Consider the following 494,646-nt stretch of genomic DNA (forward strand, 5'->3'; position numbering starts at 1 on the left):
CTCGCAAAAATAGGATTGTGTCGCTTAGTATCGTCGGCTTCGCGCATCGCGCCCACGAAGCCTCGCGAACATCGCCGACGTCCCGTTTTCGATTAGCGAAACCTACCTGTTCGCTTGCCAGGCTTTCGCTGATCAATTTGGACGTTATTGGAGGGAATTAAAAAATTGTATCGAATTTTGTATTCATAATGCATAAAGATCCGCAGCCTAGTACTAACATAAATTCATATGTAAAAACATTATTGAATTTCTCTTCTTTCCAAACCGATCGAAGGTGGGCAACCCGTCAACGCACATCCGCTGGTATCAAGCAGAGACTCGCCGAGTTGTCCCGACTATAAAAGCACCGTGAACAATTCCGCCGCGGAGCGGAGGTAGGATAGTTAATAGTCGTGTCGGGTACAGTCGAAAGCCGATCGCGGGACAGCAGCAGCGGCAACGGTATGACGATAATAGTCCACATAACCACCGGACGATAATACATCAGTCACCCCGCAGGGGAGTTCATGGAATCCAAAGATGGCGGAAGGGGGCAGTGAACCATGGAATTTATAGTCTCGGTCCCAGGCATCGCTCCGCGAACCCGAGCTGCCGAATGTCCGAGTTTTCCTCTCGTAACGTTTCGGTATCTGAAATAGACGAAACGAGCTCTAAATGCGGTGGACGCGATGGAACTCGGTGGCGAACGCGCGTGTGTCATCGTCTGGCCACGCCGTTACGCTTTCTCCGACCAACAAAACGCCCGCGAACCCCTAACAAACGCAATGGCAACATAAGCTTGTCCGTAGCCCCCCGAACTTCTCGAACCATCCACCATAGACTGCGAATCTCTTCCATTTTCCTCTCGTGTTGCCTCGAATAATGCTGTGCAATCATTTCTTTTAGAATCGTTATTTTAAAAAAGAATATAGAGAAGTCGATAGATCACCTTCGACTTACTAAAATCATGAAAGAAAATCTGACTGCTGTTGACCTGCAATAAATAAGCAATTTTTATCATATCAATTTTTTAAAATAACGAACGGGTGTTTATAAAATACACACATGAGTCTGGTTTCTTGTAGCGGCACACCTGAACTCAAAAAGCAATTTACTAAAGACAACATGAAATACTATGAAATTTTTTGTCGGCTTGTTTGCGGAAGTTGGCGGTCGCCGTATAAGCAGATAGCAGTATCGCAGAGACCGACATCTTCCCGTAGAATCCTATTAGCATCTGTCGCAGCCGTCCCCGTGCGATAAAAACGATGGATCCGTGATCTATTAAAAAATCGGCAGCGAACCTCTTCCTGCGTGATCAAACAAGGCACGTAGAAAGATACGTACAAATCGAATTCAAGGCTTTCCGGTCGGCCGACGTCCATTTACAGTTTCCATCGTACACGTTACCATTCAATAATATAATCAGTCACTCGTCATCAGTCTCCCGTCGCGGCCGCAACCGAAAGAAACGCGCTTGAATGGAGAAGAAGCTTGGCGATCGCTACCTGATGTGCGATCCTTCGGCAAAAAATGCCAGAGAACGGTCTTCTGAGGATTCCTTGATCCCGAAGATTTTTTCCCCGGTGTCCCAGTGATTGATCTAACTGCTCGATCGCTGCCGGACAGAGTGTAGGATGGTTTAAGGAGACGTGAATTGTTATGGACACGCGAGACGACATCCATCCCCTTTTTCCTTTGCATTTCGAATTTCCTTTACTGAATCGCGAATGCACTTTGTAGCAGGGTGTTCGCCTTTAGATTGCCTAATCAGTCGTTTATGCTTTGGGCGAACGCCGCCGTTTCCAGGATCGCGTAACAAACGAGCGCGAAATAGCAACTTCTTGTTTCTGTCTCCTATTTGGTCAAAATCGACATTGAAGCTTTTATGGAGGCGAGAAGTCTGGGTTAGGTGTTGCAGCGATCGTGTCGCGAAAGAGATGTAGATGCGGAAAGTAGAAAATTTAACAAATTTAGTCTCACTAAATCTAAATGTTGTAATTATTTACAATAAAATTTCGAATCACGTAGAAAGAAGGACAGGGCCAAGATGTTTGCTGTGTTAGTAATGTTTGATAATAAAAGAAAAGTATAAGAGAAATGCGGCACCATCTCTAAGGGTAGTTAATGCTGCACACCAGTTGACAGACGTCATAATTTTGCCTCTCATTCCCAAGGCTTTTTCGCCAATGGCGATTCCAAGGCGAGCAGAAAGCTGGTTGACATCGCATTATTCGCACTGTCCCGAGGACTCATGCCACCCGCGTGCCATCGGACACGGCACTCGCGTCGTTTACACGACAAACGCAAACACAGACGGCAAAAAAGCGGCCGCTCGTAAAGCGACATGCATCTGCGCCCGCCTGCACCCGGCCTCGATGTAGCCATGCAGCTCGAGGACAAAAAGGGATGACGGACGAACGACTCCAGTCGACGCAACGCTTTTACCTGACTTTTATCCGAGATTCGGTGCAGGGAGATCTTACTACGATCATGGGAACATCGATGACAGGTGTTAGGGTTCCTTTTGATGCCTTGAGTGTGATCCTTGAGATGGTCTCAATAAATTCTAAAAGGTGCAGAGTTCGTTCTTGGTTCCACGAGTCCTAATAAAATTCACGATTTTAAGAACACGAAAGAGAACATTGTCATTCTTCATGGACCATTATACTCTTCACTCCCGTCTCCTCTTTCCCCCAGAAACGAAAGGGTACCTAATGCTCATAATTAATGTTCGGCGAAGACCTAACTCTCCGACGCGGTGTTCTCCTAATTATTCCCGGCTAGTTTTTGTTGTGCAGAACCAGCCCTAGAATTAATAACAAATGAGGCCGTACAACTCTTTATTGTCATTCTCATTACTCCCGGGTCGCGTTTGCCCAAATAACGGCGGCGCCACCATAAACTAAGCTTCTCCGGAGCACATTTAATTGAATCAGCTCGAACGACCCGATAGGATTTTTTATCTCGGACGGTAATTTCCCTGGGGATACATACTACATCCTGCCGCAAGCAATTTTTAATTTGATCGTCAACTCGTCGAATCTCGGTTTTCTCATTTTTATGGCAAAGTTTATGCACGTGATATCGAAACGACCCTATGAAAAGGAAGATGGGAACCATGCACGACGGTTGCGAGATTTTGCAGACCTAGAACTAGATCCGCTGCCTCAAACCTAATCGATTGCTCGGCCGGAACCGGTCGAGCCGGGTCCGCATTTTCCGGGCCTGCGCATGTTGCGAACAGGTTCGGCTCCGATTAGGACCTGCGAAATGGTCAAAGTTCGTTTTTAACCCTTATGCAGGCGCGAAGAACGCTGCAATTAAGACACTTAATATTGTTTATCGAACCGGTATATGGAAAGCAATTTTATTTTCCAGCGTTCAGGTGAGATAATAAAGTTTATTTGGTGCTAGAACGAGTGATCGTTAAAACTAGATTATATTTCATTTGGTTATAAAAGTAACTGCGCTTATTCAAGTTTTATTACATACTAAGTGAATAAATTACTAGGTATAATACGGTGGACCTCATTTACAGAATCGTTACATTATCCAAAAAAATAATGTATACAAAATTTTAGCCCGATCGATCAACGTGCTGTATTGAGCTTGGAAATTTTGAATTTTTGAAACGCTGTTTTCTGCACTATATGTAGTTCATCGTAAATATACACTTTTATATTTAAATATACACTTAAGGATTTATACGTGCAGTAAAAATTAAAATGGTCTCAAATTGTTTATGATCCGCCGCTCGATTTTCTTCAAAGCCTCATAAATGAGTGTCCGAACTATTTCCGTCTTCCACAGCGAATGGAAATTAACCGCGGCTCAATTATCACACGACGGCGTTGCTAATTAAGATTCACGCCAGCTTGAAACTTACACGCCACCCTCACACAGTGAACAAAAATTTCTGTATGCTGTGTTAGGTTATATTTAAGACCTCTGCTAGAGGGTGGAAGCTTCCTCGATTGCCCTGCTATTTTTCTTTTCATCATCCCTCTGTTAAAAAATTGCTTTTTCACATACATCATCAACAATTTATTCTTCAATATCTATTATTCCATTTTGAAATAAGTCATGCTGGATCGTTAACCATTCTACATTTCTAACCCCTTAAAATTTAAATTAAATTAGTAGTCGCTCGTTAATAAGTGCATATGCCCACTCCTATTAACCGCATCAAATTAGAAATCAATATTTCTGAGGACGAAATCGTTTAAATATATTTTTCTTATAATGGAATCGTTCACATATAATTTGTCTGATGATGAAATCGATGAAATACTATTTCTTTACATACAGTTTCCACAGATCGTAATAGTTCTATTTTAGATGACATGGTGTTTCTAATTGTAAGAGTCAGCCGCCTCAGTGCCGCAGATGCGCAGTACGCTGCAAGCAATTTTCGATTAATAAGTTCCAGCTATTTCGGCAACGGTAAAAAGTCTAGAACAGAGGCCCGACAGGGGGAGAAGAAGAAGAAGAAGAAACGGTGATTTCATGGAGTTGGACGAGGAACAGGCCCTTTCCCGGAATCCATGACCGTCTAAATTCAAACCTGAAGGGCAGACGGGACAAGGTCTTGCACAGACAAACCGTCTACCGTGCAGCCTCGCGACATTAACTCCGCTTCCTTTTTTCAGCCCTCGGAAAGAGATCGAAGGAGGGAGGAGTACGCGGCACGTCGACTATGAAAGCCCTTTTGCGTCTTTAATCAAGAGTCTAACTCAAACGACCTCTACCTTTGCTCTCAAAACAATCAACTTGGGGACTGCTGCATCGGTTGCTGCAGACTAAACAACCCTCGTCAGTCACGTTTTTCACACAGAGAGTTCATATTTATTACTATTTAAACAAATTGAATCTTGTGGAATCTGACTAGACTGATACGAATTCTTCGTTCAAAAATGTACAGGTTTCGAGGGAAACATTTTCGGTGGGGTGGTGGTTTGCAAGATATTTGAGCGATTGTGTTCTCTCATTTTATGCAAATTTAATAACTATGTTCTAACCAAATACTCAAATTAAATTGATCATTTTCATCCCTTAAAAAGAACTCTTTCTTACACAACAGCCGTGTCCTTTCCTAGTATGTAAAATTAACTTGACGATCTTCATACCCTACTAAAAAAATCACACGAAAGTGGCATAGCATCCCCTCTTCTTGCATCTAATATGTTTATTTAAAAAGTTCAAGCGTCCCTAGAGATAGAGAGAGAAAGAGAGATAGAGTCTTTTAAGCCACGGAGTACAGAGCTAATTAACATCTAGCTTGGGCAGCTTCTTTTCCTTAATCTCTTTTGTTCTCGTTATCCACCGTCACCGGTGGTCTCCGAGAACAAACAAACGGCTCTCGAAGGGTCGTTGTTCCCGGCGTAAGTCGGTTCTCTGGCCAGAAGAGCGTTCTGCTCCTTTTAGCCCGACTACCAACGGCGGAAACATAATGAGGGTGCAAGAATAGTCTTTGGAAAATGACGGGGGGATGGGCGACGGGGAGACGAGAGGTGACTGACAAACGTCCTTAATGAGAGACCGCAACAGCCGTGCGAGCTTTGGAGAACGCTATGATGAAAAGTCGGCTAACGATCCCACCGATTCCTTCGGAGACGTTGCTAACGACCAGGAACGCGGAACCCGGACCGGGTTCAGTTACCGTAACTGACGAAATCGAATGTGCTTTCAGCTTTTTCCCTTCCCCAATTGTATTGCATTCATAACCATCCTTGAATAAGTGACTGAAAATGATCATGAAAATTATCCTCCGACCATTAATAATGTTATCAAAAATCGGAACATGATTTCGAAACAAACCACCCTCCAAAACCACCCTCAGAAACAGAATTAATTCCAACTCCTCCGCCAACAAGTTGATATGTGAATTATTTGGTCAAATGCAGAAGCAGGCGAAAAGAAGGAGCGACAGAAATGTTGTCAGAGCGCAAAAAAAATGATTTCAAGGATAAGATTTCTGGATCACGGACGCCGGCGCGTCTCTTGTCTCAAAAAGAAGGAGCTTCCTCTCGATTTACACCGGAAAAAGATGAAAAAAGAGCGCCTCTCCAACGTTCCGGAACGCGGCTCATTTATATCCACGAAGAGGAAAGTTCGCGCCACTGTCGGCACCCTGAAGTATGCGCTTTCGGCATTCGAGGAAGCTGCTAGACGAGAAGCAACCACTTCACCGGAGGAATTCGAAAACCGTTTATCCGTTGCGAACGATATCCCTCGATCGGAAGAGAGAGAGAGAATGAGGGCCACTCTCTCGAATTCTGGGCGAGTCGATATTGTGGAGACGACGGTTTTTCTTCTGTTCCGGCGAACCCTTGAAGAGGATCGCGACGCCACACGTGTTGTCTAAGTCGTCTTCTCCCTCGTCTTCGCTCGTGCCTTCTGTTCGCTTCGTCTTTCTTCTATTTTCTCATTTTTTGCTGCTAATGGGACGTCTATGGTCGCCGCTTGGCGCGTGCGCCAAACGGAAAACTGAGATCGATTTTTTAAATGCTCGCTGCAATTGTTATTTGTGAAGTACAATACCGACAGATCAGACACGCTAACCAAAATATGGTGAGACTTCATGATTTTCTCTGAAAGCTTTTCAATCGAAGGGACAGGTAACTGTTTTATTTAAATGGTTATAGAGCTCGGCAGCTCTATCATTAAATATTGAAAAGTCAGAGAGATATTGAAAAGTCGACTGTTGCCGACGATTGATGTCATCCGGAAAGTTTCCAGGAATCCGGTGAAACCAGCGAAGTAAAAAGTCGCAAGAAACCTGGAAATCATAATGCATGAGCATCGAGTGCGAATAAATTCCGGGTGGCTGAGGGACCGGTTGAAGAAAGAAAACGTGTAGGTCCAGTCTGATACTCTACGCGAGAAGAAAAATGTAGGCGTTTATGTTTCTTCTGACGAATTCCCTAGCCCGTGTTCCCGCGAAGTGTGCTTTGACTAATTGTAAGACCGGGACTCGTTGCGAAAATATGGCGGTTCCCAGTAATAACATTCGCCGCGATTCCACGTGTACATAGCGTCCCGAGTATCCGCAGCATTTCGTTTACAAGAACTAATGCTTCGGAGAGCAAAGTAGCTCGCGGCCTCGCCACCCGAGATTTTCCCTTTGGTCTTTTTCCCCCTAGTCGATCGTTTCCCGCGTATACGGCGCCGCTTGTACATCTGTGATCGTTCGCAAAATTACCAGCAGATAGATTGCCGATGCTTGCGAAACCGACGTTTCGTCGTGCTCTCGATCCACAGGGAAAAACTGCAGGAATGTCGGCCCGAAGTACAGAGGATGGGTGAGGAAGAACAATCGTCAGGCCGCTCCAGACAAATTTTTCAAAGTTCACCTATAATTGCTAATAATCGCCCTTAGAAACCATTTTACTCTGCCGTACTACGGGGAACCGGTGCACTTAAATGCTGAGCTTTTTCTTTAGGAGATGCTCTTTCGCACGCATTCCGCTGTAATTTTGTAACTTACTTCGCAGTTATTAACGTGCTCGTTCCATTAAAGCGATTTTCTACTAAGTTACAGCTGACGCTTCGAATCAACATTTTCTCGGGGATTTTATGAAACGGCGGTGGTGGTTGCTAATAGATTTGATTGCGCTAGAATGCGGCCTTTGCCGCTAAATGTTCCGGCTGGTGCTTCAAATTAAAATTTTCTAGGGAATTCCATGACATCTTCGCTAGTTGGTAAAACATTTAATTAGAATTCAACTTCCATATTTATGTTTATAATTTTCTTGAAATAGATCCAGTCAGAAACGTTCGAATTCAATCGAACAAGTCGATTTTTCGGTGCGTTAGATTTGTCGTAGAGATTCTTGCAGGCTTCCAATTCATGTATCACCGGCATAGCAACAATTACGGTAAAACCGCGATAGGTTGCCAATGGCAGCAAAACCATTCTGCCAGTCTCGCGACTCACCTGAAGAACCGGAGGAATGCCAGGAAGAAAAAACGAGGATGAAACACGTGCGGCTTTTCGTTCGGATACCTCGGGAAACGGGGATTCCTGAAGAGTCGGTTAATAGAACCGCGGAACAACGCATCCAAGTTAAATGAACTCGTTAATTGTTCTTCCGCAATAGTGCATCGCAATGCGCAGCCGGGTGCATCGGTTTAAATCCACCTGTTAACAGGTAACTCAGATCATTTCGAATTCACGCCTGCGAGAGTTTGCGCATTCAATAGTCACGCACTGTCTCGATCCAGGAACTTCTTCATTTTTTAATAACATTCGTATTTGAGAACAGCATCTGATAAACTTTTATTTCCTAAATGGCTGCTGTGAAATTATCCGCAGTCTAATCATTAAAACTTATTTAATATCTTTCACGCCTCGGGATGTTATTTAAAGATATGAAAAGATGAAAAATTATAAAGTAATAGCATTAATTTAATTTCAACTAATTTCATTTTGCTATGCAGAGAAATTTTTAAACACCCTTCAGGCGCGCTGGATTTAATATAGTGGACTGGTGGCGACATCTAGCGGTGACTGTAGTGAACTAAAGTACCCGTCACATTTTTATATATTATAAATAACCGTTTCTAGAAATTATATGATGTCCTGCAAAAATGTGTAGAACATTTTTAATTGATATTGAACATGCGTAAGAAGTTTTCTGTCAATATTGCCCCCAGGAATAAAATTTGAATATATCAACCTCTTTAGGAATTATGCAACTGCACTAACTAAGAAGGGCATTTTCCGGGAAACCGGAAGTTAAACGCATCGCGTTCTCTCGCCTCGATTCGATACGATAGAACAGCAGAAGGTGTTGCATGCCCCTTTGGAATAATTCATGCATCACTCGATGCAAACTGCAACGACACCAGCATGAGAAATCACAGCGCCGATCTGGCGCCTGGTCATCGGGAATATGTCAGATCGAGTTGTTCCACGGTGAATACAAATCATACGAATCTGAATGCAATCTCTTTGTCCATCTCATTCCCTTTTAAGATACCAATTTTACTAATTTTCTACTTTCCCTACTAAACATGCAATCACAATTACAATCTTATAGTATTACAAAAATATGGATCATTGAACTTTAAAGAATCTACAAAGTCCTTAAAAAGTAATTCTACAATGTTCACAATTAAGATATAAAAAAATGTTTCAGTTCAGAAATTTTACATTTTTTTTAATGCAGCATCCGTGGATAAGTATTTAATAGATTGCGGAAAATGATTCGCAGTTAAGGATTTTTTGCTAAATTGTTTAATGAAAATAACAATGTCAATGGTGAACGAATAAGTTGACAGAAGAAAGTACAATAGGAAGTTCGGTAAAAATGCATATTTGCTTTTATTGAAAAAAAAAAGAGAGAAAGTGTCTCCGTGTAGGTGTGTCAGTGGTATTGTGTATCGGACAGAAATTGATCGAGGATCGTGATCTACGATCGTAGCGATGTCGATACATCACCGACAGTGTGTTCGCTCGTTACCGATACATCCTTGATTAAGTTCATCGCGCAATAATTCAAGGAGATGTCGCAGCATGACGCGACGTCACGTTTCTACGATCTTCCTTGATCCGCGATCGGATCGAAGGCCGATTGAATCAAAACCAGCCTTTCGACAGGAGAATTCGTTCCTACTATATTTATAGATATACATATACATACATACACTTTTTCTGCTTTTGTTTTTATTTATAATATAATATATATCTATATATATATATACCTATGGCTCGTCTGTATCTCATGAACAAACGCGTCACCCACCCTCGTACATTGTACACAAGGTGTTTCGGTTTTTAATTCGTCTCTCCGCAAAGGAAGAATTGCTATAATTGTTACACGCTCGTCTACTATATTAAAAATATGAAGTCGACTAGGCGCCGACACGACAACGACACGACGACAAATAACGACATTCGTCCCCCTCGTCGACGACCTTGCGAAACGCCGTACCGCAGCAGCTGTCCGCTGCACTGATTTTCCACATTTTTTTGTTTATCTTTCTCCCATTTGCAAACGACTGTAATTCGCATATAGGGGCCACCGCGAAAAATCGTCGAAAACCGGAAACGCGTTCCCAGTCAGTCGCGTGTTCACTCGCATCGGCCGTGGCAGTATTACATTTATCGTTTGAGGGGCAGTTGGCTCGATGCAAGAACAACAGAACTCCCTTATCGGCCAGAAACTCCGGGCACTATCACGCTTATCGCGTTCCTTCCCGCTTCACTTTTTTGAAAAACTCGCGGGACACGCGTGCGTTCTAGTCCGAGGGTTCAGACTACTAGCATAACGGATTCCTAGACCTCGCCGAGCGACAACGTTTCACCTACGCCAATAACTTCGCAGGTGGATCAATAAATCTGATGTTATCCGATAATAGTAGTAGGCGTCTCGCTTAGAAAATGGCATAGCAATTTTGGCAGTCGTGTGGTAACCTTATCAATTATTCTATATCCTTACTTGGAAATTTCACTCGCACAACAAGGTGTTGCTCGAATGGAAGATACAACGTATAGTTAACACTTTGACAGCGGTTTCTTGATCATAGTTCAATCTTTGAAAGGCCATAGCTGAGTACTTCAGGCTTCTACTATTATAATAGTAGTGAACATATAAAATATTGCCCTACCATGCTAGTTCAAACATTGCGACTACAAATTGAGGAAACTAAAACGCGTCGACTGCAATCAACTATAGACTTTCAAGCGACTCTAGCTGCCAAATTGTTAAGCAACCCTCCATTCTGTGTGAAGCTTCTACCTAAATACAAATTTTGGCTACCTATAATAACAGACATTAAACATCTTGCGATCCACCTGTTCACACGTTTATGTTATTGACGGTAGGGTTCGTCACTATGACAATCAGAAATTACCCGTTAGTCATGGGGGTCCTCGCACAGTGGACCACCTGCATTAGCCTATTCGCTGCCACGTGGACTGAAGGGAGTTGCTCAGGGTGGCGCTTTACTGATGCTCAAAACTAAAATCGCCAGACAAAATTCCGTTCAGAGCCATGCATTATTGTCTGCCCGTGGAAAAAGCGTGCTGCTGGAGTATTTTAAGCTCAGCCGCACCCTTAGCAACGGATAGCTCCCGTTGATTCTACATCGAGCCAACGTGCCGAAGTTGAGGGTGTCTAGAGTCAGTATCGTTGGGAAATTAGTTAGCGGCGATGACGGCGGCAGCCGCCGCGGACGATGATGACGACGACGATGACTTCTTCTTCAGCACGATGTCCTTGATGTTCAGATTGACCTTCTCCTTGCGCGGGGGCGGCACCGATTGCAGGCAAAACCTCTTGAACGCCTCCAACTCTCGTTCAGCGTCGTCCATCTCCCCATCCTCAAGGTCTATATCTTTGGGCGTGAATACGCTCTCTGTAAAAGACACGCTCTGAATACTAGAAGTTGATGGCTCCTCGTGGAAATAGAGGTTTTGGGGGGAGACAAGGGACAGAATTAAAGTTTGCTGTGCATATAGTCCTAGAGTATCATAGTTTTCTTATTTCTCTCTTTGGTGCAGCCTGCTACTGACCGAGTACGGGTACACGGGATCGTACAAATTGAAAAGAAACTAATCTGTGGGATGAGTTACACCCATAAGCCAGACTCCTATAATTTTTAAGAGAGGCAGAATCATTCCTTTCGATGCCATCGTTTAACTCATGAATAAAACACAATTTGTTGATTTAAAGTATAAAGCAGATTTTTCTGATCTATTCTTTCTGTCCCCGAAATTATGAGAGTCATTGAAATGGCTTGTCTGAGGTGGATCACTCTGTAGAGAACCAAAGAAGTCTAATGAATCTTGGATAGCGAAGAACGTCCTATGAAAAAGAGAAAAGTAGAAGATCAAGTGTATGCGTGTATGAAAAAGAAATAGAGAAGAGGAGAGAATGAAGAGATAAAGAGAGAGATATAACATTTGAGACTTGGTCTATCCATACTCATGCAGCATTTTGAGTGACCGACAGGGAAAAAGAGAGTAGAAACGTTTGGGCAAAATAATAAAAATCTCTTTTTATTGAAACACGTTATTAGCAGATTAAAAAAATATTCTTGGTCGGTTCTGATATCACAATGAAATGACCAGGTAGCAGACAAGTTAGTTATCATGGTCAAGGAACTTGAGCTAAGCGTGACTCTCTCTCTCTTTCTCGAGTGACCAACGTATCTTTCCTTTATCTGTCCTTTCTCTTTCCGCAGTCGACCAGTGTATGTGCAACAGACTTGCAGAATCGAGTCAGTCGATCGACGTCTATACAGATCTAGAATCAGAGATCTCTAACTGTCATGCTCCCGTCGAGAGTTCCGCGTGCTTACGACCGTCGTTGGCTTCCTAGGAGGGACTGCCACCCCTGACAGAAAGGGCTCGATCAGGGACATGGGTTTGACCATGAAAAAATGATTAAGAGAGCTTTTTCACAACCATGGTTTCAAAACCATTTAAAGATTCGATTAACAATTTTTAAAAATATATTTTTGAAGGCACTTCCTATATACACATCAGTCTTATCAGATTACTTCTTCATATAATCAGTCTTTATGTAGTTCTTAATGGAGCAACTATAAATTAATTGCCAAAGATTGAGTAGTTAACGCCAGGACTACCAAATGGAACAATGATCCATTAACACTAGGTTTCCTGAGCAATAAAAGTGACTATTTTACATTACTTTCTAAAAATAACGAAAACGTTTCCATCCGAATTTTTTAACATTTTTAAAAATTATATATACCCAAAATATTTAAATAGTTTATGAGGAAAATGATATTATACTTGTGCTTGATAGCTCGTTATTACCTTGGTATTCGTCATAAATAGAAATATATGAAAATAGTGCTCAGCATGCAAATAATTATGGCAGAGGGTAAATTGCTCGATCGAATACTTTTTGCCAAGGGTAGCTGAGAAGATGACCAAAAGAAAGGGACGAATAACTTAGAGGTCCCTAAGTATAGAGAGGCTACAAGCTATCCTAAGTCCAAGTATGAAAGTTATACAGGATGTAACACGACAAATGCATCAACCTCCAACAAGGTCGCAGTGAAAAATTCATGGGAAAAGTTCATGTAGTCATATGCCTAATCTGATCATAATAAACGATACTGATCAATGGCAGCATACATTGGAGATGTACGATGGTACTTTTAAGTACCTTCTACGAAGATACATCAATAGACAATTCCGTAAAACGAGGAAGACCGGATCTAAGATTGCATCAACTTTTCGTCATCGTTTTTCAGTGCTGAAGCCACCCTTAAAATCTGGCGCACTTATTAGCGTTACACTATGTACAAAGGTAATCTGAACTACTGTCAATGTATTAGACATACTGTGCACTCCAGAATTGACGAAACGACTTCCAGCAAAAATGATTCTCAAAAACAATTTTAAAATTGAATTTATTTAACTGCCTCCTTAGTAGAGCCAAGAAACACAAAGATACCCAAAGAAATAAATTTGTGAATAATTCCTCAAGGGTGCATCTTTACAATCTCAATAATCGCAAATTAACATAATTATTTACTAGAATTCTTCGTCACATAAGGGTCTGAAACACCTGTACACAGTGACACTCGTTCAAGATCACTTGGTGTATGTACAGGGTGTCTTTGAACTGATATAAGCCAGAAAGTAGTGAATTCGCATAAAAAAATAAGTGGAAGATTTAGAATCAAATTGTGTGGCCTAGGTTTATTCATCTCCCAACATTTCTATAAATCGCGAACAAAAATAAATCTTAAACTAAATAAAATTTATTCAGAAAGTTAGTATGGTATGAAAATTTTCGACTTGCTTTCTTATGCAAATTCACAGCTTTTCAAGTGACAGGATCAGACCAGAGACACCTTGTACGTGATAGTTAAGGCTACAGATTGCATTCGACAGAGAAGTCACCTGGATCATCCAACAAAACAAGTCGTCGGCACGCGCGAACACCGAAAAGAAAATAAAGAAAAGATAGTGCTCACTGGCCAGAGTTTCTTCCGGACCGATCCCCTGAGAAATTCGTGGCGGCCAATTTGAGGAGATCCCGACTGTGTATCATCTGGTATTTGAATAAATCTTTTGACCTAGCCTCGTCCTAACGCGGTACACTGTCCACTCCTGACGAAACGAAACGAAAGAAAAACCGTCGTCAGTACGATCCAGCCTACACGTTCGTGTGTCCGGAGACTCAATACTGGCTGTGTTGTCAATTTATGGATTTTGTGTGTCATCAACAAACAAGTCAATTCAACTAACTCTAGTGCCGGGAGCGAGGAATGCTGCCCAGATGTGTTGGTGTGCGTTTGAATCATTTCACGCTAAATCGTGACAGAGATTCGATTCCATATGACGTAACGATCTAGAGTAATTAATATTAGGGGAAGTTTAAGTCATCAGTTTCTTGGTTTTGCATTTGTTTATACAATCGAAACGATGACTCGAACTCACCCTAATATCAAGCGCACCATCTCGTACCCCATTCTGAACAAAATACATATCTCTGACATCGTCCGCGAAGGATAACAGATTTAACGCGGAATGACCCGCACGTGTATATGTGTATCTGTGCGTGTCTGTTAAGGAAAACAAAAAATGAAAGAAGCAAATTTACATGTTAAACTCTGATTATTGTTGTTTCTCACCAACGAGGTTCCAGTCATCGCCGCACTGTCTCGTGCCGGTTCCGCGTTTTTTCTTTTTCTTGCTCTTGCCGTTACTCGACGCCGCTATCGAAGCGTTTATCGCTTCCCGGACCGCCGTTTTCGCGCTCTGTACGGCCTTTATGCTCGTCTCTGTCCTCACCTTCGTCAGGGTCACGCTGGTTCCCTTCAGATTGATACCGTTCTCCGGTATCGGTTGACCGTTGGTCACCTTGCTGATCTGGATGTTAGCCAGATCGCTGAGAGTCGTGCAGTCTGGGGTCAGTCTACTTCTCAGTTCGGCCAGACTCGACGGGATAATACCATTGGTATGTTTCAGATTCGGACCGTCGGTTGAGGTCCTCGAGGACAGGTCACCTTTCACTATATAATCAGGCTTCGGAGGGGACGTGAGCCCCGCGTTGATGGCTTGTTGCAACGCTGGGCTCCTGATGGTCACCATGCCATTTTCGGACACTTTTATGATAGCTGCCTGCTGGGTCGGTGGGACCTTCATCGGGCCAAACGCAGGGTTCCTTATAGTTACCATGTTCGTGTTAGGATTGTGCAGTATTCTGGCTGGTTCGTCGGTATTCTCGTTCACAAAGGAGTCGTTGTTCTGCGCTGCTGTTTGATTGTTGCTGTTAGCAGAGTTAGCTGCATTTTTGTTCTTCTTTTTCTTCTTTTTCCCGGTGGTACTCGAATTTTGTTGTGTCTCCTTGGGAACATCTATATAAATCGAAAAGGAAAGTTATACAGGGCGATTCAGGTAAGTGTGCCACCTAAATTGCTTGTAAACTATCCGGTGTATGAAAAAATGGTTGAGACGAAAATTAAAATAAATACGGACATAATAACCTACTCCGTATAGTACTCACCTTTATCCGTGGGCTTGGGAAGTAGGTCTTGCTTCAGTTTCCCAGTGTCCACCACAATCACGTTACCCCCCGCCTGAGGGCTCGAGTAACTGGATTGGACGCTGCTCATTGGAGCCGCGATTATAGTGGTTTGCTTGGGAGGGTTTACCGGCTTGGGCAACGGGGCTGACCTGATTGGCAATGGCTTGGCAGGGGCGTCGACCTTCGTTATTGTAATACCAGGCGGTAGCTTCAAGTTTTCAATATTGATCTTCGAGTTCGCGCTGATGTCCTTGAACTGGCTGCTCAAAGGCGAGTTAACACGCTCTGTAGCAACAGGTTGAATTTCGGAACGCTGCTTCACAGTTGACTGCGAAGGTAGCTTACACTGTATCTTCTGATTATCATTTTTCGTTTGTTTACACGTCACGTTAGCACTCGTGTTTTTATTGCTCTTGTTGGAATTGAGCTGGTTGCCTTTGTCTTGCTCCTGACCCTTTGTCTTCTTATTGTTTTCATTGTTGAGATTCGGAGACGACTTCTGGGAGACAGGCGTCTGTGGTGGAGTGTTTATTTTATTCTGTTTCTTGCTGGACACGTTTTGCTGCTGATTCTTATTTTTGTTCACTGTATTCTGCTGCAAAACATTCTCTTTGTTCTCAGTATTCTTCTTATCTTTCTTCGACTTTTTCGTCTCGGTTATATTCTGCTGTTGCACCTTCTTCTCGTCTTTTCCTTTAGTTTTATCGCTGTTTCCTTGTTTAACGTTCTTGTTATCACAAGTTTTATTTTGCGAATGTTGCTTCGAGTTGTTCGTCTGTTGAGCTTTAGTACCCTGTTGCAACGAGTTGTTGTTATTACTGTTAGTATTGTTGTTGTTGTTGTTATTTGCTTTGGCTTTCTTCTTCTTCCCGCTGATGTTCTGGTTCTGCTCGCTCTCCAACTTGGGAAGGGAGACCTCCTTGGTCTGTCCATTCACCAGCGTGAACAGCACCTTATCCTCAGCCGGCGTTTGACCCTTCAGCGTGATCGTGACCGTTGGTTCCGTGCTGTTCGACTCCATCACCCTCTTTATGGTGACCATCTGAGGTTGACTCTCGGCCTGAACCGGTTTCTTTATTTCCTTCGCCTTCGCTTCCTCCAGTTTCTTCAACTCTTTCTTCTGCTTCTTCCTCTCTTTCTTCGTCAATTTCTTCTCATTTAAGTCCACCGCCAGCAACTTCTCCGTACCATTCGTGTTACTTTTCGTGTTCGTACCGTTGGTACTTGTCAACGCCTTGTTATTCTTATTAACAATCTCGGCTTTCTCAGGTTTTCCGGTCGACTTATTCGTCTGACCAGCGGCCATCGTCTTCTCCGTTTTATTTGAATTAATACTTTTGTTCTTCGCGTTCGTATTCACAGGTGCAGCCTTCGTTTTGCTATTTATACTAATGGTACTACTACTACTACTGCTGCTACAGCTACTACTAGTGTTGCTACTATTGCTACAAATTTCTTGCTTGTCTTTCTTTTTATTACTTAATTGCTTTACAATCGGCAACACTACTGGCGGTGACGTGGGTAAAATAGATACTTCGGGTAGATTACACTGAGGTAATAATCTTTGAGGAACGGGTTTCTGCGGATCTACGACTGTGATCGTCACTTCTGGTGTCTTTTTCTGTAATTCTATCAGTTTCTGTCTTTCCGCCTCTTGCCTATCTCTTTTTAATTTTTCTTCCACCTGTTGTATAAGACAAATTATATTAATATTATGTCGGAGAAGGTACATATGTCAGAGGGTTCCCGCACACCTCTAACAGAAACGTTTCGAATTTCTATTAACAAACCTTCCGCTGTTTCTGCCTGGCCTTCTTCTCCGCTTTCTTATTATTATCCTTCTTCCCATTCTGATTCCCTTCAATGAACTCCAACAACTCCTCCAAGTCCCTCTGGTCCCTCTGATCCTGTTGAACTGTTAGGGTAGCGGAGACTGGAGTATTAGACCTAGGCGCCGTATTGGCCACTGTCTTCGTTTCCGGATTCGTGTTCGTCGACGACTCCGAGGAACTCTTTGAAGGGCTACACGTAGCTTTACATTTCTTGGCCTTCTTCTTGGTCAACAACTGCCTTAACCTTTCTCTCATTTCATTATAATTCCTACTAACCGGCGCTACAGAAGGCTACAAGAAATTATTGAAAATATGATTCGCAAAAATTGTTAAAATTTATCAATCAATTTTCAAAATAAAGATTTATACTTACAACTCCATGTCCGAACACTTCGCAGTAGCAACAGTCACAATGCCTACTCGAGTCTCTTTGTGCTGAACTACTGGTCGAACAGGAGTCCTCCTGACTGCTTCCGGAATCGGAACAATCACCGTCCCCGGAACTCACTGAAAGCGAAATATATAATACAATAAATTGCAATTATGAAATCGGTTACGAATAGAATTGTCGAGTGGTGTACTAACAGTCATTACACGACACTCTTTTGATGTGCTCGACGTTGGCCTGTTTGTGACACGCGTGCGACGAATGAGCGTTGTGTGTGTGAGATCTGTGAGGGGGAGCCGCGTTTTTAACCAGGTCCGGAAGAGGTCCGTGCGTATGTGGTGGATGAGTTGTACCTGTTTGTAAAAATTCATACACCAAGTTTTACGAGGTCGTTGTACAATGGGGACTTCAATCTACAATCCTTTTGAGTTTTTACAACTAGGTGCCCTACACAACTTGATGCTCTATCAAATGGTTCATAGGCCGTTTAATTTGGTCCAAGGACATTTTTGACCGGCTATACCGTTTGTTTTTAACATTCATAAAGAATGAGACTTTCGAAATTGATTTTTTGAGGTGCTCTCTCCAAGTTTTCTATATGAACGAATTGTTTGAAGCTGAATGGAACGATTCACCACTTACACCTACCCGGATGTGTTGAATGATTGTGAGCGGTGTTCGGCGTCTGTGTGGTAGAATGTCTAGTCTGCGTTTGAGCGGATTGCGTAGAACCAGATTTAACAGCCGGTTTACTTGGCTCGGGGTTAGTCTTCACGGTCGTCGGAGATACAGACTTCGGATGGTTGTTCGCTGCAGCCGTTTCAGGTACAGCTAACAATATTATCAGCGTTCATAATTATGGTAACGACAAAATTTCCGTTGGTTTTTTCATAATTACATTTCGTTAGGCAGGGACATGTGTCCCATTTCCGTTTCGAGTTCAATAAACACGGACACGGAGGATTCTCTAATACTTCTTTCTTCCGCTCCGTTATTTCCCTAACATGCTGATACACGCACGAACAAGGCTGCGGCTCGGTTCTTAGATCAGTATCCTCCCGTGTACTCTTCACTTCGATCCCATCGATCTTCGTCTCTTTCGACTCAACTGGATCCGCCTTTTTCTTCACCTGCGTCGCCGAACAATTCGCTGTGTCTTCTAAAAGTGTAATTCAAAGCAATGACTAACACGATTCTACGGAAAATCATTTAATTACCGCGTCCCAAACGATACTTTACCTAAAAAGCCATTAATGAGTTGTGAAAATGGATTTTCTATTGGTAGTCCTATACTTTCGGTGTCGCTTTTATTCACCTGCGGATTAATACGGTTAGTTAATTTGGGAAATGGAATAATGTTAATGGGATGTAAATTCTTCTCACATTAGACGACACTGGAGATCCTGTACACGTGTGAAACTCGCAACATTTCCCGTCTTTTGCGTTGCTTTCTAGGCACTCTCCTTCGCTGTTAGTCCTGCAAAGCGAATTTACAATTAATAGGAGTTTCAGCGCTTCAGTTAGATGGAGCAGAAGCTGAGATAATGAGTTGTTTGAAATTAGTGGACAGTTTATTATGAAGCATAAAATTATCTTTGGTCCTCGCCAAAGCCGAGAAGCAAGGCGATAATAAATAATGAATATAACACTTCAGCTGCAAATGCTAGTTGAATTATCTTACCCATTCGCATAAATAGCCGTAGCCACAGCGTCCGCCGTCTCAGCCACTTTATAAAGTTGGTCTTTGTTCAAATCGTCTAACAAGATTTGAACCATTTCGGCAGACGAGGGCATATTCAGCGAATCCAGACTAAAGTCCGGAGTTGGACTTATTGGCCTACTATCCATTTCAGTGATAGTAACTTTCTCCTGCAACTCAAGCGTCGACAATTGACCATCGGCTTCTGGCAATTCGCTGTAACAAAAGTACAACACTGTACCACTAATCTAAAAACTTGGAAGAATTTTGTTTCGTATTATATCACAACGTACTTTCCGCTATCGAGCGACTTGTTCGACATACGTTGCTCCATAAATTTCCTAGTCACCGAAAACAATTCCCAAGTATTCCATATTTGCCTAAGGCTGGTCATTCGAACTGCTTGTTCTGCACTGAAATGTGTGCTGTTTATGAAACTCTGATCATACATTCATTCACCTGCGCTAAAGCCACCGAACGCTTCTGCTCGCATCAAACAGAAAATAATCTCTGAAATTGCTTACTTGTATTTGTCCATCCATGGTTCAGTGTCCGGCCACAGATCCCTAATTTTCGTCATTTTATCGTCAAACGCTAAATACCGATGTACAAGACCTTGATACTTCGAGTCTTTCAAAGGCAATAGTTTCCTTAACTAGACAAACGAAGAAAACATTTATTCCTAACTGTACTGTTCGGTTATCTTACTATGGTGTTTTCATATATTTACCTCTCCGATAAAAGGAGACAAATTATTTTGTAACATCGGGTCATCGTATACATAGATCTGATATAACTTTTTAATGAAACAGTCCCACGTGAACTTGCACAAATAACCTTTCAAAGGTTTTACTAATTCAGAAATTTGTGATGCTGTCGATATCAATGCATCATAATCATCTAAGAGACCTGCACATATAACACATATGTGTAAGGTCAGTTACATACAGTGGCTAGAAAAGTTTTGTAATCTTAATATAAAAGCTGTTCAAGCTACCTGTAAGAAAAGTTTCTGCTAAATTATTTACACTATGATCACGTAGAATAGCTATCAATCGAACTTTTACTTCTACAACAAATTCTCGTGCCTGACTCACTAGCCTCATGGATAACTGTTCGGAATCCCAATTGCACAGCCTGAAAAAGATAAATCATATTTAAATATACCGAATTCGTATCGATAGAAACCGTGGATAGAATATCATTCCTTGAACTTACTGTAAAACAATTTCATGCATATTGTCCATAGAAAGTGCATTCTGTGGCAACTGCAAGCTTCCCGGATTATGGGAGGCTTCCAGAGCAACATTGAAAGAGGCACGCATATACTGTTGCAATTCTGTCCACAGGTTTTGGAACTTCATGAATTTCTGCAATTCCTCCCTACACAAATCTCTGCAATAAAAATGAATCATGTTCAAATTCTCTGTTTTTTCGTTCAATACAAAATCACTTGAAAATGACGATAGTTACCTTCTTACTTTGTACGTGTCCCTTTGCACATATCCAGGATCCCTTGCACCTTTTATGAAAGCATTCACTGCATTCATGTCTATTGCCACATTCTGGAAGCAGAACAATCAATAATAATCAACAGCAGAAAAGCACAACAAATTATTCTATTCGAAACCAAATGTTTTAGAAAATTCTTTATAAGAATTGTCTTTAACGTAACGAATACAACATATTATAACTTCTATTTGATATAATCGCAATTATAAAAAAAAAAGGAAACGGAGTAAAAACTATAGAAGAATGAAAACATATTACAATCTAATAATACTATCTTATATACAATATTAATTGTATACACAAAATTCACATTCTATTTAATGGAGCAATACGTAATGCAACTTTGACATTGGAGTAAAACTAAGGATCTTTCAGAAATCATTCTTATACAGCATGGTTAATGTTCTTCACGTCAAAAAAGAGTGAAAAACATCGTATTGACACAGTGACAATGAAAAAAAAACGAGTGAAACGTCGACTCGAAGTACGTACGCGTGATGTCCGAGGTTTGGCAACGAGTTAACTCGTCATGCGCGCTGAAGATGCATTTCCCCGATGACGAGTTAACTCGTCTCCCCGGTGTGAACAGGTTAAGATAGATAGAAGAAGAGGATTCAGAGTGTAGAATATTAATGTATACTAAACCCATCGTTCTTCCGCGAAAGTAATATCGATGGTTTATGATCGATGGCATTCGGAGGGGATGCAATTACATTGGGTGATGGTGAACGTACCGCGTCAGGGACCAAGTCCGCGACGACAGGAGACCTGACAGCGTCGCTCTCGTAAGCGTCATCCAGGTCCACCTCCTGTCGCGTTTGCTCGTCGTCTGCAGCGGTGCGGGTGTCGCGAGGTATATCGTCTGCGTGTTTCTTGGCGAGAACGTCACCCATCGCTACTACGTTGCTTTCTCTCGTCCTATTGCATTGACCGTCCTCACCGTCGCTGCCGCTCATTCTATCACCGCGTGGTGCAACTGGTACACCAAGTGGATCGTTCGCGAGCACTCGAACCGGACCACACGGCAATCGATACGGTTTTCCACGGGTTTTACTTGGAACCGCGTAAACACCTAAACCGCATTCAATCAACATTCGCTCAATATGGCGTCTCGCGTGCTCGTCCCACAGTTCACCGCCCTAACACCAGGCGACGCGTTTTGGCGATTGCGCACAGTCTTAGACCATATAAACCTATAGACACGACACAGATAATTTTCCTTGAAGAAAAGATGAACTGAATTTGTGAATTTGATTCTGAAGCATTCTGAAGATTAACAACTTTCGCATATTATGCAGGTACAGTGAGGTACAGAACGTTTTTTACATATAAATCGATCACATTTTACTGTTATTGTATCGGTGTCGGTCTACCGTGTCAGCCATTTTGAAATTATCTTAGGAATTATCTTGTGACGTCACATTTTCACTGATCTTTTCTTCACTGGATTTTCGGCTTTCCTATACGCATACGATACGTATGCCGAGCTTATAAGTATATGTAGTCTAACAATAAGCGCAAAAACGCACAATAGTGATTCGGTCACTGAACGATAATCAAAAGTTCGCGGTGTCAAATCTCAAAAATCTACTGTGACATATTACAATAAGCAAGGCACATTGCGCGACTCGATCATTTGATAACGCGCTCTCTTCTCTTCCTAAAATCATCTGTAAAGTTGAATGTGTCCTATATAACAATTCCGATACCATCCTTTCGAGAACATCTCATTGATTTGTGAGAACCATAAATCCCGCTGCTAAAATGTTAAAAACGTATAGTGCCATCTATAAGAAAAACGTTCGAGTGAGTAGACAATCTACTCCTATAATTTGTCTGTGGAGCTACTTGAAAAAAACTATCACGTTCTTGCTAGATGGCGCCATTATACGTTTTAGTTTGGCGGTATATTTAATTTCAATTCTGGCTGTGCCTAAAATTTTTTCTCAATATATAAATACAATACAAATAATTTAAATTAAACACATAGTATTTGAATCTACTGTTTCATTTATTCCCTGTACAAAAATGTATTGTTAGAATAAATATAATAATCATTGACACAATGATTGTCTCTTTGGTACCATAGACTAGAGAAGATAAAAAATCAATCAACAATATCGTAATTGTTAATATCAAGGCATTATTTCGTAGTGATTCTTCACTTTATAAACTCTTCTTCTCGAAGCACGTCTTACTGACGTTTATTCTAATTTTAAGATATCATTAATTTCAGCATCCAAATCTGAAATTTCTGATACTGACTCCATATACAATGCTTCTGCTGTTTTATCCTTTGAATTACGCGGAGCCGGTCGTGGTACCGAATTATTTAATTTAGAATTTAATGTTGATCCTTTAAGCGAACTTTCTAAAAGTGAACTTATATTTGTAGAACTCATTTTTGGAGTATTAATGTTTGGACTTTGTTTATCTTGTATATATTTCGAAGAAAATATCGTTTCAACTGATCCGACAGGCTTTTGTCTCACCATACTTAACTAGAAATAAATATATTTGTTTAATGTTATAGAAGATTAAACACGCTTTATAAGTTACCTTCTCTTCGAGTTTTCTTGATATTTCTGCGATTTTATCACTTTGGGACGTTTTCAGCACTATGTTACTTGTATTTTTGAAGCCTTCTTTTTCTGGTAAGTGTTTTTGTTCATCAAAAGCACTATATAAATAAAAAATTATACATGAATTTTAAGTATTATTAAAAAATGTTGAAAGTAGATCGTTTATACCTCAAGATGTCCCAGCTTTTCTCATGTGATTGATCTTTTTTATCATCATAATGAAATGAACTTTCTGAGTCTACTTCATCTTCCAGATCGAAATTAACTTTCTTCTTTATTAAACTGTTCGATGATCCATTTGCAGATTTTAAAACACTTTTATTGTGTTTTGGAGATATTGAAATGTTTTGAGACTCTAACTGCATATTTGAATTATCAATATCTTCATTCCGGATGGGTCTAACGTCTAACATAGTTTTGCTATCTCTGGTTTGATGGTGTACAGACTCAAACAGAGATTTCATTTTGCTCAAAGAATCTTGTGGTTGCGGTGTATTGTCTGCTAATTTGGTTAAACTTGACACTTCTACTAGACTCTCCATATTTTTGTAACTCGAGATCTTTGCAGGTCTTACAGACAATAATTCATTTTCATTTTCATTTCTAATCGAGTCGTCACTTTCTGGAGAAGAATATAATTTTCGATCCGGCGCTTGCAAGATAGAAACAGAAGTTCCTGAAAAAATAATCATTTACTCTTTTAAGTACTCAAAAAATCAATTCACAAAACGTATTAATTACCAGAATTTTTCCTATCTCTAAATGTTTTTATTGGCGTTGATTTAGCATTACGTTCGAAATTATCTGAAATTTCTGTTTTCGAATGTTTAGAATGTTCTGCTCCTTTTCTGTCTTTAGAGATTTCCTTTCGAACTTTCTGAATTATTTTCGATTTCATCTCATGATACTTTGGTATCTTCTGAAACAGTTAATATGAAAGATTATAAGTTTTCTTCCTTCTACGATTTACTATACATAGTTTTAACACTAGGTTTACGGAACGCGTAAAAAAACGTTTCATTACCTTCATAGAAATCTTTTGATGATGCTTCAGGATATCCATTTTCTGTTTAAATGTAGCCTTCGGTATTCCCTGCCATTCCGGATCTATTCCTATATCTTTCAATTTCTGTTCAAACGCATCTAATAAATTTTCTCGCAATCTCTTACGCGATACATTATGTTGTGTTGTCTTTTTAGCTTTCGAATGAGTTGGTGGAGTTGATCTACGATTATTTACTGGAGAGTTATTGTTAACCACAGTAATACTTTTGGATATAGATCGAGAACTTGACTCAGAAGTGACCGACTCTGAATCCATTTCAGAACTTACATCTTTCTTAGAAGTTTCTGAATGTATGCTATTTTTCGTGCTAGATAAAAATCTATTATATATACTTCTATCAAACATATCTTCCAATTTTTTCGGCGTAGATTCATTCAACTCGCTTTTTATAATAAAGTGATCATTTTCCTCACGGTTTGTGTGCTTTACTTCATTAATAGTCCTCTTTTCTGATTCAGAGTCTTCAGACTCCGACCCATCACTTGTAGTAGAACCTTTCAAATCTTTCTCCACGATCTTCTTATCATCCAATTTTTTGTGCTTTACTATATCTTTACCTTTTTGTTTAATACTTGCTTTGTCTTCGTACGGAACATCTTTGTTTCCAGATTGTACCGTGTGAACGGTTTTCGTAAATTTATTTTGTGGTTTCACTGGAAACACCTTCTTTTGCAATTGTGGACTCGATGTATCATCGAAGTCCTCTACAATTATTTGCTCCGTTTTCGCGTCTACATAATCGTTCTTTTTAAAATTTCGTCTCTCTGGTTCTTTTACACTTATTTTGAATTGATTTGGTATCGTAGGTTGATCATGTCCGCCTGATAGCTTTTCACAATATCTATTTTTCTCATTTAATTGCGAAATGCTTAGTTCATTAGACAAGGAGTGTATCCGTTTACTTTGTTCGGATAATATATTCGATTGATTCGCAGTTTGACGCTCCAAATCGTTAACTTTAGACTCATATTCGGTTCTCATGTTCTCAGCTGCTCTCTGTGTTTGCTTTAGCTCCATCGTGAGTCTCTCAACATCATTATGATGTTGATTTTCTAGCTGTTCAATCTTCGACTTCCAAAAATTTTCCTGTGTCTGTAGTTTTGCTTGCACATTTTCTATATCTGGAGTTAGCTGTAAAAGTGCAATATAAGCAATTAGCTTGAATAAACCTTGCAAAGCAGCGTTTACTTACTCTTTCGAACAACTGATTCCTTAACTTTTGAAATTCTTTTTCCTGCTGATTCATTAATGTATGTACACTTGTTTCTGACGTCTTCTCAGAAAGTATTTTCTCTTTCTGTCTTAAGCTCTGTTAAGGAACATTTGTTCATTAAATGATAAAATAGTATTATAATTTTTTCCCATCTTATACTTACATGTATCTCATCAAAGAGCATAGTTTTCAAACTTCTTATTTCCTCTTGGTATTCTTTGTACCCTTGATTTTCCTCAGGCTTATTATCATGTTTAATATTTTCAACTTCACTTTCGGACAGTCTTTGATCAGAATCTCTAACTCTTTTTTTTTCAGGACCCTTTTCAGATTCGTTCCTTATTACTTTCTCTGTCTCATTCAGTCTTTCCTTTAAGTTTTTTATCTCATTATGCAATTTTTCTGTTTCGCTACGATAATGATCATGTACAGGAGAGGAAGTCATACATAAGTCGGACATGTACGCGTGTCTTCTTAAAATGTGACCACTCAAAAACATTGAAGATATAAATGTTTTCGAGCAGTGTGGGCACTAGAAAGGAAAATGGACTTTACATATATAGAAATTGTAGCAACACAGTGTGCAAAATAATATTATTACCTTAAAAATTTCACCACTACTATCTCCAATTTTAGTTTCTATTAACTTACTCCTATCCTTTGCCTTCTCTTTCAGATGTTTTACCACTTCCTCTAAAGTTTCAATTTCTTTCTTTAATTTAACATTCTCTTCTATCTTTGACTTCAATTCATCTTTTAATATTACTACGCTATGATCTAAATACTCTTTGCAGTACAATAAATATTCAACTGCCAGTTGTGCAAGGCGGAAGAGTTTTACAAAACTAGAATCTAAAATCTTAATGTCGTATTCGCTTTCTAAAGAATAATCTATGACACTGTTTATATTATCGTCGATCACATAGAAATCTCTGTCTCTTATGATGCGATCTATATCTATGTTGCCTGAAATCATAATCGTATCAAACATATATAAAAATTAGATATATACTGTGCTCATATAAACAGTGTAAACATACTTATACGGTTCCAGTCTACTCGTATCCTGGACTTGTGCATGTTAAAATAAAAACCTGATTCCCTGGCCAGCTTTGGAAAATCATGACACCATTTGGTGCCAACGCGAAATGAAAATGCCATTTTTATTTATTTACAAATTTCGTTATACGTGTTTGTGCATTGTTTAAAATTACTCTCGTAGAACTACCGATTATTTGAAAATACAAAACGACGAAAGGCAGTGAATGATCGTAATACGATCAGCATTATTGTTACTGCATTTAAAATGAAACAATTCCATTTCACGAAGGAAACAATAAATAATATAACCACCTATTGTATTTGTACATTTCGAGGTTAAAAATAATTGATGTAAACAAGATTTAACAGGTGTGACAAGCTCCGAGGAGTGCCACCTATGTATTTACATACAACTTATTAATTGACGTATTGTGTACTCTTTTATTTTACAAATTATATTTTTACCTAAATAGACAATCCAAGACGAGAAAAGTTCTTGACATAAAATAACAGGTTCAGTATAAAAATCCAATAAAAAATACATTAACAATGCTGAAAATTAGTGGATATAATTATGTACATGACAACTAAAAATAATTTTTGCAACATGACAGACCATTTTACATAAAAGTCTAATTTCAGGTAATGCGATTTTCAATTGAAATTGATGTAACGATCGGAAATTTATACGATTAGAGTAAATATTATAAAACAGATGGGATGGTGTGCAGAATGAAATTTCTGCTTTCTCATTTGAGGTCGTACGCGTTTTAATAAATTCATCGTCGAGGGGAATTAATTGCATAAATTTAATAATAAGGAATAACGATGGCTTTCAAATATAAATCGCTGATTGGCGAGGAAAGGAATGGCGATGCACGACACGAGACATAATTGGTCGTCGGCCGCATAAAAATGTCTGATAGGTTCGTTCACATTCGTTTAGCGTTCTTGATTTTCTGTGCCTTTCGTGATCACGCTTCCCCTCAACCGGTACCTCCATCTTGTTTGTTTCATCAATAGATGTACATAGTGTGAAACTATTCAAGGCGTTAAATATTGTTTTAAAGTGTTTTTATACGGGTCTCGCAAACGTTGAACGGTAACCAGAGCTGTGAACATGTCTCACGGCGGTAGGAATGAATGTAGAATTTACGTGGGTAATTTACCGCCCGATATAAGAACCAAAGACATTCAGGACCTTTTCTATAAGTTCGGTAAAGTTATCTTTGTTGATTTAAAAAATCGTAGAGGACCGCCGTTCGCGTTCGTCGAATTCGACGATCCAAGGTACGCAGTACAAATTTATGATTCTACAAACTATACCTACTTCCTCTACATATCATTTACTATTATCGGATATTCTAATTATCCGTTTATCTTATCGTTCTATTTTTTTCAGCGAGAATAGTCTTATTATTTATCTTTGCATAGCCTTCAGGAATTCAAATTGTATTTACTGATTAATTACGGTTTATTAAGATTAATCACAGAGGGATATTGATATTTTGGATAAATATTTATTGAAAATATACATGGTGTCTCAGGTTGTAATGGTCAAACTTGGTCGATATATTCCATAGGTTGAAATAGGAAGAAAATGTTATATAATCATAAGTGGTTTCATGATTTCTTAAAAAGTTATAACAAAAATAATGTATATGCAACTGTAACAGATTTGTAGTTATAACAACAATATGTGAAGATAGATAAACAATATTTACATGTAGTTTGTCTATGCAAGCTGTAATTATACTTATTTTCTCATCTAGACCCACAGAATTTAGTGGCTACACTTGATCATTAAAACTTGGAGCACCCTGTATAAAATGAAACATGCAGTACATATGATACCTTGTTTACAGAGATGCCGAAGAGGCAGTGCATGTAAGAGACGGATACGATTATGATGGTTATAGATTAAGGGTTGAATTTCCAAGGGGAGGTGGACCTAGTAATAATTTCCGAGGTGGCCGTGGAGCTGGTGACACTGGAAGAGGTGGCCGTGGTGAAATGAGTAATTCTAGAGGTCGTGGACCTCCAGCAAGAAGATCTCAGTACAGAGTGCTTGTTACTGGATTACCACCATCCGGTAGTTGGCAAGATTTAAAAGATCACATGCGCGAAGCCGGTGATGTATGTTTTGCGGATGTTTATAAAGATGGTACGGGGGTTGTTGAGTTCTTACGATACGAAGACATGAAATATGCTGTGAAGAAGTTGGATGATTCCAGATTTAGGTCCCATGAAGTAAGTTTCATGCTGAATGATTAATTGAAACAAAACTATTAGTATCTGTATTACGAGTCTGTTTTATTTGCAGGGTGAAGTAGCCTATATTCGAGTGAAAGAAGATCATAGCAGTGGTGACAGGGGGCGCAGTGAAGATAGAGAGAGAGGACGAAGTCACTCGCGAAGCTACAGCCCACGGCGTCGTGGTTCACCCACATATTCACCATTACGGCGTAATTACACGCGATCAAGATCTCGCTCCAGATCTCGTTCATACGACTAGTGTGTACGTATATGTTTCACATGGTAATATAAGTAAAAGGCTTATCGATATTTGCTTTACCATGTTTCATTATTACTGATTTGAATTTCACTTAAAGACACCTTCCAATCCAAATTGATTCTGTACAAATTATGAAATTATTACTCTTCACGTTGCTTGAATTTAGTAATTGTATTGTATGTAATGTATAGTTAGAGCACGGTTCGTTTTGCCAAAACTACTTCTCAATAATTTCGTCATTTATTTCTGTTTTATTATTTTATTTATCAACTGATTATTTTACGAAGACGTATCTGAAGATTATTAATTATTCGACTAAACCGGAAATAGTGATTAGACTTTTCTAACAGTGGACACTAACATAACGTTACAATGTCATTATTCTCTTTGCTGAAATAAAGAGGAATCGTGCTCATATTAATTGCATATTATTGTTGATGGTACACTGATTAGAGTTACTTTTACGTTTAAAAAAAGAAAATACATTCCTTTGTGTATTTTACAATTTATTTTGACACCACAAGTACATTTGAAATGTGTAACAATTTTGAAGTATTACGAATGAGAACCTAAAACGCAGTGACTAATATAACCAGTCGTTTAATCGGTATTCACATGGATAAGTACCTTTTGTTGTATAATTACCAATATTATATCTACGTTCAAAGTGAATGTTCTCATTTAACGGATTAATATGTGATCATTCTCATTGCACTGCACAACATCACAATTGGTAAATGTACGAGAATACTTAACTTGATGTGAATACAGCGTTTGATTGTCGTTTTACATTTATTTATTCACAGTTGCAGTGTTGAGAGAACAGCACAGTTTTAAGCATATTTAACATCTAAAATTCATTCAGGCTTCTAATACTAAAAAAATGCTTGACATGAAAATTTACGAAGCTAACATATTGTTTTTTCTTTTATTGTTGATTGCTAAAAATTATTCTGTATATGTTTAAAAAAAAAGGAAACAGTGCTATGAAATAAGTACATATTTTTAATATGTATATATGATCTGCAGACAAGAATATGATACAGTACAGTGAAAATTGATTCGACTATACGAAAAGATTTGTTGAATTCATTGAAAAAGGTACATCTTCCTAAGAGAAGCATTCATTTTATCAGATAAATCGTGTGTACAGACAAATACATCAAGGTTGTTTACACGGCTCATCGTCGTTCAAATTATCACGAAAGTTAGTTTCCGTTTTGACTATATAATGATGACAATACAACATACTCCTTGTGCTGAAAATATAATATCTAGAGAATGTAATACATCGATAACCATCAAACGATGGTACATATAAGGCATAATGTTTGATAAACGTAGGTGAAAAGATTTATTTTTTGCTAAACAATCGATAATCATACAACCAGTTCGTTTTTTTCGAAAGAAGAAAATTCTCACAGGTATCTCTTATTATGTATTCTTCTTATTTACTCGATTCGGTAACAGATTAAAAATACATTTTTCCGTGTATTCAAGTGTTCTTTAACGACGATCAATCGGGCCACTCTTTTGGTTTAAAGAAGAGACTATGTACTACTTCTATACGAGAGAGAGAGAAACATAATTACTGAACCTATTATTGTTACGAATAAACAAATAACATATCTGTTACAATCGTATGGATAGATCCTGTGAGACATCCATATTATAGTAAATTTTAAGTTATACACGACCCATCTAGAGAAATGTGTTTTTACCGTCAAATGATTTCATTCGTATCGATCATGATACTTTTCCCACCACACACATTTCTCGGTTGACGTTTTCCTTTTCGAGATCAGAATAATTTTTTATCCATTACGTCTGACTCCAGAAAAGTGTGCATTCTGAAATTCTTTACGATACATTCGAAATGGTGAAGGAAAACAATGATTTCGTGTATTCTTGAGACTATTATTATTGCAAATAAATACCGTGACTTCCGCCCGCGTTTGCAACTCCAAAAAAAAATTTCGTGTTGAACACCCGCAAAATGTGTCTCTTCGCAAAAACAATTGCTCAACCGTTATCGCATTCATTCGTTCGCCCGTGAGTCACCGGTGTTGCATTTGCAATGGTAAAATTTTATATATAACATTAATGCATATTGTATAAGGGACTAATGTATTTTTTCTTCTTTTGTATATTGGATTGGATTATAAACACAATGAATGAAAAACTGAAATCGACACGATCTTGCTTCTTGGATGGATATAATACACATTCGCTTGACGGTGGGATGAGATGGAATGCGTTTTGGATGGATTTTGTATGGAGCATATATTATAAAAAGGATTAAGACGTATAAAAAAATGGGAATGAAAATAATGAGACAGAGTAAGGATACTTTCAAGAGGAAGTTCAGGATCAGGAGAGGAATATCGGATAATGAAAGAAGGGATCCATTTCATTCAAGGATTCTCAAATTAGCTGGATTTTCATCAGAAAACGTTGGCAAATCCATTTACAAGGATTCGAAACGATATCGTTCCGTGTAGTTTCATTTTTTGCATTGCCGGGCAAACTAAAGCGACCTTATATAATATTCTCCAGATCGTGGTTTACAATAGAGCAGTGTTTTTAACGTTGACGAACTAAACATTGAGGGAATGATCGAAACCGTGACATGGGACACCCGGTAATGAACACCTTTTTGGGACAGTGATTTTCATAAATTTTTTCTCTTACGTTTTTTCCGAGACCGTCCGGAACTGGTAATGGGAATATATGTAAACCTTGCGCAAATATTTTGTTTTTCGCAGAACGGCTTCGGTCTCCGCTGTTTTCGTAAACGGGAGTATCACAATCGTACGGTTTTGTCGTTCCGAAGACAATAACTCTAAGCTTCTTCCGAAGGAATTCCGGTTAACCAGACTCATTCATTCATCTGTATAAATCGGCGAGAATACGAGACACGAGAATAAAAAAAAAAGACTGGTTCCAACACGCGAGAGGAGGACGAACCACTCCTTCAGCAAGTCTTCTTCGTTTCTCGTTGACTCGTGCAACGAGGGTTCGCTGTGTAATAGGAAGTTCTGCGGTTTAGCATTCCTCAGGATCCAAAGGAGAAACAGGAGAAAGTGTCCCTATATAAGGAAAACTGTCGCGATTTCTGTAAACTAGCCCTGGCTCACAGCCTTCGTTCCACTTCGGGAGTCACAGCCTCGTCTCCGAACCGTTCTTCTCTCGACTATATATCTCGATCTTGGATTGCATTATTGATCGATCGTGTGTCCTGTCTCGATAACGAACTATCATCGTCCGGGAAACTATAACGCGCAAGAGGATAACGTTCGGATTATTCGTTCGGATAAACTATAAAAAAACAGTATCTAAACGGAATATCCTTCATCTGTTAACAAGGAGCGGCTCTCCCCTAGTTGTAGAGGATCTCCCGGGACAAAAAAGTCTCTGTAAAATGAAAGACAGGATTCGGCAAAAAACGGTGGGATTAGGATGCTGACGGAATAATTAATTCGCTAATTACGTTCATGATGGATTCTTTGGATGTGCGGATGTATAAAAAATATACATATATATATACAAATATATATATTGGCTCTGGATATAGTCGCCGGATCGTGTGTTATAAAATGGATCGCTTGGATCTTTTGACCGGATACCGCTCTCAGGATTCATGCTCAGGATCTGTAAACGGATTTGGATTAACGGTGTGTCGATCTCTGATCGAGCATGAGCCTCTCGCTCATGCTTCAAATAGGTTCTCACGGATTTCTCGCCTAGGTCGGATACGGGATTTGGACTTGCACTTAGCGGGATCAATACATACAGGATATAGTCGGATATCATTTTTCACGGATCGAAAAACGGATGTGATCACTCGCTGTAAGGTATTTGATCATGTTTAATATCTGACGTCCCTTCGATATATATACATACACAACATGTACACAACATATAATATTTTTCTGCATGCATCTCTTCTAAACGAACAGTATTTATATACCGCCCACTAAAAGTCCCACTCTATTTGATTTTGTCACCAGAACAATTTGTCTACCATCAGAAACTAACTTAAATAACAACAGACGTAGAACGCTGTCTGTTCGAATGAATATTTAAGTGTGTTTGACCTAATCGTTCATGTCCTTTACGTTCAGCTTTGAAACACCGTTTGAGCCCCCCCCCCCCCCAGAAAGAAACATGCTCGAATTTTTTGGCAGATTGAGTGTCTGTCCCCTTGCCCCACCTCCGAAAACCACTTTCTCTCTCTGGTAGTATTAACCTTTCCAAGATAGTATCCACCATTTTTTTCCACCCATCGCCAAATAGAGAATTAATTGTTACATCTTGGTATTTACATTCTTTTTTCTTTGTTCCTCGGCGATAGAGATTTTACAGAGCTCCTGGTCGTTGATATCTAATCGGGAAGAAACAATAAACGATACGCTTCGTTGCCATTCATATGTTCTTGGATATCCTGAACTCCTTTCCTCAACTAATGTGTATTATTCTAAAGTACTTCTTCTTCTTTTTAATTATACCATTGGTATTTAGTTGACTTTCTTTTTGTGTGCCTGACGCAGGATTTTAGAGGCAAATAGTCTCATTTTCCTTCTATAGAATCTATTATAGATCTCTCGTTTATTTTAGTTTTATTTGCAAAATGTTCCAGTTTGATTTAATCGAAGAAAATATATAGATTATTGTGATCCATTAATTCTTAAGAATTACTTCTATCGAAGACTTATCATTCATTTTTCTTAATTGGAATATTATTCATATTTTTTTTCTACCGCAATATAACGTATTAGAGAAACAATTTGGTTTCCAAAAAGTGGGGATTTGAATGTATAATAGGGATTCTGGAACATCCATATCATTAGGTGAGTAACATATGATATGAAGAGAAAGAAGTATAATTCTATTAATCTTCTGTTATCAGTAAGTCCGTTTGGATGATCCATTGAATCAAGAGAAGAATATGCTTCTACTGGTCATGGATACATAACTAATTGATAAAGTAAGAGTTTCGTAAGATTTGATCTTGTACCTTATATTGTTGATATTAATTCGAGTCTTCATTTGATGCTGTTTTTAAATAAATTTTATAAAGGCTTCGATTATTGTTTCAATATGTACATGTGAATAAAATGTCTTTGTTCTTCTGAAACCACTATTGTCTTTCGCGACAGGGTTCTGCAAATCATTCGATTCAAGATCATTAATCTTTTTGCAACTTGAATCTAATTATTTGGAAGACTCCACTCTAGTTTTCTCACTCCTAAATAGTCCAACAATTGATGACAATAAAAATTATACACGAATCCAGTATATAATTTTATTAGCCGTACGTTATCAGCCGGTATCACGAAAACACGACTTCGCTCTACCAGCATTATTATTAGATTACAGATTTTTATGCAAACTTCAATGTTCAAACATCATTTTGTAAAGCGAAGGTTTGTTTAACTAATCAGAAAAATCATAGCATAAAGATCTGCACTCTGATAGTTACATTATTGCAACAGGAATTAAGGTTGAATTTTGCAATATCTCAAGCAAGTATCGTGCAAGTTGTTTATTTGCAAATGTACAAAGTGTCGAATGACATAACGTTTTACGGTAACCGGGCGAGAAAAAGGAGTCCGTTCTTCAAATCTCACATCATTATTTCACGAAGGGGTGTGATGACCATATCTCTGATAAGCACGTTTTCTGGGGTCTGCATCGCGAAGAGGATGCAGTCGGCGACATCCTTGGGTTTCAAGGCCATCTGTGGATTCTCCTTCAGGAATTGGGCTGTCATGCTGTTCTCCATTAAGCCGGAAGAGATACACTGCAACAAGAGGGAAATGTTCTTTACTCATCAGGATCTGCAGCTAGGAATGTAGAGATTGCAATTAACTGGGAAGCTCACCATGACTTTGATGTTGGATTTGAGCTGTGCTAATTCAGTGCGGAGGCAGTCAGTCATCGTGGTCATCGCGATTTTGCTGGCAATGTAGGCTGGCGACCATGGCAGCTCGCAGGACATGAGCATCTTCCATGAGTAGACGTCGTTGATGTTTATGATCATACCGTTGTCCATTCCTGGAAACATAATGCTCAGTAATGCTTCACCGGGAAAGATACTTTACCCAGAAACTTAGAAAATTAAAAATCTTTGAGGATACCTATAAGTATGTATTACACAATTTCTTTGACTGCTCAAATTTTGTAACAGGGCTTTTTCATTTTCAAAGCATTGAATTTTTATTGTACTGTCTTTATAAATATATAAGTGTTGTGGAGTATGTGTTCAAATGAACATGTTTCATGTTTTAAGTATTTTGATACAAAAAAATATATATATATATAATGTAGTTCAAATACTAGTAAGTACAAAATCCCAATTCAGAGCAGCATCCTAATTTCATTGAAATAATTCTCAAAGAGGCATAGAAGTACTCCTTCAGTTAGCTTTAAATATATGTTTCACAATTTTCCCTTCTGAGGTGATCTAGTCATTAGAATACTCACCCTTCTTCCTCATCATCTTCAGGGCTTCCTTGGTCATGCACGTGAGTCCCAGGAGGTTCACGTCCAGAATCTTCTTCCAGTCCTCCATGTCACTGCTCTGCATTGTGATCTTCATGTTGATAGCAGCGTTGTTTATCAGGATGTCGAGAGATCCCAGGTTCTTCTCAATCCACTCCAAAACGCGGAGGATGTCGCTCTGGTTGGTGAGGTCGCATTGAAGAGGGTAGAGCTTGCCTGGCTTGCTCTTCAGCTCGTCAGCCAACAGCTATGAAAAAGAAAGGGAGTGTTTAACAAAAAGCTACGACGAAGAGAGCAAGGTATCGAGAAAGCTGAATGGTACCTTCATCTTGTCGACGGAGGGAGCAATGCCCACGACCTTCAGGCCCTTGCTGACCAGGCTCTCTACCAGGGATTTGCCGATACCGGAGCTGGCGCCGGTGATCAGGGCTACCTTTTCAGACCAGAATTTCTGTTCCATGGTTGTTGGAAGTATTTTGCTTTCTGTGCACAACAGCGAACAAACAGTGCAAACAATGCGAAGTCGATCTGCATTTTTCGGTGGGCCGTCGGCTCGTTTTATACCAAAGTGAAGTGTGGCCCAAGATTACCGAGGTCAGGGGCTAATCTTCCAGGAGAAGATATACTTCACCGACCTGACGTATACATCCGTCCCATCACGATACCCCCAAAATGATACTACTTTATTTACGAGGGTATAAATCATCTGCGTAGACGCATCTCGCTGAAGAAATTGATCGCAGATAGTCATATTTTGTTCTGCAATCTGTTGTCGCCTCTGGAGATGAAGTTGCAATCGTTCGGTGATTTTTTCTATTTTTTACTATAATGTAATAATGAAGATATTCATTGGTCATTCGGTACAGCTACACAAATGCGTACAGTTCCATTTTGGAAAACAATGAATTTTATAGTCATTGCACTATGTGACACCATTTATCTTTTTCCAATTAAATTTTTATTTGATTTTCATATTTTTAAATTAATAATTTATAAACATCAAAATAAATTAATAAAAATTGTAATGGAAATTCCAATGTTAATAGTCAATCAATGGATGATCTTAATTTCCTTTCTTCATACAGTAATTTTATTCTTCATATATTAATGGTTCTTCATCATCCTTGTACTTTACAATTTCATAAACGTTATAGGAATCATACATGTACAGGTAGTGTGTTTCTTTTTTATTGGAGTTCCGACATTGCAAATTTATTAACAGGGTATATATCTTCAGTAAGCAGTTTTATAGAAATCTGTATTAAATTCTTTATCATCTTTAATCTAGATGAGAAGGATGTTCAACGTCCACATTTAACTCGCTTCCATGAAAAGATATGCAAATAAATACAATTTAAGATACGAGGGTGTATTTACAGCTCATTATAGTTAACGATAAAAAGTGATACACCTATCTAAACTGCGTAACAATTTATGCATATTGCATCAGACGTTTACGTGTAAAGTTTTTCACATCCTGCAAGATATCACGGCTACCACGCTGAAATCTTTTACACTTCAACGTTAATTAATTTAAAAAAAAAGAGGCAGAAGATATTGTATATCAAAGAAACAGGAACGATTAATTCGTCTTTAATTATATGAACTGATCTGCAATAACCATCTTAATTTAAAGAACACATCTTTCATTCAAATGAAATTCTTGCAAAACACGTATAATAGAAATGATTACGAATATTGCATTAGAATTTTTAAAGATCGCGGGAGTTTCTTTTTCGGTGTGAATCGATCTATCGTCTCTTCGATTGGTCTGTCCCCGTAAAAAGATCGATACAGCCCCGTATCGTTGGGATCTCGAAGAAAAACAAGACCCTCGGCAGCAGTTTCGCAACATTTCGGATCTTTCTTTTTCGAAGACTGATTCATTTGCACAATGCCGCGAGTCTTGTTCAAAAGTGCATGCCCTCGTTGCGTCCCTAAATTATTCAACGCTAATTCGTCTTCGTTCAACATTTGAATTACTCGATCGGACAGATTAACCGCGTCTTTCGAACGGCGTCCTTTTATCGCATTTTCCGCATACTTGTTCAGTATATCGATTATCCGTTGCATCACGTCGATGTTTATCGCAGAATTGGATGATTGCGATTCTCGCGTCATCTTTCGGTACTTCAAGTACGACTCCAACGCCAAATCAAACTCCCCGCGTCTTAGGAAGCAGTCGCCGAGGAGCACGTGCGATTCTGGGGCGAAATTGGTTAATTTACTCTTGTAAATTACGTGTGCTGCAGCTTCCAGTTTGTCTTGCAGCATGTACTGCATCGCCTTCTCGTACCTGCGAACGATTCATCGATAGACAACGTACAGGTTTGTGGAAAAGTTGAATGGAAAGTATATAAGCTACCGCTGCGTCTTCTTTTACACAAGTTTTTATATGGTTCTTTTAATCTGTTCCATTCATTGGAGTGAAAACTTCTTTAGCAATCGCCATAGAAGTTTTCACTTCGGCCGTGCGGTCTTATGCGCACAGTATTGGTTTTATTTTTTTATATGGGTTTTAATATGTTCTATTCATTGCCATGTGGTTTTTAATACGTTTTTATATGGACATTAACTTTGATACGGTTTGCGACACGGTTTCTACTGTTTAAAGAGGGTCCAAGGCTGCGGATTTTGGGTATTTGTGGCAAATATGACTAGATCAAGGATAAATAGTAAAATTGTGTGTGTTCCCAGTAAGCGAAATCCTCGATTTTGGACAGATATCTGCGTCCGCAGAAGTATCGCTTTCTGCTGGCAGAAAGAGCGGGTAGATGTTTGGGCATATTTGGCAGATGGATGTCGCAATAAAATTGGTGCCACAGATGAGGTGCCTCATCTTGTGCCGGCACACCCTGCTAGCATAAAGGATACTGGTGCGCTGTCCACAAAATCGAGCAGATTCCGAGCATCCTAACTTCGAGCGCGTTCTGACAGCGTAATGCTCGCCATCTGCTGGCATCGTGCAATTGCAGGCTGTGCTCGATATCTACTCGAGGCAGGCCTGGCTGACTGGGTCATTAGAGTGAGAGTTAGTGCCAATTCTGATGGCTATCTTTGAATGGTAGTAAAGTAAGATTATTCGCATTATTTACATTAAGAAATCTTTAGATAGATTCCTTACTGTATCAAATACCACTGCTTGATCATCTCATTCCGGGTGTCGTGGACCGATAGCTTCCCCAGAATCGAGTACTTAACATCGGAAGTCGGATCTATCAGCTTCGAAAAATGTCGATTAACGCTCTGCAACCAAGCAGTTGCCTCCTCCAATCGGCCAGATAGTCGTAGAACGACTGCTTTTAACATAGTGAAACCAGGGTTCAACGGATTGGTATCTAGCGCCTTCTCTAAGGAGATCAACGCTTTATCATGGCAACCGTGCATGGACCATAGCACTGAGAATCCCATCAACGTGTGACCAGCTCTGTACACAACCTATACACAAATAAATTTATAAAAATGTATTCTCTTCTTTGCTGCAGGTGGTACAAACTTGCAATGATTCTTGAGCATGATCGTTGGCCTTATTCAACTCGATGGCTTTCAATAGCATGCGTCTAGCCATCCCCATGTCCTTCAAATAGATCTTGTAATCGGCATACAGAGTTAAAAGGTGGGACAATCGGTCGCCCTCAGACGTGTGTGCAAACTGGTACCAGTAACGTTGAAACAGTTCATACTTCTTAAGCGTACGCAGAACCTTTAGTAATTTATCCTGTTAATTAATTGTATCAATTTTATTTTACGAAATAATACTCGAAATTATATTCGTTTTTCCGCGCTCAGCGTTTTGTTACGGTTGAAATGGACTTCGTTTGACTCAGATTGAATTTATCGTATTCTAACACGATAAGCAAATGACGTTCGCAACGTATTAGTTGTGAATTTTTGCAGTATAAAAATGATAAGGATCCACCTGTACATTGATCGTGTCCTCTGATGGCAGTTTCAACTGGAAAACTTGCTCATAGTCACCCAAAGCCTCCTGCAGTCTCTTATGATTGTAATGCCAGTTTCCTCGTTCGGTATAGCAATCGACCAATTGATCATTGTACATATTCTTTGCCTTTTGGTCTGGTATCTTCGTGTCCAACTCTGTCCCCTGCCTTCCGGTTTCGAAACTGTGTATTGCTTTCGTGAATTTCCCTTAAACGGTACAACCACCTGTAGCTCCAAAGAACTATTGTCAGGATCACTAACATCGTGTATTAACCATTTGTTTAAAAAACTCCCGTATCATTCTACATAGTCAATTGAGGGTAGTAATCTAAGTCTATAAAATGCTGTGCAAAATTTCAAGTAAAGCGCATAATTCTTGAATACCTTGACGACGATATATCTCACCGTCCAGACCGTGAAAACCGTGGAACGTTGGGTGCAGAAACAGTCCTTTTTTAATCATTTTAATCAAATCTGGATGATCATCCCCGGTTTGGATGAGCTTCTGAGCTTGGTTGTACAAGCTTCTTATATTTCGCAATTCTTCGCTTTTTGTGAACGGCTTCTCTTTCATCCATAGTACTCTCAGCTGCATAATAGTTGATTTTTTGAAGTGGACTTTTCATTCTAATATTTTTCTACCCAATAATTGTTATATTACTTAAGGCTATATGATAATTGATAACTAGACTGCAGTATCACAGGTGCCTAGTTTAACTTTTAACTTTCCCTGCTATATTATCGCCAGCTTTCATAAGCTTGTAGGGCAATGTTTACTCAATCCTCTTACAATAAATGGTATAAAGAAAATTTGAGATTTTCATTGTTTATTTTAGATGTGCACTATTGAATGTAACAAGCATAGTGCAGCTCACTTTCATAGCTTCCCGATGAGGATCCTGATATCGTAGTTCCGGTGGCGCCAAGGCTTTCTTCTTCTCTGCCAAATCGAATATCTCCATTGCGTTTCGCGAGTTTTACGACCGAGATACGGTTTATTTTCGTCATAACAAGAATCAAACGGTAGGTTACATCACACGTGGTATCTCGGGGAAGATAGTGTTAATTACCGTATAGGTGAAACGAGGCAGAAACAACGATAAAGAGCGAACTTCGCTTCGTTAATTTACCTTCACCTATTTACAACATTTTGGAATTAAGAAACGTTATTTTTGAAATCGTGAAAAATTATGCGTCACCTCTGGAGTTTTTCCTGCAATAAATACAATTTACTGTAGATTACAGAAACCTTTATTGAAACAATTCAGCTACAGTGGAATTTTACTGTTGCAAGTAATTACAATTTTATAAGGCGCTTATCAATAATATTCAAATGTTATATATAATAACAGCAATAGTCTTATTCTATGTCTCATTACCCGTCAATTGAACGAAATAGTCCTGAGAGACCGCATGTATACGTATAAACGAAAGCAAAAATGTTAATTAGAAGAAAGCCGAAGTAATGGTCACATTGAGAAGTCGAACAAATTAAGTTTTCTTTAATATTGAAGGCAGCAAATGAAAAATTATAGTAACAAACTGAGACATGTGTTCATTTCTCACTGATTCCCAAAGATGTAAACTACATTGAATAAAACATTGGAAATCTAACGTGTATGGCGGATCTAAATTTGTAACAAACAATTACTAAAGAAAATTACGGCAGCTGGAGTGTTAAATGATACAGAGAGTACATCCACATCCACTAGTTCACTACCAGGATTCGCCAAGAGGACGCAGCACGATGTCCTGGACCTGAAAGTGGCATTGTGTATTCCTCCAGATTTTTACAAAACTAACAATTACGAGGATAGCATCCATGTCAGCAAGATATAACAAGGATCGTCTATTAATGAAGAACTTTTCTCAGTGCTTACGACAACGTTTGGACTACATGACAGAATGTAAACCGCTGCCGCAGCTACATCATCCGGATCTAACGTTGGAAACGACGCTAAAGCTTCTTCGGAGTACGTGCTGTAGGACATCATCAGCTCTGTGGCGACAAGTCCTGGACTTATACCCTGAAAAAGAAATATTCTCAATATATTATGTAACAAAATACACATATGTGGTCTCATAGTTTTAATAATAATCTGTAATTCTTTAAAGATAGAATAGACAAAATCTGCAGTCTACTAAATGCTGTTCAGAAGAGAGCAATAAGATATTAGGATGGAAAATTGAAACAGTACCGTGACTCGTATTCGGGTTCCAGTGAGCTCATGTCGCAGAGTCTGAGCCAGAGCAGCAATGGACCTCTTTGAGGCTGGATAAACAGAAAAACCGGGAATAAAAGGGACTCGTTCGGCAGCGAGGCTGTTCACATTTATCACGACACCCTCTTCGCCATCCTGTCGCATTATTCGAACAGCTTCTCGGGTGCAAACGCACAAGCCCAGCACGTTTACCTCGAAGACTTCACGCCAGTCCTCTAGGTTCCCATCTGAAACAGGCAAAATTTTAGAAAATAATTGTTCCAATAAACAGGATGAGAGTAGGTATACCTATCAACGAGGACTCTTTGGTAATCCCTGCGTTGTTCACCAACACGTTCACGGGCCCTAAATTCTCCTGCACCCACGCAAAAGCGGAAATGACGCTTTCCTCTTTGGAAACGTCGCATTCGACGGGATGAAGATTTCCAGGACAGTCTTCGAGGTTTTCTGCAAGCTCCTTCATCTTGTCGACCCTTCTTGCTAGCCCAGCTACCACCATTCCTTCAAGCAATTTCAATATTCGCTGATAATCGTTTAAAAATCACATTGTGTTGTGCGAGATCTAATGAAGCAATGGTTACGTTCCAAACTTTTGAAAAATTGTTTTAAGGGGGGTTTGAAGTTATATACGTAAGTAATATTGACGTGGCAAACTGGAATATAGAAATTATTATTTATTTGTGTCAATGGGCTGATACACTAATTTATTATTGGAAAATGAAGTTCTCACCATTTCGCACAAGCTGTTTGACAATAGCAGCCCCGATTCCGGAGCTGGCGCCAGTAACCACAGCCACTTTACCTGTCCAACGGTCCATCCCGACGATATCACGTCCAAATCGAAACTGTTCGACGAGATGGCGGTATTAAGGTCGCGCTTATAAGTCTAGAAACTGATAGGTAAAAACCCAGGATCAGTGAAAAATACATTAGACTGGTCTGACTGGAAATCCGACACCGTCGCGGTAAACCCATACCTAGCCTTCAGTTTGATACGTCCTCGACAATTAATGTTGTTTGCGAGATCCCTGACATCCTGTCTGCGATCTATTCCGATCTAGACTTTGTTCTGCTGTTTGCTGTTTCTATAATTACCTGTTTGTACGCTCTCCGTTTTACCTCGGACTTGCAAGTTGTAGAATCTAATAGAAACAGAGATCTTGCAAACTGGATGATCCGACAGGAGAATTTTTGGATAGTTCTTGAATATTGAATTTTTTTGGTAAATAATTCTATGGCAAATAATTCGCAAATATTGTTTAAATATTTATGAAAGCATTGACAAAGTTGCAGATGTAAATATCTCCTGCTAAAAAATTAAATGAATGACGTGTTGCACTTATAAAATAGTGTAGTTAGTAGATGATCGGAAAGTATTTTTGTGTTTCAATAGAAAAAATGATAAATGTAAATAATTTCATAGTTGATTCGCGATTGATAAAATTTAATTAGGATGGTTAAAGGTAAATTTGTCTTACGTTTTCGCTCAAAGACGTTTAATAGTACGCTCTCGATGCACTTCGTCGAGGAACTGCAACTGTACCGCGGTGCTCGATGCACCAGTCGACGTAGGACGCTAATTGAGAAGCCCTTGATGTATACGAATTACATTGTTTTCGTCTGCAGGTGACGAAGATTTTTATTAGTATCGACAATTGTTCGCAAATGTAAACTCTTCACTTACAACATAATGATCTGCAAGAACAATATTCTATCATCTCTAAAACAGCAGAAATGTCACACAATTATTGAGCTTTATTACTGTCTTATATAATTTAACTTTAACGCAGTAGGCGCAGATGATCAAGAAAAAAAACTGCAACTGCCTGTATTGTAGATTTATTAATAAAATTTCGATAAAGTGAAAAAAAATGTAAACACGGATTCAAGTAGAAGAAACGGTTGATAAAAAAGAAATATTGATAACAATTAACGTGCCACGTGGCTGCCAGTTTACTTCGTTTACAAACAAAGCACGGATGTGGTTCATTAATCAATAAAGATTGATGAGGACCTCGTCCGCGATTGCGAAATCAATTGTACCGTGCATCATGTGTCGTTGGCGGGCTCGTATGTAATTTCAGATCTTCTGTTGTGGATCAAATTCGTAATCTTAACGAAAAACAACATCGTATATTAACGAAAACAAAATGTTTCTTGTTGATCCAAGCCATTGGAACAGTTTGGAACATACTTGTTACATTAAAAAACAATTTTAATGTAATCAGTAGACTGCGGATCTTTATGAAAAATAAAATTTGTCCAATCAATTTTAGTAAGTGAAAAATTATACATATAACAACATCATTCAATTTTTTTTGTCTTTAGAGTTTTATATTTGACAGCAGACAAAAGAATAGGAAGATAAGCCTATGGTTAAAATCATGTAGATAATTATTTTTAAAAATTTGGATAAGTAGGATAAGTAGGGTAGGTATATGAACATCAGCAGTCAAATCTACAAGTATTTATTGGATATAAGGCGCCTACATTGCTGAGTACTATACACTTGAATGTATCAAGCCTGATCCAGTGGAACTCTAACAGTAGTCCGAGACACGGTCGTCTCGACGAAATGACAATGATTCGCTAAAACATTGTCCAAGCGCTAACAGGAACTGCTAATTAGTGGGCGGTAGGCATTGAGAGAGTCTCAGAAGTCAGAGGTATATCGGTGGAACTTCCAAATCGAGACGGAATCGACTTTTCCCTTGATTCTCATTAAAACAGCTGTCGTTTACTTATTCTTCTTTTCTTTCCTACTTCGTTTAGAAACAAGTCGATAACGTTTCCTACGTCGACGATTAATTAATCCTACGTCCCCTTAGAAGTCGTTCTTCTAACCATCTGTCGATTCGAATCGCGGAGCGAATATATTACAAACGGTATCTCTGTCTTCGTGGAACCAATTCGCAAAGTAATCCGTCAATCGAATGCTAACGAAAAACTCATTGTTCAATATCTCACTCGAAACCTTCCTCACTTTTCTTATTAACAAAATCGTTTGCTTGATCGGGGACGCGAAGATCATGCTTCGGGAATTTCTGTTATATAAATATAATTATTATTGAAAACTTATTTTTGTGTGTGCTAATAGTCCGAAGATATCATCATCACTATTCTTAATGTTTGAAGAACCAAAAAAATGTTATTTTTCAAGTGTTCAGAATTCTTTTGAGATGTGTTAAAATGATATTCAGGATCTCCGGAAGCGGTTTTCCGCGTCCGCCATCTTGGTAACCGATTTGAAAGAGCGGTAGAGGCTAAGAAAAAGAATATTGCTGTGATTTCTCTGACGGACGAGATATGTGATGATTTATTTTTCATTATTTTTGTTGTTGTTGTTGCAGGGTGAGGGAGGACACTTTGCAGATTTCATTGGATCACTCGGGATCTAGTACATGCGATTCGATTGTGAAGCCTCGTCGTCTTCAATCGTACACGCGCGACGGTCGAACTTAAGCGTAATTAGGAGTCTAATTCTTTACATCTAGGAAATTCGTGATCACAGACGAAAACTATTATAGAAGAAGCCGCGAGCTCTTCGAAGGGGAACTATAATACTTGTAGAAAATGCTTGTCGAGTACGCTGCTGATCGGAAAATCGGAAAATCGTTTGTTCATTTTAATTACTATTTACTAAATTGTTAACTAAACTGTTTCTCTACACTCATATAAATAAATTGTGAATTGTCTGTAGGCTTAGAAACTTTTCTAGAAAATTAACAATGCACAATGATAAATACTACAGTTTAAATAATAAAAAGCGAACGAATTTATAAAGCGATTTATGGTGTCCGAATATTTCTGAGCAACAGCGTGCACAAAATAATTAGCGTCGACTATCACAAGTTTGAGTCCATCTTTACCATTATAGTCTACGATCGCTACTTAAACGTAAAGTCTGTAATAAAAATTTAAACAGTCAACTAACCATGAAAATTAAATAATGAACGTTTAGTAAACATTGGTCTCCAACTTTTGATAGATGAGATGACAGATATGATATTTGAAAATGTCAAGAGAACGATGGTAATGGAGGTTCCAAAGCCTTCTGTGTATCTGTCAAATTTCCCGCCTTGTCTGAGAAACTGCGGTCCACTGCTCGGCGGGAAAAACGAAAATCGACGCTCTTGTACCGCACAATTACAAATGTACATCGACTTTTACAGTGTCCATACTAAGATATAGGCTCGCGATGGCCTCGTCACTCGGCACGACCGATTTTTTCCACTTATTTCTCGATACGTATAAAAACGTGACGTCAGCTTTCAATTAATACAACAAGTAAACTAGTCGAGTATAAAAAAAAACAAGAAATTTTTAGGACCTTCGAAATTTTCTTTCTCTTATGAAAATTAAGGAATGTAACGAATTTAAAATTTCGATTTGGATTATCGTAAATCAATCTCTCCGCGCGTTTACTTCAGATCATCAATTCCCGGCGACGGTAACCACGAAAAATGAAACTGACGGACAGACAGAGAGAGATAGATAGAGAGAGAGGTATCTATTGCATCGATCCTATTCAATATACACCAGCTATTTCATGCGACCGCATACGAAATTAAATAGCATTTTCATCTCCATCAAATTAGACGATCACAGTTACAGTCTGTTTCGATGTATTTTATACAAAATTGTTCCTCCGATTATGGTAATTAACTTTATTATTGTATCTCAGAATTGCTTTACGTGCTACTCATAGAAAACACTTCCAGACGAAATAGACTCGATCCTACGGCCTCTCGCTTCTTCCCGAGATTCGATCGAACCGTTTATTTTCCCATTCTTTCTCGTTTTTACGTTCCTCTCGTCCTTTTTCTCACTTTTTTCCAATGGGGTTTTGGATTACGGGGACATGGGAACACGGGGATCCTCTCGAAGAAAGCAAGTTCTCGGGGAAGTATACTTTTTGTAGAACTGGATAATAGTCACAACATCGTCTCTACACGTGCACACGACTGACATTATCAAAGAAAGAAACATCTCTAGAGAACGTACGCGGACGAATCCGGCTTTTCAGAAGATTTAAAACGCCTAGAGCTTTCTGTACGCGCGGTTCGGTTATTCATTTACTTTTTTATTCACCTCTATATATACCACTCGAAATCCGTTTCTTTTTCTAAATATACAATAGCCGCTGCTAGCGGCTGCAAGTATTTTTTTTTCGTCGTCTTGAACCGTTCATCGGTTACTCGTTTGCTTTTCATTGATTCTTGGTTTGTCTTCGATGTTCGATCGCGATCGTTTCGCATCTTTTATTCTCGTTTGTTTGCACACGTAACGACTCCCGCTTTGCAAATAATTACCGCGACTGTGTCGAATCGATTCCGCCAATTTTCCTGGTCACGTTTTTTCGTTTGCGTTTTGCTATGCAGGTTTCTCCGCCAATCTAGCCGAATTTCGCCGAATTTCTTTTAGAGTGGCGCGTGATTCGTTCATGAAACCGATTTGAGACGACGTTATCGTGAAAGATGAGCCTAAACGGTGGTACAATGTTTTTTCGTGGGAGACTTCGTGCTCCAGATAATCGGGTTCGAAAGTCTTCGAGCATTGGATTTTCTTCGACGAATGAGTCGAGAGAAAAAAAAATGATATCACACGTTCTTGGTTTATTTTTCATCGAAGTATCATTTCCTATCGGTTCTACGATTCTATAGGGTGTTCCAAGATTTTAGACCAAAGTGTAAGTCCACTGGGGAAGGAAACACGAAAGCAAAATGTTAAATGTGCTGGAGACAACAGAGTTAGTAATGTTATTGGAATGTTTAATAATTACGGTTTTGTTTTTTGTCTGTAGATTCTCTTTTTGAAATTCGTAGGTTAAATGGCTGATTCGGTCGAAAAATCCCGTGACACCCTATAGATCACGTGCCACCCTCTATTTCGATCTCTATGCTCGCCACAGGTCCCGTTTTCACGAATCTCAGCCCGCTTTCATTCAATGCCTTCTCGCGTAGAGGTCGAACAGTTCCTTTCCATACATAGAAGAGACTTAGAGCTGACTCTCTGGGATAGCGTGAGGATGATACTGGGCATAGTTTTTCACGAGCGATTCTGAGTTCCGCGAGATAGAAGATCTCGCGTTCACACTGAAGCTCCGGTTGGTGTCCGTTTTTTATGGTTCTTTGCGAACGCTCAAACGTTGGTTGTCCACAGACTCAAAAATTCGACATTATCTAATTAATTCACCTAACAAATTCTAAGCTTGTAGTACAATGTAAGTAACGCTAGTGGGAGGAGCTAAAAGGCATTAATGGGCGGGGTTAAACATTAGTGAGAGGATCTAGAGAATTTTTGTGGGAAGATCCAAGAGATAGAGGTGAAGTTAATCAATGTAAGGAGTCAATGAGATCTCGGAAACAGCGACGAAATGTCCAAACATGAGAACTTTTAAACATGAAAATTAAAAAAAATGAACTAAACGCCTGAGCGTTCACCACAACCGTTACGAATTTCTAAGTATCCGTTTACGATGAACAGACTAATCACACGTAAAACTAAACGGCCAATTCGGAGCTCCGGTTGGATCACGGGACATACAGTTTAGGAATGATACTTACACCCAGGGTAGGCAAGCGTAGGGGGCACACTTATTGTAATTATGCACAAATGGGAGCGAGTGTCGGCCTTTGTGTCAGTGTTGTTTTGGGTATGAGTCGAAGTGCGGTGTTTTCTGTTTCGGATGATTCGAAGCGACGTTGCTACCTGAGTTTGGATGCTGTTGATGTTGTTGATGCTGATGCTGCTGAGCTTGTGGTTGCTGACGTTGCTGATGCTGTTGTGGTTGGGGTTGCTGACGTTGTTGCTGGTACTGGGGACGTTGTTGAGGTTGTTGCGGATGTTGGTGTTGTGGTCTCTGTTGTGGATGCTGGCGTTGCTGTGATTGATGTTGTTGATGTTGTTGTTGATGCTGCTGGTGTTGTTGCTGTTGATGCTGTTGCTGTTGCTGTTGATGCTGTTGATGCTGTTGCTGTTGCTGTTGGTGTTGCTGTTGGTGTTGCTGTTGTTGCTGTTGAAGCTGTTGAATTTGCTGTTGCAGTTGCTGTTGGGGTTGCGATTGCTGGTTAGGATTCTTCCGTTGCTCCAACCCGGCGGCCAAGTAAGAGAACACACAGAGTACCGAGTAGCAGATTTGATCTGCCTGTAATACAGATTGCGATTAATGGTGTGTGAAATAATTTGTTTGAAACGAATTGTACAAATTTTATTTTAATCACGCCTATCCTAACTAGTATATCTTTAGATCGTTTTCTTTGTATTAGCGTGTAGGTGATAATATTCGGGGGAAGATAGAGTGCAGTAATAAATGAACGAAGAACAAAACTTACTGTCCAACGTGAAACAGAACAAAATCATAATTAAAGCTTCATGCATTGTCGGTCTCGGCTTGAGGGTCTTCGACTTGAACCTCAGGCGAGAGTTCAGATAGCGCATAGTTAATGGAGAATACCCTGTGCATGCAGAGGCACAATTCGTTGGCCTGTTACAGAGTGTTCGATCATTATAATCATTAACTGAATCGACAGAAATTTTCATGAACTATCCAGTAGAACGTAAACAAAAAAAAAAAAGAATTTATATGTATTATGGATAGATCAAGAAACTTTAGACTCTGATAGATTGAAGTGTGCTTACCATCTGAGACTTATATTTACGTTGAATTACTTGTCTAGTTTTAGGATCTGGAACGTAAGAAAATTAGATTAACAAACCGGAAGCTTGTCACCAGAGAAATAAAATCCTGGTTGCAGTTAACAGTAATCAAACATACACCACCACTCAAAAAATGATTTTATTGTCGAAAAGTATTTGAATTACAAATAAAATGATCTCATTAGCCACGGTTTGTAATATTTGGATCGCAAGGAAAATATATTTGAGCGATAGTGTACGTTTATGAGAATGAAGAGAGAGGTCGGGTTACTCACTGAATTCTTCCAATACAAAGATCCCATCCTTCTGAGCAAAGCACTTGCGGATATGATCGAATCTTACAAAAAACTGCAAATAATACGATCGTTAGGCATTAGTGTGGCTCGGCAATGAAGCAGTCTCGGTGATCTACTCGTACATGCACACTTCGTGAGATTGTTCGCTAGATTGGCCGTTTATGCCCCGGAGAAAAAATGTGAGACACGTGTGTGCGATGCCTCGTTAACAACATCATCGAAAAAACAGGCGTGTACAGATTCGAAATTCTAAATTGCTATAATACCGATCGACGGTGGGATCAGGCTCTGAACCTCCGAGATCTCACTTACTATCGTATCGGTTAATACGCGTCACAGTGCACCTGATTCAAAAGCAAAAATCTTACGAAGAAATCCCTTTGTTCTCCCGTAAACATTATCGCAACTTTCACGGTCAATTTAATATAAAAAAAAAAAGAAAGAGGGGGCTCTAGAGAGATTTAGAGAGATTTCTTTTTCAGGTATACCGAAGTTCATTGTCACCTATCGTTCTAATTATTCAATGAACATTGGTATTTTTCTCGTCGGCAGTTTTTCAGTTTCAGTTTCTTCTGGCACGATCATTAACATTTAAAAAAGCTATACACACATAGCTATCGTTAGTGTTCTTTGGTGTACTGCTCTTGTGGAAGCACGCTGTAGGTTCTAAAGGTAATGCTACGTATCCGCGAAAAAAGTGTTTATCTAAATCTTGTGCTTCTGTTTAGAGGAAAGTTCATATTTGTTTATTGCTTTTAGATATGTCCACAGTGAAACTTTCCAGTGGATACGTAGCATTAGTGTTCGATGATTTACCGATTTTGATTTTCCAACCGGAATTTGGTTAATGAATTTTCTGGTGCAATATTTATCGGAGTTCATTTGTCTGTTGTTAACTATTTAATCAGGGGATTTTTACTCCCCTTTTCCTCGTTTATGTATCTACTCCTTCGGATAAGAATTCTTAGACTTGATTGCCCATTATCTCCGACAGTATTAATTAAAGAAATTAGTCACGTCGGTTCTTTCAATTTTGCTATCGTGTTCGTTCTAAAAGTATTGAAAATTAAGAGACATTATTTTGAATTGTTGTTAGTTACATCATCTTATTGTTAGTATTTAAATATCATGTTGATTAGATAAAATGTTCGAAGAATGCACCAGGAGACTTATTAAACAATTTCCGGAAGGCAAAATGTTAAAAACCATGCGAAGCTGGTGGCAATGTTCACGTACACGGAAATCAGAAATCGCTTCTACACAGAGTCCCTTTTTTTAAGTAAAGCTGTTTTGTCTCATCATTACAAAAGACATAATGTGGAACACTTTAAAATAGAATGAAGGTTCAGTGACTTAAAACGAGCTTCAAGTCGTCATATTCCAAATTTCAAGAATTCTAGATTCATGAAAATCCAAAGTTTCATTCATTTTAGTTTCAAATAGTAGAATAGACTACAATACAGTTTAGGGAAGCGTTAATTAATTTTTCGCGATGCATTTCCGGTTCGCGTGCACGCGAATGCACCGTCGACGAGTCATGCACGGCGGTGAACGGGCGCGTTAAGCGTTCAAGAGAAATGCATATAGCTGTTGTCCGGCATGCAGTGCGTTATCACCGACAATCAAAAACTCAAGTCATCCATCGAGCTGCAGCACTGATTAAAGCAGCAACAAGCGGTCGCAAGACAGATGCGTCTGGGCTGGCTGGTTAATCGCGTCGCACTACGTTTTTCTCTCCTCCTGTTGCAAATACTGGGCAGAGAGAGACCGTTTAACACGCATATGCATGTGTCATCGTCACAATAACTATATTATACATATACATATATACACATATCACTATACATATATATGTATATATATGTTATGTACACGTGCCGGTCAGTAACGAAAAAGCGAATTACAGAGTTCTGGAGAATAAAACAACGGCTTGTCATTTACGGTTCGGAAGCGAGAGTATACACATCGCAGGCGGCGGCCAGTCAACAAATCGCAGCGAATTAATAAAGTTAATTAGCGGCAGGCAGGCAACTCTGGAGATGGCCTAAACTCATCGAAATGTGAAATGTCATCGATTGCTCAGCGTCGGTCAACGAATTTGCTATAAAATAACATATGTGCAACTCTAGTTCGTCCCGTCAACAGACCAGGGACCAACAAATCGAATTCGACAAAAAAATAATATATATATATATATATATTACAATTAAACGAACAACTTCGGCCGGAAACTTCAGCTTCCCGTCCGCCATCTTAGATGCGCAAAAAGTGATCCAAAGGCTCTTAAATGATAGCCGAGCCTTTTGTGCTCCCGCGTGATCGCTCCGGAAGTAAACACAAACTCGAAACATCGTGTGCAGCAGTGTCATGCTATAGAACAGAGTTTTTCGAAACGCCATGCTCGTTACTTCGCGAAAAAGATATTTACATTGCATTTTATCACCAATGGTTAAATCCTCAATCCCAATTGCTTCTATATAATTAAAATTAATCAGCAAAATCTACGCGCTTCTAACGCTCTTATTTCGATTACATTACTTCCTCTTGTACGTTAGAGAAATTCAATTTTTCTATTTTTTATGTTCATTGATTTTTATGCAAGAGTCAATAGAAGCCTTAGAATAGCTTCTTGTATTCTACGCTTTACAAGAAAATTTATTGTGCACGTTCAATGTATGCTCATGTATAATCATCCACGACTCCTTTCGTAGCAAGTAGAAACGGCCAGTAACAGTCAGACGCGGAAGCCATATATTCAATGGCGTGCTCACGAGCGTTTCGAAAAGCACTGCTATAGAAGAGTATAGAAAAGGGTTTTGTCGGCCCTCTCTCGAGTCGGTGTCCACGTTCTGATAGTAGTTCCATTCATAAAGTCAGACATCACTATATAGCACGAAACCATTGCTCTACTACATAACTGGCACTGTGAAGGGCGGTCTTGTAGATGGGTTTGCAAAAGCGGGCGACTTTCTTCTATTATACATATATATCGAGATCTACTCGTTCATGCAGTGCATTCAAATTCCCTTTGGATACGTACAGAGAGCCACTGAGTCGATCGTAGCCCCTATTTCATTGACTCGAATCGATCTACAAGAAATTATCTTCATTTCTCTTTTACTAAACATCCCCTTTCCATTTCAAATAAATTCAGCAAACCAACAAGGATTACAAAACAAATATTTATTTGTTAAAAAGCATCGTTCGATGGCAACAATTAGGGAACCACGATCGACTCCGTGACTCATTGTACAGAAACATTCATCTCTATCGTCGTTCTCGGCGAGAAGAGTTTTACGGACATATACAAGCTCCGATGAAATTTTCTTTGTACGGAATACCGATTGCCAATCGATAGTCTGCGTGAATACTCGTTGCTGGTTAACGTCACCCGGTTTTGCGCGACAAACGAATGTTTAGAGTCTTTCCGGCGATCAATTTCACCTTGTCGTGGCCACGAGTCTTCTCCGGGCTTGTTATGGTTCCTGGAGGACGGATACGAAAGGCGTTTCCAAAATCCATTAAAAAGAGGAACACTCTACGAACAAAACTGCTAAAGCACTCCTTTCTTACAATACTCCCTTCCCGAGAAAATTAACTTCGAATATCAGCCACATGTACGCGCGAAGAAAATGGCGACTGGGCAGCAGCCATTATTCTAAAGTTCCTCCACCTCGAGACTTCAAAGACGTTTTTCTCCAAAACGAAAGATTCTATGAAAATACTTTATTCCACATTTTCTACTAATCTCAAGTGAAGGAATCGTTCCCTTTCATTTCTTTCACCAAATTCGTCAATTATTTGTTTATCGAGAATTTAATTCGAGTGTTTCAAGTATTACAAGCGTTACATCAGATGCGATAATGAAGTTGTTCTAAAGCACAGATTGCATTTTCTACTTTCAAGAGGTTTCCTTAATGAAATGCTTCATGTATCGAATCAGTGGTCATTATTTAACGAGCGGTAACTTTCATTTCACCATCGTAATCTATCGTGCGAGGTCAGCAAACGCGACCCCCGCAATAAATCGTGTCGTCGCGCTTCAAGTTTATAGATAAGCGTTTAATTCGGTCTCACAATTAATTCCGTTTCAATTAGACGATTAACGATACGTTCGATTCGAGAAGCGCCTTTCAACGATAATTCCGTCGTTTGATTTTGCTTCTCGCCGCCTCCAGTACCATTGAAGAGAGACATCGGTGATCGATGTATATAGAATATAGATCGTAGTGATCTAGAGACTCCATCGAAAGAAGCCCGCGACGAAGGAACGGGTCGTGTACGGGTCGAATAGACAGTGTTCTCGATGACAGTGGCTATGGTAAAAGGATGTATTATATATATATGTATATATATATATAATATGTGTATATATATAGATATGTATATAGAGTTGCATTGAGTGCACCGAAACATTGCTCTACAAGTTGCACTAAACACTACTTAACAAATATAGTCTGATCTAAAGTGGACAGTATATATCTTTTGGGGCCGTTTGTGACGTAAAGAATGCAGCAGACACTGTTCCGCGTATTATATTGATCGCTGGTAATAATAATACCTTTGTCAGCTTCGACGATGTGTTATATATGTCATATATAGGGAACATACAGGTGCGCGTGTATATATATATAAAATGTCTACAGTCACTCCCCTTTCCGTTCGTTTTGTCTTCCCCGTTCTTTTTTTTTATATATATATACGTGTCACAACTAACACCGATCGATGGTAGGAAAACAGTAAGGTAGACAGAGCAGATCAGTTAATTTAAATGCACTGTTAAGAGTGTAGTATATAGTTAGATATATATATGGTACGTGTACACTGGGTGGGCGATTTGAAACGCATCTCGGCCGGATTCGGTCGGGTTGAACGCGTGTTCCTCGAGAAAAAAGATTCCGAAACGTGATGCATGATAGGAGAATCAAATAATTGAATCGAAGGGAAATGAGAACAGTTTCGAGAGCAGTATGGTTTTGAACAGGACCCGCCGCGCGTCTTACTACGGTCTAATCGACACGGGCGACCCGTTCAAAAGAATACTATATATTATTTCCGTTTTTTTTTTCTTCAGTCGTCGTCGAACCCGCACGAACCTCCTTAATTGTTCGCGATTATGCGTTCCGAACGCGCCACCCGGTACATGCGCACGCACGTGGTTTAATATAAGTACGGCTAAAAGTAATGGTGAAATAAAGAAGCATTTCCGGAACACGGCCAACATTGATTATATTAATTAATATACTGAGTTCATAATATAACAAACAATGATTGAATTTGATTAGTACCTCGAAATCCTGTTTGCCCGGCCACAAGGGGGCAATGCCGACGGACAGGACAAGAAAACAGAAAACAGAAAAACAGAAAATTAAATCTCTGCCAACTGGATTGGAGATCCGGGTGAGAATGAATGAATAAAAATAGAGTTAGTCAGTGATTGGTAGGCCGGGGGCGTCTCGAGTACGATGGATGATCACACAGCTAGATTACCTATCGGTCATGGCCAATTAAAAAGGTGTAGCAAAGATTTCATTGTTCAAGGACCATCTCAAAAGTTCCCCAAGCTGAGAAAAGTCTATCGAACAGATATACTTATACATCGGTGGTCACCCCGCACTCCCCATATTTGTTATTGTTTAATCACGTTCTTTTGTCTCTTTTCGTTGTTGTTCCATTATTCGCGAGAACGAATAGACTTTCCTCGCGTGTATGACCACGACAAACAAGAAATCAACGAAGGGAACAAAAACAGAGGAGGAAGAAGAAGAAGATGTCGGTTTCAGACTCGTAGAGATAAAAGTAGAATGGCATCCAACATTCAATATACAAATTATAATAGATAGAGTATATATATATATATATAGTAGAGAGAGATAGAGAGTGTGTGAGAGAGAGAGAGAAAGAGAGATATATATATATGTATATATAGATAGAAGAGATAATAATATCACTCAAGTCTGTTCTCCCTAAGTTCCTTTGTCACCTCTATGTATGAGTCGTATTATAATAATGGTCGAGTATTTATGTGGAATGATCATAATATACAGATAATAAAAGAGACTGCAGCTGCACATCGAGCTCCATGCAAGAAAAACACTGATTAACGCTTCAACAAAATGTTACCCAACGAAATGACCGATGATATATATACATATACGTATGATATTACGTATGATATACATATATATATGTATATATGCGGATTAGAAAGGTACATATATACATAATCTGTTTCATGTATGTATGTAACAGTGGTTCCTCGTGTAGGCACGCGAGAATACAATTACCACATGGTTCAATTAGTTTAAATGCTCAGAGACGAGTATGTGTTTATATATATATACATTAATATTTTTATATATATATATAAACACACACAAATATATATACATATATAGATATATATGTATAAAATCCAGCGAGGTAGATAGAAATATAAAACCAGCGTGTCGGGGGCCTCTCGTCCTACATGAATCATGTTTTCGGGTGTGAGACGTGTTTCTGGGTTTATCGAGTGAACTGGGGCCTTGTGGGAGAAGCCAGGGCCAAGGCATCCCGAGATGTTCTATCAATGCTATCGCTCCCAAATTGGCAATTAACCCAATGTTTATCTTCAATTTCACGTCAGTGTCAACTCTAAAACTTTTGAAGCGTTAACTTTATCAAATTTTAGACTTTCCTTAATTTAAAAAAATGATTAACTGTCCTAAAAATAATCTAATTTAACATATTTATCTTATTTCTAGCTTTTAAAGACTTTCAAAATTAGTAGATTTATCAAGTTCCGTTTTCTATGCGGTTTTACGGGCTCCGTAGAGCAGTGGGCGGAGCCAAGCACGCCCATATCTCCTGCCCTTGCATCCCAAAGGCCCCGATTCCGCCCAACGGAGCGGTTCCAAGTAAAAATATGTGTCTGTTGGATAGAAAACAGTGCGTTTTATAAGGTAAATGTAAGTTTTTGGTTTGTCGTTTCTCAATGGCTGCCGATCGTTCCTCCTTCGGTTCTCCGTGTGTGTGAACGTGTATTGTGGGACGGGCCTGAAATCATTCGGACCCCGTCGAAAATCACGAGGTCCCGAGACACGGCGGCCTGGCTTAAATCGCGCGTGATCTCGTCGATCATCCTGTCGTCATCGTAACACCTCGCAAAAACTCAATACACAAGAAGAGTAGACTGGTAATAAAAGATACGTATACAGAGAGAGACAGAGAGACAAATTAAGCAGATCGTGGTGGCTAGCGAATGGGAAATAATATTGAGTGGTCCTTGCATCAATGCAATAACGAGAAAGGGAAACAGAACACAGAGAGAAAGATATAGATATAGAGATATATAATAGAGTGAGAGGCAGAGAGGGAGAGAGAGAGAAAGAGATGAGAGAGAAAGAGACAGAAAAAGGAAGAGTGAGAGTATAGATAGAGAGGGTACATATTCAATAGTCGAAAGTATATGAGCGGTTCAAGGGGGTAGTTGGACAGAGCGGCGGATGTACTCCATTGATTGTTCGCCACGGCTCGATCTTTCATAGCTTCTTAATTAAAAATCATTAAATTGCTCGAGAATCAAATCTGGATGTTACAATCATCAACTTCAGATATTCTGAAATAAGAATACAATATGGTCGGATATAAAAAATTTTTTTAAACGCGACTGATATGCTCGAAAGTAAATTCTGAATGTTACAATTATCAAATAAAGAAAACAATTATAATTAAAACACGATCGGGCCGAGGCGAACGGTCCCCGGCAACAAGAACCCCCAAAAAATCGTCAACCGAGCGAACGTCCGCTACAGAATCGTGTTCGATCGCTGAAATAAACTCATCGGTTATACTGCATCCTGAATCGGTTAAAGATGGTCGCATCGCCATTCGAAAAAATAAAGAGGTAGATACACATCGTATGATAAAAAAAGAGGCGGGGTTATCAGCCCAAGTTCGATCCAGGGGTAAACGTTGGGGGTTGATACTCGAACACAAGGGTGGGGGCAAAAAGGGGGGTTGTTCATTGGATGCGTTTCCAACGTTATACACGAGCAACTTGAACGACGTTCGACAGAATCGAGAGAAGAGAAGATGCAGCGGGAACTCTGCGGTATCGTTAAGGTTCTGCAAATTCTCATTCTGGTTGCATCGTTGATCAATATTTGGGGGGCCGGAGAAAGGGGGGTTTCGGGGGGGGGGGGAGGGGGACTTTTAGGTGCGAGTCATACCTTGCTATTTGCGAAGAGGAGACCCACGCCCTCCATGCAAACCTGAAGAAGCCCGCCCTCGCCGGTGCGCATATCTTGAACTGGGAATTCGCCACCTAGCTCGACACCGGAATTCGCACCTCGTCCTCGGGCTGCTGCCTTCTCCATTGCATCTTTTATGCAGTAGTAGAGCTCCTTACACTGGAAAATTCGCGATTGGTTGCGCCAGCGAGCGTTAAATATTCTGGATTATTTGTTGGAATTCGGTGAATTGCTCGAAGTACCTTTTTAGTGTAATACTTATGCAACTGCGTTTGCCCGCCATTTCGCCGCCAAAGGCACAATACTTTGTTCTTCGGACTGTATGTCATATTGACGAGACGCTCGTACCACCATCGTTCAACGATCACACCGTTGACGGATCTTAATACAAGACCGTCGTGACGGACCTCGAGGAAACGAAGATCACCTTCCGCATCGACACCAGCATGCACTGTGAACGACTGTCGGTGCATTTGTCGTGATGTTAGTGGCTTCAAGTCTATGTCGTTTCCATACTGAAACAAGCAATGCGTTCACGTTAAAAATGGCAAAAATATTTGAGTTCGCGAAGAATTCGATATCGCTTACCAGATTTTGTATTTGATCGAGGAGCTGATTCAGCTCCTGACTGTAGATCAGACCGATGTGGCTTTTCCCGAGCAATCTTCTAACTTTGCGTTTGAGTTCGTTCTTCTCGACGTTCAACATCACTAGTATTGCAGTCAGATTGTGCAACAAAGTGCACAGCAGTCTATCTTCGTCGTGCTCCAGTCGTTTCTTCTCGGTTTCGCTTAAACCTTTATACCTGAAGTATCATATTGCGATTGGGATGTTGAGTTGAAATTATTTTTGTAATAAAATTAATCCTTCGTCAGTGTGGTTATTAATCAATAATAATAGCTACCTTTCCATCATTTCACCTGGACCTTGATCCATGCCCATCATGTCCCTCTCTTGGGAGACTGCATCCAGGAATGCATCCTCCCAAAATTGCATCTGGTCCCAAAGTGTTGATCTCTCCTTTCCCAGCAGTCCTACGAAACATTCATTAGGTTTACAATTAATTATAACTAAACCTCGGATCGTTACGCGAAATAGAGATCTTTTTATTATGTAAAATTACACCCACCGATTTTTGCCATAAACGCATAAAATCCGCAGTCTAATTAGAACTGATTATTTATAGGAATGATATACAGGCAATGCATTACAGACAGTATTACCTGAGCTTGTAGAATGAATTATTTATTGCTTGGACAAACATACCTTCAAACAAGTATGTTCTAGCAGCTTCGGGACTCGGTGCATTGGTGGTTGGTACCAAACTTCCGCCATGATACCGGAAACCAGTGCTCAATGACGATTTGCTCGACCAAACGCTTGCAGTTCGTTGCTTCGCCTGTCGCGGGAACTGAAACGATAGTGTCCCATAAAAAAGGAAAACAATCTCCCATCTCCTTATCTCTTCCCATAGTAAATACCCATAATTCTGGTTCATCCCCTTCTAGCGATTAAAACTAAATTTCTAAGAAGCCCGATCGATTTCCTCTATATGTATGATCAAAGCAATCTTCTTGCAAGCTTAATTAATTTAACCACGCTATGATCACGATGCTTATTCTGACTTGGTTTCAAGGGAGCCTCGGGTTGGCTGGAAACTAACAATCTAATTGAGAGTGACTGGATTTTAATGTGTCTTACCCTGTCTTGGGGGCGAATGCCATACTAATTAACCCATCAAGACCAATTTTATAGAATTAGTATCATGCTATAGAGTGCCAGCTGCAAAATCGATGTAAATGTGTCGATCTTCAAGAGACAATTAGCTGAACATTCGCATCAACAAGGGAAGAGACATCAAGTGTGGTCGCTAGTGTTACACAAGCTTTGATCTCGCGTGCGCAAACGTTATAGTTCGGTGATCGGTAGCAGAACATGCTTGTAGGTACTGGTCAAGCCAGGTGTTCGTTCTCAATCCTTCCTCTTCATACTCTGATATCGTTCTTCTGATAATATTCATATTTCTTGAACCTCGAAGAGAAGCCCTTCAAGTATCCTCAAAATCGTCGCTAGTCTAAGGTGATCTAATAGCTACTAGAACTGACGAGGGAACCTCACGAACTGTAAAATTTCCTTTTCCCTTGCAAACTTCACAGCTAACCCAGACCTGGAACTATCTGTTACCGAATTTTAATCACAATTTCGAATTTTACACAAATACATCAATTTATTGGTTGGTTGCGCCCGGGGAGTACGAGAATAGAAAATTTAGATTTCTCCAGAAGTCCCCGAAAGTTTATCAAGGAAAAATAATTATTCTAGTCGACGAGGTTCCCTCGCAAGATATCGTGGGGTTGATCAGGGTCGACTCTAGATAGTTCTAACAGCTAGGCGGTACTCTAGTGTAAAAAGGAAAAAAGTAGTAGAACGGAGTCAGTTGATCATTTACATTGCCTTGCTCGACTTCGCTATCAGAGACAGTGCTTCGGAAAGAAGCTTGGTGAGCTTGCCGAAAAGCAGGATTAGTGATAATGCTACCTCCGTCTGTGGACAAAGCTTCGCTGCTTCCTGTTCCACCTCCCCGCCCACTCTAAAAACACATGACGCTGCTATGTAGCACACAGTTCCTCTGTTTCAACTTCTTTCGCGTGAGATGTCGTGCAACATTTCTTTCGAAAATATTTACGCGCGAGACGCGAAATTCTATCGTTTGCTTCCCCCGTGGTAGATGGTACATATTTTTAAATAAATTTGTTGGAACCTCGCTAATTTCCCATTTCAGTAATCGAAGCCTGACGCTGATCGAACCAACACCGTGATTAACAAAGTGAGACACGTGTGACACTGTTTGTGGTAGCAGGTGTAGGCAAAGGTAGCTTGGGTTTACCTCGGATTCGAACGATGTCAACCTGCTCAGGAACTTGCCCTTCTTCGTGAACATGTCCAGAAACATGTCCGTCGTTGATTGACTACCTTCCGATGCGGGGGAGGTATGGCCGTGTGGCATTTCAAGGTGCACTTGAGGCGCATCTGTGATGGTAAAATCGTAATAAATTGTCTGTCTGAATCGCAAGATCAATTGATTCCACTAATTATGAACCGAACACAAACCTGATTTCTTTCGTTCTTCGGTGGCTTCTGGCTGACTAGGTGATTGCGGTGACTTCAGGTTCTCCCTGCTACCAAATGGACTAGATGCCTGAAAAGGCAGATTGAGAATGTCGTTTACTGTCTACACAATCGAGTTACTAAGCTCGATACATTCTTTCACGGGATGTACTTACTTGTGACATTAGAGAACTGTCGAAACCACCTTCCGAGAGATCTTTGCTCCAGTAATGTGTGTGCGCGATCTCCATTAGCTGGAAGACCGAGGCCATTCCACCGAGTCCGAAATTATTATAAGTGTGTCCAAGACCGTGAGCCACTGCTTGAAGGCACTTCAGCATTCCCTTATAAACTGGCTTCGAAACGCACTTTTAAAATAAACATGAATATGTTATCTTTCATGTCTCACTTGATTTATCCAAGTCAATTTTAGGGGTGAAAGTTGTTTAATAAATGGGTGAACTCACCACGTCGTCGATGTGATCGTCAGGACTGATCTTCCTATTGAGACCCTTGTTCAACTTACTGACCACCAGATCTCTGTAGCTCTCATCCTCCATCAGTTTCTTCAACCTGTTCAACTTCAGCCAACCGACACCTTCGCCTGTTAACACCTGGGTCACCACCTGATAAAAATCGTACATGTAGTTAGAAGTATTCCAAGTACGTTGGAATAGTCAGTAACAAAATGGGACATACATCGGTGAGGAAGGCTTGATTGTCGCTATTTGTACTAGACCGTTCCGCGTTTTGCTGCCTCTGAATGTCCTCGGCGGTAGGCTTGTTCGTCGAATGCTTGATCAGCGACGAACGCTCGGCTAATCCCGTTTTACCTGTCCCAGTAATACACAATGATGTTTCTGACCTCATATTTCCAATCAAGAATTAACATACTTTATAAAGTCTGTCAACGATCATTACAGACTTAGAATAGCCGATGACATAATCTGACTAATGGAAATACACGGTCTCAAAAAATGTTGAAAGTGAGTCTTACTTTTGGGGAAAGGGCCCAGTAAAGGCGGCTTCTTATCGCCCTTTTGCGACTGAGACTGGGGACCAGCGTTTCGATTAGAATTATTTTTACTGCCTGAAAATCGAATTCGGAACAATTTCATTTCCGTTGAACACACCTAAACAAGTAAATCCGAAAGCCTCGACAGTGAACACTATATCAAGAAGCACGATAACTATTGTTACATGAAAATTACCGAATAGATCACTAAACATGCTGCTCGTTTGCGCAGCGATGCCATTTAAATCGCTACTAATATTGCTGAAAAAATCACGTCCGATTTCTCTCCGTCCACCACGATTATCTGGGACTAATTGCGTGTTGCTCGAATCTCTTCGTTGCATCATGCCTGGGGATGGTGGCGGCGATTGCTGCGATTCCCCTAGGCCCTGTTCAAATTCAATAATCAATCGATATTAAAAAACCTGTACACAATCTGAACCTAAGTCTAAAAATTTTTCATGAAAATAAAACATTGAAGCTCTTCAAATTCTAAATCGTCACATACCTTGAGCAAACCCTTCTTCGCGGCAACTTCCTTCGCGCTCTTCGTCAGGTCTCCGAAAGTACTCTTGCCAACATACGTTAAATCGTCCAAAGTATTTTTGCTAACACCTGCTGCGGTCTTGCTTGCTTCCAAAGCTGTCTTCGAAGCCTCCTGCACTGACTTCGTGGCCTCTCCCATTGCTTTCTTCGTCTGCTGCGTGAGCTGTTTCAAAATCACCGATTAAAATCACTAATACATGTTTCAATTCTGAAAGCTTTCTGGATCAACGAGCACGTTTCACGATTAAATAAGTAAAATGAAGTATCAATCTACGAAGTAACATTGCGTACCTGCTCTAATGGTGCAAACAGACTGTCTTCCCCAGCCTCGGTGATCTTCTCCTTCGCCTGGTGTTTCAGCTACAATATAAACAAATTTTGTTTGTGAATGCACTTAACAGAAAACCAAAGGAACACACAAATATCTAGAGGAGCATTGCACAGTTTTCTCGACGAAATTCGTTGCTAATCAACCACCTCATATGCGCGTACTAATTGTCGAGACCCCAGAACTGCGAGCAGTATGATCATTACCAAATTCGCATGAACAAGACAATAGACCAGATATGGCAAACAGAATGGAACGCAGAGTAACAAAATCAATGAGTGGAGACCAATGATTGGAATGATTTGGAATGATTGAACCAAACTTGAAGATCGAAATTTGATTGGTACCAACTCCAGTAATCGAATTTCTGGATTCACACAGATCAAACGCAATGGAGTATCGAGTCTTCCGAACTGCGAGCAGTATGGGAGTCGCTGTTCAAAATCGTTTTTACAAGAGGTCAGAGGGTTAACGAAACACAGAACTAACTCTAGACGATCATTCAACGATATCACCACGGGCTAATGACGATCTACCTTATCCATCTGAGCGAGAAGACCGTCCTGACTACTTTGCCTAGTCGTCTCTCGGACCAGGTCCTTCGCCTGGCTCGCGATCTGCTCGAACAGCGATCCTTGGGATCCCTGTCGCAGAACACCGTTACCGGTCACGTTGGAACTGTTCGGTCTCTGCACGCTCTCCGTGGACTGCTTCCGACTACCGGATCCCACGGAAAGCTGCCGTGAGACTGTCGACGACTCGGAGTTGTCGTTGCTACTGCTGCTCATCTGCCGGGGCAAAAGAGGCCCCGTCGTGCTAAAGCTCCCGGCCCTCCCTAAAACGTTCCCAACGCTCGGGTGCCGCTGGAGAACCGCCCCCGAAGGTTGAATCTTCGAATACAGAAGAGTCAAGTTTCAGGGCAGTCGGAACGTGTTTCTGGAGCAGGCGCGTCCAATCTGTCCTTAAGAGCAGCGGGCCACGCCCTCTGTAGTGCTCAGACCACGCCCAACAGGCTCAGAACACGCTGTTTGGCACCATAACATTGGCTATCAACAGCACAAACCACACTCAGAAGGTTTGGACTACTTCTCTAAAGGATCTACGTCAAGCTCCAAAGTCTCAGATCACATCTTTAATGGACCTAGGACACGCTAAAAGGTTTAGACCACGCATCCAGAGGATCCGTGTCACGCCCAAAGGCTTAGACCACTCCTTCAATAGGTGTTTTGGAGTTTTGACCACGCCTCTCAGTAGTCTCAAATTCTTTACCTGTTCACTTTTATAGCTTTGGCTCATATCGTATGAAAACTGCTCTTAAAAGCGAAAACAATGTTTGGACGTGCCTGTACTCCGTTTTTATAGATTATACAGCGTAGACAATGGGAAGTTGCAATAATTTTGACACTGTATGTTCACTAGAGAGTCTTAGGCCTGTCTGTAATACATTTTAGCTTTTGGTTTTAATAGAGTCTTCTTTCGTATCGAAACAGAATCATTTATTTTAGCAGTTGTACTTGAGTCATATCAAATTCGAGTACATATTGTAAGGTGTTCAAAGTGGTTTTTTGGGTTTTTGGTAAAATTTCTGAGAATTTTCCCACGTCTACGCCATATTAATCCTTCTCTTTCCTCTCAGGTGATCGTCTAATTCCGACTCAAATGGAATCTTGCAGTTCAAATTCAAAGAAGGTCGTTCATACACCTTACCTACATACGTGTCTCTAGAAAATATTTACAAGTTTTGGACGCTAATATTACAAGGGGTCGTACATAAGTGTCTAAATTACTTTTACTTGTACCAACTTGTACAGAACTCGAATATCCGTGTGTTCAGAAGAAAAAACAATATTTCTGTGTTTCATATACAGTCGATACTACTGACCATTAATCTTTCGCATCTTCTTGTCACAGTTCGAGTAATTGTGATGCGATCGTTGTATTAATTTATTAACCATGTAGTACGAATTCAATCGAATCTTTTCACATGTGAATCAACCTATGAATGATTTTTGAATGTGCTATGCAACTCGCGTTTCCATAGACCAACGTGTCGACGTGAATTAATAATCAGTATTATGGGGTAAAAGAATCAACCGTGGAACAATCACAGTACACAAATATATGAAACATAGTGGAACTATAGCAGATCGTTCGAAAAGAAAAGAATTGGTCATGCAGAAAGTCCGAGCCTCCGAAGTAACAACAGTGCACTTCAACAATTAAGTAAAGGTGCTGTTGCGTTGCGTAGAAATCTCCTTCGAGTTTGGCAGCGTGAGATGTGTCCGCGAGGCTTCACGATGCGAGAGACACAGATCATGCATTAGGGATTTCCAAAAGAGTTAATCGACCGACAAACCAACCCAAAGAAACAAGGGAAAAAGCTACGATCGAACCTGCACAGAACGGAAAATGATCGATGAGGACCAATGTGGAACCTCGTTGCAAATAATCGAACGTCGATGGCCAAGAATGAGATCAATCAATGTACACACAGATGAAAATGAGAAAGGAACTCATGGTGAACAATGTTAAAAATTCGCTGAAGGGTTTCATGCTGGATTCAGGTTTTTCACAGGACTGGGCACAATATTTTTTATTCGCTATTTTTCATTTTTATTCAAATGAATTAACATGCATTATTTCGTGAAAAACTCAAGGCAAACAGGATTTAATAATAAGAAATCGTACCTAATAATAATAAGTAGACTGCACATTTTTGTGCAAAATAGTAAGAGGCAAGGAGCACACTATTGTTGAACGTCATGGACCACTTTTGGAATTGTCACAAGGGTAAGAGGTTAAATTATAAGACGACACGATTTTTGGGGGGATGGAATAAAATCCATTCGTGACCAAATCAATTACATTACGATTACAATTCGAACCTAACAAAATCATGAACAGTTTAATGCCCACAATATTATTGAACATCATAGATAAAGGGTTGAAGTGACAAAGGGCTTAACGATTTGGGGAGGGGGGGGGGATGGGTTAAAAATATTGTGTGATTATGCCGAGTCCTGCGCAGCATGCACGTTTCAAGTGACACAAAGTAGAGAAGGCAATACCGACAGTGGTACACCGAGATAGTGAGAGACTGGCATGGCGGATGACTCACAGGAACGACAAATCTACTGACACGCGAGGTCCTTTGGGGAGCGGCAGGACGTTCAGCGTCGCTGGCCGTCGGAGTAGTTAATGAGGCCATGCCTACCCCGAACTGTCCTACCGAACTTTGTGCGCTCAGGATTGTGCGTGGTGTTATTGTTGATGCAGAGTCTGACTCAAAGCTACCACCCTCCTCTTTATCCTATGATCAAGTAGTCTAGTCAATGATCAGGTAGCCAGAGAGAGAGAGAGAGAGAGAGATGATTGAGAGCGTGTGTGTCTGTCTCTTTGTATGTATCTATGATATGCATGTCGTTTGTCGTAGTTGATCGGCTTGAAATCCTCTTATCGCTTTAATCGATACTGGGAAACATAGCAGAATTAGGTAACGAGTTTTTCGTGTTGGTCTCGCGACGATGCTGTGATACTTTCAGACGAGATATCGGTATACATTGTTTGTTATCTACTGGGTAGAACGGAAGTTATGGAACTCGTTGACGGAGCTGATGGTTCATCGAGTATAAGTAGAAGATGAAATTTCGGGTTGGATGGTTGAGATTATGGTACACTTTTTGGGACTTCGTATTTCGTCTGAAAGGGTCCTTGCTCTGTCGAGGATGCTGCACAGGTAGATTCAGAAAGATGAGGCTCAAGATTCCCCATAAACTTGAATTACCGTATATCAATAATATCAAAAATTGCATATCTAAATGAATTTATATTTGTGAAATAGGATTCGCCTTTCATTCTTTTCGAATCAGCCTGATTTGAACGTCTGAATGTTCTTATCAATAATCGAGTGTCTACTGGTCTCCAGAAACATGTGTGTATTAATAAAAAATATTGATTTAGTAAAGACACAATGAAGAGACAGCCATTAAAGGACGCATTCAGACTTACATTGGCCGACTGTGAACCTTCTTGAGCTTTCGGGTTCAACTCGAACTCCGAGTCTCTGTTGAAACTAGGACTGCTGAGGTCGCTGTGGCTGGAAGAGGTGCTCGGTGGGCTTTCTGGCCTGACTGTAGACTCCTCCTCTACACCAGGATACTGTAACGAGCTTGGAGGATTGTAGACGTTCTTTGGGTCCACTGACAAGGACATGGGCTGAGGCTGTGCTGCCTGCGAGCAGCCGTAGCCTGCAAAAATAGTATTGTAGAAAAGTTGTAATGCAAACTCTGATTCCCCAGAAATTACTTACTCGGTGACAAGTCCGAGGACACCATCTCTGAGACGAAATCGCTCAAAGACGAGTACGACGAGCTAGTACTCTCAGCGCCCTCTGAGTCCGATCCACTCTCATCAGTCGGCTGACTCTCATGCTCCCTCATCGCCTTCAAAGCATTCGCCAAAGAACTTCCAGAGTCCCAGACAGGGAAACTAATCGGTTCCAAGGTCGAAGCGTACCATTTAGACTTGTCGCCTATCTGGACCGGGTCGAACACTCCTGTTTGTACCCTGAGGAACGCCACGTTGTTAGGCGTCAGGGACCATTCTGCCAAGAACTCAACAGCCTGAGTCCTTGCAAATTTATTCAAAAAATGACTGGCTCTGGGTCTTGATCTCAGGAATGAGTTGATTTGAAAGGCGACCACTGGTCTTGGGTAGAGTCTAAGCGTCCTGGTATGCTCGGTGAAGTTCGCCAACAAATTCTGAGAGTTGAAGAACCGCACCATGGCTACCCTTGTTGCCACGTCTACTGAATCCACGTCGTTGCCATAAATGAACGGGTTGAACGACGCCATGCCGCTTTGAGACATGGGTTTCTGGGGGGACGATGATCCTGCTGACTGCTGGGAGATCGATGATCGACGGCCACCGGATGTTGCTGTGCCTGGGGAACCCAATGGGCTACCTTGAGGGTAGCCGTGGTGATCGATGCTTGGTCTGTGCTTCGACGAAACGCTGTGAAATGACAGTGATTATAGTTACAGATATTAGTACTTATGAGCCAACAACCGTAGTCCCGTTGAAAGCACCGGTTCTCGTTAGATCACCGAAGTTAAACAACGTGGAACGTGACCGGCACTAGGATGGGTGACCGTCTGGTCAAAAACCGGAAAGTGACCCACCCGGGGTGTTTTTCACGTGTTGTTGGCAAAAGGTGGTTCGGAACCCACCATAAACAGTAGGTCCCGCTGAAAAGGCGATGGTGAGAGTGGAAAAAGGAGAGGATTGGTAAATGAATTTGAAACCCTGAGGGGACCAAATATCATGTCCATACCATACCATATTAGTACTTATGAGTACACTGCACATAATCAGCTCAACGAAGAATTGTTTGGCTCACCTCAAAGTTGACAGGTGAGAAGTCACGCTCTCCCTTCTGCTAGGAGCCTGCAGAGAGGTCCTCGGCGTGGTGTCCTGCGACATTGATTGCGGAGTCATGCTAGCCATCGCCTGAAATATGATTGCTTTATGATCCAACGATCCAACGCTCGATAGATCTTCTCAGAGATCATCGTCGGGGTATACTGAAGCAACAGCTACGTCTACTAGATCTAAGCGGCTACGTTCCCCACTATCTTCGAATCCCAAAATTGAATCTCTTCTGCTTGAATCGATTATACTCGAGTGCAATAATGACCTCCGGGATTCACTACCTCTACAGCGTGACAGCACTGCAATCGATTTTATATTTTATAATGAAAGTAAATACAAACAGAATAGAATGCCTAAATGTCTACTACTGTATAGGCAGACTCTTCCATGCCGCTAACTACAACACAAGGATCTCAGCTATACGCTACATGCAGAAGATAACATGTAATTGAAATATTTACACCAGAGCCGGCTTGGTCCATCAGTTGCATCGCCTGCGGAACCGAACGGAGGAGCAACGAATTAATTAAAGACCTCGTCTCGCGACGATGTGATTAGCGAGTGATTGGAGGGAGGATGTTTCGTGGCAGACCTGGGCTCATTATAGTTCATCGTAGCAATGTATCTTTTACAATCACAAAATTCATTGAACGTTCCTTATTAGATTATTACAATTATATTGAAGTAGCTAGAACACTGTGAAGAGATCCTGAATTTGAAACATGGGCTATTTATTGAACTGAAAAGAGTTCTTGAAGAAAGGCGATCTTGAAGCGGGTTGATGTTTTTCGTATATTGGATATTTTGTTTGATAATGATGCATGTACCCAGGTCTGTGATGTTAGTGGTAATCAAGGTAGTCATTTACCTGCTTCAGATGGTTCTTTAGTATGCTGCCTTCTGGTTCGGGCAACGGTGGCAATTGATCGCCCAGACCAGTCGGCGCAGTAATCTTATTGCTGTCTAGGTCCACCAGCCAAATGTCATCGGGCATTTTAAAGTTCGTTTTGTACAATAGAAAAGTAGCGGGTATTCCGATAACAAATGGTGTAGGTGCAAGCAACAACTGTTCCGCGCAGCTCATGCACGTGGGTAACAACGGTATCGCGGGGAACATGTACTCCAGAGGATAAATCATTGTAACGAACGCCATTACGGACATCGAGAGGGCATTGTAGTCGCGGGACTGAAGCACGATCTGAAACGAAACACCAAAAATTAACAAACATCCGCACAAACCATCCAGCAATCTGAAGAAGCTAATAAACTCGACGAGTAAACATCAGCTCATTCAAATAACTCTTCTTCCCGGGCAAATGCCCGGGGCCCCAAGCAAAAGGCGGCCCCGAACACAAACCAAGATCCAAATTCTACGTTTTTCTCATAAAGTTATTTAGTTGGGATTGGGGGCCCCGAAATTCTACTTTGCCCAAGGCCCCAACTAGTTATAACGCGCTATTGTTTCACAACAAATTAAAAATTAACGCCGAGTTAGATGAAAGGTCTGTGTTAGATCCCCTTCATCCGTCGAGGGTAAATTGACCCGTTAACGGTTGCGCAATTAACAGCAGCTGATATCACTTTTCCCTTTTCATATTTTTCAAAGTTCTCGGGTTACGCAATGCTTACCTTGTGCTCGAGAAGAATCAGCGTGAGGACCTTCAGACAAATATCAACGCCTAGAAGTTCCAGGGGTAAATGCAGAGGGAAATCAACGAGAGAGAATCTAGTATGGTCTGGAAGGGCAAAACAGAGTGGCGGCTGTATACTTTGCGACACGATCTCGACCTCGACCCGTGTTTTTGTTGGCACGGGTACCGGGCTGCTGAGAAGACGAAGGATCCAGGTCTCGATCTCTCGGACGTCGTGGAGAACGATCGAGGGCGTTCCTTCGAGCATTTGTCCTGTCAGCGCGCTCCATACTGTGTCTCTGTTCCAAACACACATCGTTATTCCATTAACAATCAGAGAATATCGAGAACGAGACTCAAAAAGTGTTTTCAAAGAACCTAGAAATTATAAATGGAATCAACTGTGTACACTTTAAGGACACCCTGTATGTAAAACAGAGGGTACTCTTCCAGATCTTTGCTCTATAAATATTAACGCTGTCGCTCCTGTATTTTATTACAAAAGGAATTCTAAAGGTAATGAAATTCCAACGAAATAGTAATTGGAGATGTAATTAGTTCAAGACGGAGAATGTAAAGACAGCCTTTACGTAAAAGTGAATCTACCCTTACAGGCCATATATTAGATCTCCAACGATTAATACTATTATTTTTCCTGTATTGAATTTTGTTGGAGAGAATGGTATATGGATTAACGGTGTAGAATTTAAAAACAGCCCTTACGTAAAAATGTAAAAACTACCCTTGTAGACTATAAATAATCCCGAAAGAACAGCTTACGGATTAGTGAATTAATTAAAGATCCACTGCTGCCAAATATGCACACTTTAAACACACCTAGTACATCAAGCTTTGTAGGTCAGAAGGATTACCCACGGTCGGTCTCGAATGAAAGTATATAATTAATAAATTAATGCACAGAGAGTGTGGCTGTTAGTAAAGTAGAGTTTTGTGGAGGATTCATCCTGACATTTCAAAGAGACGCGTAATATAATGAAATGTTAATTAAAATACCTGTTTGTCTGTCGCGAAGCTCCGACTTTCTGCGGGGAGGAGCTCTCGTTGCAGGCATCGATGATTTTTTTCAGAATAAAAAGACATTCCCGGAACATCGAGAAGAAAGGGTGATGAGAGATGATGCAGAGTGACGTCAGGGAGTGGTTTCGTATCCTCTGAAAGGACATCGTATCGATTCACTCAATTTCTTTGGCTACATATAGTTCTAAACGAATGCGACCCTTCTTTGTGTCTCGCGTTGACACACTTAAATCCACTTCGTAAATTCTGGCCACCCCATTTCTTAATAAAGTGGACGGTATTTTCACTTCTTACTAATTTTGCTACGAACCGTTATTTTTTATTAATTGATACCACAAAGAGATACTTTATAGAATTTAAATGGAATGCAACTCTAGAAGCATTCTTTAAGAGGAATGCAACGGAAGAACTCGGCGAGAAACTTTATACTTTATAGTTTCGAAGTAGAATTCAACTGCCTTTATGTCTGACGTTTACACAGTTAAATCTACTTTGGAAACTCTTACCACCACATTTATTAATAATACGAATACTATGCAATGCACACGTTTGAAATGAAATGGATAATTTAAGATTCTTTGATGAAAGAATGATTTTCTGAGACATATTAGGATAATTCGCGATTGAAGGGGTACCTGTCGTCTGCGCGATGCACATGGCGACGGAGAATGACTGCCACCACTCTCGCTGTCTCCACTCGGTGCAGTAATGCCTAATCTCGGTGCACTTGGTATATGGGAAGTGTCAGAATCCCTTCTGCTGCTTGGACATTCTTTCTCTGAGTCGCTAGGACCTACCGCACTGCTCCTATAGTCGCTATAAACAATAGCTAGAGATAACAGTCTCATAATTGCAGCCTATCAGACATACATATACAGGTATATCACGTCGCGTCCTCGTTCGTTATAACAAAAATTGGAAAAAACACCGTCGCGAGGAAAAAGTTACTTTTTCGATTGAATTAAGTTGAAGTTGTTTAATTGAATTATAAAGTTAATAGTAATGAATGATGTGTTATATGTCACCTAGAAAAGGCAGAATCCGTGCTCTTTTCCATGCTCTTCCTCCAGCTCTCTCTCCTGAACGTAGTATTGTATTTATCTCTTCTGACGGACACTCCGCCCCCACCTGCCCCTCCCGTCCTTTCTATCGGCCGATAGAAATTCACGCAGATTCCGTACCGTGTTTTTCCTACAATGTTTTCAGTGATTTCAATCTCTGTTTTATTAAAAATTGTAGATTAAGCGATGCATAACCGTAGAGTCCTGTACCGGAATCTTTGTCCGTCAGGGTGAAGGTGAAGGTAGTGGCCTCTCGTAAGGCTGTGCGTTTAGGGCCCACGCTGGTGCAACCCTCCGGTTGACAGAAATAGACCATGTCCAGAGGCAGTGGAAAATCTTTGTGATCTTCCACTGGATATCTTCGCAACAATTCTGGAGCCTTTAATTGATATAATCGATCTCTAAACATTTATCCAACGGTAACCTTTATCATTGAACAATTGCTAACCAAAATAAAATTTCTTTCAATCTTCTCTATTGATATATTAGACGTTCATCGTTTACTCGGCATCGTTTAACACTGAACCCACCGAGCTCTAAAAGTAGCCGATACATGATGCCTTATAGAAATAACAAGATTAAATTTATTTGAACTTTGTTCATATTATATCACCGCTATTAAATGTCTATATTGAATCATTTACTCTGTATGTCTATATTTAATCATTTATAGCATCTGTATAATTTCAATAATTGTGAAATAAAAAATCTAGAGCCGGTCATGTGACCGATAGGTTTAGTGTTAAGTATCCAAACGAAGTTCAGAAGAATGCATACTTTCAATTATTACTCTATGACGCATGAAAAATCGGTATACAGGAAATTTCTTCGAAGTGTTAGAGACTTCAGTGTATAATTGCAGGGTGAAAGCGATTTTTTAAATTGTTTCTTGGTGCACGATTTTTGTGAAATTACGGGAAAATGGTACCTGCACAGGCTGGCGAGAGACTGACGGCAATCTGGCCCCCACAATGGCGAGATAATCGACCAAGCGGGGGCACAGATACTTCTTCTGCGTATCCATGGCTGTAGTTTACAGCTCTGTCACCGTTTTGTACAGTGTGTAGGAGTCATCTGCGCCGACGACGGCCTTCTGTCAGGATCGCCTCCTGATCGAATCATGGCTGTAGCATTCTCCGTTTGGTCTTCCACATCTGGAATCACGGAAATCGATAACGTGAAACACGAACTCCGCTATAATTAGACCGATTCAATTAATTCCTTATTATTCCCCACCGCGTCACGTGGTTCTTATCGTGCGACAAGCTACACCGTGTCAATGATTTATTTATCGACTCGTTTCGGCGGTGAGAGACCACAGTGTTACCGTTGTCCAATATTGTGTTTGCGTGTTTTTCTAATATGATTCTGCTTGCGTGGGTGCACGAATCGTTTTTGGTATCGATTCGTTTGCGAAAGAGAAATTGACGAAGGGCTAGGAATACATATTTATTTTCTGGAGGGCGTAGGGTAAACTGTACTATTACTAGTACTGCAGTAGTTATTGGTACTTTTGATTTAAACGGCAAATATTAAGAATCCCTGGTACAGAAAATCATTTTATATTGCTTTTTATTTATATTTCAAAGCAACGTTGCAAGTGTTCATAACAGAGTTCCACATATGCCTGTTAACAACGCTGGTACATTCAGTAAGACCGACTGTAAATAGTGTTTTATTAAAATTTCCGTTACGAGTAAGTATACTTTATCGCTTTATAACTTAATTTCTGCTTCATTATGAAACAAATAGTCTGTTTAACGTTTACTTTTTACGCTGCCAATGACTGTACTATTTGTCTTATTGATTGTTATTCACTGAACATATTTAATAACAAAAGATTTATGACTCGTAAACCTGTTTGATTTTGCTGAAAAATCTCTATTAGCTTATAATAATAAGTTAAGCTCGTTTAAACATTTCAAAAAAAGATAAAAAGATTTCTACTACGATTTTGACTTAGGGTGCCAATCAATGTACAGTTTACCCTAAATGTCAATTGATACGGATTTTTCAATTAATTAGTGAAGGGGTTAACGTATAAATAAATTTATTTTGTTCACAATTGAGGACATGTTCATGTCAACGTTAAGTTCGGGATTGTACCATTGAACCTTTTCGGAAAACAATTTGCGAAGCTTGATTAGTTCACAGGAATGTTAATGAACTAGTAGTTCTAATGGGGCGTAAAGCGATTTGAAGCACGGATCTCATTGATTTCTCGAGGCTCGTGACCTATATCGAGTTATCTGGAATCGCAAAAAGGGTTGAGCATCGCGCAGAATTTAAGCTGATTCAACTTCATCGTGCACCCTTTCGTTGCAAATCATACTCTGATCTGACACAGCATAGTGGGCAAGTAGATTCAGACTGTTATAACCAGACACGGAAAACTGTATTCGCGAATTTCTACAAATTATTTCTACGTTCAATACTTTATACTGTAATTTAAAACTTTTCTCATTATACTGTGCTAATGCCAGTTTAATATATAATTGAGCAATCCTTTTTATTGTTTAAACTTTAAGACATAAATAATTCAATGTTCTGAAAGCGCCACCTGAATGCATTTCCCACAATTTCCTAAAAGTTATTCTCGGACTACGAAACGTTAATTCTGCAATTTCACCCGGAAAATGTCACCTCTACTCTAAAAAGCTGAGCGAACAATCGTTTGATCCAATTAACAGAATTTAAATTGCAAAATAAGGTACTAAGACCACGCAACTTCAATTACCAATACTAAGTGACGCCTTCACAGAAATTAACTTTTTAATTCTATCTAAACTGTACGAAATATATTTTATTCGTCCATTCCATGCAGTGTCTATGAAATTAAGTTTAAATAATATCTATCTCACAAGTTTGCTAGTAATTTCTTAATCCAGTTAAGCGACTTCAGATTGCAAAATGGAACAGTAAATCCTTGATGCTTTGCGAGATTAATTTATACCGTTCCAGATATTAAATCTTTAACTTCACCCCCACCCCCTCCCCTAAGTATTAACTTTAGTCCAGGGAACAGTAAAATACATTCTATTGATAGATTCGATTAAGAATATTTAAAAACGGCTTTCTCATTCCTAAAATTTCCAATTACAGCTTCATCCCTTCAGCCACCCTTCCAGACTCCAAGCCTCCAATTTCACCCGTAAAGCATTAATTCGAACCTGACATAAAATATACACATTCTATACATAAATTCGAGTAGGAAACGGGAGCATAATCTTGGTATTGAACCTATTCCCGTAGGAGCCGAAGAACGAGAAAGGGGGTCCCCGAAACGAAAATTCGTAATCGATGAGGCCGCAGGAGGTACGCGTGCCCCGGAAAGGCCCGTGTGAGTTTGCGCGGAGGTCGCACACGCTCTCCTTCTCTCTTTCTCTCTGCTCGTCCAGCACCTTTTCTCCCTTTTTCCCTCGGTTTTCCCCTAACCGAATAAAGCCTCTCGTACTATCCCGTTTTCCCGTTGTCGAAAAACGCCAGCATGCTTTCCCGAGAGCGAGACAGCATGAGGAAAAACACGCAACTGTTCGCATACAAGCCTCGCACGCGCCGTTTCCGGCCCGACAAACCGATAAAACGCACAAACGCGATATCGAAGGACGCTGATTTCAAGTGTAACGCCGTGCTGAATGACGACTTTGCCCTAAATTGCTCCCGGAGACCTTAGTCGGCAGCCTTGACACAATAGTGTTGGCACAATAACGAAAAAGTACTTCGCTTAGCAGATTTCTTTTGGTAAATTGCTCTTTCGATGCATGCATACTGGTTTGAGAACAATAAAGACGATCGCGCAAATGTTCTTTGCAGTCAAAATCTCAGTAAAAGGTTTATTGAAATGTATGAAAATGCAATTGGGTAAATTGTTGTCGCCATTCATGGTGTCATCTGTGCAAGAAATATTTAAGAATATTTTATCGATCAGACTGATCGCAGTTTCTTTATTCGGAATATGTTTCAGCTTTCACAGAAATTTCAATGCAAGTTGCGAGTAATTAATATTTAGACTGCAGATCTTTATGCATTTATGAAGAAATTGATTGGGTGAAATATAAAACGGTAATAGATTAGAAAAAACAGACAAACCGACAAACAAACAAGAAAGCGAGCTAATAAAAACGTGGTAAAATATAAGAACACTAACGTTGTTTTTAACGTAACAAAGTCATCAACGGATGAAACTAATTTTTATTTTCTTCCTGCTTCCTTCAATCAATGCAGAATATTTTTATTTCTATTAATATTACTCCGCAATGAGAGTATAGTCGTGATACAATGCTGAGAGATAAAAGAATGAATTGTGAAACTAAAAAATAGTGTAGTGGTATAGTATATAAAAATACATAAAAGAAGGCCGTAGTATGAATGATATTGTTTTAATGTATTATATAATCTCTATTGTCGCGACTGTTTTGTCGTCGTTTAGTGCTGTTTCTTATGCAATTACGCTAACCGAATTCTATCTGGGTTACGTTTCCCAGAGCTAACTAGCTGAACCTCGCCCTTGCACGCGACGCTTGTTCCAGTATTTAATTTGCGTCATTATTTTCTAATCAATTTTGTGCCCTCCTTTTATCGGTTTTTTCTATCTGTCGTGCCCTTTATTCGTCTTTTATTATTCCTCGAGTTCCATATTCATTCAGTCACGAACATTTTGTCCCTCTGTGGGCGATAAAGGTTTACATTGTTATTATTATGTGGTTCAATAAAAATGCCATAAACGGAGAACATTAATGGTCGCGTTCTGTGCTGTTTATAACTCTCGATCGTGATATTTATACAGAAAAGAAGTATTAATAAGTTAGGTTAACAGAATGGCCGTTTTAAGGTGTTTATTTCCTCGAGGAAGTATGAACGGATTTTTTTAATGATCTTATTTTGTCGAGACTGTCCTTTTGCAATGTTCATCCGGTGCAATGAATGATGAAACGAGCCCAACACCCAACGACGTCCTATAATTCGTCTACCAGCGGAGGAGATTTCATTGATCGCCGATAATTGCGTTACTCTACTCAACAGTTAGCTGATTCCCCTTCTACAGACCGTCAACCCATTGAAAAAGCACCGTGGGTCTCAAAAAGTTGTTATAGTAACTAGCCATTCACAAATATCATTACGAAAATTAAATTATTGCTCCCAATATTCCATTTTCTGGGCAACACAGCTCTTAAGAACTCAACTATGTGTTTCTACATCTTAAGTAGAATTTGATTGTTATTCTTTCCATAAAAGTTGATAAATTTTATTCTTTCGTCCCATTTTCTTTCTAACATTCTAATTTTAATACTCTACTGTTGAGTCCTAACTAAATCTGACTTTTAAAAATTCAGAAAAAAATTCCCAGATAAACGGTGCTCTAGCAAAATACTCGAATCCTGAAACAGCTTCAAAGAAGTCAGTCCAACCCAAATGAAAATTGGCTGACACTAAAATCAATTGACCAATACCTAAAAAAAATCACAAAATAATAAAAAGAAACCGTTTCCAAGAAGGATAAAATCGGAATAAATGACAAACTGCACCAATGTTGCAAGAAATGAAAAAGGACATCCTAATAAAGCACCCCAATAAAAGCCACGGGCGAACACGGTTTACCATGCCCTATCAGATCCAATGTCAAACGCAATTCCCTACTCCAAAGGAGTGGCCAAGGCTTGCCATCACCAGTACTCCGAATCCCGTCGACCAGACCACATCCTAAAACCGAAATCCTCGGAGCTGTACACTAGCCGAAGAATCCATACTCCGCTAATCTCTCAAAGAATTGCAAAACGGAACGCAAGCTCTGCACACGACCCAATGTAAAACCCTCCCACCCGCCCCATTTATCCCTTCAGCGCCCTCAAACCACCTACACCTACGACCATCATCAAAAACCTTCCTCAAAAGAACATTATCATCCTCGGCGATCCTCAAAAGGAAAATGTCATGACCCTAAAGAAGTACAAAATTCTCCGCCCACGGTGTTCTCGTTAAAACTTTTAAACAGCTTCACACCCCACCCACGACTTTAATTTTGATTAACAAAAGCCCGAAAACATTACCTTCAACGATGGTATTTTGCATCGTCAAGGTTTACAATTTACAACTGAGAACTTCTTAAAGAATTATTTGACCTCAATGGCAATTTCGAACGATCGTGATTCACAGCTGAGAATTTCTTTAAAAATGAGTTAACAACAGTGACAATGTTGGCTGATGACCTTACATGCGACCTTGAAGAGTCCAATCATTTTTTCGGGATTATGTCTGAAAAACAGATTTTGTTCGTTTCTAAGAAAGTGCAGTTTTCGAGTATTACACAAACAGACTATGTATCTACTCGCCAATCAAATACGAAAAGAGAAATGTCAAGATCGTTATAAGAGTTACAAAATTACACGCAACCGCTGCCTACACTTTTTCCATCGAATCCTTTCAATCTACCCACGTCTTCGATTTTTTCAAAGAAAGTTCTCTTCAAGAACTTCCATACAAAAACTGAGCATATCTCGTCGTCCATCAATTCAACAACCAACCACATATAACTAACTTCAAATCGAAATCCATCTCAAAGAAACTACTCAAACCACCAAGAAGCATTATTTTCGCCAGTTTTGCTCGAAAAACGTCAATCCTAAGCGAAGGATCTTTTCGTTACCCAATATGCTAGTAGCGAATCGTGCTCAGACGTTGTCTCGAGCTTCCTCAAATCTCTAACAACAAATGTTACTAAAAAAATTAATTTTCTGTTGCCAGGAAGATATAAGCACTATGTGGAGCCAGGGATTTTACACGCTGCGCGAAAACGAGCGAGGAAATCGCGTACGTAGGCAATCGAAGCTATACAACGTCATCGGTGTCATTGAGCGGTAAGATTTTCCCTCCCAGAGGAGAATAATGAGGGATAGGGTTTTCTTTTGGATAGATTCGAAGTTTTGGTGGCTTGGTGTAGGACTTACGTGCGATTAGAGGTGGTTGGAAGCCGTGTCGGTGGAGAATCGCCACTTCGCCGTCATGGGAAAACCACTAGCCCGGGTCCGTATCGGCCAACTGGCGATACCATACTGGCGATCGTTCGCTGAACAGCTACTAGGCAGGCGTGCGACGACAGGGGCGGCACTTGCGTTGTAAAAGGGACATCGGTTGCCCTCGACTGATAGCGAGCCCGGATCTAGGCCCGGTGCTTCTTTCGAACAGGTCAGTCGCTCTGATCATTTTATATTTCTTTTCATTTGCTATTTCGAGAAATTTTGGTATCAGCAATCCTTCGAGCACTTCAAATTTACCAGATCGGGTACTATCATTTTCGTTTCGTTATCTTTGAGATCTGAGATGTTCGAAGAATATTTATAAATCTTATGTAGATGCTGCATTTTCTAATCCGTAATTATTTTTATCCGATTATCCTCAAGGTATATTAACAAGGTGTACTTATTCTAATACTTCTCTTAAATTTTACATGGATCATGCATTTTTTCAATTTTTCGTAATATACTTAATTGAAAGTTGCAATTTGGAGTAACTTCGATAAGAATGATCTTATAAAGACTTTAATTGACTTTAGTTCAGATGTTCTACGTAGTAAATATGTTTCTTCTATCGATCGTATTTGCTGTTAATAAATGTTAAATGCTTTCGGCGCAACACGTTCTACGTAGTACTTTTCAATTTCTTAATTGACTTCGCTTGATTGAAATTGCAATTTGAAGTAATCTTGATAATGAGCTTTGGATCTAGGCTTGCTGGTTCAGTCGAACAGGTCAGTCGTTACTGGTTTTATACCTTTTCTCTCATTCGTTTATTTTACGACGCGAATCGCTTTCCACGGGAATATAGTGAAATGGACTACTGGCAATTTGAAGAATTTGTAGAGCAAAGCTGGAAATGAAAAAAGTAATGGAGAATTTATGCATAGGAATTACTGTTTAAATTTTTCATCGAATTAATGACGAGTTCAGTTATTGACAGTTTTGTTTTTCCTGCTGAAAAACGGGAAAAGAGTCGAAAATGTCTTCGCGAAAGTGACGAAGTTTTTTTTTATTCTCGGTGTCGCAGTTTTTGAGCTCGCCAGTCACACAAAGGGTACTTATTCTTTAAGTGGTTAGGACGCATGAAAAAGTTCATCTTTCGAACACATATTCACGTGTCCTGAAAATGTAGCGTTAACTATCCAGTTCAAGAATAACGCCTGGTGGAACGCACATTCCTTTGAACTGCTGCGCACCATGGAAAATTAAAGGACTTGTAAATTAGTTTGCCTTAAGCGACGATTAATTTGCTTGAAGCATGACACTGAGAACCGTTTAGAGGAACGTATAAAATCAATTTTAAGTAAAATCAACAGGCATAATTCAAATTAAAGAATCCAACATCCTCACGTACATTCCGTCATTAACTATTCCCATTATTATCATCATTTTACTATCATAATGAATCCAGCTCTTTAGCCTTCATACCTTTTCCTATACAATGATTTTTAATACAACATGTAAATCCTCCTAAATTATTTTTAACAATACTCGCATTTTACCAACATAAATCACGTTCATTTATCATCAAATGAAACCTCGGAATAAAAGGAGCAGTCCGACCGATTCTTTTTTAATGAAATCAGGATTAAGTAAAGCAAACAGGATTAAATCAAATTAAAACTTTCGTTAACCTTTCAAAGATGAAAGCCTACACTAAAATTCCTATCAATATTAATCTTGTACCAACAGAAACGAAGCTAATTCTCTTTGAATTATCTTCTCCCTTAGAAGAGCCCTCCGAATAAAATCCAGCATCCCCGGGCAGACTCTTTTTAAATAAAAATCAACATTAAACGAAATTAAAAAATTCACGTATTTCTCAAAATTTGAAATCTTTCGTAATTATTTTTATTAGTAATCCTGAACCAACACATGGACGAAGTTCAATCCGTCAGCAATAATCCCTTCGTAAATAAATCCCGCGGTAAAATCGGGAGAAAAAAATTTCTTTTCGTTGAAAAAGGAGAGGAAAATACGTTCAATTAAAGGCGTACCGTCAACGAGCTCCGGAAAACACACAGGTACTGAATCGAACGTGATTTCTATCCCCCCGGCGCGGCGCTGCGCGGCGATTCATTGTATCCCGGAGCAAGGCTGTTGCAAGAATAGAACACACACAGGTTTTCGTGATTATCGGTTACATTGCGGGAGGCGGATGAAATTACGTTTTTTTTAGCCTGCCAGCAGCTGGCAAGTTAATTGCGCTACTGTTCCTCGCGACTTTAACTATGCATGCACAGAAACCCTGGAAAACACGCACACAACCGTACGCAGACTGTCGCCGAGGCTTATCAGCCACGTATAATGCAGTTATTCGGTGCATAGACACGTGTGCACGCGCACGTCAATTCGCCGAGAGGCCTTTGTCACCGCAACTCTGCATATGCGTGTATACCTGTGTGCGTGTATCGGTAATAGTTTGGGAATCGAATTGTTGCCCGTACCTGATGGCGCTCGGTAATTATATTCGATCTTCTTCTGCTGACGTACCGCCGCGCCGGGAACAGATTGCTGCTGTTTTCATTAGAGGAAATAATAAACATTCCAATAAGTGGATCTATATGCAAATTGCCGTGTTTATACTTAGTTTTATGGAAATCAACTTCGCGCCCACTGGAGATGTATTTATAGAGTTACGAATGAGTCTGCGTTTCTGAATTATTTTTCGAAACTACAAACCCAAGAGAAAAATTGTTTAATTAGGTATATTAGTCGAGGTGATTCAAGTTGCTATCGCTACGGAACAATTTGCTGGAATCAATTTCTAACTGCATGGATTCGAGATTTTCAAGATCCACAGTCTAGTCAAAAGTGCACTGCTAAAAAATGGTAAAATTCAATAATTAAAATAAAATCTCGTACAAATATCTTACAATATTGTACATAGTAAAATATACTGGATATTTGGAAGTTTGGAAAGTGATCTACGGCAGAAAGCAATTTGACAAGAAGCCACTCTGGACAGTGGTAGGATAGGTGCTACTCTTCTATTGTTATGATAGCTCTTGTCGATCGCCGGATCCACCCTCTCTTTACACACCCACACCCAAAGTTTACTCTGTTGCGTATTTTAATCGTAGACTTTCATCAAAAGGACAGAGACCGCAGCGGAATCTCTACTTTTGTAGGCTGCTGTAGTCTACTTTTTGAAAAGGAATCTAGAGGTGTACTGACAGTTTTTTGTTTTATACGACAGAAATGTGTAGATGAAATACGAACGACGGAAGCATTTCAGGAATTTAAAAGAAATTAATTTTTATTGAATCCTCGCATCGTGGAATTTCTGCTGAACATTTTTATTTGGTATAAAAATCCATAGCCGACTTATGAGTCTCAAAAAATTGAACTGCGAAAAATAGAACAATTTCTTTCTACAAAAGAACCCAATTACAATTACTTGTTGCAATTATTGCAAGTTGAAAACATAGAATGAGTAAAAGTAAAAAGATAGTCCTCGAGGAAGATAGTTCAGCCTAAACCCGGTTTTATCGTGTCAGTGCCCGCATGTGCCGAGCCTAATTGATAGTGGAATCGCATAGTTCAAAGTTAGACGCGCAGAAACGCACGTGAGCGTGCCAATTGCTTTTATCGTGGTCGATCGAAATTCTCTGATGATCACGCAAGTACGAACTGCGTTGCATGGTGACTCTAACCAGAGGGTTATAGTGGTTTTGTATGGTGTGACCGATGGGATGGAAGGTTTTACTGGCTCCGAATTGGATGTTAGCACCTTCCCACCTTCCCTGGCACACTCGGCAAGGAAGCTCATAGACCATCCACGGGAATGGATGGCCTCCTTGCATAGACGTGTCGCTGCTACCAGCTGGATCAATAACGTTGTCAGGCTTAGCTGGATGTTCGGGAACGTTGGTGGTGGAACGCAGGGACGTAGGTACTGCGACAATGGATTCGGGAGCCCTTCATTCAGGGCTTCCTAGAACGATGTTCGATTTTATCGATTCGAGTCCGCTGACGCTGCCGGGGACGGCGGGATGACAATAACCCAGACCTAACCCCGACCCTAGGCTTCCGGGTGTTATTATTTTATCATTATCCTACATTATTTTCATTTTGCCATCAGATCTGTTTTAGCAAGCCTCCCCCGAATATTTTGTTCATTCTGGATTTTTTTATTTTTATTCATTTATTTGATAGAGAGTTGCAATAGATTGTTTAGTAGTATTTTTATTATGTTGTTCTCACAGGGTCCATTAATCCTCTCGAATGTTGAACAGTTATTTTCGAAAAACTTCAATTTACTACATTGCGTAATATTAGCCTTCAAAGCACCTTGAGAATACTAAAATTGCTGCCCTGATATTCCATCTTTATCCACAAAAATACGCCGAGGTCCATAGAGGATCCTTGAGATCCTTGATATCCCTTGGTGGCTATCGAAGGTCTTTCAAGAGCCTAGGCAATTCTAGGCTCCTAAGAGCCCGTAGATAGTCCTTGAGAGTCTTCGAAGTCCCCGGGGAGCTTTAATATCTTTGGAATCCGTGGATCGTCCTGATGATCTAGGACGTTAAAATAATCTGACGATTTTCAAGCAATTTTAAAAACCTTTTACTTCCTCAGAGAGTTCTAAAATTGTTTAAAGATCTTCTTGTCCCTGTGAAGATTTCGGAGAATTCATCAAAGGTCCTTAGGAGTTTCAAGTCAAGGAGTTTGAAGAATCTTTTTGGTCCTGAGAAGATCTTAACAGATTCCCCGAAAATTCTGAGGACCTTTTAAGATCCTTAAAGAGAGTCTTCGAAGATTCTCAGATTCTTTTTATACATATCCATGTATAAATTTTCGTGATTGTTTTTGAAATCCTGAATAATTCTTCCAACCTCTCGTTAGGCATAAAAAGTTCTACTTTTTTGAAATTCATATACCCTAGAATATTTCATATATTCTCATTTTCCTCGATGATTCCCTACACTCTGAAGAACCCATTGAAAATGTCCTAGTCTTCCATGACTCTAAACACATCCCCGAGGTCCTCTAACTTCCTCTTTCACGTATTTTCTAGAAAACTTATTCATTCTAGAAGATCTCATAACATTCCTGGTTTCCTCGGCATCCTCTACGTCCAGAAGAATCCTTTCAGAATTTCTAACGCTCTTTAAATTCTTCCAGGACCCGAAACACTCCAGAGACCTCGGATATTATCTCTCGCGTCTTCCTCCGTATATTTATGTATCGCAGGATATTTTAAGACATCCTTCTATTCCCTGGGGGGATTCTCTACATCCCGAGGAACATCGACAGTCTCTTGAAACCACAGAAAAGCCCTTAACAATCCTATATTTGCGCGACTGAGGCCTCACGGATGATTGGATGCCGCTGCAAGGACATCTATCCTTAAATAGAACAATTGCAATGATCCGACAATGCTAGAGCTTCATACATTGGCGAAAAGTGCTTTGCCACTGTCGTGACCGGACTGTTCACAATTGGTAATGTTCTACCCTCGTGGATATACTCAGCGTGTCTGCGCATGTGTACAAGACATTGTGCTACATACTCGTCAATGACAAACTGCCAATTGCCAGTATAAATACAAACAAACCTCCTCCCAATTTTTAACAACTCAAAATCTTTTACTTTATTTTTAACTCGTGAACAATCTTAAGACGAAATAAGATTTAAGAACATGTTAATTTCTGATTAAAAAAAAACAATTTTAAAGTCGAAGATGATTAGTAAAAATGATGTCTTGCTTTTTACAAAATTGACAGTAAAAATGTAGATTTGCATAAGAGAGTGTGCAGTCTATTGTTAAGTGAGTAAACCTTGAGATTGAGAAGATAATGGCAGTGTTCTCTTTCTGTGAGTAAATAATTTAGAGTCGCAGAAGGTGGACGCGTGAATCGAGTGAAAATTTCATTGAATTCAGTAGCAAGGGTATCAAGGGCAAGGTAGTGGAGCTACGGCCCTGGGGGTGCGATATCGAGGACATCCAAGTATATCAAAGGGTGTCCCAGGTCGAACAAGGGTAAGAGGTGAAAACGTGGCTCGGTCACGAATACTCGAGGTCCTCAGACTCGGCAAAAATGAGCCACCCAAGCTATATGTAGGGGGTGGGAGGAACATGTTTGTACAAATCTCCCGGCTTTGATCACGTACCTTTCCATTACAACACCAAACAACCCCTATTTTTCTTCATTTATTGCGCACACCTGTCAGCCCGTAAACTGGAAAAGACGAACAAGTTCGGAGACCCAACAAACTTAAAATAAAATTTATATTTTAATCCTCAATATTCATACTTAATACACAGACTTGCAGTCAATATGTATACAAATGCACATACAAAAATTTGTACACACACATAAAGCAGATCATAAAAATAATATATTTTACAAGAGCTACCACAATTCTGTAAATTATGTTTCTAATGTATATGTATATATACATAGGCATTAACAAACGTCGCAAAATTTATGTACATAGTACATGAATAAAATTACGTTTTATCTGGTATGAGTGCATTAACTAATTTGTATAAATGCTGTTGCAAGAGAAAGCGTTCTAGACTGCGGATATTTATGCAAAATAAAAAATTCTCTGCACCAATTCCTAGCAATAGGAACCGCAAATAAAAATTTATTTCTTTTTTTAATATATAATGAGTAATAGAAAATAATATATCAATATTTTCAACTTTTTCAAATTGTCCACCTATTTCTAGAAACAGGAGCCAAAAAGACAATTATTTCTAATCCTTTTAATAATTCAACTTTTTGAATCGTTTAAATTTCATCTACTCATTTTTGTCATAAATGCATAAAATCAGCGATCTAGTGGAATCCTTTAATTACTACGATGATGAACAGTTTCTAAAATATTCCACTAATTGCGAATGAAATGCAAGCATCGAGTCTAGTCAAATAAAATATATATGAGTCATAAACAAGGATTTTCATCGAGGCGTAGTGAAATATTATGTGTGACCGAGAATTCCCGGGAAATAGTGATTACCGTTGACCTAGTTCACCCCCGTAAAGGGGTGCAAAACTTTTTAATCGTTATTCGAATTCGTTCCACTTTCGAACGCGTGAAAGCGGTTCGAACAAGCCTCGAATTGTTCTGGTCGCCTGAACAGAAACACATATATGTAATCGACACGGTGTAAATTAAAAGCAAAACATAAACAGCTATCGAAATTTCATTTGAAATTTTATTTTACATAATTTACATCGTGAGCTATTACAACTATTAGAATCTATAATATTCTTTGTCTGAACTTTTTACATATTCTTTCTTTTATTATCCGTTTCTTTCCTCTAATCGCGATTAGGCGTATAAGAACGATCGAAGAAAAGAATGCGAATTAAAAATAATGCGATCTCCTCGAGCAACGACTCGGATTAAAATTCGTTATCTTACTAATTAGATGAATACAAATTGTTCGTAGATAAATATATATGCATTCGAATTAAATATTATCACCACACCGTTACAAGTCTTACGCAATAAGTATCAATACAAAATTATCACCTTCGTTTTACTTTCGTTATTTTAAGTATACACTTCTCAGAGTGGATATTCGTTTCAATTTAGTACCGTAACACCGCCCATTTCAATGGGAGCAATTCCTTAATAATAACTGACAGAATCGATGCTAATTTATATTATGCTAAAAGTTTTGTTCGACTATGGGGAACATACTCTAATTTAAAAAAAAGGAATACTTGATCTTTTGCCGTTTCGTCTTGCACACGTACAAAGGCACTTCTGTGCAAGATTTCAACAATGATTTACGCTACTTTCTTCTACTTGCTTTGTAAAATTGTATTAACAGTAACAAAGTCTTATATCGTGAGTACTTATGGCTGTACAAGAACTACTTCATAGTCAGTCACCGGTAATAAAATTGTACTTCACAGTTAATATTACATTACTCTCTGAACAAACACATTATCAGCTTGCTCATATTAAAACCTTTGAACTGTTAAGACAGTCTATCACTGTTATAAATACATCTAAAACTCCCAACCATCTATAACGTGAACCAAATTACTCTGTTCGTTTATCTCTTCGTGTATCTTACTTTCTTCGTACATTAAAATTCTTGTTTGTCTATCAAGGAACACGTTACAACAGAACTTGCCACTTGTTATTCCTCTATGTGTTACTTTATGTATGATAGTGTTAATGTTAAGGTAGAGATGTTTGTGCCACCCTACATGTTTTAATAAATCATCTCTACTCCGATGAGTACTTTTGCAACTGTCATAGGTCGAGGGTAGTGTCAGATCCGTGATGATATTCATCATCTAACAGAGGCTCTTGTTCCACCGTCATGCGAACTGTGAACAAAACTATTCATGCATACCAACGAATAAGAACAGAAGTATTGGGCATGTGCGAATACCTTGTTAACAAATATCAGTTTTATTAACAGCGTAACAATTATACAAAAAAAGTTCTTTCAAGTGGATTTCGTATTGAGTGTGTAAAAGAAAAGTGATAGAAGACCTTTGCTCTGTTGTGAGAGTACATCGAACACAAAATCAGTTACACAAAGGCACATAAAACTACCATTTCTCAGAAGTTTCCACTGCGTTATGCTCTCATAAGGCATTAAAGTGTTATTCGCACATACGTCAGGTAATATGTTACACTATATTAGACAGCTATACCCATTGTTGTAACAGACCACTCATTACAACAATAATTTTGATCAGGGATCGGCTGCCACTTAAGCCCAAAAAAATATGAAACTATCTCTTTGCTGTTTTTCTACTTTCACGCTCTTACGCTAAATTGTTCCTACGTTAAAACTGTAATGAAAAACTTCTCGATCGATCCTACTTGTTGGAAAAAATGTCATGGATGCCGAACCCTTTGTATTTTACAACAACTTGTTGGCTCATATCAATCAACGACCGAGTTCAGAAGATTTCTGAAGAATCACGTCTGAACAATACTGTTAGGGGATTCTTTGGTGCAACGTCCTGAATGCGCTCGATTAGGTATTAGGTCCAAAGCTATAGGCAGAGATACGTGCGAACTGAATCTTTACATGCCATTATCTCCTTGCTTGCGGAGTTACATATCTAGTGGTGTCTCTGTACAAGAGCAAAGGTAGGCACTTTATATAACAACTTGTTAACTTACATTTGCATAGCAGTTAGTAGCGAAAGTTCAAGCAAGAAAATCACAATTTCACGTCTTATCAGTAACTTAGACATAAGAAAAAGATTTGTAAGTGAAACATTAAAGAGGATATAATTACAATTATAGTACATAATACCAAAATTATGAAAATAGTTTGAACAGCTCTTCATTCCTCTGCTTACCATACAAATTACACATATATTTCAAAGATACGTTGGTTTCTATTTGTCTCAAACTTCAGTTCCATTCATCTCTTCAATTATATAAATATTAAAAAGTCATTATTCAATTCGCAAAGCTTGGTTTGTAATTAAAATCAGTACATAGAAAAATATATATATATACAGGTGTAGATTTTAATTTTAATAAAAATAACGTTCTTTCCACAATAGCAAAAACACAGTTAAGTACATGTAAAGTTTCTGTAAACATGCTACGTTTAATATGATTTGATGTATCATGCAAGAAGATAGAAACTAGTAGCAATGCTGTAATATAATTAGAAATTCAAGTACCACGCAAGATTTTCTAATTGATTGCTTTTATAGTTTTGTTGGATTATTAGATTTATAATTTCATGGGGATACGTGAATTCCATAAGGACTTGGCTACATGAAAAATGACGGAGAATAATGCAGCATGCGAATTACTGTTCGAAATGCCTACATGATCACATTATAATGCAAGATTCAGTTCATTTTAGAGAGTCACCTTTGCAAACCATCTTGAAAGGATTATAGTGGATTAAATCTAAAGAAGGGATACTGGGGAAATAGTTTTGAAGTTTTCTTTTATCGTCATAATAAAGCTTTTCTAATGAAAACGTGTAAATGAAAGATAGCACGTGATAGAAAAACCGTTTATCGAAACAGTATATTACAGTTTGCGAACAGAAACCAAAGTACGGTACATTAGCATATTAGATACACATTTATTTTCCAGCTAGACTGCAGGAAAGCCTCTTAGGTGTATTGTCGTCCTGATAATCTTAACAGCTTTATAAAAATTTCTCTAGCACGAAAGAATGTATTATAAGTCTATTCGGTTATCATATAGACTAAATGTTATTTCTTTTCCATTCCGTCATCGATCAAATTTACGAATATGCTACGTAATTTTTATCATAGCGTTCGCGATTCAAATTGCCGTAACTCACAAAAAATTTCTTCACTAATTACATAAATGTATATTTCTTACAATGCAATATATTGAAAGATTGCAAATTGTAAAATAATACAAAATAATATTTCTTCTATCATGATTGGTTTCCGTTCCTCAAAATCTTCGGGTTACTCATTTCTTTCTTTTAGTCATATACTATATAAAGGAATATATCCTCAATATATAACGTGTACTATCACCGTATTCATTAATGCTTAAATGAAATCTTGTATTTTAAATAAACAATAAATACCCACCACAAAAAATTGATTTCTAAATTGCAACCTTAAATAAGAGTCAAGAACATATCTTGAATTGCCTTAAGATTACAAAAAATTCTAAACGATTCCCACGTTCAATACATTTGTATGAAATATACATAGTTCGTTTACAATATTTCAAAGAGTTAAACAAAATGAATTGTTGTTCTGAAAACATGATCTGTGTTACATGTAACATTCCTTCAGTTTCATACAGCTCTGACATTAAAGAAGATTTGTAAAAAAAAAAGAAAACAAGAAAATAGACTTTTTACACACAGATCCCTTTAGTTCAAAGCGACTATCTTTGGTAGCTGTTTTTCTTACGCTATAAATGGATTCTGCTATAATTGACTATGTAAATAGTGGAATACCTGCATTATAAATCTATATACATGTCAGTTGTTATTAAGAATTGTAGGTTTAAAAAAAAGATTACGTTCCTGGTGAATGCGAATGAACTCTTTTATGAGATCATAATCGTAATATAGTAAAGAAAGATAGTTACAGAAACGTCAGGCTCCCGATATTTTGCAATAAAACGAGTAATTTGTTACTCCAAAAAATTTGTTCATTATGTTACAAATGTAACGAAGGAAATTTCAATCAAGTTTTCATTATAATTTCATTGTACCGCAAATTTCCTATTCGTTCATATAAATTGTTAACACATGAAGATTAAGTAAACCATTTACATCCAATTCAAGTGAATTATCATAGAATTGTCATAACTCCTATTAACGAGATATAAACCTACTTAAAATTTATGTCATGTCTTTTCGTTTCGTTATTCTCAGTGAACAATCAATGAATTATCTCTTTTTTTTTCTTCTTCAAATGTATCGTTCCATGTACTCTATACTTCTATTTCATCTAATTATAGTCCTGATCATTAGGTTCATGATATTTTACCTGTTGACGGCAGATCAACGGCAAATAGCGAGTTACTACTTAACCAACATCTTGATGAGACTTTGTTTATTTATATTCATTCAAATACGGCGTGATTATAAATTAATGTGATAATAAATGAACTGTACTATTCAAAACTTCCCTTTGTTCTTTTTCTTTTTATATACAGTTGTAATAACAAAAAACTTATTGAACCACTAAGGTTCTCATATATCTTGACTCTCTCTTCTTTTTATACATAATAAAATGAATTATACAGCACATTCATTATCACAAGTAAATCCTAGTGATGTTTCTTTTGCAATCTGTTACGTTGGGACCTGTTAGTACCATTTTTTTCAGCTGCGTTAGAAACCTGGCTCGTTCGATGATCTCCTAATGGTATCCTAAACAGTTTGATCTTCATATGATCGCAGATCTCAAGGCAAATTTGAGAACTATACCGGAGTAAATCCAGAGTAACCCAAATCTAGAAACGTGCATAAACAGGAAGTATGTGAACGTACATAGTATTAATTCAAAAGATTGCGATCAGAAACATCTAAATATAATATAGAGATATAATGAAAGAGACTTACAAAGCACAACCAAAGAACATAATATTCTTTGATAAAGAAATTGAAATACTGATTCAAGAACAGCATGGCTGGTCCAATCAGCGAACTGTCTAAATATTGCATTTCATTTTTAGTCATATGTGCAACCTGCAATAATGAATAACAGAGAGATCAGAAAAATGTCGAAATGTGCGATTCTCAGTAAAAACAATTAAAAAAAAAATAAATAAGAAAGATAGAAAGAGAGGTCACAATTATACCTACCACTAATCGATTGGTAACTTTAGCTGCAACCATTCCAAATGCAAGTATGTACAATGCAGGATGACTTTCATATACGTGCTCAGCACTTTTTCTATAAATTATAAAAGCTGGTACTACCACAAAACTAAATGGAATAATTGGAGATAAAACTGATGTTCCCTGAAACCGAGTAAACATTATGAAGAATAAATCGGTTGGACATATTTCGTACAGAGAAAACGGTTGGGTGAAGTGTACTTGAAAACTAATTATTATGACTATACATTTTCACAAATAGACAACATTATTCAACATTCAATGCTTATGTAACTTTGTAACACTTAATAAAAAATATTAGCTGAACTCTCTATCTAATGGCTGTTTAAGATGGAAACTGATTGTTCGTAACTTATATGTGGTTAAACGAATTATCACAACGTTAAATATTGTGTTTATAAAGTATATATGGTATATAAAATTCGAAAGTTTTAAGAAAAAATCGGAAAAAGCTGGACTATAAACAAGGTATACTGCAACTATCAGATTACTAGATTCTACAAATAAAAGAAGTTGCTAATAGCAAGAGCATTTTATTAAATATTAAAAAGCATTGTAAGAAAAATAGTATAGTCGATATATCAATGCAGAAATTCAAAACACAGCAAAAGGTATATTATATATATATATGTATAACAGAAAATTAAGATTAGTAGCAATATGTAGCAACTAAGATTACCTCAGATCTACAGGCAATTATGTACATGCGGTCATAATAACTTATGCAACTTCTTAAAGCTATTAACAGTGTTAAAGTACATAAAATTGTGCAGACTGTGGACAGGAATTCAAGATGAAGGACGACATGTTTGATGTTCCAATGGAAGTTCACAGATACACAGGAGAAGGTGTTAACCAAAGTGGACACAAAGATACAGTAAACAGTTCTGTGTGATGCTCTTGCAAAATTTAGACCCACACAATATATAATATGCCTCATACAATATAAACTGGTGGTCCATATTCAATTTAGGTTTGTAAATCTGGTACTTGTTACTTAGGGCAGTGTAACTACATTGCAATATTAATAAGTTTCTGAATGTGCATTTTAAAACTGGCACACACTTTAAATCAGAATAACTTTTTTACAAACAGACCAAACGACCTCAATTATTCTGCCAAGCTAGATGGATTAATTTACTACATGATACAATTTTTCCAAAATTTTCATTACGCATCATCTAGTAAACTAATTCGTTAATCTCAGCAGAAGAAACCTAAGTCGTTTGGTTCGTTTATAAAAAAAAGTCATTCTAATTCGAAGTATGTGCCATCAGTCATTAGACTGACTCTGTGGTAATTTCTTTTCATATTTTCTGGTCTACTACAGTGGGCCTAAATCGACATTAGACGCAAAGTGCACTACACAATGATCCTATGGACTTCTAAACCGACTTACTGCTACGGTAGAGCCATTTTTTCCGACACCACCGGCTAGAATGACGGATATGCTGCTCTGTGCAAGTAATATAGCGATGCCCACAGCAGCCCATAATGGAAACACCTTGACCTCTGTGCCAGTGTATGGCAACTGTGCAAGGACACGAAAGACCTTTTCATTAGTCGATGTATGAACTAAATGTCTAACACTGATGCAACAATATCACAACGTCGGTGAAAAAGCTTTTTGCTCTTGAAACAATTTCAATATTCCAAATACGTTTCTCGACTTTGTCTGCATCAACGTACACCAAATTAGATAAGCTCTCAATTAGGACTACCGTGATGTTAATAGTTCTTTTGTTTACATTACAGTAACTTTTATATACATCCTATTAATATGAAAGTAAGCCCCTATATCGTTTTGCTATGGATTAATAGAAGAGTTTGGCAACAGTTCCACCTTAGAATTCTTACTGTGCAATACAATGAAAAGTAGCTTCCCGTAATCCGATATATTGATGGTATAAACAAAATTATTTACTTAAACCAAAGATATGTACTGGTCGTCAAATACTCAGAAGGAACCGTTCCAAGCGCACATTAGAGTAGGAGATAAATGTGCACAGAAGAGATAGCACTCTCTTTGGTCGATAGTAGACCATCAGCGACGACACTTCTTTATAGCCTGGCACACCATACAGTAATATATTCATTATAATAATAATTTAACATACATACATATATACAGGATGACCAACTAACTTTGTTACAAGGTGATATCTCCACTATTTTTCGTGATATGTAAAATGTCAAAAGGGCAAGATATTTGGTTCAAGGGGTCACGTATTTTCCTCGACTGTCTCTACAGGTTTGTATTCGACCAATCTATTGTAGTTTCTTGGTTTCGTCTTGATCTTGGCTATCACGTCATAGTAATAACAATATATAGTTTCATATAAAAAAATCTCGATGACCTTGCATGTATCTCGTTGAGCAAATAATTTGTCCTTTTGATATTTCACGTAGCATACAAAATAGCAAAGACATCGCCTTGCAACAGAGTTAGTGGGACAACCTGTATGTACATATACATATATATGTACATATATATATAAAAATGAGACAGAAATTTAGTAATGCATAAAACTATTTTGAACATGAACAGTAATATAGCCCAACAGACTAGATAGGCAAGCAGAATGAAAGAAGAAAGACGTCATTGCTATGCTAGTGGCAAAATATATAAAAAATCTGTGTGTATGCAATCGGTCACGTTTTAGTTGTGGAACTTACTGCAATTGTGGAACCGTTTTTTCCAATCCCACCAGACTCAAACACTTTACAGAATTCAAGGAATACATGAATGTAGCCAGCATAAAATATCACTGCTACGTAGTTACTCACTGTGCCTACACCGAGCCCTGGTATCTAAACAAATGCACAAAATCTCGCTTGTTATGAAAATTAAAGAAAAGTTAATCGCTTACTTAGGTCAATAAATTTTATCCTATATATTATCCTATATTTTGGTACATTACATTCTGTTTCATCTTTTTTTTTTTCTTCAACGATTTCTCAATATATCTTCAATGGGGCTAGTTCCACTCGTGGTTCTTTATTCGCACAAAAATAATATAAAAATAAATTACGAGGCATGAGGAAACTGCAAAGTTATTTAAAGTGGTTATAAGGCATGGGGTTTACTTGTTATTTCTCTGCCCTAATTTCCTATGAAAACAGTTGAGCTTACAGTCAAAGTTAATAGTCATGTATTAAATAAATGGATCATGATTATGAAGAGTAGTGTGGGTCTTTTGAAAAAATTCAATTTTTAAGTTAACTCATTGTCTGAAAGATTTTTGAATTTTTTTCTGCGGAAATTGTTTCAAAAGCATACTAAATGGAAACACAAATATTGTTATTATGAATTTATGTATGTAACTGTATATTGTAAGAACATATTCCAGTATCACCTTTAACCTAAATCTCCTACTATTGTTATATGATTCTCAACATTTGACAGTTGTAAATGCGGATGCAAGTACGTATATGTATCTGTTTTTCAAGAACCGATGAAATATAGGAAAGGTAAGAAAGAAATGGATGAATTGGGGTAAATGAGTATTAAATTTGGAAATAAAATGCATGTTAAGGTAATAAGTCTCATAGCAAAAAAAGTAATTTCAGCGTCGCTCCTCATGCCATGCTGCTCCCATTTCCATATTTCCAAAAAAAAACAAAAGGCTAATTTGACTAACTTACAGCCACAGTTGAACCATTCTTGCCCACTCCTCCGGTGAAAATCACCGAAAAGATGGAATATAAATTGTACAGTGCACAAATCACTGTCATAACTCCTATTAAATACTTAAACATAAAACCATCTATGTATGGTATCTGTAAGAAATAACCTCATTAGACTCATGCAGGGAAAAGTATTTAAATATTTTTGGTAAGCCTCATGAGTCTTTTGAGATAGAGAATGTCAAATAAAAATGATCTGCTTATCTCGACTGATCCGCACAGTGTTATTTTTTTTACTGTTTGTGACTATTATAGTGCCTGTTGCTATAATAAACTCGTTCGTTCACTAATCGAATTAAATAACAATACGAATGAGCGAATGTCTACTATAATAAAGGAAACATATGGAAAACTCTATGAAGGTTCAAATAAAACGAATGTAATGAGCTTGATGTTATGGTAGCCAGTCATTGATGTTCAAATAATGAGAGTAATATTTTGTGCTCTATAATTTGTGTTTGTAGTCTTCCAAAGGTTTACTGTAATTGTCACTAATATTGTGCCTTAAAAAAATTGTATGTTCCATTGTTACATGAATGTCATACAGAGCTTAAACTTGCTTTAAGAACTGAAAAGAAAACTAATCTTTCATGACAACTGATCTATACAAAGTTTAATCCATTTTTCACTACAAATTAGTCTAGCTTTGCACAAAAATCATAGTACTTATTAGTTGCCATGAAACATTTCATAGTTATACATAATATATTTAAAAATAACAAGCCAATTTTAAAAAGAGAAGATACAACCTCCATCATCCAGACTTTAGGTCCAAAGAATGCAGAAATGAGGTGAATAGTTATAATTGTAAACTGTGCTTCCGTGACATCTATCTTGCCAAACTTTAGTGACCCTGTTTAAAAGCATTCATGGTTAAAAGTAATATACATATATTGCTAAAAATTCGGATGTATGTAAACAAATTATTACCTGAAACGTAAGTCTGCCAGTGAGCACAATAAAAAAGTGTCATAGCACAAAAGCACTGGAAAAACATCCATGTTGGATAATATCCTAATTGTACTGCTATACATGCTGACAGAGCAACAAACACTAAAAGTATAAAAAGGCCATGTTTTTATTAGGTAACGTTAACTATAGATAAGACTAATACTACGCATAAAATATTTTGCTCTGGATAAAACTAACAACTTAAACAATGGCTAGAAATGTAGAATATTATCAGACATACGTTCAAAATATATTTCGATTACCCAGAATCATAGTATTATTTTTCTTAAAACCAAATCCCATTATGGAAAATCAGAGAAAATAATAACGCACATACCAGTCGATATGGAATCGCATCCATGATCAAACAGTTCGCCCAAGGGTGACGAAGTTCCTGTTCTCCTGGCTTGTTTACCATCTATAGCATCCAAACTTTGGTAAATGAACAGGCCGAGCGCACACAGGAAACATGCCCACCTGGGTGCCTAAAATATCAACATAATGTCACACTTCTGCCTACACAACGTTATAAATACGTGAGTCTAATTAAAACAATGTCTGTGTCTAAACTGTCTAAACATTAGTGCCTCTATACTGGCGATATATATTCGCCTGTTAATTTTGTTTATCACGTGCAGAATTACAACAGAGATTTTCGCAGAATGATTCCATTATGAATATGCATTAGACCCGTATATAACTCAGGGGTTTGGAGCACTGTCGAAAGTGGGAAGCGAAGTGTAACGCGGAAAATAGGTTATGTAAATGGTACCTCGGTTCTCGCGTCGGGGCTGTAATAAACAAGAATCAAAGTAGTCAAGATGTTGACGATAAGTCCCAGGATCGTGATTAAATTGGGCGCAAGCCAAAGTGGAACCTTGCTGACCAGCCAGTTCCACCAGGGTTGAAGGAGCCCATCCAAGAGACTGTTGGTGGTGCAGCTGTATTTGTGTTCGCTCAGGCGTTTCAGTTGTCCGGGCGACAGGAGCTTCTCCTTATAAAACTGCATAATTCAAAGCAGCCGGAATACTGAGAACACCAGGAACGATTCACGACAATTCAACGGTCATCGATTCTTTCACAACACAACGACTAAACATAACAAGTAACTGTTCGTGAACACGTACGACATCTCTTCGTCACACGATGTTCGTAGTTCGTACCAGTTCGTACAGACACGAAACTCTAGTCTGTTTCGAAAACTGATGCAACTCTCAACGCGCATGCGTTTGTAAGTAGAATTAGCATGAATGTACTGTTCACTGTTCGTGTCTCATGACGTGAACTCGTGTAGTGATGGGCACTATCGACTAAATTCAACTATCGACTAGTTACTATTTAGTAACTACATACTATCGACTATTTAGTCGATAGTTTTCAGTCGACTGAATTGGCTTATTTGACTGAATTGCGTTATTGGTTCATGTTCATTGCTCTCCATATTCGATGGTTTTCATGACGCTCAGCTTTATTAGAGAGAGAGAGAGGTTCCTAAAATTAAAAATATTTAATGTTATTTTATATTTTACATTTGTCGTAGTAGAAATTAGTAATAAAATTAAATTAAGGTAAAAATTCCAAAATTATAATTAATCTAACCTTAAATGATTATGGTCTCCACTATGAAGTTGACCCAAATTTATATATATATATACATATATTTTAAATGTTGACATTTAAAAAGATCAATTGGTCTAAGTTTTTCGCTGAAAGTCTGTTTCTTCTTTCAGACATAATCTGTCCAGCCTTTGAAAATATTCTCTCCGAGGGTACAGAGGTTGCAGGAATACAAAGATATTTATCTGCTATCTCGAAAAGCTGTGGCATTGTGCAATTATATTTGTTCCAAAATGCGACTGGACAACTCTTAATGTTTTCATATGGTAAATCTATGTATTGACGGATGATGGTTGTTACATTTTCAATATGCGTAGATTGGTTATTTAACTGTGACACTTTTGATACAAAAAAGTTCCAAAATTCATTGTTTTGAGATGGTTCTTCTGCTATGGCTCTATTTGCATTCGTTTCATGACTACTGGCTGTTCTTGCCAAGGAACTTATTTCTTCTTTTAATATATTCTGTGCTGTCTGTGCAATCCTATTGTCTTCAAATACAGCTATTTTAAACCTTGGATCTAATAGTGTGGCTATTAAAGTAATATTATTCTGTTCGATGTAGTTAAATCTTATTTCAATATTATTTAAAATATTATTTTTTAAACGTAGTCCTGCTGTGGTTTCTGGTGTAATCATGTTTATAGCATTTTGAATTCCTCTTATTAAAGGAACAATTTTGGATGCTGTGGGATATTTTTCTGCTGATAAATCAGTTGTAACATATTCTAGTGGTTTCAATAACGGTATGATATCTTCTATGATTTCCCAGTGTTCAGCTGTAAGTGATGTGGGACTTCTGCTTAATGAAACTATGACAGCAGACAAAGGCACTTTTATTGCAAACAGTCTCTCCAGCATCACGAGGCAAGAATTCCAGCGTGTTGCTACATCTTTTTTTATCTTCAGTTCTGGTAAGCCCATTTGCTTTTGCATACTTCTTAATTTCTCTGCTGCTACAACACTTGTTTTAAAGTGCCCAACTAATGAACGGCAGATTTTTAATAAATTTATTATTTCAGTCACACCACTTATGGAATCGTTTACCACTAAATTTAACGTGTGTGCTGTACATGGCAAATGCATATAGCCTAAGTTACGTACAGCTCCTTTAATATTTGCACCATTATCTGTCACGACAGCACAAATTTTATTTGAGATTTGCCATTCCGATAAAATATCTTGAATACAGTGCGCAATATATTGACTTGTGTGGCTATTTGTTAAAAGATTAGTGGCTAATACGTTTGAGCGTAATTTATTTTCAATAAAATAATGTGCAGTGATCGTTAAAAAGGATTGCATATTTAAATTGGTCCAGATATCTGTCGTAATAGAAACATGACTTGTTTTTTTCAAGTTTTCTAAAATTATATTTTTAGTGTCAATGTATAATTGTGGTAAGATGGTCCGTCCCAGTGTTCTTCGACTGGGAAGTTTATATCGTGGTTCAAGCTCCTTAATTAACTCATTAAAGCCTTCGTCTTCTACAATAGTTAGCGGTTGCAAATCTTTACAAATCATGGCTGCCACCAGATTATTTAATTTTGTAATTTTTGTTTGTGATAGATCATTTGAAGTTGTCCTCAATGTTAGCTGCCTTAAATGAACCCGAGACCTCTGCACCATACCTGGTAAGTCTTCATTTTGGATTGCCAAATTTGCATTTGAAGTGAAAGCCACCGATGTAATTCCTTGTGCTTGCGTTGATGTTCCAGGTGTAGCACTTGCAAGTTGATCATCCACGTCTATCGACTCTGCTTCTTCGTGCACGCGACGATCGGCTTCCAGCACTGTGAAATGTTTGCGCTTCAAATGGTCACTTAAATTGGATGTGTTTTTTGCACTTTTGTATTCTCTTTTACATAAGCGACACACGGCACTCGTTGGTGTCTTTTGTTCAAAATATTGCCACACTATTGAGCGCTTTTGTTTATACATATTGTATTATATATACACTATGAAAACTTATGTATACTACTAAACACTATTTTAGAACTCAGAATGTTTCCTCAACACGAGTTTATTTAAGAGAAAACTTGGTGTACGACGCGAGACCAGAGACCAACGACTTGTGACTAAGTGACTCGTCAACGTATAGAAACTCCCGAGGAAAAGGAAAAAATGGAAGAGAGGTGGAAACCCGAATAGTGGGAGGAAAGTAAGGAGAAGAAATTAAGGATAGGAAAGTAAGGAAAATCTAGGAGAAGAGGAAAGACAGGTAAAGACACGTGGAAAGAAGCAATCGCGGAAGGATGCTATAAAAAACGGAAAGAGCAGAGGAAGGCAAGCAGGAGAGGATGTCGTAAAGAAAGGAAACGTTCGCCAGGGCCTGACCGTAAATCTCGAATAGGTTCGAGAGATACCTGGAAGAGACACAGGAGAGGCCGTGGATCTGGTCGCCACATGTATATCAGGACTGACCAGACCCGCGCAGAATGGACAACAATAGGAAAGGAATATGGCAAGGAAATAAGAAGTTTTCTAAAACAGCAGCGTAGGGCAGCGCCAAAAAAGCAGCCACAGTTCATTAAAATTATTCAGGGAGCAGTTTTAAAATTAAAAATGGTTTAAACTATTTGATTTCATAGAAAACCAAGCGTTCGCTTCCTTGCTTGCAAAAGTGTTCGCTGTTGCAGACGCGTTCAAATCTATTTCGTTACTGAACTCGAGTGGTTGAGAAAAATCTCAATCCTTAGCTAGAAAGCCGGTTTATATTGTCAAAGTTATAAGTATATTCACAGTGGTTTCACATCCAAGAAAAGTCGCACGTGAAGATTCTTTCGTTCCACAATATCATATTTCATACCATATAAGTTTTCCTATTTATTATAATTTGGAGAGACTATCTAAAAATATAGTACTTTACAATTTTATATTATTTATAAGTTTATAATTAAACATTAGTGAAACTAATGACTTGGTCGTCTGTGTTACACCTACATTAAATTTCTCAAAGCACTGTAATAATATTGTAAACGCTGGTCTAAAAATATTAGGTTTTATTAAATTTATTGATATGATTGATTTCTTCAATGGATCTATTGATTACTTTAAGAAATTCTTATGTAGGGCACTAAGAAATGTTTAATTTTAAGTTAATGTTTATCTATAATTTCCTCTATTGCGATTAATTTGTTAATACATGCTATGTTACTGTAATTTTTTTATATTTTTATTTGATTTAAGTCTATATATACATATTGGGTTTGTAGCGGCCACCGGCACGTACAATAAAACATTTGGCGTGCAAATGGTCGGGTCGGTTTACGAAGCAAGCGACAATGAAGCTATTTTTAGCGCGTGCAATTTAGATGTTTTATGATATGCATGTCTCGTTACTTAGAATCTTTCGTTGCCGGCCTAAAGGCCTCAATAGCACATAATAAACCCCCGAGTTTCCGAAGGGTCGCGCCGACCAAGATCCGATGGGCCCACACAAGGCCACGGTAAGTATGTATCTCGCGGGCCTGGAAGAAAAATCCGCTATACCTGATCTGTCGAATAAAGTTCCATTCCCACGAACTTGTACTATCATTATTTAGAATACAACAATCCTAGCTTCTTCAGATTTATACATGTATAATAAATAAATAAATAAATAATCCTTTTGGTGTTATCGATATTACATATAATATATAGGATAGGATAAATATAATAATAAAATATCAATTTTGTATTGAATGTAATAAATATTTTATTAACATAAATGAAATGCATAAATCATTCATATTTTCGGAGAATATTTGTAATAATTAATATTTAGTAGTACATACAACAATTGAATTCCGTCAATCTGGCAGTTTTCTCGAAATATCGAATTGTTTATAGGTATAAATTTGCCCGAGACTTCGTGACTTTTATCTTTTTCATGCGAAACACATAACCGAAATTTTAACTCATCAATTTGACTAAAAATCATCGAAAAATAACTAATCACCTGCTTGTTATTTTATCGGTTTTTTACCACTGTGTCAATTTGACACCGAGGGACGGATGGGGTTAATGAATTAATTAATTAATTTGATAATTCAATCAGAGAGGTAACCTCTGGTTTAGTTGGGTTTAGTAAAGCAGTATATATATATATATATATATCAGTGAAAGCAGTCGACTGAAAATAGTAACCTCTACCACTGCGAAATTCAGTCGTTCAGTAAAACAGTCGACTGAAAATAGTAACCCCTACCACTGCGAAATTACTAAAACTAGTCGACTGAAAATAGTAACCCCCACCACTGCGAAATTACTAAAACTAGTCGACTGAAAATAGTAACCCCCACCACTGCGAAATTCAGTCGTTTTACTAAAACTAGTCGACTGAAAATAGTAACCCCCACCACTGCGAAATTCAGTCGATAGTTCAGTAAAACTAGTCGACTGAAAATAGTAACAGCTACTATCGACTAAATCGATAGTTTTTAGTCGATTGCGCCCATCACTAAACTCGTGGTTCAGCATCACGCGATGCGATACACCTGAAGTAGTGTGGTAATCTTAGCGAATAGCGAGAATGTGTGTGACTCAACTGTATGCGCCTGACCAATCAGACGGTTTCTTTGTGAATTTCTTTCGCATTCCTTCCGAGTACCACGTTATGAGACGCGGACAAAACTGACAATTTCATAACTTTGCACTTGTACATTCACTATACATACGCGTGCAAGTTTGAAAATCTAATTTTTTAGATTCTATATAATAGGAGTGTCGCCTCTACCGGAACTATCTACCAGCAAAGTGTACGACGATACCATTAGTCTTCCATTTCTATTTACATCATATTTATATTAAAAAGAAACCTGTAGACCCACAACAAAGATTTAGCTTGACCCAATGACAATTCTATCATTTTATTCCATTTACATTTTACATGCATGATCTCGTCGGAAGTTATCATTTAAAAATTTCCCGCTGAATTATCTAATTTATCTGTAATGTAACTTCCCCGACGGCACACCGGCTCGGTTTCAGCCTGGCCCCTGTGCACAAAAGGGCGCGTTTTCCGCCTGCCGAGGGCTCGAGCCCAGGGCCTGCCGGCCGGGCTAGGATTCAGCCGATTTGCAAGATTGCAAGGGTGCGGGATTCGCGTTCTCATTGCGTGATAATACAAACACGGGTTTTTTCAGTAGTCAAAAACGCCAAATAAAGGTCAATCTAGGCAGCAATCGCCCTCAAAGGTCTTATTTATTAACTTATTATACTTTTGTCGGTAACAAGGGAGACTGCTACGCATTTGCAAAGTACTGCCACATTGATGCGACCCGCCCTGTGTCGCGCATGCGCGAGAAAAGTTGGGCCCAATCGAAGCACTGATTGGCCACATTAGTGTGATACCGTGCTGCCCTCTCAAAAACAGGCTGAATCCCAGCCCGGCCGTCAGGCTCTGGGCTCGAGCCCCCGGCAGGTGAAAATCGCGCCCTTTTGTGCACAGGGGCCAGGCTAAATCGTCCTGATTTGGTCTCAACGCTGAGCCAAGCATTGCGTTAGCCCGTAACGTGTCGGGCTGGGGCTCGGCTAGCTGGGTCCGGCGGTGGGCTCGGGCAGACTGTGCTGTCGGGGTTTTTGTAATGAAAGCAACTTCTTTTGCGTTTTGTAATCATTTTCTCTTATTTCGTGGATTTATCTACCATTCTATTTACGACGTCAGGAATTTTTAATATCATTCGTAAGCGTCGTGTTGTTTTTGAAGTAATCTATGTGTAAATCATGGCGACTCTGGCCGGTTTCACGAGACTATTTAATTTTGCCACGAATACTTGTATCAGAAGGATTAAACCAATTTCAGTCTATAAACAGTATTATCCAGGTTAGCTGACGACCTTTAAAAATAGAAAACAATTATCTGTTTTTGTTCACACGAGTATCGAGGTTATATAACCTTGCTTTTGAATTCGTGATACTGTGACTACTACGTTACAAATAATAATTATGCGTAACTAATTCGTATTGCTTTGACATTTCACGATAGTGTAATAACAGAGGAATATTTAATTATACAGTTCTGCCACTGTTTTTGGATGACAGTGTAAAATGTGAACTTCATTATTTTGTTTACCACAGCGTTGAAGTTATGGGATCTCGAAGTAGCTGGATACAGACCATACAGACCACTTTATAAGCTGCCCTGGTTTCCCAAGCCACCAAGCTATCAAGAAGAAGTCATCGAAAATAGCGAGGAAAAGGAACAAGCAGCTACTGGTAGTTATTTATGAACATATATTAATTACGGCATATATTACTTTCATTAACACATTTGTAATATCATCTTTATTTACAGATGTGATAAATGAGATTAACAAACAAGTAGCTACAAACAAAACTGGCCGTTTATTCGCAGTCGTGTACATAGGAGGGACACAATTCAAAGTAACAGAAAGCGATGTCATAATCGTTAGAGGTCACTGGCCTCCTCAGACAGGAGAGAAAATAAAATTAGAGAAGGTGTTACTTGTTGGCAGCACGGATTTTACCCTTATTGGACAGCCTATTCTAAACAGGGAGCTCGTGTCAGTTAATGCAACCATTGTACAGAAAACTTTATCCCACACAATCACTCGTTTTAGAATGAAGAAGCGGAAACAATATCGCAGGATAAACTGTAAGACACTCCCTATAATAAACGTAGTAGTAACGTCATTTGATAAATAACTTACATAACACTTATTTTGCAGTTACAAGGGAACACCGTACAATGCTGAGAATAAGTTCTATTACCATAAATGGGGACATAGATAAGAAAAAAGAAGTGGAAGGATTGGACAGAATATATTGAACAATACAGAAGTTAATTATTATCAGGGGAGAATTATAAGAACATTCAACGATAATAAATTCGTTATTATCCTTAAAAATCCTCAAAAAATTCAAATAATATCGATACTTCGATTGCATGTATTATAACGCATACCTATATTGATTAATTACATAAATATTTAGGTGTGATAACAGATAACAAAATGTCACTGTATTTAAATGTAGGCGCATATAATCTTTGCCGCAAACTCCATAAGGCTTCGTGTAAATTGCGGCATGATTTATTTGCTTCGTACAAACGTCCTTAAAGCGCCGAGGTAGGCGACAGTAGCGCCACTTATGGCGGAATTATGGCAAAACGCTGAAACTAATAGCCAAATATTAGTTCTAACATCTCTTGCTAGGTGGCGTCGGTGAACTCTCCGGGATGGTAAATAGTTATCGACTTGCAATCAGCAGTCGGTGAAATTTAGGTACCAGTTTGAGCGCTTTGCCGCTGCATGAAATGCATTTGAAATGTATTCGAAATTATGATATGAGCAGGTTGATGATTCTACATGTAACAATAATGATAATATAACAGAATAATATTTTTGTGTCCGACGCTTCGTTTTTCAGAACATTGAAGTTGAAAAGGCGATTGTGTATGCTGGTAAACAGGAACTGGTACGTCTGATCATGATCTACCGATTCTACTGCGCGCAACTACTAGGGCATGCGAACTGGACTGATTTTCAGCAACAAATTCAGCATCCACCACCACCGGTAAGGACAGTCAAAATGTGCTCGGTATTTCGGCAAAATAATATTTTTCTCAATTTTCGCGAGGCTTCGTGGTCCGCCGAAGAAATGGTGAAATTCGCCGTTCGATCGGGCGCGCCTACGAGGCGACCGTTTCGGCTATCGGTAAAGCATAAAATTGCGAATGAACACAGAAAGTAGCTGGGTCGCGCGCATGCGCGTCGCGTGACTGCATTTTATGAATGGATGAGCGAAGTGAATGAACGGACGTCAGCTGGGTAGGTTTGGTGCACACACCGATACGCCCACACACACGTACACAGACGCACTCGCATGCACACGGACGTGGAGAAGTAAGCCGAACAACGCGTAGCGAATGTCCGCAAAATAGGAAGGGTGTGTACTCACGGATCGAGGATCGTACTTTTTCATCATGGCCTTTAACCCTCTAACGAAAATAGTCGCACGAAATATTCTCTCGCAACTTTTACCCTTTTCCGCTTTTACTCTTCGACTGGACCTGCTATTGCCTATTTATAATCCCATATTTGAATCAAATATATAAAATCTCAATATTATACAGATTCTGCAGTATGTAAAACAGGAACTGGATACTGGAATTTTTAGCTGAGGCACATATGAGTAGACTAGATATAGTTTAGTTATAATGAAACATAGTTTTGGTGATTTCACCTGTTATTCTAGATTCTAGAACAACGTTTCGGCGACGATGTGGCTTCCGGGTGTCAAAGTTGTTCATTTTTATTATTCCATCATCATCTAACGAATGCAATAGCATATATCAAAACAGTAAAACATTAATTACATATACAATACAAATTACATATATACTACCAACACAAAATCAGACGGTGATCATGAATTTTTTCACGGAAAAAGAAAAAGAAATGGCATCTAGTGCCATTCTAACCGACATAGCCCGGGCGAGATGACCTCTGGGGTAGTTTTATCGCCTTCGCAGCTAGAGATACTTTCAACTCGAGCTTTTCTTCGTGAATCTCGCAGTGTCCTCGAAGAATGCTAAAAATGTAGCAAGTTGATACTTACATTTTTTGAGAGCGTTGAACAATAATTTCATTTACCAGAACTAACTTAGTTCTCCACTTAAAATAAAAAAACTTCGAATCAATGGTACCGATGGTAACAATGGTAATCGAACCAAAAATATCTAAAAATTGTCATCTCACGTTCGCGTTCATCTAGCGCGTTCGAAACACGTTACTTCGCGTAAACAAGTCACCAACCGGGAGCGGGACCAGTGGTCGCGTTTCTCCAAACGAAAAACAACACGTTCGTAGTTCGGTTGCGAGTGGAGGTAGAGGAACGTTCCATTTTCGCGGTCGAGATGCGCGGACCGGTGGTGACGCAAACGGTAGAAAGTAGTGGCTAGCAATTATTTCTTTTTCATCGCCTCGGATTAAGCGAGCAACCGGGGCGGGCACACGCGGGATACAGCACAGGACCGGTAACGTTGCGCGCACGCGATCTCTCGTTCGAGCGCGCGGGCGCCCACGAACCGCGTTCCCGTTCGAACGGGAGCGTTACGGCGGCATAAAATATTTTAATGAAATGTAAAGCGCTCGGTATTAACCAGCCGCCGATTTTTCCGAAACCATTTATCGGCCCGGAGGCTGGTGAAACGGGCCATAACGGCACCGGGCCCCGGTATCTTTGCTCTCCGGCAACTTTGATTGTTCCCTGGGCCCGCGCGTTTAAATACTTCGCGTGTACCGCGCATAAATAACTGGGCCCCGGGAGCCGAGCACGATAAATTGCCGATTTTTCACGACAACCTGTATTCCCGGCCCAGTATAGACTCGCGTGGCAGGTGTTGCTTCATCGAGTCTAGCTCGACGGACTCGATAAACAATACTAATGCCGCAGTGACGCGCGAAGAATATAAAAAATACGTTGAACGGCACAGACCTCTCCGCCGCGCCGTGCTTGTGTTTTATCGGCTTTGGTCGAGACAATTAGTGGCGACTCGCGTCGACAGCCGGTCATTTTCGACCCGATTACCAGGCTGTGAATGTTTACGTGAATTTATGGCGCTGTAGATGTATTTCGTATTATGCGAAACGGGGATCGTCCTGTCGTTCGCTCGATTTCTGTAAACTCGACACACTTTATTACAATGAACATCGCGCGGCTTATTGTGGGGGAAGAACTATTATGTATTGCGTCATCGGGTGAAAAGGAACTGAGACGCAAAACTGTAAAAACTGATTGAGACTGTAGAGATGCATAGAGGGAAATTACTCGATAAATCTATTTGAATATACATATAGTGATTCCAAGATCAATCACCACCAAAAATCGCCGATGTCATAACACAGGATCTATCCGCTCCTTTGTCACTTCGCACAGTGTGCAGTATTTCCAGCTCCCGTTATCAGCAAGTCCACATTTCCCAAGTCAACCACGACTCGCTAGGCTAGTTAAAAATACACCGCGGGACCGATCAGCGTTTAATTCCAGAAATAATTCGCAACGAGCCGGCTCTATTCTGGTATCCGCGTTTATCATCCCCTTGGCGACGGGGAGTGCGGACAGGAGGGTGCGAGGGGGTTGCCAATGGCACCTCCACCAACAGTGTTCGGTGGTGGTGGTGCCGGGGGAACGGCGTTGTTGGTCTCGTAGTACGTACCGTGCAAGGTTTGTGCAGGTGTTTGCACGGTTCCACGGATAACCCGAGTGCCCCTACTGGCTGGAGATTACGCCGGCGTCAGAGCTTGGCGGGGTGACGGGGTGCGAGGGGGTTGCAGTCGATGCCGGCGCGGCGAAGAGGGTCGTCGGGACGCTCTCCCCGGACTCGAGCGGTCAAGGGCAGTGGCGTCGCGTGACGTCATACGGCGCTGCAGTGACGCAACAGTCGCCAGGGGCAACCCGTCGGCTGACGGTCGCCTGGCAACCCCGTTTCTCCCCTTCGCCTCTTTCCTCCCTAGCTGGTACGCCTCTCTTTCTCTCTCCCCTCTCCAGCCTTCTATCTCCGTCCCACCACCCCCTGCGGTGACCGTACCCTCTCCCCTTAGCCCCCTGCTCCCCAGACGCACGTGCCATTCCTCAATGAACCCCTCCTCTCCCTCCAACGTTCTGGTCCATCCACCCCCTCCATCGGTCACCGTGTATACGCCAGCTACCACGGTCTACCTTGCTTTTACGTGGGCTCGACGTGACCCTAACCCCCAGCGAGGACTCTGCCGGTCGGGTACTGATGGCCGTGCACCCGACCCGACCCGACCCGAGCCAAGGATTCCTCTCGAACGACGCGCGTTCGCGGTTGTTTTCCACACCGGGGTTGCGTAGTTCCACTGATGACAGAGAGAATCGTTCGAAGACCCCTTCGCTGTGGATCTTCCCTTGGTAGCCTGCGGCAAAACAACACCGATTAAGCGTATGGATGAAGTTTGGATGACTTTGGAGTGGGGAGGAGGTGCAAAAATGTGGGAAGTTAGAACTTCTTCTAGAATCCCTTCAGCTTCTGACTTACTCCTGACGTGTCCCTTTGATATCCTTGTTGTTTGGTGGTCAGCGTGGCTGATGATTAGACTGCGGATTTCAAGCATTTATTATAAAAACGAGCGGGTGAAATTTAAGACAGCAGAAACTTTAAAAGAATTTGAGAATACCAATGCATTGTATGAAAAATCGGGAAGCAAATTAGGAATCTGAAGCTCGATGCCACCCACGAATTACCACCGCGCCGCGCCGCCTCGTAACCGCAGAGGTCTACGTGCATTTTTGTGGCACAATGTGGGCGGATATAGAGACGTACCTTTTCAGCTTCCGCTGAAAGGTGTACAGTCTTCGTCAGGTTCGTGCCGACTAGCAGAGTTCGCAACAGATTTCCCAGGGGGTTGTGACGTGCCGGAGATCAAAGTTCTCGCACCTCCGTGTTCAGAACTTTCGAAAACTGAAGTTCACTCGCCACTACTTCGTGGCAGAGATACACGGAAGGTGGAAAGAGTATGAAACTCTTAATCGAGTTTAGAAGAAGAACTCGCAAGTTCTAATCAATAATCGCGGTTGTCTAACTGTACAGAATTCACGCTGCGTCGATTAGGAGACGTTCTTGTTAGTCCTCTGGGGTTAACATTTTCGGGACTGTAACATTTTCAGTATTTGAAAATTTTGGAGAACCATCTCACCAAAGTATTCTACGCACTTGAAAGCAGGATGAGCAATTTTTATTTTTTTTTTAAGGCAACGGGTTGGCTACCGGTTCGAGGTGACAGGGTAGCAGGTGTGTTAGGGGTAGTTTCGGTTCAGTTTCGAGGACCGTAGGCCATTATCAAGGTCTGCGGATCGTTCTTCGGTGATGACGCCGGGACTCTCAGCATGCCACCCGTCCCTCCCAATTCCTGTCATTCAAGCGGTGGCTGGTTGGGGACACTTCACCCCTGCGCGGCTTACCGAATTGCGTCATAGCGCTACCGAAGACGCGAAATTCGAGACCTCGCCGGCTCGTTATATGCCGCTCTCTACATCGATCCTTCATGGATAACGTAAGACCAGCAAAAAGCGTAAGTCAAAGGTAAGAGGAACGTGAGCGATCGCGAGCTGGGAGTAGCGAAAGGGGATGACGCCCCGGCGAGGGTGAACGTTGCAGCGCAAATAGGGGGTTGCCACTTGTGCTTTTTATATCCTCGACCGGTGGACGACGGGCTAGCGTTTCAACCGTTTCTAGCTCGCGTGAGCCGAAGATAGCTTTTCCAAGACCAAAGGGAACTTGTTCGTACCTTATCATCCCCTAACCTTTCGGACTCTTTTATACGCAATCGATGTCCGAATTAGATACGGAATCAAACTTTACTTGAAATGCATGAAGGTCCACAGTAAATGATAACAGTAATTTTTGTGATATTCTCACACCTCATAGATCCTAATAAAATTTGGTTCATTTAAGTGTCGGTCAAATACGATGGACATGGTACTCGAAATAAATAACACTAATAATAATGCAAGAGCGAATACTCACTGCTATTCTTACAGGAAATTCTTCCTTGGCTTACGAAGCAGCCAGGAAATGATTCTCGAGGAACAGGAACCAATTTGCTGGAGAAAATGTAATCCACACAGCGGGACATCGAGGAAGCTATTCAGTTAACGCATTCGAACAAATAGGGCGCATCCGTCAATGTTCAATTGATCTGGAAGAGAACGCAAATATTGATAGATCGATGCTGTTTGTCTAGTCATCTAGAATTTCCACTTTGCGGGAGTTGATAATTGAGGGTGGTTAACCTCTGCTGAAGGCTTGAGTTCAGTATAGCGAACGTAATGTTGGGAAATAAATATAGTGGTGGTTTCATCAGCACGGATGTCCTCAAATTCAAGCACAGTTCCACTTCAAGAAAGCCTGGCAATCGTACACAAGGTAAAATCAGGATTCTTAACACAAGATACAATCGAACGTTATTTTTCCCGGCGAAAAAGGGAGCGAGGGGTTAAAACGAGTTGCGTAGTATCGTAAGGCTGGGAGGAAGGCAATCGGAGAATGGCTCGGCGGGAAATCTCGGTTTCCCGGCAATAAAACGCGATCAACGAGAAAGCTACCGCTCGTCCTATCATCGTCCTCCTTTTTCCCTGTTTGTAGCCTTTTTCTTCGTCGGTCGGCTTTTTTCTCCGTCTAATTTCCAGCCCGGGTGTTCAGGTTCTCGTATCTCCCCTCTGGCTCCACGCCGGACGAGTGGCGCATCGACGACGACGAGGCTGCAAAACGAGCATTCCGCTTTCATTCGCGCCGCGCAACGATACCCGGTGTGTCGCATCGATCTTATAAAACCAGCATCAACCGGAGAACAGCCGCCGAATGAGCCAAGCGTAGAGCTGGCTGGTTGAGCGAGCAGAGCAAGCCAAGCAACCAGGCAACCAAGCCAGCCAGCCAGCCACACCCCGACGCGATTAAACCTGTTGCTGCTTCGCTCGTGGCTCGAGACTCCATAGACACTGTACACGTAGGTGTCCGTGGGACACACACGCGTGCACGCCATGCGGGGATCATTCTTAAAGTTTTCAGACGCGAGAGACCCAAGAGAAAGAGAGAGAGAGAGAGAGGGAACCATCGTCGTCGCCGAGTCCCGTACCCGCTCCGGGCCAGAGCCGGCTCTGGGAGGAGCCGATATGGGGTGGCGCGCTGATCGATGCCGATACAACGAACAGCATGTTGATAAACAATTAGAAACCCTCTTGGGAACCGGGCGCCTTGACAACCTGGACTGTGTGGGGTGGCTAAACTTTGAATCCTCCGGAGCTGGCAATTTTACGATTGTGTGCAATCTCCAGAATAGGACACTTTGCTCTCACAGGGTGGTGAACATTGCAAAAGTGCGAGCTGAGGTTTTGGAATCGTTATTATCATAAGGGAATATACATCAGTTTCGTTTAGGGCTCGGTAGTTCACGTTTTGAACAGTTTCAGAGCGAATATTCTAGATAGTGGACCAAACCTCTACACTCTACACGATTCGGCCGGTAATCCATCGATCCCGGAAGCCGGAAGAAGCAGTCGCCTATCGCCGGTTCAGCGTGCATCGACGGAAGTCCCGTCGTTCTTGGCGGGGAATCAAATTTCAGCGACACCCACGTCGCAGCATCAGGCTAACTGACTTATCGAATGTTTCCATGGGGAGCAAGTAGTGGGTCGCGCGACCCGGCACGCATTTTTCATCGGGCCCCGGGGCCGGGTCAAGCCTTGGTCGGGCCTGGGTCGGGCCCGCCTGCTCTCCGAGAGAGAAGAGCGATATTTCACAGGGTTCTTTTTGTTCAGCCGAAGGCGCGCGCCAGCGTTATACGCGCGCGATCCTTATGTGTCGTGTCGAGGAGCGCGTCGTCGCCGATCGTTAGAGTGGGAGGTTTTGTTCCGAAAGCTGGGCGGGAGCGGGAACCGAGAGGAGAGGAGAGAGGAGAGAGAACAGAGACGGAGTGAGCCCGACGTCGCGGCGCGCGACGCAGACGCTCGATACGAACGAGAGACTGAGAATTGTCTAGAGAGAACGAGAAAGAACCAGGCTGAGCGAAAGAGAGGATGGAGACAGATAGAGAAGGATAGACCGAGTCTCTTGGAGAAACGGAGATAGGCAGGGAAAAAGCGAGAAAAGCAAGAGCGAGGAGAGAGAGAGAGAGTGCGTCCAAGAGCAACCAAGATGTAAAAAGAAGAGAGACAAGGATACTAAAGGGATGATGGGGTGAAGCGTGGCAAGAGAAGGATCGAAAGAGAAAGAGCAGGATGAATGTACAGCTTCGAGAGAGACGGATCGAACGAGTAAAGAGAGTGAGAGGGAGAGAGCGGGCTATTGAGGTAGAAAGAGACAGGGTCCAGAAAAGGGGAGAGGAGAGAGAAGGCGTTCAAGAGCAACGAAGATGTAAAGAGAAGAGAGAGAAGGATGCAAAGGGACGATGGGGTAAAGCGTGGCGAGCGGAGGATCAAGAAAGAGAAGGATCACTGTACAATCCCGAGAGAGACGGATCCAACGAAGCACAAGAGAGAAGTGGATATCTGTCTGTCGAAGTGGAAAGAGACAGAGTCGAGGAAAAGAGAGAAAATAGAGAGCGAGGGGAGAGAATGTATGCAAGAGTAACAGGGACGCGAAGATAAAAAAAGAAAGAGAGACGAAAGGGACGATGGGGTGAAGCGTGGCAAGAGGAGGACGAGCGAAGGGCAAGAAAAAGACCGCGAGGAAGAGGAGCAACGTTACAAAGGGAGAGAGGGCGAGGAGAGACGGGAGAAGGAGAGAAGGTATCACGAAGTGCAGAGGAGGCCTCATCTCGATCTTGGTCCTATTTATAGACGTGCTCTCACAGCCTCACTCCTGCCCACTTCTTGCACTGTCTCTCCTATATGTATAGGTGTGCATACACCTATGTGCAGCGGCTGGCCATTGCACGTTCTCCGCACGCGAGAGAGTCGAGAGCCGGCCAGCCCAGTCAGCCGGCCAAAACTGTTCGTTCGACCGCGATGGAATCGATGACGTGGACCGGCTCCGAGAGCGTCGGGACGCCGCCACCAAATGCCCCTCTTTTACCCCCTTTGCCTTTCTCCCACCATTTCGCGGTGAACCGATTTATCGTTTTCCATTGATTGGCCGATTACGGAAGCCGATCTTTATTATACGTACGTGCCTTGCACTGGATTAGTGTATTTCAGAGCGTGGGGACGCTGCTACCAACTGCCCCGCTTTTACCCCATCTTGCCCCCCTCTCTATTCCTCCCAATATGTCGCAGGGAATTTATATTTTTTGGTTGATAATTTACGCTATCAGTACGTATCTAGTAGTGGAATCGATGACGTGATGGGCTCAGAGAATAACGGGAAGAAGTCACCAATTGTCCCATTTTTATCCCTCCATTACTCCTTATTGTCCCCACATATCGCCCTCTTTCTTCTTCCCCCCACTCCAAGGGAAACAGATTTATCGTTATGCGTTAATTGGCCGATTACGGAAACCGATCTCTCGCGCCACCGGTAGATTCTCGGTCGACGTTTCTTCACGGTTCTGAATCATACTCGGATCTCACCTTTTTTGGAGAACCCTCTATCTCTTCTGTGTTGCTCTCTCTTTTGGTCTCTGTTCGATCGATCGATCGGAACAACGATCCTCGCAGCCTCTTGCCGCCTCCTCAGTTTCGTGAAACGGTTGGCCGTTCGGTCCGCTCGCCTCCCGGCAGCCCCAACACCGTTACCGAGGAGTTCCGTTTTACTTTCTCGTTACGTGGCACGATTAATTTCACTTTCGACGATGCCGTCTCGGGAAAACGACGAATTCCACCTCCTTCGACCCGGAACCATGTTTTTAAACCGGGGAATCGAGATCGGTGGATCAAGGATCGGGGCGATGAAGATGAAAAACGATAGGCACGCTTGAACAATTTTCAACACGTTCGCTGATGATTGCTTTAATTAATTTATTTAGGAAAAATTTTGGTTTAAGTTCAGAGAACATTTCAGGAACATCTGAGTTTTGCAAGACCATGATGGCTTGGGGGTGGCCGAATCGAAGATTTCTTGCTTTGATCAGGGTTTCGTGCTTCGTTTCTATTCATCGAGGGGCATAGTATGCTGTATGGGGTCGCTATCCGGTAATAGAGGATCCTAAATGCTAATCAACTTGGCTTTTATCCTCGGAAGTCTGGTTTTATGGGAGTTGATGGCTCCTGGGGTGATTCCAGGGTGACAATGGTGTGTGGCATGAAGGGTGACTGAACATTGTCGTGATAGAGGCCACAGACTATGGGCCACTTGTAAGGAGTACTTCAGTCTAAGCTCTTATGTCAAGATCCGGGTACCTATCTTCAAATTTGTCATCAGAACTTGTTGTATGCTGAAACACGAAATTTTCTACTTTTTTAAATATACATTAATCGATTGAAAATTTTACGCATTTATGAAAAAAATGAGCACGTACAATTTAAAGCAGTGCACGTACTAAAAAGATTTAAGGAGAAATCTTTAAATTTCGGTACGACTCTTTCACGTTGGGTTTTATTCGACTTTTTAGAAATATCGACGGTCATGCGTCGCGGCCCGAAAAAATCGATAAGCGATAAGCTCGCACTCGCGCGCGCGCAGACTCGCGTTTAGGCGCCAAGTTAGCCGCGCGTTTACGGTGAAAGGTTGCAATATAGAAAAGGTGGGCTCGTATACGAGAGCGCAAATGCCCCGGCACCGTCGCATTCAGACCGTCCCGTCGCGACTCTCTTGCAACGGGGACCGGTCCTCATTAATCTTCCCGGTTGGCTTTTAAACGTACACCACCGGACGAACAATAGTTCGGTCGCGTAGGACGCGGCTCGCGATCTATCGACGTCCTCGATCGCCGGGCCCCTGTTCGGTAATTGTCGATGATCGATAAAGATGTCCGCGGCCGATGAATGCGCCTGACGGTAGATCGGCACGGGAGGAAGAAATCGCGATCGATGACAGTCGTAAAAACCGACGCGACGGTTTCGTTCGTGCTAACTCCGATCTCCGTTGATCTTTCGCGATCTTCTTCGATTTATTTCGATCTACCGCGAGAATGTAATTACAAGTTTCTTACCCAGTGGATCGGGGAACACGTTAATTGATAACAGCATGGTCGCTGATTTAATAATATGGAATTTTCCCGTTATATTCGAGCCTCACGGCGGATCGGCTGTGATCATACCGATAATTGCTAGAAGCTCAGACTTGCTTTTGTCCAACCTTTTGCTGGCGGAAAATAGCTTCCTTGCAATTATTTTATTGTATTTGTTCGATAATATTGGATAACTGTATCAGTAGATTGTTCTGGCTGAGGGAAATATTTGATCGGTCTCGTTGATAGAAGTTACTTGTGTGTATAGTGATTGGGAAAAATGATATTGTATTTATGTTAGAATTAACAATGTTGCAGAAAACTATGCATAAAATGATTAAAGGTCTTGTTCTTTTACAAAATATAGAGTAAACTATGCATAAAATGATGGAATGTTCTGTTCTTTTATTTGTTACCAAACATAAAATGATATACTCTACCGTCTACCGTTATGTTAAAATGAAAATGGCGATATAGAGAGCGACGAAAAATTTGTTTTATTCTGTGCGTTATATAAAAATTAATATACGGAATTCTATAATACATTAATGTTTTATTTGGTATACTTACTACCTTTCGTAACTTAAAGATGCTGGCAGCCTAAGTAGTCTATTTACGTCTTTTCCATTTTTCCAAAACGATCCGTGTTCTCCATTGGGCTGTAGATGCACACACAGCGAACGATCAAATTATTAAACCCTCAGTATGAAAAATACATTTCGCGTTTATTCGACGTATAAAATTGCCTGCAGTGTTGTTGAATATATATTTGCAATTTTACAAGCATCAATTCTTGGCAAAAAACCCGAGGAAGAATTCAGCGTAACTAAGTTTTTATCCAAAACTCGATTTTTTCAAAATGAAATTGCTAAATGTATAATACATATACGCTGTATTGATTCGACGACACACGTGTGCAACATACCGACATTATTTTCAAAGAAAATAGAGTCTACTCGACATCGACCACTCATTTTCCAATCTTTTCGTTCAGGATGTTGCTAGGAAGATCATGGGTTTGGGGCAGAATTAACAACACGAGTCCGTCAATGTTAACTTTGTATTTTTGTTAATAATCGTCGTGGGGAACCGGGCCAGATTAAACGGCAACGATGATTACAACACAAAATATACAGGTAGTCGAGAGATTGTTTTTTCCCGGTGTGCCGTAGCACTCGGAGCACCGTGTATGGCATAATAGTTACACATAATTTATCCAACTATAGCGTAATATCGTTCGTAAAAAAAAGTGTCGTCTCTGTACCGTTCTCTCAATCATTTTCTCACTAGAATTTCTTTCTTACTCTCTCTCTCTCTCTCTCTCTCTCTCTCTCTCTCTCTCTCTCTCTCTCTCTCTCTCTCACTCTTACTCTCTCCTCAGCGCATTCACACAGATACGTTTTATGTACACGTATAATCTCTTTCTTTCTTTCTCATATACATATCTCTTCCTCGAATTCTCTCTCCCTCTTCGTGTTTCTTCTAACTAAACCTCGAAGAGACGTGTGCGTCGGTGTGTGTATGCATGTATGTGTGTGTTTATGTGTGTGTGTGTGTGTGTGTGTGCGTGCTTGTTACACGCTCCTTTGCTCTACAAGTATTTTTCCGACCTATCTAGAACAATAGCGGACAATATGGCGCGAAACGCGCGTTCAGAGCTGTCTGACCGCGCCGATATCCATAATCGTTATTAATAGAATTATAATAGAATAATTATAATAAAAATAATCCTTTAACTTTAACAATAAAATATATATATATATAGATCTGTCTTCAATACATATATATATATGATATATATATATAGAGATTTTTCGTGTTAATAAATAGAGCAACATATACATAATATTAATCGTCGCTAAACTCATATCTTTATATTACACGTAAAACGATGGCGAAAAAGGGGGATTGTTGTTGGTTTATGGGGGTGTTGGCTGAGGGGAAAAAAGAGTATGGGCGGGCTAGATCAAACGGAGGAAGGTGAACGATTTCTCAACAGGTTCTCTCTCCCTCGTTCTCTCTTTCTGTCTCTGCCCCGTTCGAATATAACACGTAACCTATGTGTACATATGTATAACACGTGTGAATATATATATATATACATATTTACAGAGGAAAACTCCCGTTCAACAACGATGATCGTTTAATTAAGATTCACTCGTGGGGTTTTGCTTGGCGGTGAAAGAGAGCACTCTTCTTCATCGTCTCCATCATCTTCTACTTCTTCTTCTTCTCTTTCTCTCTTTATCTCTCTGGAGAAGAATTCTCGACAGCCGAGAAGGTCGATGGGTGTTGAAGTTATTTCGACCGTTGTCGAAGGATCGTAAAATGACGAAGAGCAAGGATGATCGAGGGTTACGAAAGACAATGCGCGGGGGAATTAGGGGATCCGAGATTTTAGCGTGTCCGGAGCACGAAAAGTGTGTTCGAACTAGGAACGAGACACGTGGCCGTGGCGTTCGAAGAGGTAGAGCACGATACGAAGCGATTGTTCGATTGTATGATTGAAAGACACGAGGTTCAAGGACGCAAAAATGTAGAGTGCAGACGCGTGTGCATGCGTGTATGCATATGGATCGATTCTCGCGACGAGATCAGGCCGTGCGTCTCGCTCTTTCTCTCTTTCATTACTCTCCTTACTTTTATCTATTAAATTCTTTCCTTCCTTACAAAATTCTCTCTATCCTATTTATTAAATTCTCTCTCTCTCTCTCTCTCTCTCTCTCTCTCTTCATCTCTCTCCTCTACTATCGTCTAACTTTTTCTTTCTCGCTTTCTCTCGTCGGCGATCGAACTAAATTCTCCTGAAAGCACACGATCGATCGAGGATCGTCCGTCAGCGAATCAATTCTCTCGGAGCGCTTATAAAAATATATAGAAAATATTTTTGGATATACATACATATACATACATATAGATTCTCTGATCGGCAAGAAAGCGCTGACTTGTCGAATCGTTCGCGGCTCGACGAGAGGACGGACGAACGCTCAGTATACTCGAGATTACTATGATACGCCCGGTAACTGTCGCTTATCGACGACCCACAAAACTGTCCATTTAACCCTACAATTTTCAAGCAAAACAGATAGTTATTTCTCTGGGAACACAGACAACTCTTTTTGTTCGTAACACGGTTAAAATATGAAAACAAAATATCAACAAGACAGTTCTCTTCGAGGTAACATAGCTAAAACATTAACGAGCCATAACAAAATTTTCTGTACAATGGAGGATCTACATTCTCGCATGTTCTCCTATCTACCAATTTGTTGTACGTTTTCTGTACACAATGTGGATCATCCTGTATGCAAAACTTGTACTCTTCGATCCCCTGTTTCAGACTTTGTTTCCAGGTGATTTTCTGGTGAAAAGACCTGAACGCGACAGTTACCCGAGCAGAGCACAGTAGACCGTGGACCAGGTTTCAAGGGATCTCTCGAGAGAGATCCCTGGAACGCTCGAATCCCGTGCGTGTTTCTTTCCTGTTTCTTTTACGCGGTCGTTTGCATGGCGATCGAGACCCAGCACCGTCTCTCTCTCTATCTAATTCGACGAATTCCTTCCCTGATTCCCGGAAGCTGCGGGCGGTATCGATTCGACGTCGTTCGACCGAGTGGCTGGTCGCCAGTATCTCGTGACACCGGAATATTTCGTGCGCGTATCTACGCGCGATTCTCGCATCTGCATCTCGATCGTTCCTCGATCGCAAACAAGGGCATAAAACGCGACCGCCCCGTAAATAACGATCCCCAACGGCTTGCCCGTAACCGAGCATTCTCTCTCTCTCTCTCTTTCTCTCGTTCTCCCACCGTCTTTCTCCTACTCGCGTCGTCTCTCTCGCGCGCTCCTTCTCCGTCTCGCGCGACGAAAAGCACTCGGACAGCTCGAGAATCGACACCGATCCCGTCCCCGCCGTCGTCTTCGTCGAGGAAACGACTCAGAAACAGTGTTTACTCAACAAGACCTAGGAATTTCCGTCCCGATGCCGTTTTCTACGCGAAACACTGCAACAACAATCCCCGGCGATTTTACGGTAGTGCACGGTTAAGTTTACATGAAATTTGCACGGTTAAACTTATACCAGTTAGCCCCACTCTTCTTCCAATACCTAGTGGATAGAAACGTATGCAATGGTAAACAGTAAACATGGAAACACGAGGTACATCGTATTAATTGTACCGATTTGATACTCGGTAAATGTAAGACTCGTTTTAATCGGAAGAAACTCGGCTATCCGTCAGTACTAGATGGTCAGACGACAATTATTGCGAAATTGTATGTCTCTGTTTAAAATGGACTGGACTGTCCTGAATTGATGTAAATTTAACCGCGCACCACTGTAGACACGAACCAGGAGACCACGAAGAAATTTGAAAAATCCGAAATGAGATTTGCACCCGTGTTTCCCCATTCCGGAGGAATGCTTGATCAGCTCGAACATAGAACGAAAGCTATGGAAGACTATTGTTCCGCGATTTTGCACCGTCTACACCTGTTCAGCCTTTCGCGACGATGGTTCCCGATCATAAATCGGTTTATGAGTCGATATAATCTGCATGTTGGTCCGCGATCGTTAAGGATTTCGCGGGGCTAAACTTTAAAGTGGATAAAATGAAACATAATTAAAGTCAGATATCACGATAGTAATGGAACATACGGCCTTTTAAGTTCAGTCTCGTAAAATCTTTAACGATCAAAGACCGACATGCAGATTATTCACCTATAAAACGTATTTATTGCATCTAGTCTGATTTTTCTGTTCCCGATGATGAAGTATCAAATTTTATTATTCGCGTCGGCGTTTGTTGCGCTTGGTGTGCCGTGACTCCCGATGTCAAAGGACAGATTATGTTAGTGACTTAATGAGCTGGAACGATGACGGAATTCCTGGAACGGATCGCGTGAAATTCTTTCGTTGTGCTCTTATCTGCGAGTGATGGAAGACTCTTTCCTGTTTCAGATACAGACACGATTCGACAAGATAGTTCACTATGTCCTAAACAGCTTTTTACATGTAAACACAACAAATATTTACCGTGGATCCATTTGAGCAGTTCACAGGCCAAATCGATTAACCACCATTCAAGTGTTCTTACAATTCGCTATAAAAACACTCGACTGATGCTGAAATCTTTCCGTTCGAAATAAATTCAATAATTAGGCTTAATATCACTGGATAACGAAAATAGAAAGAACTTTTAGAAACTCTACTATTTTATCGACGTTCTCTATACTTTCAATTTTGTGGAGATAATGGACTAGGCAAATGAGCCACTCATTCGTGTAATCCACTTAATACGTGTACTACAATAGTAACTAATAAACAGTAGCTCGTTAACGGACTACGGATTTTTATGCAAAATAAAAATTGTCTGCACTAATTGCAAGGTACAGGAGCTATATAGACATTTATTTCTGTTTTTAATAACTTCATAGCAATTGACCCATGCTTCAGAAAATTTCTGAAGTTGCAAACGAACAATTTAATTATTTATGCAACAAAAAACCAGTGCATAATTTTCTTCCCTCCTGGTATTTATCCTAAATTAACGCATAAAATCCGCAGTCTACTCATCACACTACAAACGAGATATCATCTTCCCAATTGATCTCTCAATATATTCACGCTAAAATGTTACACAAATTCCATCGAAATTCCATCAACATTTTACAAAAACCATTGAAATACTTGCAGAAATATCTAACATCTCATTCAAACATTTTTTTCGAATCGCCTTCCGTACGCAACGCGCGAGTACCCTCAACAGAAAGAGTCAATCAATCCTCACAAAAGCAACTCCAGTTCCGCGAGCTCCCAACAGAAAAGGGACGCGAAACGTTTATCGAGTGATCGAATACCAGCGGCACGTTCCCCGGCTCTCATGTTCCCTGGATACGCGAGGCTGCGCGAGAGACGATCGAGCGGATCGCGCGACGAAAACGCGTGCGGAATGAAGCTCTCTCTTTATATACAACGCTGCTCCAGGACGCTATTTTACGTGCTAGTTCAACGGCACTGAGTCTCGAGTTCGTACCGATGTGATCGTTCTTCCAGAGACACGAGGATGAAGGATGATAAGCCGGTCCTCGCTGGCGAGCCGACGACGATCGGCGACGGATCAGTCGTTGACGGTAGTCTGTGTGTTCCGTCTAAAGGTCTCCGTCGTTTGCTCGTCGCCCGGCGAGGAGAGAAGCTGCGCCTCGAGTGAGCACGATTCGCAAGGTCGGGGGGAATGCTTGTCGATCAGAGACGGACAGGCAAGACAGACAAACAGACAGACAGGTTGGACAGACTGGCAAGCTGAAGACGACAGGTCGCAGCGACCGATTACAGTACAGTAGATTCTTGTTCGTTGCACTAAGGTAGGGAATGTAACTTAACCCATTAAGTACCAAATTTTAAAATTTTTCCTCGAACTGGTTAACACATTCAAGTAGATTTATGCCAAAAATTAATTATTGTTGCGATTAGACTGTGGATTTGTATGCACAATAAACATTGTGTTAAACAGTTGCAAGATAAAAGAGCTACACGGGCATATCGTTTCTTTTCTAATTCTCTGAAAGAGTGAAAAATAACAGGATAGTCTTTTTTTTTTGAATCCGTAAATGTTTCCATTGTTTTGCACTTGATCTACAAATCTCTATCACGAATGCATCAAATCCGCAGCCTTGTTATGATCAATTTGAAAAGATGTCCCCATTTGGGGATGGTGGCGCTTGGAATGTATTTAGTTCTTTTTGTACCACTGCTTAGTGCAATCCATGTGCATGATCCTAAATGGGGACGATGGTAGGTAATGGGTTAACAGAAATGGCAATTTCCCAATATTGTTCTAAGTAGACAGCGGATTTTATGCATTTATGAGAAAAATGACCCCAAGAGTGGCACCCTGAGCAACGTCGTCGACCTGTCTCAGTCCAAGGTGTTAACGCAGACTCAAACTAGACCTGGACGAGTTGAGAGAAGCTTTCGCACCAACATCGTCAACCTGCCTTAGTCGAAGGTGTCTAGCACCGAACCGAAAGCCGGATGAGTCAAGAGAAGCTTTCTTGGCCCGTCTTAGTCCCAGGTGTTTAGCACCGTATATTTTCCTATCGAAGCCACTGGTCTCGCCCAGGTGCTCCATGGCACTGCTGCACAGCCCAACAGAAAAACGATAACGAAGAACCCGTTATTCTCGTGTGTCCCACTACTGGTTGCAGGGTGGCGAGGCATGGCTCTGAGGGTGGTTCCTCGCGGACGCGTGGGTGGCCTCTCTCTTCAGCCTCTGCTTCAGGTGCACCTTCGCGTGGCGTTTCTTCTCGTCGCTCCTCGCGAACTTGCGGCCGCATTGATCACAGCAGAACGGCTTCTCGCCGGTGTGGGTCCTGACGTGGGTGGTCAGGTGGTCGCTCCTGGAGAATGACCGCATGCAGATGCGGCACTGGAACGGTTTCTGTCCGGTGTGAATGCGTATGTGTCTGGTGAGCTCGTCGCTGCGGGAGAACCTGCGATCGCATCGGTCGACGGGACACGCGTACGGTCGTTCGTGCACCGGCGTCTTGCTCGGTCGATTAGGGTACTTTCTGGGCTTGACGGGGACCAGCCTGAGCGGTAGAGCACTCTGCTGGTACACCTGCGTGAGGATCTCGTGGCCCTTCGAGGTGCTCGGATTGATCTCCGCTAATTGGACGCTGGCGTTTCCGGCGGATAAAGGTGGTTGTTGTTGCTGCTGCTGTTGGCTGGGTTGGGGTTGCTGGAGCTGCTGTTGCTGCACGGCGGGACCGTAGCCGCTCGTGCCGATCGGCTCCTGCTTCAGTTGGGTCTCCTGGTGGTGGTGATGGGGATGATGGTGGGACAGGAGGTTGGGGTCGTAGGCTTCCTCGTGCGACGTCAGCCAAGCGGCTGGAGTGGTGGTCGTCGTGTCGTGGTAACCTGGCGGCGGGGGTGGCTTCGACTCGACCTGGAGGAGTTCGACGGTCTCGCCACCGTACGGAGCCGAGTGCAGGGTGGGGTGGAGGAACGGCTGACCTGTCAAGGTGAGCGGCGGCGAGGGCAACGGACCCCAGAGCTCCTGGCTAGTCTGCTGCGGCTGTTGCTGCTGTTGGGGTTGTTGTTGCTGGCTTTGCAGTGTGTTTAAAGTAGACGACTGCGTGCAGGTGGTGGTGAAAACGCCCCGGTAGGTCAGCGTGGGCACGTTGCAGATGTTGACGCTGGTCGCAGGCGCCGAGGACACCGAGGAGGTCGAGTGCGGGGAAGAGTACAGGATCACGCCGCCTTGGAGAACGTTGCACCGATCCGCATCCTCTTGCGTTTGATGATGACGAGGGGGGCTGGTGGACGGTGGTGCACCAGGGGTCACGGTGTCCTGAGAGTCCTGGTGATGGTGATGCCTGTGGTCTCTGCCAGCCGAGGTTGCCGTCTCATCGTCCTCCGCGGTCGCCTCCTCCAGCGACAGGTCCTCGCCCGCCAGGCTGCCTGAAAACGATCCATCGAATCCACGATCAGTCTCGCAATTGACTCGCTGGGTTAGAGGGTGCTAGAGGGTGTGCAAGACAACAGGTGACAAACACGGTTACACGTGTGCGCGCATGCACACACATGGTCCCAAGAGAAGGTTCGGGGCGTGCACGCGAGCAGCGCAGCGGTTCAAAAAGAAAGAGCTAAGCGAGAATCGACAGGAAGGACTGTGCGATACGGGGGTGGCTTTATCTGCGAGCCGGGAGCGTACCGGCCGGTTACTATCTATCGTCTGCATCCTGTCGTCCCGTTACTTCCTTCCTACCAGAGTATGCAATCGTCTCTCGCTGCTTACCGAGAACAAAGTCGGCCTGCTCTCAGACGCGGGAAAAACTGAGAAACGCAGTAGTGATCATCGGTTGTGCTACAGAACTATGGGATCGGGACTCCCCCCCCCCCACCCTCCAGATCAAGTACATACGGAGATTAAGAAAATTCAGATCTAATCCGTTACGAATCGCGAGGTCGCAGGTCGTAGTCCCGCTGTGGCCGGTTCGCTTTATTTCCTAAACTCCTTCAGAAGCCAACATCGAACCGCCTCGTGCAAAAATGAATCAGCAAAGATGCACCATCTGTTCTCATTCATCGAGACGTCTCTCTGAGGAGAGGCTAACTGTATCAGCAGAGTTGGACACCTTTCAAGGGATGCTGGACAGGTACAGCCGGAAGGAAACGAGGGGAAGGGAAGAGGACACGAGAGTCAAAGTCGATGACGCGTCGATGATAAAGCAGAACACTCTTGAAACTTGCGAACAGTACGACGGCTACCGGCTTGGCGGAGAGGGTGGTTGTGTTGCTCTGGAGGCAGAGAGGGTGGGGGCACACCGGGAGCATGAATGAACCGGCAAGGGGCGGTGGGAGGCGGAGGCGATGCTGAGAGGGAGGAGGAGGAGGGTTCCTGAATGTCGGGGTCGCCGAGTATTGATCCGCGACACAGCCGGGCGGGTTCGATATTAGCCGTTTTCGCGGAGCGGACGCGATATACATACGTCACGCCGGCAAACACGGCCGCTCGAGACTGTACTGTATGTACACTGGCGCCTCGTGCTCTATCTCTTCGGCAAGCCAGGCTCGCTCTCTGCCGATTTCCCCGAGGCCCCCAGTGAAATCGACAGCGGGAAATCCGAGTTTTCGGAGGGGTGCGACGCGCAGCCACGAGGGTAGCAGCAGCGGTAAGAGTTGGCGGATATGCGGAAAGGGAAAGTCGGGGCGAGACAACACGGCCGCGTTCGTGAAACGCAGGGTGCAAGTGCAAGGTCGCCTCGGTTCGAGGCAGCAGCGGTAGCGGTCGCGCGTTACGCGATCGTTTATTTGTCGCGCGTGACGGGATACCGTCACGTCGCCGTCGTCGTCGTCGGAAACCCGAAACTCGCGAACACTGGCGTTCTCCGTTAACGCAGTGAATTTCTACAAAGAGACGATCGCGCTTATAGAACGCATGGACAGGGTGGGCACCGCAAGAAAAAGTTAATCATTGATGAGAGAGTTTTGTCTTTTTGTTTGTTGTTGTTTTTTGTAAAGGACTGCAGAGATTTTAGGTACCTGAAATAGGAGGTGGCTCGACGAGCGCGGAGGGGCCGAAGAAGGACGGTAAATCGCTGCTGGTGGTAACCGGCGTGTTTAGGTCACCTGGCTTATCCTTCTCGACAGGCTCCTGCAGGTCGTCCCGGCAGTCCCTCGAGCAGTCCTTCTCCTCGTTGCCGGCCTGTAGACGACGTTTCGCATCGCCGGTGTCGCTGGACGGCGACGCGGCGTCGATGTGCCGGTGCTGCTGGTGGTCTTCGAGCCTCTGATGGTGTTGTTGATGATGATGACGGATATGGTGGTCCACGGTGTCTACGTCGTTTTGGTGTTGTACATGCAACGGCACGCAGGTTGCCAACGACAGGGTCGGCACCGTTTTGTTGCACCCGGTGGAGGTCGGGCAGGTGGTTGGTGCCGGCGTCGAGGTGCCGCCACCACCCCCGACGCCGCATACGATTGAGTTCGTCGATGAGTTCGCCGTGTTGTATGGTAGACACGCGTCGAAACTGAGCTGCACCGTTTGCAGGTTGAACGTGGGATGATGATGATGGTGGTGATGATGCCCGAGGGGTGGCGAGGAGAGCAAAAACGGGCTGGTGGCCGCGTGGGGCTGCGAGCCCACCACTTCCATCCCGTCCATCGTCATCCTCTGTAGCTGATCGCCTGTCTGTCCGCCGGCGGAAACCTCCTCGGCACCGCACTGCGTGTCCTCGCCTGCGGTCGTATCGTTCAACGCTATTATTATGGTTAAAATGTTGTCTTCCTTTCGGCGTCGCCCTCAGGTACTGTTAATACACGGTATCGTTCGCACTCTCTCTCTCTCTCGCTCTTTCTCTCTCTCCCTAACGCCCGTTCAAACCTTCCTCACACTCTCTTTCGCTCGGCGGGGGTACACAAGCGGTGTTAGTCCTGATCGTCACGACGATCGCACAAAACTCGCGGGAAACCCGTGAACAAGAGAACACACGGTTTCGTAATCAATTACTCGATTCTTCAGTCCTCACAGTCCGTACCTTCTTCCCTTCTAGCTCGAGTCACTGGGTTAGTAGTCAAGCGAACGTAGCACGCGCTCTCCCCCTTTTTTATCCGTTGCGCGGCACGCGCCGCAAGTCTCTGCTTTGGCGAGGCAGACACGAGGGAGCGGACACCGGGCGGCAAAAACCGCGAACCTCGGTCGCTCTCCTCTCTATCCTCCCTCTCTTCCTTTCTCTGCCTGTATCTCCCTCTGACGTGAGACCGCGCGCGAGCGCACTCCGGCGATCTCCGCCGTAAATACACCACCGTACAACCACCACCAACCACAAACCACCACTACCACCACCACCACCACCACCGCCACCGGTCGAGTATGTGCGCGCGACAGAAAAAATCCAATCTCACCGAGGGTCGTGACCGATCGTCTCGATTCGGCTCGTCTTAACGATGAAGATCGTACGAGGGAGGAACGTGGATCACGCTAGAGGATCTAGCCGGTGCGAGGGGGATGCACGGTACCCGCACGGCGAATCCTCTTCGAAGCGATGTTCACCGCGTTCTCCGAGCAAGAACCTCAAAAAAGAGGTGCGACCGGAGTGTGTCCGAGGGCTTACGGGCGCCCGAGGTCTCTCTGCGATCGCTTCTTCGAGCGAGTCCTGTGCGCATCGACGATCTCGCGCGCCTGTGTCGTCACGTAGGTGAAGGCGCGCGCGACCGCGCGCCTATTTGTCTTTCTGTTGTCCTCCGTCCTTTTCTCTTCTCTCCTCTCCTTCGCGTCTTCTCCCTCTCTCTTTCTCCCGGCTTCGTTCAGGTTTACCCGCGGAGAAGCCGACGTGTGTGCACGTAGGCAGAGGTATGTGTACACCTCCTTGCGCGCGGCTGGGTGTGCGTGGCCGAGAGGAAGCGGATCGCGCGAGTCCGGAATCTCGTCGGAGGACGCGCGATGCGTGGGGGTCGCGCACGAACTGAGCCGAGCGGCGGCGCGCCCCGTAGTTTTATGAATGGACCGCGGAGACTGTCCCATATTTGGAAGCGGCGAGCCGACCGCCAGCCAATCCCCGCTCTGCGGTCCCCTATCAACGCGCCGCTGTGTTCGTGACGCGTATATAGCCGCTCGCGTCCGTGTCGACGTACACACGCGCCGTCTGCCCCCACCCCGCAACCCACCACCCTCCAAAGCGGCTGCGAGCCGCTGCTAGCTGGCATCTCTCCGTTCCCCCCACCACAGGCTCGTGCCTTAGCGCGCTCCTACCTTCCCCTGCCCCCCTCCGATGCTCCCACCACCAAACCGCCGTGCGACCCCTACTCCGACGCCGCTCGGTTCTCCAGTGACGTAGACACGCGTGACGTAGGACTGGCGCGCGCGAGCGGGTTCTCCCTCGCGGCGCGGCGAGGCGCGAGGCGAGTTTTGTATCGCGATCTCTCCCTTCCGTTTCCATCGTTTTCAAAGGCCTCGTGACTTTCAAACTTTCCTGACTTCCGTCAAACCTTATCGCGGGCGCATTAACGCCGTTTCACCCGTGGTTTATTCAGTACGATTCCTCGTGGAATAGCCGGATTCAGAATGACGAGAAAGTGACGCAAGAGGACGATCGATGGCGCTCTCGTTTAAATTAGACCTCATTGTTTATAGTCTCTCTATTCTCGTAGTCCGTCAGGTGGCATTCCTTTGTTCCCTCCCGCCCCGTACTGGCAAGCGGCAGGAAACTTTCCCTCCGGATCGTCTTCCGCTGCGTTCTCCGGTCTGTAATCCACTGGATGCGGCGGTTTCTCCGCACCCTCCCCACGATACGTAAGCTTGCAGCTTGCTGACGGCCTCTCGGCGCCGGCGTATGGACGCCTCGTGTGGCTTTCGACGTGACAGGCGTCGGGTAACGCTCGGGAACCCGCCGCTACCGGCTCCCTACCTTCCTCCCTCCCTCCCACCCCCTCTCTCTCTCTCTCTTTCTGTTTCTCACTTTCTTTCTCTTTCTGGCTCTCTTTGTGTACCTTCGCGCGCAACTCTTATCGATCGAAGACCGCTCACTCGTCGGGGGATGGAAGCTGTTAGTCGCTCGCGAGGATCCCAGGAATGCTACTCCATACAGCACCACTGCTAATGTTAGCCGCTGTTAGTATCCAAGTCCGGGTTACTATGTTTATTGCGCAATGTGTTACGGGAATGGAAGGATCGATTTTTGGTCGGGCCAGTGGCGTGCCGGTACTACTGACTTTCAATATCTCCTTCTACAACGATTCCGAACAAGATGCTCTTCCACAAGGACAGCATACAGAGTCATAGTCCTCAGATTTTGTCCTCGTTGTCGCCAAAATAATGTTTTATCCTTGATATTGTTTTGCAAAAGTTTATAACTTTGTCTTGAAGAATTATGTTCAACGATCGTACATACAACGAATCTTTCACGAGCTACTTGTTGTGTAGCATACCTTTGTGCCATTTGTTCATCTACGTGGGTTTCCATTCAATGTACTTTGTTTAAGAAGTTCTTGTGAATCAACTCATTTATAGACCAGGCATTCTCTGATCGACACTTGTGTTCGCGGGCAGTACTATTGATTTTAAGCGGGGTTCCTTAAAGAATAATATTTAACCATCGAATAATTGGAGGGAGGAGGAAGGAAAAAATCATATGGTACCTTCGAACATCCTAAATTGATATTATCACAATGATTTTGACAAATAATTTGTAATAAATAAATTTTATTCGAAATCGCTCGAACATGAATGACAACCCATTACAATTTCGAGAAACTTTAACATAGTCGACTGTGAGTTTCAGGAAGATGGTCTATCTCGTTAATAATCGTTCGATCCCAAACTAAAGTCTCATCGACTCTCAAAGCGGAAGCAACAGGTGAGATCTCGTCCCGGAGTCGCGTCGACAGTTTCCGATTCCTGTGTGCGAGCGTTTCGGTCGTGCGGGGCGGGAATAATCCGTTCTCGCGGGCTCCGCTCGGTTCCCATTCCGTTCCGGGCCGCGTTTGCTCGGCAAAGGAGCAATTTCCTGTGCAGACCACCAGACCGTCGTGTCGGTTTGCCTGGCTTTGCCTCGCCTCGCGTCAAGTACCACCTGTATGAACGCGCGCGTGCCGTTCTAGCGTATGCCGCGCTTGTGCATGCGTGCGTGCGCGCCCGGTTACGAGCGGCACACGCACCTCTGCGCACGCGCGAACAATCTTTTTCTCTCGCGAGCGTCGCGCAACCACCTGATGCCCTATTTGGGGCCACGCACGGCCACGCGACCGTTCTCCGTCTCCTTTACTTTTTCTCTCCACCTCTCTCTCTCTCTCTCTCTAGCTCTTTTCTCTCTCTTTCTTTCTTTGTCGTCCTACGTATCCTGCTACGGCGACACTCGCCTCTCGCCTCCTGTTTTCCCTGTTTCCACCGAGTATCCTTCAGTGGAGCTTTCCTCCCGGACTCTCGACCCAGAGTGCCCGATCTCTCTCGTCGACGTTCCTCGTCCGTTCAGCGTCGTTTATCTTCTGCTCATGAACAACTCAACATCGTCAACATCTTGCCGTATTTTCAAGATGTCATTAATTAATAATTTGAATAAAATACGTAGGTACCACAATGAATACTGGGTTCAAATGCGATTAAGAGGAAGGCGAACTGTCGGGCGAGTATGCATCCACTTTCACGATTCTCTCTTTAGTTTCACCGTCGATTCTTTCCGCTCGCTGAGAATGGCGATCCCGAATGTATCGGAGCCGCGGACAAAACGCGGTGACTAAAAAAGGTCGTCGGATTTACCGCTGTCAATTCGCGGCACTAAAGACACACCGTAGGAGGCAGCCGATCGGTGTAAAACGAGCTGCGCCCGTGTTTCTCGATTTGGCTATCACTCCGCCGTTTCAACTTCATTCCCTGTCACGGCTCTTGTCGCCTGCCCCCTTTCGCCCTCCTTTCCCTCGCCTCTTTCCGCCAAGAGCCCCCCTCACACCTCCTCTTTACCCGATGTGTATCACGTGGGTTCGAGATTTTCTTTTTTCGTTTTTCTGCTTCGTGCCCCCCTTTTGGCTAGCACGACGCATACAGGGGCCCCCCACTCGGTAATTTCTCTCTTTAATCCCCGAGCCTTTTACGAGCACGTCCGCGGGGACGCGTAAACGGAAGCGATTTGATAAGACGGAAGAGCGTTTATCGGGCGACGTGCGTTCACTCGCGATGGACTATGCCGAGGCTTCTCTCCTCGCCGACTAACAGAGATAAACGCGACGATTCATGCTACGGGAAAAAAACAACGCTGAAAATACGACGCCGCGGATCTCGAGGATCAATCGTGGTCGCGGTTCCTTCCTTCCTTACTTCCTTGTCATTCTTCCTGCTTTGGGAAAAACGCGGAACTACGTTACTTCTGATCCTCCGCGGTTTTTTATTACGATACGTTTGTTGAGACTTTTGTAGTTGAAAGTTTGCATTCAGTTTTAGCCAGTTTCAATTTTTCCAAGGGACAAATTAAGTTGAAAATGTACGGGATGGATGAGGATTCATAATGATAACTGTGGTAAATAATCTAAGTTCTGACATTTCGACGAATCTGGTGATTCTAGTATTAATTATGGACTGACTCAGGCAAACTGTGGCTTAATCGACTCGATTATGCGATGAGTGAGTCATGTACGCTGTCGGTCGTGAGAAAAATATGATGGTTTATGTCATTGCGCTAAACTAGAAGAATTATCAGAAGGATCAATGCAACTTTTGTGTCTGGGTTGGATCTTTTTTGTTCAAGCTTCGTTTTGTAAGTAGAGAAAGTAGTCTTTTCACCCGGCTCCCAGATAGGATCTATGAATTCACAGTTAATTAATAACATCAATAATTCTGCGAAGGTTTCTCATATTCAAGATACCCGTCTAGGCTACGGCTAATTTGTAATTCCTAGTTAATTAATACCAGTAATAACAGATACATGTTCGATCTGGAAGCCGGTCCAAATTCGGAAACTCGATCGTGTGTTACGCTCAATCTTTTTCACCGTATCGCGTGAATAACGAGTCAATTTATTCCTTTCACTGCGTTGACGTTATTGCTGCGATATACTAATTGTTTTCAGGTTGTGTTCAACTAATATTCAATTCATTCAATGTTGTTGATCGAAGGCTGTTCATTCAGTATTCGACAAATTTCGAGTATCTCTTTCTGAAATTAAGCAATTTTGTACTGTATTTTTATGAACTTTTGATAAATCGTTCCAAGAATTCCCGAGTATCTCGATAGATGTCTTTAGAACCGACCGTTCAATTTTACATGGATCTCAGTCCTAAAATAGAGCCTCGTATGAGACCGTTTACGATAACGCGGAACCAATTAATCGTGTTACACGAGTCGCTATAACCTGTTTCCCGAAAAAAGACTCGAGATACATGATGGTCACAATAGTTGTTCACCCCACTCTTGTTATCCATATCTCGTGCCTGTTAGAGTGATGGTGTTAGCCTGGATAGGTATCCGGACCGCTAGGACACCATGAGTGTCTTTCGACAAACAATCTAGAATCACATTACTCTCCAATTGTTCTATTCATGAAATCTTCGACCTGCTATCTAAAATCGAAAATCAAACTCTAACAAAACAGCCACCCCATCGCAATTCCAAAGAGAAGCATAGCGGATCGCAAGACTAATCAGGACGTCTACATCGACGGTAGCTAAGGTGTTAGTCCTGAAGATTTTGAAAAGCACGAGTGATCGGTACGATACCGGGCGAGTGTGCGGTGCGCGGCGAGGCCAGGTCTCGTCGACCAAGAACTTCACTGGCAACAGCAACAAACTATAGAGTGTCTGGTCGTTGAGGTTCGGCCGAGGTTCGGCCGGTTCCTCTGTTGTAAGAGAGCGAAGCTGTCTGTGCCGCGGGAGCGTGGGTGTCGCGCGTGCATCGATCTCGAGGAACGCGCGCGACGTAATCCCGCGAGGAAGAAGTTAGGCACGCGGCGCGTGTGCGTGCGGCTCGCGACTCACGCAACTACGCCTTCTGTGTTCGCTTGCTCGTCTTTGCTCTCGCTCTCGTTCTCTCTCTCTCTCTGTTGCGCTTCTGGCACGAAAACAAAACGTGTTCTAAAATTACCGACGGCTCTCGAGAAGCCGGTGGGCGCGGACTATTCGCGGTGCGACTCCGAGCGATTTTGCGCGGGCGACCGTCTCTATTTTGAGCCGCCACGCAACCACCTGAGCCACCCAGCATCCCCAAATACCCGGGATGACTAGAGGTACGCGTGCGTCCGCCTCGATATTTTCCCGCGAGAGAGACAGAGAAGGAGAAAAGAGAAAGAGAGCACACAGCCACCACCGTGCCACGATGAGTCAGTCAACCGATGTAGAACATTTTTTGGCACCTGGTCAGAGGTCTCGCTGATCGAACCCGCAAGAACACGTCGAGAATGGTTCGAACGAAACGTGTCCGACGCGGGAAAATGGACGTTGGGGTGCTGGCAGACTGCACGGCTTTGGATAGCGCTGCACATTTTCAGAGGCGTTTTGTTGGAGCTCTATATTAAACGGTGTCGAGCGGACAACTTGAAAAGAAGAAGAGAAACATCGTCGTCTTATATCGACAGAAAACTGGACAGCCGAATACGCAACGGCGAGATGTCGCGGTATTTACGAATTCGGCCGTTTACCTTGCTCCCGACGCCGACGTTGTGCTCGAACAGCTGAGCTCGAACAGCTGAGCTCGACGCAGCGAACAAAAACTGAATCGATGAATTGTCTCATTGTCTGACATCTGCTAACCGTTTCTACTCTCCCGAATCAGATCCTCCCGAGAAGGGAATCCTTCGAATAATCCATAAAATATTTTTAGCTCTTGTTGCGCTTTCTTCTGTAGAATCATGAATTGTTTGCTGTGATTACGCGACACTCTGTATAAGTTTCTCGAGCTCGAGAAGACCGACTTCGAAAACTTCACTGTTACGCAACATGCTCGGACTTAGAGAAGTAGAAATGTGAGCAGCTATGAAGAGACACGTTGGCCCGAGTGTGTAAGACGAAACCTTATACAAACAAATTCCAGTCCTCCACTTTTTATTCCGCTATTTACCTTCTTTGCGTAACGAGTCTTCAGATTTTCTAGCCTGTGAACATCTTTTCTATTAAACGTTAATCCTTGTGTCGAGTTTACATGCTTCTTCTACTTCTAACGTTCCTTTTAAGAGACACACTTCTGCCTTGCAACAATTTGTTCACCTTCTCAGCGATACCAAATTACTCATACGCGAGCACGATTAAACAAACCGTACATAAAATAATCGACACCACTAGTCGAATGCGCAGACCACCAAACAGAGTTGTGGTTAGTAGGAATCGATACATAGAAAAGTTGTCACATAAATGAATCGTCACAAAGAAAAATTGTCACATCTGCACTCGCTATCGATATCTAATTAGCAATCGCTACATAGAAGAATTGTCAAATTGAAGAATTGACATACAGAAAAATTGGCACATAGAGATGTCAGTGATGATTCATTGTATACAAGAATTGTCATACAGAATCGTCGCTAATTTGTCACTAATCCTCACCAACATTCGTCTCGTAATAAATAATAAAAATGGCACTCGTTGCGAAAATTACAATATTCACTGGACGCTCGACGTGCTAACTATATAAATATTTTTCCGTTATGTCAACGCGATACGGTAAAAATAGGCTTATAAAAACACTTGAATCAAGAAGCAAAAAGGCGGTTGGCAAACAACGGATACCGATTCCTCTCGATCACCAGGTTAACGATGTCCGGTTCTCGCGGGAAACGTGGAAAGCCGCAGACTTTTCGATCGTGAGATGAAATTCCCATGACATCGATCATTCGGCATCGTTAAACAAGCAATGAAACGCGTAGATCGTGGAAAACACGGCTTGTCAAGGGCAACGCCTCGGGAAAATCGATTATCCCCGATGAAGTCGTTCCCCGTTTCGAGCCGAGGGTCACGACCGCTCGAAGGATGCTCGGTGAATTAGAGAAAGGACGTTTGATCCTGGCGTTAACGAGGTTCCCACTCGTTCCTCCCTCTTCTCCATCTTCCTTTCTCTTTCCTTCTCTCTCTCTCACCCTTTCTCTCTTTTTCTCTCCTTCGTTCTCGCTTCTTCGGTCTATCGCGATTCGAGACACTCGTATTGATTACTCAATGCTCCACCGGGCGTAATCGCGAGAACGGTGAACAAGAAGTCGTAGCATGCCTGTAACCCACATCCGAACGCAATTAGGGACGAGCATGTTTTCGTGGCAGCCCCGAGTGCGTGATTCACACGCACACTAGAACAACCTCTCCAAACCGCATTAATCGGTTTCGCGATCGTTCCATCGATTCTTGTGGATTGTTTTGCTTGTTGTTTGGGCGCTGTGACTGTGTGCAGTTCAAATACCAGTAAATATATTTGCAAAATCCCAATCTACAAAAGCTTCAATAATTTTCATTCAGAAAATTCTGAAAAATCAAATCTAGAAAATAAGAATGCCCCCTTAAGTCCGCTGCTGTCATCAGGTCTCGCAAATGACTCACGAACGAGCGCTCTATTCTTTCGCACGTTTTTGCGCGACAGGTCTCCTCGATTAACGATCGTTTCCGGTCGGCTCCGGAGGATTACCGGCGGTCGGTTCCCGACAATCACGCGTTCCTCTCTCCTTATAGCGACGTTATCGCGTATTGATTGCCCGTTTCCTCTTCGCGAGCCTCGGCGTCGCACGTAATGCTCGCATACTATTTAAAGCCAAGAGAACCGATCGACCAATGCGATCGACCAGTCCGATCGAAAACGAAGAAATCGAAGAACAATCTATCGAGTAGAAGATTAATCGTCCCACGAGGGAAGAATAATGAATAGCGGGGCTGCTTTTGTCGAGAAACGAGACCGCATCGCGGCAAAAGCCGATCATCGTCCACAGGTTTCCTCGATGATCACGATGATGTAACGCCGGTTGCAAGGTCGTAATCGCCCAACAGAAGAAGAAGAAGAAGAAGAAGAAGGTGGGAAGAGAGAGAGAGGCCTCTTTAGACGATCAAACAGAACGCAGGCGATTCAAGGGCCCTCGTAAAATCGTTGCCCGCGGCCCGGCTGCCTCCGTTATCCATCAGCGTCTCGTTCGCAACGCTCTACGCATGGAGAGAGGAGAGCGGGCCAAGAAGAAGAGAGATTTTCGTCTTAATCGGGCCGGCCCATTAAGGGAATTACGTGGGCAGAGCTCGCGAACGCTACCCAGAGGCCCGAACACAGCAAAAACCAACCGGAACGCGTCGAACGGAGGCGAGAACACCGACGCGGCGTCCTCTTCTTCTTCTTCGTCTTCTTTTTCTTTCCTCGCGATCCGGCGCGCGGATCCCGCGACGAGACGCGCGAACGAGCGCGTCTATTTACAGGAAATGGGTCAACGCGGCCGCGAGTCGGCAACGAGCAACGACTGCGAGGGATTCCACCGTGGATCTTGGAATCGTGAGAGAAAAACAGTCAACCGGGCGGAATTTCGGTGGAATTTCGAAGAAATAAATACTTGGACGAAGAGATTCTTCCTGGATACATATTGGTTTAAACTCTACGGCTGGGCGCCATCTTGGTCTCAGATTGGACGTCGAAGAATGCGGATAGGGTTGCATTTAGTCTAAGAAGTTCGCTATCATCAAATGATTTTTGAACGGAATCCGTGGTTCTTGGTATCCTTTGTGAAAGGAGGGAAAGGCGAAGCAGGAAAGGAAGCGTGAAGTGGACGAATGACCTAGCAGAGGAAAAGCCAACGGACCCGACGTAACTGTCAAAGTGCAACGACGCGATCCTGTCGAGGACTTCAACGGATCCGTTCGACATTGTATTTACGAGCGATATTAGCGTTACCGGACGGTCGGGTCGCGTTCTTAAAACGACGATACTCGAGGAGCCTGTAAATCCAAGCGTCGCGGAGGCGTATAGGTGAATTTACTATCGAGCGGAGGGCCGTAATTTACCTGGCACTTCCTCGTTTCTCGGCCGTTTAATGCGTAATCTCGTTACAATGAGCGGGCCCCGTCGAGGGTACGAGACGAGACAAACCGCCACGCGCTCGTTACCGTCTTTTCTCCTCGTTTCGTTTTTCTTGCGCTCCCAACAGTCGAGCAGCTGCCACGGAAACTGTTAGAAATGTTAGAATGCTAGACTGTTTCCTTAGACAAACGAGAAATTTTACTGTTCGCCCCCCATAGGCGATTTAGTCCGAGAACTTATAATTACTTTTGCAATGAAATAGTGAGTACCTTTATTCTTAATTTCTATGGTTGAATCAGGGGCAATATTTGGACAGTCTTGATTTGAAAATACCGAATATAATATTTGTCCAGGTTTAGCAGATTCGAAGATATTCAATTCAATTGAATTTTCATCCCCCCGACTCGTGTGCTTATCCCTTGGATAGGAACGATGGTGAAGTAGGAAATATGTGTCAAATATTCCTGCAGGAATTACAATCTACCAGGAATGCATCAAAGTCAGCAGATGTCGTTTGAGCATATTTTTCTATCGAGGGCACGATTTTTTCTGTTTATTCACCCCTGGTAGTTGTATCATCCCATTTCTTTCTTACTGAAGCTGAATTCTTCCACAGTCAACAAAACTTCTCAGACTCATAAAATATCGCAGAATTAAGAAACACGTATTTTTCTCAGTTCCGAGAGGCCGACATTGGCGGGTGCAGTGCTTCCCTAAAAATTGCCACTTGAAACTAGCCGTCTAGATAAAAATACTTGCGTAACTCCAAAGATAGCAGATAACCTTTCCGCAAAAATAATAAGAGCGTATACTCTTTCTAGGAAACGTGCAATTAAAAGGAGCCCACGCGTCCACCGTTAAACCTTGACTTTCCAGAAGCGGTTGGCTCGAGAAAGTCGCCCTTATGTCTCGATTGCTTGCACCCCTGGCATCAGGAGGTTATAGGTATGTACACGTCTTTGTACTTCGTAAAGCGGCTATAAACAGTGTGGACCCTATGGGTCACCTAAAACTAAAACTAAAATGTCACAAAGCGTATCATCTCGAATCTAGACCAATGAGGATCGGGCGTCTTCGGATCTCTGTGCGGGATCTTTCTATTCGGGGAGCGTAGATCGAGGATTTTTGGGTTCTGGGAAGTGAGGATGTAATGTTGCCGTTCGAGTTTGAAGCGTGGTGCCGGTATTTACGTTCGATTTCTAAAATTATGACGGACTGTGCACTCAGGCGTCAAGAGTTTCCCGGGTTCGGGAAAAAACGAGCACGTGCACAAGGCGCCTACGTGCTTCAGGCTTTTCTCTCTATCTCCCCAGCTTTTCCAGGTTTTTATTTTGCTCTCGCGCTCTCCGATAGCCGATGTCTTCGTTTATTAATAAACGATCGGGCTCTGCGAAAAGATCGCGGGCCGACGGGCGACGCGGATATACAACGCGTATTTATAAATCGTCGACGATAACGTCAACGACGCCGCGCGGGAAAAAAAAGACTCGATCGTGCACCGGCGTGTGAACCCACTAAAAATACGATCGGCCGGCATACACGCAGCTTGGAAATACTTTATGTAAAATAGAGGTTAAAAATAAAGCCGGTGAAAATAGTTGGGTCGCGTGGAGAACGGAGGGCGACGTTCCGGTGAAAACGAACTAGGGTGCAGGGGCGAAATACCTGTCGCAAACGGATTCGGATCCGGTTTCTTAGGTTTTTGCACTGAATCGGATATTCTTACTTTCTTTTAACGTTTTGTCGAACATACAAACATTGATATTACAAGTCTGCGTACAAAAATTTCATTATTCAAGTGGCTAAAAATTTTATTTTTATAAAGTAATGTGAAATTGTCAAATTTACTGAATGCTTACAAATAATTGCAGACTCTTGTCAGCTATATTCAATGGAAAGAGCTATGTTCAGTCTGAACCCTCGTACGGTTTTCTAAAATAGTTGCATGAAAGATCCTAGTATAACACCGCGCCTATTTATACCGTATAAATTACGTACATACTTTAAATCGATCAATCGAGTCTCGTTTATAGTCTCAGAGTTTACGGAAATACATTTTGCAACGTAAACAGAAAGCCAGTGATGAGTTTAACCACTTTTCTAATATTTCACTAACCGCGTCAGATTATCGGCTATTTATATTAGATTCAGTAAGGGAAGCGTTATTTATTAACGAAGTAGGTTCAAAAACATGTAAAAAATGCATCAAACTATTACCATAAAAATCATTAAAATCATTCAGTGAGCATTTTAATCACTGGAAAACATGAGTCGAGTATCGCCGGAACATCAAATCCGCCGCGATCACCGTTACCTGCGGATCAATCCTGCTCGATCGCTCGTAGATCCGATCCCCGCCGTTCACCCCATGTGTCAGCGAATGGTGGACGTCCGTGGATGTCGGACGGTATCACCGCGAAACGAAAATCTGCGTATCCGCGTTTAAATAGCCGCTCGGGCTCGCGTTCCCGAAGGTACAGCATCAATCGACGAGGCTTGTACCGTCGGTGGAATTCGACTGACGATCCAACGGCACACACAATCGTCCCGGGACTATTTCTGACCCGTGTCCTATCGATCTCTCTCTCACTCTTTTGTGCAAGCACTTGCCTCTCTCTCTCTTTCTCTCTCTCTTTTTCTCTCTCTCTCTTTCTATCTCTCCTCTGCTTCTTCGTGGTCTCTCGTTCCCTGTTCCGCAGACAGGTTCACGCGGAGAGCGTGGCCCGCGTCTCTCCCCGGCGAATGGCAATGAAATAAAACAGGGAAACGTGTCGTTTACGAGCTCACCTCGACATTGCGGCCTCTTTCCGCCACGAATAGATCCGCGCCCGAGAAAAATCGAATCGGGACTCGGGGAAGACGCTAGACACGCGTTTCCATCGTTGAGAATCCCCTTTCGAGCGGCTTTGTCGATTCTCAGTCGATTTTTTCGGATTTAGGAACGACCTACCGTGTCAATCTTCTGTAGAATTATTTATAACATTCTTGTTTAGTGGTATGTTCGATTTTTCAGCCGATCTTTTGGCTCGGAATCGACCTTTGCTGAATCAAACAAAATAGTATGTACTAGCATTTTCCAGTAAACTTGCTGGAATAAGTAGCAAACATTTCCATTTCGAAGCTGAACAATACATCTTTTTCCAGTGTATCGCTACAGGAAAAGGTTGCTGCTGGTTGCTATGTATCGAAGCAACAGGTCTGGGTTAGGTCCAAGCGACAGGTCAATTGGATTAATTGTCTAAACGTTAGGACGGAAATCTTGGATTCCCTTCTTCTTTCTCCCACCATAATCGAATCAAGCTCATCGCTGAACCCGCTCTCAACAACGTACTGGAGTATTGGAGTTTTCACATAGACGAGAAAGTTGATAATACTGCTTCTGTCATTTCCCTATAATACCTCCTTTAAGATGACATTGTTCACTCATTTGCCAAACGATGAATCTTTGAAGCTTTAGTATGAACTTTCTTTGATTAATTTAATAGAAATACGTTTTGCGTTAAGGGTTGATTAGATATGTCTCTAATGAGCCTCTCCCACTCTTATTCGATTCTCCAAGAAATTCTAATTAAAGAAACGAGCGCACCTATGTCACAGAGACTCTAATAAGCTCGATCTTTACGTCACAAGACAACACGAGCGTCTTCAAGTTGCGTTTCGCCCGTGGTTCGTCGCCACCGAGTAACATTCAGCTGCATACGTCAACCAATGAACTATTTTCAAACGATTCCTATTGATTCTTCGCCATGCGAGAGCGTTACACGCGTCGAGTTAAGCCTCGTTGCCCGGTTACACGGTCTCTAACGACATCTACGATGTTGCTTCTTCTTGAACTGTCTTTGATCCGGAATTCTCTGAGTTCGCTGTTCGAACACTTTTATCTTCCTTTTACTTATTCAAAGCTGGTTCCAAGGCTGAATTAATCTCTGCGAAAATGTTTTTGAAGCTTCGCAGTCATTTTTGAAGTGACGCTCCGAGGTGAAACGCTATTCGGGTACACTCAGGGGAGCCGAGTTTAGCACTATTATGCGCACGGTATTGGTCGGTCTTTTTATAAAGATATACCCAAAGAACAAACTGAACAATTTTTGGTTCGGGTCAGACAGTAACTTTTGCACGAATACTTGCTTACTTAACTGATTTACTGTACGCTAATCAATAGACTTTGGATTGTATGCATTTATGACAAAAATTGATCCAAAAATCTCTGTCACATACATAGAGGCATTACCGTTCTTTTCACAGGCCGACGGAATGTTCCGTCAGGAATTCGATCGTGGGCAAAGCCTTAAGGGAGAGAAGGTTGTTCCGCAGAACCTACGTGTACGCCGAGCGAAAATAATCGCGCAAGCGATATACATAGTTCCAACGTTATCGTCTATGCATGGTTTATAGAGGCGCGAGCTACGGTTCTACGTCAGCATTGACCGATAAGAGAGGTACGCGTCGCACACATCGTCGTTGACGTCCAAGTGCACGGGCGAGACGTGTCCACGCCGGGGAAAAGGGAAAAAGGGACGAATCGATAGTGTCGCAGAAATAGACCGTGTCCGACTGCGTTCGGATGCAGCCCATCGATCACTTTCGGCGTAATCTGCACGTGAGAGATCCATGGGGGGTGAAGCATTTCCGCATGGATCACCGGCGACGATCAATACACTCGGCAATTTGCGTTTCGCCCCGCAAACAATCCCAGTCCACATGTCAGTTGAGGATTGCATTGGTTTTTCTACTACGCAAATTGTTTCGTGTATGACAGAATATACGTGTAGTACAATCAAAATGCTGCATGCATTTATGTTTTAGATTTTAGTGGCTCGAACGCGATACAACATGCTTATTTATTCATATCGCATATAAATAAAATCCGCAGTATGATTAATTTCTCGAGTACGTAGGCCAAAATTAATGTTTAAAAATCATGGCTTCCAAACGATAGTAAAATAAAATCGAGACGAACACGGTTGTCTGAACGTTGTCCATCTTCAACATCGAATTTGAAGATTCCGGCGATCTAGAACGAACGATGAAGGAAAACAGAGGTACAGCAATGCTCCGGAGGCACGGATCATTTCTCCTCGGTTCGTTTAGGCAAGATGCGTTCGGAATCGCGACTACGGTCGCAGGATCATTGGCCGTCCCGTCTGTTTTACATAAAAATGTCGGCCGTTTTCGATTCCGTGAGCGTCCACCCGCGAGTAGCCAGCGCTACCAGGGGCTTCGAAATGATCGAGCAGCCTCGATCGACGATTTACATGGGTTCGGGGGATCCATTCGGCGCGAAAGGTTCACGGATTCGCGAGCGTCGGGGCCGCGTCCGTGTCATTGACCGACGACACGCTGCTGGACCGGCGAGGATTTTCGCGCGCCGCGTCGCGCCGACTCGAGAATTCAAGGGGACGATCATGCGAGCGAGGATCATGGTCCCATTCGCTTGCTCGGTGGTCCCGCGATTTTTTTCGAGTCTCATTTTATACTTTAGGTAGCCCAAACCTTGCCATCTAGTGCCTACAAAGTATATTTTCCACTTGCGAATAAAATTCAGAGCTTGGCAAACATGACTTCCATAAATCCAGACTCATTCAGAAGAGGTATAGGGAATTTCAAAACCGGACTGGTTTGTACAATTAAATGATAGAGTAACTTTTTCAAAATCGGTCTCGTTTACAAGATGTTTAAAGAGTTTAAAATTATTTTGTATAAAATTAATAAATAGTGAAATACCAGGGTGAGTTTCTAACGAACGTCGAACAGTCGGTTTCCCTGGGTTGTAGCACTTTTATCTGATCGAGCAGAGATCTCGAGTGGCCTGATCAAACGTTTCGTCTTAATTAACGCTGCTCCGTCGGCGTTCTGTGCGACGGAACGGATAAAGAGGAGCGACGACGACCAAGGCGGTTGAAACGGGAGTTGCCGTTCGTGGAAATTGGTTTTACCTGCGATGAAACTGGGAATAACGCGACTCTGCTCGAATACCCACGGGTCGTTAGCTTGCACGCGTAAGCGGCTCCGTTTTCACTGTGAAAATAGGGGACGACGGGCGTCGCGACGCTCTGAACATGTATCAGAACACCGACGATCTATTTTCTTCTTTAGCTGTCCAATCGAGTTATTAAAATACCGAAGTGCGGTTTCACTCGTGCAACTGATCAACCGGAAGAATATTCCCGATAAATCAATAAAGACGATTATTTTGATCTGTTTCGGTTGTTTCATTGTAGTATGGTAGTCCGCGAGGATTATCATTTTCGTGGGTGGATCGAGGCGTAAGACGATCATTGAACGATCCAACGTTTTGAAAACTGCGATCGGACGTCGAACTCAAGTTTAACCGAGAGCGAAGGAGAGACAAGAGAATCCTCCCGATGTCCTGGTCAGGCGAAAGGATAACGAATCGCGTTTACGATCGCGACCATCTTCCGGTCTTTGTTTCGTCGACGGGCCATTCGACGAAGCGACAGCAGAAAAAAACGTCACGCTGTACCGTTGCGGTAATTGAATGATTTTTTTCTCCCGTGTCCGAGGATCACGGCCCACCCGCGATCCATCATATACGCCAATAACATTTTCGACGATCGCAGTCGGGATCTTCCGTATCGCTGACTACGTGTACCATTTCTTCATACAGTACACATCATTCGTTTTTACTTATTTGTAAAATATAAAAGTATTTGAACAGAAAATTTCGGATATGAATAAGTAGATGCAAAACAGTGAATGCATTTAATGAAATTGACAATACAGTTGTATTGTAGTCAAATGGTAAAACATTTTAACGTTTGAATACTGGGAATAGTTTAATGGGATTTCGACCAGTACCATTTGCGTGACACGTTCTCACAAATATTACGGTTCGTAGGACCAAAAATGGACACCGAGCAAGAACGTTGCATCGCCGTAAAAGATCACGGTTCCAAAACCGTTGGAATTTCCAAGGATGCGACTCGGTTGCGTCATAGCAACGGAATCCGACGTTGTTCGTCAGGGTATTATTTCTAGTCGCGGAGAGTTCCAAAATCCGCGGCATCCATCGGAATCCAATCCGATCGTTATTCCTGAGGGCTGATTCAGCGGTCCAGTGACGCTCGTCGTCGACGATATGGCGTATCGGGCATCATCGATGACGACGCCGAATCATTTTGGCAAACGCAGCCGGCCGACGCGACGCGACGGTCAGCGCCAAGTATGACGAGCTTGACTGTGTTTACAACTTCTCTCTCTCTCTCTCTCTCCTCTCTCTTTTCTCTCTCTCTCTCTCATACTCCATCGGGGAGCATTGACGTTGCTATTGTAGTTAATATCAGAAACTGATTCATCGAGTACCACGGGAAACCGAGGAAAAACGTCGACCATTTTCCACTGAACGATTCGACGAGCTTTTGGCCTTGCGCCCCGTTTGGTGATTCAATATCTCGAATATAAACATCGCTTTTCCCAAATCTGTGAACGTCTTAACAAGTTCTCTAGACACTATCATCTTTCCCAGAACTACCAGGATCTGTGTCGGAGCACCAAGTATGACAAACTATTTATATTCTATTGTAGTAAATACCAGAAACTGATTCATCTCTGAATGCCACGTGAACCGAGGAAAAGCGTCGACTATTTTCCACTGAACGCTTCGACGAGCTTTTGGACTTGCGCTCCGATTCTAATATGAACATCGCTTTCGAAAGGAATCCTCGGTTCCACTGTTGATTCACGAGACGACGAAACGAATATTAACTCTTTATTGCAACCCCTAACTGTTTGTTTTCCTTTTTCGATTAGATAAGTTGTAGGTGGTCCCGGGCGATATTAACGTTGATCGTCAATTGTTGCGTCTGATAATTAATGCATCTTGAAAATATTTTACAAAGAGTTTGCGATTTTCTTAGAAATTATCTCGTCACTGGACAGCAGATTTTATGCGTTTATGGCAAAAATGAGTAGATGTAACTTAAAACAGTAAAAATATTGGAAGATTTTAGAAGTACTGTTTGTTGCAATTCAGGTAGAACATTCTTATTTTGCATGAAGATCCGCTGTTTAGTCGTCACTGTCTACATCGAGAGACCGCAGAGAATAACGCAATAATTCGAAAGACATGGAACGAATGGCGGTAATAATGATCACATAATAAAGAAATGTCGACTATAAACTGTCTCCAGCTGACACACCGTAGACTACTTACGACTCGAGAGCGTAATCTCAGTTGGATACTGAGCAAGGTGCTCATTAAGTATCGATCCGATCGGTTTCTGGATCAGCGCGAATTTACGGAACGTCGTTAGAATTCTCGAACGTGGGTAGACGGGTCCAACGGGGATCGTGATAACTTATCAGGATCGCGATTAATCGTCGTGGTCGTTGCCGATGACGCTGGTGCACGAGATAAACAACCGATTGAACGGATACTGGTTCGCGTGGCACTTCGAACGGATTCGCGAGTGCAGAAATGATCGCAGAAACAATCCCTAAACCATCCTTCCTGATGGTTCATTCGAAATAACATGTAGGTCCCGCGGCATCAGTTCGAACCAGCAAATAGAAAAGAACGGAATCATGCGCTATAAAATGCATCAACATCGCCGGCCGAGGTAATACTTAATAATAAGAATAAATTGTTTTCACTGCGCACTCGTTACTGAAACTATAATTGAACGAGACAAAGAAAAAAGAGAATAATGAGACGTTTAATGCCAATAATGAGGAGATACTCGTACACGCAAATATAGAATAATCATGCCGTGAGTAACAGCGTCGTTAATCTGACACGAAGAAAATTATAACCGATAATATGTTAATGATCGAATATGACGCAACGAAGATTTCCTGGAATACAACTTGATGTATTTTTCGAACAGTTTCGCCAAGCAGAGTAAACCCCGGCAAAATGCGAACCTTCTCTTTGTACGAAAAAAATGGATCGATCGAGTCAGACTGCGAGAAGCCGATTCGCAATCGGACCGGGAAGTGCCCATGCTAAAAATATATTTAATCCGCGAGTTTAATGGTCCGTGATTCGCGGATCTTTCGCGCGGAAGAGAATATCGTCTGGAATCGAATCCGCCGGCTCTCGTGACTCACTGCTAGGTTTTTCGCGGCGCGGCGTCGAGGAGCACGTAGGTGTCGCGAATGGAAATCGCACAGACGGCTTATGTAACCATTCGCCTAAGATCCCACGGTCCCGGGAAATTTGGCAAGGATCGGCCCGAACGATTGCCCGCCAAAAATCGCGAGCGAACTCGGCCTGTGAATCGGCGACTCGAGAAAAGTCTGCCCGAAGCTCTTTGTCTGGCTTTTATTCAATTTGCAGCAATTTTGACCAAAAACGTATCCTTAGTTTTTCACCTGCTGAAGAAGTGAACAATGGTCTGCGACAGTAGAGGTTTCGAGCTTTAAAATGAGTCGACATTTATTATTGTACTATTCTTTTTAACGAAACTATTATGTATAGTTCATATATAGACTATTTCTTCTTCAAATACTTTTTCGATTCACGGTGAATATCTGTGAAACGCGGTTTCAAACCCTGGGTCAAGATAGACCCGGCCACGGGTGGATAACCCTCCAAAGAAACAGTACAAGACGCACAGCTCTCCCGTCGACATTCTCAGACGAAATGCGAGCGTCCCTCCGTCATATTTGCTCGCAGGGGCAATCTCGCAGCGATTCGTCCGAACAATCGCACGGGACAATCTCTATGGAAATTTGGAAATGGCGAGACGCCATCACGGTTTACGATTCCGTGCGAGAACGTAGCGTTGCAGCTAGAGGATGCTGCCTTTGCTCAACAGCGTAATTGAAAGACTCTTTTCCCGGGATTAACGCGTCTCGCAAGGGACGTTGCACTCTGTGCAAAAGGATCAATGGACTAAAAAGTTCTGGAACATCGATGAGAGAAGAATCAGATTCGAAGGTGAAGAGAAACTAATTACTTAGAACCAGAAAACTACAAGAGCGAAAGGAAGGCGAGACACGCGGTTAGTGTGCTAGCTAGACAGTTGTCATTTGGTCAAGAGTCGCCTCGCGATTTGCTAGACGAGGGAAATGAACCGTGGGAGGCTTCATGGCAGTGTCTAGTTGGATCATTTTCATCGAATGATCCAGCTGGACCAGTCTGTCGCTAAAGATTTCGTTTAATTACGGACAGAAACTAATTTGATCGAAAAGGTGGATTGAATCATTCAGTGTCTGAACATTTGTTCGTCTAATTTGTTGGGTTCAATAAGAAATAGACTGTGGATTTAGAAAATTCATTTTTTGAGATTTTCGTAGGGGACCAGAAAATCGAGGGTGGTTTCAGCGAGGACTAACGAGGTTTTTTTTAACGAGTACCACGATCCAGGTGGAAAGAGGGTCGATTCCACAGTTTCCAGACAGCAGAAAGAGGAAAGACGGAGGGCGTATAAACACTTAGCATCACGGGGAACGCCAATGAGCCGAACGCCCGAGAGAAGAAGGTGACTCGTTCCCTTTTACCCGCCCACCGTAGGTTCGTGCATGATGTACGATTTCCTGTCTTACGGCTCGTACAATAATAACGAAATGTCAGGAGTGTACATACGATTTACTCCGCGTTACCATACAAAGCCACGACACTTTAAACAATGATCTATGAAAGCTCTCCCTGCCCCCCCCCTCCTCTCTCTCTCTCTCTCTCTTTCTCAGCAACCCCGTTCTACCTCCGGCGAACCAGCCGGGGAGAAAAATTCCTCTAGCCTATCGGCTACCTGCGAACTCGCCGAGATACTCGACGACGGAATTCCAACGGCCATTCACGGTGCCCCGTGAGATCATGGTTTAACGATCCGGCGACGATCAGATTTTTCGATCGGCGCGGCGTCGATCAACGTCCCACCGCCAGCTTTTACCGATTTTATGATCGTCCGAAAAGACAATTTGCGATTTTACTGGCTTGGGATTAACTGGAAGCTCGAAGAGATGCAATAATGATAATTTGATTTTATTAATTTTTATTACAGGGAAAATATCTATTTGGTCAATGGTGATTTCTAGATCGTTTTTTCTTGTGTAAACCAGGACAAGATTCCTCTAAACCATTCACTATCTGTAAGCTTGTAGAGAACTTTTGATCTCAAACGATTTGATGAAACTTTTTTGATCATCGACCCCTAAAAATCCACTAATTCTCTTATCGAACCCCTCTTTAAAAAATGTTTAAAAAGAAAGAAAAACTTATGTCAAAAATCAATGAGAAGCATGTGCTTGATGACGCTTGGCAAGATTAGCAATGTCTGGCTCGAAATTTGCGATTGAATAGCATTGGTATTAATCGACCCTCTAGATCGGATCGACCCCTAGGGATCGATATCGACCACTTTGATAGAAACTCCATGAAATCGCAATTTAATGCTGAAGAGACTGGAGGGTGGTCTTTGAGACTACCGGATAGAAAATAACATTCAGTATATTTCATAAAATCTAATCATTGTCGTCAATGTCTTCAAAATTGTCATTTGAAACAGTAACTTCGAATCGGTCCGTATTCGTGGTGTTTACGACAGAATCCGAGTGAGCCGGGGCCAGGTCGGGGACACAAGATTAATTCCGTATAAAGATTCCCCCAGCCCCGTTCTCGTCGTATTCTTGATGTAGGGGCGAATAATTCCATTTATATAGGATGGATAGGTTAGGCGTGGTCCGACAACAACGATCCTCCGCTCTTCTAATGGTTTCCACTCGGAGGGGGATCCCGGTCTGTCTTCCAATCTTTCTTCCCGTACGAATTCGGGCCAACGCGCAACGGCGTCGAGCGTTCGTGTTTACAGGGGGGTCCGCAGTCGAGAATACATAATTTACACCTGAACGTCAGGAACCGTCCCCCGAAAACTGTCGGAATCCCTAATATCTTCCACTTCGAGCTCTCCGTACCCCGAGAGGCTTTTATCCGATCGACTATTTCGAGAAACAGTAGGTGTTATTCCTCTGTCTCGTAATTTGTGCAAAGTTTACCGTTAACCTATCCTCCAAGTTGGGGAAAATAGTATTTTAAGTAGTAAATAATAATAATAATAATCCCATTTATTTTACAGTGTCTGTACAACTTTGAAAATAAACTATTTTATTTGATGCAGTAATTTTTGAAAATAAACTATTTTATTTGATGCAGTAATTTTTGAAAATAAAATATTTTATTTAATGCAGTACTTTTTGAAAATAAAATATTTTATTTGATGCAGTAATTTTTGAAAATAGTATGTGAAAATAGTATTTTATTTTAAGAATATTGGAAATATTTGGACTTTGTCTTTATTTTCAATTTCAATTTTAAATATTATTGCTCAAAATAATGGTTCGCATTCAATAGATTTCTGAGTGTAAATAGTTTCCTGGTGATAAGATACACTGTGTATGTTTATCAACAAATCTCAGTAGACACATGCTGTGAAATGAAGTGGATATACGCAGTTTCGGAATAGGAAGGACTTCATGAACCCGATTCATGTTAGTGTCATGCGATCAAAAACGTACAGCTTGTCAAATCTAGCTGTGCGGTTGACCAAAACTTAGGAATGCGCAGAAAAAAAACAAAGACCGCACTCGACGAGAGAAGGATGCAATATTTGAACGGTAAGGTACACACCTCGTCAAAAGTGCGTACTGTCCATTATTTCTTACAGCAGTAAACATACAAAACAACTGTTTATATGGTTGTGTGAATACACTTGTGTCACGTTACTTTTTAACTGAACTGTCGCCACGTGCATCGTTTGATAGGTGACGATCAGTTCTCGATCGCAGCGGGGTCATTTCCTCTTGCGAGAGACATTCAGCCGCACAGCTAGATTTGACAAGCTGTAGATGACTTTTTTCCTTTATGGAAAAAGAAACAAATGATATCAGTCATACAAACATTGCAGAATTAGAATTATTTCAATAGTTGAGCGATAGTGATACACGAATTGAAAGTATTGCAAAGTACAAATACATGAAAACATTATTTTTAAAATACAACACAGCTATTCCGTCCTCTGCCCCAGTTGAGAGACTTTTTAGCTTTGCTGGACTGATTCTGTGTCTTCGAAGGAGCACCCTAACAGATTCCAATTTGGAACGCTGCACCTTGTATGCGAATAGCAGCAGTCAAACAAAAAAATAAAACGAAAATGTGGCAAATGATATAGTTTCTTATATTAAGTACCATTTCTTCTTTAAATTATTGCTAAAATAAGAAATATTAAATAAGTAATGCGATTTCTGAAAGTATTAGGTATAACGACGCAAAAAATAAAATATTCTATTTCGTGTGTGTGTTTCAGATTATTAAAATAGAAATATTTTACTTTGTGTTTCAGATTGTTAAAATGGAAATATTTTATTTTGAGGTTCAGATTGTTCAAATAGAAGTATTTTATTTCGAGGTTCAGATTGTTCAAATAGAAGTATTTTATTTCGAGGTTCAAATCGTTCAAATAAAATACTATTTTCTTTAAGCAAAATAAAATCTAAAATATTAAATAGTATTTCAAATATTTTTGACGCGAAATAATGCCCACCTCTGCCTCCAACTAGTCGTATTACAGTAATGCTTCGATATATGTGAAAACTTCGGGACCATAGGTTATCTACATCGTGCACAGAAACACTATGCATTCGTTGATTCTTTTAGCGTTGAACTAACAGTAAACAACAGCTCATCGATGAAATAGTACTACAATTTAATGTAAAATTTTGTCTTGTTTCTAATTATTTCTTAATAAAACTTTTACCGACATATTTGTGACACTTCTCTGATTAAAATGAAATTTACCTATCTGATGAAATTTTTAACTAAATATTTTAACACGTATTGAAGTTTTTACTGAGCACGAGTGACTTCGTGAAAAGGATTTCAAAGATTTTCAGTTGAATGGTTAAGGCTGTGGGGAAGTTGTGGTGGTTTCTTCCCGGTTTATCGCATTGTCTCACACAATTTCTGGCTCGACAACGTGTCGGTTCGTTTCGTCGGCTTTTTACGCCACTGACGATCGAGCCTCTTTCATTAATCGTCACGGTCGGGATCCTTAATGACATTACGGCGCGTCGGAAGATCGAAGACCGCGCTGCCTGACCTCTTTTCTCTTATCTTTCGCATCGACCCCCGGCGCGTGCACGCGTACTCGCGCCGCACCAGACCACGAGACGCGAGGGAACCATAGTCTGCGACCCTAACTGCCTGCTGGTCTCTCCTAATTTTTCTCTGGAACGTACCTGTCTCAAAATCTATTCCCTCAAAACATTTCAATTTTTACTCTCTTTTCTCATTCTTCACAGCGATATCATTATTCTGTGTAAGGAACAATACAATTTCTTTTATAGGTGTATTTAAAACTTTAGGAAAATTCATTGCAATGTACTATTTGCTACAATAAATTATCTTCTAGTTAAGACAAGAGAATTTAGCCGATTCCAAATTTTTTTCATATTTCAAAGAAGAGAAGAGAAAATTCGTTGACAATTTGTTAGCCAGGGTGAAGACATGGACAAAGCAGCCCCGTTCTATACGGTTCGGCGCGACCGGTTGTTAACGATCGATCATCGAAGGTATCGACCGTTGGATCGCGTTCTGGCCGATCGTTTTTCCAGAACAACAACGACGAAGCCCACGGCCCGCGACCACTATCGAATTAGAACACGTACATTCACACCTGGCTGACAATGGCGCCTCGTGGCGGAAGGGTTAATCACGCGATTAATCACCGGTTAACGTTATCGTAAATGCTATCGCTGTGGGTTTGCCAGTCTGTCAACGGTGATCTAGGAGCCCACTTCAATAGCAATCGAAATAAGTTCTTTTGAAACCCACAATGTATTCCCACAGTGCATATTATCTTATAAATATTTGTACAGTAATATGTTAATAATAAGATAGCTCGTAATGTGTACTTTGTTCAGCCAAAAGTTTCAAACCACTCAGAGAATCGATGGAAACAGACGTGTGCTTGTTGAGTCAACAAATTCGAGCAACTGCAATCCGTTGCATTAATTTACAAAACACATGAGCCGCGAGTTCCATTAGCTGTTTGCAGAAATATTTGCCTTGGATCAAGAGAAGTTTAAGTTTCTCCATAGTAATTATTAGAAAGAATAAATCGTCTGACTTTTTGAACGGCTGTTATGTATTATCAATTATATGATCAGTAAACTGCAGATCTTTACGCAGAATAAAAATTGAGTACATTAATTGTAAGAAACAGGAGCCAAATAGTAATTTCTTTCTTCCTTTATTGATTTCTATAAGCTGAGACTAAAACATTGACGTCCTTAACTTGTTTCAATCTGTCTACTGTTTTAAATTTCATCTACTCATTTTTGTCGTAATTGCATACAATCCGCAGTCTAATAATTACATATCTAGCTGTCATCTATTATCGCCGATCCATAATCTATAACGTTTTACCTAATGCGTAGTATCAATTACTTATTATTGATAATCAATTTTCAATAATCTATTATATGTCTGTCGCCAGCCGCCTGTGGTTCGCCAGCGTCCGCCTCGATCCGACGGCAAGATCGCGTCGATCTTTCGCCGGATGTTCAATGTTCTCGCGTCGGTTGTCGTTCTTTTCGCGATCGATCGCGTCCTTCCGATCGAGTGCACCGTATAAGTATAAAACCGGCGAGAATCGCGCGGAAAGCGGAGCGTTTCGTGTTGATAAGCAAAGCGAACGGAAGAGCATGCATGCGATTATTGGGGTCCGGGCAGCGGGGACAGCAGGAAAGTCGTTGATAGTGACAATGAACCGAGTTCTCGGCAGACGTAGCGATCACGTGAAAATTACGATCGATCCGCCCCTAGAATCAGGTATTCTCCCACTGATTGCGAATCTGTGAATGATTTTCACGACATCGCTCTGTCTATCCTCTCCGATCAAACCGTGGATGTTGTAACTTTCACGTCTTCGTTGCTGTTTTAATCGATCCACGGTTATGTCTGAATCGGAACAGGTTTATGATGACAATGATCAAGAGGTACGTAATGCATCAAATTAACTTTTTGGTCGTTTTATTAAACCTTGCCTGTGATCCCAATTTGTCATCAAATGTACATCAATTTATAATTGTCCATAAAAATAGAAATCTGCAGGATCGTTTTGTTCAAAGGACAATAGCGTCTTGCGGTTGACAAGACGTTAAACAACCGGATAAGGAAGACCATTTTCAATCATTCTTTGTAAAAGTCGTAGAAATTTCTAAATGTTAGAAGTTGTAGGAACATCCACCGTTTGATTACGAGGCACTGTGTATACCAGAAACATAATTTTACAGGTTTGGTGGGAAACATCAATTTGCAATTACAACAAAGAGTGAAAAATTAAAATGGACCATGCAAAATTAATTAATTGCTCAACGAACATCAGCTTCCCACCAACCAACAATGTTGTCCTCGTGGACCTCACTGACGGTTCCCAGAGTGTCAAATCCCTCGACACCCTCAATCATCTGAATTCCCCATTGAATTTCGAGCGGAGCACGACTGGATACAACGTTACACGAAGATCAACGACGAAGATCAACAGGTAGTAGTCGACAGTCTCCGTTCGTCGTAGAGCAAAGTCGAACCGTATCGTTTCCGCGAGCTATCTGGCCCGGCGAGATTCGAGGTTTCGCGGTTGACACGGCCGGTGATACGGCGCGGCGTCGGTGCGCGGCGGTTCGCCCGGTGACAAGAAACTTAATAGCCGGTCTTGAAATACAGGTTTCAACGTGCCGACGCTCGTAAAGATCGATTATCGGCGAGTGTTTAGATCGGCGCCAATACCGGTAGCCGCGGCGCGAGCCCGCGTAGCCGATCGACGGTGAAAAATCGCGTTGGGACAGCGGCATACATCCTCTGTGGCCAAAGACACCTCGCGATAAGTGTGCGCGACTATCAGTTCCGAGAGAAACGTCGACAAATCATTGGGGGATCGGTTGTTCACTGGCGATCTGATCTGGTGGTAACAATCGGCTTGGACAGCTCGGAGTTAGATCGAAGGTAGCTTGAGGGTAGTTGAAAAGACGTCTGAGCCAGTGATCACTGATCACTGTGAAGATTTTAATAGAAATACGACACTATGCATCTTCGCTCTTTAGGGGCTTAGCAGATCTTTGGAAGACTTTCTCTATGTGGTAGAAATAGAAAAAGATGTTGCTCAAATGGTAGCAATCGGGTCTTGGACAACTCTGGGAACCGTCCGGCGCCAAAAAGTGCAGTTAGACCAACGCTATATTGGAAAGAATGTTACCTGAAGGTGGCGGCGGAGGGTGATGGTGATGATGGTGATGATGATGATGATATCCCAGGGTAGGTGGCGGCGGCGGGTACACCGCGCCCCAGAGGCAGGACGCGGCCGCCACCTGTTGCGGGTGCTGATGGTGGTGATGATGCTGCTGCTGTTGTTGCTGCTGTTGTTGCTGTTGCTGTTGCTGCTGTTGCTGTAGCAGCTGTTGCACCTGGGCGATGTCTACGAACTCCTGTAGCTCGCCGTCGGGCTCCGGGCCGGCTTCTCTGAGCCGGCCCTCCGACGAGCCTGTCGGCAGTACCGCGAACGGGTTGCCGGTGTTGTGCTGCAGGTGATCGAAACCCGCGAGCGGGTTCGCGGGCTCGTAATTGCTGCGGCCGGTCGTGTGTTCGCGGCGCATCGCCAGTGCCAGCATCTTTTCAACCTGTCGCGGCGCCGGCCCTCGTCGCGGTGCCACGAGTCCACGTGCTCCTCCTTCTGATGGCGCGTTGCTCTTGAAGGCCGGCGTCCAACACCGGCGATCGGGCCTGGCCTCTTCGGCTCGTCGGATACGACAATGCCGAGCACGAGGACCAACGCAGAGAGTACAGAGTCAACGGGCTATCGCACATGTCACGACGTCGCCGAGGACGCGAGTCCCTCACCGTCGCGCGTCCTCTTTCGCGATATCTCCTCTCGTCGCCGGACCAGAAGAGGAACCAATCAACGAGAACGTTCTCGATCGGAGAACGTTACTGATAGAAGACACTCGCGGAACACGTTTCCACTTCGGAGGAGGCCGTTTAAATGTTTCCTTTGATGTTCGAGAGTTCGACGAAGGACACCGGTCGTAGAAAGTCGTGGCACCAACGGATCGAGCAGAAGAAAGTCCCGGTGAAATCTGTCGCCGAAATATGTATCCTCGCGATGATGTACTTACACGCGTAAGTTGTACACGACGATTCAAGATCGAATATCGAAGTATCGCGACACTGTGAGAAGGCACGTTGGAAGAACGACGACGACGTCGCGTGGCTCGTGATCAGAGCCGACGGTGCCGGTCAGCGGGGTTCGAAATCGCGCGGTTCAGTCGGAGGCGTACGAAGAAGTTGGTTTCGAGTTGGCGCGCGATAAAGCCGACGTGCCGGCGCGCGTGCTGCCCGGTATCGTATCACTGGAAGATCCTGCTCTTTCTCGCTCTTCGTCCTCCTCCTCCTCCTCCTCCTCCTCCTTCTTCTCCGCAACCGCCAACTCCTACTCCTCTTCCTCTCCTCCACCGCCGCACCGGCCGCTTAGAGCGAGTCGGTTTTCTCCCTCCGTGTCCAACGGTCGGGCCCCGTCCTCTCGCCGTCTCGCTCCCTCCTCGGGCGTTTTCCGGTCTGGATCGAGGCGAAACGGCCTCCGCTCCGGTTCCTCTCCCCCTTTTCCACGCGGAGGATCTTCCGGCCGTTGTTGCCGCCGCTCCAAGCCGTTTTGCACCGCTCCGGGCCCCTGCGAGCGTTCTTCTGGGCCACGAGACAACTCTGGGGACACCAGTCTACCCCGGGGTCGCTCTTCAGGGCCACGAGACAATTTCGAGACCAGCTCTCCAGGGCTACACGATGACTCTGAGGCCGTTAGCTGACTCCGAAACGTTCTCCGACGCCACAATACAACTTCAGGACTACGAAGCAACTCTAACGTTCTCTCCAGGGCCAAAAAACGACGCTGTGGCGCTCTTCAAGACCACGCTCTAATTCGGAGGACACGAGCCGGCTCCAGGCCGCTCCGACATCGGCGCAAGCGTTCCCGCGCTTTGGAAGCGACTCCTGGTGCCGCGGGTGGTAGCAGAGACGACTACGGTGGCGATGGAGTCTCGCGAGGTCCCGTCACGTGTCGTCGACATCGCCCGCTCAAGGTACGATCTCTGCTGGTCCTCCTGGCCCCTCGATAATCCACTCGCAGAGGTGAGCCCTGCAGAATCCCCGCCGAGCCCGTTGTCTCACCGTGTGCCCCCCGTGCCCCGGAGTTCATCCGTCTCTCCCGCGTGTCTCTCGCGATTTCCATTCATTCCTTTCCCCCGCCTTTGCCACGCAGCCCCTCCTATGCCGCGACACCACGCCGCTTGCGGTCCTCTTCGGACTCCTTCTCCGGCACTCGCGATCCTCCGCTCGTGCGTCTCCTCGCGTGTGCTGCTCTTCTCTCTTTCTCTCTTTTGCCCTCCCCCTCTCACTCTCTCTCTTTTTCTCTTGTCCGAGAGCACAGTTTCTTCCTTCTTCGACCAGATGCCTCCCCGCTCGTTCCTTCCACGATGATTCCCTTCCTCCACGCGCCGGGTACCCCGCCAGTCCCCTCTTCCTCAGGTGCTCGTTGTCCTACTCGCTCCAACATGCTCGAAACACCAACGCGTTCATCGCCGGTAACACTGCCAACGTTCGCCGGGTGACGTCATCGGCGTGGGCGCAACCCCACGCCAGAGAGAGCGCGTCTCTCTTTCGTTTCATGGATCCCCTCTCTTTCGAGACTCGATGCTCCTTCTTCTTCTTCTTCTTCGTCTGCTTCGTCTGCCGCTTCGACTATGTCTGCTCTCTCTTCGTGTCTCGACGCAGATTCACGGCTTGGCTCCGGTAACTTCGAGTTTGCCCCTTTTCTGCTAGCCCCGCGTTCTTCTTGAGGACACTTGGGTCACTTGGTGCCCTTCGAGGAGGATCTCCTCGATGCACCGGAAGTCCTGGGAATTTTGTGACCGTTCTCTTTCTTTGTCGCTGGGTTGTATGACCGCGACCTTGAATTTCGAGCGCCCACCGGGACCGGGAACGCCGGAAGGTTGAGGTCGATACTCTCATGGGTTGGATGACTTTTACCGTAAACACGCTGCCCCCGCGTCTGGAGCGTCTTGCTACTGGCTTTCGTTGATCTTGATCCACCTTTGCACCTTCGGAGGATCTTCGTTTTGTGCGGACACGTTTAAGACGTCCCTTAAAACGCTCAGTTGGTCATGAAGTTCGCAATATTGTGTTGGGATCGACCTATAAAGAGAGGATCAGAGTTCGTAGATCAATCAGTTGCCTCTAGAATCCAACCAATAGCTTTGTCTTCGTCTTATTCGTTTTACAGAATTGAAGAGAAGCTATTTTGGTCGATTCTGAAGTTTACCATGCCTCATATATCTGATTTTGGAAGGGGGGCCAAACTTGGTAGCCCAATTAGGTGCCCCTGTGATTCAGTTCTTTGTATACCTTGCCGTTATCTTGAATCTATAGCTAGTTTTTTGGAGAAAAAGGCTTGAGGTGATTCAACAGTCACAACAGTTGCTCGTTCCATTTCTGGTGATCACAGTTTGTGAGTCCGAAGCGATTCAAGTGGGGTGAACAGCTTCTACGGTGATCGCTGTATCCCTTTTTTGTCTATGTATCTTGGTTTGACAAAGACTAAATCAAACTTGATCCTTAAAACACCAAAAGATAAGTTCGTCGGAGAATATCTTTTTTGAGACCGGTGATTTGCATAGAACACCGACCGACTAATTATACCCGGGTACCTCCTGGTGGAGCAAAGTATAGGACGAGGATAGCGATCGAAGGGCTACTGTCTCGGTCACGAGTGACCCAATATTTACGAGCAGGGATAAAGATCGAGTTCTCGGGGATATAATATCAGGGGCACGAGAGTGATTCGTTAAGTGGAGGGTTTCGACGCGTGCCAGTAGCGCGTCACGCGTGTTACGGTTCGAAGAGAGGCGAGCCGATAGTCCCGGCGAAGGGAGGAGAAACCGCAAAAAGCGGGCCGCTTGGACAAGAACAAGCGCGGCACTCGCACGAAACGCGACAGTCGCTGCAGTTGGTAGTCAAGTTCTTATACGCGACCTCAATAAACCACTCGGGAGGTCTTCCGACTTCCCGTTCTACCATTCAGACCCTGAAGAAAGGGAGCTCGGATCTCGAAGAACAAGAATGAGCTCCAAAGAACTGTGAATTCCGATTCTGATGAAGACAAAACTTGGATCCTGCTGAAATACGTTCCTACCCTCAAGATAGGATACATCTAAATTCAGACACCGGTAGCCCGATCCAGGTTCCTGGACAATCCAAGAGAACGAAGCCAGCAGGAGCATCGTTTTCATCTCGATGAGGCCCATAAACCTGACAACAGATTGCTTAATTGTCTCCACTAAATCCGCGACACCCGATATCTTCTAGACAGTTACGAGGCAATTTCCCCTGGAGAAGATGCGCAGATCGTCAACGCGGCACAACGTCATTCGCTTTTCCTTTTCACGTATGTACAATGTCTCCTGTGCCCGGATCTCAATCCATCCGCTCGGCTAGGTCCGCGCCGCGACAATTTTATCATTACACGCCGTAGAATCGCGTACGATGCTCGAAAGATAAGCGCGAGCCGGCGCGGAGACGTTTTCCAGCGGGCATAGAGGTATCGCGGAACAGGTCAGTCCAGTTTCGCGCAATTACGTCAAAACGAGCATGTCGACGCGGATACCCTCTAGCTAGAAAGGGTTGCGAACTCACCCTGGACGGCCTGGACATCCTGGATGCTCCGAGGACGTTGGACGTCGCGGCGAACCCGTCACAAAAGCTGATGAAATCGAGAACTCTTCCATCCAACTTCAATCTCGTACTGAACAATTTTTATTGTGCGTAATAATTTTCTTTTGTCATAAAATCCGCAGTTGATCAAACATTTTAACAATAAAGATGACCATGAAAACAAATTCATTTATGTTAGAAGTTAGAATCTCTGTTGTCTCGTCATTGTTCTTTCAGTCACCGACTTTATCCGCACGAATAAAGATAGTCCGTGGCCGACCGTGACTGAAAGAAAACGGAGTGAATACAGAGCCCATAGAAGGGGCCCAGGGGCCTCATGGGAGCAAAATGGGGGGCAAACGTGCAGAAATCGCGGGAACCGACGCCGGGCGCCGCCGCCGTCGCGATCGGGGAAACCGACACCGAGTCGTCGCGACGGGCACTCTCACCTGATCGACCGTTTAAAGAATCATAAATTTAACGATAATGATTTCCACGAGTGGCGAGCAACGAGCGATACCCGACACTATAATTTCTCGGTCTTCGATTACTCGCAGAGAGGAGAACCTTTCCCCTTTCCGGGCCGGTACGTGTTCCCCATTAACCGGTGTACCCCGGGGCGTTTGCACAATTTTCAGCGGAACAAAAGACTGGCGGCGGTGTTCACGGTGCGAACCATAGACGTGCTGTGCTGTTTCGCGAAATCCTGCCTAAAACTCTTCGTTTCGTACGATCTTTGCAAATAGTCATGGCAAAAATACAAAAATTAACATGAAAGTTCTGACAACTTTCGGATAAATTATGGTTTTACGGTAATTTTTCACGACGTTAGTTTGAAAACGATCTTCAAATTAGATTTTAAATCGTCCCAACGAAATTTTGCTTTTCACTAGGTTATCCCCTTGCCTTTAATAATGTCTCGGAGACATCGTGGGTTTGCTACATCTAACTTAATTATTTTTTACCTGCCATTGGAAACCAACGTATGTGCTCGTAAGTCTCGAGAATCGTAGACATTCGTTTCGTTGCCGGTCGATTTTCGGCGCGGCCTGTCTTCGAAAAAACGGGTTTAACCGGGGGGACGGGACGGGGCTCGAAAATGGTTTTTTCTGTTGGTCGGGCCTCGGACCGGTCCGGATCGGTTCTCCTTAAATCGGCAGGAGAGGAAGCCGGTCAGAAACAGGACGATGACGATGACGGCGACGGCGCGATGGTGGCCGGCGTGGCGCAGGCACACGCCATATCTGGCGAGACTATCCTACGTGGGCTCGATCTTCGGCTCGGCTCGGCTTCGCCTCTCCCTCCTCCTAACCGAGCAAACACACCTTTTTAGCGGCATTACATTAATATCGTAATGGCACGGGATCAAGCGAGCGAGTCCGCCTGCCCGAAGGCGTTCGCTTGCTCGCTCGCTTTGCTCGTTTCTAGCGAGCCCCATGGACAACAGACGGAGGCCAGCATCCTTTTCGTCTTCCTCTTCATCCTCTTCATCCTTCTCTTCATTCTCCTCTCCCTCTTCTTCGTCTTCCTCTTCGAGCAGTGGATGCGCTCGAGCCTCCCCGCGGATACGCTAACTGTCTCGCGTCCGAGTGGATCATTTGTCTTCCTCAGGGAAGAACAACTGCGCATATCGCCGGACTCCAGGGATTCTCCGTCGAGGAGAATCTACGTTGGCACGAGCCAACCTCCACTAGGTATACTCTGCTCCTTCTGGTAGAGGCGTCAGTCGCTCGCATGATCCCCGATGGATCAGGGAGCTGAAGATCGTTTGAAACTCTGCGCTGTTGAAACGGGTTTAACGTCTGTATACTACTCTGGTCTGGGTTGAGGTCTAGGTTTGGTCCTTGCAGAGTAGTGAATGTAGAGGATGCTCTGAAGGAGTTCAATGTCTGTATACTACTGAGTATAGGTTTGTTCAAACGTTAGAAAGGACTTCTAGATCCTACGACACGACCAAGTCCAGGATCTGTACGAATTTATCGTAAAGTAATGTAACAGTGTCTTCATAGACTCCAGGTCCTAGGAGGATCGATTGTATAATAGTTTAATTCCAAGCCTCTGGATGATGTCATAGAGACTTTATATACACTTGCTGGCTTAGGAGAATCAATTTTAGTTCGATTATAAGTTTTACAATACGTCATAGAGATTCTATGAAGCCTAGTACCTAAAAGAATTTATTATAGTCAAGTTCTTGGTTCCTGGGCAGTGGGACAGAGTGCATAAGAGCTCCAGGTGCTATGAGGATCTATAGTAGTCTATGTTTAGATTCTTACGTGACAGATATTCAATGAAATATAGACTCCCCAGAAAACTTGTCTAGTTTTTAAACAAGTCTTTTCCCAAACAAGTCTGCAAGACTCTCCTTCAACCATGCTACCACTAACCCCCACGATAATAATTTCACGTGAGTAACATTAGGGGTCTTCCAGCAGGGGGCCCAACCACCTCGCAGTCTGAGCTTCCGATAAACAGACTATAGGAAGGTTTAGTGTACCGGTGGGGTTAATAAATAGTTCCATAGCCGAAGCGAATTTCGGTGCGTGGAATTTGACTGCCAGTCATCCGACAATAGCCATTCCCTCTCTCTGTTTCTCTCTCTGTATGGCCCCGTGGCTTTCATTCACGTTTCGAGAATTTATGTCTCGCGGAGTCACCGTCTGTTCTCGCGAGCGCGAGAAGAATCATGGTCCGGAGTCGGCCCTGACGGGAGTATATCCGTTCTCTCGGAGAGACATAATTCGAAATTGTCGGTTGGGTTAAAGGGCAGGGCCCGGCTACTTGAGCGAGTTGACTCTGCCGGTCTCGGGGATCACGTGCCACGGCTTCTTTACTTCTTCTGTCGTTACCTCTCCTCTCTTCGTCCTCTCTTCCTTCGGTGCGGCTTCTTCCACCTCCATTGGGTCCAGCCTCCCGCAGGCCTCGCGGCGCTTGTTATCGTTCGGCCGGTCGTTATCACCGTCATTAGGGATCTCTTCATCGCGGGGACCGGCAGCTCGAGACTCTCTGCCACCTTTTTACTTTTGCTCACGAACTTACAACCTACGGCTACGATTTCCCGATACTATCGCCTCTGGCCATCTACGAACGACTAACTTACGGGAAAGTTGCCATTTTGGTTTCTACGACTTAATTCTTTTGCTAATACGTGGACGCCTAGACATCTATTTCCAATTTGTTTCTAAAAGTTCATGAACGATCTTGTTGATAAATAGCAGAGCGATTGTCCATCAGTAAGACAATTCCTGTTTTACCTGTTTTGACTTGGAAAAACTACACTGTACACTCCAAGTAACAGTTAGGGTTAAGTGGCACGACATTGGCAAATTTCCTCTAACTGTCCGAACTATACTCGGTGGACCATCCTGCTGGAGCGCGCGCGGAGAGGAAGAAAAAAGAAAAGAATCAAAAGCAGAAGGAAGCCCTCGGAAGACTGGTCTAACGGAGCGTCGAAGAATGACAGAGCGAGACGAAAGAGAAGAAGAGCAAAGAGAAAGAGAAACAGGACAAGGCACACGAGAGTTCTTCAGAACGCGGTCCTGCAGCCGAGCCGAAGTGACCTCATCGGATGTGGCTCTGATTCGCTCAATTCGTCCACGACGTTCCAAAGCGAGCGAGGGCACGAGCACAAGCTGAGCGAGCAAGCGAGCGAGCGAGCGAGCTTACTCGCTCTCGAGAGCAGGCCAGGCGCATCGTCGCGCCAAGACACGGACGTGTCGCGCGGAAAAGGAGCCTCTACCCCGCGATTGCTATCGTCTTTGCCTCATTATTCCATTATGATGGCGTGTGGCGTGTGCCGTACCCCATTCGCCCTGATTGCCAGAGCGCCTGTCCCCCACTACCATTCGCTTCCTGACTCTCCTCTCCTCTCCTCGACACATCCACGATCGTTCCTCTCTCCCTCCCTCTGCACGATTGTGTTCCCTTTTCTACCTTCTTTCCTCTTTGCTCACTTATTTTCCTTTTTCTTGACTGTTGATTCATTCGCCGCACAAAAATTACTACAAACTGTACAATGTAATGTATAGTTTCGAACCGAGTGATTCATTTAAAACAGAAAGTCCCTGAATGTCCTCGGAAAAATTCCCAGAAAGTCCTGATTTCCTCCAGTTTGTAACTCAGCCACCCATAAAATATTTGACACAGTATTTCCCCCCTGTGTATCCCTCACCCCCGCAACACAACATCCTTCCTTAGACCTCATCCTCTTCGGCAAGAACGTGTCGTCCTCCTGCGCGCGTGCAGCGTCCTCTTTCTCTCTCTATCCTCGCGTGACGATGATGTGCGTGGATATTACGCTGCCCGGAGAACCTGGATCCACGAAAGAGCACAAGCTGAAGACAGAGAAAGAAAGAACGAACGACGAGACGAAGAAAGAAGAAGAAAGAAATATCGAGGGAGGAAGGAGGATGAAGAAGAGGGGCAAGGGGAAAACCGAGTTGAAAAGGGGGCGGGGGCGGTGGCAGAGGGAAAGGGAGTCGTCGAGAGGACGAGAGGGGACGAAGGTGGATGGACGACGGGACAAGGCAGGGCAGAGACTCTCAAACGGTCCGGAACAGGTTCCTGCCGGGACCGTTGCCCACCTCTCGCCCCGGAGAGGAGGACCCCGGGTGGGTGGAGAACGAGTTACAGGCCACGGAAGACACCTGGTTTTTCGGTGAAGCGCGACTCTACGACGCGGCAACGTCGGACACACAACAACAGTATTCTCTCTCTCGAGGCGAGGATCGCCTACTATGCAGACACCGGAGGAGATCGCCTCAGGAATGCCGGGCTGATTGGTTATTGGGACCTTGTTGCGGAAATGGACCCTGTCCTGGGGTCCAAGGCGATTCTGCTGGTTCTAATACCGTTTAAATCGCTTCTGGCGTTCTTGGAGGAATGTGTCGAGTTTCTTGTCTATCAATAATACTCTTCATTCGTGCAATCACTAGACTGCGGATCTTTAGGTAAAATAAAAATGGTTTTCGTCGAGTGAGAGGTTTGGTAGCACACTATACAGAAAGCTTCGAATACCGAAGAAAGAGACCGAACAAGTCCCTGAACGTTTGCGAAAACGTTCACCCAGTTGGTCTCGCCTGGTTCGCTTTCCGACGGGAATCGTTCGACGGGGTTATTCAATGATGCTCTCTTGGTAGCTGGTGATACGCCACGCGTGAATCGATGATGGGATACTTAACGCGGACGATCAAGATACTCGAATCGACGGCGCCTCGGTTTTCCCCTCTCGAATGCCTCCCTGATTAAGTGGAACGAAACCAAGCGAAACATTACACCGGGAGCTTGCTCGTTAATGCGCCAATTACACGGGGAATAGACACCGATCCCCCCCTCTAGCCGACACTCTCCCCTTGTTTCCTCTCTTTCGGCCTTCTTTGTTATACTAATCGTCACGAAAGTAAAAGTGGTCGATTCTTAATGGACATCTTCAATGTTTTTACGACTCTCTGCGGTTGGAAAAATCAAAATGTGGGATTTTCAATCATTGTGATGGACCGGAAGGAGTTGTAGCTTCACGATTGAAATTGCAACAGCTATTGAAGGAGCTATTAAAAAGTCCTTAGCCATGTAACATAGATTTTCAAAAATTAGGAGATGATCGCCGGTAGATAGTACGTTAAAAGAAGAATATCGCTCGTGTCCGCAATTCGAGTCTGTAGGATTCGCGGAGAGATCTTTACGAGGCTTATTAGCGGTTGAGAAACGTGTTCGAAGGCTAAGCCTGATCTCCAGCGATGACCGATAGAGCAATCCCAGGATTCGCGTGCGCGCACCCCGGACTTTTTCGGTGGTAAACCCGGAACGCATAACGTTATTACAATCGGCTATCGGCGTGTACGAGCGCTCGTAACGTACTCTATTCCGCATTATCCGCGGCCATTGTTCTGGCGCGGGCAATCGGGCATCGTGGGATCAGCGAATCATCCGTTCGCCGATGATTTCTATCCACGGAAGTACACGATCTCGCGGTTGTACCGGGATTTTTGCCACGCGGCACCCTCGACCGATTACGTAGTCGATCGGGAACCATGGGGAACCGAAAGATCCATCTACCGGTCGGCTAGTTTTATTTTATCCTAACGCGAAAACCATAGAAAGCCGAAAGCTTCGTTGCATCCATCGATATATCCGACTGCAAACGATTATTTTTACTCTTGCATTCATAATAAACACAAAAAAATTCTTCGAATACTCCTACATACATTCAATGAACGCTTTAATATTTCTGAAGCTCATGAATGTTTAAACTACTTCTTTGCAAACATGTTTAATATGTTAAACGTTTACTGTAACTGTTACAGTACTTGAACAATGGAGCGAAATCTGTGACTTGTTAATGTATAAAATTCCGCAGTCTATTTGCAGCATAAACAATCCACTAATAAGCTCAGTATAGGTCGAGGCGTGTTTCACCGGGAATTTCATCGTGAAATTCATCGTGAAATTCATTCGCGGCCTAATCTATTATTTCGTAGTTGCGCCCCGGATCCGCTTAATGACCGGACGTATCGCAATCGATAATAATTAACGACAAAACGGCCGAGAGTGTGGCGAATCGCGCACGTGGGGGTATAATTTTCGTGGTGGGATGACAATAAGGGTAACCGGCGCTTTCGCACCGGGTCATTTAGTCGATGATAGACTAATACCACCCACGACGGTATCATTTACGCAACCTCTTCCCTGAAAACCAAACGGCTCCGAATATCTGAACGGTGTCGGCGGTGCATTTAACTTTGCGGAAACTGTTACACCTAATTATGCATCTACCAATCTGAAATAAAAACATTGTCTGAAAAAAATTACATACTTTCGATCTCCTCCATAGCGATTAAATCAACCGAGAAATAATCGTTCGATGCTGCAATCAGCGCATATAGGAATTAGGAAGCTTATTCGACCGTTTTACTTGTCCATTGGCCTCTGCAAAAATGAGCAAATTTTCTGATGATTAAAAGCGAAGCACCTTCCGAGTATTTCTTTTTAATAGATTCACAAAGACCGTTTGAAATAGACGTGGACTATAATGACTGCTCGAACAACATTGTGACACATCAAACAAGCAATTCCACGGGCTCGGAACGTGTCAATCGCATACCAGCCACGACACCCGAGGGGAAAAAGAAGAGAAAACGTTTTTCCTCTCGCAGTATGATCTAGAGAGGGACAGGTATGGTGCTCCACCTCGTCGTTTATGGTTACGCAGCTGCATCCTATTTACCTGCGCCTATGCCCGACCACATCTGGCCACGAATTATAAGGCACGTCCACCGACGATTGATTTAAAACGATCTACACGATTAATTCAGGCTCCGTGGCAAGAAATTATGGCGTTGGCTCTCGCGGGGATTTTGCGGCCGATAGGAGACCGCTTTACGACGCTGGCCCTGCAACGTTGTTATTCAACGGACACCGCCTTTCCTGTAATTGGCAGCCATTGCCCATCCTAGTGATCCTCGCGTGACGTTTGTTTCTCGAATTAAATACGTCGGTAAATGTAACTTAATAATAACAAATGTATTGGTCGCATGGACTCCTTTTTACCACGCTTACATTAGCTTGCCGAGTTGTCGTTGTTGTTGTTGGATGTGTCCAATCTTCTCGTAATCGAATTTTAAATAAAAAAAAATTTTAATACACCTATTAACCGTCACACCTCGTCGCGCGACGCTCGGTAGTACGTCATCGCGTTCATCGATCCCCACTCTGCGCGCTGGTGCTCCCTACTCCACTACATGTTCCCACTCCGATTCATCCCCACTCCACTGATCCATTTCGCACCGAAGGAACTCAATCAGTGTGGTGTTACGTTCATTCAGTTCCATTTCGGACAATTGCGGACTCCCTCAAGAGACGTCGTCCCTCGGAGTCATCCCCTCATTCTATCTCGCGTATTTCCATATATCTTGTGTTTCTATATATATATATATCTTACTATTTCATACCAGTATTAAATAAGACTAAAAAGTAGAAAATAAAAAAAATATATAAAAAAGCCTTTCAAAAACCACGCTTATATTAAAATGCACTAAAAAGGAGAAAATAATTTTTTAAGGCATTAGTGACTACAAATAAAAGCGTGGAGCGCCCACGAAGATTACGTCAATATAGTTTAGCGCTCCACGCTTTTATTTATAGTCACTAATGCCGAAAAAAATTATTTTGTCCTTTTTAGTGAATTTTAATATAAGCGTGGTTTTTATTAACACTAATCCTACCGAGCACTAAAAGCGATTAAAATGTTTCACCTTATAAAAATGACGAGGCTCTATTTATTTGGATTTCGTGCAATTTTTATTACAATTTGTGCTTGGATAAAGACATTTATCCAACCAATTTCCATGTAAGCAACTTCATAATTTCAGTAATTGTAAGATGAAAAATATGAAACCGGTAATTTGACCGGCAACGGTGGATTTAGTATAACTGACAAAAGTGAGGAGAATTTTTCCAGTAGAATTAGGGTCTAAAAATTCATGTAGTTCATAAATCGTCAAAAAACGGATATACTCTTGCACGAGTCTCTATGCGAAATCATTGGGGCGTGAGACACGACCCTAAAACAGGGATCGGATGATTTCTCGGTCATGCGGTCACACCGGCAAAAACGGAGGAAAAACATCTGGTTCATCATCGATAAAAGTCATCGATGACCAACCCCGACTCCACGATCGCTCGGAAGAAACAGTTAATGGTACGCGAGGCGGATCGATTCGTCTCGGCCACATCGATTCAGCGTTTCCTCTTAAATCACGCGCGGCAGGATGAACGACGCGAGTAAGCGAGCCGGTTCGAGCGAGCGTGCGTGCGTGCCTGCGTGCGTGCAGGTAGATCCTCGGAGATTAGACGAGATTAGAAACTGGGAGTGTCGAACGGTAGTACCGTGGATGCCGCGACGTTTACGACGATGCCTTTCGAAATCATTTCGAGCCCGAATGAAATTCCGTACTGGATTCCTGGATCGTTGTAGTGTCGTCCAATTTCGAGATCTTTAACGCGTAGTGCGTTGCCTCTAATTGTCTCCGTTCTTGGAGAACTCGATTTTCGGTTGTTGTAAGTGTCATAGGACATCTTATCCGGTTTCTACTTGTGATTAGATTGCGGATCTGTATGCAAAATAAAAATTGTCCAAGTCAATTGCAAGGAATCGAAGTTAACTGAAAATGCATTTTCTCTGTTTATTATCTTAAAAAGTCAAAAGTAATATGACAAGATCTTTGTATTGTTTGTTTATGTTTGTGTTTGGCCTATTTAGTTTTGTCATAGTTGTATAAAATTCGCAGTCTACTTACGTTACTTAGGAACGTAGAAATCAAACTGGAGTAGGATTTAACAGGTTTGAGACTAGTCTAGAGTGTGAGAAGTTCCTGTTATAATATTTAGGAGCGTGTCTCCAGTAAAAAAGTATCATTCTAGCCGGCATAAAATCGCAAATACATATTGGGGTATCGTGTCGCGAAAAAGTCATGTTCGCCAACAACCGCGCAGGCGATAAAATATTTTCGATCTGGGTTTTTGCGCGCGTAACAATCAGGCGAGACGGTAGCCGTTCATTAATCGAGACGTGGACCGCTGGATCGTGAATTAATATGGCTGACGACGCGTAATTAGCGGCGAACGATTGTCCCTGTCGCGACGTAACGCCGTAAATTACGTTTTAACGTACTGGCCGGCCCCCGGAACGTTTCGGTTTACTTATCAGGAAGCGATTAAAGACACCGCACGGTCCGGGCTTATAAATATTCGCACTGTTACGAAAGCCGTCCCAGTAAAAACGGCCGGCTGAAAGGAAAATCGAATGTGTTGCGCGCGTTATGGCAAACGTCCGATTCCTGTCTGCACCGTAGAAAAGCTCTCTCTCTCTCTTTCTCTCTCGAGATTTGTCTCTTACGGTTGAGAGATCACGTGGATACCGCACTTCTCTCTGAACGGAATCATAATTACGATGTATTTATTAAACGAGCAATCGCTTCGCCGTTCGCAAGATTCATGGAACGTTAAAACGTCGTTAGAAGCGTGCGCTAAGTGCTACGCCTTCTTCAGTCGTCGAGCAGTTTGTATCTTTGGGCTGGGATTTCATAAATCATCGAGGAAAATGACTGGATCCTAGCTAGCGAGCGGAGAACATTTTCTCTGCGCACAGTTGTAGACCCATCGGCAATGTGACGAACTTTAAATAACCTACACATTGCTGGATTGTACTCTAATTTAATTCTAGGTTTCTAGATAGCATGGCCGCAGTTTGTACGTAATCTAGGTCCTGGTAGACATGATTCTAGTCTAATTTTAGGTCACTGGCTAACACAACAGAGACTCTACATTATTCTAGGCTAATTTGTTTGTAATAGCTGACCAGTTCACCATAATAACTCGAAACTAATGTCCAGATTGCAGTTCCTCAGAAATAAGTGTAGATCCCTATATTCTATAATTTATATGTAGAAGTCAATGTAAGAGTGAACTTTTTTTCGAAAGGTTCCGTCACGCGTCCATGTTCCTGTTTAAGTGTCCGCGGAATCGTCCGCGGGAATGAAATCGTCAGGCGTGCGCGGGCAATTTGTCCGCGGCCGATCGAGCGATACTCGCCGGGCACGTTACTATACTCACGGTGCGTAAACGCGGTAATTAGGCTGTTCTCAAGCCCCGGCTCCACGGCTGTAAACGGCGTAGGCAATTTATCCGCGTACCTTTCTCCTTGTTCTACCCGGGGGACTGCATGCATCGCGAGTATAGGTACCTACGCGCTATCTCTCGGTGTTCCTACGCTATTAGTTCTCTACACGGTCGCCTCGCCGTGGCTACTTTACAACCTGGATCAAGGCAGACAATCGGCCTCTGCCGTCGATCCGATTTTTCCCATCGTGCTCCGCTCGCACACGGCTCGATCAGGAAGCGTTATTTTGTCGTGCGACGCTCGTACCAAACGGCATGCGGCGACGCTCGCAGCCGGATACCCTGTTCGTAATAATTACTAACCGCGTATGCAAATTCACCGCTTTATTGGTTTTCTTTTTCACCGCGGCCAATGAGCAATCGAGTATATGTATGTAGGCATTCGCTCGATGTAGTTGCCTCTCGGAGTAGGTATCGCGAACCTGACTATTCAGAAGTGGTTACGATTCTTCTGCGACGCAAATCTTATTTGCCGATGCGAATCCACTGGAATCTTCAGATCTTTACGTACTCGCCACGGTTCCGCGGAATTTATTATGTTGCGCGAGGCACTGGAGAACTATTTGATGGTGCTCTGAATTTGTTTTCACTCGCAGCAAGTTGTTCTAATGTCTCGAATATACTTTAGTTGTATGTTTCTGGAATGTTGCTTGTCGGATTAAGGATAATTGTCTCTAATAGACATGCTTCTCTGGATTGCTTGTGTCGTTATGCGGAACGCTAGCCACGTTTTTGGAGAGTCGAGCTTGTTCCAAATTTATTCATTTCTATGTTTAATAAAATGGCGATACAGTTAACGCGGAAACGTGGAGAATTGTGTCTAGATTTTTTTATTCACTGAATAGTAAAAATTGCAGAAGATCTTCTACAATTCCAAGAAATGACAACTAGGAAGTAATGCTTTCGTTTCGATGATTTCTCTGTAGGGTAATGGGAAAATTAAATGGTACCTTGTGTACTGGATGATTTTGTACTTCGACAGACATACTTTTCAGTCACTTTCGATCGTCCCAGCACATCGGATGATTTGCAATTCGCGATGTACCGTTCGTGGCCACTTACCGCGTCGCGAACGAACGAGCGACGCGTTGCTTCTGTGGACGATGATATCATTCGAGTGTCGAAATGGTAAGAGGACTCTCGCATTACGTCCCAGACCCGTCGTAGAATATTTCCTCCGGGTTTCTGTTCCGTTACAACTTGTAACTTACAAGCCACCATTCAACGTGCCTGAAAAATCTTCGACTTCCTTCTCCCGGATACAAAATTCTTACAAACCATAAAAATAGAATCCGCCATCAGGTGATTCCAATTATGGCTCCTCACGAGGTAGAACCATCTTGTTTAAGCATCGAATTAAAATCAACCTCCATAATCGTCGCACCTGCATTGGAACCTTTGAAATTGCCTAAAACATTTTCATTAAGCCATTCGAATCTGTAAGTATTTTCACATGAAGTCGAAATTATATCATTTCTATTATGCACTAATTAAATTATCATAATTTTGTGTAGCGTCGCAAAAATTACGTCATATCCTACATTGAAATAAACTCACGAACAAAGCAAAATTAGTCAATTTTATTGTACGGGGTGTATAAAAAGTAATGGTCATTCGTACTAGGGGTGAATCTACACGTCTGGATCGGTGGACATTTGTAAAAGAATCTTGCCGCAATAACGCCACTCAGCGGCTGCTGGCTATCGGCCGTCGGTCGATGCAGAACGTAAGCTACCGATTTACCTTTAATCAACTCATGAATAATATCATGTAGCACCCTTTTGCATATGTCTCAGTACCTGCTATTATTTTTCGAAAGAAAAAATATAGTGTTCCATTTTTAAAAAAAATTATTATTATTATTATCTTCCACCAATCCGATCATCTTGAAACTTTTGTATATATTAGATAGGTAACAGAACATTGTTTTTGAATTTTTTGGAAGTGGTCACTCAAAGGGTCACTTGCAATTCCCATCCCTAAAAAATTAAATGATTTTTCCCTACCCTTAATAATTTGATCAAAAATCACGCCATTGACGACCGAAGACAGTACGAAATGGAATTTATTTGATAGTTTCTCACTCCTCAATCTAAAGTCCTCCTGACACACTAGCGTCTAATTAACAAACGCAACATTTCCACACCTATAAATCCACCCTTAACCATTCACGAAAAACCGCAGTACTATTTTGACCGTGGTCGGAGTAGTTTCTTCTCGGTCGCTGTCACCATCTCGGAAAGTGTGTTGTGTAGTGCTTTCGGTCACGAATTATTTAGTCCTGGAAAAAATTTATTTTCTTTGCTTTGCTAAGCAGTTCTTTGAAAATATAAATGTTTGCATTTATTTAGTATGTCCTTACATGAGGATCCGACGGAGGAACAGAAGAATTTTCAAAATTTGCGAGTAACTACGCTTTACATTAGTATTATCTATAATGTGTTGATGTACGTGTTTATGTAAAGACAAATTTCAAGAACAATTTGCTTTGTTATAAATATTTTTGCGGCAAGTTTCTTTTAAAAATGTCCACCGAGCCATTACTTTGTATACACCCTTACAAATTGGTAATGGATGAAAAATCGCATGGAGATCGTTGGTAGGATTATTTCGGGGGGGGATGATATCCGGTGTACGGGTGACTCAAGGGAAATTGGAGAAGAATAGAAATTTTGCGAGGGAACAAAGGGCGTCGTCCGGCGTCGATTATCGAAAAATCTTCAGTGCGAGATCGAGGCGGGAAAAAGGTGTGCCCACGCCCGGGTGTGATCGTCCGAGGATCGTCGGCGATCTCGCGAAACCGCCCGGTCTCTCCTCGAGTGCTCTCCGATGGGAGGAGCTCCTCCGTCGCGGATTTTAATGGCGGATTTTTGCGGCTCGCCAATCGCACTCGACACGAGACACACCGTCCGCCGTTCCCGCTCCGTGATTCAACGATTCGACGATTTCACCGCGAGAGAGGAGAGATATACATCGTGGCGAGTTACGTGATTTGATTTGAGGAGAGCTCCTCGAAGCGAGCGCGCGTGGGACACGCGCTCTGCCTTGTCGCGTGCCTCGCCACGTTCGATGCGGTTCTCAACCTGGTCCTACCGCTATCAACCATATTCGCACGCCATAATCATGATGGTATTACTCTGTAATAGTACCTGAACTGTAGACGCTTGTGCAAACTTGGAATTTTGTAGACGAGTTTGAATGAGACTGGAATTAAGAGTAATACTAGACCTACTGACAATGAGAGCTAAAAGTGACCAATTTACATTGGTTTATAAAAGTGATAAGTAGATTGTAGATCTCTTTATGTAAAATTGTCCAAGTCAGTTGTAAGAAACAGTAGTCACGAACAAGCTCCTTTCTTTCTTTAATAATATAATTGCGATTAAACTAGAGGAAGCTTAGGAACGAATGAAACATTAATGATCAAATAGACACGTTGGATAGAATCACGTAAAATATTTTTTCACCGAATCAGACGCACAAGTCTCAAGTATCGCGAAGAAAGAATTGCTACAAAAAGAAAATGTTTTTCCAAAGGGTTAAAACGAGAATCAGCAGAGAATCGTGTGAATAGCACGGGTCAAGATCGACGTCTCCGTGGCTGGTCTCCCCATCCCGGTTAACAGGTTAACGATCCCCATTGTAATATCGACGCGATTAATTACGTCCAATTCCCGGCCCTAATTTCCTCCTATCGGGAGGATCAATTTCTGCTGGGGCGCCCCGTGACCGCTTCTGAGGCCGGCGCCTCTAGCTCTCGGCAGAACGTGGCGGAGGGGGGCCTTAATTCGCCGGTACATTTCCCCTTATTTGGGCTTCCGTGCTCGATGTGGTGCCGGGAGGGGGCCGACGAGCTCTTCGAGGGGGAATCGAGAGGATCGGGGGGCCGCCGGTGCCGGAGCCCGCATCAGAGAGAGAAAGAGAGAGTACTATACATAGAGAGAGCGCTATAAAGCCCCGGACGCTTGCTGAGTGACGAATGTGTGTACCCGTCTTATTCACCTCCTACCGTATTCGGCGACAAGCCTCTCGCAGATCGCTTGGGGATTAAGCCTGTAATTCTAATCGCCTCGCCGATTTCGTCGATCACCCTCCTTGTCTCTCGTCTGTTGCGGAAATGGTCGCTCTGCTGCTATACCACTTGCTATCCCAACACAGTTTCCGGTTCGGAGTTGTAGCTGACCGATGCCTCGGTTTCATTACATTCTTACAAACAATGATAACAGCCATAAAAAAATCAAGTAATACATTGAAAATATCAGACCACATTCCGTAAATCATCTCATACCACCCAGTAAGCTATCCCCCAGTTTCGACAAAACGCCGCGGCACATTTCCCCATAAAGTCGAACCTGGACCCTAAACCATACAAGATGAAAACCGCGCGAGGGCTGTCGTACAGATTCCAAAAACCTCTAATCTGGGTCCGGAGGGCTTTGTTAGGGTCCTGATCGTAAAACGATTTCCCTGGTGTGTAACAACCTGTCCCCAAGGGTTGAGTGTTCTCTCTCTCTCTCTCTCTCTCTCTCTCTTTCTGAAGGACCGATGGAGGTGTCGGTAAATCAGTGTACTCGGCGCGCAGGGTGGGCCGCTGACCAAAAATCATGGACCCACCTAATTTTCCGGGACATGAACGAGCGTCGCCTCGGGCGTTGTGTTGGTGCGGGCGACAGACAGAAAACGAGGTGTATCCGGCTCGATAAAAACCCGAGTGGAACGTTCCCTCCGTGCCCTAATACGATTTCGTTCTGGCCATTATATCCTCCTCGTCCCCGTTCGACTCCTTATCGCGTCAGTCGAACGACAAGCTCTCCTTTTCCCCGGTACAACAGGACGAAATGACGACGAAGACGACGACGACGACGGGCTATCTGTGTCCTCGTCGCCGAGGCGCGCGATCACTATACCCTCTTCTCCTTCTTCTTCTTCTCCGTCCTCCTCGCCCGATCGGAATTGTAATCCTCCTCGTGTTTCGAGCATACGGGAAAGCGATCTCGCTGGAGAGGGAGACGATCGACCCGTGATTTACGCTCCGGATCTTGTTTCAACGAAACCACGAGCCACGGCTCGTGTGGGAAAGTGAGATGTATACCATCCGTGCACCACGGTTCCTGATTTTAACAAGGACCCGCTACCGGCTTCCCCGCGATTCGACTATGGCTGTATCCCTAAGACGTGGGTGTCCGAATTATATAATTAACACCGGGACGATATCCCACGAGAAAGTTCGATTCTACGTATGAAACAACGCTGTTTAGAAGAAGCTGATCCCCTCAAAATCAAAACGTTTCTGTAACCCGTGTAGCCAACCAAAATGTATAGATTATTTAAAACTTTTTGTATTTAACACACTTGCACGAAATATTAGAGAGCAAACAATAGACATTCACAGAAAATTTAGCGCAACATTAACAAGTTGTTAAAAGAAATGCGTAAATGGGTATCCGTTAGATTACACAAGGGTTAAGTCTTTCCGAGTGGGCGTGGCTTCTCAGCTCCCGACTTCCACGGGCTCCATATTTGAGCCCCACAGGTCAGTCTCTGTGGCCACCTGGTGCAACCATCGCCAAAGATTGAAAAGTACAAATTAACCGTTCCTCGGACCTGTTATCCCACTTTCTTGCAACGAGGGCTTTTCGCACAGTAGCTACAGCCCTGTCGCTCGCTCGCGGGCAGCGCAAGGAGCATCGCGGCCAGTAGTAGCTCGCCGCTCTGAATTGAGCAATTTTCTCCGGGCGATATCCGTCACAATATGCTTGATACTTGAATAGGATCCAGGGCCCGGGCCGCTCACAAATCAATCTTAACGCGAGAATGTTGCGCGGCTTTGTTGTCGATCGCGAAACGCTCATGGAGCACCGCCGGTGTTCATTGTGCCCAGGGACATAGACACCGGTGTGCGTCTATGCACGCTGACCAGTTCGTTTCGCGATCATTTGAGCAGTTCTTACTCGCATGTGTCTCTGTTCATTTGACGTTCCTGTATGCACAGAAGGCGTGTTGCGGGACAGGAGAAATAGAGAGAGAGAGAACCGCATACTCTTCAAGCCTGAACAATAAACGATCTCTCGCCTTTCTAAGGTCGCACGGTGCACTGTTAACCAAGCCACGGGATCTGCATAAAACATAATAGGGGTGTAACGCGCGCTCGCGCTCACGCTCGCGTTAGATCGAGTTATTATTGGCCCCGAAGTCAGCCCGGCGCGTTTCAACCGAGACGGACAGATCGTGAACACCAGAACGACGTTTCTAAAGCTCTCCTATAGCGATCATTAAGCCGGAGAACCGAGACCGTCGCCGCAACTACCGAACCAGGCTTCTACCAGCACATTTTTCCTCTGTCGATGTAGCTTTCTCTGTTCCTCCGATACACGGCCACTAACAGACCGGACACTGTGACAGAGAATAATCGATCCCGTTCGATACGAGGCGCACGAAAATCCTTCGCCCCGAGAGATACTTATTGCACCGATAATTGTACGCTAATGGGACTATCAATATCGACGCGCGACCCCTCCGACCCCCGTTTCGTCAGAATTACGAAATTCAATAATTAAAGCCGCTTGCATTTCGTAATCCGTGTAGTGGAACGGACAGATTTATTTCCGTAACACAATGGCGATCTGAATGCGTTTCCCGTATGACGATGCCGGCCGCGATGTTTGCTAAACGTTCAGAAAATAATTTCAAAAGCACCATGTAAAATTGAAGGTCCGATGCACGTAGTGAAGCTGAATGCAAAACAAAAAAGCAATGAAAAGAAACAAACATTGAAGTTCTACAAAAAAAAACACAAGGGTCGAAAAGTAAAGCCTTAATTAACAGAACAACTCCGAAAAAATTTTTGGACAATTTTTACGGATAGCTCGTGAAAAACAATCGCAAGAAGCCTGAGCGTTCACTCCCAAAGACGATCTGCTACGATCGTCAAGCTCGCTCGCATGGAATATCAATTAGGCTCTCGGGAATGCTTCGCTTCTTCTAGATCGCTCCACATCATGCATTGAAAGAAATGGTCTTACGAGACACTGCTCTGTGTCTATGGAAGTCGAGGGCCATGAAACCACGCGCCTGAAGGGCGTTTTAAACAAAAGGGTTAATTTCCTGCTGTTACGATAATAATCATTTATAATGTCGGTCGCTGGGCTTTTGCCCGTCTTGTTCCCAGCCTATCGGTCCGAAAGAAACGCGAAGCCGCAACCACGTCGTCACCAAGGTCGGTTTAATCGGTCGGGATCGAGCCGAGCCGATTTATCGGTCGGGTTCATCTCTCGGCTCGGAGCAGATCGGCTCTGTTAATCGGCCGGATTACTGCCGATTAATGAGGTAAGAGCTCTGATCTCGCGGTCGCGTTGTCGATCTCTTGAATAGAACGAGAAAAACCGGGCGAGAAATCGCGCGATCCAGGTGGAAAAAATCGAGAAAATCGAGGATCCGCGGCTCGCCCGGCCGGATGGGGGACGACAGAGCCGATAAAGGAAGTCCGAGGGCCATTAGCCGGGGTCTTGATTAAACGGAACATGTAATGGTGTAATACGCACCGCATTAACTCGTGGCGGTATTCCGCAAGAGGTGGTTCAGTCGGATTCCGTTCTGCGGTCGGTCAACGTGGTCTCTCTCGGGCCGCCTCAATGAACCGGCAGTGAATTAAAACGTTCGCTCCCGGCCCCGTGTACTTGCGTCTCTCCTCTTGTATACGTATACACGCGTATGCACCCGTCTGCCTCCGTGTATTTGCATGTGGTGTAGGTGTGCGCGTGACGTTACGATTGGCCATGGAATTCGTCACCTCGGACGATGATCGTCGTCGGTCCGTGACGACATTCAGGGACGCTTGCGCTGGCGTCTTCAAGCTCATTTCCTTGGACCGTTCTGAAACGAACGGTGGCTCCGAAATACGAAGACTGTTTACAGTGGACCACCTTAACTATTTCTAGTTGTAGTGGACCGATACAATCTTTTTGTCACAGGTGATGATTTTCTGAGAGATCTTAATTCTGATAACATTTGATTTTTAACCGACTTCGAAAAAGGAGGAGGTTACTCAATTCTATCTGTATGTACCTTTTTTTCTATGTATGTTCACCGATTACACCGAGATGGATGGACCAATTAGGACGAAACCTTCTGCATTTTGTAGGGTATGTCTCCCGATTGGTCCCTTGAAAACAAATTTTGCATTCTTTCATTCTTTGCGGTTTTTATTGCAAATAACCAATAAGACCGACTTTCAAAAAACGCACTAAAAAAATGCACTAAAAAGTATGAAATAATTTCCATTTAATTTATGTGAATACGAGAGGCGGCGCGAAATTGAAATATTTCAAATGACAGATGTTGCTGATTATGATTTCATTAGAATATGGTGAACTTGGAAATCAGTAGGTGGGAAGAGAAGAAGATACATTGACAAGTGAAAGTACGTAGAATAATTTAAGGATTTTCGTAATTTCCAGTGTCGAAAATTTTCAATTTTAGGCCACCTCCGAAAAGATTGTATTGTATTTACTATGCTATTTAATATTTCATTTTAATCAATTTTATTAACAGTTGGTGTGTATTCGTACAAATCAAAAGGAAATTATTTTATACTTATTAGTGCATTTATTTGTTTCATATTATCAGTTAGTGTGTATTCATATAAATTAAATGGAAATTATTTCATATTTTTTGGTGCATTTTTCGTTTTATTTCATACTTGTTAGTGCATTTTTTTGAAATCGGTTTTTACACGTACACGTCTGTTTTTTTTTTTAAATAAAGGCATCGAACTATCATCAGCTGAAGGGTTTCCCGATCGAAAGTCTCGATGGAAGACTGTCAAGCTTGGTCCGTTCGTTTAAAACGTTCCGAAGGGGCGTGACTTCGTGGCTCTTGGCTTCCACAGTCCCAATTAAATTACAAATAATTTGAAATTGTACATTTCACATGGAACGACCGAATAATTACTTGCCGATCGATACCAATTCGAAAGTTGCAGACAGTCACGTTTCTCTCGAGATAGTCAACAAAGGTCCCCCCGTGTGAAACCGAACGGAACATCTTGGTCGCGGCGAGGCGATCGTTATTTTCATATGTTTAGCTCGAATTAACTGTAAACGGCGGGTCGAGTATCAGCCCGTCCCCGGTTTATTGCTCGATGTAATCGCTGTGCCAGGCCTTCGCGTTTCGCTATGACAGCAACGCGCTTGTTTCTTCCTATCTTCGTCGCGAGGCCTCTCTCCTCCGGTTCCCCGTCGCTCTTCGTCCTCGACGTCGTCGTGGTCGTCGTAGTCGTCGTCGTCCGCCGCAAATTTCCTCGCTCGCCGGCATGAACTTACATTACATCACGCGACACATTGTGTTTCATTACGCGGCATTTCCTCCGCGCGAATTCCTCGCTCGCGCCACTTTACCCTTTCGTTCTGCAAGACCAAGCGGGAACTATCGGCCCTCCAGAACCCCCGGAAGCCTAATCGGATCACATTAACGGAATCCATAAAACTTGGTTCGCAATTCAACGAGCCGCTCATTTGTCGAATCTACAAAATCGATACGCCATAAAAATATATATATATATATATAAGACAATTGACTGCGGATTTCAATAATCAACTAGAATTTGTTTCTCTGTAAACCAAAGTTTTCGTTATTTATTTATGTACATTAACCACTATTTACATTATATACAAGCTCACCTGTAAACCAAAGAAACGACAATTAGAGTTAATTACTTTATCCTTTTTCTATCTGCACTATGATCTTCTGTTCTAACAATTACTATTAAACTCTTTCTTATTTACTCTGCCTCGATTTTTCACATGTGCTCTATCCTCGATCCCTATCGGTCGATTTTGCAGATTCCCTCTTGATCTACTCTACTGACAATGAGACGCGGTACATTCAACTTAAAGAAAGTACATTCTTTCTTTACATATATACCCCATGTAATTTTCATTAATTTTACTAGAAAAAATTTTCACGTGTACGTCAAACACTAATAAACACGTGTGCAAAATTCCAGTGCACAAGATTAAATAGTTCTTCGGAAAAAATTCTTAAAAGTACGCGCATAAACGGCCTTGAAAACCAGAATGCCACCTTAGGTTCAGGTTACCGTAGCCGCGAAGAAATTTTTCATAAATTTTTCTATCGGTACATCAGCTGAAGAACTGAACCTTTTAGCATGTTGAAAAAGCCCAAGTCATTAGAACTCGTAACAACGTCAGAAAACTCGAAGAATGACGATCATTACGCCAGCGTTCTATCCCGAGGATACTCTCCATCAATGGTCCAGGTGTCAACGGATTACGTTGCGATGGCATTCGCTCGAAATCCCGCGCGAGCGTGAGTCTGTTTCACGGTGAAATCATGGTTGCGGCTCTCTCTCGGCTAGCCGTTGAGGCTGGCTGTGGCCGCGCGAGGATGTCCGGCGCATAACGTCGAGAAAATTAATGGTCGTCGTTATTCGACTCGTTCTCTCGGGGCCCCGGCAAGGATGCCGTGGATCAATGGCGGGACAACGAAGTTGTAACGTATAGGGCTTGGTTGAACGAAGCGTGCCGAATTTTATTTCCCCGGGATGATGTATTGCGCGTGGCCGTGGCTCGTCGTTGACAAGATGTTACGAGGTGCCGTTCCGCGTCGATCCGCTCGCGCATCGCGGGGAAAAAAGTGGCTTCCCGCGAGCGGTTACAAGATCGCGGACCTGAAATCGATCGATCATCCCCACGAGTAACCGTGACGTCTCGAACGGAAGATGAGCGGAGAAGTCGCACGTGGAATCGTAAGTCCGGTTGATCTAATTGCCGGCTAGGTCCCGTTTACCATCGAGTAACAGCAATTATTTATAACCGATGGGAAAACGACCGGATCGCATCGTTGCCGGCGACAAATTCTACTCCTGCAAACGTCAATCGCATCTAAAGCCGTCGTTCCATGATCATTTCTTTGGATCTGAATAGTTTAATAGTGATCTGATCGAAGACGTCGTATGTACTCTCATTTTTCTATTCACGAGTTAATCGTAATTGGAAATACGATTCGAAGCAAAAAGTTTGCATGGATTGCAAAATAGACATTCATGTTCTTTTTTAATTATTCTAACTAGTTGGAGATAGTACATTCTTAAATGCTTCAAAGTTCAGTAACGTGGATTTTCTTTCAGCACGATGATCGACTATAAGATTGAAAGTTTAGCTCCATTTCAAATAGGATTAGTCACATCTGGGCCTCTAGATTGACATCCATGAAACCTTCTCCTCACCGTTCAACGAAAGTATAAGCCTACGTCTGTCAGTCCTAATCGCCTAACACTGATTCGTATTGTAGCATTCAGTTTTAAGTTCATTTGGAACGGGATGGGCCGAAATACAGTGAATCGATTAACACACCTGGATCAGATCGATAAAGAATATCCTACGGATTAGTAGCGAGTGATATAAATTAATAGTCTCCCTTGTCTAATTTACACATATTTTCACTCGCATATATTACACAGGAATTTTGTTTGACGCGATAATTGACTACAAGCATCAGCTCCACTCGAAACTAATCGAATTAATTTATTGGTCCGCTAGATTGATGTCTATGAAATATCCTCGGGGTCTATTCAAAGTATAAGCCAAGGCTTTTATAGTCCTAATTTTCTAGCATTATTGACTCCGTATGAGTTCGACATGAATTTCCTTCGACTCAGCCGATCGGTAAGTACCACGTGTCAGTTTGAAATAGAATCTATCGAATTGCTGTTAATTTATTAGCACTTGGATTGCTAGATCGGTATCCATAAAATGTCCTCGGGCTTAATCGAAAGTGGTATAGACCTACGTTTCTCATAATTTCAATAATGAACTACATACAGAAATTCCGTGTTCGCTTCCTGATTGAATATAACATCAAGATCTGGTCCCCAATTGGTTGATTGCTTGATCAATATCCATAAAGCGTCCACGAACACTGAATAAAGCAGTATCTGTCACAGACCTTGTCCCTCCAACCTTTTTGGACCGTAAAGATTCGAAATAAATTCTCTTTTACCCGGTAATTGACAGCGGACACTAATCTTTAACATCAACGCTTTCGGAACTAGATCCATATCCATAAAACGGACGAAGAGGTCAAGGCACGTTGTGCCAGATAATATCAGAATCCGTGTTTCTCAAACTTTCCTCGACCCTAAAGATACTAAATAAACGCTGTTTCACTTTACAATTAATTGTTAGCACGTTTTATTGAAGAAACATTGTTCGGAAAGTGATTCTGAATCATCCAATTGAAGGTAGTTTAAACATTGTTTAAACAGATACTATATTATTTTTGCATTTGCTTACAACATCATTTTAGAACATCGACAATTAGAGTGCGTTGAGTGGGCGTGGCTTCATAGCGAGCCGTAAGGGGGCGTGGTCTAATGGCCCCCGACATCTACGAAGTCGACACTGCATTTGCAACGAACTACCCCAAATATCCTGCGTTTCAACAACGCCTATAGTGAACGAACTCCTTATTACCCAAAAAGAAAGGGAAAAAAGTCATCTGAAGCAGCGAGTATAGGGATCCCAGTCGTTCGGGAAAGCTTCATTACAGAGGGGGTCCCGGCTCGCGCGGTATCGCCGGATAAAGCGATCTCACGTCGGCAGACATCGATCCGGCTTAGTTAATAGGCGTACACGGTATCTAATTTCCTATTGGCGCGGCGGCGGGGTCCGGCGTGTAAGCGCGTGCTGCTGCCAGGGCTCACGGTGCGGTGTGTGTGTCCCCACGTGTGCAACGGGTCGCTTAACGGTCCGAAACACGTAATCCCGACACGAATTTTCGACTTTCTTAGCGGCCGTTCGACGCGCGGCGCGGCGTTTCCTCCGCTTCTCTTTACGACCGGTGGAGGATTCATACTCTTCTCTCAGCCGCGGCGTTTCAACCGTGAAACAGACGGAGATGGCCGAGCAAAAAGATCCTCGTCGTGAGACGGAGACGGGAACAGGGTCAAGACACGCGTCGTCGTCGTTGAGCGGATCCAGAGATGAAAGAGGGAGAGAGACACAAAGAGTCGAAGAAAGAGAAAGAAAGAGAGAGAGAGAGACGACGACTCTTAAGCAGCGTACTCGCATCTAATGGTCGGCCGTGTACGTATGTCTCGTCATGTACGCGCGTACAAAGGACACGGGTCGACGTCGGGCGAGCGAGCAGGACGACGTTACGGGGGTACGCGATCCAAGAGAGAGACGGAGAGCCAGCGAGGCTACTAAATGTTGGTCCGAAGCGCGTGGGACGCTGGTTGCAGTTAGGCTCGTGCCTACCCCCTCTACTCCCAACAGTTCAGGCCCCTCCCCCGCCGCGCTGCCCGCAGTCACAGTCCCCCTCCCGTCCCCACCACCCGCAAGTTCTGACTTTGAATACCGGTCGGGGCTGTCGTGCGGCTGTGTTGCGGTCGTCGAGTTAACCGCGGTACTCACACGCGTGTCCCCCCCTCTCTCTCTCTCACTCTCTGCCTCTCCTCTATTTCTCTCCCTCTCTCTCTTTTTCTCACAGGGGACGGGTAGCACACACGCACAGAGCCCCGAAGAGGGACACGCAGGCAGCACGCGCGTACCCAACACACTAGCTCAAAGATACGACACGCGGAGAGAAAGAGAGAATGAGAGAGGGCTCCTTTTTCCCCGTATGCGTGAGCGCGTATGGTATGCCGTATGTAGATAGATTCGGATGGTGCGTGGACCAGTCTCGGCGTGCGCGAGCTCCACGGCCGGACAATGCCGGAGAGAAGTCCGTGCCACACCTCTTTTCTTCCTTCTTTTCCATCGCGGACCCTCGCCGCGCCCTTGCAGTAGATCTCTCCCTCGCCGGGATCCTCTACCTCTCCTTCCTAAGACCTCTTCTTCTTCTTCTTCTTCTTCTTCTTCTTCTTCTTCCTCTTCTTCCTCCTCTCGGAGCTCTCCGACGACCGAGACGGTACGAGATAGGGTGGAAATATGAGACACCGAGGGTCTGACCTATGGGGCCTGATACAATTTTCTGCCTTTGATTTCCGAGGCTATTCTTCTGGATCATGTACTGTACCGAGTCTGATGAGCAGACTGCGGATCTTTATGCGAAATAAAAATTGTTCAAGTCAATTTTAAGCAACAGAAGTTAAATGAAAATTTATATGCTCTTTTAATCATTTTAAACAGACGAAGATGATGTGAAAATATTCCTAAATTCTTCTGGTAACCTTTCATTTTTGTTATGAATGCATGAAATTCGCAGCTCGATAATCTGCAATCAATAGGTAATCGTACCTTCTCCCTTTTCTATCCTCCCGTATCTTCTTCTTCTTGTTCTTCTGTCGAGTCTTCTTGGTCTTCTTCTTACTCTTCGTACTCCCCCGCAGCATTTTCGACGAGGTATCGGCATGATGGCTTCCCGCTCGTATTTCGCCGCGTCTTTATGCGCCTCCGACGCATTTACTCGTCGACCCCACCCCCAACCCTGACGCGGGATTCGCGGGGTTTCGCAGGCCGCGTGATAAGCCGCGGGATCGCGGGCCGATCGAAGCGCATAAATATGGAGGAGGAGGATAAGTCGATCGAAATTGGAGAACGGTGACTGTCTCCGAGGAGAGTCTCGGCTCCCTCGGAGCGATAAGTAAGGATTCGGTGATTGGAATCGCACGGTCCGACCACTGATCCTGGCACGCTCGTTGTGGGAAGCTGTTGTGCAGAAGATCGAATGATTTTTTCGAATGATCGAGGATCCTGGGCAATTGATGTCGGGATCGTGTACTGGTAACTACGATTTTTATACGATACCAGCCTGAAAGTAGTTACAAGATTGCAGCAGTGGACGCTGTACTTCATTATTACCACGCTTATATTAGCTTGCCAAGTTGTCGTTGTTTTGGTTGTATGCGTCAAATCTTGTAATCGAATTTTAAACCACTTCCCGATGAGCTAGAGACTTGAAACTTTAAACATAGCTTAGATCTAGATGACAATGCAGTATTAAAAAACAAATTTTAAAAGGAAACTGTGCGTCTAGGAGAAAAAAATTTTTTATATTAACCGTCACACCTCGCCGCGCGACGCTCGGTAGTACGTCATCGTGTTCATCGATCCCCACTCCGCGCGCTGGCGCTCCCTACTCCACTACGTGTTCCCACTCCGACTCATCCCCTCTCCACTGGCCCACTCCGCACCGAAGGTGGTCAGTGTGGTGTGGTGTTCCGTTCATTCGGTTCCATTTCGGACAATTTCGGACTCCACAAGAGACGTCGTCTCTCAGAGTAATCCGTTACTACTATATCTTTGCGTTCCACTTAAAAAAGACTAAAAACAAAAAATAATTTTCTCCTTGTTCTCCCAAAAATTTAATATAAATGTGAATAAAATCATGACATTAGTGACTATAAAAATAAAAGCGTGGAGCGCCCACGAAGATTACGTCAATATAGTTTAGCGCTCCACGCTTTCATTTTTATAGTCACTAATGTCATGATTTTATTTAAATTTATATTAAATTTTTGGAAGAAACAGGAAAAAAAATTATTTTTTCCTTTTTAGTGCATTTTAATATAAGCGTGGTTTTTAGAAAGTTTATTTTATGTATTTTTTATAAACTTGATTGAATATAAGATTGAATATAGAAGTTCACACAACAAATTTCAAACCGAAGGGTTGAAATACTAAACTTCGGTAACCACGTGGGACAGTAACGTCCAAAGACACACTTTAATTCCGTACTTGAAGTTCGAAGCTGTGACTGGTTTGTTATGCCGTAAACCTCGCTAGGGTGCTTTTACGGAGATCTTGTGTGAGTTTTATTGTAATATGCGCGCGAATAAAGAAATGCATTTAGTAATATCCCCTATAAATCCTTTTACGGCTACGATAATCGTAAAACAAGAAATTGTATACATATGGGTGATTCAACTGCTGTTTTCGAAGCTAAAACAATATAAGAAAGATCGAAACTGTAGAAATCGAGGTGTATCTTTGAATTATAATTGTGGCAACTTATGATTCAATCAAAATCAAGATTGAAGCCGATTGTATTTATTTGTTATTGCTTTAACCGAGTGGTTTATTTAGCAAGTACAATATTGTTACATGTAGCTTACATTACGTAGGTGTTACATCGATTCTAAATGTTTACGGAACATTGTTTGAGAAAATTATAAACTATTTTCAGGCCTTCTACAGTTGTAACTGCTAATAGCGGATTTTATGCATTTATGACATAAATGAGTAGGTGTAATATAAAACAGTAAAAGCATTCAAAGAATTTAATAATACCGTTATACATATTATTTTCAACCTGTCAGACATATTAAGAAAGAAGATAGATATCTATTTTACTCCGGATTATTGGAATTCAGTTAGAAAATTTTTATTTTGCATAAAGATCCGCTGTCTGGTCATAATAAATCTATTGTTAGTTTTGAAAGAAAAAACAGCAGTTTCCCATCAGGACGCACAGTAGGCCAGACACGCATGATCAACAATGTCACAGTCGCGTCAGTAATCAATAACGACGGGGGAAAAAAAGAGTGGAAACAAGGAAGAGGACGAGGAAGAGGACGGTGCCCGTGGTAAACGAGCGGGGCACGGAAAAATAAAAGCAGTGCCATAGGATGCCAGGGCCGGGACGAAGGAGGAGCCGTGATTAACACCGTGGCCGATCCTGGAACGGCCGGACGAAGATCGATGAGGATCGGAAAGGTGGTCGAGCAGTGTATCACGGTAGCCGGCTCGTTATTCGAATTCCTGGGATTCCCGGCGCGTCGTCGGTCGTCTGGCCGCGGCACGCAAAGTCGCTCGGTTAGGGCCCCGGCCCCCTTCTGCGCAGCCCCCTCCACGAGGACTTACCGAACCGGCCGGATGGCACGATCTCTCGGGGTCCAGGACCGCGTAATTAATTGATATAATAATCGTGACGGCCAGTCTTAATTTCATCGGGACGCGTACGTCCGTTCTCCGCCAACCTCGCTCGATGGCTTCCAAACCTTTCTTGGGCCTAACTCTCATTTTGTGTATGTTTCAAAGTCACAGTTATATTTTATAACGCAAATATTACGTTTAATCGAATGAATGGATTTATTCAACAATTTGCAATTGTCGCATCTTTCTAATTTGAATAATTTTAAAATAAGAAGTATATGAAGCGCCACGACCAGCGGTGGTAAGTTCATTGTTAATCGTTCCTTGGTTTTCAATCACACAATCAAAGCACACTTATTCAAGCTATAACCACTTGAACAAAATCGCTTTCGTCTTGTCCGTCCCACAGACACAGTGCACCATGCTCGGAAGCATAAATCGCAATGGTAACGAGACCTCGTATACACTTTGCGCAAATTTATAGCAAAGCTGCTGGCGCAGAAGCAATTAAATATCTCGAACATCTTCGGAGTACACGCGAGATCTCGGTAAAGAGCGATCGGATCGTTTCTTCGCCGGGATCGTTCGGAGATCGAAAATTCCGGTAGCTCGTCGTGTTGTCGATCGTCTTGTGGATCGTCTTTGGATCGCGCTCGCGCGCGCGCGCGTGACGGGTCCGCGCGGAATTGCGTGCGACGATCGCGTCTCTTGGGATCGAGAGGAGCTATGGCCGTGTCCCTAACAGTATGCTAATCGGGTCAATTAAGATAAGGAATTATACGGTCTCCCGGCAAACGCGAATCAAACGCGGATACGGGCCGCGTTACCAATAAGCTAGACGCTTCTTAATGATCCCCGCGGAAACATTATCATTCCTCGCGGCGAACGGGCACCGGTGGAGGAGAAAAAGCCGCAGAAAAGTGGCGGAACACGGCGGAGGATCGAGCACAGAAAAGAAAACGAGCGTGAATGGTGTGTAAGTGTCTGTGTGCGTGTGCTTGTATGCGTCTCGGCACGGTTTTGTGACTCTGTGTGCGAGTGTCGCAAGTTCCTTCTCCCGCCGATAGTAATCTACGAGGCGGATTATGGTAGTCCAACGATGGCAACCTTGAGGAGACTTATTGGTGGGACCGGGGCCGGCGGACGTCGATGATTCGTCGTAGTCGGATACGTCGGCTTCGTCGAGTCACCGATGAAAGAGGACGAAGAGACAGACGAAAGAAGGCGAAAGCTAGAAGATATGCTATATTCGATTTTTGTAAAACCTGGAAAAGTGAACAAAATTAGTCGTGTAAGCATATACAACCCAGTACATAGAACACAGTGGAGTGGAGTAGAACGGAGCACAGCGATTTCAAAATATGTGTAAGACGGGTTGCTTTTGATTCGTTCACGGGTACGCGGTGTCCGGTCCTCTTTCTCTGAAGGAGGCAGAGACCCGTCTCTCAGCTCTTAGTCGAGTCGCAAGCGGTCCCGGAGAGACTTTCACCGCGGCGCTCGGTTGTTCATTCATAAATTGATTATTAAAGGCTCGTCGGGCCCGTTCCACAGCGGAACATACGTAGAGGCGCGTTACACGGTGGCACGAGCTGCACGCGCGAGCAAACGAGTGAAACGAGCGAGTAAGAGAATGATCCTTTTTCCCGCTCGCTCGCAGCGCCGACGCGACGTGAAATGATCGAAGCGACCGTGCGCCAGTCTTAGGCAACAGTTGCTCGAAATGACGGACAAATTCGATTCGTATTCTAGTCGCAAATAACAGCAATTAGTTCATTTGTCAATCTCGGCTAACGAATAAATCGATAGAAAAAAAGCGTTCGTATATTAAATGATTATTTCGAATATCATTTTATTCGAGGTTTATTTGTACATTTCTCTTGAGAAATCATTTTCAGTAAATGTTCTGGGCTAACTTGTTTCCCGTGAAGCTTTTATTGTGCACGTCTGAGGTGCCTGTTGCATGAGAAGGGATTATAAAGAAGTTCCTAAGGCAACGCAGTTATTCAAGTATAATTTTATTCGAATGACGGCTAGCATTGCGGACGAATCGTGTGTTTCTACGTCGGTTTATTAAACGACTTCTCCGCTATTAATTTGTCACCGGTAAAGCGTGCTTATCCGCGCTTTTTCATCGGATTTGCAACAAGATCGCGTTCCGCTCGCGTGTAGACCACTTTTTCCGCGTAATCCGCTCTCGTCGCCGCCGCCGTTCTTATTAACGCTAAAGCCGTCCCGATGGTAAATCGTGACACGCCGCCGCGGCATTTATCCGCGATTTAAACCGTCTTTCACGTAGTTTCGGTTTTAATTAGGGAAAAATGCTGTTCCCCGAGGTCTTCCCAAGGTTTCGCTTGCATTATGCACTATTTAATGGCCGGTAATTAGACTGTAGACTTTATGAATTTATGGTGTACGCGGCTCTCGAAGATTACACGTATCGGCTTAATAGTTATGTTCATTTTAGAGGGTTTTCTATTTTGATTAGACCTTAATGAATCCGTTGAGATTCCTTGAGAGACTGTGTTCGGGCGCGAAGCCGAGAGAAAGTGATTTTGGAAATTTTTTTCTCAAAAACTGTAATACTTTGCTCGGAAAATGTTTTTTAGTGTAAAAGACCTTATTTTGGAGAGTACTTCGTAATTGATTGTTTAGAAGTATTTAATAATCCATCTCGAAAATAATTCTTTCCGTCCTCCCGCTCTCAGACCTAACGTTTGGATCCCAGGTTCCACGATCTCCAAATTACAGAACAAAAATTTTAGGTTCCCGTGAAAATTTGCAATCCAGTGATAATTGAGTACAAACATTTCTATATAATAGTACACAGTTTGTACTATATTGCGTAAGGTGCGATTAGAGTTTGTCTCTTAAATCTGGCATGCCAGTCGAGACTAGAAGCGAGACTGAAACTATAGATGAAGTATGCGAGGAATGTGGACAGAGTAAACAACTGTTGCACGCTAAATTATAGGTTGCAATATGCGTTAACAAGACAGCATCCTTTGCGAAAGTTAGCACTGGTGATTGTACAGAGTTTGGAGGCTGGACAAACTGTAGAAAACTAGTACCTTGGGAAACGGTGAACTGACAACCAGATATTGCATCTTTCAATAAAAAATTTCAAATTGCACTGAAATTAAGTTGTTCTGATGAAAATTTCGAGTCTGATTGAAACTAGTTGTGTTGCACGGCGAGTCTAATTGCGCCGATAGTGAGATAAGCCTGAAACCTACAGCATAAAATGTCTAACAAAAATTCCCTAATTGGTCAAGTGCCAGGCAACTTATGGTACACAGAAACCTTGCTCCACAATCCCGGCATTGAAGGGGTTAACGAAAGAACCTGGGACTAGGCTAATTTATTCCTGAATCCCAAACCGACCTCCCCAAATCTATGGAACAGTCTCTAGGAGTCCCCGCGCGGATTTATTAACGTATTAAGTTTTATGGTTGCTACGATTCCGTGAAGAGCCCTTCTTAAAACGCTGCCACAGTGTCTTAATTAAACGCGGTACCGGCTATTAGACCGGTTCATTGAGAGACGGAGATGAGTATCTCCGGATGATCAGTCCCGATTTGTGGATTAAAGTCTGTTTTTCGAGAAAATATGCCTACAGTGGAGCGACGATCGCTATAGATCTCTTCTAATCAGTGCTTCTGTGCAACGAAGTGAGCTTCAACTGACACAGAAACAACGTGTCACTCTCTGTCGTTCAAGCCCGTTTTATTTGTTTCATTTTGTTTTTTCTAGTTTCTAATTTGAGAACATTTATAAAGTACTATGCATCGCATCGTACTGATTTCATAATACGTTCGGTTGTAGTTAATGTGGAATTTTTGTTAGGAGGATGTCTAATCAAGGTTTATAAACAACGCGTATTCTTCTTAATCTAATTTACAGCCTGTAAATGGCGGTCTGCATAAGTATTCGGATTATCCGGTCATTCGTTTAAGCAGCCCGTGCTCGGTCACCCGAGGACCGGTTAATCGAGAGTCTACAGTGTTGCACTCTATATTTTACTCTTCTTTGGCGAAGCTAATAACAGTATCGAGTTATACTTTGTGTTTTTATATTGAATCTTCCATGTCCCTCGCAAAACACTGTCAAGCAGACAACATGTGATTAGTTATTCAATATGGGTGAATAGGACAATGCTCGGTTAGGATAGGTTAGCCTTAACTTCTCCTAAACCACGAAAAGTTAAAATAACGAAGCCAGGACCAAACACCTAAACATAAATCATCCGATCTACAACCAACAAATTAAATATAGGTCACAAGACAAATCTCCCGCTAATTACCATCAACCTCCACACTGTCATACTTCCTCCAACTCGCACAAAAAGTTTCTCAAAACCAAACCCACCGCACCAAAAAGAAGATCCACCATCAATCGCGACCTACAGTCCAACAACTCATCCAAATCCGATTTCCTCCCAGATTTATAACGATCCGCACAAATACTCCGGGTCTTCTCTCTTCTCTCGACTGCTCTCCTCTCGCACGCATCCCCACAGAAGATCCACGGGCACGCGAGAGAACGGAACGAGCCGTTGAGGCAGCAGAAAAAGAAAGAGCACCATTCAGTAAAAAGAGAGACGAAAACCGATACAAGACGGAGTAAAAAAAGAAAAACCACGAGAGAGAGAGAGAGAGAGATAGAGGTCCAAGCGGGGGAGGAGGGACAAGACCAACACGAGACGGCTCAAAAGAGCGAAAAAGAAGGAAAAAGCAAGAAAGGGAGAGAGTGAGAGAGAAGAATCGCGCGACAGGATACCGGTGGAAGGAAGCGAGCTCTCTCTCGTGCGAGAGGAAAGGCGGGGAAAAAAGGACTCACACGCGCTCCCGCGGATACACACGTGTCCTGGATCACGGATGCAAATATGGCATAGTATCCTGCGTGGCTCGCGCCTGGATATATACCCACCTAGACTGTTAATACGGGTAGGTAAGTGAAGCGAGGTGGGTTGGAGAGCCGCACCCTGTTCCTCGAGCATCCACCGCCTCTATCCTTGTATGCGCGCATAATCTAAATATATATAAATCCACACGCACGAGCCTGCATCAATGTTTCGGTGCATCACACACTGGCTCAGCGAGCGCATAAAAGCGTCCCAGCATGGAGCACACAGCCACCGTAGGGACAGTGCAACGGGTTGCGGCACATTTACCTGCACATTCACTTACACAACTGTTCTGGTGGTGTTGCGTGTGTATGTGTACGAGCACACCGACACAGGTAACAGCACCACGAGGCCCGAGACGCGAGGTGAACGCCCCCCACAATATCTCAAATCTGCGCTCGAGTGTGCCGCTTGTCTCGTAAGTGTGCCCCGCACGCATACACCGAAACCCAGGTGCGTCCACACGCGAGCAACGCCAGCAGCAAGGTAGAATCTGTCCTCTGTGAATGTGCCTGCGTGTCTCGGCTTGTCTTGTCTTGTCTTGGAGGCGGGCAACGCGCACACGTCCGTCCACGAGACTGTGTTACCTGAAGCCTCTCGCTGCTGCTGCAGTTCGGCCCGAGCTGTGTATGTGTGCGTAAGAAACTGCATGCATGCGTGCGTGCGCGCGTGTTGCATACACTCCGGCTCGACGGTGTCTTATAGGTGGTAGAACGGGCCTGTCCAGTTTTCCCATGGGAACAATACCCCACGGGATATATAATAACAATGGTCACGGGCGTGGGAGACGCCTCGATCTTTATTTACACGAACGGTTTTCCTTTTTCTTTTAGACAAGACTCTTTTTTTCAGTGTTTTTCCCCTCGCAGTATTTTCTGCCGAGGCGATGCTTGACAACGCCGACTCGTGGTCATTGTATTATAGTTAGTTTGCTTTGGGACTGAGCTTATTTTAAATAAAAGATATAAGAAAAATTGTAAAACGCGATTTTCAACTACCTCGGACAATCTTATAACTTAAGTCATTCACGTGATGCTTGAAACTGACACAAATCTACAAAATATGTTTCTTGAATTTCCGATAGAGACACAGAGACGGAGAACAGTTGTAAAAGATTAACATCAAGCATGCACGTGAGCAACTGTGGATCGTTGGAATGTACACAAACGACACAAAGCTACGAAGCAAATTCCTACATTTTGTTAAAGCTCGTACAGATCTAAATGAGTTGTCCGAAAGAGTCGTCAAAAACGAGCTTCAACGAGCGACTTCACGAGCCAACTCGATCCATCCGGTCCAATTTCGAGGAAGTTATTCCATTTTAAAGGGTGTCCGAATATTAATAAGAGTCGCTGTAGCTCGTGTCCTCTTATTTCCCTCTCTCTTTCTCTCTTTATCATCCTCTCGCACGCACTTCCCCATCTGAACTCGGTTGGAGAGATTCTCAACCCTCGCGATTCGCGCCGAAATTACGACTCCTCGGGGCCCGTCTCTTCCCCGGATTCCTTCGTTTGGTTTCCCCCTCTGTGCCCCGTTCCTTTTTTTCCGACGATTCAGTCGTAAACGGTGATATTCCGATGGCCGGAACGGAGCGTGGACCGGGGGCCCGGCCCCAGGCCCCGGTCCCGGGCACGGACCAACGTACACTTATTTACGATTCCCTCGATTCGATGGATAAACCAGTCGATGTAAATTGCCCGGAGAAATTTAATCGGCTGCCAATGTAAATCCATCGGGCTACGATCCGGGCTCCGCTAAAGGTTTTATCCGGGCATCGACGCGAAACCACGCGGAACGCTCGCGAATTTTCGAGAACGTGACGATTTCCTCGTCGGGCCCTTGTCTTTCTGTTGCTGGAAATTTGCCTTATTATACAGGGTGTCTCAAAAGTCCTTCAACATCCGGAAATCGGAGGTTCCTGAGATCATTTGAAGCAACATTTTCCTTTGCAAAAATGTCATCCGCGGCTTTGTTAAGAAGTTATTAACGGAAAACAGGGACCAATCAGAGCGCGACCTAGACGTGTGTTGGCACAGTCGGCTCGGCGCGCTAACTGTTAATTGGCCGATTGTGCCAACACGCGTCTAGGTCGCGCTCTGATTGGTCCGTTTGTTTCGTTAATAACTCCATAACAAATCCACAGACGCCATTTTTGCAAAGGAAAATGTTGCTTCAAATGATCACAGGAACCTCCCATTTCCGGATGTTGAAGGAATTTTCAGACCCCCTGTATAATGTCTTAACAAGACGAATATACTTCGTTCGTACATTGAATACACTTTGTACAGTTCGAGGCAATGTGAAGCAGAAAGCAGAAACAAAGCCGAGACAGCAGCGTATGTATGTTCTGTCGTCAAGAGTGAACAGTTAGCTTAACGACTAGCCATATAAAGCCGCCGGTGACAAAGAAAAAGATCGGCTCACCTAATCCCGTATGTTCGCAGCACGATAACGCGAGCGTAAACGGTGCGTATTAGCCGCGGCCGTGACGTAACACTGATTGCAGCCCCGGAGACGAGTATCGTTTAAAGCAATTAAACCCGCACCACTTTGCACAAATGATTTTCTTAGAACTCGGTCGCCAGCTCTCCAGGCTTCTTCTACGTGATCAATTTTTCTTTACCTTCCCTTTTTTCTCTTGTTCCTCTCGTTATTCTTATTTATTCGCGTATCGCCGGTTCGGATCTCCGAACGATTTCGAAAACGTGTTCCTTCGAGGGAAGGATAGGGAAGGGAACAAAGGGTGTCTCGCGGGGAAAGGAGTTTCGATGGTACCGTCTTGAGAGAGGCTATATCTGGAAAGGGTATAGGGCATACGTTCCGGAGACACGTCGACTATAAAGTTGGGACATCGTACGAGCCAGTATGATCGCGATTATGAGCCAGTCTTGCGGTTACCTGATATAACCGCCGCCGCGTCGTGTATTCATAGAACAGCCTCCGATCTATCGTGAATGGGCCGCCGCGCCGCACCGCACCGCACCGGTCTGGAAAGTTTCGATCAAATCGAACGTAACCGGCCGATCAAGGTCACGGTCAGGCGTACCCACGATTTTTCGACCAATCGATATGTCCATTGACAACCGAAGAGAAAAAGACGGAGTGAGACGCGAGTAGTTCATTCAGAAGGTTCTAGGACCGAGGAATGGATGGGTAGACAAAATGCAGACCAAACTCGATGAAATTATAGTGGGAAGTGGTGAAAGGTTCGGACTGATTATTGCAGTCGGCAGAATGAAGATCGCGTCATTAGCAGGTTCGGGAGAAATTTGTAAAGAAAATTTGATCGCCTAACTAACACGTTACTAAAAAATTGCGTCACGAAAAATCACCTTAACCAACCTCTATAAAATTAATACGAACGGTAGTCCAAGGTCCGTACACTAAGTAGTCGAATCAATAAAATTAAGCTTTCACTTGCAGTACGTCCGTAAAAAATTGAATCGTCGATGCGTGTAAACACAGAAACGTCGATTAGCCTGGGACAACATGCAAAGATCAGCGGCGCACGGACCCGGATCTTAGGTGGCCGTCCTAGTCGGGCATTATCGTCATTAAGCGTCATCGGGCGGCACGGTTATTAAATTATATCATATCATTATTCAATATTACGGTGATCACGTCGACCGTCGAGACCGATTTCGCACGGTCTCCATCGCCGCCCCCTAAAAATCCCGTCGATTCTTTTTCTCTAGACACACTCTCTCCGAAGGGGGAGAATGAAATCTAGAGAAAAAGGTAGAAAAGAAAAACGAATCAACGCGAGCAGGAGGAAGAGGAAGAGAAGAAAAAGGACCGGAGGGAAAAAAAGGAGAAGGAAGAGGGAAGAGAGGAGAAGAGGAGAGAAATGGTCGTGAGGGGCCCGGAGAGGAAGGTAGCTTTAACGCCGAATTCTCCTCTCTCGAAGGACGAACGCGAACGAATCCACGTTCCTCGAGTACTTTCGTGGTGGGTGGTGCCTTGTACCATGGCCAGAGTTGTTCCTCGAGTGGACGCGATGTACCGTTGGAATCGGCCGCTGAAGAATTTCCCGCTCGGCAGCCGTGAAAAATAAATATGGCGTCCCCCGCGGGAGACACCTCTGGCCAGGTGTGCTCTTATCGGCGACAAAATCACCGATTTCCCTAATAGTTTCCGTTGCGGACCCAAGGAAACGCTGATCAAAATAAAACCCGTTCTCTCGATGATCCCCGGCTTAATTCGCCGGTTATCTGTCGGCGGATCGTCCCCGAGAGCGGCCGCGGGCTAGCAACTGATAAGACGGTCTGCCGCTGATCGCTCAATCCGACCAAAGATCCCTTGCATACCTTGGAACATGTCCTGATACCCGCGTCAACTTCTACAGGGTGGTTCACTAGGTGTAGCAATGTCTATTCTGAAAAATTCGGGACCGAAACGTCACTTATAACTTATGTACATATAGTTACAGTGTTCGATTGACTGCTTTTTTACAATGTGTACAGCAAACGTTTCAACGTACACGAGACGCTCGACAGCTCGAATAATGTGAAAAACATCTCGAATAAAGGTTTCCTGTCGCGATCAAGCGAACCAGTGGGTTTGATCCAGCTAGCACTCGCGAGGGGTGGATCCAGGATCGTGTCACAGCCAACACACCTTGACCTGCCTCTAGCCCACGAGTCCAAATAGAACCGATCAGCGACCACGCGTGGACGGATCAGTCGTCATTGCTATTTTTAAGCGCTACCTTTCTATTCCACCGCGACCAATCGGCAAGCGTACCCTTCGTAGGACTCTCGCGGCCTTCGGTTTGGGCCGTGGGCTTTACGAGCCTTGCTCTGTACTCTACATTTCAATTTTCCTCCGTTTTTCATCCGCGATCCCCAGAGGTCCCAGTTGTCGGTGCATTTTTCAGGTGGTATCTAGTGCAGCACTACCGGAGAACGATTTTTTAGGAATCAATTGACGAAAACAAGGATATTATGTACGACCTTGCTTACTGAACTAGCTGGTTAACGAAGAATATTAATATTTTCATCTTCCGTATTCTATTGTAGAAGCAATACCTGAACGAGGAAATAAACAGTGTAACGATTCACTCTCGGACAACGGACGATTTTTATAGCTGTATAATTGAAGATGCTCAGGAACGTTCACTGCTCTAATTAATAATTTTAAAAAATTTACTTTTGATGATATTTCGTGTAGACACATTAGTCTTTCCGATATCACCAATGCAACAGCTATTCATTGAAATAGTTTAATGATGAGAAATAAACCTCGCAAACAGAACCCGTTTCGTCATTCCTACCGTACTCTACGCAGCCATCGCCTATCCAAAAAGCTTCGGAGATCGTGCAAGTCTCGATTTCGGTAGAAAATTCTCTCCAATTACCGGGCAAAAATCGAGGATCGATTCCTCGAATGAAAATAAGTGGAAACGATCGATGGCTCGCCGGAAACGCCGGATCGCGGTTGTCAATTAGTCGTTTTCGAGGAGGCGAAAAAAGATCCGTCTTGCCGTCGCGTCGCGTCGGTTCCCCCGGTTGTTTTGAGGATTTCTCTCGGTTTCGCTTAGCGTGACGCCGCAACATACATCTTTTGCTCGCTCCTTTTTTTCTCTCTCTTCTCTCGCTTTCTATTTTCCTCTCTTTCTCCCGGTATACTCTATCCCCCTCCCCTCGTTCTCTCCTCTCCGTGCGTGTACCTCGGTGTGTGCGTCCCTCCCTCTCTCCCACCGCTCCGCCCCTCCTCACCTCCCCCGCTTCTCTTGGTCGTTGGATGCTGTTCCTCTCTGAAAGTCCCTTCGGAGAGGTAGGGCACGCGAATGTGGGAGGGAGAGTTTCCGGTCGCCCACGCGCCTCCGCAACAACCACTTCGCCGAGAAGTATCAGGGACAAAACATGGGCCGGCGGATGTCTCTTCTCTTCTGCGCAAATGAAGAAGTCGCCTCGCGTTCGGCAAATATAACGAAAGCTCCCTCGCCGCCGCCGCCGCCGCGCCGCCGCGTCGCTGCCGTTTCCACGATCCCGCTTCCGCGATTCCAACCACCGGCTCCTGCTCCCTTGGTATGCTCGCGATCCGCGGATACCTGTTGATGGGAATAAGCGTTTTTCGATGGGGAATTCGCGCGCACCAGAGAGAAAGAGATGCTCCATAATGTCTTGGTGAAGCAGCTGCGAAACTGTTTCGTCGGGTTCAGAGTAAGAGTTCCACAGTATTTAGGGATTGCAATCCCGCGATGCGGGATCCCGCGTCATTAGTCCAGTCAACGAAAAATCGTAGAGGAAAATGGAAGGAACACAATTTTCAACTTTGGGACTTTGTTTGGACTAGTTAGGAGGTAAACATACTAAAAGTCCCCACTCCTAGGAGGTGAGCGGGTGCAGGGGGCACGTAGAAGATCCCTTTTTCGGTTTTCTGCTTATATTTCGGAAACTATGTGCCCCCTGCACCCCGCTCACCTCCTAGGAGTGGGGACTTTTAGTATGTTTACCTCCTAACTAGTCCAAACAAAGTCCCAAAATTAAAAATTGTGTTCCTTCAATTTTCCTCTACGATTTTTCGTTGACTGGACTAATGACGCGGGATCCCGCATCGCGGGATTGCAATCCCTAACAGTATTTAACCTCCTCCTCTTTGTGTACTGCTATTCTAATGTTAGCCGTGTACAGAGAGTAATCGGACGCCATACATTCTTGTAACAAAATGAAAGAAAAAGTTTTTCTGCATAAATATTTGTAAAATTTTATTGATTTTTACCACGTTTATATGAACTTGCCGTGTCGTTGTGTGCGTCAAATCTTGTAATCGAATTTTAAACCTTTTCCCATAGTGCAATCTTGCTGAAATTTTGTATACACTACTTGCTTCCGATGACAATAAAAGTAGAAAATAAAATATATAGAAAAAACTTTTTAAAAACCACGCTTATATTAAAATGCACTAAAAATGAGAAAATAATTGTTTTCCCGGTTCTCCATAAAATACCGAATCCAGTTAAATGATTAATAATATTTTCTCCCAAAATTTTAAGCAATTAGTTCAACATTTCTTCTGTTATAAAATTTGTGTCGGAATAGATAGAAAAAAATGTAATATAAATTTCAATAAAATCATGACATTAGCGACTATAAAAATACATAAAAGCGTGGAGCGCTAAACTATATTGACGTAATCTTCGTGGGTGCTCCACGCTTTTATTTTTATAGTCACTGATGTCATGATTTTATTTAAATTTATATTAAATTTTTCTATCTATCCCGACACTAATTTTATAACAGAACAAATTCTGAATTAATTGCTTAAAATTTTGGGGAATAATATTATTAATCATTTAACTGGATTCGGTATTTTATGGAGAACCAGGAAAAATTTATTTTCTCCTTTTTAGTGCATTTTAATATAAGCGCGGTTTTTAAAGATATTTGTTTAATATATTCTTTGAAGGTATGTATAGAATACTTAAGAAAGTACTAGAAAATTTTAAGAAATTTTTCATTCGTCAACTTTTTATGTCCGTTTTTGTCAGCCTGGAGTACATTTGCACCCTGTACACAGACAGAACGTTAATTCCGAAGTTTTCTTCGTTTTTATTTTCAGTTTTGCGAGTTATCGACGCTGCAGGCCGAATTGAACTGAATACAGAACTTTAAAATGAAATACTACATATAGAACTCAATAATATAGAAAGGTGGTTCGGGAGAGGTCATGAATAGGTAAGAGTGCGTAATTATCCGTGCAATGGATGATTATCGTGCGGAGGGATTATTATGCAGCTAGACCACGATTTCAGTGATGCAACGGAAGAACGCGGTGCCGTCGATCGATTTGTTTACAAACGAAGCGGGGTCTGCAGGATTTTAATTACCGGACGTGGCACGTCACCGTCCACTCCATTTTCTCAACCAGCCGAAAGCTGAAATGAGCTTAATTGACAGGTGAATTTATCACCGACAGGATCGATGATCGAGGGAGAGCCAGAGCCGAAGAGCTCTCGCGAGGCCCCTAGACGCGACGCGCACACTTTCACCCGAAATTTATTCCGATCTTAACTAATGACGGCCACGAACTCGTCCACGGGGCACCGTGGTAATCGATTTCGTATATCGACAATCAACGAAAATGAGTATGAAACGTATCATTAATCGTGCGTGGCACGTCGCGTCGCTGTGAACATTAAGAGGCGCAGAAAAACCCGTTCGATCAACAATGATTCCGGGCACAGATCGTACCGGACGTTTTTTTTCCAACTCGTTTAACGCTCGAACGTAATAATTAGTAGGTTAACGTCGTATCGGGCGCCGTGCAGAGGAACGAAATGCTAATTATCGGCCGGGGAGTCAAGCGTTTACGACTCTCTTCGGAGAGAGAATGCTGTCAGATGCCTTACACCCTCGCAGCTGGTGACCCGAATCATCGGACATTCGGAAAAATACTTTATCAAACTTGATTCGAGCATCCTTCATTTCTTAGTTTACTTCTCCAAGTTATTCTTAACCCTTTGCAGTCGGAGAGCTATTTTCACTCGAAAATTCACCATTTCTTCCGACCTAGAATAATTTCATTCTATGTATATCATTTTTTTCATTTTATGGATATGAAATTGATAGAACGCTTCATTCATTTATTTTCAATATTTAAGTATTCAAGCAAATATAGACAGGCAATGAATACAAATTTTCTTTCGCATCTAGGAAATTATAAACGGCATAGTAGTTCTAATTGTTTGCAGACGTAAAAAAATGTAGTGTAAAAATGTTTGCAGACATAAAATACCATTATAACTCTTGTATGACCAACCATAAGTTATACGTATTAGCTCCTCTCCATAAATCATTGTTTAAAAAATGTGAATTGAAGTAGCAGTCCAAATGGAAATTTGATGGAATTTAGTACAATTTTGATTTATGTAGGATGTACAAAGGCTGTTCCCGCTAAAAATAGATTTTTCAATCACGAATAAAGCCTCACGAGAGAGCTGATTTTGATCGTTGTAACTCTCGATCACAATCTCTTTTGTACCTACAAACCTATAAATTACGTATCAGCTAGAAAGTAGCTGATTTTCTACTCTCATTAAAATCCGAACTATGTATATCACTGACTGCGTTATCGCTCTAAAACAGGTGAGCCTCCGACTCGTTAGTATGCATACTCTAAGAGTTTCACTTCAACTTCGGCTACCGTTGTAACGTAACACTTGCTGGGGCAGTGTTCGGTGTTCGATCAATCGAAACGGAATGAATCGGGTTCACGGTTCTAGGTGACGAGAAAAGCCAGAATGTTGAACCTTTGCGTACACGTACGTGCATCGATTAGCTATTTAAACACGTTAATAAACATTCGATATATTTAAAACGTTCAGAGTTAGTAACCGGAACGCGTAACGTCGTCTGAGAAGGTCCGGCGTGTTCCAAGCCAGGCAATTTTTGTCAGTGATCGCAGAAAGTTGAACTGAACTTTCTTGAAATTTCTAACAGCTTTGAATTTGAACTTGCGGTGATAAAAGAATTATAGAATAGATACATTTTCTGGTTATATGTTAAATTTTCAAAATTTTCAAAACTGATCACTGGACAGCGGATTTTATGCGTTTATGACAAAAATGGGTACGTACAATTTAAAACAGTGGAAGTATTGAAAAGATTTAAGGCCACCAGTGTAGTAGTTTCACCTTAATAAGATAATCAAAAGAAGAATGAAATTTTTATTTGGCTCCTGTGTCTTGCAATCATTTTATGCAAACATTTTTTATTTTGCATAAAGATCCGCGGTCATCCACACTTTAAATCAGAATGACTTTTTTATAAATGGACCAAACGACTTCAATTCTCTGTAAGGCTAGAAGAATTAGTTTAGTAAATGGCGTCTGAAAAATATGTTGAGAAAATGCATTTGGTCGTAGTTGTGAAAAACAGTACATAGTAAAAGTTGATTTTTACAGCTTTTTTAACTGGGCCAATAATGAAAATTTAAAAGATGTGTTCGATCAACTCGTATAAATCATATACGTCCTGAAAATTTCATTGAAATTGGTTAATTGGTTTACGAGTTATAAACGATCAAAAGTGGTAAAAAAACCGAAAATCTTGAAAAATTGCAATCTTTACCGCTTTTGATCGTTTATAACTCGTACACCAATTAACTAATTAACCAATTTCAATGAAATTTTCAGAACGTATACAATTTATACGGATTGACCAAACACATCTTTTAAATTTTCGTTATTGGCCCAGCTAAAAATGTCGTAAAAATTAATTTTCACTATTGTTGTTCACAATTCCAATCAAATGCATTTTTTCAACATATTTTTTAGACGCCATTTACTGAACTAATTCTTCTAGGCTTCCAGAGAAATTGAAGTCGTTTGGTCCATTTATATAAAAAAGTCATTCTGATTTAAAGTGTGTATGATCAGTAATGCTCCTAACAGTATAATTGACACATCTACAAAATGTATTTTTTAAATTTTCACAACAACTTCTAGTATTTTCTCTGTAATTCCGACCAATTGCAGTTTTCTCAAAAATTTTGTTCACGTTTTGTAGTAAACCAATTGCTCTAACTTCTCAAAAAGTATCCAAGTCGTATTATCTGATGTTAAAAAAGTTATCGTCTTTTTAAAAGTATCTCAATATTACTGTGGTTCACTGTATGATACATAGTAGTGGTCGCAGGACCTCCGTGGCGCAGGGGTCAAAGGACGATCGTTCCTTTCCTCCTAGAAATCAACAAATTGTTCTCCGTCCTGGCTCGAGGCATAGTTCCCCCACTTGATCGGGGTGTTGCGCCAGGTTTACCACTCGGCTCGCGCTATCTGGACACCTGAATCGAGAGGATTTTCACAACGCCGCGCTGCCTGACGCGAGAGAGCTCCGGCTAGGTTGTCGCGTGGGCGACCGGAAACCGTACCTTCCTACCGTCTTTGGTCGTCACTCGACGACTCGGCTATGGGAAGGGGTGCACGGGGTGCGGAGAGGGGCACACACGCGAGAGAGTGGAGAGGAAAGAAGAGGAGAGGAGAGAAAAGGCAGACCGGCCGAGAACTGGCGCAGGCTCTCCTTCAACGTTCTCCAGCCAGTACCCGCGGCCGAGGGCGGATCTGTCCTCATCGTCGCTGTTACCAGTCCGATGTTGCACCGGGGACCAACTGGGACTCCCAGATGGACGGACGTGTTCGGTCGACCTGGCGAAATCCTCTAGGAAAGCTACCCTTCGCAGACAAACGCCGGTTGCCAGAAGAAATGGTGAGGATGGTCGTTGATGAGAGTTCTGGGTGAAATGGTCACTGTAGAAGGATCTAGGTTTCTATTTATTTAATGATACAGTGGGGACCAATTGGGAACTCTAGTTGGATGTCGAAAATCCTTTAAAAAAGCTTCCTGTTTCCAGGAAACCACGATCTTCACATGAAACACAGGGAGTCCAACGATGATGGAGGATCAATCCAATAGAGCTTGCAATAGAGAACCCCGTAAAAAGTTCTGGTCAAGGGTCCTGGATCCCCATAAAAAGATTGAAGCCGGACATCTCTAGAATTGGCCAGCATGGAAAATTTTCTAAAAAAGCTAATTCCCGGAAAATGGTGATTAACAGAGCCGTCGAAGACGATTGCGCCATCGAGAGTCTAACGGTGATGGACCAATGGAGGCTCGTCGCTGATGAGTCCACGGTCTAGGGTCACTGTAAAAGGACCGAGGTTTCACGGCTGTCCGACGATTGGCTGTCGCGTGAAAGTTGGCTTCGACCGGAGCCGATGGTGTGGGTAAACGAGCAATTTGCAGCTGCGCCGAGTATCCGCTGCGATTTGGATACCTGCGAGCGATACTATGCCAGATAAGTTGCTCGGACTCGGTCCGTGGACATTGGGATTTCATGAAGCATGAATGAAGGCGGTGGTTTCATTAATGTGTTCGCTGATCTAACGTTTCGACTAAACTGTAGGGTAAGAGGATGATTTTTTGGATCCACCAATAAGCTGGCTTCTTTTAACACATTATTAGACTGTAGATTCTTATGCTGAATAAAAATTGTGCGCGTTGGTATGAAGGTGCAGAGGCTTCGTAGATTTTTGTTTATTTTCTTGATAATTCGAATGGGTTATTGGAAATGATACAATAGTGTTTCCAAATTTTTTAAATGTTTTTAATGCCTTTAATTTGTGGGTTGCAATTGTGCATAAAATTTGCAGCCTGTACATACATTCTCAATGGCTGCATTACATCAGAAAAGAATTTACACATCTTGTTTAAAAAATAATCTCGACAGGAATGAAGTCGTAACCAACGTTTCATTCTTATGAGCGCCATGTTAAAAATCGATGGTTATCTGAATGATTTTTTGACACTCGTACGGCTGTTTAATGCCGGAAGGTAATTTCAGTAATATTCAATCGATTGATTGAATCGTTATGTTTTTAATACCGAGGAAGCCATCTATTAAACGAAAATGGCGAGTCCACTTGACGGTAACACGTTCCAGTCCGGCGCCCCATATATGGGTCACGGCGATTTTAAATAAAAAGTTAATAAGTCTCGCGTAATTGAGGACAACAAGTACTACAAGTAGAATTAACGCGTTCACAGTGTCACGTACCATTTATGGGTCATGATAATTTTCAGTAAAAAGTTAATAAATTACGTGTAATCGAAGAGAACAGGTATTGCGGGTAACGTTGACCGGAATGCCTTCTTAAAACTGTGATTTTCGAAAGACGATACCTGTGATACCCTCATAATGATAATAACTATTCACTGTACACCTATGTTGTAAGCCTGAAGTAATAATTCAGGCATCTTCTTTCGAAAAAACAAATTAATATATAACATAACACACTTTCCTTAAATGAATGCATAAAATCCGCAGTCTAATATGCAATTAATCTCAAGAACCATTAAAATTGACATCCCCTCGTGGACCTCTTCAAAGATGAACATTATTCAGCCCTTCTACATAGCCACACAACAAATATAAACGTTGGTACAAAAACAAATGAATGCAAATTTAAATAATTGCTTTTTACAAGCAAAAAAGGCAAGAGGGTAGCGGAACGTCGCCGCGAAAGGGTGACTTCTGGTCGGTATTTCCCGAAGGGTGGCTCCAAGGTCGAGAGTCATCGAAACAGTTAAAAAGGCAGAGAGAAAAAGACGACGGAAGGTGGAGCAAGCTGAAGAGAGAGAAACAGCAAGAGAGAGAGAGAGAGTGAGAGAGAGAGAGAAAAAAAGAAGCGAGGAGAAAAAAATGCTATCTAGGCTCTTCGGATGATAGAAAGGTGATGACCTCGATCCTACGCCTGCCGCGTATAAAACGGCGTTCCCGTCTTGCACCTCGTTCCGCCTGTTTCTGCTCGCCTGTTCTGACTGGCCTGCCCACGCCTGCCCTTCTGTCAATTATATTTACTATTTCATTCATACCGGCCGCCGCTTGGTCCACGAGCCGTGCCCATTCACGAGAACGGCCGCGCATGCCAGATCGCTCGCGCCCGATGGCGATCCGATAGGGTAGCGCCTCCATATATGATTCGGATGCGAGTATGCCAGTATGGGAGTGCGCACCACCGGAAAAAAATGTAATTTGCCGTAATCTAGGATTATGCCTGGTTGCGTAACACCGACGCCAGATGTATTGCTCGATCTCTGCCCATCTAACGGGTGTCCTACCCTGCAATCGATGATCCTTCGCCAGCCTCACCGTTTCCATCGAAATTCATCCTCTTACGACGCATTTTCAGGATCTTAAGATTGTATGACCAATTCTTGAAGTTTCAAACCTGTAGGTTCATTATATATTTCGGAGAATTTTATCTTGTCACTTACACCCAAGGCGTCTTAATAATGGCCACCGGAAGACGACCCTCACCCTCCTACCTGCATTAACGGAGAGGGTCGACGAACTGATTTCTTGCTGAAGGACGGATAAGTCTGCGCTTTCGGCGGCCAACCTCCGACCAAGTACTCCGAATTTTTTTCTTTATATTTTGCGTACATTATTTTAAATTTCAATAATAATCACTTTGTTTAAAATGATTTTTATCGTAGAAAAGTTTAGAATAACTGTTATTTTTGGTCCCTGTTCAAGACTTCGATGCCACATCTGGTTCTCTGAGTATTCTTGATGTTTTAAAATACTGTCATCCACAGAGGGTTTTATCTCATAATGACATTCTGAGACTACCAACGACCACACAGAATTTTTGTTTTGTCTACAAACGTGAAAATAGATGACAGAATATTTATTATGTTAAAGAATAATTATTAATTTAACTTAGTTAATAAATCGATCTAGATACACGTTGCTGGTAATTAAGTCTCGAGTGCAGATTAAAGAGATTATTTAGAACAGTGGCAGGATCACCCTGTACTGTGTTGCATAACACAGCGCCGCGGGATCCTGAACGAGGATTAGGATTCAGAAAAGCGCTCGCGCCATTAATCAGTTTCGCCGTTCGGCGCGCGCGCGGAATTCGAAGTTGCAAGCATTTGCAGAAGGATTTCATGACTCGTTGCTTAACAGGCTTCGTTTTAGTTATACCTGTACACCTCGAAAAACGTTTCTTTGCTTTCTCACCGATCCCTTTGCCGGCCTCTGGACCGTGAGAATCTTTTTTCGGCTTCCAAAGTGGGTATCCTCACTAATCGGGCGCTAACTCGGCTGATGCGCTGGGGAAACAACCGCCGGGAACTCACTAATTCGTGAAAGACAACGGGAGAGGTTACCTGGGCATCATCGTACTTCAAGCATTTATTACAATAATAAATATGTATAAAGTAGCTCCTGTTTCTTGTGGGAGATGCGCCTTCTCATTTCTCGATAATGCAAAGATGGGGTTTTTTAGTAGTCAAAAGAGCTAGATAAAAGATCAATCTAGGCCGTGATCACCCTCCAAAATCCTAGTTTTACGTTTACGAAGCGTAATTTGCATTATTCGGCAGCATGTAGCTTTCGCAGCTTTATGAAAATAGCTACATGCGCAGCTGAATGCTACCAAATAATGCAAATTACGTCTCGTAAAAGTAAAAACAGAATTTTTGAGTGCGACTGCGGCCTAGATTGATCTTCTATCTAACTTGCACCCTTGCAGTCCTAGAAACAAGTCTACTCCCTTAACACTAAACCTGCTGAGACTTAAAAGTTTTGTTTATTATATAAATTTATTATATAAAATGAGATTGTTTTATTTAGGCTTGTGCTCCTATTGTAATAAGTGCTTTACTAAAGATATTTACGTATACAATCATTACGAAATCAATTTTATTATTTCAATAATTGTAAAACGGTCGGTTTGACCGGTGGTGGTAGGTTTAGTGATAAACCATGGTGACTTTCCATATTTGCCGATTGTTAAAAACATTCTCTGATCGATCACATTCGCGATTTCGATCGACCATATTCAGCGAGTGGTGGTATCCCCCGCGAACGATGAAAATGCATGCGAACCGATTCACCGTCACGGGTTAACGATCAGCTTTTCACGATCCAGCGGAGATTAATTGCTGTCGGCGGACATATGGCAGCGCCCACGCAAATTTAAGAGCGATACAGGTCAGCTCTGGTCTCTTTTCCATCGTTTTGCATAGAGTTTCTTTTTTTTCTTCTTTTTCCTCGATGAACTTTTGAAATCGAGAATCGGAGCGACACGGGTCGCAGAAAAAGGATTGGACAAGATTCTGCTGCAAAGAAGAATCGTTTCCTTCCCGTCGAAAGAGATGAGGTCAACGTTATTTTCTAATAGATGAAACACTCGACGAAAGCGCACACGCACACTCGTGCGCCTGATAACCCGAATAATTAAGTTTCCACGTTGATTCTCGTATTCCTATAAAGGCATCGCCTCGCGCCCACGCTCAATTCCTTTTCGACTCTCGTGAGAGACCACGGACCCGTGATTGCAAAGCCGTTTCAGAATCTAATGATGTTTTACTCGTAACGCGCCTGTGGATCTCGTTAACGATCGCCCGGGCTGTTATCTGTATTATCGGTGCCACGGTGTGACCGTTCTCACGATATTCGAGTGTGACGAAATAATTCCTGGTTTGCCACCAGGAAAACGCAATCGATTTTTCGAGATTTACATTGCTTTTTTATAGTTTCGTAATCGTAGAGAATAATGGCCTTGAAGAAACAGAGTATTCTTGTTTTTATATTTAATAGGCTTAGGAGTGGATTAGAAACAGTAACATTTTCTTGTCTACAGCTTCGTTTTTTAGAAAAATCAGTTTGAAAAGGTGAGTTCGCGTACCGTAGTAATTGCGCGAAGTAGAATCGGAAGTCATGATCAGACACTCAACTTCAACTCCAATTTTCTCAAAAACGAAGCGTCAGATACAAACTACAAACATGTAGAATCATCAGCCTGTCGGTTGTACCATAATTTCGAATACATCCTGCATACTTTGACAAATTAATCGAAAATCGCTGTAGTTTTCTAAGTTCAGGCAGTGCCGTTTCATGCAGTGGCGAAACGCTCAAACTGTTAGCCAAAAGTTACCGACTGTTGGTTGCAAGTTGATAACTAGATGTCGCTCATGGCAACGTCGTTTATCAGCGCCATCTAGCAGTTGATATAGACCTACCGCGTGGCTATTAGCTTCAGCGTTTTTCCGTTGTATTCAAATGGCTCTGAACAGAGTTTATTAATAAAAAAAAAAAGAGAACAGACATTGCATCTTATTTATGAGCAGAGATTCTCTGTTATGAGCTCTTTTGTTCAGATCTTGGGAGGGTCTAAGACAGGGGTGGACAACTTTTATATACCATCCGTCAATTTTTTTCACATACGAGTTCACATGCACCGCGTACTCTTGTTTCCAAATTCTTACATTCATTGTTGCGGTTGGAAAATAGGTCTAGGGGTAAGATGTACTTCATTTAGGGGAGAAAAAGAGATAAGATTAGGTGTTGAAAATATGCAGATGGATTCAGTTATGTCGCCTACTTCAACAGAATAAGTATGCAATGAACCACAGGTTGGCCACCCACGGTCTAAGAGCTCCCGTACTATTAATAGTTCACATTTAGGCTTATTAGCAAGAACTGAATATTCTATATTGTCTAATATTCAATTTTGTTCTATATTGCATATAGAACGCGATAACAAAAGAGGTGGTACAAAAATTCAGTAGTACAACTCAACGACAAGCCAGACAGTCGAAAGATTTTCGAAAATTCAGTTGTACCAGTCAACGACAAGCCAGAAGGCCGAAAATTTTTCGAAAACCTCGAAAATGGAAAAAAAAAATGAAGAATATGATAGCGAAGGAGATGGCAGGAAAATGCAATAGTATAACTCTACGACATGTTCGGAAAAAATCGGTAGTTCAATAAATATATACGCAGATATGCTTTTTTATTACATTGTCTTTATATATTCATTGTAAAATACATACGTATTATTCAAGTTGGTTTGTTCGATTTTTGTATTAACACGAGTAAGATTATCCGCGTCTTAATTTTCGGAATTAGTAAATTTTTCGACATTATTTCAAACTTTCTTTTATACCCATATTAGTTTTATGTTATACTGCGATCTTCTGCCTTTAATTTGGCTGCAATTTAATTCCTGCTGCAATACATTCTACAATTGTCTGAAAGAATCTAATAATCGAGTTAATTTTGCCCTTACCGGCTAGGAATTTAAACTAAAAATTGAAATATGACTCCTGCATACTGTATATATAGCCTTCTGATTATAACGAACCAATGCTCCAATCAGTGTCGCTAGCAATGTTTACATTCGCCGTGAGGTGAACTGTTGACACGGCAGGTGAAAAAGTTTGAAAAGAAGCCTGGGAAGAATGTGTTTACCGTTTCTTTTCAGTTGATGTCTGTCCACGATGGAGTCCAGCACGTGTTCTTTCGGCAATCAAATTGCATCCCAATCCAGTGTACAAAGAAAGTTTTATCAGTGGGTGCTCAGATGGATAAGCGGGATGCAACAAACAAACACCGATTCAAACGACGATTTGAAGCACAACAGCCAGTCGAGGCTCGATGTGCCGATCCTAGCCAGTTTTCTTCAAGCGATTGGATTTAAACTTCTCTCGTTATGTAGCGACAATGACGATAAAAAAAATGACGAGACGAGCAGCTCAACGTCTCAGGCTGGCGTCCTGAAAGTTACCATCGAGTGCGGCACCTCCAAAATGAAGGCGATTTTAAACTTAGGAGACGTTACGTGCCAATGTCCTAAACCCGATCGTGTCAACGACGCGTCTTTTTGGAGCATCAGTGGCACTGCTCCCCTCGGAAGCACAGTACGTAATTCATTAAGTATTCCAGCCCTGAGATCTTCAAAATGATCAAGACCAAGAAAACAGAAATATTTTCGAAATTATTCACAAATTTTTATTTATGCAAATATTTTCATAAATCACTGCGAGGAGTTAATTGTTATCTACATATTTTCAAACCTACTTCTATAAGATCAACTTGGTCTTCTTATTGAATCCGAAATGAACAATTAGTAATTTAAAATGGCTGCTACAAGACGAGGAATTTAGATCCAAGTTTTGTCGTGTGAATTTAGTTATCATAAAGAGGACACGTTACTTTGAAAGTGACGACGTACTCTATTCGTATACGTTTAATTATATCAATTTTTTGTGTCGAATCGGTTGCAGGACAATATCGCGCGCAACGTGGAGGAAACCGGCAGCAATCTGCTGCCCTCTTTGCCAAAAGATGTTACTCGAGTTTTGCGAGACGTGTCGCAGAGATTATTCGAAATGATCACTCGCGCACCAGACATGAATCGTAACACAGACACAAGTTTGAACATCTCCCGTTCAAGCACAGCGTCGAACGATAGCAAATATACACAGGTGAATTTGCGAAAGGAGATCGGCGTCTGGCGCAGTTACACACAACCAGAAATCTGTTTACGGAATTCGGTGAGTATCGTGTCCACGGCCGAGTAGAAGTTGGAAAAACAGAAAGGGAAACATTGCAATGTGTTGCAGAGATTTTCCATACACGAAGAAGGAAACTCGTCTCCGTCTCAACCAAAGCAGCGAGTTTTGCAACGACAGAGGACATGGGACATTGACATTGATACCAGAAGCGTGGAAGGAGAACCACGACCATCGCCACCGAAAATTACGAGCTCTCCCACTGTGCCAGATGAATTATTATCGCAATCTTTGGGGCAGCTTTCCATCGCGGACGAAGACAATTCGAAAAACTTGGCAGAGTATATAAGGGGAGCCAAGATCAATTTAGAAAAGGCTCTGAAAATGCTGGCAGAGAAGTCGGTTGCTTCGGTTGGCGGTTCTATTAATCAGGGTAATCGTTTCTTTTATAGTAAACGTTCCTTTCTGAGACACATACCCTTAAATGTAATACAACAGTACCTATAAACTCTTCGAATGTTTTTACCGTTTTACATTTGCTCTACTAACATACAGGAGCTAACATATTACATGAGTCAAATGTAATACAGAAGAACTTGTTAATTCTTTGAATGTTTTTACTGTTATGCAGTTGATCTATTCATTTTTGTCATAAATTATTAATGCCGCTGTTAACTGTTCCTCGCTCTGAATTTCCTCTATAACTGAAAGATAATTGTCAATGTTCTTCCAACAGACGACTGTGCATCCGTGAAATCAGCACCAGCGAAAACTTCGTCTGCCGCAATCGTCTCTCCTATGAGGCAAACGCGATCAAACACGATCAGTGGCGTCAAACCGACGTCAAGTTCGAGCCATTTTACAATTGAAAGGCAAGCATGGGTGAAACCAGCACCGAGGAATTCATTGCAGACGTCAAAAACACCGAAGAATTCATTGCAGACGTCAAGAACACCGCGTGCTAGCAATCTAATTGCTCCTTCGTTAACTAAAAGAAGCATGCAAAGTGAGCAAGAGAATGTGAAGGCGCCATTGCGACGCCGCAGCTTTTATATTCCTTCGTCGAGTTCGAGTTTCTCTTTGCCATCAAAACCTATCGATATCGGACAGAAATTGCCAAACGACAAAAAGTACAATGTGACCAAACCCACTGTTACGCCTGAATCGAATTTATCAAATAAGTATGCCATTACTTGTTATTTTTATCGATTTTTCTCTTTTCCACTTTCGTAAAGCTAATTTCATCGTGTTGCCTTTTTCTATTCCAGGTCGCGTACAATGACAAAAACGCCTGGACGCGTGTCGATGATCAAGCCACCCGCGATAGTCTCAAAGGCGATTCCTGTTATGATGAAATCGGTACAGTCGTCGAAGCTGAGCCCGGGAATTGCTAAGAATTCGAGACATAGTCCTTCGATAGACTGAGCCACTATTTTATTCGTATTATTATATAAGCGAGGATTTTAATTCTACATCTAAATAATCTTGAATGAAGAGCCAACCAAACATTTGAATGTCAGAGTATTTAAATATTGAACTGGATGTATCGCTAACATAAATTAATAGGTATATTATTAGAATGTTTTATCGATTCGAAAACAAGTGTTATTCTTCACCCTCAATTTGAGAACTCGGACATCCAAACACTCCTCCGGGAAGACATTCTAAAATTGACTCAAAGAATTGACTCAAAATCGAGTCAATTAAACTATCTCTACAATTATTTGTATAATTAAAAGTCTACGATTAAAGTCTACAACTATCTCTGCAGGTATCTCTACAATTTCAATACGAAATATGCATCTTTTTGAATGTTTGGAGATTTTTCAATTTTTTTAAACGTGTTTGCATAATCCGAAAAATCTGAAAAAATCTCAGTCATGTGTACTATTAGGTAGAATATTCATGAATTTTCTTAATTGTTTGTTGAGTTTGGGGGGCCCTTTGGACTATCTTATCCGACTATACTTTAAAAATCAACGAAAAAAATTATTTAAAAAATATAAAACATGTTTTACCATGAAGAGTCCGGTTTTTAAAAAAAAATTTTAGTTGTACGTTCGCTTCGATATATTTTTTGGATAAAAAGTTACAACAAAATGTGCGCCGCGTCGTATCGGAAATCCAATGCGCTATCTCCACTCTTTGGAAATCGTGTTTTATCGGTAACGTTGGGTGTTGACACTGAATGGTAATGGGGTCTCTTTGGGGCGCTAACGCCCCACAACCGAAGTACACCAAAATACATTGGGTATCAGGTCTATTCCTATATCTCGTCTGTGCTTAGACTTGTCTGTGATCTGGGTATAGGTTCTGTTCCATGCTAAAAGTGGGAATCAGTGGGAATGCTCTATCTCTGTCTATACTGGTCTATACATACTAATAAAAGTGAAGGCAGAGAAGACTCCGGGCGTGAGCACTCTCGTATCAGCTCGTATCTTCTCTGGCGCCGACGATCAATGATTTTTAAACTCGGTCGGTACATCCGCCGTAAGTTTTCCCCGACGTACGTTTGCAGAAAATAACCCACATGTTGCCTCTCTGTTTTCGTTCTGTCATTCGATCAGCTGATCAGCCATGGAGACTTCAATCTTGAACGCGGTAAGAGGTCGTCCCGTATTGTCGAGCCTTTTATCGGCCCGCGGGAACAGCAATTTCTGTCTCCACCCTGCGTGTTAATAATTTATCGGTATCGTGATTGTTAGTCATCGTTCACTGTGCTCGTTTGTACAAGGCGTTCCGACAGATTTTGCCCGAGTATGTTACTGTGCAAGCTACATCGTCTCAATATTGACTCTTCAAACGTCGTCTGCTACTTTTCAGTTCTTTGCTTTATTGCAAAAGCTACTGTACACAGGCCCGTAACATTGTTCCTTCTCCATTGATGCAGGTATTAGCGTAATGTTTTCTCTGCCACAGGCTCACGAAAGGCAAAGGAGAGCGGAAGCGTTGTTGCAAGAGGGACGATTCAAGGAGGCAGCAGAGTGTCATGAAATAGTGGCCAGTCTCCTAGGGGAGGCACACTCTCGACTCGAGTCTAACTACGTTCACTTCAAGACCTCCAGCTTATCTAGTCAAACTCCTCCAACTGTGATCAACTCGTTCCATTCTCTGGTTACTCTAGAATCTCTGAAACTGCAACGGGACTACCACAAAAGACAGGCTGCTGTAGTTAGGTGACTATTGCTTGGTTCTTTAATCGACCAAAGTTCTATATACCCTACTAACTATGATTTACCACCCTGTATAGAATGAAACAAGCTCAGTATGACGAGTACAAAGCCGCACTGGAAAACCAGCAGAGGGAGATCCTCAACAAGCAGGTGACCAATGAGCTAGAGACGGAAACTAACGATAAATTTGATGGATCTCTTCGTCAAGCCATATACAGAACCATTGAAGAACAAGATAGCCTGTTGACACTGATATCATTGCCAGATGACAATGGCCAGGCTTTTAAGTATCCAAAAGACACTAGCACGGTGATAGAGGAGCTGAAAACTGTGAATTACCAATTGCGCAGTCTGGTTGGCAACTTGCTAAGCCAGTTAGAGGCCAAGGAGAAGGAGATACGTCAACTGACAGAGCAACTGCACGCTGTTTCCGTCAATCCGAACGACGACGCCAGATTAGATAATGCTCATTCGATGCGTCTCACGCCTTTGCCACCTCTTACTCCCCTTGAGATGCCCCTTTTCGACTTCTCGTCGACGTAAAACGTTGCGTAATCGTTTTCTCCGTTTCTTTCTGCCCTGTCTGCCCATTATCGAATCTTCCATGACACCCGAGACCAGAGTACCGCAAAGAAAATCAAACCAGCACTCGCAATAGTACAAAAAACGAACGTCGGTTCCCCTCTTGATGCGCTCGGTCTCTAGGCACAGGATATTAAAGTTCAAGTGTACAACAATCAGAGTATTCTTGCGTCTTACAATGGCAGGATTTATCTCGTATCTATCATTAACGTAGTACTTACGTTCACTCGTTGTTTGATGCTATTCGAAGGGATCAAAATACATATCATCTGTAGGTACCGTGTAGCGACCCCATTTCGCAAGGTTCTACGTCTACGCGTTAAGACGAACGGTTTTTGCGAATCGATATATAATATTGTACTGCCACTCGAACGTTTTTAGGCAGACTACGAATATAGGATAAGTGACAAATGTTTATCGTCGCGTCGGCTGGCAAAGCGTCGATGTATGTGTGTGTGTATAACCGTTGTTAACCGTCAGTTACATGTTGTGTAATTTACTCATTGCTTGATCTGTTTTAATGTTACCATAAAATACACGTGAGACCTTTGGAATACTTTATTGTATACTATGCAATGTGCTCAATAAAACATCTGCTCGAAACGCGGTACTTTTCTACACTTTTTGTACTAGCCAACTCACACTTTCTGTTCCAATGATTATAAAACAAGAATGATTGTCTTCGACTCTACTATACCAAAAAATGTGACATACTGTTCAACAAAAGTTGATGCCTTCAGCTCCAAGGCTTGAACCTAAAATGTCTTTCGAAAATACATAAAATGGAACGTTAAAAACTTAAAAAAAAATGTTCGGAAATGAACTAAATCTTTCGTGTGACTGCTCATCGGATGGACACTCTGTAAAATGATCTCTGCAAGCTCGTTACGATCGAAAAACAGAAAATTCGTGCCTGGGAGGCACCCGATCAACGATGGATCAAATGGGCGAAGTAATAACAATTTTCATAGGACAAGCTGGAGCCCAACTGGGGATGGCCTGTTGGGAACTATTCTGTTTAGAACATGGTATTTTACCTAACGGCTGTTTTTGTCCTGGCTACAATCCTGAGGACACTGCCGTTTGCACGTTCTTTTCGAAGCTGAGCGTAAGTTAAAAGTCTGAATACTATTGTTAAATAAGTTTTACAAACAGTGAATTCTGCAGCAAAGAAAATGGACTCCACGCACGATAATCGTCGATCTAGAGCCTACGATAATCGACGAGATCAGAACAGGTCCATATAGCAACCTGTTCAACGCACGCTCGCTGATTTCCGGGAAAGAGGATGCTGCGAACAATTTTGCAATCGGCTATGGTCAAATTGGGTGCGAGATGATCGATTTGGTAGTAAATGGCGTTTACAAGACCTGGGAACGCTGCTCAAATCCGACTGGATTTATTGTGTTCAGGTATTGCCGATTTTTAAGTATTTGGACACCGATGAGATCTAATTAACAGTCTCCTTAACCACTTCGTTCCCCCGGACGTGTTATGTCACGACATCGATACATTTCGTATAAGGTCACAGACGAGTTATGACGCGACGCCGATACTGTTTGTACAGATCACTGACGTGTTATCCCGCGATGCAATACCGTTCGTGCGGTGCTACAGACGACATATCTCGCGTGCTTCGTGATTACATGGGCTTTTTCGAAAAAATGTTACCCTGAAAGCAATTTTATTCTTTTCCTGTCCATTTCCAGCCGGAAACATTGCTTTCAGGGTAACATTTTTTCGAAAAAGTCCATGTAATAATGAAGCACGCGAGATATGTCGTCTGTAGCACCGCACGAACGGTATCGACGTCGCGACATAACACGTCACTGAGAACTTAAGTAGTCAATAGACTATGAATTTTATGAATTTATAACAAAAATGGGAAAAATTTTTCAATTTCTAAGATCGCTGTCTGGTGGAACTGGAGGAGGATTTGGCACTAAGTTACTAGAACGCCTAACAAGCGATTTTCCGAAGCACATTACGGTAGATTTTGCAATTTGCCCAGCCCCAAATCTATCCTCTGTCATTGTCGAGCCTTACAACGCTGTTTTAGCTACCCATGGCAGCGTGGAACATGTGGATTGTTGTTTTCTCGCCGATAACGAAGCTCTTTACAACATCTCTGAAAGGTTCAACTCGTCCCTCTGTAATAAAACATAATAAAATGGCTATATGTATACGTTCAGTATATCAGCATTATCCTATATATATATAGATACTATCATTATTTTTATGAAAAATAAAAATTGTCTCGTATCAAAATCAATTGCAAGAAACAGAAACCAACTGGAAACAAATTCCAATCACTCAACGTTGTTATAAATAAATTCTGCAGTCTATTCATAACTGTTTTATCGCCCACATTCAGGAACTTGGAACTCGTAGACGCAGAATATTCAAACCTGAACAGGATCCTCGCTCAAGTAATTTCCAGCATCACAGCTTCGATTCGGTTCCAAGGATCCGTGAACTTGAACCTGAACGAACTACAAACGAACCTAATACCTTTTCCCAGGGCTCATTATTGTCTATCCACGTGTGCTCCACTGATAAGCCCTAGAATGGCTTTTCATTCAGAGTTGAGCACGCAGCAGATCACGTATGATTGTTTCGAGCCCTCGAACCAGGTGCTAATTGAAGCTTCTTGAATGTTACGTGAAATTGTTCTTTATTTGTTTAACTGAATGACTACCAAATTGCAGATGATAAAATGCGATCCTCGCAGTGGTGCTTATACAAGTTGTTGTTTGCTATACCGTGGCGAAGTAAGTCCCAGTGATGTCAATAATGCAATCGCGTCGTTGAAAGGGAAAAAGTCCATTCAATTCGTCGACTGGAGTCCGACAGGGTTCAAGGTGCTCAGATATTGTTGACAAACACTTGCGCAATTGTTAGAAAAATTACGCGGCGTCTGGGTCCATGGTTCAGTCGTTTTCTAGTAACTAATCTTTCACCAGTGTCACGTCAAACATATAAATCGATATGTCATTCATAACGTTTTCCGAAATCGTTTGATCTTAAATTCTTTTCTGGTACTTTGATCTAAATTCGATTAAATTTGGAGCAGAAAATTGAATGTAGCTCGTGGAAGCATTTCAATCAAAGCGACACTTCAAAGTACCTTTAGACCGTGTAGATAAAGTGCTAAATTTGAAGTAAAGGTTCAAAGGCACGATGTGTGAGAAGGTAACTCTAGGCGAGAATTCTATTTTCTATATCAAATTCTGCAGTGGTATTTTGATTCAAGTTAAATTAAATTGAGAACAAGAAATTATAAATGTTATTTGTGGCTGGATTTCATTGGATGTGATGCTTCAAAGCACCTGTGGGATGTATATGAAGGGCTGAATTTGAAGTAGGTTCAATGAGTGGATTTGAGGGAAGCATTTAGATTCGTACGATCAATGAAGGATTCAATTAAGATCTACAAGGAGCTAAATATAAGTGACATAATAATAAAATTAAATAATCCACAGGTAGGAATCAATGATCAGCCCACCATATCAGTTCCCGGTGGAGATATAGCTAACTCGAAGAGAACAGTCACTATGCTGAGCAATAACACTGCCATCAAACAGACGTGGAGCATGCTCTTACAGAAATTCGATGTGATGTACGGGAAAAAGGCTTTCGTGCATCACTACTTGGGAGAAGGGTTGCTAGAGGAAAGCTTTTTTCAGGATGCTCGGGAAAACGTGGCTACCTTGATCGATAATTATACGGACATCGAAAAATGAGCGACGTAAATTGAGGAATTTGATGATCACCATTATTTTTCCTATATTTGTAAACAGTCAAGCTTAATTGTTTTTTAAGCTTGAATTATTATCTGACAAGATGAGACGGACGTTCTTTCAATATCGCTATACTTAGAACCGACCGTAAGTAAGGGATTAACGAGATAAATAATTGAGAGATAGGAGAGTGAACTTCGTTCTGGAAGAAGAAGAATATCCAAGTCTACTGCTCGCTCCTTCCAAGTATTGGCGAAAATTAATTAACTTTTAATAATTAAGAGAATATTCTAACCTATAGAATTTTTCTCTTTATAGATGCACAAAGAATGAGGCTTTGTGAATATGTTTCCAGAAGGGTATCCCTGAATTCTCAAAAACGACGAAGTTATGGCGATTTGAAGTTCGAATCGTGTGTGCGTACAAGTAATCGAAGGTTGTATTCAATCTCTTCAAACAATTTCAATTTCGAATTGGATCAATTGAATTTTGTCTCGATCAAACAAGATTGCCAATGGACGGGGATTGAAAACCTCCAACATGGGATTGACAGTGGATCAAGATAATTGCATGGACGGAAGCGTGACAGTACAGCAGGTGGAAAAATTCGATATGTTAGCCTCGCGCTCTGTCTGTAAAGCGAAAGATCGCGTCGATTTTATAAGATTAAGTCGAATCTACGTGCGATAAGAAGGCTGTCGATGGCAGACGTAGTGGCACCAGTGTCGCGATGCTGGCTCGTATGATCCACGCTTCGTTCCCACCGTTTGGCAGCGAGCACGAGCCGCGTTGACGATAACGAACTCTCTGCCACGCGTTCTCCTCGAGCTGGGAACAATAACAATGTCCTGGGCTCACGTAACACCGTGCATCTGATAAGGACCCTCGGCGACTGGTTAATTCCCGTTGATAACGGTGCGTCACCTGCTTTGTTCTGGAAATAATTGGAACCGTATCTCCGGGCATTGAGATACTCGCTCAATGGATTTAACCGTGAAGACCTCTGACAATTCAATGAGAAATTATATTACAATAATAGAACTTGATCAAAACTGTCCCAGAAGACGGCAATAAAAATTTTAAACCGCAATGCAGAAACTAGAGCTGCAGACGCTCAATCTGTAGCACACGATTGTCTTCTCCAAAGCACTGTAATTCGAAACAATTCCAACGTTGCTAAATGTCTTTGTATTTAATAAATGCTAAGAGCGTTCAAGTGTACTTCGAGTAATTGTTATTATTTTATCAATTATATGGAAGCGTGTGTTAAAATCAAGATTCTCTTCCACAGAATTGCGCCACATCGTAGAACTCAACAATCGATGTTCAATCAACATTGATGATTACTCCTATCAGCTCCCAGCGTTTCAGACGGTTGATCAAACTCGATCCTCGATCAAATGGAGAGGCGGCAACGGTGTCTTGAACTTTGTCTATAGATCCGAAAACACGGGCCACGCGAAGCCGAAGTGGTCTAGAGACTTGTGTACCTATAGTGATAAGATATCTTCAATCAAACAGTATACCCTGCCCCCCAGCGAAGATACCACTATTTAGGACTGTCTACGTTTACGTAATTTCTTTCAAAGCTGCGGAGATTTGAAATCCAGAGGCTTCAGGAGATCTAGGCAGCAAGAATGTCCTTCATTTTCAGTTGACAAATTGAGAAATCATTTTTTAGTGATTGAATGGTCGGGACTACAGCGAATTTATCGCCTGCGAGTGGTTATCGGGAATACTCCAGACCGTTATCAATTCGCGATCGTTCTATCGCGATCACGACGTCTGCTAGCTTCACCTCGCGACGCCACGAGATATTCACGTGAATCATGCAACTTCCATGTTGCTCGCCCTCTCCACCCTGGTTACGCGTTTTGCGTATTATCCACGGATAACGCAGTGCAGTCGACTTTTGCGTCGAACGGCGACAGGAATTACATAGGCAGACCGCACGGCCCCGATGAACTCGCGGATCAGCAAGCTCTGACAAATTTTCCATTGGCTGTTCTGCTGGTGGAACTTTCTTCGGAACACGAGGAACGTGCGGAGCTCTGATAAGTGCGGGAAGAACGCCTAACTCCTCTTCCGCGATTCATTCCGCGTCTTACTTCTGCGAAGAACCCTGCACAGGCGCAGCAATTTATGGAATTATTAATTTCTGATACTGTCAACTTTATTTTCGATGTATATTTCCAATTAGATTGTAATACCGCAGAGAAGATTGATATACAGACAATTTTTCTCGAGAAGACTCATATAGTATCGTTAAAATTCTAATTAACAATTTAAAAAACTGAAAGTCTGAAGAAATTCCTTTCCCAGACTTCCAAGGGTTGATCCCTGGATCAAGTGACTTTCCGCATTGACTTTCCTGTTAGCAAAAAGATAAAAGTCGGGAAATTTTTCATCAGGGGCTTCGCTGTCTGCTACGTTGATCTTTCGAGATTAATTGCAGGAAACTTTTTCCTGATAAGAGGAGGAAGATTGGAAAGTACAAAAGACGGTAATTTGTTGGTCGGATGAGACTTCGACTTTAATGAACTATTCAAAAGAACAAATTGATCTTATGTATACTAGACTATTAGATGTACATAAAGAAAACAATTCAGGCGCATCAGAAATCGACTCGTCAATTTAACTTGAATTAATTTTCCGTTCAACGCCACTTAATTGCCCGCATCTGCAGCAAAGTACAATGCAGCATAAAAAGAAGCAACAGTACTAAAGATTACGGATACGTACATCTCAGTCAACAGCCATTAAAATTTCATTCTCCCGGGAGGAAGAGATCCGCGTCCTCCCGCTTCTATGAGCTCTTATCAATGCTATCAAGCTTGCGGGGCTGACGTAATCGGCCTAAAACGAAAGAATTTAATAAATGGTAAGAAGTTTAGACATTTAGCAATAAAGAGCGAAGATATTTGAATTTTTCCAGGCCAGGCGTACGCGAGAATTTCTTCTATCTGCCCTTCGAACCTCGGCAACCTTGCTCGAATGAAAATTATTTTTCATTTCCAGCGGAAAGTGATAATCTCGTATAGTGGTATTTTCCGAGTAGCCAGCGACACAAGAAAGAAAAGAAAGAAACTGAGCATGATCCTTGGGTTGGATTAAATCCACGATACGTACGATTAACCGATAAGACTGCACTCGAAGATGGACATCGTTCGATAAGGCTCGTTACGAGTTTTACGCGAGGATAAGAGGAGAGAACTATAAATAACGTCGCGAAAATAATCGGGAGGCGATCGATCGGCACGTTGGAGTGCCACGAATTTTCCAGCTCACCTGGATCAGCGGACCGAGACCCGGATCAGATGATCGAGACGTTCGAGACCAATGCGATTCGAGCGAATCAAGTGCACCGCGCGTGGCTATTTGATAAGAAACTATCGGAGAAGAGTAGTATGATAAAACTGTGAATTTACAGAAGGACTTTGCTGAGCGTTTGTACGACGTCCTAGATTCCCAGAACTCCTTCTAACAACGCTAAGCTTCCCTATCGCGAGGAAAATTCTCTTGGGTTACATCAGTCGCATAATTTTAGATGCAACCGTGTTTGACAAGGTAACCGCAAATTGCTAATGTTGAAATGGCACATGAACGATGCTTGTGTTTCTCACGTGCTGATGAAACACTAATAATGTTCGGCGAAATAGGAAGCAAATTAATAGTTCGCAAATATTATGAGACGCAAGAAAAAGATTGCATCAAGGAGCATCCGTTTGACGTCTACATATATGACGACGTATCCCGTTGCTGACGAAACAAAGTGGGTACGCGCGAAATGTATCACTGGACCGCGCATCTATACGCAAATTAAAATTTTTCAACGCTATTTTTCTGTGATTAGGGTTAATTGACAAGTCGGACATGTTAAACAAACAGCGTTTCAGATTATTATTCTCCAGTCCTTTCTTCTTTCAATTTAAGATGCTTTTCATTGTTCTCTAAAAATTAGTACGTACCGTATATCTTCCACAACGACTTAAACATTCATTTACCAAGACAAACCATAAATTCGCAAAAATCCACAAGATACTTATCATTCATCGCATCGTCAAGAGAGCATTTTTCTCAGCGCAAAAACATTAATTGCACAGAGATTCGCAATTAATGCTCCGCAAACGAGCTACGTCGCAAATGGTGCACGCAGCCGATGGAAAAATTGTTGAATGATTTCCGCGTATCTGGAGCAGCGACGAATATTTGCAAGCATTCGGCAAACCAAGTGATTCGTCGCGGTGCCGAGAGAGAAATGCGTGCACAAGATTAACTGTGTTTGCCCGAATCGATGTATCATAGATCACCTGACGCGAGGCGAAACGGAGAAATTGAGTTGCACACGAACGTTAGGTTATTTCGTAATTTAATGGGAACAACGGTATCGGCATAAACAACCGATAATGGTCGTTACAATACCGAGAACAGAAAAAATATCGCGATGTTTTCGCGTGTGGCCTCAAGCGGATTGTATATATCAAGGTCTCGGTTAAAATTTCCGCTTGCTAATTGTGCCATATATTTCTACGAAACATTGTTGTTCCTTGGGAAAATATCATCCTGTTCAGATAATACTAGCTTGATAGAAATAAAAAATTTAATGGGAACACTAAAAATACTGTTTGTAAGCAAGAACATCTCATTCTAATTTTTAACCGACTTCGAAAAAGGAAAAGGTTACTCAATTCAATATGTAAGTGCCTTTTTTCGCTTTTTTTCTATGTATGTTCACCGATTACGCCGAGATGGATGGACCAATCAGGACGGAACCTTCTGCATTTTGTAAATTTTGCATTTTTTCATTCTTTGTGATTTTTATTGCAAATAGCCAATAAGACTGAAAACCTATCCTACAGTGTTCTACAAATTCTGCTCGTTCCACTAAAAAGTGTGAAACAAAAAAATTTTATAAAAAAACTGAAAACGGCTTAAAAAAACGCACTAAAAAATACACTAAAAAGTATGAAATAATTTCCATTTAATTTATGTGAATACACACGAACTTAAATATAATACAATCTTTTCGGGGGCGGCGCTAAATTAAAAATTTTCCAAATGATAGATGCCGCTGATTATGATTTCATTGGAATATGGTGAACTTGGAAATCAGTAGATTGGAAGAGAAGATACATTAATATGTGTGAAAGCATTTAGTAAGGATTTCGTAATTTCCAGTGTCGAAAATTTTCAATTTTGCGCCGCCTCCGAAAAGATTGTATTGTATTTAAGTTCGTGTGTATATTCACATAAATTAAATGGAAATTATTTCATACTTTTTAGTGCGTTTTACGAAGTTTTTTTAGTGCGTGAAGAACCACAGTCATTGGAACAAACAAGAAGTTCTATTTCTCAGGAAACGCAGTTAAAATAAATAAACCACATTCACAGAAGAGTTGCTTGTCCTCTGTAGAGTGTGTAAATAATGAATTGACTGCGGATGTTCTGGATTTATGGCAAAAATAAAGAATGAAACTGCGAATACAAGAGTTTAAAAAAATGTCACATTATTCTTCACTCATCAAAATTATTGGAAGGAAATATATATTATCATCGATTTTCCTAATAGTGGGAGTGAACAATTTCTTTGCGCAGCGACAGTCGAGTGTGCATGAGAGAGCGAAGTGATCGAACAGCAAACAAGGTCGATGCTCTGGATGTTTGGACTAGTCAACAAAGTTCCCGCTTAGCGTTGCTTAATAATCATGGACTCTAATCCGTATTTTGGCTCGTGAAATTGCGCCACACTTGGCTGACATGATCGGTTACTATGCGATAACGATGCATCGATAGGTGGGCGACGAGTAGGCCCCCGGCGCGGCGTTTATCGAAATCTCCGTTCTTTAAAAATCCCACGTAACCCCCACCACAGATCGAGAAGCGTACGCGAATGAGGATTCGGCGATCACGATGAATGACGCGTGAACGATCTCTTATCACCGACCCCGTGACGTCGTACTAATCGTATAAATTATCCAACCGAGGAGGTCTGTTCGTCAGTTCACAGTTTCTCGTCGCTAGATCACGAGCGTGGCATACGAACCACATCTGCTGCAACAACATTGATCGTTGACATACTTCAACGTTCTAACTCTGCGAACCAGCCATAGAACTGCCTAAGGTTCTACTTGAACAGTCTAGTCGATTTCTACAGTATAACGCAAAGGTGAGCATTGAATTTCCAAGACTCCATCCTCTTCCAAACGAGAATCCTTCCTCTATATTCTTCTAGAGAGTTACTAATTTTTCTTGTATTTTTCCGTAAGAATTTTCCTCGCAATGCTTAATTGTTGCCTCTTTCAGTTTCGTAATTCTTTCGTAGCATTAGTAAAATCAGTCATCGTTATACTGTCTTTACTCGTGACAGCTGATAATTGCTGCAAGTCGAGTACAACTTGCATTGTTTTCCCGTAGCATTGCACATTCGTCCACTAGAATTGTTAAACAATTTTGCCGAATAAATATCAATGTACACAACATAAGATTTAAAACACTAAAGTCCAATTAATCAGAGCAACTCTTCTCCACCCATACCTCCAAAAGTATAAACGACCAACGATTAACAATACCTAATCAATTTCTGAATCATCTGTCCAGATGCTGATTGGTGGAGCAGTGAGCTACGTAGCAGGCAAGCAGGCAGTCCGCACAGTATACTGGCGAACGGCGAACAATGGCCGCTTGCTGAAGACAGCGAAGACCTGCATGTTCCAGGGTCCACCAAAACCGGCGCCATCCTCCACGTTTCAAGGTCAATCGCACATTGACCCGATACCGAACTCAGTCTTCAGCAAACGAGACTAAGCAACAACACTCGGCATGACACTCAACCAAAGAAAAACTGGGGCGCAAACGGGGAGAGAAGGGGGGTTGCAAGAGACTGCATCCTCAAGGATGACGACTTCTAGACTTGTACATAGTTGTAGAATGAATTAGACTTGTACATAGCCATTATTAATTTAAGCTATATATTAACCACTTGTACGCCGATGGCGAGACTGTCGAATAAATACAATATTTATTATTTTCTTTAAATGCCTCGTTCGGACATTTTTTTTAAAGAAATCGAACTACTCTTTTGTATTGACGTTTCGCATACATATTATTCATTACTTGCACCATACAATCGAATTTTTCGAAGTCGAAATACTCATAATCGTAGGACTTCTAGTTCCTCAAAGAGGGGCACATAAAAAATGCCCTATTTACTAACGTCATCCTATATAGTGTAGTATTTGAATTAGTACCAACTACTATTTGAATTAATATGAAAATAGTTATGGAGGAACCAAAGGAATGAAGTATCTCATTATTTAGTAAAAAGGTGGCATTCCAAAATTTGCAAAGTTCTAGACCAGAAGAGTCCGTTGAACAGCTTCTGTTGACTTCTCAGTGCAACCTGCCGCGATTTCTTCCGAGTGCGTGCAGGTTCTTTCGTCTTGACGATTAGGCGAACCGTGGCGCTCATACTTGAACTTTGAAATAAGGTCAAGTCGATTTGCGTCAGCGGTGACGACTAGAGAATAGGAGCTTGTGCTCCCGATCTTTTTCAGAGATGATGATAATTAATCGTGCATTTAGCAGCGTTCTCTTTATGCACGGTCTTATCCGGTACCGTCCGCATTGTCAACAATGATTGTGACGCAAATCCTGCCACGCGAGCACCCGTCCGCTATCGTCCCGCTACCATAAGCAGTCCCATAAACTTCTGACACACGGAAGCTGCAGCGATAAGCACTGCACCTGCGGTGAAATCTCGCGGCGATCATTGCACCGATCATGATGCTTTCCAAAGCACACAGGAAGTCTTATCAAGAAAGAACTCGCAATCATGCATACGCATCGTGCCTTGCATGATGTTACATACTCAATTAATTGATAGCAAAATGTGTCATGAACTATCCGCAGGAAGACTCCACTCTGATGCATTTTTGGAAGAGATTACAGATTAAAAAGAAATATCTTATCTCAGCTATGACTGAGTGATGTGTGTTGTGAGTTGATAGCGAGGATTGCTCCCCTTTCCCTCCTTTGAGATCATGTTCGTGAGAAATTGTAGGTAGGTAAAATAATAATTGTTTGATGCGTTGGTGTAAGTTGTCAACTAACAAACTACTTCTCGGTACAATCTAGTTTATTCTTGAACCTGAATGTTGAGCTTAATCATTACAAGCACGATTCGTTGACATCGTTCCATATGTACACGAGTCATCGTGAATCATTTCTAAACAGTAAACAGGAAATAAAAGAAATTGCTTGACAGTACCACCCCAAAACGACGTCCATTTATTCAAGTGGCTACTCCAGTGATTACGCAGGCCCGATCTAATTCGTCATTCTCATTCTCGATTAGATCACCGGATCCAAAGCTCGAGTTGGATTCCACGTGTCCGAATCTGTGTTCCGTCAACGCAGCTGGCGATAACAATTTTTCCCAAGCAAAACTCCTGGATTCGCGAGATAAAAGAGCGAGGCGCGAGCCACGATGCGGGTCAAGGTCTGCGACATTCAACGCACTGTCGTTCGCCAGCACGGTAAAGGTTTCCCTAAACACGCGTCTGGAGGCTGTTCTACTCCCGGAACATTTTCTGCGCGAGAGACAGCTCTTTTCGTAGCTTCATAACAGCAACCGTGGACGTGATCCCCGTTTACGCTCGTATCTCGACAGTTTCTTTGATAATGACTCGGCCCCGATAAGCGAACATCTGCTGAGAGGAAGAAAGGTTACATTAACCTCCTCAAGGACGCAATTTTTGCCAGTTCCAGATAGCTGCGTTTCTGATTGGCGGGCTCTGTGCAGATCCTTTGTGAATTTATCGATAGCTATTGGCAGAGAAATGCGTTACATTTTCGATTAGACTGCATGCATTACAAGCATTGAGACTTTGAGACTCTAAGGTCCAAGAGAGACTACAATCTCAAAACTCCAAAATTTTCTAGACCACGCGATCTCAAGATTCCAAGATCACAGTCTCAAAATTTGAAAACTCCACGGTCTGAAAACCCAAGCCTCTAATCTCAGGACCCCAAGAACCTGAAGGTGAATGATTAAACGTATTAAGGGGAATAACGTCTAGACATCAGATTGTTGAGCTTTAACCCCGGGGAAACCAAATCTTGAGGCTAAGTAGCTTATCTGCTCGTGTGACTTCTTATTTCGAATGATTTTTTTCGAAGAATGTAATCTTACAGATTACAACTAAACATGATTCTTTAATTCTCGGTATGTAATCGACGATGACTCATTTTTACAATTTTTCTAATCGAGAAACATGATGTATTATCGAAGAAGAAGTACAAGAAGACGACGAAGAGTAAACGCGAACGTATGCCGGTGACATTTGCTTACGGTCATCAGAAGCCGGATATCCGGCCCATGATCAACTGTGCAAGCATCGCAGAACACGGAACGGAGTCGGAGGAAATGGAAACTAGTGCCTCGGGGTGGGAGACACGATGTACCTAGCGATGGGGCTGAACATGTTCAAGCAGAACATGTCCCATAGGTCACGAAGTCCCAAGACCCGAAGCCTTCAAAAATTTAAAAACGCCAAGTCCCCAAAGCTCTAAGACTCCAAAACTCCGAGACCACAAGGTTCCAAAATCCCAAGACAAAGTCAAAAATTTTCGAGACTCTTAGATCCTAAGACTCCAAAAGTACAAGAAATTTTAGCAATTCAAGAATTCCAGAAATTTAAGATTACTACAATACTCCACAAAATTTCACAGGGGTAACTAGCCCAAATTCCAAATGGCGCCTCCAATGCAATTAAAACTCAATTATTTCCACCGGTCACCACCTCAGCCTACAACATGCAACTTCTCGCTCAACTTCCTATCATTAAATCTTCCAGGGGTAATCTCCAACCTCCAACCCTGCACAACCCCTACATTCCAAACGCCTTCTCCGAAACGCAACAATTTCCTGCGTCCTCGGAGAGCCATCGAATCTATAGATTCCATCACGACGAAGATCGCCGGCACTCGTAGCTCGTACTCGGGAGGATCGAACGGAAGGCCATCACAGCTTTGAGTAGCCAGGCTTCAGGCGGGGTGTTGAGCGGGGGTGTAAAAGTTGCGCGGGCGCAGTGGCAGGACTATCGATCTCGGTGGCGAAAGGTGCCACACGGTTGGCCATCGATTCGACGCTGGTCTAAAAGGATTGTGGCTGGCGATTGTCGAAAAGACGGTACACCCGTCGTCAACGGAGAGATCGTCTAAGCTTGGACACCTAGGCTAGCTAGGAGATCTAGGCTAGCTAGGTATCGAGGTTCTATTGAAGATCATCGCCAGGTGACGACAAGGTGAAGGGTGAAAAGGGTGCTTGTGTCTCCTGACAGTGGCCGGCAGTGATCTCGTTGGTGGAAGAGAACGTTGAAGAGGCTCTGGTGGCTGAGACCAGTCCTCGGCCGGAGTCATGCAGAACTATGGCCACGAAGAGTATGATTATGGGGGCGAGGATGGGTCCCAGCAGGCGACCACCGGCAGATCGTTACCCCAGGTCCCGGGTGCCAGGCCCATGGTGGACCCCCTTGCCAGCGGAGAGGTCGACCCGAACCTCTATCCGGAACCTAAAGAGGCCACCCACAAGATCCGAGGGAAAAGCGACGTGATCGAATACCTGTTCGGGGCCGTTGACCAGGAGCTGCTCACTGTCAAGACGTTCTACTTCTTCTTCTACTCTGCCTTTGGATCCCTGTTCCCGCTAATGGGAGTTTATTTCAAGCAGATGGGCATGAACGCTGGACAGTGCGGACTGCTGATTGGACTTAGGCCATTCATCGAGTTCCTCAGCGCGCCCTTCTGGGGATCCCTTGCTGACAGGTGAGTGTGGACACCTGGTGAACTTGGAGTTGATTGCTTGTTGTAGGGTTTCCGTTTGTAGCCATGGTGATTGGAGAAATCTTTGCTGATGCTACATTCCTGGAGGAGAAACCTTGTTTCATAGCTATTCCTTTTAAAACTAGATTGATTGGTACTTCTTTCTTGATTGTAGTTTACTGAAGAAAAAACTTTATATGTATCATATGGGTATACTTTTCCTAATGTTTAAATGTATTACCTAGTGTGATGTTTTAAGCCCATGCAATACGGTTTATATTACAAACTGGTTGGTACCTTCTCAAGTTTCACAGTTTTATAGAAGAAAGTGCACATGATTAAAAAGATTATATTAACCATATGGTAGAAAAGAATCCCACGAAATGAAAGTAATTTAATCATTGTAATAACAATTGCAGAGTTCGAATTTAATTCTTACGCGGTTGCAAACCCAGTAAATTACTCTAGACAAATCCGATGACCAGCCGATTATTTCGATACCCACGCGGCCAGAGTAAATGTAGGTTTACGCCTATCGATTAACCCAGTCAAGGGTAGAAAATGTCCTCGTCTCCGGAGAACAGAGGATCTCGCGATCCGTGACTTTCCGTGAAGTGGGCCAATCGATTTCCAGTGATCCATTTCCCTCCGCAGGTGGCAAAAAGGCAAATTAATACTTCTGGCCTCTCTCTCCTGCTGGATCATCTTCACCCTGCCTCTGGGCTTCATCCAACCTCCGGCCACGTCCTGCATGGTGATGAGGAACAACACGGTGTACCTAGAAGCGTCGAATCCCGAGCGTCGAATTGTCAAAAGATCCCTGAACCAGAAGGAATTGTACCAAACCGATGAAGACTGTTTAGAAGTTGCTGACAACGTGGTGTTCGAGAGGCTGAGGAAGGCAGACGACACACCGGCGTTGTTGATCAGGCAAAGAGCGAGACTCAGGAGCAAACAAGCACCAACAGTCGGGCAAACTATTCCAGACCACAATAACAACGAGCACGACAACAATAGAGTCAGAAGAGAGGTTCTCACTACTGAGGACAGCCCTGTGGAGGACTTGAAGTACAAACAGCTGGTTTTCGAAGACACGGAGACCAACCCTGAAGCCAAAACCATAGATTTCGAAACTCTGCAACGAAGAAACCGTCCAGCTGATGTGCTCGAGTACAAACGGTTCCTCAATGTAAGTACTGTAACATTTTTCACTTATGTTCAAGTATGAAGAGCGTAAACTTCTCATCGTTACGGTCACCCCTCAAATTTCTCATACTGAAGAGTGTCTTTTCGTGTAGAATCAACCTTTGGAAGATGGAAGACCGCCGAAGAAAGCGTACACGCACACCAAGGTTAGGGCGAAACCGCCCCCAACGAAGGTCATGGTGAAACGAGGTGTAGATGAAGAAAATGAAGTATCACGTGAGAGGAAACTTAACGATAAAGAGAAAAAGTTGGCGTTTGTAGAGGATGAGGATGAACTGAACGATGATCAAGATGAGGAGGACGTTGAGGCGCCCGTGGTGATGCCTAGGCGCGAGGACAAGACCCTGTCCAGGGCTAAACGTTACATCAGGATCCATTCTCGACAGAGCCCTCACACTGTCTCCTACGCCGCCAATTATGATGCCGCCGAAAACAAGGGATGGGTCAAGCCGCTGTTCAGTTCCATCGTCTACAGACTGCCGGTTAATTTTATTTTTCTTCCGGTCTAATGCAAACATACAACAGATGCAATATTGCATAATACTACTATACTGTTAGATTGTTGCAAAATAGTATCTAACAATAATTGCTGATTGAACAATGTTTCCACAGGACATCCAGAAAACGTTCTTCCTCCTGCTGCTGCTAGTCATAGTCGGTGAATTCTTCGCAGCACCGGCAATCACGTTAGCCGACTCAGCAGTGATCACTTTACTAGGAGAAGACGCTGACAGGTAGCATTCTCTGCAAGGTCTGAGCTAGCCTCCAAATCCTCGAGCTTCTTCCTTTCCAGGTATGGTCACCAGCGAATGTTTGGCAGCTTAGGCTGGGGACTTGCTATGTTCTTCGTGGGTATCGCATTGGACCACAGCACCGCATTCCCAGACCATCCTTGCGGCCCAGACCTGAGAGAAAAGAACTATACTATCTGCTTCGCGATCTTCAGCGTGCTGATGGGAGCCGCTCTGATTACTGCCACGCAGATCCACTTCAAGTACGACATCATAGTCTCGGAGCCGGTGAGTGACGCTGTTGACAACATTTTTTTCGCCCCTTCAATGTAGACGCGATGGCCGATAGAAAAAAATATGTGTCAAATATTTTTCTAAGAACTACCTTTCCCCGAAGTTCCATTAAAATCGGCGTCTATGTGAGAGTGTAAAATCGATTGAGATCAGAATCGGAAAGCTACAAATCCTCTTTGTGTCCAGGAAGTGGTGAAACCGCCGGCTGAGCCCACCAGGGAGGAGCAGCTGCAGAGTCAACTGTCTCAGCAGCTGAATCTGCCAAGTCTTCAAGATTCCTCAGCTGCGGTGAACCCCAAGCCTCAGCCTCCGGAAGGGAAGGTAGCAAATTGATTTTTGTCTTCGTTCTTTCAACTAGAGGTTCCTTGGACCTTTGCCAATGAGTGTCTAAACTTGCAGACGAAAATGTTTGCTCAAACGATGAGGGAGATACCGGAATGGATGACCGTGCTGAAGCAGTTCAAGGACCTCAAGTGTGCGTCCTTCCTATTTGTTGCCTGGTTCATGGGCTTCGGGATTGGACTTATCTTCACCTTCCTCTTCTGGCATCTACAGGACTATGGAGGCTCGCCTACTCTCTTTGGAGTTGCATCAGTGATCAATCATATTTCTGAGATATTCGCGTACTTCTTCAGCTTCAAGCTGATCAGGCAGATCGGTCATGTCAAGGTAATTCAGAACGATTGTTAACCATTCAATTTGTTGGTCTGCGATAACGTCTGCGTCGATTTTGGGAAGCGACATACATAATAATATAATCAGATTTTTTAATCTTTTGCTGGTTTATATTTCACCCAAACAATTTTTTTCACGAATGTATAAAATCTGCAGTGCAGTGACTACTTTTGAAATTGAAAAGGTAAAAATATCCCCATTTTAATTATTGCAGGTGTTGTGTATGGGTCTAGGCGGAAACGTGCTTCGTTTCCTGTACATTTCCTGGTTGACTTCGCCCTGGTGGGTGTTGCCGTTCGAGTTCATCCAAGGTATCACTCATGCTGCAGTATGGGCTGCATGTTGCAGTTATATAGCCCACAACACACCACCTCAATTGCGCACTAGCGCACAAGGTGTGTTGCAAGGTGTTCACCATGGTCTGGGCAGGGGTTGCGGCGCTATGATTGGCGGCATATTCGTCGACGCTTATGGTGAGTGTGTATAATTATATCAGTTATTATATATATCATAATATTATCAGTACATTATATATATATTAGTTATTACTAATGAACAATGAGTAAGTAATTTTCTTGATCAAATGTTCGGGTGTATTGGCGTGTAAGGGTGCCTCGAGTAGGCATGGCTTGGTTGCTTGGGGCCAGGGCAGTGCCCCAGAGGGCAATCCTCGTTCATAGCCAGACTACCGACTCTATAACTGTGGAAACAATGCTTTATTGATCCTCGTCAAGATGACAAGTGCTTCGATATTGATTCGTCTTGCAATATTCATGAGGGATTGCTCTATTATTGGTCGAGGTTCTCAAACGCGGGACCCGCTTACCTAAATATCCTTCTACCAAGAAAAAAATTACGGAGACAATTCTAAAGGGCCATATATTTTTATCTAATAGATTTTGTTTGTTTTTTCAGGTACGACTGCAACATTCAGAGCGTACGGATTGTGCTGTCTCGTGGTTCTCGGCGGGTTCATATTCATCAACTTCTACAGAAAGGACACTGGCTTCGTGTCCGACTTGCCACAAACAGAGGATCCTCACCAGGTGGCTGAGGCCACGCACTTGGCGCCTCATGGTGTCCCAAGCAACGCCATACCTAGGGCACTTAGCTCAACTCGTCTGCATGAACTGGCTAATCAGGACACAGGCTATGGCGCCACTTATCAGACGTCGGGCAGTAATCTCGGTGTACCTGGCGCGAAGGGAGGTAAGATCCTTGCGATATGGTTAACGTGATCTATATTCAACATGGTCACCGATCTTGTATCTTGCACAGAGATTGTTACTCAACTCCTAAGCTGTTTGATAATCTGCTAACTCATCTTTTGTGGATGTGTACCTTTCAATAGTATGTCTGAATCCAATGTTATAGTTGAAGATTATTATACAAGAAACTCAAATTGTTTGAAACACTTTCAAGATATAAGAGATGGATAGAAATGGTCTTCCTACCTCCAGAAATTTAATAAGAATTTAATAGGACAATAGAACAGCAACATTGTTAACATTTTAGCTACCCGGAGCCTACTAATAGGTTCTTTAATGATCGTCACGTAACAAACCTTGGTACCACTATGACTGCATCGCACAACCAATCTAATCACGATCTTCCAACCTCGAAAACTTCATTTTCCTAAAATGTCTCGCTGTATTTTAATTACAGGTCCCGTGAACCCGACGAATCCATTTCTGAACGGCGGCGGCGGCGGCGGTGGAGGTGGATATAATTACGGTATGACTGGCATAGGAGAGGACGAGTATATCCGTAGGAACTTCCAGGTTTAGTAAAACCGTTCTATTTAGAACGTCCCCGCGAGGAAAGTGTCCATAGCGAACGAAAACTTCTACGCACGGCTATACTCTCTGAACGAAAAACGATCTTTTTTCTATATTGTTTGTTAGGTTTATATCCGTAAATCTTCCTCAAAATCATCCTTAATCCTTCTGTTCAACAGCTCGATAATGAAGTGATTAGTACATATTCTCTGAACGGAACGATCTTTTTTCTATATTGTTTGATAGGCGTCTTTGCGACTCTCACACCAGACAATCTTCACTCCCGCAACACTCTTCATCATTCTAATCCTTGATCCCTCTGTCCAACAGCTCTACAGTGAACTAATCAAGCGAGCGGACCTGGACCTGATCAAGCCGCCGCCGATAGAGACCTACCTACACGCTCTACAACCATGCACTAACCCCTTCCATCTGCACGACTACGAATGGTAACAGTCCTGGACGATCGATCCTGCCTGAGGTGATCAGGATGATCATGGGACGCTGGTCGACAACCGGCTCGTTCTCCGGAGAACCAAGAACCAACAACAGGTTCGATAATACAACCGGCAACACCTTTCAGAGCCAGCAGATTCGCCGGTGTAGACTCCACGGTGTCCCATTAACTCGCGTTTTTCTGTAAATACGGCATATTTACCGCCTGCTGCGCCTTTGTCAAGCCGATCGCGAGCCTAATCTTTCCTCTTGAACTCCACAGGGTCTTGTTCAGTTAATCTTTAATTGAAAATCTAGATTTCGCTTCCTTCGTATTGAAATGCTGACCCTCCATGCTAGCGTTCTTGACCGAGCCAAAGAGATCGGCGAAAAAGACTGACCGACGATACGAAAGTGCCTGGTACTCGAGACGCCAAACGCTCAGATTGTTAACTTGATTATTTAGATTTTTAGTTTGTTGACAACGGTTTCATAACGGTGACGCAACCGACGGTAACGGTCAGCGTGATCGTGGCGAGCTCGATCCCGATCTATGGGGCACCAAGGGTGGAATCGCGACCGAAATCCGCGGAAAAGAAGTTCCTGGATCGAAGACCGAAACCAGGAGAGGAGACACGCCATTTGAGGTTTTTCACGTTGAGAGAGCGATGGAGTGTCCTGTCGCGAGTGATTCTCTTTTGGAAATTAGAGAAGTGGAAGATCGAAGTATCTGGCGTAGTTCCTGTGATGTAGATCTTTAGTGGAGGGAACCTGTTAATAGTGGAAGGTTATATGTACTGATAGTAAGTCTTGTGAGGAAACTTATGAAATTTTTCTGGGATTTTAGAACAGATTTCTGAAGGTTTTAGGTCGGTTTTAGTGACCGTTTGCTATTTGGACTGAAATCATCCCCCAAGTGTTCAGTAGGACAATTCTATCCGGTTTAAGAAATTGAGGGAGATGATTGGGGTCGATATTTAAAGAATTCATGTACCTAAAGAAGCTATTTTTGAGCACTCGATTTTTAAATTGGAAACGTCCTTTAATATCCATCTTTTAGATTCAGTGATAGAAAAAATGTTTTGGGGAAATGTTAGATTTAGAGGTACAAAAGAAATCGTTCTCGAATTTTTGGGGTGACATAAAAGTTGATACAGTAATTTTATTAAACAGATTGCTTTAATTTTGCGAGACTTTTATGGGTAGTACATATCTTTAATAGTGTAACAGCACACATCAAGATGAATGCACTTCCTGAAAAAAAACAACATATCAACAGAAAAACAAATATTTTCCCTCTCTTGCATTCATTAAAAATATGTACACTTCCAAACATATCAATAATATTGTCTAGTGTCTGAACTATCAAACCTATACACTGTTCCAAACATATAAAAATTGTCGAGTTTGTGAACTATAAAGTATATGTATACACAGTCCAAACCATATTAAACCAGTCTACATTTCAAAGTTTCCTTACCAGACGCAACAGTACATGCGAAAATCCACGCCGAAAGAGGATCACACGCGACACAGGTCGTCACCAGGTGAAAATACGATTGTACAGCAGAGTAACCTTATCTTTTCGTGACATAAAACTATACTTAATATACCTGACACGTGTAGTACGGCACAACACAGGATCTGCGGGGTCGCTTCAACGAAACTATTTATCCTATGGACTTGCACTCCACGGAATCGTTCGGTCCCAAGCAATCTCCAGAGCCTGAACAATCCAAAAAGGCTTTGTGAACTGGTCCATACCTTGAAGGGAACAGAGTGCAGGGTTCGAACAAGGCCGTGTCCTTGAGTGCAAGCTCCTCGATGTATTATTGTGTATCTACGCGTACTCTGCTTCTCGTTTCATCGTGACTCTCCGGGCGTACCTGTACTCAGCATCCTCCGGGATCAAAGGAACTGAAACCATCGACGGAAAGAGCACGAGAATCGGCAGCACTGATTGTAAATAACTCTCTAACTCTAACTTTCTCTACCTCCCTCTGTCTCGTTCTCTCTCTCGTGTCGATATTAACGAAACCCGTGTTTCTCGTTGAATCCTTGTTTTCTGTTCCTAGGCTGAACGTTGCTCGTTCCGTGTTGCAATCTGTAAAACGTATCACTTGTAATCAGGTAGAGACTCTATCGAATTGTAGCTCGTATCGTACTGTTTTACCGCGTAAGCAGACACGTTCTTTCGTGATAGGTGTATGATACTGTTGAATTATAGAGGACGATTACTCAGAGACGGCGACACCGGTGTTGAAGGGACCGGAAGTCCAGGGAGGACTCGAGTTTCCTTTTTTCTCTAGATGTGTATAGGGTGAAGCAGAATCAGTGACACTACTGGATGAAGGGGACGTTGTTGTTTTGCAAAAACACGTGGATAGGGAATTTAAACAATGTTTCTTGCGGTGTATTTTCTCCGAGATCGCTGCTATCGAAAGTAGACGATACTAAAATCAGAACACCGTATATAGTCATTTTATCACTGCGAAACACGAGAAAATTATTTTCCACTTGTTCCCATAGCAACCACTCATTCACTTACTCCACTAATTTTGTCTCACCCTGGATATAATCTGGTACCGTTGAAAAGCTACAGTAACTACACCATATATTACAACCAGTTTGACCAAGTCACTACAATCTGCGAAGCCATGCTACTTTCTAGCCGGGTTAAAGACGACCCAGGCGTCGCCGTGGAAATGAATATGAAAAGGATTCGATTCTCCTCGCTCGCCCGCGTCCCTCAACCGGTAAAACGAAGGGAAATCATGTTTCCCGTGGCACAAGCTAGAGATTACGTTGTACCTACATACCATATCGAAGTTAAAGCTAGCCGTAAGGCATATCGTCGTATACATCAGAGCGGATCAGCTCGTTATTGTTACCGAACAGTACCGATCGCGTAATGTCTGCCGAAGTGAACACACTTCGGGTCAGAGCTACTTTTTTCGAGGACACCTTCCACCGAAACTGAGTAGATAAATATAATAAACGTAACCGTAGTGTTAGCGTACTTGTCGCGACTCATATCTGGAGTCGTTTGCTTTCAAAGTGGCAACAAGCCAACAAGATAAAGAACAGAATACGTGCGTTATAGAAATCGTTAGACTCGCAGACACTTTTAAAGCGAACGACTCGCCTGCATTCGTTTCCGACGGACACACCGTCTACGAAAAATCATGGATCAATCCTCATTGCCTTACGAAAGCATGTGCACGCGCCACGAGGCTGGAAATAGGTGTCGAATCAATCATGTAGATCGCCGTTAGGGCATGAACGTTTCGGAATTGGTCCGTTGTTACACTTTTGTTACTCGTCGTATTGTTAGCTACTGCTGTTAGCTTCTCGCTGTTTCGAGAGCTTCTAGCTCAGGCATGGTCACGGATTGCCCTGCGGGGCACTGGTTTGGCTCTGGGGATCATCTATTTTGCCTCAAGTTACCCGACAAATAGCAAAGAACCATGGATAATGACAACTACATCGAAGATCGAACTTGTACCAATAGTATCTCGAATAAATCTGAATCTGCAAGACTCAAGTATTCTTCTTGTACACCTGACAGCTCTCTGGAACAAAAATACTGTACCCATGCCTGATCTAGACAACCAACCTGCGATCGACATTTCCGTTCTAGCCTAGTAAGGGTTTGCAAAGGTTTGCCTCTAGATCATTTGTGAAGGGAGCCGGTGAAAGGCGTGCTCGAAATAATAAACGGAATGAGATCTGAAGAGATTTGTTTTTCACGTTCTTCGACGCAAGCTCGTGGGGGATCAATGACAAACTCCTCGAACATCCGGGCACGATGATTACTAGATTGCGGATTTTATGCATTTATGACACAAATGAGTATAACTGCAGTTTAAAACAGGAATAATATTAAAATAATTGAAGAGTACATATCAGTATATTTTCGATCTACTGAAATTATTAAAAGATGATAGCCACTCCTATGTGACCCCTGTTTGTTGCAGTTAATACAGAAAACACTTTTATTTTGCCTAAAAATCCGCAGTCTAACAATTAACGTCACTGGACAACGCTTCGACGACGTTCACACGAAGTCTTCCCAAACACGTAGACACGAACTAGCGAACTATTTTTTCGGATTCTGGTTTGGCGAGGTAAAAAGGTAGTGGAACAATTGTGCGCAGACAACGCGTCAGAATCGACGAAGGAATAACGTTGACGGACTGACAACTACGTTGTAACGATTGCAACGTTGTGACTGACTTACAACCACGGTGTTACAATTCGCGAGCTAGTATCGGGCATCCCTGCTATACTGTCTCCAGTTCGATCGCGATCTATCACTCCGCGCAGCATACTTTCCGAGCATACTTTTCACCCAGGACCTACAAAAAACAACACACGTACACGTGTTTTTTTAAGGACACACACAAAACGCGAAAACGACAGAAGACACCACCGGCAAACTCGATACATATCATATAGGAGTTAAGTGGATGCAGAAGGGAGAAGATCGATATTGCGTTCAGAAGGGAAAAGCGTTTCGCATGTGGTCTAAGACTGACAGAGAAAATCGTCTGTTCCGAGTTGTTATACGCAGTTACTCAAAATTTCCACAAGGGAATTCATTCTTCCTTGAGACGTTAGAATGTTTAATAACGTTCAAGCAATAAAAGAGCTATGGACCTTCTTTGGATGAAGGCAGATCTGAGTGGTGTTTAAATTCTTAATGTGTGTGTGTGTGTGTGGGAAATTTCGGAAAGCGTAATCGTCGATGACACAAGAGTTCAATGAATTCGAGGTCTGACGAGGGACTCACGTGCGAAGCGCGATAACGACGGCTGTACTATAGGTATAGCGCTATTAATAGATGATTATCAGAAGAAGAGTAATATACAGTAACGATGTAATTAATATACAGTTTGAAAAAAACAAGTTTTGATTTTTCTGTCCCTTATCCATTGGACTACGGTTTAATATATTCTCATACAGTATTGAATCTGCTACATGCAGTTATATTGCATTCGGATGCGGTGGGTCATGCAGATCTTTAGTAACTTTTAATTATTTTAGTATCCTGCTACAATCACGCTTAGCCTCGCAATAAACGATTATAACAATGACTTATTATCAAATAAGAGATTTTAATGGATACAGTCCTCGGCATTCAGAAATGCTACTGTTAAACTTTCCAAGACTGAGGTAAAACGTCCTCGGGAAATTTTTACAAAAATTATTCAAACATTTGCTTCCACATAAAACTGTTTATAGAATACTTAGATCTGCCGAGATAATACCGACTAAAGCCTAAAAACACGAAATTATTTAAAAATAAAGTTTCTAAACAAAACTTATTATCATTTTTTATGATATACATTACAAAATTTTTTATTGAACACAGTTTACCTACTGGTGGTTACTTTATACTGTTCAAACGATCGATCATTAAATACTAACAATTGTCTAACAGCCATAACAACTTTATTCCAATCAGTTAACTGTTTCGACCTCTTTGGGAAATGCGTGTCTAAATTGCGTCGCACAAATTAAGGGATGTCGAGTATACTCGTGAAACACAAGGTATGTGTAATATGGAATTAAATTATAATGGAATGACTTTTATTTTTTTATTTCATTAGTCACATTCATTTATCTACTTAAATTAACACAAAATTTTGCACTTTTTTCATGACGAGTATACTCGTCAAAAACAGTTCTTTTAAATATAGCTTACTATACATAGAAGACCAGTGTTCATCTCAAACAAGCAGGTACAAAAACATGTAAAAAAAAGTTAATATTACAGATTTAAATAAATCTACTTATGAAATTGTTAATAGAGAGTGTCCTAGTCGAAGTTAAAAGAAACCTACATCGTTAAGTTTACAGCACCTAAAGTATTGAGTCTGTGAACTTAAACATAAAAAATGCTGCCGTAACACGATGTTTCATTAAAAAAGAAAAGAAAACAATTGTATCATGCTTGGACACGATCAGTCTTGCAAAGTTCAACTACGGTCTCGCGAAAGCGTGGAAATGATCGGTGGAAACAGAGGTGACGATCTCTCGCGAGATAAACGGTGAACAATACGCTTGTGGTAAATAAAGGTTTATTATTCGTCATTCTTTCCTCTATCGTATTTACTTAATTTCTGCTCGGACAGAAGTTACAACTAGAGGCACTAGTCAAGCTTAAACTCTAGCTGACTACGAAGTTCGTATTATGCTCGATGTTCACTATGACTATGGGCTCTCCCCGGCGCGACGAGACCCCCGGGGCGGCAAAAATCGAAAAAACGGTGTAAAGTCGAAGTAGACTATAACTAGCGTGTTTCTTGTTTAATTACCTTAACCTCGTTTAAACTAAGTAATATTTGCTCACTCCAGGTTTTTGATCACTGAGACCATTAAGTGGTTCCGCTATAATCGGTTATGCCCGAATTACCTCGGCGGTGTTTATCCTCTTTATGTAATTATGCGTGTGTCTCTGTGTATCTGTAGATCTCTCTTTTTCTTTTTCTCACTGTACTGTGATATTTAGTCGTAACAATTATGTAATATAGAAACTGTGTATGTGCATGGGTCTTTGTGTATATATATATGTATGTGTGTGTGTGTAGATGTGTCTTTTGTATCGAACCTGTGTACTTTTGGGACACGGCGTGGACACGGAGAGACTGATTACGGAAGAGAAAAAACCGCGGCCTCCGGCGCGTCCCCTTATCCTCTACTCGAATAAAAACGCTATTCCCTAAGAATGTAAAATACTGACTCAATCCGCCGTCATCGATTCAGCGACCGTACTCGTGAAAAAACGTTTAATATGCGTCCTCCGGGCCCGAATCACCTGGCAAAATCTGCTACCTCGTTTTTTGATCTTTCTCCGCGCCATCGCTTCCGAAACGAACTCTGTGAAAGTAACCAGAGTACAGATACTCTACTTCTGCTGTCATTTCTGTGGGTGTTTCATCGTCGTTTTGCAGAGACCATGTACAATGTACGACATTGTTATCGCGAAGACACAAGAAACATGCGGCGAGAGAACGATGGTGGTTAGAAAACTCTGGCGTCGTTCTGTTATTTCTGGCTAGGTTAATGAGGGACTAAGGAAAGTTAAATGGTTAATATATGGCACGCAACGTTAATACTAACATTCATTGGGTACAGAGAAAACAAGCGAACACAAGCATCTCATCATTTTAGTCTTGCGGAAACCCATTGACGTTGTTGCGTTATTTGGTTTACATTTCTCGTTCCTCCATGTTGGCACGTGATTCCTGCCCACTCTTTTCTATTACTCTCCTCTCTTTCTTTCCTTTTTGTCTTTTCTTCTCGCTTGAGCTTCTAAAGTATTATGGTTAATCGAGTTAAACTAGTAAAAGTAAAGCTTCAGGTAACTAAAGAGATCAGGTAGACGAAACGAAGAACGCCCAAGAGATTTGTACTAAACTTAATATCGAGGAGTCGCGCTAACCGACTGACAACACTTCTAGAAAGAAGTAGTTCTCTAATAATACGTGTGTGGATATAATACTTGTTCTTCACTGAGCTTTTTCGACGGCGCGAATCTTCTTCCTTTCTCTCTCTCTCTATCTTCCTTTCTCGCTTTCCTTCGCGCGCAGCCGTCGAGTTTCTCACGCAAAACTGGACCGACACCGGGCAGTGTGTCACTACGGCAGAATCGCACGAATTTGTATATAAGAACTGGCACAGTGAGGCAATGATCTTAGGATTCTCTAAACTAGTAACCGTAACGTACTTATTAATTTACTTATTGACTCGTATAATACAATCACGCACGCTCTCCGTTCGATCCTAAACCATTCACCCTATATATATTTCTCATTTGTTCCCTATATGAAAACTCAGCGGTGACAACATCGAACTGTCGAGGGCCGATTCGTTGTCGACGAGGGCGAAACGAAATTGCGTACGAAACAATACCCTGCACACCGCTCCTCCCACCCTCACCCAAAAAACATTATACCTAAACTGTAACGTATTTCTTTGGCGAGCGTTCCTCAAACGACTAGTTTCACTGGAGAACCGGTTGCTATCGAAGAGGTTGCAATCATAAGGCACCTCCACTTCACAACAATTTTTGCTTTTATAAATGCTCTGTCTGCTTATAAATGTTATGCTGATGTTAGTACGTAGATTTAAAACGAGATCATCTCTTGGCTGAGATTTTAAATAAATAATGCTACAATGTATGCAATTTAACTATTGAAGCTGCTTACTTTCTGTACCAAAGTAGCAAAAAGTAGGAATCATTCGAGAATATATGTATGTCATCATTGATCATTATTATTACCCCTAGCTACTAACCCTAACATAAAATTGAACAAATACAATAGAAGAACGGTTCAAGAAAATATTACATGGTCTTGTCTTGTCCCTAAATAGGAAACCATGTTCATTGCTATGTAATACAAATATTTAAACATTTTCACACCACAAATGTGATCTACGATAAATATACATATGGATGATAGATAGTACGTATAATGGATAATATTAACTAGAGAAATATAAATATGGTAATGACACAAAGAAAGTGTTGAATAGCATTAAATATGAATGTTTATTAAAACTCTTTTTTAGATCGAAAGGTCAGGCGCGTTTCGAAATGGAACAAATTGTGTAAAAAAAAGTGGAGCTACCTCGTCATTGCTACAAAACCCTTCAATGATTAATAGCGAGACAAGAATATATATATCCGTGACGCCGACAAGGAATCGATTCCTGTTCCGTTTTGTCGACATCCGCAACGAAGTATGTAATTTACTTGCACGTCGACAATTTCTCTACACTCGGTCACAGCCTTCGGGGATGTAACGTGATGCATGTTATTATCACTGTTTATATACCTATAACGCCTAAGAAAAAAATACTGCAGGCACGAGTAAAATCTCGGGATTTGCCCCTCCCCCCATCTCGAATGTTTTCCTTTTTTTCCGTATTTCTTTTCTCCATTTTAGTCTCTCTCCCTCGTTTGCGTTCGAGTGACTACAAATGAATAGAGAAGTGTGTCGTGAGAACTACGGACGAGGGTGTGTACTCTCTTCGTCGTTCTCGTGTCGAGACACTTTTGGAAAAAAGAGAAGACTGACGGTACGGATATGTGCACAATCGTTTGCTTCGTGAAAACTGATACCTCGGATACGTTTTGACAACGTAAAATTCTTTTGTTCACTACGTGAAACCCTCTCTCTCTCACTATCTTTTTTTCTGAGTCTCATTCTGTCTGGTCTGTGTCTTCTACTACCAGTCTATAAAGTCTGCCGAAATTGACGTTACGCTAAAACGATGTAAGATTAAAATTCGAAGTATCGAAACGTGCCGCGTATGATAAACCCTATTATTTAAACTGAGCAACTATCGAATAGTAAAACCTCCGACGGCTCGAAGACCAAAAATGATTACATGATTCGTATCCCTTGCTCTCTCACACATCCTACCCTCTCTCCCTATCTTTCTTTCTATTTCTCTATCTCTCCCTCTCTTTCTCTCTCGTGTACTCTTTCCTCCCCTTTTGCCTTTGATCGTCCCTTTTCTCCGATACATGCACACTCTGAAGAGACATATTGTATGTATATAATCTACATACAATATGTATGTATAAAATATATATATCACCCAACGCAAAGTGAAAGGTGAGTCACGCGTGAGATCCTACGATTTATGCTTTACTGATGCCGCATTCTGCCATATTATAACACGCTGAACGAGCGATCTAGTTTGCAGTAGGAACCACATAATCTGTCACACGAAAATCCGTATCATTAGTCGCCGGTTTGTCGTTACTCTGATTTAGTCAGATATCGACCTCGAACATGTCTTGTTCGATCGGCTTTTTAACCCAACTTCCAAGATGTGCCTTTACGAAAGCCTCCTTCAACTGATGCTTGGCAAGCTGTCGCACAAGAAAAACGGTAAGAGAACAATGACGAACCACCGACTCGTGACCGCGCTCGGCCACATATGTATCATCATCTAGACTGCGAATCTTTATGCAAAAAATCTTTCCTGCTCTCTAAGACTATGTAAAAAAAGATAAATTCGCAGTCTAGTCATCACAAAGTGGTACTCACCGAGTAATTCTGCACTGAGGACTTCGCGTCGAGGTAGTGACGGCACTGATTCTGATCAGCGTCATCGATAGTGTCGAGTTTACCTAGCAGATTGTAAAACCGTCTGAACAATCCCTGCTTCGATATTCTGGATGGCTTGCCGAGCTCGTCTTTTCCCGTGGTGCAGTTTATCACCTCAGCGTCCGCCTGACCTGAGGGGCGCATGAAATATTTACAGTGAGATTCTTAATTGGACCCACCTGCCGACCTTACGTACCGATAGTCCAATTTACACTGTAGTTAGGCGCTTTCCCTGGCTGCCTAACTTCCGAGGATGTAATGAGGCTCATTAGAGGCTTGTTAAGCCTGTACGGCGGCGGCAGACCCTGAATCGTGTTTTCAATACGTCCGCAGACCGCTCTGTACATGTGGCTTGGGTTCAATAGACTGCCTAAAACGATGCTGTGGAAGTAAATTGGCTCGATGAAGTGGCTTAGAAGTGCACCTTGCACACCAAGTACGTTCCATCGAGCTATTTTGTCCGAGCACGACATCGTCAGCAGTCTTTGGCCCTGGAGGTTCAAACAAACGATTTGTATTAGTGCTGTAAAACCGCCAATATTTCCGCTTCTTATTACACCAAGTATCCCTGACTGCTCAGATATTCCTATCAATAGACTGTGGATTTTATGCATTTATACCAAAGATCGGTGGGTATAATTTCAAATGATAAAAATATGATTTTTATTTTGCATAAAGATCCGCGGATTACTTATCGAGAGCCACCAAACGATCTGCTTTTGCTTATCGATTCAATCCTATCTAATCGAACTGTACATAGGTATTACTCGTATGGGATGATCTGACGATCGTCTGCTCGTCCGGCTGGTTGTCATTACGAGCCGACGATCGATGTGTTATTAACAACCGAAATTCGTTTTGTAATCAACATTCGGTAGCGAGCGTAAGAATGTAACAAACCGTTAAAACCGTTAATCCCTGATTAAACAAACATCCGAACAATCAGAAATTCTAGATGCAACTGGAAGATCGAACTTCATTTACAGCCCTAGTACACTTTTCATGTACAGCTCGCATGTGCAGTCCTCGATCGAGTGCTTACCATAAGAACACCGTCCCACGTCTGTATACCCTCGCTGCTTTTCACGGGTATCGTCCCCTCTCCGGACTCAATCTTGGTCCGCAATTGTCCTCTAGCTCTCCGATTAGGATGTTTGTCTACAGACTCGTTCTCCTCATGTGGAGAAAATATTCTAGCGTCGCCGCACGGGGCGGTGTTGATGTATAAATGAAACTGGATGCCCTGTTTCAGTTTGAAACCCTTCTTTGCGGGTTCTAGGATGGACTCTATGATTCTCTCTTCTGTGTGAAGCTCCAGCTGCTTGTACAAGTACTCGCACAGACACCTCCGTGCCACCACCTCTGCGTGGCAGTCATTCAGAGCACCTCCGCTGACACTCAAGTGCTCTCCGGATACGCATTTGGTACCTTTTCGTTTGAAAGAAGCGGGACAATGGTTTATGTAGCTAGGTCCTTTGTAAAGGTGCAAATACACTAGCAAGTAATTTGCAACATTTCTTGTTAACATTACCTTAAACTTGTTTACTCCCCTTACACCTGTGCTGTCCCGAGTCTCCTCAGACACGGACATACTTCTGCAAGTTACTCTTACAAGAAATGTCACAAGTAATTTGCCAGTGTATTCGCACTCTTACTTGCTAGTATATCGGCACCTTTAGACTGTGTTGTAGAAGAAGAATCTTACCAGTCGTCACGCAAATGAGCTCGGCGTCCGAGCCCTTGGTCTGTACGATGCCGGCCAAGACCTTGCGGCGAGCATGTTGCGGTTTGGACTGTATGAGTTCGCTGAACTTCTGATTTACCATTTTCCCGATTTTGTCGGCCAGCATCTGCGGTAGCTGCATCTGGTCTTGCCAGTGACCGCTGCTTGAGAAGTTCGGCAGAACGCGAACAGGAAGCGGTATGCAGAACGAGGAACTGTGGACGTTCCTCAATTTGGCCAATGCTGCCTTGCTCGCCGCAGCTTTCGCCAGTTTTTTACTCGGCCCGGTGCCCTCGAAGATCTCACCGTCGATGGTCACCGATATCGTGAACTTTGCATAACTCTCCCCATTGTCGGATACGCATTTGTAGACGACGCCTGGGTACAGTTCGTTGATGAGCGCCACGGGTCCTTTCTCTAGAAACTTGTTTGGGCTCTTCGGTTCCTGTGTCAATGTTTTAAAAGCATTTACTAAGTGATTGTCACGCTCTGTGACGTCGCTCGTGAAGTCAGGCTCCAGAGGCATGGAGGGCTGGCAGGTGTTGATCGCTTGGTGTACCTCCGGCGTATTCCTAAACTGAACGATGTTCCTCAGAGCCAACTCTGCTGCTGCGTGCTTGGCCATCTTTTTGGTGCGTCCTTTCCCTTCGTAGGTCTGTCCATCTATCTGTACCGCGATTGTGAAAATGGGAGCATGCGTGGGGCCGGTCTGATCCACTACCTTGTACATGGCTCCGGTCTTCAACTCGTTTAAAGCACATACTGCGTTTTTGGGCTGTGGATTCTTGTGCCGTTTCTTTGGACTGATGGTACCTGGAAAAATAGGAAATATACAAAATCAAGTTACACAATCTGTATTACATTTCCTTTAGCAACAAAAATCTACAACTTGGAATACTTCTAAGGTGATCCGTGTTCAGTTGTTTTCTATCGGAAAGTACACAGTTCGTGTACATACATGCAGGACAACTAAGGGTCTGTCTAGAGGGTTGTAAGGTATAGTGCAACCAGCGACTGACCTTCGGGTTCAGAGTCAGCGGGCCTCTTCAGTATGGGCCTTGAGATATTTGGTTGCTCCATCTGTGAATAGGGCATCGAGCTACGGTTAATAACGCTCGAGGGGGACGAGTATCCGTTCCATAATTAACAACAATTAATGAAAAAGTGCTCACCCCCGTCATGTGTGACTCCTGCGACCGATCCGCCGGGAACGGTATCGCGTTCGTATCGACGATGGACGGGTTGTACCCTAAACAACAAGAGAGACACGAGGTTCGGAATGGGGGCCGCATAGAGGCAACTCGACGATGAATTAAAGAATACACTGTACGGATCTCATACTTGTCTCCGTGGTTCCCTTGTCATTATTCAGCATTGCCAGGCCGTTCGACATTTCTCCTTTTTAGCTGGAGGACGGTGGAAAATAGCGGGCGAGGAATGTCCGTCCCGAAACACTGCACCGTTACATTGATTTTAATTATACTCGTGTGGCGATGCACGCAGCGCCACTGCTGTTTCCTCCGACTCCGACGACGACCGACATAACCTAATTCCGGGCGACGGCGGTCTCAGCGAGCATCGTCGTCGATGAAACGGGAGAGGCGAGGAGAGACGAGAGAACACCGGGGGAACGACGAGAGAGCCGCCACAGCCGATTTCCGATGGGCCGAGAAATGAAAATACACACGATTCGATCGAACACGGAATTTGTTCGTTGATCAATCCAGCGTGCCGAACGCGACGGAACCACTATCTGCGCAGAGAACCGCGCACGCGACAAGGGAAACTGTAGCGCGGCTACAGTCGATTTGAAAGCCTCTAGTCCAGCGGAAAGCGCTCTTCTCCGAGAATCGGGCTAACGATGTGCAAAAAGTTTCAGGTGCAACGGAGACGGAGACATACAGACGCCTTCATATATACCTCGTCTTGTTTTTATGCCTACAATCCTCCTCGGGGAACGCTAGAAATAGTTTCCCGCGGTTATCAACGGCTGCCTACCTACCCGCACCCTTTCCCTCGGCCCTTTTCGCAATTCTCCTTTTCAGAGACCATCTTGTCTCCTGGGCCTTGCTCGGTGAAAATAAACATTTCTGGCTTAAATTTCGGTAATTACTGTGGTCAAATGAACATGGATCACTCTAAATAGAAGCTTCCCACATAGTCACGCAGTCAATATTATGAATATACTATATACATATATTTCATAAACAAACATCAAAACTTCATATTTAAGGATATGCACCATAATTTTTGTAATATTGGAAAACTTTGGCAACTAATCACAGAATATTTACAAATCGATAAACAGAACACATTCTTCAGACACTTTTTAATATTTTCAACGAATGCCGTTAAATAAATAGTATTTATCTAATTATCAGACTGTGGATGTGTTATACATTTATAACATCTTTAATCTTCTAAAGTTGTGGTAAAATGGCATGGTAAACAGTGACAAAAAATTCTATAAAACGTCTATATTCTTTAGAATATACATATATAAATAAGACCACTAACAAATTAACCAATAAAAATCCACATTTGTTTATGGACCAAACCACTTTCACAAAATGTTTATAGGCAATGTTTAATTAACTTCCTGCAGTTTCCACCGTTACATGAACATAAAAAATGTCTAAAATAGTCAGAAAATATAAAAATGTCCAAGATACTTACTTTTTCTTGCCGACTTCTTCCTAGAACGTTTCTTAGATTTCTGCGGCGCAATATCAGTCGAACAACAATTCACCGTAGCATCACTACGAAATTCCTTTCCAGGTGTACTGTAGTTGAACCTTGGGACGACAATTTGAATTCCCTTGGTGACCAGAATTGCATACAGAAGCCGACAAGCATTGCAGAGAATTCCGTTTTCAGGTGGCAATTGCACTTGTTTTGTTACACTATCTTTACCATGCAATGTCACACACTTTTGACGCCCTTGAATAATAACTTGCAAAAGATTGCAACAATTGGACTGTTGCTTCTGCGACTTCGTTTCCATGACGGTCAACAAGGAACACGTGATCGCATTCAATGGAGGACTGAGTGGGACTGAGCCGTTAGTTCTCTTCTCTGGTTTCTGCGTGTGATATCTCTGTCTCACACTCAGTGAAGCGTTGTATCGCCAGAGTCCAATATCTTCTTACAGTTAGCAATGAGTCACTGGTTTGCATTTGTTATCTTCTCTATTCTGCATTCTGCAGTCTACGTGCCCTTTCCAATAATACTCTATCTCCCGATGAACGATACACGCCGATTTTTATGAATCTTTGCACATGTGTTCATTAGACTTATTTAACACAGAGCCGGGCAACTTTTTCCCCGCTGTCGCTGCGCGGTCCCACCAGAGTTTGTGGGTTCTCCCACTCTTCACTTCTAACTGGTCTGTATCTCCGGAACCGAAGAGCTGGCGCTCTGGCGGCCTGCGGGCCGCACATTATTTCTTTCATAAGTCCGAATGGTGGGAAACGCTGATAGCCACTGAGAGGAGTGGAAAGAAGCGGCGTGCGGCCCGCGGGCCACCAGTTGCCCGGCTCTGATCTAAGAATGCAATCGTATTTCCTTTGTGTCTACTTTTTACTTCGGGTCACTAAAAATATTATTTTCTTTATAAAAGTTTTCACAGAAATACACGATAAAAATTTCCAAAGTATACCTGTATGCGTAATGTACAAGACCTGGCACATTCTACTTCTACATTACCTTGCCAAGTTCCTACACGTATTTATATCAAATGAAATTTTCATAAAAACAGCACTCATCTCTACTACTTCCCGCAAAGCATAAAGATTTTCAAAGCCTCCGCGTTCCCCATTCGCAAAAACAGTATCCCCCGCTCCATACGAATTAACCCTTTTTGTGCCGAACGACGATACGCTGCCTGAAATTACCATAAAGCCACCTGTTTTTTTGGTGAAATCTTATAATTATGTCATAGTAATGAGTAGCTGATGCACCATAGTATTCATAATTTTAGTATTCATAAAAGAAACCATTTACATGATTACATTCATTATTAATTTACAGACTGCGTTTACAATTGCCATACAGTTTTCTTGCAAGTATTCTCCAAAGATTCTCAATTGGGTTTAAATCTGGCGAACTTCGGCCATGTCAAAATCCTCATATTTTTGTTGTCGAACCACTACTTTGTTTGTCTTGATTCATGAATAGAGGCGTAATCATGCTGAAAAATGAAACTATCAGTCTCAATTTCTTCTGTAAGTGGTATTAAGACTATCTCCAACAGCTCCGTATATTGTATCGAATTCATGTTATGATTAATTCGACAGATTGGTGTTTATTTATTGGCTGTGAATGCAGCCCAAATCATTAATGAGCCACCACCGAAGTTACGACTCATTGCAACACTACTTTCTTTTCTTAAATCGTGCCAGTAGTATTTGTAACCATCTGGCCCATCCAAGTTAAACTTTTTCTCATCGGAGAAAATGATATTTTCCCATTCTTCTGTCTTGGGCATATGTCTTTGTGCAAATTCGAGACGTGTTTGTGTCGTTTTTGAGTGCTGGTTTCTGCAGCATTTTTGTCCATTTAATCGCTCTGAACTTTTTAAAATTTGCTGCACACGCCTTGTTGTTGGAGAACAATACTAAAATTTTATTTCAGTAACGTTATACTACACGAATCACTCGTTTTGTAGCATATAATCCTCCAGACACTTGCCGTGGATCATGGAATTATCTTTAGTTTTGTGGTCCGATATTAGTTATTTTGTTACAAATGATTGAAAATGCAATATCTATACTTCACACTACGTGATCTATATACAGCTATGATCAAACGATGATTTTCTTATGTGCAAATACAAATATTGTTTGTAAAAGAGAATTGATTTTTCTGTTTTTCATAATGTTTTAATATTTATGTTATTCGTATGATTTTCAACAAATATTGGAATACAATTAACATTACTTTAATCTCCCTTTTGTTTAATCTCCTTTTTGAATTTTGTAAATATCATACCTACTTTGTTTTTTATGAGCTTTTTCCCAAACCATAGCAAATTCGTCCAATTGGTCCGGCATTCGTCGGATAGGTATGATACTATCGGTTAGCACTGAAAGGGTTAAACTTGATTTAATCCGTCAAAAAATTGCCGGTTTCTTCCTCCGTGGGTGAAAAAGTGTTCCACTTTCATCAGCGCCGGTGAACCGGAAGCTTCCTCGGCATAACACGCCACGCTTTCGCAATTTAGTGCATCTCGATTATCGGCGATAGCCCCTGACAGGATTATGATTAATGTCCGGTCTCGATAAGACCGCGTGGTCGGGAAATGCTGATTTTCTTAATCCGATCAGGGAGGAGGACAGCCTGCAACTTATCCGATCATCGGATAGCGCGATAAGCGATAGTGCACACCGATGTCCGATTATTTCGAAATGGCTGCCTAAAACGCGAGGACTTCCGGTTTGCTTGAGGCCTGCCTCGTTATCGAATCGCCTTTGCATTTCGTGATTGATTGCGAAAAAACGACCAGCAGCCTCTTTTTTCTCGATAATCTCGACTTTTATGCGATCTGCACCGAACAACAAACCGGTTATCGAATTGATAAAGTCTCTGCTGGTTCGTTTCGAGTTTCCTCCAGTTCCCAGTTCCTTGCGGAAAAGGTTCATACGATCTTCAGGATTCTAGACGCGTGGTGCAACATGTTTGGATATCGCTTGTTACCGCTGTTCCTAATTGTCGTCCTAATTCCGCTGGTGAGGTTTTAGTTTTCGTGCTGTTGGGATAGTTCGAAGTTTCACAATGAGGCTGCTTGTGTTCCAGGACTTCATCCGGGCCGACATCAGGAAAGACTGTCGAAAGGAATCGAAGGTTTCCTGGGGTAATCTATCAGGCATTCGAAAGTTCGGTAGACGAGAGATTGCGAAAGCGCCGAATCTGATTTGGAAGTTCGAGGGAGAGTCTGGAAAGATTTCACTTTTCTCTGGGCTCGTAGGATTCTTCGAGAGAACGAACAGTCTAGTTCAATCTATGGTCGTAAATTAACCATAGAAATGCCGAGGGAAGTTGCCAGAGCTCCATCTAACACGGGCTAACTAATTATCTTTTGTCTTAACGCGAGAAATGTTTCTTTTTGGGAATCTTATCTTTTACTCCAGGATCTTTTATTCGGAACTTTTTATTTAAATGGACATAGGGTTGTCCATGTTATGTCTCATTTATGTATAGTAGCGTGGCATTCAAATACCTCAGAGTATGCAACTTCTATGGGCTTTACGATTTTTAAATTATTATGAAACTCAATTTGAATAAAATTCCAGGTTTCAGAAACATTTCTCGTATCATCAGTGCTGGAAAAGGCGATTAGGTGGCCTGTTTTGTCGTTCTTCTGGTTTAGAATGTTTAAAAAAATTATTGACTATCATTTAACATTGAAGAAAAATCGTGTTTGCTTTTTTAAGAGGGTCTGGCGTTTACTAATCGAGATTTGTTTTCTTTGAAAATGCAATCTTTACTCGACTGTAGCCTGTGGTTTCAACATGACTGACTCTCCCGAGGACTCTCTCGTCTAACCCATGCCAGAATCAAAGAGCTTATTGTCTCCGCAGCGACTTCACAGGGCCTTATGCTGTATAAACAGGGATACGGGTATCGCGGCGACTACTTATTTATCCGATCCGCTTACACTTTGAACAAAATATTATTTCCCCCAGAAAGCGTCAAAAATCAATATCAATAAGATAAGTTGTTTAACTCTCAGCTACCAAGGCAAAGGATACAGAAATCTTGAACAATTCGTTTGAAAATGTTGTTAAAATGTTGCGCTTTGTTCCAGCCGCGTTGAGGAAATTAAAAGCCGGCGATTTCGAGCAGGAGGACCACAAACTGAAGTGCTACCTGAAGTGTTTCATGGTGAAGAACGGGATCATGAACAGCACCGCGGACATAGACGTGCAACGAGCGCTCAGACATATCCCGCGAAGCCTGCAGGCCTCCTCGAAACAATTGTTTAACAAATGCAAATCCTCTGGTGAGTGTATAGAACCGGTGTATCGTCCGAGCGACTGCGGATATAAATACATTTTAACCGAGCCGTTTGTTTCCAGATAGAACCGATCCTTGCGATAAGGCCTTTCAGATTGCCAAGTGTTATGTGAAATCTCATCCGGAGGTTAGTGCTGTCTTTCATTCCCGGAAACCGCTAGCTTCCCCTTCATCTACTCTCGCGTTACAGATTCTGCAGAGCGTCCCGTTCCTCTAGGACTGGCAGTTCAGAACCAGAAGTGTCTTCTGTGTCCAGTTTCCTCGATCCTTGGGAAAACAGGAGGACCAGCTGCTATCGGTTAATCGTAATACAAAAATATGAATATTATTCTCTGTCATGAAAAACATTTCGTTTGTAGAAATCAAAGTATGTTTGGTATAATTGTCGGAAACAGTGAGGAACTGTGTGAAATAAAATTTTACAATATATAAATGCAAAGATAAAAAGATCCTTCATTTTTTTTCCACTGATCAGTTCGGATAATGGAGGTTCCGCTAGAAGTTATATCAACAATAGTGCAAATAGTAATGGAACTGCTACGCGATTTCTTGAGAAAATGTAGGTTTCTAAGTTTCATAGTCTGCCAATGCTAATATCGAATTGCCCAATGTTTCTGCAGGAGAGGTGTTTCATGGGCGACATCCGGGGCTGTGTTCGGGCAACTTATGGTCTGGTGGGTGAGGATTAGGTTCGTTGTGGGTGTTTCGCAGACGGGACGGCTGTCGCGCGTGCCTCCGGCCGAATTCTGAATACGGTGGGGTCGTGTCTGTATTCACCAGCACGGAACTGGGTCACAGTTTCTGCCCATCGGGGTATTAAAACAATCTCTGCACCGGAAAACAGGGTAGTGCGAGGAACGGTGGCGGAGGGGGAGGGGGAGAGGGGGCTGTTGGAACGGGGTTGTGCGCAAATAAGACGAAGGCGAGAGAGCAGAACGCGTAGGAGAAAGTGCAAGGGTTGAGAAAGTGCGACTCTCCTCTCTCGCGTGCTGTTTCCAGAGAGGGACACGACAAAGAGGGAGAGAAGGCGGTGCTGATGAGCGGCGCATAAGTGGCAAAAGTACGGAAAAAAGCGTGGAGGCTAAATAAGGGAAGGGTGGCGAACGACGGACGATAATGATGCGACACTCGCCGCGGCCCCTTGTCACTCTCCCGCGCGTTTCAACTTTTCTTGCCTTCCACCCAGAAGACCTGCACTATTACTGCGCAATCTGAATTTTTTCCACCTGCTCTACGCTGCGAGAAATTAGCCTTGGTAAAAACACCCGGATGCTAAACCCTTCGTGGACACGTACTGTGTAGGATACTGTGATGTACACACTCACCTCTATTAGATATTTGAACTACCAATACAATTTAAAAAAGAAATTTGAAAAAAGAAATTGTACAATATAATCTGTCTGAGCATGTTTTAAAGCGTAAAGCTTTTCTGCTATCAGAACACGTCTCTAAGTTTACGATTTTTGTACAGGATGTATACAAAGTAATGGTCATCCGTCGTAGGGGTGAATTTACACCTCTGGATCGGTGGACATTTGTAAAAGTAACTTGTAAAGTTGTTGTAAAAGTGAAGTTGTTGGAAATTATTGTCAAAGTTTGTTTTTACATCAACACATTATTCATAAGAATATTAATCCTACATTATAAAATACTAATGTAATGTATAGGGACTTACAAATTTTGCGGATTCTTCTATTCCTCCGTCGAATCCACAGCACACTGCGCAAATACGTCTTAATAATACTAAAGCACGAAACACCATATTTCTACACAATCACTAAACACTACACAACACACTTTCGATCACGATCAAAGTAGTACTGCGATTGTCACCTGTTATCACCTCGATTTTTTTGTGAATGGTGAACGATGGATTTAGGTGGGGAAATGTAACGTTTGTTAATTGGACACGGGTGTGTCAGAAGGACTTCAGGTTGAGGAGTGGGAAATTGTCAAAGTCCTTTTTTGATTGTCTTCGGTCGTCAATGGTATGATTTATGAGTGTATGCCTGCGCGTCGCGCTTCGGTTGGTCCGTCGCACGTGTTGTCCGTCTGTCGGGGTTGAAGTTGTCAGGGCGCGGTGGTTGTAAAATAATCGGCCATCTCGGAGCCGATCCGCGGATACCTTCTCAGGTATGTCGCCAGTAGTCTTTGTACCCGCAGCAATAATATGAAGAAGCGTTTCACGATGGAACACAGATGATTCTCGAAAAATCAATATTTCCTTCATCAAGTTTGATCAAGTTTTTTTTGCAAATGTCTGCCGATCCAGAGGTGTAGATTCACCTATAGGACAGAGGACCATTACTTTTTATACACTCTGTACAATATGTTATCTTCGTCGACAATTTTATACAGTCAAACCTTCCTACGAAGGTGGGGAAATTTCTTTCTTGCTGGACTCGAGTTGCCCAGTTCTTGGAGAAGGTAGAAGAACACGTCGCGAGTTCAGAAACGTGGGTGGTTAAACTACGACGGGGACGGAAAGAATATTGTCTGGACGATAAGGGAGAGGCATCACCTCGTGTATTATGAGGTAGACTATCGCGATCGCTCGTATCCGCTTTACAAAACGTCGTTACTAAAGCGGCAGGTACCTACGAAGGGGACAGTTACGCCGGACCCGGTGATCTAGGAGGTGGATCTGCCCGCTAATCCCCGGCTTCAGGGTTAATCCGACGTCGCCGAATTTTCCAGCTCGGTGGACCAGCGGGGAAAGGAACGTTCTCGATTGACTGCCTCGTTGTCCTTTTATCTCGACGTCCCGGAGAAACTCGGACAAAAATATTGTTCGTCACTGGAACGAACTCTGCGACTCGTTTAACTCTTTCCTTCGATCTTAAATGGGTTGCAGATTGGTGCGAGTTTAAAGAATCAAATTTTTTAGTATTGGTAATGAAAGCTCCATTCTTTGTGGACATTTCTAGCTAAATTCTATTAAGATATTTAAACAATTGCGGAAGTTGTAGAACTGAATGCAACTGGATGTACAGGAGAGGGTAAAGTGAAAAATGAATTGGAGAAAATTTATGTGTTAGCGCGCCGTTGTTATCTTCAAAATAACTTACCAGTGTGTCTAAAATCACCTGGAAAAAGAATCAGTCCACACATCAGACTGCATCAAAGCAATCCAACTGAAAAGGAACCATCGATTTCACCAATCACCGATTCACCCAACAGTCCTGCCCCCCTCAGATTGGCGTTTGTTTGTATTTATTCGTACGTTCCGGTTTTTTCGCGAGGTCCACCTTCGCCGCAGTTCTGGCAGAGGCACTCGTCCACCATCCGTGAAATAATTTTCGAGGCTCTCCGCGAGTTTGAAGCGCTTCGGTAACCCTGCTCCACTCTGGGACCGTTCAAACATTGACGAAGACTCGGCCGGGACAGCCTGCCGATTAAGCCCGATCAATATTTACAGAGCCGGGAAATAATCCTCGATTCTACCGGAATCGGTGGTCCAATATTTGGAAGACCGTGTATCGGAGGCCGACGCGAGGTTCCCGAGGTGACAGGCCATTGTCAGCTGGCTCTGGAGAAAGCTACCTCCGTCGAGCCATTCGGAAACGCTCCAGTTTTCGAGAACGCGACGCCCTGGCACAGTATTGGCGGCCGAGGGTGAAAGATTGGCTCGCACTATGTAGCTCAAGCTTCGCAGAGAACTAGAGAAATGTTGGAACGCCGAATAATAGCCTCCCAAATACGTGGTTTGCGTTGAAATAAAGGGAATTCTAATTATGAAATAAAGAAATTTTAATTATTGTACCTGTGGTATAAATCATAGTGCAAGGAGTTCAGCATGCATATATAAACCACCAATGAGATTTCCGAAATAAAAACAAAATATACAATCTTGTATAAGAGGGAGGGTACAGTAGGGGTAGAGAAAGAGAGAGAGAGAGAGAGAGAGAGAGAGAGAGAGAGAGAGAGAGGAGTTTGAGATCCCACCACTGATACATAGAAAAGAAACAGAGGTAAAGTAAGTCTGCAACAGTGCCGGTAATCGATGAAAGATGGTCTGCTACGTGTTCTACTGACGGTCAAGAAAATCTCTCTGCCGTTGACATGACAGAGCAAAGTGGAAAAAAAGAGGGAGAATATAAAAATGGAAAAGAAAGTAGTGAAAGTAATTTGACGCGTGGAGAAGCAACTAGGTGGTCGCAAATCGGGTCTCGCAAATTCTGGATAGGGAAAAAGGGGATTTATCGTGTTGGCTGGAGCAGGACACAGCATTCGGTCCCGTGGAATGCAACTTGGGGATGGTGGCGTTACCTGGCGCCTTTCCAACAATGTGTTCGCACTTTTTGCCCCCGCGATAAATTCGCGTGTCGATTTGGCCGCGGTCCGGTCGATCGCGAGGCGACTCTGCGTCTGCGTGCATCTTACACGCGCGAGTGCACGTGTGATCCTGTCGATCACCAAAATCACACCCTTCTGATGCACAAACGCAAAAAGGTGATCAACGAAACAGAAGCAAAAACAGATTTCGAATTTTTCTGCTGGATTCAATGTTTCTAAATGATTTTCATTTTGCGTTCTATATAAAGAAAATTAACCCTTAGTGCTTCGAGCACTTTTATATTGAAGTTTTTAGAGACCAGGATATACAGGGTGTCTCAGCTGAAGGAGGCCACCTAAATATCTCCTTTATTTTTAATGGCACAACAAATTTATATGGAATAATTTAAGTGGTATCGAAACAGGCATATCATAGAAGAACAGTTTTTTTTGTCCGGTTATTTTCTCAGTTTTTTCAAGGTCATCGATATTTTTTATCGGGAAAACTTATTTTTTTTATTCCATCTTGTTAATGACTTAAGCATATTCAAATGCATTTATTCAGCCGCTATAAGATGGAATAAAGAAAAAACAAGTTTTCCCGATAAAAACATTACGATGACCTTGAAGATACTATGAGAAAGTAACCGGACAAAAGAAACTGTTCCTCCTTCGATACCATTTAAATTATGCCATAAATATTTTTTGTGCCATTAGAAATAAAGGAGATATTTAGGTGGCCTCCTTCAGCGGAGACACCCTGTATATACTTGAAAAGAAAAATTGTGAATTCGTCAAATTCATTTATTTCTATTTCCTTTGCTGATTTGATTCTATCAATGATTAGAACTACACGCCTGCATAGAGGCTCTAATGAATACACCCCGTTGACGTCACCCAAGAAACGAACGGGACCATCCACGGAGCCAACCGAAACGTTCCCTCCAGATAGAATAGAGTCTTGTACTCGTGCACCCTCTTCGAATCTCGAACACTCTCGATAGCGTGGTTCTCAGCAGGGTGCCAAGGATCTAGGCCAGGTCCTTGAGCCATTGCTAGAGGAAGCGATCGGTCCGTGCTCGTGATAAATCAAAACAACTCTTGCGAGGGCAAGGGTGACCACCCTTGACCAAATCCTTATAATAATTTGAAAGCTAAAGAAACGCCCTCTCCATTCACATAGTCAAACTTTTATTCATTATAAACCTACGTGTTGTCGAGCAGCTCATTTCGGTCGAATTTATATCAAACTTTCTTGGTCAATTTTAGCACGAAGGAGATCAGCGATTAAATAGCAAATTCTGTGCAATTTAACGACAAATGATTTGCCACTTGTGCCAATCTGTTGACATTTCGCACATTGTCTAAGATCGCCCGTCGTTCCCATAATCGTGCACTTTAGACCCGTTGTTCGTCGAAGTCGGTGGGTTGGTCGAAGGAGGTCCCGAAGAATGAATTTACGTTCACGAGGGTTCTGCAGGTGTCTCCAGCACAGAAGCCGCGTCGAAGACCATCCAGGAAAATGAGGGGTGAAACGAAAATCCTCGGCATTGTGAGGGAAGTTTCTCAATCTCGCTGGACGCGACTCTGCCCCTTTATCACGCCGGTAATTAACTGGCTAACAATTTTTCTCGGCCGCGTCGCTTCATTTAAACTTTATTAATGAAGAGACCACGCCTCATTACGCCTCCGTGCCGCCCTTAACGATCAACGACCATCTAATCCCGACGAGATTACCGTGTTTACTGGGATTCCCTCTACGGAAATCCGCTCGTATCGCTCTGACCCCCTTTTCCACCTTCTGGCTATCGTTTTATCTACATGCTATACATCCTGGATAATACATATCCCGGCCTTCCGCGAGCGCTTAAACTAAACATACGGTGATACCGTGTTTACAACCGTCGTTATCAAAGTTCACTATTTTCGCAAGTCCAAAGTCTGCTAAAGTTGCGGGGATACACTGTTTACAGGCGTTTATGTTTTACGTTTCGAACGGCAATGGCAACTTCTATCGTAAACCAAGTCACCCCCAGTAATCTAAGAATTTCTCGTTTGGTATTGTTGTGTTCAAGAATATTTGTACGCTTTGTATTGTTTTACAGTAACATTAATAATAATAATAATCATAGAACATACTCGCAACATCATAAAACAGCTATAAATATAAAATAGAAAACATCGTCAGAAGAATTCTCTTCTTCGTTACAGTAAATGTAGCAAATAAATCATGATAAAAAACACGAAGGAACAGTAGAGAAACATTTTTCGAACTGCATCGTGCAGCCTCCATGTACATACACCGTTTCCTCAACGTCTCGCAGCCAATATTTACGGGATTATCCGAACGGTTCCAGATGTGTGAACGATCCTGTACATAGCTCTCGGTTTCATCGGGTCTTACGGTCCGCACGTGCATCCGCGCCCCATATAATTCCGATATGAACATTTTCGAACAGCTGCCACGACCGTCGTTCGAGTTAACCGGGTCACGAGGTTGATCCTGTATTTTCTTCGATCCCGACTTTCGGCCAAAACCGAGGCGACGCGAGTCCAACCTAGCACGGCGCGGCGCGGCGGGTCAGCAAGTTCGCGAAAAGCCAAGGGATGCGAAACACTACGGCACATTATTCCTCCTTATCGGTGTACTTCTCCTTAACCTCGATACATTCTTCTTCGAGGCCCTGAATTATTTATTTATTTACTCGCAAGCCGTGTTTTCGCCGTTCAGCTTGATCGGGGACTTTTAGCTTTGGCCGCTGTTTGCACGTCGTTGTATTACCGTTGTCTCTGCATCAGAATCTTTGCGACGAATCCTTGTGATGTACTTAAGTAGAAATTCAGCGAACCGTAAACCGGACACTTAATTTCTATCGATGTCCGACGTTAACAGTCGTTCTTTGCTGCATTTGGCAACCCTTATATTGTGTCATTTTCGCACATCTACGACCGTCTCGATTTTTCTGCTTGACCGAGGGGATGAAACGCGTTCCACCCCCGGAAATCCACCCCCGTACACCACGATTCGCACCGAGAACCTTCGGTGACGCGGGAATTAGTGGCGCGCAAACGTTCTCCCTCGACATTTATTTATTTTCTCGTTTCGAGAGCGCGCGCCGAAGGGTAGTCGCCGGGGGAAAAATACAGAATATTACATTAACGGGCGAAACGAACTGAAAAACGTTTCTGGCTCTGGTGGACAGCCTGATGAATCGGGTCCGAATGAAACGCGTCCGGGTAGGATTGCGACGATGAATCACGATCGAGGACATCTCCCCTATACTTTCCCTTCTTCTGTTCTGAAAGATCGAGGCAAGATGCGTGGGTGTCGATGGATGGAACCGCGAGTGTCCTCTATTTTTTCTTTTTACATTCGTTTAGGAAGATCGTCAGGAGGTTGGGGGTTTCGATTCAATTTCCCGAGTGCATTAACAGAGGGAAAACCGGTGCAATAACCGGGTCTGGCGCAGTATAAATCTTCGTCCCACCTTCCATGCCGTTTTCACGCTGCTGCTGCACTTCCGCTGCTATTCAGTGAAATCAGAACCCCTCTATGATTCTCTCTGTCCCCCAGCTGGTTCTGAATCCACCGAATTAATGTTCGTTTATCGGAATTCAAGCGGAGATACGGCTCTTCCGGTCGCGGTCGCGACGCTCGCAGAGCGATTTTTAACTTTTTCGATTTCTCTGATTCGGTCGTATCTCACTACGAATAGTTTTGGAAACTTTTTATACATGTTCTTCGTTTTACTGTTTCTCGTTGGTAAAATGTTTTTTAGAATAGTTTCGAGCTCAAAGGGGTTGAAAAGTTCTTAGGCATGGTCTATAGAGATTGGACAAGAACATAAGTGGAGCCAGCTCGCATGATAAACCAAACGGGAGAAATGCGAAAAACGGGGCCCCGTTTGGCCCTCCAGCGAGCCAGAAGTTGAGGGAGGAAAGGGCATACGACAAGGTCCTGGACGTGTGGTTTTTTTCGTGGGTGTTGGGGAAACCGAAGGCCTGTTTCCCACGAGTATTACCTCCTTCGGGGGGTGGGGGTGTACGTGTACGCAAATGTATTTTTTTCACACGTTCTTAAATTAGAAAGAAAAGTCACGGTCTATAGAGATTCGAAAATTGTGACCCGTCTGTAAAATACCGCGTGAAGATCTTTGTTTATTTTCTCAGGCTAAGGGAGCTTTCTCGCCAGCCTAAGTGAACGTCAACAGCTTTACTATACCGTCGCTCGATTCCATACGATCTCGCGGGATTCGTTAGCGACCCTTAAAAAATCCACGGTTTTACGGGTGCACGAAAAAAGGCTGCGAATACAACCGACAACAAAATATAAACAGTTCATCGGCAGCCAATTTCGCGGGCGTCAATATTTACCCGAAATATCGGGCCGTTGCAGCTACATGGATCGACCTGTACATCGAATCGAAAGTGTTGCCTATCGTAGCTTCGCATCATCGTTTTCGCGACACTATTACGTGACACTGTCCACACCGATATTTACCGTGTAGACGGGCTTAATTGACAATCCCTGCGATACGCATCCTGTGCAGTGTTGCAATAAGAGCACCCTTGCTCGCCGAGATTTCAATCGACCATAACAATATCGACGGCAGTGGGGTACACGATCTTATCGCGCTGACAAATGTGGAGCGAGTCAGGATAAACACTTTTTAGAAGTCGGGGATGATCCTCTTTTTTTAGAAACATCGCTACATTGTTAATTCAAGAGAGTATCCTGGTCTAGCGCATGAGTTGCGTCTTACAGAATTGTTTATTATACTTCGAGCAGCGTTTCTTTGGTTGTTGTTCTCAGATGGCGGCCTCGCTCGCGTTTGCCTTTGCGGCAACGAATTATTAGCATCAGAGAAAGTGTACTGAACGGCAGTGTTGGGCAAATTTTATTTTAAATAATAAACGAGTAAATAATAAATAAACGTGTGATTTTAATTGAAAATAATAACTAAACTTTTTATTTAAATAAAAGTAATTTAAATAATTCCAGAAGTGATCTATTTATTATTTCTAATTTGCAAATAAAAGATTATTTATTATTTGGATTGAGGTGGAAATCAAATAAATAGTTTTTGGTCTTCTCCTATTTCTTGTATTTTGTATATACAATGAACACGTGCGCGTTTTTGTCTGCTATAGCAACCTTTTATACCTTTTCAGGTATATCGCCAGTGGTCTGGCCCGTCCGGAGGGCCCAGCTGCCTATAGAAAAATATAATTTAATTTATCATTTGTTAATATCAATTTAATTTATTATTTTAAACTAGATGCTCGTGGCATGCCTTCGGTGCCTGGCGGGAGGCGCACAATGTGCGCACTAATGACGTCACAACTTTTGACAATATGAAAAAAATTGTACATACACACATAGTTTAATTCGTCGATAATGTAAATTCATAAACTGGAATAGAAATAAACTAACTGGCGGATGTTGATAATATCGATAATGTAAACAGTCACGTCGATAATGTAAATTCCTATTGAAATATTTTTTGTTGTTGTATTGAAATATGATTCAAAAAGCACTTTTAGTTCTTCCCGAATTTTCCATTTTTCCAGGCTGCTTTTCCAATTTTTCTTTCCCTAAAACCTTATTCGGACTATTACGAACGTTTAAAAAAAAATTCTCCAAATCTGTCCAGCCATTCTCAAGTGATGCGCTTACCGACGAACAGCATTTGATTTTTATTTATATAGATAATTCTATTTGGACTTGCTGAAATAATAAATAATTATTTTTGCTTTTTATTTGACTATCCAAACAACAAATAACTTGTTATTTAAATTTTCATTTAAATAATTATTTATTTAATTTATTTATTGCCCAACACTGCTGAACGGTCGCCAATTTAAAAAAGGCAGCTAACAATTATAATTTAGATAGGACGCACATAAAAATTTCAATTTACTAAAGAGTGCAACATACAAGACAGTTGTGCATTTCAAATGATGGGCTATTGAAGAACACAGAATTTGTATTTGTTTGATTTGCAGGTTTGCACACAAAAGAGAATATAGAGATGAAAGGAAAATGTAGCGAAAATGATCATCCTTCAGAAGTTCGAATAGAATCGCGCGAACGTTCGACTCTCGTTTGCCGTGAAATCGACCAGAAGAAAGAACTGCCGGCTGCAGGAAACAAATGATCTGAGATCATTGGCCCCGTGTGTTTGCTCGTGTCGTCAGATCTGATCGATCGTGTTTCGGCAAGCCCTCGAAATTCCTGTATCCTCGACGTATCCTAAATTTTCTGAATTCCCTCCGAACCACCGATTCCAGAACCGGAAGTAATCATGTGCGACCATTGCTCGTAAGTCTCGATCAATAAATGTTCGCCTATCCGGTTCGAGAAACTTCTGATAAACTTTCTTATTCTTCGTTAAAGAAAAGTGACCGGCCAGAAGGGGTATTCGGGCCAAGTGACGTGCAAATGCGAACAGTGAGTTTATTTTTGGTATCTCCATTTTCAAATGTAAAACCGCAAATGTAGATGCTGATCCGAAGACCTTTCGGAAGCCACGTAGTTAGGGCTTGAAATAATTCCGAAAATAGTTGCTTAAAACGTCTTACAAAGCTTTTGATTGAAATGGTTATCAAGAACCTTTATTTTGAGAGACTGTTAGAATGAATTAAAATTTTCAGCTGTCAGTTTCGGCTATGGTTCCTATGTTATCCGCAGAATCGACCGGCGGTATAAATTATAATTACTAAGTTTTCACCTGGCAGCGTCAATCCAGATAATTTTATGCTATTGATTAACTGATATTCTGTGGTAATCATTTTACAACAAATCAAACATATCAAACCAGCGTTAATGTTTGAACGAGTCCAGCAGCATTCAACGCGTTAAAATGTATAATTAAGTTCATTATGTTGTATTTTATAACATGACGGATTAATTGATACAGTGAAAAGAAAAGAATTTAAACTTCTAATTATGCATTTATAATCCCGAATATAATTTACTGTGAATGTGAGAAGCATATGGAGCTATTTTACTTCACCGCTTCGTTAAAACATCAATAACATGAACAAAATGGCTTTTTCTCCGGAACAATGATTTTATAATAAACCATTTTGCTCTTACAGCGGCGAAAAGAAGAACGGCGAGAAGGATAAGGACTTTGGCGGATGCTGCTCCAAGAAGTATGATCTCTCTTGATTCCCAAGTATCCTGTTGAAATAACAGCTTCTTTACGCTTATCGTCCGATAAAATAACCATTCCATTGTTTCGCGTCATTAAAATCCTATTTGGCGAAAGGCTCGAACCGTGTCGAGTTTATCCGACACCTGTATGGCCGCTGGAAGTGCATTGCGATTATGGGTTAACTCTTGCACTATCGATAATTGCATCTGCAGAATCTACTGCGTGCATTTCGTGTATAGACTGTCTGGAGAAAGATGTAGCTGAAACTGTGGGATTAGGATTTGTTTTGCATGAATATTATGCTTGAAATTTATAACAATCGAGAATGTTTTGGCAAATGAAGGAAGTACAAAATGCTTGGTCGACGTAACCTTAATTTCTTTTTATACATATATACTCAAGTGTGTTAACACATTGTCTGCGGATGGTTTTTTCATCAATCCAGCCTGTAAAGCGGGCAATTTTTTCAGATACGTGCTTACAGTCGCGAAACGATTAATAATATAATCATGACTTACCCATGGTACTACATGTCTCATAATGGCTGGCGCCTAATTTTTACTGTACAACGCGTTTTAAGCGTCTCCGGCAAATAACGTGTTAATTGACTAGGTGGGACATGCTACTCGATAAATATAAATAATTTTGTTGGAGAGAGAGGTTTCTCTGCAAGCCAATTTTATGTGAAACAAAATGTAGATGTCGTAAAGATCGGTTGAAAAATGTAGCTGCAGAAACAGTAAAATAGCAATAAAGAAGCTCGGTAGTTCCGAGTAGGTGGTGAAATAATTACGATCGGCCAGGGGATAGTGTCCCTTTTTCCACGGACCTCCGAAGAGAAACCATAAACGACTATGTATACGCCAACCAAGCATTGACACAGAGGCGGCTCGTTTCCTGCCCTAACGCGCGCAATTATCCCAGCAACAGTGAACTTAGGGGGTGGATCGGTGGTGCAAGGGGGTTAATCGAGTAACTCGACTGACTGTGCAGAGAGACAAAGACAATGGGCGGATGTTGCGGTTCGAAGTGCTGTTCCGGGACGCAGGAAGAAGGAGGTTGTTGCTCGGGAGGAGGTGCACCGAAGGAAACGAAAAATTGTTGCTCTCAGGGGAAGTAACTCCTCGAAATCATCCAGATGCCGGCCTCGAAAGGGTAAAATGATCGTATAGAACGTATAGGGAAACTGCGAGCCACGGTGGCCATACGAGGTCGCGATCATTTCGAGCGAACGCTCCCCGGGAGAACTTCCAAACAAGAACGCGATAACATCGCGGGTCCGAAAATTCGGAATAAAAGTGGAAAGAAATATTTCCGACAATGCAACGCGAGCACAAAGGGACGCCCCTTTGGATTGTCATGCCGCACAACGGGAACAATGATTCCTCCAGGAAGGAACCGTCCCTTTTGAACGGAAGACTTGAGTTTTGTCCCTTGCAAGGGTTCGAGGAGACAGGACGACGTCCTGTGGTCGATTATGTTTAAAAGTTGAACAGGTTTTGCTTGAAGTTGGATTTATTACGGGGAAGCATGATTTTCATCCCGGAGAAGTTGTTTTAAAGCAATTATGTGGGAACCGAATTTTTGCGAGTCTGATGAAATCGTACTAAATTTATAATTTAGAAAATTGTTTCTTTTTACCACGCTTATATTCTACAATATTAGAAAAGCTTTAAAAATTCTTCATTCTCCCATATAGAGTTGTGTATATCTCAAAATTATTTCTAGTGGACGAAACCACCCCTAGAAAATGTTGTACTCGTTCCATAAAATGAATTGGAAAAAAATCATGTCCCCTAAAATCATTCTGAATAGTTTTTGCTCCTGTTTTCGTGCAATTCTTAAGAAAAATCGACCACAGAGCGCGTCGCGAAACGAAATTTCGCGATGACCACCGATGGGAAATTTTAGCATGCAGATCGAATGGTCGTTTTGCAGGGCGAGAGAGGCGGCCGGCGGCTGCTGCATGTCCGGCTGTTGCAAGGATAAAGGGAAACCGAAGGAATCGGAATCGGCCCCTTCGAAATGCTGCGCCGATAGGAAATAAAACGTCTACGAGGGAACCCCGGAAACCCGTTCCCTCCCGATAAAAATTCAATATCTTGTCCGATCGATGTAATCCCCTTGCCCTAATAAAAAGACCCTCTCCCCCATCATCCTCAGAATCTCTGTTTTCTATTCTTTTTCGCATCGCGAATTGTATTTTCCATTCGGCCTCTTAAAACAAACAGTTGATGTTCTTCGATCGTGCAGAAACTAGGCTGCCGGATGCTGATTCAAATTTACTGCGTGAATGCATTGGCACGGCACTATTTTTACCGGATAAATAATATAAATAACCGTGGAGAAATTCGTGTAGATGTTCATTTTTCGACATATGTCCTAGAACTTCTAGAACATTGTATGCACAATTGAAAATATTGAATTGTAAAATTATGGTAAAAAGTATACATTGTATTTCACCCAAAATATTTTGGCCAAGTTTTTTTTTGTGATTATTTTTTGTTACATAATGTAGAAAATATTGGAAGGTACAAAATACATTTAGTTTGAAGAATGAACATTTAATTTAATCCTTTTCGTAATTATACATTTATATAGATCCGTACACTACGTTCCCTGTTGGGTTTAGAATGTATAAAAATGTGAATCTTGATGGTGGGTAGAGCTGCGTTTCTCATATGCATAAAATCATCGTGTATACATTGAAGTAAGGAACATGAACTATCCGTTGTTAATGTCAACAACAGCCCACCATTAACTTCATAGATCAACTAACAAATCATTTAGACAACATCAAAATTGCCGAGTACCATGTGTGACCACTGCAGGTAAGCTATAACTGTTGAAAAATGTATCAAACAGTACTTGAGCAAGTTGAAGAGTCCTTTATTAAAAAATGATTAAACTAAAGTATAAGCTACTCGGTTTCTATCGATTTATCTAACTTCTAAGAAAATAAAAAATATATTAGAGTAACTAATAAAATATATTAGAGCAATAAATAAACTTCGAGGAACAACTTCGTGTTCATCAAAAACCTGTGCTGCCAAATACTCTCAGATTTTATGCTTCATTGGCACGGCTCACAATATTCTCTAAAAACCACCTTCGCAGCGAGAAATCTTCAAAATCATAAAACGCAAACTTGTTCCTTTCAGCACATACAAACCCTTGCTGGAACAGCGACCAGCAGTGCCCTACTATCCACCAACAGGACCAGGCGCAAGCTTACAAGGAGGGCCAGTCCCGTTTCCAGCTGCCACTCCGTGAGTCTTTCTTTATCGCTCCGTTCGACATTGCAGGGGCTTGTTTCGGAATTCCGCGGAGCTGAGAGACTGGATAGCTCTCGGAGCGCGACTAAAACCATTCTCAGTGCGGGACTAAATCGCTTGGATAACGAAAGCCTGCACTGTTTACGACAGAGTCGGACCCGCCATTGACACCGGCTGCTGCAGTTGGGCGCGTGACTGTTGCGGCGGCGGTTGTTGCGCCGGGACCCGCTGCTGCGCGCCCCCCGAACCGGTGCCGGACCTGTCCCAGCTACAATCGCCGCTCGGTTACGGATGCGGGCCACCACTGCCCAGTTACAATCAACCCGGGAGCGATTTCCCCTCGGCAATGAACGCGGGTAAGTGCCACGAATTTCCTAGCAACAAATTCACCTTGGTCCGATACGCTCGATCGCGGACTTAAACGGAACCGGACCTCGATAAACCCCACCCTAATTGGCCGTCAACCCCTGATACCATCCTGACCGTCTTAAATTCACAACATGCGCTGCCACCTCTTGATCTTGTTAGAGGGCTTTAGGAAGGATCTCTGGAGCACCAGGTTTGCTTAAGGGAAATTTATTACCCCCTCTATTGTCTGCTATCATTAAATTTTGCATGCACGGTAACATTAATCATGGTTCTGATTTTTTGTTGAAATTTCATTTTAACGTTGCATTTTTATTGAGGTATTAAACAGTGAGGGAAGAATAAATTGATTTTCATAGGTGTACGAAGATCGTTTATTCTTTCCAGAGTTTTGCACACATGTTCAACAAAAGCCGTAAATTATTCAATTAGAAATTGACTAAAACTTTTCATCGACGTATCCACAAGCGGCCTTGTCTGTCGAAAATTCAGCCCCGCAATTATTTAATCTCAGTATGCTACAACCAAATTTGAATTTTGTTAAGCGGCCATTACTTGCTTGAAATTTCGGAACTTTCGGCTCTCTATTAAATTCCAGTGTCTCGTCGCGTACGATGGGATCAGATAATCGTGCGCCTTTCTCTGTGCTATGTCAGCCAGCAGGAAAGCTGCATGTTCAAAGTTTTATAGTAATTGTTAACGCGTCGACTGCCACGCGTTAGATAAATGCGAGCGAATAAGGGAAAAGAATAAATTATTTTTGCACTTCAATTCGTTCTCTAGTTTGGACACTTTTGTGCATCTCACCTTAACCTTGCCTTCGGAAACTCGAACCTTAATCAAGAGTAAAATTAGTTTTTCAATTCCCTTCGCGGGGTGGTAGAACGAAGTTTCCCGGGCTAAGGGCTTGAAGATGGGATTGAATGGCCTTGGGAAACGAATTAATTCGCGTGAAAAGAACCGCCGACGCATCGGTGTTAATCTAAACGAGGTTTTAAAGCAACCCGTTCAAGCACGTTATCCGTCGGTCTAACGAGATTACGCGAGTTATCGCGGTGTTAATTACGCGGGAAGTCGTTTGCGCGTTAAGGGTCCGGAATTGATTTACAATAAACTGCGATATAATCCCCGCGAGACTGTCAAATCCGAAGGATCTGCAAAACGCTACCGACTAGTTTTAGACTCGTCGTTCAACTTCTCTATTTTGCAGGATTCTCGCGCGAGAATGACATGAGGGTGCCATGCGTCACTACAAAGAAGGAAGAACCAAACTTGCCTAAGTGTTTCGGTGGCGATTGCCAAGATTCCGAGGACTGTGGGAGCGATGGAGTCTCGACCGTCTAATCGGCCACCTAGGTGAGACCTAAAGGAGATGTCCAGGAATGCGACGCAATGGGACCAAGCGACCGAAAGTGCACGGTCGCGTTTTCGTCGCGTCAACAGCTCCGAAATGGCCGAGTGACTCCCCTAAACTCTCGCCGGGGTGTGCAAACGCCGATCGATCATCCGCTCCCCGGGAATCACGGAAGAGCCTCGCTCGATAATTCCTCCTTCCACGAATCCTCCTTCCACTTTCCTTCCTTCCTTCCTTCCTTTCCCGCGTAATTTGCCGAACGATTAAAGCACCGTCGCCGCGGATCAACCGACGAACATTCTTCGCCGATTGAAAAATGTTCGATCGCACACTAAAACCGCCGACACGTCCTCCAGGAGCGCCGCATACTTCCCGAGGCCCGCATCGTTTCGCGAGCAGAATCGCAAATTAATTTTCCTTCGAGCCAATCAGGCTGCATCCAGCTGTATTTCATTTTTCTGCCTTGGTTGATTTTAATAAATTGAAAGTATGAAGAATTGTGATCGAACAATTTTTATTTCACGTAATGATCCACAATCTAATAATACACCAAATAAGTTTCTCAAAATTCACCGAGCTTTTCCCAACACTTGGACACTTCATAGGACCCTTGACACGAAAACTAAACCTTGTGTTGCGCTCTCTGGCAGTGTACTCGTAAATCAGAAGCTTTAGCTAGCAGCCCATTCATGAACCGATATTTTTACACGGTGTCTCTGTTTCCATAAGTTTCATGAACGTCCAGCGTTCGGTGGCTACATCGTTTACTATCAAACTTATAGGGTAGGAAGCGGGGACGCATCTCCCGCGTCTCATTCGCTGTCAATATTCTTCGCTTTTATCGTCCGCGAGGGAATCGTCAGCCGACGAAATTGCCTCGAGCTAACGCCCACCCTCTGTACAAGCACTTTGCGGGGACCTTGTCTACACGCAATGCGCGGCCGTGGTTCGTTCCAAGCCTGTGTCTAACCAGCCGAGAACGAAGACGAACGATTGCGGTTTAATTCCGAGCGTTTACCTGCCCCTTCAAGAGGACATAGCTTCGTGAAGATGAAGAGTAAGCGATCGGGAACGATGAATAATCGCGCAGCCGACGCGATGGTGTATTGTTCGTTTCACTGATTGGTTAATCGTGGATAGAACCGTGTCTACCGAAATCCTATTAGAAGAGAGCGATTCAATCACGGAAATTGCAAATTCCGATGAGATTTCATTTTTCTGTGACGCATCCGAGTGAACATTATTTCTTTTTGCAGTTAAAAATGAATTTTTACTGTGGCATTTCTGTCTACATATTGTTAAAAAAATTGCGAGAAATCTCGATGAATTCAGTCTTGTAATTTTATATAAATAATGTGCTCGATACTGTCAGTGTTAAACGTACCACAGTAAAAATGAATTTGGCTACCGGGGGAAATAATTGTGTCCGTACAGAGGCAGTGTCGGTGAAGTATTAATCAGGCCGGTCAGTATCGTCGCCGGCGCGATTAAGGGTTCCGTTGTCAGCGTCGAAGGGCGTTCCGATGAGGCGTTAACGAGGATCCGGATTCGATATCCCCGGATGCGTGCAATAAATTCCGTCAGGAAACTTCTAACGAGGCAAATAGCCGCGTAAGGGATCAAGCTGACGTAAAACTGTCGTAACGGGTATCGTAAAGCTGTGGGCGGATGATAATTGCGCCTCCAAGAAACGTTGCGACTATGGGCGAAAAGGAAACGTTCGAACTTTCCCGTCTCGACTCCCTACATCTTTCTTTTTTCTTCTTCTTCTTTTTATTGGCCGACGGAAAAACTGCGAGCACAACGGAGACGAGAATGGTTCACGATAAACAACCGTCTCTCACCGGCCGGGTTAACGATGCTGGAATTAATTACCGAGTTTCGTTAACGTTCCCAGTTACCCACGCTGTGGGACCGAACGACCTGATGATCATCAAATGTCTCCAACTTTGCCTCTGCTTTATAGACTTTAATGAATTTTTGAGGAGATCGACATTGTGATGTAATTTTTATACCCTATTCATACTGAGCACCTCGATTCTAACATGATTGTTATTAAAGAAGTCATTACGAATTTTTCCCAATGTACAGTGACTCCCACTAATATTTGGATACTCTTAAAAACACCATAATTTTTTTAATATTGGACTATGCGATTTGAACATTTTTGGGAAGTTAGAGCAATTTGTTTACTACAGGATGTGAAAAGAAATTTTTTCAAAAATTGCATGTGATCGGAATTGTAGAGAAAATAGGGTAAGGTTGCTCAAGTCGTACCCCTTAAGAAACAAACCACATAAAACTTAGGATTTATCAAATAAATAGAAATTAAATGTGTTATTCAAAACTTATGTTAATATTGTTGTTATTTATTATATCGAAATTTGAAAATCTATATGCTTTCACGTAAAATAAACTAAATCTTTATACATCGGTACGACTAAAGTAACCGATTTCCTAAGTCGTACCTAAGAATTCGATTAAGCAACAATAATAATTAAAACGAATTTTTTATTAATCTGTTTACGTGACACATAGGTATTCAGTTAGTACAAACATCACGTACAAATTTTGTTGTTGTTTTGTCAACTCCAGCGCATACATCGTGCACCCATGATTTGCATTTCAAGCATTGAATCATGTTTTCCTCCCGATCCTCTCCACAAATAAAACAAAACCAATCGCTCTTTGCTTCTTTTTAATTTTGAATGCCAATACCCTTTTATTAATTACTGCGTTTCTTTCATTTGCCGCATTTTTTATGTTTTCTTTATTCTGCGTTGACGTTATTTCGACTGACAAGGTAGTACGACTTAGGAATCTCATATGGGTACGACTTAAGACACGGCACAAGTTAAATTTAAAAAGTAAACATAACCTAACATTGAATAAAATTAATACGATTTCGTTTCGACCAAACGATTGTGTAAATTCTACTGAATTTATATTTAATAAGGAACATAATTTTAGTAATAATTTACTTGCAAGATTAACTACCAAACACATATGCGGAAAATTATAAGAAAAATGAAATAAACTTACTTGATGACAGGATTTATAATGAGGCTGGTTTATGGCAGACAGTAATACGTAAAGCAACTTGGTTGACTCAGATGTATATTTGGTTGCTGTTGTATGTGCTGTTGCCGTAGTTCGTTCAAAATTTAAGTGGTACGACTTAAGCACTGGTACGACTTGAGCAACCTTACCCTACTAAAAATTGCATTTTACAACTTTTTTATGCGGGCCTATATTGAAATTTTAAAAAACACGTTTTGTAGATCTGTGTCAATTATATGTACTGTGAATGTTTCATAGCAATCGGTTGATGCGGGAAAAAACGACAGGCATTGAAAGATGTAAGAATCCTTAGAATTACTGCAGTTGGAGGTCGAAAATCGTGAAAAACTTCAATTTTTACCATCTTTAAACGTTTATAGCTCATTACAACGTCGATCGATTTTGATGAAATTTTCAGAATATGTTTAATTGATGCAGATCTACGAAACGTGTTCTCCAAAATTTTCTATATAAGCCCACATAAAAAAGTTGAAAAATACAACTGTTAGTATTCTCTCTGCAATTCCGACAACTTGTATTAGTTTTTTTCAAAAATTTTTGTCACGTTGTGTGGCAAACCAATTGTTATAACTTCTCCAAAAATGTCAAGTCGTATATTCCAATATTAAACAAGTTATGGTGTTTTCAAGAGTGTCCGAATATTAGTGGGAGTCACTGTATACAATGCAATTTAAGCTACATCGCCCAAAGTAGTACAACTCGCACAATTTCTCAAAGTCATGAGGATTACTGAATATCAAAAGATTCTCTGGAGACGGGTTTTTGATCGTCTGACGATTGTAAGCACCGACCACAAGAACCCAGAAGCAGATATTGAAAAATAAAGTATATGATACTATAATGTAATTGGTTCTTCCCCGAGTAACATTAATTTTCTTTTAGCCAGGTCGTTTTGTCCCATTCTGTGACGCCAGTTTACGCGATCCATTCATCAACGCGGCGAGAGTGTCTGGGCGGGCCGAAACTGGGCCGAACTGCTGTGGCGATCGTATACTTTGCGAAGACATCCCCTAATTTGCCTGGGCTGCGATGTCGAGAAGCCTCGGACACAACCCTCTGTGTTGCTGAAATGCGAATCTTGCGTTCCGTTATCCTTGTTTTGTGCCACCCCCGCAATATCTGGGCTTACTTTCCATCAAATTATACAGAAATAGGTCATCTTTGGGAATTTGTTGCTCGGATATCAAATGAATTTGTTAAATCTTTTTATGCAAGATAAAAATAATATTGTGTGTCGATTGCAAGGAATAGAACGAGTTACAAACAATAAATTAGAATAATATTCCCACTATTTTGGGTTTCACAAGCAGAGTCTATTTATTAGGGTCCACTATTTTAAAGGATACTGTTGCGTGAGGCGTCCGCAGATAGCGATAGTGATTGATTCGAACGACGAATACGCAACAGTGTGTGCTCCAGTGTCTTAGTTTATTGGTTCTCATTGTAAGCTCGTCTTTTCCAGGACTCGGAGAAGAGTTTCCCTGGGATAAGAGTGGATTCAATATTCGAAGACTCTGGATTTCGACGGGCGAATTCGAAAGTGGTCCGAAGCACCGATCAACCACCCCCTGAATCCTCGAAAAACGATGGGAAATATCGCGTCCCGGATTTCGATGGTCCTAAAAAGGCGAGTCGACGTACCTCAACGATCCGCGGTAATCTATTCGGAACTGTTAGAATAGCTCTGGTCCATAAAGGCGGGTATTTGCAGCCAGCGATTAGAGAGAGACGCTGGGCTCGAGGCAATAAAGCGGAAGCGTTCACCTTTAATGAATCGGAAAGGAATTCCCGGCCGAGCAGACAACGAGTTCAACCCTACGGGGTGAAAACGACATTAGACAGAAGAATGAACGACTACTGGCTCCTCCTCCGTCGGGGAATTCTGCTTTGTCCCTGTTCGCCGGCCAGTTCTATTTAATCCCTTCTAGAAAACACGAAACCGGGCCGGAACCGGACTTTACCCGTAACCTAGAACCCAAATTCGGTTGTAGGTCGCGGTTGGAACAGTGGTACTTCGGTGTAAAATACGCGACTGCCATTGTGTCGATGTTCAGCTGAGCTATATTCCCGTTTCGTGTCGCCGAGTTTCGAAATTGATGCTCTGTTACACGATTAGGAGGTTGTTTCTGGTATTTTTTGGAATTTGTTTTTATTTTTGGGATCGTTGTATATCCCGATTTTCAAATATTCGCAATTTACATACACAATTCTTAGCAGTGCAGTATTACTTGGTAGGACATGTTTATGGTTGAGTTCTCAATCACCAAGTATCCTAGGATTGGTAAAACATGAGTGACAATCTTATGAACACAGAGAGCAATCCTCTTTTGTAGTCTTCTGCTAGGCCGGATCTAAATGTTAGATAGAAAGCTGAAAGTCGAAATTACATTTCTTGGTGCACCTAAGGTAAAACCACTATGGGATTACAGTGAGTAAGAATACTAGCGAGTACCACCCTTATAACTCCTTCTCCATTAGTCTCAGAACGTCTTTGAAAGATACCTCCGTTGGAAAACAAAGAAGAAGAGCTAAGGGACAGGGAAAATCCCACGAAACACTGACAAAAGCCCCTACTTACTTGCCAAGTATTTTGTGGCACTGGAACCGACTTAAAAGTCAAGACAAGAAGTCTGCTATTCTATAGACAGACAACTTCTTGATGTTCGATCAAGAATCATTCGAACAAAACCTAGAAAAGGGAACGCCAAAATCACTGATTGTCAAGATCCTTATGCATCGAAGGTAGGATCACTACGAGCTTGCGAACATGTCCGAAAGATCTTTCGAAGCGACGGGTAAAAAGATACAGGCCTAGCAGCCTAGAAGAGTCATCCAGCCCGCGGCAAAGAGGAGGCTCGGCGCGTCGGAAAAAGAGCAAACAATCGCGGAAGGTGTGCAAGCTTTGGCGGCTCGGGCAAACAGCGTATCGCTTGCACAGAATTGGCAGCCGTAGGTGCGTGTGGACGTCGGCAGGGCGTCTCGACGCGAGGCGACGCGAGGCGAGGGTGCCGTTGAATGGGGAGCGCACGCGCCACGGGTAACAGAGGTTTGGGGCCACGCGGCGGCACCAGTCGCTCCTCTCAAACCGCGAAACACGTCCCGGCGTCCTCGAGGACCAGAATCGCGAGACTCGCAGATCTCTCTCTCTCTTTTTTTCTCTCCTTTTCTCTCACGCTCTCTTTTTCTCTATCCCGGCGTCGAAACAACCCGAATCGCCGTGGATCGCGTGTGCAAACCGGAAATCGGTAAACCAGCCCCAACAACCTCTGAACCTTCGCCAACAATTCCCCGACAATCCAATTTGCAAGAAACTGCAATAGGATCTTTCTCCAGTCAACAAAGTGACCTTCCCGACGAGATCCGGCGAGATTATGCGAACGACCTTGAAGCTGCAACCGGAAGCGTGCACCGGACTCGCGTGTTCTTGGTGTCTTGTATTTGCATAGATTCTCTTTGGCATCGTCCTCTTAACACTTTGACATCGGGACACGTATAAATGTATTTTTTTTCAATGTTTCTCCGTGACATCATCATACTTAATTTTGCGCCGGTTTTCATTCGGCCAGTATAAATACCCGGCGTCAAAGTGTTAACATTAACCTTAGTAAATCTTGGAGCATCTGCGTCTTTAAAGTGACTTCCGGTGGAATTTAGGAAGTTGACCTTCGAGAAGGAACTCTGCGGAAATGGTGTTCCCTCCAGTGTCGCTGTGTCGGGGGATCTTCGGGATTATCTAGAAGGATTAACTGTTGGTACCCCGAGATCTGCTGGTTCGTTGTGGAAAGTTTGTCCTTGAATCACAGGGCCGAGTTGTCAGGGGGCAGTTAGTGTGCCGTCGATAATCGCGGCTAAATCGATGGACCTGCGATTAGGATAGTTAGAGCGGAGAACGCGCGCGTCCTTCGAAGAGGAAGACGACGCGGGATTAAACGCGGGTGAAGGGGGCTGGGGTACTGCGGGTGGGCGGGTAGATTTGGTGATTGAAGATTGGTGGTTGGAGACGCAAGTGATGGATACGGGACTGGTAATTAGTTGAGCGGTGGAAGGGGAACAGATTTTTGGGGTCTTGAGTGTTGATGGTTTATCTAAATTCGTTAGCTGCCTCGGTTACTTTAACTTCCAAGGTGCAATCTCAAAGACATAATTTCCACAGTTTTAGCTGTTAATCTCTACTAATCTTCTCTAATGCCATACTAACCTCGTTTGAAAGCATCTCTACGATGTCGCCAAACATCACAGGGGCCGGCTACGTGATTTCTCTAGAGGACGCACTCTAAACCTGTTAGCTGGCTGAGCATCCTTCTAATTCAAAGGTGCAAACTCCGACACTCCAACCCACAGTTTCAGCTGTTGATCTCTAATAATCTCCCCAGCTACCACGCTAAATCCAAAGCTTCTGCGTGATGTCTCTAAACACAACTAGGTCTTTCCACTAACAACTTAGAGGCTGTGTTACTTGGAGTTCGACTTCGCGGCGCAGAACGTTCCACCGCTTTAAAGTCGGGATCTCGCGAGGCCTGGCGCCGTCGATCCTAGAGCTCTCGATCAATTAAAAGTTTTTCGCGGAATCCCGCTCACCTCCGCTCGTTACGGTTCCGCAGCCGAGAGGCGGCGAGCCGAGGATTTGTCCCCGGGGGAAACCGATAAATGGATTGAACGCTCTTCCGGCGGAGCTCCTTTCGAAAGGTAAACGCCGGCTCGACTCGAACGCCAGTCCCTTTTGCTACCGTCCAATTAGCTCCTCGATCCAGGCCCCGCGATCGAGATCGATCGATCCCGATCCCCCTCTGGAGACCAGAACTACCTAGCTCTGGCTCCTTTTCGACTCAAGACCCGCTCCTTTCCCCTTCTGAACGGTAAACACAACCCTGCACCGGGTTCTGAAACACATTTTCCCTGAGAAATCACTCGGTGGCCGGTTCCCCTTGAACATTCTACATCTGTTTCTCCTAGAATTTAATGCAAACTTCCTTAAAATCATCACCATGGAACAATTAGCCGAATCTCGCCGGGCGACGCCTGCATCTCTCCAGCAACCTCCCATAAACCTCTCTTACTGTCTCCATGTCCCCATCGCGTTCCACGAGAAAACAGTGTTCCATAAGATTGAACGTTCTTCGTTCTAAGGGGGACAGGCGCCAAGGGGCCCCATAGGGTAGCGGATCGGGAACTGTGGGGTATCGTCAAGAACAGTGTCACTATTGCCATCAACCTGGACATCGATCCTGTACACGTTTCATCCAAGGACCTCGAGTTTCCATCAAAAGAGGCCAAGGGACCGTTTTGGATGAGTGGTGTCGCGTGGTTTTCCGATCGTATTCTTACCGCTTTAAATCGGTTCGCACCGGATTACCGATCCTGGAGGATCTCGCGTGTTAATCGAAGATCACCTCTACAGTGTTCGCGACCGTCGTCTATCTCTCTGTGCTTTAAGTAAATACGATTCCGAATTGGAACGCGAACTTGCGGCGCAGCGATTAGTCCGCCGCTGAATTATTTTCCGGTTTAATTGTGCGTCCTTAATTGAACCCTGCGGAACGATAAATCCTGAGGACCAGCTGAACACAGGATCCACGGACCTCTCAGGTAACGTTTAAACGAGATCCTCCTGCTTTATTGTCCTTTTTTCTCCTGGTTTTTTATTGTGCCTTTAAACGTCTCATCCGAGATTCACTTTAGCTGCGCGACGACGTACAGAGGGGTGTCTTTTATGGAAAATGATGCAGACCGTTTGATCTAGAATCGTTCGTTGATGGTCGTCTTGAAATTTTCAGGCGCTAAATGGGTCTCCTGTTCTAGGTACTATCTTATGATCATGAATCTAGATTCAATTGGTTATTATAATACTCGGTTAATTGGTCACTACTTTTTCTACTATCCTCTCACTGTGAACGATGTCCACAGGTTTCGGGGTGTTGCCACATTCGCGGCACGTTCGGTTGGTTCGTGATCGCGTATTGTTCCGTCTCGCGTGATTATGACCGGTTAGGGGATCATGCGAATGGTAGAAGGGTGGGCCTCGCAACGTCGCGTGTCGTTCACCCCGTCGACTGTCACGGGGCGAGAGATCGTTCGTTTCGATAAGTCGCATTCCTTTCTATTAGCGAGGGACTTTTTCTTCCTCGTGGAACAGCGACCGGGAATATATCAGGAAATTGGGCTGCGAGAGTTGATTAATTCCGGGGGTTTATTGGGGAATTCGGGAGCGAAAGTTTGGTCATTTTGTTCGCTCGTGTTTGACCGTGAATTAGAACGTAAATCTAGCTTTATTGCTTGTTTGCAGTTTGTCGCGAATTTGAACCCAGATCTGCTGGTAACGATCGTTCTGTTTATTATCGCGAATTGGTGCTTAAATGCGCCCGAATCGTTGGTTTGCATTCAAACAATTACGATGCGCAAGATATTAGTATTATTTGATTATGTTTTATTGTGGAGTGAGTGTGCGACAGCTAATGCAATTTATTTGAGTTTATATATTTAACTATAAACAAGTGTGTGCGTAGATAAAAATCTCATAACTGAGAGCATAAATCCAGTAACATTTGCTCGTCCGTGTTCGACTATGAATAAGAACATAAATCCCTCGGCACAGGTTTGTATTTCGGTCCAACCCCGCTGGTAAGAAAAGTAGATTTATGTTATAATTTGATGCAATTACGGGTTCTTGTTTTATTGCGCAAGAGCTCCCTGGTCGAATGTTTCTGTTTCACAGATGATGGATGCATACGTGGAACATACACGTAACTACGAGGAGCTCATGCATCGTTAATTAACGTTTATCTGAAAATTATCCCTTCAAGTAATAGCGACTGTAGTAGTTGGAGTCCGCGAGTCACCGGATACTCTCGACTGTCTCTAAGAGAACGGAAATTCTGATGAAGAGAGAGAGGTAGAATTTATCTGAAACGATCTTGTTACCTTGTTTCGTGACTGTGGATGGAGAGTCACTTGGGATATCCGTATACAAACGTGCAATGTTTAGTCGTTGTTTATAACTCACCGTGCTCGCTGTCGCGGAAGAAGAAATAGTACACAGGGATTATGTTCTGACGTTTATTCTATTATTTTTCTTCGGTTTGTAGTATTAATGATAAGTTGTTACTGTTATTGTCGACTTTACTATTCGGTAATTGGTGTCAGACGATCTGATTACATGGTTCTGCAGAATTCTGTAATTATGCCAATTTTCACATTGTGGAAGATGAAACTTCAGAAACGTAGTCCTACTCTTCGTTAAACCCATCGATTTATATGAACTGTTATAACTAGACTGCGGATATTTATCTATACATATAAATAAAAATTAATTGCTGTTCGTTGGTAAGCGCATCACTTGAGAACGGCTGGACCGATTTGGCTAATTTTTTTAAAAAAGTGCTCGTAATAGTACGAATAAGGTTTTTGGGGAAAGAAAAATTGGAAAAGTTGCCTGGAAAAGTGGAAAATTCGAGAAAAAACGAAAGTGCTTTTTTCTATGGGATTTTTGTTTTCTTTTTTTGTTTTGTTCGTTATGGTCCTGGAAAAGTTTGCAGGAAACAAATTCGAAATACTTTCAAAGGAAAGTCTGAAAATTCGGATAAACTGCAAAAATCATCATTTTTTTGAAACTGTACAAGTAGCAGGTTGACATGTTTGGCTGCGCATTATTGATTCCCAATGAGTTCGTCGTCCAACACACAGCGTCGAATTTTTATTAGAGAATCACGCGGCAGTCTAAATTAAAATAAAATTACATTTGTTTTTACTTTTGTGTTGTTTTGCGAACTGTGCAGCAAATGCAGTTATCGTATTTACCCACCCGGAGGGCCGCAAACAAATATATTATTTGCAAAATAAAAATTGTTTACATCAATTACAAAAACCAGGAGCCAAATAGATATGATATCCTTTTTTCTATAATTTTAATAAGTTATGCATAATTGCAACTACTCATTCTTGCCATAAATACATGAAATCCGCAATTTAGTTATAACTTTATGTTATTGTTTCTGATCCTAATGTCAATGCTAACTATATGCCGTTTTACAAATTACGTTAAAGTAAATTATTGCAAAACAAGCAAACAAGATTCCCGGCAAATAATTGATTCTTCGCGAGCATGAGTCTGCTAGTCCTCGGAGCGACGAAATAATTTCCCGAGGAAAATATGCGAGCTAATCGGATTCCTCGGGTTGCACCGGCTGGTTTTGTGAACGAAAACGAAAACGAGAACGAAAGGCAATCGGGTATAGAAAGGGGAGTCGTCGATCTGAAAGGGGGTGGTTTTTGCGGCTCATACCGCGGAGTGCTCCATGGGGAATGGTTCGATAACGAAGCATCGGGGAGAAACGTTTTCGTCGTTCGGCGCGAGAGGATCAGGCTAATATCGCCGGGAGAGAAGGGACAATCGGGTTAAGAGTGTCTTAAGTGTCGACGATCGATGAGACCCGCCGAAAAAATTCTCAGGAACGAATTTAGGCGAATCTACCACCTAACCAGCGGCGAGCTATCCTAAACGAGCACTCGCCTCCACGGATTATTTGTGCCAGGATATGTCGGACCAACCTAACTTTCTCCACGGAGATAACAAAGTATTATTTGCTCGCAGATGGAACCGTGCTTCGCACTTCCTGACGAGACTTTTGGCCCAGTGGAAAGTCCTGTTGGACTCGCCAACACCACCTCTGCACTTTCAGTTGCAATTTTCGTGTTCCATTGAGTGCGGTGATCTCATCGCGAGAATGCTTGCAAGAGTTATTTAGGAGACATTTTTGTCGACTGGGTTTTTGATTTTAAAACGAAGAAATATTTCATATTTGTTGCAGGGACTCTGTTGTAGTCGGGAAACATATATGTATGTTGAAATTTTACCCAGCTATTATCAAAGAAAATAAATATTGAAATTTCAGCCTGCTATCAGAGAAAATCAATATTAAAATTTCAATCTGTTAGTATGGAGGAAAATAAATATTGGAATTTTTTGGACATTAAAATATTGTATTCTGTTGTAATTTTCCTTTTCATGTATGTATCTGTTATAGCCCAAAGTACATAAATATTGGAATTTTTTAGCTTTCTTTTATTATTCAAATGGCTTAAGATTGAAATATTGTAAGGACCGATGTAAGAATTAATGTAATTACAGAGTTATATTAAGATTTCTCACTGTGAGTTTCTCTACAGGATGACAATCAATAATTTCTGATGTTAATACTTTGATTATACACAAGGATTACGGTAGATTTGCACCAGTAAGTTATTAATGGGACTCGGCAGGCGAAAATTAGTGGTTTCTATCAGGTTTCTAGCCACGGAGGAGTCTCTCTAGGTTAGTTAAATTTTCAGGGAGCCTATAATGAAATTAGATCATTAGATTAGAGACGTTAGAGCATGCTAGCCTATTTCCGGTGATTCTTCTGTCCTTTGATTATCATTTTCACTCATTATTATTCAATTTAATCTTCTTAAAAAGGTTTTGAAAGTCTCTTAGGAGTATTTGGTGACCTACTAAAAACCTTTGGACCCTTTGTACCCTTTGGAGCACGTTAGAGGTCTTTGAAGGATGTTAAAAGTCCCTTGGAGATTCTTAAATGACTTTTACGACTTCTGGGAATCTCTGGGGGATTGTGGGGCCCTTGAGGAGCTCCCGAGGGCTTACTGGAGGCTTGAGAAACATCTGGAGGATCGTGGAGGACACTAGATATTCTTGAAAACCTTTCAAAGGTTTTGGAGACCTTTGAGAGATCTTAGAAATCCTCTGGAGGTTTCTAACAGATTTTTATGATTTTTAAAGATCTCCAGAGAATTATGCGGATCTCAGGAATATCCTGATGGATTCTGGAGGCTCTAAAGAATCTCTGGAGGATCAGATAGATTTTTGGATATTTTTAAATACCTTAAAATTGTTGGACACCTTCAAAGGAACTTTTCAAGGTTTCTCGAAAATCATCAGGTCTTCCAGAAACTCGTGAAACTACCTTAAAGCAATTTAAAGGACTTTAAATTCTCTCGAATACTTCTGTAGGTCGTAAGGGATCTCCTCGGATTTTGCAGCCCTTTGAAACACTTCAAGGGCTCTTAAAGGAGCCCTTGAAGAGCCTTAAATCCCACAGTATCAGTCATTCTGCTACCAGACAGACAAATTCTCAATTACATTGTGTATTTTCTAACGAAAGTAAATTAGCATCCCTTAGCTATAGTAGTCTGCGGTTCAGGGAAATTTTTCTTGACAACGAGCGCTGGCGAGATTAGGCCAGTTTCTATTCTCCGCCCTGCCACGGATTCGACAATTACAGGCAACGTTCGACAACCGATAAAGCACCGCGCGTAAAAGCCCCGCTCGCGCGTTTACAACGGCGCGGCGGCGATATTCTGGCAACAGGGGATTGAAATTTCGCCCGTGGGAAATTTATGGTACTTGGACGGGGAGTTTCTTGGACTATTAATAATTTCCTGCCGGATTTCGAGGCGTTCTACGAAGAATATTATAGCGAGCCCACGTTGACGGGCTTTATGCTCGGCAGGGACTGCTTCAAGTATAAATAACTACTCGAACCTGGCCGTGCTCGTCGAAACTATCGATTATTACTTCGCCGGCGCGAGTCTCTTGGAAAAAGTTCACTTTCTTCGAGTATTAATAGCGGCCCGGGCTCAATCATCGATGCCAGTGCTTAAGGGCCAATTTTCACATTTACGTACTCCAAAAAATCGATCTCTTTTTCAGTTTGATCAATACCATCATCCATAGGAACTTTATTTCTAAATAAATGCAACTGGAAAAATTTGAGTAACACGATCAAAGCATGTTAAAAACGTATGCAAAGTTTCAAGTAAATCCGATTTGTCACTTCTCACTAATAAATTCAAAATGATCACCTTTCAGGACCAAGATGAAAATTCTCTCTTTAGCAGTCTTTCCGTATCAATGTATCTAAGAATTCCGAGAGATCGACAGTTTCCAGGACGAAGAGAACGAACCACTCTCTTCGGCAGTCTCTCGGTGTCAATGTCGCTCCCGCTCGACTACCGCTAATTAGCGATAATCGGCGTTAACAAACGACGCCCGGTTGCAGACCGGATCGTGCGCCGTCTCGACGAGAGATTTATCTTTCCGTCGACTTTCCTATTCGTTCCCCCGAGGAATATATTCCGTTCTTGGAACCAATTTTCGTCCCGTCCCGTGCCACCAGGTTCCAACACTGCGCAGAGAATATTCCGAACCATCAATTCATCTTGAATACGTATACATGATTTGTAGAGGCTACCGTAGACTACCCGTAGTGCTCGGGGAATACTGGCAATTAACGAAATCGCGCGATTCATTTCGCTATGGGATCATAAGAGTACATACTATGATTTATAACCACGGCGATACCAATCGCTTCCAACAGATTCGTCCGGCTATTCACGATTTTAAGAAGCTCGTTGCAGAGAAAAATTCATCCTTTGCATTCACCGCGGACAACCTGATCGATTGATGCTCGATTCGCGTTGGGAAGATGGAATGCTGTTCTTGCGGAAGAAAGACGGGTGGCAAGCTCGTAAACTTGTCTACGGTCAATAGTCCACAATTTACAGTTCGTTGGCGAACCATTTTTCTCCAGGTTTTGCTCAACTGATGCTCGTTTAATGAATTTTTGTTATTGCTTCGAAGGCCGCTTCAACGAATCCGGTAAATGAAAAATCAAATAAAGTGCCATTAAATTATGTGTTTCAGTATTGTGTAGAGATCTGATGTTTAAAGATCTTTATAGGCAGAGTAGGGCAATAATCAACTAATATTTTAAATGACTTTTTCAATGTTAGTCATCGCAGAATAGTCATTAGTCAAAAGTTTTTTATGATAACTAATTAATAATATTAATGTATGTTAATCGCACAATAGTGACTGATGACTGATCATCAACTACCGATTCACTAATAAGCAATAGCTAACGATTACTAACTATTTGCCATTTAGTTATCACTAACTAATCAAAAAGTTTTGACTAATGACTATTGTGCTATGACTAACATTCAAGAGGGCTATTAGTCATTTTTAAATATTAGTTGATTATTGCCCTACTCTGTTTATAGGTAAAACTTGCATGGAAAGATTGCTCACAAAAATTCGCAGTCTGTTCCGACGGACTATAATTGAGTGATATTGGTAGGACCGCGCTAAGAAAACAAAATAAATTTCCAATTAAAATGAGTCTATGCACAATCGTAGAATTAATTGGCCATTTATCAGGTCGGTGCACACGCGACCCGATTATGCATCGTAGTCACGAACAACATCTCGACCGAGCCTCGAGTTTCCATCGGAAACCGCAGCCACTTGTGTGCCATTTTTGTTTTGCTGCGCGAAACTTCCTCGGATAAAATATGTCCACAATAAACAGGGCCAGATATCCGGCGGCGTTTTCGAACCGCGGCGCGCGCGCGCGTACATTCCGCGTACCCTTTTTTATCGGTGATCGTATTTCATTGTTCTGCGAGTATTTCACTTGTATTTCCAAACATCGATTCCATTCGAAATTCCCTTAAAATGAAACGGGACGAGATTCTTAAGCAAACATATCTTCCACAAGCAATTCTGCAAAGCACACTATACGTTTGTAACGGATGTCTATTTGGTTACAAGTGTTGGAAGATGGATCCATTAGTACTACTCCATTTAGTACTGAACATATAGTCATCAGATCGGTACATAAATAATTACTCATGAAACAAATTAACTTGTACACCAATATTGATACGATCACATTCGTTCAATGTTGTTACAGCTTTGTATTTCAACTAAACAATTGTCATAAAAGCATACAATTCGCAGTCCGTAAAGCATTGCGGAACGGACGCGGTGTTAAGATGGAAATGGAATTGGAATCGAAACGGAAATAAATGGAATTATATAAATGCATCAAATCTGCAGTTTGTTTGTAAAGTATTGTGGAGCAGATGTAGTGGTCTGTAGACGCGGTGCTAAGATGGAAATGGAATTGGAATCGAAACGGAAGTCGGTAGAGAAGAAGCGGGTCCGACACGGCTGGCCATTGACACTGGATGACTTCCGGTCGCGCGAAACGACCAATCAGTCCGCAATTTTCCAATTGGCACCAGCCAGGCGGGGGGCCCATCATCGTTTCGCTCACGGTCCCCTTAACCGCCTCTAATCGACGGTTCTTGGACCGTGTTCTGGATTCGTCGTCGGCGGAGTCACAACTTTGACAACTGTGTGTCGTAAGCGGATCAACGCCGAGCACGGCCGCAATCCGCGTAATCGAGAGACTGCCGCAAATTGTTGCGACCGGTTGGCTAACAATGTTGCTAAGCTGTCCGGGACGTGTCCGTGATTGCTACCTCTAGCAAAATTGTTGACTGTTTATCCCCACAGTCGCGATTCCTGACTTTCTCCATTCGACTGTCATGCGCACCTTTCTTTAATGAACTGCTCCTCAACGAATTGCCTTTCATATTTTTCAAACCTCAAGTACAGAAAGATAAATCTCAAACTTTATTCCCTTATATTTCAACGATTTTATAGCCGTTATGGGTTTTATGCATTCATGGCAAAAAGCGAGGAAGTTAAACACAAAATAGAAGAAACGGATCAATTTATTACTTGCGCATGATATACAAACTTTTAATTATTTCTGGTTTATTCAATGTACACATAAAATATATAGAGGGTGTCTCAGTTAAAGAACGCCACCTAAATATCTCCTTTATTTTTAATGGCACAACAAATATTTATGGCATAATTTAAATGGTATCGAAGGAGGAACAGTTTCTTTTGTCCGGTTACTTTCTCATAGTATTTTCAAGGTCATCGTTATCTTTTATCGGGAAAACTTATTTCTTTTTTATTCCATCTTGTAGCGACTGAAAAAATACATTTGAACATGCTTAAGTCATTACCTTCAGGTGAACTTGAGTACCAAAAAATATGATAAAATTGATGTCCGTCGGCAACAACACACTTTCTGACACGATCAATCATGGATCGCGATACTCTTTCGATTATTTCCGATGAGACAGCAGCACAAGCTCTAATTATGCGATTTATCATGTCCTCTGGAATGGTAGGTTGCTGCTGGTACTTCTTCTTTTAGTTTTCCCCAGAGAAAGAAATCTAATGGGGTCAAATCCGGTGTACGTGCTGGCCAAAGTGTGAGACCATTACGTCCAATGCAACGATTGGGGAATTTCGTATTTAATACTTGAACCGCTGCTCGTGAGTAACAAGTTGGGCAACCATCATGTTGGTACCGCATAATCGCACAAACACTTAATATCACATTTTCCATCAAGTCATCCAGTTCACCCGTTAAAAATGCTGCGTACCTATCTCCGTTTAGTATTCTGTTAATAAAAAAAGGGCCGATGATTTTGTTATTTAGAATCCCACACCAAACATTCACTGTCCACGGTCTTTGTCTATCTACTTGTCTCATCGATCGTGGGTTCTCTACGGACCAGTAGTTCATATTTCTAAGATTTGCCTGTCTGTGATTGGTAAAAAATGCTTCGTCAGTAAACAGGACGATTTTAAAAAACGTTTTATCATCTTCCAATTGTTGTAACGCTCATCGACAGAAGAAGAGGCGATTTTCAAAATCTCAGTAAAATAATAGTAGGATAATTCCTACAATTTTATCACATTTTTGGGTACTCAAGGTCACCTGAAGGTAATGACTTAAGCATGTACAAATGTATTTTCTCAGCTACTACAAAATGGAATAAAAAGTTTTCCCGATAAAAAATAACGATGACCTTGAAAAAATCTATGAAAATATAACCGGACAAAAAAATTGTTCTTCTATGATATTCCTCCTTCGATACCATTTAAATTATGCCGTAAATGTTTTCTGTGCCATTAAAAATGAAGGAGATATTTAGGTGACCTTCTTTAGATGAGACACCCTGTATAATTACTGAGGCAATTTTCCGCGCGCAAGAAGAGCCGAACGTATTTACAGAATAGGAAAAGGGAGAAACGTGGGAACACTGATCAAAGTAGAACAGAATTTCCGAGCGATAGTGATCGAATAATCGGGACGCTCTTCCGATCATTTCTCCGGGCACGCCCACCGCTTCCAACCGATCGGAGAATACGCGATTAATCTGGTTCACGGCGCTAATCCCCGATAAAACAAGGTGTCCGACGATTCTCTCGCCGGAGAATCCCGCGAGAAACGATTATGACAGCAGAGCAGACCCGGTAGACTTATCGTTTAGGTCCGAACCCTCGAACAATGACGTTGCTCGTCGGCCATTCGTTGTCGTTTCTAAGCCGAGCTTAGCAGTGTTCCAGGGACCGGGATCATCCCCAAAGAGGATAGTTCCTCAGGAAGCGGGAACGTGGCCGGCCAGACAGAGCCCTGTTTTTCTGTGGTCCGCGTTGATCTCTCGATTTACGTTTCCGTTGGGAACGGATTCAATTAGGCGAACCTTTCCTCCCTCGAATTCATCGATGCGACGCGGCGGCCTCTTATCTGTCCCATCTCTCACAGAATCGTATATGTTAGGCGAATTCCTTTGGAATCCTGCGACATTGACAGTGCACTCATGCATTCTAACAATCTTTCAAACCATTCCGGACATTGTTGGGAATTGTTGTCAGCATAGAATCAGAATTATTAGAGACCTCGCGAATGAAGCAACTCGGACAATGTTCCAAGTCATTCGGTAATTGGATATTTTTCTCCCGGCTCTAATTCTCCCAAGATGCACTTTCCTCCGTCTCATCGGGGCTGCATAATGCATAAGGGGAATAATATCATTCGTCGGGAGGCGGATTCCACGGGGGGACGAAACGACTGCCGGGATGAAATCTCAAGGCGCATCCTCGGTGCAACGTTCACGGGAACGTGAAGAATGCGAGCTGCACTTGCAGCATCCGGTGTATAGCCGCGTGCACACGGTGCGCACACTTCACTCCAAACGGAGTCCTAGATGGCCAACGGCGTTCGTGTTTCGCTGCTGAAAGCTCCGCGACCCGCGAACCGACCGGATTCGCCATGCTTTTAGAGCGACGTATTATTCGTCATAAACATTTCACGGTGAATAAATTGAAATCGATACGTATCCAACGCTAACGCGAGAATTACACCGGCCTGGCTCCTGCGGAGCGTGCAGCTGCTGTTCCGAGCGGATTCGAGCTTAAATGCCAGCAACTCGTTTTCCTCTTTCGAGCCTCGCCAATTCCTGCTGCGCCCGGAACCTCATTTTCATCGCACTGTTCGTGACAATATTATAGGACACTGTGTGAAACCATATAAAATATATTCGTGTGTACTGTGTGCGCTATTTCTCAACATTTCATTTGAACTTAAGTTGGTCACATGTGGTAAAAAGGTTCGGACAATTTTTACCTCCGTGCATTTGTAGCATCAGAAAAATCTCTGCTGTACGCAAATAACTGTCAGTAGGAATTAGAAATATCTCTTGTTCTATTTTTAAGAAGTTTTCTCAGGCTCCTGACGTTTTCAAAACAGCGCACGAAACTGGGAATTTGCTTGAAGGTCCGCAGCATACTTATCAGCAACTGGTATATGTATATGCGCCGCGTTCACATTTTCAGGCGAATGGGCTATTATCTTTTAAAGTATCGCAGTAACGAAAGAATGTTTAAACAGGGGACTACATTTTCGTTGATATGAAAATTTCGTTTTTAATAATATGGAACTATGCAGCGGGGGTTAACGGCGTTTTCAGTCGACGGAGATATTAATTTATGGAAAAGTTACCGAGGAAATGCGACGCCGCGTGACCACAGGCAAAACGTTGACCAGCGACCGCGAAATAAACAGAATTTAATTACGCGACTGTCCCAAGGAGTACGGTGTTTTATTCTGTAGCTTGATATTCCTCTGAAAAGAATTGATTCGAGGAAATCTGTTCGAAACGTGAGGTGCATAGCGATTCCCGGCTTCTCTAACAGTATTAGTTACCTCAATTCGGTAAATATTACATTAAGGGGAGGCATTTTTACTCCTTGATTTTAATCCTTGATTTTAATATCGTGTCACAGCGGTCGTAGATACTCTTTCGAGAATTTATATTTAATTTTGTTATGCGAGTTGTGCCAGCTACATTCGTCGAAACTTCGATTGACTTTCATGGAGGTAGGTATACAAGCGCATCAATTTATTTAATGCATTTTCACAAATACATCTCCGTGTCTTTAATAACTGTGCCAGGGAAAATCGGAAACAGATCAGTGTGACCTGTAGTTCCAAAGTTAACAAACACGAGGATCGTTCAATTTTCATATAACGAAATGGAATTTCAGTGCAATCGATGCTTAAACTTCAAAGCGAAAGTCCACTCAAATCTCTCCGTTTATACATTTATATAAAATATTGAAGGATCCATATATGGGAATGCATTCAACTCGTATAATTCAATTTGGAGATAGCTCTTTGAAAAATATTGTATACGTACTTTTCCGGTAACCATGCTCTATATTTAAGGGCTAATCATATTCCCCAGAATTTAGGGTGTTGAAAATCTATTTTTCAATGGACTTGCTAAAAATGAATTCTTTTAAGAAAATTAAAACAGTACATCAGCATAGTCAGAGTTGGGCAAAAATTTTATTTAAATAATCGAATAAAGTGGGTTTTCTCCAAGTGGGTTTTAAACCCACTTAATTCGAAATTTTTATTTGAATAAAATTGTTGCCCAACTCTGAGCATAATACAGCTTATTTTCTCAATTTTTATTTGATTATCACTGAATCTATGGAGAACTAGGAACAAAACAATTTTACATTATCTTGTAAAAATTTCGAGAGTTTATTTGTTCAGATTTACAGCGGTTTTTAACATGATATATTTTTTTTATTTATTTATACCGGTGGCAGCAAGATCTATCACATCAAATCCTTATACATAGACAAAGTTATAAGTAGGGTAAGGTTGCTCAAGACGTACCCCTTAAGAAAAAAACATACATCGTGCACCCATGATTTGCATTTCAAGCATTGAATCATGTTTTCCTCCCGATCTTCCCCCCCAAATAAAATAAAATCAATCGCTTTTCTTGTTTTTAATTTTTTAATGCCAATTCCTTTTTATTAATTACTGCGTTTCTTTCATTTGCCGTATTTTTTATGTTTTCTTTATTCTGCGTTGACGTTATTTCGACTGACAAGGTAGTACGACTTAGGAATCTCATATGGGTACGACTTAAGACACGGCACAAGTTAAATTTAAAAAGTAAACATAACCTAACATTGAATAAAATTAATACGATTTCGTTTCGACCAAACGATTGTGTAAATTCTACTGAATTTATATTTAATAAGGAACATAATTTTAGTAATAATTTACTTGCAAGATTAACTACCAAACACATATGCGGAAAATTATAAGAAAAATGAAATAAACTTACTTAATGACAGGTTTTATAATGAGGCTGGTTTATGGCAGACAATAATACGTAAAGCAACTTGGTTGACTCAGATGTATATTTGGTTGCCGTTGTATGTGCTGTCGCCGTAAATCGTTCAAAATTTAAGTGGTACGACTTGAGCAACCTTACCCATTGTGGGAAAATCAGTTCGCAATTCTAACCACAATAGGTACAGAGTGTGATAAATATTTGTGGATCTCAGAAATAGAATAACTTGGGTGACGTTCTTATCATTATTGAGGCATTAACTTTAATTGCTAGGGATAGTGAAGCGACGTCTTTGCAAGTAGAAAAGGGTGCAGATCATGATACATTGCATTCTAGAAATTCTGGGACTGCTAGATGTATAATTTTTTAAAAAGACGACTGAACACGATTTGCAATACACTGCCTCCTCCAAGATAGCTTGACAAGAAATTGGAGGCAAGAAAAGCCCAGAGCGAACGTCTCCATCAATTTCCCCTCGAAACGGAAGTCCACACGTGCGGACTCCCCGGCGAATTCCGAGTGTGTCCCAAGCGTGTGCATCTGGCTTTTCCCCGATTCTGCATGGTGTACGTACGGTGTGCAAAAACGAGTGGCTCGGGTCCGTTTCGCATCGGCGAACGGCTCTCGCGCCAGGTGACAAATAGCGTCGAAGTACACGGGCATGCAAATCGCCTCGAATTTGTCTTTCTGTCCGGCTCATCTGTCTCTCGCTCGCGGGAGCTTTTATTTTTTCTCTGCTACAGAACGTATATATAAGCGAAGCATCGATAGGATCTCCTTGCGACCGAGCGCGGACAGAATGGGAATTAGGTTGGCGGACCTTTTTCCTCCCTCTTCCGGACCGTTCTACTCGAATGGCTGTTCGGCTACGTGCGCCAGATACGTTCCCATTATCGCCGGCTAGGAGGATAGACCGATACGCGACACGGTCCGGATCCTCTCGACGTCTCGCGTACGCTTCGAAACTCATCCGGAATTTACCTGCTCTCGTTTACTCGTGAGAGGGAGAGAAAGATACCGGGGCTTCGAGAGAGATCAGCTTCGAGCTGAGTCAAGAGACGGGACACTGAATACTCTTCGCCTTTTCACGTGGGCACACGCGGGTCACGTCCTTTCGAACCATCATCACATGGAGAGATGTATCGACTTCATTCACCAGATGTTCGGATTTTGAACAGACTTCTATAGTTTGTTGATACGGCGACGCCGTCAGTCTTGAGTGACACTTAAACGTGTTGGATTTTTTGCCGAATGTCTAACTTACAATCAAATACGCACAAGTCCATCCGCAATAAGTTGAATGACTAATTCTATGATCAGCCAATCGGAATATTCGAAAAATCCACACAACCGGTGACCCAAAAATTCCAGCAAATATTCCAAATAAATTATTGAACGCAGGGAAACAAAAACAGAATGGATTTTTAAAAAAATAAATACAAGTCCATCCGCAATAAGTAGTTTGAGCCATCCTATGATCAGCCAATCGGAATATTCGAAAAATCCACACAACCGGTGACCCAAAAATCCCAGAATATATTCCAAATAGAGTATCGAACGAAACGAAACGAGACCGCTAACGCCAAACGAACGGGAACACGGTGGAAAACCGTTTTCCTTAAAAACTTCGAAACGAAATCATTGCACGAGCATCAATTCGAACGACTTCTCGAGAAACGTTGTGCTTCGCGACGGTTTTCTCGCAGCGCAGAGAAATTCCGTGGAAACACCCACGACTTAGAAGCGATTTCCGCGAGTTTTCCGAAGGCCAGGATCCCCGGCGAGGATTACAGACGTAAGATTACGCACGCACACCAGCCACCGCTCGTAACCGTGAAGCGTGTACGTAATTACTCGCACATATTAGACACGGGGCTTTTTATAAACGACCTTTTTTTCCCTCGGCCGAGCCAGGCAGGTCGCGGGGCAAAGGGAAAACGTAGTCGCGGCCATCACGGGATAGAACGAGAGGAGAGGCGAGAAGGAGTGAGAGAGATAGAGAGAAAAATGAAGGAAAATATTCAGCGAGTAACGAAGTGGGTCTCGGGGCTCGTGTCACGCGAATCGCGTGCCTTTACGCCGCACCGGCCCGTATGAAACATTGGTTTATTAGGAGATTTCTGAGAGAGCTCTCTCCGCGAGTTTTCTCGTTCCTAATAACGCGGGGAACCTAACGAACGGCGATGCTCGCCTTAATTTCCGAGAAACTCCCCTTAATTTCACCCTGGACGCGAATAAAACCGTTTTCCCCCGAGCCACCGGCGTTTTTTTCTCTCCAAGGAAATTTCTTAGACTTTCGCAACGCATTCGCGGAAAAGTTGTTCCGCTGGTTTTCCAAGAGCAGCACGATTCCCGCAACGGATCTTGTATGCGGCCGCGCACCGGCTAATTTATTCACCCTAATCTGCACCGTGGCGGCCGCGGCCGCGGCCGCTTCACGCGACCCAACTAAAAATGGTTCAGGTTTGATGTAATCGTTCAGCGATTTATGCGGTTCTGCGGTATCTTGTTGCGGCCTGAAAGTTCGCCGGCAACTTCGCCGGCCGACGAGTTCCGCGACAATGTAAATTGCGGGGGGAAATAAATTGCGCTGGCCGGGAGCCTAACTTTTCACGCTGCTTGCCGCTGCCCGGTTAACCGCTTACTCCTGGTCCCGAGAAATTTTTATTTGCCGGGGAAATTGAATTCTCGACGTATCTTTTCAGTGGCTGAAAGCAACTTTTTTCAAATAAATGTCACCCGTCAAGTTTAATCTTTGTCTAATCAATGTTCGGAGCAAATGAATCTGATTTGAAGCGCTTGTCTGAAATTGTTATTTAAAATTGTTTCTCGAATATGAACGACCGAATATGATTTATATAATTCACCCTTTGAGGATTATTTCCATCCCACGAATATGAGCGACGATCGCCGAGGGAACGTGTATGTGAAATCTTTTTTGAAGATCTGCAAATTAAGGGCGAGTTTCATTAAAGTCTCTTCTGAGTGTAATTTACTGGATACCTTGAATTAAATTCTTTCGCGATCTACTATCTTGTAGTTTCAATTCCAAGCACGTTCCAACCATCTTCTTTCTTTTGAATGTCGAAACACAGCAGAATACATCGACGAACATTAATCTCGTACATAATAGAGAATCGAGGATTAGTCTTCGCAAGAGTGAACGAGAATTATAATAGGCACAGTTATTATCAAGTTATCAGTTACTAGTATGGGCACAGCACAGAATCAATTTCCATGTATGCATAACTTCATAATTCCCATAATTATGAAATGAAAAATATAAAACCGGTCATTTGACCGGTGGTGGTAGTTGTAGTGTCAAAGACATATACATCATTCTATTGGTAATTTGTATAATTTAAAGAAAGACGCAGTTCCCCGTTTAGAACCCAGACGGAGTGAAGCAATTTTAGGAGTTTCTGTGCCGTGTCCATCAATCGCACAGTGGTAGAGCACGTTCTGGTGTGGTTGGCAAAATCCTGGAGGCTGTTCAGGGATTCGCGAATCGTTTTGTTGCTACGAGAGTTCCCATTCCCATCCGGTGGTGCGAACCGTGGGGATTCAATCTGTGCGGAATTCGCCGAGCGCTGAAAAATTGAAGATTTCGGGATTTCGTTGACAACATTACCCGCGAGTTTTCCCTCTCGTATCTGTTCTATCTGTCTAAAAGAAAAAAGAAACTATTTTCCTCGGTGACGTGAGAGAAGATAGATAATAAACGGGGAGGGAAGACGACGACGGCCGTAGTTTTCTCCGAGAAGCATCGAACGATCCGTCGATCGATTAACTGCGTCCGTGCAGCGAAAAGCTCTCAAGATATTCTTTTACGAGGGAACTTGGGAATCCCGTGCCGATAAAAATGCAGTGAACCGACGGAGAAGAACGCGTTCTGTTTGCGTGACCGTGACTCGATTCGCCCCGCGGAATGGATTCCATAAGTATCCAGGAGTCACCCTCGAGATTGATAATCTACTTATCGAAGCCGGCGCTTTTTGCCGCTGTTACCCCCGAAGAGATGACCGCCGTCGGGATTACCGCGAGCCCCGATAATCTGACGGGGAAGAAACGAGGTGACACGTGTCCCAATTGGTTCCGACTCGCGGCGACCAGCGTCGTCGATCTGTTAGGTCGTTCCTGAATAGTCAAAATATTTTTGTCCGGTTCCAAACAGTGTTCTCTGTCCTCCAATTGTGTTTTGCAAGGTCGTTTCTTGTTCGAGCAAAGTATCCTTCGAAGAGCAACAGCAAACTGCCTGTTTTCGTGTCTAATGGTCTTTAAGGCTTAAATAGATCATCAGTAGATTATATTCTTGATGGTGGTAACGGACAGTTTTTGAGAAAGGAGGCACATAGTTCCAAAGCCACAGTGTCTGACCAATGCGGGCCTTTATCACTGTCAGCCGGCCTCATCGTCGTTTGATCGGAGTAACAAGTGATCGGGAGGTTTGCGGTCACCAATGAAAAATTAAATCACGGTCGTCTGCCTTCCGTATATCGGTTGCAGATGGCTGCACCCCCCGTCGAGTGCCATGCAATATTTGTACGTCAGGGCCAATAGTAATTACGCGGCGCATTAACAATGCGCCCGGTGAATTTACGCGCTCGATATAGTATTAATGGGGACGTTTAATTTTCGGAACGATACGAATGGCTCGAACTATGCTCCGAATGCTTCTACGCCCGTGTAATTTACGAATGCGGTTGCTTGTTCGAGGATCACGCCATTATTGAAAAAGATTCCAATTGCTATAGGAACAAATTCAATTTATTGATATTATGTTTCCAAGGATTGAATGAGTTTCCAATTTCCTACCCGCGGAAAAACTAGGGTGTTTTTTACCATGCTTATATTAACTTGCCGAGTTGTCGTCGTTGTTGTTGTATGCGTCAAATCTTGTAATCAAATTTTACACCACTTCCCGATGAGCTAGAGACTTGAGACTTTAAACATAGCTCAAAACTGGATGACAACGGAATATTAAAAAACAATTTTTAAAAATACTACGCGTTCAGGAGAAAAAATTTTAATATTAACCGTCACACCTCATCGCGCGACACTCGGTAGTACGTCATCACGTTCAGCGATCCCCACTCCGAGCGCCAGCGCTCCCTACTCCACTACGCGTTCTCACTCCGACTAATCCCCACTCTACTGGCCCACTTCGCACCGAAGGAGCTGTCAGTGTGGTGTTCCGTTCATTCAGTTCCATTTCGGACAATTTCGGACTCCATCAAGAGACATCTCGCGTATTTCCATATCTTGCGTTTCTATATCTAACTACATATTTCATACCAGTGTTACTGTATCTTGCGTTCCATTTAAAAAAGACTAAAAAATAGAAAATAAAAACATATATAAAAAAACTTTTTAAAAACACCACGCTTATATTAAAATGCACTAAAAAGGAGAAAATAATTTTTTTAGACATTAGTGATTATAAATAAAAGCGTGGAGCGCCCATGAAGATTACGTCAATATAGTTTAGCGCTCCACGCTTTTATTTATAGTCGCTAATGTCTAAAAACATTATTTTCTCCTTTTTAGTGTATTTTAATATAAGCGTGGTTTTTAAAAAGCTTTTTATATATATATTTTTTTGTTTGTTAATTTATTGGACAGCGATACCTACTGGATTTTTAATGATGATGAAAATTTCGCCGTAACAAAATTGTTTCTATGATTTGAGTTTCGCGGAAGCTCGAGTTGATGACTTGCTTCTGTACTTGAATTGGTCAAGAGGAACTTTTAACGAAGATTAAAAACCTTTACCACGTTATTTTTTATTTAACGAGTTGCCCGGTCGGTCGACATGCATTCTTCATTCACGTCGACTTCCGAAAAGTAATCGACGAGGTCGGATTCACGCGTAAAACCGCGCGGGCGAAGAAGCTGTTAAGACAATCGGCAGCGAGGATCGATTTCTCGTGGCCATCGTTGACGACCAAGTTCACCGGCGGCCTTCCTCGATAGCATTGATCACCGATGCACGTCGTGCAGGCCCCGTCATCGCTGTTAATAACTAATAAACGACGGACGATCATAAATAACCGACGACAAGCGTGCTTCTGTCCAGACCGCAAACAAAAGCGTGCACATCGCTGGTTCTCGGCTACACCGCGACAAAGAATAAAGTTCAACATTTGTGTCTGGCTGTTAACCCGCTGCCAACCCTCCAGGGAGATACTCGTCAGCCGCGGCGAACACCTGCGCGGCCGCCATTTTATTAACCTTAAAGCAGGTTTAAATAGAAACGTGGAAGTTTACATCGTGGGACGCGGTGCGTCAAAATAATGTATTATAATAGGTTCTGAAAATGTGAGAATTCAAAGAATTTTCCAGTATCTAATACAAGAAGGGGATTAATTTTGAACTGGAGGAAGCTACGAGACGTAGCGAGTGAAACAGGAACAATATGGTTAGATGCTTAGACCACATATGCTAATAGACCCGGCATAGGTATAATATGTGTATAGGAAAGCCGAGAGTTCAGTGAGGCAAAGACCATGGTAAAATGTGACTCACAAGATAAGTCTTTAGATAATTTCAAAATGGCTGACACGGCAAATCGACGCATCGCATAACCTATAACTGTCTACATATAAATAGAAACTAAATTGTATATTATTTCTTTCCTTAATGATTGTAATAGAGCAGAAATCATATATTTACATTTTCAATCTATATAAATAACAATGTAAATGTCCGTTTGTTTGTAATCGAACATCTCCATAACGGCTGAACGTAGAAAGCTGGGGTTTGAGCCATTAGACGCAGCGTTTCTTCGGGAAGATTTATGAGAAATCAGTGTCAGAATCATATCGTGAAATATATATATATAAAAGAAAGAAAGATTGACCTATTCGGAGTGATTTCTTCTGTAAGTTTCTCATTGCATTGGAATTTAGCCGAGTAGATTGATCTGCGTTTGAATTGAAATATTTGGTTAGTATTTTTAAAGTATTAAGTTTTTTCTTTGTTTTTTAGTTCGTGTTTCTTCCTTATTTAATGTTTAGCAATATTAGCAAAATGCCAAATTCTTTGAAATTATCCCATCCATTCTTTCCGTACACTGTGTACACGGCGTACCCGCTGACCGATCTCAACTCTCATATCACCACCAAGCGTAGGCACTGTCGACGAGCATGACTTATACATCTTTTGAAAATGTAAGTCACACTTTACTTCATCTTTGCCTCGGGGAAAATTATCTGTGCTGTGTTTATAGTTTTATATGGTCTAAGGTTAGATGTGTGGAATATCTACAGCGATTGGGCAAACAAGTGAATTAGTGACGCCATGTGATCAGACAAGTAGAACAGATACGGTGTATAGTCAGACAAATTGAATAGGGGTGGTCTACCGTTAGACAAATCGATTTGGATTGTTCCAATTAGTCGAACAAGTGAAATAGTAGTGCTGCATAGTCACATGACAGGGATGGGGACAACCTATGATAAGAAAAATCGACATGTACGACATATCGTCAAGCAGTTAACATAAGCAGTATACATTGTCACGCAAGTAAAATATGGCTCTTCTAGCATCACACAAATGGATTAATGGTCGTCTACATCAGTGCTCCCCAACCATTTTATCGTCGCGGACCGGTCAACGTTTGATAATTTTACCGCGGTCCGCTGAGGGGGGGGGGGCGTTGATTGTTTATATTTTAAATTGTTTTGATTTAATAATTTTAATTTAATTGTATTTAATGTTCCTTGGGCGGCCCGGTACCATTTGATCCACGGACCGGGGGTTGGGGACCACTGGTCTACATCACCAAACAAGTAGTATGGGGACGACACATGTTTGGACAAGTGAAACAGGTGCACGCACGGTCTGACAAGCGAAACAACGAATCAGCACAGTAAGACCAACAAGTCAGCGTTCACGATTAGTCTCTTTTAATTAACGGAAGATTAATGCTCTCGAAGTTTCGTCAGCAATTCCGAGGCCAGAAGTTGCCCGATAGTTCCGAGTTTTTAAAGCGCACTTCGCCTCAATTAGCTCGAACTGTTTGCCCCGGTCAGCGAAAGATCAGCATCGAAGATCAACCTCGGTAGATTGGCTACTCGACTTCAGTTTTTACTATCGAGGCTCGCGGAAAAGGGTCGCGATTGAATCGAAAATATCAACAATTACAATTTAAACTCCGGTAATCAGCTCCGTCTTCCAGATGTCGAGCTGTTGTACCGCGTACAACACTGTAGTAATAATGCTATATATTTGTTTATATTATACAAAAGCCACACAATTCATGGGCACACAAGATCTGAAACCTTTTTCCTTTCGATGATGGAATTGTGAGGTCTTCGTGGGAAGGAGTATAGTTACGGTGTCCACATATGCCGCAGGAATTCGGGCGCCGCCGGTAAATGGGAATTGTTGGTCCGTTCGCGTACGACTGTTGTGCTCATTCGGTTTGAGCTCGCGCGGACAATTACGTTTTAATGAAAATTATCTCGTGCCCTTGGCGGGTGGCGCGCGGCGCGCGTTACACGTTCGGTTGGCTCGTGGAAATTGCTGACGGCGACGGGCGCAGGTATTATTATCACTGGACGAAACGATAGCGAAGACGTATAACTGCGGGGAGGTTCGCTGAGTCGGACGGCTCGCGCTGCTCCCCGCTTTTCCTCGTTTTTCCTCCGTGTTTCCGACTGCGAAAAACGCGCGAAGAGTCACTCCGGCTTTCGATTACGAGACTCCGCGTCCGGTGAATGCGACAGTATTTCAATTTTCGAAGAGCTACTCGAAGATCCGGAAGTTCCGCACCGGATTGAAAAAGATCTGCGACTCGTCCGCGTTTCCTCTTTGGCGAAACGCTCTGGGATTAAGCGCCACAGGACGCGGAACGTCCTGGGAATCCGGTTAAAACACCGGAAATAAAAACAGACGACACGGATTTCCTTCTGCTTTTTGCGCGGCCGTCGATCAACGACTAATGGCGAATCGATGCTACCTTTTCAAAAGTTTTCCCACCCACGCCTCCCCGTCCCCTGATGGAACGCGATTATGATTGGCGAGCAACGCTTCCCAGCGCGGCGCGACGAACCGATTTTTCTTCGTTTCCCGCGACCAGGGCTCACGAACAACGGCGATAAGCAACAGGTGAAAGTTTTAGAGAGTCGTTAACGACGCGCTTTAATTGTCCGCAGTCGAGGGGTCGTGTTGTTGATCGATCCTTCCTTCAAAAAACAGTGTCTTGGAACTTGAAGCGGATTGTTTGGTACTTCGAGGCTCCGCGTGATGCTGAACAATCAATTAGGCCGGATGCTTTTTGCAGGTTTTCGTCTCGAGTTGTGGCACACGAGGAGGAGAAGAGAATGTTGGACTTCAGTTCTTACAATCACTCGAGAAGAAATCACCTAATCCAGACGCAACCTAGATACTTACATCATAAAATTCCTAAAGATCCTTTATAAGCATCTTTAAAAAATCCATAACGTCCTCAGTGGTGTTTGATTGGTTTCCGATGAATCCAAAGAGTTCTTCCTGTCCTTCGCATCCCTGAGGCATCGGGAGAATCCAGGTGTGTCCTCGAAGAGTCCTTAAAGATTCACGAGGTTCGAATGCCTCTCATCAGCGAGCACACAGCGGGGGCCGTTACTCTAATATCACAAAGCACGTGTACAGGACGCTCGCGCACGTGTTGCCCTAATGTGCTTTCTTTCCTTTCGGTTCTACTATCGAAAATCACTTTGTCTGCGATTTCACATGGCGCACCAGTCGTCCGCATTCAAATATAAAGTCATTGGAATCGTCGTTGGCCCGGTCGATATACCTTACACTAGACTGCGAACTCAGAATGTAATCAGTGGATGCATTTCTCTAACACAACGTCTATATACAATACGTACACAGACAGAGAAAGACAGGATCCATTAAACATATACGTAAATATGACAATCTAATAATGTGTATTGGACATTACACGGAGAATTCCCCGGAAATTTTCCGTTATTAGCGAAATGGCGGAAAGAGGATTTTCCGAAGAGCAATGGCGCGGCGCGTTGTTCGAAGTTCGCAGGACAGGTTGCAACTCGATTTTCGCCGGGACACCAGAAGCTTCGCGAGCTCTCTGGCGCTCTTCCAGCTTCCATTCTACGTGTACAGAGAACCGCCGAGCGAAACGACGTGTTAGTATTCATAGATGCCGCAGTAATTGTTACAAATTATTCGCAACATTCTTCGTGTAGAAGGCGCCGGCACGCCGCGTTGCGCCCGCAACTTCGGTGCCGGCTGCCGCCCTTTGCCAAAGCTATTCGGTTCACGCTTCAACGGTTATCGTTTCCCTTCCTAATTTACCCAAGTGTTCGAGCTTTGACTCCGGCCCCGAGATCGATTAAACGACAGCGCCGGTGGTTACACCTTCGTCTGTTTGCCTTACCCGTGGCGGAGCCAATGATTGTCTTATTTAAGACGGTTTATTCTACTGTCCCATTTCGAGGCGCCTTTGGCAGTCTTTGTTTTAAGAAATCAGAAGAGACTGTCTTGTATTGATTTTTGCAGACATATTTCGCATCCCTTGGAGTGTACACTGTATTTCCTTCAACCAAAAATACTTACAATTCTGTGAGCTGCACTGTCTTGGCTGTTATGGTACACTGAGAGAAAGAGACTAGTAGTGATTGTAAAATTAGTCGGACAAGGAGAGTAAGATTGTTACCATCTTGTATAAATAGTCAGACAAGTGGAATAGGATCAATTTATGATCACACAAGCATAGTAAATGGCAAGTAAATTACAGTAACATATATAGAGACTAGTAGTGGTTATAAAATTAGTCAGACAAGGAGAGTAAGATTGTTACCATCTTGTATAAATAGTCAGACAAGTGGAATAGGATCAATTTATGATCACACAAGCATAGTAAATGGCAAGTAAATTACAGTAACATATATAGAGACTAGTAGTGGTTATAAAATTAGTCAGCCATGGAGAGTAAGATTGCTACATCTTGTATAAGTAGCCAGACAAGTGGAATAGGATCAATGTATGATCAGACAAGCACAGTCAATGGCAATTATGACTTGTAAAGTAGAATATACATACATAAAATAAACTATGGCTGCAATATGATCACTAAACTGCAGAACGCAGGAGCCGAATAAAAATTGTATTCTACTCTTTTTTTTTAAGCTAAAACTAATACATCGATGACCTTAAATATTTTAACATGTCCACTGCTTTAAATTGTCCGTGCCCATTTTTGTCATAAATGCATAAAATCCGCAGTCTAGTGATTACACAAGAATACTAACGCTAGAATCGATCCACACCCGGTTTCCATCTCTTCACAAGAGGAACAGTGGTAGTCTGCGTAATAAAATGAAAATAAAAAATTTCAGTAGGTTTTGGCAATTCAATAATCCCCACCCCGATCGTATTTCATGGTTTCCACCGGGAACTTTGCATGGAAACGTTTCAATTCGGCTGATCCTTTATCCCAAAGCGTTCGGCTCAGCGAGCCAATACGTGTACGAGTTTAGCACCCGCGATACCCATCTTTTGATACCCGGAAATCGTGTTACAGAGGGTAGAGCGAGATCCCGTGGTGCAGAGAGCAAACGACGGAGCCGGTAATTGGATATTTTGCGGGACTTTGTATTCCGTGCTTAAACGATGCTAAACTTTTAACTTTAACGAAGACCTACCGTCGAACTTTAACAGAGACGTAAACTAAGGCTGCTTGGCTCCAAGGGAGTTTAAGACCCCGCTGCACCGAGATTTTAGTGTGCAGCTTCGTCCGGGCCACGGGTTCACTGTAGTTCGCCATGGACCTATCGTTGCAGTGAACCACTCTGAACGCATCCCACCAGAATTTCATTGCAACGGGATTTTTTACAGAAATTTCTCCACGCTGTGTTTTATTTATTATGCATCGTGGAATGGCGGTAACGTTTCAGCAGAACGGCTTAACAAAAATTCATGTTACTGTCCGCTTGTGGATCTTTATGCAAAATAAAAGTTCTTCACCTTCATTGTAATGAACTGGAACAAAATAAAAATTGATTTCCTTTTTTAATAGACTGAATATGTTGAGAACAGTATAATAATAATGTGGAGTGGGGTAAGTCTGCCCTAGTTTTTGCAAAGTTCGACTTTAAACTGATGTATTTTCAATCTGGTATGTAAAAACTTAACGTTCTCGGTATCAAACTCTTGCCACAGTTATTCCTGATGAATTAATATTATGTACGATTCTAATTTTGCTTGAAAATTATCATTTTGATAGGATATTGTACAAAGTGTCAACTAGGATGCACTTGCCCCGAAAATGGAGCAAGTATGCCGCTGAGAGTTAAAAATGCTTTTAAACCTTGTTTCAAGTGCTACGGGACAAGAAAAGAATGATTAACAAGCCAGCTTTAAAATGCTTCTTATTGCATTAAATTATATTGTTCAGTTTTATAGTTACCCATACAGTACGGACTTACCCCACCGTAATAGTACGGACTTGCCCCGTGTAGAAATATTTACAGGGCAAGACTATCTTAGTGTTTTTTTCACAAATTTAAAACAAAAACATCGATATTTGTTGTATTTACCTAAAATAACAACACAGTATATATTAATAACTTGTGAACTATTGCATGTTCAGGATAACCTCAAAGTTGTACGTGTACGTCGTACGTGACTGTTTGGCATTGGTGGATTTAATTGGGCGACTTCTATGTAGAATAGTTCATACAAGCTAGAGAAATTTCATTCATATTATAATAAAAATAACCAATTAAAGGACTTACCCCACTCCACCTTAGTTCTAAATTCTTTTAATGGTTTTAGTGTTTCTCTTCTCCATTTTTGTGCAGAAATACCAAAGAATTACCAAAGAATTAGACTTCTACATGATAGGATTATACCTTAATTACTCCATAAAAGTCTGAATTTGCACACCCTCAGATTAACAATCATTCTTCTCTATTACATGTAGACCAAGCTACTTGAACTTTTGCTTCACACAGCAAGGATTGAAATTTTATCTCCTTCAACCGATTAATCGTCAAGGAAAAAGACGGTCAAGATATTTTTCTCACGGAAACTTAAATTACTCGGAGAAATCTCGTCGAGCGAATTTCCTTAATTACAGAAAATTCATTATTAGGATCCATCTTGCTGACCGGAACACTAGTTTTAATTAAACATGAGAGAGAGAGAGAGAGAGAGAGAGAGACTCTCCCATGGTCGTTTTAAAACACTCGGTTGACAAAGACCGGCGCGGCGGATTGAATTGACAATGCTGGCACCATAATTAATATGAAAACGGTAAAGCCTTTCTGAACAAGCACAGTGTGGTAGATTATGGCCACTGATCCGATTCCGATCACCTCCGCAATTATCGTGTCGACGAAAATTGCCCTTTCAAGTGTGTGCAAAAATAATCACCAAATTTCGCTTTGTGTTCCGGAAATAATATTATACCTCTAGTAAATCTTCATTATGTATTACTTATGCACTGCATTAAGCTCTGTTTGTCACATATCATTTTCAAGCTCGTTTGTTGATTAATGTATCAGGTCTAAAATAATTTCTCTAATGCTTGATACACAGTAGAATTTATTAGAGTTATGTAAAGCTAATAGATTGAATAGCGAACAAAATTGAGGGAACATCAACATTCAGTGATGTTTGTATTAAATGTCAAACCAGTGTACCAAAAGCGTAAATCTAGCAAAGAGCACGAACAAAGAATCGACAGAGCAGCAGCAGAATTAGAGAAAATGGTAGGCTCGCAAATGGAATACAAAATTCCCGGTTCCATAAAACTGATAAAGACCTGGCATCCGATCAATGGCGCTATAGAATCGAGCACGAAAACGAGACTGTGGGGACTCGAGGGAATCGATGGAGCCCGTCGATAGAGCACCATCAAAGTCGTTGGAGTAGTTTCCACACGCTCTATTCGGGAACAAGCTTTGTCGAGGCTGAATCCTGATGATGGTGCCTGTGACAATTCGATGGATCTTGACGGTGTTTCGAGTCCGATACAACATGTTTACAAAGCGTTGCGCTCGCGAACGAGCCACGGGACGAATTATCTGGGCTCAGTCGCGCAGAATGCGCTCTCTCTGTTCGACGAAGAAACTCCATTCAGACGTGGCTAAAAGTACGATAAAGATAAAGTAAATCCTAAAACAGAGTTAACTAAGAGTTAACTATGCTGTTGCGCGAAGCGGTCGATCTTTGAATTGTTTAGACATAAAGCCTAAGATATTTATCCCATGGAGGATGGAATATTATTATTGCACCCGGAATTTGATGCAAGGTCTGATTAAAGTGCATCAGCTTCGACTCGTCCTCGGTTCTAAACTCCACCATAACAGTTGCTCATTTTAACTTTCCCACCCACAGACCCGTTGTCGCATGGTGCTTGTAGGTTCACGGCCGCTGTCTTTCGTTCGAGCTTGTAACGCGATCAAATAATGAACACGTACAGTGTTTACCAGCCACAGGATCAGGCGTATGCACTTTAATTGAACGGAACAGCAGCTGAAATTGCCATTTGAGACGGCTCGAAGGACGAGCGTGGGTGATCACGAGCTCTCAGCCTCCCCTGAGAATCGGATTGCAACCTATGCGAGTCTCCTTCGACCCACGCTCTCAAGGACACTACTACCTGTCCCCATTGTCTCCCTCTTCCATGGGAACAGGTTTTCGGCGGAGCTTTCTCGACCGAGATGAAAAATATCGAATGGTTCAATTGCACAAGGACGCGATAGCAATCTGCGGAACGAGCCAGTAAACAAGACTTGCAATCACATACCACCCTCCACAGTGCCTCCGCTCTCAAGGGCACCTCTTGGACCCCTCCATTTTTAACACTTCTTACGAGACATGTTTTTATCGAAACAATTTTTTGGCGGAGCTTTCGGCGGAGCTTTTCGGCGGAGTTTCGAACTGTGATTCGACATTTACGAGTTCTGCGGACGTCGACGTTTGCCAAGGACATTCGGCTGACGTTCAACGTAGCAGAATGGCAAACCCGAAAACGGGAAAACAAAGGGAAGAAGAGAAGGGGCACGGTGAATGCGTCGGTTTGACCGCTGGAAAATCGGCCGAACTGTCGAAGCTTTCCGGACCGTGACGCCAATCACTCCGCGTCGCCGATAAATTCGTTCCGATGCGACCCGTAATTACATTTGTCTTGTAACAATGACATCGTTCGCTCTTTACCGCCCTCGAACTACCCCTATCGCGTTGCCCTTTCTTTTTCACTGAGGGAACGTTCCCATTTCTGCACAGAGAGCAGTCGCCGAGATAAAACAGATAAATTAGTCGTCATTAGACTGGGGATTTCTCGGTTTGTATTTACGGCGGTTGAAAATGTTCGGGAAAATAGCAAAGGTTTTGCGAGGTTCGGCTTTCAGTCGCCCTTCGTTCGCAGAAATTATTGCGGGAGAGCATGAGCTTGTTTAATGCCGAGCTATCATGTTAGATAAACAATTTTTGCTTAGAGAGGAATTTAATTGGTTGCGACAGGTGAAATTTTCATTTTAGCTGTGACGGAAAATTTACGGTTAGTACAAAAGCATTGGCAAAAGTGCACACTTTAACTGGCTTCCTTCAATTTAGTCCATAAAAATAAGTATTCGCGGAACAGTGCGCAGCCAGCTCTTCGCAATTCGACCATTTTCACTGGTAGCGCAAACCGAAGCACATTTTTTTAACCGTACTAATTGAAGGAAGTGGAAAATACGTGAGGAGCATCGTCGTCGAGACGGGTAACAGTAGCGCGGCTGGGGAAAAGGCAGTAAGCGACTCGCGAAATTACATTAGTCCGTGCTCTCAAAAAGAGTGAAAAAACAGGAAAACTGAAATCATAAAACAAGGAGCGTCGTTCGGGCACGCGCGTCCTCGTAATTACATCACGGCGGGGGCCCAGGCTAATTGGCTCGCAGCGTAGGTTTAAATAGTTTTTTATGACGATCGTTGAAAAACTGCGGAATCGCGTTGCTGGGATGGAGTGGTTAAAACGCGGTTAAAACATTTAGAAGGAGAAGAAGAGCTCGTTCAGGGGTTGAAACGACGCGCGAGTTTGCCCTTGCCATCCCTCGAATATTGTTTATCGCATTAGTATGCAGGTGATTAACGGCGAGAGCACGCTCGATCTCGAGATTTACGGGGCTGTACTACGTCAACTTTTCAACGATGTTTACTGCGGCTCACCGATATTGTAATCCGACAACGTGCTCACCGCTCCGTTAATCACGGAAAAATCGTTGTAATAACAATAACGATGTTGTGCAATCTATGGGCCAATATTATCGCCATTACACCGTTCAAGCCGGAAAAATGGCACAGTATTTTCTTCTTAATTCTTTGGCGAATCTCTCGAATCTGTCTGTATTTATGTAGTATTGGTTTTACGCGTCTAATTGTGGAATTATATCGAGCAGTATTTGATGAACAAAAATAGGATTTATTGTGCACGATAAAATTTTTCGTTTCCATTACATTTCCATTTCTCGTATACATTTTAAACACCTATACACAGTCAGACATAATTACGTTCTCTACCTTAAAAACCTCGACAAACGAACAATACTAACTTCGCTAATAAAATTCTATACATTAAAATCACAAAAATGCTCAACTACACCAGACTTAACGAACAATCAACGAAACAAGCGAGCATTCAACAAAGCAATCCAACTCCCTACATTCACCCCGTGACTCTCTCACTCCTTGCCGCAGAACGAGTCTTCCAACTAGATAATTACGACAAAAATGATTAAAATAATCCTCTGACGCTGCAGCAGACAGCTGCCAGCATCCTCGTTGCTTCGTAAGTCCAGCAAGAAAGTACGCGACAGCCGAGGAACACCGTAAATCAGAGAAGCTCCCGGTGACAAGAGCAGACTTCCAAGGAAAGATTCGCGGGACGAAAACAACCGTGTAGATCCCTCGGTCCAGATAAGATCGAGAAATCGAAAGAGCTCGGAACGAAAATAGTTACTGCTATTGAGGCTTTGTTTCTGTCCGCGGAGGAGGGTTGTCCAGTCGCACGTGACCGAAGAAAAGTCGATAGCAAGACACAGTCGATGTAATTGAATTTCCGGCGTGGAGAAAGTTTAACCTTTATTTCACGCACGCACCGGAAATCGTTTCGCGATAGTTACGCTGGGAAATAGTCGGACTCTTTCTATTCCGGCCTTTCTCTCTGCTTCGCTTGATTTCACACCCGACACCTGCAATTCAGTCGGCTATCCTCACAGAGAAGGAGAGAAAAGGAGAGAAAGAGAGGAGCTTCATATCTCGGTAACGTCGGGATCCAGCAGACGTCGATTGTTCCCTTTCGCACCGATGGATCCTACCCCTCTACTACCATCCCCTTTCTCCCTCTTTTTTCCCTCGCTCAATCTTCGGATATCGAGTGCCACCGGTTACTCACCGAAATTAAATTCCGATTTTCGGTTCCCATCCAAAGGATCTCTCTCTGTGAACCTGTTTCTTCCTCGTCGGGTGAGTTCAACTGTAATCAAATAAAAAAGGTCTGGGTGAAAAAATTGTTAGAGGATAAAGGATTACACGGTGCTGTCCCTTGTTAGGGGAGGTGAAAGTAATGAGAGACCGGGGAGGGTTGGGTTGGGTTCGAATGAATGAGATTGTGTTGGGAAGTTGATTGAGATAATCGGATGGAAGTTAATGCGTTTCGGTGTTTTATCGGAACAGGTGATAATTAGGTAGAAATTATAAATCTCCTTTGAGCAGTTCAATTTCAATCAAATAAGAAGGGTCTGTTTGAAGAAAAAAAATTGTTAGGGATCATCGGATACAGGATTACACATTTCTGTACTTCATTTGAACAGGTGAGAATGATGAAGCTCTTCTGGATAGTTCGATTGCAGTCCTTATGCCAAGTAAAAATTGTCATCATTAATTACAAGTTGCAGGGGTTCTATAAAACTGTATTTCTTCGCTTAATAGTTTTAATCAGATGGAAAGAACGTGAGAATATCCATTAATTGTTCTGACATTCCCATTGTTTGTTCCATTGTTCATTTTGAAGTCTAATCTCAATTCCAATGTGATACTATTAATGGATCTTGTTATAAAACACTGCAGGACACTTTTGTTTTAATCTAATATTAGCCGTCAGAGGAAGTTGGTACACTGTTCATGACTGGAGAATGGCTCTTGAATATTTCATCCCACCCTTCTCTTAAAATAAATTTCACGCTTGTCCTAATTTTGCAAAAATACCTGGAGATTTATTGTCAAAACCGTCAGAGGACACGGAGGTTGGAATAATATATTATTCAATGGAACGAAAAATTTTAATAGATTATGCAACACTTTCAAATCCGACGTCCAACGTCTTATCAAACATTTATCTAACCTTATCAACTCGCTGGAGAGAAATTGGAAATCTGATAAAACTACTGTGACCTTCATGGTCGTGATATTGTCCTCAACACCAAAACGAACCCCATAACCGCTTGGTTCATACACCACAAGTTATAATTGATACGCTGCCTTCCCTCACCTTCTTTGAACGTTTTGCCAGCAATCACAGTGGACATTTCGCAGTCACAAAGCAAATCCCGGTGTCCATGCGATTTTTTTCGCCATTAATTTGCTTGGCTTTTGCAGGCGCAGGGAAAATCAGTCAAATAAAATCAAGGCGCAAATTCTCGCGTAAACATCACGAGGCCCCGTCACTTTGCAATTGTTTGCCGAACTCTCGTTACTCCCGGGACCGCTGTTTCCCATTGACAAAAATATTTTTCTATTTTTTTTTTATATTTTGGTTTTTCATCCAACTGCACGGGTCTTCGTGGTTGTCCCGGGCGAATTTCGACGACACAGAGCCCCGCGGAGGGCATCCCTTCTGAGAGTTACGACATAACAATCGCGTAAACTCTCGTGAAAGGCACGATTTCCCACAGGATTGCGTGTCGGACGACGAAAGCTCGATTAGCGGTTTAACGAGCGCGTTAATTCAAGAGAAACTAGTATGTTGGCTATTTGCCTTGCGGCGGTACCGCGCTCGCCGTTCGTTTCCGGCGATTGTTTGCAAAATACGATCGTCATATCTCGGTGATGCAGGTTTTCGGACCGATTTCCAGCTTACGAGAAGCCGCAGATATTTTTCCTGCCATTTTGTCATTATTATTACGGTTCTTTTCTTTATTGCTGCAGGGAAAATTGAATACGGTTGCCGTGTATCTGATTTGATAAAACATATTTTACTCATTCTGAAAACTCTTGAAATTTTTGTTTCGTTTAAGAAACACACCAGGAGAGACAATCTCACAGTTACAGGAATTTATAGAGTGGGTAGCTTGTTAGAGTCACGACCGAGGATTTCACCTGAGCCTGATCGTTCGAGTTATCGGTGTGACGTTGAACGGACGAGAGAAAAACGACAGTTGGGAATCGGAAACGACGTCGGCTTTTATTTCTAATGGAGAGAGAAGAAACTGTTTCCCGCCGGAGACGTGTTCTGCTCCCGGTACAAGGGCAATCGATCACGATTATCCTCTAAATCTATAAGAACGATAAAAGATCACATTTGTCTGCGACCGTGGCACCCTTGCCGTCCCGTAATTTCTATCGTTGTTCAAGATTCCATTTACCACTCTCTCATTCCCGTTCTCTTTTCTGCGCAAACCCGCGAGTCAGACGTTGCCCTTATTCTAATGGTGGTTTCCGAAAAAGCTGCCAGTTTAAGCTGACTCCCGTCGCCGGAACTGACGCGGCTCGGAAACTCGCTAAACTGTGCACCATTAACTCGCTAACTACCATCCCTGAAAATTACCATACTGTTCTACGAATTCTATTTTCTGCTAGTCCTATTGCTGGAAAACTTTTTCTAAAACTAGTGGACGCATAAACTTTGGGATCGGATGAAATAGACACTCCTGGCAGCACACTGGGACTTTAACATTTTATTCCATTAATTTCATTTTTCCATTCATTTCATTGAACGAAAATGCTTTCAGATGCTCATTACGATATTGAAAGATATGAACTAGACAAGTGTCACACTTGTGGTACGCGACAGCTTATAGATTAATAGATTGATGGGAAGACGATACCATCGTGTTCCACGCACACTATTCAACTAGCGTGTCGATACTAATGCGATATGTCTGACATCTGACAAGGCTATCGGTTTCGGCAAGACAACCCGAAACATTGCTCGGATGCATTTATGAGACGTCATTCAAGATCCGCAACTTCCATCGAACATCTTGTGCGCTTGAGGCAATTAAGCTAGCTTGCCTAGCATCCGGATTTTCCAGGTCCTTAAACTGTTTACCGTGGAAGAGTCAACTTGTTATCCAACAGTTCGTACTTGCCCTAAGAATTTCCTGTTCCCCGATTTTATTTATCGGAAACATTTCCAACTTTATTGTACACTTTATTGTACGTCCAATTTTTTTTACCTAGCACTCTAAGGCTGACAAATGTTAAAAAAATTTTAAAGATTATAGAAGCCCTCAATTAACAAATTGAAAAATCTCTAGATCCACCAATTCAAATTCACATGCCAATTTCAGAGAGATAGAGAGCCAAGAGCCACTCTCCAAATAAGCCACGCCCCCTCTGTCTCAGAGTCGCCACTGCAGCAATTAGCGGCCGCAGCGATATACTCCTCACTCCCAACTGCACCATCTCCACGCCCTTATCCCCGCCCCTTTAGCTCTCGACGTGGCTCGCGAGCCCAGAGGGCAGCTCCTGCTCATGGAGACAGAGCTCCGATATTTTTATCAGGATTTCTTCGATGGGGGCATCGAGAACAAGTTGTAAGCGGCTTAACAAAAGATGGCATTTAAATCAGAGATCGGCGGGGGCTTAATCTCGACGAGATCGTCGCCGCTTCGATCGCAGTCTTCGAACGGGGCAAGTTTCCCGGCACTGTAATCGCAGTTTAATTAGTTAGCTGTGTAACGATCGGAATTTCGCAGCCGCCTCGGCCGTGCTCGCTGTGCTTCAATTAATTTCAAACTACCCAAGAATCCGTATCGGGCAGGTCGAACGAGGGGGAGGGGCCGGTGTTTATAGTGTCTATCGTTGGATCGAGCTTTTCTAAGTAAAGAAGGCTCCCAATCGCTATTTTTTACACTGTAAAAAATTGTTTGAACGTAACAACAACACCAGTTGGTCATTATTGTCGGCTGGCTAATAGAAATAAAAGATTGAAATAATGATTGTTTGTTATCCTATTCTCCAAAGTCAGAAACAGAAGCTGAAAGTTTTGATTGCGCTGGTCTGCGGGGAAGATCGACCGCTCTCGGTTGATCCAATGCCACAATCGAGTAGGTGTGCTCGAACTTTGAACGAGTGGTCCCGAAGGAGTCTGACCGCGGATCGCGCGTCGCAGATGTGACAAGCTGAATCGAGGTATGGCAACGGGATTGCTGGCTTCTCTCTCAGAGAGAGAGAGAGAGAGAGAGAGAGAGTTGTATGGCAGTGTTGCTTCTGCCTTTGAAAAGCCGGCTGAAGTTTGCCAACGTGTTTCATTTCAAAGACTAAGCACTGTTTCCCGCGGACCTGTGCAGATTGCGGATAGTTTCCTCGCGAACCGGAACTTCGGACTCGTGTTCCGAATTTCTCTCGCGTGCAAAGTATCTGCCAGAGGTTAATATCAACTGTCGAAATTCATCCCTGTTTCCTGGTTCTCTTCACTGTTGGCCGAATCATTCGGGTCCTGCACTTCTATCCTCGGCCCTCAGATGGGATAGGTAACTTGGATCTGTTAACTGAAGCGGATTCCTTTATTTGGTTTGCAGCTTTTGATAGCAGTAGACGGCTGAACTTTACAATCCCCCCCCCCCTCTCGAGCATTGGGTACTTATTACACATCACTATTCGTTTCGACGCGACTGCGACGAATACGTAATTTTCGTTTTTCCAGAATATTTTTTATGTCTGATCAAGTAAAGTGAAAAAATTCATCTAGCACCTGCTAGCACCCGAAATCTCTGGCACACGGATTTCCGAAAATTCAAAAACTAATTGCGAGTTAGCAGAACAGCAGGAAAACGACAAGATCAAAGGCTACCCAGCTGGCAGGTGGCTTCAAAGCCGGTGGTCCAGCTCCCCAAAACCGGGTATAGTTTCCGGGCACGTCGTCACCGTGGATATTGAAAGTCAAGAATAAACGAGGCACGCGGGTGGTTTTGCAGAGCGAGGTTTTCATCCTGGTGCGAGGTTTATCGGCCCTGACACGTGTTACGATATCACGAGGGCGACGGCTACGATATCACGGTTGTGCGAACGAGACAAAACGTTGGATCCCCAGGCTCGATCGCCAGCCGATCGAAACCCCTTTGATCAAGTAGCGGTAAACATTCTCCCAGGTCACGGATGAAAGCCCGGCCCCTGTTTTCCATCCTACGGTCTGGCCACGAAATCACAGTCCTCTCTCTCCCTCTCAATCTCTCCTGCGCCCTCTGGTTGGTTCGTATCTCCTCTCTCTCTCTTTTTCGCCTCGCCTCTTTATCACACCTTCCGGCTAAATATAGACGGTCGACGGATGGATTGTACGCTGGCGAAAAATTGCTAAATCGTTTGCATCGACTCGTGTATCTCTGTCGCTCTCTTTTGAGCGAAGGAGAGAGAGAGAGAGAGAGAAAGAGAGACTCGGTCCGCGTGAGAGCGCAGCGCCGCGCCGCTGCGAAATGATTGACAATTACCTGGAACAGGGAAGTTATTCCGGCACCGTAGCCGGAGAGACGCTTCGCTCGTTTCCACCGAGGAAATACACCGCGAAACGCTCGTTCAGGTGTGCGCCGCACAACCGTGGACGGCGAAACTGTTTTTCGAATTGCTCACGCGCGGTAATTAAATACTGCGGTGCCCCTGCGCGCGGATGCGTTTATACTGATCTGTGCGCCGCCGGAATGGTTTATGGGAGAAAGAGTTTTTTAGGCGCTCGGCGAAACGATGCTGGAGTTGCTAGTTTACAGAGAGAGGGGATGTTTTTATATTGTTTCGGCGCTTTGTGCATTTATCATGATAGAAAATGAATAGGTTCTTAATTCTCAGTACATTAGCAATTTTTATGAGATGTTGATAGCAGTCATTTCTTTTTTAATGCATAAAATATGCTGTCTAGTGACGATACAAGAATATCTTAGTTGAGAACATAGAACAGCGTCCACAGCTTCCTCTAACATTCAATAGCAGATTTTTAATTCATCGAGTGTCAGGATTCATCTGAAACTAATTTAATCATCCGCATCGACAGGCCGTCGATAAGATGATGGATACCTCGCGGATAATTGATTACGGCTGATAATAGCAATACATCGAAATAATTAAGAGTGAGATAATCGATAGAGAGCTCTCCAGAAACGCCTCCCAATTCCAAAAATACCTCGCATTTCCTAGGTAAACTATAACAGAAGGCTGAAAATTCCGTTGGAAAGTCTCGTTCGCGCAAGCTGTTCCTGGCTCGATGCAAGGCACCGAGGAAGTTGATAAATCAACGCGTATCGACGCGTTTTACGAGGCCAGTTTGCCCCATTAAAATTTCGCGCCATAACACGATGCGATCGCAATAAAATGTTGCAGTTCATCCGGGGACATACGGTCATCCATAATTTTCCCGGAGATCGTTTCTGCTCGGTCGAGCCATTTCCTGTATGCTCAGAGGAGCCATTTCACGCGTTAAGTGCCGAATATCAACCTTACTATATCGAGATATTAATGTAAATAAATTGTTTCGATCTCGTGTGTGACTTTCGGATAGAGTAGCTAGCAGCCAACACGTTAAATCGTCCACTCCTCTATGTCTTGCTATTCGTGCGTTTTTGACATTTACTGTCTCTCTTTCCAGGTGCCAGCAGCATCCACCAAGTCAGCAAACTATAATCAGCCAGCCAACAAGACCTGAAATCACCTGGCACGGCCAAAGCCCAAGTCTCCCACTTGGAGGCTGAACTAGGTGGAATAGTGGTTTCGAGGTAGCTCCCTGAAGATCGGACCAATGTCTTGAGAGGGTGTTCGCGCGAGGGTGGCAGCAGGTCTCTCTCAGAGGAAGATGAGAGGGCAGGGGGGGACGGGGCGGAGAAGACGCAGCTCATCTAGGGGGGCGGCCTGATGCGAGCGGGGGTCATCAGGTTGTGAAGGGGGGTCGGTCAGCGTGTTGTGGGGGGCTGGCCGAAAGATGAACGAGACCGCGGTCTACCTGCTCGGATCGGAAGAAGAGGCAAACGTGCCGAGCAAGCAGCTGAACAGGACGTTCTATACGGCGAGCTACCCGCCTCTGAACGCCACTTACGAGGAGCTGTGGCACCTGGCGACTGACAGAGCAGGATTAGCGATCATCCTGTTTCTGTTCTCGGTGGCAACCGTGTTCGGCAACATGCTGGTGATCCTGGCGGTGGTGAGGGAGCGATACCTGCACACGGCGACCAATTACTTCATCACGTCACTGGCGTTCGCTGACTGTCTGGTCGGGTTGGTGGTGATGCCTTTCAGCGCGATCTACGAAGTACTGGAGAACCGTTGGCTGTTCACGCACAACTGGTGCGACGTATGGAGATCGTTAGATGTCCTGTTCTCCACGGCATCTATCCTGAACCTATGCGTGATCAGCCTGGACCGGTACTGGGCAGTGACCGACCCGTTCACCTACCCGCGCAAGATGACCCGTCGACGAGCCGCGATCCTGATCGCTATCGTCTGGGTCTGCTCCAGCGCTATCTCGTTCCCCGCCATCGCCTGGTGGAGAGCTGTCCGCACCGAAGAGGTACCGGAAGACAAGTGTCCCTTCACGGAACATCTGGGCTACCTGGTCTTCTCGTCCACGATCAGTTTTTACGTTCCATTGTTCGTTATGGTGTTCACGTACTACAAGATCTACCGGGCCGCAGTGATCCAGACCAGGAGCTTAAAGTTGGGCACCAAGCAGGTGATCATGGCCTCTGGGGAGCTAGAGCTAACTCTCAGGATGCATCGCGGTGGCGGGACCAATACCGACGCCAGGCACCTGTTCCGCACAGCCTCCAGCACACCTGAGGATTTGCAAGATCTTGAGGAACCGCTCACGGCAATTCATAATAATTGCTTAACCAGAGTGCCCTCGACCAGGATCAATAAACAGCATCTGGGCAAGAACTTCTCGCTGTCCAGGAAGCTGGCGAAATTCGCCAAAGAGAAGAAAGCGGCCAAGACACTGGGGATCGTGATGGGGGTGTTCATTGTCTGCTGGCTGCCGTTCTTCGTGGTGAACCTGTGGTCCGGATTCTGTTCCCAGTGTATCTGGCAGGAGGAGATCGTGTTTGCCGCGGTCACGTGGTTGGGATGGATCAACAGCGGCATGAATCCAGTGATATACGCCTGCTGGAGCAGGGATTTCAGAAGGTGAGTCCGACTCTGGTCGTAGATCATTTCTTGAAGCGGCGGTTACTGCTCCGGGAAATTGCATTCCCCGGTGACAGCGGGGGGGCCTGACTTCCTTCAGGATACAGGAAAGCAGTCGCTTGGGGTGGTCTCATGACCTTTCTTGTGGGTTTTAATGAGGGGGCTAGATGGATTGTTAGGTGACGGACGGGTAAGCGGATTCTTGGCGAGATATGTTGACGTTGATGGCCTCGTGTGTCGTGATTATGCGAGATTACGTGATGTTTGGGCATGTTGTGATTAAATCTACTATCGCTGGTCAAATCACCGATTTTGTATATCTTGTTTTATAATCATTGTAGATTGAGAACTGACCCTAAAAAATTGTGTAGATGTTCCATGAGATTTTTTCTAAAGAATGGGAAGAGTCTCTTATATTACGTACTAATGAGTCATGTAATGGACAGTTGATAAGAATCAAGGCTTGACTGAGCAGGATTATCGGGCCAATGAAAGTTAATTTATTAATATCGTAACCCTAGAAAAGATGCGACAGGACACGGGTTCGCTAAACCCCTCTTTCGTCCATGACCTCGGATACCCCATATAATATTTCAGCCCCGGACACACAGCAGGGTGGGCGGCAATAACTAATTAGTAAAGCGACAGCCCACAATGGGAAAGTTGCGGTGAAAATCGTTTCCGGAATGAAACGAATATAATATACTCCGACCACGATCCACGAAACTTTGAAACGAAATTCGAAAGAGAATTTCTAAACACGTTCTAGTTCAATAACAATAATGGTAACCATAACTCGCGAATATTATAAAGCAATTTATGAATCGCGGATGTTATAAAATAATTTATGAATTGCGGCTATTATAAAATGATTTATGAGTTGTCGCTGTTATGAAACAATTTACGAGTTGCGGCTCTTATAGAATAATTTATGGAAATATAAGTTGTGATAATGAGGAATTATGGGACCGCGGATTTTGTGCGTGTATGACAAGAATGAGTAACCGAACTTTGAAATAATGAAAAGATTGAAAGAATTTTAATTTATTAAATCATGGAAAGAAAGAAATGTTCAGGCGGTTTCTGCTGTTTGCAATACATAAACAATATTTTTAGTTTGTAGAGAGAGTTGCACAGTTTTAATCATAATTAGACTGCGAGTTTTATGCAGTTGTGACAACGGTGCATAGGTCAAGTTCAGAACAGTAGAAGAATGAAAGAATTTAATTTAATTGAAGTTGAATTTGCTTTAATTATTCCGAACTAATTAGAATGATTGAAGAGAGGAAGAGATTTTTCATGAAAATTTCCTCAATTTTCATTTTGCATGAAGATGTACAATTTAGCTATAAAAAAATTGAAACAGCAAAGATAATTGTGTTGAATGCTCGCGAGAAAAATGTATGAAAATTTCAAACCTCTTTAAATTTGTTTAGCTGATCGATTCTAACGTGTTTTTTGGTTCGATCCGCAAAAAAGCGACTCACGGTGCACCACATAAGTGGTTCCCCGAGAAAGTTACTCAATCTCGCCGGTAAACCTAATTGGCACCACACGAGGACACACCGGCGGCATCGTCGATAGTAATTGTCGGAATGGAGTAAGCGCCGTGGCCCCGAGGGTTCCATTAAAACCGCTGTCAGGTGTAACAGAGTGATCTTAGAGCCGGCAGGGCCTGCGACAAGGTTCAATTTCCCGAAACAGGCGCAGGACGCAGAGTCCCGTGACAACGATTAATCCGTTTCGGAAATGATCTAAAATCGGAATCGTTCGAATTCATCCGGGACACATAATAGCGTCCGGAGATAGCGAAATCGTTTCCGAATTTTTCAAACTGCAACCACCAACAGTCATATTCTACTACTATAACTATAATAACACAATCTATTGCATATTGTATATTCTATTGTAATATTCTAGGCTGGAATAAATGTCTTGGTTTGGAGGGTTATCGTAACTTAAGTCGCTATAAAACAGCTTTAAGGGTTGAAAGTAGAAAGGTAGTATGAAAATTAGACGGTGAATTATTTTTATCACGCCATTCTGCGTGAAAAACTACAGGATTTCAGTAGTTAGGTGATTACATTTTTATCTCCGGCAGTTTCCGAGATAGTTTCGTGACTGTCGATTCATAGAGGGCGGTTTCACTCCTGAACCGAAACTGGGGTGGTAATTTTCGACGTAGCCTAGTTTCCTTCCTCTAATAGCAACGTTTTGACAGCTTCGTTGACCTAAAACGTCCAGGCTAACATACTAATTGTCAGTGTTACAGGGGCAAGTGAGGCAAACTACAATTATGTTCGTGATAGATAGTCACTGATTATTGTTTTCTAAACAAGCTTCCGTAAAGTTCCAGGGACTATAGCTCGCTAATTAAGGCTGAAACTTCAGTCACGACCAATAAAAAAGATATATGATCTTCATTTCCGGCTATTTCTTGCTAATTAGTCGAAGCAGTTACCTGGCTGGGTTCCAGGTCACAAATTAAAGCTTAAATTACCATCTCGGTCAATAAAAATAATATATGGTCTCTATTTTCTATTTTCTCTAGTTAATAATTAATCAGTGCAATTCACTGAAAAGACTGCGGTGTGATTGATCGAAGTTGATTGAAGTTCTAAATAATTCGAATTGCAGGCCCGCGATTTCGATTTTCCGGGGCCCTATGATATACATACCGTCCGGTACGCGAAACGTTGCGCCGAATAATTGGGAACAAAGTTACGAGGGAAAGCGGAAGGTATGCAAATAGCGGGATTTAATTACGCGGGCGGGATTCGCGGGAGGTGGAACGCGAAAACTCCGCCGTGGAATGAATCGCGCGCGCGAATCAGGAAAGAATCCCTGTTGTTCTAACGAGCCTGGTCGTCCCTTTAATTAAATCCTGGTCACGGGCGCGCACTAGAGGAGAAGTGGTTGCTTCTCGTATTCCTTTTTTATTCTTGTTGCGTGTATCGGCTCCCGGATCGATGGGCAACGGCTCGCACCCCCATCAATCTGGGGCTCCCCGTGGCCTCCAGTAGGCAACGGGACACCCTAGAACTGATTTTTCAAAAAGTCGTTCCACAGCCGAAAGCGAGCAACCGAGCGTTTCGACGAGGAACGTTGTAATACGTTCCCGTGAAAAATGACGAGTACGTTCGGCGATAAATAACCACCATATACAGGCCGTCGTCTTTGTTGGACAGAGTTTTTCTTTTAAATTGATGGCAAGTGGTAGGGGACAGAATCAGGGAGGAAAACGGTTTACTGACGGAGAGGATGTTCTACTAATTCTTTATTAGAGTAATTGCTAGCAAGAAAAAAGCAGACCAATACCAAATATCAAGCAGATAAGCAAAAGCAATAACATCCCAAAGATCGTGAAATATACATATAGGCGGAAGCATTTTTCCAATAAAAATTTCAGTAACAAACGAACTACCCAGTTTCCCAACTCTCTCTGTAGCCTCGGCAACTGAAAAAGGACCAATCACTGTAATTGCTAATACGGAGTCAAAATATCCCGCAAAATATTGCCAACAGTTCAGAATCGATTGAGTATCTTTCGGGTAAAGTGTGCACGCTGTGGGTCCCAAGGTGCACTCCGCGGTCGACCTTTCATCTCGCAGCTATCTCGGTTGACTGTTACACTTGCAAACGAGTGTCAACAGCTGCATCCGGTTCCACGGAGGTCCCGTCTGACGTTGGAGCGTCGATGGCAGAGTGGTTCCTCGCGAAAGTCGCTCGAGATTGAGACAAATACAATGTACATGGTCCATCGAGTTAATGCTTCTGCTCTCTGGCCCCTTTTCTCTCTTCTCTCTCCACGGTTTCACTTACGTTTCGTAAAGTAAGGTTACGATTGTAACACAGGTCTACTCGAACTGTCATTTAGTGTCGTGCAAATACTGACAAGTTGTACAATATAAAGTCCGGTTAATATTTTATCGAGTCTGGCATGTTTATATCGTCGCCGCGACCATTAATTTCGTTCCAGTGACATCCGAGGGAATCCTGTCGATTGTCCGCGGTTCCCAAACGTGTCCAGATGTTTCGTTGTACAGGAGATAATTGTCGCGCGGCTAGACCGTCCCGTCGGAATCGAGTTTTTGCGGAGGGGTAGCATCCGAGTCCATTCGGTTGCCCACGCCCGCAAATCTCTATCTGGTGTAGCCAGTAAATACAGTTTATGTCGGACTATGGCGGTCCGGAGGTATCTAACAAGAGGCGAGGGCATAGCAGACGATAAAAAACAAAGAATATACCAGATAAGATGCGCGGACAAAGTTTACACGCCGGCGAGACCAAGTTTGCGCATCGGCCTGAACGTTACGAGCGAATGGCTGTTTGCGGGTGATTTGTGCGGGAATTATCAGTCTGGGCGATGCTGTGCAATCATCAGATCGTTCAGACGATGTTTCAGATGTTCTGCAATTTTTTGTTTTGTTCTGGAGAAGTTTAGCGAACCAAAAAATTTCCCAGTTACTTTACCGTACGCTAACCCACTATAGTGATTCATATTCCAGTCGAGTAATTACGAAACTGCGAATTTTATCCATGCTCAGCGCGCAACCATGCATGAAACACGATAAAACAAAGGGCGTAATGAACGTTTCATTTGTTGCAGTTACCAAAAAACAGCCAGCTACGCTCCGAATTTGCATAAAGATTTGCAGCCAAATAATTAGCTTTGCATGACAGTGTCCTCGTTAAAGCAAACACCATTAAGCAAATATAAATCGATAATTTCATTGTTACCATTTTGTACTATTCATGAACAATTTAATGTAAGAATTTCTACAATATTATTTCCCCTAAAATATTTAACGCCACCTTTTCTACGATGTCTTTCCTCTGGAATATTTTTACAAACATTTCATTTTGTAGCAGAGGTGCATTCATATTTCATTTGATATTTAATAACTCCCATTCGTTTCTCATTTGTACACAGTCTCCTACTTTATTCTTAAGTTCTCCTTGTTTTATTTGAATGCGTATTGTCTCGTGTTTGACAATACTTCATATTCCTGCGTGATGCGACATTTCTTCAAACAAAAATTCATTTCCAATTTATATAAATTGGTCCACGAAAATCTGTATGAACATCTGCATACGAATAATTGCAAAATATAAATCTGAAAAATAATAAATATAGCCTAAATGATCATATTTGCACAGAAAGCGACATTAACAGCAGCATAGTCGTCGCTCTTGAAATGAATGGGAAACGAGAATGTATTTCATTTTATGGAAGGAAAATAAATATATCAAGATTTGGTACGTTTGGCTGGATAGTGAATAATTCCCGTGATTAAACGCTATCGAGCGGTCGCACGCGCGAACTTCTCTCTCCTATTTCCCATTGGCTACACCTCACTAGGAGATAAGAGAGTGGGGGGAGGGGGAGAGATGAAACGGACCCGTGCGGATCAGTCGCTCCTCCTTCTTAATGAGACGACCGACTTAAAAGCCTTCCAGACCTTTGTACGTGATCAAGTCGCAAGCCTGTGACTATTTGCACTGAACTTCCCTCCATACGTTCCGAGTCATTCATCAGGGAATTACTCGCGCGATTACGTTGACACTATACTCATTTATCTTGTGCCTCCGGATACGATGTACACGGCGTCATCGATTGGTGCATCTGATGCACCACTGAAAAATTTAGAATCGTTTACTTGGCAAGAAAACCTTCACAAGGATAAGAAACGCGACCATCTTGCCAAGATTGGATTTGCAGTTTCCACTTCAAAAATACACTGCTATATAAGAAAGATGAGTAGCATCTATACACGATGTAAGCAACATTTGCACTGTTAATTTAGTAATGCCCCATTTGATCTAAAAAAATCGTAGTTCCGAGCGGTGCTACGTTTAAGCAAACGGCCCGTGAACCGTCCAATTAGGAATCCTGCTGACTGGAATCGGTGTCTGCTCGTCGCGGGACCCGGGATAAAGCAGTTTCGGAAATACAACGCCGCCAACGGGGGGAAACAATGTTCCCATCGACGCTCGCGCGTCCCTTGTCCTCGTAAAACACGCTCGTAATGTCGCCGAAGTTCTCGTAAAGAGATCCCGTGGAGCGGGACGCTGATCCAAAAAGGAGGAATGATCAGTCTGCTCCTTAATCCGCGTTTTCGGGCCGCTTTAAAACTGGGAATTAACGATCGACCGGTGACGCGGGTAATACCCACGGTAAATATTTCCCGGAAGTCAATTTTCCGGGTTCGTGCCACGAACAGCTTTCCTATACAATTTTTATTAACCTCAAACATACCGAACTGCCTTGTAAAAATGACTGCAGCGACTTTATACTGATTGCCTATGATTTTTATTACGATAGACGTTCAAACAAGAAAATTTATTTTATTAGTCACCACTTGAACGCATCGTTCATTCAGAAGAGAAGTGACATACCCAAGTCACTTGCATCTATTTAGTTTAGTACCTATAGTGGCAGATCTTTAAACAGGAAAAGGATAGTAGGAAACAGCGAAGTTCCAAGTTGGAACCAATACAGTTTCCGACGGAACTATCGCCCGAATGCTACTTATCCGAGATTAGGCGACAAACGCGGCGAGCATCTCTTAAATTACGAGCCCCGTTACGTGGATCGGACTTCCGTGCATGCGCTCGATAGCGGAACACTGCCTGATACCGTATCGATATGCACTACGTCCCACTCGGTCGCCCTTTGTTGGAGAGACTTTCCTTGATACTGTTGGCATCCGGACTAATAGCGAGGCATTCCCGTGGTTGGATCGAGGCGTTCCAGATACCACAATCACCAGAATTATCAGAATCATTTTCTTAGTGCTAGAATCACCAGAATCATCATTTTCAGCATAGAATGCAATCGATTTTCCAATTTCTTGGTCGTTCTTCCAATTTCTTGGTCGTTCATATACTTGAGGTATAAAGACATAAAAAAAGCAGTTATTGGACATTACAGATTATTTTAAATATCGACAGCAGCGACAAACAAATCCCAACAAAAACATCCTGTGAACAGGAGCCATGTTCCAATGGCCGTAAAAGTTGTGAAATCAAACAAAATACGGCCAAGTTCGTTAGGTTAGAAATACCTCTTGCAATACTGAAAAAAGCGTTTGTAAAAATTAGTATAAAAGAACGCTATTTAATTTTTAAGGAGTTACATGGAGGGCTAAATTATTCAAACTTGGCCGTTTCAAGCTTGTAGGTCAATGGGAAGTACCCAAAAGGTTTTGATGATCTGTCAGTCAGTCAGTGACAAATTTAGCGATTTTTGAGGTCCTATATCTCGGAACCTACTAATGTTGGAAGATTAATGTTTTGTCAATATTGAGACATGATAGCATTTAACAAGTGTACGAAATTACATCTCTTCATCTGCCTCCGGTGTCGAGTTATAAGCCTCTAAAAAACGGCTAAGTTGTTTCGTGTAAAAGGAGGTAGTGCGAGAACTTGGCTGGTGCACTACCGTGCACCTAGATTATCGCCGTACACGCATAACGTGTATAGCATTACTAAACATTATTAAACGTCGTAGAAAATTTTGAACACCGATATGAGCGTTAAACGAAAATATTCCAACGAAATTTCTTTAATTATCCTACAGAAAAGAAATCGCAAACAAGGTGTAGCGCACCGGCCGACCCTCGTGCACATTTCTCTGAAACACACCTCGAAGCACGCCGCACCACCTCCACAAACAGCCATAATAAATTCAACTCGGGTCACGCGAAGAATGCCGCATGGAGTCAAGGTCCTGTGGTCAGGATGCGCCTCAGGACTAATTTCCCGTCGTCCAGTTCGATCCTGGCTCTCCGAAGTTTCCAACGGTATCGAATCGATGTGTAACACCACGACGACGTTTCTCGGGATGATAAACGACCCGGTGGAAACCGTCGAAACAACGTCGACGAGTCTCGGCCAAGCTGACCACCTAAAAAAAACCGCGGCAGCATTTCCATCTGCTTTGCATTTCCGCGTGCCGGACCGTGTAAATCAGCGTGCACGCGAAAATAAAGCTGGGCGAGAGAGCTACGAGGCTCCAGTGACGACGACGCCTCGGGGAACAAAAGGACACGGTAACGAACGGTAAATTACTTTTCGGGACGCGGTTTAAGAATGACCGGCAGCGCGGTCTGGACTCTCTCTCTCTCTCCTTCGCGGAATTATTTTTCTCGCCGCGTCCCGGACACGTTTTAATGAAATACAGAGCCGCGGGGCCCTCGGGAACGCGACCATAACCGTATCTCGTCCCGAGCGAGATTGTGTAAACGGCTCGTAGGGACGCCCTCGTTTCAAAAGGCGCCGAATAAAACCGCGGAAAGGACAGACGAAAACAGGGATGCGGAAACTCTAGCTCCCCCCACCTGATCACGGACCATAGGACGCCGCACCGGTTCTCGTTCGTTGCCCTTCCTTCCCGACGATTCCTCGAACAAGACACCATCCCTTACGTTAGACGGTTCAGTAAGTTTCGCTGGGTCTCCTGTAAGTTCCCTGTTCCGCGACGACCCAGTATTTTATCGTTATTTGAACGCGTTCCTGCACGATCGAGCGGCCAACGATGCTCGCGATCACCTTCCTTCGAGCTGAGCTGTATCCGACTTCTTTTCTTTAGATTTTCCTTGGTTTCTACGTTCGCAAACATTCCGCACAGTCTGTTGAATGGAGGTATTGTGTAGTGGATATTCATGAAAAATAATTTAAAATAAAATTGACTTAAGGGCATTGAGAGTCATGGAAACTGGGACGAAGAAATATAGCTATATTTAATGCATCCTTATTTTCGCCCTGCTGAGATCGTTAAGGGAGAAGATGGAGCTTCCTTTCGTTGAGCAGAGAGAATTTAATAAATATTGTACAAGTGTCATTCGTATTCTTGAAGACGAAACGAGAGTCCGCGACAGAATTAATTTTTTCTCCACAGCGGATTTAATATTTCATCATAGGAAAATTAGACTGACGCCTTCCATCTTTAATAAGACACTGTATTGCACTTGTTCGTCTATTTTACCAGAAACAAACGATGAATTGAAATAATTAGAGTTGTTAATAGTTCAATGTTTCTTGTGTGGAGGTCGTCATGATTTCAATTTAACTTAAACCTGCTGCAGGTCTAAACACGCTCGGGGGTAAAGAAAGATACCGTCTAAATAATAAATAGGAATCGTGTCTGTAAAATCAAAATAAAACGCTCTTTAGCTCTAATCAACGTTGATCTGGCGAAAACTTTTACAGGCCATAAAATTCCACGTTGCTCCGGCAAATTATAAATGATAAAGTAATTCCTGCGAGCGCGGTTGCGAAAGAAATTGTACAGCAAGGGGTTGAAGCGAATGCCTTAACGTTACTGCCCCGGTTTATCGCGGATACAGCAAGGGCAATAAGGGCATAAAACTCTGGTCTATCCGTGGACGTACTCGGAGCAATGGCCGGCTGCTTACGATCGTAAGTAGCTACTTAAGATTTCGTGGGCCTCATAAATAGCAGGGGGCTTTCACGTCGTAAAATTCACCCCTTACATATTAACTGTGTACCGAGTGCTCGCGACGTACCGTTGTGTGGTAGTGTTTCTGTCGCCATTATGGTGTCGGCTGTGGCGAATATTTTACGAATGTGTTTGTACAAAACCATCGTGAAAGGGCTCGAGAGATAGAAATGTCGAGTCGGGGATTTTTCGCGAGGACAATGAGCCGGGATCAGTTTTGAGGCTTCTTCTCTTGATAATGTATCGATTCTGCTACTTGGCCGCAATGGAAATATTGTAGGTTAGGTTGGTTATTGAAGTTCAGGAAAAATTTTTGCAATTATATTAGTGTCTCTTTGGTCCGATTCCAATGGGACGGATATTGAAAAATAATGCTACAGGGAACATTTAATTCGGTTTCATGAAACTTCCGAGAATTTCAGATACTAAAGAATAGCTTAATTCTCGTTTTCCGAAAATAACAGTCTAACTGTAATAGGCAACTCAAAGGGGCCGTCCTCTCGGTACAATTTTCGGTCCATGAACTCTCTCGCTAGAAAATTGTCCTCACGAGCTAGCACGGGACCAGGTGCAGGAAAAACCGTGGTAAAAAATTCCGAACCTTAATTGCGAAACTTTAATTCGTACTCCGCGGACCCTTTACCATCGCCGCTCATTTTGTGCCCGTGCAGAATTACATATTTGATACGCATTTTCAAACAAACACTTCAACACGCGAGAACGTTGTCACAACTTTCTTGTCTTCTGGAGAGAAACATTTTTAATATCAAGTAGTTAAATATGCCGGCAGACAGTTTTTGTTTTGACAACTTTTCTCTTTATCATTATTATTCTGTAGTTTCCAAATTTTCCCGAATTCATGTCAACGAAAATTTAAATCCTTAAACAAAAACCGTCTGCAGCAAGATACGTGGTCCAACATTTGGCACATTGTCAAAGCTTCACCTCGGCAAAATCGCATCTTTCGCAACAACGAGGATGACCTTCGTCCGCAGAGTTCCACGAGGGCTCTCCAGCTCTGTAGGGTCGGATTGCATTAATCCGTGCACTAATTAGGCAAAGCGGGTTTAATCGTCGAATGCATTGGGTCCGGCTCAATTAGCTAATACACAGGCCCGATTTGGTCTCGCTTTATTCGCTGCCGCATTGCGATAACCAGTTTCCCCCCTTTCTGCATCCCCCATCCCCCTATCAGAGCTGTCGTCGGGATCAAAGGACGCGACATAATGGAGGATGTCATTGATTCCGTGGAGCGGGTCCGTTGCCGTGCAAGGAACTTGTTAAACTTTTAATAACCCCTTCGCTGGGACAAAAGCTTGGCCGGAAAAATATTCCACGGGAAAATCTGTGTCTCCCCGGGGGGTGGAACAGAGCCGGGGGTAACCAACCCCTTTGGACCTCGACAAAGAGAGAAAGAGAATAAAACTTGCAGCCGCCGCCCGGTTCTTTCCTGAGATCGAGTCCTCGGCTCCGCAAAAGTTCAAACCACCCTTCGGAATGTTTCTTAATAGCTTTGATAGCGAGTTCGTCGGGATATAAGGTTCCCTGTTCATCCCTCTTTGTCTCGGGCAACAAGCTATACTTCGCGGACCGAATATGTCGTTGGTAGGCGAGCATGATACATCAGTGCCTGCCGGGAAAGTTTACATCAGCGTCCGGACACCGTCGATGGAGAAATTATTGGACTGATACTGAGCAGATTTGCTCGGAAGAGTCTTGCGAAGTATCGAGTTGGATAAATTATGGCGAAGAGACTGTTTGGAGGCAGATTTTCTGGGAAAATTAATGGTCCATCGGTCATACGGCTACATCTATTCGTTTTGTTTTATGAACTCATCTCGTATTTGGTATATTGCGAAGAAATTTTGTTCATGCCAAACTAACAATCTCAATATTCAATAACATTTGCCAAATGCTCCCCAAACTTAAGGCAACCGAACGCAATTCAACACAGAGTCGATACAGCGTTGATACATCAAAGCAGAGTCTGCAAATGAAAACGGAATCTTTTCTCACGGAAACGATCTTCGATAAATCGTCTAGCGTTCACCAAGGGATCGCTATCCTGGAGAGATTCTCAGTGAACTGCCTCAGCAAAGCATCGCCCGAGGCCCGTCAAAAGCAAGTCAGACATGAGACGTTCAACCTCAGATGCACCAGAACTGCAACGACCCACGGTAGTTTTATTACAACGGTGGTAATTTTATTCCCGACGCGGTTCATCCGAATGTCGTGTGCCGAGCTAGCATAATCGCGGTATTTGTAACGTGGCTCTTCGTTGATCCTCCCTGAGCCTTATTAGCTTCTTAGCTAGTCTCTCCAGCTGCCTCGTTAGCTCCTCCCCCGCCCAAGATCCAATTAACGAGCCCTCTCGTAACGACTCGTTTCCATCGAACGATCGCGTCTCGAATAATTAATACGCTGCCTCCTTCTCGGGCCGATACCGTGGATTTGCGCGTGCAAATCACTGGAGTTTGCGAATATGCTTTCGCAAACTGTTTCGCACTGCACTTCCGGTTGCAATTCGCGATACAAATATGGATATCTCTGCTCATTAACAACAAATTTACGGAACGTGTCAAAATGGCGCGTTTAACTTGACTGTCTCTACAAATTGAAATGAGTACTTGAAAATTGCTATACGATTGGTTTTAGTCATTTTATCGAACCTCGAAGTGCGCTCTAGGGATAGATTCTGTTCGAATCCACGATGTCCCTGATCTCGGGAATATTCTTTACATACAGGGTAAGTCACCTAACGTTGACACCTCAAATATCTTTGTTGTTTTTAAAGATACGTCAAATGTCTGAAGCAGAGTAGGGCAATAATCAACTAATATTTAAAAATGGCTAATAGTCTTTTTGAATGTTAGTCATAGGAAAAATAATCATTAGTCAAAACTTTTTAATTAGTTAGTGATAACTAAATGGCAAATAATTAGTCACAGGTCTAAGTAACCGTTCGCTATTGGTTATTAGTGAATTAGTAGTTGATGATCAGTCATCAATATTTAGTCATCAGTCACTATTGTGCGATTAACATACATTAATGTTATTAATCAGTTATCACTAACTAATCAAGAAGTTTTGACTAATGACTATTTTGCTATGACTAGCATTCAAAAACACTGAAAATATTAATAATATTTGAAAAGTCATTGCCCTACTCTGATCTGAAGGACAAAGTTGAATGGTGAAATGGGGCTCATACAATACCAAAAAAAATTTTTGTTTTTAGGTAATTTTTTTCAGAGATATGAAGGTCACCTTCATTTTTTTTAATGGAATGAGGTATTTTTTAATACATCAACCGATGCAGCCAGACATTCGTTATAAAAAAATACTAACCTATGTATGTCGAAAAGTTAGTAGTTAAGGGGATATTTCAATTTAAATAACTCTAAAACACCATTACTGTCGTACTAAGACGTTAGCGTTTACTTACTAGTGTATCGTCTTATTGTTAGTACGACAGTAATAGTGTTTTATAATTATTATACACATAGATTAGTACTTTTTTATAACGAATGTCCAGCTGCATCGATTGATGTATTAAAAAATACCTCATTCCATTTAAAAAAAATGACGGTGACCTTCATATCTCTAAAAAAATTACATAAAAACAACATTTTTTTGGTATCGTATGAGCCCCATTTTACCATTCAACTTTATCCTGCAGACATTTGACGTATCTTTAAAAACAACAAAGTTAGGTGACTCACCCTGTATGTACGAACGTCCATTGTTCGCGGACCGTTACCCGTGTATGCACTATGCACACTAACCAATCGTACACGATTTAACAGTCGACTATCGGGGAGGCTGATAGACAAAGCCTGGAAGAGGAACGCAACGGGACGCGCTATCGATTCCCTACGTTTAACGTATCAAAGGTTTCGTTCTCCCTCTGCTAGACAGTATTCCTTGTAGTGGGTGGCTACCCGTCGTACCCTTCACTCGAATCCTGGAAGCTCGTCCGAGAAGGAATCTCAATTTCTAATGAAGAATGATGCAAGAGACCGTGTTTGACACGCATGTCTTTGAACATTTATAAATCCTGATTCTATACTCATAACAAAAAAAATTTGGTTATCTTTGAATAGTTATAGCAACTTAAATTCTGATGCAATTTCTACGAAAAAATTTCCAAATCTCATCAAACCCTGTTCAACACAGCACACGAAGGTCCCATCCCAAAAGGTGCACCATTTTCCGAGAAAGTTTCAACACCATCGCAGTTGCAGAGAACCACCCTTAACCGAGGATTCTCCTGCAGAAAGCCACCCTCAGTGTCTCCAACCAGCAGATACGAAGATAAGCCGCCCGAAGGGAGGCTGTTCTATCTTCGTGTGGGTGCAGGGACGTATAAACGGTGTTTTTCTCCGTGTAGAAAGGGGAAGAAGATCAAAAAGAAGAACGGAGAAAGACAATCCAAGGTTGTGAGTAGCTAGGACCGGAGCTCTTTAGCAAATTACTTTTATTCGTTCCCGCGAAATGAGCTCTGGAGGAGCGTTCGAGGAGGTCGGGCCGTGTCGGGCCAGGCTTACCCGGTGGCTTTCTTTTCTCGTTTCCCGCGGGAACGTTCCCGGAATCTGGAGAAAAATTTGCCAAGGCTTAACTGGGCGCTTCTCGTCGTTGGGATTTTTCTTTGTCATCTTGTCCTGTCGTCGTGTTCTCCGCTGTTTTAAAAAAAGAGACTATAGGGAATTATGGGTTCAGTGTTAGGATTTGTTATGATCGCTATTTGAATGGCTGGTGATGGTCTAAAATCCAGATTTGGTACTTCAGAATTAATAGAAGTAATTTTTTTCAAGTCTGAAAAAATTCGATTTGCAGTGAAATTTCGTGGAATGCCGGGACGGGGCATCGTAGATGCAATTGTTCCCGGTATGAGGACCCCGCGACCCAGTGCTCCAGTTGGAGTCGTCTCGTTTCAATTAGGAAGCGTAATCTCGAGGATCGAAGGATCGCGGAAATCTCGGCCGACTCGTACGAGATCTGGGACAAACCATCAGCGACATGCGTCTGATGGATCGCATGCCTTCCGTTACGGGACCCCCACTGGCCCTACTGCACCCTCATGCATTATGCAGCCGCGGAACGCAGATTTCAATGAGCCGGGAACCAGCGTGGCGGCACGAAACACGTCCCACTGACTCGACGACGTGCATTTTTCATTCGACCACCCTCTCCGCCCGTACACGGTTGATGCAATTATCTGTCCGGATTTAAAAATTAATTTCCGCGGCGATACGCTCGGCGTGGCGAATGCGATTCGAGCCGGCCGGATCAGAGAGCAATTGTTAAAATAAATCATGATTTTTCGTTTTGTTTCGGTAAATACAGTGTTTCGATTATAACGATTGTGAATATTCGAAGTAATTTCGTATGATAAATGAAAGAGTATATCTGCTAATTAACTTATATGCTAATTTGCATTGAATCACTTTTACGAATTCAGCCGAACCGGGGCGTATTCGAAATAAAGGCGCGAGATTATCTCAAACCCTTTTTGCGCACGTTGGCTCAACGAACATTTATGTTAGAACACTTCTCTGTCGATTAAATGATATCAGGATTAATTTGTATTCTTTATTTGCTGATTAATTATTAATTACGAAACAGAACATTTCGTAATTAATTAATATGTTCTTGTGAAAATTGTAAAAGCGCATTTACAAATCGACAGACTCATTTGTCCCGAATCACCTTTGCGATTTCAATAAATGTAGATGAACATATCCGAAATTGGAAATTTCCATCTGTAATTCGTTTTGGAATTCAAAGAGTGCAGTTGCAAATTGATTTGTTACCAATTTGCTTGGAAACAGCTCTACAGTTTCATATCGAACCGAAGTATCCAAAACGGGTGATTTTGATAATCTTACTGGATATTCTTAAATTTCAGAAAATTAATTTAGCAACCGTGCAAATTCGTGACGTCTTCTCTCTCTCAAAAAATTTCATAAATGCAGATATATATGTATAAATTGACTGATTTGCGATTTCGCGCCTCGAATCACCCATACGATTTCGTTAATTGCAGCGGAAAATATTCGTAATGGTTGATTTTGAGTAATCCGTTGGTCCTTGTGTCGGGCCAGCCGGGCTATCGATTAATTAATACAGTAGATTGGGGATTTTATGCGTTTATAGAATATATAGATATACGTATATACATAAAACGAGGGCGGACGAAGCCCCGCGAGATAAAAGGATTGAATCGGGTTCCAGCGGAACGATTGGTTTGTTTTTAAAGTAACGAGTTATTGAAGTGACGAGAGCTATTTTTCTTTGATTCCGCTTTTCTTTTTCCTCGGATATAAACTATGCAGATGCTGTTGTTTACGGAACACTTTTCAGCGGTTCCGATCCGATGCAGTTTAATTACTTCGTTAACCCCGTTCGCAGTTGAATAAAATGACTGTCTGTCCGGAGCGATGATATTTGAAAGTCGATACGTAATTTCGAAAGCAAACAGGAATTTTATTTCGTCCTCCGAAGAGCAACGGGAACCCGGGAATATATTTACATACAACTACCTACATACATAATCATATAAATAAATAAATAAATATGAAATGAAGTTACCACAGCTACCAGTGGATCGGAATCACTGTGCCTGCTGTACCAAGATTAAAAATTTCAAAGTGACAGGAGGAATAAAAAAATTGTATTCACTTTAGGGTGAACGCACGCGTTATATCGAAATAGTTCACGTTACCCTAAAATATCGTAGGGTAGCAGAAAAAAATTATTTATTACATATATCAAGGTCTTTCCCAGCAACAGCTAACCTTTAAGGGTTGTTTTCACCCTGAAAAACCACAAAGTAGCAGAAAAAATGGAGAATGCTTCACCCCTTCAGGGTGAAAACCCACATTGACTTTTAAGGGGTATTCTCACCCCTTAGTAGAACTAAATCGTAGCAGAAAAATTAGAAGCTTGCACTCCTCCACCCATGAAATGGGGGTTCTCACCCTAAAGAATCATAGGATGGCAGAGAAAAATCTGCTGTTATTAAGATTTTGTAGCAAGTTGACCCTCTGTGAGGGTGTCGTTATTATTTTATAGAACCAAAACGAATAGAAAAACATGAAAATCTATGCAAATTATTTTGTAACCGAAGAAAATAAAAAATTAGTGAGCTACAAATTATTTGACACTTGCATCGAGATATGAGAACTCACATTATTCTATAAGGGTTGCTCAACCTTGAAAACCCGAAAATAAAACTATTATACATAGTACTGCCATCGAAGTTGCTCACCATGTACGAAGCGGTAAGGGTAGTTTTCACCGCGACGACCGAAAAAGTAGCAGGGAAAAAAAATTACCCGACAGTTCCATCAAGGTTCTGAAACACGTACCATCCTGACAAGAGTAGTTTTCACCCCGGAGGAAGCAGAAGGTTGCAAAAGAATTACCGTGCACTTCCGAGGTCCCTCGGCAACCCCGCGCAGTTCCAAAACTGATCGGAATTTTCAAAGTTTCCTCGTAAGCAACGTCCTATCACCGATCACCGTCTCAGCAACGGAGGTGTAGAACGTAAAAGTACTAGAAGTTCCCGAAGAGTTTCACCTTCGACACCATCGACGAGGACGACTCGATTCCCAAGCCGATTGCGAGGTCTGAAGTTCAGAGTCACCAGGATGCCGGGATCGACGCTTACAAAGGGAACCGGAGGTAATAAGGGGGTTCAGGAATAGAGGTAGAGGACGCTGGACCATCCGCTGAACTTCTGAGAAACGCTGCTATTCGAATATCCGTCTCACGTTCCTCGCGAGAATCAACCCGGATGATCGCTGCCCGGCCTCCGGCTTTAATCAACCCCCCGTGAAACGAGACCTTCTGAGAGCGTTTTCGCTTTTCTGGGGAAATCGCTGGACTGACTTGAGCAAACTAGCTAGCAAAGAGAGATAGAGGGACGCAGAGAGAAGTAGAGGGAGGATGTGTGTGAAAGAAAGTGTAAGTGCAGAGGTGAGAGAGATAGAGTCAGTGATGAAGAGAGGGTGAGAAAAGTTAGTCTTTTGTGCTTTGACATATAGCTTGATATAAAAAAGTTTGAAGTCTACATGTAAATTAATAATAATATAAAAAATTCCCAAATATCATATTGCTATTTTAAAGTGCAGATAGTAAGGGAGAAAGATAAAAAAAAAGCTATAAGATGAAGTCGGAGAAAAAAGAATAAAAGTGAGATAGAAAGAGTTAGGAAAGGAAGAAAACTGAAACAAACAGTAAAAGAGAAAGCGGAAGAAAAACTGTAAGGAGTGAGGGTAAAAGAACAAGAGATAGAGATGGCGAGAGGAGTAAGTAAAAGACGGAGGGGAGATGGAGAGAGATAGAGAGAGAGAGAGAGAAAGAGGAGAGTGGGAAAGGGTGTATACAAGCGCAGCGAGTGTAAAGTTTTCTCCGGGAAGTTGGAATAGCCTGCGGAAGATAGGGGACAGAGGGCGGAAAGGGAAAGAGAAAAGGAGCACTGGCTGGTAGAGGATCGTTCCCTGAGAAACGCGTCCTGAAAGCACCGGCCCAATTGCCACGCGGTATGCTCTCTCACATTTTCACGCCGGGACGGGAATATCCGGCGCGTGCTTCCGTGAACTTTTAATCGAACGATCGGCACACGACATAGAAAGGCTATGCCATTCGCCTGGACCATGGCGAAACGATCCCGAGCCAGATGCTCTAAAAACCGTTAATCGTTATTTATTGCCCGCTGGGGGAACGGTAATCCTCCATATCCCATCGCACTTAATTACTATTATCGCCGACAATGATGCTTCATTGTGTTCCGTTACTCGATTACAAATGTAAATATTACGTTGTAACATACAGAAATTCTGCTGAGAGTGTAAAAGCATTGGAACTTTATGGATTCAGCGACGATTAGATTTCACCACAATTTTCAACATTAATATTTCTATACTAACGAGTTGATGCGATAGAAACAACACGGAGTCGAAGGTTACCGAACTCTAGACTCTTATTTAAAGATCCTAGAGCCGTCAGGAAATTAAAAAAAAATTCAGAACCCTAATTACAAATAAAATGCGCAACAGAGCAGTAACTCCCTACGATCGATTATTCAGATTACGGTTTGCGCTACAGGTTTGCAAGTTCGCGTAACGACGTCGCCAATTCGCGACAGATGCCGATAGACTTTTTGCCTAACGGCGAAAGAGCTAAAGCTCGAATCGCGTGTCTCCGTACAAAGGAGACAAGAGTTGCGTGGGGAGGAGAGAGAAAGAGAGAGAAAGAACGCGATCGTCGTGTTCAGACGTATACGCGGGGCAGTCGCACGTGCGACTATCACGCTTCACGGCTGTTTGCCGCGGTTAAATGCAAAATCGATATAGTCTCGGGCTTTCTCCGTGCACGAGGATCACCATCGAGGTCGAAAACTGAGCAGCAGCCGCGACGGAGCAGACCGGAGCAGACTATAGCAGAACCAAAGCAGAGCAGAGCGGAGCAGAGCTGAACGGAACAGAGCGGAGCGGAGCAGAGCAGAGCAGAACAGCCTCGGTCTGGCCAATGGTTATTAATAACGAATCGATCGGGCTCGAAAGTAGTTAGGGGAGTCGTCGGATGAAAAGCCGAGCCACGTTAAAAAGGGACGAGAATTTGTTCAAGGCTCCTTGCCGAATGGAAGGACTCGCGTAATGGTCTCCCGAGCCGGATCGGCTCGGCTCGCTACCCCGATCCATTTACCGCTCAAATGAATCCCGAATCATTATGATTCCCGCTCATGGTCCACTACACCCTTAGAATCGGCCGTAGGCTGGACGAGCATGACCAAATGCTTCGTTATCCAACGGTTTGCACGCTCGCAGACGATTATCGCGGACAGGTCGCAGAATCAATAGAGAAATCGCGCGAATGGCGCAACAATTCAGGGATCGGCTCGCACTCGCTCGTACACGGTCGTCAATAATTCGAGCAAACAGCTACTTCGAATCCATTAGTATCCGCACACCATCCTGCACACGTGTACACACCAAGATGGAATTACAAGCGGGATTTAGTGTGACTGTCGCACACCACGTTAATCCGAAGCCACTCGCGCCGAGTGGATCGCGTAACGAATACCGAAGGGATCCAGTCCCGTGGCCAGACTGCTCGACCCTGCACCCGTTGCCATGCACTTGATAACTGCAACCCCGTTTCGGATCGTTGCACTGGTGTTTTTGCGGCCGAGATCGGTCCTTTATAGCTGCGGCGCCGAGCCATCGGGTGCACAATGGGCTGGAAACCCGTTTTTCGTGGTAAAAATTCAATTTTTGGAGGTTCAAATTTTGAGAATATTTTTGTATACTATTGGCAACCCTTCGAAGCTTTAAAATCCGAAATATGTGAAACCAGTTATTCCAAGAATTTTGCCATATATACAATTTGTATGTATTATTTTTTATACATATATACAATTGGTATGAAATATACCAAAAATTCATTATACATAGAGCATGAAATAACAGGTTCGAATTAAAGTTTTATTTATACATTATTTATTATACGATGAAGTACTTCATGAATTATATATATATTAAAATCGTGTCGACATCAAGAATTTTAGAGGATCTAGGATATAAGTGAATTTTCATCCGACCGTTTAAAGTTAACGAGTCAATTCATGAAGTACCTCGGAGAGTTTTGAACTTCATTGCTACATTGTACATGGACACACTGTATTAATTGAAAGTAACGTAGAAGTTCCGCACCGACGTCTATTGACTTACATAATTATTACCTCATTTAACTAAACTGCCTCATTTAACTAATCGACGATTTCAAACTAAACGAAAACTTTTCTAAAAGAATTATGGAAATATTCCCCTTGTCTGATGAACTTACTGCTTTATTCGCTATGTGTACCATTTATCACTAGCGCCAATATCAGACGAACAATCACACTGGTATTTATTTGATTATTACGAAGACAGCGTTTGTTGTAACTCCGATTGACCGGACTTTTATCGCGGTGCGTGCTCGCGAGTGAATGAGACATCGCAGCAGGAAGAGATTAATTTCGCAGAAATACGCGAAGCCACCGAAAATCCTAGTGCCGGTTGCCACCGAGATCTGAAATCTGGGATTTTTCATCCGTTGGCGCCTGCTTTGCCGCCCTTACCAAAGGCGGGATGAAAATGCAGCCTTCACAATGAATAATTCACTTCTGGCGTAGCGCACGCTCGTCCGAGGGCCGGGCGAACCTTGACTCTGCGAAAATCTATCTTTGGAAAATTAAAACGTCGCCCGGCTGCGCACGGAAATCACTGTCAAGGGATGAAATGTTAAAGCGCACGTCCAATGGAATTTTCCCATTTGCCGTAAATAAATCAGGCATGTACGAATACTTGTAAATAAGCGCGAATCGATATGTTCTGGCCACTTGCTCCAACGACCATTCTACTATACGAGAATCTAGTTCTTTCAATTGAACTTTTAACAGACTCGAGATTCAATTATTCTTCCATTGTTCTCTATTTAGCTCGGTGTCGATACTTTGTCTGTTAATGAACTTTTGAATGATAGATATTTTTAAGCGACGCCTTTACCAACGAGTGCTGAAAAATTTGTTTCTGCACAGATCTACGCAATTAAATTACTGTATTTATATTTAATTAGAGAGAGAGAGAGGGAGAAAGAGCAAACCGCAAAACGGAAAATAGAAGAAGGGAACAAACCGCATTCTCCTCAGCTTCTGAAATTCCCTCCGCGATTTATGTTTTGAGTTTAAGCACGCGGCACCCGTTCCCGCGGAATTTGTTCTGCGGGTTTCTGCATTATTTTGCAATTCATAGCGGCGCAACAAACTAGGAACAAGTTCGAGACAACGGATTCCTCATTATCATTCCGGGCTGAAGGAAACCGGCAATTACGGGCGACCAGGGGGATCGTTCCGAGTCTAATTTGCACTTCGGTGCGCCAAAGGGAATTTTATCCGGTGGCTGGCTAAATAAATAAGCCCGGGTGCAACAGGAAACTGCGAGTACAGTCGCCGTGTCGACGACTGCACGGGAAGTTCGCATCGCCAGGAGCGATCGGGCGAGCCTGGCGAATTGTTTTATCGGTGACTGGGACAGCATCTGTTACACAAGGAACCGCGAACCCAGAACTCTTGCTAACTCGGTTGCCACCCGGTGCAACGAGCGTTGGACTTCTACGGCGAATTACGTGCCCGAAGTTAACGCGTTATTTCGAATCTCTGTGGCAGTCCTCGAATGACAGAGCGGCCGGAAACGCGAAACGAAGATCCACTTACAGTTTCGCAACCGCCGATTTCCCACCGCTACCCTTTCGGAACAAGAGAACCCGATATTCGAACAATGGTCGAACTGGTGCACTGTCAGTCTCATGACACATCGAACACACTTTAAGTCAGAAGAACTCTTTTATAAATGAACCAAACGACTTTAGTTTTTCTGCCACGATCTTCTTTGGCCAAGTTATTCAATCTTCATTATTATACAGGGTGGACCACGAAACGTGATCAGCTTACATTATTCTGCTGTTAGTGGATTGATCGGAATTTTTTTTAGCTGAAATAACATGGTTCAAGGAGAGCTTTGAGGTAATTATACCAAATTTTTCGTCAACCCTTTTTTTCTAGAGCGATCAAGGTCACCTACTGTTTTTTATAGGTCAACCTACAGCTTTCCTACACCCAACTTTTAGGAGATACTAACAAGGTCGATGAGTCTCGCAAGGGAAGGACCGCAAGTGTCCGACTTCGATTTTGATAATTTTTTGTGAGACGATGGTATATGGAATCCTAATGATGTATGCACAATATTAGGTGTAGTTACTCAATAGTTTTAAAGATATAAATAATTAAGCTTTCATATACCTTGAGGATACACCATGATTTGCAGCTCAAGTTTTCAAAGTTCCATTAGCCGTGTAAGTAGGTTGCGTGAAAGTTCAATTGTTTATATCTTTAAAGCTATTGAGTAACTACAGCTAATATTTTTCAGACACCATTAGGGATCCATATACTATTGTCTCACAAAAGATTATCAAAATCGAAGTCGGACACTTGCGGTCCTTCCCATGTCAGATTTGATTGAAACGTTGTACGGTTATAGATCTCGTTCTCCCGTTAACGTGTATACCCCATTATAGGCGCAGATACTCCATAGTTTTTAAGATATTTATAATTACATGTTTTCATTACCATGAATATACAGGGTGAACATTATAAAGCGTTACAGACAAATATCTCCAAAAATATTGATTATACATTAAACCATATTATTTTAATTAAAAAATCTTCCGATCGAACCGCTAACAGCAGAATAATCTAAGCTAATCACGCTTCGTGGTGCACCCTGTATTATAAATAATCACAGCAAATCGAAAGTTTGGAAAATTGCACAAAAATCAAAAAATTTTGTTAGTATTAGCGTGGATTTAAGGTGAGGAGCCTTGTAATGATCATTAGTAGTTTGGTCTACGATACTTCGTCGGCGTTTTGCAAAAGAGTAATGGAGTCAGAGTCCACAAAATTCAATGCACCAGCCTCATCAAATCCCTCGATTAATCATCAGCAAACCGCCGACCACCATCAAACCGTCGCTGCAAAACGCTTCCCACTAAACCGTAGATTTATCTACGCCGTTAGTTGTGTCCCGGGGATCATGCGATCGGGATCATAATTGAATCCAGCTGGCTGCGCCTGCGACGAGTCGAAACGAGTGTAGGCACAGTGTAAAATATTGCGCGCGTGAGTTTAATTTACAAGAGGCCGGTAGCTCGCGGGAAACGTCGCATTCCACGGGAAATTGCAGCGCTGCGTGGCTCGTTGCATCGGTGCAATGCGCTGTGGTCGATCTTTCTCAAGAATGGGACAAAAATGGGAGAAATAACAATCGTCTAAATTGGACATTTTGGAAATGTTTTGCATTGTTTGATCTATAAGTAGGATTTTTATGAAAAATACAAAAATTTAGCATAAAAACCGCAGTCTATCTATAAGTGTCCCTCACTTGTAATTATTCAGCTTTGCCATTATGCAACTGTACTAACGACGTAAAACACATAAATATTGAAACCATGCTGGCTGGTATACTAACGATTAATCATCGCGTTGGATGACGTGAATAGATGTAACAATAACTATTTCATTTTTATGTTTAATCCAACAATCAGCACGTAAATCTAGAGGTTTTAGTGCGGAATGATCAAACTCCATAATGCTTGTCGGTTCGCTAACGACAAATCGATGAACTGGTTGGTGCGGGTGGATTGAATTTTATTAGATGCGCGCGATGCTTTGGTAAAACACTACTTTGTTTTTTGGTGGCGACTTTCAGTAGAACGTTCTTTAATTGAAGCTACACTTGCACGCTGCATCTATCATCCTCTTTTTTATCTTCTTCATTTAACTCGTTTAATCAATCTCCATTTTTCTCTTGTACCAGCTTCCAATTTTTGCTTCCTCTCTTTTCTCTGTTTTGCACACTTTGGCAAGGATACAATTCCTTATGCTCCCTTCCTTCGCTTTCACTTCGTGATGATTTGAATAATTTCTCTGACGAATCAAAGGTCCATTTTCAACGAGGCGTCTCGCGGGTCGGATAATTCACGTGTGTCGGGTGCGACTGGTCCGGGGGCGGATCGACGCGGGTAGCAGCCACTGCGTCGGAGCTCGATGACGTCATTGCGTGACGTCAGGAACCGCAACACGTGGCGAGAGAACACGAGACACGGCGTACAACGCCGATTGCGGAGGAGTCGGTTTCCAGAAGACACCGACGCGACGGGGGTTGCTCGGGATTTATAGCCCCGTCATGTGGAAGGGGTTGTCAGCGAACCATCCCCCTGAGAGAACGCCAGCATCCACCTCCCCCCTCCCTCATTCTGCCTTGCGTTTCGAGCTGCAGACGTACCGGCGCCCGACGTCCAGACGTCGAATCGAGACCTTGGTGACCACTGACCGTGTCTTTGCGTCCCAATTCCTGGCTAATCGCGAATCCCGATGTTCTTCTGGGTTGAACGACTCCAGAGAAGATATACTCCTGACACTCGTCACTTATCGTTACCAGGCGGCGGATTTTATGCATCGAATGTAGTGTCTGTCATCCTGAGGCTACATATCTTATGATATCATAATGATGTGGCCTTCTGGAAAATTTTAAATGCAGTAGCAAGTAGCAAGAAATGGGGATTAGGTTAGAACGATTTCGTTGACCCACGGAGAATCGGTCTCGAGGATGCTGTCTAGGCTGAAGAGGGTCTTTGAGAAGGTACGGTGAGTAATGTCTGTTCCTGGCGACAACTAATCTACTGGAGGCGTCAAACAGATCCGTGGCAGAAGGAAATTTCGATCCGCGACAATTCCACAGTGTCGGCCACGGTTCAAAGCGTTGCATTAAACTGAATTACGATTCGCGGCGTGTCGCAAGCGACCTGGGAAAAATCCCGTGAAAAGGACGGCCAGCGAAGATAGCTTGGAAAACGCTGAAAGCGGAGAGAGCCCCGGATTGGGTCCTGTTAACGACCTCTTTGTTATCGCGCGAAAAGTCGAATTTGCATTCGCCCCAGCCGCCTGCACGACACCTTGCTATCTCCAGGAGATTTTTCTGGGTCAAAGGATCCTCCGGACACCGTCGTGTCGCCCACGCCTCCGTGATAAAGGGACACGGTCTGCAACCTAAATCCATTGTCCAGTTCGCCAGGGTAAGATGGAAACCCGGTGGCAATGTCAGCTATGCCGAGCAGCATCCCGGTACTTTGTGCAACACGTGTCACCTAATGCGGTTATCTTCATCACTCGCGATCCTTCATCGCCGCGTTGCACGTCTTCTACCGGGAACTCCGATAGTGGACTGGCCAGCTTAACGAAAGGACACAAGGGCGCATCCTGACGGGAATAAGATTTGATCCTTTGCTACTCCTCTGCAGCTTAGACTGCTGGCTGCCAGATGATGGTGCGTAATCCGGTGCACCTGGTTGCATCCGAGGAGACTGGAATTGTAATCTCGTGTTAAGACTAGACTTTGTCCACTTCGAGGGATGGGGCCTTGGGAAATTGTTGGCTATATAAGCTCACACAAAAGTGAAATAGATATTTATTTTCTTTCTTAATGTCTTAAATTACATCCACTAATTTTTGTCGTAAATGCTTAAAATCCACTGTCTAGCTAGAATCCGAATATGTTGCTCTGAAATAGATTAATGGAGAAAGTAATCCTTTGAATGTGATTTTTTTCAATGTACTAGCATATTGTAAAATACAATGCATATTTAATTTGGCGATTTAAAAGAGTCACAAGCCAATTATAACACCATAAGCTACAGGTACATAATTACGTCACCAATAACCAAACACTGTCACGGCTATGAGACAACCGAGGATCGATTGATCGCATACCTTGCGACTTGAGCAAAGCCACGGATTATCCGTTCACACGCACACGTCTTGTTAAGCTAAGCCCAATTTCTGACCAGATTCCTAATGCTGTCTCGAAATTAACGCTTTGGAGGCTTGGGTGTATTAATTAGCTTCCTGACGACAGTGCTGTAACTATTAGCTTTAATATTCGGATTAATTGCTGTCGTGCGTGTCCATGAATGGCGTTAGGGACGACTTGTTGAATCGTGAGAGAATTTGCTAAGAAATCTTTAATTTTTTATCGGTTATTTTTCACCCTGTGATTTTTGAAAAAGCTATTATTTAGGGGCGTGAAAGTAAAGAATTCACCCTTTAGAATGAACACAGGCATTTTAATATTTGTTTGACGTGAAGTTATAGAAGTTTGAGGATCGGTCATTTTTGGATTCTATAATTCAGTGTTCCTTGATGTTTACGGAGTATTATTCTCCAGCGGGGACAGACGCTCCAGCGCGAACACTATGGGGGAACATTAACGGATGACGCGCTATAAAGGTGATCGATCGATGCGACACGACCGTGGGCATGGTCGCAAAGCCGAGTATAATTTTAAACGGCCGCGTGTTTTGCCGACGCGACGCCCACCCGATCCGCTTGGGAAGAGAAAAAAGATCGGAAATTCGATTCGGAGGTGTAATGGTGACGTCAACGGGTGTGTGCCGGCAATCCCATCACACCTGACGTTATCGTGCACTACCATGGTGGATCCCCACCGTAACACCCACACCCGAGGATCTAGCCGAGGAAATTCTACAATTACGTCAATCTATCGGAAAGGAAATAAAGAGTTGCAATATTTTCTATAAAAAGACGCGTTGCAAATGTGCAGGTGCAGTTTCAATTTTCTTATGGAAATTGATCTGGGAAGTTTGTTATGGGGACTTAACTACGTTAAGGGTACTTTGACCGCTTTTTAGTGCGATAGTGATAAATATAATTGTGGCTGGACATACTAAAAAAATATATAAAAAAAGACTTTTTAAAAACCACCCTTATATAAAAATGTATTACAAAGGAGAAAATAATTTTTTTAGACGTTAGTGATTATAAATAAAAGCGTGGAGCGCTAAACTATGTTGACGTAATCTTCGTGGGCGCTCCACGCTTTTATTTATAGTCACTAATGTCTAAAAAAATTATTTCTCCTTTTTAGTCCATTTTAATATAAGCGTGGTTTTTAAAAAGTCTTTTTTCATATATTTTCTTTATTTTCTACTTTTTAATCTTTTTTTAAATGGAACGCAAGATATAGTAATACTGGTATGAAATATATAGTTAGATATAGAAACGCAAGATATGGAAATACGCGAGATGTCTCTTGATGGAGTCCGAAATTGTCCGAAATGGAACTGAATGAACGGAACACCATACTGAGTGAGCTCCTTCGGTGCGGAATGGGTCAGTGGAGTAGGGAGCGCTGGCCCGGGAGTGGGAATCGCTGAACGCGATGACGTACTACCGAGTGTCGCGCGACGAGGCGTGACGGTTAATATTAAAATTTTTATTTTTCTGAACGCACAGTTTTTTTTTAAATATTGCATTGCCATCCAGTTCTGAGCTATGTTTAAAGTTTCAAGTCTCTAGCTCATCGGGAAGTGATTTAAAATTCGATTACAAGATTTGACGCATACAACAACAACAACAACAACAACAACTCGGCAAGCTAATATAAGCGTGGTAAAAAGAATCAGTTAGGAAATTTGTTAAAAGTGGAACAAATCACCTTTAACGTATATACCTATTTATTTTACATTCGTGTCAAGGGATGAAATTTTGTGAGGATCGATGTAGAATTTTCAAAGGGTGATTTCATCCCTTAAATTCGTGTCATAATACGATCTAGAAATGCATCGCAAATAGGAGGAATTGTACATTGAAGCATGTTGAATTTATGAAGGTGAATTTCAACCCCTCAATGCTACTATGTTACAAAAAATAATGACAAAAATGGTTTTGTGTTACATGATTATGACTTGCCCTATTTACACACAAAGTTTTCTAATTTTTTTTAATTTTAGTGGTTCCGTGGCTGTCCTTGTTAGTTCCTAATGAACACGTTTGCTACTTTTGCACCGGAAAGATAGAAAAACATCAGAGACTTTTCACAGTTGCATTTCATCGTGATTAGCCAAAAAGCAAAATACCGACACTGAACAAAAATATTTAAATTCCATAGAATTATTTGAATACCGATGGCACAGTTTTCATTTAAAATACAACAAAACCGCGAGAAATATCGTAGATAAATTTTTGAGAGCTCATTGTAAATGTGAGACCTCCCTTAAAATGATCACGTTAGAATTAACATCGAAAAAAATTATTTAAACTCTGTGGAGCCGCTGGAACAGCATGACAAGTGCAAGAGGCTGTTGCACCGAGCTGCACCCGTGCTGGAACTTATTTATCCTCGCGGTTCTTGGTCGTTTCACGGATCGGAGATGACGATGGAACAACAAGGGTAGCCCTGTTAACGAAACCGGAAGCGACCGTGATTTCCGGCTGTCGTTGTCGTCAGTCAGGACAATGTTAAGGGAGGAAGGGGGGTGAGCTGAAAACGAACAAGCGGAAGATTCTCCTCTGATTGGGGCGATGCTCGTAAATGAGCTATCGGAGTTTACGTTCTAATGACAGCGAAACGTGCGCCGAATGCATTTCTGCCGGCAATCGGGCCAGCGTGCGCGACATACCAAACCGGAAATCGATGACCGTGCAACAACGGCGACACAATGAATTTTGCCCGCGCCAATTCCCAGCCTGCAACACCTCCCCCTCCCCCCACTCCTCCTGCAACCGATTGCCGCGTTAAAAAGTTTACCGCGGCCCGATATGTACCCGGAAATGCACTCGCTCGGCCTCCCGTGCTCGTTCAAACGAACGGCATTAAACCATCATTCGGTTAATTCCCCTCCGACCCGCGCGAAATTAACAAAAATTTCATTAACGCTCGACGGGGCAGGCCGCCGCGCCACGCCGCGCGCGCTCGCTTTTCTAATTGTTCGAATCGGCCGCGCGAGATCCAATTAATACTTGTTCATCGAATAACCGCCGACATTACACGATCGACGATCCCGATTTGTGGATCAAATAGAGAGGATACTTTGTGCTCGATTCGGGGACTCATGAATCCGCGAAATTTATTTATTAGGTTCAGTTACACATTATTTCCGGCGTTAGTGTGTCTAGTTTGTTTATCGTCGAAAGAATTATTATTATTAATGATATTATTTGTAATGATAAGTTTTGACGGAGCTTCTGACAATCTGGGTCTTGATTGACCCAGGTATTACGTTGTTGCGGTGAATATTGTGTACGATTTGGGACGCGTCTCACATTTTAAAAGATGAGATGTACTACGTTAAGATAACGGGGAATTTATCAGCGGTCCGGGCCGTGTCCTGTCTGTAGATCATGAACTACGGAGTACAGGATCTTCCAGGAAGTTCCTTGCCTCCATGCACTCACGGAATCCTGATTAATAGTTACGCCCTGGGCTATCTCTTCTATCTACGTTTCTCTTCGTTCATTGCGTCGTTGCCTCTCTACGACCCGTCTTAAGTATCTCGTCGACCTTAACCTCGACTAATCAACCAAGGACGCGGCTGCGAGGAGTGGGAGGAACGTGTACCAAATTCGTTGCCGAAAACAGGGTCGTCGGGTAACTCGCCTCGATAACGCCCACCGATGCGCCCTCGTTAATTAACTTTTCGCTACACCATTTACTCCTTTCTTCTCTTTCCCCATTCCCCAAGATAATGTGGTCATCATTAGACCGCGGATCTTCATGCAAAATAGAAATTTTGTTCAATCAACAGAAATAGAGAATACATTTTCAGTCAATTCCTGTCTGTTGCAGCAAATATTCTATCTTGCACAAAGAATATCCTCAGTATATACATATTATTGTGTATTCGACAGGCCGCAAGTAAGGGGAGCAAAAAGTCCCATAAACATCTCCATCGATCGTCCCCGATCAGGATCGACAAGTCAGACCGCTCCGGGCGTTTTAAAAAAGCTTCCATTTTCTTGGGCTGGCGGATATTATTCCATCGAGTATATGTTATCAACGCGAACGTGGTTTCCCGGGCGACGGCGCGACGTTGTGTGTGGGTATACACACCTTTCACTCGAGACCGCGAATAAAGCGAAGAAGATAGTATCTGGCACGTTGACGATGTTGACTCCTCGATAACGAGATATTTCCCTCGCGAAACTCCCGACTCCCGGCGAAATGTATTCCGGGAACTTTTACGCCCGCAAAGGAGACGAGACATTTTTCCATAATTACGCGATCAACGGGACAGGGGCGAGAGCGAGAGAGAGAGAGAGAGAGCGAGAGAGAGAGAGGGAGAGGGTGAGAGAGAGAGGATGGGATTGGACGAATTTGCTATTTTCCCCGTAGAAATTTGAAATTCAGAGTACCGCTCGCGAGGAAGTCTGCGACGCGATGCGTTCGACGTTGAAAGCCGCCGGCGATGTAACTCGAAGAATATTTCGAATAATTAACATGAGAATGATGGAGCCGCACGGTTGACAATCTCTGCCTCGCATCTCTGCGGCTAATGCTTCCAACCATTCACTGACAATTGTTTTATGTTTCGCTCTTTAAAGAACGTATCCGAACATTTAAAGTGTAGATTTTGCTTTACGATATTTTCCATATATTTTCATATGGTTTAATATGTATAGGTAAATTATTCTTCATTATGTAGTACTGATATAAATTTTTATATCTATTTTTACGTAGCCTGTTCTGTGAGCTCGCAAAATTTCATTTTCAGATCGAAAGGGCTCTTTTCATTTCAGCGAGTTCTGTGAAAGAAATAGAGGGGGGGGGGAGGCTCTCGCGTTATTTTCAGGTGCTCGAGTAAACTCGCAAATATTGCGAACGCGAACAGGAGGCCAGGTACAGCCGGGTGGATCAAAGAGTAGTTGGGTCCTATCTATCTTTGGCGTGCGGAGTCGGGCTCGAACGGATTCCGCTATTCGAGAACAGCTACTCGAGCCGACGAACGTCATAAACGAGCCATCATCGAATACGTTCGGAACGAGGGGTAGTAGTCGACGTATTCGAGAGGCCATCCTCATCGTCGACATGCAAAGCCAAGCCTTAATAGAATTCTCCCCCCTCTACCTGGAACTTTCCTAATTAACTCTTCGAGGCTCGACTCTCCCACCACTCACCCTCTCTCTCTCTCTTCCTTCATTGGTGCATCCTCCCCTCCCCCGGTTCTTGAAGATTGCGCTGTTTAAAAGATCCTTTCGAATCCCAATAGACCTATTATACGAGTCGCTAAGACCCACAGTCGGAGGCATCGTCTGGTACGAGACTGGCGCAGCCATTGGGGCAGATATTTGAAAAACACTCGACCCGCCGTATTATTCATCCTTCGATCCTTCAACCCCCTTCTCCCTCTCTTTTTCTCCGAGATCGATCTATCCGTATCGGAGATATCGTCCGGGATGAGCTGCATTATTCAGCAATGGTTCTTAATTGTTTGCTCGTGGAGCTCGGAACGAATGCAAATGTTGTTTATAAAGGCATATACACGCTTTCACTAACAAATAAAACTGACGAAGTCCCGTCGAATCTAAAGGATTAAAATTGAAAAACATGCACGAGGTGGGTACCGACGGGCATTGCTTTTGTGGATTGCTCGGCTCGTAACGGATCCACGCATCGTTGGGCAAGGGTTAATCGTTAACTTCTTCAAAGCGCAGTACGTCGCCCAGAATATCTCTCGTTTACGGTACGCAAGAATCGACGCGAAAATTGATGCGCCGTATCACCGGCGCGGCGTGTCACAATGGAAAATGAAAAGGGACACACGGGGATGGGCGGAGGTTTTCGGGACAGGGGTTGGTGGGTTTCGCACGAAGGGAGCGAATATAAAGTTATCAACGAGTGCGATCCAAATCCGCAGCCCCGGCTTAACAAGATTTTCGCGGTTCGAAATGAATTTTCATGGACGTACAGCCACGCGGAGAGCCCGTCGCGTCGCCAAGAATTCGCCCTCAGCGATCACGTTTCCCGCGTGTTTTTGCCAACCCCGCTCTCGCGGATATCCGTGTCCCGAATATCGCGAGGTTCGTTATCGTCCGGCGACTTCTCCGTGTCGGAATTATTACGTTCAATTGTCCCGCAATGATTCAGAAGGCGAGCTGTGACGCTACATTGTTAAATACGCCCGGTGACAATTGTGCGGAGAGTTGCACGGAACGAGGCAGTTGACGTAGCAACTCTTGTACGAGCAAAAAATGTAGAATTGTTGGAGAATTATTCGGAATTATTATTGTTGGGAAGTTTTCAAGAGAATTTTGAAATGTGTTCATCCACAGCAAGATTATGGATTTTTCAAAATTGATGTGGTCCGTACTGCGGTGGAGAGCTTGCAGTTCTATCAAAATTTGAAGGTTTGTGAGAATGAATTTAAGGATTACACGCGACACGATTCAATCTCCTTGCGCGGCTCAATTTCGTTATATAGCAAACCCATACGCCTGTGCTGAAATAATACAGCCTCGTTAGTGTATTCAAGGAATCGCAGAAACTGTCCGAGTCGAAGTTATGCAATGTGGACACGGCACACGTTTGTAGCGAGACGCAGCTGTACGCGATACTTGGATAGAATAATTATGTAAATGGCAATCTCGTGTGTGCCAGTCGATACGTATTTTTGCTGTTATAATGTTAAAAGGTAGCAAAGGTTACAGGAAATCGATTAAACATCGCCTTCATTAATAAAACCAACTGGCATTGTGCTATGGGACAATCGACGTTGAATGCAGATTTTAGCGAACAAAAACTGTGATTAAATGCAATATTTCCTTTAATACAATACTTTTTCTGCAGATATGAAAAAGTGATCTGAAATTTCAATAAACATTATAGACCAAGAATTGAGACCGAAACAGCTTTATTTTCCATATCGCGAACTGGTTTACTAGCGGAGAAGTTGTTTCGAACTACAACAGAGCCGTCATCTATTGTATTTCGCACGACATGTGCACACATACCACACACGAAATCTACATTCTACTTGTTATGTGTGAACAGCATCGAGGAACACGTCGTATACCGCATCGTTAAAGAATATTCACAGGTGTGAGAGAACGAAGTCAGCCAATACCGTTTTCTGGCACCGGGCAACCGAGTTTCTCTGTCTTTTTGCCCTACAAGACAGGTAATCAGTTCAGGAAACCACGATAACGCGATAGACGGTCCCGTAGTCGCGAACGAAGTTTTCGTTGTTCCCCTTCGTGAAACTGAAAAACTGTTTCCTTCCTATCGCGCCGGTTATGTATAATATTTTCTCCGATCACGGTGAAACACAGAACGTGTAGTCCGTTCCATGTTTTGTTTGATTGGATTCAATCGAGAATCGAAATACGAGAATTATAACCGGAAACAGAACACCGTTGTTGAAATCGATTCGGAAAAATGGTGAAACCACGGTAACGATGTTGCGATGGGCTAACTGGGTTCATTTGTAATTGGGGTCGGACCCCTGCGAAGACGTCTGTCAAACTTCACTAAACATTTACCGTGGATATTCAACCTTTGCTTTAAATATTGCCGTGGGACGTAACTCTCTTTTAAATTATTTAAAAATATCGGAGGCTGCAAAATGGTAACACGAAGTAAGAGAGATGTGGATGAACGTGAAATGAACGAGCCCCATTAATTATTCAACAAACATGATATTCATAAATATATTAAAAAGATGTAACATAGTACACAGTACTCGACTTGCGAGGCACATGACTCGTTCCTCATTGTTTAAATTTATTGAAAGCTGCGTAATCCCATTGTCCAATAAACAAATATATTCATGAATACATTAGAGAGCCTTTAATAAAGTACAAGGTACTCGACTTCCTCGGGACACAACACGTTCTGTAATTATTTAACAACATCAGAGGTTGCAAAATGATATTACAGATTAACAGGAATGTACAGAAACTTCAAACGAACAAACTCTGCTGACTAATTAACAAACACAGTCACAAACAAATTCAGACTAATCACATAAAGTGCGCGAGTGCTTCCGAAACGAACGATGCTGGCAAAAGTCACGCCAGCGCGATCCCGACTGTTAAAGTCTAATCGAACAGGGTAGCACACACGTGGCACAGTCTCTAGAACTACACCAGGTTCCGAGAAAATGACGTCGCCCCGAAAATTGCCGAAGGAAAATATTTCCCATCGTGCGCGCTCGGTAATTCGGCAAATTCGGGACGCTAATTCGGTGTTAATGGGCTCTCGTCAATTAAGGACGGCGACTGTGCTTTAAATTTGATAACCGAGCTCCCGGTTTTCCGTGACTGGAGACTTCGGCGAATTCCTACGATTTTCTCGGGGAGTGAGGGTAAAACGAGGGAAAATCGAGAGCCCCGAAGGAACGATTACCCGATGTACACAATAATCCTTCGGCCCCGGGGCGGGGGTTAGTTTTGCGAGGACGACGTAATATCTCGTCGACTGTGTGTCTACGGTTCTTGTAAGCGGATTCCGCTCGGATAAGTCCTACGGCGAATCCGTCGTCGTCGGAGAAATAGGCAACGGTGGCCTCGAAGCGATACGCAAATACACCGAATTCGCACGCGGTAAATAAAGCGGCGAGGGACGGAGATCCGCGACACGAATGATCGTTTACCTTTTAAAGCGACCTTTTATCCTCTTTAATCGCCGCTGACGCGGAAACTGCGTGCTGTACGGCCGCTCCAATGATTTTATTGTCGCCGATGGCATAATCGGATTTTTTTAGAGCCTCCTCATTGGACACCGTTGTCCCTATCTGAAAATTAGTTGCTTATTATCTGGGGGCGGTCTATTACCCTTCCCTTATCCCCTATATCAACTGGTGGCTGGAATAATTAGAACAATTTTGTTTGTCGCTGTGATTTCTTTCCCTTTCTGTTTCCTGCCAGTATTAAATTAATTTTCTTCGTGTTGTTTTTATAGACTTTTTAAAAAACTACAGAAAGCTTAATACTTATTGTTGTAGGAAGAGAATAGAAAATTTTGGTAAGGTAGCATGTGTGTTTACTGACGTATGCAGCAGTTTTGTGTTATTCAGAATGAAGATTGACTGGTCCCATTTTTAGTTCGGAAAAGATTGAAAATGAACATTGGCAGATGCCCTTGTGTGAATGATTATGACGTACGAGTTTTGTACATGTTGTAGACGCGAGTTTCCAGATAATCAACAATTGCAAATACGGGAACGCAGGGAACGTTTTTGACGGATGATTTCCAAATGGAGAAGTTCAAGTGAATAAAATATTAGGACAGTGCAAAAGCTCGTGCCCGATTCCTCCTAGCTGTATTTTAATCCGAAATCGGACATGAAATTTTGCACAGACCTAAGGGTCTCTAGAGAAATTTCTGTTTCACCACACGAGGCTCTTAAAATGGCATAACCTGATTTTGACGGGTTTCACCACAGGACCGCAAATGAAGTAGATAGATTCACTTGTCCCCGCAGTCTAAAATTTATATTTTAACGACCATAAAAACACGGTGATTCGCCGGTTTAACAATCGAACAATCCCGAAGACAATTCCTGAAGGGGTGGATTTAACCGGCCGTAAAACACGGCGAAATAGAAACACCGATAAAATCTGACATAAATTTTATAGTGCTCGAATAATGCGGTTGATATATAGGGGATGATAAAATTCATAGTTGAGGAATTATTACAAGATATGAAGAATTTCGAAAACGTACAGGAGAGGCCGGAGAGCGTACGTTGATTTCTGCGAGGGTTTTTCCGCGCGCGAGAGACCGCGAGATCTGCGAGTGTAATTCGTTAGATCGTTATCAGAGGCAGACTCCTTTATAACGGGACGGTCGGCCATACGGATTCAACTATCTGAGAAGCAGCCGGGGAAATGACGTTCCTTTTACGAGACGTAATAAATCGACCTTGTCCAGAATCACCGGCTCCCTTCGATCCCGGGGTCGGGGAGTAGAACGAGTCCGGTTTTGGCCGTGAATAAGCCGGCGAGGATCGTTCACCGGGTTCGATATACGAGGGTCGAGATTAAGCATCAAGAACAATTTTTCCGGAGCTGGGATTTCCACCGCATTTCCCGCGACAGTCTTCTCGAATGGTGGACCGAGGACAGAAAAACATCCTACAGTCTCCATCCGGTGAATTAACCTTCGGTTGATTTGGTTTATTCCTGGATGCAATCGTTCTAATTAACCCGAAATTATATACAGTTATTCGAATTAATATTCATACGCTCTAAAAAAGACGATAACTTTTTTGATATTGTACGATACGATCTTAACTTTTTCGGGAAGCTAGAGCAATTAGTTTGCTACAGGATGTGAAAAAATTTTTCCCAAAATTACAATTGATCGGAATTGTAGTAAAAATAGTAAAAGTTGCATTTTACAACTTTCTTAAGTGGACCTATATTGAAAATAGGAGGAACTCTCTTACAAATGTCCACGGATCCAGATGTGTAGATTCACCCCTAGGACGGATGACCATTACATTTTATAATCCTTTTGCACCCCATACAATTGGCAAATATTGCAATCTAATTTAGAGTCATGAAATTGGTGAAAAAAAATTTCTTTTGGAGACTCCAGGATTTTCTTACCTTTTCTCGTGGAAGCATCAGTCTTCACGGAGCAGAAAGAATGAAGGAGCGAATATCCTTGAACGCATTAATCTCGCGCGTTTAATTAACATCGGCGCCAGGATATGAAACCATCCTAAGCCATTTCATTATTTTTTGGAGTTGAAAGGGCCAACGGTGGCTGAGAAAGAAGAAGTGTAATATTCTCAAAACGAGTTAATCTCGATACTTGAATTTTCATCAGCTTGTGGATAATTGGGGGTGAGTTCAAACAACAGAAATATAACATAGTGGAAATATTCGTTAAAGAAGTTCTTAAGGCATTTTCTGTGGGGAAAATGACTATTTACAGTTCTCAGAAGACCAATACTGTGTCTACGAAAGAAGAAAACATTCTCGAACCGAATTAATCTCGCTCGTTTAATTAACGTCAGCGTCGGGACACCGATTAGAGCCAATTAATATAATGGAAACTTTCCGGAAAAGAGTTTCTTAGGTTTTTTCCAGGGATACATTTTTCTTCATGAAGCACAAAGGATGAATAGTGTCCGTGAAAAGAGGAAATATTCTCAAATTGTGTTAATCTCGGTCGCTTAATTAAAATCAGTACGGGGACAGCGATTAAAGGCGTGATTGATACAGTCAATATTTCTCAAGCGACACTTTTTATTTTATTCGACGAGGTAATTACTCTTTGGAGGGCTCAGAGAACCAATAGCGTCCCTAAAAGAAAGATAAAGATTCTCCAGTTTGAAAATTTTTAATAATTCGTATATAAAATAGTAATAATTCTAAAATATTCGTTTGTGTTCTCTCTCTCTCTCTCTCTCTCTCTCCAATATATTAGACATACAATTATTATGGATACTTAATTATTAGATACTCGAGACGTGTGGCCAAGGTGGTAAACGACAAACGGCGAGCACCGTGCAAATAACCGTGGATAGCATCCACGTCCACGTCCTTGACACGGATCGGCCACTCGAACGGTTTCGACAAAAAGGTTACAGCACACCTAACTCTCGCGCCCGTCCGCTCAGCCGCAATCCAATATCCGTCTATAATTCATAAAGCGAAAGCCGATAATCTATGGTAAAACGGTACCTCGTCAGTCGGACGTTATTCTTCTACGAGCGGCGACAATTTATCCGACGTGCGACTCCAACAAATACCAGTTTGTTACACACACACAGGAGTCCGGTCGCAATTCGCGATCCCCCAAGGGCTGGCGGATTTAATAATTTTCAACGCGAATATTCTATATTCACGTGTTCCACGCGTACAAAATTCATGTGTCCCCCTATTCAATACCGACTTACAAATTCGCACGGTTAAAGTTATTTCTTTCGACAAATGACGCTCGTTGAATCGAAAATTTTCCGTGCATATTTACGGCCGAAGAATGCTCGGAGCCTGCGATTGTTGTAAATTATTATAAAATTTAGTTTTTGTAATAGCGAATAATAGTCTCTGGGCATCGTCGATTAAACGAGCACTTTCTCGACCTTAGAAAAATCACTCGAGCATCTTCCAAGGGTACAACATGATCTCCAGAATCAGTATAATAAGCCCAGTCCCGAAGCCAATAACCATAAGCAGAAACACTGGCACAAACTGCTGCAGATGCAAATTCGACTTATACTCATCATCCTGTGCCATAGCAAACAGTCTCGCTCGAGTATCGTTCTCCAAAGCAAGGCTCACCATAAAATCAAACATCCCATAATCAATAACGTGTTGTATCCTGGAATTGATCATGCTCAATTGCGGAAATCCCTTCCAAGTAGCCAACGATACAGGATAACTACAGATCACGCTAGTAGTCATAGCATAAGCGTAAGGAGTTTCAACTGCTTTACTCCTTGAAGAATTTAACGCCACCACCAATGCATATGTAGTATTTCTGCCGGACAGAAGGTCGCTAAGAAGCTCGATGTAAGTCTCATAATCGAATACCTCGAGCTCGTCTTTCAAGTTATTTATAAACTCCTGATAGTCGTCATAAGATTCTACGATACTGAAAAAAGCTGCGGTGCCACCAAGTTTGATAGAAGAAGCCAGCAATTCCTGCGTGGTTTCAATCTTCATGGTAGACAAATTAATCAGCTGATCAGCTAGCGAATCTATGTATAGTTGAGCCAAGAAGAGTCCGAAGATGCTCCAAGATATGAAGTGAACCCTTCTAGAGGGTCTAGTAGGCTGTTTGTACACAGCAATTCCAATGATCATCGCGAAGATGTCGAGGCCAGCGACATCGGGCAGCATGAACACCTTGAAGAGAGCCCCAAGCACCAAAGACCCACCTATAGCTGCCCAGACAAAATTGTTGAAAGGTTTGATCAGTCCTTTCAATGAAACCTCGGGGATCTTCGGGACCAGCCAGACCACCTCCACCATGTCGTAGGTAGTTGAATATTCGATGTCGTCGTCGCGGCTCTGCAGGATCCTGCCGACCACAATGTCAGCCTTCGTGTCGTCGTAGAGCATCATCCTGACCTGTTCAGCAAAACTGGTATTGTCGCTCCATTCGACTTGTTGCCTCACGAGGTTCAGATCCTTGCTTATCTCTTCTATCAGGCAACCTTCAAATCCTTCCAGATGGTCTGATCCATTGACGGTGAAGACAAAAGGAGGCTGGACCAAATAGGCTACCTTCAGGTAGCAATCGTTCAGCTTTAATGGTCCAATCGTCTTTAAATCCTTCCAATCTCCATCCTTGCATTTTCCTAAGATTTCAGGAGCAGCCGGGGTGCAGACACTATCAGGTTCAAAGGAGAGGCTACCTGCTACCAGCATAGAGTCCCCTACTTTTCCTAAAATTGCTATAATTGATAGCTTCCTGTTCCACATCGCTTCAGAAAGAGCCGCAGCGTCGTATAAGAAAGAATCTTCGTCATCGAAGCTGTCCAGCAAGATCACCACGTAGAGGCATCCTCTGTCGCATGGATCTAATATGTAGAACTGACTTTGAAGACTTTCAGCTCTAGGCATCAAGAGAATAGCGCTAGAAGTCAGCTCGCCGTTGTTCGAGTAGAATTCAAAGTCCACCAATGGTGAGTGCGTGAAGAATGCATAGTGGCTTTTCAACCAAATCATAAACGGCTTCACGATGTCAAATACGTCTTCGTCGTCGTCCATAATGATTAATGTACATCTGGAGGGGTCCTTTATATTCTCATTCAGATAGCTTTGAATACAAGGAATAGATGAAACGACATTATCCCGTTTCTCTCGGTCGACCGCGATCTCGTTTGAGATCAGTCTGCGATCGCCGTTAGATCTCTCTTGTTGGTAGACTTCCAGGACCTCTAGCGACATGGAGAAATCCTGAGGAACCATAATTGTGGACGTAGAGAATACTAGAGCTAGCACTATGATCACTGGAGTGAAGGAATACATGTCTGACCAAGATAGAGCCAAGATTCTTCTCGGAAGGTAGCTACTACTTTTCACTGCTACCTGGACTATTGATGACGCACAAAGAGTTTAAGAGCTAGCACTGCGATCACTGTACTGAAGTAACACACATCTGCCCAAGACATTACCACGACTGTTCTTAAAAGTTAGCTGCTACCTCTCGCTGCTAGCTTTCGATTGGTCGACCAGCAAGATAATCAAGGACTCCATGTCCTCTGCTAGATACCTATCGTTCTAACGAGCGTGCAGTTTGCTAACGCTCTCGATACTATGATAACAAATTCATGTTTACTTTAAGGAACCATTCAATTACCAGTTCATCCCCAGTCGATTGACTATTTGCAAAATTGATGAGACTCTAATCTCGGTCCGTTGGAGTAGAATTTTTGCTTGTTTTCGGGGGTTTGCTACTACTTGCAGAGCGGGGATTTTTTCCAGAGATAGGCTATCGCATGTTTAGCCAGCCCTATGCAAATACTTGCGTCGAACCGATATACGGGACACGGTTTCAGTCATGCGATCGTGACGTGGAACCGTGACCAAGTTTCGAGCCCGGTCTCACAATGGACTCTCGCGAAGGTCGCGTTATCGGCACCGGTTTTTCGCGGCTGATCGGCTCCGAACTGGCGTCCCCACGCCCCTGGAACCGTTCCGCTGGCGTCGGCACGCGTGAACGCTGGATTTCGGGCAGAGTTTGCGAGCGAAATCCGGATTCCTGCACCCTTTGTCGGTCCGCATACTCTCCCGTTCTGTCATCGTTCGCGGGATCGATAATTCGACGGCCACTCTTTGGAATTTTCGCGCCACTACGCGGTTCTTTTGTCCAGGAATTATCTATACTCCATCCATCGAGACGAGTCAGTATATCTCAAGTCGCAACTGCGTGCATTTTTCTACCTTTATTGACTCAACGAAGTCGAATGAAATATAATGATTCTGCAATAAGTTTGGTTGTGGATTTGCGAAATGGACCCAGGTTTTTCTTTAGGTTTTACTGAGGAGTGATGGTCGATTTTGCAAGTTCCTGTGTTCAAGAGAAATATGATACGTTGAGAAACTTCGCGAAGAGAAACGGTCGCATGAGAATGAGCAATAAGAGCTTTATCTAACTGCCTCTGACGGCGGACGCTCGAAATTGTTTAAACTGGGGAGCTCTTTGATGCGTTGGAAGCGATAGTGAAAGTATTTAGTGAAAATATCGAAACTAGAGATACTGTGATGAGATACTATGATCAATATGATCGTCTTTGTGAGGTCTGTGGAATAAAAATGTTCTTGCTGATGTATCATATAGGGGATGTCGTGGAAAATATTTTAGAAGAAATCATTTGCTGATTGCGAGTCAGTCTTCAAAATGTTATATAAAAATTGCAATCAATGCTAATGGACACGCGGGGAAATCTCTTCAGAGTCTGAAGACAATTTACAGGTTCGTCCGTGTAAAACAATGGTAATAATCTCTGTTATTATTAGTGAAGATATTTCCATAATCTAGGAAATAAATAAATTAGGAAACAGACGCCCAGTTTGTTCGATCGAATACTTTCTGCTAAGAATAGTTTCCTCTGCCTTTCTAAGACCCTCATTTACTTGACCCTTGTTGTACAAGTGTCCCTGGAGTCTACGTCAACCTTCAATTACCGGAGTAGAGTCTCGAAGACTCCACTGAATGTTTTAAACCGATTATGGTGTCTCTATATTTGCCTCCAAGCTAAATTTTAATTTACGTGAATCGTACATCAATTTACAATATTCTTATATAATAAAATTGTTCAAAAACATGAAATTGCATGAAGATTTTCAGACTGACCATCACAGTGACACTTCCACCGTGTCACCCACTACCAAACCGTGACTCAGACGTCTCTGCTCTCTTTTTCAGAGCATTCGTGCGAATCCTGTGCGGCTGCTGCCCGAGACGTATGAGACGGCGGTATCAGCCGGCATTCAGATGCAAACCAAGCCAAGTGAGTATGAAATATTCATACACCCTACACGAGCACGCCTCAACGCGCCGGAGACTCCTCGAAAACGCGCGAAAAACGTGCGAGAAACTAGTTTCGCCGATCTATCCCGGTTCCGCGAGCGTCTTTCCGTTCAAAGACAACGAAAAACTGCATAAATCGTTTCGGAGTCGCTGTAGCCCCGAAGCATTCATATAATCGACTTGGTGGAAGCTCTTCACGCAGTTCCAACAGCGAAAGAATCACACCGGAAGAAGAAATACCGTGATCGTGGGCACCGGAAGTCGCCAAGGCTTGTTCCTGCGTTGCTCAGTCGTTTAAGCGGCGCAACAGGCTGTGGGACGATCTTGGGATCGATCTGGGACTCGTAAAAGCTGATTACAAGAGCCTGAGGACGGGCAAGGAGGTTTCTCAGTCGAGCAGAAGGCGGTCAAGGGTGCGCAACGAAACTCATGGCAATCGCAAGCCCCGAAACTTGCTTTTGAAAACCGGCCAACCGGGAGATATTTATTATTCCGATTGCTGGAACTTCTCCGCCCACGCGACGGGCATCCTGATCATCCCCTCGATACCGTCGCCCTGTTAACCTCTGGACCACAGAAGACTTATCTTTGCTCCACATCGGATCCTTTAATTTCTTCCCGGCGAGGATGAAGATCCGCGGAAAGATTCGCTAGATGATCGCATGATACAGAAGACGACACTGCTGACTCGGCTTCTGTATTCGAGGGTGCCGGACCAACCAACCTCGCAGAAGTATGATTATTTCTGGGACACGACCCGCCGGAAACTTTTCTTATTTATTAAACGAGAGGAAAGTTTCCAGAGACCCCGCAGAGATGGAAAAAAAGTCACGATCGACTCGTGGCGCGCACCGACGCGCGGCGCGGCGTATCGAATTTGCATGAATTAGGAACCGCGTTCCGTCTGCATGCGACGCGTTCCGCGTACAGTCTGCGGGAAAATTTGCAACGTACGAGGAACTCCATGTTCTTGGAATTTTGAAGTAGCAAGTTTCTTTGCTTTTTGGGTCTCGAGGAAGTTTCTTGGGCAGAATTGCAAAGAAGACGGAATAGGCAATTATGTAAATATATTCTTTCATTGCACGATCTTTCCTCGCGATTTTTGGTTTCTGACAGTTAGAGAAAAACATTTATTATGTAGTGAGTAAGATAGGGAATATGTTTCTATTTCAATTCTGTCAGTTGCAATCCGGATAGAAAATGTTTATTTTCCATAAACATCCCCGTCCTAGTAATAACATACAAGGTAATGAGAATAGCAACGATGATGCAATGAGCCTTTACTAAATATGAATTCATTCTCCGAACAAAAATCACGAAAACCTCAAGTGACAAAATAAAAACGTGCGTTTTGTCGCAGACTGTACTCTTCGGTATCCCAGTACAACTCGCGTGACACACGAAGACACACCCGAAGATTCGTATAAAGTAGCTTTCTGAATCGGTAAGTCTAGGTTATTCTGAAATCGATACCGGTCCATACGTCTCGAAGAAGACAAACGAACCCGAGATCCTGCGTTACATAAAATGAATCCATCGAGGAACGAGTCATTTCGACGGATCCCCTAAACACAGGCCCGGTCAACGTTCGGAAGATGAGTTCGTCTTATGCGTCACTGTCCATCGAATCCGACAGGGACGTCGCGTAATCTGGGAAAGAGAATCGAAGCTAAACGAACGAACGAACGAACGGAGAAAGAACGTAAAAAGATGGTGGTCGGTTGTATCCAGTGTTGTTACTATCTTTTTCAGAGATTCACGTCCGGAAGATACTACTCCGCGTACACGCTCCACCACGTGCGCAGCAGCCGAGAGAGTTCGTGCGAGCAAACCTACATTTAACGATGGGATAACGTTTGGATCACTGCTCGTTTGGACACCGATTGCCGCATAACAACCATACACGATCCATCCGCGTCCCTAATCGTCCGTCGTTGTCAAAGCGTCGTTGTCTGCCTTCGGGGAGTCCTCTCTGCTACAACCCCCCCTTCCACACCCCTAATTACACCCCCCTCTCATCAGTAACCGGCCGAAGATACTTAATACTGATTATCGGCGAAGGACTCTGTCACCGTCCCATTTAACATAGCCTCGGTATGTTGACCAGCGAATAGATATGTGGATTCTCATGATACTACACAGACACTATACTGTACACTATGTTCATACACACATGAGCACCTGCACGAGAGCAACAACACCCTACGTGTCGGGATTAGTGCACACACGTTTTTTGGTATGCCTAGGAGTCACGCACCTACCACTGACTCTCTCTCTCTCTCTCTCTCTCTCTCTCAGAAACTCTAGCACCTAGCGACCACTGATGTGTTTTCTCTGTCTGGCGAGGGTGTTGGGTTACCCGGAAGTTTGTGGCGATTTTATAGCGATAGTGTTCGGAAATGTTGAGTTTTTAGTCTAAAGCGCGCTGGATTTACTTCGGAGCAATGTAAAGTGCATAGGTGTGGTGTAAGTAAGGCGTATTATGAGCAGACGTGACTCGAGGAGGCGTGGCCTCGTAGCTCGACAGAATATCCTACGTGTTCCTTGCTCTAAAGAGATGAAAATCGCACAAAATTGATTGTAATCGATTGTGAAAATTCGAATGCAACAAACGTTCCGCGATAACGAAGATAATTCTTTTAAGTGGTAGTGAAACGCAAATGGCACAAACTCTCCCAGTAACCCAATAGACTCCTTTGAAACCTTATCTCGGACGTTCGATAAATAAAAACTCCGAGAAAACAGCTATCACGCTTCACGCAGCTTCTCGTAATTCTCATAAAGATGGCGCGGAGATGGGAAATTTAAACGGTTCAACCGGAAACGGTTTAAAAGCTACACTCGAGAGAGGACCGGATCTCTCGTACAATTCTTCCCGTGGAAACGGTCGGTTCTGGTTTCGGATTATTCGCGGCCCGGCCCGAAAAGGAAATCGTTCTGCATGGAAAGGCGAGGAAACAAAAACGCGAACACCATTTATCGGGAGCCAGCAACGCGGGGAAATCGCGTTTCGTCCGGCACGGCGTGCGAATTCGCTCGGATACGACTTCGTCATTCAATTATTGTTTTAAGTTCACTTTTTTTTTGTTCGGAACGAATCGATATCAATCGACGCAGAAATTACAATCGAAACTCTCGCACGGGAAACAAGAAGCTCCATTAACGGGATCCCCAATTGGCAACCACCGCTGTTTTATTTATTACATTTCCGGCGTCGAACTAATTAAATGTCGAGATTGAACTTCTGGCGAATGTTTAACGTTCATTTCTACCTGCAAACATTTTTACGAGCGCGCGCAGATCGGCGCTGTTTTATTTTATGCACCCCTAGAGATGCTCGGCCCGGTCGAAAATAAAAATACTGTGCAACGTGATCGACCTCGATTCCAAGTAGAAATGTCGAGCCGTAGCCGGACACACGCCAGTCAAACATATTATCATGAAATTGCTGACTTTTCGGTTCGACGTTCTTGGAATAAAATCTTGCAATAAAAATACTGTTGGGACTCTAATTAAAGAAACAGCTGCGATATGGTGCTGCTCCGCTTTTGCAAAAGCGAGTCACGAACGTGTTGTGAATTGTAATCAACGAATATCCGTATTAATCAAATTTTATATTGAATATGAAACCGTATACTGTTCTCACTGTTTTTATAAAGATTACACAATTTCAATGTAGGAGCTATCTCTTGAAATCAAACTCAGTGGAAAACTAGTAAATATCTATTAAACAGATTTAAAATGATAATTACAAGGAACTAAGGGTTAAAAGCCTGCACTTTTCCGCATTTTGATCTGGATTGATCCTACACACTGCAGAGTCATGGGCGTGGCTTGAGGAGGCGTGGCCTTGTGGCTCTTGGTTTCTACGGTCCCGCTTCAATCTAAAGAGATAAAAATCTATTTCAAAGCCAACGAATCCCAAATAGAAGTGCCTTTAAAACGAAATAAAATTGTCTATCATTGTTATCGATATTTAGCTATTGAAGAATACATAAGGATTGAAAGCTTAAAAGGCAACAGTTTTTCGCATTTTGATCAACAGGAAGGCTTGAATTAAAGTCCAGAATTAGTATCGAGAGAAAATTCGCTGCTCATATCGAAATAAAGAACCGGATATCGACGTGGGTGTCGCCAGGCTTTGTAAAACGAGGGACGAAAATAAAAATAAAAAAACTCACCGGGGAGTAGCATCTGGCCTTGTAAACAATGATGAAGCGACGGGTCTTCGAATCGATGGCATGTACACGCTGTGTGTCGTAAATACTCCGGGGCGGCTCGGAAATGCCACCGAAAAATGGCACCTTCGCGTTCCAAACGCGTTCCCGTTTAATTATATCAGCCGCGGGTCTGCGTGTCGCGTTCACTCCGGCCGCAATTCTAAATCGATCAACTAATTCGCTGAAATTCCGCGATCGTTCATTTATCACCGGCGAATAATTAAATTAATTACAGGGGCGCGATGGCATCGATTGGGACCCGCGCGCGTCACGCTGCGAACAGTTCTACTCTTGGCTTTCACCGTTTGCGAAATCGGTTTCCTTCGAATCGAATTCAAGCGTGGCCCCTTGGCGGCCATTTTTCCTATCTCCGTCGACGTCCGGTTGAAGGGGCGGAATTGCTCTTTTGGGTACAGGGTGGCCACACAGTTATGGTCATGGAAATACTAGAAGAGATTCTCCGCAGAAAATATTTTACGAAGATGGTTGTCAATCTTCTCTTTCCTCTTGTATTGTTTGTAACCATGAAAACTATTTCGAATACCTTGTTTTACATCAATCTGTTCTATCCATAATATCGGAAATGCCCCGTTTCCTCGGAATAAACAGCTGAAGTTCTGCAGAATTTCTAAGAGTCGTAATTAGTGTGGTCAGTGACCGAGTGAAAACAATGCAGAAGCTATGAGTATTAGTAACTGGGTCACGAAGTCACGAAACAGCAACACGAATTAACTTTGAAACATGGAGACTACTAATTTCATTATCACAGTGCCGTTTGAAACTCCTTTATCGGTCAGATACGGCTTGGTTAGTGACTTACTAAAGGCGCCATTCGTGAGAGTGCTTTGTAAAATCTAATAGAGGCGCATTACCAAAAAAACGATTTGGTCAGTGACCTAACGAACACGTCGACGCGATGTCACTGACCAAACAATAGTTTAACAGGAAGTTTAATGTGCATCTACTGATCCATTGGATGATTAGCAACTTTCTGGCACCGTGTACATAGGGAAAACCGTGCCGAAGTCCGAGTGCATTCGTTTCGGGTCCCGTCCTAGCCCCGATGAAATCATAATCCCCTTTACGATTCATTTCCGGTTTTATTTCGCAATGCTGACGTGCCGCCCTTACGTGCCCCGTAAATTCAGTTCTTATTTTATATCATAGGGATCGAACACGACTCGTTCTCCCTGCGCCAGGAATTTTCGTATCACTGTAAAACGAGAGAAACCGCCCACTAAAAAAACAGGAACCGCTCTCCCGCAGCTTCTCTCTCATCGAAACAAGATTTCTATTCCGGGAAACCTCTCGGCGCTGCTTCTTTGACAATCGAGCACATCGAATAGACTCTAAGTTTCCGGACTGCTCAGAATGCTAATCGGATGGAGATGAGATTTAAATCTGAGCTATTTCGATGTGCGGGGCCAGATATCGTCGGCCACTCATCGAAATGGGATTCCTATCCGAAAAATTAGCTCCGCGACCGACCTTCGTGCACTTAGCACGGTTTCGGTTAGATGGCAGACGGGTTCGGGAGTGGGACTGGTCGAGCAGATAAATCTGACTTCGGGCTAATGGATCTTGAAGCGGGTATTGCTCAATTCTTCAAGAGTAGAATGTTTTCTAGCTGTTACTATCTGGATTTTACATAATAAAACCGGGAAATTACGTGTACAATTTGTCAATTCCTGTATCGCTGGAGTTTCATTTCTATCATGCCACTTTCCATTTCTTATTTCATTGATGCGATGTTCGTGGATATTATTGAGTATCAATCTCGCGTAGGTAATTTATAATATTGTCTCAAACGATGTCACTGATCACTGACCATTGATTCAGATTAAATACCTCAGAGACTGATCACTGGTTTCTGACCAGAGTTAAACTCTAAAAAGTCACTGACCTTCGATCAACGGTCACTGACCATACGTATCTAAGCAAGCCTATCAGATGGGTAATTAAATGTCCAAGTTTTGTCTCCTTTTGAACCTCCCTGCAACCAACTCTGCTGATCAAACGAAAGGGAAAACTTGTCTGAGAACAAGAGAAGGGTTTTCCAGACAGCCATCCTCAGCTCTAGAGTTCTCATCCCCCTCGAGAACAAGACGAGGTCGCCGTATCCCATCGGCCAGAGACTGTCGGATCGTTGGCCATCGGATAAACGCGATCTCCGGCAAACTTTACAAGTTGTTAAGCCAGCGTGATACAGCTACCCCATTTCTCACGGCCTCGCGGACTGGACACGCCGCCGGTTCCAAGGGCCTGCAGAGGAACGAGCTGCAAATGTCGCCATGAAAGTCCCGAAAAACAAGGGGACATGAGTTACGAGCACGTCCGTCGCCGGAAGAGATATAAATGTCGGAAACGGGGCGGAGGTGGTCGTGTTCTCTCCCTTGTGCTGTCCACGGGCCACCCCTTCACGCAGGGGGTGCTAACCCCTATTTTCGACGTAACAATTTAGAGAGAAAAAAACGAATATAAATCGGTCGACGATCCGGAGAGTCCTCATCAATCGCCGCGGCGGGTAGAGCTATGTAGACGTCTTGTTGAACGTCGATTTTATGGCGGCTCGTTTTCACGCGACCTCGATGTACAGGGACGAATAGAGCCAGGGGTGCGAAGGGAAATCGAACGATTTCTCATGCAAAGTCGAAAATATGGCCGAGTTTTTGCCCGGGGAAATTGAATATATGGGACAGACACGTGAGCAGCGGCTTTCCACTTGACCCTTACGTGTTCGTTTTGAACCATTGATGGAACCTATTTGTTGAAACTTCAGTTAAAACTTAACTTATTTGTTAAACCTTCAGAGTACATCTTTTAGAAAACAGTTGCATTCTACAGTTCTGGCTCGATTTTTGAGATCCTACCATTTATTTGAGCCTCTAATCGTAAAAGACACTGTAAAACACGCTGTATCCGTTCTTTTGAATGAATTTCAGCGACTGTTTCTCTCTTGTTTCTTTCGCTTTTCTTTGCACTCTGAAATTCGTTCAACGGTGAAAACTCGAGAGGAAAATACGAAAAAGCGATCCACGAGCCGAAAAACAACGAGCTGGCGGCCAACGTGTTCCAATGGCTAATATGTTTCAATAACCGGGACGGGTTTATCGCGTCCCACGCGGCTACTCTTCGACTCGGCGATATTTTTAACAGATTTAGCGGTTATAAATTCGGCTGGATGCCGATCCCATCGATTGAGCGTATATCATCGGGGATAATTGAACGGCGGACGGTAACGGCGCCGAATTATCTCCCGTGGAATGGACGGGTACACAGAAAGAATGTTTTCCCACCATCGACAGGGGGGAACGAAAGATTTCCTACCATCGACCAGGCAATCAACTTACGGCTGACATCGGTGTGCCTCGGTTAGAGGATATGTCCTTTGATTATATTCGATCTCTTGATACGGAGCTCTTCTATCTTCTTTCACATCTTCGTCCAACATATTCTCCTCTGATTTTTCCTCCTCCTTTGATTTTAAAGTCCCAATTTTATGGAGTGATTTCTGGAAAGGAACATCGAATTAACATTTACTTCTTGTACTATTCTTGAACTATTTTTTGTTTTTTTTTTTTAGTGTGCGACTTGTTAGCGATTTATCATGAAGTTTTTAATGTATTTACTACCTTCTCAATGTGCAACGAGAGCATAATGATAAAAATAGAATGGAACCCAGACGAATACGCGTTGTGTTTACGGAATGAGCCAGACTGTCGCGTAGTCGACAGCACAGCAAACATTGATACAGGTCCTCAATTATAGAAGCATACATTTCATTCCGTCAATTGTTTCAATAATACTACTGACGCAACTGTCGCATCTCCACGTTTAAGGAGACAATATTCCATTGCAGTGATACATTCAGCATTATTCCTCATTGATCTTCAACTAGAATGCTCCGAAGACAGATAGCGAGGCTATTGAAGCACAGAAACTACGGAAAGTGTGTCAGTTTTGGGCAAGGAAGATGAAACGGCAAGAAATCATAATAAATTGTAAATTCTTAAATTCTGACGAACGACACACAAGAGAATCTCCAAAAATGTTTCAGTGAATTCTGAACCCCAACAAATCTGGTTTAAAATTAAAGAAAAAACGATTGAAATTTGAGGATGCCATAAATATTTTTAGCGTCCACCGTCGGCAAAGTATGATTTAGTTGCCATGTCCGTCGAAGGCGGTCCTCCGGATTCAACCGAAGGGAAGGTCGAAAAAAGGAATAGGAGAAAGAGAGCCAGAGGGGAAGATTGGTTTCCTGGCCAGCCGACGCAAGGGAGAAGGATGCGCTCATCCAGGGTGGCGAATGAAAAATGAAATCGAGCGAGGAGCGTCGGGCGTGCCAGTTAATGCTTCTCGTGCATTAGGACGAATTATCTTGCATCGGTCGGGACGCGGCACGGTGGCGGACGATATTGATGCATTTCTGCCCGCATTCGCCTACTTTTCCCGTAATCCGTCGCGTCCTTGTTTTATCGCGCGATCCCCTATCTCTACATCATTTTTGTTTTATTCTCGCGTTACACAGAACCAGCCCATTTCCATCGGGCCGCTACCGTATCGCGCGTTACTGCAAGAACCGGATCGGATGCAAAACACCAAAAACACTTCAATCCTCGGCCCCATTTTTCCTTACAGCAGTATCCTGCTACGGACAGTCCATTTCAAGACTTTCTTTTCTCGAGAAAACGGTTGCCATGCTGCTTCGTTCGCTTTTTCGTCTTCTGAATATGTAAAGCGTGTGAGCATATTTTTGGGTACTCCATCAATTGACCTAATCTCGAAAAACGACTTCACAGACATATTCTCCAGCCTACAAAGACTAATAAAAAAATTACTCTAGTTCGGAGCTCCTGACTGAACTTGAAAGCTCGCAGCAGACAGGAGCCTGGAAAAGCAACTTCCAAGCGAGGGCCCGGAAACTTGAACTTTCGCCTTTTTGAGCGTGACGGTATCGATCCACCGGCTCCGATTGCATCCGCCATCTTCCCCGGGACTGTCTTTTCACTTCTCCTGGATGCCATCCAATTGTCGTTCCCGACAGCCGTTGTTATTCGCAATCGAAAGCCCCGCGTGTCACCGGATCGACCGATTTGAATCTTAACTTGCGAGCAGAAGGACAAATTTGAGAGAAGAGAGAGTCCCAAAAACTGATGTTCACTGGACCGGTCGAAGACAGAGATCTTGATGGGATCGATTGATCCTTCTCTCGCTTCGAGAACGGCAGGCCTTCGTGTTTTTAAAGGTCGCAACGGATCAACGGAGAGAGGTTTCCGCTTCACGGTTGCGAGAGAAACCGGCACACACCTTTGCCGCTGAATGCCGAACAGTGTTGAATCAGGAACGGATGGAGGAGAGGAAAGAAACGATTTTCGATGGCTCCTCTGCCCGTGAACCAAATAAACCGATACGGCCGAACCGGCCAGCCATGGAAAAATTGCAAACGTGGACAACAGTTGTCGCTTGTCGACTCTGTCCGCGTCGCGATTTCGCGGATCGACCGGCAATCTGAATGCCTAACACTGCGCTAAACCATTGTTCCATTCTAGAGTATTACCTTGGATAAAGAGAGGTTTACAACCCCTGTTTCGCTGTCTATGTGGTCCGGGGTTGGGCACAGAGAAATGGAAAATGAACGCTTTGAGGTCGGGAATGGTTTTTCGCAAAAGCAAATAAACTATGAAATATTGATTAGAACGAAAATAATCTTAATTATAGGTGAACAAGCCGAAAACCCGATACCAGTGAAACGACCACAAATCTTCCCCTAACCAGAACAAGAAGTGCGAGGTCTCATGCAACAGACCAGCCCCTCGTATACATATAGTAAAGCCAGCATTTTCCCTCGTCATGCAAGAATCGAGCCTGCACAGACGTGTCATTAAAATATTTGACAAATGAACCGGTGTGCAACGTCGCTGTAATACACGTCGCCAGGGCTGTAATTCTGTAGAGCAGGTGTGTCGGTGTTGTTTTAAGGCCAAGGGTAACAAAAGGGTTCTGGCACAATCACGGCACACCGATGCGGATGGAAGTGAAGTCGGCCGATTAGATTGTCCGGTTGGTGTTGGAAGCTGACCCAGATACTCGGTCACTTAGTTTCGTTAATCCGCGGTAGAATGAGGCGCTGTAAAATCGTAAGGAGAACAGAAGAACGCGAAGAAATTGGAAATCCGTTTCGGTCTCGCCTCTCTGTTGGGAATTCGGCAGTTGATAGGATAAACGAGGAAACTTTTGCCTCCTTGTTCACACACACCGCTAGTCTCCTCTCGGGATCAAACTGATGAAACAGCACTGCGGGGACGGTTTTTGTATCGCCGCGAGATTCGTTCTGGTCCTCGAAGCTGCCAGAAATGGCGAATGTGCTTGTGGAATGCTGGTCATTGAGTAAGTGGGATGACCGACCGAACAGAGAGTATTCTAATGTATGGATTCATTATTGTGTACGAATGGCGCTGTGTTGGGTACTAATTTGATTAACCCCCTCCATTTTGATCGTGCCGCACGATATTTAATTAATTCTTGGCTTGTATGTTGCGTGTTGAATCTAGCTTCGCTGCAAGGTTTCATAGTTTGTTAGTATTTATCGTGCTTTTAATACTGTAACTACTGGTCTCATTAAAGTGGCATGTTCCGAAAAAAATTTTTGGAACAACACTAAGAATTTTCTCTTTCATCTACACATTTTTGTAATGAATATACATATAAAATCGACAATCTCGCCACTACACTCTTAAAATCACAAGTGCAGAAAATATTTAGAAAAACGAATACTAGTGCCATCTACCAGCAACAACCGTAAGTCTCAAGGAAACCCTTTCAAGTTACGAATACCGAAGACCTCATCAGCCCTGTAGCTCCCATAATGTTGGAGAAAACACAGTACGCTATGATACATTTTGTCCCGACGATCTCGAGTTAGTTCACCTATGCGAAGGATACGGGTCCTTTAGCTCCCACCGGAAGTTGATGGTAGATCGCCGAGGACGAACGGAAACAGAGCAATAGAGGGAAACAGAAAGACTATAAAAATTCCAAGGCGGACGTAGCCGAGTAATTGCATTCATCTTTCACGAAGTACGCACGGGATTGCATTCGGAAAGCAAATTCCTCCGACTGGGTCCTTGCCCCGAACTATAAAAGAGTGCATCCGTCGATTTATTTCGCGCGATTCGAATGCCGGACATGCCTTCGTCACCTGGCCCTGCTGAAATTAGCTAATTAACGAGTTAGGACACCGTTCAGCTCCATCGGAATTTTCGGAAATGTAAGAACAGACAGGAATTTAATTAAAGTTGGATATCAACGGCCACGATAGTTACGAGGCTCGGCTACAATTTATTGCGAGACGGTTCGATTACGATTAAACTGCGAAATGTCTCTTCTTAATTAGCTCGTGATGGACAACGAGAGTGGTAACAAAAACATATAATTTATATAACTGTATATAGTTGTAAAATACTACAGGACATTATAAACTCCTACAGGACATTGTAAAGTACGTAGTATAAGTCTTTGTAAAAATCTGTACAAATGTTTTCCTCCGCTGTACATACCGGTACAAGCTTTTGACCAACAATACTCCTAATTGTCGTGAATATTTATTAAGAATGCTGCGTTTCTGATTGCAGTACGTTTCCGGAGGGAACACCGGCGGCCAGGCGAGCAGCGTGAGCTATAGTAGCGTGAGCCAGAGCAGCGATGGCGGCGCCGGAAGTGGATTGCCAAGTGGCGGGATGTGACGATACACGGGGGCCCGGCCCGGGCCTCGTCGAGACCGAGCGATTCGTTTCCGGGATACGTGATTATAGGCCACCTGCCAGAGGACTTCACCGAGGGTCTTTCTTGACCCTTTGGGCCGGAAGACGAGAGCTTCACGGCGTCCTGGAAGACGCGCGAGGAAGACTACCCACCGGACCCCCTCCTCGAACAAAAGTGGCCCGAATTTATGGGAAAATCGACATGGGCACCCCAGTTTACCGTCACTAGGTGAACACGACGGAATGTGGACCACGGAGAAACCACATAGAAGCCTCCCCCATTGTATATAGCGTTTTGTACCACCGACGAAGGAGCCCGCGAACAGAGCCGAGGACGCTCGCAAACCGTTTTTACGTTCCGGTACCTTCGATTTTCCGTAGCCTTAGCATACCTACCGAATCGTTGATCGAACGTGTCCTGCGTGTCTTCGGGAACACTGTGGTTTCCTTCTCATAGTCGCGATCTGGTTCGATGATTTATAATTTTACATTAATTCAAATGGTACTGTAGTTATTCGTTTACTAGTTTGTGAGAAAATTATTTTCTGAATTACGTGTTGTTTCGTAAAGTGTTTCAAGTATGTGCCTGTCAAATTCTGATTTTTATAATTTCATACAGAACTGTGTATTTTTGTTTAAATTCAGGCACGATGTATCAAAATAATTGTAACGTAGGGAGAACTGTAGCCGAGTAACTGGAATAAGGGCGAGCTATAGTCAGACAAGTGGAACAGAAGCAAGCTATGGTCAGACAAGTGGAATAGATGCAGTCTGTGACCAGATAAAGTAGAGTAGGCACAGTACGTGATCAGACAAGTCGAATAGGGGAAGTCTATGTTCGAACAAGTGCGTAAACAGTATATGCAGTCGGACAAAGAGAATATATACAGCAAGCTCTGTATTGTCGAGCCAGAACGCGCTGCTGTAAGGAGGGAACGGCAGTGTACACCGAAACTCGATACATCGCGAATATTTAGTGTCTGGGCTGGCACAGTTGTGAGCGAATTTATTCAGCCTTCGACGCTTCCCTCGAACTCGAAGCAAAAGAGTCAAGACTGGCAGCACTAAAGGTATCCTCATCGACTCGTCCGGCGAATGTCCAGGAACGAATCCATTCGCCGAGCCGTTCCTCGCTTATTCACGACTAGATTAATTGTAACGTGAAACAAGTAGCAAGGCCAATGTAACTTAATCGACGGACGACGCGAACGAAGTTACACTTACGGGGCTTGCATACTTTACTATCTATCGTGTACACCTTGTAGATTATTCCGAAAAAGTACAGAAATTGCTACATTTATCACATAAAAAATTGTAGACATTCACTAATTGAAGATAATCCTCTAGGGAATTTTTTACACATATCCATAAACATTTTCCTAAAAGAAGTTAAAATCAAAGCGAAAATGAGAATGCTCACGCCCGGGGTCTTTTCTGCCATCACTTTTGTCAGTATAAACCGAGATTGATCGTACCCACTTTCAGTATGGAACAGAACCTATATTTAGCATATTAAAAGTGGGTATTAGTTCTGTTCCATGATAAACCTGGATATGCTCCGTCTCTGTCTAAACTGACAAAAGTGGTGGCAGAAACACCTCGGGCGTGAGTACTCTCATTTCCTCTCTGTTAGAATTTAATTTTTCCGAGTGTGAAATCCTAGGGTATCCTATGTCAGGGTCGTACGAGGGATGGTAACGTGCACGGGCCCCGTTGTCCATTAAAGTGCATAGTTTCAAACGGATCGATTTTAATTGTAATCATAATCGAAACGAGATAGAAAGAACTCGAAGCGTGAGCGTCGCTATTAGTGTTTTGAGATCGACCTCTCGAATTGTGTTCCAACGACTGTCTCGCAAAAAGAAATAAAATCGGTTCCCACAACTGTCGACGAATCGTCACAAGTTTGAGCGTCACTATTATTTCGATTATCATAAACGGACAATCTCTACTCGAAAAATGTATACTCGTCTACTTCTATAGCGGATATTTTTGCAGCGACGGTATTTTTGTTTTACGAGAAATCACCCTTATATAGACACCTATTTCAGTGTACATAAACAAACCATCGCCGTGTAATTGTAAATAATACGAGAGTACGAAGCTGAACGAAAGACGCGTGTGGGCATACGCGAGCGTTGTATTTAATGTAACTCTTGTGAAACGCGAAACGTTTCTTCGATCATCAATAAATTCAGAATTATTCAGCGAGAGCGACATCCTATCGTGCTAGAAGTTTCGACAGTTAATTAATAAAAAAAAGTAAAGCCTGGACCCTATTTGATTCGACTATTGGACTTCTGGTTGAGAACCACTGTTCGCGAACGATTTATAAATTTACCAATGACTTTATACTAACCTCATTCTCCTTTATTTATAATTTTAAAACAATTTCAACCTCTTAAGAAACGCTGTCTTAGAACAAACTTACTTTTGATTCAAGAAGAACACAACTTATGGACTTTCCTGAGACTCGAAAATGAAGTGTACACTATTTATTTATACAAGAACACCAGTTAAATAAACTTTGGCAAACGTAGGAGTACAGGAACGCTTGCGATGTGAGAACACCGTTTGAAATGGCGAATAGTAATTGGTGGACGTCTTAACAATGCTAGTCATAATAGTTACCGTAAGCTCGTTAGAACTTGAGAGTCTAATAAAATGAATGGCGATTAATGAAATCGACATAAAAGAACAAGCCAGAATAAAATGCAGACAGTCTGAGAACCAAACGCCTGTATCGCTCGAAATGGAAAGAATGTAATAAAACACGAAGTAAATGTTCACACTTTCGAACAGTGTTTCCACAGCAATTCCGGTTTAGAGGGCGCTTTGTACAAACACGGGACGTTCTGTCTAATTTGACCGCCTAAAATTTAATGATTCACAATTCTTTGTTTCATCTGTGTCGACGTATATGGAGTAATGACGATGGTAAGACAATTTTATTGTAAAACACTGTTCATAGATTGTACTTTAGCGTGAATACACACTACTCGTAATCCAGAAAATCGATGCTACGTTAAATAGGACATTTAAGGGAAATCGTCGTACTGCAGCGTGTCTGAGAGACTTGTATATGATATATTAATATTAATTGATATGATATTAACAAAAATATATCGATTAATATTAACGTATTATAAGGAAATCAAAGAAACTTTCCTGGCCTGTACATACCGTATAAATAATGTCACAGAACAGGCGCCGTGGTAATTTTAATTTGTAAGGAGTAGATAGCACGCGAACATAAACAGTACCATAATTCATGTACAAGAGCCACATTCTCGAGACCACTTAAGTACCTTCAAAGAAAAAAAATGTATCTATCAATATGCTGTCCTTTATAATAAAAGATAAATGGAAACCCTGTTTTTTATCTGCTACACACTGCTTACATCGAATTACGTAAGTATAGTAGTTAAAATGGGTAAAAAGATCAAATTAAAGTTAGCGCGTGAAACGACATAAATTATTCAATATAACTAACAAGTTTATTGATTTACATATTCTTGGTACAACGTAACATCGTTATGAATCTTTCCTTCATAGAAACTGCACTGTCCGAGCAAACAGTTTTCGTATCTGTTATTGTATTTTATCACAGTAATATATCTAACATATATTACACAGTTTGTACTTTGTGTGATGCACAAAGGGTTTATACAAAATGCACTTTTTCTTGTCCAAAGTTCGTCAGGAAGCTTTGATAGCTCAGGGTTTATAGCTCTGGGTTGATGCATGGGTTCTAACTATTTACGAAAATAAACGAAATTGTGCTCCTGACATGCATGATACTGTGGTTAAAACGTATGACTAATCAATGCTCCTCTTTTTCTTAAATAAATATTTTAATCAATTATCTTTATATGTATATATATGTTGCATATATGTATGCACGGACCACAGTTACAATTATAATTATCATACATTTTGTATAACGTAGTGCACTATCATTGAAACAATTTAAAACAATTTCCATCTTTTCTTTGGTGCGCATGAATTACCGTTATATACATAGAATACACAATCGACGAGAAATGCAAGAACGTAAAAATCATCGACGAGAATTTTACCACCTAATGTATCTTTTGTACTCCTCGGTTATACTGAATCTTTTAATGGTTTCGTACCCTAAGATGATCGAGAAACTAAAACAGGCAGATTGTACGAGTCGCGCGGATAGTCCCTTCGTGAACATTTGGAATCTCTCTTCGACCCAAAGCACTTTGAACGCACTAAACATACTGTCTAATCTCTGCACCTGCAGTCTTGCTCTGACGATGTCTAGAGGGTTTGTGATAATCGTAGTAGTAAACCCTCCCAATGTCCCAGCCACTGCTTGAATGAACAAATGGGAGACCCATTCGGGGAATAATCGGAACAGTTCATCTGCAATCGAACGAGTTTACGCGTGAGATCTGTTATCCGGTTTCACGATGTTTTTATATGACCATTACCTTGATAAGATATATAAAGTCCCCACCAAAGCGCACTGTTTGGAACGTAAGCACACAACGACGCAAGGTATCCCCGATAAAATCCTCTATACCCGTCGCTCTGATAAATCGACCTAATTATATCAGCTGAGATCTGAGCATGAGTCTTTCCTGGTGCCAACGTTAGTCCCAATGGATTCATTCCCACCTGTAAATAATTTAAACAAGTAAAGAAATGGTAGACATCTATCCCTCTCTTTCTCCACTTACTTTGTCCACATGGTATTTGCCTCTTTTCGGATTGTTGATCCCAAGAACCATCAAGTGCTGGCTCAGAATATCGAAAGGAACTACTATTGTTTGCCCTACCAAGCTAGCAGCACCACCAGCAATAATAGCTTTCAATCTTGAGTCTGTGTGACCTATAAGCTGATCTTGTCCAAGTAAATGACGCACACCTTCATATGTCGATACATAAAATACACTAGTTACAATTTGTATAGAACTGATCCAGAATCCCCTATAAAAGCCTGCCGTGCCTTCAGCTTTGTAGATCTTCTTGCAAGCATCTATCATTCCTGTGGACAATCAATAATAATGAGAAACAGATATTAAATTGTTCGTAGTTGAGTAGAATGTTTTGAGAGGCTTACCAGTATACACATGATTGTGCCTTTGAATTTGTAAACGTGTTTTGATTACTGTTAAAGGATATAAACAGCAGCGCACTGAGAATGACGAGAGCATGCTCAGTGGAAAGAACTTTGTCTTGTCCATCATATCCCACTCGATGGTGCGGATGAACGGTGGTGCCTCTACCGCAGTCATTTCCTGGATTTATATCGATACCGGTTCCAATAATGTTGCAGTATTCAAACGCTAAGGTTGCCGGGAGTATATGTTCAACCTGATGCTGCATATCTCATCAATATTTTTAGTGGAATTATCGCCCAAATCTTTCACGAAACTGACAAATAAAAATACAGAAACATGTACGTGGATTTGTGGTCACGGCTCGAAACTTGTCCGCGAAAGCAGTGTGCACGAACGTGCGCCACAAAATTACTGCGTAAACGTGTGCAGATTAATAATATACCGAGAGTTACAATAATAGATCGAGTGCATTTTTGACACGAACACGAGACGTCGTATAGGTATACGTATTTACACATACACGTGCTTTATGACATCAGGTAAAACGAACAGGACAGGAATGGAATCGAACTAGCAGCCCCGAAATTCATTCGTTAACACGTTGTTATTAATTCAACATACATTATTTGTACGCCAGAAAAACGTGGCGCACCGTGGTCCCATTTCACGATCTATGTACATAACAACTCCGCAAAGGTCACTATCAGCCAAGGTGTCAATAAGATGCACTCGGCCGTCAACGTCCGATATGATTATCATAATATAATTGATATCGAGAAAACGTCGAACACTTACGGTGATGCAACACACCGTCACAATGAACAATTTTCTCCAGCTCGTGCAAAGTGTCCATGGATGATGGTCCCACGTTGTTGTCTAGCCAGATTAATGTTTCACGAATGGTATCATGAAAGTGTCGTCGGATGAATCGGTCTCATGTTGGGAGTGGATAATCGGCCTTCGTTTCATTCAACAACCGCGTGAAATCGTGCTGATATTATTTCGAGGAGCCCATGCCAGCGAGATAGCAGAAGAAAAGTGTGATCTGGATTGTACGATATCCACGATATCCTCACTCCACACATATCATTGGACAGAAATTGCGCACAGTGGCGGGACTAGTGGGCGAATAGGCGAACTACGATTATGATCAGTCCGTGAGATGTCGCCTGGTACTTGATCAGCCATTCTATTTTGCCTGAACGTGCAAACATAGATTACTTCCTTATATTTCGTTATTTTTATTAGGGATGGATAGAATACTGTGTATCGAATAATATAAATACATTCGGAAAATTACTCTGCCGAATACAATGCTGTATTGTATGATAACATTATCAACATTTATACTACGTAAATAATTTTAAAGAGAAAGAAGCCTAGTTGGACATTTTTTAATTTATTTTAAAAGTGGAGGGTCTGGTACAAAGTCTAATTACACCACGCGATAGAGCGAACCTTCTTTCAACTAACCTGGTAAATTATCAAGCATTCCTCCTGTTGGTAACTTATCTGCTATACTATAGAAACGCATCCCCTACTACACAGTCCCGAAGATCCATAACGGTATCGTTGCTTCCATCCCAGTAAACATTAACTAAAAAATTAATCTGTCTACACCCTCGTCAGGACAGAACACGTTGATGATGTAGTTAAAATGACTACCTTTGCCTCTGCAAAGCAAAACCTACCCTTAATAATATCAAGCATCTTTTCTGCCAGTTTCCAGGCACGGAATTTTTTGCAGTTTATAAAATCAATAAAATATTTGCAGGTAATGATTTTCAAAGATGAAGTCCTACTATTTCAGGACAATTTGCGACACAAACTACACGTGCAGTTTAGCAGTTCACCGTGGTGGCAGCGTGAGGAACAGGATTCGCAAAGATTATCAGAAAAGCTGGTCGAGGAGTGGAGGTTTCGTAGGTGTTCAGGCAAGCAGAGAGCCTCGTAGGATGAGAGAAGGTCACCAATGATTTCGAGGCTCCGCCTACCAAGCAGGGGTTGGAAGCAACCCCCTAGTTGAGGGTAGTCCGCGCAGACCCGCTTTCTATAGCACGTTGTGGGCGTAGACATACCGTAGACACAACCCCCTGATGCATACACCCTGTCTTTTCACCGTTCACCGAGATCAAATCACTCGTCTCAGTCCTATCTTTGATCTTGTCGGTACAGCAACGTGACCCCGAAAACACGAGCAACGGCTCGTCGACTTCCGTCGGATTGCCGGTAACCATAATCGCGATCGGGTCTTGGTGACAACTATTCGAGAAGGAAAAGTAAAACATCGGGAAGCTGTGGGTGACGAGGATGAATCAGGATCAAGAAGTGCCCGCCGCAGCTACGGACTTGGCCAGACTGGTAAGAATTTGATCAATTATCAATCTCCATTTGTAAACTCGTGGCAATTGTGTTACGTCGAGTCATAAGGCATTTTCGTATTAGTGTAGTAATTTTATGTGTTGATAAAGAATTTTTATCTTAACCAGTTATGTAGATTAGTTAGTACTTGTGTCATTTGACTTGTTGCCATTACTTGTTAATCTTGTTATCTCAGGTAGCTTGAGTATAATGTATCATTAGGATAATTGATATGTTACAGTTTGTTTACTTACGTCTGAAATGAATAATTTTGAAACTTTACTTATCGAAAATTTATTGGTAGAATTTTTAAAAATGACGCTATGTCAAATCTTTGACGTAATAATCACAAAAAAAGTTATTAATTTATGTTACTAGGAGCGACTTGTTGATATGTTGTTACAAAATTGAGTAAAAACAGTTAGATAATGTGTTAATTCGAACTTTAATGTCCGAAAAATTATCATATGAAAGGAACTAAGATCTAGAAACATTCGGAAAAGTATACTATTTTATTGAGGAAAGCGCGAAGTGTAGTTTAAAATACGGAACGCGTGAAAGATACAGTTCCTTAAATCTTTAATAGTAAAGATTATTGAAAGATTGAAGATTAGTGAATATTATTGAGAACCGAATTTTATAAAATGTTAGCGAATCTCTATAAAAACCTGGATGCACTTACCTCCCGTAATTATTGTCAAATACACCAAATGCAATTCACCAGTAGCATCGTCAAAACACAATCGCCACTGATCTCGCCTTTCAATTCATTAAATCCGGAATCGCTATCAATTTGAAAAACAACTCCCGATTTAGCGTAATCCTAACTAGTTAACTTTCGATCGGCACTAAGAGGGTTCAACAATTTTTCAAAAATCAGAAATAAGTAATTTTGACCCAACCAATGGACCAAGCGTTAAAATAATTTTGGGAAAGTTAGTTACCCAGTGTTAAAAATTGGTTCTACCGAAACTGTGTCCGATATCCCGTTTCCGGTCCCCCGATCAAGCCACTCTAGAACACAATGGAGTCATAACCGTGGACAGTAGCTTTCGAAGTCGTCGCTCGCATAATCGCGATGATACTCGAGTGTCGAATTGCCGTGGCACGCGCCACCACGCTCCGATGGATCGTCCCACGGGTGCCACCCCTTTTGTGCCCTCTAAACACGTAATTGTCGCCACCATTCAACCCTCCTGGTCCCCATAGTGGAACAGGGAACACCACCGTGACTACGATACACGGGATCAGTGGGTGGTCTATGGGGCACCCCAACCCAAGGACGAATTTGGACAAAGTTGGACCAAGGGAGATGAAGGGGGACAGGGGACCTTGTCTCGCGGAAACACTTGATTTATGTTTGTTGATTCTAAAAATCACCCGATTCCCACACACCCGCCCCATACCCAGACCCGGTGGTTAATTGACTAACCCCCACGCTCACGGGAAACATATGCTGCCACTCGAGGTTCCCATGATTACCCCTAGATTCAGGACGCATGTTACACCGTGAACATTTACCTGGATCGACCCCCCGGAACTAGAGCTCGTCATGAAACTTTAGCAGAAAATGATTCATTTTCATTCGTTTTCTAACAACTGTGTTAAAAAAGAGTTTAATGATTTTCATCTAAATAATAATCCCCCGAAAATATTACAAAAGTACATATTGATTATTCCTCGCTATCTAATCGTAGTCTAAACGTAGCCCAGTATTTAAACAGGGTTCCGTAAATACCGATGTCAATCGTCTTGCGGCCCGCACAACATCAGAGACTATAATCTCAGCGATCAGGAGTTAATCGAGTGCGCACCCGAAGCAACGAGTCGTAAGGTAAACGCGCAAACATGGTCGCGTGCCGGTCCGCTTATCCCGCTCCCTTTTTCTCTCTGCGTCTCTGACCTCTCCCCTGACCTTTCCTATCGTTCCCGTGCAAAAGACGCGCTCTCGTAAGTGTACCGTGTGTTGTGTATGAGCAAACGAACGAGTAACGTCCGTGCATACCTAGTGAAAACGAGATACCCATGAACCAGAGCGGCGCGGCATGGGGAACGCCCCATCGTTCCCGATGATGCTGCGAAGGGGTCGTCACCCCAATTCCCTTCGAACGCCACCCTCGTAATTGCGCACTTCGGTTCGGTTTATAATAAAGTCATCGAGCAGACAACACGTTCCAAACAGATTCCCCTATCTGCCGGCAGATCTCGACTTTTCGTTGGGATACACTCGAGCCTCGATGCTCCAGAACAGATTACCGGGACCATAAACGCATGTCCATTCTGCATCGCCATTCGATTCCGCATCTCGGAGGTTTGTCATAGGTCTCGAGGTGTCCGAAATTTTGTAACTTTTCTGGAAAGAGATGACGGACCTATTCATTAACGATCCAATCTCATCGCCGTCCAATTTTATCAATTAGGAGAAGGCGTTGCCACTTGGAGAAAGCCTCTCTCGCCCTTTCCTTTTTTTTCTTCTTTCCGTCGCAGCCCCGCAAGAGGGTGCGAACACAATGACGGTTTCGTCAGGTCGGAACGCGAACAATAAGAGGTAACAGGACAACGCTCATGATCACAGCGGGCTGCCGAACCGGGCTCTATCTGCTAATTGCTCGCTGCCGTCGAAAAACGCTGCCAAAAAAGAAGTTTAGCCCCTGCAAGAAGATACTGGCTCGCTTGTTCGGGTGAAAACGCGTCGTTTGACGATGGATGAGCCTTATCTTGCGAGAATCTGTTAGACCGGCTACTAACATTATTAATACCTCGTTTTCTGTAAAGAAAATTGCTCTTCCGTTTGTTCGGTAAAAAAAGAAGAGAGGTGACAAAAAGTTGCTCGATGTTGCTTCAGTGTGGACATAACATAATAAGATTAAAATAATTGAAGAGGGTTGATATATCTTTTTCTTTATGGTTACTTTAATCATGAGAATCGCAAACGTCTTTTTTCTGGTTCATTTAACGCTTTCATCTCAGCGAATGTCGTCTCATATCGGGTTGGCGGGATTAAAGATTGAACGTAATATCGGGGAATGTAATTAAAATTTATATCAGGGGGCACAGCTTGTGGATTACGAGTGGCGAGCCATCACGGGGACTAATTATAAATGACTATTAATTGCAATCAGAGGAGAGAGACCGCGCGGCGAGGCAATGAACGTAAGACGGAGCTGCGAAAAAGGAAGTCGATTACGTGTCTTTATAAACGATAATATCCTGTCGAATTAAACGCGAGTGAAAAACTATGCAGCCAGCGTGGGCGATAAAGCGATTTAAAAAGGAGCTGTAAACTTTTCAATCAACGCAACTTTCTATCCTCGTATGGTAAGAGTAACATTTATGAAATTTCATGTTGAAATTTATATAGTAATTATACTCAAAGGTTCGTTTACTGGACAGGTCATTATATCTGTTCTATATGAAATTCCTTATACATAGATTCTTCAAGGGGAATTATGCGGTATAGTTTCGCGGGATTAGTGTCGGCATTTTTGTTTCTTTTTTTAGCGAATTTCAAAGTGTAAGCGATCGGCGCAAACCGCAGAGCGAAACTTCATAAACGAGAAGCAGACGGCGACACAGCGTTATTGGAATTTCCAAAACCGGTAACCGGCTTTACCACTAGATTGCTCCGCAAGGAGGAAACCATCCAATCGTTCACCGGATGTCCTCCTTGCCTCCTCGCGCGGGTTCCTCGTTCCTCTTCTTTCTCATTGTGCCGCTTTCACTCGCGAATCCCTTGCTACTCCTTTCTGCCACCGAGTCGCCATGTTCGTTTTCGTCCTCCTTTACGGCTCTACATCAATTTCGTCCCGATTGTCTTCCTCTTTTTATTTTCCGGACTGCAGAGGCCTAAAAGCCGAGTCGACCGAATCATTCTCCCTCGACCGACTCGGAAACTGTTCACCTTGCCACGAACGTCGTCGAACTCTATTACCTACGTATTTCATACACAACAATCATAGAATGTTTGATTTCTGACACGTCAATATTGACACGTTGACTAATGTCTTAAATAAAATCAATTTCGGAGAAGAGTTTCCGAAGTACATTTAAGAATAGTCGAACGTATACGAAGGGCATGTAATACATAAAGTTTACGCAATGAATCTTAATTGCCGAAATAGAGATTAAGTACAGAAGTTTCCGTGGGTATCCAGTGAAGGTAGATGTTCATTACAGATTTAATAATTGCCGCGAATGAACGCGATTAATAATTCCGAACGCGGCAGACCGCGCCGAAACCGCCGCGTTTTATTATTGCAACAGTTTCAATGCCGCGAGAGTAAAACGCTAACAATTTGGTCATCGATGTGAACGCTTGCGTGACAACTTTTGCACCTAGAAAGATATAATCGTTCCCGAAAATTAAAAAAATGGTATTACCGTCTAGTTACACTGAATGAGGAATAGTTTGGTAAAATTAAGACAGCAAACTTGACCTCGAGCTTGGCCTCTGGGTTAGAGGCGAAACAATGATCAAAAATTCTAAAAAATACAATTATGTTCTTCCAGTCTGGTGAAGAGTTCAGCAGACTCGGTGAGCCGCTTCAAACAGTCGCAGCAGGATACTGCCCCACAGATTATTCGGTGGCTCAGACAACCAGTGAGGAAAAGCTCCATTCTGGTAAGTAGAACATCTCTATACAGGGTAAGGGCCGGAAATCGTAGTACAACCGGGCAGGAGGTGATTCTACATGCAAAATTAAGTCGAAAAAAAGAATAACATTTTTTCGTTTGGTAGCTCGTTGTCGAGAAAATTGAGTTTAAAATTCCGCCAGGTTCGCGTGCTTTAGTATATGCAGAAAGTAGAATTCGTTGATCATGGTCAGACGCGTCAGACGATTCCTATGCAATGGCACGTGTATTCGCTGCATTTTCAAACTCAATTTTCTCGAAAACGAGAAAATGTCAAACGAAAAAATGTTATTCCACTTTTTCGACTTATTTTTGCATGTAGAATCACCCCTTGCTCGATTGTAATACGATTTCCGGCCCACCCTGGATATATGAACACTCAAACTACATACTATAATTATCTACTATACAAACCATCTAGTAAATTCAATCATAAATTCCCTAAATTTAGAGAAACTTGGATCTCTTATTCTCAAACCTATGTAGGTCTAGGCTATCACGTTAAAACACTAGGAAAAATATCTCCCTAGCTCAGGCGGGTCAAAATGACCCGATACTCGTCGCAGGAGGGCAAGACTGCGGCAGGTACAGTTAGATCAACTTGAAATTACTCGAGTTCTGCCGCGAGATCGAGTAGAGTCGCGAAGGGCGGTCCGTTCAAGTAACCATCCCCCAGCTCGGCACGATTTTGAAGTTCTTTGATACGACGTTACCCCGGAATGTCGGCTCTTCGGCGTAGCACGGCCTGGCGTCTTCTATAAACACGCACACACGTCGTCGTCGCCTTGCACACGAAGAAAATCTAGAGAGAGAGAAAGAGAGAGAGAGGAAGACGCACACTCGCTTTCGAGCACGTGCAGGATGTACGCGAACTACGTACAACGGGGACGAAGAGGGAACCACCCCCTGAAGAGAGGCTGTCACCAGCAGGCAACCAGTCGAGTCAATATCTTTATATAGTCGCATCAAGTACGATATTATTTTCTGGTCCTCGGTGCAATTACGTTTCGAGACGATCTGAGAGCCTCGAAAATCCTTCGACGAATCCTCGACCTCATTTCCCTTTGACGAAGAAGCCTGGATTCTATCTGCAGATGTTGAAACAATCGACAAGATGTTTATTTTGATCCCGCTCCTGCGATTTTAAAGTTGCTGTTCATCTAAAAAATTAGTTTATGGGTCGTTGTCCGTCTAGAAAATATCCCATCAAGAAAATATATTTCTACGACTCTTGCAAATGTTGCAAATTAGTTCCACCACTAAAACATCTTTAAAAATAGACCAAATTAAATCGTATACTCTTAGCAGTTCCGCCGAATTCAATCAAACATCTCAATCATTAAAATACGATGTTTAAATCAATTCAACAAATTGGTGGTGCAGAAGTCAGAACCGGAAAGGGTTAATTCGATGAGAAGTGTCTCGCAGTGGTCTCGGTTTCGTCGACTTCAGTCAGCCTTGACCCAGAAATCCTTTGGCACGACGAGAAGCCTCGAGGCCGAATTCAATAAGCAACGTATTATCGCCGCAAAGAGCCCCATGGGGTAGTCGATGCCGGCTGTGTACCCCCACAGGAGACTAAACCCCGTGCACCCCGAACCCCCATAGCCCCGTCGTCTGAGCACGGTGACTGACACTTTATATCTAACATTGGCATGCCCGTGGTGTGAACCACCAGCCAGGATGGACCGCCTCCACCTAACTCAATCACAGCCTATAATGCTGCAATTTCTCTATCGTAATCGCGTTACGCCCTACCTCCAACGCTGTGCTCCCCAAGCCGTGTTCCATCGACGACGACGACGACTCGCCGTCAAGAAATATCGAATCGTTGCCAGAATCGCCACAAACGAAAACCACCCTCCCGGCACCCTCTTGTTCGATGCTCTTCGACCAGATTTTCCTCGTTCCCGGCAAGGAAATCAGTCGCAGAAACGGTTTAGACGAATTCTCACCTATCTATGCTGAAAGGAACGTGTTGAAGCTTCTTCGGACTTCATCTACACCTACAGTTTGCTCTGCTATACCTTTTTAGAAGTTCTTAGGAGTTTAGAACTCCTCCCCTAAAGAGGTGAACTGAGGACTCGACCACTAATTTTAAAAAATAAAGCTGGACAGAATCAGATCATCATCAGATCACTGAACGTTTTTGAAGAATTAATTCTCGAAGTGTAGTTAAACATTGACACGAATATTTCTATGAAGTATAAGCTGCGTGTTAAGAGTGGCACGATTTGGTCAACAAATCCCAACAAGTTAGTGCACGATCGGCTCGTTAGAGTGGCAATTCGGTTTGGTATAGTATATTTTATTATCTACGAGGCTAAGTAAATTCGATTCGTCAGACGGGACTGTGACTGCGAACAAAACGAGGTTACTGACAAGTGGCTACCCGTGGCGAATCCTAGAGGCCCATTAAACGGACCCCATGCTGCATATACACAGATATTTCTATCGTGGTCTCTTCGCTCGCTTGGAAGGGGTTGTTTTTGTCACTGAATCATCCCCCTACTTTCCGCCTTTGTTACATCTTACGATCGAATCTTATCACACCCTAGATATCGCCTTTCGTCTCGTTATAATGACGCAGAAATAATTTTACGTGCTATGGGGCACTGTCGCGTTCTGATTTGACACTGTTTCGCCCTAACATTAATTATTACCGAACTACAGAGTGAGTTGTTATTACCGAAATGAGTGATTATTTGAGAGAATGGTCAATGTACCGTTCTTCCCCCCAAAAATTAATTATCACAAATAAAGTAACTAATTCCTTGAGAGTATCCATTGCAAATACAGACGCTGTTGTTTCCTGTACAATTTATTCTCTCGGAAAATACATGATTCCGAACGTACGTATCGCAAAATTAAATAAAACATTGTAACGTACAAATACTCGCTCTGTATTAACTCGATGCAGTATCTACTTTCTGGTGTTATTTCGGGTGATAATGACTCGCTGAGCGGAAGTTTGCGGCGGAGCAATCGTGCAACAATGTAAATACGCGGGATTAATTTCGCGGCGAGATTATTATTCCCCACTAACCATTAATCATTATGCGATGAATGGAAATTCGTCATTTAATTCCTTAGCTAGCTAAGAAAACTGGAAGAAAAATATTAGACTGCAGATTTTATGCATTTATGGCAACCATGTACAATTAAAATCAATGGAGAGACAATTTAATTTTAAAATACACATTGATTGAAGAACATCAAAGTATTCATTTTAGTCTATTAAAATGATCGAAGAAAGAAATATTTGTTTGGTTCTTATTTTTTGCAATTAACGGAAATAATTCCTATTTTGCACGAAGCTCCGCAGTGTAATTATTATAAATAACATCCACATCATTTTAGATCTTGTCACCATGAGAGCGTTATTCTTATCGACACGATTGCGTCTGTTTACGGGAATCAGCTCTTGGGAAATCGATAAAACGTTAATGTGTAGCTAGACCCTGTTACGCAATCCAATTGAGAAACTATTTTCACATGTGTATATGTTAATTATTTGCCGAAATTGCTTGTTTATGCGCCGAGTAGGTGAATATTTCACGTAAATGGATATTTCAAACAACGAAAATTTCATTTCAGAGAACGAAATATACTCCGCGCAGGAATACAGGCAAGAATCCTGGCTACAAGATGGTAAGTAGCGTTTTGTTATAAATAAATGTATTCGCGTGGAAATTAAATATGAAATCGCAGTCTCGATGGAAGACCAGTTTTAATGCTATTTCGAGAAGGAAAATACCGACGGCCTGGATAGCTCAGTCGGTAGAGCATTAGACTTTTAATCTAAGGGTCCAGGGTTCGAGTCCCTGTTCGGGCGTTTATTTTTATAATTTTTTGTTTTACTATACTTTCTTTTTTTTATTAACATTGTACCAGTGTTGGGAAAATTTTATTTTAAATAATAAATAAACGTGTGATTTTAATTGCAAATAATAACTAAACTTTTTATTTAAATAAAAGTAATTAGATAATTCCAAAAGTGATCTATTTATTATTTCTTATTTGCAAATAAAAGATTATTTATTATTTGGATTGAGGTTGAAATCAAATAAATAGTTTTTGGTCTCCTCTTATTTCTTGTATTTTGTATATACAATGAACACACACACACGTGCGCATTGTTTGTTTGCTATTGCAACCTTTACAGGTATACCGCCAGTGGTCGGGCCCGTCCGAAGGGCCTAGCTGCCTATAAAAAACACAATTTAATTTATTATTTGTCAATACAAATAATAATTGAAATTGTATTTGTAAATAACAATTAACTTTATTATTTTAAATAATTCTATTTAGACTTGCTGTGAAATAATAAATAATTATTTTTGCTTTTTATTTGAATATCCAAACAACAAATAACTTGTTATTTAAATTTTTATTTAAATAATTCTTTATTTAAATAAATTTATTTATTGCCCAACACTGCATTGTACACAGTGAACAGATGAATTGGATGGTAGTGAATACACAAAATTTACACAAACATTTTCTACAATGTTTTTATAAAAATCTAGTGAAAAATTTAATATGCTAGAGCAACTAATAAATTTCTCGAATTAAAAATATATGAAAAATACTATTAATTTTTTTTTTATATTGTTTGTTTATAGAGGTCGCATTAACATCGAGGTCATTAGCGACCACTTTTGGTATATAAATATAAATGTTGCTGTGCATCTCGTGTAAAACGAACAAGCATAATCCATTTCTCGAGGTGCAAGACGACTACCGGGTTCGTAAATTTTCCTCGAAGACTATTAGCCACGGTGGCCGGCCACTATCGGTAACATTAATTTTAATTACTTCGAACTGTAATGTAATGCACGGTGGATGCAATGTAATACCAAGGATAACGGACGGGGTTGATGCCAAGGGTTGAAGAAAAATCTATATTCACCCAGAGGGGGAACGTGGTCGATCATTAGCCAAGATCTCTCGCTTAGTTCATTAACAATGAGACTCTTATTGAGCGTTTCTTTCCTCGACGAAATCAAAGAAGCAGTTAACTATTATGGAACGGTGAACGAAAAATAACATTGCACTTCGTCTGTATTACATTACAGGTATCAGCTGCGAAACTGAGGACAACGAGCAATACGTGCCGGAGTTCCACCGTATGTCAAATATAATTTGTTATAGTTTATTAGACATCTATTTTCTTTCTGAATAATTTCGTAATTACTTTCCACGAATTGCCCGGAAATTTTCCGAATCGGTCCCGTTCGATTCTGTCTCGAAACTCCTCGAAATTGCCGCAATTGCCGCGTTCCGATAACATTAACTAGAAACGTATGTAGCGCGAAGGAAGTTAACCTCCATAGACGCGGAAGTTGCACGGAAATGTCTCGAGCATGCAGTTTATATCCAATTCCGAAAGAACTTCATCGCTCGAACGGGAAGACACGAATTTCTAGGGAAGGAGCACTCGGAATGCTTGATTTCATAAAGAAGAATCTGAACCTTGGCTGGAGAAGCGGAATTGAGGATGTTGGGAATGGGAAAGTTGGTAGTCTTCCTCGAAGTAAGCTCTTTTTCTGTAAAATTATTCCTGGAAAAAATATTTCTTAGCCATTTAAATTGATCCAAACACTAAAACATCAAAAAATCCAATAAAATTAAATCGAATAAACTTCATCGTTCCATATAAACATTTTCGCAATGCACTGCATCGAACACAGATTTAGGAGACAATGTTTGTTTAATTCGACTATAGGTTTTCCCAACGACACTTTTGGTTAAGCTAGATGTTAATGCTCGCGGTTTTAACGATCTACAAAGGGTGTCCCTCGCATACGATTAGGTTTTATCGACCTCGGTCGAGCGACGATCATTTCTTCAATGGCAATGATCTAAGGGGGGTGAAATGACGATTCGGGCGCGTGTCGTACCGGAAGTGGAAGGCGCATCGTTGCAACGGCACGTGGGGGTGGGTCCTCGTCTAATGGGGCCGTCGACGATTTTGCGCGGCCGAGGGTGCGCCCCCGATAAATCAAACAGACTCCCGGCCCGTGGGAAGCATAAGTCGGAGGCCTCCGGCAATCATTGTATTTGCAAACATCGGAAGTTTACTTGCTGCCGGAGCACCGTCGACTACTCGATTTCGACGAAAGAATCCGACGGATTTGTGTAATCGCTCGGACCTGATTTTCCGGCGGATTCGTTCCTGCGATCCGCGATAATGCTGGCCGCGTCATTAAACATTCTATTCGCGGTCGAGATCGATTTAGGCGCACAAACATAGCTCGATTTGGAAAATGATCCGACTGATGGGTAACTCGATTGTTGAGGTGACTGTTCGTCTTATGATCACTGTATTATATGTGTAGGATCAGAGACGTTGAAGAATAACGCAGCGGTAAACAAGAAAAAATAATGTAACGTTTAATTAGAAACACAACGAGTACAATTAACTAAACTCTCGCGTCTGAATCTCCGTCTCGGATCACAAACGTCTTTTTCTATTCGCGCGCCGCACTTGAATAATTCAACATCGCATTCCATAAATTTGAAAACCGGAATCAATAACGTTAATGACAGATCGTCGCGTCGTTACCGTTACTAATGTCGTAACATTCGGCGGAATTCCCGCTCGGAAACAGCATCACGTCACACCACCCTACATATGCACCATATTGTGGTAAAAAAAACTGACTACGCGCGGGAAACGAACAAAACAGTATATATGTATATTAAAAAATAGAGAAAAAACATAAAATAATCGTACACACAACGCGATTGACCGCACCTTGCAGGTCAAAACACAACGCAATATGTAATCTTACTTTTAACTCTGACCGCAACTCGCAGGACGAAGTTCACTCACGTGCACTTTTCTTCCGACTGCCTCGTCTTCGTTAAAAGAAAACGCGTCAAGCTCGCACTCTCCGCACACACACTCACACGCACACACATACAGTTCCTTAAAACTAAACAGTCCAATGCTGTATCTTAACCTAAACAGTCGAAGAGTGTCGGTCCTCGACGGATCTCGGCGCCGAGATCGCTCAATGGGGTGTCGTTTTCGTCTCGACGCGTCGCCACGTTTCGACACGGTCCCCTATGCCTGACATCGGACACCACAAAATTAACATATTGGGCTGGAACGAAAGTTCGTAGCGTTTTTAAATTAAAACTCAAAGATAAAATTAGGATATTTATACATAGAGAGAGATTTGTTCAATAACATATTTTCCATTCTCTTCTATTAATTTTTGCAATTTTTTAGATGACTTATCAATAAACCTATGAATAAATATCTTAAATTTATCTTTGAATCTTGATTTGAAAACGCTACGAACTTTCGTTCCAACCTAATAATTTCTGTACGCTAATTGTACATAATATTTTTATGAATCGTTGTATTAAAATTGAAGCGTTTCGACCACCGTGGATCGCGGCAATTAAAATCCGCTGAAAAAATTTTCCCGGGCCTCGGATTCAATTTGTATTATCATCCGAAGATAAAACCGGGATTCACGCGATAACGAGTCGCGATATCGATCTCTCCGAGGCGAAATAAAGTATAATACCAGAACGAGCAGAAATGCTCCCATCCAGTTTTCCCGTTACAGCGCAGCAATTGTAACAACAACAGGCAAACAGTTCCCCCGAATGAAAGTTTATTGGCAAATCTGGACCCGCGGATAAACGTATTTACCTCATGCACGATTCGTTCCGATTGTTTGCCCGCGTATTACGTACACAATCGGGGGGCGGAGATATCAGTCTCCCTCGCAGCCACGGAACAGCGAGTAAAATCAACGGGTGATGAGCAAATTTGACCTCGTAATATAGCACATTACAAACGTATAACATATAATGATTCGTAATTACGCGGTGAGAGTTTTCGTTTCTCCTTTGTTGACTCGCGAGATCGAAAGAGAAAAAGAAATAGAAAGATAGAGTTACAGAGAGATAAATCAGAGAGATTTTAGAGGAGAGTATTAACCGAGCGTCTAGCTTATTTTCAGAGTGCAGTATATGTATTCTTTTTTCTGGCTCGTAAGACGAGAATAACGGAGCACCGATATTTTCTTTATTGGATTAACACACGTAGACGCGCACGCACGAGACGGAAACTGTATAAGTGAGAGCATATAGACATTATCTGTCGTTGCCTCTGGCCGTTTGCTCATCTATTCCACGCGTATCGAAATATTTGCGGGATATGCCAAACCGTAGCGAAAGATTTTGCAAAATTTCTTCTACGAACGTAAAATTTCGTGAACTTTGACTATTCCTTAGATTTTCAAACGAGACGCTTCAATTGGTAGCATTTTCGAGAGACCTTTCCACGTCTTACGTCGTGCGAATTTGTCTTACATAGAGAAGTTTAAATACTTTTTGGATTATGTCCGAGTCTTCACAAAAATTACCATTTTTGTGTGTGATATGAAATCGAGATAACAAGGAAAGAACTTATGTCATTAAGATTAGAAGATCTCAATGCTAAAAATATAATAAAAACAGTATCGATTTTTATTCAGCCGTAAACGCAGTCTATAGATAATCGACTCGGAGATTCTATGTAGAAAAATTGTGGGCGGGGGAAGGGGAAAAAATTCGCATCGACTTAATATAAAGTGCCTGGCCGTGTAACGCGATATCGATAATCGACGGGAATCTTCTGTTGATTCTTTCTTGCCGCTTTAAAAACATCAGCCCCGGGCGTTTCGCTGTGTTTTTTAATAAAGAGCCTCGATATTGCTGGCGAATCGCTGGGAGATTTCATTAACGGCTCGCCCAAGCGTTTTTCTATATAATAATAATGATAATAACGTTTCCTTATTGCGTGCGTCGGTATAATATAAAATATTTCGTTACGTGTTAAGAAACAACCGGTCGGAGATGATGAAATACGTATAATGCCGTGCGCAAATTGCAGCATGTTCGTTAAGACGAGGCGAACGTGACTCTAATTTCTATCGCGATAATGCTCTTCATATTTTAGCACTTGCTCGATAATTCTTGGATAAACAACAGGCTAGTGAAATTCAATATGGCGCCGACGATCTGACATACAGTAACGCAACACGCGATATTATTGAAAATTATTAAAAAAATGGGAAACTTCTTGAGAAAAACATTGTTGGATATAGTACATCTAAACTCAGAGTTGGGCAATTTAATCGACGATTGACGATTAAATTTCTATTAAATTTCTACAATCGTTAATCGCAATTATCAACTAAGCTTCTAGTTTAGTCGTTAATTGCGGTTAACGATTCAATACTTATTAATCGTTAAAATTGCGGTTAACAATTAAATACTTATTAATCATCAATTGCGGTCAACGATTAAATACTTATTAATCGTTAATTGCGGTTAACGATTCACCTTGCGATATTACAATATTGCGCAATATTACCCACAGACGAAGCAATATTTACGAGATTGTACAATAAAAATCAAACTCTTTTTGATTGACAATATATTATGCAATCTTTCCATTTGATTTAGGAGGCTTATTCACGATCAAGAATTTTGCGCAACAATGCCTATTGCGCAACATGATTGATCGTGAATGATAGTGATTGACTAATTCCGCAACCTATTATGTAAAATCAGAATTTCCTGATATTTTGGGCACAACAAACGGGTTACGTTTGTACTGTGTTGTACTGTGAATGGCACTGTTGCACAAATATTGTCAGACAAGTTTCATCACTACGGAGTGAATAACTCGACGATTGCTCAAATTGTGTGTCAACGTGAATACAATTTGGATTTGCGTAACATCATGCTGCACAGTAATTGTTGCGCAACATGCTTGATCGTGAATAGGCCTCTTTACAGACGATCAATATTATTGTACAATATCAATTATTGTGCAATATATTGACGATAATATTGATCTTCTAGGGGCCGCAAATTTAGGAAGGCACAGACTAGATCAGTTATAAGATAGTAAGGGCATGTAGTATCTGACAGCTTACTTCAAAGAAGATCGACATGTTCTAATGCATTCCAAATGTTCGATTAAACAGAAAAATACGTTTCACCTTCATGCACTCCTCTACATTTTTTAATCAGTTTTATATAAAAGAAGCTTGATAGTATCTGAATAAATAAACGATACTTGATAGTATCTGAATAAATATAATGTACTCTCTGTATATTCTTCTTTCAGACGCCAATGTAAAGCAAGAATCCGCGAACTGTAGGAGGATCAGCGACGCAAATTACGCACAATATCAGGCAACTGTCAGCCACCCGCACGGGCAGAGCAGCACCTTCCTGGATCTGGACCCAGAAAATCGCTCCAGTTGTTTTGCGTTAGTGTCATTTATAGATTCAATCATTTTAAGATTTAATGTATGTATGTACAGTGACTCCCATTAATAAAGCGATAACTTTTTTAATTGTTGGACTATACGATTCAAACCTTTTTGTGAAGCTAGAGCAATTAGTTCACTACAGGATGTGAAAAGAAATTTTTTCGAAAATTGCAATTGTAGAATACAACTTCTAGTATTTTGTCTGCAATTTCGATCAATTGCAATTTTTGGAAAAATTTCTTTTCACATCCTGTAGTAAACTAATGGCTGTAGCTTCTCAAAAAAGTTCAAATCGTATAGTCTAATATTAAAAAAGGTATCGGTATTTTGAGAGCGTCCGAATATTAGTTGCACACACACACAGTCACTGTATATAGAAAATTCTTATTTTTTGTTGTGTAGTGGCAATAAATTGAGTTCGCGGACGAACGAGGCTACGAAAAGCGTCGCTGTGAAAGAGGAGCCTGCGGATAGAGGCTATGGGGAGCCTATTGTTGCAACTATACCGACGACGACAGCTCAGGACACTCGAAACAGTGAGTTAACAGATAATTCCTTCAATAAATAATTGAACTATCCAGCAGTAAAAATGAAATTCCCCAAATATTGCATAAATATTAGGAATTCTTCAAACGTAGAATGATCAGGCTTAGAATTTTTTGCAAAGATACCTTCTTAGTTTCTAAAATCGTAAACTAAGGAATTAGGAATTAGCTGCCAGAATCTAACATAATCCTAATGAATTACGCTGATACGCGAGAGTCACTCTCCTGACAACATCCTCCGAGTCCTCGATTCTCGACAAATCGAGCTTTCTGATTCAGTGATCCCTCGTCTTATACGTGCACCGTGACAAATCTTTGGACAATGGGTCCACGTGGCAGGGTGCTACCCTATGGTGTCCCATAAATAACTGGAGCACAGTGCTGGGTGCGCTTCCGTCCATTAATCGAACCCCGGCTCGACTCTTCTTCCGGTTTCGGTTCTTAGAACCGATTTCTGCCGCTGTTCCAGCTTACAATGTTTTTCTTTGATTATAATTGGACTATTATTAGCTAAGAGATCAAGGAGTAGAATCTGTACACACGATATCGGTGACATTGTGGTCCCGAAGTTTTCTGATACCACGAGACAATACAGTATTGTTTGTTGGAAGTATTGTTAACTTGATGCGACAATAAATATCGGGTTCCAACAAGAACTCCCAACATAATCCTGGACAATATGTTCATCGCTGTTGCACCGGACTCACTCACGCGTGACTAAGTACGCGTAAGTGAATAATTGAAGAATGCTTTCAACTCGAAAGCTACCAACAGAGACAGAGAGAAGGAGAGAGGGAGGAACACACAGAGTGGATCGCAGAATTCAGCGAAAGCTGCTAAACGAAGGAAAGAGCATGGAATTCGGTCCCCAGAGAGCTGAGCAAGCTTTCTTCGAGCAGTGTTGATGCTGCCAAATGAAAACGTTCCTTGCAAGAAGATGGACTTATCTATGTGACACCTGGTACAGTCTATTAACCATTGAATATTTTTCAGCTTCAGAAATTCTAATAGAATAGACAAAACAAAACACCTGCAATCTTCCATTGCTGAAACTATAGATAGAAGTTGAGCAAGATTTACAGCATTTAAAAAAACATAAAACACTACAATTAAATTTGTCATCACGTTTTATAAAAATTGTTTCCTTTCGACGCCAGTTCATTTGACGGAAAGGTCGCTGACACTGTCTTTCCGCCGTTCCCCATCGCCGCGCCGATAGGAAATTGATAGAGCCGCAGCATATGTGTCGGTAGGTATCGATATCAGCGATAGGTACGATCCTATTATTAATCTAAACTGCTTGTAAATAATTGAAACGGCTTAATGGTAGGGAGGAATTACGCGAAGAGAAGTAGAAGCATAATTCCCAGGTGACTTGGAAGTAAATGGGTATAGAGAGAGAGAGAGAGGCGGGCCATGTCGGGCCAGCGAACTCGGTGGTAGTTCCTAAAGGATTCGTTTTCGTGCCCGTGAATAAAGGAAGACTAATCATCGCGATGATTACGAGGCATGAGCTTGCAAACATTCTTCTTCGTCGATTACACCTTTCGCGCGGTCTCTATGCGTCAATGTCTATTAGGTGATTGCCATGATCTAGGAGAAATTCGCTCTTTCAGCTTGGCCCCCTTCCCATATCCATAACTTAATTAACTTAACAGCCTGTTGGTATGACACTGTTATTTTTTCAGGTCTAAGAAAGAATTTATTAGTAAAAACACGACATTATATGGAACTGCATGTGCTCGAACATGATTCAATGTTATTAATGAAGAGTTATTGTATTTTACGCGCAAAATTATTTGTAAGGGAAAATGACCCGATTAAAGAAATTTCGTCGTTGAAACTGGAAGACAGTGACAAGGTGATACGAAATGAAATTGATAGGTAATGAAACAACAAGCGGGGCACGTTGCCTTTGCGAAAACCATGAAAAAACGTGTCAAATCATGACAGAGGAGGGTCGAGGGTCGAAACATCCGATCGCGAAGCGAAATCCAGACGAGATGAAGCGTGTCCCGTCGACCCTTCCACGTATCAGGTCGAATAGTAATAACCAGTTAATGGCTACAGATTGGTGGCCGCCCTACTAATTAATACGTGCACGAGGATCACGGGGATTACAGGTGGTCAGGTCCCGTCGGCTTCGAACCAGCAGAATTCCGCGACAATTACGACCGCACGAAGAAACTCCACAACATCTGCTGAATAAACAAGAGAAGGAGGCAACGAAAGGGAGAGAGACAGAGAGACAGATTTCGGTGCGTCAGGTGGATGGAAAATGGAGCTTGCATTATTAACCGGCCTCTACTCCGGAATTCGGGGATCAGGCAGACAGAGACGGATAAAGGCTTGGCTGTGTCAGAGAAAACGGGAAAGTGAGTGAGAGAACAAGAGAAAGATGGTTAGGGGGTTGCTAGCAGAGGAGAAACATCGGGATCGTGGAACAGAGAAGGACAAAAGAATGGAGCTTGTCTGAGAGTGGACGAGTGGAGGCCGTCCTCTTTTCCCAGCAACCCTTCTGTGCACCGCCCCTGACCAGTCCCGGCTTCAACCCTTTTCCTGCTCGGTACATCGCCACCGGTTTCATCAGCTCGCGATTAATTTTAATCTAAAACTACCCGCAAAGCCTCTGGTCCCGCTTGCACGTTGAGGTCGACCCCCTTTCACCCCCTCTTCGGAGAGAGTGCCAGATTGGCCCGCAGCTTCCCGACCAACCCTCTCTCTGCCTCTCTCTCTCTCTCTTTCTATCTTTCTCTCTGTTTCACTCTCTCTATCTATCTATCTCTCACCCCCTCGACACCGAACCAGGATCCACTGTCTATCTCGTCTACACGAGGATCGGGGATCCGACCGACGTTTGCCCGGCGAGGAAGGTAAAGCTAACTCGCCGACACGATTAAACCTTGGTAACCCTTCCTGTTGATTTTCTCCAGTGACTGAGACCTTCCGTAATTACCGCCGAAAGAAAGAGCAACACCGGGCCCCTGCTAATTGAGAGACGACGCGACGCCACAGTAGTCGATCATGAGGAATAACAAAATTTTTTTTTAATTATTTCAGAACTTGAACATTGTTACATAATGTGATTTTCTAATATCTAACATAGACAACTCATAATTTGCGATTCAATCTCATTCGTAACCACAAAATCTCAATAATCGAAAATAATTGAAGTTTTAATGATCGTGTTTTTCTTCTACCGGCTGGTTTTTTCCGAATTCTGTAAGAAAAAGTGAAGACCATAGAAATACATTATACTTTTCCGAAATCTCTAGCAAGGGATTTTTGCAACAATAGTGTTAACATAATTCTCCAGAAGCATCGATGATATCCGAGTGTTAATGGTGGCATCTAAAATTGAAATTTTCCCGGCGAAACACCGAAAGAAGATATCGGTGTTTTAATTGCCGAGGGAAAAGGGTGCACGGGGTGGTTGGCGTGCCAGCGAGCGAGAGAAACGGAGCAAGAAGGAAAGAAAGAGAGCGACGTTCCGGCTCGATATCGGCAGGGGGCTCTCAATTTTTCAATATTCCCCGTACACGACTTGGAACGTAACCGGATTACGGTTCGAGAATAGCTTTTTCGGCTCGAGGGACCGCGGGATCGGTGGGATGCCGGCGGTGTTGGTGTTCCCCGGGAGGAGAGCACCCGATTAATATACATATCGCGCGAGCTCCGCGCGGTATTTCAGGCGGTGCCGCCATCCGCGAGAGCCGAGCCGAGCCGGCAACCCCGTGGGCTTTGAATATCAACCAATTTCCTGCCGATATTTGTGTGACGAGCACTTCACCGGCAACCGCGCGTGAGTGCAATCGCTAATACGTCGCCCCCTTCCCCTGGTTTCTCGTCTTTTTTCCATAGGCATCCGGTCGCGATCGTTCCTTTTCAACTATGGCGATCCATACTTCCACGATGTTTAATCGGGCTTCACTATAATTCTCCGATTAACTCCTTCAATGGACATAAACCTTTTACACACATCTACAAACCGATACTCGGTTAGGAAATATTGTTCGCATTCAACTGATAGAAGTTCAAAGCACACCACAGTTAAGACATTAAAAACGACAGTAAATATTAATTGCAAGCGTTTGAATCTTGCAGACAACAATCTGGTGTACCAACAGCAGCAATATGGCGGAACAAGGACCAGCAGAGGTTCACCATCGCCTAACAGACCAGCCAGCACATCCTCGGCAGCATCTCAATGGCAGTCAACTGTCCCAGCGTCATCGACCGACGCTTTCTTCCCTCGTCAGGAGAACTGGAACTCCGAGGTTTATGGGAAAAGGAGCGTGACTCCCACGTGGACAGAGTTGGGAGCTCAATTAGACAGTAGGAATTCGTCGTGGGAGAGACAAGGCAGTTGCTACCAGAAGAAAGGCTCACCGACTTCATGGAACGCGGACTATGCCGGGAAAAGGCCATCATCGGTCACTGGAGTTTCGCCGTGGACTGAGATGACTGTTGGCTATCAACAGCAGCGACGAGGATCTCTTCAGCTTTGGCAGTTCCTTGTGACGTTGCTGGATGACCCTGCGAATGCTCCTTGCATTGCTTGGACTGGTCGGGGCATGGAGTTCAAGCTGATTGAACCGGAAGAGGTAAAGAAACAATTTTCTCTTTCATCATGAGTAGGATGCGGATTTGCATGCAAAATAAAAATTGTCTGCATTAATTTAATTGCCAATTTCAAAGGTGGTTGTTTGTTTCGAGCCTAAATTAAGATGTACGGTTGATGATTCTATTTAGGTAGCTCGTAGATGGGGTGTGCAGAAGAACCGACCTGCGATGAACTACGATAAACTGAGCCGATCGCTGAGGTACTATTACGAGAAAGGCATAATGCAGAAGGTAGCAGGAGAGAGATACGTCTACAAGTTTGTCTGCGACCCGGAAGCGCTTTTCAACATGGCGTACGGCGCGGGAGGGTCTTCGAGTCTTCCGAGCGAAGTACAGAACAGTGTACGAAGCCAGTCCATATCCAGCAAAATTTCATCCAACAACGATGTCTCCGACTTGGGCAAACATTCATCCAGTGGCTATGGGGACGCTGTTCTTGCCATGTACTCCAACACTGCTGCAGGTTCGATTTTTCAAAAGCAATTGTTAATACCAAATATCAATATTTAATATCAATTTTGAAAACCAAACTTTATTAGGAACTGCGAGATTTAAGAGGTCAAGGTTCACTTAATTTTCTCCCCGACTGTAGACAAATGAAAAAGAATTGCGTGAAATTTGGAACTCACCACGTTGCATTCTCAATTGAACAGTGTACGGATCGTCCAGCCTGCATCATCTGCACCAGTATCTAGGTGGCAATGACGGGTTCAAGACTCCTCCGAACAGGTACCATCCTCATTACTCGCACGAGTATAACGGCAGTCATCATCATCCGCCATCAAGCTACGCAGAGACCTTCCTGAACTACGGTCGCCTATCTTCTCACGACACACCTGCAGAATCGAGGTGCCAAGAATTACCGAGGATCCCGTACAGCCAAGAATCCGAGGGTATCAGCAGAGAGAGAGAAGCATCATCGATTTTATACGACGGAGTGCAGAGAACGCAATTGCCGACAGCACCAGCGATCTCTCAGCCAACTTTATTGGACGCTACCACCACCAGCTCGAAGATAGAGCAAACTTCGTACGCTTGTCTTGGTGTTGGCAGCTGCGTCTGCTGAATCTCCGTCCAATTTATCGATAATGAGTCAGACTTTGATCGCAGTTGGGGCAGAATCGACTTGGAATCGTTTAATATCGAATGATGTAGCTTACATCTTGAAGAGGTTCGATTGTGACCCAACTGTGGTTACAGACTCGTGCATGGTACAATTAACTGTGAAACCGAGAGAAAATGTTCAACTTGAATTTATTTAGTTTGAAGTTGTTGGGACTTGGAAGTGATATTGGAGTCTCTGAACATTGAGAACTTGCAATCATCCAGTAGTTAGCCTCATTAAGTTTGAACATTTTCAAACTTTCCCAAACGAATAAGTTCACGTTCGAGCTTTCCTTACAGTCTGATGCGTGTCATCAAGATTACCGAGTACCATACACGGGTTATATTATAAAACGCGCGATGCAAGCTAGCAAGACACCCTTGAGCCGCCGCGTTCGTAATTTAGGGGAAAGTTAGCGATTAGAGAGTTGAACCCTCCAAGTAGCCTAACCTTCACTCCTTAGCTCGTTCATGCGAACATAGAAACAGAGGCGGCTCGCGTACAATCGCGTTTGTATTGCGCGTTTCGTGAATCATGTAAATACGAGACGTGTCTCGATCAGCCAGGTATCTCGGCTGATCACCCAATAGTCCGGAGGATCGAATCGCCTGCGTCCGAGTAGTTCTGGATCTGTAATTTCTGTAAATATGAAATAAATCTCTATCGGAAGAACAATATTCCGGAATCTTTTCGCCTGTTGTCATCGCCGAATTTATCCAATTGCGTCAACGAAGCAAGCGAGCGAGTGGCTTTCGTAGATAGCCCGAGTAGGCCCGACAGCGACCAGCGTATTAGCATAAGCGTAAGCGATTGCGCGCTTGACCTAGACACGGCCGCGTCGCGTCGTTTTCTGCACATCTTTCTTGCAGCAGCATATAATCATAGGCAGTGACGCAAGCCTCAACACCACTGGACTGAGGCTCTGCCGCGTATTTCGAGCAGTGACACACACTCGATATGTTTACATCGGTGCCTCCTTCTCGCACCAAAGCCTGACATCTTTCGTCCTTCTTACACGTGGCTGGCTTTCGGTGGATGTCGCCGACTCCTGGATCTACCATTCTCAGTTGAGCGATCGGAAGACACTGGTCTATGAGCCGTGCAACTTGTTGTCGAATACACTCATTGAACCGCGGTGAACAGTGCTGTTGATTTCACCGTTTAGTGCGCCGAGCAACCAGTGGATTTATTAAGTTAGTATTTTTCAGTGAGTATTTTCAAGATGGTTTTCTTAGGTATCTTCTATATGGTTTTGTTTGAGCTTTCTGAGTACAGAGCTTTTGTAGACTCGATCGATCTCTCTACGTATAGTTTCTGTAATAAAGAAACTACGTCAACGACAAAAGTGTTCACTGGCGTCACGGTCTCGTTCGCTCATTCCGTTTCGTTGGTTTTGCTGATAATGGATCACTCTGATCGCGCGACACGCGTGTGCTAAATGCGCCCCAAGTATAGAATAGTAATGTATAATCGAAAGTCTATAAAAATGTAGAAGCTCTAAGAATCTGAAAGCTCTAAAAACCTGGAAGCCTAAAAAATCTAGAAGGTCTAAGAATTTAAAAGCCGCAGGAATCCAGAAGTTCATCCTGATCTGCGTTGCTTCCAGTCATGGCGAAAACGAAGTCCTCGGAGTCTGAAGATACCGGGATGGGTTTCAAGGACAAGAAGAAGGCGCTGGACACCTTGAAGGTGCTAGAAGGTAGGGACATCAGCTACCAGTACCACGTTATCACGAGTTTCGCCAGTCGCGCGAAAAGGACGTTGCAGATCACGAGAGACGGAGAGAAACTGGCAAACCTGAAAGAAGCTCTGCAGGTTTTCGAGGATTGGTTGAACGACTACAAGGTCAACAACCGCGGCAAAGAGAACCTTCCTTACTTGCCGATCGAGACAGTGAAAGGCTACATACTCCTTGCTGAGAAGTACGATGTCCTGGACGAGGACTTCTACAAGTATGGAATCTTTAGAAATGTGTCTTCTCAGCAATGATGATTGCCAGAGTTGAATAACCGTTTCTTGATCTTCCAGGGCGTATAAGAAGGAGAAAGGTGATTACAAAAGCATGCGAGCAGTGAAGGTGAATGGCGGGGCCACGTGGGACATCGAGAGGAACCGGAAGCTGAAGGAGATCATCGAGAAGATCAAGCAGGAGCACATACAGTGGTATGAAACGGACGTTGGCGACTTCCGCGGGCTGCCTTCCAAGGAACACGTTCAGTGCATCATGCTGGGGTACAGTCCAGATCCGACTAAAGTGAAGAAGCTGATCTCTCAAGTGGAGGAGAAATTTGAATCTGGGAACGACGAGGATATGGACATTGACGAAAAAGAGAAAAGCTTGAAGAGAAGCCACGAGAGTTCTAATAGCAGCGACGAGGAGGACGAAGAGCCGGAGAGGAAGGTAGCTAAAGTTAGCGAAGGGAGCAAGGGCGAGAAAGAGGAAGGTGGGCTCAGCTTCAAGGATAAAGAGAGAGCCTTGAAGAGTATTCAATCTCTGGATGGCAGAGACGTGACTTACCAGTTCCACGCGATCTCTGGCTTGATAATGAGGGCGAACCGCGTGATATCCATCACGAAGGACGAGCAGAAGATCAAGAACATGAAGGAGGCCGTTGTGGTGTTCGAGGACTGGATTAGGGACTACAAACTGAACGGCAGGGCCAATGAGAATTTCAACTACTTGGCTTTGGATCTGGTGCGAGCTTTCAAACCTTTGGCGGAGAGTTATAAGATCGAGGACAACGGGTTTCTCAAGTGAGTGGGAGCTTTGCTAGGTATCATGTACCTGTGAATGATAATGAATAGAGCACAGTCTAATGATGAATGTTCATTGATTTGCAGAGCGTACGAGGACGTAGATGGAGATTACAAGAAGCTGAGAAACGCGAAAGTCTCGGAGTCCTCGACTGTTACTTGGGATATAGAGAGAAACACGAAGCTTCAGGGTCTGCTGAAGGATATCAAGGAGAACAGCAGCAAATGGTTCCAGGCTGATGGTGAATTAGAGGGCTTGCCAACCGAAGAGCACACCAAATGTATCATGTGGGCGTTCAGCCACGATACAGGGACACTCAAGAAGCTTTTGCCTACACTGGACGAGAAGTTCAAGTCATAAATAAGGATATACTGCGACGCATTTATTTATATTCAAGCCAGTAACGCGAGAACGTTGCTGTTTTATGTACAATGTGCAAAGTGGTTTTTGTTACGCTTCTGTGTGAACGAGCGTCCGTGACGCTGATGGCATGAATAAAAATATGTTATTTTTCCATATTCAGATACATAGCTTTATTCAATCTCGCGGAGTCTCTCGGGTCACTTTCGGTTACAGAGTTTGTCGCTGAGGTCGCCGCGTCATCTTGCCATCAGTAATGGAAGCTTGTTGATCGATCGGTTATCTTCGTTGTGAAGAGAATACGAAGATGGCGCGACGTGTTGAAGTTTGTGATTAAATTGAAACTCTGTTTTATCTTCATTGATTTGAAAAAATTCTGGAGAATATAACAGAATATCAGATCGTGCGACACGAAACAGCATGAGATGACTGGTCTACTCCAACATCTGGTCTGTGATATTAGTTTTCACGGTTTCACAATATGAGTTCCGACCGATACGGTAGGATGTAACACAGACAATTACATTGGGTGATTGATCTACTCCTACACCTCGTCTGCGGCCTCGTTCCCAATTTTAAGGTTATGTTCATCGACCCGTGGCGCCATTTTCAAAACTTCCCCGAGTCCCCGGAAGATGTCTCGAGGATTCAAAGCGTTCCCTTCCTGAATCGATAGTTTTTATTGCCGCTGTGCGGCTCGCGAGGGTGGGTGAGCCTCGGGTCCGGTTTTGAGGTTAGGGTTAGTGACTCGGTGACACTGGAAACGGCGGTTACGGGTGTCCGTAGTGCGAGTCGCGATCGCACCGGGAGCGACGATACTGTCTCGTCTTTTGTTCGGTGATCAAAAGTTGAGAAAGAACGGGCCCGATGGAACATTTCGCGTTGCGATTAAACGATTAGGTGCGCGTTCGAGCCGGAGAAATAGGCGTTCGCGTGAGAATGGCACGCACAGATTTGTTTATGCTCTATGCGCCAGCCGAGTCCTCGGGAACAAGGGAACCTAAAAATAGCCGTCACTTCCATCGTGGTTCGTAGACCTCCGCAACGAGATATCGCGGATATCGCGAGATATCCTCGGTTCCAGGGTAATGCGATTCTCGAGATCGATTAACGGGGGATCATCGCGAACGCAACACGTGACATAACGATCCATACTCGCCGTGTTTCTTCTGCGGGCCAAACGACTCTTTGTTTGAGGGATAGAGAGAGTCCCGTTTTTGTTTTTTTTCGAGAGTCGGGTAGAGATGCGGGTGGCTGGATAAAAGGAAAACGGCTCTCGTTCAGGACGCCGCTAGTAGAATCGAATCGAGGGGAAAGATGGACACGAAACGGGCGGGTAGTGCGCGGATAGTTTGTCTTACGATGGGCCAAGAGGTGAAGTGAAGATGTCACAGATCGCGGATGCAGAGAGTGAGGCGGGCTCCATCTGCGACGAGGAACGCGTCAGGAAGCTGTTCCAAGCATGCGACGGCGACGGAGACGGTTTTATTGACAGGTGAGCGGCCACGGATTATATTACGATTTTACAGGAAACGTATCCGATACTAACAACAAACTGTGAGAATTGCAAGATTGAATTTAGATCTGCCATAATTTTTTTTGAAGTGAAACTTCTTTGCTGAGGGTAAGGATTTTCTTTTTTTTAATATCCTGTGCCTGAATGAAGACATTTATACAATAGTTTCTAATGGATATACCTTTTTAATTTCAACAATTGTACAATGAGAAATGTAAGACTGGTCATTTGACCGCTGGTAATACGTTCAGAGTTAAAACAGGGTGGGTTTGCGTTGTTCCATGCATTCAAAATCAAATATTTTGTTGCGAAGATATATTTGGGGTACAAAATAACACTCTTTTATTTTTCCTATTTAAAGGACTATATATTTCGTTTGAAATACGTTTGCTTGAAAAACCACTTCACCAATTCGAATGACATTTCCAGCACATGAACTATTAAACATTCTCGCTTCGAACGCAGCCCACTGCGGTTTCCGCCGTTTCGCTCGAAGCTCGCCTGAATTAAACGTCGAAACACAGCGCCTAGTAGGGTAAACGCAAAATTGCTGCTCGTCACACTTTGCTCTGCAATTACGTTAAGTTCGTAACGGAGTTTATGACACAGTTCGAAAGCAACGAAAAACCCTCGGTTTCGTTTACGGCACGAAGCTAGCTCGGTGCGTGCACGCGAGAAATTCCGATTTCACCGGGCGAAACAATGCTCGGTTTTAAAGTTGCCCGTTGCATACGTTTTAATTATAACCCCCATTAATTAGCCGGTCTGAAAGCATCCGCGATGCGGCGAGTTAACTCGGCGCGCGCGTTCCGCTTCCTTTCTTCCTTTTCCCTTCTTATTTTTCCCCCGCCCTTCCATCCACGACGAATGAATAAAACCCGCGAGATAATGCAAGGGGTGTGTACGCGTATGTATACGCGGGGATCCTCGTGCGACGACGCAAACCACGGTGGTTTTCCATTAAACGCGTAACTGTTTCCCCGATATTCAACCGTTCCTACTCCGTCCCTCCATTCTTCGACGCATACGATTCCAACCGCTGCGACCTACACTATTCAGATCTCGTTCTCGCGAAAATTAGCCGTCGATTCGTGGTTGCCAGTCGTGCTCCCTTTGTTGCCCGGTCGAAACCAGCTAGAGATTTCGCGTCAAAGCGCTCGGATCGCGATAAAAGCACACCAACACCGAGTTAGGCACCTGCCAGAACGCGTGGCCCCCCTTTTACAGCGAATCCCTATATCCCGTGGTTTGCTGGTCCACGAAATTCTAAGACACCGTGAAAATTACCGGGAAAAGAGTGAACCGCTTCATAGAAAGCGTCGAACTTTTCGTTTACTTTGCCGAGGTCCTAAAAGGACAGCGCGCTTCTAGCAGCGCAGATACTCCCCTACGTGTAAACGCGGCTCGTTCCTTTAGGGGGGGAAGTATTTATTTTGAATATACAAAGAGGGATGTTACGGATACTGGCGGATGCACGAAAGCCGCCCGACATGTCCCGTGTTTATCCTCCATTGTGGCTACGCGTTGGTCCTTAGTCACCTGTGTTTACTTACATTCGAACCGATCAACGTGGCCGGACTATTGTAATCGGTTGGCAAACTTGGTGGAGTGAACACCGTTTCTATAGTAGTTAGTTACGAGCAATTAACTTTGGGAAACGGACAGGGAAATGGACGATTAGAATTTCTTGAAAATGTTAGGTTTGTTTTAATGCTGTAGTTTCAATTGATCAACAATGTACATTTGAATAAAACATATAATCTCGTACGTGAATTAGGATAAAAATCAACGTGTCACAGTAACGAGTCTCGTTAAGGAGGTAGATGCGTTTCAGAGTTGATTAACAACCCCGTTTAACGTAACACCGGAAGCATTATTGCCAGCGGTAATTACGGGAATTCGGAATAGTCTGTGGGCCCGGTTCTCGTGCGGGGTTTCGATTTCAGGGCTGAATGGAACGATTAGTTTGTCATCTTGGCCGAAGTGGTGCGTGACGAGCGAGCGAGCGCGCGCGCGCGCGTGTATGTGCAAACCCTCTCTCAAAAGCATCCACGTTGCAGAGCAACGCGCAGCACTATTGACATTTCGAGCTGTGGAACTGCTCTCTTGTTCGCGCGACATTCGCTTTCCCGTTTCTTTCTTCTCTCTTCCATCTTCTCTTTTTTTTCGTTTTGTTCATTTAGTTTCCCAGGTAGAGTCGGGGGTTTCGAAAAGCTTTTTCGTGTCTCGTCGATAGGACGCGCGACGGGAGCCTCGAGTGTATGTATGCATATCCGGCGAGTTTGAATTCACACGGCGATCGATAAAATTACCCGATTACCATCTGGCCATTTCGATCGGGGCCGCGGGGTCTCTCGTTAAGACGATAAATCGAAGATTTATCGGGCCTCGATCGGGCCCTCGATTGTATCTCGCTCCCCGGCGAATGATCCTCGTAACAAGTTCCATCGATTGTTTTAAAGCGCGCTCGCGAGCACGCATCCACGTGCGTGATAATTAACGGTCGCCCCTCTCGTTACATCGATTCCCGTCTCATCGATAATTATCGCCGGTGGGGTGGATTCGTTAAGCAGCCATCAATTTATCCGCTTTATCGCCTTAAAAATTACACTTTGCGCCGCGGAGACTGGCCCGACCCACACGATGCTTCGTCGAATAGAATATCGTTGCGCGGGAATTATCAGTCCACCCTAAATTAACATTTCCTCTCGACGGAATTAGCAACCCCGTTGGTACAGCCTATTATACGACGATACACAAGCCGTTTTGTAACCGATAGACCGAAGAGCTTATTAAATAAATGCGAACAGATTAAAAATGTACTTTCTCTCTAAATAAATTGGCTTTATTTTATGGAATTTTTAAGGCCATTGTGCTGGGACTGGAAGTGTTGATAAAACATTTGAACAGTGAAGGTAGACGGGGAATCAGTGGTAGCGACCATGTTAAGAATAAAACACAAACTCAGTCCCATGTAAATTCGGACTGATGCAGTTGTAGTATACAAAGTCGGGTTAATATTTTGGCTCGTGTACATTCTCTTGGACCATCGTGGTTGCTTGTTGCTACGAGCAAGGCAAGAGTATTCATTTAATTTCGCGTGGCTTACCGGGTTGAACGTGACGCGGGCCAATTAAAATCTTGGCCGCGGAGGATGATATTCGAGAGACAGGACGGTTCTCAGGCAATTTCCGTTGTATGCACAGACAGACAGAGCCCCGGTGTTCTCGTCGATAGGAAAGGCTCTCTGTAATTCGAGGGGCTCGATCCGAGTCGGATGAAAATGAAAAAGGGAACAGGAGGCAGGCAAGAAAGAAAAAGAAGAAGAAGAAAATGAAAGAGAAGATGGACCAAGTTCGATTCTCCTTGTCTCGCGCCGTGGTAACTCCAGACCTCGCCACGGTGAGAGATCGTTCTACAGCCTCGAAGAGCTTCCCACCCTTCTTGTTCTACCTCTAAATGCTCCCCCGAAACGTTTCTTCCCCTTGTCTTACCTCGCGATTACCACGGCATCCCCTTTTCCGCTTTGATATATCGTAGAAATAGGCAATAGGAATACGAATATGTACTCTTCTCTCTCTCTCCCCCTCTCTTTTCCTCCCTTCCTCGACTTCTTTCGGTGAATCAGTTTCACGGATCGATAACTCGCGAGATTATTCCGCACGTCGGGGAACATTCCACGGGGCTCTGCGAATGAGAATGAGGTTGCCCCGAGGAGCCTCGATACCCTAACGGGGCCACAAGTTGCTCTGTGGGGCACTGGCCCGCGAAGATTCGAATTGGGAGCAAGGAGAAAGGCTACTGTCTCTAAAAATAAGTTTATTTGACTCCTCTTTCCAGTGCAAGCGCACCCTTATGCAGCCCCATTACTTCAACTATGAGTCTGATTCTTCAATGATCGGCTACGTAATCGGCCTTAATTCGGATCCATATTCAGGATCGGTGCAGCAGGTAACACCGTCTGCTTTCATTCGCAAGGCCATCTTACGCAATCACGTTGACAACTGTTTGGACATGGAAAGGGACTGTCCCGGCAACGTGATCCCGTTGCCTCGTGTCACTAAAGAAGAAAGAAAATGGTTACGAGCACCCCCACCCGTCTGCCATCTTTAAACGCGACGGGGCCGTGTAGGAGGGAGGCAAACGACTGCCATTAGTCGAAATTCAGAGAAGCAAAATTTCCTTTCCTTTTCGCGGTTCATTATTGTCCGCCCTTCCGCAGCCTCGTTAACCTTAGGCTCAAAATGACGAGATTCGCGTGGCCCCGAGCCCAGCAACGGCCTCGGCACCCTTTTCGAAACTCGTGCACTATGTACTCGTGTGCATCCAGCCGGGTGCAGCGAACGAAACCGAACACGCTCAAGTGCATACTCACGCGACTTCCTCCCTTGTGCGTCTTGTTTCCACCTCACGACATCTTCGACTTCCTTCCCGGCCCTTTTCCAACCCTTTCCACTCTTGTCTTCGTGATTGTGGTCCTCGGTTTCCCGGGATCCTCGCCCTTTATTACCTTCAATGCGTACATTGTATTTTCGCGCATGTACCTGCATCGAAATTCGAACTTGAAAATAATGAATAAAAAAATTCAATTCCAAAAGACCAGGTGCACATTTTATAAATTGTATTGTCCGGCATCATTGAAGAAATAGTACGTCTCAATCTTTTTGAAATAGCTATAACCATACAAACGCTTATGAAGAATAGCATAGCATAATTCGTTTGGGTAATAAACTCCAGGCAGTTTAAACATTGATTGAAGCATTAATTAATAAATCGACACGACTTTATAGGACGATCAAATATTTACATCGACGTAATTGTTGTAGCTTAAGTCTTCGGGGGTCTCTGTGCCCGGCCAATGAATCCGGCCGTAAGCCTCCCCTTTCAACCCTTATTTCGTGCGTTTTTTATTTTCCCTCTTACTCCTCCTTCCATCCCCGTCTCTCTTGCCTCCCATTTACTCTTCTTCTTTCTCGTTTTTCCCTCCCTTGGTGTTTCCCACCCTCTCCTCGTCTTGCGCTCATGTTCCCTTGGTTGCGAAGGCAAAGTTTCGCATAAATGCTACCCTGTTCGCGATGCCGCCGCACGTAGTCGAAGCCAAGATCAAACGATCCTAAGGCTGTTCGTAGAAGGACGACTGCGGGGGTGGGTTCCTCCTTGGGACAGGGGTAAATCTCGTTACCGAAAACCGAGGCGGGCCGGAGCTAGCTCGCGATTAACCCCTTATACTGGAACTAGACGCTATTGTTCCGATATGAGACAATATTGCTCGGCCCCCCCTACTTTTTATTACAAACAGCACTAATTAGACAGGAAGTCTAATTTACCAGTTCCAGTTTCGCTGATAAAGCTATCTACACAATTTGATTTTGTTGGACATTTTTGGCGGATAGTTGGTTAGTTAACTCGTCAAGCGACGAAGGCTGTTAAAATGATGGTAAATCGGGAATTTTTGCTCGCGTGACTAGTCAGTCGATAGCAGTGCTGTTTGCCACGGATTTTAAATCGAATAATGACAGAGTCACGCCCCGGAAACGTTTGTCTCGTAATTGGATGAGCGCCGGCTTCCCTTTTTTCTCTTGTAGGCGCCACGGCCCTCCACCGCATCGATCCGCTCCAACTGTTGAATTCCCTTTCATCCCAGCTACCTTTAATCCGAATTAATACGCGGCAACCCTGTGACGCAACGTTTTTATCTTGTTCTTTAATATTTAACAGCTGGGTAGACGTTAACATTGTAGAGGTCAAATTTTATCTTTCCGGGCTCATGAAATAGATCCTTGTTTCAATGAATAAGATTTATTTCTAGAGAAGACCCTTTGCAGACGGAGCTATTTTAACTTGAAAATTAAAGATTTATTCCAACCTAAAATAATTCCATTGTATATGATTTTTTCATTTTATGGATATGAAATTGGTATAATGCAGTATAATACTTAAATGTGTATTAATTGATTACCTAACGCAGACCAACATGTTTAATAATGTAAAGAGTCACCCCTCGATTGCTAAGGGTTAAAAATCGTACATATATAACCATAGATGCACAACCTAAGATTTAACGGCGTGTGCAGCACCTGATCTGACGATTTTCCAGTGGGCAAAATGCGATTCTGCCTCCGCGCGGAATTTCCGCGCGCTATGGATTTCCCGTGGCAACGAAACGCGAAGGGCTGTTCCACGGGAACGAGTGTAATTTCATTGTAAAGGAGCGGAGGAGGGATCTGCGAACGCAGCCGATTCCGCGGAGTAATCGTGCCAGCAAAACGAAAGGAAGGGTCGGCCGCCGCTCGGTGTGTGACTCACTTGCCATAAAACGCGATCACCCTTCGCGAGCAACCCCAGGGTGTCGTAGACGCTTCGGGTATCCTAGATAGCCAGCGTCTGCCAACCAGAATCCGCGGAATATTCCTCGCGATACGGATTCGAGAGTCTTTCTTCGAGCGGTTAACCAGTTCCCCGCGGTTCGCGAGATTTTGCTCCCGGAAAAGCCACGCGGAAACGGTTCGAGCAGGAGAATACGCAAAATAAGGGTGTTCGAAAGGGTTGCACAGGGCTCGAGGAACTGCTCCAGTTGAGAATGAGACTCTCTGCTCGACTCCTGGAAGAGTTTGCAGCAAGTGCCGCGCCATTCGCCGGTAAATATCCAGCTTGCGTCGATCGCCGACTGTGAAACTGGAGTTGCTTCGGGGAACTCGGATTCTCTGAACCAAGAAATCCGCGGGGAAACTTTCTGGAATTTTGATGGGTTCGTAAATTTGGCGGTGCTCCAGTTCGCTTCCTTCCGGGCGTTCTTTACCACGTCAGTCAACTTTTTTCAATCATTGTTTTACGATTTGAAATTTTATAGAAATACTTCGTGGACGTATTATACATAGCACTGGCGACAGTCGAATTGACTGACAACGAAAATCAGTCTGGTGTCTTAAAATGGAATTCCTCCGGAATGCTTCGCTCGATGTGTTTGCGTGTACAGGTTCAGGATAGGTCAGGAACGTCTGCGCAGGTGAGGCGGTGGAATCCGCGAACGTATTGCGCGCGCGGCTAATCGAGTGTCAAGGGTCGAGGGGATCTTTAAATTATAGTAACGGAAGGACTATGATTTTTAGCGGCGTTCGGACCTTCTTCGCGTGCCTAGACGGCGAGGGCGAGAAAGCGGAAAAGGTGTTCCATCGCGCAGAAAGAGAAATATCTACCATTGATCTCCGGGGCTGTAAATCATCCGCGGCGATACCATCTGATGCTTAATTATCCGTTCGAGACGGACGTCGGGACGCTCCGCTTCGATAAAAATCGATGTCGAGCCCGGCGAAGCTGACGGAACTACGAAGACGATGGCACGTCTCGCGAGATACATCAATCCATAATTGTTTCTGCAGCGGACTTGTATATCTAGATCCTCCCTGAGTTGTGTCTACAATACATCGTGTGTATGAATAGTTTTCGATCGAACTATTTCTTGGTGGAAATTGTTCAGACAATAAAGTATTCAGACGTCAGAGGACCGGATAATCGAAGATGTTTTGTACTAACAATATCGAAATTACATTTTCACGGTTGTCATGGTTTATTGTCAAGATTCACCGAGGCTAGTCACCGGGAATTAAAATCGAAGAGGGCAGGACAGAAAGTTGGGAATTCCTCTCTTCATTAGACAGCCAATTATTATCGAGTTCATCGCCAGCCATCGTCCCTCCGGCCGTTAATTATTCTCTCCATTCTCCGAGCACCATTTTTTTACCGGACACGTGCTCTCGATCCTCGTAATTTCGTCAGACAAGCTCTCACGCGCTGTCCGGGGTTCAATCCGTGTCCAATAAATTTGGAAATCGCACGGCAGCCTCCGGTTATCGTTATTCACGCCTCTGACGCACAGTCCCGTTGGTAAATTTTCGCGCATTTCTTCCGCGATAGATGCGACGCCGGCTGTCAGCGTTCCCCTAAATTGCGAATTCGTAGTTTGGACGGTTCGTATTTTTCCAACGATTTTATGGGGCGCCCGACAATTAGAATGATTTCGCGCTACGCCCCGCCGCGCCGCGTCGATGCGATTGTTTGATGTCGCGCGAAGCCGTTTCTGACGCGGATGCGTTGCCATAAATTTGTACAAACGAGTGTCAATGCAATTGACACTTTGTTCCCATATTTAAGTTAGAGCTCCCTGTAGCCCGCTATTGAATCCGAGAACGCGGAATCGGTAGCTCGTGCGTTTTCATCAAGGGTTCTAACGCTGATAGAGACCGGGTCGGAAGAACAGTGCCAAAGGGAGCAGACTCCACTGGTCTCTCTTTCAGCGCGTGATAAAGTATCCATCGAACGCATTCAGCCCGTTAAGCATTGATCTATCTCTTCGGTATTCCATCGCGGGGTTATCGAAAACGCGAGGAGAGCCGACAATTAACCCCGGGGTTCGGGGCGCCGCGTCTGAGGGAGGCTGTGCGCAGCGAATGGAGGCTTTGGCTCTCTCCGATTTTCCCCGTTGATTACTCGGAAATCGAAACCCCTCGAAACTTGGCCCCCAACAAAGGCGCCAGACGCCGTGGAAGAGGAGATAACGGCGACCGGTTGGCAGACGACAAAGCGCAGACGGGCCCCGGGTGTTTCGAGGGAGCGAAACCTGACGGTAAAACACGGTTTCTCCCAGTGAAAACACGGCATTAGGTAATGTTTCCTTTCTGCCCCCGCCGTTTTTTCCCCTTTCACGCCGCTCGCCGAAGGTTCGCCACTTCTTTCTCTTCCTCTCTCTCTCTCTCTCTCTCTCTCTCTCTCTCTCTCTCTCTCTCTCTCTCTCACTCACTCGCCGCCTTCGCTTTTTGTTTTTAATGGCGGACCTATTCCGACGTATCCAACAGGAACAGCCCCCAACCCCGGTCTTCTGAAAAGGGAGGATTGCCTGGAGGAGATGCTGGAGTCTTTTCATGGGAGCCCTGAAGGGCGCCAACCAAATAGAGCGGAACATGCGCTTAACGCTGAACAACCCTGTCGCTTTTCACCGGCTGACCCTTTGCCTTCGCGTTTTCGATCTTCCTTTATCATTTTCTGTGGAAGCCCCAGAATTCTGGCGAGATGTTCTCGATTCCCGGAAGGTCAAGAAGCCCTGGCGAATTTGTGGAAAAAGAGGGATTTTTGGGATTGGTGAGGCTTGTTGATTATTTGCATAGTTGTTCATATTTAGTAGAGTTTAGTACGATGGATTAATAGGCTCCCATTAGGTGAAGTGTTAACGAGGACCAAGTGTCGAGGTCAGCTCTGCGAACACTTCGTTTCCTGCGAAATAAGTGCGAGGGTGACGGTTGGAAAGACAGTGAGAGAGGGAGGGAGCAACGATAAAAAAAGAGAGCGAGGTGCCAGGCAGGGGGATGTTTTGCCTTTCTATGGGCGTTTCCACGGGTGAAATGATTTTCACAATGGGCCGCACTCGCGCACCGAACAACGAGAGAACCCTTTCCGATGGGCGAAAGTGGACGTCTCAGCGTGATGTTACGCCGTTACACTGTTCTCCAGAAAACGGTCGACTAGCGTTACAACGACCTTGTAGTTTGTAGCTCGCTGTTTAGCAACTTGCGAGCGTGTATATGTGAGGCGCTTTTGTATCGGAAAGCTCTCCTCTGCCGAGCCGGCGAGCTGGTTACAAAAGCAACGCACAATGCAGCTACCGACCCAATAAGTGTCGCCCCATTGTTGCGACGCGCGAATCCAAGGACTCGTCCTCCAGCGAGAAAGTTCGCAGCCGGATCTCGTTAACGGCTGCTACCAATGATCCGCGCGATGGGCACGAACTTCATCAAAGATTCTCGAAACGGGACATTCAAAACATTTCTAAGATGATTCAGTGTAGGGTAAAGTGCCGAAATATGGTATAGTCCCCTATTATGGCACTAGCTTATATTTTGTAAAGGAGAAGTGGCACTCTAGTGAGAAAATCCTCAAACAATAGTTTACCATGTTTACTGAACAGTGTGCAGTGCAATCGCACCATTCTATAGATTTTAGTAACGATTCTCCGCCAGTTGTGTCTCCACGTGTTGAATATTTTTGTGGTTAGATTTTCGATTCTATCTTTTTCGAGGAAGGTAAGTGATTTTGAAATGTTTGAACATATCTGTAGTTTCAGTTTATTTATATTAATGTTTGCCAACTGTTGGTTTGAACTGAAATTCATTTTCTCTTTGTCAGTAGCTAGTAGTATCAGTCCACGTGGAGTTCATATTAGGGACTCAAGGTGTACCATATTGAGAACCCCTTTCGCTGGAACCTGCAAATGACACACCCAAAAAAAAAGTTATTTTTCTCAAGCTGTATTAATTTCTGAACAAACTTGACCCCAGAATCTTATAGAGAGGAAATGCATCTACAACTGGTATATTTTTTGGTCGAAAAAGAGCATTCTAATATAATCAAAAAATGACATCAACAAAAAGTGGTTCATATTTGAGCACTTTACCCTAATACTCTAATTAATGCATTTCCTGTGTTTCGTGAAATCTCCAAGTCCAAGCGAAGTCATGCGAGCGCGACAGCGGCCATCAGCGTGCAGGTACACCTGTCGATCTGTATCGGCTTCGCGAACAGTGCATTTAAATGAACCGGTACCTGGTCCGTAACCTGACAAGAAAGAAAAGTCTCTGATTTCGCCGCGGTGGCATAATGGTCAGCCGATTCGCCGGCGACCACGATGCTCGAGGAAGAGGGATAGAGGGGAACAGGTCCCGTGGACAGGTAGTGCGACGACCTGCGGACGTATTTAAAATAAAGCCGCGCGTCAGCCGTAAAACCGCACGCGGCCCGCCGAGTGACACGCATCGCGGTGGATTAAGTCGCGTCCGTTTCACGCTCGCTTCTTCCTCCCCCTTTTTCCTTTCTTTTCTGTCTCGTTTCCCTTCGGTTCTCTTGTCTTCGCCTCGGTTTTTTTCCCTTCTCCCCTCCCCCTTGAAGAGCGCAACAGCGGTTGCATCCGATCCGCTTGCAGTGGCACTCGTTCTATCGCTTCGGCCGGACCTGAAAACCGCACGGGTTTTGTACGTCATCGGTCCCTCGCGTCCGGGAATTTACGATCCTGTCGAGAACCACGCCGCCGCCGCCGCGCTGCGCCGAGAGAATGATGGAGCCGTTGAAAAGGTGGGAGGCCAGGACTCTGGAGAGACTGTCCCTGCGAAAGCTCAAGCGGAAGCTATCGCGATGGTACGTACCCGAGTCCTTCGTTCTACCACGCACCTGTTCCGAGCTGTTGATTCTGTTTTAATGGCTGGTGTCACCCCTTAAAAGCTAATGGGCAGTGTGTTTACCTAGGGGTCGGGGTTCAGCAGTTTGATTGTTGATTGGCGATGTTGATTTGTCCGATGCGGAATTTAATACTGGTAAAACGGGGTAAAAACCTTTTTTCTGTTTTTAGTCTGTGAAAATGGAAATGGGGTGGCTTTCTAACTGCCTCGCGATTGGTAGCGCCACAAGGTGGTGGTGATGAGAAACGTTACTATTATTTTCGATTTGTTACTGTACCAAATCTGTCATCTTCTAAGCGAAATTGCCCCCCTCCTCTGTAATACGATTACAACATTAATCATAATTCCCGAAGCAGTACCGATGGCGTTTTCGGCGCGTAATTATGCCTGATATATCCACATTGCTGTACATAGTCGACTCGAACGCCCATAATCCGGCACAATGGGTCTGAAGGGGTTAATTCCCTTTGACGAGCCTCGATTCCGTCGGCGACAGACGGTCTGCATATCAATAATCACTCAAGTCCCGTGCGCCGGTCCTTGATTAATTGATTTGTTACACGGGACGGAGTGATGCATCGCTGTCTAAGTGTCGCGGCCAATTATTGGCCAGGGTGTTCCCGATGCGCTGCAGAAGTAATTCGATTCTATCCCGTCGGACGCTCGTTCTCGCTGGGCATCAGACGTTAACGATTCGAAGCGAGTCAATGAACCATCGCGTCGGTCGGCCACTATCTCCCCCTTGTCCCGTTTCGAAGATAAAACCTCGAGACCCGGCGATGCAAGGTCTGAGGTCATCCGGCTGCGAAACAAGAACACTCAGACACCGTGTCAGTCGATTATAACGTCATCGAGGATCGACCGCATAGGCTCGATTAACACCGATCGATAATGCGACAGCACACAGCAAATCCCTTTCCAAAATCCAACGCGTTTGGCGCGAACTGGCAAATGTGCTCAAATATTTGCTTTGTACTCGATAAAGATGGTTCTGAGCAAAAATAGTTGAAATCTTCGCGGTTGTAATTAGTTTGATTGATAAAATAGAAGTCTTTGAACATGTATAGTGAAAGAAATAGAGTTACAATGGGACTACGACATTTCACGAACTTTTAAATCCGAAGTTTCACATCAAGTACATTTTTTAATTCCCTTTTCGTTCGCTAAGGCCAGTACCATGGAAAATCAAGGAAAAAGACCAATGTAACATTAAACTGGAGATTATCAAAAGTTATCAAATGAACTCCAGTCGAGCGATTCGAACAAAGTCGTACTGAACCAGCAAGAGCATTTTTTCGACGTAATGATCGTGCTGTTTGCAACGATCTGTTCAGAAGCTAAACAGAATTTTTGACTGTTGCAGTAATTGATCGGGAGAAATTTTTGAAACAAAATCGCATCGGTGTAATCGAAGCGATCGGAGCCCGTCGAACGCGAAACGAAGCTCGGTCGGGCGGAATCGTCATGATCGTAAAGCGGTTTTTACGAGCGGGTTAAGCCGTTAATCCGAACGTAACAGGTACTAGCTGTTAACCCGAATCCGCTTTCGTGAAGCCGTCTTAAACCCCGAGCCATCCCCGCAGCCCTGTTTTCGCGAGGATGCTCATTCGCTCGTAAGATCTCGAGTGCGCCTCGCTACGCATTTAACGCGCTTCGCTCCCGCTTCTTTTCCGGCGCGGCGGTCGGTTTCTCTCTGATGCGAACATCTCCCGCGGATCTGCTCAGTGGCTTGAAGAGGCCGCGATTCATCCGCGATGACACTCGAATGACCCTACACTGCCGGCTCTCAGTTCTTACGGAGCCAGGCTAACCGGAGCGCCGTTTACGCGGCCGAGCTTTCAATCACGATGACCCTTTTCTTCGATGTTTTGTATACACTGTTCGCAGTAACCCTTCCGGTACATCGCTGCTGTCAGAAGGCTGCCACTGTTGTCTTTCATTGAGTTGCGATGCTGTCGACGCTGCTCAATCAAACGTTGTTCGGCTGGACAATGTAGGGGAGGATGATTGAGGCTTATCTAATTTATAAAACATTATATGTGTACATATGTATACAGAACAGTTACTCGTACGTAGATCAGTCTACCAAATTGTTAATATTTTTCTGGAAAGGAATTCATAAATATCAATTATTCCTGCAGCCATTATGTGAACCGTTATTTTTGAAAGTGGAGCAAGTCCATTTTTTTCATATATCGTGATATTTAAGGGTTAGCGTTTGAATGAATTTAAAAATATGGGCGAAGGTTAATCAATTCGGGTGATGTTTTTAACACTATAATTCTGTTAAACTTTAAAATGCAATAATGATTATTACAATTGTTGAAAAAAATAAACGATTTTTTAGCTCCAAATGGACTTACTCCACTTTCAAAAATAACGGCTCATATAATACCTCCTTAAATATTTTGAGAACAAGCTTGATTCTTTCATACACATGTTGAAAAAAGTTTATTAAAATAAATATATTCGATATAAGGGATCAACGAACCCTTCAATTTTGGAATGCATGAAAAATCTCAGTTTCAAAGTTCAGGTTAGTTAAAGTACCATCTCCATGCGCATTGAAATCCGCGTTTCCGCTCGTTCGCGCGCGTTTTCCGGTGAAGAGAGGGTTCGAGGGCTCGAGTATTCCGCGTTCCTCGGCCGGAATGGTATTAATTACGATGGAAAATCGTGCGGCAAGAGGTGGAAACTGAACCGAGACGTGTTAAAATATTAAACGCTTACACACGTTACACGGGCTGGCGGAATTCTTTCGGTGTCGCGTTTCACACCTGCCCGAGCGAATATAAAGACACGGAGAATTAGATGATCCCGCGTTATCCGATCGGCGTCGTCGTCATGCTATTCCTTCGTCCTTGGTCCGAAGAACATTCCACGGAAACGGAAAGTTCCATCTGGAGAAGAGAAAACTTTCCTCTTCGGAAAGTTCTGGCGCTCTCTCTTCCGGTTACGTCGCCGCCAATCTGAGTTCTGTCGCGTTTTGTCCACCCTGGTGCGTCCGGTGGTCTGAAAATCGTTAAACCGGAAGTAGGCGTGTTCTTTCAGTCTGTACGAATCTCAAAAATTGTTTTTCCTAGAGATCTTTAATGCTGCACTACATATTTATATTTATTTTCACTCTTACATATATGGTAAATGGTTCCAAAACTGGTTCTAGATTTTGTTTCAAATCAAATGGTTCCAAAAATGTCTCTATTCATATAAATAGTCCGAGAAATTGTTCTGAAGTTTCGGTCAGATAAAATCGCACCACTTAAACTGTTAAAAGCATGTTTAGTAAACGCGAATTATTGTATATCTCTACTTCCTGCAGACTTTACAGTTCAGTTATTTTTTGATTAAATGGAGGGACTTAAAGTTGCCAAGGGAATTTTCGTAACATTGTTTCCGGGTGTCCATGTCCGTGATATTTTTCAGGAAAAGCATACTGTGCAGAATCCCTTTTACCAGCTTTTACCCGAATATCCGTCTGCGCGCCGCCAGTGAATCTTTCATTCCATATCGATCGAGCCTGCATGTCCGTCTTCCGCGTGATTCTCGCCTGAACCCGGCGCTGACGTTTTAATCCGCCGATACTCCCGTCCCACTGTCAACGAAAATTAAGAGGGACATCGGAACGCTGGAACGATGGGGGAAACGTTTTATGGCCACCGACGATTTTAATTAACCCGCTTCAGTCACCGATAAACGTGTCTCTCATTCCTCACGCAAAGTGTCTTCGATCTTGCTATATTTACACGGGCAGCGCGCACTCTCGCACACGTGTTCAGATAAAACCCTTATTCCCCTCACTTATGCTCCTCTTGACGGCTAAAAACCCGACTTGTTATCTAAAAATTTTATCCTGCACTCTTTTTTAATCATTACTCGAAGCATTTTCTGTCTTTTAATAAACTTGTACCAGACTGACCGAAATATTTGCTTTGTATGTACTTGATAAAAATGGTTCTGAGCAAAAATAGATGAAATTGTCACGATTGTAATTAGCTTGGTTGATTAAGTAGAAGTCTTTGAACATGTATAGTGAAAGAAATAGAGTTGCAGTACGATCTTTCACGAATTCTTATATATTTAAAATCCGATGATTCGCATCAAGTACCACAGAAAATCAATGAAAACGACCAATGCAACATTAAACTGGAGATCATCAAAAGTTATCGAATGAATTCCAGCCGAGCAATTCGAGCAAAGTTGTACTGAACCAGCAGGAGCGTTTATCGACGTTTATCGGTGATCACGCTGTTTGCATCGATTAGCTCTCAAAGAAGTGAACATACTTGAAGATTCGTAGTCCATGACCATTCGGGTCCGCATTCCAGTAGTATACTAACTCTGTGGCCTCGGTATCTCGCAAAAAGATGGCGGAGAGGCTCGAGGACTATCCGAGGAGCAGCTTGACAATTACGCGCGCGCGATCTCGTAATTTCCTGGACGATGAGAGAGGTTAACATTCTTCTCGTTTTTCTATTTCAGCCAGGATCTGATGACGGTATGCCGAGAACTGAACCTGGAGAACTCGGTGGAGGAGTTGATGAGGGAATTAGGGGCAGACGAGCACGGTCGCATTTCCTATCAAGAGTTCCTCAGGCGCCGTTTGGCTCTGCGACCGGAAATCGAGGCCCTCAGGTCTGGCAGGCATCGAACTAGCTCGCATCACACACACACGCCCGAATATCTGCCTACCAGCAGCGATAACAGCCTCGGTAAGTCCATCTGATTGGTCAATTTCACTGTCGAAACGAACTGCGACCCGCGAAAATTAGAGTGGCTGTGCTAACTCGATGATCGCTTTCGTTGACCCATTAGGTTGCTCTACAATTGATGTTCTTTGTTAGAAGTGGACAAACATCTTCCTCTTTATTCAATATTGTTGCTGGTTATTCTTTATATTACTTCTCAAATTAAAATATTTTGAGGCAACGAGAAACAAAGAGTTTTTGCAGCAGCTCTAGTCGAGGAAAGGTGTAGAAGGCACAGATTCGTGAGTCTAAGGGTTAACGAAAGTGTAACTGAATTTATCGATCAAACATCCCCTAACCATGTCCATTATCACCGATAACTTTCGGCGTTCACGGTATATAAGTACGTTATTCTCCATGTGCTTAGGTACCGTATCGGGCCGGCATGAAAGTTGGGAGTTCGACAGCGGAGCACGGGACCTTTCCCCGGAACCTCACACCCTTCAGAAGCTAGTGGAAGCCGCGGCAGGCGGGACCGGAAATATGCTAGACTTGGCGAACAAGGTGAGCCATGAACTGTCAAAACTTGATAAACTCTTCTATTCTTGTACGATCGGTCGTAGACTATCCTGATACGCGACCCCGGCTAGACCAGGGCGAGATCAAATTCCATAAAAGTGTCATACTAAAGCAAATTCTACAACACGACTTCTTTATAGTCCTGCATAATTCATGTCAGGTAGGTTCAAAATAAATGATTTCAACCAGAGACTGCTAACTAGTGAGACTTTGGGCTCTCTACTCCTACTTGGCCACTCCTACTTAAAGCATTCTACTTATCATATACAATTTCCTATATTTGGAAGAAACAACGTCCTAATGTATGGATACTCCATCTTTATTATTACATCAAATACACACACGAACTGTCCAGTAAGCCATAGCCCCAGCACCTTCAAAGTCAAGAGCAACAAAGCCACGCCCCCAGGGCGCCCTAGAAGACTATGAGCCCAGACAAACTCTTCCATTCCTCTCAAGCTCATAAACTCGAGAATTCCTTTCTTCTCTGGCAAGATTCACCCTAAGAAATTGCCCCAGAGGGCAGTCCACATCTTTTATCATCCACCCATGGTCAAAAGCGCATTCACTTGTCCAAGGACAACCACGGAAATACCCGAACCCGAGAGAAAATCTTGACAAAATAAATCATACTAAGTAGGAGCCGGCGGGTCTCCGTTGTTCCTCGTTCCTTCAGGATAAGTCTTGAATATCGCGACTCGTTAAAACCGTCCCAGTTTCGTGGGATCGATAACGTCGACGCCATCGCGGTGCCGTTTGTCCGAGCAGCATTTCTCCGCCCCCGCGTTGCGTTTCGCAACGTGGAAGCGTGAAAAGATTCGCAGACGCGTTGTTTTATCTTGTCCGCGAATATCACCGGTTCTTCTCGGGGGCTTTGAATCGGATTCGTACGCGAGCAGCAGAAACATTCTACAGGAGCGTATTCGAGCGGACAGGAAAGGATTCCCGGAACAAGCCGGAGCCCGAGCGAAAAGGGAAATAAAAGTCGACCGAATTCCAAGCCGAGGAATTATCGCGGGAACGAGAGGAGGACGAACGGAGGAGGGGGGACGGGGACGAGGAGAATGGCACAGGGCATTTACTGCCTATAAATAACCGTTATTACGCAGTGCATTACCGCACCGAAAAACCGGGGAGGAGCAAACGTTCGGCTAACTGCGCCGGGATCGGCGCGAGCTTGCGAGCAGAGTGCTCGCAGAGTGCGGTAGTTTGTACTTTTTGCGAAGTTGATGGTCGCGTTTTGTTCTTATCGGGGTTTCCCGTTTGGTTCGGGTCGTAGCTGCGTTCGATTTTGGACACTGTGCTTGCTAGTTGATCTTAAATCTTCGTCTGCAATATCTGGATCATTTATGGGAGTTTATCAGACCACACAAAGTACTTTAACACTGGATACTCAAGTAGTATTCGAGTAGTTTCAGACGTTCGCTATTAGAATACCACGGAAGCGCTTTCAACGTTAAGTACAAGTATATGAAGGGGAAAGGGGCGGATTTCTATTAAGATACCAATCAGATCCTAATTCATTCGCCCATCCTAACTAGCCGCCGTCGAACAGAATTCACTTACAGAAAGGAGCATAAGAGAATCCAGCGATAGGGCTTCTAGAGAGACACGAGCAATCAGACCCTCATTTCTCTACTTAACCAACTTGTCATCTCAACTACACTACTCGCCAGCGACTGACACAGAGGCAAGAGAAGCGAGTAGGCGTCTCTAGCCACGTAGCCACCCGATGCGTCGTCATTCATAGTATAAAATTGCACTAACGACCAGCAGAGGCTAACACGCACTCGCTCGCGATTCCCTAACGACCAGGCTGGCTTTTCGAAGCTTACCTCAACTGGACACTCGTGTCACAGAACTCTCCGGGATCCTGCTGCTTTTCCTGGACACTCTCGGGCTTAGCTCTCGAGCGCAGTCAGCCCCGGATTACTTTGTCCCGAGTGGTGCGTGTCGTAAACTCGTTTCTACCGTCTCTCCTTCGCGAACATTGTGGCAAGCTTCACTCCCCGCTTCTCTCTGCTCGCGCTTTAAATACTGGTTGCGCGGATCTCCCGTCGTCTGCCTGTCACAGGGAGCGAACGCGATATGCACCACGGTATACATAACGCTCTCTGTACGAAAAGAAAGAAAAAGAAAAGTGTTTCAGTGTTGCGCGGATCCGCCTCCGCGATACGAACGATTCTGGAATGCTGGAGAAGGGCGGAGACTTACGCCAAAAAATGAGTGGCGAGTCTCTCGGAGTCATTCTGCAGTCGAAATTTTCATTTTTCGTCTTCCTCGAGTCTTCCTCCATCCTTCAATCTTTTCCTCCAATTTTTAATTTCTCCTCCAATCTTTTAAACTACATCTACTCATTTTGACCGTAAGTGCATAAAATCCTTAGTCAAAATATGTAAAATGCAAAACAGTGAACATATTAGGAACCTTTTGCAGTCACAATTTTCGCAAGGAACTGATCTCTAGTGGCTTCACCCACGAAACCAGAAATTCCACCGGCAGTTGCGGATTACCTTTGCTTCCCCGCTGTGTGTTATCTCCTCGCGTCGCGAATTTGCATGATTAGGCTCGCAAGACACGGCTTCGCGAGCCCGATAGCCACCCGCCTGGTTTCCTCGGGAACGGGACCGGCAGCGCGCGATTTTCCGTCGAGTTTTCGCGAGTGCTAGCAGCGCAGCGCGCGCCAGGCCTGACGGGAACGATCCACGCGGACGTTAACCTACCGACCAGCGGCCAGAATTTCCATGGAAATGGGACGCGGCGGCGTTGCGTTGGTTGCCGACACGCAGCCGGCAAACGAACCTAACGCTCTCTCGTTAATCCTCCGAGCGCATGTTGATATCGCGCGAAAACAAACGCAAACGAAGTCGCGCCGGAAATTAATTCTCTTATCGAGCCCCGCGGATCTGTTGAAAGACGGCCAGCTACGTTAACAGTCGCTTGTTTCGCATTTTGAACGATGGTTATTATAATGCGCTGCGGAATGAATCAATTTTATCGATAGCCTCTCATAAAAACGTTTTTCTAGGTAACAGTATGTAAAATGAAGAAATTTAAGTGAGGGTCGTTAAGAAATATTCATCATGTTGGATACAGTAGCCAATGATGTGAGACGGGCTGATTATTGAGTGACACGTTCCAGAATGTATACTCGTTCAATGTTTTATAAAATGGTGGACTTTATTTTCTTAGAGGCTGCGTGGTTTTGCTTGAAAGAAGATCTATAGAGATTTCTAAAAAACGGGTTGATGTCACTAAAAGTCGGACACGAGGTTCCGCAATCATCCCCTAAATCAACTCGACTTGTGACACGGATTCGAACTCGGTACGCCGAACCTCCAACGAAAACAGCTCGCACCGACCTTGATTTCGGATATGCAGTTTCCTTAGCGCACAGAGAGCTCCGCAGTTGAAACTTCCGGCGAATTACGAAATGCACTTTGCCGTCGCGACGCTAACAAACGACTTTCGAGGAGCCCGGCGCGGCGCGGCGTGGCGCGCGCTTCCATCGAGCTTTAACTCCCGACCAAAATCTCCGAGCACTTACGTCAGCTCGCGTGATCCACAAGCGAGTTTGCGAGAACGACGTGGAAACCTTGTCCTCTCCCTCAATCCCTCGGATCGATTCTCTCTCCGGACCATCCTTCGAGGACATCCTGCGAGGCATACTGCGAGGCATCCTGCTGGCGCATCCTGCGGCGCGTGACAAGAACGTTCGCGTGCCTTCCGGCTCACCTGCCGCGATTTTCTTCGCCGCATCGGGAACCCTTTCGGCTGACCTACTTCCGGTCCCGTATTTCACTAGGTCCTCTCTTCCAGATTCTCCTCGGGGAAACCTTTCGGGGCCGGTACGTGACCTGAAGCTGCGATCGGGCGATTGATAAATTGCTAACCTCCATTTTTAGGTGTCGAAATTGGATTCAAACCCTCTGATTCGACACTCAATTTTCCCATCTGATTTTTCGCTAAGACATTTAATATTTGATGAGTAGACGGCGAAGTTTATACGTTTACGGAAAACATTCGTAGGTGAAACAAAATAATTAAGAGAAGGATTCAATTTTGATGTACAGGGTGTACAAAATGTAATGATCCAAATGTAAAGGTAAATCTACACCTCTGGATTGGTGGAACGTTTATACGAGAAACTTTTTATACGCCCTGTACGTCTCCTTTCTCGTAACTAATATAGATGATTTGATATGGATTAAAACAAGAAATAAAATCTACTGCAGTAAATGGAAAGTGCGTCGCGAAGTAGAACAGGACAACAAGAGCCAGACGAGGCGCAGAATATACAATGGGGAACAATACCATGAATTCAGAGGTGCAGCGAGTAAACGGGCGAGAACCGGAAAGTTAAAGTTTCGATGGCCCCGAAAAGGTGGAGGCTTGCATTCGGTGTTCGTTGATTAAACAGTAGTATCAAAAGTTACCGAGCGTAGCGAGCGAGAGAAAATTGTTTCCGGCTAAGGAGTGGATTACTTTTATTCGGCCGGGTTTAATCTCTCCGACGCTCGCGTCGGGGGGTAAACTGGAGCGGAAGCAGTCGGTAGTTGCTGTTCTCCTTGGAAAACTGAATCTAAGTTCCCTCAATTGGCCCCGGAGTTTAACGAAGCATCGGAAGCGGAGCGGACTCGCCGCGCCGGTCAATTTGAAATTCAACAAGCGCCGAGGCTCTCTATTCGGTCGGCTCACTAAATTTATACCGAGTGTTACATTCTGGTAACGATTGGGGAGGACGAACCCGTGGATAGAGCTATGGGAAAAGCGGCGGAGAGATCTGGGAGTTGTGGGGCCCGCCCATAAACTCGCGAAACAATCGTTTCGATCGGATAAGCGGATCGCGTGGTCTGGGCTAGGTTTCATACAATAAATTGATATTCAATGACACAGAAAATTTACACGTGTGTTAAGTCTTTCGCCGATGATATTTCTTTTGGTGGTCCGGAAAAGTTTCTTGTACGGATTCTAAACAGCCTAATCTCGATTCGAGACAACCATGGCAACTGACTAAAGCCGAGGACAGTTTCCTGGGAGGAGTTATCGATCGATGACCCGAATAGGGCTTTCATAAAAGTTATCAGCTCTCCCGGGGAACGATACCGCACACGATATAAGATTACACGCTCGATGCGCCATTGTTCCTCGCGAAATCCTTGCTCCGCGACTTGTGTATCGCGGCGGTCATCCGAGATAACGGGGCGCGGAGAGCGAACCATAATCGTGCGCTGCTTAATTCAATCTGTCGTATCTCTAATAAGCCGTGTTCGGTTTATCTCGAGTCACGCAGCGGGCCGCGTAACTGCGCTGCGCTACACGTGAGAAATGACAGTGATTCAGAGACCAAAGATTCGCGAAAGTACACTACTGTACAGAAGTATTGAAAGCATGCTCGGTTTTACGTATTTACATCTTTATTATTTGTTACTTCTTCGTTTCATACTTGCGTTATTCGATTTTTAATGTACTCTGTGAAAGTACTCTGAGAAAGAAGTCTGTCTGTTTATGGGATCCTCGTCTAAATTGTCACGAGAACAGGCCCACCTAAGATAAGCAGAATGACCACAATAATTCCAAAGACATCTTCTGCTATCATAACAGCAATGTATCACTTGAATCACACCATATGGACCACTCTGACCCTTATTTTATCGCAGTATGTATCCACCGTTCCATTTCCCACGACACGCGCGTACATATTTATTATTACGATTATGACTACAAGAAATTCGAGGGCGATGCTTTGTGACCAATCTAGAGGTCGGCGGTCTTGTAGGGCGTAATTGCCAATAAAAATCAGTCTCATTTGGCGGCGCGGACGTCCAATATCGCGCACAAGGTCTCGTCCTGTTGTCAGGGTGGTTGGTGGAGCTGCAAGGGTGGATCGTGGACGATGTTTTTCTAGGGCACAGCACGATCGTTACTTTCTATCGCGACGGTCGGCCGCCTGCCCGCCTTTCTTCCCCCGGATATTTACTTCCGGCGGCACTGTCTTCCAGGCCCGAGAATTTCATCCCCGTCGGCGTCTACGAGCTCGGGGGTGGATTCTTCGGGCGGCGAGCGCGACGCAATAAAGCCTAGAGGCATCCTTACACACGGTTCCATACACGCGAACGAACGTATACAGGCTCGTCTCAACACACCTTGCGCTCTCTCTTGCATCGCACAGTCTTTGAAACGTCTAGCAATTAACGGCTGTCTTATTTCTTTATTAACGCGAGCGGCGACCTCTTTATTGCTCGCGGAACAACTCAGCTTTGTACTGTCTATCTCTCGACCAGCAAACCAATCTTATAATTAGACTGCGGATCTTCATTGCAAAATAAAATTAACTTATTTCAATTTCTCCACTATTTTAAATTACGCCTACTCATTTTTGTCATAAACGCACAAAATCTGCAGTCTACTTACACCTATGTACACAGAGCGCATTTTTTTGACGTTCATGTAATCAAATTCTATTTTGCATAAAGATCCGCAGCCTGGCTACTACCATTATCTGCTGCCATACGTTTTCGTTTCGAAGACGTCTAGATATTTGGACGACGACTAAAACCGCCCTCGAACGACAGTCGTGGAATTCGAATGCTCCATTCTCTAGCTGGAGTCTAGAGGTTTTTGCACCGCAAGAAAACCTACTGCCGAGTCTCTCTCCCTCCCTCTCTCTCTCTCTCTGCTACCTCCGCAACGGAAGACGGCATCGTGTTAATTGAGAAATTAGCGAAGTTAATTAAGAAGCCACACCCGGCCTGCAGTCCCTCTAATTGCGCCGCCACAATCGCAGCTCGCCGACGTCCCCCGGTTTTCCGCGATTCCAGCGAGTCTACGCCTCCAGTTTCCTGATTCTGCGAGTCTTTTCCTTTTATTCGGATCATTTGACTTGCAAAGATGACGGCGATACGTGCGGGGATGTTAGAGATGTGGAGTGACAGTGTCTGGAGCAGCGATGTTCACTTCAATGCCATTGGTCCATATGAAAATAGCTCCAAGAGCCATGAGGCTACAAGTGATTGTTTCTGTAGAAAGCTTTCCTTACTCTAAAATCGCTCTGCATTGTCGCATGAACAACGTTTTCTGATTGGAAATTGCTTTCTGGAGGCAGGGCAATGCCCTACATGGTACCCCGTGCCCACGCCATGTTCGAAGCGCACAGTTAGAACATCAAAACGATTAAACCCGGTCGCCCCGCCTAAACGCACGACGAACAAATCGATTAACGAGCCGTTGGCTCGCCATTTCAACCGAGCCGTTCAGTTTCTCGAACAAGTTTCCGCGTCGCGTCGCTAATAACTTTCGTCTTCGGATAGTCAACGACCAGTTAACCAGCCGAATAGGTGCGTGTCCCGTTACGCTGGCTGCGGCCCAGTAGGAGGACAAATATTACAAGTCGACGGGCAGGTGTGGCCGCTAAAGGACAGTGCTCTGCTGCCGCGTCCTTTAGATCCCGCAATTTTTCTCTGGAACCTGTTCCGAGCTTGGAAAACACGTGGAAAGTGGAAATAAGAGCTCGTAAATAAACAGAACATTCCGTTTTGCGTGAAGCATGCACAAACATGAACATATGAACATATCCTTCGGAAGACTGCGGAGAAGTTAGCTGCCTCCGTCTGCTCTTATTTTTCATTATTGCGTTGAGACATTCAGTGGAAGACTTCGACGATGTACATAGATAAATTAAGTAATTGTAGATGTGCACTTGATATGTCCGTCGAAGAAAAATTAAATTTTTGTTGAATATCTGAATATAGAAACTTGAAATTTGATTAATGTCCATCGAATGCAGTGGGATTCGCGGCGAATTCCGCTCGGTTCTGAGCAATTATGTCAGGTGCGCTCGTGTTCCAGGTCGTTCGGCAGTAAACGGCGATCGGTCCGCGGCAGTTAATGGAATCGTTGGTACGCAATCGCGTCGCCCGTCCCTGTAATCGAACAGAGTCATTAGTCGGCAGTCAGGCCGGTGATTTTCACACTTCCTGGCAATAAATAACGGCCGGCCAATGACGGCGCGCGAGGTACGCGCGCAATAAACGCTCGCGACTTTGTATCGATAAGGAGGAGGTCTGCTAAAGGTCCTTCGCCGTTCATAAATCGTCCGTGGCTGCGAATCGTAAAGTCGTATAAAGCGTATAAATCAGCGGCCGCTCGCATAATAAACCGTAGCGCGCGGATGCTCTTCTCGCACTCTCGACCGGGTGCAACGCGTACAACGGAGCGGGTAGAAACGGTTGGATGTACCGCGGATGTACAACCGTAAATACACCCGGCACGTTTGGACACCGGGAGCACGACGATAAACCGACCGGTGTTATGGTACTCGCAATTAAAACTTGCCGGGCCCATACCGGAATACGTCCTCCGCGTTAGGGCATCGGGATTGACTTCGCCACCCGGAATCATGATACCAGGGAACAGAGAGACACTTACGTGGGACGTAATATCCCGCGCCGCAATCGCGCGGATAGAGTGCAACTGGCGATGAAACCTTAGCTGACGACTTCAACGGATGCCACGGGAATATTTTGCCCGGGAGACACGCAGTTTTAAGATGATGCGTGTGGGCGAACGATATTTCCGGGCGGGGTCTGTTGCTGATTGGAAACGCATGCACTACAGCTTTCGTTTCAGCCGTCGCACAGCGAGGTATTTGGCTGCTCTTAAACTTAACGGACTCAAAATTTGTGCCTTTCTCCTATAAATTATGATGTATTTGGTATGTAACCGAGTAGATTTGTACTTGGGGCGGCTTCAGATCGAAGTTTCGATCCTGTAGGATCACTGGTTCAGAAGCTGTGCTTGCTTAAAGTTGAGCAATCTGCAGTGTTTTTGACAGGTAAGGGCGCCGCCATATTGGTTTGTAGTGACGGTCGCGCGCCGCTTACCGAGTTCGTTGTGATTAGGTCGGAGGGAGGGGGCAAGGATCGGCGGTTCTGCTCGGTAAACGGCTCGCGGTCGTCACTACAAACCAATATGGCGGCGCCCTTACCTGTCAAAAAGACTGCAGATTGCTTAACTGTAAGGAAGCATATCTCCATGCAAGCATATCGATCTGCAGCCGCCGTGTACAAATCTACTGGATTGCATTCCAAATATATCATAATTTATAGGAGAAAGGCACAAATCATGAGTCCGGTAAAGTAAAGTGTACCCAGGTATTTGACCCGAAAAGTCGGAGAAAAGTCGATTCCAAAATTTTGCGTAAGTTGTACAATTTTTGTTGTCCTACGTAGTTAATGGTCTGGAGAATAAGGTGTCGATATATTTGGATTCTACTATGTGGTATCGAATTCTTCTGCAAATCGAAATAGATCTATCACAAAGTGAGCTCCTCTACCCTCAAAAATTCCTACGGGAACACATTCTAAAATCAACTCGAATCCTCTCCTAATAGAGTCATTTTTGTCTACGTCAACGGTGGGGTTTTATATGAAATTACCATATAGACTAGTGCAGTACAACTTGTCCAGTATTCAATAAAAGAGTTTGCTCTGTAACACATTTGGCAAACAGGTTCGATTCTTCGCAATATTTGTCACCAACACACGCTAACCGATGTTCAATCGTATTTCGCCGCAGGGATACAGGGGTTAATATAGCGTGCGGTCGTCTGCTCTGCGGATCTTTCCGGAACCGTGGACACAACTTTCTGCGAAACTTTCGTCATTTGTCTCGGGGTAGTCGTACAAAGTTGGTCTTTCTCCGCTGAGAAAAATTGAAGTTGACCTGCAGAACTCCACTCACACCTTCAGAGTTTATTGTTGCGTAGTAACGGTGCAACTATTCAACAGGCGTTGACCACTAACACTCACTTAAGAGTTCCTAAATATATCTAAATCTCCAAGAAAATCTCTTGTAAAAAAGGTCTATATAATACCGTCTAATTATTTTTCGGGTTGTAAATTACCTCTTTCTGAAATTACTGACAGTCAGGGGGTGGTTTGAGGAACTCGATATTAACAAAACTTCAAAGGGTCTCGTGGGGTTGTAACTTCCTCAACCATACCAACACAATATCTCAATGTCCAAGAAATACAAAAACAATCTCAAAACTCAATTCTCACGACTAAAGCCACTTATAAGACGACGAAGACGCTCTGAGAAAGTTAGTTTGGGCACACGAGTGAATCGAGGGACTCTAAACGAGTTAGCAAAACTGTGAAAGGGTTTCAAGGAGTTGCAACTTCCTCAACCACCCTAACTCAACATCTCAATGTCCAAAAAATACAAGACAAACCTAAAAGACACAATTTCCACGATCAAACCTTTTCAGAAGACGATGAAGACAGTCTAAGAATTAGTAAAACTTTCTAAATTTATCCGCCTAAAATTTAAACTTTCAATTGAAAAAGGGCTGCATAACATATTCAGAACTATGTTCCCATGATCAGAATCTTTCAGAAGCCAATGAAGACGTCCAAGGGCCGGCGTTAGGGTACAAGGGTGACTCGAGGGAGATGCACCAGCCCGATATCCGGTTTTTTCGCACGCGGGGTAGTTCCGTGTTGCACACGCCACCACGAGCAACCGTATTACTTTTATCAGCTGCGATAGCCGCGACTGGTCGCGTACCGGCGACCAACGTTACACGGTTGTGCAAGCGTGTAGAGTGTGAACAAGACAGAGAGAGAGGAGTGAAGAGACGAAGAGAGAGAGAAAGAGAGAGAGTGAGAGGGTGGGATCGGAGCTAGGTTTCGGTGCAACGAGCCGCGAGATCGGCGTCGCTCGGCGACCCTCGGTCGGCCTCGGGCTCTGCTACGCGAAATGCGGCAGGGGTGTGGGAGAATCGGTGGTTCAGTCCGTCAGCGAGCGTTTCGCCCATCGTAGCGGCCGGTCGTCGCTCCGATCGACCGATCTCGTGCGCCGAAACGTCGATCGAGATTAATCGCGCGTGTCCCTCGGACCCCTGTGACACTGTGGACACTGGTGAACACTGGTGAAGTGTTTCTTCATTAATCCGTCCGGTGGTTTCGTCGATTTCATCCAAAAGAGATCGGCAGACCGTGTTGCGATCGATATTGGAAATCGTTAAAAATCGGTAAAATTGAGGATCGAGATTGTGGTTTAGAGATGATGTTGAGAGATTGCTGTCATCGCTGGTCTATGATAGTTTATTTATAGTATTCTTAATAGTCGGTATTCGGGATAATTTTTGGTGATCGAGAAGATCGATCGAGGAGTTAGGTTGCTCCTGGTATTTACGATCGATTAGGTCGTGCACCACGCGAGAAGTCGTAAAATATCCCGAACCCTAGTTACATGTTAAGCAACGCCGCCGTATAACGAGAATGTTGGTCGAATCATTGGGACGCATACTGTGCGGGAAGTTGAACATACTTGCGTGTAATTAATTCAGCACGATTGCGATAAAGTAAGAATTAGTCGCTTCGGATTGTTCAGATTCTTAGCGCTAAACTTGGCCTGATCTTGGTCGAACAAATTGATAACCTCGTTTCGCGGGCCATTAAGCCATCTTTAGGTTCTTGGCAAGCGCGAACCATTAAAACCATCTGAGAAGCAATTAGAACAAATTAATTATACCGCTTCGAAAGTTCTGCAAAATTCATAGACCATTCTAACTTTAACCCTGCTGAATTATATCCGTAATTAGCTTAGAGACGAATTGTTGTTTCGTGCAACTTCGCACACAAAAATATAGAATGATCTGCATTATTAATGTTCTCTATCTTTCACGAGTAAGAAGGTCTATGAAATAAAAACAAATGATTTATTTTTCTCGTCCTCTAAAAAATGGTTTGTACCACTTGTCCTAGATCCTAGTAGAAGATGACAGTACGCCCCTGGTCCAAAAACCTCACAGAACAAATGTAAGGGCTCAAAGGGCTGACGAAATTCGTAGAATCGTGCTAATCGATCCCAGCGCAATCGGATCACCGGGAACAAGGTATCATGGGTGCTACCCTTATTGTTAGTCATGTCAGAGTGCGCACAGTCATAGCTGCGTGTCTATCCAACCCTTTCCCACCCTATTCGTACCATAGATCGTTTATCACGAGTCCATCGCGATGCAGTTCAGCCGCGATCGATGTCGCGTGTCCCGCGGCACTATTTTTCGCGCTGGATCGCGAGGAGGATCTCGATGGCGGCTGGAATTGGCGCAGGTCCGCGTTTATGTAGGGCGCGGGGAAGACGACCGACCTCGTGAGGACAATCGATGCAAAAGCAATTACGTTTCCCAGGCCACACGTAAATCGCGCTGCGCCCGCGTTATCATCTCTCTCTCACTCTCCCGTCCTCGCGAAAGAGGATTCGCCACCACCCGGGAGGACCTCGCCTTTTTGCAAACGGCACCAAGGATACCGCGAGACCTTAGACGCAACCATAATGGGGCCAGGATCTCCGCTGATTGAGCCGTATCGATAACCCCGGGTCGCGATCCTCCTTTTTCTCTTCGGTAAGCTCGTTTCGCCCTCCGACGAACAGACACGCAATTTATCGGTATCATTGATTCTTCGAGGTAGACTTCTGGGTGGTTACGCGAACCTACGAGGAGATCTGAATACTTCTAGAGATAGGTCTTGACCGCCGACCAGCTCTCCTTGCCGTGAAATACAATAAGAAGGAAGAGATGAAAAGAAGGATGCAACTTGAGGGGATGCCCTTGGAAAATGAGGGGTATTCGACTATTTTTTTTACATAGAAAATTATGTTCCTTTAAAAAATGAATAGGGTAAAGGTACCAGTTACCATGCCCCATCCGGCTACCGGACACAAAACAAACTTTATAGAGAGAAACTAATAAATTATTTTCAAAAGTAAAATTGATGTTTCCGCTTCGTATATAAATCAAAAGTGTTACAATAATTGTTGTTTGAGATATAGAAAATATATCGTCACTAAATATCCGGTAACTGGTACCTTTACCGTATGTGCATTTTATAATGTGATGTTTAAATAGTGGCTGAACATCTTAAACTAGAACGAAGTGCCAGCCATTTTTCCAAAGCCATTTCCAGCAGCACACTTTGAAAAATAAAGTTAATTCATGCAATAAATAGTGGGCGTCTTAGATTGAGAAATTTAGTCTCTGTAATTAAATGTTAGTGTAACAGTCTTCGGTAATCATCAATTCCGATAATCGAGGTCTTACTGCACACTTAATCGAAACATTATAGCTCGTACTATCGTCGGCACATGCAATTTCGCGGGGCCTTAATCTGAGCAGTTAAAAGATAATTTCGATCGATCAGAGTTTTATGTGGGATCATTTAGTTCTTTTTACCGAGGCACGTGGACAGGCTCGATTTAATTAGGCGAAGCCGTTAACGGCGCACCGGACTAATGAAACCGGGTCGTTATTCACTGATCGCCGCGCCGGTGTGATCACCTTACCCGGTGACAATTTACATTAGCTAATGGGCCGCGTTTACAGGTCCCAGAACGGTGACGTATCAACTTCACGGGACCCACGACCCCGGTTGCGTAAAAAGAGGTGTCAGGCCATAGCGTTCTGTATGTTGAGAAGATGCCTTAAAACGGTCAAATCGTGCGCTAACGAGATCCAATCGCGAGAAATACTGGTTCGAATCGAGGAAACTGTGACTAGGCTCTTTATCTCGGCCTGTCGCCTTTCCACATCGATCGATTTCCGCAATAATGACGCTTCAATGCTGCGACGATTGCTCCCTTGCCACTGTCACGCTTTCCTTTGTCGCAGCTGGGTGGATCGTAAAGTCTGGGGACCGTTTTAGAGCGACACGTGGTGCTGTAGAAAGTCTCCTTTCTGTTCACTGAAAAACATTGTTGTATATAAAAATGTTTGAAACTTCAGAAATGTTCTAACAATTTTTTTAAGTCCACTTTATAATGTATTCAACAATTGTGGGTTTATTAGTCGACACAAGTTTATTAAACTTCCAATCTAAAGACAGGTATCTCTGAGAATAGTATGTTTCAATAATAGCCAACAAGAATTTAATGAAATTACAGGAAATTGTATGGAGATATGTAAATAATTTTTCGAAACAATACAATCGTTTCCCAATAAAATTTTCAATAAATGAATTCTGTAGGTACTCCCCAATTACAGTATTGAATTGCAATCAATATACAATGTAATCAATCTAATAAAACTGGTTTGCAATCGAATTTGTATCGAATCAATTCTGCATCCCTCAATTACAGTATCGAATAACAAACAGAACTAATTCTAAAATGGTCGAAGATTGTGTATGGATCGTGATGCAATTTTCTGTAACTTTATTAAACTTCTAAGAAATTGTGTAAACTCTTTCATGATTTTTATACTGTTTTGAATACGCCCTCAAACCATTTCGAAATAATTTTATAAAGAGAAAGTTTTTCAGTTTGATTATCTCGGATACGAAGAGTGTCGAGCGTAGAAATCTTCAGCCGCATTTTTGACCGAGTAGTCACGAGGTTCACGATTGTTGCAGCACCTCGTGTTTAATATTAATAAGCACCGTTCCTTTTAAGTTCCAGGATAATACATATTCGTCTCTCCTGGTGCTGAACTCTGTTCCATTACCTGCTAAAACTTTCATGCTGTCGCAGCACGAAACTCCTCTCTGACTTGTCATTAAGATATTACTTACGTTCCTTTACTGTTAACAGGATTTACAACGTCTCTATTAAGAATTCATGCATGCGACGACTATAGCACCGGATACTTTCTCATCTCTCCAACATAAATTTCCCACAACGTTCAAAACCATAAAGAAACAAGGCACAGAGGCCAACACATCATTCCCGTTTAAAAATCACTGGCCTGTAGAGCAGGCTAGCGCATCGGCACGCTTAGGCGCGCGCGCTATACTTCTTCCCATCCTTTCCACCTGTTTCTCCCCCGCAGGTTGTCGCTCCAAGTTTCCTGGCTCTCCTCCAAAAAGCTGCTCGACCATGGCAGCCGTGCTTCCCGGGAACAATACGATTCATTTAATTTCCATTAAACCGATGTCTCGCGCTCGCCGAGGTCCGCGACGCGGCTCCACCCCCGCGTCGTTCTGTCTGGCGAAAGGAACGCCGATACTACTAGCAGGCCACCGGGCCAAAAGCCTGAAAAACAGTGTCTTTAATCGCTTCGTTGGCTACCTTGCACGAATTCGTTTATCCCCGATTCATGTCCAAATTCCATTTTCAAACCGGTTCCGGGCTGATCGTGACGGGAATCCCGAAAAACGTCCAAAAACGCCGTACCTTCGATTCTAGCGGCACTATTGTGCTCCGTGAAGTTTCTTTAATTCAGTCTCTTCGATTGAATTGATTTAAGAGTGTAAGGGTATTGTGGAACCGTTCAGCGTACTTAATCGCGCCTCTATTTTCCAAACATAAATCCCGTCCGATCGATCTATAGATTACCTTCAACATGTTTTGTGTGTCTGTCAATAGTCAGTCGCAAACATCGCACAATGTTTACTGCGTGTTGCCGAGAGACACATCGCGGTCGCGAGCTGACCGAGCGTTGCACGCGTTCATATCTAATCCCCTGCATCGCTGAGCCTCCGTGTCCAACGGAAATCAGATAAACAGCTTTGATTTTAGCACGTTGACCACTGCTGAAGTGACTGAACTTGCTGGTTCAACCGGGTCGTTCCCTTTCGCGGCGAGTAACTCCTAATCGCTTGCTCAGAGACTTTTTTTTCACTAAAATTTTCATCCCAGAACACCTATTCAGTCAACTGATTCTTCCAAGCCCCTCAATTGAAAGCTCGCCAACCTTCGCCCCAGATTAGCCTGCTAGAAGGCCAAGCCTTTCAAAATCGAACGCCCATGGGTACAAATTAGGTCAGCTATCGTAAGGACCATTTCATCCTCCGCCACCCCAGCAAATTTTCCAATACTCCACGGTGTTAGAACATCCGGAAATTAGCTGGAAGCCGTGAGGAGGCTGTCAAAGCTTGAATTCCGATCGTTCGGTAAGATGGATCGGTAATCCTCGAACGTTATCCGGGATTCTCCGGTCAGAGGAGTAGCCGTTTAGCTGCAGTCTACGTTCCTTGCACCGGTTGTTTACTTTCCACTCGGCCTGGTATGGTTCTCGACAGTATAGTCCTGAATTATCCTTCCGCGGAACGGTCTCTCGAGCGTGGCGTTCGCGTTCGGCGTGTTCACGGTATCATTAGCGCGCGTGTACACGGTTAGGCTCGCGTGCACAGACCGCCGCCAGACGTTATCCTACTTGCCGGATTCTTTGTTTGCCGCCTTACATATTCATTCACGGTATTAGCGTAATCACCGTCGACGACGACGGCGGCGGCTACGGCTCTCATCGTTCATCGTGTTTTCCCCCTTTTCAATTTCCAGCGCGGGCGCGAGGTTTTCGTGTTCCGTTTCGTTCTGCCTCTCTTTCTCTCGCCTCGCGTTTCTTTGTCTCTTTCCAGCCGAGGAAAAATCACCGCATTCCCGAGCAACGATTTCAGGGATCGGTAACAAGTTTAACGAACTGCCGTTCCTCTCGCGAGACCCGTCCCTTCCGCGTTCCTGCCGTTCCGACGACTCTTCAACGCTCCCGAGAAAAACGCCACCCGTTTCCCTGGAATTAAGCGATCCGCCGCGAAACGACATTGCATCCCGACAAATGAGCTCCGCCCGAGACTCTACGCTTCGGCAAACGTTAACACGTTAACAACCGCTGATGAGCGGCAACGCGAGTTTTACATGGTCGCGCGCGATTTTTTAAGGGCCATGCTCAACATTACAGCTCTGCATTTCCTCGATGAAAGTAGATCGAGTAATACCGGTTCACGGAACAGTCGCCTCCCCAATCGTCACTGTCCGTTATATGTACTATACCTGTAGACATAATGTTACAATCTTGTCGGTTCACCGCATCGTAACTTGATCTCAAGGCGCCGGAGCAGTCTCGCTGCGTTGAGCCTCATCCTTGCGGGGCGTTTTTTGGCGAACGTTGATCGGTTGGTGTTAAATGATGCACCGTGGGAACTGGTGATTTCTGTTCTAGCTGATTCTTGCATCCGATGCCGATTCTTACTATTTCATGCCAGTATTACTGTATCTTGCGTTCCATTTAAAAAAGACTAAAAAGTAGAAAATAAAAAAATATATAAAAAACTTTTTAAAAACCACGCTTATATTAAAATGGACTAAAAAGGAGAAACTAATTTTTTTAGACATTAGTGACTATAAATAAGAGCGTGGAGCGCCCACGAAGATTACGTCAATATAGTTTAGCGCTCTACGGTTTTATTTATAATTACTAACGTCTAAAAGAATTATTTTCTCACTTTTTAGTGCATTTTTTTATATATATTTTTTCAATACTGTTTTGGCTAATATTCTCCCATTCGTCCAAAAAGCACTGTTATCGATCATTAATATTTTGGAATTGTCTGCCATTTTGGTACACGGCTCTAGCAAGATGTTCTCAACAATTTTCAATAATACCTGCCCTCAATATTGCACGTTTTTCACAGGCAGTTAAACTTTGTGGGCGGCCAGAACTCTTCTTGTCCCTGTAATTTTCAGGATTTTTTAACAAGTTCATAATTACTTTTCGGCTTCTATTTACAAATTTTGCTATTTGTGTAATTCAATATTGATCTTCCCTTAACTTCAATATCATATGTATTTCACGATCACTTAGTTTCTTTGCACGACCCATTCTTAATACTTTAGTATGTTCTTTTATGAAATAAGCACGAAAGAAGCTAGTACTCACTTTATCAATTGCGATTTGCAATAAATGTTTGCTGTTCAGTAACTTCTACACAACTGAGAAGCGTAAGTCTGCTACTTGTGCTATCATTTTGTCCCGTTGGCGGACCAGAATATTTACGTTTTCGTTCCCAGAATTCTGTTAGAGTAAATTTTATTGTCGATGATATCCAGTACATTATACATACTGGCATGACAGAAGATGTTAACATATTAAAATATTCATTTTCTTCAGTTTATTGTACTAAATTAGAAAAAAATAGACGATGTGCTATCTTTTTGTCCCGGAGTGTATTTATCCTGTTTACTTTCAAGCGCTTGGCAATTTCAAATAATATAAACCAGTCCGGCTGCACAACGGTTCACAACTTAGTAAAACCGCTAAACAGAGAAATAAATTCCAATTTGGTACTCATGCCTCGCAATTAATGCAAATAATTTATAATTTGCATAAATATATATCCGCAGTCTACTTATCATTCATCCACAAACGTTCCTCGCGAAATCCTTTAAAATATTCGCGAAGCCCTCTCGACCGCACGAGATTTTTTCCGTAAATCAACGGGCGGCGATTAACCCGTAAATTAATATCAGCCTGTCCTTCGGGGTTCGTCGAAGTCCCGGTAATGAAGGACGGACGTTGAACGGCGTTGCGAAGCGTGAAGGGGCGTGCACCGAGCGTTTTCGCCGCGGTATGAACAATGAAAATGAATAAAAAGGGGAGGAGAACGCGAAGAACGAAGAAAAAGAAACGCGTACAGTCGTAAACGCGGCGCTGAAGCAACGGGGATAAGAGGATCGTATCGACACGCCGCGAGCAACGGGGACGTCGAACGCGTTTCTGTACTCACCGGCGCGGACTTTATTGCCCAGGGATTGCCAGTCCGAATCCCGGCCCGCGCCGACAAAGTTAACACACGGATGAAAAGCCTCGGGGAGGGACAAAAATCGTCGTATTTTCGTTCTTCCGCGGGCAATGCGCGAAAGGGCGGGCAAATAATCGATGTGCGGTAATGCCTCGATAGATGTCCAAGACATGTGCACGATATATGTGAAAACCGTGATCTGTGGTACCTTGAATGATCTATAAAAGGAAGGAGTAACGTGATGAGATAGACGATGTTAATATTAAAACTTTCTTGTTTGCATCTTCCTCCAAAAACGAGGCAGTAGCACTAATGTAATCCGAACCGTGGCGTCTCAATAAATTTCTGCGGTTGAAAAGATTTCCGCAATCGATTCACGGTACAGGAATTATGGCTGGAGCGGTATCAATAGCAGCTGGGAGCCTGCAACGGGTCCCCGAAGGGTTAATAAACCCGGCACGGGGTACGTGACGGTTCGAGCAGCCGGGAATAGTCGCGAATCTCGTCTCGCACGTGTGCGATCCGCGCGTGCTAATTACTCATATAATATCCGGGCACGCGGCGGTGCGACGCGGCGGCTACCTTGCCATTCACTCTGCTCATGGCAGTTGTTCGAAACCTGACCTAGGTCCTTGGTGAATCACACGTCTCATCGAGAACCGGCCAGAACGATTGTCCCCGCTGCTGAAGGAGTGCAGCTCGCAATTAATAATCAAGATAGGAATCTGCCCGCGTCTCTCACGTGATATAGTGAGTCAACGCGCTCGGCGAGTTAACGCGTTTATGGTTCGGTCTTGGTAAAGGGTTGGCGACCGTCGAAGAGAGGTGGGAAAACGGACCGGACTCTACTAAAGGAAAGGCTAATGTAAATGTCCGCCGGATACGACGGCGAAACGATAAGCTAATCCATTGAAAGCAGCTGCTGAACGAACATACTACTCGTCCGCCCCCGCTTTTCACTCGTTCACCCGTTTTTCACGGTGTTTGGCCAGCGCTAATGGAACCGACGATCGCCCCCGTGATAGAACCCTGGATAGCTAATCGGTTTCGTTGCCAGAGATTCGTTGATAGTCCTCATGGTTCTTGAGACTTTTTGGTTCACGGGGAACGCTGAAACGTTGGATCTAACGGTGGTAGTTCTACTTTATTTTAGAGAATTCATGAGATTTAGAGAATTCATTGGTCTAATTAGCTCTAGATTCTTGTCCGACCCCTCTCGCAACACGAACAACGAAACTTACAACGTCACGAACAATTTAATTAAACGTCCACCATGGCATTCCCGCATTGCAACATACCTGACCAAACAATTCACTTACGAGACCACAGTGTGTCCTATAAATAGCAACGCAGTCACCGAAAGGGTGGTTCCACCTGACCAGGAAGAAAAACTACTTTGCTAATGCAAACGGCAAGAGTTGCGGACACAACTCACCTCCAATCAAACATTGAATCTGTGATAGCCCTTCGGATAAGAGATCGGCGAATCGGCTCGCACCCATAATTTTGCTTTCAAAGACTTTTACAGACTCGTTGGACCGTGTAGCAGAAAAAATCGAGCGTCTCGATCGTAAAGAAATCACGACGCCATTTGCATACGTTCGAACGAGTTGCACTTCGAAAGGATCGAGCTGTTCGCCTAATCCTGGTTAACTAACCTCTCTGAAAATGAAAAACATTAGAGAATTCTCTTAAATTGCTGGTTACGTTTGGTTGGAAAGTATCAATGAATAAATTGGGTACCAACGTTTTCATGTATACCAGAAAGGACATACACCATACCGAAAATCCACAGCCGAAAGATTAGCATCCGAATCGCCATTTCAAGAGGAATCCATCGGAGGTTTGGCCAAATCGCGTTTCCCAGACAAGGGTCGCCCGAAACGCCGCGCCGGTTTCTTTGATCGTGTTGACCCCGCATAAAAACTAATTGCAGCCGGTAATAAGGGCGTCGTTAGGTCCGCGCCGGAAATTCCCATACCCTTTTCGCCGTTCGCTCATAATTGTCGGTTGAGCAATTAATTTATTTCGCGAACGCGCGCGCGACGGCTCCGCGTCCTCTTCGGCCGACGGGTCCAGGATCTCGGAGAGGATCGATACGGCCTGCTGGAGCAATTAAGCAGCCTTGTAGATCGGCGAGTTTACGCGAGCACCATGCGAACTCAATTACGGGAACCCACTGGCCTTTACTCTCCTCTCCTCTCCCATCCCTCTCTTCGTTGCTGGAGAGAATACCGCGTTACGCATGGAACACCGTAATTTGTCATACAGAGCGGATCTACGACGAGGGTCAACGGACGGATCGAAAGAAATCATGATTGAACTCTTGTAAAAGCACTTGGATATCATCCTACCCCTCCTCAGTATGTGTTTCTGATGGTTATAGAAAAATCATGGTTCTGGTAAAATAGTAAGACACTTTATTAAGCTTAATAGAGTTTCAAGTTTCAGGGTGTAGTTGTCTAATGTGAGACCCATTCCTTTGAAGAATCATAAGTTCTGATTAGGAACATTTTCTAATTATCTTTCCCTTCGTCCTTAATTACCACTGATTAGAATTGAGCGAACCTAAAGGTGAACAACAGTTTTGAACTTTGAAAAACGTATTGCACAATTGCCGATTGTATAGGATTCGCAAAATTCCGAAATTCCAGGGGACGACACAATATTTACTCTCCACACCCGCCGGCTGCGTTTGTTTCTCCGCAGGCTGGAGCCGCGCTCGCGGATAAATTTACGGGAACTGGCGCGATGCGGCGGCACAATATGCAAATACGTTTACGCCCGAGAGAGATTTATCGCCGAAGCAACGCGGGAACCGTTTGCTGGCGGCTCGTTCGCTCGTCCCGGCGAAATTAGTCGGTTGTTTTCAGACGCCGCACGCGCGAATCCCAGTTTTCCCCGCGAATTTAGCCGCGGCGACGCGGAAACGCCAGACTAAACCGTGCAAACACCGCCGCGCGAATCGACAAGCTGTTTGGGCGAAACTCACTCTTGAATCTGGTTTTCGAACCACTCGTAAGCCTAATAATTCTGGCACACCTGTCCTAAGTAGTCCGAATATATCATTTTAGTGATCATCATAAAAATCTTCTATAATTTGTGGAAATATCAATTTCGCAGTTAAAGTGTGCGAGGGCGGATCTTGTCGATTGCAAAGCTTGAAAAATAATAGGATTTGGTTAGCATGCCGAGTCAAGGATGTGGTGAATCCTCGGTAGCTATCTAAAATACCCGAAAGGATAATTTCTCCCCCTTTATCGCTTCTGTTTCTCTTTTTCTGATCGGGCGGAGTCGTTTGCAGAAAATCAATTTGCTACCGGCGAACCGTTCAAAGCATTCCTCCTCGGGTTGAACGAGTGCAGCGTCGTTTTCTCGTCGTCCTGGAGAAATTAAAATACTCCGTCCGCCTTAATAACAGCGAACAGACACTCCCGCGGAATATCCAATAATCAGATTAAGTTCCAAGGCACGAACTACTCGGCCCTCTATCTCTTTCTTTCCCTCTTTCTCGATGCAGATCGGTTAACGACGGTAAACCTGAGTTACGGCTACAATATTCCTCTTTCTTCGCCTCGCGGAGCATGAAAGCCTCGAAGACAGGCCTCTAGACCACCCCAGATGCGACCACTATGCCTTGATTATTTGAATTTTTAGGCCAGTTTACGGGTTTGTACATGGCCGAAACTTAAGAACACGTGTTTCGCATTATTGATGCTGGATTCGTGTTTCGAGGGGTGAAAACACGAATTTTAAGATTAGTAGAAGATGAGAAGATATTGTTTGATAGTGTCAGGTCATATATTTTTGTATTCCGGCTGTCTAAAATATAGAAGTGAATAAAAACGTTGCTTATTGGATCATCTGTGGTCAGATCGAAGCAGGGATGTTCGTGGTGGTAAGGCCGGTCGGATTTGCATGTTGTTCGCGAATCGTTCTGCAATTCGTATCGGATTCCGCGGGAGAGACGCGTCGAAACGCATCGTTGAAAACCTAACGAACGACCTATGGGGAGAGAGCATCGAAGACTAGCGTTGACCGGGCCACTAATGACAGGTTAACGAGCGGCCGGAATGCCGCGCTCGTTAAACACGTTGAAAATGTATTAAAGAAACAAGAACGAGAGAAAGGGCGGGAGGGAGGGAGATGGAAAAAACGCACACGTCGCTTGCAAATCCGACGCCATTAAAGCGCGACGTGAACTTTTCCACGATTTTCAAGATCGGGATCGCCGGCGAAGAGCGGAGCGCCCGACACGTGCCAACCGGAAAAAAACACGCCTGCCGCTCTATGAATTCTAATTAGTGGCAGGAATTTTCTCGTTTCACGCTCTAAACTGCAATCTTTCCACCCTTATACTTTTCTCCTTTCGGTACTCGGAATATCTAAATACTGCGCCACTGTACAGGGCGTTCCATCAACTATGCCCATCACTTTCGATGGACAATTCCCACAACGTGAATTAAAACAGTGAATTATTCAATTAAAATAGTTTGTTAATGGAATTCATTCTCTCTGTGGACCTGTGTGTTAGATATTTAAATCCTGAAATTTTCTACCCAAGGTCACTTCAAGGTCATAAATATCATCTGTGGTACACAGTTTAAAGCGTCTCAGTATCAACTTTTTCGTAGAAAATTAGAAAGTATGTCAGAACAGAAAACGAACATTGTCCAGTTTGTTACGTTCTCCAAACAAGATGGAACACCCTGTATAAAGCAAGAACGTGTACAAACAAATTGCCTAATCCCAAACTACTTGCCAACATCATAAAATCGATCACTAGTATCTGTCTGTCAAGTCCATCGTCCTAGCCATTCATCACAGACTAGACAATCAATTCCCAGCACCCCCACAGGCAGTTCTAAGCCTGAGGTGCTAATCAAGAATCGCCATAATCAAGTTACAGTAAAACTTCGCCTCGGTTCGATCATCAATTCTACAAAATTCGCGACGCGTGCTTCCGTGTGAACAATATTAAATCGTCGAACAAGACGATTGAAGACTTCCTGTATACATCTGTGGAGATCTCCGATCCGGGATCGAATAAGATCAGTGAAGGTCCAAGGATCTAGGAGGAGGACCATGAAGAGGGATCCCATGGTGCGCAAGGATTAGGGGGAAACACGGAGACAACGTGGCGGGCTTCACGGTGGCCGTGAGCAATGGCTCCACGGAGCCGGCGTATTATGTGGACCGGCTGCACCGGCAGAGAGTGCAGCTGCAACACCAGCAACACTGTCAACAGCCGTCCAGATTCCCTGCACAGCCGAGCCACGTCCCAGCATCTGGCAAAGAGATCCTGGAGGCGCCTCGCAGGCACGATCTCGTCTATGTGCACTGCGCCACCACCGAAGACGAGGATGCCGAAGAGGAGGAAGAGGAGCCGAAGAGGTTAACCAGGTCCAGGTCGTGGCTCTGCTGCCCTGGCGATCACAGCTCCGATAAAACCGTCCCCATACAGGTTGAAGCTAGTCACAAGCACCAGGAGTCAGTAAGTCCCGGTCATTCGATATTACTTCTTTTCAGCAGTTGTTCCTGACTGAATCTGTGCCAGATTCCCCTCAGGAATGATTTATCATTGTAGCATATATGCAAAATTATGGTAGGGTGGTTTAAGTCATCACTTCGCTGATTTTCGATTTGTTTAGAAAATAGGATCCTTTCAGATTTATCGATCGAACCATGCTAAATTGAGCTCGGGATTTCAATTCAATTTTCGACAGCAATTAAAACACAATTCGGGAGTCGAACCACCTCATTAACCTACTCGTCCAGTCCCAATCAAACTTAACGAGCAACCTGTGCTAGTGAACGAGACCCCTCCGATCATTCTACTCTTGTTATCAAGAGAAAGCGATAGACACTTAACGGTGTCGTAAATTGAGCCCTCCCCGCCACTATTATTATTATCACGGTAAATCTCAGCAATTTACGATGCACGTAAATCATACTCTAAAAGGCTTTTATATTTATAAATACTGTCAGCGATCAACAAAGGAATCGTGTGATTAGCGACTCCCACGCTACTATTATGCATCGATAAACGTTCTCGGTAGAAAGTCGATTAACGTTAAAGTCTCCAAGGAGGAAACTGTCAAGAACGTTCCGTTAGTAACTGTCTGTTCATTCATATTTTCTATAATGAACTTTGTCTGTCTTGTTCGAAGCTGCTATTGATGAGGTGTCGTTTCCAGCTCCCTTAACAAATGTATTAAAGCCGACTATTTCCTCGTTTGTGTAGATCGACACATTTATTGAACATTCGTGTAATACCAACCCTCAAGGATAAAATATTATGCGAGCCAATCAAATTACCCGCAGCTCGCCGCGACAGTTCCAAATATACTCGAGCCTTGAACATATCGCATGCCATGCTCTCATAGATCGCTGTAGGATCACACGGTGCAACGAACGTTCCCGTTTCCCTGCGTCGCGCATCGGATCGATCGCCGCCCACAAGAGATTGCAGTTCGCCTCTCTGTCCAGACGTTTCCGCGGATTTCCCGGGACGGGGCAATTTTCGCGTTTATCCCGACATCGATTAGGCCGTGCGTGGCCGGAGGAGGTCGGGCTGCGGGGGTGTTAACGAAACAGCGGGGACAAGCCAGAGGCGGCGAGTCCCGACACCCGATAATGGAGTTCCGTAATTTTTGCCGCTGTCGTATTCGATTCGAGAACGACGAATCGAGAGATGAGAGAGAAAGAGAGAGCAAGAGCGCGAGAGAGAGAGAGAGAGAGAGAGAGAGAGAGAGAGAGAGAGGAGAAAAGCTGTCTCTCAGCAACAGGACAATGTTTTCTGTCCTTCCGGTGGTGGCCTCCACCCCCGCCGCCGTCCATATTCATCCGGGAGCGTCTCGTTCATTTTTTATCCTCCGCTCGTCTTCTCCGCTCGCCACGTTCGGAGATTATCTTTCTCTCGTTGCCGGCCCTCGCTTTTCCAAGCGTTCCTCTCTTTCTCTCATCCACCCTCGTCTGTCTCCCGGAAGCTTATACAGAATCGACTGCTACCCTTTAAACTTTAATCCGCCGGAGACACAGCCAGCGCGATGGCCGACCAATCGGACGATCGATTTCACCAACGACGGTATTTCCGGATAAACTTCTCTCTTCCCCCCCTCCCATCCCCCTAAAACTCGCTGAGATAATTTCGTTTGGCCTCATCCGACACCTCCGACCGCCACAGACTGCCTCCGGGATCCGCGTTACTCGTGAACGATGTCTGAACGATCCTCCAACCATACGCCTGTCATTGCCGATCGCTTCGCCTCGTCGGATGTCTCGTTAGCGACGTTTTAGACGGCCACGACAAATCAATTCGACGTCTACAGAGATACTGCTGCTACGTCGTGGATGACTTCTGACTGAATATGCGCATTCGCAACAGTTACATACTCTCTGATAGTTCTCGACGGGGAAAAAGACAAGGAATAACCGGTCTCGTTGGGACCTCGAGTCACTGTTCCTCGCGATCTAGGCGGCTTCCATTCTCTTGGGTGATCCGAGGAATCATCGCCGAGCTTTCGGATTCGCGAGATGTCTCCGCGAGGGTTCTTTGTATTCCCAGATCCTGAGGGATCTCGGCAAGTTCCAGAGGCATGGTGATCCGGGCTGCTCCTTTAGAGGTCCCGGGGGATGCAGAAATCGTCCTAGAACTTTGAAAGCGGACGTAAAAGGTGGAGGGTCTTCATAGATTTATAAAAGATCCCAGGGACGGTTAGTCCACGGTATTCTTTCACAGATCCAAGAAATCAAGGGACATCCTGAATTTTCGAAGATCTCCAAGAGCTCCAAGAAAATCCGACAAATCCTCAAAATCCTTGACAATACCTGATCTACCTCTGAAGGATCCACGAAGTCACTAAGTCTCGGATCATTGAATTATATCGAAGACAATTCTTCAATGTCTCCTGAGTGCTGCTAACATTGATTTAATAGTACTCCAAGGGCCAAAGAACACCGTAGCACTGGGTCCCGGAATAGAATACGAAAATTCGATCCCGTCCCGGCATTAATTATGCGAGTCATGTGCGTCGCTCGAGAACCTCCAGAAGAAGCGTACTAAAGGCACCCGGCATTTTACGGGCCGCGTTCTCGCTCGGAGCGGACTAAACGTGTCCGTGGGTTACTCTTTTGTCCCAGAGGCTCACAAAAGGACCGTTTGAAACGATGTGCTCTCACCCCTTGGCCCGGTTCGTCTTCGTTGAACGCGATCCCCCGGATCAAAACGGGCCGAGGGATGCTCATCCCTCACGACTACCACCGCGGGACAAAGGGGAAGAAAAAGGGTCACGGCAGACTGGTCAAGAAATTTGCGTTCTTGAAAGGGATAACCACTTGACCCCTTTAACGGATTACCGAGTTGACTTCCATCCTCATCGACAGCGATCTCCTTGGAGACTAGGAGCTATCGGTGATTTTATTAACCCCCGCGACGCTGGAAAAGACTGTGACGGATCTGGACCGACCCTTTGTACCTTCGTGGACCACTTCGAAGACACCTGGCTGGGTTACAAATTTTTCAATTTTTCTATCTTTCAACGAAATTCGTTTCCGCAGCGAATAATAGAAAGAACTTGCGTAGTTGTAGTTTCACAGCTTCGATGAAGTCATTAAATCATCAGGCGCACGATCACGGCTTGTTCAGCTGTAGACAGATATGGCAGCCTTCCAATTACCTTCTATTCGATTATTTTCCCGCAGGCATTGTCTGAAAGCTTCGCCGAGTTACTTCGCGATGCTTTTGCCTCGCGAAATTCCGCGCCCCATCGGATATCGCGCCCTTTGAGCGCTACCAACACAACCGCGTTTATGCATTATTCAACGGGCCGCGGTCTAACTACTAATTTTATCGGCCACGCTACCAAAGTACTCTTTACCATTCAAAGGACCCGGTTTTTGCGCGGAAAACGCAACCGGCCGACAACAACGTTGGTTACGCGATTGACTTTCATGCTCCACCTCTTGTGAATGAAACTTTTTCGCCCGGGACCTGTTCGATCGCTGTTTAACGTGACTGCTTGTGGAATACACGGGGAGATGTTGTTTCGCAACTTTGTCGCGATTGAATTCTGTCGTGGAGCAAGTATGGTTGGCTTTTGAACAGTCCAGACTTGAATTCCAATGATTCTGGAACAGATTTGGAATTTAGAACATGGTCTATATCGAAGAATCTAGTGGAATATGTCACTATAAAAATTAATTTTGCACACCTGATAACCAATTTAAAAGAATTGTACAGGGTGTGGAAGAATTTTAAACAACTCCGAAAGAATAAACAACTTCACGTAGTTTGGAACTTGTCTGTGTAATTACTAGATTTCTATAGTTCACAATTAAAAATCGTGATATGGTTAAAATTGTGGATGAAATGCGGAAAACATCGTCATCCGTTGGTAACCTGTCGAGTTCGAGATCTTTACGATAAGAATAGACAAGGCTGTTTTCCTTTCCACGAAGTCACGATACTTCGGAGCAATTATGCTTCGTGTTTCGATGGAATCATGCTGAAACGTGTATCGCTCTTCGGGAACAAAGAACTTCCTTCAGCCTAGCAGTCGAGACAATCGACAGGACGACACAAGATTAACGCGTGGGAACAGATTTGGTATCTGGCGATTGTGTAACGGGCTCTCCCAAAATTAATTATTAAATTGCTGAATTTACCACAAATTTCCTAAAATTGTCCAAAATTGATTGCTGAATTACAGACCTCAGGACAGCCACAATTTACATATACATACAGGGGGTCTCAGCTGAAGGAGGCCATCTAAATATCTCTTTCATTTTTAATGACACAGAAAATATTTATGGCATAATTTAAATGGTATCGAAGGAGGAATATCATAGAAGAACAATTTCTTATGTCCAGTTATTTTTTCAGTTTTTTCAAGGTCATCGTTATTTTTTTCGGGAAAACTTTTCTTTTTATTCCATCTTATAGGGGCTGAAAAAATACGTTTGCATATGCTTAAGTCATTAACAAGATCGAATAAAAAAATATAAGTTCTCCCTATAAAAAATAACGATGACCTTGAAAAAACTATGAAAAAATAACCGGACAAAAAATTGTTCTTCTATGATATTTCTCCTTCGATACCATTTAAATTATGCCAAAAATATTTTTTTTGTGCCATTAAAAATAAAGGAGATATTTAGGTGGCCTCCTTCAGCTGAGACATCCTGTATATACGAAATATTAAAAAGAAAAACACAAATTTCAAATAAACGTGCAATATCTTTCTGGATTGTTAATTCAATAGAAAGTATGAAGCTTATGGCTGGAGATTCGCGAAAAAGCTCTCGCTTACCACTTTTAAAAAGACCAAAAATTCCTCCACCAGCCCAAAGACATGAAAAAAGCTGTTAACTCGCGACAGAGCTCTCAACGCCTTGGCAACGCTCCTCAAAATCGCTGTGAAAAGTGCAATGTCTCCAAAAAGCGAGTAATGCGGGTCCTCGGCGGTTCTTTATCCGACTTCCGGTTGATCCAGCTCCTCACGGTCTTGGCAGGCGGGAAAGCGTTCTGATTACCGTGTTTTCGAGAGTCCGAGAAGCTCTTTGAGGAGCGGCGGCGGCGCTCGTTGAAGAGCGTTCCCTCGAATTCCGCGGTGAAAAGCGTGAACACCGGGCGCTAATGTAAGCAAAAGCCGTGTCTCTCCTCTCGTCTCTCCTTTCAGAGAGACACACGGCCTACTCGTCGCGCTACTTCGTGGCTCGGCAAGTTGCGAATTTCGTCCGCGAGGTGAAAGGAAAAATTGCGAGAAGAGGATCCAGCGTGGCCGGCCAACAGGTGCCCCGGGGCTCTTCCCCGTCGGCAGGATTGCAGTTTCGAATGCAAACAGACGTGGCGAATTCGAAGACAAACATGCCAGAGCCGTAAGAGCTTGCGAAACTTCCGACGGTTCCGAGGAAAAACGTTTGCACACCGGGAATAAGCAACTTGCTTGCAAACCGATTAACCCACCTGTTTTGCTGCTCGGAGCTCGTTATAGTCTTCCGTGGGCCCTTTGTTGGAGTTCTGCATTGTTTCCAGAATCGCTGAGAGAACTATAAGCCGATTCGTAACACTGATTGTAAAACGGTTAATGATCAAGTCCAATAAGATGATAAGATGATAAGAACTAGAACCAATGTACAAACTACCAAGCCAACAAAAGACATCATGTCTGGGACTGTCAAGAATGTCGATGTCCGTGTCCGAGTCACCCTCCCATATCGTCGGGTTCGCAGTATTTTGCCGCAATTTCCGGTATCGCTTTACGAAGCCACTCGGACAGTCTCAACGCTCCCGCGAGGAGAAATTCGGTCGAACTCTGGGGACGACGGCCCCGGGGAGCGAATGCGACCGTTCAGAACGTGAACCGAACCGATCCGAACCGAAGCCGTCCAACCTGTCCCCAGTAACCGTGACGCACGTGAGTCACTGACAAGAATTCGCGAGGCGACGTTGCGCAACGAACACCGACACGTTTCCAGTCTGACGCGATGCAACGGCCACGCGAGGACAGATTTGCCATGATTTTTAAGCCCCTGGGCGATCGGAGTACCCGTGGAGTCCTTGATACACCTTCTGCTCCTCGACGATGTGCTGAAGACGTTCTATAAAATTCTGCGATGTTAGAAGTTGACAAACATTTTCTAAGTATAACAAAGAAAATGTGCCCGACCATGAAACACAATTCTATCAAAATATTCAGCGATTTCTAATGAGTTCTAATGAGGTTCGTCGGTAGGTTTGTTTATGGTTCCGGATTGGCCGCGTTAATGAACATAATATAAAGAATAGTTAAAGGTTTATTAACCAGGTTACAGTTGGTACATTGTCACACGTCGACAGTTAGCATCCTCGTGAGTTGATGGACGATGAAGATGACAAACGGCTTCTGCGACGTCCACTTGTACCTGGATCGGTACTGTGACGATCAAGGTTTCGAACCGCAGGTTGGGACAGGTTGTGTTCCACAGGTTCCAGAGTTGCAACGCGGTGGAGCCATCACGCATGGTCTGTCATCGGGACAGGGTGGTGCATCCTTGCAGCTCTTACCTGGCAGGTGGATGTAGTCGTCGGTCTGTGCCAGAGACATCGACGCGCAGAGCACTGTCAAGAGGAGCGTCAGGCTGAACAGGAACCTCATGTTTGCTTTCTGCAATCGTTTCGACAATTTTAGCATAGGTTCTTCATGTTAGGATCGAAGAGCATTGAGAAAATGGGGTGATTCGACATTTGTGTCTAGATACAACCCAGCAAGACCTACAGGTCAATCAAAGATAAAGCTAAGAAATTAAAGGCAAGAATCGTTGATCCCCGAACAAAAATCCACGATCTACCATGAAACGAATCGGTGAACACAAGCAGTTGCAAGAAACTCGAAAAAAAATTGTTAATTCCCGGTGTAGTAAGACGTCAAACCGCACGCGTGTAATTAACCAGGCAGCCATTTCGAGAGAAGCGAGAGGCAGAGCGTTTTTCATGCTCGTAAATAACTCAATGCATCTTTGTAAGCTCGAGCAGGAACGGTGTACGGCGGCGAACGTGTTAAAAGTGTGAAGCACGATGTGTCCGCAAAAAGACGAGCCTATCTTCTCCGAGAAAGAGAAAGGAAGAGACGATAGAGAGAAGAAGCGAGGTGATAACGAGAGAGAGAGAGAGAGAGAGATACCGAGGGAGGCTGTAGTAGAGCCGATGGCGGATCAGGATGGCAAAAACTATCCGAGAAACTAGTTTACCTGTTGTGTCGTTGGGGTAGTTCGAGGCTGGCAACAAGCGCACGATCGTCTGGTCGTAGCTCGACTGATATCCCGGTAATTACGGCCGGTGATTCTTATACGTGGCGCCGTCACGTGGCCCAGGAATCATTAGCGGCTCGTCGTATCGTAACCAGCAACACGCATGACTGCATCACTGCCACCGCGAAGGACACTCTCCGCGGAGAACACGACGTGCGACTCGTAAACGCCTATTCCGCGACGCCCACGCGACGAGCGTTTTTCCCTCGCACGGCGAGATCGTTCACGCTCGAAACGGCCCGAATGCGGCGAAATTAATGAGGACGGTCCGGTAATAAGGAGGAAGGACGATCGTCTGCCACCCACGGATCGCTGCGACGCGTGACGAAACTGTCGGGAACTGTCGGGAAACTGTCGTTCCTCAGCCACAATTAGAGACACCAACAGAAACGACGTCGCATTTCCCGAAGAATGTTCCTCCCGGACGTACAGTCTCTTTTCACCAGCGAAAATCGTCCAGTTGCTGGTTCAAAGGTCCTCGTAGTTTGGACTGTACTGGAATTTTCATATTTCCCGCCTTACTCCAACGTAATACGCAAAACACATGTCATTCATAGTAATTATCCTCCTTTTTAAATTCCTCTTTTTTTTAATCCTCCTGAACTGCGTATTAGATTTCTATGATCTTTATACGTCTAGGTTTGGTATAGAGAGGTGAGGTGACCTTTAGTCTGGGAGCGGTTCGAATTGCCCCCTGGGGCATTGCCCCGAGGCAAATGACGTCGAAGAAGTCTACCAGTCGTGTGAATTTGTAATCGATAGGAACGCAAGGTTGTCTATCCTGCTCTTTTCAGACAGAGTGCTCCGAGTGGGCGGGTCACCGTTGCTTTCGATTTTGACGGGGCCGGGACAATGCCCCAGAGGGCAATCTACTCCCATTTCTGCTCTAGACACTGCGTTTAACACTGTTCTTCGAATTATATACCATCTCTATTATATAGAATTGTAAATCATGTGATAATATCGCATGAAACAAAGAGCTAATATTCATAGAACCAAAATCAGAATTTGTTAATTAATATGCCGGAGATGCTCGAAGGAACACTCTCAGCTATTTATAATTTCATAGCCACGCCAGGGTAACCGAGGCAGGGTTAAGTCGCCTAATGGATAAGGATTCCCCGTTCTCCGTCAGGATATTCATTCTACCTCACGTGTCTTCAATTATAAATGTTCTGCGACTTAGTCTCGGTCGACGCTAATTGACGGACGCATGCAAGGCCGATTTTTCCCGTGCATCGAGATTAGCGTGCCACCGATTAGAATCCTTTGAGCGTAACATTTCAGACCGATAAGACATTGTAACTTCGTGATTAGCTTTCCGCAAAGCTACGATAAACGACAATCTACGTCGGACTCTTTAAATGCTTAACCTTGCTTGTACGCATGCAGGGTCATTTTAATTTGCGGGCACGTGAGCTATTATTTTTAAGTAGTAGCGTAGACATTATCTTGCTGCAAAGTATGCTAAAATGCGAATCTCGACGACGTGCAGTTTTCACTTTATAAGTTAATACTTCATGAAATGGTCAGTAAAAAATATCAGTTTCTGTAATAAGCTCATGTATCTAGTCTAGCTTATAAAATTGAAAATAAAATACAGTGAAACCTCGGTATACGTCTGCTTCGGAGTACGTCCTGTTTCGACGTGACAAGTTTTGCTCGGTTTACGACATAAATTTTTTGTGTGTATTTTGTGTCGTTTTTAAATAATTATCTCTGAATAAAAATTAAATTAATATTCAATTATATTCGGAGTTGATGTATTATTAACTGACTGATCATACAAGTAAGGATCAGTAATGGAATTACTGATGAGGTCGGCGTATGATCGCGAAGCCCGCGAAGACACAACACAGAGAGATGAAAGAAAAGTCGATCGAGTGTTTCTTTTTGTATTTTAGCATTAAGCAGAGTTTATATTTAAAAATCTATAATAAAATCTCATTTTTTATTTGTGTTTAAACAGTGTTTAAAATAGTTTAAATTATTTTACAACCTCGTTAATGTCAATATAAGTTTTTTTTTACATGAGAATGGATTAATCATTTTTACATTACTTCTTATGGGAATGGTTGGTTTGGTATACGTTCTATTCGGTATAAGTCTAAACATATCAAGGTTCCACTGTATTAGGTTGTCCTAAAAGTTTCTTACGGAATGTGTTCCTTTAATATTGCTAAATAAATATCATTATAGCTTGTCCCAAAAATTGGTTTTCGATTCATGCATATAATTCAAATTCATGTTAGAAGGTACTAAGGCATTAACATAAAGATTATCGCATTGTTTGTATTTATTTAGCAACATTAAAAGAACACGTTCCGACAGAAACCTTTGGGACAACCTAATAATTTGATTATTTTACTAACAGAGACTTCTACTTGAGATTTTAATGTGACGTTTAGGTCACGGAGAACAATGCTTTTAATCTGAATACGATATCTAGAATTATTTATATTATAGAGAATTATTTTAGAGCATTTCGAGAGAGAGATAACAAACGATTTCGCCCAAATCGGGGAAAAGGCGAGAACGTTCCAACGGCCGCGAGAATTGTTCTTGCCGCCGTGCCATTTGCGTCTCGGACGAGTCTCGGATGAAACCGTAACAGCCTGAATATTTGATACTGTGCTCCCGGGGTTGAAATACCGGTGGCGTCGCCTGCGAGGTTCGCCCGACTAAAATATTTACGTCGACGAATAAAATATCATGCTACCACCGGCGCTCGGCCGACAATCCGCAATCAGAACAAATCCTTATCTGTTCGCCGGATCCTTGGTCGGGACAGGTTGCGTCACGGACCGTGGCGAAATGCGTAGAAGGCAGGGTCCGAATCACACCTGCGACGCCGCAGAATGCTCGAATTACCTGCACGTTGCCGATCGATGATTCTCATTTGCATTTCACGTGTCTCTGCGATGCCCGAACACAGACGCTGCGGAAAGAGAAAAATTCGAACTCTCGACCGCCTCTTTTCGGTTTGCACGCTTTTCGAAGACAATTCAAATGCTTTCGTTTCCCATTCTCTTTTCTTTTGATACATTGGGATCCCTCTCTTATTTCAGAAGGTGCTGCCACATTATACAACTGAATTTCAAACACATTTTACATCTTTCATTATTCATTTTTGTGATATACTGGATTCCGCATCTTTTATTTCGGAATCTGGTATGACACTATACAGTCAAACCTGTTTTTGTGCGGTAGATCCACCCACAAGTAGGAACACTTTTTTGATAACGATAACGTCTTCCGAGATATCCTGCTGATCTGATCTGATATTCGTATATCGCATAAAAAAAACCCCAGAAAAACAGGTTTGCCTGTACTATTTAATTTCAAACACTTCCAGAAGGGAATTCAGGTGCTTTCTTTTATTATTCATTTTTATGGTTCAATCGTCGCTCCTCGTGTATTTCGGAACTCGCTACTACATAATACAACTCAATTTCAACCTGTCACATGCTACTGCCATTGAACCCATCAACCTCGCGTCGGCGATCCTGAATAAAACCAAAAATGATCGAGTACCCACTAACGAAATATATCGAATTTTTGTTGCAGCTACACGCGGCCGCGCTATCATCGTTGAGGAACGAGGTGGCCGAGCTGAACTCGAGGCTGGTGGCAGCGACACGAGCCAGAGAGGCAGCAGAGGCAGCCTTGGTGAGGGCCGAGGTGCAGGCAGCCAGAACAGAGCAGAGGGCAGAGCAGCAAGCAGCGAGGCACGAAGAGAGGCTGACCGAGTTGCATTCCGTGATCGCCGAGCTCGGCAGGCAGCTCGAAAGGCACCGTGCTACCGTAATTGCCGAGGAGGATGAGTCCGGTAAGGCAGAAGCCAACCGATTCCGTAAATCTGTTGCGCGAGATGAGAGCGGAACCGAGTCGATTGGCTCCCTCGCCTCGCCGAGATCCATCGAGGTTCTTTCTCTTTTTCCCCTCTGTCTTTCTCGACAGAGATTTATTCGATGTTTTAACGCTGTCCCCCGCTGCGAGACCGAGGCCACCGAAATTCGACGATTCCTCCGAGACGCCCCGCAGGGTTTGTTTTGCGACGTCTCGACGCCGGAAAGCGGTCACGACGCTGTTTTGTTCCACCATTTTGTAATCGTGTTCCATCCGTCTTGCGCCTTGTAAAGGAACCTTCTCGGATCAGTAATTAGTAGACTGGGGATCGTGTCTGTGAAATAGAAAGTCTTCAAGTCAATTGCAAGTAGCAGAAGTTAATTAAGAACGTGTTTCTTCGTCTGAGAATTTCTATATGTCGCAGAAATAATGTAGCGGTGTTCTACCAAGTTCTTCCTACGTCTTTAATGCGCAGTGTAGTAGTTTGTTTAAGAAAGTATAGCAGTGGGAAGTTCAAGTCATATCACAGACGATACTAACGAGTGAAGAGTCGGTGCTCATAGCTGTCGACGGTATCTGTTAGGAATTCGGGCTCAGGAGTCGCGTTCTCGGATGCTTCCACTGTCGATGGTAGAAGCATCGCGAGTCTCGTAAAAACAGCAGGGCGCCGAATAGATCGCGTCTCTGGGTGGCCGAAGGATCTACAATTCGTGAAGTGTGTACGCGAGTTGAGTGCCGAGCAGCCTACACGCGTCGATAGAATGTTGATTTCGCTCATAACTTTCTTATTAATTTTTGCGTGCAAGTAGAATCTTATATTGAAATCTTTTACGGTCGAACATTTTTGCGGAGTCGCATTGTGACGTCTCTTTAAAAGGAAAACCGCACTTTCGGAATTTCTGACTAAACGGTCCGATATAAATGTACAAAACTGTTTATACATTTAAACGTTGGTTTCGTGGACATGTACAAAAATGTTCAGCTTGGTAGATTAATTTTGTTGTTGATTTGATAATTTCTTTAAAAACGATGGGTTGAATGATTTTGACCGAAAGATGTCATAAAATGCTTTGTAATATTTATCTTAGACTTTTCCACTGACGATATTATACAATTTCCCGAATTCAGAAGATCATTCGTAGCCAAGAGTGGTTTACGATCGATTCTGTCGAGTTAGTCACCGCCCACCGAAGTACTCGAGCTTCCTGTGCCTCATGGTGGTTCATGGTGTTTTATGATTCGCAGAAATTGAGACGAGCAGGGATGCGGAGGGTTCGATCACGAACCCGGTCGAGGAGAGCGAAGCCGGCGGCGACATCCATGGCGACGGTGACCGTACCTTAGGGGATGCCGATTCCAGCTGTTGCGAAGACATCGGGCCCCGTGCCAACGAGGTAGACAACACACCCACTTCCGACTCTTCTTCAGCCACCGGGAACCGTTCTTCACTTTTCCGTTCCACGATCGATCCTCCTCTCGCTCGATTACCAACTTCTCTAATCGAGAACCGAGCGTCTAAGGCTCGGTGTTCGCGGAGCTATTAAATTTCGTCCGATATACTGCCTCGAAGTAATTTCATCGAATGGCGAAACTATGGGAATACCGCGAGCGTTTACCATCGTTGCACAGGCTCCGCGGATACGAAACTTGCCAAGTTTTCAACCGGAGCTGATCGCTACAGCTTGTTTTTGTCGGAGTGATCCGGTAGAGACGAAGATGATTTGCTGACCGGTTTGCTACTCCTTAACACATTATCTACTATTCCATACCCTTTGGAAACAATACATGGTTAGTATTTATATATTTAAGCTTGATAAATTAAGTTTGATAAATTAATTCTTGGTGTGATCAATTGACAAAATATGGGGCCGCGGAGTGCATTTAGTTCTTTTCATGTACACGATGTCAAATGGGGATCAAGGTACGTAATGGGTTAATGGGCTTCCGGTAGATAAAGTGCTAACCTGTTAACCGGGAGGATTTTTAGTTCTGAACAGTTGGAGAGGTGAAAAGCATAAGTGAAACGAACGGAATTGATGATGACATTGATGAAATTGAATCGAGCATAGGTATCACCGTAAATCGAAAAGCTCCTAGGTCTAAAGAAGGTTCCCGAGAGTCTACTTCACCGAAATCACTCCCGTGTTCTTTTTTATTGATAGAATGGCAGAGAACAGTTGGACAGTCCCGCCGCGTTACCAACCCCCGAACCAACACAGCAGGCAGCGTCCTGCCAAAGTGTGGCTGTCGCAGCGTTACAGGATGAGGTCACAGCTCTGAGAACTGAGATTTCAAGCTTGCAGACTCAGCTCGCCAATTTTAAGAACCAGGCGAACAACCAGAGGCAACAGGCTGGCAGTGATTCGCCTCGCAGGGAGATTAGGGTAGGTGATAAAAATAATATTGACTTTGCCGAATAAAAGTTGTCTGCGTTAAATTGCAAAACACAGGAGTAAGAAAATAATGAAATGGTACTTTGAAATTCTTTCGATGTTTTGACTGTTTTGTACTTGTATAAAACTGGAAAAAGTTCTTTCCCACTTCAGAGTCGCACAATGTAGAAAACACAGCGCGATGCTACCAAATAGTGAAGACTGTTTTCTATTTATTGTACTAGCAATTTTATAGAGAGTGGTATCAGGTGCGACTCGACGAAGGGAAAGCTATATTTTCATTTTATTCCACTGTATATTGTACCAAAAATTAAACCCATACCACAGTTCATTAATTAATTGAGTACCTGGGAATGATTAATTGGGGGTTGCACGGTGAATTTCTTATCGATGCCGAGAATATTATCCGGGATGCGCAGCGCGCACCCAGTCGGCGTTGAACAAATTTTTCGCATGGTTACCCCAGGGCTCGCAGGCCCAACCTTTGATCAGCCGACACTTTCACAAAAATGTTTATCAACCCTTCCCGCCGTAATGTTTCCTCGTCCTCCTTTGATTCCCCGCAGACAAGAGGCAACACCAGCTCGCCGGAACCTTTGAGTGCACCTTGCTCGCCACTCTTGCCGCCCCTGCAGACACCGCCAACAAAGAGCGTAACGAGGGAGGAAGCTCCTGTTCTTAAAATGGCCGAGAGGGTGAGACTCAGGAGGACGGACGAGAGGCACATCACAGGACCCGATATTACCAACCTGGGGGTACGTTATCGTTCCCGTTGTCCGCGACTTTTCTTTCAGAATTTGCGCGTCATGAAAATTTCACATCGTGCCCCGAAGTCACGCTCGATCACTGTGTTCGTCGTTCGCTGCTCGGTGACACAATTCTCGCAACAATATTCTCTATAGTTCTTCTATCTTTGTCCTTCTATCATTCCATCCGTTTTTAAAAATTAATTTTAGAGCCCAAGAGTTAGAGTTAAAGTAATAGTTTTTCTAGATAACCCCTATTTATATAGCCTTCACTAAAATAAATCAAAAAAAGCAACGAAGAGGGAAAATGTTTAATGAAAATTGTCAGGTATGTTCAACGATGGTGGCAGAGCACCTGGTGTCCGATCTCCTGGAGCACTCTAATCTACAAGAGCTGAACGGGTCCGAGAAACAATTCGAGGTCGAAACAGAGAGGCTGAACAGCAGATTGGAACATGCTCGAGCAAACAACGCGGTCCTGGCTCTAACTTTGCACGAGAGCAAAGCGCAATGCGACAGGTATCCTTCTAATTCAATAACAATGTGAATCAAGGTGTTAAGATTTGTGCAAGAATTTCTTTCCTTTCCTCAGATTGAGCCTACTGGTAGGGAAGTACGAGTCGAACGCCACTGCCTTGCGTCTGGCTCTCTCGTATAGTGATCGAGCGATCGAGGCCTATGATGTTCTAGTAGCGTTGTTGGAGAGCGAGATCGCTTTGTCTACCGAGAGGAACGGCATCACAATTGATAACAGGAGGGCAGCTGAGCATGTGGCCTATCATGTTTTGAACAAGCTGGAGAATGAGTGCGTGAACAGCCTGAACGCGCCCTGGGAGGACAGTATAGTCCTGTCTGATGAGTGAGTATAGAAGTGGTCTCTGTGACCGTAGATCCTGAGTTGAAGGATCTAACATATACGTTTACACGTATAGTTAATATAACCGTGTATAACAGTGTATAAATATATTTTCATATATTTACTTTTATAATATTACGTTTTATAAGCGGTTATTTAGTTTTAAAAAAAGATAATGAATTTATTCAGATGTTGCTGTGTATCATTAATATACGTTATCGTTTAAACCGAGAGTTCCACAGTTTGTAACACATGATGAACAAAAGAAACCGTGTAAAGGGGAATGTGGGCCTGGTATGAATGGGAAACTATGAGTTAATGTGCGATAAGAATGCGTAATTACGTCGTGTCATTAGGAACGAGGTGGCGTGGAGCGTGGAGGACGAGCAGAGGCTCAGGAGACACATCAGCCAATTAAAAGGGGACCGTGCAATGGTCAGATCGACCGCAGTGGAACTGGAGAGCGTCCACGCGGAGCCTCTGAACTCGAAGAACACGATCTCGCTGGCGGAGGCCAGGAAACTGGACTTGGAGACCGCAGTGTTGATGCAGGTTCGTCCCCCCGGTTTGTCTTTCACTCGACAAGTGAACACGACCGGCTAAATACAGATCTGGTACAATGATCACGCAGGAATTGATGGCCATGCGGGAGGACAAAGCGGAGTTGCGGGCAAGAGTTTTCCTCCTGGAGAAGGAACGGGCTACCATAGAATTAAAATTAAACGCGCGCGACACGCAAATCGCGGCCCAACACGCCGCCATTGAGCACCTTCAGGGTCAGCTGAACGACACGGAGGCCATGCTGGCAATGGCTACGAATAAAGTATGAATGACACTGCCATTCGTTCATTGGGAGATGAACGTTTGCTGGCTAGAACTCAAACCACTCTGTCTGGGGCCATTTAGACCCCTATCTCACTTTTTCTCATCCTGATACATTCAATATTTAATACCATTTAATGTTCATTACTACACTGCGGATTTTGTGCATTTATGCCAAAAATTAATAGATAAAGAATTTAAGGATACTGTCATATTATCTTCGACTTTTTAAGGGGATTGAAAGAGTAAGAACATTTTCATTCAACTTCGATTTCAATTGAATTGGACAATTTTTATATTCCATAACGATGCGCAGTCTATTTGTTACATTTGTTTCCTTGTTAGACCTAACACAAAGATTAACATCTTAATGGGGGTCGCTGTATTGATAGGTCAAAGTGGATCCAAACGTCGCTATATTAATTAACGTATACAAGATAATCCACAGATCTATATACATGTATTTGATTGTTTAATTGCAATCGTAGGATCGCGGTCTAAGTGATAACGAAAGCGAAGGCATGGAATCAGAGCTAATCGAGGCGCTGGGCCGGGAAGCTAGATTGAAAGAACGTTTGCAGGAATTAGTATCAACGCTGGATAAAGTTAACAAAAATTCGGAACTTAGGCATCAACAATCTGCCGAGCTTGTGAATGATTTAAAGAGAGCCAATGGGTAATTGGATTTGAAAAATCATTCTGTATTACAGTCTATCATAATGCAACTTCTAATAGAACATATGATTTTAGAGCTCTGGTGCAAACTTTAGAAAAATCCAAGAAGAAGTACCAATCTAGATTAAAAAAGTTGGAGCAGCAAATGTTGGGCATGGTTGAGAGGCATGCTACACAGGTACAATGATTAAAATGGATGATTTAGGGGATATTAAAAGCAAGTAGTAGAATTATCTAGTGACATTCATAAAAGCTAGTTTATTACAGTTTTGTATATTTCTACAATTTATGTATATTACATTTTATTCGAGAGTCTTGCTGCTGCTTGATTAATTTTAAGTTATTTGTACCTTCAATTCCTGGAAGTAAAAATGATATATGAATGATAGTCTCCTTCGTTGAAGCACTAGTAATGTACAAAGAAGTCAGTGTTTTGTTCGATATTAATTCAGTCATGGATACGTACAAGCGTCTGCAGTAGCTCTTGAGTATTTATGCGTTGACACTCTCCGTTCGCATTTCTCGTAATCTTTCTTCAACTGCCTCTTCTATGCGTCTTTTCTTGTATGTTCTGTAAAAGTTAACCTCTCCAACGTGCCAATGTATCATAGTATACTCCAAAAGAGCACCAGCAAGAAAGCAAAACGGTAAAAAACGAAATTCACCCAGAAACTTAAAAGGCACTATATCCGCCAATCTTTTTACTATCCTTCTTAGTCTGAATTTTGCCATATTCGCTCGAAATCACAAGTTTCGTCATCTGGTAGTCGCCATCTTGGTTTTCTTCGATTGGTGTTTCTACGCCGACGCGGTTAGCTAACGTTGCGCACGGTCACACTAAAATTGAGATTACATATTTGAACTTGAATTAAGATCAAATTTTATTTGATAGAAAAGAAGCAAAACATTTTGTGAACATTTTGAGCTAATTAATTTCTTTTTTGGTCAACATATTCATTCAGAATAAATTCGAACAAATCATCGCGCGTGATTCAACTTACATGCCTACGCATTACACCAACGTTGAACACGGTTGAATCAAAAATAGATTTTATTTCACAGCAAAAAGGCGGAACATTTTCAGGATATTCTGAACTAATTAGATTCTTTTTTGGTCTACATTTTCATTCAAAACAAATTCAAACATTAAACGTGATGAAATCAGAGTTACATTTCGCGTAATATACAAAACAAAAATTTCGGAACGCGTTCACTTAGTAATAAAGAAATGGAATTTACTATTTGAAAGTCTGTATACATTTCTTTAAATATATATTAATTTTTAGGTGAACTTATTGAAACAGCGGATAACATTGCTAGAAGAAGAGGCAGCAGGATACAAAACGAGTTTACCGCTTCAATCGCAAAGCTCCGGCGCCAGCGAGACTTCGTTATGACAATTTAGTGATTAATGGAAACTGTTCGACGCCGGTTCAAGGAACGAGTATTTTTTACTATCTTTCCTGACGTAATAGAACGATCGAAACTGAGATGAAATTTACGTATTTTTTTACACGAATAGTTGGCCGAGAATAACGCTTGATTATTCGCTTTGTAATTCTATAAAGGACAAAAAAAAACACGTGTAGTGGCTATCCTAAAGGATTTCAATTTCTAAGCTAGGTTTTACGCGGATCTGCTAACTGAGATACAACAATGCAAGCAAACTATATAAGAAAGTCCTCCAGGTATACTGTGAAATATAAATAATTGTTACTTGATACTATATGTCATTTATAGACAGTGATATTCATCTTGTACATATGTATATTTCAAGCATTAAAGAAAAGCGTGATACGTGTAAACTATGATGAAATAAATTGTGCTTTATTAAATCCCCTACTGTTTTTCGTCACCTAGAACATCCTAAATAGATCTGTTAATGTGGAACATTGTTTTATTTCTATTTGGTTCAGTGTGGCAGAGCATATTGACACAAATATCCAATTTTTATTATCTAATTTATTTAACTATTTACAAATTCCAATGATGCTCTATTTGCGCTCCATTTGTGTAACTCTTCTCTTGAATTCCTCTTCTATAAGATCGTTCAGATCTTTGAGGGGCTCATATTTCAGGTGAACATACTGTGAACCTGACAGCATCGATGCCATCGCCAAGAAGATGAACGAGTATTGTCGAAATCTCGATACGGTCATATTGTCACTGTTGCAAATATATTGTTTTAATAATTTTCCAACCACTTGTCACTTTCTACTGACTTTCCTGTAACTGTTTCTTCCGGCTTGCAACTTTTTGTAACCTCCAAAAGGATTGAGACCTTCGATCTCGTAGCAAATTACTTAAAATTCAGAAATAGTGCACAGTATGCCAGTATACGAAAATACTTATTATTCTATTGATCAAATTGTTCTTTCATGAATTCCATACAATTTGTAGTATACGTAATTAATTTCTACAGCACAATAATCAGCACCGAATGTTGCAAAACACTTCTTCACCCATAGACATATAGAGATAGACTGCGCGGCCTGTACGAAGCGCTGAAGCCTACAATGGCGGCAAAAAACAAAAATAAAACATCAATAAATACATCAATTAGAAAGAGAGCGCTATGGACCCCGGCTAATGCTCTCTCTCTCACTCTTTGTACCGCGCGCCGCCATTGTGGGCTTCAACTCGCCCATAAGACGGCGCAGTCTATCTCTATATGTCTATGTCTTCACCATATTGGTACAGTCACGTTAAAAATTCTACGCAACCGCAGGTCATATGTACAGTCTATTAAAAGAGTTAAGGCTGATCAGAGGTGAAAATAGACATTTAAATATTTATACAAAATGCAGTTATCGATCTGTACATGTCTTTTTACAAAATTTCTCTAATTATTTGATTTTCCTGTTCTTGATGGTTCATCTCTGTTGCCATAACTTCGGTAGCACTCTTCCCTGGAATGTCAGGCTCCTCCTCTCCTGGTACATCATTGATCTCGACAGCTTCACCCTTGTTCATCATGGATTTCTGTATTTCTTCCTCTAAATGAACGCAAGCCTGTTCAATCTCATAATTCTTCGATACTAGTCCCACCCATTGTGCTTCCAGAGCTCTCAACTTTTCCCCTCCTTGGGTTTGCATCGACTTTCTCTGCCAATTGACCTCCTGAATCTTCTTCCTAAGAGACTGTAGTTGCTTTTGCGCTTGGCTCACTAGCTGTACCAAGATTTCCAGGTAGGACTTCCATGCTTCGCATCCGTATTCCATCATTAATTCCAGATTACAAATTCTATGAAAATATAAAGCATCTTAGTAGCAATAAAAACAAATTACAGTTAATACAGTGAGTTTCTAAAATCATGCAATTGAACTTTGAACTTGTATACCTAGTAGCCTGGTGTTCCAACTGTGCGCTACTGTTCTCTACACTCTCATTCCACGCTGCAAGGTCATTCATCTTGCCTGGAAGTGGAGGAGGCAGCTCATAGCGTTTCATACTAAGTACTTCCATAGGCAAACGATTTTGCATTCGCTCAAATTCATGTTTCAATACGTCTGTTTCGAAAGCGTTTATATTCAACGGTGGTAAGTGTTCTAAGTAATTCTTGGTTGGTCTGTATCGTCTTGTCTCTTCTTCGACCATCGCCAAGGCCTGAAATGTTCATTACGTTTGGGGTGTCAGAGTAAGAAAGGCTGGGGAAAAATGTAAACAATATAACCTAAAATAACTTCGATATCGTAGTAGTTAATTAAAGAAAGTATAGTGTACTCACTGCTTCTCTAACACCTGGTTCATCATAGCCTTGATCGATATAGGGTAGTGCGTCTACAATAACTTCTCCTGCCATTTGGGAAAGCTGAAAAATTCGGAGACTTTGTTTTCCTCAATGTTTGTATCAACAAACTAAAGTTTGAAAATTAAGCGTGTGTGGCGTCGATTGTGGCGAAACTAGGAAGCTCAATTCAGAATTTCTAGTTCAGCTGTCTCACGTAGATGGCAATACATGTAATTGCTGCAATATTTGAAAACAGCACCGCGAAAAGAATTTTGAAATTTTCTTTCCAAAATAAAACGGAAGCACCGACAAATGTCATTCGAGTCGAATAATTCGGTGTTCTCTTACGCCCTCTAGAATGTATTCTGGCTGGAATAAGAAACAGAAGGCCACTGAGGGGATTCTCGTCGATAAGAAGGCGAATGAAGGTATGAAATATTGAAATGTTACATTCTCCGACGAACGTATCTAACAAGGGAAGGACCCCAAGCACCGACCAGATACTATATCTCGTCGGTGCTAGTATCTGGCATCTGGTCGGTGGCGGAACTTTTAGCAATGTTGGTATTTCAGATCACTGTTAGTTCCACGTTATCCCCACGCCCACCTGATACTGTTAACAGTATCTCGTCGGTGCTAATATCAAGGATAAACATTTCCTAAAAATATTGTACATAAAGTTTTGAAGCATAATTTTAGGAAAATCAACAATTCCTACTTCAAATTTCATATGACATACCTCAATTTGTAATTTCAAAGGCAAGGGCTAAAGATGACGTCGATTCTGTTCCATGTTGAAGATGATGTAAGAAAAAGTGGGAACACCGAAACGTCTAGGACGTGAACACTCTCGTATACTATGCACATATCAACATTAGTTTATCTATACAAATATGACAACAACATAGAATATAGTATATACAATATAAGTCTCGCTTTGTATTAGTATAATTGTCTTCTTATTTCTACCCTTAGATTAGCTTGAGGTAGCTTAAAGTGTTTCTAAGAGTCTCAGATCTGTAGTAGGAACTTTATCTGCAGCGAAGGAATCTTCTTCATCTACAGACACTAAGCACAAAGTTTTAAATTATATTAATTAATTAATGACTTTATTGTTCCATTCTGAAGTTCCATTCTTAACAGTCTTACGAGAACAACGAATTATCTTCAAATGCTGACAGACCCCAAGGAAATAAAAAGTATCTATAACAATTTACAAGAACGTATCACGGTTTACAGGAACTAATTGGACAAAGACGATGAAGAATATTTCACACATAATTCATCATCAGCTTTGGCTACCTTCATCTACCTTTCCTGAACATATTAACAAAAATCCTTAAATCGATTAGGGCTGCTGAATGGAAGAATGTCCTCGAAGAACCCAACAAACTTTACCTATCCTTAGCACACTCTTTGCATAATTTTATTCACACCTGAAAAGGAAGGTATTAATTTACCATCAGCTTTGATTACCTTCATCTACTTTCCGTGAACACATTACCAAGAATCATTATATTATACCCATTAGGGTTGCTCTGGATAGAAGAATGTCCTCAACAATCTTTACCAATCCTTAGCATCCCCATTCGGATTATTTTACTCACACCTGCCCTCGCAGTATTATTTCCACGAGGTGTCCACGAGGGATTTCTTAAACTTCAAAATACAATAATGATCCGAGATCTCTCATCATTTTTCACAGGGGACCTATTCGAGAAGCGAACGGCTACGTCCTCTTTCTCGAAAAATGATTTGTTCGGCTCGGTCCGGCCGTTCGGTGTGCTCTTGCGCGGCCGGCGAAGGACCTGCGCAGGTGTCGCCGGCCTGGCCAGCCATGCCCGATCAATAATTCCCAGGGTATAAAAGATCCTGTCCCCGTCTCGTGGCCACCTCTTTGAGTTCCGGTGATCGGTGTGTCGTGGCACCTCGGGCTCGAACGTGTTCAGTGGCACCTTCGTTTTTCCATTCGGTTGTTCGGTTCCATCGGCGAAAGAGGGAGAGGGTATACGAGCAGGTAGCCTCGATTAAGTGACTAGTTGTAAGCCACCACACCAACGCCAGTGTACCCGCTGGTGTTTTAGCGATAAGTTTCCCCACAACAACAAAAAAACACCCACGGACGATCTCGGCGGGAGCCCTCGCTCCGTCGTCACGATCGTCCCGGATGGAACGACGCCTCGACGGAGTCGACGGCTCCTGGTTGCATCTAACAACGATCGATAGATCATTTGATCGATACACTCGAACACCGACGATCGACGCAGCCGATTTCCTCGATCCGAAAGGCCTCCATTAAGGATTCAAACGATGCACCGTAGAAAGTGCAGTGCCGCACGCGGCACGTAACACACGGAGACGGAAAAAATTAGACCCCGGCCCTCCTTGAGAATCGACACTTTCACCCGGGGGCGAAACCGATCCTCGGTGCTCGCGGCAACCCTTTTTCTTTCTCTTTCTCTCGGATCAGCAAACCTCGAGCAAGCTGCCGATATCGTCCGTGGCCCGAAATATACATAAACAACGCAGTCGATTTCGTTGTCAGAAAAAGATGAACTTCTTACGAGATTTGCATACATCCACGAGACTGACGGCTTAAGGATTTATACACTTCTCTTCTTGCTAACCTGATTTTCTTTTGTTATACTTTTCCACCTCCCAGTTCGCTCTGACATTCTATATGTCCTCCTTCTTCTTGTGTTCTCCACACGGGTGTAAAACCGTGTGGCATGGTGTAGGCCTCCTGGGGATCCCCGCCATGTAAAAAAACGGGAACGCGTCCCGGCACAGTACCCCTAGGGTGACGAGGAAACCTGTGCCACTTTGCCCCATGTTTGCAACCCTGTTCTGGTGTGCTCTTCGTCTTCGGTTTCTATACCCCTTTCGGTCTCCGGAGACCTTTGTTTGGACGGCGGATTTCTCTTGTTGGCCATTTTGTCTTCCGGTTGTATTCTGAAAAATATGTCTCTTCCGGGTTCTGTCCGTTTTCAACCCCTTGAGACCTCTTCTACTTGATTTAGTAGACTTTATTGTTTGTTGCTGATCTATTCTTGTTCCACCCCCTATTCTTTACTATGTGAATCTTCCTTGGTACTTTGTCACGTTTTATTACTGATTCTTTGAGCTTTACGTCGTCGGATAATGATCTATGTACTCTTGTTTCAACCCATATTTATTTCTGTGCGTCGCATTACTTTTTTGTCATTTGTCAGCAATCCGTTATTTCTATCTGAAAATTAATTATTCCCTGACGTTTTCGCGTGGTTTCTATTTTTATCCTTGCAAATATAATATTGAAGAGTAAGGAATGTATGAAAGGAATGCTAGATTTCACTAAAACTTCAAGTAAAACGACGAGACACGGTACTTCCAATCCAATTAATTATTTGGGATTATTGTAGTCGTTCTACAAAGATTAGCATTGACCTAAAAATATTACATGTCCAATCTCGAAATACCTTCCACTCAATTACACATTTTGCTTCCAGAAAAATCCAAAATATTTGTCGAGTCACGGTAAATGCTCAAACCGAATGAAAAATCCACCGCCTCATTCATTCATGAGTCACCTTACCGAAAACTTTAGTCACATGTGATTTGTGGTAACAAGTGCCGGCAACATAATTAACCTGGCAGCCATTTTGGAACCTGTGGAATGACATTAACCGAGAAACTGTTCCCACGACTCTTAAACATCGTTCACCTAATTAACAAACTTCGAGGAAAAGGAATACAGAACAACTCTAGAACACTATAATCTTCAATTTCCCATAAACATAAACGATAGAAATCCACGGATAGACTACCGCCGCGCATAAAATATCAATCGTAAACCACACAATGTAGAAACTCCTCGCGATTAAATATTCCGCACATACTTCGGCTGGTTTCCCTATTCCGATTAAAAGAAGAGCGCGCGTATCGATTGTGTGGGGCCCGGTTGCGCGGAATTTCACTTTAATGGGAGAAATTTGTACCTGTTAACCATTAAACCGTTCTCGCCCCATTTCTTGGCCGGTGCGCGGCGCCGATAACCATCGTTGTTCGCTGGAAAGTTTGATTAAAAGCTGGCCGCAGAGAAGCGACGAGTGATTCATTGTTCTTGGAAGCGTGCGCGTCTCCGCGGCGTGTTGCGCCAGCGAACGAGAAAAGGAACATCCGAACAGTGACACCCAATTTTTGGACATCCTCTAGAACACAATCTTCATAAATCTCCAAAAATTCTCTAAAGTCGGACAAAACCACTCGGCGAAGGATTAGTTTCCTGGGCGATGCATGAAAACAGCATCAATTTACAAAAGGTGGTTTCTTCATTTTCTGCACAGGCCCAGATCAGAAAACTAGTAAATTTCTTTTGTGTGTCATTTGGGGCACACTAATTTTTCTATCTTGTCAGAAAATCTCGATATGAACATCAAATTTTAATCGATAGTAATTGTGCTTAATTTAAAGGATGCAGTTTGCACCTGAAAAAAGCTAACCAATTTTATATCACGAGAAGCATTACGTCCAGTATTCCAACTTTAAGTATTCGTCTCATCTTCAATTTTCATCAGAGCTTAACCCTTGTGTAGTCAACCAGGTACCCAGGTACCGGGTTAATGCTCTAATATTAATAATATTAATAATTAGATGCAAAAAGGTTTTATCTACTGTATGCATTTTTGTTGGCTACATAAAGGTTAACTTGCATTTTCAAGCTGGATGGTAATTTGAGGAACAATATGAATGCACCGAATACCTATGAGAACGATGAAATTTATTTTTCGGCAGAATTTGTTGATTAAGAAGTATCATGAGGCGACGTGATCTAGAGAAAGGATAACGAAAACGATTTTTATTGTCCTAAAACGGTTTCATAGTCTCAGTTCCGACGGCAAAAGTTTGCGAACACCGTCTCCGACGGGAGAACAATGCCTGGCGAAAGGCGCTTCCCTTTTGTTCAGGGGAAAAGAACACCGATGGATTTTCTCTCTGGTAATATCGCCGAGTGTTTCCCTCCTTCCGGTTCCTCGAGGGAGATCGATGGGAACCCGTTGAATCCTCGTCTTCCTCCCGCCGCGCCGCAATCACCCAGATGCACTTTGGATATTGAGTCTTCCGGTTCGCGTTGTTTGCCGAGAAGCGTTATTGAATTGCCTGCGGATGGGAAAATAAGGATTGAGTTACTGCGACGAAATCGCTCGAGATCCGTCAGCTTTCCATCGGGAGGATACTTTTGTTTGGATAGACAAACACGAGAGCGTTGGCGGCGGTGAGCAATCAAATATTTTCCTGATCCAGTGATTGTTGCGAGACTCTCTTCCGAAACTCTATCGATATGTTTACTAGATATACATATTACATTTCAAAGGAGTGTTGAAAATTTTCTATGCATTTACAATCTCCGATGAAATAGTTAAATCGTGATTTTGAGGGTGATCTATCTGTCAATATTCTTAATTAAAAATGTCACTGTTTATTCAGTGGTAGTTTGTTTGAAGATCATTGATTATTATTTTCCACACACTATGCTGAAGATTGAAACAAAAATGTAGTTTCCCTAAATGAACATACAATATCTATGTTGCTCATGTTCTGAATATTATCCTGTCTGTCATTTTTATCAAAGACCATACTTTGTGTACAAGCTAATAAAGATTTGAAACAGGTAATGTCCCGCGGCAGAGCCCATTCCACTTGCCAGAATGGTTCAGCGCAGGTTTGCATCGTTTCTCTCCGAAGTGGGTGGGGTCCGCGGATAATAGTGATTTCAGAGAAAGTATCCGGTCGGTTTCCTCAGATCTAAACGATCCAGAATCCCGCGGGTATTAAAGGAAGACATTGGGTCAGCCGATTGCCGGATCGAGGCCTCCTAATATTTCACGCGGCGCGATTCAATTTGCAGTGGATTCCGCTCGGCGTAACCAATTTGTAACGTTCCGCGAGGCGTGAGAAGGCGAAACCGCAGTCCAAGCGCAGTCCGGTGCAGCGCGGTACAGCGCAGTGCAGCGCATTAGCCAACGCCGCGCCGCCGAGGAGAAAAAGAATCTATTGATTATTACAAAACGACTGGGTAATATCTCTTTCTCTCTCTTTCGCCGCCTACTTACCTACTTATCGGCCTCCGCGGATTTCGAGGCTGCCACGAAATACTGACAGCCCCCTCTTTTGTCCATCTTCTGCCAACGATGATAATGGGCTTTGTCTACTTCGCTTCGAGATAAAGAACATTAGGCGAGTCGCCCGGGGATCATGGTTTTAGTGGCAGCTAGAAAATTCGATTCGAACGAGCTTGTAACGCGATGGAGATAATGGTGGAGGCATCCAGGTTACCTTGATGATGCAACTGTGGCCCACTTCTTCCTGATTCCCTATTCGTCTTCGTGCCCTGCCGAGCATTGTTAGTCCATCATTGTTAGTTAGGGCTAGGACGATATTTCTTCTAATTGTTCAATCCTAAAGTGCATTTTTGTGTAACATTTTTATCACATTTAGGATATGTATCTAAATGAACACCACAATTTTAAGACCTTTGAGAGTAAAGGGAAAAGGGAGAAGAAGACTTAATGTATCACGAATAATTATTTCCGCTTTATATTTTTCAATAGCTTCCCATTGACGGTACGATTGGCGTCTGAAACTGAAGCAGTCCTGTTCGTAGTCATTCGACGCGGAAAATGACCACACACAGCCAATATGTTATAGATTATTTATCGACGGGTACACCTTAAGCCAAGTTCTATTAAAAAGACGTTCACCCAGATCGTTTCTCTCACGGTGAGTCGGGATCGGCACTAACTTTAAACCGTGGAAGTTTATGGCAGTTTTAAGGCTCTGGAATTGCTTTACAGCCTTGTCTTCAAAATTATCGAACAAGGTCTGCGTCAATCGCGGATGGAATAGCGTAAATCCCTGACACGAACTCGGCTATTTATACAGGGTAAGTCACCTAATGTTATCACCTCAAATATCTTTATTGTTTTCAAAGAAACATTAAATGTCTTCAGGATAAAGTTGAATGGTAAAGTGCGGTTCATGCTACACCAAAAAAATTTTTGTTTTTATGTCTTTTTTTAGAGATATCAAGGTCACCTTCATTTTTTTAAATATATATATGGTACCACCCTTTTTTAAACATCTGGGGTAAAATGCCCAAATATGAACCACTTTTGTTGATGTCATTTTTTGATTATTCTAGAATGCTCTTTTTCGTCCAAAAATTTACCATTTGTAGATGCATTTCCTCCCTATAAGATTCTGGGATCAAGTCTGTTAAAAAATTAATACAGCTTGGAAGAAATATTTTTTTTGTGGTGTGTCATTTGCAGGTTCCAGCGAAAGGGGTTCTTAATATGGTACACCTTGAGTCCCTAATATGATACCTAGTGCCATATTCGGCAACCACACCAAGAATGTAAATATATAGCTATACCCATATTAGGGAACCTTTGGTAGTGCCATATTGGGAACTTTACGTGGACTGATAATACTAGTTACTGCCAAAGAGAAAATGAATTTCAGCCCAAACCAACAGTTGGCAAACATCAATATAAATAAACTGAAACTACAGATATGTTCAAACATTTCACAATCACTTACCTTCCTCGAAAGAGATACAATCGAAAATCGAACCACAAAAATATTCAACACGTGGAGACACAACTGGCGGAGGATCAATACTAATACTGCTGTTATTGATGTTTGAAAACATTCAATAGCATTGATGGACCTTAACATGTTTACTACAAGTCTCACTGGTGATAAACGTATTCTGCTTCCATATTTTAGTTTTATGCGTTTTTTCTGTCCGTGATCTTGAATGACCTTGAGTAATTATAGTCACTGCATTCGTAATGGAAGGGCTATCATTGTAGATGTTTAAAAAAGGTAGATTCCATTTAAAGAGATGAAGATGACCTTGACGTCTCTAAAAAGAATGACATAAAAACAAAAATTATTTTGGTATCGTATGAGCCTCATTTTGCCATTCAACTTTGTCCTGATATTTAAGATATTTCAGGTGAGAAACGTTAGGCGACTCACCCTGTATACATAATACGGGGGGGGGGGGATCAACTATTAAATTGTAAAACCGTGCAAAACGGCGACGAACGTTCTTTACAATTACATGGGTGATGTTAAGATGATGAGGTGCATACTGCATGAACCCGGTCGTTCTACGAGACACAGAAGATTAGGGTCAAGTATGTTATATTTTGAACCTATCAGGAGAGCTGCATCGAGCGCCCATCAACAATATGGGACACGCTACGACTAGGCTCTTTGAGCCTGTGTACGCGATGCTCGCGCCCTTTAATCTGAGCCCCGATCGGCTATTATTAGGCGAAAACGCATTGTCTCCGGCGAAGGTGGCCATGTAATCGGTCGCCGAGGAGAGCGCTAATGGAAACTCGAGAACGCCCACGAAATCGAACCCGTTCCCCGGGAACTCGGGATCCGCGAACATAACCTGTAACGGTAATTGATTGTCCGCCAAGGGTTGCAGTCACGCGATCTCCATTGATACCGAAAGCCGAACGGAGCCACTGGACAAGGATTGAATATGCTAATCGGGAACCAGTGGAACCGTCTGTTTGTCGTCTGGCGTCCGAGGACGCCATAGATCTCGGCAGTCGGGTCGATCGGCAGCCTTCGAGACCGCTGGACCGAGCGACGTGCTCGCTTTAATTTCCCGTTGAGTTCGCTATTATTAATAATTATTTTTTTTTTTGCTATCCGACAAATGCTTGATATACGCCATTATTCTATTACATTCATCAATAATGCCACAGTTACATGATACAGAAGCTGTGCTGTGCAAACATTAATAAATAATAAACAAATAAAAAACAGACCAATACTGTGCGCATAATAAACTGTGCACGACCGAAGTGAAAACTTCTATGGCGATTGCACACCTGCCTGTTTCTCACTCGCTCGGCTAAACTCGGGGAGCCGAATAGCGTTTCATCTGAGAGCGTGACGGATTAGATTCATTCACTGCCCAGCAATTGTGTACGCGGTGCGCCTAAAGAAGTTTTCACTATGATAATTGACTGATACTAACTTGTGCAATAGTTCTGAAATAATGGTGACAAAGGGAGAACACTTTGGACCGCGAGGGGTTAATCGACTCAATTATTGTAGCAGAAGAATTATTACGGCAGAACGATTGTTCTGGCTTTCTAAAGACGAGGGGAACAGTGTGCCGGAGAGAAATCAAGTATGAAAATAATTACGAAAGCGTCGCAAGTTGAAGGAGTCGATCATCGGATCACGACATCGGAGGCTGCATCGAAACCGAGCCGAACCAGACGATTTCGCGGGAGTCTCGCCGGTAACCGCAGGGTTTCACTAAAATCAGTATTATTTCAGGTGTATATATCAAGGTGCTCGTTCGGATCGCTTGACACGAATTACTCGGTCGCTTCGGGGCCGTTCAAGAAACCCAAATTTACTTAACTGTCGTTCAATTGACTTTGCGCGGCTCCCGCCGAGAAAGTTTTACGAGCACCGCGGCGCGGCGGCTGCGCGTCCCCCGGAATTAGGTTCCTTTAGGAGCATAATTACCGCGGGATAAATGATACGACTCGTGCACGAGAGAGGACGTCGTGACACCTGGAAACGTCTCATTTCGCATCGCGTGCATCGGAAACGTAATTGGATTCCGCATCAAGGCGGATTGAAACGTTTGGCAATCGGCACCCCTGCTGAGTAAAGTTCCCAATCAGCTGAATATCGTAAAATTTTGGGGACTACAGGTTTGACACCATAAACGTGGAACAGGAGATCGCGTCGGTGAGGCTGATTTAATAAGAAATCAGTTAATGAATCTTCAACGGTTTTAATCAGCCGGTGATTTAATGGAAATTCTTACTCGGTTCCAAAAGTTTACGTTTTCATAACTGTACAGGCGTGACGACGTAAAAGAAATAAATATCTACAAAGCTCCTGTACCTTGCAATGAATATAGACAATTTTTGTTTTGCATAAAAACCCGCAGTCTAGTTATACATTTTTATAATCTTGGCTCTTACAAGGGAAGGACCCCAAATGTCCGACTTCGATTTTGATAATTTTTTGTGAGACGATGGTATATGGATCCCTAATGATGTTTAAAGATATAAACAATTGAACTTCCACGCAACCTGCTTACACGGCTAATGGAACTTCGAAAACTTGAGCTGCAGATCATGGTATATCAACAAGGTATTAAAGTTTAATTGTTTATATCTTTAAAACTATTGAGTAACTACACCTAATATTTTGAACGAATCCAGATTATTCTATCATTGTTAGAAAAATCTGTAGCGTCTAGAAACCTCTAAAAAATTATTTCAATGAACAGAGGACTTATGAGAAGCTTCTTTTTTAATGAATCTGTAACGTGTCGACTTTTGCACTCATAATCTTTTGATCAGCCGTGCTACATTACAGGGCTCCACAGCAATTATTATAAATTAGGAACGCGAGTGCAGCGTTCCAAGTTGTTCGCGTTGCTAATGAGGATTCGCCGAATTCAATTAAATACGAGGAGACTGAAACGCGACGATCGAGAGCTTGTCTTCTACCCCCGAACGTCCGGAGCGACGGAGTTTCCGAGATGAGAGGTTAGATTCCCGAGCGCGCTTGCAGCCGAAACGCATCGATTTTATGGAAATACGGTTGTTAGCGTATTCCATTGTTTGCGCCCGCTAATTTTCGAGCCGTGCGCACGGGCTAGCTTTGTTCGCTCGCGGACGTGTTAACAGCACGCCTCATCGACCGTCCCCGTTTCGTTGCCACGCCACACCACGCCGCGCCGGCCACGAAATGTCGAACGTCCTCTCTTTATCTTCACCGAGGTTCTGTCTCGCCTACGCCACGGCCACAGCTCGCAGGTAGCAACATATTTCCGAGCTGCCAAACAGGAAAATAATGCGTTCCGCGCGACTTAACACGCCGCGCATGCTTCCACGGATCCTGTGCGTCGTATATTCCGCGAACGCTGCGTGCGACCGGAAAAATAACGCAGGATGCATGGGGATTTCGGTCAGGATAGTTCTTTATCCGTTCCAGGCACATCTTAGAGCGAAGAAGACTTTTAGGAGCACCGCGTACACAATTGCTGGGTAGTGAATGAGTCTGATCTGTCACTCTCCGAGCTGACAATGAGTTTAGTCGAGCTAGCGAGAAACAGACAGCTGTGCGGTCTTATTCGCACAGTATTGGTCTGTCTTTTATCTGAATGGTCCTCAGCATTTTCAGAAACTCGGTGACATCCTTTATTATCATTCCTTATGCTTTCACGGGACCGACTTTATGCTCAAAGATAAGGCGACAGCCCGAAAAAATCAGGAACACAAAAGAATAAAAACCGGCAAGTAGAGAGAACGAAAAAGCTAAAAAAAATCGAGCACGAGATCGGGAAAAAAAGATGGCAGAGAAATTCGATACTCTCCTTTCACGAGCGCACGGCAACGGGTTTAAAGAGTACTTAAATTTCTGTATCCGACAACGGTGTCATAAACATCGCGCGCGATTTCAGGTGTATCGTGCGTGCGAGAGCGTATCCGGTGCCAAAATATCGGTAAAAGGATACAGGCCAGAGTGGAGGTTTGCGAAGTAGAGAATCTCCGTCCCATCTCGAAGGCATCACCGCGTATTTCACGATCGAAGCCCGGATTTATCGTCCCGTGAGGATCGCGGCTCTCGCGCCGCGTAGCTCGTAAGTTCTCGCCGAAAGCTCGCCTCGCAGCTAAACACGTATACACAGAATACAAACGTACATGCACACACGTGCCTATACATGTACACGTATACAGAGATACGGTGTATATTTCTCCGTTGATCCCGTGACACGCTCACAATATACAGTTACGAAAGTTGCGTAACAGGAGGGCCCGGGAGAAGATCGGTCTCGGCGTAAATATAAAAAAATAACGGTACACCGGGTATATTGAGCGTCGGACACAATGTTCGGTTACCTACGGCCTCGTTATCGCCGACCAGCTGAGTCGATACTCTGGTTTGTGGTTAATTAACGGCCGGCTTTTCGGATTACCCGGCGACCCCCGTCCTCGTAAATCCCGATAGAGGCATCGGGACGCGAAGATTAATCCTTTAACGGGCGGACGCGTCGACGGGAAACGTATCCGTTCGCCACGGATAAAACCGACCCTGACGAGCCTTTGCTCTCGAGAATATGGATTTTGAGAAGCCCGAGGAGACGGGGACCCGATAAACGTCGTAGAACATTGATTACCTGGATTTGTCTATGGGGGTGCGTTGGATTATTCGACGCGAGAGGGAAATTTAGTGGCGATGCGCGCTGCCTTCAGCCCCGTTCCACTGAGTTAGGGGTGACTGAGGTCGATAGTAACAATTTCACTTTGGGCTTTCATCACGCAAAAACGTTGAACTTTCACTCACGGGACCAAAAGTTCTCAACTTTCCTGAATGTAATTTTATATTATACAATTTGACGAAAAAGTGATAAAACTTTAAATTCTAGCGCGAGGAGTCCAAGACCTAACCCGCGCTTGAAATCGAGCAACTTTACTCGTGCGTAACTTTTAAACGCGTGAACTCCGCACATTGTAACTTGAATTCCTCGCACTAGAATTTAAAGTTTTAGCATTTTTTCGTCGGATTGTGTAATACCACATCCAGTAAAGTTGAACATTTTTGGTCCTCCGAGTGAAAGTTCAGCCACGACATATATTTAGAATAGAAATGTTTATCAGAAAATGTTATCTAGTTATCTGACGTTAAACCCCTAGTATTCCTCAGAAAATGTTACCGATTCATCTGACATTATTCAACCTCTACTATTCCTCAGAAAATTATGTCGTTACATTTCATATTAACAGATTGTGTATTCATTTCATGTATGTATGCATATTCACCATTCATAATTCTGTAGTGCAACACTTTCTCGAAAAACATCGTTTTAGCGACGCGAAATACGCTCTTCGTCGGCTTGTATAGTGTTTTCTACTCTCATTGAAAACCAGCCTGGTTTCTCCAGGATATTCGAACCCGCCCCAAGACAAAGATTTTCGTTCTCAGCGCTCATCCGCGCGACGAATGCCAGCGCATCTCGTCTGCGTGCAAACTTTCACCACTGTCCATTGTCTCTATCATTATGCTAACTCGCACGCACCGTGGACGCAGCCGAGGCTTTCGTTTCGCCCGTGACAGTCTGTTCATTCAAGACGAAACAGCTTCAAGAGCGAAAGAGCTCTATGTCAGCTTTCTGTAGTACAATTAATACATAAAACTGTTATTTTCCCTAAAAATCTTCAAATTCTAGTTACAAAATAAAGAAACTGAAGGTGCCAGTGATTCGAGCAACAACGTTTTCGACTCTTGATCCGTCTGACGTATATCCATTCTCTTTTCAAAGACTGTAAGCTCTCTAATTGTAAAAAGGTTACTCTTTCATCTTCTTTGTAAAGCGAAATGACCCATTTAAAGGTCTGAAGACCAGAGATAAAAAGAAAAAAAATTGCTCGCAGAGAATGCAAATTCGGCGGAGTATGAAGGATCGTCCGATGTCAGAACTTTCTATTTCTAGCGTGGTCTGTCGGTGAATATTCACGATGCCGTCTGTCCAGGGACCGTAAAACGTCCAGACAGCGCAGAGCGGTGCCGGTCTTTGAAACAATCGCTGCATCCGCGTAATTGGTGCCGTCGAAACGGCGAAAGCAGCGGAATCGAGAGAGCCCAGGTGTCTCCGTTCGCGTGCAACGATGCAATTTCGGGGATGACAGCGATAACTGCAGCTCGTTGAACGAAACCTCTCCTGGCCCCCGAAGGTGAGCAGTTACCATTCTCTCGGAAATGGCTAGCCGTTCGCGCGTGAGAAACGAGGCTGCCGCGTAGAAACGCTTTGGCTTTTGTCAGCGTGCACGAGATAAACCGAGGCAAGGATCCTCGGAATCCTTTCGAATTCTCTGCAGGATCAAACTAGCGAGCGGCCAGGATCTTTGGATTTTCAAATGCTAAACAGCTCGCTCACCAATGAGATCCTGCGATTTTCTTCGCCCTCGAGATGAAAATTCTCTCGTTTTTTTTGCTAAGGTCTGTACAGGCTGTATCATATTCGCAGTATTCACAAGTGATTATACATTCTCGAGAGCTTGACAATACTATTCAGACGTACAATTTATTCATCATGCGATGCGTGCAGCAAGTTTCATGTTAGTAGCCCTATTTTGGGAACCAGAAATGACGGATTCGAGGTTACAGGTTTCTACAAAGAATCCTGTTTCACAAGTTCAACCTTTCCAACTCGGTACAACCTTCCAGAAGAAGGCCACGATTATCCCGGCACCGATTGCCATTGTTCTCTACGTTTGAAAACACACGTTCGCACTTGCGCACAGTCTCGTAACATCAAGAGCGCTGCCCGTGACAAACAATGGCAACTATGGTTACGACTTCCTTCATACATATTGTCTCTTTTCCTCTTTTTCTCTCTCTCTCTCTCACTACACTTCCTTTCCTCGTTCCATTACGAAACCACGTTGTCGCGTCAAGAAACACTTTCGTTTCTTTTTCGCGCTGGCGATCCCTTCATTCGTGAAATTGCTAGGCTTTACATAATGACTCGTCGGCGACAATTGCGCGGAGGAAGTGACCGCTGCTACCACTATTCACAACGGAGGCACTCAATTATCTCTCAATTATGTCCTTTAATAGATTCGTCTAGCACTCATTACACAGATAAAAGTCCTGAGCGAATAAGTCACTTAGAGGGACCACACAACTTTGGATGCTTGCGTGTCTCCACTTCGGTGAGATTGCCTACAGTGTTTTGCATTTATGGTCATTCTTTGCGAACCTCTATATGATTGTATTTTATCAACAACTTATAGAAAATTGATAAATGCTGCCGATAATAGACAATCTTTCTTCACAGTCAAAATCACGTGTCCTAAAAATCCGAATAAATATATTTTTATTAGTGTTTTGCCTTTATGGTCATCCTTTGCGAACCTCTTTATGGTCGTATTTTATTAACAATTTATAGAAAATTGATAGATGCTGCCGATAATAGTCAATTACTCTTTAACCCCTTGCCTTACAGTATCGAGTCAGACTCGTGATGAAGATTCTGAATAGAGTCTAATAAATATGTATGCTATTAATTTCCTTTAAATCCAAATAAAATTAAATTTCGGTTTTGTTAATGTACAGCTATTGGATAACATATAGGCGTACAATAGGTATAACGTTTCTTCTCTTTTAGGAAATTAGGAATTACAAGTAAAGTTTTAATCACTGAAATCGTAAAATAAATCGTAGGGCAACGGGTTAATAATAAATTAGAGACAAAATATATTTTTATATATAATATATCTTTTATAAATATATTTTTATTTTATTTAGTACTGTAAAACAGTTAGTTTTAGTTCTCCGTAATTGTAATGTTAAAGGGTCGTTCACCGTATCACTGAAGAAGAAAGACGTCATCGAACCGGTGTGGTGTAGTAGAAGTGCAGCAGAGTTGCATCGCGGTGCCTTCGATATTGCATAAGCGCGTTACAGCTGTTTTTTCCATGGTGTTTTGTTAAAACGGCGCGGCGGCTAGGTAAAGAGAAGAAAAAGGGTGGCTGGATTGTGTCCGGTTCCCCCGTATTTCAGCGGGACATCGAATCTGCGAGAGTTCGCGAATATATCAGGCTCGCTCGTTCCGAAGGCTTGCCACAGGCCGGCTCTCGCTGGAAGCCGCGATAAATCCTCGGTTTCGAGCGTGCGCGCGCGAGCGAGCGAGCGCGAACCAACAGAGAGAAAACAGATAAAGGCAGGAGAAAGAGGGACACCCAAGAGTGCACGGAACGAATGGTGATTTTACAGCCGAATGTTGCGCGGAGATCCTTACTGGGCCAATGCGGCTTTACAGAACGGAACGGAACGTTTTCTCGTTTCCCACTTTTTAATTGGCCGGCCGATGATAAATCCCGGCGTTGGCTTTAATTGCGGACAGGTCCTCTCCTCGCTCGTGCAGTTAACACTTAGCCGGACCCGGTGATATTATTTTCGAGACGGGCGGACGATCGGAAAAGAAAAAGTATGCGGTGTGCCCATTCGAAAACCCACCACTCTAAGGTCCATGCTCTGGGGAGGTCCAATTCTTGGTCAAAATTGGTTAACATTGATTTTATTGAATGCACTAGTGTGATGGAAGTTTTTACAAATATTTGGAAAGTTTCTTCGAAAGATTCTTGTCTCGAAAGAAATGCGACCAAGCGTCGATAAAATATAGTGATAGTAGGATACAATTAACATTAATGGATATGTTACAATCGGGCTAAAAATCTTTAAATGGACAAGGGAATCAAGAATAAGCTGTAAATGTAGATAATGTCGGAGTAATATCGTCCGTTCCGGTTAGTAGGTTAATTTCTCCATTAACTGATGATATCGTTAGGATACTCATTAGCATGAACTTCGTCATTTTATTAACACCGTGTATTACATTCCCGAGTGGCCCATTGATAGCCCACGACCATTAACCCATCGTTTGAAAAATTTCAACATTCTATTCAACATGTTGTCGGCCGTATCAATCATGCGTGGCTGACATAATTCATTGTCCAAGCATAAAAGTTAACATCTAACGATCTATAATACGCGAGAGGAGTAAAACAAGTAGCCGCTGCTATAAATCACAATTTTTCAGTCGCCGTTACATTAAATAAATTGCTTTTAGATTGCTGCGAGATTTTATTCGTGCCGACTCCCGCTGTAAACAAGTTAAAACTATACTTCGTCTCTCTCGTGTCAACTTTTTATTTAAAAAAGGAAACGCTACAAGTTGAAACCCGTAAAAAGCGATTTTTTCAAAGGAAGATGGCGGAGGCCCCGTTTTAATATCAGGCCCTGCAGCGGACCCGTTTTTGTTCGACGTCGGATTCAGCACCGCCGCGCCGCGCCGCCGGGACAAATTAATATCTCCGCTGGGAAATGTTGCTCGTCGTATTTATTATCATTCCGTTCCACGGGGGCCCCTCTTGTTCAGGGGGCCCGTCCAAGGGGCCGCTCTTCACAGGAGCGGGGGACCAGCAAAATGCCGCTAGAAAATGTGTATTGCGACCCAGTGACACCACGAAGAGATCCCGGCAACCGTTATCGCGTGCTGCCGCGACTTTTTCGCCGCGTACCCGCGACACGTTTCAGGAATGCGAGAATGTTATCGATGCCTGGATAGTGGTTCTTGATCCCAGAGCCCCCCTAACAGATGGCCAAGCGGCATGCTAGCCCCCGGGAAACAACCGCGAGAGTCTCCCGGAACAACGACTTCATTCCGAATCCGTGGGATCGTTCAACCTTGCCGTGGAATTTCTTATTGCTCCCTGATCCAGTGTGCATCGGATTTGTCTATCGATGGCACCAATATTCTGGGACCCATGGAACATTGGTTCTGCGTTGGACATGCATTTTTTATCCATGGAAAATAGTACTTTTCTTTCAGATCGAAGATTTACAAGAAGATCGAAGAATCACATTCATAAAATGTTTTCTCTGATCTATTGTCTTGTTAACTACCTTCTCATCAGTCGCATTGTTTGCATTGCGAACGTTTCAGAACGTTTAAGAAGCAATAAACCAGTGGATCAAAAAATTCAGGGTTCTCGTCGAATTTACGAAGAACAGCGAAAGAAACGTCGGAGGAGATCGTGTTCAGAGGAGGATGGCAACCGTGATGTCGATTTTCCGAGAAGCCCGACGTCACTCGGCATTCCCAAACGTCGACGAATCGCATTCCCCGGACAGCAACCACCGGTTCGAAAGAAAACGCTGCGCCGTCACCGGCTAACTGTATTTTAATTGTATCAAAAGACGCCAAGACGAAGGCGGTCATCGTTCCACGGGAGTTAATTAAAATTTATTGCCGACTACGTCGGACACGCGTACGTGTTTGTTAAGTTTAATGGAAATCCAGGTGGGTGGAGACTGCTGAAGGGTGGCGGTGTATAGAACGCGACCATAATTCTCCGAAAAATTAACAAACATGCTAATTTAATCATTAAAAGCCACCGCTGTCTGACAAACACATTTCGACATCAGTTTACGTATCTACAGTATCAAGAATATTTATTTCATTGCGAGATTACTTCATCCCTTTCATCCTTTAAACTCTTTCGCGAAAGTTTTCTAAAAGCAAGTTATTAAATTGTCGAGGACTATTGGTGATGATTCAAAGCTATTAGTTGTGATACAGAAGCGATCTTGAATGGATCGATAGGGAAAAGGAGGAGAAGCATGGTAGGGGGGGTTGAAGGTTTGATCGAGATCGATCGATGACGGTTTGCAGGAGTCTTCCGGAGTCTTCCCTGTCCTTGAGTAGCAATTAAACGCAAGTGCCTGACCGTGAAGGGACCGAAGACACAACCAGAAGCAGATGCTCCCGGCGACGTGGCCGATAATTAAGAAGAGAGAGTCCCCGGGCTCCGGTTCGCCGGCTATCCGGCATTATGCCCGCTCCACACTCACCGAAACCTCGATTCGAGTTACCTAACTGACTCACGGATGCATCTTCCAACCATATTCCGGAGAACAAAAGCTACGAATGTTCTATACATATACTTTCTGGCTAGTCTTCATTCAATTGTTCCTTCTTCGTTCTAGTGGCTCTAGACGATTTTTAGTTAAATGTACAGGCTGAACATTATAAAGCGTTACAGACGAATATCTCCAAAAATATTGATTATACGCAAAAATATTTCAGATGAAAGTTGTTCAGTACCGAGGGCTAACATCATGTGGTGGGACTTTTATTTTTCCTGGTAGACACTGCAAGGTGAGGTGAAGGTCAACTTCCTTTTCTAAATGGAATGTCCTATTTTTTATACCACAGATCGATAGAGTATCCAATTCTGAGTATAAAAGTGTTGACCTTCATATGTCCTAAACCTAATAGTTATATTATGATTATTAGAGATATTATCCAAAGAAGAAAGAAAACTGTTTGGATAATATCTCGTTAACTGTTAGATTTAGGACATATGGATGTCAATACATTTTTACTCAGAATTCGATAGTCAATCGATTCATGATACAGAAAGTAGGTCTTTCCATTTAAAAATATCAAGGACCTTCTCCTCACCTTGGAGTGTCCATCGGGAAAAATAAAAATCCCACCACATGAACTCCCCCTCGGTACTGAACAACTTTCATCTGAAACATTTTTGCGTATAATCAATATTTTCGGAGATATTCGTCTGTAACGCTTTATAATGTTCATCCTGTACAACCAGATGAATTGTTCTGATTTTAGCTAATTTTTACGGTTGCTGAATTAGCGGTGAACGGTCGAATTAGTCTCGTTTAATCTGTGTCTATTTTTCCATGGGTTTTTCTGAATAGGATACGTAGAGTTATTCCAGGCTGGAATAATATTCCTCCAGTTAAAACACGAGCGCATCGTCGATCCACGGTCGCAGAATCAATCTCACCGAATAACATCCTCGACCGTGTATAATGCAAGAAAAGCACGCGCGCTCTGAAATAGATCGATTAAAATTCACCGGGTTGACTCAGCTGCGGAACGGTTTTGCTATTAGTCTTTGGTAACACTGGTGGGGGGAACAAGAAAATACCCTCGAGTTACTTGTCTTTCTCTCAGCCTCACTCGTGGCAGACAGTTTTAATTGAATCGTCAAGAGCTTAATCCATATCGAGGATTCATTGCAACCACATAAACGACCGTGGCTCCGGGCGTTCGTTTGAACTCGTCTTCCGCGATTAAATCGACGCGGCCGGTCATGGAACCGTGTGTAACAGTAAAACGCGCTAAAAAAATCTTTATGTAAATTCGCAGCTCCATTGACAGTCTTTAAAAAGACTCGTCGTATTTCCCAACTTAATTCCCAGTGGAGCATGCACGATGCGGAATGACTTTGTTGCTTTGAGTACTGATCACGTCACTGACATTTCATCGGTATTCGAAAGTGTAATTAAGGTGGATATTCATTGACAACTTGAGGACCAAAACTGACATCTACATCATCGTCCACCATTCATATGTAATCGCTTCAAAAAAGCAAACATTGGATGTTCAAACTTCTTCAAACATGTTCAAACGTTGTACACTTTATAAGAAAAATATACCATAATATTCAGAAGAGTCTGAAGCATCATTCCTGTATCCATTACGGCTGGAGCACAAGAAATTCTCAAAGCTGAAAATGTAACTAAGGTGAATTGGAGTAAGTCCGCCCTAGTTTTTGCAAAGTTGAACTTTAAACTGATGTATTTTCAGTCTGGTATGTAAAAACTTACCGTTCTTGGTATCAAATTCTTGCCACAGTTATTAATGATGAATTAGTGTTATGTAGGATTCTAATTTTGCTAGAAAATTATCATTTTGATAGGATATTGTACAAAGTGTCAACTAGGACGCACTTGCTCCGAAAATGGGGCAAGTCCGTCTCTGAGAGTTAAAAATGCTTTCGAACCTTGTTTCAAGTGCTACGGGGCAAGAAAAGAACTATTATCAAGCCTGCTACAAAATGCTTTTTATTGCATTAAATAAAATAGTTCAGTTTTATAGTTACCCATACAGTACGGACTTACCCCACAGTGATAGTACGGACTTGCCCCGTGTAGTAATATTTATGGGGCAAGATCACCTTAGTGTTCTTCTCAATAAATTTTAAAAAATACAATAAAAACGGTTTATTTCATGTAAACCTACATCAATATTTGTTGTACTTACCTAAAATAACAACACAGAATATATTAATAACTTGTAAACTATTGCACGTTTAGGGTAACCTCAAAGTTGTACGTGTATCTCGCACGTGACTGTTATACTACATTAATAAATACAAGCTAGAGAAATTTCGTTCATATTATAATAAAAATAACCAATTAACGGACTTGTCCCGTAGACGGACTTACCCCACTCCACCTTATTTCTTTTAAGATTGAAGCTCTCTACAAGAACCAAATATTTCAGCGCATGAAAAATTTATGGGAATCGTCTGTCGGTCATTGTATTCAATCTTCAATATCTGTCGGTGTCGTATTCAATGTCTTGCTCGAGCAGTGGCGTATAAAACGGCACAGCACCGGGCCCCTGCCCGAATTTTCATGATCGTCCGCGCGCCCCTAATTGACGCAGCTCCGATGCCCCAGCTTTACGGTCTCTTAAAGGGAGATTTCCACGTATAACGAACACCGTTGCGCCGAGGTTTATGGACGAGGCGCAGTTAAATCGCTCCCTGTACGAAACTCGCCGCGAAACGATCCGATCTCCGGTTGTACGTACTGTATTCTTCTCTTTCCTTCGAAACCGTCTCGAACCTCTCCCCGTCGACATTTTCGTCTATCCTGCGGCTGTTTCTTCTTCGTCCCCTCGGTTCACCGATGGAAGTGGGTTACTTGGACCATGGCCGAGGTGCAGGGACAACCTGCGTCTCGCAAGTGAATCGAATTTATTCGCAGTGCTGGCAATTGGGTCTGATATCGATCAGATCCCACCCCATTTCACAAAATTCGCTCGGGACCCGGACAAGATTGAAACAAAAATATTTTCGGTTCATGAAAGTGAAACAGAGACAAGAATAAATAAGAAATAGACAATGTTGATTTTACATAGAAATCCTCAGTCTTCGAAATCGAAGAGCTCGAGCTGAAAAATGTAAGATTCCTGTAAAAATTAATGGACATCGGAAGAAGTGTACTTTTTAGAGGAAAATCTTCGGGTTTCCCGGGATTTTTTTCGGGACCTCTGATACTGTACGGAATCTTTTAATAACGGTTTTTAGTCTTTATCAATGCTACAGTAGTCTTTATAATTTCGTTTTTATGATATATCGTACATTTCGGAAAACGAAATTATAGCATAGATAAACACTAAAAAACAGTATTAAAAGATTCCGTACAGTATTAGAGATCCCGAAAAAATTCACGGGAAACCCGAACGTTTTCGGGAATACCCTCCCGGTCTCGCACACCTCTAGTATTTTTCTGTCCTAGTAAAAAATAAATCCATGTACAAATTTTTGTGGTCGCGAATGACCTAGATGTTAATGCGACCTGTATAAATAAAAAAATGTTTGTAAATAATAAATTCAGAATTTAGATTCTAAAGACAAGGGAAGCCCTAGGTCTACATTGTCCGTAACAAGTAACGTGTAATTTGCAAATATACGAATTTTTAGTGGACGTTTTTGTGCAAATTGGCCACAGTGCCTCGTTACTTCATTCTTCTACGTCTGTCTGTTCGTTCGTTTTCCTTTTGCGTCCCCCTCCGAGCAGAATTCGTTCAAAGAGAGTCTGTTTATCGATTCCAGAGCGTCCGCCGCCCCTCGAACGGCTCCGTTTGTCCTGTCCTTTTGCATCGGAGCCAAGAAAACGATGCACGCTCGTTTTCTGCGCTTTTACGTCCGTGGAAGATGGCCGACTCTCCTCGATCGTAATAAGTGGGCCGCTCATTCGGTGGGACAACGGCTCGTTCCGATTACCAATCCAATTTATTTGTCACTGGCAAGCTCGCCCGTAATACCGGCCCCACAGAGGAACTAAATTCTTTTAATTAATTCGCGTGCCAGCCGTGACCCTTGACCCCGATGTATAATAAAATAACGATATTCATTCTTTAATCTTTTATAAGATTATTTATACGCGGATCGGGCTTTTCACAGAGTCCTTCAAGAGGTGATGCTTGGCGAACAATTCGGGAAGAACACGATTCTGAGATATTTTTCCTGAAGAAATTATAGTGGACCCACTTTTGTTCAAACTGGTCCAGTAATATTTCGATACGTGTATGTGGAATTTAAACAACTTGATTGGTGAACTCTTTGATGAGGAATACGACACAATGAGAAAACATTTTTATTTCGAATTATTTCATTACGAGACTTTACTAATTGGATCAACGACTGCAACGTTATTGTAGTTAGTAAAAGAATGTTCGCTACTGACACAAGGATTAAGAGAACGGGTCCGAGCGAAATATTTCAGGACCAGGTACACAGAGTTAGGTCGAATCCGTGCGCGCGTGTCCTGCGCGAAGCCCGGCGCGGCGCGATCCTGCGCTTCGTTTTTTTTTTATCCGGCGCGGCGCGGCGGTCTTATAACGAGCTGCAATTAACGAGGCCAGGCGGACCAGCAATTTCGAGTATTCGTGTAACGAAAGTTGGCGGCTGTTCCAGAGGGAAGAGGAAGAGGGAAAAGAGGGAAGGGTCGTCTAAGTCATGTGGACGTGGCGTGGTAAATTCCGGTTCGGCTAATCGGCTACGTGTGCATCCCCTGATGCACGTCCCTGGTGCATCTTACAAGGGAAGGACCCCAAGTGTGCAACTTCGATTTTGATAATTTTTTGTGAGACGACGGACTGATGTATTTTCAGTCTGGTATGTAAAAACTTAACGTTCTTGGTATCAAACTCTTGCCACAGTTATTACTGATGAATTAGTATTATGTAGGATTCTAATTTTGCTTGAAAATTATCATTTGGGGCAAGTCCGTCTCTGAGAGTTAAAAATGCTTTCGAACCTTGTTTCAAGTGCCACGGGCAAGAAAAGAATGACTAACAAGCTTGCTCTAAAATGCTCTTTATTACATTAAATATATTGTTTAGCCCCACCTTGAAAGTACGGACTTGCCCCGTGTATTAATATTTGTGGGGCAAGATCATCTTAGTGTTTTCCTGAATAAATTTTAAAAAATACAATAAAAACGGTTTATTTGATGTAAACCTACATCAATATTTGTTATACTTACCTAAAATAACAACACAGAATATACTAGTAACCTCAAAGTTGTACGTGTACCTCGCACGTGACTGTTTGGTATTCTTTATTCTTGGGCGACATCTATGTGGAATAGTTCATACTAACTTATACTACATTAATAAATACAAGCTAGAGAAATTTCGTTCATGTTATAAAAAAAATTATAAAAACCAATTAACGGATTTGCCCCGTAGACGGACTTACCCCACTCCACCTTACCATGATTTGCAGCTCAAGTTCTCGACGTTTCGTTAGCCGTGTAAGCAGGTTGCGTGGAAACTCAATTGTTTATATCTTTAAAACTATTGAGTAACTACACCTAATATTTTGCAGACATTATTAGGGATCCATATACCATCGTCTCACAAAAGATTATCAAAATCGAAGTCGAACACTTGGGGTCCTTCCCTTGTTAAATGAGATCGGTCCCCCGCAGAAAATTGCAAACAACGATGTAAATATTGTTGAAGAATATCAATTGCGTAGCTGTAAAAATGGTCCGCCATCCAAGGGTGGAATCAAATCAGATGTTTACACAATCCGCAGCCCGTGGACGGTTAAATAACTGTTCCTCCGTGACGCACTGCTGCGTTAATACTTCTTGTGATTCATCTTCAGTATTCAAGCAATGAGCGCGCACTCCATCTCTGAAGCAGAAGAAGAAGAAGCAGAAGAAGAAGAAGAAGAGTAAAAAGTTAGGCTGCATCTAGCCGGAGGAATGCTGGACAGTAATTGGATTCCGAGAAAGTGCATTTTGTCACGTAGGTAGTTTTCGGAAGGGATCAATTCTGGGAAGAGCTGGGACCGATGCCAACAGGCGTTCAACGAATCAAAGAGTTCTCCCCGCCGAACTGCAGCTCTCCACCCCGATGTATATGCGTACGTACTGTTATGAAACACGATCAGATAATGCCCTTAGAACGGAGGAAAAAATTAGAGCCGCGGGAGGGCCCGCAGGTTCGGGCTCCTCGACGAAATCTTTATCCTCATCGTTCACCGGGGCCCTCGGAGACCGGCAATTGTTCACTGGATAAATCCCCCGATGGTATCAATCATCCATCGACCCTAATTTTCACTCGGAGAGTGATAAGCGACGAACAGGGCCCGGGCTCCAATTACCCCGTAATTGTATCGCGCGAAATCCCTCGCCGATATTAGAGCATAAATCGCGGGACCAATCTCGGGTCGAGGCTTTGCATACGTTCTGCTGAACATGAATGATGTTTCGCGAATTTATCCCGGACAATGTATCGCGCCAATTTTATTCAAATCATATAGACGTTTTGCTGTGCTGTTCAAGTACCTGCAAACATTTTTTTTGCGGATTTTTATGCAACATAAAAATTGTTTGGATTGATTAATAGGTACAGGTGCTGCTTACAGTAGTCGACAAAAGTTTACGGACGCTCTAAAAAAGACGATAACTATTTTAATATTGTACTGTCTGGAGAACGAAAGAAAACTAGCGGGAAAGGAACGGGAAAAGAAGCCTGACCATTCAGATTGCCTGTGCGTTCCTCTTGCCCCGTTCCCTTCCCGCTAGTTTCCTTTCGTTCTCTGGACAGGACTATACGATTTGAACTTTTTTAGAAAGCTATAATGACGAAATTTTTAGAATATGTTTAATTGACACAGATCGACAAAACGTGTTTTAAATTTTCAATACAGGCCCACATAAAAAAGTTGAAAATGCAACTTTTCGTATTTTTTTCCACAATTCCGATCAATTACAGGTTTTGATAAAATTTCTTTTCACATCCTGTAGTAAACTAATTGCTCTAGCTTCCCAAAAAAATTCAAATCGTATAGTACAATATTAAAATAATTATCGTCTTTTTTAGAGCGTCTTTAAACTTTTGTCCACTACTGTACATTATATGTTTACATATATACATTCAGTTCTTTTCTTAACCATTTGAAGCAATTGGAAAGGATACGATAAATTGTTTAGTAAAATCCTTACTGGGGATAACTATGAACTACCTAAAACAACAATATCGAAATCGATTGAACAGGATCAATGGGGACCACAGAATAATCCTTGAGTGGATCACGAGGGTTTATCAGATGAAGTAGAAGAATGAGTGTACACGTATGATGCGTGTTGCGCAGGACACGTAATCCTTCCTCGACATCTTCGATATTGTCAAAGAGGTTTCCTTCTAATCCGACTTGTTCCACGAAACCGTTCGACAAAACCCAGGCTCGATAACTTAGTGACAAAATACTGCAACGTCACGCGAGCGCAAGCGATGCATCGGGTATGCACCAAGACACCGACTGCATCTCCGGCATTGATCGCGTGAGTTGGTCGGCGTCGAACGAACCAACGTACGAACGAACGAACGAACGAACGAACGAACAGACCACGGTAAAAAGAAAGCGATTGTCGATGCGAGGAGAAATTCCATTTTCAACGAGTCCTGTCGGGACCGCGCGCTGTCCGACTGGAAACAATAGAATCAACGGCGGCCGCGATGTATGCGGTGCAAGTGTACCGTGAAAAGAAAATCCATCTCGAACGCGGATTTCGTTCTCTTTCAATTTCATGCGCTCTTCTGTTCGCAGGATAAATGACACGGTTTCTCCCTAAACACCGACAAACCACGATGCATTTCGCGCTCGTCTGTATAACGATGTTTTCTAGATGCAAGGACATTCAGGACGAAATTTGAATATTTTACTAAACACCAACAAATAACCGTGCATTTTACTACCTCCTGTTGAGTATTTTCTAGACTCAAGGACATTGAGGACGAAATCTTCATATTTTCCTAAACACCAGAAACACTACAATTATCTCTAAATTGCGGATCATTATGCATTTAGAACAGAAATGGGTGGGTGTAATTTAAAACAGTATCAACATTAGAAGCATTTAAAAGTAAATACTCTTACATTATTTTCAACCTATTAAACATATTAAGAAAGAAAATAAATTCCTGTTTCACTGCAGTTCGTTATAATCCAGGTAGAACATTTTTATTGTACATGAAGATCCGCAGTCTAGTTATCTCATAGGATGAAGTTTTCTACTTTGATCAGACTTCCGCTGCTACCCATCTCGGAAACAATTAATTTCTCTGGTGATCAGGGACCCAAGAGAATTTCAAGGATCTCTTATGTTACAAGCTTCCTGCGTGCACGGGTAGCAGAGAGAATTTTAACATCTCCGGCTCGTGAATGCCCAATTTCTATTCCTCGAGATCCGTGCTTATTTAATCTAGCTAATTTACCGAGCGTCGGGTTTCTATAATAGAGAGATGATAATAGGAGATTGCAAGTGAAACTTCTCTCTTCGTGGACTAAGCGGGAGAGAGGGAGATAGGGAGAGAGAGGGAGAGAGAGAGAGAGAGATGGCCTGGTGGAAGTTACTCGAAGAAGGACGGAAATTGGGTTAATTAATCGTGTCAATTACCCATTTACCACCCGGAGAAAAAAATCTCGGTTTCATTAGGCGTTTACGCGCATTTCCAGTCTGAATCGCCGGACTCTTGTACACGGCGGGATGCCATGCGAGCCTCTTATAAACGCTTCCTTCTCTCTCTCTTTATTTCTTTCTCTCTTCTTCCGTATCTAGCTCATCGTAATATATCTCCCGGCTCACGCGTTCGCAATTAGTGGACGCGTTTAATACAAAAGCGGCTGGTTAATTAACAAGGCGATTTCCTACGGGCCGTGCCAACTTATCGGTAAACAAAGCTGCAACGCTTTTCGAAGAAAAAGTCGAACACACCCCACCCTCGCGACAAAATTCACGCGGTACACGCGGGTTTAACAGTTACCCGCGATAAAACTGCAACGATAACGGGCAACGGTATTAACGAATTGCCGGTGTGACGTTCGTTATTTCAACCTTCAGGCCCGCTACACAAGTCCGTTTTTCTAACGCGACGCATATATTTGTGGTTGTCAGGAAAAAAATAAAAATAAATTTTTTAATAATACCACGTTTTTAAAACGGACTAAAAAGTATAAAACAATTTTTTCTAGCCCCATACAGATTCCTAACCCCGTACAGATAATCCTGAAAATTTGTGATTGTTGGATTTAAAACGGAACGGTTAAATTTAATAGTTTATATCTCCTAAACGCATAGGCTTTTAAAAAAGATTTTTTTAAATGTTGCATTGTCATCCAGTTCTGAGCTATGTTTAAAATTTCAGGTTTCTAGCTCATCGGGAAGTTAGTTTAAAATCAATTGCAAAATTTGTACCGAACAGACAGACAAGAAAGCGAGCTAATAAAAACGTGGTAAAAACGTCGCATGTCACATACTTTTACTTTCGAGATATTGCTGCTTAAAGTTTTGATCACTAATGCTTTGACATAGGACATCGGTTAAATTACATTATTCTTTTGAGCCTTCCGAATTTATTTTTATGACTTTTTTCCTGATAAAGACGTAAATCCTATACTATAAATCTCAATTAATGTATAAACTGAAATTTTTCGGAATTGTGACATGCGGCGTTTTTCCTTGCAATCACAGATATATCGTGCTCGACAAAGAGAAACCACAAAATTTCTCGATGAATCTGCCATCGAGACATCGTCGGTCTATGCAGAATTGGCCGTCATTCCTGCAACAAGACGTACGCACCAGTTACGAGCTGAGAAAGGAAATGCACTTCGCGTCCGGCTGCGCTCGATACACACGATGCATTATCTCGTCGCGTCTGGTGTCCGCTGCATCGCGTCACTTTGTCACGACGATCGTGGCATCGATCCTCCCCGTTGTCTAATTCTCTGGCAATCGGACTTGCCGCATAGTCATCTCCGGCAGGCTGACTATTCAGCTGCTTGGGAACTCTGCCGATACTCGCTAATTCCCGAGTGCAAATTGTCTGTTTACCACTGTGTTTGCTCTCTCCTAGACAAACTCGACTGTGAGTCACTCGGATAACACGGTCGGGATACATTTCGTTCGCTGGACAACGGATTTTATGCGCTTACGACAAATGGATAGGTGTAATTTTGCAATTGTTGGAATAATAAGTATTCATTTCTGGAAAATAATGGAACACCCTTGCCCAAGCATATCCATTATAAATTTAATGTTGATCCGCGTTTCGTTTTCGATGTCCCCGACGCGACGCACGAATTACGATCCGAAAGTTCCGCGGGAAAGCGTAAAGTGCCGGGTGACTTTCCTCTCTCGGTTGACGAGGAAACAAGGGGACGTTTGTTCTAGAGAGCTTCGAGAAATGCACTCTGTTGGGTGGATAAGTGGGACTGTAGGTGGGCGCTTGGGAACACGGCACCGAGCGTAGTTTGTTTAAGAAAGTAATTTGTCCGGCCTCCGTCGGCTCACGAGATCGGATAAGTGCCACGTATATACTCGTTGTTAATTAACGTAATGACAAGCCGAAAGGAACATTAACCACACGGTCGTTATTATAGCAGACTCTCCTCTCGGATGGAAGATGGAAAGGAGAGTTCCCGTGGAAAACGAAACCGAAAAGAGATCATTGATATTACCAGTTCGAGAAGTGCGGCGGTGAAGATTTTATACAATAGATTGTGTATACTATCGAAGTTTCGAGGTAACAGACAACATCGGACCCGGTTGATCGTTGGGCCAGAGCTCTCGGCCAGCCACTCTCACCAGTTTTTGAAGTTTTCGCTCTAGTTCGCTGGTCTAACGAGCTACGTCTTCCGCCAACCGGCAAGGAAAAGAAAAATTCGATACGCCCAGCGCAAACACGTCCCCGTTTAATTGCCCCGTCGCGTCGTCGTGTGATATCGGAACTCTTCAAACGGTTCAAAGACCCATACTTCGATCATGCCTTTTACACGGTGAATCTCTCCTCGCCGTGTTTGTAGATCATTCCGTTTAACGATCTTATGTCTACCAATTAATTCTTTATACTGGGTAACGGATCTTCGCGCGTGGATCTTTATGAAAACAATTCTTTGGCGCGGAAGCGTTGCATTAATCAACAGACTACAAGTGCTTATGCAAAATCAAAATTGTCTGCATTAATTACAGTATGCTTTTATACACATATTCTGTTACCCAGTGGCGAAGTGTCGAAGGACGTGACAATCGTCAAGGAGGAAATAAAGTTCCACGGTGGCAGCGATGACGCGCGACCTCCTCCGAAGGAAGAGGATCGAGCGATCCTGTGTCAGCGGCTATTATAATCAGGCTAGGTAATGTCCACAGAGGGAGGAGACGCAGGACTAGACATCGGACGAGAGGCAGGTTGCACGAGAGGAGGCCGTCGGCCTCGACTGTTCTCCGAGAGGTCGACCCACTTCGCCCAAAGGCGAGAGGGACCGTACTGGTAGGCAGTTACGTACGTGTACGTGCACCGTACACACGTAAACATATCTACGATCTTCTCTTTGCGTCGTATAACGGCCTCCCTCGCCCTCTCCCCGCCCCTCCCATCATGCCGTTCGTTCTTTCTCCTCCAATCTCCTTTTTCCGCTTCTTTATCCGTCTTTGTTCGGCCACAGGTATACACCCCCGGCCATAAGTATCCGCGCAACTCACCTACCCGAGCACCTTTTTCTATAAATCTCGATAAGAAATGTCCACTGATACTACGTAGTCAAAGGATAGCGAGAAAATACGTGTTCACATATTCGGGTCGCAACGGTTCGGATACTGGAGGTTCGACTAAAATGTCAGTGGAGCAAACAAACGTGCCTCGAATGGTGTCATGTGGGGTATCGTTTTAATCAGAAAAGTACAAGGAATATGTCGGGAAAAGTTTCACAAGAAAATAATTGAAAACAACAAAGCTTCGTCCTTAAATTCGCATTATACTCGAGGGACACACCTCGCGGATAATGGATCTAAATTGTTCATATCGTGCATGTCTCAGTCACGTTACTATAGTGCAAATGAATAATTACCGGGAATTAGCAAGATGCTCGGATAGTTCTGGCGACGAGTGTACGTCTCGGAGGAAGCATTTCGCCCGCGTATATCGAACAACTATGCCGTAACGCTGGCTTGATAAAGCGTTTCCTTATCGTCACGCTCGATCAACCCCGGGAAAACACGAACGCCACCGTTTTCCCGGTTCGGCCCGCAGCGGAACGTAATTATCCGGTGGTAATTTTCCTTTCTATCTGATTGAACTGCAGCGAAAAGATCCGTCGCGGTTAAGTAGATTATTCACGGTGTTTCGTGCGGTTATATATGTGTGGCTGTACACACGTGGCTCTCGAATTACTAACCCATTTTTCACGACCGGTCCCATTTGGGGATTCCAGGCGGTGGCTGCCCGGACTCTGGAATTATTATGTGATGACGGTTGCCACTTTGCCGTGTAATTCTGGTGAGTGGACGCCCGCCGGCTTTGGGACACTTGTCTAATGCGAAATGGAGTAGCGGAGCAGTTTTTCTGCGTGGCGTGACAGTATGAGTGAACGATGTTGTGGCGACGCAAATGGGATTTACCGGGCACCATTTGTCTATTTACCATTTTCAGACTAGAGTTCAGACTATTTTCAGGATAGAGGTAGCATTTGAACGAAGAACATGAGTGGGTAGCGCCCGTGATAAATACACGGACGGCAGAAATACGAACAGTGTGGACCCCGTCTGTTGTATGGGCTGGAAGGTGGAGGGAGGACAGGGCTTCGGTCTTAGACGTGTGGTCTTTTTAGTGGGTATTGGGGACACCGACCATCTGTGTCCCCCGAGCCCCACACTACCCCTTCTGGGTGTACATAAATCAGAGTTGGGCAATTTAATCAACGATTGACGAATAAATTTCTACTTCAATCGTTAATCGCAAGTAACAATTAATCTCCTAGTTTAATCGTTAATTGCGGTTAACGATTAAATTTCTACTTTAGTCGTTAATTGCGATTAACGATTGCATTCCTTTCAATTGTAATCGTCAATCGGATAATTGATTAATGATTAACTGCTGAAATTTCGAAATGAAATACGGAATCAAAACTATACATATATGAATACTGAAGAAAATGTAAACTGAGTTTAGGTGTATTGTTATTTGGTCTGTAATACAATTTTTTTTTAATCAACGATTGACGATTAACTTCATCAATCGGTTGAATCAATCGTCGATTT

At 43.0% G+C, this 494,646-nt stretch overlaps 27 protein-coding genes, 3 long non-coding RNA genes and 1 other non-coding gene across 66 annotated transcripts; 16 read left to right on the forward strand and 15 right to left on the reverse strand.

The window, feature by feature from the left end:
* Positions 1-10,477: 10,477 nt before the first annotated feature.
* LOC143216269 (uncharacterized) lies at positions 10,478-22,074 on the reverse strand. 2 transcript variants are annotated; one of them, XM_076439161.1, is made up of 18 exons: positions 21,663-22,074; positions 20,890-20,981; positions 20,635-20,811; positions 20,414-20,553; positions 20,147-20,325; positions 19,941-20,071; positions 19,710-19,841; positions 19,399-19,632; positions 19,101-19,194; positions 18,957-19,032; positions 18,616-18,876; positions 18,360-18,548; positions 17,915-18,070; positions 17,703-17,836; positions 17,288-17,620; positions 15,477-17,181; positions 14,602-15,327; positions 10,478-11,343 (listed from the first exon to the last, which is right to left on the reverse strand). In XM_076439161.1, the coding sequence occupies exons 1-18, from the start codon at positions 22,020-22,022 to the stop codon at positions 11,126-11,128; spliced, it is 5,337 nt and encodes a 1,778-aa protein (XP_076295276.1). In that variant the 5' UTR covers positions 22,023-22,074; the 3' UTR covers positions 10,478-11,125. The 2 variants fall into 2 exon arrangements, with proteins under 2 accessions (XP_076295276.1, XP_076295277.1); XM_076439162.1 differs by lacking the exon at positions 19,710-19,841 and having other exon boundaries at positions 21,663-22,073.
* An 846-nt stretch (positions 22,075-22,920) lies between these two features.
* Dzip1 (DAZ interacting zinc finger protein 1) lies at positions 22,921-27,358 on the reverse strand. The gene is made up of 9 exons (XM_076439163.1): positions 26,830-27,358; positions 26,391-26,755; positions 25,953-26,321; positions 25,769-25,885; positions 24,535-25,707; positions 24,252-24,429; positions 23,679-24,186; positions 23,488-23,608; positions 22,921-23,429 (listed from the first exon to the last, which is right to left on the reverse strand). Exons 1-9 carry the CDS (start codon positions 26,948-26,950, stop codon positions 23,133-23,135), a joined length of 3,249 nt encoding a protein of 1,082 aa, XP_076295278.1. The 5' UTR covers positions 26,951-27,358; the 3' UTR covers positions 22,921-23,132.
* Positions 27,359-27,780: 422 nt separating this feature from the next.
* Positions 27,781-29,417, forward strand: Sf2 (splicing factor 2). Its single transcript, XM_076439183.1, has 3 exons — positions 27,781-28,120; positions 28,696-29,080; positions 29,154-29,417. The coding sequence occupies exons 1-3, from the start codon at positions 27,951-27,953 to the stop codon at positions 29,343-29,345; spliced, it is 747 nt and encodes a 248-aa protein (XP_076295298.1). The 5' UTR covers positions 27,781-27,950; the 3' UTR covers positions 29,346-29,417.
* A 5,458-nt stretch (positions 29,418-34,875) lies between these two features.
* Positions 34,876-44,321, reverse strand: LOC143216546 (uncharacterized). Its single transcript, XM_076439697.1, has 12 exons — positions 43,492-44,321; positions 42,991-43,155; positions 42,744-42,906; positions 42,302-42,514; positions 41,990-42,240; positions 41,656-41,818; positions 40,667-40,731; positions 40,197-40,380; positions 36,172-36,419; positions 35,832-36,096; positions 35,230-35,402; positions 34,876-35,148 (listed from the first exon to the last, which is right to left on the reverse strand). The coding sequence occupies exons 3-12, from the start codon at positions 42,829-42,831 to the stop codon at positions 34,972-34,974; spliced, it is 1,827 nt and encodes a 608-aa protein (XP_076295812.1). The 5' UTR covers positions 42,832-42,906; positions 42,991-43,155; positions 43,492-44,321; the 3' UTR covers positions 34,876-34,971.
* On the reverse strand, positions 36,306-41,509 carry LOC143216278 (uncharacterized). The gene is made up of 4 exons (XM_076439179.1): positions 39,769-41,509; positions 39,346-39,567; positions 38,974-39,287; positions 36,306-38,145 (listed from the first exon to the last, which is right to left on the reverse strand). Exons 1-4 carry the CDS (start codon positions 39,907-39,909, stop codon positions 37,539-37,541), a joined length of 1,284 nt encoding a protein of 427 aa, XP_076295294.1. The 5' UTR covers positions 39,910-41,509; the 3' UTR covers positions 36,306-37,538.
* A 144-nt stretch (positions 44,322-44,465) lies between the features above and the next one.
* Positions 44,466-79,464, reverse strand: Rab3-gef (Rab3 GDP-GTP exchange factor). 2 transcript variants are annotated; one of them, XM_076439159.1, is made up of 33 exons: positions 79,304-79,464; positions 73,288-73,513; positions 72,570-72,738; positions 72,324-72,489; positions 71,934-72,114; positions 71,275-71,432; positions 70,259-70,559; positions 69,498-69,827; positions 69,091-69,123; positions 68,598-68,707; positions 67,509-68,212; positions 67,208-67,446; positions 66,318-66,509; positions 63,736-64,089; positions 63,163-63,231; positions 62,834-63,034; positions 62,522-62,714; positions 62,308-62,400; positions 62,010-62,143; positions 61,778-61,936; positions 61,487-61,678; positions 61,314-61,401; positions 61,090-61,232; positions 60,652-60,792; positions 59,469-59,613; positions 59,107-59,236; positions 58,791-59,007; positions 58,445-58,717; positions 58,182-58,361; positions 55,257-55,265; positions 49,948-50,020; positions 49,655-49,701; positions 44,466-49,160 (listed from the first exon to the last, which is right to left on the reverse strand). In XM_076439159.1, the coding sequence occupies exons 2-33, from the start codon at positions 73,381-73,383 to the stop codon at positions 48,654-48,656; spliced, it is 6,027 nt and encodes a 2,008-aa protein (XP_076295274.1). In that variant the 5' UTR covers positions 73,384-73,513; positions 79,304-79,464; the 3' UTR covers positions 44,466-48,653. The 2 variants fall into 2 exon arrangements, with proteins under 2 accessions (XP_076295274.1, XP_076295275.1); XM_076439160.1 differs by lacking the exon at positions 60,652-60,792.
* A 7,086-nt stretch (positions 79,465-86,550) lies between these two features.
* Positions 86,551-97,499, reverse strand: Bbc (choline/ethanolaminephosphotransferase 1 bbc). Of its 6 annotated transcripts, none has more exons than XM_076439175.1 (10): positions 97,087-97,326; positions 96,652-96,799; positions 96,294-96,416; positions 96,113-96,216; positions 95,322-95,456; positions 94,353-94,487; positions 91,641-91,799; positions 91,398-91,523; positions 91,150-91,288; positions 86,551-87,675 (listed from the first exon to the last, which is right to left on the reverse strand). In XM_076439175.1, exons 1-10 carry the CDS (start codon positions 97,321-97,323, stop codon positions 87,599-87,601), a joined length of 1,383 nt encoding a protein of 460 aa, XP_076295290.1. In that variant the 5' UTR covers positions 97,324-97,326; the 3' UTR covers positions 86,551-87,598. The 6 variants fall into 6 exon arrangements, with proteins under 6 accessions (XP_076295290.1, XP_076295287.1, XP_076295289.1 ...); XM_076439172.1 differs by lacking the exon at positions 94,353-94,487 and adding an exon at positions 93,076-93,207 and having other exon boundaries at positions 86,552-87,675; positions 97,087-97,499; XM_076439174.1 differs by lacking the exons at positions 91,641-91,799; positions 94,353-94,487 and adding an exon at positions 93,076-93,207 and having other exon boundaries at positions 86,552-87,675; positions 97,087-97,499.
* A 142-nt stretch (positions 97,500-97,641) lies between these two features.
* LOC143216282 (uncharacterized) lies at positions 97,642-101,538 on the forward strand. Of its 4 annotated transcripts, none has more exons than XR_013010539.1 (5): positions 97,648-97,882; positions 98,045-98,197; positions 98,704-98,845; positions 98,954-99,565; positions 99,650-101,538. It is a non-coding gene; the product is annotated as an uncharacterized LOC143216282 (long non-coding RNA). The 4 variants fall into 4 exon arrangements; XR_013010538.1 differs by having other exon boundaries at positions 97,699-97,882; positions 99,501-99,565; XR_013010537.1 differs by having other exon boundaries at positions 97,642-97,801; positions 98,045-98,845; positions 99,501-99,565.
* Positions 101,539-102,957: 1,419 nt separating this feature from the next.
* Positions 102,958-104,856, forward strand: Mrpl21 (mitochondrial ribosomal protein L21). The gene is made up of 4 exons (XM_076439185.1): positions 102,958-103,737; positions 103,992-104,129; positions 104,209-104,529; positions 104,603-104,856. The coding sequence occupies exons 1-4, from the start codon at positions 103,638-103,640 to the stop codon at positions 104,701-104,703; spliced, it is 660 nt and encodes a 219-aa protein (XP_076295300.1). The 5' UTR covers positions 102,958-103,637; the 3' UTR covers positions 104,704-104,856.
* An 11,691-nt stretch (positions 104,857-116,547) lies between these two features.
* On the reverse strand, positions 116,548-157,083 carry LOC143216272 (uncharacterized). Of its 2 annotated transcripts, none has more exons than XM_076439167.1 (4): positions 156,863-157,083; positions 153,669-156,652; positions 125,634-126,242; positions 116,548-123,962 (listed from the first exon to the last, which is right to left on the reverse strand). In XM_076439167.1, the coding sequence occupies exons 2-4, from the start codon at positions 154,078-154,080 to the stop codon at positions 122,695-122,697; spliced, it is 2,289 nt and encodes a 762-aa protein (XP_076295282.1). In that variant the 5' UTR covers positions 154,081-156,652; positions 156,863-157,083; the 3' UTR covers positions 116,548-122,694. The 2 variants fall into 2 exon arrangements, with proteins under 2 accessions (XP_076295282.1, XP_076295281.1); XM_076439166.1 differs by having other exon boundaries at positions 125,547-126,242; positions 156,863-157,081.
* LOC143216274 (uncharacterized) lies at positions 153,775-210,981 on the forward strand. The gene is made up of 6 exons (XM_076439171.1): positions 153,775-155,541; positions 208,359-208,794; positions 209,161-209,430; positions 209,500-209,821; positions 210,125-210,569; positions 210,657-210,981. Exons 2-6 carry the CDS (start codon positions 208,375-208,377, stop codon positions 210,811-210,813), a joined length of 1,614 nt encoding a protein of 537 aa, XP_076295286.1. The 5' UTR covers positions 153,775-155,541; positions 208,359-208,374; the 3' UTR covers positions 210,814-210,981.
* An 820-nt stretch (positions 210,982-211,801) lies between these two features.
* LOC143216280 (nuclear receptor-binding factor 2) lies at positions 211,802-213,746 on the forward strand. The gene is made up of 3 exons (XM_076439184.1): positions 211,802-211,989; positions 212,308-212,564; positions 212,639-213,746. Exons 1-3 carry the CDS (start codon positions 211,966-211,968, stop codon positions 213,102-213,104), a joined length of 747 nt encoding a protein of 248 aa, XP_076295299.1. The 5' UTR covers positions 211,802-211,965; the 3' UTR covers positions 213,105-213,746.
* A 131-nt stretch (positions 213,747-213,877) lies between these two features.
* Positions 213,878-218,164, forward strand: LOC143216277 (tubulin alpha-2 chain). 4 transcript variants are annotated; one of them, XR_013010534.1, is made up of 8 exons: positions 213,878-214,251; positions 214,311-214,555; positions 215,051-215,278; positions 215,518-215,776; positions 215,852-216,004; positions 216,626-217,129; positions 217,202-217,319; positions 217,391-218,164. XR_013010534.1 is itself a non-coding variant. In XM_076439178.1 (6 exons), the coding sequence occupies exons 1-6, from the start codon at positions 214,078-214,080 to the stop codon at positions 216,884-216,886; spliced, it is 1,320 nt and encodes a 439-aa protein (XP_076295293.1). In that variant the 5' UTR covers positions 213,878-214,077; the 3' UTR covers positions 216,887-218,164. The 4 variants fall into 4 exon arrangements, 1 of the variants encoding a protein (XP_076295293.1); XR_013010535.1 differs by having other exon boundaries at positions 216,626-216,891; positions 216,966-217,129; positions 217,202-218,164; XR_013010533.1 differs by having other exon boundaries at positions 217,202-218,164.
* A 4,700-nt stretch (positions 218,165-222,864) lies between these two features.
* LOC143216283 (uncharacterized) lies at positions 222,865-223,918 on the forward strand. Its single transcript, XM_076439186.1, has 2 exons — positions 222,865-223,049; positions 223,481-223,918. Exon 2 carries the CDS (start codon positions 223,481-223,483, stop codon positions 223,685-223,687), a length of 207 nt encoding a protein of 68 aa, XP_076295301.1. The 5' UTR covers positions 222,865-223,049; the 3' UTR covers positions 223,688-223,918.
* A 3,029-nt stretch (positions 223,919-226,947) lies between these two features.
* Jef (major facilitator superfamily domain-containing protein 6 jef) lies at positions 226,948-237,731 on the forward strand. Of its 2 annotated transcripts, none has more exons than XM_076439164.1 (11): positions 226,948-227,707; positions 228,359-228,893; positions 229,003-229,392; positions 229,523-229,644; positions 229,704-229,929; positions 230,122-230,256; positions 230,335-230,604; positions 230,825-231,083; positions 231,526-231,819; positions 232,276-232,391; positions 232,719-237,731. In XM_076439164.1, exons 1-11 carry the CDS (start codon positions 227,301-227,303, stop codon positions 232,839-232,841), a joined length of 2,877 nt encoding a protein of 958 aa, XP_076295279.1. In that variant the 5' UTR covers positions 226,948-227,300; the 3' UTR covers positions 232,842-237,731. The 2 variants fall into 2 exon arrangements, with proteins under 2 accessions (XP_076295279.1, XP_076295280.1); XM_076439165.1 differs by having other exon boundaries at positions 226,950-227,707; positions 232,276-232,344.
* A 4,836-nt stretch (positions 237,732-242,567) lies between these two features.
* Adar (adenosine deaminase acting on RNA) lies at positions 242,568-247,824 on the reverse strand. 3 transcript variants are annotated; one of them, XM_076439169.1, is made up of 8 exons: positions 246,015-247,322; positions 245,846-245,922; positions 245,693-245,753; positions 244,656-245,486; positions 243,993-244,378; positions 243,147-243,441; positions 242,891-243,081; positions 242,568-242,712 (listed from the first exon to the last, which is right to left on the reverse strand). In XM_076439169.1, exons 1-8 carry the CDS (start codon positions 246,064-246,066, stop codon positions 242,614-242,616), a joined length of 1,992 nt encoding a protein of 663 aa, XP_076295284.1. In that variant the 5' UTR covers positions 246,067-247,322; the 3' UTR covers positions 242,568-242,613. The 3 variants fall into 3 exon arrangements, with proteins under 3 accessions (XP_076295284.1, XP_076295283.1, XP_076295285.1); XM_076439168.1 differs by lacking the exons at positions 245,693-245,753; positions 245,846-245,922; positions 246,015-247,322 and adding an exon at positions 247,350-247,824; XM_076439170.1 differs by lacking the exons at positions 245,693-245,753; positions 245,846-245,922; positions 246,015-247,322 and adding an exon at positions 245,572-245,690.
* Positions 247,825-248,224: 400 nt separating this feature from the next.
* On the reverse strand, positions 248,225-256,420 carry LOC143216285 (uncharacterized). Its single transcript, XR_013010540.1, has 2 exons — positions 253,363-256,420; positions 248,225-251,979 (listed from the first exon to the last, which is right to left on the reverse strand). It is a non-coding gene; the product is annotated as an uncharacterized LOC143216285 (long non-coding RNA).
* Positions 251,263-252,118, forward strand: Obp9 (odorant binding protein 9). The gene is made up of 3 exons (XM_076439187.1): positions 251,263-251,673; positions 251,750-251,814; positions 251,878-252,118. Exons 1-3 carry the CDS (start codon positions 251,460-251,462, stop codon positions 251,902-251,904), a joined length of 306 nt encoding a protein of 101 aa, XP_076295302.1. The 5' UTR covers positions 251,263-251,459; the 3' UTR covers positions 251,905-252,118.
* A 5,680-nt stretch (positions 256,421-262,100) lies between the features above and the next one.
* LOC143216673 (uncharacterized) lies at positions 262,101-265,279 on the forward strand. 2 transcript variants are annotated; one of them, XM_076439965.1, is made up of 5 exons: positions 262,101-262,284; positions 262,360-262,413; positions 263,064-263,120; positions 264,116-264,277; positions 265,061-265,201. In XM_076439965.1, exons 1-4 carry the CDS (start codon positions 262,268-262,270, stop codon positions 264,240-264,242), a joined length of 255 nt encoding a protein of 84 aa, XP_076296080.1. In that variant the 5' UTR covers positions 262,101-262,267; the 3' UTR covers positions 264,243-264,277; positions 265,061-265,201. The 2 variants fall into 2 exon arrangements, with proteins under 2 accessions (XP_076296080.1, XP_076296081.1); XM_076439966.1 differs by lacking the exon at positions 264,116-264,277 and having other exon boundaries at positions 265,061-265,279.
* A 584-nt stretch (positions 265,280-265,863) lies between these two features.
* LOC143216672 (uncharacterized) lies at positions 265,864-270,418 on the forward strand. The gene is made up of 4 exons (XM_076439964.1): positions 265,864-265,953; positions 266,284-266,391; positions 266,548-266,753; positions 267,974-270,418. The coding sequence occupies exons 1-4, from the start codon at positions 265,937-265,939 to the stop codon at positions 268,105-268,107; spliced, it is 465 nt and encodes a 154-aa protein (XP_076296079.1). The 5' UTR covers positions 265,864-265,936; the 3' UTR covers positions 268,108-270,418.
* Positions 270,419-274,222: 3,804 nt separating this feature from the next.
* On the forward strand, positions 274,223-372,093 carry Dop1r2 (dopamine receptor 2). 8 transcript variants are annotated; one of them, XR_013010599.1, is made up of 5 exons: positions 274,224-276,784; positions 313,359-314,887; positions 356,636-356,720; positions 358,493-358,834; positions 368,595-372,093. XR_013010599.1 is itself a non-coding variant. In XM_076439955.1 (5 exons), the coding sequence occupies exons 3-5, from the start codon at positions 313,689-313,691 to the stop codon at positions 368,703-368,705; spliced, it is 1,395 nt and encodes a 464-aa protein (XP_076296070.1). In that variant the 5' UTR covers positions 274,224-275,884; positions 276,152-276,784; positions 313,359-313,688; the 3' UTR covers positions 368,706-372,093. The 8 variants fall into 8 exon arrangements, 7 of the variants coding, with proteins under 7 accessions (XP_076296077.1, XP_076296070.1, XP_076296071.1 ...); XM_076439955.1 differs by lacking the exon at positions 358,493-358,834 and having other exon boundaries at positions 274,224-275,884; positions 276,152-276,784; XM_076439956.1 differs by lacking the exon at positions 358,493-358,834 and having other exon boundaries at positions 274,224-275,884; positions 276,326-276,784.
* On the reverse strand, positions 341,908-369,320 carry LOC143216669 (uncharacterized). The gene has a single exon (XM_076439954.1). It carries the CDS (start codon positions 354,733-354,735, stop codon positions 352,852-352,854), a length of 1,884 nt encoding a protein of 627 aa, XP_076296069.1. The 5' UTR covers positions 354,736-369,320; the 3' UTR covers positions 341,908-352,851.
* LOC143216671 (solute carrier family 25 member 44) lies at positions 370,306-374,915 on the reverse strand. The gene is made up of 5 exons (XM_076439963.1): positions 374,615-374,915; positions 373,819-374,132; positions 373,436-373,743; positions 373,187-373,373; positions 370,306-373,118 (listed from the first exon to the last, which is right to left on the reverse strand). The coding sequence occupies exons 2-5, from the start codon at positions 373,991-373,993 to the stop codon at positions 372,799-372,801; spliced, it is 990 nt and encodes a 329-aa protein (XP_076296078.1). The 5' UTR covers positions 373,994-374,132; positions 374,615-374,915; the 3' UTR covers positions 370,306-372,798.
* A 1,065-nt stretch (positions 374,916-375,980) lies between these two features.
* Ets96b (Ets96B) lies at positions 375,981-398,162 on the forward strand. The gene is made up of 8 exons (XM_076439897.1): positions 375,981-376,180; positions 380,690-380,801; positions 384,410-384,463; positions 390,957-391,101; positions 391,507-391,640; positions 395,754-396,253; positions 396,402-396,735; positions 396,926-398,162. The coding sequence occupies exons 1-8, from the start codon at positions 376,130-376,132 to the stop codon at positions 397,336-397,338; spliced, it is 1,743 nt and encodes a 580-aa protein (XP_076296012.1). The 5' UTR covers positions 375,981-376,129; the 3' UTR covers positions 397,339-398,162.
* Positions 384,575-384,647, forward strand: Trnak-uuu (transfer RNA lysine (anticodon UUU)). The gene has a single exon. It is a non-coding gene; the product is annotated as a tRNA-Lys (tRNA).
* A 252-nt stretch (positions 398,163-398,414) lies between the features above and the next one.
* Ude (Uracil-DNA degrading factor) lies at positions 398,415-400,667 on the forward strand. Of its 4 annotated transcripts, none has more exons than XM_076439899.1 (4): positions 398,415-398,570; positions 398,984-399,329; positions 399,406-400,131; positions 400,219-400,666. In XM_076439899.1, the coding sequence occupies exons 2-4, from the start codon at positions 398,986-398,988 to the stop codon at positions 400,490-400,492; spliced, it is 1,344 nt and encodes a 447-aa protein (XP_076296014.1). In that variant the 5' UTR covers positions 398,415-398,570; positions 398,984-398,985; the 3' UTR covers positions 400,493-400,666. The 4 variants fall into 4 exon arrangements, with proteins under 4 accessions (XP_076296014.1, XP_076296016.1, XP_076296013.1 ...); XM_076439901.1 differs by having other exon boundaries at positions 398,417-398,584; positions 398,941-399,329; positions 400,219-400,667; XM_076439898.1 differs by having other exon boundaries at positions 398,425-398,584.
* Positions 400,668-401,173: 506 nt separating this feature from the next.
* Positions 401,174-460,977, forward strand: LOC143216634 (colorectal mutant cancer protein). 3 transcript variants are annotated; one of them, XM_076439896.1, is made up of 14 exons: positions 401,174-401,987; positions 417,710-417,939; positions 418,343-418,479; positions 453,369-453,630; positions 454,896-455,044; positions 455,813-456,034; positions 456,610-456,798; positions 457,118-457,308; positions 457,382-457,648; positions 458,002-458,197; positions 458,277-458,468; positions 458,956-459,143; positions 459,218-459,359; positions 460,429-460,977. In XM_076439896.1, the coding sequence occupies exons 1-13, from the start codon at positions 401,878-401,880 to the stop codon at positions 459,327-459,329; spliced, it is 2,445 nt and encodes an 814-aa protein (XP_076296011.1). In that variant the 5' UTR covers positions 401,174-401,877; the 3' UTR covers positions 459,330-459,359; positions 460,429-460,977. The 3 variants fall into 3 exon arrangements, with proteins under 3 accessions (XP_076296011.1, XP_076296009.1, XP_076296010.1); XM_076439894.1 differs by having other exon boundaries at positions 459,218-459,320; XM_076439895.1 differs by lacking the exon at positions 401,174-401,987 and adding an exon at positions 413,053-413,189 and having other exon boundaries at positions 459,218-459,320.
* LOC143216640 (uncharacterized) lies at positions 412,339-422,200 on the reverse strand. Of its 2 annotated transcripts, XR_013010595.1 has the most exons (3): positions 420,330-422,196; positions 416,694-416,822; positions 412,339-416,242 (listed from the first exon to the last, which is right to left on the reverse strand). It is a non-coding gene; the product is annotated as an uncharacterized LOC143216640 (long non-coding RNA). The 2 variants fall into 2 exon arrangements; XR_013010596.1 differs by having other exon boundaries at positions 416,694-422,200.
* LOC143216641 (uncharacterized) lies at positions 448,791-449,903 on the reverse strand. Its single transcript, XM_076439909.1, has 2 exons — positions 449,742-449,903; positions 448,791-449,158 (listed from the first exon to the last, which is right to left on the reverse strand). Exon 2 carries the CDS (start codon positions 449,147-449,149, stop codon positions 448,937-448,939), a length of 213 nt encoding a protein of 70 aa, XP_076296024.1. The 5' UTR covers positions 449,150-449,158; positions 449,742-449,903; the 3' UTR covers positions 448,791-448,936.
* LOC143216639 (ubiquinol-cytochrome c reductase complex assembly factor 5-like) lies at positions 459,373-461,259 on the reverse strand. Its single transcript, XM_076439908.1, has 3 exons — positions 461,121-461,259; positions 459,609-459,979; positions 459,373-459,501 (listed from the first exon to the last, which is right to left on the reverse strand). The coding sequence occupies exon 2, from the start codon at positions 459,872-459,874 to the stop codon at positions 459,635-459,637; it is 240 nt and encodes a 79-aa protein (XP_076296023.1). The 5' UTR covers positions 459,875-459,979; positions 461,121-461,259; the 3' UTR covers positions 459,373-459,501; positions 459,609-459,634.
* Positions 461,260-461,906: 647 nt separating this feature from the next.
* Positions 461,907-464,637, reverse strand: Bcas2 (BCAS2 pre-mRNA processing factor). Of its 5 annotated transcripts, none has more exons than XM_076439903.1 (5): positions 464,398-464,635; positions 463,613-464,309; positions 462,871-463,532; positions 462,484-462,749; positions 461,907-462,386 (listed from the first exon to the last, which is right to left on the reverse strand). In XM_076439903.1, exons 3-5 carry the CDS (start codon positions 462,943-462,945, stop codon positions 461,972-461,974), a joined length of 756 nt encoding a protein of 251 aa, XP_076296018.1. In that variant the 5' UTR covers positions 462,946-463,532; positions 463,613-464,309; positions 464,398-464,635; the 3' UTR covers positions 461,907-461,971. The 5 variants fall into 5 exon arrangements, with proteins under 5 accessions (XP_076296018.1, XP_076296017.1, XP_076296020.1 ...); XM_076439902.1 differs by having other exon boundaries at positions 464,378-464,635; XM_076439905.1 differs by having other exon boundaries at positions 463,613-464,076; positions 464,176-464,635.
* Between the last annotated feature and the right edge of the window lie 30,009 nt (positions 464,638-494,646).

Source organism: Lasioglossum baleicum, chromosome 15 (genome assembly GCF_051020765.1).
Source record: "Lasioglossum baleicum chromosome 15, iyLasBale1, whole genome shotgun sequence".
Lineage (NCBI taxonomy): Eukaryota > Metazoa > Arthropoda > Insecta > Hymenoptera > Halictidae > Lasioglossum > Lasioglossum baleicum.

Coding starts and splice junctions, on each gene's coding strand:
- LOC143216269 (XM_076439161.1), bottom strand. CDS start 22,022: ATGTTGATTGAATGCGGTTTAGGTGTTTACGCGGTTCCAAGTAAAACC. Junction 19,195..19,398: donor ACGGCTATTTATGCGAATGG/GTAAGATAATTC, acceptor TTCGCTTTGCAG/GACTAACAGCGAAGGAGAGT. Junction 19,033..19,100: donor GATCTCCAGTGTCGTCTAAT/GTGAGAAGAATT, acceptor ATTAATCCGCAG/GTGAATAAAAGCGACACCGA.
- Dzip1 (XM_076439163.1), bottom strand. CDS start 26,950: ATGGCATTTTCATTTCGCGTTGGCACCAAATGGTGTCATGATTTTCCA. Junction 26,756..26,829: donor AGTAGACTGGAACCGTATAA/GTATGTTTACAC, acceptor TTATGATTTCAG/GCAACATAGATATAGATCGC. Junction 25,886..25,952: donor TGCTCTTTGATGAGATACAT/GTAAGTATAAGA, acceptor GTTCCTTAACAG/AGCTTAAGACAGAAAGAGAA.
- Sf2 (XM_076439183.1), top strand. CDS start 27,951: ATGTCTCACGGCGGTAGGAATGAATGTAGAATTTACGTGGGTAATTTA. Junction 28,121..28,695: donor GTCGAATTCGACGATCCAAG/GTACGCAGTACA, acceptor CCTTGTTTACAG/AGATGCCGAAGAGGCAGTGC. Junction 29,081..29,153: donor CCAGATTTAGGTCCCATGAA/GTAAGTTTCATG, acceptor TTTTATTTGCAG/GGTGAAGTAGCCTATATTCG.
- LOC143216278 (XM_076439179.1), bottom strand. CDS start 39,909: ATGTACAATGATCAATTGGTCGATTGCTATACCGAACGAGGAAACTGG. Junction 39,288..39,345: donor ATGCTCAAGAATCATTGCAA/GTTTGTACCACC, acceptor ATTTGTGTATAG/GTTGTGTACAGAGCTGGTCA. Junction 38,146..38,973: donor AAGCAGTGGTATTTGATACA/GTAAGGAATCTA, acceptor AATCGTTCGCAG/GTACGAGAAGGCGATGCAGT.
- LOC143216546 (XM_076439697.1), bottom strand. CDS start 42,831: ATGGACCGTTGGACAGGTAAAGTGGCTGTGGTTACTGGCGCCAGCTCC. Junction 36,097..36,171: donor CCTCCGTCGACAAGATGAAG/GTACCATTCAGC, acceptor TCTTTTTCATAG/CTGTTGGCTGACGAGCTGAA. Junction 35,149..35,229: donor AATCCAACATCAAAGTCATG/GTGAGCTTCCCA, acceptor CTCTTGTTGCAG/TGTATCTCTTCCGGCTTAAT.
- Rab3-gef (XM_076439159.1), bottom strand. CDS start 73,383: ATGGATACGCAGAAGAAGTATCTGTGCCCCCGCTTGGTCGATTATCTC. Junction 68,213..68,597: donor TCTCACCTGTCAACTTTGAG/GTGAGCCAAACA, acceptor GTCATTTCACAG/CGTTTCGTCGAAGCACAGAC. Junction 61,679..61,777: donor ACGATCACATCGACGACGTG/GTGAGTTCACCC, acceptor TTATTTTAAAAG/TGCGTTTCGAAGCCAGTTTA.
- Bbc (XM_076439175.1), bottom strand. CDS start 97,323: ATGCAGTTTTATAAGGAGAAGCTCCTGTCGCCCGGACAACTGAAACGC. Junction 96,417..96,651: donor ATGCGATTCCATATCGACTG/GTATGTGCGTTA, acceptor TTATACTTTTAG/TGTTTGTTGCTCTGTCAGCA. Junction 94,488..95,321: donor AGAATGGTTCAACTGTGGCT/GTAAGTTAGTCA, acceptor GCATTTGTTTAG/ATACCAGGGCTCGGTGTAGG.
- Mrpl21 (XM_076439185.1), top strand. CDS start 103,638: ATGGCGACTCTGGCCGGTTTCACGAGACTATTTAATTTTGCCACGAAT. Junction 103,738..103,991: donor CTATAAACAGTATTATCCAG/GTTAGCTGACGA, acceptor TGTTTACCACAG/CGTTGAAGTTATGGGATCTC. Junction 104,530..104,602: donor ACAATATCGCAGGATAAACT/GTAAGACACTCC, acceptor CTTATTTTGCAG/TTACAAGGGAACACCGTACA.
- LOC143216272 (XM_076439166.1), bottom strand. CDS start 154,080: ATGCTGGCACTGGCGATGCGCCGCGAACACACGACCGGCCGCAGCAAT. Junction 126,243..153,668: donor CCCTCCGCCGCCACCTTCAG/GTAACATTCTTT, acceptor ATACGACCGCAG/GCGAGGACACGCAGTGCGGT. Junction 123,963..125,546: donor CGAGCCACCTCCTATTTCAG/GTACCTAAAATC, acceptor GATCGTTTTCAG/GCAGCCTGGCGGGCGAGGAC.
- LOC143216274 (XM_076439171.1), top strand. CDS start 208,375: ATGGAGTCCAGCACGTGTTCTTTCGGCAATCAAATTGCATCCCAATCC. Junction 209,431..209,499: donor AAATCTGTTTACGGAATTCG/GTGAGTATCGTG, acceptor AATGTGTTGCAG/AGATTTTCCATACACGAAGA. Junction 210,570..210,656: donor GAATCGAATTTATCAAATAA/GTATGCCATTAC, acceptor TTTCTATTCCAG/GTCGCGTACAATGACAAAAA.
- LOC143216280 (XM_076439184.1), top strand. CDS start 211,966: ATGGAGACTTCAATCTTGAACGCG. Junction 211,990..212,307: donor AGACTTCAATCTTGAACGCG/GTAAGAGGTCGT, acceptor TCTCTGCCACAG/GCTCACGAAAGGCAAAGGAG. Junction 212,565..212,638: donor AGACAGGCTGCTGTAGTTAG/GTGACTATTGCT, acceptor CACCCTGTATAG/AATGAAACAAGCTCAGTATG.
- LOC143216277 (XM_076439178.1), top strand. CDS start 214,078: ATGGATCAAATGGGCGAAGTAATAACAATTTTCATAGGACAAGCTGGA. Junction 214,556..215,050: donor ACTGGATTTATTGTGTTCAG/GTATTGCCGATT, acceptor TCAATTTCTAAG/ATCGCTGTCTGGTGGAACTG. Junction 215,279..215,517: donor CTTTACAACATCTCTGAAAG/GTTCAACTCGTC, acceptor GCCCACATTCAG/GAACTTGGAACTCGTAGACG.
- LOC143216283 (XM_076439186.1), top strand. CDS start 223,481: ATGCTGATTGGTGGAGCAGTGAGCTACGTAGCAGGCAAGCAGGCAGTC.
- Jef (XM_076439164.1), top strand. CDS start 227,301: ATGCAGAACTATGGCCACGAAGAGTATGATTATGGGGGCGAGGATGGG. Junction 227,708..228,358: donor TGGGGATCCCTTGCTGACAG/GTGAGTGTGGAC, acceptor TTCCCTCCGCAG/GTGGCAAAAAGGCAAATTAA. Junction 232,392..232,718: donor ATATCCGTAGGAACTTCCAG/GTTTAGTAAAAC, acceptor TCTGTCCAACAG/CTCTACAGTGAACTAATCAA.
- Adar (XM_076439168.1), bottom strand. CDS start 247,677: ATGGAAACGAAGTCGCAGAAGCAACAGTCCAATTGTTGCAATCTTTTG. Junction 244,379..244,655: donor GCTCATTTGCGTGACGACTG/GTAAGATTCTTC, acceptor TCAAACGAAAAG/GTACCAAATGCGTATCCGGA. Junction 242,713..242,890: donor CCTCAGTGCAGAATTACTCG/GTGAGTACCACT, acceptor CTTGTGCGACAG/CTTGCCAAGCATCAGTTGAA.
- Obp9 (XM_076439187.1), top strand. CDS start 251,460: ATGTTGCGCTTTGTTCCAGCCGCGTTGAGGAAATTAAAAGCCGGCGAT. Junction 251,674..251,749: donor TAACAAATGCAAATCCTCTG/GTGAGTGTATAG, acceptor GTTTGTTTCCAG/ATAGAACCGATCCTTGCGAT. Junction 251,815..251,877: donor ATGTGAAATCTCATCCGGAG/GTTAGTGCTGTC, acceptor CTCGCGTTACAG/ATTCTGCAGAGCGTCCCGTT.
- LOC143216673 (XM_076439965.1), top strand. Junction 262,414..263,063: donor GTGACGTGCAAATGCGAACA/GTGAGTTTATTT, acceptor TTGCTCTTACAG/CGGCGAAAAGAAGAACGGCG. Junction 263,121..264,115: donor GGCGGATGCTGCTCCAAGAA/GTATGATCTCTC, acceptor CTGACTGTGCAG/AGAGACAAAGACAATGGGCG.
- LOC143216672 (XM_076439964.1), top strand. Junction 266,392..266,547: donor CCGTTTCCAGCTGCCACTCC/GTGAGTCTTTCT, acceptor TGTTTACGACAG/AGTCGGACCCGCCATTGACA. Junction 266,754..267,973: donor CCCCTCGGCAATGAACGCGG/GTAAGTGCCACG, acceptor TCTATTTTGCAG/GATTCTCGCGCGAGAATGAC.
- Dop1r2 (XM_076439955.1), top strand. CDS start 313,689: ATGAACGAGACCGCGGTCTACCTGCTCGGATCGGAAGAAGAGGCAAAC. Junction 314,888..356,635: donor TGGAGCAGGGATTTCAGAAG/GTGAGTCCGACT, acceptor TCTCTTTTTCAG/AGCATTCGTGCGAATCCTGT. Junction 356,721..368,594: donor TCAGATGCAAACCAAGCCAA/GTGAGTATGAAA, acceptor TTCTGATTGCAG/TACGTTTCCGGAGGGAACAC.
- LOC143216669 (XM_076439954.1), bottom strand. CDS start 354,735: ATGTATTCCTTCACTCCAGTGATCATAGTGCTAGCTCTAGTATTCTCT.
- LOC143216671 (XM_076439963.1), bottom strand. CDS start 373,993: ATGACTGCGGTAGAGGCACCACCGTTCATCCGCACCATCGAGTGGGAT. Junction 373,374..373,435: donor GCAAATACCATGTGGACAAA/GTAAGTGGAGAA, acceptor AATTATTTACAG/GTGGGAATGAATCCATTGGG. Junction 373,119..373,186: donor ACTTTATATATCTTATCAAG/GTAATGGTCATA, acceptor GTTCGATTGCAG/ATGAACTGTTCCGATTATTC.
- Ets96b (XM_076439897.1), top strand. CDS start 376,130: ATGAATCAGGATCAAGAAGTGCCCGCCGCAGCTACGGACTTGGCCAGA. Junction 391,641..395,753: donor AGCTCAGGACACTCGAAACA/GTGAGTTAACAG, acceptor TGAATCTTGCAG/ACAACAATCTGGTGTACCAA. Junction 396,254..396,401: donor AGCTGATTGAACCGGAAGAG/GTAAAGAAACAA, acceptor GATTCTATTTAG/GTAGCTCGTAGATGGGGTGT.
- Ude (XM_076439899.1), top strand. CDS start 398,986: ATGGCGAAAACGAAGTCCTCGGAGTCTGAAGATACCGGGATGGGTTTC. Junction 399,330..399,405: donor CTGGACGAGGACTTCTACAA/GTATGGAATCTT, acceptor TTGATCTTCCAG/GGCGTATAAGAAGGAGAAAG. Junction 400,132..400,218: donor GAGGACAACGGGTTTCTCAA/GTGAGTGGGAGC, acceptor ATTGATTTGCAG/AGCGTACGAGGACGTAGATG.
- LOC143216634 (XM_076439894.1), top strand. CDS start 401,878: ATGTCACAGATCGCGGATGCAGAGAGTGAGGCGGGCTCCATCTGCGAC. Junction 458,198..458,276: donor AGACCGCAGTGTTGATGCAG/GTTCGTCCCCCC, acceptor ATGATCACGCAG/GAATTGATGGCCATGCGGGA. Junction 458,469..458,955: donor TGGCAATGGCTACGAATAAA/GTATGAATGACA, acceptor TTGCAATCGTAG/GATCGCGGTCTAAGTGATAA.
- LOC143216641 (XM_076439909.1), bottom strand. CDS start 449,149: ATGAGGTTCCTGTTCAGCCTGACGCTCCTCTTGACAGTGCTCTGCGCG.
- LOC143216639 (XM_076439908.1), bottom strand. CDS start 459,874: ATGGCAAAATTCAGACTAAGAAGGATAGTAAAAAGATTGGCGGATATA.
- Bcas2 (XM_076439903.1), bottom strand. CDS start 462,945: ATGGCAGGAGAAGTTATTGTAGACGCACTACCCTATATCGATCAAGGC. Junction 462,750..462,870: donor AACCAGGTGTTAGAGAAGCA/GTGAGTACACTA, acceptor TGAACATTTCAG/GCCTTGGCGATGGTCGAAGA. Junction 462,387..462,483: donor TTGGAACACCAGGCTACTAG/GTATACAAGTTC, acceptor ATATTTTCATAG/AATTTGTAATCTGGAATTAA.